The sequence below is a fragment of the Myotis daubentonii genome, chromosome 13 (genome assembly GCF_963259705.1).
Source record: "Myotis daubentonii chromosome 13, mMyoDau2.1, whole genome shotgun sequence".
NCBI classification, from domain to species: domain Eukaryota; kingdom Metazoa; phylum Chordata; class Mammalia; order Chiroptera; family Vespertilionidae; genus Myotis; species Myotis daubentonii.
Window position 1 is genome coordinate 27,017,744 of NC_081852.1, and position 576,716 is coordinate 27,594,459.

The 576,716-nt window shown below is 39.4% G+C and overlaps 3 protein-coding genes, 1 non-coding gene and 3 pseudogenes across 17 annotated transcripts; 2 read left to right on the forward strand and 5 right to left on the reverse strand.

Moving 5' to 3' along the window:
• Positions 1-83,884: 83,884 nt before the first annotated feature.
• REEP3 (receptor accessory protein 3) lies at positions 83,885-168,609 on the reverse strand. Of its 2 annotated transcripts, none has more exons than XM_059662596.1 (8): positions 168,374-168,609; positions 128,565-128,637; positions 109,901-109,977; positions 106,533-106,653; positions 106,244-106,357; positions 98,299-98,434; positions 88,923-89,068; positions 83,885-87,861 (listed from the first exon to the last, which is right to left on the reverse strand). In XM_059662596.1, the coding sequence occupies exons 1-8, from the start codon at positions 168,403-168,405 to the stop codon at positions 87,805-87,807; spliced, it is 756 nt and encodes a 251-aa protein (XP_059518579.1). In that variant the 5' UTR covers positions 168,406-168,609; the 3' UTR covers positions 83,885-87,804. The 2 variants fall into 2 exon arrangements, with proteins under 2 accessions (XP_059518579.1, XP_059518578.1); XM_059662595.1 differs by having other exon boundaries at positions 98,287-98,434; positions 168,374-168,601.
• JMJD1C (jumonji domain containing 1C) lies at positions 167,902-428,441 on the forward strand. Of its 9 annotated transcripts, XM_059662585.1 has the most exons (27): positions 198,974-199,478; positions 250,830-250,877; positions 259,541-259,705; positions 339,180-339,293; positions 369,812-369,917; positions 373,086-373,210; positions 374,571-374,714; positions 374,819-375,005; positions 375,125-376,803; positions 385,652-385,824; positions 387,688-389,891; positions 395,349-395,550; positions 400,755-400,969; positions 402,509-402,661; positions 406,174-406,263; positions 406,974-407,101; positions 407,286-407,499; positions 408,573-408,787; positions 409,817-410,092; positions 413,236-413,404; positions 414,237-414,327; positions 415,054-415,184; positions 415,542-415,664; positions 419,737-419,876; positions 421,093-421,269; positions 427,043-427,174; positions 427,524-428,441. In XM_059662585.1, exons 1-27 carry the CDS (start codon positions 199,311-199,313, stop codon positions 427,611-427,613), a joined length of 7,659 nt encoding a protein of 2,552 aa, XP_059518568.1. In that variant the 5' UTR covers positions 198,974-199,310; the 3' UTR covers positions 427,614-428,441. The 9 variants fall into 9 exon arrangements, with proteins under 9 accessions (XP_059518570.1, XP_059518568.1, XP_059518569.1 ...); XM_059662587.1 differs by lacking the exons at positions 198,974-199,478; positions 250,830-250,877 and adding an exon at positions 167,902-168,217; XM_059662586.1 differs by lacking the exon at positions 250,830-250,877 and having other exon boundaries at positions 198,975-199,478.
• On the reverse strand, positions 256,820-257,730 carry LOC132214607 (H/ACA ribonucleoprotein complex subunit 3-like; annotated as a pseudogene).
• LOC132214923 (U6 snRNA-associated Sm-like protein LSm1) lies at positions 354,009-360,762 on the forward strand (annotated as a pseudogene).
• Positions 428,442-430,092: 1,651 nt separating the features above from the next.
• LOC132214927 (dnaJ homolog subfamily A member 1-like) lies at positions 430,093-433,049 on the reverse strand (annotated as a pseudogene).
• Positions 433,050-439,845: 6,796 nt separating this feature from the next.
• On the reverse strand, positions 439,846-465,308 carry NRBF2 (nuclear receptor binding factor 2). 5 transcript variants are annotated; one of them, XM_059662601.1, is made up of 4 exons: positions 465,082-465,270; positions 457,363-457,517; positions 452,634-452,718; positions 439,846-441,360 (listed from the first exon to the last, which is right to left on the reverse strand). In XM_059662601.1, the coding sequence occupies exons 3-4, from the start codon at positions 452,667-452,669 to the stop codon at positions 440,650-440,652; spliced, it is 747 nt and encodes a 248-aa protein (XP_059518584.1). In that variant the 5' UTR covers positions 452,670-452,718; positions 457,363-457,517; positions 465,082-465,270; the 3' UTR covers positions 439,846-440,649. The 5 variants fall into 5 exon arrangements, with proteins under 5 accessions (XP_059518584.1, XP_059518580.1, XP_059518585.1 ...); XM_059662597.1 differs by lacking the exon at positions 457,363-457,517 and adding an exon at positions 443,300-443,340 and having other exon boundaries at positions 465,082-465,241; XM_059662602.1 differs by lacking the exon at positions 465,082-465,270 and adding an exon at positions 443,300-443,340.
• Positions 465,309-474,029: 8,721 nt separating this feature from the next.
• On the reverse strand, positions 474,030-474,132 carry LOC132215058 (small nucleolar RNA U13). The gene has a single exon (XR_009448423.1). It is a non-coding gene; the product is annotated as a small nucleolar RNA U13 (small nucleolar RNA).
• Between the last annotated feature and the right edge of the window lie 102,584 nt (positions 474,133-576,716).

Below are 576,716 nucleotides of genomic sequence, written 5' to 3' on the forward strand. Positions count from 1 at the left end.
TCCGGTGATTGGTGATCAGAGGGTGATGAGGGTCAACTCCTCTGGCCGAGGCATCAGGCCTGGGCGGGGGGCGGACCCGAGGATTGGGGGGATATGACGGTCCCCTTGCCCAGGCCTGAAGCCTGGGTCAGAGGCGTCAGGCTTGGGCGGGGGGTGGAGCAAGCGATCAGAGGGAGATGGGGGTCCCCTGCCCAGGCATGATTCCTGGGCCAGAGGCCTCAGGCCTGGGCGGGGGTCAGAGCCAGTGATTGGGGGGAGATGGGGGTCCCCTGTCCAAGCCTGACACCTCTGGCGGAGGCGTCTGGCCTGGGCAAGGGGCCGATCAGGCGATCGGAGGGTGATGGGGGTCTACGCCTCTGGCCGAGGCATCAGGCCTGGGCAAGGGGCAGAGCCAGCAATCGGAGGGGTTTGGGGGTCCCCTGCCCAGGCCTGATGCCTGGGCCAGAGGCATCAGGCCTGGGCTGGGGGCAGAACCAGTGATGGGGGGAAATGAGGGTCCCCTGCCCAGGCCTGACACCTCTGTCAGAGGCGTCAGGCCTGGGCAAGGGGCCGATCCTGCGATTGGAGGGTGATGGGGGTCAACGCCTGAGGGCTCCCAGTATGTGAGAGGGGGCAGGCTGGGCTGAGGGACACTCCCCCCACCCTCCCACACACACACCCAGTGCACGAATTTCGTGCACCGGGCCCCTAGTAAGTAATAATACAAGAATAAACTGTTTTGCATACTCACAACTGTAAACCTACTTTTGCCACACCCTGTATTTATTCAGTTTATCTCCACATTCCAATGCAATTTATTACAAAACTCCTTTACACAGGTGGCTAAAACAGGTGTGGTCACGTAATCAAGTAGTGTGTCTATAGACTGGCCAGTGTGTTTCAGATTGCTTTGAACAAAGCCTCTGCTCAAGCAAACAAAGATGATAAACAAGCCAATCAGATTGTCCCTCTTGGACATCTGATCCAGAAATAGATTGAAGAGAGTATGACAGGGCTGGTTGTAGAAGCAGAGAAGTCACAGAATTGGGCCCCGAGTCAGCAGCACCATTAGTTAAATAAATGTGTGATGTGAGATAGAAATCACTATTGGTATTTGGGCTACAGAGTCACAAAACAATTGATGTGCTCCCCGACATTTTCTGCTCTTTCTTGCAGTGAGGTTGGAGACATGTGTCTAGTTCTGGCCCGTGAAAGTGAGCAGAAGTGTCATGGGTCAGTGGTACCCAAGGGATCCCTCCAACTCTTCCATCCCTTGTACAGTGACTTTGGAAGCCATGTGTTCATATGACAGCATCACGGATGGAGGAACCTGGGGTCTCTGAGTGGAAGAGAATCCTTGCTGACTGACTACTTCATTTCGTATGAACAAGAAATACATTTGTGTTGTGGAAAGCCCTTGAGATTTTACAGTTGGTCTATTGTGGAAGCCAGTGGGTAGTTATCCAGACTAATAACTAAATGTTTCAGTGTTTTCCATTCTGTAATCATTCTAGTGATAACAATTGCGCAGTTGCAACTTGTTGTTAAGAAGAACCAGTAAGTCCAGAACAGTGGTTTACAGCTGATGTTTGTCCTGACCATGGCAGTGTCCGTTCTGATTGTGCTCATGCCATCTCATTTGCTAAACATATTGCCTCATTTATAAGGAAACTATTTACTTGTGGTCTTCCATTTACTCTATAAGTGAAAGCTTAAAAATGTAAAATAGCCCAGCCGGCCTGGCTCAGTGGTTGAGCATTGCCCTATGATTCAGGAGGTCATGGTTTGATTCCCAGTCAGGGCACATGCCCAGGTTGCAGACTTGATCCCCAGTGGGGAGAGTGTAGGAGGCAGCCAATCAATGATTCTCTTTCATCATTGGTGTTTCTATCTCTCCCTCTCTCTTCCTCTCTGAAATCAATAAAAACATATTTTAAATTTTTTTCTTTGTTATTTATTTACTTTTATTTTCTTTTTGTGTTTTTTGTTGTTGTTTTGTAATCTTCATTGTTGGAAGTATTACATAGGTCCTCTTTTCCCCCCATTAACCTCTTCCAGCCCACTCCTGTCCTCCCCACCCCCAGGCCCTCACCACCCTATTGGTTAGGCATATATGCATACAAGTTCATTGGTTGATCTCTCCCTACCCACCCTCCCCTGCCTTTTAAAAACATTTTTAATGTAAAATATATTTTTGAATTATAAATCAGAAACTATAAATTAATCAAATCCAAGAGACTTACTACATACATTAGATAAAAAGATGAAAGCTTAAATACAGGAGAAGAAATGAAACAAAGTCTAGAGGAAAGGAGAAGAAATACTAGTAAAGTATTCCTGTCTTAATTTACTAAGATCAATAAAAGAAAACTGAAAATAGAGAATTACTATCAATCCATGTGAAAGGAAATGTTTTTATATTTAGGTGCCACTTCAATCATTTTACTTGGTAAAATTAAGGCATTTCAAGAAAGAAATCATTGTATCTTGCTTCCCAATAAATTACCTGTGCCTGCTTGTTACTTGATCATTACTTGAACAAATTTAGAACAATTGTAATATATTTCATATACATTCCTGAAATTAAAATTTGCATTTCTTATACAGCTAAATAGCAAAAGAGGTAATCGAGCCACTAACATGAATGTTTTAAAGGATTAAATCCCATTTTCATTTGATTCTTTCTCACAAAACAAAAAGACTGTGCCTAATACTTTAATATAAAGAGAACAAAATTTCTCTCATTGCTTGTCTTTTGCAGACTTATTATTGCAATTATTATAGTATTGTAGAACACAGATGTATTCAAATAATAGAATTATTAACTAAAATGCATATTACCTTGTATTATACAAATCTTTCATATTCAATTATATACTAAAATATTTTCATTTAATATGCTAATAATAATATAAAAGGTTACCATTATTACAGAATGCAAAATGGAATTCTGAAATTTAAATATATACTCCATTATAGCCTGCTTTCCCCACAAGGCTAACAGCATGAAGTCAATTTTAACATCGAGGTAGATATTAGAAATTATTTTTAACCAATAAAAGAACAAAACCATTAACTCCCAGGCCAAGAGTTGATTGAGAACCTAAATATGACTGAAGTTATTTTTCTGAAATTTAACTTCTAGTAGAACATTTCTATATTGAAAAAATATGATCGGCCCTAGCCAGTTTGGCTCAGAGGATAGAGCATAAGCCTGTGGACCAAAGTGTCCTGGATTCGATTCCAGTCAAGGGCACGTACCTTGGTTCCAAGTTCAATCCCTGGCCGTGGTTGGGGCATGAGTGGGAGACAACCAACAGATGTGTCTCTCTCACTTCAATATTTCTCTCTCACGCTCTCTCCTCTCTTTCTCTCTCTCTGCCCCTCCCGTACACTCTCCTTAAAAATTAATGAAAAAAATATCCTCACAACTCGAAGTGAGGATGAAAAAAAAAAAGTTTAGAACTTTCACACTAAAAAAAGAACTGGCATCTCCATGACCCACCTTCCCAAGTGGCAACAACTGGCTTGAGTTGAGTTGGGTAGAGCCTGCCCCTTTTTTGAGGACTCTTTCTCTTCAATTCATGACAATCCCTACACCATGACTCGCTAAGACTGAGATATGGGATCAATTGCCACTTAGCACATTCTACTGGGCCTCCTCCTCCTGAAACCTGGACTTTCTGACCTTTGGGTTTGTGGTAAAGGAGTCTGGTCTCCCCAGGAACGGTGAGGATGCGTTATTCATAGACTAGAGGCCTGGTGCACAAAATTCATGCACTGGGGGCGGGGTGGTCTGCTCAGCCCGGCCTGTGCCCTCTCACAGTCTGGGAGCCCTTGGGGGATGTCCAACTAGTGGCTAAGCCGGCAGTCAGACATTCTTAGCACTGCCCTGGAGGTGGGAGAGCTCCTACCACCATTGCTGTGCTCACCAGCCGTGAGCCCGGCTCAGGGCTTCTGGCTGAGCGGCACTCCCCCTGTGGGAGTGCACTGACCACCAGGGGGCAGCTCCTGCATTGAGCGTCTGCCCCCTAGTGGTCAGTGCACATCATAGTGACCAGTTGTTCCACCATTCAGTTGATTTGCATATTAGCCTTTTATGATATAGGATGAGGCTTAGGGCATTTGTTGGAACTCCATGCAGCTGAATTCAGAAATAACTTAAATCAACTAAAGGACTTGTATGCATGCATATAAGCATAACCAATGGACATAAGACACTGGGGAATAGGGGAGGCTAGGGAACTGTCTAGGGCGGGGGGATAAAATGGACACATATGTAATACCCTTTGTAATACTTTAAGCAATAAAAAAAAAAATAAAATAAAAAAATAAATCAAAAAAAAAAAGGTTAAATATATGAGGAAAGACCTTCACAGATCATCTCAAACTCTTCGTTGTCTGAAAGTGGAAACTGAAGTCCCAGGAGGCTGACTGTATCTTCACTCTAGGCTCCTTCTACTGGAAAAACAGAAACAGGAAACAGAAACAACTACAGAGAAAACTACAGAGAAAGGAAGGCAAGTAGGAATGGCTACATTCACTATCTTCCTTTCCCTCCCCCCTCCACCCAGCACTCCCTCCACAGGCTGCGGCAAGCAGCCAACTGCAGCTTGCTGCATATTTAATTTAAACCTTTGTCTGCCCTGGCAAGGACAAAGTACAATCTGTTTTATGTAAAAAGTCTTCCCTGAGGAAAGCCGCAGCCTCCAGCTGCGAAACTGATTGATGTTCCTAAAGCCCCCAGGAACCTCTGCTGGGATCCCAGGCTGTGGTTTCCAAAAAAAGAGTTTGTGAAAAGGGAAGCACTGAAAACAATTTTTCCCCTTTATTGTGTTTCTCTTAATCTGGGAGAATTAGACTGAAGGGGGGGGGGGGGCATGCAAATAAAGATTACATTTTAAAAAGCAGATTTCAGAGTTACACCTGGGAGGGGCGGGTGGCAATCTGCTGGGGGAGCCAGACCGGAGGCTTGTCTGGAAGCTTTATTTGCGTAGCCAGCACTCTGCTGTTTCTTAGATTGCCTGTTCCAATCAATAAAGACACTAAAATATTCTAAAGATGCTTTAGCCACACTTGAAGGAGACTGCAAGCATTGATTTACATCATCTATATATTTTACTTAGGGTGTTTGTGAAATGTTCTAACCGAGATTAAAATCCATTTTATTTTATTTTGAGAATTGTGTGGTTTTCCTGATATCCTGTTTGGGAGACCCTGGGTTGGGGTGACACTCTTGCAAAACCAAACCAAGTCCAGTTTTGAAAATCCAGTCCTTGAGCTGCCTCTGATTCCTGAACTGGTCAGGGTCAGAGGAATTTCCCAAGTTTCCGCTCCATCCCTTTTGCTCTCTACACCAATCCAGGGCCCAGTGCACACACAGCAACACTGAAGTGCCCCCTGAGCCCCAGAAAGGGCAGAACCACTGCAAAAGTTCTGAGTGACCCTGGGTAACCCTGGAGGGCTGCCCTTAGCTGGTCCCGAGCCTCACCTAGAGCAGGCTGCCTGTCAGGCCTGGAGGAGGGCATGGGTCAGGGCCTGCCTTCACCTTCTGGCTCAGGGAGTCGAACTTCAGCTTGGAGCCAGAACAAAGCCACTGCCAGGTCAGGGTTAAGGCGCTTGGGCTGGTCTTGGGATGGAGCCAGGCCCCAGAAACCATTGCCATGAGCCACCAGCTGGCTCTGGTCCCAGGAACATGTGCAGCTGTTATGCAGACCAGACTGGGCCTGCAGGCTGTCCCCGTGCCAGCCGCTCCATTAGGCCTCCCAGTCTCTGCTTCCGGCAGGCTCACACCCAATGGCCCGAGTACTTTGGTATCAGCCTGCCTTTGGGTGTGTCCTGAGGTGACTGACTAAATCTTCAGAAAAACCATGTGACCTGCTGGTTCTTATCACTCTGGACATTACACTGCGGTTCTAAAAATCCATACGGGACAAGGTGTATCATTTACAAGTCTCTGAAGTTCGTTGGCCTGATCAACAATTTCCCTTAACTCTGTGTGGTCTAATTTAAGTGCCTGTTGTTAGTACTCTAACAAGAACTACCCAGGCGCTGTGGCTGTTGAAATAGAAATCTCTCCCCCATGTGCCCCAATGGTGGGCCACATTGATGAATGGCTACATTCACAGCTGTTTCTGGGAGTGTTTCCTGGTATTTGGATATTAAGCTTCAGTAATAAACTTAATAGCAACACAATCATATTGAAAAAGGTCAAAAATAAGGGGAAATCTTTATTTCAACATCATTATAGTGCTCATTTTATATGCCATGTCGTCTTCTGTATTAGTGGCTATTCTCCAAAGTGACTGGTCTCATTGACCCTCTGGGAATTTGTTCTGAAATATGGAGCTCCCTTTCTTTCTAAAGTTGTTCCCTCCCAAACTTGTAAGGTCCTCTCCAGCGTGGGTACAAATTCCAGCTTTTGGATGGGTTGCACTTAGTCCATCTTTAGATTCTTTCGTCACCAGGGAAAGGCCTGTACAACTTCCCAGTAAATTTTGGCCTTGAGGCACGTTCCCTGAGGAGAATAAAGGGCAGGATCCCACAATGGGGCCAGCGGGATCAGTCCCATGGAGAGCAGCCCAGTAGGGCTTAAGCTATGAAGACAAACAAGACAAGGTCTCTATGTTCAGGAACTCGTAAACTGGGGGAGGCCATGGATATGTAGCTTAACAAGGTGATAAGTGTAAGCTAGCAGTGTGAAGCAAGTGCTAGAAGAACTCAAAGGAAGCAATGATTAATTGTGCTAGGTATGGGATTAAATATCTGGGAATGGTTCCCAGAGAGAGTCATAGTTGAGCTGAAATTTAAAGGAAGAGCCGGCTTTGATCATGAGGAAATTTAGTGGGCAGAGTGCTCAGCAAGATGCATTCCAGGAGGAGGCATGGTGTAGACATCTTCCAGACACTGAGAAGCGATGATATATGAAATTTTGGGAGCATAGCAGGTCGTTGGGTATAGTTGGAGTTCATGTTAACAGTAGGGGATGACATAAGACTGAAGAGCAAGGTCAGGCCAGATGGTGACTGTCTTGGAAAACAAACTCCCTGGACTTTATCCTGAAAGCAGTGATGAAGCATGAGATTTTAAAGGACTGGCTAGGTCAAGGGTTTAGGTTAGTGTGCTTGACAGGCAAAATTGTCTAGAAATGACTCTGGGAGGTCACTTTAGGTGACCCTGACAGGCCAACTGGAGCAGGGGCCTCTCCCTTCTCCCTTCTCCCAGTGGGATGGGCTGCCCAAACTCAGCTTCCTATAGGACTGGTAGCTTCCCACCCCCTACTCCACCCCACCCCCAAGCCAGACAAACTACAGGCCTCCCTGTAGGCCTCAAATCTCCTGAGCTGCAAAATTGGCTTTCCTGGAAGACTCCTGAGAACATCTGACACCTAACTCAGCCTGCCTGGTGCCCCAGTATTTGTTTATAGCCCCACTGATAAGTTGTTCTTTCACTTTCCCTATATGGAAAGCGACAAGGAGTTAGGGTCCTTCTCCTGGAACATATATCCATATTCCTGTAGATCCCTTTCCTTGGATCAATGAGAAGCTGAGATAGCAGACTTCTGCTCTCCCCAGTGACATTTTCTTTGTAAATTTCTTGGGTGAAGCCGGTTTCTAAATCCATACCACAGGATTTGTAGAATGCTTTTCTGACCCTGGTGCTTTCTGACCGCAGTGACCCAGGAGGCATCCACATTGCACCAACATAGGGTGTCCTTGGAATGGAATAAACATTTTGACATTGTCAAGACTCTTCACGTTGTAACAAAAAAATCTCACTAACAGTGGCTTTAAAATTGAAGGGGATTTTTGGTTCGAGTTACTGTTGAGGTGGACATAGGGTAATTAACCCAATGTTTCAATGAAGTTATCAATGGCCCATTTCTTTCTTCTTTGCGCTGCTTTCTATGGTGTCAGCTTCATTCTAAGGCAGGCTCCTCTAATAGTTGTAGGAAGGCTGCCAGTCAAAATCAAGTCTCAAACATTCACATCCAATGGCAGAAAGTGCATCCAGATCAGCATCCCAACCCAGTGTCCTGAAATTCATCTTAGATAAGCTTATGTCTCATATGTATGCGCACATCAATTCATGTATTCACTTAACCAATATTTGTTGAATACCTGCTACTTGCCAACCCCTGTTCAAGATTCAGTCAAAATAGCATTGAATGATTTATTGACTTAAGCCAATTGGTACCCACTACTAGAGCTAGGAGTGTGCTCAGTTTTCCCCAAAGCACATAAACTGTATAGGGGTAGGATGAATACTTGTATAAACACCACTCTGGTATTAGAAAAGGAGGAAGAGGGAATGGAGAATAGTTAGGCAGCCAACAACCTCTTCTACAGTCTTGGTACTGAAAGGGTGGGCTATGGATTGGCATCATTGGCATCACCTGAGAGCTTACTATAAATGCAAACTCTTAAGTAATACCCCAATTTTATGAGATTAGAATCTGCATTTTAGCAAGATCCCCAGTGACTCATATGAACATAAAACTTTGAGAAGCACTCATCTACAAGATAGATAAAAAGCATGTTATGATTGGGGCTATAGAGAAAAGAAGTTGGAGAGCAAAGCAAATGGTGTCTCTGCAGCAGACATAAGCTGGGATGGCTGCCAGCTCATAACAGTTCTCCCAGTGGGAACAATGCAGATAGCCCCTCTGTCAGAGATGATTCATCCCAAGGGAGATACACCTGCCACGGTGGGCTAATTAATGGATCATTCTTCCGGGCATTTGAAACATGAATGGTGAGAAAGAATATAGACTATTGGAGCAGAGTTGCAATTTGACAGAGTTGTAGGAGCTCCAGAAGTACCTAATCTGAGCCCCACAAAGTACTCTGAGGCTTGGTTATTTGGAAAATCCTTTGATTCATCATCCCCTAAAATTTTTCCTTTAGCTTAAGTCCTTCAAAAGAGATTTATATTGGTTGCCATCAGAGTAACTACTTTACAGAGCTCCGACTTTCTCAGTATAGTTATCTACTGAGGAAGAGAGTGTTTGGTCTGCCTTGTGAGGAAGACCATTGTTAATCCTTTTTAACATAGAGTGTCAGATACTTCAGTTGCTTTTCTCCAGGCTTTCAAACTTGACCCTCAACACAGCCATGAATACTGAACTTCATTCACAATTGACATAAGTATTAAAAAAAAATTTTTATAATATTTTTTAAATTCTACATATCCTAAATATGCTCATGGTTTTCATAATAAATGTTCCTTTTTGTTTACTTTCTGTATATAAATTAATGTATCTTTCTAGAAAGATCAATCAATGTATCCTCTTTAATCTGACCATCTATTGTTAACTTCTTTCAAATACAGCTGCCTTTTATAAATATATCTACCAAATGATTGAGTTGTTGTTATACCAATTTTTCTTCTTTTACATGCAAAATGTTTTCAATCAAATGTTGGCTAATAGCTAAGCTATTTGGAAATTAACAACCCTAATAGATGTGAACAACAATACAGTCATTTAAAGCTTAATTACTCCTTCAGGCTCATTGTGAGAAAATCAAGGCTTTCTTTATTAGTCTGATTATGTATTCCTTGGAGTATTTCATCTTTTTCTACAATATTCTCATTTTGTTCTTTTAAAACACACACACAACCCTAATACAATAAAACAACGAAGAGGTCAAATCTAACAAGGAACAAACATGACATCACATAGGGAAATGAGTCACTGTGCATCAGACTGGGAACTGAGTCAGGACCAAACTGACTCATGTCGTTCTGGGCCAAGAACCAATTCTAGTTATATCATGCTGGAAAATGACTCATTTTCTACCTTATTAGCTTCCCTCAACATCAAATCAACTGCAAATTGGAATAGGTCTTATGAAACTCAAATGGCTCTGTTTGAGCCATTACTCTCTACTGGTGCACAGCGCATTTCTGTGTATGAAACTAACTGGTTGTTTGGCCCAAACTCACAAGCCCAACCTTGTCAACAGTGTGTTGCACTTATCTGAGCTGATCACCTCTAAACATAACAGTATCCATTATCTTTATAGTCTCCATATAGTAAGCACATTTCTTGATAATCTATTGGTTGATTGAAAATCTGTTCTCATTCATGTAGGCTTTTTAATGTTTATTGCAGAAGATAAATCTGAAAAAGCAACTACTCAGTACTGTTGTTAATAGGAAAGTCAAAGTTCAGCAGTAGCTGACAGCACTCTTTTCTGCCTTGTAGCTACCTCTGCAACGAAACTGAGTACAACAGAAAGTTGCTCTGATAAAGTATTCCAGCTAAAATTGAAAAGGAAGATAGGGAAAACTAGAGCTTCAAAATCATGAGCTAGTTCTCAAAGCATCTTAAATAAGTCCCTTATTAAGAACTATAATTACTGTTAACGCCTGGAAGTCTAAAATGGATTCTTTTTTGATTATGCATTGTTTTTAACAGAATCTCTTATATGTAACTGATCTAGCCACAAACATATAGAAATTTCACATATGTATCCAGAAGTTCTGACAACATCGCTGCCATTCTTCCTTATGACAATTGGCTAGGACAGAACCTCAGTTAATACCTTTAGAAAGGACATTTAAAGCTCTCTCCAATAATCTCCAGTTCTCCACAGTCTCCACTATTCTCTTTTGTCTTAACCATGTTCATTCCACATTACTTGCTTGACCCCTGATAGGTATTTGAGTTTGTAACCCCTGAGAAGTAGATTCCTAAATTTATTACTACTAAATACATTTTTTAAAAATAGAAAATTCCAAAAGAAAGCAAATATTTTATTTTATTAAATATTTTTTATTGACTTTGGAGAGAGGAAAGGAGAGGGAGAGATAGAAACATCGATGAGAGAAAAACAGTCTTGCAGGCCCCCTACTGGAGATCGAGCCCACAACCTGAGCATGTACCCTGACAGGGAATTGAACCAGTGACTTTTGGTGCATAAGAAGACACTCTAACCAACGGAGCCACACCGGTCAGCAAGAAAGCAAATATTTAAAAAGCTTGTCCACATTGCAGCTTGGCCAATTTTTCAGTCAGATCTTCCTTTATTAAACATGTATTGGGCATCTTATTTGTATAAGACAATGTGCTAGATGTTATACATAAAATGTAAGATGCTGTACTTGCCCTCAAGTTTCTATGATATAATTGAACAGGCAGGTCATACAAGCAGTTCTTTCTTCAAAATTCTATCTTAAAAAGCCCTAAAATGAGCCTCAGAAATTTTATATAACTTACCTAAAACTACAGAAACTAGAGATTATTTTTCACCATCCAGGAACCTTTGTTTTCTATCAAAAATATTGAATAAGTATAATGAACAACATAAACTGATGGACAAAAATAGAACCAGAGACATAGAAGCATCAAACAGACTGTCCAACCTATGAGGGAAGGCGGGGGCGTGAGGGGGTAAGAGATCAACCAAAGGACTTGTATGCATGCATATGAGCATAACCAATGGACACAGACAGTAGGGGGTGAGGGCATGTGCTGGGGGGTGGGAGCAGCTGGGGAGAGGTGAATGGGAGGGAAAAGGAGACTCATAATACTTTAAACAATAAAGAATTTAAATTTTTTAAAAAAAGAAATAAGGCAGAGAGTTTTCTAAATTAAAGAAAAAAAAATATTGAATAACCTAGTATTTGAGTGGTACTGTATTCTAGGATTTAATGTTCTATAGGGAAGTCTTTTCCTCAAGAAGGCTATATTTTATTAGGACTGCAACTCTTCTGCAATATCATCCTTGACTTAATTATTCTAACCCTGAACCAAGGCTATGATCCAGCTGAAGAAGAGTAGAGGTTTTCCCCAAGAAAACCTCTACATAATTCTGACTAGTGACCACAGGGAAAGTTTTAGCAAGGAAGTAGTGGTGGTGGTGGTGGGGTGGGGGGCAGGGGGTGGGGGGTAAGAAGGAAGAGAAAAATAAAACCAACAATTTCCAAAGAGATGGGAGTTTAAGCAGGTACTCAAGAGCCACAGGCTGGCTCTGGATAACCTTCCCTGTCTGTGGTCCCTGACCCCTCAATTCCTAAACCCACATGAAGGTTTTGCCTATATTGGGGATCAAGAGAGCTCAGTTAGGGTTAGGTGGTGACTTCTGTGTGAGTGTTCTCAGCCTATTCACTACATGAGCCATTCTTTCCCTTCCTGTTGCGTCCACACTTCCCCATCCTGCTCTGATCTGTATTGTGGACCAGAGGGGGCTGATCTCTACAGTTTGCTTTTCCTAAGCTCCTGTGTCACTGGCTGCCCTCTATGGTTGGCCAAAGGGAGGCATTGGCATGAGATTGTGGAGGGGGTGGGGAGTGAGGAGAAACCTGAGGCCACAGCTCCCTCCACCTTGGATGGCTTCTCAGGTGACTGATGGTCTCTTCTCTGGCTTTAGCTCCTGCTGGACAAGGCTGTCATCGTTCCAGCTTACTGGTCGCTGGCCCTGGCTGCTGGGGCCTTACCTGTAACTCTGCCTCTTTCACCTCTCTCTCTGTTGATAAAGCCCTGTTTTGGTCTTAGCTTCTCTATCACCTGTGTAAACAATTCCCGTATTTAATTTCTTTTCTTGTAAATACTTAAAGTGGTTTCTGATTTCCTTATAGATCTTGAGAGAGATATATATTTGATTTATGAAAATGGTAATTTGCCAAATAGTGCAGTTACAATATTCAAGAGTAGAGCACATTACTAAGTCTTTCCCCCTTCAATATGCAGGAATTGCATAAATGACCATTCAAAGAAAAAAATCCATTTCACAGAGCTTGGGGGGCGGGGGGGGGGGGGGGGACCAGGCCACCAGCTGTGTAGGACCAATTGTAATACGAATCCACTGTCCTCAAAGTGTGTTATAAGCAACCAAGTGTCCCACAGTCATCATATGCTTTGCTCATCATCTATGAGAAACTACAAGTATGTAATGTGCTGTGCACACAGCTCAGCCCACGAACGTGGGTGTGCCGAGAGCTCTTGAAATTCTTGAGCTTATTTAAATTAACAGAAAATTTAAAGAGGTAGTGAGAGAAGATAAAAGTAGAAATATTTCTATTGGCAAAAAAAAGGAGGAAGAAAGAGATGAAAGTCAGAAAGAGAAGGGTTAAAAGGAGCCAGCTCATGGGGTCCCTTGGTCTGTAGGGCAATGCACTCAACCCCCACTGTGGAACAAGGAACAGAACGGGAAGGAACAAATGGCCAAATGAGGAAGCAGCAAAAGTGCTAGTTCCTACTTAATTAGGCTACCTTCATGGGTCACAATTTATTTGAAATAACCACATTTGGGAAAACATATTCTCAGACAAAAATTCAAAGCTGCATTTCACAAAAAACAAATAATGATTTGCAGATTGATTTCCCTTTTGCAAATCAAAATATAAAAAGTTTCTCTCTTTTAACGCATTTGGTAAAGGATGGCTTACATACTAAATTTCTCCTATCTCTTGGATTATAATTCATAAAAAATTATACAAATTATACACATACATGCAAAATGTATGCATATATTAAATATATATACACAAAAATATACAATGATGTGTAAAATTCTAAGTCACTAAACCAAATCTTCTTTGTCCCATCATCTAGAACCTGTTGTTTTTTAGAATATATATATAGACACACCCCAAACACTTCTCAATGAATTTTCTTAATAAACTCACTTTATTAATAGAAATTGGGCTGAGATTTTTAAATGTGCTATATTCACCTACATTGTTCCATTAAGAATGTAATAAAAATGCAGGCACATGCCGCAAATACTAAATTTGAAAAACAGCTGTGCTTTTGACATTGTCCTGCTGTAGTAAAAAGGCACCCAAGACAATCCCAGCAGCTGGCATCCTCTACATGGTGTGCTCATTACCACAAATAAATAAAGTCAGTAAATTACTGGCAGAGCACAGGGGACCAGGATGAGTCTAGGAAATTACCCTTTCATTAAACTCTTTGCACATTGTATATTGCCTGGGCAAAAAAGCAAATAATGATGATCAATGGAGAATTAATATTTTAGTCAAAGAGGACGAGAGATTAATGCATACTATAAATTATTAACCAGCACTTCTACTCTATCCCCTTGGCACAGCGGGAAGTAGGCTTCTAAAGAAACAGGATACATATCTTCTACTTACCTAGCAATATTGTCTTCAACCAATGAATAATAGTCATTAAGATGCACATTTCTGAGACGCTTATGAGGGAAATGTATACCTGAATTTCTCTACCTTTCTATAACAGAATGTAAGCAAAACATAAACATTTCCCTGTTTATATTTGTAGAAACATATGTGTGTTATGTTATCTGTCTATAAATATTACAGTGCTGTAGCAGGGAAACAATCATTGGGCTGGGAAGCAAGACCCATCAGTTCTTGCTCTCCCTTGGCTATGACCAATAGTGATACCTTAACTTCCCTGGGCCTCAGTTTTCTCAACTGTAAATTAAGAGGTTGGATCACAGATGACCTTAAATGACCTTTGCAGCCTTCAAGTTCTGCAGAAGGGCTTCATAATAAGCAAATGGTAGAAAGAACTAGAAGATAGTTGCAACCAGATCTCCAGCAGAAAAAAATTTACATAAAAATTGTTCAGTTCGTGAAGCCAATAAAATATGTAATGGCACGGGAGAAAATGTGTATGTATATATAAAATCATATGCACATGTAATCATATGCACACATGCTGTTCCTTTAGTGAAAAAAAGTAATAGTTAACCAATAATTGTACATTTAAATACATTCTATATTTACATATCAGTAGCATGCCATGAAAGTTACACAAGAAATTACTAAATAATTAGCATTCAAATTTCAGAAGCAGTAATGCTTGAAATATTGAACAATCACAGACTTGCAATTTCCTGGATATGCAATTCTACTAAACAAAAGGCCGGCAGCATGCACTGTGTATAGTGCTGTAGGAAACCCTAAAATAAATGACTTGGAACCTGCAGAGCCCACCACAGGAGAGAGGGAAACATTTATCACTTTTCACAATACAAACCAGGCCTCAGTAAGGTTATTTATAAGTAAGGTTACTTATACCCTAAAGAGAACACAGAGCCAGGGAAAAGGGAGACCCTGGAGAGAGACCCTTCTGATCCTTTAGGACTTGTTTTGAAAATTAAGCCTCTGAATCACTGCTATGACACAGGAGAAGGTTTACATTTTGGGAAGGAATCCAGTCATGTCAGAGCTTAGAGAAGTTTGGAGACGAACTAGTCCTATTCTCCCATTTTGTAGGTAAAGAATGTAAGGTCAGAAAGGGTAAGTACCTTGCCCTGTACTATTGGGCAGAGTTGGACTAAGAGTGAAGTGTTCTAACTCCCAGTCTGGTTTGCTTTCCCTCACCGCTTCCCTTTCCTCTGCGTGGGTCCAAAACAAATTATTCCCTGCCTGACAGCACAAATGGTCCTCCTGGAATGAATAGAGTATACTGTTACCTCTCCCTCCCTGAGAAGTCCTTCCCAAGCCATAAAGTTTTTCCCAAGCTGACTAATGCTTTGCTTGGTCAGAACTGTTTTTAAGCCGTCATTCTAAATACCATGTCCCAGCTGAGCAATCTGGGAATCGGACTATTCATACCCACTGACTTGCCTGTGTTCCTCCCAGGGTGGAAGAGCCAGCATGGCCTGTGTGATGTATGTAGGTCAGTGACTCATCCACAAAGTATCACCCAAGAGAACAGTAGCTCCGTTGGGGTTCAATATTAGGTGAGCTATAAATCTCCCTGTAACTCAATTGTATCTGTTACAGAGGGACAAATATTCATATAAATTTCCAAGACTGTGGAGATAGAAAATAATATATATTTTTAAATCTGATTTTATAGATACAGATTTCATTCTTCAAGTAGAAAGCAGATACTTTTAATTTTCTTAAAAATTACCTCATTGATTTCCTCCTTTCATGAAAGAAAAAAAAAAGAGAGAGAGAACCAGAAAGATTTTGATTTGTTCAATGTCACCCAGCTAGTGTGGTTCTAAGTTCAGGCTAAAAACTAGGACTTTTGACATGCAATATGGTGCTTTAGGCTCCATGCCACGTTGCTCACTCTAATCAAAGTGCTTCATAAATGTGACGATGTAGAGCATGTAAAATAACATACTCATATTGAGTCTTGGTAAGACACAAGATGGCAGTCTCCTACACTATCAAGACATAGTCCCCCCTCCCCTCCTGCTTCCCAAATTAATTGTGTTTCTCGTAAATTATGTGGTAGACCTTACCATATAATTTCAGATACAGAGACGGACTGAGAGTCATCTCTTACAACCTAACAATTTGAGACGATCAAGCTGGGTCATGATGAGAGAGGAAGCAAGTGGAGGAGGGGCTGACTGTACTAAAAAATAGAGCTGGGGGTTCACAGACCACAGAGGCAGCTCCAACCCTCCCTGTCTCTTTCCCCCAATCAACAGGGGAATTAGTAGATCTCACTCTCACCCTCTTCCACAAATATTAATCAACTTGGAGTTAGCTTTTGGTGATTTAATTCAGGCTCCTAATCGTGGGACAATACCTGGATGAAAATGACAGGTGTGGAGAAATAGACTCAAAGTGTTCAGGTTCTAACTCTCCATGGGACTGGTCATTATTTGGTACTTGCCTGGAAGGCTGCTCCTCTCCATATCCCTCGAATATAATATTCTATTGAAGAATAAGTACTCTTCTACTCTTCCTTGTTATGCTCTGCAGAAAAGTGCTTTAAAACAACATACAGGAAATGGACTCTTAAGGAAACAGCACCCAGAGCTCTGCTATTGAAGGAGGAGGGAGAAGGAGAGTGGGAAGAGGGCAGGACAGTGGTTAGCTGTCATCAAAGTTTCTGGGAAGACTAGGCTAGCAGGGAATGGAAGCATCTTGGAGGAGTGACACTATTTCCTTGTGTTGGGTTGGGTTTGGAAGCCAGAACTGCCTCTTAGACCACTCTTCTCTGGACAAAACAGCAGCAACGTTTCAAAATAAGAAAAGAAGGATTCTTCTCAAAGACAGGCGTCATTTCACAAACTTGAAATCAGACCACACTGAAGCTCCGTCTGCAAAAATAATGGTTTTTCCTGACATTTTAAACAGCACAACTTAACGGCTCAATGTTGCATTTGACATTTAAAAAATCATCCATCTCCAAAAAACTTATTGGCAAATCGTCTCAGTTCCCAGAATTAGCAAAAGTAGTGTGCAAGAGAATACTTTCTGCAAGAACCCAAACCATTTTACAAAGGAAGCCCGGGACACTGAGAACTGGCTGTCACCTCCGCTGAGCTGGATCCTCCCCTTAGCTCGGGCCCTGCCTGCCCCCTTCTAGAAACCAATTACTCTTCTGGTAATCAGCCTCCGCATGACGAGAAGGAAGAAAAATCAGTCTCAGCTTAGAGCACTGCTATAGTAAGAAGATAGCTATACTAGATAAAGAGAAAATTAAGTTACTCAGTGCAAGCAGCTGAAAAGCAGGTATTTTGGATCGAGGTTGTCTCAGAGGGGAATTTTGGCTACTCTGCAGACTACAGACTGTGCAATCTTGGGCTCATTACTTAACCTTTCTGTGACTTGGTTTTCTCATTCTAAAATGGGATAGTAATAGTACCTATCTCATTGGGTTGTAAAGATGATCAAATGGGTTAATATTTGTAAAGTTCTTGACACAATCTGCCAGAGTAAATGCTATATAATTATTAGAAAATAATAAACAACACATGTATTTAACTTTTTCCCCTTTTTATTGACTTTATTGGGGTGACACTGGTTAATAAAAATATATAGGTTTTAAGTGCACAATTCCACAACACATCATCTGTACACTGTATTGTGTGTTCACCACCCAGAGTCAAGTCTCCTTCCATCACCATTTTATAGGTATCTTTTTTCAGATCATTTGTGTACTGATTCTCATTGTATGTGGCCCAAGCTTAAGCCAATCAATGTATCATATTTCTCCTGGGCTCTGTGATTGCTCTGTAGATGGCATATAGTCCCAATCAGAGCCAATAGGATGATATGATTCTATTTCTGGAAACCCTGGCTCTTTCCTACTGATCTTGAATCTGAGAGGACATAAGAGTCTGGAGCTACTACCACCATATTTCAAATAGAAAGCAAGAATCTGTCTGAGAATAACAAAGTGAAGCAAATCCATGATAAAGACAATGGGTATGTTAACACTATTTGAATTTTTGGATCATGGGATGCCTGAAGCTGAATCTCCTTTAGACTTCTTAATTACAGGAGCAATAATTTTCCCCTTTCCTTAATTTATTAGGCTAGGTTTTGGGGGTTTTGTTCTTTTAATCACTTGCGTTTAGAATATACCAATTGGTACAACTTACACTATAACTCAGGGCCCATAGTAAGTATCATGGAAAAAATTATATCCTCATCTGCATTTAAAAATGTCAAGTTCTGGCTTTGTGATTTTTGTCAGGTCACTTAACTTTTCCTGGCCTCAGTTTGCTCATCTGAAAATCAGAAATTGAAATAAATAATCTTTATGGAGCCTTCCAACTGTAAAATTTTATGACCGTGCCTTAAATTAAGGTCTTCTTGGCTACCTTCAAGGTTGCTCTTAAGTTCACTTTTTCTATTTACTACAAAGCCAAGAATAATTCCAGAAGAATGGTTTGTTTGTTGGTTGGTTGGTTGGTGGGCATTTAAAAAAAAATTCTTTTAAGCATCTTTATTGATGCACTTTATAAAACAACTTCCATATAGTTCCATATAAACTGCAATCAAAAAAGTAATTTACTTTGCCAAAGAAGTTATCTGAAGTGGCAAGTTATTTTTTTTAATATGCACAACAGTACAATGTAAGCATGCATTCGGACGCAGGTGCTCCTGTGTACTATGGAGTTACTTTGAAGAGCTTGCTAAGGTCTGCAGGCAGTTTATGGAGTACAATTATTTTCTTCACAATTTAGGTACATGCGAATAAAACTGATACTTATGAATAGGGTATTTTTCTCACAAAAGCTCAGGCAGCTTTTGTTGAATGCTATCTGTGTCAGTACACTTGTTACACCTTGAACTGTACTAAGAGAAACAGAGAGCCAGGAGTCCATGTTCATGCTAAAATTTGAAAAACCCTTCCACACATGTTGAGTTCCAAGAAAGGGAAGAGGGTAAAAGTCTATGCAATCATTCATCATCTTACATTAACAGGCCACACCACGACGCTGTATATGACAAGGGAGCAAATTCCCTTCACTGCTTTCAGTCAAGGCCAGTGGTGTCTACAGTGGAGGGTGGACATGGAGCAAGCCAAGGACAGGATAAAAGTTAATTAAGTCTGCATCTCATGTATAGCTGTCCTTGTTCTGTTCTGGAATGTTTCTCAGACATCTGAATTAGAACTGAGGTCTGCATTGATTTCATGTCTGTAATGATACGCTTCCATGTGATCACTGCAGGCATCTCTGATGTTATGCATCCATCTTTTTTTTTATTTTTATTTTTTTGCATCCACCTTTTTTATCCCCTCACAGTTCAAATGCAAAACTAGTAGGACAATGGCACCTACCAGGGCAAAAACAATACATAGGAAGACAAAAGAAGTCCACAGGGATGGATGGAGGATAGGGTCACCGTCCAGGTTGGAGCTGTTACATTCCAGGAGGGCCAGATCCTCATTTTTTTTTTCTGGGAATGCATAGGTGAACCTAGATTTGCCCTGTACTGTCTCTGTCTCCTTGAGCCAGGCCACCATGTGGCAGTCACAGACCCAGGGATTGCTGTCCAGGAAGACCCTGACTTGGGACAGACCTTGCAAGTCTGCCAGGGTGCCACTGTGAAGGAACTTGAGGGCACTGTCCTCCAGGTGTAGGCTTTCCAGGTGTGTCAAGTTGCAGAAGGACACTTACATCAGGCTCATCAGTGAGTTGTTGCGCAGGTCCAGGTGCCTAAGGCCAAGTGCATGGCGGGGGCCGATAGAGAAAGAGGTTGGTGGTCAGCTCTAGCAGGCAGAGCCCACGCAGTGCCTGGCCAGCTTCCCAGGCAGTTAGCCATCGAGAGCTGAGCACAGAGGAGATTGTCTAGTCATCATCTACCATGATAGCCATTTCTCTTCCCCTGAGCCCACATATTCTGTGCTATCTCAGAGTGATTGCTACATTATGTACGCATTTGTGTATATGGGGAGGAAAGAGTGAAGAACTGTGATACTTAATGCCGAATGTGTTTACAGAATAACTAGAGAACACCTAGCAGTTGAACTCAGTTTGATGACTGGAAAAGGAAGAAAAAAGATGATTTCTGAGCAATTTACATAGATGTCTTCTCATCCAAGAACTAAAGATCATCTGCATAATTCATAAAAAAGATCTTCAAACTACACAACTTAATTTTAGACATAATTCTACTGACTTGATATCCACATTTTCACATTTCCCCTCAATAACATTTGCTAACGTGTATTTATTTTGATTTAACAAACACAGAAAGAGTGCTTATTATGTGACAGGCACTATTTTAAGTGTTCTATAAATATTACCTCATTTAATGCTTATAATCACCCTATAAAGTACACAGAGGTTGTCCAGGTCCACAAAATTCATAATTGGCAGAACCAAGATTTGACCTAGACTCTAGCTCCTAGGTCCATTTGCTTCAGCACCACACCACCGTGCTGCACCTGTCACCTTACAGCAAGCATAACTACTTTTCACTATTCATGATGAACACCTCAACAAATGTAGATAGAGAACCAACATATTCTGTGAAATAAAGCCAAGAAGTGAAAAATTTAGTGTAAATATTAATATAATAATAGTAATATTAATATAATAGCAATGTCATAATTACACTTGACCTTTAAAAATAAAAGCATGAGGTATCTAGGAAGTTTATCAACCTGAACCTCCTCAGTCCCTGCTAATGACAGGTAAGTAAAAAAACAATGATATATTTCAAATTCTTTCCATTCTAAGCAATAGCATTACCTTGAACCTCTATATTGTAATCTGCTTATCCTAAAAAATAACTAAATACCAAGGCAACACAGGCCAAAGGAGAGAAATTGTTAAGTTGTGGTCACAGAAAAAGATGCAGGGGACTTAAAGCCTAATCCTTACCTTGTCATGAGATTTATGATCATCAGAAGCTTTTTTCTAAATAAAATATTAACCATATCATATTTAGTAATATAATTTGAATACTTAGATTCAGGCTATGGGAATGGAGATTATGGTAAAGAATAAGAAAAATTTTGGTCCTAGTCATCTATTTTTTATGGAACAAATAACATCTTGTCATTCTCTGGAACATTTTTGTTCACATCGTCATGTTTATACCACCTCTTTTACCCTTGTATTAAATTTCACTCCTAAGCCACTGATTGTAGGTTTGGCTTTATTCAATATTTTAGGAGTAGCTCTGTGTGTGTGTGTGTGTGTGTGTGTGAGAGAGAGAGAGAGAGAGAGAGAGAGAGAGAGATTACATTGTATGTGGCCAAAACAAGAACTATTTACTTCTTTAAAAGAAATACCAGTATCAATAACGTACATGCCATGATTGCAGCCAAAGGAAGAGGAAGCAGCCAATACCGATTATAGAAGCAAGCCAGAGAAAGTAGAGCCAAAATAATCTGGCCAAAAGAAGGAAAGACAACAGAATCAATGAAGCGAATGAGTATCCAACACTGGGAGCATTTAACCTTTAATTATCACATGTGAATTGAGAACCTGATTCTAATATATAATTTCTGATTGTTTCCTTAAATTCAACTCTCCTTATTTTATCAGTAATTTTTAATTTACATAAGGTTTATACTTCCTATATTTGTTATTTTACATTTCATACTATTCTCAGTCAATGTTTTTGGTGCTGACTCTTACAAGGACATATTCTTTCTTGAGCAAGTGACCATTACAGAAGTTTGTGTGTACACAGGATTGAGTTAATCATACCTTTTCTTGTCTAGCATCCTATAATCATTGGTCCACACAAACCCCTTTTTTCCACCACCATACCCTTTCTTCCTTCATCTCCATGCCCAATACCAGCCCCAACTGTGGCACCTGATATATTAGAAAATCCACTTACCTTTGTAAAATGCATACTGTTATTTTGTGTTAAAAATAAATGTTTACACTTTACATAACTAGTATTATTCCATCGAAGTGATTATTCCTATTTTTTCACTACATACTACTTTTTATAGACATATATGCACTGCAGCAAGTACATCTAGTGTGGTACCTATCATAGTTAAGTTACATCTTGTGGTAATAACACAACACAAATTCCTTAGGCATTCTCCCAGTAGGCTCCCTAGATTACTTCTAACTGCCCCCCATCCCTATGAATAATGCTGGGATAAACATTCTTATATATCAGTTCTCTGTAATAAAAATTGTTTTTAATCATGGACTGTTTTGCAGTTCTAAGGCTAACATGTTCATTTCATAGCCAAAGACCCTACATTGAAAGAGGTTAAGAATTTTGTAGCCTGCATCCAAAGGAGAGAAATCATCAAATTGCAGAAAAGCAATTAGTAGGAGGACAGGACCAAGACTAGTTCTCTCAACTTTAAGACAGCATGCTCTAGGGCACTTAACATATCTACCAGATGTAAAAGATTCAGTCTTTTAAAATTAAGTATTTTTCATCACATAGGTATTGAAGTGTCTTGTTCAGATCAATTCAATTGGCTATATCCTAGAAATCTTAAGTTCTGAATATGTTACTGTATTCTACTAACTGAAAAAAAAAACAAACACTATAAAATCACAAGCTCAGAAGAACTTTATTGGAATCAGTACCCACTGGTACACAGCAGGCTGCAGTTATGTAATATATTTAAAACTAAAATGTTGGAAAATAACCCAAGCTCTACCTCCAACTGGCTGTGTGGTTTCTTATTTTTGTTAAGAAAACTTCCAAAGGGATGTGAGACTGGTATCTTTGGGAAATGTTTTGTACTTCTGAGCTCCACCAGGAAACGGCCTCATTTGTCATTTTGCATCTTCTGCACGGGGCCCGCTAGAGCATTTAAACAGAGTCATTTTTGGAATCATTGGTGGGAGGCTAGAGTGATAGAATGCAAATAGCTACATCTCCTTGAACAGCTTGCTTTACTTCTATGAGCCTCTGTTTCCTCATCTAAAACGAGAGCGCGTCTAGCATGTAACAGACAAAAATAAAAGGAACCATTTCTCCTCATCCTTATTTTTAGCTCAAGTCCATGCGTTCCACTACATAAGAGAACAAATGTGCTTTCAGCCTTGTTATGACAGGAAAATAAAGTATAGATGACTATTTTCTGTATTGTACTGCTTCTTAACATTAGTGAAATAATGTGAACAATGTTTGCAGGCGCAGATTTACCCTGAAGCTGAGGAAGCCACAAAACTGGCTGTTCCTAGGACTTGTAGAGTGTTCTCAGTGGGGAAGGGAAGGCAGGCTGTGCTTGGAAACATTACTTAACTAAGTGTTTCTGGTAAATTGTTGAACGAGATCTCACAAGAAAGGGACTGGAATCTCTAAGTCTTCAATAATTTGTTGTGACATATTTTCTATTCTAAATAAATATTCCCTTTTATGCTTAATTTTATATTTATAATTTTGTGCCCTTTAAAAAATAACAACAACCTCCCAAATTGAATTATTTTAGACGTCAGAAAAACCTGGATTTGCCCTTAAATGTATGTTTAACATTATAATTTAATAATAGGAGGAAAGCACATAGATAAATCCCAATTCTATCTAGGAGAGTTTCCTGGAACAAAAGGGGTCCACTAGTTTGAATTTTTGGACAAGTTACTCTTCTTCTGTCTGGACCTTAGTTTTATCACCTTAAAACATGCAGATTTGACTAGCTCCATAAGATCCTTTCAACTCCAAAAATCCTGACTTTATACCCATCTTTCTATACTTTCAATAATATTTTCCAAAAAATAATAAAGGAAGAACATAGAATGTTCACTTTTAAAAATTTTAAGTCTTCAGTACTATGAGTAATTCATTATACCTACCCTCAAATTAAGTACTTATTTCATGATTATAAATGAATGGATATAGTTCTTAAAATAAGGCACACTAGTTATGGCATGTCACTATAGAACTAATTTGCTTTATAAGGGCAGGAATACTCTTGTGGTTGTTCTAGTTCAAACTGACCAAGATAACAAGCACTACATGCTGATTTTCATTTATATCCCTACTCAAAATAATCCATTCTGAAAGTGGAAGAGGTATTTTTATAGTCCCAATAACTCTATGGTCCCAATAAAATCTCTATGTAAACCAAGTTTTAGAAAGTATGAATACAACAGATGAGAAATTTATGAGTAATCAATGATAGTCATTTCTCTTCTGAGCTTTAGATAGTTGATAAGATCAGAGAAGACTTTTTTTTTAAATATATTTTATTGATTTTTTACAGAGAGGAAGGGAGAGAGATAGAGAGCCAGAAACATCGATCAGCTGCCTCCTGCACATCTCCTACTGGGGATGTGCCTGCAACCCAGGTACATGCCCTTGACCGGAATCGAACCTGGGACCCCCCAGTCCGCAGGCCGACACTCTACCCACTGAGCCAAACCGGTTTCAGCAGAGAAGACTTTTTTAAATGGAAAAAAATTTTGATAATCCAGTTGAGTTCTCAAACACAAGAACAAAACAAAAAATAAAAAACAGGGTTTAGATATATTTGTTTCCAGTGGTGAGATTTCACAACGTATTGCCTCTTTTTTGGGCACAGGGGATGAGTAGTGGGAAATACGGTAAAATGAGTCTGATGAACTTGGGATTTTCTGAGTTGGAAGGGACAATATGGAGCCAATCAAATGTACATGTTTTAAAAATGAAAAAGCTGAATCCCAGACAGAAGTGCAAGCTTTCCCAAAAGCCACATACCCAGGCGAGGCAAAGCTGAGGCCAGGCCCTAACCACAGTCTGGTGCAGTTTCTGTCTTATCAATCTGAGTTTGCATCATCATTTGAGTGCTTTCATACTTCAATGCCCAACTGGGAGCTTATGGTACAAAACATGGAGCAATTTTTGCTCTACATAATATTAAATTTTATGATAAAGTTACAATAAGTAAGATAGTAGGTATGGTACAACGCTCCAAAGAGAACTGTGGAATGCATTGGGTGCCTAGGAATTAGACCCACACACATATGGAACCTCAATGCAATTCATGAAAGTGGTGGATTTGTAGATTAGAGGGTAACAGAGGCCAAACAATAGTGCTTATACATATAGTTATCCACATGAAGAAAACACACACACACACACACACACACACACACACACACACACACACACAAACAAACTGGATCACTACTTTAAACTATATATACAAAAAAAGATTTCAAGTCCATAAAAAGTTAAAAAGTAAAACTTTAAAATGGTTAGAAGAAAAATAAGAGAATGTGTTTCTATTAGGATAGGGAAGGATTTTTTAAATAAATCACAAAATCACAAACCCATCTGGCTGAGCACCTCAGTTGGTTAGAGCATCATCCTGATATGCCAAGGTTGTAGTTTTGATCCCGTCAGGGCACATACAAGAATCAAACCATGAATGCATAAACCAGGGGAACAACAAATCGATATTCTCTCTCACTCTCTTTCTCTAAAAATAAATAAATTAATAAACCATGGTTATTAATAATTTTTTTAAATCACAAATTATAATGAAAAAGATTTTAATTCAACCATATTTTTAAAATGCATAAAAATACATATATTTATGTAGGTATATTTATTTGTAAAAATTTATTGAACTATACCTTTACATTTTTTATTTATTATGCTTTAATTTTTTTAAAGTTTACCAAAAACAAGGCACTATAATTAAAGTGAAGAGGTAGGCCACACTCTGGGTAAAGATGTTTACAACATCTATAATAAACAAAGGATTATTATTCAGAATATATAAATTACTTCCTCAAATCTAGAAAAAAAAAGATAAATACTCAAATAGAAAAATGAGCAAAAGATATGAACAGGTAAATCATAAAACAGGAAACCTGAATGGCTAACAAACATTAAAAGATGTTCAGCCTCATTGGTCACATGTAAATGAAAATGAAAATCATAATGAGAAAACATTTTACACACATTTAATTAGCACACTTTAATAAGTCTGGTAAGACCAACTATTTGTGAGAATGTAAAACAGCAGAAACTTTTATACATTGCTGGTGGGAGTGAAATTGGTAAAAATCACTAGGGAAATTTTGGAAATATCTATTAAGTTATACACACATGCCATAATCCAGCAATCCCTCTCTAAGTAAATACCAAAGAGAAATTATCCCAGAAAGTACACCCCAAAATGTTCATAGGGAGACATGTGCAAAAATATTCATAGAAGCGTTGTGTGTAACAACAAACAAGTAAACAACCTAAAAGTCCAAACAATAAAAGAGCAGATTAATAAGTTACAGTCAAGCAATAGCATATTATATGGCTATGAAAATAAATAAACTAGAGCTAAATATATACATGGATAAATTGCACAAAAGTTATGTTATGTGGAATAGAGAAGTTTACAGAAGGATGCTTACAGTACGATTCTGGGTCATAGGCTGGCTTTATCTTACCATAACTGGGACATTGACGTAGTATGACCAGGTACGGAGTTTCAGTTAGGAATATTGCCTGCATTTGCTGTTTCTAATCTCAGCTTGGCTGACCTCTGGCTCTCAAGAACAGGTCCAAGCAGAACTTATGTGAGGGGAAATGAGTGTCGTCAGCTGACCCAAGCAGGAATAGAAAAGATGGAACTTTCATCTGCACATGACCCAAGAAAGCCACATACAGATAAGAATAGGGCAAGGCTCACCCAGTCATTTTAAGGTAGAAATGACAATGACACATATGCCTCCAAGTCACACTGCTCCAATCTGGACTTTAAGCTTGATGTACAGCTGTCATCCTGGGAACTCCCTTTCCCATCATCCTGGGGAGTCCCTTCATCTTCTCTGACTTGTGTATCCTGTTTTTTTTTTTTTCTTTTCTTTTCTTTTTGTATCTTATGCCTTCCTCTTTTTTTCATTTATTCATTTTGGTGTAATACAATTCTCTAAGAAACTATTTTGGGGAGATAAATGTTTTGAGTATGAAAATGTCTTGCCTTGATACTTAATAGTTTGACCAAATATAAAATTCTAGTTTAGAAATCACAACTTCAGAATTTTGAAGTCATTCTCTATTGTCTCCTAGTTCCCAGTGTTGTTCCTTGGTCTGAGTCTCTTTCAATCCATTGTGCTAAGAATTCTTTATGCCCTTTTTTATTTGGAAAGCTCATATGTTTCTGTTCTGAGAAATGTTCTTGAGTCATCTTGTTGATAATGTCCTCCCTTCCATTTCCTCTCTTACCGCTACTTCTTTAAAATTCAGAATTTGGAACTCTATCCTTGGTTAATTTTCGCATACTCTTTCTTCTCTTCTTTTCTCTTTTCCTCTCTCTCTGTCTCATTTTGATTTTTTGGCGTACTTTCTGGGATAATTCCTCAACTTTCTCTTACATTTCTGCTGAGTTTTCATGTTTTAAATTCCCAAGAGCTTTTTTTTGTGTTCTCTTAATGTTGCCTTTTAAAGATTTCTATTCTTATTTCATAGACACAATATCTTCTCCTAGCTCTCAGGAGATAATGATGATAATGTGCCTTCTTTACTTTGCAAAGCTGCCATTTCCATCAAGATGCTTTTTTCATTTATTTCCTTTCTAGGTTTTGTGTTAGGCCCTTTCATTACGCATCTAGCAATCCTTGGTTGTCTGCTCGTGTTTAAAGGTGAGGGACGAGGTGGGGAGTTGATCGGAAGTTCTGAGTATATGGGTGAAGCTTCCTGTAAAGAGATGGGGGTGACGTGGCTGGACCTTCTGTGGGGGAACCTCTGATTCAATATCTTTAGGTTTTTCCTCCTTCATTAGTCAAATTCCCTAGAGATGTTACTCTTTTGCGGGGGTTAATCCTCACCCGTTGATACTTCGCCATTGATTTTTAGAGAGTGGAAGGGAGGGGGAGAGAGAGAAACATTGATGTGAGAGAGACACATCAATAGGTTGCCTCCCAAATGCGGGCCCCCCCGAGCAGGGCCAGGGATAGAGCTTGCAACAAAGGTACATGTCCTTGACCGGAATCTAACCTTGGACCCCTCAGTCTGTAGGCCAGCGCTCTATCCACTGAGCCAAATCGGCCTGGGCAGAGATGTTTCTTTTAACGCTCCTGTTTGCAGGGCGAGGATTGGCTGTCAGCATTTGGAGCTGCATGGGAAAAGAGAGCTAGGGGGTTTATTTAATCAATCCCCTTCTTTCAGATATGGTGTCTACATTCTCAATTATAGTTGGTTTTCTCCAGTTCAGAGACTCCGTGTTATCATCTCCAAAGAACAAGTGTTCACAGTTCTGCTGTGGTGGTAATGGGGACCTCAGTATCTGAATGCTTCTTACCAGTCCTCATTAGCTTTTAACCAGTCTTCTTTGGTTTAGCCCCTGCCTCCCCATCCCTAATGTCACCAATTTTGAGGCTTTTCAGCAGTGTGTGGTATAAATTCAACTGGCTCTCATCTTTTCCCAATATCAGTTTAGGATTTGGCTTTCTCAGGTTTAGTAAGTCAATTCCCACCCATGCATTTGCTTTTCAGCTTCTAAATGCTGTTGCTATGGATTCCCCTTGGCATGTGAAACAAAATACAAACTAAGCCTGGACATAAAAAGAAGAGATAAATGGTAAAGGTTCTGTTATATGTGATTTGTAGGTAGCTTTTCACTCTTCAATTTGGGGAGACAGTCATAGTTTCCTTGTCATTGTAAGTTCATGCCCTTTGTTAAAAATTCCTCTATGTGTAGTTTAAGTTGGAGTTCAGGAGGGATTGAAATTATATGTATGTATTTAAGTCTCCATCTTTACTTGGCAGTTAATATAATGATATAGCTACTGTTTAACTCTTTATATTTTTATCTCTCATAAGTATTACATAATTTATTAATGCAAAGTTTGAGAAACTACACTAAAGACATGACATTTAAAAAGAGGCGTCATCCCCCCTCTCTGTACATAGATATCTTGATATTTTCATCTAAAGTTAGACAGGTCCAAATTATAGAGCTTAAGATCATAAAGTCCAATCCTCTTTCCATTCTTTTCAAGAACAAACTGCCCTAGCTGGCTTGGTTCAGTGGATACAGGTCTGCCTGCGGACTGAAGGGTCCCGGGTTTGATTCTAGTTAAGGGCATATAGCCTGGGTTTTAGGCTCAATCCCCAGTAGGGGGTATGCAGGAGGTAGCCGATCAATGCTTCTCTCTCATCATAGATGTTTCTATCTCTCTCTCCCTCTCCCTTCCTCTCTGAAATCGGTAAAAGTTATATTAAAAAATAAATAAAAGAAGAGCAAACTGTCCAGGGAGTTGACATGATTTATTCATGAACATTACTAGTAAACTAGAATTACCAATAAAATTTCCTGATTATTTGGTCAAAGTTTTTTTGTTTTTTTTGTTTTGTTTTTTTTGCTAATTATCCAGAGACCTCAGTCTAATGGGTTTTTTTCATAGTAGAATAAACTGTTTCCCTAAATATTTAGTTACTCTGTTTAGTGTTTTTCCTACTGATAACATTAAAATCATTTGAATTTCTTATAGATTCCACTAATCACTTAAAATTATAGGAATGTGAAATTACATGAATTGCTTAAAACAATCAACCAACTAAATATTTTATTGTGAAAAAAATCTGTTCTTAAATAACAAAATGGGGAAATCTTAATCAGTTTCTCATGGTTGATTAATCTGGACTAGCTCAGGCCTTCTCCTGCACATTATTACTTAACTAAGAATATCTAGATCAGGGGGCCTCAAACTACGTCCCGCGGGCCACATGCGGCCCCCCGAAAACATTTATCTGGCCCGCCGGGTGTTTTTGCCGCCGCTGTGTGCATAGGAATTTGTTCATAGTTTTTTTAAAAAAACTATAGTCCGGCCCTCCAATGGTCTGAGGGACAATAAACTGGCCCCCTGTTTAAAAATTTTGAGGACCCCTGAAGATAGATAGGTAGATAGATAGATAGATAGATAGATAGATAGATAGATAGATATAAGGATACCTATGTCTATATATCTGATATAGTTTGCCAAGAAAAACCTGGGTGTTTCACTTGGTTTGGAGTACTAGATGTTAAGTCACATGTTTTCATTGTTCCTACAGATGTCTTCAATTTTATACTTAGACTTACATTTCCATTCTCATGAGTGATGTGTCGCAACATCCCCTCTGTTTTTCCACGTTACCTAGGGAATGCAACCATCTTAGGGATTCAGGAAGCATACACCCAAAAAAGAACTCATTGTGAAAGTTCATTCCATGTAAGTAAAGTTAGTCCCTGCCTTTCCTCCTTTGCAAACTAATGTGCACAATAGCTTATAAAGTAATTATGCACTCATTTTAAGCATTTAGGAACTGAGGACTCAGCCAGATTTTTCAAAGGTAAAAAGAAAAATCAGAAAGTTTTCATATCCCAGAGTTTTTAAATTCTGCCAAATAACTTCATAAAATGTCTAATACACACACACACACCCTGAGTTACTGGGAAAGTATTTTTGATAAATGAATCTTCCAGAAAGTTTTTAATATTATCCTTCTTTCCACAGAAAATTTTAAAAATCTACTTATTCACTTTTCCTTCAAGAATATAAGCACAATTTATAAATACTTGAGTAAAAATCAAATAAGCCAAGCAGAGCAAGACTGCATTCCTCAGACATATTTGTAAACTTAGCAGTTGCCACACTATCCTCAAATACACACCATTCTCTATGGATTATGTTCACGGATCTTAAATATTGGATAGTTTGAGGTTAAATATAATGTTGGAATCTGAAACGAAAATGCAAGATGATTCACGGAGTCTGAATTTGTGACTTTAAATGTGGGCGTGAGATACCGTTTAACAAGGCTTTATTTTTACCTGTGTCTGGTATGGTCCAGAGTCAACTGCTGTGGTGAAGATAGGAGAGCAAAGGGTTGGAGAGCAGCTGCCTGCCATTAAATTCATCCTCTCAAAACCGTCGGGACAGTGGAGAATGTTGTAGAACTCAACCTTGTGCTCTCTTAGTTCAGTCTCTCGAAGTCAGCTCAATATACTCAATCTCTATCCTTCTCCTAGAAATGGAAAACAATATTTCATTCATGAGAGCCTTATGTACAATATGAATGAAACACACACAAAAAACAGGGGGAAACCAGATCTATACCTACCCAGGCTGGCTCCTGCCTGCATTAGTCCTCTACTGGGCCTCTATGTTCCTCTGCAGTGGGACCAGAAATAAAACCTAATAGTTACAAAGTCTTTTCTACATTCTAGGCTCTTTGCATGTGCTGTCTCTTCAATCTTTGCACACACCCTATAGCATGGATACCATTGTTATTCCTATTTTTTACATGAGGAAATTGATGTGTTGAGAAGTTAAGTAACTCTCCAAGGTCACTGAGCCAGCTCGCTCAGTGAGCTACATTCAAATCCTGACAGCCTAAATCCAGAGTCAGCACACTAATCTATGCTTGACTGAGAATCACCTCACAGCAATTGCTAGAACAGTTTCCCCCCAAATCAGTGACCTATTTTTCATTAACCCCTAAAAGTGTTTCCTATTTTACTGCTGGCACCATTTTGAGACTAATTTGAATTCTCTATGAAAGAGTTATCTTGCATAAAATAACTTTAGTGTATGAATCATACTAAAGATATGAGTATTTTTCTTTTCAAATCAACTTAAGTTATAATTTTTATACAACAATATGTATAAGCTGATGATTTTTGACAAATGTATATACCCAAGTACCCTCACCCCAGTCAAGATATACAATATTTCCATCATCTCAAGAAATTCCCTTGTGCTCTTTTGTAGTCAACTCCCCCACCCCCCATAACTCCCACAGTCAGGCCCAGTAAACTATTTTCCATACTTCAAATGTAATATGAATTCCCCTTGATATGCCATGTTCAACTTTTCAAAATAACCCCTTGTTTTTAAAACATAAACTCCTGGGAAGATACATACAAGCTTTGGTTTGCTCCATGTGAATATTTCAATAACCTAAAAGGAAGTGTGAAGGACTAAACTCCAAAGGTAATTGATACACTATATCTGCCAAGATGGGCCAATCATGATACTATAACCTAACACCACATAGAACTTAATGCCACCTGTAATTTTCTAAACAAACCTAAGAAAGCAAAAATCCATTTGAAATTGTAAGAGAAAACCTATATAAATCTTCTGTGAAGAATAAAACCTAATCCCTAACCAATGTTATAACCAATGCTTCTTTTAAATGGGTATTATGTTATAAAAGCACTAGGGGCCCAGTGCACGTATTCATGCACCTTGAAAGGAACTGTGGGCCACGAGGCTGCGAGAGGCACAGGGGTGGGCCTCAGCCTATCCTCTGCGCCCCCGCCTAGCCCCTCCTGCCATGGCCTCCCCCCGCCCGGTCCCCTGTCTGCTGGCAGTCTGGCTCCCACTGCCACTGCTCCCACACACTGACGGCGCCGACCCTGCTCACACCCGCTGACGGCATGGAGTGATTGGGGCTGGCGCCATCAGTGGGTGCAAGTGGCGGCTGCTGCCCCAATCGCCCCTCAAGAGCAGGGGGAGGTGGAGAATCCCTCAGGGGCGATCAGGGCCCACAGCCACAGCTCACACCCGCTGATGGCACCAAGTGATCGGGACCGGGGCCGGGCACTGGCAGCGAGTGTGAGTGGCGGCTCTGGTGCCGGCTGCGGATGCAAGCAGGGCTGATGCTGGCAGTGGGTGCGAGCAGCAGCTCCGGCACCAGCAGTGGGTGTGAGTGGGGTCGACGCCGGCAGCATGTGCAAGCGTCGGGCAGGACAACAACACACGGAAGCAAAGGATTTTCAGTAACCACTAGAGCAGTGATGGCAAACCTATGACATGCGTGTCAGAGGTGACACGCGAACTCATTTTTTTGGTTGATTTTTCTTTGTTAAATGGCATTTAAATATATAAAATAAATATCAAAAATATAAGTCTTTGTTTTACTATGGTTGCAAATATCAAAAAATTTCTATATGTGACACAGCACCAGAGTTAAGTTAGGGTTTTTAAAAATGCTGACACGCCGAGCTCAAAAGGTTCGCCATCACTGCACTAGAGTCTCGCCCCATGACAGCAACCAACCCCGCATTGGTCTGGTGCCCCTGCTCACCTGCTCCAGCATCCCGCCGTGGCTAATGCCCGCCATGTTCTGCACACACCCCCTGGTGTGTCAGCGCATGTCATAGTGACTGGTTGTTTGGTTGTTCTGCCGTTTGGTCTATTTGCATATTAGCCTTTTATTATATAGAATGTTTTTACAATCAACAAAAACATATCCTTTGGGTGAGGATTAAAAAAAAAAAAGAAAAAAAGAATACCATCTAGGATGAGAATCAAAACACCAGAGACTTTGTCTAACCTCTGCTACTCACTAACTTTGAAACTCTGAACAAATCATTCACTCTCCATATATGACATTGGGATTGTAATAAATATGTCTCCCACCTGAGAATAATAGGAAGATAAATATTTGCAACAGGTGCAACATAAATCTGACGTATTATTATTTTTTAATCCTCACCTGAAGATATGTTTTTATTGATTTATTTTTTGAGAGAGAGAGAGAGTCTAACATCGATGTGAGAAAGAAACGTCAATCATTTGTCTCCCAAGTGCTCTGGCTGGACTCTGAATCCAGCCCGCAACCTTTCTGTGAATGGAATGGTGCTCCAACCAACTGAGCCACCTGGCAAAGGCCAAGGTATTATTTTTAATACAGAAAGCCTAGAAATAAATACCATATTGTCCTAACATTATTATTATTTTAATTGGTCCAAATAATATGATTTTTGTGGGACTTTAATTTGGCTCTTTGTGCAAGAGATAGAAAAAAGGTCATGTGAAAACAGAGAAACTAGAAGAGGAAATAAATGAGACAACTGTGATTAACGTATTATGCTAAAAATTACTGTGAGAAATGAAAGGGCGGTTCTAAATTAGATAGCCCCAAGACATGAAATCCCCTTCCCGAGCTATTTCAAACCAAAGCCCTCTGAGAGAGAATGAAGCTAAACAAAGAACATATGTCATTGTAAAAATGAAATAACAGAAAGCTCAAATAGCTAAATGGTCTCCATGATTGGAAATAAAGAAGGCATATTAACTAGTGAGTGGATCCCATTGTCAAGAAAGAGGGGATTGAGCTTCCTAAGAGTCAGTACGTTCCCTCCTGATTCTCTTTCAAAGTAAAAGTTTCCAGTCCTTGATCTAAATCTGAAATAGTGTGGAGCCTGGGCCTGCAGATATTTAGCCTGGGGCTAATCACTGAACCTCAACAGTCAGATTCATCTATCACCGAGGACAATGGCTTCCAAAGACAAAAAAAAAAACATCAATTTTAAGATTTTATATGTAACCCTGGCTGGGGTGTTTTAATGATTAGAGCGTCCCGTGCACCTACTGGTCACGGGTTCAATCCCTGATTGGGGCGCATGCATATATATGGCAACCTATTGACGACTGATGTTTCTCTCTCACATCAATGTTTCTCTCTCTTCCTCTCTCTCTCTCTCTCTCTCTCTCTCTCTCTCTCTCTCTCTCTTCCTCTCTCTCTCTCTCTCTCCCTCTCTCTCTCTGGAATCAATGAAAAAATGTCCTCAGCTGAGGCTTAAAAAAAAAAAAGATTTTATATCTAGTTGGTGAAGCCCAGTTAGCACACTCTAGGATTACAAACAGCAGCTATTGTTTATTTTCATACTTAAAAATATAAAGAGATTACCTTTAGTCTGAAAAAGGTAAATGTTTAAAAGATATAAAAGTTAATAAATTGTATGGATTTTAAAAAATGATTCTGTTTTTAACTCGCTAGAATGAGACTCTCTCTTGAAGCTTGAGCAAGATGTACTTAGGAGAAACAAAAGTAAGTTCTACTTTGAACCATGGGATTCATAGGCAGAAGGCATCATACTGCTTATCACACAAGTAGCATAATTTTCTGATTATTTGTTCAAATTATCAGTTCCTTAAGAGCTGATTCTTAGTCACCATCATTGCCTAGTAATTTAGCACAGCTCCAGGGACATGGAAGGCACTTGATAAATCTTAGTTCTCTTATCTGGCCCCTCCTAGGCCCACTTCCCTCTTGGAGTGTCTGTGGTCTATGACCCAGATTCTAAGATTTCTTCTAGCATGGGGAGAATTATGCAATTACTTTCAGGTTCCAAGGGTAGCTGAAGAAAAGAAGAGGAACAAATAAGCAGCTCATACTTCAGTCACTCTGCTTTATTTGTTTACTCTTTCCATAACAATAATACTTCACCTCTCACGCTTTATGATGCAGAAAATCTGGTAAGTAGCAGTCCTGAGAGGATGCAAGGTGCAATTCTGAGTGGGCAACTCAGGTATTATTTTTGGAGAATGGAAGCTTTATCATACATTTAGTATTTAATAAACAATGCTAACTATAAATGCCACTCTTACCCAAAATAACTACCCCAAATAATTTTCACATTAGAGATGTTATTCATAATTCCATTACAAGGGCACAACATAGAAAAGACTTAAATAATTTGGGGAAAACCTGACAGTTAAAAATAACATAATATACCTGCAGAAAATACCTCAAACACATATATATATTGAAATTAGAATGCCATGGACAAATAAATAAAACCAACTCTCAGTAAGTGTACTAGCGAATGGATCCTAAACCAGTGGTTCTCAAAGAGAGGTCTCTGGACCGGCAACATCAGCATCACCTGAGAACTTCTCAGACCCCACCCAACGCCTACTGATTCAGCAACTGTGGGGCTCGGGCTCAACAATCTGTGCTTTAACAAGCACTCCAATTATCAGATCAATGCGTTGTAACTTTAAATTTATACAGTGTTATGTGGCAATTGTATCTCAATAAGATTAAAAAAAAAATAAGCCCTCCAAATGATTCTGATACACACTACAACTGCCCTAATCTATACATATTACTATTCTTTTTTTTTTACCAAATGAGAGACTGTGGGCTCATACATAATTCATCAAATGGGGCCTGGGACAAGAGCAGGCCCTGTGACCTTGTGTGCAGTATTGGAAGAAAAGAATCAACTTAAGAACCAGAAAATCTCTGCTTCCCAAAATGGATTTTTTTTTAGCTGAGGTAGAATAAAATTAGGTAAAACTTCTTAGGTTTCAGGGACTTTGTCCCTGATACGGGGAGAGTAGTAATGTACTAACCTCAAGAGGTTTTGGTGAGAAACAAGTCAGATAATGTATGAAACCATGATTTTAGGCCATAAAGTGTCATAACATTTTGGTCATCATTTTGATCTTATGAGAATATGTATTCTCAGTTGCTATTCCACATTTCTAACTACAGAATTTACATTAACTTTTAAACATGGATTTATTTCTAATTTTGTTTCCTGCTATGATAAGTTTTTCCTCCAAGTTATAAAATTACATGAGCTATAACTCTACTCAAGACAAAATTACTATAACCATATTTTTGTATAGAGAAAGGAGAGTGTTAAGTAGCATTTTTCTATAAAAGAATAAAATGATTTTAATTTTACAAAAACACACACACACACACACCTTCTCTCAGATTCAATTGATGTATATCTTAGGTTTTTCAGCTCACATAAGTAGCTTTCACCATTCAACATTTATTTTATAAAACTGGCATTTTTAATATATTATTTATTATGTCTTAAGTGGACTTTAGATAATAATTTCATAAACTATATATATGTGTGTGTGTGTGTGTTCACTTTTAAAAAATAACTTTAATTTTGTTAGATGGTATTATAATACCACTAGAGGCCTGATGCATGAAATCCATGCAAGAGTAGGCCTTCCTTCCCCCAGCTGCTGGCACCGGCTTCCCTCGGGCTTCCCTCCGGCCCTGGCTTCATCCGGAAGGATGTCCAGAATGACGTCTGGAATGACATATGGTCTAATTAGCATATTACCTTTTTATTATTATAGATTATAAGTTACTGTAAAATTACAAAAATATACTTTAAAAAATTTTAAACCTATATTCCTATCAATCAGCAACAGCAGGTTTTAACATTTTGGTTTTTATCCATCCAGAAAATTTTTTTGGAGTAGAAAATTCTCACCCAAGGATATTTTTCCTATTGATCTTCAGTGTGAGAGAGGAAGGGAGGAAGGAGAGAGAGAACGAGAGACACCATGATGTGAGGGAGACACATCAACTGGTTGCTCCCCGAACATGCCCCAACCAGGGCCAGGGATTGAACCTGCAACCGAGGTATGTGCCCTTGACCAGCAATTGAACCTGGGATGCTTTGATCTGAGGGCTGCTGTTCTGACCATTGAGCAAACCTGCCAGGGCCATCCAGAATTTTTTTACATGCCCATAACACACCCAAACATATTTTAACAATATAGGAGCATCTGATTTGAACATTTATCAGTATATTATAAAAATAACTCCAGGTAATCATTTCTGCTTCAAATGCACATTGAATTCCATTGGAGGAAAGGATTGGATAGATGGATGAGAGATTCACTTTTATAACCAATGATTCAATGAACACAGCATACTGATCTAATTATCCTCTCAGAAGACATTCTTAGGAGCAAAATCCCTGGATCAAAGGGAAGCACATTTTTAACGCTTTTGATTCATACCCCAAATGACCCTGTGGAAAGACTGTACTAACATTTACCTCACCAGTAGTATATGTTTTCCAACATCCTCGGTTTTGTAAAAACAAACAAACAAAAACCCCTTTTCTATTCTAATATGTCAAAATATGTTCCACTAGAGGCCTGATGCACAAAATCTGTGCAAGGGGCTCGGCCCTCGCAGCCCTGGTAGGCCCTCGAAGCCCCGGCTTCATCCTGACGGTAGTGCTGCTGTTTGGTCTAATTAGCATATTAGCTCTTTATTATATAGGATTGTTTCAATTTACATTATTTGGTTACTTGTGAGGCTGATTATTTTTTTCATAGGAGTAGCAGACACTGACAGGCCCTCCTATATCCCTGTGTATCCAACTCTACAACCTCTGGCTGCTTATTCCACTGCTTTGATTTCTTTGGTTCCAGCAATGGTAAGCTATGCAGGGGAGTGGCAAGTCCCAGAAAATTAATAAACTCAGGAGCAGCAATCAAGTTGAGGGATAAGTACCCCAGTTGCACCCCTTCCCTGGAATAACTCTTGGAAATGTTCCCCAGTTGCCCGCAGAGGAAATGTCTCAGAGTTCCCCAGTTGCCCGCAGGGGAGTGGCTTGATAACTCACCATTTGTGGCTTCCTTCCCTTCCCTATCTCACTTCTTCACTTCCTATCAGCATTTTCTAAGATTATCTCTTAAATAAACTACTTGAACTTGAATCCTTCCCTCAGGGTCTTCTGAGCTGATAAACCCAACCCACAGCAATATGAGCTTGGTTCCTCTTTACTTAATCGATTACTTTGTCATTCATATGTTTTTCCCCATTTTTAAAAATATATTTTATTGATTTTTTTACAGAGAGAAAGGGAGAGGGATAGAAAGCTAGAAACATCGATGAGAGAGAAACATCCATCAGCTGCCTCCTGCACACCTCTACTGGGGATGTGCCTGCAACAAAGGTACATGCCCTTGACCGGAATCGAACCTGGGACCTATCAGTGCGCAGGCTGACGCTTTATTTACTGAGCCAAACCAGTTAGGCGCCCCATTTTTATATTGGAGTTAGGATTATCTCTTTTTAAATATTAAAAAGGAAGACATACTTGTGAAAGGCAATCCTTATAGATCACAAATCAGGAGCTTAATAAATAATTAGTTATCCCAAGTTGTCTTAATAATCAGTAATAAAAGTTATTAATAACTTATATTCAGTTAATTGCCCTCTATCTTGAATGTACCTTATTGTGCTAAAGATTTTCTTGGAGGTATAAATGAACTAAATTTTGAAAAAAGGGGGAAAACTATTTTAGCCAAGATGCATAAAATGTGTTGAGTGAAATAAGAAAAACTACATTCAACAATGTAAATATGCTAAAAATAGATTACCATCAATTTTAGGGAGAGATTAGGGTTCACTGAGAAGTCTGGAAGGTTTAGAATGGAGAGACATTTGGGGTCAAATGACATTTTCTAATATCTAAGATCAATATGTTCTTAATTAAAATACCAATCTCCCAAGATGGCTCTGAAAGAGAGTAAACAGTGTTCAACTAAACTGGATCAGAGCCAAGAAAGTCAGCCAGACTAGGAGTGCATACAATTAGGCTCAAAAACGAAACAAACAAAAAACCTTCTAAAGCAATCTAAACATTTGGAATTGGGGGGAAGGAATAGGTGTGGAAAACAAGAGAGTTGCCAGTTTGCATCTTGCTCTGGACCAAGAATCAGACGCAATCACTCCAGCAGAATCTGTTTAGAGGCCATTCTTCCATCTGGGCAATTTACACTTTACTAAGGTAACACGAGGACAGTCTAAACAACCTAACCTGCTTTATATGGACAATTAATGTTTTTAAAGAGAGCACACAGAATACAAATCTACAAAAGTCAAACTTAAAAGCCTCTTAAGGGCTGTAACTGGCCCCAACTTCCATGCTATCTCCAGAGGAGCTAAATGAAAAAATGTGACTTGGTCATTTTAACATATTTTATCAGGACAGATTGTAATGTTTTTCTGAACCGATAAGATACATTAAGTCAATGTGCCTCCACAGTTGCAAACTCCCAGAAGACATGTGGAAAATTCCCAAATCTAGATATTTGTAATATATTAAAAGATAAATGTTCCATAATGTATCATATCTTCGCTAGTCAGATTTTAAAAGCTCACAGTCTAGTCAAGAGGAGATCTCCCTAAACATTTCTGTTTCAAACTAAAAATATGTCTACTTAAATACATTTTAGTAGATGCTAGCAACCATTATTGCTAAATAAAGAAAACTTATTACATTTGCCAGCCTCAATATGGACTGAATTCTCTAAGGCAGTCAGCAGCTATCAACTAAATAAGCAAGGATAGCGGTGGCCTTGGGCAAATTTCACTCAAGTGCTATTCCACTTCCTATCAGTCAGAATAGTCTTGGTTGTTCTGTGATAACATACCACTCCCAAATCTCAGAGGGTTAACCCAACACAAGTTTACTCCTTGCTCACACTACATGCTCCATGGGAATCAGCAAAAAATGTTCCACACAGCCACTGAAGGACTCCCGCAGATTAAGGCTCTATGAGCTTAAAGCTGCACCTTCTGGAACATGTTACCAAGAAGAGGTGGTGAAAGGAAAGGTGGTCTGGATAGTCCCACATATGTCACTTCTGCTCATATTTGATTAGCCAGGATTGATGTCATGGCTTCTTCTAACACAAGGGGTTTGAGAAATACTGTCAGTTGTGCCTGGAAGAGGGATATAACTAGATATAAGAGTAATTTCCACCACACACCTCAATGACCTGGAACTTTGGGTGATTTTTAGAGATAATAGGAAATATAAGCATTGGTCTTTGCCTCCAGTCCCTGGCACAGAGTTTCTAAATCCCTTGGAAATTCTTGGGTGATAGTAGTATCTTTTGTTCCAATGAGGTGATTCTTGGTGAGCTCCTAGAAGGGGGCTGGTCACCAGAAAGACCAAGCCATGCTCAGAAGTTTGGAATTTTCAGCCCCACTCCCTATTCTCCAGGATGAGAAGAGGAGCTGAAAATGAAGTTATCGGTCGATCATGCCTGTGTAATGAAGCCTCCATAAAAATCCCAGTGGTATGAGGTTCAGAGAACTTCCAGATTGGTGAAAACATGGAGGTGCCCGGAGAGGGCTTGGAGCTCTGTACCTTCCCTCATACCTTGTCCTGTGCATTACTCCCATCTGGATGTCCATCTGTATCCTTTTATAATAAACTGGCAAACATTAAGCAAACATTTTTTTTCTGAGTTCTATGAGCTGTTCTAGCAAATTAATTGAACACAAAGAGGAGGTTGTGGGAACCTCCAACTCACAGTTGTTTGGCCAGAAGCGCAGGTGATAACCTGGACTGTGACTAGAATCTGAAGGACTGGGGCTGTCTGGTGAGACTGCGCCCTTGACCTGTGGGATACAGCTCTATCTCAGGGTAGATAGTGTCGGAATTGAGTTCAATTGTAGGACACCCAGTTGGGGATGCAGAATTAGTTGGGGCAGGAAAACCCACACACATCTGTTGTCACAGGGTTCTAAGTGTAGCAGTGGTGTGAGAATAAAGGAGAAACACAGAAGGAGGACTGAGTTTTTCCCAATACAGAAGCTTTTTTAAAACAGATAAAAAAAATACACACCAGGTAATTATAACATAGAGCTGTTTATACACTTTACAGGGACAAGTAGTGAAAGCAAAAATGGACACACCAGAAAACTTTAAAAAATTCCACAACCTAAGATTAATGGTGAATCATGGGTAAAAATCCCCTGCTCTGAAATATTGAGAGGAAATTCCGATAGCCAAACAAAATATAACCACGAATCTTGGGTTAAAAAATAAGAATATGAAGAAAAAAAAAGAAATTGTGTGAGTGTGTGTGTGTGTGTGTGAGTGTGTGTGTGTGTGTGTGTGTGTGTGTGTGTGTGTGTAGGAGAATAGCACCAAAATGTAAAGCATCTTATTATATAAAAAAAAATTGTTTTATTGTCCCAAAGAAAGTATTTTTGCTTGAATGGGTGTATTTATTACCTACAGAATGGACAAGCCCTCTGTGAGTTCTTCAAACCTAGGATCCAGAAGTGAGCTGTCTTTGGAAGTATAAAATATCGTGGCCTACATGATATGGGACCGAGGGTCAACCTCAGAGCTCTGGGAGTGGATAAGAAGTTCAGATCATGATGTAAGAAACAGAGACAAGATACTGAGCACAGTGGCTTTTAGTAAATAAAAGGTTGGTATATCAAATACCAGCAAATAATGTTATTCTTCATGGTAATCAATATTAGCAGATTTTAGTATGCACCCCAAGTCTCAGTGTCTTAATAACATTTTTTCTTTGTATTGTTGTTGCTTCATTTTATTTTTACTAAGGTATAACTGGCTAATAAAATTGTAAGATATTTAAAGTGCACAACATGATGATTTGATATACATATATACGTACACATTGTAAAAGGATTCCTGCCTAGTTACTAAAAAATTTCTTTCTCACCTCCCTGCCCAATACAGATTGGGCAGCTCTCCTTGGAGGCTGTTCTCCAGAGAGTGACTCAGAGATTTGGGCTATTTCTGTCCTATGCTCTACTATCCCTAGTATTTCCATGAGCTACTCTGTTTGGTCATCACTCAGCCATCAAGTAAACAGAGAGAGCAAAGAGGATCACTCAGGATGTTTTATAGACATTCCATTGGCCAGAGTCTAGCCAAATATCACCAATCTAACTGCAAGCAGGATTGAGACAAGAAGAGGAAGTGGGATTAAGTGAGCATCTAGCCAATCTTTGCCACATGATGACTACTAATCCATAATTTGACTCTATTTTAGTTAAAATCATACAACTTTCTAAAATTGTTTAAGCATGTTTTACAGTGTAGCTCCTAAAATATATTATTAAAAACTACAGTATTAGAATGCCATTATTAGAATAGCTGATTCTCAATAAAACTTATAGAAATGCAGGACTCTGTAGTGGTGTAAATTAAAAAAATAAATATTCAAAGTTCAGAATGATTTAGTTTAGCAATTCCATCCTAGCATTTGGAGGATAGCTAAGCCCTTGTTCTTATAATATGCCTTGTGAACCCATTTTTGACAAGGGCATATACTAGAGAACAATATAAAGAATGTTTGGGCTGTAAATTCCAAATATTATTTATGAACTTCTAACACTACACTTATAATTTCAGGTCTATTCTAATACTGTATGTCTCTGAACACTTATGATAGACCCAGTAGAAAATCTATTGACCAATGACAGCTAGTTTTTAATATTTCTGAAATATCCACTCTACATACATAAACATCATAATTGTACATTTTTATATTCTTATTTTTCAACCCAAGATTTATTATCTACATTTTGTATAGCTATTAATATTTCCTGTCAATATTCTAGAGCAAGAAATTCAACCCATGATTCACCATTCATTTCTGTGAGTTGTGGAAGCTTTAAAACTTTCTGGTGTGTCCATTTTGCTTTTTTCTCTTCCCCCACTCTTTCTCTTCCCTCTGATAGAATATGTGATAGTTTTGTTTTATAATTACCCAGCATGTGCTTTTCTCTTTTTTAAAAAAAACAATTTCCAATAGCAATGGTAGTATTTTGAAATTTACACTAAGGGAGACCAATCTATATATGAAACAGATGAGTAAGTATATGTTGGACAAAATAACTTACAGAGATGAGAAAGAAAAGTAGGGTAGGCATAGGTTTGTGGTTGAGAAAGCATGTCTGTCCAAATGCATTGTACAGAATTAGCATGGAGAGAGGACCGCTGTACAGAAGGATATTATTTAGTGGTTACATAAGCAACTGAGAAATCTAGGATGACCCTCAACCTCCTTGGCTAAGTACCAACTAGATGTCTGGAGTTGAAAACAATTGATGCCAGGTAGGTAAAAAATAAAGTTGATTCCACTTACTTTACCACCTCATTTATTTGTGGGTCAAAGGATTCATTGAAATGTTCAATTATACAAAGTTTAAGACAAACAAATAATAAAGTGTATATGATTCAATATCAAATGATCATTTTTCATTTGTTTGCAAAGCTCTCTATGGATACTGGCTTTGAAAAACTCTCAACATCTAAGAGCACTCTTTATACAAGAAATTAATGTGAACCATAGATAAATGCTGGTGTAGAAATATTAACTGTGAACATTATCATGTTTCAAATAACAAGCAAAAAGAAAACCAAGAATAGTTATAGAGGACCCCAACCATGATATCTTAAATTAAAGGAAAAAACAGTCCTACTATTTTCAGCCAATACTATTGTTACTTATAAAGCTTTGGTCAATAACAGTCTTTTATATAAAGCATCTTTTTTTTTCCTCTGTGAAAATTTTTTACTTTATGTTTGTTGTGTAATCCATTGTATTAATAGTTATTTAAAAGTTGATTTAGCCCAGCCAGCATGGTTCAGTGATTATCAACCTATGAACCAGGAGGTCATGGTTCGATTCCCGCCCAATTGCAGGCTTGACCCCCCATAGGGGGCGTGCAGGAGGCCGCCAATCAATATTTCTATCTCTCTCCTTCTCCCTCTCCCTTCTTCTCTCCCCCCCCCCCCCCAAAATCGCCCTGACTGGTTTGGCTCAGTGGATAGAGTGTCGGCCTGCGGACTGATGTTTCTCTCTCATTGATGTTTCTAACTCTCTATCCCTCTCCCTTCCTCTCTGTAAAAAAACAATAAAATATATTTAAAAAAAATTTTTTAAAAATCAATAAAGAATATTTTTTAAAGTTGAGTTACTTTTCTTCTAAAATAAACTCATTTTATACACCATCTTGACACAAATGGTGGAGCCCTCCTCAGCTGAAACTGCTACTGATAAGTCATAATGTGGATCTTGACCTCTGACCACTTTTGGAGAGTGATCAAATCAAGACAAAAAAACCTAATCTTGCCAAAGACCACATCGGCAGTTCTTGGCAAAAGTCAGATGAGAAAACAGAGTTCATGAACTCCAAGAGCTGACATTTTTAACCACTGCCTTTGTTCCTTGGTTTAGGAATCCTTTTTGAATTAAAAAAAAAAAATGTAGGAAATGCTAGAATTTCCTTCTTCTTTTTCCCATGGCCAATTTAATCCCTTTCCATGGAGTGATGGAATCAGAGACTTAGACTATTTTAAAAAACACAAAACACTTCCTATAATTGAACATTTCAGTGAATCCTTTGACCCATCACTCAGTTTCAAGAATCTTAAAACTGTTAGTGTATCTTATTTTAACTATATCCCACTAAATTTTTTCCTCAAATGTAATTTTGAAGCAAATCCCAGACATCATACCATTTCATCCATAAATATTTCAGTATATATCTTTAAAAGATTTTTTTAAAGTAACCACAACACCATTATCATGTCTAAAACATTTTATATTCTTTAATATCACCAAATATATAGGCAGTGTAGGTAGTGTTCAGCATTCCCACTGTATCATAAGTATACTAATTTTTAACAGTTTGTTTGAATCAAGATCCAAATACAGTTCACTCTTTATAATTCACTACATGCTTCTCATGTCTTTTTAAAATTTTCTAGGCTCTCCCTCCATCTCTTTATTTTATTTGTAACCTATTTGTTTTAGGAACCAGAATATTTGTCCTATAGACACTGATTGAGTTTTGCTGATTGCAAACCTGTGGTATTACTGTTTAACACATTCTTCAATTTGTTGGTTTCAAATTCATAGTTGAATTGAACAGATTTAAAAAGATTCAGATTTGGTTAACTAATGTCTGTTTATCTCTTGTTTTAACATGTTGGCAAATTTAGGTGCTCAATGTCTAGATTCATTAATTCATTAAAGATTGTATAATGCTGATGTTATAATTCTATTAGTCTGTCTGTATTTATTAGCCAGAATAAAAAAAAATATTTTCCTCATTTACTATATAGCTTTCCAGAAGTGCAGTTCATAAAGTAAAAACAGGATAAATGCTTACTTCATTCTTTTTATTACCAGTTTTCAAAATAATGAGTTGGTTTAGTAGTATCCAATAATGATGACTAATTAGCTTTTATTTTTTAGTATCATTATGAACTCATATGAGGTTATAGTCCAGTAAAAGAAACAGATGTACATAAGCAATCATAATACAACATGATTTTTGTGTTATAGTAAAAGTAAGTAAATGCTTCTATGGATATACAGAGATTAGAATACCTAACTGGGCTATGGCAAAGGCCTCAAAAGGAGATAGCACTTGAGTTGACTGCTATGGGATGAAAGTCACCGGCAGAGAAAATCAAGAATGTGTTGTCCCACAACTAACAGAACCTTAGCAGAGGCCACCTCTGCAAATAGTTTCAAGCTATTTATCTGGTACAACTGATGGGGTGGTGGGAAATGGATGAAATTCACTAAGTCATGATAAAGGGGGTAAAGAGAAGGAGCCATATGGTGGAATGGGAACTGTAAGGATAGGATGAAGCGATTAGTTTTTATATGTTGAGTTTGTGATGCCCTTGGGATATCCAGGTAGAAATGTCTAGAAATATGGTCTAAAACCAAGGAAAACCTCCTGTCTGGACAAGTCAATTTAAGATTCACCAACAACTAGCACTGAAGTCCTATAAGTGGAATGAGATTCCTTAAGGAGGGTGAAATAAGGAGAGAAGAAGGGTCACTAAGATGAATCTATCACCATATGTAAGAGGTCTGCAGCAGAAGAGAAATCTATAAGGGATACTGAGAAGGAGCAGAGAAGTAGGAAATACCATGGAAGCCAAAGGAGAGGAGAGTTTCAGAATACACAGAGAGATCCAGAAAAATATTAATTGAAAAGGCTTTTCAATTAGACAGCCACTGGTGACCTCAACAAAGGCTGTTTCAGTGGATTGATGAGGATAAGAGAAGTACATCTCAGTGAATGCAAAATGAGTAAGATGTGAAGAAATAGAGACAGAAGCGAAATTACTCTTTTCAAAACGTTTGATGGGGTCTGGAAGTGTGGAAACTCATTATTATAGATTGTGTCCCACATGTAACATAAAATCAATCAACCAGTAAATATTTACTGTGAGCCGAAACCGGTTTGGCTCAGTGGATAGAGCGTTGGCCTGTGGACTGGAGGGTCCTGGGTTCGATTCCAGTCAAGGGCATGTACCTGAGTTGCCGGCACATCCCCAATGGGAGATGTGCAGGAGGCAGCTGATCGATGTTTCTCTCTCATCGATGTTTCTGGCTCTCTGTCTCTCTCCCTTCCTCTCTGTGAAAAATCAATAAAATATATTTTAAAATATATATATATTTACTGTGAGCTTAGTATGTGCAAGCCGTTAACCAAAGTAGTACTAGTGTAAAAAAGATATTCAAGACATTGTTTTTGGAGGAGAACCAAGATGGCGGCATAGGTTAACGCCGGAGTTTGCTGCTTTGAACAACTACTTCAAAAGTGTAACCAAAAAACGGAAGGGACATCACCCAGAACCACAGGAACGCTGGCTGAGTGGAAGTCCTACAACTAGGAGGAAAGAGAAACGCACACGGACACTCTGAGGAGGCGCAGTGCTGAAGTCAAATTCTGAGGTGCGGAGTGCGAGGAGCGGGCTGGCGGCGGAGGGCGCGGTTGGCGTTTTCAATCGGGAGGGAGTCGCAGACTCTGAGCACCAGATCCGGGCGAGTCTTTAGGGACCCAGACTCAAACGGCAGAAGCGGGTCTGTCTGGCTTCGGTCAGAGCGAGTGCAGCTTTCTCTCCGAGCTTTGCAGCGGGTGCTGGGACTCAGAGAGGCAGAGCCCCTGGGGACAGGACTGAGAGCCGCCATAACTGCTCTCTCCGGCCCACCCTGTTGATCCTGTACGACCCGCCCCGCCCAAGCCCTGCACAGAGGCATTTGCCGGATAGCCTCAGGCAAAGGCTAGATTAGCACCTCCCTAGAGGACAGAAGTTCTCTCACTACTGACACAGCTGATTCTCATAGCCACTTGGCCTGGAGGTCAAACCCTCCCTGGAATTAGCTACAACAATCAAGATTTATCTATAAGACTGCGAACAAAGACCACTAGGGGGTGCACCAATGAAGCATAACAAAATGCGGAGACAAAGAAACAGGACAAAATTGTCAATGGAAGAAATAGAGTTCAGAACCACACTTTTAAGGTCTCTCAAGAACTGTTTAGAAGCTGCCGATAAACTTAATGAGCTCTACACGAAAACTAATAAGACCCTCGATCTTATATTGGGGAACCAACTAGAAATTAAGCATACACGGACTGAAATAACGAATATTATACAGACACCCGACAGCAGACCAGAGGAGCGCAAGAATCAAGTCAATGATTTGAAATGCGAGGAAGCAAAAAACATCCAACCAGAAAAGCAAAATGAAAAAAGAATCCAAAAATGCGAGGATAGTGTAAGGAGCCTCTGGGACAGCTTCAAGCGTACCAACATCAGAATTATAGGGGTGCCAGAAGATGAGAGAGAGCAAGATATTGAAAACCTATTTGAAGAAATAATGACAGAAAACTTCCCCCACCTGGTGAAAGAAATGGACTTACAGGTCCAAGAAGCGCAGAGAACCCCAAACAAAAGGAATCCAAAGAGGACCACACCAAGACACATCATCATTAAAATGCCAAGAGCAAAAGATAAAGAGAGAATCTTAAAAACAGCAAGAGAAAGAAACTCAGTTACCTACAAGGGAATACCCATACGACTGTCAGCTGATTTCTCAACAGAAACTTTGCAGGCCAGAAGGGAGTGGCAAGAAATATTCAAAGTGATGAATACCAAGAACCTACAACCAAGATTACTTTATCCAGCAAAGCTATCATTCAGAATTGAAGGTCAGATAAAGAGCTTCACAGATAAGGAAAAGCTAAAGGAGTTCATCACCACCAAACCAGGATTATATGAAATGCTGAAAGGTATCCTTTAAGAAGAGGAAGAGGAAGAAAAAGGTAAAGATACAAATTATGAACAACAAACATGCATCTATCAACAAGTGAATCTAAGAATCAAGTGAATAAATAATCTGATGAACAGAATGAACTGTTGATTATAATAGAATCAGGGACATAGAAAGGGAATGGACTGACTATTCTTGGGGGGGAAAGGGGTGTGGGAGATGTGGGAAGAGACTGGACAAAAATCGTGCACCTATGGATGAGGACAGTGGGTGGGGAGTGAGGGTGGAGGGTGGGGCGGGAACTGGGAGGAGGGGAGTTATGGGGGGGAAAAAAAGGAACAAATGTAATAATCTGAACAATAAAGATTTAATAAAAAAAAAATAATAATAAAATAAAATAAATTAAAAAAAAAAGACATTGTTTTTGCTAGAACAGATACAATTGCAAAGGAAAAAGTATGCAAATTCTTAAATGCATGTTTAAAAAGAAAGCGTTTCAGAAACCCTAAGAAATCAGATTAAATAAGTAATTTAAAAAATATGTTGGCTTTTATTATCTCTTTAAAATTATGCAAAGAATGCATGTGCATAATTCTAAAAAATAAGGAAAGTGTATGCTGTTAAAATAAAGAAATATAAAATAACTTGATGTATGAAACAAAAATAATTCAGTGACCAGTATACTAGTATTTAGAAGTCTTTTGATTAGGCATACCGCACAATTTCTGTATACATTAAAAGATCAGGGTCAGTCCCTCTGAATATAGAAGGGTAATCACATTATCTTACCAGCCAAAGGTAGGCTAATACGTGTATATGGATTCAGATAATGTCTTTAAGTATTACAATAAGTAAATAAGTAAATTCATTATTAGTGATTCAACAAAGTCAGCAGGGTCTATTGTCATTGTAATTTTCTTTTCTTTTTTTTTTTTTTTTGTAATTTTCAATTAGGAGGCTTCCTCCTCAGCCTTCCTCCCACCCCCATTAACCGTTAATAAAGACATTTCTCATTTAACAAAAGCACCCTCATAGTTCTAGAAGTGTGTTTTTTTAAAAATATATTTTATTGGTTTTTTACAGAGAGGAAGGGGGAGGGATAGAGAGTTAGAAACATCGATGAGAGAGAAACATCGATCAGCTGCCTCCTGCACACCCCCAACTGGGGATGTGCCCACAACCAAGGTACATGCCCTTGACGGGAATCGAACCTGGGACCCTTCAGTCCGCAGGCCGATGCTCTATCCACTTGAGCCAAACCGGTTCGGCTAGAAGTGTTTTTTAAGACTTTTTAAAAATTAAATTTACTGCAATAACATTGGTTAATAAAATTATATGGGTTTCAAGTGTACAATTGTATGATACATCATCTGTATATTGCATTGTGTATTTACCACCCAGGTCAAATCTTCTTCCATCACATACAAATGACCCATCTTTATCTTTAACTACCTCCCCCCACCTCCCTTCTGGTAACTATCAAACTGCTGTCTGTGTATATGAGTTTTTTATTTGTTTATCTTGTTTATCTGTAGCTTTCAGTTTTATATCCCACATATGGATAAAATCACATGGTTCTTGACTTTTTCCATCTGATTTATTTCGCTTACCATGATATTCTCAAGATCCATCCATGATGTTGTAAAAGGCAGTATTTCATTTTTTCCTAGGCTGAGTAGTATTCCATTGTATATATGTGACACATCTTTTTTATCCAATTTGATCGTTTCCATGTCTTGGGCACTGTGAATAATGTTACAATGAACATAAGGTGCATATATTTTTTTAGAATACATGTTTTCAATTTTTTCCAGTAGATACCCAGGAGAGGGATTGCTGGGGTTTTTTGTTGTTGTTGTTTATTTGTTTATCAGCTTTCTAATCAGAGCCTACTTTAGATTCAAGTGGAGAAGAAAAGTGATCATGAAAAAGACCACTGGGTTACATGAGTTCTCCCTCCCAGCAGCATCCGGAACTACGAGGAGTCTTTTCTTTTGCTGCCTCTCAAGGAAGCACTTTGAAATCCAGGAACCAGGTCTCAGCACAGGCAAATCAGAATGAAATGATGGCCAGCACGAAGCAAAAAAAAAAAAAAAAAATCTACATCAAAATAAGAGAATCACAGTTGAATGGCACCACCTCATTCTCTAAGGAGGAAATGTTTCTATTTACATTTCATTCTATTGTCCATGGTAGTATCACAAATAAGTTGTCATGGGTGACAAACAACAAAGACCTTATGTAACCCTGGGTGCACCTGTCTTTTCCTTTCCTTCCTCAGACTCGGTCCTGGCCTTGAGTTGTGTGGGTGGATGTAAGGACAGTGTACCATGCTTGAGTGCTATGGTTCCCACTAAGAGGGTTCTCCATGTGTTCTGGCAGGTGGTTCATACCTGGAGAAAGGTTTAGAGGGGCCTTTTCCCTGTCACGCATTCATTCCCTAGAGAAAGGAGACATCACTGGATGGTTCTGAGATAGGCCCATGCCAGTGGCCCAGGGCCAATGGCTCTGCAGTTTGATCAGATATGGTCTTCTTGGGCAGCAGGGCGAGCCTTAAATAAGCCTTTCAAATATATTGGTGCACTGAAGTGCAGGTTCATCTGTGCGTTATATAACCTTATTTCCTCCAGTGCCTGAGGCCAGATGGCTAAGTAAATAAATTACAACCAAGTCTGTTTCAATGTTTTGACTGCAGAATTGGAGATAATTCCTTTAATCAGCCATCCAAAGAGTTGAGTCTCCTTTGTGTCCTGACCTAGAAGTGGATATCTTTCACCATGGCTTTCAGAGTCATTTGGTGATAAGAGATTTTCAGTATCAGTTAATATAAATTCAAGTTTTATTACTGAATTTTATGAAAATGAGTTAATGAAAACCTCAGGGAACATTTCACTACAGAAATAACTGATGGTGTATAAGAATTGTAGAAGAATTTGGGAGAAAAATATAAAATTATATCATTGTTTTACTTTTAAAATAGAGATTTCAAAATAAGCCAACTTATTAGAACTCAAAATGGAACTTCAAAACTTAAATTGACAACCCACATGTTTTTTTCAGATAGTCAGATGCTCATCTTCCACATTAAAAAATATCAAGTTCTGCCGGAACCGGTTTGGCTCAGTGGATGGAGCGTGGGCCTGCGGACTGAGAGGTCCCGGGTTCAATTCCGGTCAAGGGCATGTGCCTGGGTTGCTGGCACGTCCCCAGTGGGAGATGTGCAGGAGGCGGCTGATCCATGTTTCTCTCTCATCGATATGTCTGGCTCTCTGTCTCTCTCCCTACCTCTCTGTGAAGAATCAATAAAATATATTTAAAAAATAAAATAAAATAAAATAAAAATAAAAAATATCAAGTTCTTAGCTAGGGAACTGTCCTACTTCTATAATTATTAAGAACGTACAGACAAATAATGAACTATAAGGACTGACTTGAAATTGCTGATAAAAAAATCCAATAGCCCTAGTAGAGTAAGGAAGTAATTGATTTTGGATTAACAATTGATGGCCCATTAGAGCCCTTTATTACTGAATTGGTTTGGCTCATGAAAAAGCCATTGAGCAATGATCAGAAACCTTAATGCAAAAAACAATGATCTATTCCAGTGAGTTACAACCTTTGTAATCTCATGGCGCACACAAACTAATAAAATTCTGAGGCACACCAAAAAAATATATTTCTTGCTGCTCTGACAAAAAATAGGCATGGTTTTGATTCATTCACACCAGAAGGCTATTATTGTGTTGGCTGTTGTCTTTTTTCTTTTTCTTTCTTTTACTTTTTTTTTTTTTTTTTTTTTGACAATCTTAGGGAAAAGAGGTCAGTGCTCCTGACTAAATAGTCAGGTATTGCAAGTTTTAAAAATTCTTGAGGCACGATGGTTGAAAATCATTGATCATTCTAGACGAGCAGTTGGAAAATCCAGCTATATATTAAAATCATAAGATGGAGGCATTTAAAATATATAGATGCCCAGGCCCCAGCCAGAAATTCTGTTATATAATTGATGTGGTGGCTCTGAGATCATATTTTTCAAAACTACTCTCCTCCCAACCCCTATGCAGGTGTTTCTAATGTACAATCAGGTTAAAAATTCCTGATCTAGATTGTCTAGCTTTTTTTTTTTTTTTTTTTTTTTTTTTTTTTTTTGTGCCAGAATACATTTTATTTTTTTTTATTTTTATTTTTTTTTATTTTTTTTTTTATTGCTTAAAGTATTACAAAGGGTATTACATATGTATCCATTTTATCCCCCCGCCCTAGACAGTCCCCTAGCCTCCCCTATCACCCAGTGTCTTATGTCCATTGGTTATGCTTATATGCATGCATACAAGTCCTTTAGTTGATCTCTGACCCCTACCTCCTGCCCCCCAACCCTCCCCGGCCTTCCCGCTGCAGCTCGACAATCTGTTTGAGGCAGCTCTGCCTCTGTATCTATTATTGTTCAAAAGTTTATAATGGTCTCTATTGTCCACGAATGAGTGAGATCATGTGGTATTTTTCCTTTATTGACTGGCTTATTTCACTTGATTGTCTAGCTTTTTTATTTTTAATCCTCACCTGAGAATACTTTCGCCTTTGATCTTTCAGAGGGAGTGAAAGAAAGGGAGGAGGGGAGAGAGAAAGAAAGTGTGAGAGGGAGAAAGACAAAGAGAAACAACGATGTGAGAAAGACACATTGATTGGTTGCCTCCAGCATGCAACCCAGGTATAGGAATCAAACCCAAGACCCTTTGGTGCACAGGCCAGTGCTTTAACCACTGGGAACACTGGCCAGGGCTAATTGTCTAGCTTTTTAATAACACTGAGCTATTATTTATAAATGATAGAAGCAATAAAGAATGACAGGTACACTTGCAAAATAGTTCTTTTATTATAATTGATTCTAAATCACTATTCTCTGAATTTCCTGGTTTAGAAAATGACAATTACTAAGTAAACATAAGATAGCATCTACATAGTGTTTATACAAAGTAAATAAATATATGTATGTGCATAGATGACCTTTTTATTTTTCAGTAATCCTATATAATAAAAGCTTAATATGCTAAGTGTCTGGTAGTCTGGTGACTGGTCAACTGTTCAACCAATCAAAGCATAATATGCTAATGATATGCTAAGGCCGCTCAACCACTCGCTATGATGTGCACTGACCACCACGGGGCAGACTCTCCAACTGGTAGGTTAGCTTGTTGCTGGGGTCCGGCTGATCTGGACTGAGTAAGATGGGCCGGACATGCCCTGAAGCCCTCCCGCAGTCCTTCCCTGACTGGGCGAGACGGCCAGACATGCCCTGGAGCCCCCCCACCCACCCCGTCCCTCCCCGGTTGTGCACCAGTGGGGTCTTTCAGCCTAGCCTGCACCCTCTCGCAATCCAGGACCCCTCGGGGGATGTCAGAGAGCCTCTTTCAGCCTGATCCTGCAGGCCACTCCCCTCAGGAGGGCGCCAGACGGGGCAGCATGAGCCTCTCCCTATTGGGACTGATTGGGCAGATGCAGTGGGGCTGGGATGAGCAGGAGCAGCAGGTAGGAGCTACAGGTGGCATTGGACTACAGGTTTCAGCCCAATCCCCGCAGGCCACCCAGAGGGGCCCCACCCATGCACGAATTGTGCACTGGGCCTCTAGTGTTGTTTATAAGAGACTTGGATCGAACTCATAAAATTTTCTATCCAAATACCTCATTGAGGGTAGAAGTTAAGTGACTTCCCAAGGTTCATCTCATTTATGACAGATACTGGTTAGAACCCATGTCCCTAGATTCTCATCCTAATTGTTTTTCAAACATTTCCTTGATTTTTTTAAAAGCAAAGTTATTTGGGGGGAATAATGAAAGAAACCACAATCAATTATAAGAACCTTAAACTTTGGAGGCAATTTATAGCATATTTGTCAAGATTGTGGACTCTGGAATCACATTAACCTCAGGCTAAGCCCAACCAAGAGAAGAGAGAACAAATGCTGACAAAGATTTGTTGAGGAAAGTGTCTCTCTCACTTTCTTTCTCTCTCCCCTCCTCCCTTTCTTTCACTCCCTCTGAAAGATCAAAGGTGAAAGTATTATCAGGTGAGGATTAAAAATTTGTTGAGAGAACAAATGCTGACAAAGATTTATTGAGGAACTTTGCTGCACTGTTGGTGGGAATATAAATTAGGGAATATAAATTACAGTATAAAGGTTCCTCAAAAACTTAAATATGGAGCTACCATATAATCCAGCAATCTTACTTCTGGATTCTGGATATATACCCAAAGAAGATGAAATCACTACCTTAAAAAAGATATCTGCATTTCTATTTTTATTGCCACATTTTTCACAATAGCCAAGACATGGAAATATCCTAAGTGTTATCAATGGACAAATGGATAAAATGTACTATAAAAATACAATGGAATGTTATTCAGCCATAAAAAATAAGGAGATTTCATCATTTACTATTAACATGGATGACTCTTGATTGCATTATACAAAGGAAATAAGTCAGAGAAAGACAAAATTGTATGATCTCATTTCTATGTGGAATCAAAAAACATCTAACTTAGAAACAGAGTAGAATGGTGGTTGCAAGGGACAGAGTGGTGGGGAAAATGGGAAGATGTTGGTCACAAGGTATAAACTTCCAGTTATAGGATGAATAATTTTTGGGAATCTTATATACAGCATGGGAACTATAGTTATCAATACTGTATTATATACCTGAAAGATGCTATGATAGTAGATCTTTAATGTCCTCACTATAACAACAAATGGTAATTATATGAGGTAAAGGATGTGTTAAATAACCTTATTATGCTAAAGATCTCTCAATATATGAGTACAAAATCGTCACATTGTATACTTTAAAGTTATACAATGTTATGTCAATTATACCTCAATAAAGCTGGAAAACAAACAGATAAGCAAATGATAAAATTATTTATAATAGCCCAATCTCTACATTAGTTCTTCCACATATATTTAAATGGCTGGCATGCTATAATAGGGTATTAAATAAGAAAATATATGTAAATCATATAGAGTAGTGCCTCATATATAATATGCATTCAACAATATCATATCAGTTGCAATTATGATGCATTATATAATATTGCTCAATGAAGCAGGTGGGAGTTGTTGTTTTTCATTTAAGTAGATTATGTTTACATCTATTTAAGTTTGTATTATGTGAACCATTCTTCCATAAAGTCCAAACCACTTCATAGTGCATAATTAGTAATACTATATGAATCAAGCAGTCAATATATATATGCAGAATTGCAAAGAAAGAGGACAAAATCTTTATCCTCCAAAAAACCTATAACTTAGTGAAGAGGGAAGGGGAAAAAGGTGTACTCTGCCAGCCAACCAAAGTCCCAAGCTAATCAACTCACTGAGCTTATATTTGACTTAGTCTCCCCATTGATACCCACTCTATTCCTCAGATGTAAGCTAGGTAGCATTTGGAGAATTAGGAGAAATAGTATCTGCAGGTTTATTTGACATATTAGCTCAATTTATACTATATTTCTGGGGAAGAAGAATTCATTTAGCCAAGAAAAGAAACATGTTGATGCCCTTACCTATCAAATACACTGACTTTCTGCCAAATGAATGTGATCCAAGGTTGAACTTTCCAATCAGGAAACCAGCAAAGGATAAGATGACACCAGGCTCATTTTATAGGCTTCGTGTTTAATTAATAGCAGTCGGAGATTCTAAAAGAAAAAAATTATACTAAAATGATGTCATCCCCCCAAAAAAGACTACACTACAACATAACTACAGTAATATCAAGGTTACAGCTGATAAAACAGACATTGCAGCCCTGAAAAAGAAAATTTATCATCTCCATTCTTTTCCTTAATTACCTTACTTTTACAATCCAAGATAGAAGCTATTCTGTCATGTTTGTAAAATATTTCTGCAAATGGGTATCATTGGCTATGACTTCATTGAGGCAAATGAAACTTTCAAATAAAAAAGTGACTTTATGGTATTCCTGAATTCACTTAACAAGTATCTATTGTAAGCCTACTATGAGTGAGGCACTCACTGTGTGTGCTATGAAAGAGAAGACAGGGTCTGTGCCTTCACAGAGTGGGAAAGCGACAATAAACAAGTCAAAACCCAATAAAACAATGGAGATTATTAATGAAATACAATGAAGAAATTAAGCATGGGACTGTGAAGAGAAAGTAATAAAGGGACCTGCTTTAGATGAGGGGGTCAGGGAAGTCCTCTCTGAAAATGTAACACCTGAGCAGAGACCTCAGTGATGAGGACACAGTCCCATTGAAAGCCTGGGAAAGAGATATATATGCAGAGAGAACACATTCAAGGATCCTAGTGCAGAACAGAGCTCTAGTAACTGGCAGAAGAGCAGAGGGACTAGTGTAAGGAACAAGGGAGACAGTGGCATGAGGCTTGAGAAATTGTATATTTAAGCAGAAAATAATACAACCTGAGATATGTGTGTGTGCGCGCACATGTATTTGATTTTATCTTTTACTAAGAAGAATCCAGGTTTCCTACAATAAGTGTGAAATATCAGAGAGGTATCAACATTAGAATGACTCTTGTGTACATAAATTTTCTTATTGGCTTGATTCAATCATTGACCATTTGTGTGGAATCCCAAAGTCAGGCCGTTACTGCACTACCAAAGGAGAATAGATGTAGCACAGAGGCTGCCAATAAAAAAAAATCTGGGAAAGAGACATCTGAATGTAAGAGTTTTCCAGACTGGCCTGGAAACTTAGATCTAGACTAAGGCAACATCCTGAAAATTTGGTCCCATATTGGAAAGCCACTCCATGGCTCTAATCCTTGTAAAGTCACTTACTCTTCCAAGATCTTTCATTACTGGTGTAGAAGGATCTAGAGCAGTGGTTCTCAACCTTCCTAATGCTGCGACCCTTTAATACAGTTCCTCATGTTGTGGTGACCCCCAACCATAAAATTATTTTCATTGCTACTTCATAACTGTAATCTTGCTACTGTTATGAATTGTAATGTAAATATCTGATATGCAGGATGTATTTTCATTGTTACAAATTGAACATAATTAAAGCATAGTGATTAATCTCAAAAACAATATGTAATTATATATGTGTTTTCCGATGGTCTTAGGCAACCCCTGTGAAAGGGATGTTCGACCCCCAAAGGGGTCGCGACCCACAGGTTGAGAACCTCTGATCTAGAGTCATAGAAACATATAATCTCGGGATTAGAAAAAAATCTAGAACAGTTCTCCCTGGGAACTTGTTAAATGTAGAGTTTTATTAAAGTGGGGCCTGAAATTCTGTACTTCTAACAAGCTCTCAGATGGAACTTGACACTTTGAGTAAAATATCAGGCTATTGTATTCAGCTCCTTCTTTGCCCCATCCCTTCCATTATCCAAATTTGAGTCTTCTTAAGCTCCGTGAATTTGTACCTCCTTGTAGATCTCACCATGAAATCCTCCATTGTATAAGATATACATTGAGTATGTAGCTGGGACTCAATACATTTTTTATGACTAGATCAATGAATGGGTATGTGATGAGTGCACACCCATGACCAATATTTATCAGCCTCTGATAAAAAAAAAAAGAAAAAGAAAAAAGAAAACCAACCCTCCCAATTGTAGGCTTATCAACTAAGAAAGCATTTTTTTGGACCACTCTGGTCTTTGGAAATTCCTGTCTATTCTGAGCCAGAATCTATCTGTCTCTATGATTGACAGAGCTCTCTAGATCTGTCCTCTGGGGAAACAGGACTGGTATTTGCTTAGTTAACAATAAAAATTCATTTAAAGTAAAGGATCACAGTTTAAAAAGTGACATAATTAAACATTTTATTTTAACTTAAAGCATATGAATGTGCATTTATTCGCCAATCTTCCGTGCAGATGCAAGGCTGGGAATGTGGATCCTTTGATGATCTTTATCAGTTTATGCTGTCTGCCAACATAAACCACACCTATAGTAACACATCACGCACATGTGAAACAAACTGGAATGAGAGGAAAGCCTCTTGAGTGGGAGAAAGAAAAACCTGGCTTGGACCAATCTGAAAAGATATGACTCATTCCTAGCACAGGCATTGTGTTGGATAATGTAGAACAAAAGCCACAGAGAGGAAGAAAAAAAAAATCCAGAAGCAGTGGCCATACAGCCATGTAGTGGAGATCTCTTTTTATTTATATCAGGTCAAGGTGATTCATTACCCGCTTTAAGTGAAGAAAGCACTCATGGTGTTTTCAGACTGTCCTGTCACAAGTACTAACCAAAATATAAAAATAATTCCAAAGCTCCTAAAAATCAGGCCAATATAAAACACATGGTTGTCAGTTTTCTTTTCCTCTTTTAAAACATTCTAAGATTTACCAATTCATGGAATGTTCACTTCTTGATTTCCATTTTGAGGATCAATTTCTATCTCTGTCCAATAAATTGCCCTTAGTTTATTATATGAATTTTATTATATTCTCTAATTAATCTGTCCTAGGATGTCTTTTGCTTGAATTTTTGAATCATGTTTTCCTTCTGTGATTTTCCAAAGAGTTCACTCATTCATTAATGCTCAACTTAAAATTTAAAGACTGAAAAGGTATTTTCAAGTATGTATTTGTTCTTAAAATAGTGATATATTTTATTTAATAGATATATCCAAAATGTTCATTCTCACATAAAGAGTTTAAGAATGTCTTATATTTGTACAGTAGCATGTGCTTTAGCATTCATTATCGTGCTTAAGTTTCAAAGCAACTATGGGAGGTCAGTGGTATTCTTTCTCTTTTAAAAAGACAAAAAGAAATTCAGAGGTGGTCAGTGTCTTGTAATATATATGGGCCACCCAGTGGGAAAGTGACAGAACCTAGCCTTTTGATTTTTTGGGCCTTCTTTTACATTTCCTAAGTGTATCAACAAAGGCCAAAGAGCAGTAAACGGGGCTTCTCCTTCACTGCATGGCTCTGTGATGCCCAAATATATTGACAGATTCAAATAATGTTACCATTTATTTGAATTAAAGACTCCTCCCACCGTGCCCTTGGCAGTCCCCCCTGGATCTGTCTCTTGCTTCAACAGTGTTTGGACAGAACAGACCCAGGGGTGTCCCTTCTTCCAGCCTCCCTCCAACCTCTTTTCCAGTCACCACCTTCTGAACCACCTTAGCCATCCTCAGCCTCTAAGACCAGCCAACACCGTTTTTTGTTTGTTTGTTTTTAGCTTAACTCCTTATTGCCGAACAACCATGAGCTCCCAAATGCATCAGAATTATTCCACCCAGGAGGAGGCTGCCATCAAACGCCTGGTCACCCAGCACCTGCGGGCCTCCTGCACCTACCTCTCTCTGGGCTTCTATTTTGACTGGGAGGATGTGGCTCTGGAAGGTGTGGGCCACTTCTTCCTCAAGGTGGCTAAGGACAAGCGGGAGGGCGTCTCTTAAAGATGCAAAACCAGCTCAGTGGCCACATTCCTTTCCAGGACATGCTGAAGTCGCCCTAAGATGAACTGGGGTAAAACTCAGGACACCATGGAAACCGCCATGGCCTTGGAGAAGGACCTGAACCAGGCCCTGGGGGATCTGCGTGCCCTGGTTCTACCTGCAGATCCTCAGCTCTGTGACTTCCTGGAGACCCACTTCCTGGGTGAGCAGGTGAAACTCAGCAAGAAGATGGACAACACCTGACTCACCTTCGCAGGCTGCGGGCCCGGGGCTGGGCTGGACTGGGCTGGGCTGGGCAAATATCTCTTTGAGAGGCTCATCCTCAAGAACATCTAGGAGCCTTTGGAACCTTTGAGGAGCCCCTCTGCATTTCCCTGGTGTCTGGCTTTTGCCTGAGCCTCTCCCGGAAACCCTTATAACCACCTGGGAGCCCTCCTCTACCATGCATTGGACCAAATGGAAACAATAAAGGTTTTTGCAACAACAACAAAACTCTCTTCCTTCTTCAAAAAGTTTGTCAAAGAGCTCTTAAGATGATTAAAGTGAAATCAAAGTATTTGGAAAGGTCTTTTTTAAATTTAGCAAGTTGTGCCTGGCTGGTTTGGTTCAGTGGATAGAGCATCGGCCTGTGAATTAAAGGGCCCCGGTTTTTGATTCTGGTCAAGGACACATGCCTGGGTTTCGGGCTCGATCCCCAGTAGGGGGCATGTAGGAGGCAGCCAATCAATGAGTCTCTCTCATCTTTGATGTTTCTGTCTCTCTCTCCCTTCCTTTCTGAAATCAATAAAAAAATATATTTTTTTTAAATTTAGCAAGTTAGTTTTAGAATTTTTTGATGTTGTTAATCCTCACCTGAGGATATTTTTCCATTGATTTTTTTAAAAAATGGAAGGGGGAGGGGGAGCAGAGAGAGAGAAACATTGATGTTGATTGCCTCCCACATGCCCCCTGACCAGGGCCCAGGATTGAGTCTGCAACCAAGGAATGTGCCCTTGATGGGTATCGAACCTGAGACCCTTCAGTCCACGGACCAACACTTCATCCACTGAGCCAACCTGCTAGGGCTTAGAATTCTATAATATACCTGGAGGTAATTCTATCTAGATCATATTCAGTGTTTTGAAAGTAGGATTGAAAATCCCTGTCTGATGTTGATTTAGCTTTGGGGATTGGCATCATTACTGGTTTATGGTAAGTAATCATCTCTTCATTTTGTGACAGCAGAATATACTTTAAAAATTAAAAGGCTATTTAAAAAGTAAACTACAGTACAAGTACACATTTTTACCTAGGTCAGTGAATAAATATAGGTAGATCGCAAATTTTAAAAATATTGTCAGCAACCCTGAATCATACTCTGATTTGAATAAATCTTTTGTACAACTTTAATGACCTCTCTTAACATTCAAGGTGGGAAACTCAAAATTTGGAGGGGAAAATGCAAAAGCAATCCTATGAATCATTTAGCGTGAATTTGGTTTAAATTTATTCCACCTGAGAGATGTTTCATTATTAATATAGTCTAAAAAGCTGGTCCTAGCCTCAGACCTTTTTATTTATAAAGAATATTTTTCATACCCTGGCCGGTGGCTCAGTTGATTACAGCATCATCCCGAAAAGCCAAGGCGGTTCGATCTTGTGTCAGGGCACATACAAGAAGCAGCCAATGAATACGTAAATAAGTGGAACAGCAAGTCAATGTGTGTTTTTTTCTCTCTATCTCTCCCTCTTGCTCTTTAAAAAAATCACTCAATTAAAAAAAGATTTAAGAATATTGTTTGTATTTTTATTTTTAAGAAAAATATAATTTCTAGTTATATACATAATCCCCGCAGAAATAATTCAACCATCAATTTCTTTTTTGAACTCCAAATAAAAAGTGAAATAAGAAAGGCCTGAGAAATTCATGTTTCACCAAAAGCTTTTAGGTTCCTCTCTGTTACTATATATGCCATTTCCTCTGTTAGATGGACATACTTGGTGAGCTTTTTATGACTCATATGACTTTTGTCTTGATCAAGATGACCTCTGGCACTATACCCCCCAAAACAATAAGCATAAACTGAGATGGCCCTGAATCTCTTTTTAAAATAACACACCGTTTATGTTTGACTAAAGATCTGCATCTACTATCATTTTCATGAGGTTTCTTTATTTGTCATACACACTCAGAACTTGTCTTTCTTTTTTACTTATACTGCTACAGATCAAGTCTCACCTCCATCTTCACCCCTTAACTCCACCAATGGTGTCTGTCTTCTGGGAGTTCAAAGTTGACTTGTTTAAAAGGTTGATGGCCTACAAAATATATCCATGCATGTCTTCTCACCACATACTGTTAACAAAAAGCTATGATGAATATTGTAATCTTTGAACTATAATTAGATCTGCTTCAATTTTCTAAGCTCACAGATTTGTATTACAGCGATCCTAATTAAACAGAATGAGAGTACATGCCATTTCCAGGTTTAAATGAGAGTACAAGAAAAAAGATGATGTAGATATTGGTGGCACTGCATTTAGGCCTCCGGCTAAAACTGGAAAGTAAGCAGTCTCTCTCTGATACATAAGTCTCAGGTACTTAGTCACATGGTGCTGCATGCTGGCTTCCTGTGACACCACACATGGAAAATGGCAAGGAGAGAACTCTAAGAGTAAAAATGAGGTTTCAGCCGAGGCCGGTTTGGCTCGGTGGATAGAGCGTCGGCCTGCGGACTGAGGGGTCCCGGGTTCGATTCCGGTCGGGGGCATGTGCCTGGGTTGCGGGCGCGTCCCCAGTGGGAGATGTGCGGGAGGCGGCTGATTGGTGTTTCTCTCTCATCAATGTTTCTGGCTCTCTGTCCCTCTACCTTCCTCTCTGTAAAAAATCAATGAAATATATATTATAAAAAAATAAAATAAATTAAAAAAAAATAAAAATGAGGTTTCAGTTAGAGGACTCTTACTTTGTTCAAGTAGAAATGATGGTAACTTTGTTTAGGGTTGTTATGGTAATGGTGGTGATCAGTGTGATAAAGATGGAAAAGAGTGAAAGAATTTGGGATAGATTTTGGAGGAGAATTAATAAAAAGGTATTAATGAATTAGATATAGGGGTTGAAGAAAAGGAGGAATCAAGGACATTCTTTAAGTCATTTGCCTCAGTGACTGATTGTTAGTGTTGGTGGGTAACATTTATTAAGATTGAGACTAATAGCTCAGCCAGTGTGGTTCAATGGATTGGGCATCGTCCCATGCACCAAGAGGTCACAGGTTTGATTCCTGGTCAGGTGACATGCCGGGTTTTGGGCTTGATCCCCAGTAGGGGGCATGCAGCAGGCAGCCAATCAATGATTCTCTCTCATCATTGGTGTTTTTCTCTCTCCCTCTCTCTGAAATCTATAATATATATATTTAAATACTTTGTTGTAAAAAGAAAAAAGATTGAGTAGAACAGGCTTTGAGTAGTAGAGGGGTGTATATTAAGAGCTCTGTTATAGACATGACATATTGAAGTTGCCTAGTAGCCATCCAACTGGGGATTAGAGTTGGAATTTGGTAGTGGAGAGTCAGATATTTATCCTTCTCAGCAGCAATTCAAATCCTTTGACGTAAGGTGATGCTATGGCATGCTGGCTCTGGCAGCGTTGAGATATCATGTAGGAGAGAAGAGTTTCCCACACGTGAGTGCTTGAAGTATAGGTGCCACAGTTGATCTTTCCCATTGCTGGCTGTGCCTACCTGCCTTTAAATTACACGACTTTAACTCTTGGCTTCGAATTCTGAGGGTTGATAACAGTTTCAGAGGGTGGAGGAGGCAACCACATGGACTGTTGTGCCCAGATTTCAAAGTTCCCAAGACCCCCAGGGAGCCAGTCAGTCCGATGCAAAAGCAAAGAGTCATCTATTTCAAACCCGGGTTTGGCTCCCCTGCCACACTCACCGATGCAACGGTAAGCTCCAGTGGCCGAGAGAGAGCGAGGCCTGATGGGAGAGGGGGTTTTAAAGGGGGGTGGAGTGAGGGCAGGAGAGGGGACTGTGGGCCCCGCTGATTGGCCAGGCGCGAGTCGGATCATCTCTATGGCACGCACGTCCCTTGATTGTCATTGGTTAGTTTAAAGAAATCCTGGGTGTGGCCAGCAGGGGCCTGGGCTTCCGGGAAGAAGGCACTCTCCTGAGCACATGGCGGCCGCCCCAAAAATGGAGGACCCAGGGCAAGATGGAGGGCGCAGTCCTAGCCCCCCCCAGGGCGAGCTGAGCCCAGGCTCCAGGGGCCAGTCCGGTTGCTGGGGGTCCAGTAGATCGACCAGTTCCAGCCCAGGCAGGAAGTCCACGTCCTCCGTCTCGTTCCCGGGGGCGTCGGCGATCGCCTCCTCCTCCATCTCCTCGGGCGAGGGCACGCGCCCCGCCCCGCCACCGCTGCTGCCGCGTGGGTCCGGTCCGGGGGGTGGGTCCGGTCCGGGGGCGGCGGGCGGGTGGCAGCCTGCGCCAGGCTCCCGCTGTGGGCTGGGGAGTCGGTGCCCGAGGCCGCCAGCAGCGTGGTCAGGCCCCGAGACGACTCGCCCTTTCAGGACCACCCAACGGTCTCCAATTGAGGCTTTGGGTGCTGTGTAACTGTTCTTGGGGGATTCGGATTTTCCACATTGAATCTCTCTTAGCTGTCATGGTATTTCTCTTCCTCTGGTGGAAGGTGAAGAGAGCTGTCAGACCTTTCTCACTGCACATGTTTGATTCACGTTATTTTAAATTATCGGAATTCACACATTAGCTGACTACTCCTCCAAGATGGCCCCAAATGATTCTCACCTCCTTGTATTTATGTCTTCGTGCAGTCTCCTGCCACAGTGAACCAGGGGTGAGGGCTGGTGTGAATTACCAATAGATGAAGATGGGTGACTTCTAAGGCTAGGGCATAATGAGATTGCAGCCTCACCTTGTTCTCTTGTATTGCTCAGTCTGGGGGAAGCCAACTAACACATTCTGAGAACACCAACCGGCCTTGGAGAGTTCATGTGAAAAGAGCTGAGGTCTCGCACCAACAGTGAGCACTACCTTGCCAGCTATGTGAGTGAGTCCCCTTGGAAGGGGTACTCCAGGCTCAGAGAACCTTCACAAGGCTTCTGCTGACATCTGACTACAACCTCTTGAGAAGCCCCAGGCCAGAACCACCTGTCCAAATTGCTCTAGAATTCCAAACCCAGAGAAACTGCGGAAGGTAATACACAATTATTACTTTAAGTATTGGGGTGATTTGTTAAGCAGCAATAGATAAAATTCATTTTGCCTTTAAAAAGACAGCATCGTTGTTGTTATGAACAACCTTATGACTTGCACTTTCATTTTGCGATATAAAAACATGAAAAATAAGTGTACTGTGGGCTTTCCAGAAGAGAAACAGTCAAACAATCAACTCACAGACTCTTGAATTCCAAGCTCCATGCTAAGAAACTGATACAGCAGAAGTTGTGATTATTTGTGGAGAAAGGAGCCACATAACCTAAATGTGTTAATTTGTGGTGGTTTAGAAACTCAGCCTGCATGACAAAAGAAAGCACAAAACTACGTTGGGTCTTTTGTTTTTATGTCATAAATAATTCCAAAGTTCAGAGGAAGGAACTCTGGTGTTTCCTTTATATCAAAGCAGACTAGGCTGTGCTGTTTTATCTGAGAATAGGAAGTTATGAGATTTTGAATTCTGAGTATCAGTTAGAATTTGTCACAGCAAGTACCTCCCAAGATGTAATTTTTATTTTTATTTTTATTTTTAAATATATTTTATTGATTTTTCACAGAGAGGAAGGGAGAGAGATAGAGAGAATTAGAAACATCGATGAGAGAGAAACATCGATCAGCTGCCTCCTGCACATCCCCCACCAGGGATGTGCCCGCAACCCAGGTACATGCCCTTGACCGGAATCGAACCCGGGACCTCTCAGTCCGCAGGCCGACGCTCTGTCCACTGAGCCAAACCGGTTTTGGCGCAAGATGTAATTTTTAACCAAAACTTGCCAAAATGTAAGTGTTTTGTTTTGTTTTTTATTTTGGTTTTATTTTTTCTGCAAACTTGTCCACCTTTAACAGAATTCGTTAAATCATAAACTTACTTCGAAAACTTAAAATGTTCCATTCTGCTGTACTGGTCTGACTGCACTGTTGTAAACAATTGGGGGCCCCTTCTTACCCACAATGTAGCGTCTAATGGATCAACATTGACAAGCCTGTACGATTGGAATCAGTTTCAAGTTGATTTTGCATCATTATCAGAGTCTTAAAACCACCTTGTAGGTTTTAACAGATCGCATTTAACAGATAAGAAAACTGGCACCCAGAGAGGTTTTCACCAGCCTCATTTCCTTGAACAATTTACCAACTTACTTTACCTGTCTGAGAAATGCGTGGGTTGGACTGTTTTCTGAAGTCTCTTCAGTCCTGAAATTCCTTTATTCTGAGAGATTTCAACCAGATCAAGCCAGTGTGTGAGACACGAAAAACACAGACTCGGAGTTAGATCATCTGAATCTTTGTTGTACAATTTTGCTTGGGGGAATCATTTCAACTTTCCCAGTCTCAGTAGCCTTGTCCATAAGAGGGAGTTAACAAGAAACACGTGATAGAATTATTTTACAGGCCAAGTGAAATAAAATATTGAAGTCACTTCTTTTCTCTAGAAATTTGATCTAATTACTCTCCCTGCATCCCAGGTTCTCATGCATAAAATGTGGAAGGAATGCCCTAACTGGTTTGGCTCAGTGGCTAGAGCGTCAGCCTGCAGGCTCAAGGGTCCCAAGTTCGATTCTGGCCAAGGGCATGTACCTTGGTTGCAGGCACATCCCCAGTGGGGAGTGTGCAGGAGGCAGCTGATAGATGTTTCTCTCTCATTGATGTTTCTAACTCTCTATCCCTCTCCCTTCCTCTCTGTAAAAAAATCAATAAAAAATATATTTTAAAAAAATATATGGAAGGAAGCAAGTTCACTTTTGGTAAAATTACATGCTGTGATGCATCCCCAAATCCCCCCCGCCCCCCCCTACCCCCCCCCCCCCCTGCACCCCTTTCAGGACTATAGCACTCATTCCCCAGCTGCCTGGGGTTTGCCAGGTAACAAGTGTCATCCTAGTCCCGCTGGAGCAGCGATTTTCAATCTTTTTCATTTCACGGCACACATACAGTAACTACTAAAATTCTGCGGCACACCAAAGATTGCATTTTTTTTGCTGATCTGACAAAAAAAAAAAAGGTATAATATTGATTTAGTCACACCTGACAGCTATTGTTGTCATTTTTTTAATTTGACAATATATGGGAAAAGAGGTCAGTGCCCCTAACTAAATAGTCAGGTATTGCATGCTTTAAAAATTCTTGCTGTACACCAGTGTGCCTCTTGCTCACGGGGTTGAAAATCGCTGCGCTGGAGAATTGCTTGCAGCTGCAAACAGCTGCTTCCTCCGAGGTCATGTCCCCTTCCCAGGAAGCGACTCATATCCATTGACTGTCAATTCAGGGCTATGAAGGACCGGCCCTCATGCTTCAGCCTGGGCGGAATCTGAAGGGCTAAGCCAGCGCCCGAGCTCTTTGTGAGACAGGCTGAGCCCTCTGTTATGAGGCGTCTCAGTTCAGCCTCTCGCTGCCCTGTCTGCTCTCCTTCACCCCCTCGCAGATGCCCTTCCTCAGAGCACTCACCCCCAGAATCTTTCCGTCTTAGACGCTGTCCTCTGGGAACTGGACCAGCACATTGTAACACGATGAGAGTGAGATCACAGATAAGAACGTTATCAGCAACGTTGGGTATCATTTACTATAGCATAATGAGGGTTATCTAGAAAATATTGAACCAGTGCATTTTTTATTCCTCCCATAAATTGTGTTCCTCTGTAGCCAGCCATTCTAGCATGGTGGCCCCAGGGAAGAGAAAGGGCCAGTGTCACCCGCACAGTAGGCTATGATGTAAGAGCAGCACCTTTCAGCCAGAAAGAGGAAGTTTAGGGAAAGTTTCAGTTCAAGGAGGGGAAAGGAGAGACCAAAGGAAGAGGCTAGGGGAGGAGGTTGGGTGCTGGTGTCCACACTACCCGTCTTGGAGTGGCCTCTGTGGGGAGGTGGTAGGAACCGTCAGGGAGGTTCAGGGAGACTGAGAACTTTTGGGCTGGTGGCTCCTCCTCTGGGACTAGGCAGAGGGAAGCTGCAAGAGAGCACTGCGTAGCTTAGTTGTGATGACCTAGCATTGGCAGAACTGAGCCCCGTCTCCCCAGCCCTGCGTGCGGCTGGTGGAAAGCAGGCAATTTTAAGCATGTCCTCCCCCTGCCTCAGCCTCAGCCAGGGGAGGACAGCACACTGAGGAGAGCAGCAGGCTGGCAGAAGTCCCCGCAGTGGGAAGAGGAGGAAGAACTCTGCAAGACCATCAGAGCAGGAAAGCTGCTGAAAATATGATGGTCTGACTTCAGGGAGAAATCTTGATGAGATCATGCCAGTCTGGAAGAGGGTTTGAAAATTGCACAGTAGCCTGGGAGATTAAAAAAAAAAAAAAAAATCACTGCCCATTGCAGTGTAGAAATCAGTGTTTTCTTTTTGAAAATAATTATTAAAAGCACAGAATTTTTTGCTTTGTGGCCTGCTTATGTTCTATGCTTCAGAGATATTTACTTCAAATCCTATTCACTTTCGACAGCATTGAGGCCTGGCCTTGCGGTGTTCTAGTAGACAATGTATTCCTTATTTATAGCTCTGACAGCGCTGGTTTTCTGGAAACTCTGTATCAAATTTCGCCATCTGTTGCATCTCAGGGTAAGTTTAGCAGAACCCCTCATTATAGATATAGGAATTATGACTTGTTGACATTTCCATTGTAAGCTCTAATTTTGTATTGTTTATGCATAACTATGGTTTTACTTTACATTGGGCTGAAAATTGGTAGAATTTCAGATAGTCTTTGTGAATACTAAGTTAGATTCCATATGTACTTCAGAAACTTGTTTTTAGTAAATTTTAATCTGCTTTTATAACTAAAAAACTTAGCTTAAGTATAAAGCTGTTGGTTGATGTAATCAGATTATGTTGTTTTAAAAACTGAACTTGTGAAAACTTAGATTTTAAAAGTAATTACTTATGTTCACTTTGAATCATTTAAATATAATTGAAATATTAGTTGAGAATGTTAGAAAGCATGCCTGCTTTCTATGATTTATACCATTTAATTGAAGGCCTAAGGGAATAATATAAAGTATAAAATGAACTGTGGCCAACATGCAGTGTTTTTTTCTAATTGTATTAAGTAAAACAATTTGAGTGCTTATTTAATGAATAAGTTAAATAAGTGGTTCTCTAATAAATCATTAGACAAAATATGCCTTTCATTTGTAATTGTGTTAATATTTTCTCAAGGAATAAAGACTTCCTGTGAAGAAAAAAAGACTAAATAGTTAAATGTCCTAATATTCGGAATCATAACAATGCCTTTCTAACATCATTTTACTTGTTATGTTACCTGCACTCTAAAAGTTTTATCTAACTGAAGTGGTAGTTCAAAATAATTTTCAGAGAAGTTAGGATGTCATAGGGTCTCTGTTCCTCTGATTGAACCCTGATGCAAGCCTTTTTATAATACTTATATGGATTTAACCTGATTCACTGTTTCTTGAATTTCATACTTTTAAACTTAAATGAATATTTACACATTCACTATTTAGTAGCTTTATTTTTGTTTAGATATGCTGATGCAATATAAAAAGACAATGATTTTTAAAGATCACTTTCTCAGCTCTTGCTTTCAAAATCCTGACCATATTATTATTTGTCAACTGCTATGGAAAGTCCATACTTGACAAACTGGGGAAAAGTAGTAATTTGTGATGCTAATATGTCAATTTATTGATAATAAAAAGAGTAAATAATCATATTTGTCTTCATAGAATCATAAAATAACCTTGTCAAGCCCTTACTATAGGGCACGTTTTGTATCTAGTGGTAGGCCAGGATGTGGAAAGCAGCTTATTATAATTGCCTTAAATGATCTCTCCCCATAGAGTAAAACAAAAGCTAATAGTTGCATTTATGATTTTTAGATTATCTATTAAGTTTATTATTAAGCTATTTTATTTAAAAGAGAGATATATATTGAGAAGAGGTTATTGTTACCAAGGAATTTTTATTTTTATTTTATTATTTTATTATTTTTTAATATATTTTATTGATTTTTTACAGAGAGGAAGGGAGAGGGATAGAGAGTTAGAAACATCGATGAGAGAGAAACATCGATCAGCTGCCTCCTGCACATCTCCTACTGGGGATGTGCCCGCAACCCAGGTACATGCCCTTGACCGGAATCGAACCTGGGACCTTTCAGTCCGCAGGCCGACGCTCCATCCACTGAGCCAAACCGGCTTCGGCACCAAGGAGTTTTTAATATGCTATATTTCTGAAATGTAAACATACATTTTTAATGCATATTCAAGTAACAGTAAAGGAAATAAATCAAAGCAATGAAAAAATGTAGTAAAGTTCATATTATCAAGATGAACCATTTGTGTGGTCTTGACATGTATTTTTGGTTAAATATAAACTTCAGTGCAGTAATTCTTGATGTACAATTTTCATTTTAAATATGCCTCTGAGATTTTTTTAAAAATACACATATATGCATAGAAAAAATATAGCTAGAATGTACTCCAAAATGTTAACAAGTTTTCTCCTCAACATAGTTGGTTTTTATTGCTTTTTCTGTATTTTTGTATTTTCCAAGTCTTCTATAATGAACATATTAATTTTTGAGTTAGAAAAAAAACCAGTAAATGCTAACAAGGAGCTTGAGAGGAATGACCATCTGATTGTATTGGTAAAAATTATCTTTAATAAGAAGACCGAAAAACAGGCAAGGGGAGACCGTGGAACCTGACATGCCATGGCAGAAGGATAGAATCTTATTAGGGAGTTTAAGGAGATCTAGTGAAAGATTTGAGTCTGAAAGATCACTATAGGTACAGCATGAAGAATGGATTAAAAGGGAATGGTTGGCACAAAGTCCACATAGGCAGTTATAAAAACCTGAAGGGAAAATTATGAAGTCTTCGTTTATATTGAGACACAAACTTCATGCACCTTCTCAGATCCCCTGAATGCCTCCTCCGCCTTTTCTCTCTCTCTAGGTCAGAAATTCATCAGTGCCAAGTTGCTGCTTTACTTTTGAAGTTGTACGGGGAACCACACTTTGGACATGAGATCTGCCTTCCTGAGAGCCACCACGTGGCCATACGTTACAACCGAGAAGTTTGGGGGCATTCAGCTCTCTCTGAGATAAACCTTCACCAGTAGCAAATGAAGCCAAGAGAGCCCTAACCGGTTTGGCTCAGTGGATAGAGCATCGGCCCGCGGACTGAAGGGTCCCAGGTTCGATTCCGGTCAAGGGCATGTACCTTGGTTGCGGGCACATCCCCAGTAGGGGGTGTGCAGGAGGCAGCTGATTGATGTTTCTTTCTCGTCGATGTTTCTGACTCTCTATCCCTCTCCCTTCTTCTCTGTAAGAAAATCAATAAAATATATTTTAAAAAATTATTTTTTTAAAAATGAAGCCAAGAGAGACATCAGCAGATACATTTCTCCTCTTTTCTCTCTGTTGTGGATGATTCTGAGATGTAGTTCCTCCTTGTAACCCTTTCAGAGAAGTCCCATGCTTGTTGAGTGATTTGTTGTGTCATTGCACGACAGGACCACTGTGGTAACACAGTGCATCTCACTAAGTCACATCTATCCTTGCCTCATTCCCTTCCCACCTCTTAAATAGAGTGCCTCATCCTCTGCTTTCTACAGCAGCTGGGCTTAGCCCATCTTTACCAACGTAGTGACAGGGGGAGTGAGTGGAGAGGCGGACAACTATTAAAGAGATATTTAGAAGGTAGTATTGGCACCAGTTTGGTGGCTGATCTATTATGTGGGGAGCAAGGGACAGGGGTGTGTTTAAGATGATTCCTAGGTTTATAACTTGGACATATGAAGGCCTCAGTCAATATTTATTAAATGAATAAATACATAAAGGGAGTATGTTTATTAATGTATCATATATAGAGTACATTCAAGGATATTTAACAAATATTAGCAAGGAGGTTTCCAGCTCTTTCTTAAGAGGCTCTGACACAGTATGAATGAGTGGTCAAGGCCCTAGATAGAGTAGTGAAATGTTGAGCTTAGATGGGTACTGACAGGCTGTCTACAGTTTAAACAGATTCTATTCTTGTTGACTCTGATGGAACCTAGTCTGTTCCAAGCAGTACAGTGGAGTTTAAACCATCTCAATTGTCCATGCTTCACAGAGCAACCAGGCACAGTTAACATAGTGCTAAGTTCTGAAACTCTCATCTCTGAGCTATTTTCATTTTCACAAAAACCACAGAAGAAGAGAGCTAAAGAGCCGTCCAGAGATTATCTGGCTCATTTCCCCTGGTTCAGGGATGATTTAGCAAACAAGTTTGGGAAAAACACTGATATTTATTTTTCTGTAGAGCTGACTGACACTCAACTACCAAATGACAATATTGTTATAGAAAAGCTGGCCAAGGAAAGCTTTCAACACTGAAAAGTAAGGAACATCTTTTATTCAACTATAATAGGATGGGTGATTCTCTGAAGGGACATTTTCTGTTTTGCAAAGTTGGGGATACTTTGGCCTAAATGGAACTTATTAGTAAGTGTAGATGCTAGAGTAGAAATAGCTGTAAAATAATTATTGTGCTTGGTGCTAAAACTGAAATCACTGGTCTAAAACCATAATGAAAACTCCAGTGCTAATCACAATGGAGCAGGATTTTAGGTTACAAAATCATTGAGAAAGGGGAAAACCCATTTGGCTCAGTGGATAGAGTGTCGGCCCATGGACTGAAAGGTACCAGGTTCACTTACGGTCAAGGGCATGTACCTTGGTTGCAAGCTCAATTCCCAGTATGGGGCATACAAAAGGCAGCTGATCGATGTTTCTCTCTCATGGATATTTCTAGCTCTCTATCTCTCTCCCTTCCTCTCTGTAAAATCAATAATAAAACATTTTCAAAAATTCTCACAGAAAGTTTATTATGTTCCCGACACTGTTCTGAGAACCTTACAAATATTAAATATTTAATCCTTATAACATCCTATGAAGGAGGCACTATTATTGGCTCCTTTCACAGAAGAGGAAACTGAGGTGCTGAAGGGGTCACACACTATTGAGGTGCATTGAGGATCCAAATTCATTTCCCAACTGCCTTATATTTGAGGGTCATGCTGTTCAGACTATCAGCATTTTTAAACACCCAGTGTGACACATTGATCATAATATGAAGAGCACAGACAAATTGAGAGTAACTGAGAGCAGATTCATGTCTCTCATCTCATGTTTATTTCAGTACATACACTTTCTGAGTAAAAGATAAACAGAATTATCACGCTATTTACATTGTTTTTTCTGTCTCCATTTCTCTCCTTTTACTCCCCTTCCCCACTGACTGAATGTAGTTTGATTCACATATTTATATGCATGTAGGATTAAACTTCTTTCCAATAGCCAATATCCATCTTGGAGCTGGAGCCAATCAGGAATAAACTCATGAGATTAGGGAAGCATGACATTTTCTTGGGTTTACACTAAGGGATACCTTGTTTCCCCATTGCTTTTCCAGGTGGAGACTCTTTTGACACTTCCATTGAGCAATTACTTATTATGTGCCTTTTATAACACAAGCACTGTTTTAGACTGGAGACTTTTTGTTGAACAAGATCGACCAAGTCCTTACCTGAAAAGAGCCTATAGTCTAGAGGTGAGACAATAATCTAGTAAAATTTTAAGAGATTTGATAAGAGGTATGATAATAATCAGGGCAATTAGTTAGAGAATAGCTATGGGCATGATGCATCTATATTAGATACGACAAGCAGGGGTTCTTTCTGAGGTGACATTTGGGCAGAGACTTGAATGAATTAAGGTAAGCCATGAGAAGATCTCGGGATTGAAGGCAGGGCAAACAGAAAATGCAAAGACCCCAAATAGGAGCCTTCTTAACATCTATTTTAGGACATCGAGAAGGCTGATGTGACTAAAGAGGAATAAACAAGGGAGAAAGTGACAGAGGATCAGGTGAGAGAATTAGACAGGCATTAAATCATATGGGCCATAGTTAGGAGTACGAGTTTTATTCCAAGTGTTGATGGGAGACTCCTAGAGGATTTTGAACAGGAGTCCTTTTATCTTTTAAAAGGACAACTTTGGCTGCTGTGTGGAGAGTGAAATGTAGGGTGGAGTAGAAGCAGGAAGAATAATTAGATTATTGCAGTCTGTTTGCCAAAAAATAATGATGCTTGGACTAGTTGCTAGTGTAGAAGGTAGTATGAGTGGGTGGAGTTGTGACATATCTGTATCTCTATTATATCCACATCTATAAATTAGAGTTGACAGGAGTGATGATAGATTGGATGTGGAGCATGAGGGAGAGGAATCTTGGGTGATGAAAAGGAGGGAGCTGCATTATTGTTTGGAAAATATTTCTCAGGGAAGATGATGAGGGGAAATTTCATGGGAGACATTTTAAGGTAAAATGGGATTCGGGTCCAGACCATAAGGACCACCATCCTCCTCCTTCTTTCTTGGGGGATTTTCTAGTTAACATGACAGGAGGCCCAGAAGAGGTCACACTTCTCTCATCCAGTCAGAATCAAGGACAGCTTCCGTTTCAGCCCCCTCTTTGGAAAAGTCAGACCAGTCACGCCCAGAAGAAGAAACTTCTACCTTTTTTGCAGGTGGTGGAAAAACTTCCCAAAGGCGGGACCTGTGTGTATATAGCATCTATGCTGGATATGCTATATATAAATACAAATGTACCTTATGTATTTAAAGTATGTATACCAATGCTTATGAGATGAATATATCCACTGTATGCACCGAATATGTTAGCATTTACCTGGTTATAAGTACTTTACCTTGCTTTATACAGTTGACTCTTGAACAACACCGGTTCGAACAGCACGGGTCCACTTATATGCAGGTTCTTCTTCAATAAATACAGTGGAACCTTCATCTTAGCCGGGTTTGCCTCTATGGATTCAACCAACTCCTGATGGAAAGAAGTATTTTCTCATTCCCAACCAAGGATCAAAATAGTGTTTTCAACTTGCGCACAGCAGGTTGGTTGATACACACATACTTTAAAGTGGAGGACAATGAACCTGGAGAATATGTGACTCACAATGAAGTTCCAGCAGCTACCTGTGTACACAATAGCCTTGACTTTTTTCAGACTTATATTTGAAACTATGTCTAAACTAAACTAGTTCAAAGTTTTCACATTTTCATTTGATACAGAGGCTGCCCTAATCAGATTCCTCTATACGTATTTAGCATTTAGCGAAGGGAGAAGGAGATGTGCAGAACAAGGAAGAGGAGGTATATAATGGGAAACCCAGAAGTCAAATTCACTTTATAAAAACAAGTTACATTATGAGGAAAGCCTATGCATCATTATCATTTCATCCAATTTAATCTCATTAGACTGAAAACTCCACCGGGGTTTATAGATTTGGGGACGAGACCAGGGTTGCAGGTTCTACCTGTTCAACGGATGTAAAAACTCATCCTCTTAAAAGCCGTGAACTCAGGAGGCGGTCTTTTCCATCTGCCCATGCCCACAACTTGTATGTCAGTGACAGAGGTTACTCCCATTAATAGTAATAATGATTACTGAGCTTTTGCTATGCACCGGGCTTTGTGTTAAGAACTCGATTTGCACAATCTCATGAATCCTTGATCCTTATACCACATGAAGCCATAGGGACAGTTACATTTTTAGAATGGTGAAACTGAGGCACCAAGCGCCAAAAAGCAGAGTAACTTGCCACAGGTCACAGACATAACGATAGAAGAGCTATTATTTGAACGCTGAGCCCTTAACACCCTGTATTCTTGTTATGGTTCTCAGTGAAGCCCAGCAGTCTTTGGGAAACACCAAGGACTGTTCCGTTTCAGCTGGTAGCTAATGTGGTGCCAGAGCCCATTCACGCACGTTGCCCCTAACGGGGCGCGGGGAGATTTCCCTGAAGTGGAAGAAAGCTGTAAGTAGAGTTTCTCATTTTACTTTAGCGGAGAATACGTGATGAAAAGGGGAGAACGTCTTTTAACATTTCCTGTCGTTAATTTTTTTTTTCCTTTAAAGATATTTCCCCCCTCTGGTTCTCCAAATTGTCACAAAACATTTGCGTAATGACCTGGTGCTGACACGCTTAGATGAAATTCTAAGGGCAACTTGGATGAAGGTCAACTTGTAATTAAAGCATCCAGGAGGCGCAGGCTCTTAGGGAACAGCCGTGACTCCACGGTAAACACGGCTGCGTAGCGAGACGTCACGCTCCCGCGTGCAAACAACCTGGGGCGCGCCCACCCGCGCTCCGCAGACTCCTCGGAGCAGCTCCAGTTTTGGAGAAAGTCTGGAGGGCACATGTTGCTCCTCCCCCTCCCGGTTCAGGGTCAGGCGAGGAGAGGAGGAAAGGCGAGCGAGGCCTCGTCGGGCTGCGGGACCCTTGTCGCCCCAACTAAGTGCAGAGAACCCGCGGGCGCATAGCTCCTTAGCGCTGGGCAGAGGGAGAGGAGGAAGGGGGAATCCCGCCCTCCGCTCCCCTCCCCCCGCAGGATCGGCGCGCCCCTCCCCCGCAGGAAACGTGCCCGCCCGCCCCTCCCTCCTCCACTACCTCCTGGGGACCTGGGTTGTAAAATCCCACGGGTGGGACGGACTCAGCGACGGGGCGGGGCGAGGCGAGGCACTGACCAGGTCCAGCAACCCCCTCCCCCGCGCCCAATCGCCTCTCCGCACACGCTTCCCGCCCCTCCTCTAGCCTCGCTCTACTATCACAACGCCCCTCCCCCGGCCCCAGCTTGGCTGCCGCACTCCCACCCCCGCCAAACCCGCGCCGGCTGGCCTATCTCGCGCTCCGGGACGATCTCCCTAGCCTAGACCCCCGCAGCCCGGGCTACAGGGAGGAACCACAACGGCAGTAGCCCCGCCCTTCGATTTCTTGGACTCCCCTGCCCCTCGAACATCTGGGTGCGGGGGTTAGCGTCCCATCTGTGGCTCCTGGGCTGCCAGATGTGTGTGCTCCCCCGCCCTCGCCTGGAGGCCGGCGAGTCCGAGCGGGTGCACGAGGGAGCGGGGCTGGGAGTTTTCCCGGGAAGCTGACTTCCACGCCGGCGGAACCTCAGCCCCGGGGGCACCCCGCCTTGGCCTCCCGGCGCTCCCGGACGCGCCGCCCCAACGAAAAGTTTCCCACCCAGCCCCGGCCCCGCTGCCGAACGGCCCTAGGAACCTCCCAAACCAGCAGGGAAAATAGAGCAGGGCTACGGGAGTCCCCACAGAAGAGCCCCCTATGTTTTGACCATGCGGCCCGAGTCCTGGCCGTGGGACCCCACGTGTGCAGCCAGCAAACCCCGTGTGTGGTTGTATTTGGGGTTTGCCCTGAAGTGCTCTTTGACCGGTTATGGATTCCTTTTTTGAAGTTGGAGGTCGTATTGCAACCGGTACAGGCAGTTCAGGACGGGAGAAAAGCCAAGCGAACCCTGTGACTCAACCCCCTTGGAATGTGCCTGGAATAATAATGGGGACTTGAAAGGTTTTTACGGCCGAGGTGGAGGAGACGAGGCTCCTGCGCCTGCAGCTGGCGGCCGGCCGAGGGGGGCAGTATTGCCTTTTTCAGTGCTGCCGCGCGGGCAAACAGGACAGAAATAGTCGGAGCATCTGGTTTGAATCAACCAAAGAGCATTTCTATCAGCTTCACCCACCGTCCTACGGAACTGACAGAACAGGACAAGCCAATTATAAAAGTACCCTTTTAACGCTCCTGCGTTCGCTAAACCCAATCACACTTCACCGCTGGTATTTCCAAGTGTCCTAACGTACAACTGGCGTTACTTTATATATGTTGCAAATTAAACTTCCTTTTCTGAGGTTGTGTGTGGGCTTGTACTCGAGCATTTGCATTTGCAAGCAACGCTCTGAATATGTTATCCTTTTTCAAAAATGGATGTTGAACCGTGAGGCTCTAGAATAGTTTTTTTTTTTAAAGTGAGGCTAACATATGGATTGCTTATACTATTAAGTATATAGTCGCATTTCCCTCCCTTAACGCCCTACTCAGAATTCCAAAGGCAAGTTGGAACAAAAGGGAAACGTGTCTTAGTGTAAAGAGAGAACCTGTGCCAAGAATTACAGTCACAGGGTAAATAACCTTGTTTTCTCCTTCATCCGTGGCCGCTACCAAACCCCGCTCTTGGAAGGTGGCCAACAGTCTGTCTGGTGGAGAGTGCTGCTAATTAGAGAGAGCCCATAAACCTCCCTGTCGAAGAGGGCATATGACCTTCCCTTCGAGTCTAAACAATAAAGCTGGCGAAGTGCAGACTGCACTTCACGCTGGCTGCCCTGCGGATTCCCTAAATAGGAACAGGATGAAGGCCAGGCTCAAGAGGTTACCATAGCTCTGCTCTCACACTTTGAGGAATGGGTCACTCCACTTCCCAGTGTAACTCGTTTCAATTACTCCATACAATCTATTTAGAGGAGAGCAGCTTGCAGAGAGAACTCATTGTCTCATCTAAATGAGGAAGCAATTACTTGCTGCAGTCTAACTTGCTCTGAGACTGTCGGGTCAAATATCAACCAGATCTCCTGCAACTTGACTTTGCACTTTGGAAGATACATCTTTTTCCTGACCATTTTATTTCCCCCTGCTTTTCTGAAACCCCCTTTTTCTCTATTAAGGTTACAAAGTTGTCATTCCCCCCCCCTCTTCAGCCTTCAAAGCTTTTGTTAATTTTAGAATTTGTTACTGCAAGGTAAAGACTACAACCTCTTCTGTACATTGTTTAATGTTAAATATTCAAAAACATATTATTGTTTTATAGGCATCGTCTCAGGATATAGCCAAATAGTCCCCCAAGTCTTCCCTTCTCTGTCTAATTTATCTCCCTGGGAGCCCCCTGTGAGTTTTAATTTTACACATGTTGTAAACTATAAATAATCCAGTTCCACTTCCCTAGAACACGTGGAAACTGTAGCCTGCTATATATCCTAACTGTACTTGCTTTCAACTTTAAAAAGACAATAAAGTCCATCTCCAGTGTAAAAAGGCATTTGCCCCTTTTTTGTGTGTTTTTTATTAGTTAGGACCCAGTGTGGAACAACACAGGAGAATTCTTGTTGTCAACAGAGCACATAAAAGGGTTTACAAGGTGTGGTTGAAGACAGGAAGTCGTGGAGCAAATGCTGGTAGGGAGGTGAGGAAGGAAGGAAAGCACTTCCTGAGAGGATACTCCTCCTGTTTAAGCTACATCCCCTCTTCACATCTCTACCTGTTTATCTTAACCAGTAATTGATAATAAATGGTCTTTACTTTTCCTATTTTAAAAGCATCCTTTCCGTACTGAAGCTTCTCTTAAAACCAAATCTATCAGTAACTACAAACGACTTTAAAAAAAGACTTGTTTAATCTTCTAATAATCCGAAATTTTTGTATAATGTATGTATCATTTCTATGTTAGCTGCTTAAGTAGTCTGTGATTGCCAAGATAACCAAGTGTAATGGAATTAACGACGCAGAGTCTAAATCCAAATTGTGGCTGGGTCCCAGGTTAGTCACTATTGAGTCTCGTGTTGTTTTGTACCGTAACATGCTGTACTGGTTTGTCGTCTAGGAGCAATAGACTAGTAGTGGCCGGCAAACTCGTTAGTCAACAGAGCCAAATATCAACAGTACAACAATTGAAATTTCTTTTGAGAGCCAAATTTTTTAAACTTAAACTATATAGGCAGGTACATTGTTATTAACTTAATTAGGGTACTCCTAAGGCTTAGGAAGAGCCACACTCAAGGGGCCAAAGAGCCGCATGTGGCTCGCCAGCCGCAGTTTGCCGACCACGGGACTATACCATATAGTCTAGGTGTGCAGTAGGCTATACCATCTAGGTTTGTGCATGTGCATTCTATGATGTTCACAAAATGATGAAATCGCCTAAGGAGGCATTTCTTAGAATGAATCCATGTCATTAAGCAGTGCAAGACTGTATATAGCAGGTCCTCGAGTAATGTTTTCTTCAACATTGTGTGTTCACAACCTATGGGGGAAAAAATAGATTCTTGGTGAGGCCGCTGTCTGGGTGGAGCTGGCAAGTTCTCCCCATGTCTGCATGGGTTCCTCTAGTGACCCGGGTTTCCTCCCACCTCCCAAAGCTGCGCATGTGAGGTTAACTGGCCTGTGAAAGTTTTCCGGTGAGTGGGGGTGTGGTGTGCCCTGTGCTGGATGGGCATCTTGTCCAGGGCTGGTTCCCACCTTTCACTGAGCTGCCAGGAGAGGCAGCCGCTCATGACGGGAACTGGAATAAGCGGGTTGGAAAAGACTTATTTTACTTATTACTAATCTTTCTGAAATGTCTGCATAGCTCACATTTATTTGAATCTATACGAATATAAGGGTCATATGCTAATTGGAGTGGAGTCTTCCGGACAAGGACAAAGCTGCGGATGGCGGCTGCCACCGCCTGGCTGGACTGAGGCTCAGGCAGGCGCTGCAGTTGGCAGTGGCATGATGGGGGGCGGGGGGGGGGGGTTGCCTCCCTCAGAGGAAGGCCAGGCTACGGCTTAGGCCTGCTCCCTATGGGGAGCGGATCTAAGCCATGAGTAGGACATCCCCTGAGGGTTCCTGGACTGTGAGAGGGGGCAGGCCGGTCTGAGGGACCCCCTCCAGTGCACACATTTTCATGTACCGAGCCTCTAGTGTTTAATATTAGAGGTGTTTTGTGTATTTATTTAGAAGTTTGGCAAGGTTTCTCTGACCAGAAATATGCCATAGAAACCTAACTCTTGTTTCTGTCAATTAGCCTATGGTAAAATTCGTGTCGCTCTACATCATTTTGCTTAAAGTCTCAGTTATCAAGAAGCTACTGACGGAGTTAAGTGAGGACTTACTGTACATACACCCACATATATCTTTTTTTTTTAAAATATTTTTTATTGATTTTTTACAGAGAGGAAGGGAGAGAGATAGAGAGTTAGAAACATCGATGTGAGAGAAACATCGATCAGCTGCCTCCTGCACATCTCCTACTGGGGATATGCCCGCAACCCAGGCACATGCCCCTGACCGGAATCGAACCTGGGACCCTTCAGTCCGCAGGCCGACGCTCTATCCACTGAGCCAAACCGGTTTCGGCTACCCACATATATCTTATTGGTGCCATTTCTCTGGAGAATTTTGACCAATACAGATACCTACAGTTGACTTTGGCACTACCATGATCTATTATAGCACACGAGTTTAGAGTATCCGAAATTAGGCCTAACACTACAAAGGGGTTTGGGGAATATCCATCTATATCTGAAACATTTTCCCAGTACTCTGAGATAGCATCATGTCAAAACACATAATTCAGCCAAAAGCTCTAACCTGGTTTCATCAACTCCTCTTTCTCTCCTTTTCCAAATTTCAGCATTCAACAATGCTTGGAAGAGAAAAACTCCTCTTCCAAGGGTGATATACAAAACCTTTTGTTCTTGTGTTTTACCTCCCTCCCCTCTTCACAACCTTCTTTTTATAGTTCCCAAAGAAATACAAATGATAAGAAACTGTGGTAGTTCTATGGGACTAAATGTTAAAAGTTACCTTGAAAAATTTGCAAGGCTACAAAAAATGTAGTAAGGTTTCAAGAAATTCTGCTTTAAGTAAAAGTAATGCTCTGAGCCCTGGCTGGAGTGACTCAGTTGATTGCACCGAAAGGTTGCTGCTTTGATTCCTGGTCAGGGCACATACCCAGGTTGCTCGTGTTGGAGGCAACAGATCAGTTTCTTTCTCACATGATGTTTCTTTCCCTCTTCCTGTCTCTCTCTGTCTAAAATATTTTTTTAAAAAAAACTCACAAAAAACCCTTCTAACAACAACAAAAAAGTAATGCCCTGAGTACTCCAGATGAGAGATGATGATGGCTGAAAATAGGGCAGTTGAAGGAGAGGCGAATGTAATGGTCAAATTCAGTACACAGTTTGAAGAGAGCCAAAAGGACTTACTAATGTATTAATGTAAGAAAGAGATGAAGGTAAGGAGATCTCCAAGGATTAAAAGAAGGGAAAAAGAGTGCTGTAAGAGAAACCAAATAATGGTTCAGTAACCAAAAAGAAATCCCTGCATTAATGATACTAAAAGAATCCAAACATCTGGTAAAAGTAAATTTGTTTTTATTAAAGCAAAACTTATTTTCCTTAAATTGTTATGCTATCCTACTTGGATATAGGCATTGTGAAGAAACATAACAGAGATACTATGTACAGTAGGCACTAAAAGAATACATATTTTTAAAAGTATGTTTTTATTGATTTCAGAGAGAGAGGAAAGGAGAGGGGGAGAGATATAGGAACATCAATGATGAGAGAGAATCATTGATTAGCTGCCTCATGCACGCCCCCTACTGGGGATAGAGCCGGAAACCCGGGCGTGCACCCTGACCAGGAATCAAACAGTGACCTCCTGGTTCATGGGTTGATGCTCAACCAAGCCACACTGGCAGGGCTCAAGAAATATTTTTGAATGAAAAAGAAAATTGTTGCTAATCTGATTTGTACATATGCCAAACACCATACTTTCCTTTTTCTTTCTTCCTCCTCTTGTCCTTAGTCTGGAACTGCCAGGCCATCGAAGGGTAAATGTGACTTTCCTGCTTTTATTGAGCAGTCTTTTAGCATCCTGTACTTTCAGTACCCTATACTTATAGTTATCAATCTTGTCCTTTAAAATTTCAATTTGAAGCATTATCTTATAAAAAAGCAATTTAAAAAACATTATCAGAACCAGACCATAAGGAGACTGTTTCAAGGCTAGAATACTGATAGGTAGATAAAAGGGCAGAATGTTTTTCAGGGAACAATGAATCAGTCTCTGACATGATTTTTGTTCTATGAATCTCTCAAGAACAGTGAACCACTTTAAAGGGAGAAAAAAAACCCACTGGGAAAAAAATGTCGTAGTTCATATGTCCATGTGCTCTTTAGAATTCATTTTTAAAAAAATTTTATTTTATTGATTTTTTACAGAGAGGAAGGGAGAGGGATAGAGAGTTAGAAACATCGATGAGAGAGAAACATTGATCAGCTGCCTCCTGCACACCCCCTACTGGGGATGTGCCTGCAACCAAGGTACATGTCCTTGACTGGAATCGAACCTGGGACCCTTCAGTCACCTGGGACCCTTCAGTCCGCAGGCCGATGCCCTATCCACTGAGACAAACTGGTCAGGGCTAGAATTCTTATTTACATTTCTAACTTCTTTGGATCATCACAAGGATATACCTCCTAATAAAAATGAAACTATAGCCCTAACCGGTTTGGCTCAGTGGATAGAGCATCAGCCTGAGGACTCAAGGGTTCCAGGCTCGATTCCGGTCAAGGGCATGTACCTTGGTTGCAGGTACATCCCCAGTGGGAGATGTGCAGGAGGCAGCTGATCGATGTTTCTCTCTCATCGATGTTTCTAACTCTCTATCCCTCTCCCTTCCTCTCTGTAAAAAATCAATAAAATATATTTTAAAAAAATGAAACTATAACTCCATTTGAAATACTTCAGCACACATTATATACCATAATGAAGTAACACAAAAGAACTTTTAAACACAGGATTTCCTTCAGAAGTTTAAATGTGAGGCAAACAGACGTATGACTTTACAACAGATGGAACCCCAGAACCTTCCCAGGATATGTAAAACTGAATTTTGTGTTATATTCTATGTCTGAGACATCTAGCCAATACAAATTGATGGCTAGGGTTTCTTTACTAATTGTCTTTTCCTATCTTCTCTTCCCAACATCCAAATTTAATAATTCAGTATTTCTTTTAATCCCCTGGATGAGCATTCCAGAATGTATATGATTTTCATAATTTGCTCTGTGATTTATAATCTTAAATGTGTGCATATGCTGTCTATTATTCAATCGAATCATAATAATAATCAATTCATGTAACCCAACATATATACTCTGACAAGAAAGAAAACCAAGTCATCACTAATAAAACGAGTTTATTTTATATTACAGTTTTCAAAAACCACATTTGTAAAATTACCCCTATATTAGGCCTAAAACGTAGCCTTTACAAAGAGTTTGCAAAACTACTTTCTCTTAACTATTAAAGTACATAGATTTAAAAGGTTTTAGAAGAAAAAAATGTTAATTCATGGTAAACATTTAAAGAATTCTTACACATAAAATCTGTAGGATACCTTAGAAGGTTATGTCTTAAAAAACATTTAGAGAAAAAAATGTCTTTCCCTTTCAGAAAACTTTACTCTTAAATTATGTTTATTTAAAAATGTACACTGTGTATTATACTAACAATGATCTTCCCAGATTTAACTACTAGCTTACATTAATAGTAGTGAATTACTAATTACTTATTAATTACTAATTAATTAATTACTTAGCTTGCAAGTCAATCAGCCCATATAAGAGAAAACAGGAAATTGCTTTCTAATACATATTAACTCCTTAATTTTCCCGATAAAATCGAAATAAAAATTTAGTCTATTACAATTAAACACACAGATTATTGATATTAAAGATAAGAAAGTATTGTATCATTTTGAATAACACAACAGTTCAAGCATTCCGGAAGCATAAACTGTTATTTCAAAAGAAAAAAAAAATAAAAGGAAGGAAAATATATTTGTCTAACCACTGTCTTACAGAAATTTAGAATATTTACATCCTTTATAACACTGTAGAAATCTTTGGTGGTGACATATGGATTTAGTTCCCTGAAAACACTTTAATAATTTTGTTCCATCAATCTGTGTAGTCAAGTATTCATAATTAGTAATGCCGGCAGTATCATTTTCTAGCCAAATCCACATACATATAGTGAAGTGTGTGGAGGAAATCTTATGCAGGTTGTAGGCGGGTTTATATAATTAATTACTTAGCAAGTAGGCTTATTCTGGCTCATTTTTTATACCAGAAAAATACAATAAACTAAAGAACAAATCAATTCTTACATCTAAACAAACTCTGGAAACAGTTAATATTAATGAACAAGTTGAATGCATATATGATAAAATGGCTACAATTTCTGGATAAACTTTAACAGCTACCAAAATAGTGCCCTAAATAGGCTTGTGCAGCATGTGATGCCCATCCACACCAAGTGGTAGTGGTGGGAAAGCAAGGCACTGTGGTCTAGGGATAAATTTACCTCTTCCAAAAGCAGTAGACTTATAAGCAGAGAAACAAAACTGTCCTGCTCAACCTTAAAATAAACTAAAATGTATAAGCTTATTATACAAGGTTCAAAGGAAAGGGCATGCTAAAACACATAAGAGAAAAGCGCCCTGGCCGGTGTGGCTCAGCGGTAGAGTGTTGGCCCAAGCACAGAAAGGTGCAGGGTCTGATTCCCGATCAAGGGCACATACCTGGGTTGTAGGTTTGTTCCTTTGTGTGCGGGAGGCAACCAATCCATGTGTCTCTCTCAAACTGATATTTCGTTCCCTCTCCCCTCCTTCCTCCTTCCTCCTCTCTTTAAAAAAAAAAAGCTGAAAAGAAGCAACATTTAAGAAAAGGAGAGGAAGGAAATGACAGGAAAGCAAAATTACCTCACTGTATATAAGGATGTAACCAGTACAGTAGAAATATATCAGAGGAAGCATTGTAAGTGTGAAGAGACACAATGAAATAGAAGAGCTTAATTACCTCTATGAAACTGATGTTGTCTTTGATTAAACGTGTTGATTCTAGAAGTGTAGAGGGATACATAATTCCTCCAGTTTAGAAAAGTACGAGTTTACCATGATTAAAGAATAGGTATAATAATGAAATTATATTTGAAAATGATAAAATGGTACAAATCAGCTCCAGTAGATAATGTTTTTGAAACAATGACCTTGTCAGGTAATCTGAGATGACACTACCTTTGCACAAGAAAGCAAGGTGTAGCATTTATACTGATAAGTCTAGGACTATGCGATATAAGTACAACTCTCTTTCAAGAGTTTTCATCAGAATTCATAGGAATTTTGAATACAAATTAAAGTTTTTCCAAAAACTAAGAGGCTAAAAATTAGTCAAGGTAAAGTAGATGAAAATACTCATAGAAATAAACTTTAGGAGAAAAGACATTGAATGAATTTTTACTTGGTGTTATGTATCAAGAATGTGAGATAATCTAGAAAAAAATACGTATTTTAATATATTTTAAAAACATGTTTTTATTGATTTCAGAGAGAGGAAGGGAGAGGGAGAGAGATAGAAACATCAATGATGACAGAGAATCATGGATCGGCTGTCTTCTACATGCCCCCTACTGAGAATCAAGCCCAAAACCCTGATTTGTGCCCTGTGGGGAATCTAACCGTGACCTCCTGGTTCATGGGTCAACACTCAACCACTGAGCCACACCAGAGGGCTAGAAAATATTTTAAGACTTGTATCAAGAGAAGTGTCTGAATTAAACTAAGGTACTCCTGAGTAACCATTCTGTTCTCTGCCAACACTCTGAGGAGGTCTGGAATATACACTGTCAGCTGGCTTCATTTCTTAAAAGGTAGAAAAGTCAAAGATCTTACAAATCTCTTTGTTTTTTCTTTTGGACAAAAAAGTAGAATCGTCAAGTAAATGACCTGAACAAGTATAATTGTACAAATTTCATTACTGATCACTAAAACCATCACCAGAAATATACTGACTTAGAGTTCATAATGCATAGCTATGAATGCAAGCTAAAAATGCCTCACAGTCCAGTAATTGAAAAATAGCTTGGATTAAAAAAATGATATTTTCTAATATCTATTCCAATAGCTTCTAATACATGAGATTAATGACATCTGTATTTTGCATTGGCAACTATCTTCAGGAAATTGTATCAGCCAGAAAAGAAGTGATTCAAGTGATTTTAGTTAATGCCAGATTTATTCATCAGAAGCACATATAAGTGCCAAGCTTGTGAATGGATTGGCTAGATATTTTCATTAGTTAGAAGAAACCTAAGTGCTATACTGGTCTCTGACACTATTTCATAAAAGCTACTACTTTTAAAATCTGAGAATGTAACCAGTGTTAATAAAAAACATGCTGAGTTCAACTACAATGTACAGCTAAATACAGAAAACTAATAATTAAGATAATTTCTTATCTGTAAATGAGATTAAGAACAATTAGTTGTATTTTTCTACTAATAAAATCAAGCAAATTTAACAAATGAAACCCACAGGAAAAAAGATGACATCATTTAAGGCATAAATTTGACATATCAGAATCCAACAAATAATAAAGATAGTGTCAGTAAAACTTAAAATGTACAGTCATAAAAAAAGTAAACAATTTTCAAGTGTGCAAAACTAGTCAGGAATAAAAGTGCTATGTGTATACCTGGTTTTCAAATATTTGTTTTGAAAACTTTCAGTTGATGGTGGAAAAACTATAAAGTGTTTAAAAAAAGTAAAAATTTTAAAGAATATATAAAACATACTTTATCTCACATTATGCCCTTGTGCTATCACTGCTGGATCAGAGGCCTATTTAATGACTATCCTCACGTGATAGCTATAACATAAATGGAGGTAAACAATACAATACCACAAAGGCCGATGGATCTTGAACCATAAGATGACTTTTTTCAAGTATACTGGGTTTGTGTTTCCTCTTAAATCCCAGGCACTTGATGTTGTTGATGAATTTGAAAACAGATTAACACAATTTTCTATTCTTTCTGATATATATATATATGTATATATATATATTGCATAACTACCTTTAGTAGTCAAGATTTAAAAGTAATTGTTAAAGAAATAAAAATTATTTAATTTAACAAAAGTAAACCCTATCACCGCCACAATCTAAAGGATTAATTTAATATGTAAATACTGAACATAATGTTAGGAAAAAAAGTTGATGCATTAGCATAACTTGTCTTGGGATACTTGAAGCGCACATGATTAAAAATACACCTGCGGTCTCTTCTTCACTTTATATTTTAGTGACCCATACCGCACCTGAAGAGAGAGATGTGTTATTATTACAAATTAGATGGTTATTTTTTTGAAATGATATAAGACTTAATAGTTCATAATCAGCATAAGAATTTTTTAACTTTTCTGATATAAAGAATCAATTATCCTGTAAGTGTGTATGCAAAAGACAACACTATTTATATTCTAAAAAATGTAGTTGCTTCTATGTTGAATATATGTTGTAGATTATTATCACTAATAAAAAAACACTAGCTGTTATTATTTATGCTTTGCTTGGTACATTGCTCATAGTAATCTGAGGCCATTCCCTGGAATCCTCCATTGCTTTCTGGGCACATGGACAATATATAATTATAAACTTTTACTATTTAATCCTCATGGTTCAAAACAGATCTATGTAGTTAATCTCGTTAACTGCTTTCTTTGCTTATGGGTGTTAGGTCGGAGAGAGCCCAGGATCAGATACATGCAGACATGTGATGAGACAATGGACTTCCCCTGGGATTTCTCACAGATCAATGTGCCAGACACAGATACCAGCTTCTTCTCCCTGAATCCACATACCCCCACACAGATAGGGACTTCTTCTGAATACCCCCGCCCATCCCCTGTAGCAGAGAATTCCTCAGCTCATGTCCCCGCCCCTCACCCAACTGCAGTATAAAAAAAGCGCCCCCCTCCCTGTTGGCGTGAATCCATGTGCCCTGTCCTGGGGGTACGTGGGTCTCCCGGGGACGCAGAATAAACCTTTTCCTTTCCTTTCTTTTCTGATTCACTGGACTCTATTTCTTGCGCCGCCTCCTGAGCCACCTAACCTAACAATGGGTAGGGCTGGAACTGGGTATTTATGACAACCATATCATTCTCTATCTGAGAATGCCATTTTCTAGGTGTAGTGGAAGACCAGCAATTTCTAAATTTCCAGATATCCTACTATATCTGATCTGAATAAAGAATTTAAAAAATAACTGGCTCTACCATCCCAATCCTTCACTTAAGGATCATTAACACCCTGAATGATAATGCAACAGGGAAATCCTTTCATATTAATCATTAGGAAAACAACTCTGTAATTGACTAACCTCTTTGCGGACTTTCATGGTTTTCACAGATTTCATGCTTTGCGATCTTCGAAGCCCTTTGTGTGTTAACATCTCATCATCTGAAAACGGCCCATCCCCTTCTTCATCTGTTTTCTCATCTCCGTCTTTCAGTGGAATTCCATAACCTAAGGGAGTTGTCAAAACGAGCATGTTTTGGTAAAAACATACCAGTCAGAACCACCTCTTAACTGCAGTTCTCTGCAAGGCCTGCATTTGTCCGGTTACTCCTCCCCTTCCTCATTTGGAATGTGCTCCCGACTCCTCAGCATTGATCTGTGCCTACTGCACTATTCTACATGAAGCTCACACTCATTTCTTCCAGAAAGTTTTTCCTGACCATTTTTTTTTACTATGCATTTTTCAGAATAAATAAAAATAATTAGTTTTGAGTAGGTAACACATTTATCTTGTTCAAAAATCAAAGAATATAAATAGATATATAGCAAAAAGTCTCTTCCTGCCCTTTCTCCTTTTCATGAATTCTAAATAACCTAAGCAATTGTGTGTTTTAGTCTGTCATTTGTACCTTTACTTTAATTAGGAATTTAGGGTTTTCCCCATCCCACGTGGCAAACCTTTTGTCAAGATTGGGAATGGTAGGGTGAACTTAAGAACTCATAGAAGACCCAAAGGGGCTAGAATCTTGGGCAAGTGCACTAGGGGCAGGTGACAGAGATGTTGAACCAACACTGTTGTAGCTGCTGAGATAAAACCCAACCAGACAGGCTACAGTAATTAGAAATACCACAGGCTATGCTGACAGATGTCCAAGAAAAGAGGCGGCATCAGGAAGGGCAGTAAGAGATTGTGGGGATGTGCTAACAGGCTGCTAAGTGCAGCTGCAAAGGCTTAACATTAGCAAATATGCAAACATCCAGGCAGTCAGGCTGACTGTTGTCAGGAAGCCTGAGGGCCTCCTGATGCTGGGATTCAGGGACAACAAAGTTCCTATTCCTGAAGCAGATGGTCCCAAGCGTTAGCAGACTATTATGAGTCACCTGGAGAACTTGTTAGTTAAACCCCCAGATTGCTGGGCCTGAGAATTACATTTCTAACTAGTTTCCAGGTGATGCCTATGCTCATGGTCTAGCAGTGGTTCTCAACCTTCCTAATGCCGCGACCCTTTAATACAGCTCCTCATGGTGTGGTGACCCCCAACCATAACATTATTTTCGTTGCTACTTCATAACTGTAATTTTGCTACTGTCATGAATCGTAATGCAAATATCTGATATGCAGGATGTATTTTCATTGTTCGCGACCCACAGGTTGAGAACCGCTGGGGCCTACACTTTCGGAACCACTGCCTGGATGGAGCAAAGGAGGGGCCCGCGTGTAAGGCAATCAGAGTACTAGGTGGGTTATAAAGACAAAGGTGAGTTTACAAGGCCCATTTCAAGTTCTCCTATTAAAAAGGAACATAAATACCTAAATCTTACGGTGAGAAAAAGCAGCAGGTTTTTTCAGGATCAGAAGGGGACGAGAGATGGACTGCTTGTGTGTGAAGAAAAAGATACTAAATGTTATTAATCTGCTATCACAGGACATGTGTAACTTGAGACTCACTAAATTGTTCATAAGCTTCTTAGTCTGGTAATAAGACAAACATCTTTGTATACTGAGCTAGTACAATTTAGGCTGCCAGACTTCTAGACTAGAAATTAGGAAGGATTCAGGCGTAGAATCAGTCATTACTGAGGTCAGGATCCTTAGTTTCGCTGCAGCAGTCCAACGAAGTATGTTTTAGGGAGAAGAGAGAGCAGGTGCAAAGGCACTAAGACAGGGGGAAGCAACTGCTTGGAAGAGCTGTGAGGAGGCCAGTGTGGCCCGGGGAGGGATGGGTTGGTAGTCCTGGGGAAACACTCCCAATGCAGTATTAGGCGGGAATGTACATATAGAAGCAAACAAAGGAAAAACATAAAAATGCACTCATTGTATATCTACACAATGGACTACTACACTGCTATATAAAAAAAGGAATTCTGCCCTGGCTGGTTTGGCTCAGTGGATAGAGCGTCGGCCTGCGGACTGAAGGGTCCCAGGTTCGGTTCCGGTCAAGGACATGTGCCTTGGTTGCGGGCACATCCCCGGGCGGCGGGGATGGGGGGGGTGCGGAGGCAGCTGATAGATGTTTCTCTCTCATCAATGTTTCAAACTCTCTATCCCTCTCCTTTCCTCTCTGTAGAAAATCAATTATATATATATAAAAGGAACTCTTACCATTTGCAACAGCATGGATGGGACTGGAGAGCATTATGCTAAGTGAAATAAGCCAGTCAGAGAACAATAAATATCACATGATCTCACTCATTTGTGGAATATAATAAACAACATAAACTGATGAACAAAAACAGAACCAGAGTCATAGTAGTATTAAATAGACTGTCCAACCTATGAGGGAAGGCGGCGGGGTGAGGGGGTGAGAGATTAACCAAAGGACTTGTATGCATGCATATGAGCATAACCAATGGACGTAGCTGGGAAGGGGGCGTGGTGGTGAGGGCATGTGCTGGGGGTTGGGGGCGGTCGGGGAGAGGTCAATGGGGAAAAAAGGAGACTGATGTAATACATTAAATAATATAGAACTTAAATTAAAAAAAATGATGAACCCATTGAATCTCTTCAAAATGGACTTTTAGGAGATTTTAAATTCATTTTTCTTGTTTTTTTAAAAAAATTGCCAATTATTTTTTTATTTCTCACTAGAGGATATTTTTTCCACTGATTTTTAGAAAGAGTGGAGTGGGGTGGGGAGAGAGGGAGGGAGGAAGAGAGGGAGAGAGATGTAGAGAGAAACACTGGCTGGTTGCCTCCTGCATGTGCCCTGACTGGGGTCAGGGATCAAACCTGCAACCCAGCTACGAGCCCTTGTCTGGGAATCAAACCCATGACCCTTCAGTATTCAGGCTGATACTCTAACCACACAGGCCAGGGCCAAATTTTTATTTTAAAAACTGTATTACTTCTATAATTGGGGAGAAAAGACCAGAAAAAATGTTTTTAGGTTGTCATTTCTACATTTTTCTCTAATGCTACTGCTTACATAATATTCCTGGTCCCAATCTAATAAAAATAAGGTAGATAGGGCAGAGAATGAGGAATGAAGAGAAAGAGAGGAAGAATCTGTGACCAGAAAGTTCTCTGAGGCCCCAGATTGAAACACAAGACTACAGTTCAAAAGACGTGGCCCTTGCTATTTTAATCCCCTTTCCTTTTATATTAGGAATTGGAATGGCATTCAAAAGATGATATAAATCTTATTTCTGTATTTCCTAATTTTACTTTAAAAATCTTATCAGCTTTCTAATTACAGTTTCAGCAAAAGTGATGACTTTTTTTTTTCTCCCACAAATATTTAAAAAATTCTACATGGGAGGCAGTGTGTTAAATCATGGTGATAAAAGACACAACTGTCACTTTCTACCTTAAAAAACTTACAGAAATAGACTCTATTGGGCATTAGAATCCTATAAGAGATGCCACAAATGGAAGATAAGGACAAGGTGCTATTGGAGCAAATAGTAAAAAAGAGCTAGCTCAGCCTGGGGTTGGGGGAAGTGGGTTGTGAAGGAGGACTTCTTGTAGGAGGTGGTGAGTAAGCTAAATCCTGAAAGGCTCATGATTCTATACAGCTAGCACATGACGGAGTGGGAACAGGCCCAAGGAGCTAATACACCACATGCTCTTGAGTTTGGATTTCATCAGAGAGCAATGGGGAGCCACTGAAGCATGTTAAGCAGAGGGTTATATGATTATATTTGGATTCTTTAAAAGATTATTCCTGCACTTTGGAGAATAGTGGAAAAGATTGGAAACAGGGGGGTTACTGCAGTATGGTAGATCAGAAATGACAAAGTCCAAGGAGTGAGGACTGAGAAAGGAGCCAACGTTGGGAGGTGAAATAATTAAGTTAGCAACTTAGTAAACCAATCCCTCCATCCAAGAGAGGAGTCAAGCCAAACATCCTCACTAAAATATGCATTTTATCCCCCTTAATACCCGGAAATGAGTATGTATGAAAATTCTCTTGTGAGTGCTAAAAATGATGTTAGCCAATGTGATGCGAGTATTTAAAAGTCTTTGGAGGAGGAGAGGGAGACCTGAGATTATGAGAGAAACCCAAATCTGGATGTTGAATTGAGCAGGAACTCAAGGAGTTAGCTGGCTGCGTGGTTTATGGGTACTGCTGGTGTCATACAAAGCTGATGCTAAGGTTGGCTGCTTTAAATCATCAATCTAGACAGGAGAGAGCCCTCAGTATGGTGCCTCCCATGCCTATTCCTGTGGAGTGGTGACTGGGGACCAAAGAGTGAGGAGTCTGTGTTGCCCACCCTGGGCCCGGGGCTGCAGCTGTTGCAATGTCTGCTGGCATGGGCATGGGAGTACGCTTGTCACCTATTTGCTACCTTTGACTAAAGCATCTCTAAGGTCCTTCCTGCTCAAATTATTTGAATTCATAGTTTCAGCCCAACTGTCTCACTAAGTGTAGCCTCTTTATAAATTAAAAAGAGTAATAGCGTGATGAAGGCCTGGGGTGAGGGGTGGGCCAGAAGGTATCACTGGGGGGAAAAGGAGGACATATGTAATACTTTCAACAATAAAGATTTTTTAAAAAGCTCTAGCTGGTTTGGCTTGGTGGATAGAGCGTCAGCCTGCAGATTGAAGGGTCCTGGGTTAGATCCCAGTCAAGGGCACATGTCTGGGGTTGTGGGCTCAAACCCCAGTAGGGGGCGTGCAGGAGGCAGCTGATCAATGATTCTCTTTCATCACTGATGTTTCTATCTCTCCCTCTCCCTTCTTCTCTGAAATAAATAAGAGTATATTACAAGATTTTTTTTTTAAAGTAAACATTTGCTTAGGAACCTTGGATACCCCATTTCTGTCACTAAGTATGTAGACTTTAATAAATAATTTAATCTCCTTTAAGTCTCAGTTTATTCGTCTACAAAATAAGGATAAAATACTTAACCCGCATAGTCATCTTAAGGATTAAATAAATATGTAAAGCACCTAAAACAAACAAGGAATCTCTTCATGCACTGGTATTGAAACTGAATGTTGAACCACTTGTAACTAATATGGGAGCAGCAGGTTCTTTGCAGAGAAAATATTTTCCACCTATCAAAACATGGTGTTCTCTCAAGGGACGTGAACAATCATGTTCAACGCATCCATTGTCTTACAGGAAAGCATTTGGAGGAAGATCTTTTTTCCTTGTGGTGACAACATAAAGATTTGAATGATTTCATCAAAGCAGGAGGACTTCTTTTGATCAGCTAACCTCAAACTGCCTAGAGCAGGCCATGGTGAGTTTCCAAAGGGGACTCACTTTTGCAGATATTTGAGTTTGCCTGTGTGAACAAACAGAGCTTCTGAGGTAAATGTACTGATCACATGAACCAGTAAAGACTTTGCAATATGAATGTAATTTTCATACTTAAAAAATTAGCAATTTGTGTGTTGTTTTTTTCTTGAGGAATTTTGGAAGTAAATGAAATAGGAAAAAATGCATGATAAAAAAATTTAGTACTTAATTATTTTCAAAAGGGAAAGTGCTCTTGTTTTATTTCTGATTATTTTTTATTTTTTATATTTCTTTATTGGTTTCAGAGAGGAAGGGAGAAGGGGAGAGAGATGGAAACATCAATGATGAGAGAGGATCATTGATCGGCTGCCTCCCGCATGCCCCCCACCCGGGATTGAGCCCTCAACCCAGGCATGTGCCCTTGGCCGGAATCGAACCTGGGACCCTTCAGTCCACAGGCTGACGCTCTATCCACTGAGCCAAGCCGGCCAGGGCTTATTTCTGATTTTGAGTGAAAGGCTGACTTTTTAAAAAATCATTAAAATTCTACTACTTAGAGCTAAACACTTAGGTTAATATTTTAGTAAAATCCCCCCAGACTCTCTATTATCTATTGTGTCTCTATATTATAACACAATATGATATAACACAATTGGTGCAGGATTATAATACACACACTGTTTAGCTGTTATTGTTTTAGTGGCCCGGTGCACGAAATTTGTGCATGGGGGTTGTCCCTCAGCCTGGCCTGCACCTTCTCTAATCTGGGACCCCTCATGGGATGTCCGACTGCTGGTTTAGGCCTGATCCCACAGGGATCCCACCGGCAGTCAGACAGCCCTCTCGCAATCTGGGACCGCTGGCTCCGAACCGCTCACCTGCCTGCCTGCCTGATCGCCCCTAACAACTCTGCCTACCGGCCTGCTGCCCCCAACTACCCCCCCCCACTGGCCTTCTCGCCCCCAACTGCCCCCCCTTGCCAGCCTGCTTGCCCCCAACTGCCCCCCCCCCCCGCTGGCCTGCTCACCCCCGACTGCCCCCCCCTGCAGGCCTGATCGCCCCCAACTGGCCCCCACTGCCAGCCTGCTCACCCCCAACTGCCTCCCTCCACCGGCCTGCTTGCCCCAATTGGCCCCCTCCGCCAGCCTGCTCGCCCCCAATTGCCCCCCCCGCACCCCACTGGCCTGATCGCCCCCAACTGCCCTTCCCTTCTGGCCTGATCGCCCCTAACGGCCTCTGCCTCGGCCCCGCCACCATGGCTTTGTCCGGAAGGACGTCTGGAAGGTCTCCCAGTCTAATTAGCATATTACCCTTTTATTAGTATAGATTCCCACAATCTGGTTATATTTTCATTTCAGTAAGTATAGACTGACCTTATTATTTTTCATGGCTAATAAACCACCTTTTTGCTTAAACATTTCTCATAAGTATTTGGTTTGTTCCAACATTTTCTTACTACAAACAATGAGATGAACATACTTGTACATACATCTCTGAACACTTGTCTGATTATTTCCTTAAGGCATATTTCTAGAAGTTTGTTGTTGAATTAAAGGGATTAAATTTTTATAGTTATTGCCAGACTGTCATCCAAGAGGATTATTCCACTTAAATCTCTCATAAAAAGTATACGAGAGTGTTTGTTTCCTAGCATGGTTGCTGTGGTGGTTTTAACACATGTTCTGACACTTTTCTCTTGGGACACTGCCTCTGAGAGCCTTCAGCTGCCAGGTAAGAAGTCCAATGATCCTCAGAGACCATATATATACATACACACACACACACACACACACACACACACACACACACACACACACACACATATATATATATATATATATATATAGAGAGAGAGAGAGAGAGAGAGAGAGGGGGGGGGGGGAAATATGCTGGAGAAGCTCCAGCTGTTTTAGCTACCAGCTGTTCGACTCTTTCTAGCTCAAACGTGTAAGTGAAGAAGCCTTTCACATTATGCCTCCAGCCCCAGCTGCTGTTTGATTATAGATGTACAAGACCCTATGCAAGAATGCCTTACTGAGCCCAGTCACCCCGCCCCCCTGCCCCCAGACTATGAACAATATAAATGACCATAATTTTTTTTTAAATCACTATTTGGTGCCCAGCCAGTGTGGCTCAGTGATTGAGTGTCGACCTATGAACCAGGAGGTCATGGTTCAATTTCCAGTCAGGGCACAGGCTTGGATTGCAGGATCAATCCCCAGTGTGGGCCCTGCAGGGGACAGCCAATCTATGATTCTCTCTCATCACTGATGTTTCTATCTTTCTCTCCCTCTCCCTTCCACTCTGAAATCAATAAAAATATGTATTTTTTAAATCACTATTTGGAAGTGATTTATTATTACACAGCAACACACAACTAGAATAGTTACAACACAGAACACTATTAATTAAAACTTTTTGCCAATCTGGTGAACAAAAATTATTATTTGAGGCTAAATATCCTTTTCATGTGTTAATTGGTCAGCTGTATTCTTTGATAAAGTTGCCAATAATTGGCTTGTAATTAAAATCAGGCCCTAAATGGTTTGGCTTAGTGGATAGAGCATTGGCCTGTGGACTAAAGGGTTCCGGGTTCGATTCTGGTGAAGTGCATGTATCTTGATTGCAAGCTCCTCCCCAGGCCCTGGTCAGGGCTCATACAGGAGGCAACCAATCGATATGTTTCTCTCACATGGATATTTATCTCTGTCTTTCCCTCTCTCTAGAAATCAATGGGAAAATATCCTTGGGTGAGGATTAACAACAACAAAAAGATCAGCATACCTAATTTTTAGGGGCATATTAAGAAAAAGCTTATATTAGAAACTACTTTTACATTATTTATGTATTAAGAATGATGGTTCAAAGTTCAATGGTTCCTTACTCTTAAAGATATTATAACCTTAATCAATGACCAAGCCTATCTCTCAGATATTAGTCACCAACTTTGTAAAGTTATTCATTCTAAGAACTCAGAAGAAAGTTCACTATTTTCCTCTATAAGAAGAGACAGTTATTTTATTTTTCAAACCAGTTTAAAATATTTATAATTTTAGAGAAAGGAAGGGAGCGAGAATGAGGGGGGAAAGCAGAGGAGAGAGAGAGAGAGAGAGAGAGAAAGAGAGAGAGAGAGAGAAACATCCATTTGTTGTTCTACTTATTTTTGTACTAGGTTGATTCTTGTATGTGCCCTGACCGGTGATTGAACCCACAATCTTGGCATATTGGAACGATGATCTAACCAACTGGCCAGAGCCAAATTGGTTTCAATTATAAAGGATGATTTTTAATCTTCCTCAAAAGAAATCTCCTAAAAAAACAAGATCATCAAGTAGCCCTGTACCTTATGGACTTAATAATACATTGATAAGTGGTCCTGAAGATCTTAGTTTTCAGCTGAGCCTTGAACTAAAACTTTCTTATATGTGACAAAATGACTAAGGAACTATGTCTTTTTATTTATGTGTAATATAACATTTTTTGGTAAAGTTTTCGATATGTCAACTTTGACATGCTCATGACTTACATTAGAATATGCCTACAAGTTAGTTCTTGAACTAGAAATACATGTAATTTCAACACATTTTCCATTGGAGTAATCCTATTTTCAAATTGAGTCATCTTTTGTCACCCACTTAAAACCTTTTATCTTGTGAGTCAATATCCTTATTTGTTCGGAGTACTTACAGTAAAGAATGTTTAACTATGAAACTCCTTAGATGTCACTATGGTTTAAGGAGAAAGAGTATTGATCACAGGTCAGAACTAGTACTGATGGCGGGGAAGTGGGGGTAACCACTCCCAGAGCTTCTAAACATTCATGGCAGCACAAAAGGCTACCACTACTTTCTTCGTTGGATCATCTCCAGAGTCAACAAAAGGCATGCACTAACTACAGTTAAGGGTAAAGCTCAAAAATATAAGCTTAAAAGGAAATTTTGTCTACCCCGATTCAGAGCTACCAGGGATTGTCTTACTACCCATCTTGACTCAAAACCAAACTGTGAAAGGATGATATATTAAAGCAAAGAAGCGCACCTGCCGAGTCACTGGAGGCGGCCTTACTTTTCTTTTTTGTCTCTGGCGGAGGCTGGAGTGGTCTCTGCCTCACGTGCTCCTCCCCGGGGATGGCTGTCAGGTCGTGCATGCTGAAACTCCGCAGTCGCTCAGTGATCGCTCCTTGGCTCTATGGAACAGAGAAGCGACAGATCCCAGAAAGGAAAGTACAGTTCAAAATGTTTAATATGCTTACACGGGACATGTCCCCCAACACTTGATCATGAAGCTTATTCATTTTATCATGAATCTTTCAGAAAAGTTGAAATTATTATAGAGTGAACACCCATATATCATTTGCATTTTGCTTTATTTTCTTTATCCCATATCTATCATTTATCTATCCATCCAACAATTTTTAATGCACTTCAAAGTGAACTGTAGATATCAGCAGATTCCATTCCAAACATGTCACCTTTATATTTTAATTTTAAAGTGTAAAAAACATATAGAGCTTACCCTCAGAGTAAACAGCACCCATAATTTTGCTCTCTCTTACAACTATCATTTGGGGCTTATGCTTATGATTCAGAAGAAATTTTTAAAGTAAGAGCGGTACTATTGTAAGCTAAACTACGTCAGGAGTGGTAATGTCTCTACCCAGAACAGGATAAAAAAAAATTTAAGAGCCTAAAAATCTTGGATACAAAATGACATTCAGTTAATGAATTCACTCTCTGGCAAGGCATATCTACTACTATGAAATTTGACTTTGTCAGGTTAACAATATGGTAGACACTGAACATGTGGATATTTAAATTTAAATAAACTAAAATTAAATAAACTAAAAATCTAGGCTCTTAATTGCACATTTCACAGGCTCAGCCGCCAGCCACATGTAGCTAGTGGCTGCTGTATTTGATAATGCAGATGCAGGACATTTCCGCCGCTGCAGAAAGTTCAATTACATCATTGCACAGCTCGGAAAGGGCATTTCTGAACCTTTCAGACATAACTAGATTTCCCCTTAAAGTATAAAGCTTTGGAAAGAGAAAAAAAGATTTCTAAATTTACTCATTTTGAAAATTTGCATAGCACATAGATGACTCATTTCTTATGTATAGCTGAATTAAAAATATTCTTTTGGTGGATTTTTACACTTCTTTCTCCTTCTCACACATGTCAATTTATGACTGCCTCTAGTTATAAAGTTACCACAGAAATTTGTCCATAATGGTTTATCTCTAAATTTCAAAGCCTGGGTATGGCACTATGAACATTTGAACGTTACTGCTAACATGTATTTTATCCTGAAGGAAATGGTCTTGATTCAGCTACTCTGAGTTTGTGATATATTATGTTAAAATCAAATGCCTTACCCCACTTAAGTTTTGCAGTTCTACCATATTATTTTGAGTTTGAAATTAATTGATTACAGGGTCTATATCTTCAACAAAAGTAACTGGGTTCCACACATTTTTTAAAACATTCTTGGCATGGTTTAATTCATTATTATTTCTTCCTCCTTATCAGATATCAGTTACTTACTTCAGATATCGGTGACTGAAGATTTCAGACAGATACTAAAAGGAAGTGACCGCCTTAACTGGTTTGGCTCAGTGGATAGAGCGTTGGCCTGCGGACTGAAAGGTCCCAGGTTCGATTCCGGTCAAGGGCATGTACCTTGGTTGCAGGCACATCCCCAGTAGGAGGTGTGCAGGAGGCAGCTGATCAATGTTTCTCTCTCATCGATGTTTCTAACTCTCTATCCTTCTCCCTTCCTCTCTGTAAAATATCAATAAAAATATATTTAAAAAAATAAAAATAAATAAAAGGAAGTGACCAGTGCTCTCTGAAACAGATGCCTGGTTTTCTCAGAACTATCAATGTCTTTATTTTGTCTTTGTATTTCAGTGCCCTCTCTTAGAAATTCTTGACTTTTTACCTACTGCCAAACAAATGATAAAGGTCATACACATCCATGTTACCCTCTACTCGACTCAGGTGCAATTTCCAAGGCTGGGTGTAATGCCCAAACAAGCCCTCCTACTCAGGAAAGTACTTCTCAGAATGCAAATGAGTCAAAGTGCCACTGAGTCAGTCTAGCTTTAGATCGTCCACACACTTTGGTATCTTTGGGTACAATCAACTAATCACTTAGTATAAGTAATTAGTATAATCAGCTAATTACCAATCACAAATGAACCCACACATTATTGTTAGTTCTGTTGTGCTGTATATATTTTGCCTCCAAAACAAGATTTTAAGAAACTAGATAAGATGAATAAACCTTAGGCTTCTTCAATTTTCCTAAAGTACCTGATATGGTACTGATACTGACATACTGAGCAGGTAATAATTAAACTATTCTTTTTATGCCTCTTCTTTTTCATTATTCTTAAAAACAAAAAGGCTAGAGGGAGGGAGGGAGGTAGGGAGGGAGGGAGAGAAGAAGAGAGAGATAGAGAGAGAGAGAGAGAGAGAGAGAACATGTATTTGTTGTTCCACTTATTTATGCATTCATTGGTTGATTGTTGTATGTGCTCTGACCGGGGATCGAACCTGCAACCTTGGCATATCAGGAGGACACTCTAACCAACTGAGCACCCATCCAGGGTTTTTTATTTTATTTTTTTTATTACTCTTGATTGTTTGAGTTCTCTAAAGATAGGGGCTTGTTTAAACATAAACACTGGTGTTTTTATACAGAGATTAAACGCAAACTACAAGTATTGCCATGGGTATCTACATGGGTAGACTATACCATCCATCAGAGGTTTGTTTCAGGTTTAAATTAAACGTGAGCAAGGACCAACCCTGAGGTATCTGGGTAATCTACTTACAGCAAAGATTTTAATGTAGCTCGAGTAACCAACCCTACAGCCCTAATTATTATCAATCTCTTCAAGGTTTCAAGAAAGGCCAGGAAAAGCAAATAGAGGCTTGTACACTACCTTTGAGGACTCCCAACACTTCAACAGCCATTATCATTTCGGAATCTTATTTTACCACTGTATATTTTCTAATGGGCCCAGAATAGAGTTAATATGGAAAGAGAAAATTAATGCAGTATTGTGAACTCAGAAAATATTATATAAATTGTAGCATCCAGGGAAAACTCTAATTATAAAATAATCACACTTAGATGTAGACCTATTCCCTCTAATTTTTTTTAAATATATTTTATTGATTTTTTACAGAGAGGAAGGGAGAGGGATAGAGAGTTAGCACCTCCTACTAGGGATGTGCCCGCAACCAAGGTACATGCCCTTGACCAGAATCGAACCTGGGACCCTTCAGTTCGCAGGCCGACGCTCTATCCACTGAGCCAAACCGGTCAGGGCTCCCTCTAATTTTTATGTCTTTAGCACAAAAAGTCTATTAAGAAAGAAATTATGTTTGTAATAAAATAAGTGGGAATACGTCCCTTCTACCTCAGATTTCAAAATCATGTGCATAGTATGATTATAAGTATGAAGTGTGGTTATAAGTAGGGAAAATATGCAAAAAATAAACAGGATAATGTTTAGGCAGATGGGATGAGTGATTTTTCCCTTTTTTTTCCAACAATTTCTTTAATATTGCAAAATTAGTCATAGATGGTATAAGTGAAGTTTTAATTGTAATGAGATGCATAATAAAAATTTCAATAATGTTGCCCTAACGGGTTTGGCTCAGTGGATAGCGCGTCGGCCTGTGGACTAAAGGGTCCCAGGTTCGATTCCGGTCAAGGGCATGTCCCTTGGTTATGGGCACATTCCCAGTAGGGGGCGTGCAGGAGGCAGCTGATCGATGTTTCTCGCTCATCGATGTTTCTAACTCTCTATCCCTCTCCCTTCCTCTCTGTAAAAAAATCAATAAAATATATTTTTAAAAAATTTCAATAATGTTTATAAGCTTACAACAATCTTTTACAGAACAATTCTTACCATACTGTTCAACAATGAATGGCCAGTAAGCTCCATTTCTGTTATCCTTGACATACTACACTGTAATGCAGAGAAGGCAAGTTGCCAGGTTTTAGGGAAATCTCTTTTCCCTATGGACATTCATCAATTAATCTGATCAAGTCTAAAATAGAACTGACTGTATTTGCATTAAGTGAATAATGTATTTTAGTGGTTTTAAGGTGAAAAAACATATTTATCAAAGAACATTTATAACAGAGAAAAAGATACAAAAGAAAAATTGTTTGTAATCTACCACCAAAACTACCTATACCTATTTAAATATCCTTTTAGCTTTATCGGACTCATCATACTTTCTCAACTTCAACACTATTGCTACTTTGGGTTGGATAATTTTTTGTTGTAAGGAAACTTTCCTGTGCAGTGTAAGATATGAAGTAGCCTCCCTGATCTCTACCTCTTGGATGCTAGGAGTAGCATCCTCTCCCTCAGTTGTGACAACCCAAAATGTCTCCAGACATTGCCAGATGTCCCTTGGAAGGCAAAATCAACCCCTTTGAGGAACACTCTTAGAGATCTAAGAGATTTTAGAAGTCAAGTTTCACCCCTCTGTTTTTACAGGTAAGAAAATTTATACTGAAAGAGATGAGTGCAGATGATTTGCCCAAAAATCTCATGGCTGATTTGTGGCAGCATCAGAGCTGAAAATGGCAGATGAGTTGACTGCTATGGAATTCCATGTTCATTATACCATTCTGGTTCCTAGACAATAGGGAAATAGCATGGCCACTTTTTCCCATTGTCTGAACAACTGCCTTCTTTTAAAAATCGCTAATGAGCAGCTGAATATCCTCAAATCTTTTCACAAACGGAAAGCCACTAAAACAGACAGCAAGATGTCAGGATCTCTGACCTAATCCTGAACACTTGAAGTCAATTAGAGATCATCAAATTTACCTGTAAGGCTCTAATTTCTGTGATTATCGATTTTTTGAAAATAATATCTGCTAAATAATTTACCAAAGGCTGCCAGAGAAAATTCTAAGAGATGGTTAATGTGACTAACAGTCTTATTAACTTGTCCTTCATCCGGCAGTAGTGCTGTTCATCTGTACAAAAGCCACCTGCATTTTTCATGTGAAAATCTACGGAATACTGAACACCCTCAGCAAAATCCTTGAAGGTCCTTCATATGTTTATGCTTTGCTCAGCCAAAATAAACTCGTGCATTGACCTTGTGAACAGATGCCTGGTAATGAGGTCATAGAACTGAGTAACATTTTCAGAAAATTGCTTTACAGTGTAATAAATGCTCTGTTAGATTCCTATTTTAATCTCTAACAGGCTCAAGTGGTTTAACCGAGGAAACCTAGTCAGGGGCATTACCAATATTTAAAGGTCACACCAAGAGTCCAAATATTTTTAGCCTAAAAGATATATTTTAAGAAACTATATGTTGTAAAATTTTTAAACAATTCTCAAACCTAACTCCTGGCTTTCTTGCAGTTTCTCCTCAAACTTGACCTATTTTCCTATTTCAGTTTCAATTTATTCCTCTGAATGAATTGTCTGGTTCAGTAATTCTTCCATCATGGTGTCTTTCTTTGACATCTCCAGAGATGAAATTAATTTCACCTACTTTAAAATAGGCACAGTACAACTTGAGGCAAATAGTGTTACTGTGATGTTATGTTCAGCATGTTTAATGAGTATTTCTAATGAATAAATCCAGGATGGTTGAAGCCAACCTTCCTGTGCTCACACTGAGAATGGCAAGGGCCACCTCACAGACAGCGATCTTGATAACAAAAGGATCATGAAATCACAAACAAAAAGGGAAAGTTCCATAATGAATTCAAATTATGGAATAAGTGTTTATCTAAGTGGTCACTTAGATGATTTTATGCTGTTTCCTGCTTTTGAAGGGAGATGTTTTTAAGGTTTATATATATAAATAAAAACAAACAATGAATCACAAAAAAGACAGAAATATAGGTATATGATTCTACAGAGAGGCATTTCTGTGAGATAACACTTATTTTGACTATGCAATTCCTAGTTGTTGAGTGGTGGGACTCCTGGATGACCTTTTTTATTAGACATGGGAACCAGGAATGCATTTTCATTAAGCAAGATATAAAAAGCAAATGTACTTCTTCTACAAGAAAAAATAATCCTTAAATAAGCTGGAAATATTGCTATTTTGGTATTTGCTTATATCTCTACTAATAAAAAACCTTCAGAAGCCAATAATAGGGTAACTGTACTAAAGTGCTGATAGATAATAATTAATAAGACTTGTCTTACATGTATAGTGTTATATTGTTAACTAGAGGCCCGGTGCACAAAAATTTGTGCACCTGCGGGGGAGGGGGGTGGGGGAGTGTCCCTCAGGCCAACTTGTGCCCCCTCACTGTCTGGGACCCCTCGGGAAATAACCACCTGCTGGCTTAGACCCACTCCCCGGGTGGCAGATGGCAGGCCCGATCCCTTGGTGCCTGCCCCGCCTCCCCGGGTCACACACATGGCAGGGCCGATTCGGGGGTTGGGGTGCCGCCCCGGGTCACACACACGGCAGGGCCTATCCAGGGGTTGGGGCGCCGCCCTGGATCAGTTCGCACACGGGACACCCGGGCAGGCCGGCCAATCGCTGCTGCCCCGCCCGACCGCCCCAGGTCGGATCGCACACGGGATGCCCGGATGGTGGCCGGGCGGGCTGGCCAATGGCTGCTGCACTGCCCGGCTGCCCCGAGTCGGGTCGTACACGGACACCTGCCGCCCCGGGTCGCAGATGGCAGGCCCGGATGGCGGCAGGGCAGGCAGGATGGCGCTGTCCCGCCTTGCCTGCAGTACGCAAATCAGCCGCCATCTTTGTTGGCGGTTAATTTGCATATCATGCTGATTAGCCAATGGGAGGCATAGTGAAGGTATGGTCAATTACCATGTTTGTCTATTATTAGATAGGATCTTTCCACTTAATTATCAATGTAACACTTCTAGTATATAATGTCAACTTTTTATCCTGTTAATCCTATCAATTGTGATACTTCAGCCAAAGATCACCCTGAAAAAAGAAGGCCCATGGACATTTTATATCCCTTCACCATTGCTATTATATAAAACCACCAATTAACTAGAATATTTATTTCCATAGCATTGACGTTTTAGTTCAAAATAACTAAGTTGAAAAAGCCGAACTCAAAAGCTAGAATACTATTTAGTCTCAATTTAACTAAATAGCAACAAAATCAAATTTTCCCTGGAATTTTGATAGATTCATGATATTTCTGTTTATTGGGTTCTACTATATTTTGATAAGCACTGTGCTTTTATACATGCCCTCACCGATGGGTATATTATCCCCGTTTTATACATGAGGCCACTAAGGAACACAGAAGTTAAGAAAATTGCTGACGGTTATTCAGAGAGTCACACTCAGCACTTTTGGGATTTGAAGCCCGTTTTCTCTCCATACACTGCACACCAAAATCAATTATACTATCACATTTAAAATAAACCACACTAATTACTACATGCAAAGGAATCCAAAAGCCATAATGCAAGTTTTCACAGAGGGCATTCATTTGATAACTTGGCTTGCAAAACACAACACATGACATTAGTAGTGGCTAAGTAAAATCTCAAGTTTTCCATGCCTTATTTTGAATAATCAGTTACCTCAAATTGGTTGAAGTAGGGGTGCAGAAGTAAGCCAGAAATCCTATCAAGATATTGCCACCGAGAGAGAGAATGCCAAAGACAAGGAAAGAAAGAACGGTCATCTTCACTAAAGGTGATTTACTCAAACTATTTTAAGTTTATAAAGTAGGAAAGTTATGACAAAATGACATTTTCTGGTTTATTTATTAACTAGCTCTCATTTTGTGATCGATTAAGAGTTTCAAAATATTTAGTAACACAAAATGTGTAAAAATGCTTATAACATGACATACTTGTTTTTCCCAGTATTAAAAAAATAAACAGAGAAGCAAAATTCTGCCAACATTTCATACCGATCTGAAATAAAGAGCCGCCCTACTTTATCCGTTGACTTACTGTGCTTTGGATAAGCACTGTAAATAAGAAATTACCTTCACTGCTGCAGTGACCGCAGCAGTAGCTGCCAAGTTTAAACCTTGCCGTCCAAAGTTTACCATTGTCTCGTAGCCTCGTTCTTTTGCTTGTACAATATAATCATCAATCTCCTGGGAGGAAAAAAAACCCAACCACATAGATATTAATTATATTTAAGTATAGTGTCCAGAAGCAAAAAAATAGGACTCCCCCATAATATAATCATTTCACAATTTTTACAGCATAAAGCATTTGGTGATATATATTTCTAACAAATGATTGATGACAATAATTTAAATACCTTACCCTTTCCTTTGAAGAAAGAAGTGGATGAAGGAATTTTCTATATATTAAACTTGCTCCTTTGGTATAGGGAGAGAGCAGCCATATGACAAAAGCAATCTTAAGTTCATAGTACAGGGGAAACCTAACAAGAAAAAATTTGAAGGAAAAATAAAAAGCCAATGATAAGAAACTCCAGACAATGAACAAGTAACAAAAAACTTACTAAAAAGTTCAGTCTCTATGTTAAATTTTCATACATAAAAGTGAGAGATTGAAGAAACACCTGCGTTTGAATGACAAACTAATTTAGTTAAATATAGATATCAGTTGAGGGAAGAGCAACCTGATCCCCACAGAGATTCACACCTTCCAGTAAAGATTCTTCAGTGTAAGCATTGCGCACAGGGAAGCTGCCAACCGAGTGTGGCAGCCCAGAGGGCACTGACAGCATTTAACCAGGCAGTGAGGTAGCCCCATTCTGTCTGCAGTGCCCAACAGCCGTGGCAGTTCCTGATACACCTCCAACCGTAAGGACTTACATTTATAGGCCACACGAGCACAATGTTAGCCCATACACACATCTCATTCTCAGGACTCCCAGGAAACTTCCCCTCCTATCTCATTTGGCCAGAATTCCAGCACTTTGCAGACCTAAATTGTTCACTTGCGAAAGAAACGGAATTACCACTGTGGTAGACTGAGAGTTAGGGTTAGATCTGGCCCATGCCCCTTTCATGAGACTTTGCAATGTCTTCCCAGTAGGCTGAGTACACTTCCCAAGCAGTGACAGTGGGCTTAACCATGTGACCTGCTTTTGCAAACAGAATGAGTGTGACAAGTCACATGCAAGGAGAAGCTTTAGATGCCCTTTGACTCCCTCACCCCAACACCCCCGCCCTCTTGCTTTAAATGTTTGCCTTCTGCTGTGACAAGTGCTTCTTCAGCCTGTCCCATAAAGAAGAGACGCTTGAAATAGTCAAGCCCAGCAAAGCGGCAGCCACCATCTGCCCTCATGTAGTTTGAACAAGAAATAAATGTTTGTTTTTCTAACTTATGCTTTTAGGGTTATTTGCTGCCACAGCAAGTTAACTAATACAGCATGAGGGAATCAACATCCTGCGGTCATGAAGACACACGATGACTGGAAACCTGGACTCTTCTGAGGAGGCAGATGGGTATCGGGCAGTGAGGAATGCCAGCAGCAGGTCTCGGCGACGCTGCAATCACAGAGGAATTTCTGGTTTTCACTGTTTGTGGTAAATGCTCCCTACGTTGTTCTTTGTTTTTTTTTTATTCCACACCTGAGGAGGTTGGTTTTTTTTTGAAAGAGAGAGAAAAAGAGAGAGAGAGAGAGAGAGAGAGAGAGAGAGAAACACCACTTGGTTGCTTCCTGTATGTGCCCTGACCAGGGATCAAGCCAGCAGCCTAGGCATGTGCCCTGACTGGGAATTGAGCCAGCAGCCCTTTGGTATATGAAGCTCCAACCAAGTGAACCACCTGGCCAGGGCCAGTTTTTTAATAATATATGCTATATTTGCAATCATAAAACAATGAGAAGTCTTTTTTTTTAAAAATATATTTTATTGATTTTTTACAGAGAGGAAGGGAGAGAGATAGAGAGCCAGAAACATCGATGAGAGAGAAACATCGACCAGCTGCCTCCTGCACATCTCCCACTGGGGATGTGCCCGCAACCCAGGTACATGCCCTTGACCGGAATCGAACCTGGGACCCTTCAGTCCGCAGGCCGACGCTCTATCCACTGAGCCAAACCGATTTCGGCACAATGAGAAGTCTTTACAAAAAGAACTTTGAGACTCAAGAGGCCTACTATGATTTGGAATCTGTGTTCGGACATTGAAAAACAAACAAACAGAAAACCCTCTCCCAAACCCCTATACCAAAAACATACCAGGGAAATGAATGAGCTATGGGACAGAAAAAGGAAGAGAAAGATGGATGAGATGTAGTACAGAGAAATTCATAAATAAGGGCAGGATGCTAAGAACATTTAAGTCTGATGACTTCAATTTTTTCCTAGCAATCCAATGTGACCTAATGTGCTGTGAGAATATGATGAGAATAGCAAAGTCAGAAAGACAGTTTAAGGAGAGAAAAGTAAATGTCTGAAACAGATATAAGAGGGAATTGGAAGTAGCAACTGACCAAAATCAAATAAAAGAAGTAGGGAAGTTCAAATTGATACCTATATGAGCAACTGATTGATTTTTTCAGCTCATTTAGTAGCCTGGGAAAGAACTAAAGACAATTGGGCTTATTTAGGCTGAAGATGAGTGCAGCAAGGGCAGCTTAAGATACTGGCAAGGTAGTAAGTTTACAGATTCTGAAAGGAGGACTTTTCCACGTGATGGCAAGGTTTAGGTAGAAACGCACTACTGAAATACAGCACAAGGAGATTCAAGTTGTCCCATTAAGTCAGCGGTTCTCAAACTGTGGGTCGCGACCCCTTTGGCGGTTGAATGACCCTTTAACACGGGTTGCCTAAGACCATCCTGCATATCAGATATTTACATGACGATTCATAACAGTAGCAACATTACAGTTATGAAGTAGCAACGAAAATAATTTTATGGTTGGGTCACAACATGAGGAACTGTATTTAAAGGGCCAGAAGGTTGAGAACCACTGCATTAAGTATTTGCTCCTCAGTAAAATGTTAAATCCTTGAGGATATAAACATGCTTTATATCAGAGGTTTATAATTTTATCTCAGAGGTTTGGAACAGAGTTGGAGGTCAATGGGTGTCCCCATGGATGCCATCCAATTTGAATGTAGATGAGAGTTTTAAGGATGGGGTGGGACTGCTGTGGGTGTCAAAAGAGGAGTCTTTTAGGAAGTGATAAAGAAAAATAGCCTGAAGACCTCAGTGTGGAAAAAAAGAATGAGAACCAATTTCTCTATTCCAGATCCTGGGAGATGTGTGGGGGATGGGCAGGGAGTGGCCTGGGGAGAAGAATGAGCTGCCTTTATTCCAGAGAGACTGTAAGGAAGTAATGTTCTTATGAGGAAACCAGATCAAGAAAACGAGACACTGGATAATTAGGTAACTTGATCAAATTCACTTAGTTAATAGCAAAAGCAGGATAAGAATTCAGGACACCTGATAACTCTATAGCAGCCGTGGGCAAACTACGGCCCGCGGGCCGGATCCGGCCCGTTTGAAATGAATAAAACTATTGAAAAAAAAGACCACGTACCCTTTTATATAATGATGTTTACTTTGAATTTATATTAGTTCACACAAACACTCCATCCATGCTTTTGTTCCGGCCCTCCAGTCCAGTTTAAGAACCCATTGTGGCCCTCCAGTCAAAAAGTTTGACCACCCCTGCCTATAGTCTGGTCCTTTCTCAATACTAGAACTTACCAAGCAACTGTCTGATCTGCTACTGTTTCAATCACAGTGTAGAGAGCAAAAACAATCCAGTACATCATCCAGCGAACCTGCCAATAATAAAAATACTTATGAAATAATAAAGTAAAATTATTTGTAACTCTGAATAATTTTGTATATCTCATATATACACATTTCTATATATATATATATAGTATGTTGGGTCAAATGCAGAAGACAATGGTTTAATTTTCAACAGGTTTCATGTTTGAGCTCCACACATCACTGTATCAGCAGTCCTGGGATACAAGAACCAAAAGAATAACACATCTCTGGGCATGATATAATGTAATAGAGGGATCTGAAAAACAGGATATATTTCTCTTAACTAAAGGAAAGTAGAAGATCTTATCTATAATCCTTCTTTTGGAGACTATTAGCTATTTAATTATTATATAAATAATATGGTAGACCACATTTAATCTGTATCAGTTTTTTAAATTTTGCATTCCTATATTTTCCATATATAGAAACTTTTCAGAAACCAAAGAACAATCCTGGATTTGTTATATGCACAATGCTAGTCACTCATTTTGAAAGTTAAGGTTAGTGTCTTCTTCTTTCCCTATATATAAACCTGTTACGGCTCACACATCCATTTCTTTCTTCTAATCCATTACCACAATGACAGTTACAATAGACTGAATGTTTGGGTCCCCCCAAAATTCATGTTAAAATCTTAATCCCAAATGTGTATTAGGAGGTGGAGCTATTGGGAGGTGATGAGGTCATGAGGGTAGAGTCCTCAAGAATTAGTGTCCTAAGACCACCAACTTACACCATATACAAAAATAAACTCAAAATGGATAAAGGACTTAAATGTACGACAGGATACCATAAAAATTCTAGAAGAATCCAAAGGCAAGAAAATTTCAGACATATGCCGAAGCAATTTCTTCACTGATACAGCTCCTAGGGCACTTGAAACTAAAGAAAAAATGAACAAATGGGACTACATCAAAATAAAAAGCTTCTGCACAGCAAAAGAAACCATCAACAAAACAACGAGAAAACCCACTGTGTGGGAAAACATATTTGCCAATGACATATCTGATAAAGGCCTAATCTCCAAAATTTATAGGGAACTCATACAACTTAACAAAAGGAAGATAAACAATCCAATCAAAAAATGGGCAAAGGACCTAAATAGACACCTTTCAAAAGAGGACATTCAGAAAGCCAAGAGACATATGAAAACATGCTCAAAGTCACTAATCATCCTAGAGATGCAAATCAAAACAGCAATGAGGTACCATCTCACACCTGTCAGACTGGCTATCATCAACAAATTAACAAACGACAAGTGCTGGAGAGGTTGTGGAGAAAAAGGAACACTTGTGCACTGCTGGTGGGAATGCAGACTGGTGCAGCCACTATGGAAGACAGTATGGAGTTTCCTTAAAAAACTGAAAATGGAACTCCCATTTGACCCTGTGATCCTACTTCTAGGAATATATCCCAAGAAACCAGAAACACCAATCAGAAAGGATATATGCACCCCTATGTTCATAGCAGCACAATTCACCATAGCTAAGATCTGGAAACAGCCTAAGTGCCCATCAGTAGATGAATGGATTAGAAAACTGTGGTACATCTACACGATGGAATACTATGCTGCTGTAAAAAGGAAGGAACTCTTACCATTTGCAACGTCATGGATGGAACTGGAAAGCATTATGCTAAGTGAAATAAGCCAGTCAATAAAGGAAAAATACCACATGATCTCACTCATTCATGGACAATAGAGACCATTATAAACTTTTGAACAATAATAGATACAGAGGCAGAGCTGCCTCAAACAGATTGTCAAACTGCAGCGGGAAGGCCGGGGAGGGTTGGGGGGCAGGAGGTAGTGGGGTAAGAGATCAACTAAAGGACTTGTATGCATGCATATAAGCATAACCAATGGACATAAGACACTGGGTGATAGGGGAGGCTAGGGGACTGTCTAGGGCGGGGGGATAAAATGGATACATATGTAATACCCTTTGTAATACTTTAAGCAATAAAAAAAAAAAAAAAAAAAAAAAGAATTAGTGTCCTAAAAGAACCCCCAGAGAGCTCTCTCCCCTTCCACCATACAAGGACAGAGCCAAAAAATGATGGTGTCTGAACCAATTTTTTTCAGTTCTCTCCCTCTACTATACTCTGCACAGGGATCTCAGAGAACATTATCACCATCTTTCCTGGGAAGGTAGAGGCTTAAATTAAATTCTCACTTTCACAGAAAGTTTAGGAAACTTTCAGAAACATAAATTATTTAAGTCAATGCTTGTTATTCATTATTTCACAACCATCATTATGCTTGTAATCTTCCAAGTGGAAAAGAACAATAAATAATACTCCAAGGAGAGTCTTAATTTGCCTGTTAATAGACCTGAGTAAAGGTGAAAGGAATTGTACAGACAGTAATTGGTGGAATGTTATGAAAGACTAGTTCTTGGATTTATAGCTGCTACACACCCCATAGATTTCAAAAACACCCTTGCTTCAGTGTAGTCAAGTGCTTATTCAGTTTTCAAATAAAATTATTAAATTAATTTTAAAACCCACAAAATAAATTACTGCTTTAAAATATATAAAGTCTACCTCCAAAAAAGCAAAACATGTATGTACTTAAGTTATGAGAATTTTAATGTCAACAATTTAAAAAAAGGATAAAAGGAAGCAAAAGAAGGGTATGCCTTTTTAGTTAAAAAACATCAACAAACTAATCAATAGGGTGTTCCTGGACATTTTCCTGGGGGATTGGCTAAAATTTTACATAAGCAAAGCTCCATGGTTTTAATTTATCTTTAATAAATAAATTAGTTGACAACATACTCTCTTAACCTTATGGAATTTTTGTTCTCCTTATAAGAACTATGGATCTCAAATATAGTTGAATCCAAGAAATAGTTAAATGAATTCAGTGTGTGTGTGTGTGCGTGTGTGTGTGTGTGTGTGTGTGTGTTATTCATGGGAGCGACCACAAAGAAAGTTAACCTTGAAAAGATATTACTTCCTTTTTCCACTAATGGATTTGGTCGGGATTTTATACCAAATGATTACTCAGCAAAGCTTTTATTAAAACTATACCTCAAGGCTGTCCAGCCTACTGTTTAAGGTTTTGCCCAAAGGAAAAACAGAAATAAGTCAAGGTTAAAGAAAGAAGAGAAGAGAGCAAGTCACCAAATTATAAGCACAACTAATAATATGTGATGATAAAATATTCTTTAGACCAGCAGAAAACACCAATAACAAAATGCAGTACTAAAACAAAAAAATTGGTAGGAAAACAATCACATTGATAATCTTGTAAGTGTATGCAATCAAATATAATGGGAATAAGTGCTATTAAAATGTCATGCAAATAAAGTCACTTAACAGGTAACTAATAAATCACCATCCCCCTTTCAAGTTACTGGAAACAAGGTTACTGGCATCATCTTTATTGGTAAAATTTATGTTCTTGAAAAACTGTGATCAAATAGTATTTCTTTCCAGTTCAAAAACACTTGGTAAAATCAACAAACTGTTGTTTAGATAGTTTTGCAAGAACAATGAGTAATAAGAAAACGTATTCAACTGTTTCTTAAAAGTCTCTTTGATCCCAGGGAATTGAATTGAATTATCCAATAAGGTGAAACTTATACCTATAAACACTAAGATGGACACACACACACACACACACACACACACACCCTACTTTTAATCTTTCATATCAAGTATAATTTAGGTAATTCTTAAGGACTCAAGTGGCATCACTATATTATAACATTCATTGACAAAACTGCAGCAAACCCTACCTACTTCATGTCATGGTAACAGAAATAGGAATATGACAACTTTTGTCCTCAAGGATTTAACATTTTATTGGGGAGAAAAATGAGTGAATGACTGTGACCAAAAAAAAAAAGTTCTGTTATTTTCACATTAGATGCTCTAGCTTCAGTAAGAGTCAAGATCATAAGAAATTAAGGAAAGCTTACTAAAGGGGCTGTTTATAAGTTGTGGGCAAGGTAGAGGAAAATCAATAAAGGATAGTGGTGTACTCTTGAGCTAGCAACAGCAGGAACTACCATCACCCCTAGGTGTGAAGGAGGGAGGAGTGGGAAAGGTTTCCAGGAGTCCAGACAGGGTCACTGTAGGGGAGGGCTGCAGCCTCAGGTCGAGACACAGCCAACTAGTGGGGGCAGGAAGTAGGGAGAATAATATTCTGTCCTCATGTTCACCTTGTCTTCTGCCTCTCATGGGCAAACCCAAAGGGAAGCCAGAGCTGATGCCATCTGTATGGGTCAGCTTCCTGGGCCATAAGGAAGGAAAAGAATGTGGAGTGTGGAGAGGAAACTCCACTGGAAGGATGGAAGGTTCCAGCACTACTCAGCCTGTCAGCTCTTAGAAACATCCCCAGAATGGAGTCACTTCTCATCACTTCCACAGATACCTCCCAGCCCAGATGACCATAATCTCCTGTCTGGATGATTCCCATAGCTGATCACTCTGCTACACTGGGTCTATTTTGCATAGAGCAGTTAGAGTTATCGCCTTAGAACACAAGCCAAATCATGTCATTCCTCTGGTTCAAATCCCTCCCGTGGCCCCCATCAGGAATCTCACCACAGTGAAGGTCCTATGGATCTGGCACCAGCACTCCCACTCCTTCCCCTGTTCATCTCCAAGCACAGTGGCCCTTTTCCTGTCCTTTGGGCATGTGCGTGGATAAGGTCCTGCCTCAGAGCCTTAGTACATGCTGTTTCCTTGCCTGAAATGCTCTTCCTCATATGAAGAGCTTCCTCACTTGCTTCAGGTTTCTGAGCAAATAATTATCAGAGATGTCTTTCCTGACCACTCTGCTTAAAATATCTCTATCTTCCTAACTCCCTTATCCTGATTGATTTTTCTCTTTAGCATATGTCACATATCACAGACACATCTAACAAATATTTACTGCCCCTCCCCACCTTCCCCTACTAGAATGTAAACCCCAAGAGGGCAAAGGCCTTATTTTGTGCACTGCTGAAGCCCCTGTGCCCAGCACAGAAGGGGGTTCAGGAAATATACGTTGATGAACTGTTGACTGAATATGGGCCTGCAAAAGGTTAGACAGCAGATAAGAGGTGAAGACATGATGGGTAAATATAAACTAGTCTTTTAAGAGATCTGGTTTAAAGAGAAAAAAGGAAGGGGGAATACAGAGTAGCCTGAGGCAAAATGAAAGCATGTTTGCATCCTCAAGGATGGCACGTTTTACCATGGAGATAGTGAGACTGAAATGATGAGAAAGCAGAAATCCTTAATGAAACCAGATCCAAGTTGAGGCTAAGAAGATTAGGGAGAAGAGTGGGCTCAAGAAAGAAGCAGGGATGCATCTTCCTCGGGACAAAAGGAGAGGAAAGAGTGGCCGTGTTGACGAGAAGGTTGAAGTGGTCATAGCTGATGACCTCAGTGTTTACTCTGTGGTCGGAGGGCAGGCCATCTTTTAAAGCTGGGGATGAGTGGATTTAAGGAGAGCAGTAAAGGTTTAGAAATACTGTCTATACAGGTGGAAAGGGAACTGCCGAGGCTACAGATGGAATGGAGTGTGTGGCTGAGGATGCTCTCAGCTGCTCTGGGTGTTAGAGATAGGGGGGGCTACCATGAAAGGTCTAGGACAGTGAAACAAGAGAGAATCAGACAGAGGTGACGGCTTGTTGTCCACAAAAAGGCATAACGATGACCGAGCTGTGGCTGGGAAGTGGCCCAGCCAGGGCCAGTACTTCTCAGCCCCCTTTGCAGGTAGGTGGGGTCATGTGTCCAGTTCTTACCAACAGACTGTGAGCCAAGGCTTTTGAGAAGTGGGAGGAGCTCGCCCACAGGTCAGTTCCCCCCTTTCTGCTGGCTGGGAGGGCACGGAGCAGGGCAGCCGTGGGAGCTCTATGCTACAGGTGGACAGAGCCCAGGTTGAAACAGCTACTGAGAATTCTTTGCTGAAATGAACACCCAAGCTGGACTGTTATGGGAGAAAAGAATACATTTCTATATTTCTTTCACCACTGCATTTTTGCTGCATATTATAATTTTAGCAGCTCACCTTACCCCAGAGCAAGGCCACGGGAGCAATAGTTCCAGAATTACGTAGGTATCTGTCACAGTGCCAGGGCTGCCATCTGTGGCACAGCCAGTGCCCGGGTTAGTGGTGATGGGTGATATTACAATGATCTGAAAATGGAGAGGAGGACTACCATTTTATGAAAGTCTGCTTGAGATGCACAACAGGGGACTCCCAGAAGGATGTGGGAAGAAACGGAAGGATAGGAAAGATGGATGTTCTCATGTAGCAGATTGGAGCAGAACCAGGGAAATACTATTTTGAATTTTTATTGTTACCCATTGGCAAATGTGACTTATTCTGTGTGAATGTTAGTCATCAGCTGTGTTGTCAGTATATATGACTTCAGTAGTGATCCCCTTCTACTTTTGATAGATTAAGAAATCAGATAAATTATAAGCTTGTTAGAAATATGCATGAAGTTTAAATTAAATATATTCTGGGTAGGAGACTGAGATAGCTAAAGACTGAAGTGCATAAAAGTTGGTGTGAAAACTACATGAAAAAGTTGTTTGATGGCCTATTTTGCTTACTTTGTTTTCTTTCTCAAGAGCATACCTAATACCTAGTAGGTACCTGGCACAAAATAGATGCTAAAAAATACTTATTAGAAGAATTAATGAACTGGGCTAACTTACAAGCAATACTGTAATTTCCATTTTTCCTACTTGGTAATAAATGTCTTTTGAAAATGGTTATAATGCAATGGCTGTCATATTTCAATCTTGGAATACTTTACCCACTATATTTTTCATGACTAAAGAAATGTGATAAATACATTCATTTAATATAAATAAAAGATTCCTCAAATGGAATCTTAAAATCATTTAAATACCCAGATTAATTTATTTCCTAAGAAAATACACTATTATAATTAGGCAAGTTCTTTTGATGATTATGGAATCATCTGTGATGTAAAACCATAGTATCTAAAATCACATTCTAAGTTATATAGTGCATAGAAGAGATTATCTTACTTAACAAGCCAGCACTTGTTTTATTATTACTCATAATCCATAAGGCTTTCATAAAGCCTTAGCATTTCAGAAACCCAGACAGTCATGTGATGGTGTTCTTAGCTTTACTCTCTCTTAGAGGATATTTTAAGCCTGAGTGAATGCTGTAAAATGAATATACCCATAGGCTAAATTTACTATCAAAAGACCATGCTCCATTTAATAGGTATGCATTTATCTACCCAGATGCCAAGAGAAAAACTGGCCTCATTTCATGATCTTTTAACATTTTTTTTTAAACAAAACAGGTTCTATGATTCACATTCTTAGACAATTTTTATGAAACTGATTTAGATCCCCAGACAAACAAATAAAGCAAACAAAAGTTAACTACAACTGTAAAACAATCTTTAGGATTTCCATAACAGAAACTGAGAGCAATGCATAGGCTCCAAATATATAGGAGACTAACATGTTCTAGTGGGAGGCATGTAGCTAGAGATACCAGCAGCAGTGGCATATTAATTAAAAAGTATTTTTCTTAAATTGTATCTTTATAAAACTTATTCTTTCTATGTTATGACTAGAGTGATATTATAACAGCAATATCAACAACCATATATGTTAAGTGACATAACTATTAAATATTACTTGAATGATAAAAATTATGTGATATGTTAATTTGATAAATAATATGATAATTATTATAAACAAAGCCCTTTGACAGGAAATCATCATAAACCCTGGTGTGAAGGCATCCCTAATCTCAAGAAGCTTTCATGGGTGGAATTAATAAAAGACCAAAAAGGATAAGAGTAACAATGTTTGACCCAACATATAACTGCTATTTTATTATATACGAGAGGCCTGGTGCATGAAATTAGTGCACAGGAGGGAGGTTGGTCAAGGGGGAGACGGTGTGTCCCTCAGCCTGGCCTGTGCCTTCTCACAGTCTGGGATCCCTCTCGCAGTCTGGGACCCCTCACTCCTTACTGCCTACCTGCAGCGGAGGCGGGAGAGGCTCCTGCCACCATACCACTGCTGCGCTCGCCAGCCATGAGCCCAGCTTCTGGCTGAGCAGCACTCCCCCTGTGGGAGCGCACTGACCACCAGGGGGCAGCTCCTGCACTGAGTGTCTGTCCTCTGGTGCTCAGTGTGCATCATAGCGACCAGTCGTTCTGCCATTCAGTCGATTTGTATATTAGGGTTTTATTATATAGGATTATTCATTTGCCTTGTATTCATCTTCAGTTCTAAAGGAAAGCCTTCCACAGGTCATGTATGTGCTTTGTGCACTGTACTTTCCATTGCAGCATATCTGTGTAATTGTTTACATATCATCTGCCTCTGCTATTTGACTATAACTACCCATAGGGGCCAAAATTGTCTTGTTTATCATCATGTTCTCAGGACCTAGTACCCTGAGTTTGGTAAAACAAACAGACTTTTACTTAACAGTTTCTTAATTTTAAGATTCAAACAAGTAACTCTGGACTGCAAACAGCAGTTCATAACATAAAATAGCCTATTTTGTTACAGTTGTTTTCAACAACTTCCCAACATCTCTTAATTTCAGACTCTTGGAATCATAAAGCAATTAATGTTGGTCTCTAAGAAAAAAAGGAAAATTGCATATGCATAATGATTTCAATTATAACCACACTAAGTAAACCCAGAGGATAAAATGCTAAAATATGCTTCACTGGGAAAAAAATCTTTGCTGAGTCTCAAAAGAAATAAACACTGATGAATTTCAGACCACCCAAAGAGAACTTTATTTTTTGACCATTATTAGTTGTTCACTCAAGTCAACTCACCCCAAACATTAATTCTACACCACATTTTGGAGACCACAGAGAGACCTTCTAATATAGAATTTTTTAGAAATAGTATAGAGTTGAAAAGATTTCTCCTATTTCATTAACATTATGCAATAATTTGGTTACTTCATAATGATTTCCCCCATTAAAAACAAAAAGGAACAAAATGTGAGAAATCAAAAAGAAAAACTCCCTCTTTTATCGAACCCAGATGGTTCAGCTATGGGATTTTTCCCAGGGCTGTGCCAAGTTAGAAGCTTGCTTGAAAATAAGCTAGTTGAAGTTCAATTCAAAGTGAAGAGAGACCATGGTTGAAAACAGCTTTTTGCTTTTTTATTTTTTAAAGATGGGGCTTGTGGGGGGTGAATATGTGAGGCTGGGATTGATTTGGGCTTCTTCAACTTTGGGGAACTTCTTCCCCCACTGCCCATTTAAGAATGTCTCCACTTTCTCCAGCTCCTCAGGACTCAGCTACTTGGGAGTTAATTTTCAGATGCGGAACTCACAGCAACATGGTTTACCTGCAGTTTCCAGGTACCACTGCCAAAGACCTCCCAGAAGAGCCTGATGTTTTGAAGAAAGCCTCACATTACATAGATGTCCCCGGTATTACAATGGGGCAGATTGTAACCAGAAATATGGTCATAATATTGCCTTGGTCTTCCCAGGTGCCCTCAAATCACAGAAGCCCCATGTATCTCACCCCAACCTTGGTAGTTTGAGGAACTTGAGAGAAGGAAAAAGCACAAAAATGTTTAAAACTAGAAGATAATTAATCTTCTAAAAAGTGCTGAAAAAGCAGTGTAAACACAGGAACTGCTTATGGGCATAGTTGCCAGGTGCAGAATTTAGGAAGGAATGACTTCTCTGTCCAAAATAACTCAATAACTCTCTCCATCCATGCTGGCTGAGAATTCACATTTCACTTCTTAAAAATAATTTTTATTGAATTTATTGGGGTGACATTGGTTAATAAAATTATATAGGTTTCAGGTGTACAATTCTATAATGCATCATCATCATCTGTACATTGTCTCGTGTGTTCACCACCCCAAGTCAAGTCTTCCTCCATCACCATTATGCCTTCTTCTACCTGCCCCTCCACCCCTTTTTCCTCTGGTAACGACCATACTGTTGTCTATGTCAATGAGTTCTTTTTCTTTGCTTAACCCCTTCACCTTTTTTACCCAGGCCCCAACACCCTGCTCCTCTGAAAGCTGTCAGTCTGTTCTCTGTATCAGTACTGGTTTTGGACTGACTTATTTTACTTAGCATAATACTCTTCAGGTTCATCCATGCTATCGCAAAAATTAAGATTTCCTTCCACTTTTATGGGTGAGTAGTATTCCATTGTGTAAATGTATCATAGCTTTTTTATCCACTCATCTACTGAAGGGCAGTTGGGCTGCTTCCAAATCTTGGCTATTGTAAATAATGCTGCAATGAACATAGGGGTGCATATATCCTTTCAAATTAGTGTTTTGGGTTTCTTCAGATATATTCCCGGAAGTTCACTTTTTATATTGTTTAAAGTCCTATTGATTTACATGGGATAATAAATATAATAGGCACAGTTCCCTTTTCATAATACCACATAGCATTTCTCCAGACGTTAGCATGGTAAAGTGCCTACCCTGATAGAAAGAACTAAACTGGTCTAAATGGACATCCTAGTGATCATCCAAGTTTCCATGCTAAACTGTCACCCTACCTTCTTTTTTCCCTCAGTGTTCACAAAGTCTTGGCCCATTATGTTGCCTAATTGAGGTATTCACCAGGGCTGGAACCACTTCTTAGGCACCAAAGTCCCCCTGTGCCCAATCTACCATGACATAGTCAACTCCATCTTGCTATTTTCACAAGTGAACTAACAGTCACTAAAAGGTATGCCCCCCATACTCTGGTTTCTCTTCAGATCGCATAAATCTTTCGCCTTTTAAAAGGTATGCTCCTTTCTCCAGGTGACTGACAAGGTTATATGACTAACATAGTAAATGAAAAATTTCATTCTCTAGCTAAGATACCACTCTCTATGTACAACTTGTAGCATATTTAAACATGCAATAATCATTCAGATAGTAAGAACCAGCCTTTATAAACCACATGATAAAACATAGCCTTCTTGAGAAGCAAAGATTGGTAGGAAAAAACTATAGGAAGAATCAATCTCTGTCATGATTGGAATGAGCCTGTGTTATTAAATTACTTTCCTTCAAAAGCATGTGCAGTCAACCTCACATAGAGAACTGAGGTTCACACTGGGGTGAGTGCAGAGAGAGGCGAGTGATGGAACACAGGATACTTGGGGTAAGGAAGGGCTGGCCAAGTGCCAGAGTGCAAGACAGCATGAAGGCCCTGGGTAAACACAGGGAGGAGAACAAAGGCTGGAGAGAGACGCAGAAAGCAAGATGGATGATTCTCAAGAGAAACTTTACTGAAGCAGAACTTAGGATATGGCCAGCCCTACAACAGGGAAACTAGGATGAAGTCCATCTGCATACATAACCATATTTAAAAAGCACAATGTGGTCATTACATTCACTTTCACAATAAAATAGGATACCCGTAAATGATTTTCACTTTGATTTTTGCTAAGAATTACTTGGGGATTAAAAAAATGTATATAGATTCCTAGGCCCCATCATCACAATGTGCAGAGAGAGGGCAGCGAGGGGGCTCAAAGCCCCATCAGAGTCTTCGATGTGTAACCACCGTTGAGAACATGCACAACAAAAGTCTTGCTACCTGAACTGTGGTCTATAGACCAGCAGCACTGGCATCACCTGGGAGCTTGTTAGAAATGCAAAATCTCAAACGCAGGCATGCGAACTAATCAGAATCTGCATTTTAACAAATCTCAGGGGCAATCCTATGCCCCTTAAAGCGAGAGGAACACTGCAGTGGGAGGCTACTCTGTGCACGTTCTGGTGGCATCAGGCAGAGAAAGGTGGTATCATTCATAAACGGAATGTCAGAAGAGGCTTGGGTTTGGAGAAAAGATGATAGACTCAGTTTTGTGTGGAAATTTGTTCAGTATAAAAAGTTAAAATGTACCCTTATTTTCATAACACTGTTTAGTTTAGGCACATCATCATTAAAACAAACAAACAAACAAACAAACACTCCCCGCCCCCCCCCCTCCCCGCCCCCCCCCCCCCGCCCCCCCGCTCCCGCCCCAAACCAAAAAGCTAAAAAAACAGAAGCTGGGCCTTTAGTCCAGTTTTCAGAGGCACTGTTTATGTCTAGCAATTGAGCAGACAAAAGCTTAGAGCAAACCACCCAGGAAAGGGAAGCCTTCAGGCTCTTCCACTCGGAAGTTCCATGAGGACGGTCCTGCTGACTACCCCCAAACCCAAGAGCCCAGTTATCTCAAGAGTGGCCACTCGGTGAACTCTCCCTCCCTGCCCAAGGAGGAAGTGCCCTTAGACTGTTCCCTAAGAGCAGGTGTAAATCTGCCTCCTACAGAGAGAAGGTAAGAAGGTTGATTACTAGGCTGATGTTATATTCAAACACTACGTTAATAACAAAAACTTCCCCAGTTGGCTTCCATAACTTACTTTGCTAATCTTCTCAAGAAGGATATAATAATAAAACTGAAGTGTTAGGTCTTCATTTAAAAGATGCCTGTTGGATACCTTTGGAAGTTAAAGTTGTATTTTAAAATGAAACCACTAGACTCAATCTATTTCTGTGTTTTCAAAACCTTTTGAAAATAACCTTTCATTTTACTAGTAGTTGGATTTGTGGTTTTATTGTTTTTTAAAGAATCAATCTATATTCTGATAGCCAACAGCGAGATAAAATTTTATGTATTTATATAATTCAATATATTTTAAATATTTTATAGCTTTAAAAAAGAACTTCACCTTCTTGCAATTCTATTACATTTCTGAAGTAACATCTCCTGAGCTTTTAAAAATTACATGAGGTTTTGGGAAAGATTTTAGTTTTCTTACTTAGCTAAAATCTTCAGGAACAGCTCTAGCTTTTATATTTTTAGGGGGCCCTTCCGTAGTGTGATGGCAATATGGCGGACAATCTGATTATTACAGCTGTAGCTGGTAAAGCACTATATTTCTAAAATTACGTAGTGGAAAGATGATGTATGTAGCTGAACATTCCAAAGGTATATCCTGGATTGTGTAAAAGAGAAGATTTTCCTGCATGAATAATGTAACCTTTAGCCAAAAAGGAAAAGACCTGCTATGCCTTTCATTATTAGAAAATATTCTATTTTTAAATTTAAAAAAATTAGGGAGTCTAGTATTTACTGTCAAATTTATCATTGTTTACTTAACCCCTCTCTTGTTTCACATTTTGTCAGACCTTTTTTCTACTCTTCTCTATCTCAGCTATTTCAATATGTATCTTATTAGACTTTTTCAAGGGGAACACCTCTTAGATACTGTAATTCTCCCAATTTTATATTTTTATCTCTGCCTTTTTATTCAGCCTACTTTTCTTTACAAATTCCTTTAATTTTGATATTTTTCTTGCTTTGTGAGTTTAATGTTTCATTTTCTGACTTCCTTTTCAAAATAAAGGCTTATAAATCTATCATATTCAAAAATCTAAATGTATCACTGCCATTTTAATTTTTTAATTCATCTAGTATTGCATTTTTATATTTTTTCTTGTATTCAATTATTATTTCTCCCTTTTGGAACTTATTGGAGGTTTTCTTCAAAGTAGTGAGTTTGTGGTTATTTCCGAACAGATTAGGGGGAGGCAGAATACTGGCTGCCTCTGCACACAGTTCTCCCTGCGGGGAGGGTGGTGGCAGTTGAGTTTTTTGGTTGCTGTAGCTTTTATGATTTTAAGCTGTTCCATCACTAGGGATTAGGGTGGAGGTGGCTAGGCCTCCCTCCAATTTATTACTTAACAACATTTCCTTTCATGGAAACAACGGTTTCTGTCCCTGTTTTTAAAAAATCTATTTCCATTGGCACGATAGTTGGTAAAATTTTTCCTAGATATTAGCAAATGCCTGACTTAGCCTCATAGGTTTAAATGTTACCGTGAGAATTGTTTTTCCTTTATGTCTGTTTTCCAAGGTACTTGCCCTGGAAGCTACAAAAGGACAAGACAGCTGTGGTTGTTCAGCTACATGTTGGCATGAAAGTTGTGAGGATGCTTTCAGCTAATTTCATAAAGGTGAAGCGGTACGCTAATTCACATGCCAAAATTTTAGAAGAAACTGTGTTGGGCATTCATTTAAAGCTCCCCAATTCGACAACCTTATTCAAGCTTACCACTTGTTTTTTAAAATGGATCCAATGTAACTAATGATCCTGAGATGTCCATGAAGAAAGTGTGTTTAGAAAACATAAGGTAGAGTATCTCACTTGATAATAACACTATCAATTATTTCAGCAGCTAAGTTACATATTGATATGTATTACATATAAAATAGGTAAATCTGACACATCAAAAATTAAGCTTACAAAGAATACTCATCACTACTTTAGGTAAATATAAGTACATTTACTTCATTAAAGGATAATGAACTGTTCCAAGTAATTTCATTTACTGTTCAAAGTGAAAATTGTGATTTTATCAAAACCTGATTTATAAACAACTATAACTCAAGACAAGATACACATGTATTCATTGTTTGTCAGCTAAAAGTAAAATTCGAAATTATTGTCAAAGATTTAAAAATGATGTAAATTACCATTAAACCTATCTTTTTTAATATTTTTTATTGATTTTTTTACAGAGAGGAAGGGAGAGGGATAGAGAGTTAGAAACATCGATGTGAGAGAAACACTGATCAGCTGCCTCCTGCACACTCCCCGCTGGGGATGTGCCCACAACCAAGGTACATGCCCTTGACAGGAATCGAACCTGGGAGCCTTGAGTCCACAGGCCGACGCTCCATCCGCTGAGCCAAACCGGTTAGGGCTAAACCTATCTCTTATGTGAACACATTTAAAATCAATGTTAATGATAAAATAAGCCTTACTTGGTATCACATAATAATTCAACCACAGTATCCCACTAACAAGGTCAATTTGGAAGTCTGGGTGAAGACGGTAGACTGGATATACACATTTAATTGCATCCCCACCACAAATCTCATTAAAACAACAGTAAACGGATATTTTTAAAAGACCCAAGTTCAGAAGGATATAGAAGAGAACATCAAATTTGTGGAGCTAGGAAGGAAATGGATGAGAAGTGATTTAGGAGGCCTGAGAAAACTGAGTATTAGCCAACAGTGGGAAAAACTGCAAACCTAACTTTCACTGCAAAACTCCCAAAAAAGGCTCAAGAATTGGTGGCACAACTGCCCTCCTATTTTAGCTGTCTGATGGTACCCGTACCCCTCTTTCCCGCAGCCCAACTCCGAGGCTTAGTCTCTGGTAAAGAGTGAATCAAAGGTTCTCTGGATTTGCAAATCTCTGGCACAGTTTAGAGTAGGGCTAATAGGAACCAAGTAAAAGTTTATAAATTGAATACTTAGAGCCCCCACCAGAACGTAGCAACTACTAAGTCATCTTTATTAGAAGGAAGGCAACTGATGATGTGCATGTGAAAAATTAAAAAATAGCAAAAGTATAAGCATGTTAATTAGATATGAAAATACATACACTAAAGGATTCAGATAAAAGAGTTGAAAGTAGTTGCCACTGGAGATGAGGAGAGGGTAGGAAACTGCTGTTTTTCATAGTAAGTCTTGAAAAATTTTTGATTTTAAAATTATAAAGAAATACAACCTTAATAAAAATAAAAACTAAGAATATCAGAATGGAAAATAAACAGATAAGTATGTGGCCTGACAAAGCCAATTTTCAAAAAAAAAAAATTTTAAATTCCACTTTAATCAGTGGGTTAATCTTTACACTACCTACATTATTACAATCCTTGAACCAAATGAATATTTTTAATGCAAAATATGAAAAGACTCCTAAGGAACACTTTCTGACAATAAAGAGAAGTTCTTCGGGGGTTTTTTTCTCCACCCTAAATCTAGTAAGCAACTTCAGATTTTAATAATTGATAAGAACCAGTATGTGGTATGTTTGTTCATTTTCATATCACCCAAATACTCAGCCAAAAATTAGGTCACTTTCAAAACCCAAGTCAATAGAGTTTTAGAGGGCCATTTCTAGCCCTTTAAAGGACTAATCTCACAGAGTTTTCCCTGTTCTTTGTTCTTGCTCACAGTAAATCTCAGGACCAAATGTCTGATTTTGATTTTTATGTGCTGTTAGACAATCTTTTCATTGCCACTTTCTTCAACATTCTTAGAATAAAAACACTGGTTTCCTAGAAAAGCTACAGCAATTACACACCACTTGGAAGTAAACACACTATTTTCAAGTCATGAAATGGTATAAGCTTGAAAAAATTTGCAAACCACACTAATTCTTCAGTAAGTTTACATTTCAATTACTGCAAGACTGAAAGACTTTAAGTAGGCCATATCAGCCACACTATACAGGAAATTATATCCCAGGAAAGCTCTCTTTTAAAAATAGGCAAAGGAAGAAAGGAAGGTTGCCAAAATATACAGCACTTTCCATGTGTTTTGATTTGAACACAGCCATCTGTTTTATCAGGTGCAATCTACTATTTGAAGGCTTACAGGGAATGGTAGTAGTTACGGTGGGAAAAAGTAAATTAATAAAAAATGTTGCTTTCTGAAAATAATTTTGAAGCAGATATCAGTGGAATTTAGGTTAATAACCAAATACCTCAAAGAAAGTGGGCTTTGGGATAAGTGGGACTAGATTGTATACTCCTTACCCCCGCAGCAAAGCTGAGAAACTAGACCAATCTACTTAAGAAGTACACATGCTCCTGTAAACACAATTTAGTGTTTGACATAGACTTAAAAGTCAACTCTTATTCCTTTCCTTATTTATTCATTCATTCAAAAAATATTGAGTGCCTACCATATACTGTTCTAGGTAGGGAACTATAGCAGTTAACAAAACTCTCTATGGTGGGGAAGGCAAACAAAACCAAATACATAACATAATAACAGATAGTATAAGAGGCTGTTAAAAATAAAATAGGGAAATTTTAAGAAGGTTAATTTTGCTAAAAAACGAACAAAGCAAATTTGGATGGGGATCACCATACAGGAAAACTTTCTGAGAACAGACTGCTGGTAAAACTGTTGTAATTGAAGGTTACATTGGATAACTAAGTTTAGATGAAACTCAGCAAGAAAATTTTTGTCAGAAATAAATTTAGGTTAGAAATACTTAAAGAACTGCCAAGACTTTACAGAACTTTCAAAGACTTCCAATTTCATTTTCTACCATTTTGATTATATTTCATTTAGTTGCTTATGGGTCCTGCTCTAGAACTGGTTAAGCTGCCTCACTGCTCTTCTTAGAAAATACCCATATAGTTGTGGCCTCTGAAGACCTGCCGTGGAATTCATCAGAAGCACCTTCACCAGCTGGCTGTGAAAGCTATTTCAACTTTTTTTGTGAAGCTAGATCTTCACCTAATTTTCTGAGGGTAGCATGGTAGAAAAGAAAGAATAAAATATTAGAAACAGAAGATATCCATTCCTTCTTTAATGATCCATGTGACCCTGAGCAAGTTAATTCACTGCTCTGAGCCTATAATATTGGAATATTTTCCTGCCTACTTTATAGAGTTGTAGTGAGGACCAGTGAGATATTGTGGTCTGAAGAATAATATCCCCCTCCTTCAAAAGGTCCATATCCCACCCTGAAATGTGTGAATATGATAGGTTACATGTAAAGGAGAATTCAGGTTGCTAATCAGGTGACCTTGAGTTGGGGAGAGGATCTTGGATTACTCAGGTGAGCCCACTGTAATCACCAGAGTCTTCATAAGTGGAAGAGGGAGGCAGAAGAGAAAACCAGAGAGATCACAGCATGAGGTCTCAGCCCAACATTTCTCACTTTGAAGATGGAGGAATAGAGCCTTAAGCCAAGGAATGTGGGCAGCCTGTAGAAGCTTGAAAAGGTAAGTAAACAGATTTTACACTAGAGCCCCCAGGAGGAATGTAGTCCTGTTGATCCATTTCAGATTTCTGAACCATAGGACTGTGTTAATTTTGAAATTGGTAGGGAATTATATAAATGTAAGAGCTTAATAATGACACTATTCATAATAGACAAAAGGTAAAAATAATCCAGATGTCCATCAATGGATGGAGAAACAATGTTGTATATGCATACTGTGGAATATTATTCAGCCATAAAAGGAATAAAATACTAATACATGCATGCTATAATATGGATGAATCTTGAAAACAGGCTAAGTGAAAGAAGCCAGACACAAAAAGGTCACATATGATTCCATTAATATAAAATATCCAGAATAGTTAAGTCCATTCAAATAGCAAGCAAACTGCTGATTACAATGGTCAGTAATAATGAGGTATCTGCATTTTTAAATCAATTAGAAAGTAACAGAACAACTATGAAAGAGGGAAAAGGTTTTGAGGCTGAAGAAATATACTAGTAATATACCTATAAATTTATAAGGCTAAAAAACCAGACAATCCCCCAACCTCTTAATTATACTGGAACTTACAAACTACGTAAGAGACATGCAATTATTCATTTGGGAATTAGATTTATTTAAATGTCAATTGACAATGCACTATTTTTTATTTCCTACTTTAGAATTCTACTGAAAATTAGTTTAAAAACAGACTAATTTTCAGTACTCCACATTTATATCACATTTTTAACCCAAAACATTATGCCAGCTGTTTCTAAAATAATGAGTTTTTCTAGTCTTGTATGTAATGGATACATTAAAATAAAATTAATCACTCATAAAACTATACTTACATATTCCTTCACATTTTTTGATTTCACAGCTTTGTATGAATAATATGCAGGATACAGCATTCCAAACACCAACCTACAAGTAAAAAGTATGAGAAGACTAATCAAATAATGCTTTCAACAGCTCATGAAAATATCAACTAACAGAAAAGTAGAAAGTACATGGAAAACATATGACAGTGTAAATGTGTATGAAAGTAAACTTATGTATAAACTAAATTACTCAGAAATGCAAAAGAAATATGGGCTTTTAAGAAACAACAAAAAAAATGATTTTAATATTTCCAGATACAGTTTCATGGGAAAAAGATTTTTTTAAAATTGCCATTTAAACCATTTTTTCTTTCTTTTCTTGAATACTTTTATTGATTTTTAGAAAGAGAGGAAGAGAGAGATAGAAACATCGATGATCTGCCTCCTGTATGCCCCCTACCAGGCATCAAGCCCAAAACCTGAGCATGTGCCCTGACGGAACCAAACCGGCAACTTTTTGGTGCCAGGGATGATGCACAACCAAACAAGCCACACAGGCCGAGGCTAAACATTTTTTGATCACAAAAAATATTCTGTGGTTCTTTGAAGAACATTTGGAAAATGCAGAAAACGGAAAGAAAAAAGAAAACATTGTCCCAACCCTACTAGTCAGAGATAACCATAGACAGAACTTCAGTGTATGCAAAATCCTACTTTTATATGTGTAGTATACTTTAAAAATAACACACACATACACACACACAGACACACAATTTGTGACAATGAAAACGATTCTTCACTTCTAATTATAATGACAGTGCTTGGAAACAATACTTGATATATTTATTATGATATGCATTAAAATAACTCTCTTTAAGCATTTATAAAATTACTAAATCACAAACAGGACTTATTTTAATGCCTTCTGTTAAGATTATTTCACCAAATCCCAGGTCCAAGAGATGTGTACATATCTGTACTAATAAAAGGGTAATATGCTAATTAGACTGGGAGACCTTCCAGGAGACCTTTCGGATATTCTTCTGGACAAAGCCATGGTGGCGGGGCCGAGGTAGAGGTGGTTAGAGGCCAAGAGGGGAGGGCAGCTGTGGGTGATCAGGCTGGTGGGGGGCAGGGCCGCTGGGGGTAAGCAGACCAGCAGGGGGGTCAGTTGGGGGCGAGCAGGCCGGCAGTGGGGGTTAGTTGGAGATGATCAGGACAGCAAGGGGGGCAGTTTGGAGTGAGCAGGCCAGTAGGGGAGCAGTTGGGGGCGAGCAGGCCAGTGGGGAGGGAAAGTGGGGGCAAGCAGGCCAGCAGGGGGGGCAGATGGGGGTGAGCAGGCTGGCAGGGGAGGCAGTTGGGGGCAAGCACACTGTCACAGGGGGCAGATGGGGGTGATCAGGCTGGCAGGGGGGCATTTGGGGGCAAGCAGGCCGGCGGTGGGAGTCAGTTGGAGGTGATCAGGACAGCGAGGGGGACAGTTGGGGGTGATCAGGCTGGCGAGGGGGCATTTGGGGGCAAGCAGGCCAGTGGCGGGGGGCAGTTGGGGAAGAGCAGGCCGAATGGTTAGGCTCAATCAGGCAGGCAGGCAGGCAGGTGAGCAGTTAGGAGCCTGCAGTCCCGGATTGCGAGAGGGATGTCTGACTGCCGGTTTAGGCTAGATCCCTGTAAACCGGCAGTAGGCCATCCTTTGAGGGGTCCCAGATTGGAGAGGGTGCAGGCCAGGCTGAGGAACAATCCCTCCCCCGTGCACGAACTTCGTGCACCGGGCCACGAGTCTATATATATAAAAGGCTAATGTGTTGTGTCCCTCCAACTGTCCAACCAATCGCTATGATGCACACTGACGACCAGGGGGCAGAAGCTCAACGCAGGAGCTGCCGTGACGTGCACTAGCCAGCACCATGAACCTGGTGCCCACAAACCAACACCCAGCTTCACCCAAGTGGGACACAGGCTCTGCCACCACCCCAGAGCAACACCTTACCAAATTGCAGCCAATGCTGCCAAGACCCCATGGTGCAAAATGCAGCCCACAGCCCAGCCCAGCCTGGAAATGGTCGCTGTGGGTGCCGGGTAACGACGTCACATAGCAACACCTGGCTTCCTCTCCCTAGTGACTAGCCTCCTTGGAGTTTCTTCAGCCCACGAACACGACTTGTTTTACAGTAGGTACAAACATTTTACACTTTAACCAAATGTCTGTGAAACATTTTCACGTGCCTCATCTCATTTCATCCTTATAGAAGTCCTGGAGTAGGTAGATAGGAGACTCGGTAGAATCCTATTTTCTTTTTATTAGCCGGAAAACAGAGATTTAGAAAGTTTAGAAATTTGACATGACTGAAAAGACAAAATGGTGGAACTTGAAAATGACTTCAGGTTTTCTCACTGCGCAGAATAGTCAAACACTGCTGCACTTAAATATTTTATCCTTTGTTCTCCCTGCGTGATTGTGATCTACAATAATAATCTGCTCTGTGTTGATATTTATTGCTGTGTTGCTGACAATTACCTGAAAGAGAAGTTGGGGTGCTTCACTGGCTAGAAAAGCTAAATCATAAAGCAGGTCTAATTAAGCAAGTTTTCTCTCTCTCTCTCTCTCTCTCTCTCTCTCTCTCTCTCTCTCTGTCTCTCTCTCTCTGTACATATATAAAAGGTTAAACTCTTGCTGGTTCCAATTACACGCGTGTGTTTCGATCTGTCATTGTCGATCGTGAATTTGGTTGACACTTCTATTATAGAGAAAGGGCGAATAGTGACATTAAAATATTTCTTCTAATTAATTTCCTTTCAATGTGCATGAATCTGTGCACTGGGCCCTCTAGTATACATATAATGAAAGAACAGACACCGAAATGGCATGACAGAGTATATATGGTTTACAAGAGGCATTTTCACATGTTACCTCATGGAATTTTTTGTCTTTAAATATTCTACTGTATTATTCATCATTACATTCTACATTGAGATTCCCATTGTTTATTTAAACAATCCTACATTGATCACATTTGGTAAATCTCCAGGTTTTGGCTATTGCACATAATACTGTGAAAAACACGTCTGTGTATATTGATGTTCACTTCCTGGTTGTGATGTTGTTGCTTCAAATACACACACTTTAACCTATTACCAAAATAAAATGCCCTCCAGAGGGGTAGTTCTACTTTTCATTCCTACACATTGCCAATTATCACACAAAACAAGTTTGCCAGCTAAATAAAATAATGATTTCATATATGTTTTAATGTGCATTTCTGAACACCAGTAAGTATGAATTTCTTCCAAGTGTTTACTGGCTTTTTGATGCCTGGGGTATATGATATCCTGTTGTCTACTTGTGGTTTTTGGACTATTTTTAAAAAGAATCATTTATTTTCAAATAGTTTTAAGTTTTACAGAAAAGCTGTGAAGAGAGCATAGTTCCCATATACCTTGCACCAAGTTTCCCCTATTATTAACATCTTGTATTAGTATGGTCACAGTTAAAAACCAGTATTAATATTTATTAACTGAAGTTCATACTTTACTCAGATTTCTTTAGTTTTTACCTAGTATCCTTTTTTTCTGTCCAGGGATCCCACTGAGAATTGCATATTAAACAGTTTCTTGCCTCCTTAGCTATTCTTTTTTTAAAAAAATCTTTCTTGTTGAAAGTATTACATATATCCCCCTTTTCTTTAGCTCTTCTTGGCTGTAACAGTTTCTCAGCGTTTTCTTGGGAAATGACCTTTGACAGCTTAAAGGAGTACTGGTCAAGTTAATTGTAGGAGGCCCCTCTACTGGAATTTGTCTGGTGTTTTCCTCGTGATTAATCTGAGGTATGGGTTTTGGGGAGGAAGACCACAGAGGCCAAGCACTGCTTCACTGTAGTATATCAAGGACACATGCTAACATGACTTATCCCTCTTGGTGTTAACCTTGACCACCAGGCTGAGGTAGTGCTTGTTGGATTTGCCACAGCAGAGCTACTCCCCCACCCCTCCTCCATGCTGTACTCTTCAGAAGGAAGTCACTATGCACAGGCCACACTTCAGTGGGGAGCTATGCTCCACCTTGAGGGTGCAGTATCTATATAAGTTATTTGGAATTCTTCTGCACTGGAGATTTGTCTATACTCCCCTTGTGATTTATTTATTCAATGATTTATTTGTATCACTATGAACTCATGTGTTTATTTTACACTTGGTTTCTATTCCAGTAATACTTTATTTTGTTGCTCAAAGCTTTGAACATGGTGAGATTTTTAGCTGGTTCCTATGCCCCTCTGACACAGCTCTATAATTGTGAGGGTTGTTTTTGTTTTGTTTTTTAAGCAATTTGTTACTTTCTGGCACTACATGATGTACCAGGCTCCGACTGTGTACTTCCTGCCTCACTCTTAGAATCAGCTATTTCTCCAAGAGGCCGCGGTTTCTTTTATTGGAAGATGGTATTTAAGACCAAGATCTGGGTGAGTGATATGCTCACTATTAGTGGAGCATAATTGACTAGGCCCTTCTCTGTCTATCTTACATGTTAACCAACGTCTTCCTAAGTTACTGTATCTTTTGATTTTATGAGGTTTCCTGAAGTACAATTGTATCATGTTTGCTAGGGCTGCCATAATAAAATACCACAGGTTGATATTTATTTCCTCATAATTCTGGAGGCTAGAAGTCCAAGGTCGAGGTGCTGGTTTCTGAGGCCTCTCTCCTTGGACTGCAAATGGCTGTTTTCTCACTGTGTCCTCACATGGTCATCTCTTGGTCTGTCTGTGTGTCCAAATCTCTTCCTCTTAGACAGTATGGAGTTTCCTTAAAAAACTGAAAATGGAACTCCCATTTGACCCTGTGATCCCACTTCTAGGAATATATCCCAAGAAACCAGAAACACCAATCAGAAAGGATATATGCACCCCTATGTTCATAGCAGCACAATTCACCATAGCTAAGATCTGGAAACAGCCTAAGTGCCCATCAGTAGATGAATGGATTAGAAAACTGTGGTACATCTACACGATGGAATACTATGCTGCTGTAAAAAGGAAGGAACTCTTACCATTTGCAACGTCATGGATGGAACTGGAGAGCATTATGCTAAGTGAAATAAGCCAGTCAATAAAGGAAAAATACCACATGATCTCACTCATTCATGGACAATAGAGACCATTATAAACTTTTGAACAATAATAGATACAGAGGCAGAGCTGCCTCAAACAGATTGTCAAACTGCAGCGGGAAGGCCGGGGAGGGTTGCGGGGCAGGAGGTAGTGGGGTAAGAGATCAACTAAAGGACTTGTATGCATGCATATAAGCATAACCAATGGACATAAGACACTGGGTGATAGGGGAGGCTAGGGGACTGTCTAGGGCGGGGGGATAAAATGGATACATATGTAATACCCTTTGTAATACTTTAAGCAATAAAAAAAAAAAAAACACACAAAAAAACAAATCTCTTCCTCTTGTAAGAATACCAGTCATATTGGATTGAGGTCCACTCTAAGGACCTAATTTTAACTTAATTGCTCCTTTAAATAACATCTCTATTCACATTCTGACGTATTGAGGATTAGGAGTTTAACATGAATTTGGGGGGACAGGGACACACAATTCAGACCATAACACATATTGTATACTTATAACTTTTATATGAAATAAGTGTTTGCATTTATATTAAACTAGAGGCTCAGTGCACAAATTCGTGCATGGGTGGGGTCCCTTGGCCTGGCTGGTGATCGAGGCCTATCGGGGGGCCGGCCAGCTGGGGGGAGGGGCCTGCGGGAGGTTGGCTGGCCGGCCAGGGAGGGAGGGGGGCCGTGGAAAGTTGACTGTGGGAGCGCACTGACCCCAGGGGGCAGCTCCTGTGTTGAGCATCTGCCCCCTGGTGGTCAGTGTGCATCATAGCGACTGGTCGACCGGTCCTTCTGGTCATTCCAGTCATTCAGTCGTAAGGGTCGCTTAGGCTTTTATATATATAGATAAGTCTTTCTTACACTGAGAGCAAATGGATACCTGCATCTCAAATTATTAGTTGTTTCTAGTTTATTTCTTTTATTTTGGTGAGGGGTGGTAAATCCCTGGTAACTTTCTCATCCCTCACAAAGCTGAACCCTTTGTTTTGGGCTGATGCAACCAGGTCAAATGAATACCAAGTCTTCCCCTGCTGGGGATTTTATTCTTACCAACTGGCAGCCATACCAGTAACAGTCTCTGCTTTACCTAACAACACTACCCTCTGAATCGGCTTCACCAGAAGCCAATCCCCAGATTCTGGATAATGGGATTTTCAGCTGAGCCACAGGGCCCAGGGCTTTTCAATTTCACACAGGGAAAGCCCCCACAGGGCGCAGAGGCTTCTAAGAAAACAAGGTGTTAATCATTTCAATCCACTTTGTACATTTCCTTTAGAATTTGGATACAATTAACATATTATCTTCCATATTCCCATATACTCGAGTACCACTGATTCTAAAAGCAAGCTGAGGTTCTTCCTTTCTATCACTGGATGGCTTCTGGGCTCCTCTTTCCCCGGCTATGACAGCCATCCAATCAGTAACCCAGTCCTGTTGGTTTTCCTGGGTGAGAGTTCATGCACCCAGCCATTCTCTTTGAGTTTCAAACCAGTGGCTAATAATACATTTAGGGTCATGTCATCTCCTCTGACTTAATGACTAGTTTCCCAGCACATGCCTCTGGCTCCACGTGAGATCAGTCTTCCTAATATACCGGCATCGCTGCCTTGCTTTAAGGATTTGAGTAGCTGGCCTTCTCACCCTCTTGCCAATGAGTCCGTTTATGTGTGTGTGTGGAGGTGAGGTGGGGAGGGGGGTGGTCATCAGAACATAATGTGAAAACCAGTACTTATATAAACCATCTAAGCCAACATGGTTTCCTCAATATTCTCTTATATTTCTACTCCAGTCCTGGAATGTATGCTCCTTACCTGCAATGCCTCCCACACTCCTTATCTTTCCTCCTCTGCTTTTTTTTCTTCCATTTTATTGCTTAATTCACCTCTCCCCTCCCAACCCCCAATCCAATACTCTATCTCCATAGACTTCTAAGTTACATTTTTTTGAACTTTAAAATTTGTCAGGATTAGTCATTTTGCCTTTAGCATATTCTATTTTAGATTGATGTATTCTTTAAGGACATAACTGACTTCTAAAATAGATAATTTTCTTACATATAGTAAGGATTTGGTGCTAGTTGATACTATGCATACAGGTGCTTTGCCTTTATTTTTTAACCCCTGTATTGATTAGAACAATTCAAATGAATAAACACAATAACCCTAACACCTACCTTTTGTAAGAGTAGAAAACAATAATGTGTTTCATTTGGAATGTGGGAAAGATTAAATGTCTTAGTGAATAGCAGGACCATTTTAAGGACCCCCACTATTAATATTATAATTTATTACTGCTCCAATGTGAATGTTACTGAGTAATTTATTACTCACATCTGTAATATTTTACAGGTTTTTTTTTCTGGCTTATTTTTTTAAATATTTGGTCCTACTGTAGATGTTTGCAACCTGGGAGGTCAGGCATAAAGCCAAAGTGTGAGCACAGTGTATAAAATCAAATAAAGTTTATTTTAGAAGGCCACCTACAAGATAAACTTAGGGATTATAAAGGGATTTATTTGCTACAAATAAAATTCACCTATAAATTAAAATATTGTTTCAGTTATAGAGGCAAGAAGAAATAGTTACTCATTTCCTTTTAGTCTTATTTTTTGCCTAATGAAGGAGAACTCTGCCAAAATAGTCTTGACACCCTTCCCTTCCATTAAGATAAATTTGCTTATATGAACATTGGCTATACTGAAAATTTACACTACTTTAAAAAGGAAATAAAATTTATGAAAATGCAGTAGTGGAAATGGTCCTTGTATCACTTTTCAAGGAATTAGCTGTTTTTTGGACAGATGTCCAAACACAATGCATTCTTCACCAAAACTGTTTTAGAGAATAATAAATAGCATGTTCAAAAGCAAATCTCAGAAGCAACTATCAAGAGTGCTCTCACTACTAGAATAAGGTAATTTAATCATAGAAGTTATCAGCATAATTCCATAAAAAATTGATTACAGCTTATTTTTATAATTAAGAACCTAAAAACAGCTTACTGTATAATTTTTAGATGTAGAAAAGTATAAAAGGATAAAACTAACTACTAATTCCATTACTAACTGTACCATCTTTTTTGTTAAAGGTTATTCCACACATTTACATATATTTGTTATAATTTTTATCAAACTTTTCACAAGTCTGATATATCATTCTCTCAAATGCTTAAAAACCCTTAAAAAGCATCAATGACAGCTTAATAACATAACTGATCAAGAGTTAATTTACATTTAAACAAGTTATAAAGTAGTTATTACAGAAATTTAAATTTATTTATCTATTTTTGTCATTCCTTTAAAAAATGTATTATGAAAAATAAAAATAGGTAGAAATAGATTAATATTGATATAATAAATCTCCCTATACCTATCACCTAGTTTTAAGAATTACTAACAGTGAATCCATTCTTAAGATTTGGTATTATCTTTTTCAGTTTTATATTAGAAAATGTTTCTAAAACATTTTAAAAAATAAAGACACTATTTTTAAAATATATACTTTGTAACATAATTTAAGTATAATTAATTGACATCTTAGATCAGTGGTTCTCAACCTTCCTAATGCCGCGACCCTTCTAATACAGTTCCTCATGTTGTGATGACCCCCAATTTCATTGTTACAAATTGAACATAATTAAAGCATAGTGATTAATCACAAAAACAATATGTAATTATATATGTGTTTTCTGATGGTCTTAGGCGACCCCTGTGAAAGGGTCGTTCGACCCCCAAAGGGGTCGCGACCCACAGGTTGAGAACCGCTGTCTTAGAGACTATATATTTTTATCCTGTCCTTTTACTAAATGTTACATCATGAGCATTTTTTTTGTATCTTTAATTAATCTCTAAGAACATCATTTACACAGTGTAATATTGCTGCTTATAGATAGTCAATCAAATAATTTCCTATATGACTACTATTTTAATGCTATGACGAACAATCTTTCTATGATTACTAATAACGACAACTATTCATCACATTTTATACTAGGCAGGACATTAAGCACTTTCCATACAGGGAAAACTAGGATAAAACTAGATTTACAGCTGTGAGTATGTGAAACAGAGTTTATTCTTGTATTATTATTTATTAATTATTGTATTATATAAACTTCCATGTGTGAGATTTACTTTGGAATTTAGTACAATGGAAAGCTTTGATTTCTTTGAGAAAACAGTGCCCCTCTCTCAGATTGCCAGGAAGCTCATAGGCAAAATCTGTGTTCAACTATATCAGTGATGGCGAACCTATGACACGCGTGTCAGAGGTGACACGCAAACTCATTTTTTTGGTTGATTTTTCTTTGTTAAATGGCATTTAAATATATAAAATAAATATCAAAAATATAAATCTTTGTTTTACTATGGTTGCAAATATAAAAAAATTTCTATATGTGACACTGTACCAGAGTTAAGTTAGGGCAGGGGTCCTCACACTTTTTAAACAGGGGGCCAGTTCACTGTCCCTCAGACCGTTGGAGGGCCGGACTATAGTTTAAAAAAAAACTATGAACAAATTCCTATGCACACTGCACATATCTAATTTTGAAGTAAAACAAAACAAAACGGGAACAAATACAATATTTGTATTTGCATGTGGCCCGCGGGCCGTAGTTTGAGGACCCCTGAGTTAGGGTTTTTCAAAATGCTGACACGCCGAGCTCAAAAGGTTTGCCATCGCTGAACTATATCAACCATGGTGGGCCTTAAGGTTGGCATATTTACCCTTGTATTCACTAGAGTTTGATTTTTTACTTTGATTGCTATTTTTTCTAGTCTTAAATCTCTTTTAAAAATATTTTAGCACACACATTTTGCAAACGGTTTCTCAAATAATTTGAAAGAACATGACAAGGCATAAATAGTTAAGATGTAGTAGTCATGTAGTTACTGCAATCAAGCACAAAATTCAGCTCTAAGCTCTCAGAGAACTAAGAAAAACATTTTTTTTTTAGTTGAGGCAGCTGTAACTGAGAACCACCAGCGGTTCTACAACTTTGCAACACATCAAGATCACCTGGAGAGCTGCTGCTTTAATACCATTTGTTGTTGCTACTCATAAATTAAACATAGGTTGGTTAATTTACACAACAGGATAAAGCAGAAAATGCAAAGTAAAAGTCTTCTCCCATTTTGAAACAATCTATTTCCGCAAAGATAAGCATGAAATAGATTCTTGGATATCTTACAGTAAAATAATTTAAATAAAGAAACAGTAATATAAAACAGCAAATACTCAAAACCTCATCATTTCCTAATTATTTTATTTCTAATTATTTTACTATTTATTTGCTATGCTCTTAAAGTTGTTTATAGCTATACTATCTGTAGAAATACTAAGTATGCTGTGTGTATCTCTTCCCAGCTCCACATTAAGTGACATCACATTGGTAGCTTGAAATAGGCTTATTGTATGGAGTAATTACGTCATGGATATTAGCAAATGCTATGAATCAGTCCCCTTCCCTCCAGTTGTTAAGCGTTATGGGTACACACTGCCTATTTGTATTTTTAGCTGAGGGAAACTATGAAACACTATATGCAGAGGGAATGCACAGAAATTAGTGAAATAAAAAAGGCAGGGTACTATGGCAACCAAGTTTATAAAGGGCTTTAAGCAAGATTAAAAAAAAAAAAAGACAACGAGGGCAAAAATTTTCTGTCCTCTATCATAGTTCAATTCTGTTTAAATATTAGATCTGTAAATTAACAGACTCTAATGAATTTTTAAAAATATATTTAGAATCTTAAGTAACAAGGAATCCTGGAAATAATCTAATAACAATAGTTTTGTTTTTCAAAGTTATATTTTTCACTCAGAGGAAATCTTTCTTAGAAATCTCAATAAATAAGAGACAAACGCAAATTAATGAGAGGCAAATGAAATTAAGTTGTCCTTAGAGAACTGAATTTCACTGATTATAGAATCCTCTGAGGAATCCTAAGCCCTGGAGAACCATTTGGAAAGTATCCTCTACAAATGGTGCAGGAGCTCGCAAACCTGTGTGTCTATAAGAATCAAGTGGGAATGAGGATCTTTGGAAGTGAAGCTTCAGAATTTGAATTTCCGGATTCTGCATCTTCAACAAACTTACGGTGTGACAATGTTATGCTTACCTTGTTTTTATTATTATTATTATTGTTAAAACTGATCATGATTAAGCAATATGCTGTCAGTATGGTAAGCTGGTTTCACTCTAATTAGATTTTTTAAAGTGAAAATGAAATGACTTTTGCTAAACTCTATCCTTACTTAGACACTAAAATAAATGTAAGAGATCATAGGGAAAAGAGAGTCACATAAATTCAAGTGATAAAATTTAACAAATCTTTGAAATGAATTGTCTGCCTTATTCTGTTTAAGGCCAAATGATTACAACTTGTGCAGTGATAACCAATGTACCCATGTATATTCTTCCTACATGAGTCACTATGCCACTGGATAAACAAGCCATTATGTAGCAAAAGTCCATGCATGATTACTGCTAATATATTATGTAACTTTTGTCTTATACAAATTTCAAGAAAAAAGAGATTTGTTGCTAAGAACCTCTGCTAACAGAGAATTCCCATTTAGTAAAACAGTAGTTAAGTGGCCTTAAAAAGAGAGAGAGAGAAAAAAAAAGAAGCCCTGGCCAGGTTGCTCAGTTGGTTGGAGCATCATCCCATACACCAAAAGGTTGTGGGTTTGACTCCCAGTCAGGGCACATACCTTGGTCACAGGTTTGTTCCCCGATTGGGCTTGTATAGGAAGCAGCCCCACCCTCCTCTCTCTAAAATCAATAAAAAACATATCCTCGCCGAAACCGGTTTGGCTCAGTGGATAGAGCGTCAGCCTGCGGACCGAAGGGTCCCGGGTTCGATTCCGGTCGAGGGCATGTACCTGGGTTGCGGGCACATCCCCGGTGGGAGATGTGCAGGAGGCAGCTGATCGATGTTTCTCTCTCATCGATGTTTCTAACTATCTATCTCTCTCCCTTCCTCTCTGTAAAAAATCAATAAAATTTAAAAAATAAAAAAAAAATAAAAAATAAAAAATAAAAAACATATCCTCGAGTGAGGATTAGGGGGGAGAAAAGAAAAAAGAAAAATACGAAAATTACATACAGAAAGAAAAAGTCAAACCCACGAGAAAAACCCAAATCCTGAAATCTATAATCAATGATATAAGTTTAAAACTGCCAAGGAGAGAAAAAGACGGTAAAATTCCTTTGAAAGACTTTATACATTTTTTAATTATAGTCATCTGGAGCTATGAAGCTTGGAATTTTCATGCTGTCAGAACTAAACTTCTAAATTTACTCCAGAGCTTCTAATTTCTACTCTAGAAGGAAAGCTAAGATAAAACTAAGAAATCAATCCATAGCAAGTCATAATGTACTTCATCATCCTTTCACTCTCTCCTCAGCCAACCACCAGGGCTTACTGTGTGGTAGACCCAAACCAAAGAAAGATGTTTAAAAAGAATGCTGAACTCAAAATAGAGTACATCTTAAAACCAAAGGCTATAAACCCTTGAAGCACTCAAGTAAACACCGCATCCTGTAGGCAGAGTTCCACAGAACGGCTCACGTAGCTAAAAGACCATGGTCCCCACAATCTACAGCATTCCCCAGTTTACCAGGTGTAACTCTTCCATTCTGATTGCCATTATAAATAAGAAACTTCTGGCCAGTTTTGCTCAGTGATTAGAGTGTCGGACTGTGGGTAGAAGGGTCTGGGTTTGATTCCTGGTCAAGGGCATGTACCTTGTAGCAAATCCCCAGCATGTGGGAGGCAACCAATCAATGTGTCTCTCACATCCATGTTTCTCTCTCTCTCCCTCCCTCCCTCCTGGCCCCCAGCCCTTCCTCCCTTCCACTCTTTCTAGAATTCAATGGGAAAAATATCCTTGGGGGAGGATTAAAAAATGAAAAACAAACTCATAGGTGGGGTAGGTGTTATTGTTCTATTTTTACAGACAATAAAGCTGTAAGGCTCAGGGAGATTAAGAACCATGAAGTAAGCACCCAGCAAGTACTGAAGCCAAAACATAATAAACACGAAAAACTTCTAATTTCAAGACCTGTGCTCGTTCCTGTATAGAAAAAACAAACTTTGTACTTCATATAATGTATAACTCACAGCACAAAGATCCCCAATATTAGAAGTTGAATGAAGTCAACATTCAGATGTTATCTGAGTAATTGTAATTGTGACCTGACAATATGCTACTGTCAAATATAATAAAAAGATATCTGAGACCCATTTTTTGATTGTGTACAAAGTCTGCAGAGAGGAATATCCACAGGTTTAATCAACATGCACGTGATCTCTTATCAAATTGGTGAGGAAGCTATACTTGATGGAGTTTAGAATTACTCATATCATATGACCAGTCCTGCCTCCTGAGTAATTCTTAACGCAGAGGAGCGATTTTCTTTATTTTGCCCCTTAAGCACAGGATCTGTTAAAACCCAAATTTATCATTAGCCTCATCAACACTGAAGATAACGAGAGCTCAGTTTAATCTAAGGCTTAAATTCGGTCTGAAGAAAAATCACAAGCAAACCACTTCTGAAACTGTTGAGAAAATTTCTCTATTAAAATATATGCACCACTACAAAAACAAAAATGACAGCCACAAACAGGAATGAATTGCACAGAATAGGACAGAATCCATTTTCTAAAAAATCCGAGAGAGAGAGAGAGAGAGAAAGAGAGAGAGAGACAGAGAGAGAGACATTGATCAGGTGCCTCCCATTATGCTCTCCAACCGGGGTTGAACCCCTAACCCAGGTATGTGCCCTGACCAGGAATCGAACCTATGACCTTTAGGTGTACAGGAGGATGCTCCAACAGGCCAGAGTGGGCAACTCATTACCACATGATCACAAAGTGAACTTCCCTGAATTGAAGTCAGATCTAAAACTACTGTTAAGTCCTCCCATGTTTATTCATACCTATGTGCAATCTAAGCTACAGTCATCTACAGTCACTTCACAGATGAGTGCAACAACTCTTTACTAGACCCCACCCAATCTAAAGTGAATTTAATATTCTGCTTTCAAATCTTTTAATTTCCTCTCCATTGCAGAAAAACAGGATCACTGATGGCAAACTGCGTGCCAGGTCTTGTCTTCCAGCATTTGAGACACAACAGCGAGCTCACCATTGTTTATTAATTAAAACTAAATTTGTGATGATCTGGAAATCAAAACATTCTATTTTCATATTTCTTAAACCACTTCCTTCATTTCATTTGGTCAAATCTTATTGTAGTACCTCCAGAGTCTGCAACTCAGTAAAATTTTCTCATGCCACTCCCTAGAGCTAGAACAATCTATCTCTTTATGTTAAGAACCGTCCCTTTTTCATTGGCACCCTGCATGTTACTGCCTTTCATTAATGAGGTTCAAAGAAGGTTGGATCTCTTTATTTTGTATAGCAAAAAAACAGTAACAGAAAGTAAATTACCAAAAAAAAAAATCCCAACTGGAACATAAAATTTAAACGTTGCAAAAACATTTAAAAATATTCACTATGTTCTCTTCTCTTGAGATAGAGCAACTGATTAAATGTTTAAGTTAAATCAATTATATATAATTGATTTCAGAAAGGAAGAGAGAAGAAGAGAGAGATAGAAACATCAATGATGAGAGAGAATCATTGATCGGATTCCTGCTGCTCGCCCCCTGCTGGGGGTCGAGCTGCAACCTGGACATGTGCCCTTGACCAGAATCGAACCTGGGACCCTTCAATCCGCTAGCCAACGCTCTATCCACTGAGCCAAACCAGCTAGGGCAATGTCTAAGTTCTTTGTACAAGAAAATCAGAGAGGTGGGGACTTCACACTATCTTGTGTAACACACCAATGAAAAAATAGAGCAAATGTGTGCCTACACCACCTAATTTAATTCTGACATCAGTAATTACAGCAACACAAAAACAGCATGCTGGCTGGTTGGCACTACCAAGCCCTCTGCCTTTTATGAAACATCACTGATTGTTTCATGAAAGGCAGTTTGGGATGACCCCACTCCCATTCTTGAGAAATAGTATAATCTCCAATTCTGACTTTGCTGCTTTTCTCCCTAAAAATATATAAAAGTGATTAAGCAAACAGCAATTGATCTATTAATTAAAAAGAAAGGGGGGGATGGGGGTTAATGGGGGGGAATGAGGACACACTTGTAATTCCTTAACTAATAAAGAATTTAAAGATTAAAAAGATAATAATATCAATTGTATTAAAAAAAAAAAGAAAGGGATGTTAAAATTCCTCATCATAGGAGACTGTTCTGTTAAGGAGACTTGAAGAGAAATGACAATGAAGTGCAATGTATGATCCTTGACTGAATTCTGTATTAAAAACAACAGTGCAGCTACATAAGACATTATTAGGGCAACTTGGGCAATCTGAATATGAACTGTAGGTGTTAATAACTTATTGATAAGTTACATATATATGTATATATATAATCTTAGGTGATAGCAATTTTATGGCTATATTTAAAAAATGCCCTTGTTTAGGATGTCTATGACTTTCTTGTTTTGTATAACCATTCAATTTTTAGGCCAAATTTGAACAATCTCAATTTCTATTCAATTTAAAAAATTTAATAGTATAAAATAAACAACTAAGAAGCTCTAATTCTTTCCCCAAAGATGTATAAAGAGAATGGAAATGTGGCTCAGCATTACATAACGTTGCTACCCACTCCAGAAACGAGCGCCTAGCAACAGCAAAGGGTCATCTCAGGAGAGTGCTGATTGCTCATTGGAGCATTCGAAACACAGATGCTTTTCCATCCTTATCACTTCCAGTCCCCGATAAACACATGCTGGTTACCTTGGATCCCAGTGCTACCTAATGAAAACCTTCCTCCTATGACAATCAATAACTGCCACTCAGGGCAGCCTCCACCTGTAGGTTACATCTTGAAAAATAGGGCACAACAAATTTAGAAACATCATTTAAAAACAGGCATTTTGTGTACAGAATAGTCTCCGCATTCTTCTTCCTCAGGGATATTTCTTTTAAGATAAAATGTTAGTGTTCTTGATATTTTTTCTGATATCACTGCCCCCCTCCAAACCACAAGTTTTAGCAGAAAGGTCAAAGCATCTATCTCTAAAACAGGTTTGCATGAATGTGCCTAAAATATTATTTATGCTTATGCTCGTGGATGGGTCTAGCAGGAGAGCTTTCCTTAAAACAGTAATCTTGATGTTCATGAATAGGTTTTGGTTTTCTTTAAATGTGTAACCATTCACATTTTAGATTAAATTTGAACAATCTCCAATTCTTAACCAGTCTTAAAGATTTAGTAGTGCAAATAAAGACCCAGAAGCTCTAGTTTTTTCTCAAAGATATATAAAGGGAACAGAAATATGGCCCAGCATTACATAATGTTGCCACCACTCCAGAAAGAAAAGTGAGAGCGCCTTCCCCAGGTTTCCTGGCTATTTGCACGTGTCCTCCTGTCCCTCTTTGGTGGAAAGTCCCTTGTCCATTTTTCTTTATATATTTTGAATGTGACCTATATGTCAACTTCGTATGTTACAAATATTGTCTGCCACTCTGCCTTCTTTTTTTAAAAAATATATTTTATTGATTTTTTACAGAGAGGAAGGGAGAGGGATAGAGAGTTAGAAACATCAATGGGAGAGAAACATCGATCAGCTGCCTCCTGCACACTCCCTACTGGAGATGTGCCTGCAACCGAGGTACATGCCCTTGGCCGGAATTGAACCTGGGACCTTTCAGTCCGCAGGCCGACGCTCTATCCACTGAGCCAAACCCGTTAGGGCCTTTTTCATTCTCTTAATGGTGTCTTTTGATGAAGAGTAGTGCTTAATTTTAGTCTGTCTCAATTTATCATGATCACTTTTCTTATTTATGACTAATGCTTTTTGATTATTTTCCTTATTTCAAAGTTATAAAGACATTTTTCTATGTTATCTTCTAGAAACCTTTTTGTTTTACTTTTTATCTGCAATAAGAATGCAATTGGTATTTTTGTATGTGTTCTGAGTTAGGGGCTGTAATTATATAGATATATGGATGTCTAATTGACATAGGAGAGTTATTGTAAATAACCTTTCCTCACTGCTCTGTAGTGCTACCTTTGTCATAAAACAAATATCTACACATATATGTGACTCCTACTAGAGTCTATGCTCTTTCATTGGCTTGTCTATTCTTGTCCCAATACCACACTGTCTTAATTACTGTAGCTTTGTAATAAATCTTGCTATCTGGTTAACTCATCCCATTATTAATATCTAAGTAAGTATGTCACCCCACTGTTTTTATTCTTTGCTCTTCTGTTTCAACATTGTCTTAGCTATTCTTGGTGCTTTGCATTTCCAAATATGTTTTAGGAATAACATCAATTTTCTTCTGTTCTGTAGTATACTCACTCCCTAGGTGAACTCACCCATTTTCATCTCTTTGGATATCCACAATCTGTCAAACAATCCTTTAAAAATAATCCAGAATCTGACAACTGCTACCAATCTGGTCTAAGTCACTGTTCATCTCTCATTGGTGTATTAAAGTAGTTTCCTACCTGGTCTCCAAGCTTCCAACCTTGTGCCTATACAGTTTATTTTCAGTGGTAGAGAGATCTTTTAAAGTAAAATCTTATGTCACTCTTCTGCTCAAATCCCACCTCACTCAAGAGTAAATTCCAAAGTCCTTAACAGTGGCCTACATGTCTGGCCAACTATTGCTCAGTCCTGGCCACAATAACCTCCTGTGCTGAGCAGAGCTCTGCCTTGGGGTTAGCACTTGGTTGGCTCCTTTTATTTATCCCCTTTACACCCCCCCCCCTTTATATCCCTTCCCTGAGAAAAGCTGTATGGCATTTAAAGTATAGTTCAATGAAGGGATGTAAAAAAAGTTCGACAAATTCCAACCATTTCTTTTTAAAACACATACCCATATTAGCTACAGAGAAACAAGGTTATAAAAAATGGTTAAAGGACTTAAATGTAAGATAGGAAACCATAAAAATCCTACAAGACTCCATAGGCAGCAAAATATCAGACATATGTCATAGCAATATCTTTACCGATACAGCTCCTAGCTAAACGTTAGCTACTTTTTCCTGTATGAGTCATGATCGTCTAAGAACTGACAAATTTCCTATTTTCTTCTTCACTTACAATCAGTTTTACTTTCTTATTGACCAAATAGAGGCAACTTAATCAAATCATCCTAGAATGTGAGTCTGTTTATGAGAAAGAGGAAGAAAAAACTGTCATAAGTTAAAAATTTAAAGATGATATCTGCAGATTTTGTTATCCCACTACCAATTTAAGACTTGAGGTCTACTATCACTGGAAAAAAAATTAATGCACCAGAGTCCTTCTAATGTATGAAATAGCTTTAAGATAAGTCCAAAGAATAGAAGCTTGTCATATGATGATAACATTAGAAAGGTTAAAGAAAGCCAATGCCCTTTTTTCATGTATAACAAGATCGTGAGATATCATAAAAAGTTTTTTCTTAACCACTAAGTTTTGGGGTGCTTTGTAAATTCAGCAGCAGATAAATGAAAGCAACAAAAGCAAAAACTCCAGGTGGCCTTGGAGGCAGTGAGAACAGACCCCTGGGGACATGGAAGTCAGGGGGGAATCAATACTGCCTGATGGCTGGGGAGCACTGCTGGGCATAAAGAAGCATCAATGGCACAAGGAAGAGGACTGCAGGGCTGTATGCAGCGACGGACTACATGTGTGGCATCCTGTAGCCTTGAATGCACCCAGAGAAGGAGGTGAGGAGCTGAGGTTTTACCTAAGTTAGTCAGGGTTAGTAATCTATTAGACTCACAGTCAAACTTTTAGAGTGACCTTATTTAAGTTAAGGGCCACAAGCTGGTGTCTAGAGAATATTAACATATAAAACAAAACAAAATTTTACAAGTCTGTTTGGCTTCATCTTTCATTTCATTATAATTCTAATCCCATTTTTAATGACAGGGCTGCAATTCTGAAATACTTTTTAGTGCCTTGCTGTAAGGCAAATGGACTGACTGTTTTAAGGAATAAGGACTTATAATTGATTTCTGTATAAGCCATAAAGGACATTCACATATTGCATCTGTGTCTCTTAGCACCCTCTGCGAGTTCAGAGCAGAACTGTCTCCATTTTAGGGATGAAGTCAGGTCATGTAACTATTAAATAGTGACACCACTTGCACAGACTCAAAAAGGTAACATTGTGAGGTACATTTTATGAAACTCTAAAGTTTTTATATTATAAATAATCAGGCATAAAAATACTGATGTTTTTATTTTATGCACAAAAACTGAAATAAATGTTAACCCACAAAGTTGTAACTTCATAAAAATAATTTCAAAGCTGGATAAGGAAGGAACTGAATACTGTTTTCATGCTGATGACACAGGGCAGTGCCATTTTAACTGGAAAAAGAAATGTCATCTTTTGTTGAGACCTCTTTATTGTAAGATCTTGAAGAACTTAAACTTCATGTAAAATGCTACCAGTTTAACTTTAAATAACAAACTAAAGACTGAATTCTTTTCCCAGTATAACTGGAGAGTATATTAGCTTTAACTATACTTCTCGGTATAGAATAAATATCCTATCTAATAACAGACAAACATGGTAATTAACTATACCTCCGCTACACTTCCCATTGGCTAATCAGCAGGATATGCAAATTAACTGCCAACAAAGATGGCGGCCGGCAGCCACGCAGCTGAAGTGAACATGAGGCTTGCTTGCTCCAGTGATGGAGGAAGCCAAGGTTCCCCGCCTGCTGTGGGGTCTGCTCCCCGCTGGCAAATGGACATCCCCCAAGGGCTGCCAGGCTGCCAGAGGGATATCTGATTGCCATCTTAGGACCAATCCCCTGGGGAGCAGGCCTAAGCCAGCAAGTGGTCACCCCCGAGGGGTCCCAGACTGCGAGAGGGCACAGATCGGGCTGAGGGACCCCCTACCCCCGAGTGCACAAATTTTTGTGCACCGGGCCTCTAGTGTTAGAATAAAGACCATTGATTTCTGTTATGTACAGTATTTATTAGCTATATACTCTATCTAATAAATACTGCTTACTTGGGTGTAAGTGCTACCACCTTGTGTTTGTTTTAATATAGAGTACAAGGAAATTTTGCTTTATACAATGTCTCACTTTCATCTGACTGTTTAAGAACAATGAATTCTACTTAGTAAGCAAACCTCAGGGTTCTATAGCAAATCTAAAATCATTTGAACCAACAGAAAAGAGGCAATCACAGGTTCCCCCCTAAAAATTTTTTTATGAAGTTAAGGTCATAAGGTTACACATATTTGCTAGTATTTCAGTTTGCTTTGTGCACACAGTAGCTATTCTAAGACCAGTGCTTAAAAGATTTCAGTCATGATTGGTATTAAAAGTTGAAACTATAGCCCTGGCCAGGGTGTCGGCCCTCAGACTGAATGGTTGCAGGTTTGATTCTTGTCAAGGGCACGTGCCTGGATTGCAGGCTCCATCCTGGCCAGTCAGAGCACATGCTGGAGGCAACCAATCGACGTGTCTCTCTCACATGATGTTTCTCTCTGTCAATATCCTCCCTTCATTCTCTTTAAGGATCAACAGAGAAAATATCCTCAGTGAGAATTAAAAAAAAAACACCCCAAAACAAACAAAAAACAACATGTCTACTTGTTTAAAAGAATAAGTGGTTTTAGTAGAAATTATATTTATTATGGAAACATTATCAAAGAGAATAATATAGAAATATAAACTAGCAGATCCACTGACCAGAAATAATCAGTTATAACATTTGATGATCCAAATATATTTTTCTATATTATAAGTAGGGAATGAGATTGACACAAAAAGTATATAAAAATGAGATCATAAAATATATAAAATCTCTCTCTATAAAAGGTTAATATGCTAAGTGTCCACCATCCAACTGGTCACTATGATGCACACTGACCACCAGGGGACAGATACTCAATGCAGGAGCTGCTGAGCTACAGTAACTTGGCAGTGGCGGTTCTCGGTGACACACCCAGAAACCAGAGAGGAGGGAGCCCGATTCCTTGCAGGGCCATGCGATTCCACCTTCGGCAGTGGGTTATGTTGTTCCTGGGCACTGTCGGCCCTGCATCTGGTTTACTGCGCACTTGCGTTTGCGTTCCACACCCTGTATGACAGCACCCCGTATGGTCGCACTCTGGGACCCCTCGAGGGATGTCGGAGAGCCGGTTTTGGCCTGATCCCCGCAGGCCAGGCTGAGGGACCCCATCTGCCAGAGGGACCCCGCTCACTCGGCAGATACCAGGAGGGTCCGCAGGAGGTTGGCTCCAGGGCATGTCCGGCCCATCTCATCTAGTCCTGCCCCACTGGCCACCTTCTAATTAATTTCCTTTCAATGTGCATAAATCCGTGCACTGGGTCACTAGTTTAAAATAAAAAGCCTAACTTACATTTTATTAAATTTAACAGATAAATAAAACTCAAGGAATACATAAAATTTTACTTGTACAGTAGAAATGTCAATGCCTAAATGAATTCTTTAATTTTCAGAAAAGAATTATAAAAGGTTGGTGTTTCAACTCTAAACTACATGTCTTTCTACGAATAAAGATAAAATTTGCCCTGATGCTTCCTTCCATCCCCCACCAGATTTTCATTAATTATAATTTTTTAATCAAGATGTATAACACATTCTAATATACAATATTAATACTATGGAAACTTTTAAAGGCATGGAATGACTGATGAATTCAACTAAAAATAAACATAAAACCCCATACTGACAAGTTTTACATACAATCTTTTTAAGGCAGCATAAATGTCTATTGCTGCAAATGTGCTATTCAGCCAACCTGACAAATGCGATATTTTGCTGTTTACTTGACTGCGTTCACGTGCTAGTTGGGAATGTGAAATGCATTTCCAAGTTGAATTTCATGAAGTTCTATAGAGTATGTTGTAATAAAATCCAGACATTCCTTCCACTACATTCCTTTCCTCTAATATTTCTGTTGTAATTTAACCTAAAAAGACCAAGTTTTCTGGAAAGACGGCTTCTTTATAGATCACTCATGTTGCTTATTACTAAGCTTCAGATATTTTCTAGGTACTCAAATGTCCTAGTTTTATTTATTTATTTATTTATTTTTTATTTTTTTAATATATTTTATTGATTTTTTACAGAGAGGAAGGGAGAGAGATAGAGAGTTAGAAACATCGATGAGAGAGAAACATCGATCAGCTGCCTCCTGCACATCTCCTACTGGGGATATGCCCCAACCCAGGTACATGCCCTTGACCGGAATCGAACCTGGGACCTTTCAGTCCGCAGGCCGACGCTCTATCCACTGAGCCAAACCGGTTTCGGCCAAATGTCCTAGTTTTAATATCAAATCACTGAAAACCAAACTAAGGATATTTTACAATTTTTGTTTCCTTGTTTTAAAATGGTAACAATATTTGGCTGCTCAATTCTGTGATATTTTTGTGACACTACTACTTCTCAAAAAAAAAAAAATCATCACCACGTTTTCTATTGTGTAATCTCTAGTGTAATGGTTTAAACCCCTTCTAATCACCTGGGGACCTTTTAAAATAAGGATGTCCAGGTCCCACCTCAGATTAAGCCAGAATCTTTGGGAATGGGGTCTGAGAAAGGTGTTCTAAAAGCATTTAAATACAGTAGAGTGCTTTATGAACGCTTAATTCTAAATGAGACTCCGAAGCATCTCTGAAATAGATACTCTTAATTTATCATGTGTTCAGTTGTAGTGAGAACAACAGTATTAAGACTCTTAAAATCAAGTGAATAAATAATCTGGTGATCATAATAGAATCAGGGACATAGAAAGGGAATGGACTGACTATTCTTGGGGGGGAAAGGGGTGTGGGAGATGCAGGAAGAGACTGGACAAAAATCGTGCACCTATGGATGAGGACAGTGGGTGGGGAGTGAGGGCGGAGGGTGGGGCGGGAACTGGGAGGAGGGGAGTTATGGGGGGAAAAAAGAGGAACAATAAAGATTCAATTAAAAAAAAAAGACTCTTAAGAGATGAAAGTTACCACTTAATCAACTATATTTCTCAAATTAAACAGTAGTAATAATTTCCCACATTTGTAAAGCTATATAGAACTGCTTTTCTGGTTCAAAGGTGTAATTTTAAAGTACCCCATCATATAAAATTACTTCATAATGGGTGAATAAGGTTAGGAAATTTTGTCTGTTTAGTGGGAAGTTTTAGGATTAGTTTGAGGAATTAAAGGTTAGCAAAACATAAGACTCTGACAAAACAATAATGAAACAAGAATCTGTATAGCAGTAAAAGGAATAAGTGGTCACTGACTTCAGAGTCCATTTACAAATGGACCATTCTTTTGTTTTCCTCAAACTAGAAATCTCTGAAATATTAATGTTTATTGCATGTAATATTATTATATTTAAGATCGTTTTTTTCTTGAATAATTGGTGTTTATTGCATGTAACACTATTATATTTAAGATGATTTTTCTTGAAATGTTAATGTAAAAGAAAAAAAGAAATCTCTATAGACAGAACTGGAAATCTAGCTAATGTCTCACAATCATGTTCCTGAGGCACTGCAAGGCTCTGAATGTCCATCTCTACTGACTAAGGAATGACAAAGGAGCAGGGACAAGCCTACACAGGCCAAATCAATCCTGGCCATCAGTGGGTGACAGATGTCTTAGCCAGACCACCCCACAGCAATGCTGACCACATGGAAAACACAAAACTCTATTTTCCATTTTCCTCCTCTTATATAAATGATGCTCAGCGTGCATCAGGAATCAGAGCTACATATTAGCATAAATGTCACGATTAGACATTACCTCCCACTGTAGGTTCAAACCCATCCCAGATTCTAGGACTAATGCCACCTATGCAACAGTGGGGAACTGCTTTGAAATACATAACCTAAAAGTTAAATTATTCTTATCTGCGCATTGGGGAATTTCAAGCAATGTAATATTTTTCATCAGCTAAACTACAAAATGGACAACAACATCATTTAAGAATACAAAGCGGACATTATGATTCAGCATTACTACTCTGATTCAGACCAACATCAGTTCTCAGGTAGATTCAGCTGCCTCTTAACTGGTCTCTCTGCTTCCACCCTTGTCCCACTAGTCCAGCGATGGCGAACCTTTGGAGCTCGGCGTGTCAGCATTTTGAAAAACCCTAATTTACTCTGGTGCCGTGTCACATATAGAAATGTTTTGACATTTGCAACCATAGTAAAACAAAGACTTATATTTTTGATATTTACTTTACATATTTAAATGCCATTTAACAAAGAAAAATCAATAAAAAAAATGAGTTCGCGTGTCACCTCTGACACGCGTGTTATAGGTTCGCCATCACTGCACTAGTCTGTTTTCAGAGCAACCAGGTCTGTCTTAAATTGGAAGTCGCCATTAATTTATACAATTTCTAAGACACTGAGTTTTTTATAGCAATATCCCACATAACAAATGGATAGATAAGAAAACTACCATTATCTGAAGATAACTAGGGAAAGAAAAAGAGAGAGAAAGCTAAGTGCCATCTGTATAGCTACTTCTAAAACCTCAAAAATCCTTTGGGTAAATAAGAAACTGGACATTCTTCACTGGACTCATACCAGCTTTGAGACAAGCCTGCCTGGTGATTTCACACAGGTTCTGGCCTTCTGTTCACATTCTCTTCGTGACAGGTGCAGCCCCTTGCCTCCCTCCATCTGGGGCCTGGCTGAGCACTAAAAACTGGCCTCCACAACAGCAAGAAGCATATGGGCTGGGGCTGGGGCAGGGGCAGCATCTCCTTTCTGTTGCTATCTGCTCCCTGTTGTCTTAGCTTGTCCCTTTAGTTACTGTAAATATCTTGGTCTTCACTCCCTGCAGGTGTTAAGCATCTTTTAAATGGAACAGCTGACATAAATATGACACATACTTCTAAATTATGAAGCATAATGAAGTAAATCAGTCATCCGACTTCAAAGTAGAATACCACCAATACCATTATTCCAGAACCCTTTCCTACTACCTCAGAGATAACCCCTATCATAAAATTTGTGTTCATCATTCTCTTTTCTTTCTTGAAAAGTAGATTTTCCTTATGTGTATATATATCTAAATTATATAATGCTTAGTTTTACCTATGCTGGGGCCTTTAAAATGATATCATATGAAATGCAATCATATCTTGCTTGTTTGTTTGTTTTTAAAAAAAACAAAAGCCACCACCAACAAATAAACACTATACAGCCCAGCCAGTGTGACTCAGTGGGTGAGCGTCCACCTATGAATGAGGTTGCTGGCTTAATCCCCAGTGGGGACATGCAGGAGGCAGCCGATTGACGATTCTCTTCATCATTGATGCTTCTCTCTTTTTTAAAAAATATTTTTTTATTGATTTCAGAGAAGAAGGGAGAAGGTGAGAAAGTTAGAAACATCAATGATGAGAGAGAATCATTGATTGGCTACCTCCTACATGTCCTTCACAGGGTATCGAGCCTGCAACCTGGGCATATGCCCTAACTGGGAATCGAACCGTGACTCCTGGATAATGGGTTAATGTTCATCCACACCGGCTGGGCATCATTAATGTTTCTAACACACTCTCTCTCTCTCTCTCTCTCTCTCTGAAGTCAATATAAACATATTTAAAAAAAACAAAAAACACAAACACAACAATTGCCCTAGCTGGCTTGGCTCAGTGGATAGAGCTTTGGCCTGCGGACTGAAGGGTCCCAGGTTCGATTCTGATTAAGGGCAAATGCCTGGGTTTCGGGCTCAGTCCCCAGTGAAGGGCGTGCGGGAGGTAGCCAATCAATGATTCTCATTGATGTTTCTATCTCTCTCTGAAATCAATAAAAATATATCTCCCTTCCTCTCTGAAATCAATAAAAACATATATTTAAAAAACACACAACAATTTTCCTATCATTTATCCATGCTAATGCTTGTGTTATTTCATTCAGTTTTACTCTATTATGTAAATATACCAACATTTATTTACCCGTTCTTTACTCCATGTGAATTAGTATTCTCGGTAGATTTTTGCTTTAAGAACTTTACTATAAATATCCTTGCAAATGTCTCCTGGTGCATGTGCCTAATTCTACCTAGTTGTGAAACTGCTGGGTTATTGGGTATGTGAATGAAGAATATCTGTAAGTTAGGGCTGAATTGTTTTCTAAAGCAGTTACAGCCTCTTACTCTCCTATAGTGTTTTTTTTTAAAGATGCTGTTGTTTTACCCATCTTTGTCAACATATGGTATTTTCAGACTTTTTAACTTTTGCAATCTAGAAGGTGTGACATAGAATTTCCATGTAGTCTTAATTGACAGTTCCCTGAAAACTAATAAGTTTTTTGTATCTTTTCCTATGCTGTTTGCAATGGTTTCCTCTTTTAAGATATGCCTGGTTCACTGGTCCATTTTTCTTTAGATTGCCTATTTTTAAAAACTGAGTAAACTGAGTTTAAAGTATTGCTTTTATCTCCGGACTACCATACTTTGTTAGTTATGTGTGCTACCAACCTGTCTGCATTTTTTACCATCATTGGGCCACAATTCTAGTGCTAGCTTCCTCCATACTCCACCACCCCCCTCACCCCCCAGTCTCCAAACCATTGAGGAATACAGAAAAATAGCAATGAGTTTCTAAAGAATTTTTAAAACTTTATAGCCTGAAAGTGATATTTAAAATAATAGGTATTTTCATATAGATTGGCAAAGATAAAATTATTGTCAGGGATGGTGAATGTAGTAGAAATGGATATTTAACTACCACTGTTGAGAATGCAAACTGAATCCTGATGGGATGGTGATATCTGAGTTTATACATTTGACAAACATTTAACAAAACTCACTAAAATTATATGTAAATTCTATCAATAAAACTGATTTAAAATGTAAAAAATAAGTATAAATTATAAGTATAAATTATAACATATTGGTTGATGTCTGGTTCTAGAGCTAGATTGATACTTAGGTCTGCCATTTAGTAAGCTATGTGACCACCTTGGCTGGGCAAGTTATTTTACATCTCTAAGCTTTGCATTTCTCAATGGCAAATGGGGATAACAGCAGAATCTATATTATTGGGGCTGTTGTAAGATATAAACAAATTAGTTTAAAAGTGCTTGGAATAATGCTTATTACAAAATAAACATCAGATATACGATAGGCTACATTTATCAATCATTTCCTATATGATTTATTATAGGTCTGAAAAATTCTTCTCTACCAAATCATAATCATGATGATATTCTCCTATATTTTCTTTTAAAAGTTTAAATGTTTTAGTTTTCACATTTAGGCAGGTAATCTGTTTATCATTAGTTTTAAGTTTTCTGTAAAGTAAGGATGTAATTTCATTCTTTTTTTCTGAGAGATAACCAAGTTTCACAACATTATTAAATTATCCATCCTTTTCTACTGGTTTTGAATACTACTTTTGTCATATCAGATTTCCATATATAACTACATTAGTTTCTGGATTCTTTTAAAAAAAATATATTTGATAGGTTCTATTAAGTCTATCGTCAAGCACCGCACTAATACCACTACATTGGCTTAATTACAACAACATTATAATAAATCTTGATATGTAAATCTTCCTTCCTTTGTCTTATTGATACCTGAGCTTTTGCTTTTTCCTATGAACTACAGATAATTAGCCTATCAGGTTCCTTAAAAGCAAAAATAACAAAAAATCTTTTGGGAATTTCAGTGAATTAATAGATCTATTTGGGGGAAAATGATAATCATAAACTAATATTAATCCATTAATATAAGCTATACATTTATTAAGATCTTTTATCTTTCAATCATTATTTATACCTTTCGTTATACTGTAGTTTTTATTCCCAGTGTTACAGTCTGTCTCTTAACAGAAGAATATAATCTGTTTACATTTATTGTCATGACTGATATATATGAACCCATTTCTACCATTTTTTGTCCATATGTCCCTCACCTACTGCCCCCTTTATTTTAGTCTTTTATACCCCTTTGACCTCCTTTTTTCTCTACTGGGTTGAAACTATAGATTATACTTATAACATTTTAAGTTATTATATCTCTGTACATGACAGACTGTATCATTCTTTCCTCACCTTTACTGAAATAAAGGGAAAGAAGAGTAAAACTAGACAAAAAAGTGAAGAAAGTATAAGAGAGAGGACAAGAGACAGTGATGACATACTTTGAAGTGGAGCGGAAATGAATTCTTCAAAGGAAGAAATGGAATGTTTTTATTCTTAATATAGTTCCTCCTATCACATACTTAACCTGCATCTAGGCAGTGTTATTTTTAGTTAACAGGTTATTTAATAACCTGTTATCATTAGCATTTCCCTTCTATTTCTGAGTCATTTGAGGTAATCAGGGCATCTTTTTATACCTATTACTCTTAAAATGGTTTACTGCTTATGTTTTACTGACCTTAGTTATAGTGAGATTGGTTGGTGCCCCCAATAGAAAACAGGACCACAGGCACAAAGCAGTGGAGAAGCAATTGTGGCAATAATGATACCCATTAGGCAAATATCACCAGTTTGTTTTCTTCTATTCCCATATCTGTGCTTTCTTTAAGTTAACACTCAAGAATGTCTACTGCTCATTGTTCCTGTGGGCCTCAAATGTTAAACAAGGAAAGGAAGCCAGTTTATCCACTTTACAGTTTTGGTTTTGGTGAAAGTGCATTTCAAATTTTAAGAGCCCTAAAGATTAGTGATTACAGTTTGATGATGAAAGAGTGTCACATTAGCAGAATTTTTAGAATATAATCTATTCAGTGCTTTACATATTCATGATGTTTTTTGTATAAAATGCCAAATAATGTCATTTATTAATTGCTGATATTTACATAATATAAGGTTAATGTATTCACTTATTTAAATATCTGCCTTATTTAATACAAAATACTTCGCAGTAATTTACCTATGATTCTCCATAGGAAGCATACAAGCAATAATAGTCAAGATCTTCAACTAGGCTCGACTCTCTCCTTCATGCTTCAGGGATGGAGAACATACTGCTCTCATGAGGTTGACTCAGTCTCATTGTTGAACAACTCTAGGTGTTAGAAAGTTTTCCCATATTTATTGAATAAAATCATCTTCCCTATAACATTTACCTACTGCTCTAGCCTCGCATTTCACAGTAAGAGAAAAATCAGTACTCCCCTCCCCACATAACAATTCAAATTATATTAAAACAGCTCTTTTGTTAGCCTTTTTTCTTGTTTTTCTAATTCAATTCCTAAAACTATTCCTTGGAATCCACTGGTTTTCCTCAGATATGTAAAAGAGATGGTTATGTGTTGAACTGTGTTTGTCCAAAAAGGATATGTTGGGGGTGGGGAGTGGGGAGAGGAGATATGTTAAAATTGTAACCCCCACTACTTCAGAATGTGATCTTATCTGGAGACAGGGTCTTTACAGAAGTAATCCAGTTAAAATGAGGTAACTGGGGTGGGCTCTAATCCAATATAACTTGTGTCCTTATAAAAATGGGAAATTTGGACACAGACATACAGAAAAGGAGTCTTCCATTTGCAAGATGAAGGCAGAGATCAGGATGATGCAAGGACAAGCCAAGGAATACACAAATGGCCAGCAAACCACCAGAAGCGAGCAGAGACATGAACACATTCTCCCTCAGAGCCCTCAAAAGGAACCCTATCGACACTTTCATCTTGGACTTTTAGCCTCCAGAACTGTGAGATAATACATTTCTGTTGCTTAAGCCACCCAGTTTGTTATACCAGCAAACTAATACATTTCCCAGAAATGTGACATGATAAAAGGCTAAGGAAATTTTCCACAGCAGCATGTTTGGTTTTATTTATGGGTGAGAATAATTCTTTTCTAAAATGTACACATCAAAACTTAAAAATATTAATGCTCTCAGCAATAGTATAATTTGAATACATCCTGAAATTACGTTTTGAATTATTGGCCAGTACAAACATATAATGTTTAAATTTTTCCTGAGTTTTGCTTTCATGATTTCCTTGGTAGCTCTGCTTTTGCTGAATTGATGACACTGTTAATAGCAAGGAAAGCAATACACTGGTAGGTAACCTTTGGCTATGTATTCAAATTCAAGCATCCTAACAACTTCTAGGACCAGAAAATTATAACTTGTAAACCACATTTCATTTGTAAATTTAGAAAATAAGGAATATCGGTGCTGATGTGCAGATACGTGATTATAAAAATTGTTTTCAAAGTGTACGGTATCAGCAATTTTCATCAATTGTGGGAAATTCTCTGTAATACTGACAGAAATTAATTTTGAAATAGTAAAAAAAATATGACAGATCAGAAACTTTCATATAGAAAATTCTTAATTGAGAGATATCCCAAGACACTCATGAGTTCCCAAATATCATTATAGCCTATAATTTCTCCCATAGAGTATACAGAAGCAGCAAATAGTAAACAACTAAGTCATTTTCGGATGGGAATACCAAGCAGAATGTCTTTTGTAGGTGATCGCTGCAATAGAACTTCCTGCAATGATGGAAATGTTCTATTTCTGTGCTGTCCGATAAGGTAACCACTAAGCTTGAGTGGCTATTGAACACTTGAAATCTGGCTAGTGTGATTGAGGAAGTTAATTTCAAATTTACTTAATTTACATTTCAATAGCCACATGGGAGTGGTGGTTTCCACATTGAGCAGCACAGATTCAGGCTCATTCCCGCCCATATATATTTTTCATCCCTTTTTACTTAGCACAGTGGTTCTCAACCAGTGGCAATTCTGCACACTAGGTGACATATGGCAGTATCTGGAGACATTTTTGGCTGTCATAATGGCGGGGGGGGGGGGGCTGGCATCTTTGAAGTAGGGGACAGGGATGCTGCTAAACATCTTACAATGCATAGGACAGACCCCCCCTCCCCTGCCCCTCACCCCAAACACACACCCAGAGAGAATTATCCAGTCCAAAATGTCCATAGTGCTACATTAAAAAAAACCCTGGCATAGCTCTAGCTGGTTTTTGCTACGTGGTTAGAGCTTCCATCTGCAAACTGAAGGGTCTGGACTCGATTCTGTTCGAGGGCAGGTACCTCGGTTGTGAGCTCGATCCCTGGCCCAGTTGGGGTGCATGTGGGAGGCAACCAATCAATGTGTCTCTCTCACAAATATGTTTTTCCCCCTCCCTTCCACTCTCTCTAAAAAAATCAATAGAAAAAATATTCTCAGATGAGGATTAACCAAAAAACAAAAACAAAAAAACCCACCACACACACACAAAACTTGACATATTTAAAGGATCTTCAAATAAAATTAAAGATACTTTGAATACCATTATGAATGGCTGTGTAATATTCTAACAATATCTAGCCTGCTCTTTATTTAAAACTAGAGGCCTGGTGCATGAAATTTGTGTGTGTGTGTGGGGGGGGGTAGCCTCAGCCCAGCCTGCACCCTCTCCAATCTGGGACATCCCTCTCACAATCCAGGACCACTGGCTCCTAACTGCTCACCTGCCTGCCAGCCTGGTCACCCCCAACTGCACCCCCTGCCAACCTGGTCACCCCTAACTGCCCTCCCGCCGGCCTGGTTGTCCCCAACTGCCCCTCTCTGCCAGCCTGGTTGCCCTGAACTTCCTCCCCTGCAGGCTTGGTCGCCCCACACAGCCTGCTGCTCAGTCGTTTGGTCGTCCCTCACTAACCCCCCTGCCGTACTTGTCGCCCTATCCAGCCTGTTCAGTTTTCCATTCTGTTGTTTTGGATGTGACAGCCCCTGGCTCTTTATAGACTAGAGGCCTGGTGCACAAAATTCGTGCAAGGGGCTCAGCCCCCACCACCACCACGTCCAGGGGCCTCTGCCTTGGCGGCTGCCTCGGCCTCAGCCCTCACAGCCCCGGCTTTGTCCGGAAGGACATCTGAAAGGACAGGACGGCTGGTCTAATTAGCATATTACACTTTCATTATTATAGATAAGTTTTAGCCACTGTTCAATAATTCCATCCCAACTGCTACTGTTTTCTCTGTCCACAGTATCTTAGTGAGTATGACATCTGTCCTGATTTTCAGTCATAGTAGCCTTTATAAAGTTAACATGATTGATGGGTAAATTTACTTCAATAATAGGTATACTTAAACCCTTAACAGACAGTTTTGTAAACATAAGACATTTCTAACAGAATAATTTGTACCTTTAACTTCTCATTTAACTTAAAAAATGTACGAAAGGGGAAGTTAATGCAAATGTACAATCAATGACATAATGGCTCTGGCCTGGTAGTTCGGTTGGTTAGAGCATTGTCCCTGCACAAGGTTTTGGGTTCGATATTGGATAAGGACACACACAACAATTAACCAATAAATGCATAAGTAAGTGGAACAACAGATCGATGTTTCTTCCCCCCCCTTCCTCTATCTTAAAAAATCAATAAAAAACACAGACCCAGCAGTAATCTTTTTCCATGTGACAATCAAAACAGTCATGTCATATTTATTTTAAGATATTGAAATTAGCCATTTATGACATTATTATTGTAATATACCATTTTTGAACATTTAAATCTATACTGAAAGTAGACAATATAAATATCACCATCCTAAAAGGGTTCAAAAATCCAGCAGAAAAAGAAATAGTTAATATAGCAGCTGTAACAAAAAAAATGGGCCAAAGCCAATTATTTCTGAAAAGGCTAATAAAGAAATCTTGTTGGAAGTTCTGGCCTATGCAATGAAAATAAGACCCAATAGTTTAGGATGTGTCTTCTGTCTTAATGAAGGAAGACAGAAAAGATGAACTCTTATAGCTCATTCACAACAAATTGTATTTTTAAGATTTTAACTTTTTCAGTTTCCTTGAAAACATCATTTCTACCTACCTTATTTATCACTATCTAAGAGCAATTTCAGTAAGTACACTATTCTTAGATACAGCTCATGAACATTTAAGCTATTCCCATAATGGATCTCATCAAAACTGGTAAACAAAGATAAAATCTACCTTAACCTAACTGAAATATATTTTAGCCATCATTGAGATTTTACAACCATTTAAAAATACTGAAAGCACATATAAAAGAAGAAATATATCACTTATAAATTGTGACTGCCCTTAAACTTCCACTAGGATTTAAAAATAAGGTATTTTTAATTCCATAATAATCTTAACTAACACACACACAAAGGGTAGAAGCAGGGTGCTATTATAACAATACATTTAAGAGATGATGTTGGCTTGCACTAAAGTAATGTAAGTAAAGGTGGAGATAAGTGGGTGGATCCCGGGTATATTTTGAAGGTGGAGTCAACAAGATTTGCTGTAGGATTAAGTGTAGGGAATGAGAGAAAAAGAGGAATAGAGATAATCCCAAGTTTTTAGGCCTGAGCTATCTGGAAGGACTCAGTTGTAATTAATTGAGCTGATGCAGGCTGCTGAGGAGCCAGATGGGGAAGGAAATTCAGGAGCTCAGTTTTGGATATCTTAAGTTCAAGATGACTGTCAAAGGTTTCCAAGTGGAGTTAAGTAGGCAGTTGAAAATATATATGATCATGAGTTCAGCAGAGAGGTCTGGATTGAAGATGTAAATTAATGAGCATCCTTATAGGAATGTAGATAGAAAAGACAAAAGATGTAAGAACTGAGCCCTGGACACACCAACTTAAAGAAGTTCGGGCGTGTGTGTGTGTGTGTGTGTGTGTGTGTGTGTGTGTGCAGGGATGTGGCAAGGAAGACTAAGAAGGGAGTAGCCAGTGAGTTATGAAGAAAAAAGAAAGCAAGGGAAAGTACTTCAAGGAGAGAGTAACTGTATCAGAAGCTGCTAAGCCAGATGAGGACCAAACCACTTGGCCATGTGGAGGTCACTGCTGACCTAGAGCAAGGCAATTTCTATCAAGTGATTGGTGGCAAAGCCTAGATGGTATGGGTTTCAGAGTGACCCAAAAAAAGGGGATGTGGAGAAAGTTTGTCTGTAGGCTGTTCTTTTGCGGAGTTTTTGCTTTAAAGAATGAGAGACAAATGGTAATGAGGTGAAAAGTATAACAGAATGAGTTTTTGCTGCTGTTTTAAGATGGGAGAAATAATAGCATGTTTGAATGCTGACAAGAATGATCTGGCAGAGGGAAAACAGATGATGCTGGAAAGATGGGGGGAAATTGCCGGAGTATGGTTTTCAAGGTGTGTAATTTAGACTCTAACGGCACCCATTAAATATAATTGAAAAGAATCAATTAAAGAAAGAGGATTGATGTTTTACTAGTACTGCCAGATGATAAAATTGTAAAACAAAGATAAAAATGTTACTAATGTTAAAAGCTAAATACTGATGTGTAAAAAAAGGAAGTCTCCAAATTCATCCAGTTCTATATGAAAAAGTAGTACTTATCAAATGGAGCAATTGATAGTTTATATTTAGAAGTGAAAAGTCACGAAGTAAAATATGAACAAGTTGAACTGCATTAAAACTGTACTCCCTTTACAACTAAAAATAAAATATCCTAAGAGAAGTATAATTAGATTGAGAAACAATATTTGCCTCAAATGTGACTTAAGGTTAATTTCTTTATGATGTAAGGTGTGCCAACAAGTAAATTACCAAGTAATTAAGAGAGAAATGGGTAAAGTACATACAGACGATTTGCACTATGGGAGATATAATCTATCCTATATAATAAAAGCCTAATATGCAAATTGTCCCCTCCACGGGGAGTTCAACCAGGAGTTCAACCAGGGAGTGGGGCCAGCAGCAGTGGCAGTGGCAGGCGGCTGGCAGAAGGGTCTCTCCAGCCGGCAGCCGCTAGGGACCCAACCTGTGCACCAATTTCATGCACTAGGCCTCTAGTGTGTGTGTATATATATAAAATAGAAAAATATGCTAATTAACCGGGACACTGTAACGGGTCAACCAGACAAGAGGAGGCTGCGCGCACAGCACTGGGGGGTAGGGCAGCAGGGGCCTCTGCAAGCCTGCGCTGGGGGAGGGCCTGATCAGCAGCGGCCGAGGCTGCTTCAACGGCCAGGGAGGGAGGCAGGCCAGACCAGAGGGTGGGAGGCACTGCACAATTTTGAATCACGCTGGGCTCCTAGTTAATAAACATTAGGACCAATATTAACCTTGTTAATAACTCAAATTCATAAGAAACCAATGAGATTCATTATACTTAGTAAGAAAGTATATAAAAAAAGTCAAACTCCCCCATCTCTGGTTACACTGTGATAAAGATATTACTCATGCATTCTTGGTGGCAATGTAAAATATTAATATCCTTTTGGAAAGTAATTTGGCAATTCATATCAATTGTCATAAAAGTATTCATAGCCTTTGACTCAGATATACTCCTCTTGGATATTTACCCTAAGGCAGTGGTTCTCAACCTTCTGGCCCTTTAAATACAGTTCCTCATGTTGTGGCCCAACCATAAAATTATTTTCATTGCTACTTCATAACTGTAATGTTGCTGCTGTTATGAATCGTAATGTAAATATCTGATATGCAGGATGGTCTTAGGTGGCCCCCCATGAAAGGGTCGTTAGGCCAACAAAGGGGTTGCGGCCCACAGGTTGAGAACTGCTGCCCTAAGGAAATACATAAAAAGAAAAAGTATATATAAATGATCTCCATTTTAGCATTATAACTTTATTGAGGCATTACTTAATAATGAAATATTAGAAATTATCTAAAAATAAAAATTAAAAATAGATGGCTATGAAAATCATGAATACTGGCCTAGATCAAATAGAAAAATAAGATTTCAGAGCAACACAGAAAATGCTTACAGTTTAAAAAATATTGAATAAAATTTTTTTTTACCCTATTCTAATTAGACAAAGAAATTGAAAGACAAAGGTAAATTGAAAGCCCAGCCAGTGTGGTTCAGCAGTTGAGCGTTGACTCAGGAATCAAGAGGTCACTGATTGGATTCCCGGTCAGGGCACATGCTTAACCCTGTGATGTTTCTCTCTCATCGATGTTTCTGTCTATTCCTCTTCCTTCCTCTCTCTCTAAAAATCAGTAAAAATATTAAAAAATGTAAATTGAAAAGTTTAAATGTTCAGTATGCTGGGAATGTCAGGGAACATATTTGTTCTTGCTCTGATAACAAGTACTAATACTTATTAAATATCTACCATGTGCACAATGCTGGATTATGGACATTATATGTGCAAATGCATTTAATTCTATGGAGTATGTTATAACCAAGAATGGCAGAACTGATATTTTAATCCAGGCAATCTGTCTTTAGTCCTGACGTTAACCACAAATTAAGAAAAGTCAGAAAAGTGGGATTTCCCTTAATCTGTAACAATCATGTTTCAAAAGGTAAGGCACGGGCATTAGGTATGAATGTAATATTATTTGGTAATCTCAGATTACTATAACCTTAATAATTGCCAACTAACCTTTGAATCTTGTCTGTAAAGTTCAAGTAAGTTGATTTTAATGAAAAATCCTCTCGCACCATCACAGAATGCAAGAGCTATGCAAGAGTTTGGAGATTACCAGATCAGATCCTTTATCTCAAGCGAGACAGAAACTGAGGGCTATAAGCAGTAAGAGGCTGACTCAGTGTCATTCAGCTGGTTTAATATAACCCACATTAGTTATTAATTCCAGGTTTCTAAATGATAGCCCAATGATATTTCTTTCTATCTTACTTTGCTCTTACACACACACACACACACACACACACACACACACACACACACACACATCTATATATCATGTTTTAAATGTACCATAAATGTGAGGTGCCACATTTGGTGTGCTTTAGTTGCACTGATTTAATCTTTACAACAGTTTTAAAAAGGTAAATATGATAACCTTTTTAAGACAAGGACACTGAAGCTCAGATGGACTGAGTATGTTTCCCAGGACCACAAAACTACTAGCTGGCATCCAGGCCTGATTCCCAGCCAGTGCTCTTCCCTGCAATGGTCTGCCGCAAGGTCTGGGGAGAAAGTGCTTATGCCCACAGGGAGCTCTGGTTACGGAGGAGGCTCCTTGCTCATGCCACCGGAGGTTCATGTTGCGATAACTGTCTGATTTTTCTTTAGGCTCACGACCAGCTGGCTGTTCCACTGGGTTAGAAAGAATGTAAGTAAATTCTATCTCCTGCTGTAAAAAAGGTTTCCAAGTTTGGGTAGGTCCTGCGATTGATTTTTTGTGCCCTCATAATATTAATCAAGAGAAAAAGAAAAAATTCAGTGCATAGATATAGAGAAACTGAGGATCCCAGGGACAAAATATAAGAATGATGCTTTCCTTACGGGACAAGTGTGCGTTCTAATATGCTAATGGTTCAATGGCTCATGAAATAAATTTCTATGATCTTTCCTCTCTCACGTTTTTGCTTCCTTTCTTTTACCACACAATTTAAATTCTGTAGCTTCTGGCAACACAAGCCTAACCCTCTCGCCAGTTAGGGGGTTCTCTAAGTCTTCAGTGTCTCTCTCCTGTACAACCATCTCATACAACAAGGGAGAGAAATTCCCAAAGCAAAGCCATTGCTTCCTAATATAACCTATCAGTTCTTCCTCAAATTCCTTGAAAACAGGCCCCAGCTTAAATTTCCAGCCTTTCCTCTCCCCAGTCCCTCAAGTCCTCTGTAACTAATCCGGGCTTTCCCCTCCTCTGTGGTTTGGCTCACAGTGATGCCTTTATCTGGAATCCTTTTCTGTTTAATCTTTGGCTGTCTAAATTCAGTCTGTCCTTTAAGGCCCATCTCAAATGTAATCTCCCTTGCTTTTTCTGATTCTCTGAGATATAACTTCATTGTCTATCTGATATAACACAGGGTGTAACTCATAAGACTTGACATTCTGATCTGTACTGCAGGTATAGGGTACCTGAATTGTCAGTTCCATTAAGATCAACTGTGTTACTAACCTTTGTGTTACAGGTAACATCTAGAAAAGGCATTCATATTCGTAGTCAACGATAAAAAAACAAAAGTATTATTTGAGTAATTCAAATGAAATCAATTGTGCTCCACTTTTTTTTCTTTTTTAAATCAGTTAAAGAACTGATCAAGGGAACCCAGAGAGTTTTTGTTTGTTTGTTTGTTTTCTTAAGGTACAGTTTCTTTTTTTTTCTCTTTTTTTAAAAATATATTTTATTGATTTTTTACAGAGAGGAAGGAGAGAGATAGAGAGCCAGAAACATCGATGAGAGAGAAACATCGATCAGCTGCCTCCTGCACATCCCCTACCGGAGATGTGCCCGCAATCCAGGTACATGCCCTTGACCGGAATTGAACCTGGGACCTTTCAGTCCACAGGCCGACGCTCTGTCCACTGAGCCAAACCGGTTTTGGCAAGGTACAGTTTCTTAATGGGGCACTTGATTTTTTGGGTGCAGACACAACACTTGATAGACATCACTAGGTCGAAAAAGGTATGCTTGTATTATGTAAATGACACTCAAAGAGAGACCCAAAAAGGCTAAAAAACAACCTGACAACAATCTGTGATATGCTTTTATTTCTCGAGTTTTAGTTTTGTACAGATGAACACAGGAAGCTGTGAAGTTTTAAAACTAGAAACTGTACCGAGGAAGGGCAAAGTGCATTAAGACAATCAACTGACAAAATTTCAATGCTACTGCAAATCGGGTTGAATACGGCCACTCAGCTATTAATCCAACTCCCAAAGAAAATGTGGCGTTCTCCCTAGTGAGAAACAAAATTAAATATCTGGTAATGTTTTCTCCCACATTCTAACGCTAATCAGAGAAGCCAGCGCCTCACGAAAACATTTCATAAAGATCAGGAGATAAGGACTCCTACAGAGATCATGAATAATAAATCCGCGGGTTCCTGGCTGAAACTACAACATTGTTGTTTACTTTGTGACTTTTTTTTTGTTTTATTTGAGGAGGAGAGGGGTAAAATGGAAAGGATGGGAGGAAATCAGTTTAAATTGTAGTCCAACGAATACCTTCACAGAATAAACACAACTCAAGCAAATTTTTTTTTTTAAGTGGACCTGTAGCACTTGGTAAGAACGCAAGAAAATGAACCGATAATCCGAACAAAGGCAACAGGCACCTGCAGCCTCTCACTTAGCAAGTATTTCCGCCCAAACCACCAAATTCTGGAACCTGGGAGAGCAGGCGGGTGTCCCCATTCATTCGGCCGGGAGCTCCTTTCTGCGTAAAACTGTACATCACGGGGCGACGGGGACCCTTCCCCGGGAGGCGAGCTGGGAGCGGTCGAGGGTTTTCCGACCAGTCTCTCCTCCTACCCACGTGACCGAGCGGCGATCAGCCGCGGAGACAGACGCCGCGACGCGCCCGCCTCGGGATACAAAGACGCGGTGCCGCCGGCGCATCCTGCGAGGCTCTCGGGGCCGGCCGCGCTCGGCGTCTGCGGAGCTTGCGTAGGGGCCGCCGCCAGGCGCGCCGCTCCCGGGCCGCAGGGCGGTGCCGCGCAGCGCGGGCAGACGGAGAGGGAGCGCGGAGCGCGCGCCGCCAGCCCTGCGCGCTTGCTCCTCCAGCTCCCTGGGAGCAGGGCCGCCGAGCCGCACGCGAGCCGGCCGCCGCCACCAACGCCGCCGCCGCCGGACCCTCGCCCGCCGCCGGGAGCCCAGCAGCGACGTGGACTCGGGTGAGGAGGCCGAGACCCCCAGCCCCGGGCAGGCCGAGGCCGGGCCAGCCCGCGCCCGCCTAGGCCCAGGCCTGCCCTTCCCCTCCGGGCCCCGGGGTTCTCCCACACCTCCCGCGGGCCTGGCCTGGGCCACGGGGCGCCGTGAGCAGCACTTACACCACGGCTCGGGAGATCATCCAGGACACCATCTTCCCGGAGGCCAGGACCCCACCTCCAGGGCGGTGGGCGCCGAGTGGAGCGGACCGGGCGGCCCACGGCAGGCCGCGCGCTCGCCGTCTCCTCGCGCTTCCCGGGGCCGCGCTGGTGCCCTCGGGAGCAGGGCCGGTGTGTGTGTGTGTGTGTGTGTGTGTGTGTGTGTGTGTTGTGCGCGCGCGGCGGCCTGAGTCGCGAGGCGGTCGATCCCTCGCCCGTCCCCGCCCGCCGGCCGACCCGCCGCGGAGCCACCGGCCCCGCCCCTGCGCTCCGCTGATAGGCGGCGGCGGCGGCGGCGGCGCGTTGGCGGAGGCCAGGTCTGGGCGGCCGGGCCGGAGGTTTGGGTGGGTGAGTGGGTGGGCGAGGGGGACCGCGGCCCGAGGTGAGCGGAATCGCGGCCGGGACCCTGCGCTCTCATCCCCCTCTTCCTCCTCTAGTCCCTGGGACGTCTGCCCGGCGTGGAGGCGAGTCGTGGCGGGGGGCTGAGGACGGGGGCCTGCAGGTAGGGGTGTCAGCGCGTGTGTGAAAAAACAAAGTCGTAAGGAGCAGGAACTCCGCGTGACATTGACTCGCCTGGACCAGGCGGTGGATTCTGGAGAGGCAAGATGTCGAGGCGTGTTCAGCTACATCCGGTGTCCTCCCTGTTCCCTGAGTCCCGGCGCCCTGGGCAGCTTTAAAGGGCTGCGTTTTGAGGGGAAAGTAGGGCGGATACCTGCTCTGGCCCTGGGGTGTTCCAGGATCCTCGTGCGGTGTGTGGCGCAATGCAGGGGCGGGGCCGAGGAGGAAAGCATTGGATTTCGTGTTTGCAGCCGTGGGTGTAGTTTTGATGACGCTCTGCAGGGCCTCTAAGGGCACCTTTCCATCCCCAGATCTGCAAAGCCTGCTTTGCAGACACACGTGTGAGCCTGCCAGACATTCCAAGTAGAAGCTGGGCCTAGGACTCCTGACCTGATCTGCTATTTCCAGCTGTCTGTTATTGGGGGGTGGCTGGCTTACTGGGTACACCTCGCAGTTCTCGCAGGTAGCATAATTCAGGAGGTAGAATTTTAAAACTTTTTTGGTGGCAGTACCAAATTGAGAAAATGACCTAAAAGTTTAGTCGTGTCTTTTTTATTATTATTATTCTCAGCCAAGATAGGGAAAGATAATTCTAATATTTAGATGGTACAAAGAATAATGGATGATATGTGGGTCTCGAGTCTTTAATTAAAGTCCAAGAAAATATAATAGCTTATTTTGTGGCCATACTGTAATTTACTCTTTTTGTTCCTTAGTTTCCCCATAGTAAAAAGAGGCTAATAATACTGTAGCCTACCTCTTGCCTTTTAGGGGTGACATGAGGCAGTGCTAAATAACATGTTTAGGAAGTTCTCAGACTTGCTTGGAAGAAAATCAAAGACATAAGATTAAGATTATCCTGAGTTCTCTTAAATTCCCAGGGGTTCAATAGATTTAGTAATATTTTGATTATTTAAGAAATGAGCTCAGAAGCTGTTTTATACTCTTAAGTTGGGTTCTTTTTGCTTATTCATATTAAGAATGTATTTTAATTTGAGGGGTCTTGTTAATGAAAATTTGTATTTGTTCAGAATCTTATTTTTGGCCGTTAGCATTATTTGGGGATCAGGTTTGCCACATAAACACCAGTTTTCTGAAAAATCTTGTACAATAAAAACACAAAATCATTTGAATGGCATTCAAATTTCTCCATGAACGGTCCTGAAATTTTTTTATAGCTTTAATCTTACTGTCTTCTCAACCCCTAATATACCCTTCCCTAGCTCTCTTCTCGGAGCCAAGTTGTATTTTCATGCTCAGTGACTTTTTTTTCTTTATTGATTTTCTCCCCATTCTCTGTCAGAATCCTTGTTTTGTTTTGTTTTTTCCAGTGTCCTATGCTGTGAAGATGGCCTTGATTTTCCTCAGTAAGAATTATTCATATTTTTCCTAGGCTCCCATAATTTATTACTTGAATTTCTATTTAATGCCTGTGCCAATCTGCTTTATATTATGGCTATGTTTTACTGATGTCTAATCTACTGGATGGTAAAATGTCTGAGGACAGGTATGGTATATTAGGTATTTTCGTGTTTTCCCAGTGTCTAGAATAGGGTAATCGCCCAATAAAAGTTTGAATAATATTAGTTACTCTCTGAAGTATCACAACTTGACAAAATTTCAGCCATGTACAGTGTAAGTCTCTTAAAGATCTAAGTCTTTCTTATCTTCTTAATTTGGGGGTCATCATTCTGAATATAAATTATTTCATTGCGTTGTAATATAGTAATGCCTTTAGGGGTTGCTGAGATATTTAGGATTGCTGGCTGCTCTGAAATGTCCCTGGGTTACTGTGTGTTCAATTTCATTTTGTATGCTCATTATATCTTCAGCCTCCTCCACATTCATGTTACCTTTTGCTGCTCTCAATCTGGAATAGCCCTCTTATTTACATCTCAATATGCCATGTGTTGGAATCCACCTACATCCAAATTGTTATGTTGTTGAGTCCCAAATTGTTATGTTGTTGAGTCGACCTCTACACCCCAAAAAGCCTAGGTAGTGTTTATTCCCGTTTGATACATTGGGAACTGAGGTTTAGATAACTCACTGCCAGTGACCTCATAGCTCAGAGGAAACAGAACTGGAACTGTAGTCCATGCTTCCTATGCGTTGTTTACATTATACTCTGATAGGTGAATTGTGTCAAGGCAGTGGGTCCAGTTGGGAGACATTTTTTGTTGTTATTGTTGGGATGACAGGGGCTAATCAACAGCATTTAGTGGGTAGGGTTCAGGGATGCTATAGTTTTTTGCAGTGTGTGAGCTATCCTGAGCAAAGAATGTCACAATGTTCTGCATGGTTCAGGAATATCCTGCCTGACATCTGTGTACTATTGGTAATTATGTGAACCTAGAACCTCCATTTTACATATACTAGTAAACTCCTGGTTTTAACTGAGACTGCACTTCCCATTGTTTATTTCCACATGCAACCCATGTGTGAAAGGAAGATTTATTTTCTTCTCAACTTGACCAAGAGTTGACAGTTTTGAAAAATTGCATCACAAACAACTTTGCATTTGTAGCTGTCATGTGTAGCTACTAATTACATTTATGTCTTCTAGTTCAGTTTTGTTTCAGGATTAACATTGGAATACATATTATCTTATTATAAATTATTTTCATTTCCCTCTTCCATTTATATTTTATTTAGGCTTTATGGATTTGTTTGAAGTTGTCTGTAGGAATATTGTTATTTCATGTAGGGGTGACAAAGCAGAAGTTGGAAAATACTTTTTGGAAGGGGGAAATCAAGTCTGATATGGTTGAGTATTGTTGGTCTAAACTAAGAGTAACTTCATCTGAGGAGGAACCTCTCATGAAAAGTACTTAGATTTTAGTAGTGGGTGTTTCTAATCTTTGTATATTTGGGCTGTGCTTTGGATAATTGAGATCTACTAGTAGGTGGCCATTAAGTAAGTGCTTCATGGTGCAAGGCTAGGCTCTAGAGACAATGGAACAAAAGGAAATACATTACTTGCTGCCCAGAAGCTTTTAAAGTGTGGTCTCATTGGCATACTTGAGATCATTTCCTGTATTCAAGGTAAAAATTATTTGTTGAAACACTAAACATCATATACCACTGGTATTCATTTGTTGTGCTATGAAGTGCTTTCTTCATTGTGTTCTGCAAAGATGATTTTCGTTGGGTATTGAATCATGGTGGGAGGTAGCAAGCATATTTAGGGCAAGAGGAGACGTATTTCTACTACCAGTATCAATCTGTCTCCTGTTAAATGGGGATAATAATGTTATGTACATCAAATGCCAAGGGTTTTAAAACCTAAAGTAAGTAGGCTGTATTAAGAGAATTGCTCTCTTTTTTACATCTTCACTTAACAGTGTTCCTGGGGGAGTATGTGGAATATGCATCTTCTACATGTTAAAGGAGTTCATTTATTAGGAAAACAAAAGAGTGTGAAAGTACCTAGGTGAGTAGGTAGTGAGAGCAGAATTACAGGGCACAGAGATAGTATCTAATCTATGTAATTATTAATGAGTATGCTAATGAGACTAGATACTGGGTCACCTTCCCATTTTTATTGGAGGAGTATTTTCAAGTGCTTGAAAGTATTTTTATTGGAAAAAGGCTAAAATTACTAAATGAGTTTACCTTTAATAGTTGTTTAGAAACTAGTGTGAGGAAGGCAATCTTAAAAAGAATGACTTACAAGACAAAACCTGTTCTTTTTACACCTGCTGCCAGATGAATATATCTTCTGTCTTAGCCAGTCAGCATTATGGTATTATGGTTACCACAGAGATCACATTTGGCATCTGACATTGAAATCAAATTATAAAAGAAACTAGAGGGCCTGGTGCACAAATTCGTGCACCAGTGGAGTCCCTTGGCCTAGCCTGCGGGATGGGACCAAAACCAGCTTTCCGACATCCCCCGAGGGGTCTTAGATTGCGAGAGGATACAGGCCAGGCCGAGAGACCCCACCAGTGCATGATTGGAGCCGGGGAGGGATGCGGGAGGTTGGCCAGCTGGGGAGGGACTGCTAGAGGGTTCCAGGCCACGTCCAACCCATCTCGCTCAATCCCGATTGGCCAGACCCCAGCAGCAAGCTAACTTACTGGTCGGGGCATTTGCCTCCTGGTAGTCAGTGCACGTCATAGTGACTGGTCAACTGCCTCCTCCCTGGTGGTCAGTGCATGCCATAGCCAATGGTTGAGCAGCCTTAGCATATCATTAGAATATTACACTTTGATTGGTTGAACAGATGACCGGTCACTTAGCTTATTAAGCTTTTATATAGAATAGTTTAGAAAATATAATAATCAGATTGCAGAAAATAGAAAGATTAAATTCTGACTTAAGTATTTCACTACAGATATTAATAGAAAAATATAGCTATTAGCCAACAATGAAGAAAGCAGAATTCACTTGTGATGGCTGGATCTGTGGAACACACAGAGTAAGGAATCAAGCATATCTGAGGTTCTTACATATTTGAGGTAGTAGCTTTACTTGCAACAATTAAAAGTTTTTCCCCCTCCAGGGTAAAAAATGGTTTTGTGTTTGATTATATTAAATGGTAGAAATATGTAGTTCGAGACATATTTGAAACATTTGCACTATCCATTTAAAATAGACCAGATTAGTTCCCAGTTTTAAAATTTAGGTAGATTTATAATTCAGGTATTATTCTTATGGGGTTACAGTATAATTTACAGAAAGCTGCAATTTTATGTTTTTGAGTGCTAATTCAAGGCACATGGAATAAAATTTAAAAGGGTAAACAATGAAGTTTGTTGTCTTTTATTGCCTGTCTTCAGTTATCCAGTTCCCTTCAGAGGCTATCTGTATAACCACATTTTTTGGTTTGTTTGTTTGCCAGAGTAATGTCTAGAAACAGATTCAAATATAGGTATCTAGTCTAAGATAAAGGTGGAAATTTAAATCAATTGGAACATAGTGGACTTAATAATTTTGTGACAGCTAAGCCAGCTAGTTAATAAAAACTAAAGAAAAAGTAATTCCTGGTGGATAAGAAATGTAAGTGTAGAAACTAAAAGTGCTGTAAAAGTACAAAAAGAAAAAGTAGGTGAAGGTAATCTTGGTAATGGAATGTCCTTTCAAAGCATGCCATAAAATTAGAAACCCAAAAGGTAAATTTCATAGACTTGATTATATAAGAATTTAAAATTCCTATGTTTCTAAAAACAATATAAATAAGATTTCAAGACAAATGACAAACTGGAAAAAATGCTTATAAAACCAGCATTTAAAAAAATTTTTTAACTAGAGGCCCAGTGCATGAATTCATGCACGAGTGGGGTCCGGCCAGCCTGCCCCACTGGGGGCCCATTGGGCTGGGCTGGTGCGGGGGAGGGGCTGTGGGTGGTTGGCCAACCAGCCCCACCCTCAATCGGGGTGTTGGGGGCTGATCGAGGGAGTTGGCCGGAGGGTGGGTGGTGATCAGGGCCCAGATCAGGCTGGTTGGCTCCCACAGTGCGCGTCATAGCCACCAGTCGTTCTGGTCATTCTGGTCGTTCTGCCGTTACAGTTGCTGGGCTTATATATAGAGAGATATATAGATAGTTTTAATATATAAAGCATTCATAACAACCATTAATTAAAAATGTGTCTCAAAACCTAGAATCTCTTCTTTTGGTAAGAAGGAGCTTAAGATTTGCCACTTTGTTTTAACAACAAGTAAAAAGCTGAACAAACTAAAGAAAACAACTCTTCTTAGATTCTTCATAGAAGTGACGACACCGGGTAAACTGCTGCCCCCCAAATTGGAGAGACAGACAGATAGGCAGAGAATCACAATTTACCAGAGTAGAAACCTCTGAAGGAACTGTAACTGATGAATCTGAGACTCAGTGTAGATAACTCTGAGAGTTAAAAACTGCAAGAGAATCCAGTAGGGCTTCCTACCCCACCCCACACACTTTTGTGGGTTTTACCTTAAGGAGCTCTAGCAGGTACTCACTGTTAGTATCAGAGAAAAATCCCCTTAAGCTTCTAGTGGCAGAGCTGGGAGAATAACTATTTTGAAATACATCCAAGCATTCTGCTTTTCTTAACAAGGTGCGTCCTCAGGAGAAACTTATATCATAGCCTAAACTAAGTCGGGAAAGGAAAATACTCAATACCAGCCAGCTCTAGCCTTCTACTTGGAGGAAGGGAAAAACCCAGTTTGAGCCACTCTTGCCATATATGTAGGGGAAGGGAAATACATAATTCTAACCTCCCCCAGCTATCCTGTTACATGGAAAGGAAGTGGGGAGGTGGGGACTGAAACATTGGTGAAGCTCACAGTCTAGAGAGGTACAGGCTCACTGAAAGACTGAGACCTAATCATAGAACTATAGAACGCCCCATTCCCCCACCATACCACTACACTACTAAAGACCTATTTGCCACAGTTCCCCTTATCCAGTGCATCATGTCTACCTTTCAACAGCAGCAACAAAAAATTGCAAGGCATACTGAAAGGCAAAAAATACAGTTTAAAGAGAATAAGCAGTAATCAGAATCAGTCAGGTATGGAAGGAATGTTGGAATTGTTAAAGCAGGAATTAAAAAAACAATCATAATGGTATTAATATGTTTAAGATTTTAATGGAAAAAGTAGGCAACATACAAACAATAATAGATGGATATTATAAGCAGAGAGGTGTAAATTGAAAGGAAGAATACATAAAGTTAGAGATCAAATAGTATAACAGGCTCTGGTCAGTATTGCTCAGCATTAGAGTATTGGCCCCCACACCAAAGGGTCAAGCCTTAGATTTCTGGTCAAAGGCATGTACCTGGGTGCATGTGGGGTGCAACCAATCTGTGTGTGTCTCTCACATACGAACTTCTCTCTCTCTCTCCCCTCACTTTCTCCCTCCACCCCCATCTTCCTCCCTTCCTTCCACTCTAAAAAAGTCAATGGAGCCCTAGCTGGTTTAGCTCAGCGGGTAGAGCGTCAGCCTGCAGACTGAAGGGTCCCAGGTTTGATTCCGGTCAAAGGCACATGGCCGGATTGTGTCTCTATCCCCAGTGAGGGGCATGCAGGAGGCAGCTGATCAATGATTCTCTCATCATTGATGTTTCTATCTCTCCCTCTCCCTTTTTTTCTGAAATCAATAAAAATATATATATTTTTAAGAAGCAATGGAAAAAAATATTCTCGAGTGAGGATTAACAATAACAAACAGAAATGAAGTATACCTTTGACAGGCCCATTGCTGGACTTGACAAGGCTCAGGAAAGAACTCCTGAACTTATGAATGTGACAATAGAATATTCCAAAACTGAAAAGCAGAGAGGAAAAAAAATCAGGGCAGAGTATCCAAAGCATGAGACAACTACAAAGGACCTAGGGTGCATGTAATATGAACGCCAAAAGGAGAAGAAAGAAAAGAAGTGAAGCAATATTTGAGTCAATAATGACTGAGAATATTCCCAAATTAATGTTAGACACCAAACCACAGATCTAGAAAGCCTCACCAAGCAGGATATATGTAAAAACAAAATAAAAACTAAAAAAACCAAAACTACACCTAGTCATAATGTATTCAAACTTTAAAAAATCCATTAAAGGAAAAAATTCCTGGAAAAAGCCATAGGAAAAAATGCCGCCTTACCGTAGACTTCCTCAAAAACCATGCAAGCAAAAAGAGAGTAGAGTAAAATATTTAAAGTATTGAGAGAAAACTAAAACACACCAATGTAGAATTCTGTAACCTGTGAAATTATACTTCAAAGGTGAAGGAGAAATAAAGACTTCTCAGACAAACAAAAATTGAGGGGATTTATTGCCAGTTGACCTGCATTGCTGTGTTAAAAGAAGTACATCAAAGAGAAGGAAAATTTTACACATCAGAAACTGATTTACATAAAAGAAGAGCATTGGAGAAGATATAAGTGAAGGTAAAATAAAAACTTATTCTTCTTATTCTTAATTGCTCTAATAGAAGACAGTTCAGAATGATAGTAGCAATGTATTTGATTGTATGTATGTGTATACATATATATACATATGTATACGTGAAATGAATGAAAGCAATGATATAAGTGATGGAAAGGAAGAATTAGGAATATTTTGTACTTACAAGGTACTTTGCAATACCTAAGTAGCAGTATAGTGTTATTTGAAAGTGGATTTCAATTACTTGTAATTGGGTATTACAAGCTCTAGGACAACCCCCCCAAAAAGTATAATTGATATGTTAAGAGAGTGGAGAAAATTGAATCACAAAATGCTCAATTGAAATCACAGAAGCCCTAGCTGGTGTGGCTCAGTTGATTAGGCATCATCCCATACACGGAAAGGTTGCCAGTTAGATTCCTGGTCAGGGCACATTCCCAGGTAGTGGACTCATCCCCTGAAGGCTCAGCAGGAGGTAGTCGATTGATGTTTCTCCCACTCCCTTCCTTTCTCTTTAAAAATCAATAAAAATACTTTTTAAAAAGATGCAAAAAGCAAAGTCCACAAAAGGCAGAAAAAATGTGGAAGACAAAAATAGGAACAACAAGCAGAAAACAGTATGGTAGCAAATATGGTAGGTGTTAATCCAGCTATATCAATAATCATCTCAGTAGACTAAATATATAAATTAAAACACATATTATCAGGGAGGATTAAAAAACTAGACCTCACCATATTTTGTCTACAAGAAACCTACTTTTAAAACATACAGATTAAACATAAAGGAACAGAGGAAGATACATGCTAGCACTAATCAGAAGAAAGTGGAAATGGGTATATTAATTTCAGATAGCAGATTTGTGAGCAAGGAAAGTTATTAGGGATAAAGGGCATTATATATGATAAAGGGGTCAATACTCCAAGAAGGCATAACAATCCTTAATGTAGAAATAGGGGAATCTACTATTATTAGAGACTAACAGTCCTCTCAGAATTTAGACAGATCCAGCAGGCAGAAAATCAGTAAGGACATAGTTGAACTCAACAGCACTTTCAGTCAACTAGATATAATTGACATCTATAGACTACAGATTACACATTCTTCTCAATCTCATGTGGACCATTCATTCACCAATATAGACCTCTTTCTGGGTCACAAAACACCCCTTATCGAATTTAAAAGAACATCTGCTCTCAGGCCATGGTGGAATTAAACTAGAAATCAATAACAGAAAAATAGTTGGAAAATTCTCAAATACTTGGAGGTTAAAGGGCATACTTCTAAAAAGCACATGGGTCAAAGAAGAAATCTCAAGAGGGATGGAAAAAAATGTTTCGAACTAAATGAAAATGGAAATATAACATTTGTGGGATACAATTAAAGCAGTGCTTAGAAGGAAATTTATAGCATCCAATTCATATATTAGAAAATAAAGTTCTAAAAAATCAGTCATTTAAGTTTCTGTTTGAGGAAACTAGAAAAAGAACAAATAAAGTCAAGTAGGCAGAAGAAAATAAATAATAAGAATTAGAGCAGAAATAAATTGAAAATAGGAAATGAATAGAGAAAAAACAAATTCAAACCATGGTTCTTTGATAAGATCAATAAACAGTCTCTAGGAAGGCTAAAAGAGAGAAGGAACAAATTGCTAATATCAGATATGAAAGAGAGGACATCACTACAGATTCAATGGATGTTAAAAGGATAATAAAGGAATATTATGAACAGCCCTATGCCCACAAATTTGATAACCTAGATGAAATGGGTCACTTCCTTGAAAATCACAAGAAGAAATAGACAATCTGAATATAAGTAGCCTATGTCTATATCTATCTATATAGATAGAAAAGAAATGGTATCAGTTATCTTTAAAACAGAAAGCACAGTGCCCAGATGGGTTCATTGGTGAATTCTACCAAACAAAGAATAAATTATACCCTACCCCTATAATCTCTTCCAGAAGACAGAAGCAGAGTGAATATTTCCATATCATCCTATGAAATCAGCATTACTCTTGTGACAGAAGAAAACTACAGACCAATATCATGAACATTAAAAAAACCTCAACAAAGTATTAGCCAGTTGAATCCAACAATGTATAAAAAGAATCATTTACTATGACCAAGTGGAATTTATCACAGGTAGGCAAGGTTGGTTAGCATCTGAAAATAAGTTAATGTAACTCATCACATTAACAGTCTAAAGGTGAAAAATTACTTGATCATATCAATAGATGCAGAAAAAACATTTAACAAAATCCAGCACCCATTCACACAAATCTCAGTAAATGAGAAATAGAGGGGGGAACTTCCTCAACTTGATAAAGAACATTTACAAAAAACATGCAGCTAACATTATACTTAATGAGAAACTAGAAGCTTCCCCACTAAGATCAGGAATAAGGCAAGGATGTCCCCCCCATTGCTCTTCTGCTTCTTCTTCTTCTTCTTTTTTAATCTTTTCATTGATTTCAGAGAGGAAAGGAGAGGGAAGAAAGAGCATCATCAATTGACTGCCTCCTGGATGCCCCCTACTGGGAATGGAGCCTGAAACCCAGGCATGTGCCCTGATTGAGAATGGAACTGGGACCTCCTGGTTCATGGGTTGATTCTCAACCACTGAACCACACTGGCCGGGCCCACCATTGCTGATTGGAAAGGAAGAAATAACACTGTCTTCGTTCACAGTTTTCTTTCTATATGATTGTCTATATAGAACATCCTAAAGGATCAACTAGAATATTCCTGGATTATAAATAATAGCAAGTTGCAGGACACAAAGTTAATATACAAAAGTTAATTTTTTTCTGTATATAATCAGAGAACAAGTAGAATTTGATATTGAAAGCACCATATATTTTAGTGTCCCCCAAAATTAGTTACTTAGGTATAAACCTAACAAAACATGTATAAGATCTATATGATGGGAACTATAAAATTCTGATGACAGAATCAAAGAACTAAATCAATGGAGAGTTATTCCATGATCATGGCTGGGAAGACTCACTATTGTCAAAAGGTCAGTTTTTTCAATTTGATCTATAGGTTCAGTAAAATACAAGTCAAAATCCCAGCAAGTAATTTTGTGGATATTGACAAACTGATTCTAAGGTTTATGTACTGAGGCACAAGACGAAAAATAGCCAATTCATATTGAAGGAGCAGAACAAAGTCGAGAACTGACACTACCTGACTTCAAGACTTAATATAAAGCTACTTTAGTCAAGACAATGTGGTATTGGTGAAAGCACAGACAAATACATCAATGTATTAGAATAGAAAGCCCAGAAATAAATCCATTTAAGAGGTAACTGACTTTTGACACAAAGGAGCAATGACAATACATTAGAGCAAAGATAGTCTTGTCAACAAATAGTGTTGGTACTATTGGATATCTACATGCAAAGAAAGAAATCTAGATATAGACCTTATGTCCTTCCCAAAATTGACTAAAAATGTATCATAAACCTAAATGTAAAATGCAGCACTCTTATAAAACTCCCAGAAGAGAACATAGAAGAAAATCGAGGTGACCTTGAGTATGGTGATGAATTTTAGGTACACCACCTAAGGCATTACCCATGAAATAAATAATTGATAAGCTTGACTTTATTAAAATTAAAAACATCTGCTCTGTGAAAGACACTGTCAAGAGAATAAGATATGCCACACATTGAGAGAAAATATTTGCAAAAGACATCTGATAAAGAATGGTCCAAAATATGCAAGGAACTCTTAAAACAATCAGGAAAAAAAACACCTGATTTAAAAAATGGGCAAAAGTTCTGAAGCTATACAGATGGCAAATAAACATGTCAAAAGACGTTCAACATCACATATTATTAGGGAATTGCAAATTAAAATGAGATACACTTATTAAAATGGCCCAAATTTGCCTGGCCAGTGTTGCTCAGTGGTTTAGCATCAACCCATAAACTAAAAGGTTGCTGGTTCAATTCCGGGTTAGGGTTGCAGGCTTGATCCCCAGTGGGAATGTGCAGGAGGCAGCTGGTCGATGTTGCTCTCTGATTGATGTTTTTTAAAATATATTTTATTGATTTTTTTTTTTTTTTACAGAGAGGAAGGGAGAGGGATAGAGAGTCAGAAACATTGATGAGAGAGAAACATCAATCAGCTGCCTCCTGCACACCCCCTATTGGGGATGTGCCCACAATCAAGGTACATGCCCTTGACTGGAATTGAACCTGGGACCCTTCATTCCGTAGGCTGAGGCTCTATCCACTGAGCCAAACCAGTTAGGGCAACTCATTGATGTTTTTATCTCTGTCCCTCTCTCTTCCTCCTTCTAAAATCAATTAAAAGAAACACATTTTTTTAAAAGGCCCAAATCCAAAACAGTAACATCACCAAATGCTGGCATACATGTGGAGCAACAGGAGCTCTCATTTATTGCTGGTGAAAATGTAGAATGATCTAACAGATACAGCAGTCACTCCTTAGTATTTAGCCAAAGGAGTTGACTCATGTCCACCCAAAAACCTGCATATGGATTTTTATAGCTGCACAAACTTGGAGACAATCAAGATTCTTCAGCAGGTGAATGGATAAATAAACTGGTATACTGAGATATGGAATATTAACCTGGGTGAAAGAGAAATGAGCTATCAGGCCATGAAAAGCCATGGAGGAAACTTGAATGCATATTACTAAGTGAAAGAAGCCAATCTGAAGAGGTTGTATATTGTATGAGTACAACTATATGACATCCTGGAAATAGCAGAACTATGTAGACCAGTGGTTCTCAACCTTCCTAATGCCGCGACCCTTTAATACAGTTCCTCATGTGTGGTGACCCCCAACCATAAAATTATTTTCGTTGCTACTTCATAACTGTAATTTTGCTACTGTTATGAATCGTAATGTAAATATCTGATATGCAGGATGTATTTTCATTGTTACAAATTGAACATAATTAAAGCATAGGGATCAATCACAAAAACAATATGTAATTACATATGTGTTTTCCGAAGGTCTTAGGCGACCCCTGTGAAAGGGTCGTTCGACCCCCAAAGGGGTCGCGACCCACAGGTTGAGAACCGCTGATGTAGACAGAAAAATTTGTGGTTGCCAAGGGTTAGGGGCGAGGGAGGGGATGAAGAGGCAGAACACAGGATTTTTAGGGCAGTGAAGTTACTACATTGGTAGAAACATATCATTGGATATTTCTTCAAACCCATTGAATGTACAGTACCAAGAATGAATGCTAATATAATTAATTCATGGGCTTACGGTGATATTGATGTGTTAATGTATTGTTATCAGTTGTAACAAATGTACCACTGGTGGGGGAGGTTGTATGTGTGTGGCGACAGAAGGTATATGGGAACTCTCCTTTTCTCTTGATTTTTCTGTAAACCTAATCTGATCTAAAAAATGAAGTTATTGAGATGTATCCTCTGTTTAGTTCCAATAAACTTTTATAAAAATTTTTTAAATTAAGTTTATTAATGAAAAATAAATCTCAGAAAAATGCACAAGGCAATTTATAAAAGTAGTACAAGTGGCCAGAACATACTGTATTCCTAACTAGAGCTAACACATGGTCCAAATTCAGAACTGGATCTTGTTCGAGAAGCATAGTTCAGCACCAAAAGTTATTAAAAAGGAATTCCATTTGTTCCTAAAGAGCATTAAAGGGAATTTAATTCATAACCAAATTAATTATTATAAGGTCTTTTCTCCTCATTTCTCTTACTGCCCGCAGCTCAAACTCTTAAAGCTTTTTCCTCAAATCCCAGTTAACAAGGTTGCCCTCCCCCTAACATTCCTTACTGTTTCCTTTGTCACATTGATCAGCTTAGTATCAGTAAGTCATTCCTTATCAGGAAAGGAAAAATAGTGGAGGGAGGAAGGTTGTGGACATTCAGATGTTAATCAATTTTTCCATGTCACTAGAAACTGATTTTATAATGGAGCTTTGTAATTCTTTAATATGGGTCAGTAATTTTCCATATTTTGAAAAATAGTTCCAAGTCAGGATACCCAGAAGTCATATACCTGACTTTCTCACCAGTTATAGGAGGAAAAAACTTCCTGACTTCCCATTTCTCTCACATACTCTCCTTTTTTTGAAATGTGAACTAGACATTTGGATTAGAAAGAAAACATCCCTAATGTAGTCTGGAAGCCTTCTAATATTACCAGCCTTTTCTACCTTTTCATGTCTTTATTACTTCCTTTCGTAGTGGTCACGTGTGTGGTCTATGAAACTAGCTAGCCCATAAATTAATTTATGTGTGAGAGCAGAACATTTTTGCTCTCTTCCTTAGGTGCTGTTGAGTTTATTATTTAAAAAATCTGTACTTTTGGAAAGTAGAACTTTGTTTCTGTCTACTTAAAAATAGCCTGTGATTCTTACATAGGTGTCAACCTAGATTTTATTTAAAATTTTCTTCTGTAAATAATTTTACTACCTCCCTGTGCCCAGAGAATTTTCTTGAATTATGAATGATGTGGAAAAAAGAAGATAAGGGAAATAATAAAGAAGGGAAAGAACTTGAAAGAAAGAAATCCAGATAATTTTAAAATCATCCCCCTTCCCCCAGTTAAACAGAAAGCTAACACTTTTATCTGATGTTTCCCTTAAAATGTAACCTTTACCTAGACTCATATTTTAGTCAGAACCTCACAGCTAAAACAATGTGACTTTAGTTAGTAATGGGATTATTGGGCAAAACTGTGGTGGGTTATTTGTCTGAATGATTTTCAATTGCTTGGATCCCTCCCCACCCCCTATGCACCATCCCAGTTTGAACTTGCCATTTTGAGCTTGGTGTATAAATTTTTTTTCTTGTATTTTTAATGATTATTTGTATTTTACTAATTAACTTTTTAAAAATGATCTTTTAATTCTATATTGTAGAAGAAAACTTCCCTTCTCTTGATTAATTTTGTCAGACTTCTGTTCATATCAGGAGGAAACTTTATTTGAAGATTCAGCTTGTCTTCCAAAGAAAAGGTGATAATTACTCTGTATTATTTAAAAATAAACTCTATAAGGGCAAGGAATTTCTTCTAGGTTGCATTTTCTTTTAGTTTTCGTTTAGAATGAATTCTCTTTTGTGGTAACAAATAGCTGTTTCTGAAGTTGGCAAGAAAACTTCCTCTTGGGGCTCCCATAGAAGTGTTGTGGCAGCTATCTGATTCAACTGCTTAGAAAGCTCTCTGAAAGTTTCCTTATTTGTCTGGAAAGAGTCTGGAGCCCAAACCTGCTTTTTCCCCTGAGGAGGATTGTAGCTCTAAGCTGATGTGGGAACAACTATGAAGGATTGTGTGGTGACAGTGTGAAATGGGGTGATACCAAAGCATAAATTTAAATTTTGTACTCCAAAGGAAATTTTCAGGCACAGTAAAGAAGGGGCACTTTATGGTACAGATAGGCTTGGGCAGTTTTTATATTCATATCCACCTTTTTAGGAAAACAAGAGAAAGGAGAGGAAAGAAAAGGAAGCTTCTTTTCTCATTCTTTCTCATTTGTTTTAAACAGTCCACAATCTGACTGCTGTATGAGCCACTATGCAAGAAAAAGGAGTGTAGGGAGTGTAGGTGCAGGTCTTCTTATAAAAAGTAAAATCCTAGCTCTTTGTATAATATTTTAGTGAATACTAATTACCGTATGTTAGAATATTACAAATAAATATCAAAGTACATCCTGAAATTATTTTGAGTCAGATTGAGTGGAGTGGAGAAAAGGGTCAGTAATGAAAAATAATAGTGGGGGTGAGGAGAACGGTAGTGATGAAAAAGAGAAGCTGTAATCGTGAAGCAAAATGAGAAAGGTAAGAGAGATGATGGAAGTAGAGTAGTTAAGAAAAAGAATGGCTCCAGTTTTCTCCATCTAATGAGTAAATTCTTCTTTGCCCATTTTTGGGCTGCCCTGTAGAGAGGCCCACACACTAAGTTGTGTGATCATAGGGCGAGGTAATTTAACAGCTCAGTGTCTCAGTTTTCTTATTTCTAGGGTTGATAAACTAGTACTTTATCTGTAAATCCCTCAGTATGAGTGTCTTGCAGGTGATAAGTTCTCAGTAAATTATAGCTGTTATTATTACCATAACTATTGTTATTTTAAAAAAAATCTTCATTGTTGAAAGTATTACAAAGATGTGTCTAGGAAATTTCCTAACCTAGATCTTTCTCACCCAGGGTTTCTCAACCTCAGCACTGTTAACACTTTGGACCGGATAATTTTTTATTATGGGAGTCTGTCTTGTCCAGTGTAGGATGTTTTTTCCAGTAGCAACTAGATGCAGGTTGTGACAACCAAAATTGTCTCCAGACATTGCCAAATTTCCCAATGGACCAAAATTGCTCCCCCCCTCCTTGATTAAGAACCATTAGTTTAATTGTATGCTTTATTTACTTTTCACATGTATTCTTTTTTTTTTAAATCTTTATTGTTCAGATTATTATAGTTGTTCCTCTTTTCCCCCCCAAACCCCCCATAGCTCCCCTCCACCCGGTTTCCACTCCACCCTCTGCCCTTACGCACCCCCCCCCCCCCCGCCGTCCTCATCCAAAAGTGTACGGTTTTTGTCCAGTCTCTTCCCACACCCCTTTCCCCCCAAGAATTGTCAGTCCACTCCCTTTCTATGCCCCTGATTCTGTTATATTCACCAGTTTATTCTGTTCATCAGATTTTTTTATTCACTTGATTTTTAAATTCACTTGTTGATAGATATATATTTGTTGTTCATAATTTTTATCTTTACCTTTTTCTTCTTCTTCCTCTTCTTAAAGAATACCTTTCAGAATTTCATATAATACTGGTTTGGTGGTGATGAACTCCTTCAGCTTTTTCTTATCTGTGAAGCTCTTTATCTGACCTTCAATTCTGAATGATAGCTTTGCTGGGTAAAGTAATCTTGGTTGTAGGTTCTTGCTATTCATCACTTTGAATATTCTTTGCCACTCCCTTCTGGCCTGCATAGTTTCTGTTGAGAAATCAGCTGACAATCATATGTGTACTCCCTTGTAGGTAACTGAGTTTCTTTCTCTTGCTGCTTTTAAGATTCTCTCTTTGTCTTTTGCCCTTGGCATTTTAATTATGATGTGTCTTGGTGTGGTCCTCTTTGGATTCCTTTTGTTTGGGGTTCTCTGCGCTTCCTGGACTTGTAAGTCTATTTCTTTCACCAGGTAGGGTAAGTTTTCTGTCATTATTTCTTCAAATAGGTTTTCAATATCTTGCTCTCTCTCTTCTTCTGGCACCCCCATAATTCGGATGTTGGTATGTTTGAAGTTGTCCCAGAGGCTCCTTACACTATCTTCATATTTTTGGATTTTTTTTTCATTTTGTTTTTCTGGTTGGGTGTTTTTTACTGCTTCGTATTTCAAATCTTTGACTTGATTCTTGCGATCCTCTATCCTGCTGAAATATTCTTTATTTCAGTCAGTGTATGCTTAATTTCTAGTTGGTCCTTTTTCATAACCTTGAGGGTCTCACTAGATTTCTTAAGGATCTCACTATATTTATCAGCGGTTTCTAAAAGTTCTTGAAAAACCTTAAAAGTGTGGTTTTGAACTCTATAGCCAGTTGTTTGCTTTCCTCCATTTCTGTCATTTATGACCTGTTTCTTTGTCTCAGCATTTTTTATGCTTCCCTGTGTTGGTAGAGTGGCTTTGTGTGCTAGGTGTCCTATAGGGCCCAGTGGCTCAGCCTCCCCAATTACCTGAGGTGGACATTCTTGGTGTACCCCTTTGTGGGCTGTGTGCACAGTCTTGTTGTAGTTAAGCCTTGATTGTTGTAGGTATCACTGGGAGGAATTGACCTCCAGGCCAATTGGCTGTGAGAATCAGCTGTGTCTATGGTGGGAGAACTTCTGTTCTGGAGACACCCTTATGGGGCAAGACTTGCTTCAGTGGGGCTTTGGTGCTCACTGAGTCTGCCCCCTGAGTGTGTCCCTTATGGATCTGAGGAGTTGTAATATGGATGGTCCCACTCTGACCACTGGGAACACTGGCACTTGGATCTCTAAGGAGGTGCTAATTTAGCCTCTGCCTGAGGCTACCCAGCAGGAGCTATGGAGAGATCTGAAGATTCCTCTTCTTTGTTTGGGGACTGGAGGTGCCCAGATGAGGCCCATCTGTGAAGCAATGCAAGCTGCTGTGGGGCCTTGGGCCTTCTTTTGGATGTTCTGGGTCTCTCTGACCCAGTTGCAGTTTGTTAGGTAATTTTAGATTGCAAAGGGCCAGGTCATTCATATGCAAAAGCCTCTGCACACAGCTTGTGTGGTGCAGGGTCTCAGGGAATCAACAGGGCGGAGCAAACAGCTATGGCTGATCCTCAGTCCTGCCCTAGGTGGTCACGGGTCTCAGTGTCCTGTGGTAATGGCTGCAAGTGCCTCTGAGAGAAAGCTGCCCTCGAGTTCCGCCAGTTTCTCCCTGTATGAGTCTGGGTCCCCCAGAGGCTCTCTGGGAACTGGAGTCAGGGTCGTCGGGAGCTTGTGTCTCCCTCCCGATTGAAAAAGACAACCGCATCCTCAGTTGCCAGCCCTTTCTGCACGCATCCTCCGTACCTCTGCACTTTACTTCCGCACCACCTTTGAGTCTCAGTGTGCTTTTCTCTTTCCTTCTAGTTGTAGAATTTCCACTCAGCCAGCCTTCCTGTGGTTCTGGGTGATGTCTGTTTTGTCTTTTAGTTGTATTTTTGAAGTGGTTGTGTGAGGCAGCAATTTCAGGTGTTTACCTATGCCACCATCTTGGTTTCTCCCCTTTTTTTCACATGTATTCTTGATGGAAAATCACACAGATCGTGTAACTATAAATTTATGTTCTTCTGATTCAGCCATGTCCTTAATTGTGCCTGGCAGTACTTTAATACTTTCATAGAGTTATTTTTTTTTTGTCTCCAAACTTCCCATCTCATTACCTTCCTCTTATTTTTACCAGGGGACCTTGTCTTCTCTTCAAAGAGAAAAGATAACAGAATTGTTAGATTTGTTCTACCTCAACTTCGTGATACCAACCATGAGCTTACCTGCATTTAACTAATTTTGTGAACTTTGGCAAGTTAGCCTTTAAGTGTCATCTTTGCCGATGTAATGGCTGTCATGAATTTACCATAATGCCTTGCAGTTGATGGTGGGGGTTAGGGAATGTCAGAGCTGGAAAAGGGGGTGCTGCTACATATAGAGTGCAGAGAAAGCCCCACTTTGGAGTAATATTTGAGTAGAGACTTAGGGAAAGTGAAGAGTGAACCAGGCAAAGATTTTTTGGGTAAAGTGCTTTTAAGAAATGTATCTATAAATATAAAAGGCTAATATGCTAAGTGTCCCTCCACCTGCCCAAACAGTTGCTATGACGCACACTGGCCACCAGGGGGCAGATGCTCAATGCAGGAGCTGCTGCACTGCAGTGACTTGGCAGTGGCGGTTCTTGGGTGACGCACCCCAAAACCAGAGAGGAGGGAGCAGTGTGATTCCACGTTCGGCTGTGGGTTATGTTTTTACGGGGGCATTGTCAATCCCGAATCTGGTTTACTGCACACTTGCGTTTGCGTTCCACACCCTGTATGACAGCAACTTTGCAGAGTGCCCACTCGCACTCTGGGACCCCTTGGGGGATGTCGGAGAGCCGGTTTTGGCCCAATCCCCACAGACCAGGTTGAGGGACCCCACCTGCCAGAGGGACCCCACTCACTCCGCAGAAGCCTTTCGAGCCACATGTGGTCAGCCAGGGTGGGACCACAGGAGGTTGGCTCCAGGGCATATCCAGCCCGTCCCACCCAGTCCCACCCCACTGGCCACCTTCTAATTAATTTCCTTTCAATATGCACGAATCCATGCACTGGGCCACTAGTAATAATGTAAGCAGAAAGAGAGAATAGTAACTGCAGGGTAGTGTGCAGTCAAGGAAGTGGATGGGCTTGTTTTCCAAGAGGGAGAGACATGAATGTTTTAAAAGGCCCATATAGTAAGGTGCCATTAGAGAAGGTAGCATTGCAATTAGAAGACGAGAGAGAATAAGCTAACTTATTGTTAACAACCTCTTATTTTTCTCTATCCATTTTTCCATGTGCAATGGATTAATCATTCTAAATGCAAATCTGATTCTATTAGTTCCCGTAAAGTCCTTAAATGCCTCCATTTGCCAATAGTCAAAAATACAAACTTCTTAAAGGGCTTTTTTACTAGGTCATGGCCACTTGGTTCCTGTTAACATGTCCCCCTCAGTTCTCACCATTTTGTTTTTTTGGACTCCTACATTTTCCCTCTGTCCCCAGATACCCCTGTCCCATTAAGTGTTCCAAACTTCAGTCATATTGTGCTGAATTTCTCTCACTTCTTCAAACATGGCATGTTCTCTCAGCCTTTCTATTTACCTTTGCCTGGAACCCTTGGCTGACTTTCTTTCATTCTTTAGGCTTCGTCAAACCTATCATTTCTTCTTCATCCCTGCCCCAACTTCAAGCCTGGATTATTTTCCCCTTCTGTGTGCTGCCATCTGTCCATTCATCCATTCATTTATTATTTTCTCTTGGATTTCTCACTTAACACCAAATTGTAAAGATCTTTTCAGTTGTCTATATGTCTACCACCCTGTAAACTTTGTGAGAGCAGAGGCCATGTTTTTCCCATTCACTTTTGGATCCCTACACCAGAGAACAGTGCCTGGCATATTGTAAAGCCTTCACAATACTTGCTGAATAAATTAACAGATATTTTGTTGTTAAATTGAAAACAACAACAACAGTAATTCATCCATATAACACTTTTACCTAAAGTTCACTGTGTGCTAGGCATTGTGAAAATTGCTGTGGGGGTTTAAAAAATCCTCAGTCCCTGTTTTCAAAGTACTTCTGGTTCAGTTGTGGAAATAAATCATGCACAGTGATGCTTTTCTGAGTGTGATTAGTACTAATTTGAAATTTGAGTAAATTGGGTTATATTTGTAATACCTTTTGTCAGTTGTGAGAATTTTATTTCTAGGGTATCACTTCTCATTATTCTACATTGAACTATACCTACCCATCTTTAAGTAGCTCCAGGTGTGAAAGGATTGTTATTGAACTCAGTAACAAAAAAAGTTTTTTAGTTCTATACTTTAAATTTAGGTCTCTGATCAATTTTGAGTTAATTTTAGTAGTATGTAGTATGTGGTATGGGTCAAGATTTACTTATCTTTTATTTATTTTTTTGGTATGTGGATGTCTAATTGTCCTAGCACCATTTGTTGAAGAGACTATTTTTTCTCCATTGAATTGCATTTTTAACTTTGTCAAAATCAATTGACTGTATCTGTATCTACGTATGGGTCTATTTCTGGACACTCCATTTTGTTCTATTTGTCTATTGACTCTTTTGCTAATGGCATGCTGAGTTGATTAATGTAACTTTAAAGTATAGTCCTGAGGTAAGATAATATGAATCTTCCAATTTTTTCTTTATAAAATTGTTTTGGCTATTTCATTTCCTTTGCCTGACGTTACTGATTTTAGAACCAACTCATCAATGTCAACATAAAAAAATTGGCTGGTATTTTGATTGAGATTACTTTGAATTTATAGATCAATTTGGGGAGAATTGACTCTTCTAATACATATACATGGTTTATCTCTCCAATTATTTAGGTCTTCCTTTATTCATCAATGCTTTGTAGTTTTCAGCATATAGATCTTGTACATATTACATTTGTATGTATTTTTAAGAAAATCTTTATTGTTGATATTGTATTATGTGTGCGTTTTGTGCTATTGTGAGTGGTATGGTTTAAATTTGTACTTTTTTGTTTCTAGTGTATAGATAGATAATTGATTTTTGTATATTCGTCTTGTATCCTGCAACCTTGCTAAATAAATTCACTTAGTTCTAGGAGCTTTGTTAAAGAGTCTTTGTGATTTTTCTACATAGACAATCTTGCCATTTGTAAATAGAGGCAGGTTTATTCCTTTTCATTCTGTATGACTTTTATTTCTTTTTTCTTACTGCACTAACTAGGATTTCCAGTATGTTGTTATTTAACAGTAATTGTGACAGCTCATGTCCTTGTTCTGATTCTTAGGGAAAACATTGTCATATTATTAAGTATGATTTTAGTTGCCCTTCTATTCCTGATGTGCTGAGAATTTGATTAAGAATAGATGAATAGGGATTGGATTTTCTTAAATGTTTATTTTTTGCATTTGTTGGTGCCATCATATTTTTCTTTTTTAGTTTGTTGATCTGATGAATTACACTGATTGAGCTTTCAGTGTTGAATCAGTTTGCTTTGCATTCCTGTATTATGCTTTTATAACTTACTGCATTTAATTTGGTAATATTTGTTGAAGATTTTTGCATCTATGAGGGATAATTGATCTATAGTTCTCTTGTAATTTCTTTTTCTGGACTTGGTATTAGCGTAATTCTTGCCTCATTTTATAAAATGATTTGAAAACTCTTCCCACACCTCTTTGTGTATATTTTTCCCCCACTCTTTTTTTTCTGTTCAGTTTCAGCTCTGGTAATTTTTGTTGACCTATCTGCAGGGTTATTGTTTGTTTCCTTATCTGTGTCAAGTCTGTTGATGAGCTTCACAAAGGCTTTTTGAATTTTGTTATTGCATATATCATATTTTGTACTTCAGATGGACTCGTTTAGCAAATTTGTTCAACCCTTGCAGTTTCTATATCGGATATTTGCCATCTGGTCTTGGGTATTGTTTATCTGTTCCATTTGAGCCTTCATCAATATTTATAACTATTTTTAATTTTTTGGCAGATAGTTTCAGCATTTAAGTTATCTCTTAAGTCTGCTTCTGTTGATTATTTTGTCTCATTTAGTTGTTTGCTTTTGAGATTTTCTGTGGCTTATAATTTTTGTGTGGGGGAGGTGGTTACCAAATAACTTTATTTGAAGGAATGGCACAAGTACAAGACTTAAGTAGATGTTTTCATACAACTTACAAAGAAGGTAATGGTAGCTGCACATGTATGCATTACCTTAGTGACCAGGGAAGTCACCCCCATTTTTAATTGGATGCCAGTCATCATTTGCAGGATAGAAGAAATAGAAATATTTAGTATTTATGCCAAGAAATTGGTATGACTCTTGTTTTGCTAAGCTGTTAGTTTGAAGAGTTGAATCAGTCTTGCCTGGAGTTGATCAGGGTTTATGCCTTTTTGTGCTCTGGTTATCTTCATTCCATCATCACCTTTAAAAGCTGTCATCACCTCGTACTTAAGGTGGGTGTAGATTTACTGGAAAGTTTTAACTCAGTGTTTTTACTCCACCTATATCTTTAGGCCTTACTTGCACATCTGTACTTCAGTGAGACTCTTTCGTTCCTTCTCTATTAGTAGAGTGCTGTTACTTATTACATGTTGCTGGTTTGCTTTTTAGTGGTGGGCATGGGATGAGGCCTTATCTTTTGTCCTAGAGTAGACCATCTTTACTCTTGAGGACAGGCTCTGCTTACTTAACCTTTCCCCCAGTAGCAGTAGACCTTTATTGTTTGGGGCAGGATGATTTCTTATCCCTCCCTTAGGGGTAGATATTATCATCTAATTTTAAAGGAATTATAATAATTGAAATATAAGACTACTAGAAGAAAGTACAGAAGAATACCTAAATATTATCTAAGGTTGAAAGATAAAGACATTAGCAAATTGACTGTATAAAATTTAAAACTTGTGAATATAAAAAACAAATTGTAAGTGGAAGAAAGAAGCATTCATGTAAATTTAGATATAAAAACAAATGAAATAATTGATTTTAAGATAATTTTGTAATTAGAATTGTTGAAAAAAGGATTTTTATCCACTATAAACAGAAAAACATGAAGGCATGCAAGGTAAAAGTTTAAAATACAAAGGTTATTTGTAATGCATAGTATCTAAAAAATTCCTCCACTTGAAGTTAGTTCTGATAGATTATTTTAATATGCTAGATTTAAGAGCAAATTTAGAAAGTAGGGCAAAGAAGCCATTCTGCAGTGGTGGTTAATTGGGAAGTTTTTTGGTCTGTATTATTAGTATGTATGTATTAATGATTAATATGAATATCTTCTGCGAGACCTTTGAGATAATCATTTAACATTTGTCAATCCTTTAACATCTTTTAGGTTTGAACCCACCGTGTGATAGGAGAGTGTGTTTTGCTACTTGCTGAATTATTCAGAAGCCTTAGGAGCAAACTTTTAGAATCTTTAAGGATTATATCAGCCTGTACATTTTATATATTATTCCTAGAGAAGCAAACTGGTTTGTCCAAACTATGCAGTAGTTAGTGGTAGAAGTAATGTAGATTTCCCGGATTCCTGCTTTTTCATTACACTGCATTATGTGATTGCTAATTTCTACTTTGTTACATTTGGGATACATATCTTAAGACATACATGGCTGTGTGGAATGGGGATTGACCAGTTGTAACCTAAGTGTTTGCATATTTTGTAAAAAGAGAAATTGGTTAGCCTTCTGAGTGTTTCTCTTAGACATTTATTCTTAGATACTATCAAAATGTGCCCTGGAGTAGCAGAATGTTTTGGGGAGGTTGATTTGAATTTCAAGTTTGTAGTTAAAAAGTCTCTTTTTTTGAGGTCTGGTTTTCATATGTGTCAATTGTGATTTTTAAAGGAAAAATACTGAGCTTCTGTAAAAACAAGCCTTGGGATTGGAACACTATAATATACACTCTCTTTAATTGAATAAATAAAGTATCTGTGGTAGTGAAACACATGTGGAGCCAAAAGACAGTGCTTTCCTTTATATGGAGTAATTTATTTTTAATACATATATGTTTTGTTGTGTTATAAATCTTATATTTAATCATATGGCTTTTTCTAGAATTTGCCAAAGAAAAGAATGACTAGATCCCCCATATTTCACTGCTAGATCTTGTTTTGTTTAGTTTTGTTTCTTTGAAGCCAGATGCCATTAATTTGAGAAATGTGCCTCAGAAACTGTGTACTTGCTTGTAAAGTTCCTTGTGTAGAATCCAGCTTCATCTGAGGGGAGAGCTTCAATGGAGTATAGTTAGCATGCTGAGTTTTTTTAGTCAGTACATACTACTTTTTAGCTTAGATTTTACTTTGACGTTCCTTCATAGCTTTACATACAACTATAGAAGCTCTTTTTCTTTAGGACTTACAGCTCTGCCACAACTAACATGTGGCAATAGTGAAAGCTTGTGAGACTAACAGGAACATAATCCTTTAGGAGCCTAATTTGTTCATAAGTCAAGGAGCTAATGTAGTAGTTGAAGGTGCAAAGTGCAAGCTGCCATTTAGCATATTTTAATGGTAGTTAGTTGAAGCATTTGTGAGAGGGTGATGAACAAACAAAAAGTACTGTGAGGACACTCTGGGAAGACCCTTCCAGAATGCTCCCTGGAACTTTCCATTTATTTGTTTCTTGTAGCTACATTCTCCCTCAACAGGTTAGGAAATATCCAATGCTGTGTGCATTCTTCTAATGTTTTAAGTTTGTTATCATTAAAAATTGGATTCATAGTCTCATTTTTATAGAAAATGTTGAAAAGAAATGGTAGGTTTTTGTGCAGCCAGAATTTAAATTGGAAACTGGGTAACAGATGTGGAGAGTGTACAATTAAAAGGCCCAGTACTTCTTTTCTCCTTTCTTCCTTTCGTTCTAGTTTCCTCCTTTATCTCTCTTGCTCATTTCACATGGCATCAGGAAGACAGTCAGAAAGTTATGTTTGTGTGTTGGCTCCATCAAATACATTATTTGAGACAGTTCTCTTTAGAATACTAAGAATAGATTGGTGTTTTGGATATACACTCATAGGATCATTTTTGGGTTTGTATTAAATTGGTAGTTTGGTAACAAAATGAATGTTTTTCTTGTGAATTTTAACTCTTTCTCTCCATGTGTTCTTTAGAAATTATTCTCAGGAACAACCTTGCTTTCTGGTAAAGCTCAGGTGTTTTTCTTTTTCTTTTTTAAAAAAAATATGTTTTTATTGATTTCAGAGGGAGGAAGGGAGAGAGAGAGAGAGAGAGAGAGAGAGAGAGAGAGAGAGAGAGAGGAGAGAGAAACAGAAACATTAATCGCTGCCTCCTGCACAACCCCCACTGGGGATCAAGCCCACAACCCCCAACATGTGTCCTGCCCAGGAATCTCATCAGTGACCTCCTGGTGCATGGGATGATGTTCAACTACTGAGCCACACCAGCTGGGCAAAGCTCAAGTTTTTTGAAGGCTTTCCATTGTATCTCCATGGTGAAATGAGATAATGTATGTAAGACATTATTTTGAATACAATGAATAACCCTTTAGGAAGAACATGAAATCTATTTAGGACTCTTGATTTAGAAATAAACTGTTTCTCTTAGTTGGGTTTGAATTAGCAAAAGGTACATTTTGCTATATTCCTTTGTTAATTCAATAACATTTATTGAGTATATGCTCTTTACAAGGCTTAGTCGATGCTGGGACTATATATATGAACAAGTTACATTTTTCTTGCCTTTATGAAGCTTATATTCTAACAAGGAACACAAATATAAAACAGTCAATTACACAATAAATGGTATAAATATAATTGCGATAAGAAAAATAGGAAATGGTTTGAAAATCCATAATTGGGAATTTGACCTAGTCTGGGGATCAGAGATGGCTTCCTTGAGAAAGTGACATTTGAATTATTTATCATTATCATAAGTGTGATTGAGCAATTCATTTTTATTAAGAGCTTAGGGAAATATCAAAATAAAAATTAAGGTTTAAAAATAAGCATGTTAAATTTATTTTCATTCTATTCTTGGCCTTTCACTTGCATAATTCATTTTAAATTCTTGGATTCCTTCATTTTAATATTGGCTTCCACAGTGCATAAGTGTACCCATAAATATGTACATTTGATAATTAATAAATGCCTCCAAGATATAATAGATTTGAAAATTATTTATTAAAATGCACTAAACTTACCTTGTGTGTTATTCTATTGATACATCCTTAAATAAACCAAGGCATTTCTGTTGTCTGTCTTTCCAAATAGACTTCTCGAGGATGATATGAGACACACAATAAATGCTAAATAAACAAATCAATTATGAATAATCTGTGTTAATAAAGAGGAGGAAACTAGGTGACTCACCTTTATATTTCCTTTTAGTGACTTTTTAGTATAATGCAGGGGGCTTTGAAATCATAAGGCCTGATTTTGAATCCCAGTTCCTTAATATGTATTCTTAGCAAGAACTAAACTACTCTAAGCTTCATTTTCTTCATCTTAAAAAATAAAGTGAAATTACACGTGTGAAGTAGTTAGCATAGTGTCTGTCACATAGTAAGTGTTCATAAATGATGGCTAGTATGATAAGATATATGCACTAAACTTTTTAAATCAATTTGTTTTATTTGTGATGTTTAAAATAGGCACCTATAGTAACACAAAATACTGGTATGTATGAGAGCAGATTATTAGCTCTTCCTATAATTAATTACACGAAGTCAAAAAGTGATAATTTTATAACTGGTAGGCCATTTGTTAAACTTCATGAATTATTAATCATTGATGATTAAATGGATAACTGTGGCCCTTATCATTGCAATGAATACCTTTTAAATGATGATTCCCTAATGCATCTTTTATATAGATTATAAGACATTTGCTTGAATTGATGTGTGTGTATATATTTAATGTACATATTTAGATGTGAGAATGGAAGAAATACAAAATCTAGTCTATATTTTTAATTTTTCAACTTCTATAAGTAAACTTTGTCATTTTAAATACTCCTGTGTGAACTTTCTTTGCCTACATAGTGAAAAATACTTTAACTCTTTTCTTTACATTGACTAATACTGTCACTTTCTGAGGATCTTAATGAAAGCAAAGGATGTAAGGGAACTGATTGAACAAATAAATATTCTAAGGTTTCAAATTTGACTTTAAAATTTATTTTAACTCCATGTTATGTATAGTGATGATGTGCTCTCAAAAATAAAATAATATAAATACTCTCTAAAACAAAGCAAAATATGCCAGCAAACAAAAATATTTTAAGACCTTTGTATTTTACATTTTTAAAAATGCATTTCAAGTTTCTCCAGTAGCAAGATATCCACAAATTGGTGATTTTTTTTTTCTTGTATATTCTAAGCACACTGGCTGTAATCAAGGGATAAGTAAAATACTGTTTGGAATATAGTACTAAGAATAGGAGACATTTGATGGAAAATATTGTGAGGATATATGACCTTATGAAAACTTTGTTTTTGCACTTGAAATATTTTGATGGATTTAGTGAATTTATATGCTTTTCAAAGCACTTAAAAGGACAGTTTTCAACATGTAGTGAGTGTCACTGTACTGTATACAGATGATGTTTTGTTGAGTTGTACACTTGAAACCTCTATGATAGTTTTGTGAACCAATGTCACCCCAATAAATTCAATTAAAAAAAGTAGTGAGGGTTCCTAGGTGTCCATTTAGAGGAGTTTGACTATAAGATTGAAATCAACAGGAAGTTTTATGTAATACAATCTGACAACATATACTCCAAAAATATAATTTAGTGACTTTTTTTGTGTGACTGAGATTTATATAATAATGTTTGCATCTTTTTTCTAAAACTACTTTATATTTTTCCCTTGCTCATACAATATCACTGAGATTAGGAAGCAGGCAATGTCCATTGTAAGAGTTGTGTCAAGCCCAAGATCACAATGCAAGTCATTGATAATTTGGTATTTGAATACAGATCTTCTGTCTTTTCTCTTTCCACATGTTGTTATTTTCACCAGGTTATTTTACTGGTTCCTTAATCCAAGCTGAGAGTTTAGAAATGTAAGTTTGTAGTTCTCAAGATGATTTGCTAAGTATTATACACTAGATATTAAAAGAATGAACGTGGAAATAAAATTGCACATGTAAAATTTAATTTTTCTCGTAACTTGCCAATATGCATTGTGGAAGAGGTTTTCCTTTTTGGTATATTACAATTCTATATTTGGCCTTAAGATGAGCAAAAATAGACCATTATGATTAAAATCTATGTTTTTGTAATTTTGGTTTCTAACCTAAGAAGTGGCCATGTTTTTCCCACTTCAAACAGCTCAGCTTGGGTTTTCTAAGAAAGTAGATAAAAGCCTTATATTTATTTTAACATTCAGATCATTAGTGTAAATTCCTTTATTAGAAAGGTAACTTTTTTTTAAAGTACATGTTTAGGAAAATCTCTAAGAAGCCAAAATTTAGAATGTTTTTATTGGGCTAGATTTTTGGAATTGGGCTAGCTTTTTGGAATTGATTATAATCATAAGGACCTGAAAACAACAAAGTGGGTTTTAAAAACTACCCTTTAAAAAGACTACAAATAAAAATCTGTACCGTTTGATTTACAAGGATTCCAGGTTGGAGATCTGTTTGTGTATTGGTTACAAAGTCTTGTTGCGATTGGACGGGAAGTAAACATAATTTATTTTTCTGAGCTGTGATTGGCCAAACTCCTTTCCTTTCCACGATTTTCTAATAACTGAATCCGGAGCATATCCCTGTTTTTATCATCTGACCAGTGAGTTTGAGATATGCACTAGTACTGTACTAAAACTACTCAAATTGCTTGGAGACAGTTTGTGAATTTTAAGGTTATTGACAAAAGCGCTCAACGGGGCGGCTCGTTTGGCGTTTTACAACAAAGCAGTAGCGAGGTGTCAGGCTCCGAATAGCTCATACACGTTACTACTATCGCCACAAAAGGGGAGGATTGGATGACAATGTTTTCCTCATTTTCATTAAAGTCGTGGACTGTTCTGCAGTGCCTGAGTTCTGTGGGCTTCGTCTTCAGTTGAAAGTGTTGCTGTGCTTTGCTGCTGGGACTCCAGGACTGTTAATTCAGGCAAAGGCGAGCATCGTGTTCCAAAAAGCACCGCTCTGCAGAAGTGGCGCTTAACCTGGAGTTGATTTTGTGATCCAGAGTGGAAACCGGCGCGCTTTACTTTCGCCTCCCCCCCACCGAAGGAGCGACGAGTGGAAGATGGACTGCAAACTCTCTTGCGTGCTCCTGGAGGAGAGCGTCCTCTTCTCCTGCCCATCTCTCCGCTCCTCGGCCGGCCCGGTCCCGCGCGCACTACTTTGCGTCTGCGGTGGTTCCTGGGACCCTCTTCCGCGGCTCCCTCCCCCGCCCGCGCCGGCGGAAGGAGACGCCGCTCGCAGCCGCGGGTGGATGGGAGGCGGAGCACCACTGGCCGGGCTCGGCGCCGGCGGCGGGCTGCCTGGGCGCTCAGACGGCCGTGGGGTTTGTCAGTTTGGTGTGTGTGGTGCGCGCGTGTCCATGTAGACCTGCAGTCAGGCTGCGAGACGGAGAGGCCAGGAGAGGGTTGACTAGGCGACCGAGGTCGCAGTGCCCTCTGCGCAGAGCGGCCGGTGCGCCCCCGAGTCCGCGCTCGCTCACGGGGCTGCCACCGTCCTCGGGTCCGCTCTCCTCAGCATGGGCGGCCGATAGCGTCGATTCGAGGGTCACCAAGCAGTGGACTTGGCAGCAGCGGCCGCGTCGCCCGTAGGGGCCATGGCGGTGGAGACGCGGCCGGAGCTGGTGGGGAAGCGGTTCCTGTGCCTGGCGGTGGGCGAAGAGGCGCGGCCGGAGCCCCGGGAGGGCGGCCGCAGCCGGAGGGGCTGGCGAGCGGGGGTCATCCGAGCGGTGTCACACCGGGACTGCCGCAATCCGGACCTGGCGGTAAGAGCGCGCCCCTCATCCCCCAAGTCCGCGCCTGCACCCCCACTTTATCGCAGCCGTACCTCGGGGTACCTCTGGCACCTGGCTCTGCTGGCCAACTGGCGGTCACGCCCCCCCGGCGAGCTCAAGGAGGATTTGCCCACGTCCCCTCACGGGGTCGCCGCCTCCCTGCATGTGGCTTCCCGATGGGAGCCGGGATCGAGCTGGACTCCCTAGCATACGCCGGGGCCCTGGCCCGGTTCCTCGGCCCCTGTCCTGGAGGGTCGGCCGCGGCTCCCGGTGCAGCTCCTGGGCGGCCACGGAGACCTTTCGGAGAGGCGGGTCTGCGCAGGCAGGTGGGGCGGCGGGGGGGGGGGGGGGGGGGGGGACTTGTGGCCGTCGGGGTCAGACCAGCCAGCATCTCCTCTCGCTCCAGTCTCAACAGTGCGGAGGCTGGGGACGTGAAACTCACCCGCGAGGCAGATGAGGGAGGGAGAAGAGAGAGAGACCTCTGTCTTCCCATCAGTCCTGGGATTGCAGTATGCTTTGGGGCCAAGGCCGCGGCAGTGGTACCCAGATTTCACCTCTTTCCACAGTAGATGCTTGTATTTCTAACCGGAAACGATGAAAATGAAAAGTTTTGGTTTAGAGGGCCATAAAAATCAACCCCTCTCTCCCTCCCGTTCTCCCTCCCTCCCTTCCTTCCTCCCTCCCTTCCTTCCTTCCGTTTTTTTTTACATAGTGTTGTGTGTTTTTGTTAGAAGTGAAGTGCTTTTAAGGTCATCCGTTTTAAGGTTTTATGCTGTTTTAAAAGAAACAAAAAATGTAAGTTAAAACGTTAATGCCCAGCTGAACCTTTGTCTTTTCCTTTCCTTACATATGACGCTGCCAGCATTTTCTTTCAGTCGTGTAGGAATGTGTACGATGTTGAGATGGGCTGTGTTCCGTCCGTGTTCCAAGCACATTTTCACTGGGGGACAGGTCGGAAGTCAGGGGCAGAGTTAGAGGCAAGACATGCACTAAGCTTCGCAAAGTCGGTTTAGGTCTGCTTTAGGAATACATAATCCATGAAATTCATTGGTAAGTGCCCTGGGCATTTAATTTTCACTGGAAATTTAAAATTTGGGAATATTCTTCCTTTTATATATATGCGGATTCACAATTCCAAATTCACTTTAATATCTACCTTTACATGTACCTATTTTAATATTTCTGTTGGAGTTTCTGAGTGTTTTTGTAAACCTTGTTTCATGCCCATAGTCAATGATATGGTGTCATAAGGCATTTGACTTGATAGTGCAAAATATATCTGTTTTGCTAATAGGTAGTTCTGATTGGAAATAAGCAGAATAGAGGTAATTTTGAAAGTTTTCATTGTTACTCTGGTTGAAAAGTAAAAGAATCGCCCTTGAAATTTGATCGTAATCTACAACTGTGGCAATTCAATAACTTTGTTGTGTAAAAGACATGTTCTGAATTTATTTCTCCTTTTACTATGATATGAAATTGCCTGGGCTTTTATGTAGAAGCTAGTTAAATTATAGCTGAGCATTTTAATATTTCAAGACAAACATGGAATGCTGTTTTGGGTTTTCCACAGTATTTTATCTTAGTATACACATGAATATTAGGAAATATAGTTTTATTTTTATTTTTATTTTTTTTGGTTTTATTTTTTTATTTTTTTTTAATTAAATCTTTATTGTTCAGATTATTACATTTGTTCCTTTTTTTTCCCCCCCATAACTCCCCTCCTCCCAGTTCCCGCCCCACCCTCCGCCCTCACTCCCCACCCACTGTCCTCATCCATAGGTGCACGATTTTTGTCCAGTCTCTTCCCACATCTCCCACACCCCTTTCCCCCCCAAGAATAGTCAGTCCATTCCCTTTCTATGTCCCTGATTCTATTATAATCAACAGTTCATTCTGTTCATCAGATTATTTATTCACTTGATTCTTAGATTCACTTGTTGATAGATGCATATTTGTTGTTCATAATTTTTATCTTTACCTTTTTCTTCCTCTTCCTCTTCTTAAAGGATACCTTTCAGCATTTCATATAATCCTGGTTTGGTGGTGATGAACTCCTTTAGCTTTTCCTTATCTGTGAAGCTCTTTATCTGACCTTCAATTCTGAATGATAGCTTTGCTGGATAAAGTAATCTTGGTTGTAGGTTCTTGGTATTCATCACTTTGAATATTTCTTGCCACTCCCTTCTGGCCTGCAAAGTTTCTGTTGAGAAATCAGCTGGCAGTCGTATGGGTATGCCCTTGTAGGTAACTGAGTTTCTTTCTCTTGCTGTTTTTAAGATTCTCTCTTTATCTTTTGCTCTTGGCATTTTAATGATGATGTGTCTTGGTGTGGTCCTCTTTGGATTCCTTTTGTTTGGGGTTCTCCGCGCTTCTTGGACCTGTAAGTCCATTTCTTTCACCAGGTGGGGGAAGTTTTCTGTCATTATTTCTTCAAATAGGTTTTCAATATCTTGCTCTCTCTCATCTTCTGGCACCCCTATAATTCTGATGTTGGTACGCTTGAAGCTGTCCCAGAGGCTCCTTACACTATCCTCGCATTTTTGGATTCTTTTTTCATTTTGCTTTTCCAGTTGGATGTTTTTTGCTTCCTCGCATTTCAAATCATTGACTTGATTCTTGCGCTCCTCTGGTCTGCTGTCGGGCCTCTGTATAATATTCGTTATTTCAGTCCGTGTGTGCTTAATTTCTAGTTGGTTCCCCAATATAAGATCGAGGGTCTTATTAGTTTTCGTGTAGATCTCATTAAGTTTATCGGCAGCTTCTAAACAGTTCTTGAGAGACCTTAAAAGTGTGGTTCTGAACTCTATTTCTTCCATTGACAATTTTGTCCTGTTTCTTTGTCTCCGCATTTTGTTATGCTTCCTTGGTGCACCCCCTAGTGGTCTTTGTTCGCAGTCTTATAGATAAATCTTGATTGTTGTAGCTAATCCCAGGGAGGGTTTGACCTCCAGGCCAAGTGGCTATGAGAATCAGCTGTGTCAGCAGTGAGAGAACTTCTGTCCCCTAGGGAGGTGCTAATCTAGCCTTTGCCTGAGGCTATCCGGCAAATGCCTCTGTGCAGGGCTTGGGCGGGGCGGGTCGCACAGGATCAACAGGGTGGGCCGGAGAGAGCAGTTATGGCGGCTCTCAGTCCTGTCCCCAGGGGCTCTGCCTCTCTGAGTCCCAGCACCCGCTGCAAAGCTCGGAGAGAAAGCTGCACTCACTCTGACCGAAGCCAGACAGTCCCGCTTCTCCCGTTTGAGTCTGGGTCCCTAAACTCGCCTGTATCTGGAGCTCAGAGTCTGCGACTCCCTCCTGATTGAAAACGCCAACCGCGCCTTCCGCCGCCAGCCCGCTCCGCGCACTCCACACCTCAGAATTTGACTTCAGCACTGCGCCTCCTCTGAGTGTCCGTATGCGTTTCTCTTTCCTCCTAGTTGTAGGACTTCCACTCAGCCAGCGTTCCTGTGGTTCTGGGTGATGTCCGCTCCGTGTTTTAGTTTCACTTTTGAAGTAGTTGTTCAAAGCAGCAAACTCCGGCGTTAACCTATGCCGCCATCTTGGTTCTCCTCGGAAATATAGTTTTAAATTAAGAATATTATTGGTGATAGTCAAGTTATAAAAATAAATACATTAAAAAAATTACATGGAAATTTAAATGACATATAGAGAGGCATTTACTACATATACCATGCTTTTAAAAGGCAAGGTATTAAGCTAGATATTTATTTATTTTAAATGTATTTTTATTGACTTCAGAGAGCAAGGGAGAGGGAGAGAGAGAAACATCAATGATGAGAGAGAATCATTGACTGGCTGCCTCTTGCACGCCCCCTACTGGGGGGTTGATCCCGCAACCCAGGCATGTGCCCTTGACCAGAATGGAACTAGGGACCCTTCAGTCCACAAGCCAACACTCTATCCACTGAGCCAAACCAGCTAGGACATAAGCTGGATATTTAAAAGTGAAAAATATGTGCGGATGATGGGGATTGACGGGAAAGAACAAGTTTTCCCATGTGATGGAAATGTTTTATATCTTGATTGTTGGTTACAGGGGTGTATACAAATGTCACTATCATACACCTAAAACGTGTATTTCCTATATGCAAATATTACCTCAAAACATTAATGCTTATGTGAACCTTTAACAGTTTTCCTTTATATAACAGCCTTTATTTGAAGAATTTACTATAGTGTAATCTGAGGTTTTTAAAACCTAGAGCCTAAAGTGTTAACGCCTAGACTTTCTTACATTCGTATTTTGTTTACATTTATAATTCTAAATTAATGAAACTTGGGACAGTTTAGCATCAGCACATTTATTAGAAACTAGAGGCCCAGTGCACAAAATTTGTGCACTGGAAGGGGAGTTCCCCCCAGCTTGGTCTGTGCCCTCTCACAGTGCGGGAGCCACGCAATCGCTTGTCCCAAAGAAGTAGGCCCCACCCACCCATCCGAGGCTCCTCGATGGATTGCCCCAAAGAGGTAGGCTGGAGCTGCGGGACCCACCTCTGCACCAGGCAAGCAGCATCAAGCCCCCACCTACCCATGTGGAAGCGCAGCCCCGCCCACTCATGCACGCCCACTACACACGCAGCCTCCTAGTGATCGCTCGTTACAGCGTGAGGGCGTCACGACTACATAGGCTTTTATTAATAGGATATGGGCTGTACATATTTATGGCACATGTTTGGAAGGATAATTATCAAAACTTGAAAGTTAGTTTAGGGAATACTTTGTCTCAAAAGTTAACCAATTCTTACTTTTGGTCTTATGTATAAGGAATGCCATGTGCATTAATTTTTTTTTTCTCCGACCACTGCTGTTAACTACCACAGCCATGGTAGTTTCCACAATATGAGTTGATTATTTTATAGATCTGGAGATTACAAGTCTAACATGGGTCTCTGGACTAAAATCAAGGTGTGATAGAACTGTGTTCTTTTCTGGATACTCCCAGGGACATCTTTTCCTTTCTTTTTTCCCTTTCTAGCTTTTAAAAGCAGTCCATATGACTTGGCTCAGGGCTCTCTTCCTCCTTAAAAACCAGCAACATTGTATCTCTCTGACCATTCTCCAAGCACACCTCTCTCTGATGCTCCTGCTTCCTCTTCCACTTTTAAATGCCTTTGTGATCATATTGGGTGCACCCAGATAACCCAGGATAATCTCCCCATTTTCTAATTAGCAACCTTAGTTCCCCTTTGCTGTATAATGTCACAACGCTATAGGTTTCATGTATTAGGGAATGAGCATCTTTGGGATGGCACTATTCAGCTCACCACACTATGGTAGCAAAAACATTCTTTTACAATAAGAAGATATATTATTTGATACAAATAAGACTAAAATTGTATTTTTTCATGCTAGCAGTTTCAATGTCATTACTATCTGATCTCTTAAGTAAATGAGCCTAATGTAGAATTTTTACTAAACTATTCTTGGATAATTTCACCTATTGTGTTGGTGACTTCTAAAAACAAAATGGCTTGAAAGCCTTCTGAGTTATCTATTGGAATTACATTAATTAACCGCCAAAAAACTTTATGTGAACCCTTTTTATTCAGGAGGGCCACATTGTTGAAATACTTAAAGTATATTGTGAGACCTCAGCATGTTGAATTCTTTTTTAACCCCATCACTTAGGGAGGTTTTTGCCTTGGTATACATGTTGAACATTATTACTGCCCTACTTTTTGAGGAACTTTGCTGGAAGATTGGTAGTATTATAGAAAGAAAGCTAAAAATGGAGAAGTACTATTGTAAAATATTGTCATCCTTATTAAAGAGCAAAAGTGTCTTTACTCAAATGTTTTTTTACTTACCTTCCATAACCTGTCAGCCATATATTATCCATCCATTCATTTACCCACCCACCTTCCCTTGATTCTTAGGGTGATTGCAGCATTTTTTTAAGCTTACCTTGTGTAAAACGTCAGTATTTTCTTTTAAAAAGTATCAAACTGCTTGGTTGGTGTGGTTCAGCGGTTGAGCATTGACCTATTAACCAGGAGGCCAGGGTTCGATTCCTGGTCAGGGCACACTCACAGGTTGCGGGTTCAATCCCCAGTGTGGAGCGAGCAGGAGGCAGCCGATCAATGATTCTCTCTCATCATTAATGTTTCTATCTCTCCCTTCTTCTCCTTCCCTCTCTGAAATCCATAATAAAAAATATATTTTTAAAAAGTATCAGGCATTTTTTTAATACCCAAATGGAATAAAAAGTTACATTATGCTTCATAGACCAAACACATAAATTTGCTTGTGTATTGGGGAATTTTCTTTTTGTTTTGTTAATTTTTACTTACTGATTTTTTAAGAGTGAGGAAGGGGGAGAGAAAGAGATCAGTGTGTTGTTCCACATATTTATGCATTCATTGATTGATTTTTGTATATGCCCTAACCCTGATCAAACCCGCAACCTTGGCATATCTAGAAAATGCTCTAACAAACTGAGGTACCTGCCAGAGCTGGGGAATTTTCTTATGGTCATTTAGTGTGAGGAGTAGTTAACCTTGGAATACAGATTTAAACTGTTCTAAACTGTATACCTAATAAAAGTTATTTTTCAGAGTTTATGTCTTAAATGTAAATAAAATACTTATTTTTAGTAAGTTTAAAGTGATTTATGATTTATTTATAGGGAAGTCCTTTTCCATTTTTGGTTCTATGCATTCTGCTCAGCTATCTCAAGTTTCATATTGAATTGGTAACATTTGACTCCCTTATAAGTTTTGTTAAGATAATTGTTTATGTAATTCTGAAATTTATAGCAGGGTCTTGCAGTATTGATAATGCTAATTTCTGGTTTAGTCACAAAATGTTGAATGAATGATTTTTACTTTATTGCTCAGTATCACCTAGATAAGTTAACCATAGGGAAAACTGGTTTAGCTGGCAGATTGGTAAACTTTTATGTCTGATTTAAATATGTAGACTGTTTTTTACCCTTTCTTAAATTTGTTGGTGTTATTAGTTGTAAAGACTTAACTGCAAGAAAATGAGTATGTAAATTGTATTTGTGGCACATGGATAGAGTTTGTGGAGTCAGCACAGTTGTAACCATTACCTAGTGTAAAAAAAAGGTGATTATCCAGTAAATGGTTTGAATAGTATGTTTCTGTAAAATTAAATAAAGGAGGTACTTTTCCCCTTGACTTGTGATACATACATTCTGGCACATATTTTATTCCGTTAATTTAAGATAGAATTTTTTTATTCATCAGGTAATTGGACTGAAGACATCTGACCATGAGAATTGTGTTCTTTCATATAGGGATGTAATCATAGTTAAAAGTAAAATGCTAGATATTTTAATGTAATTGCAAGCATATAGGCTATTTCCCTATGTTTATAGATTTAATATATTACATTTTGACAACTTCATGTTTTGTACAAAGAATGTATTCAACATTCAAACTCATATTCATTATCTATCCTCTCTGCGTATGTCGTACAGTACCTAGAATTTACTTAGGTGTTTAGTAAATGTTCATTGAATGGTAATGAATATCATAAAAATTTATTGAATTACTATAGTCCATACTAACCAACTCAATTATCTATTACTATTTACTCATTTATAAATTTATTTATTTATTGACTTGTAGAGACAGAAACATTGATTTGTTGTTCCACCCATCTATGCATTCATTGGTTGACTCCTGCATGTGCCCTGATGGTGGGGGAAGGAACCCGAAACTTGGGGCATTGGGACAACATTCCAACCAACTGAGCTACCAGGCCAGGGCTGTTACGATATACTCTTAATTTTGAATCTCTATTTTTCTTTTGTGACATTGTCTACCTTAGTGGTTGTTCACCCAGTATTCATTATCCATAGTGTGGTTTGACTAAGGGGTGAGCCAGTATTCCTAAGCCACACACAATCCCATTTACCATTGTAACAAAAAAAAATTAAGGTACTTAGGAATAAACTTAACCAAGGAGGTAAAAGACCTGTACTCATAAAACTACAGGATGTTGAAAAAAGAGATGGAAGAAGATATGAACAAGTGGAAGAATATGCCGTGTTCATGGATTGGTAGAATCAACATCATTAAAATGTCCATACTACCCGAGGCAATGTACAGATTCAGTGCAATCCCTATTAAAATACCAAAGGCATATTTAACAGAGTTAGAGCAAATACTCCAAAAATTTATATGGAATCAAAAAAGACCCTGAATAGCTGCAGCAGTTTTGAGAAAGAAAAACACAGTAGGAGGAATCATAATGCCATATTTCAAGTTGTACTACAAAGCCACTGTAATCAAAACAGCCTGGTACTGGCACAAGAATAGGCATATAGATGAATGGAACAGAACAGAGAACCCAGAAATTGACCCAAGCCATTATGCTCAATTAATATTTGACAATGGAGTCAAGAGAGTCTTTTCAATAAATGCTGTTGGGAAAATTGGACAGATACATGCAAAAAAATGAAACTAGACCATCAACTTACACCATACACAAGAATAAACTCAATTGGCTGCCTCCTACACGCCACCACTGGGGATTGAGCCTTTAACCCAGGGCACATGCCCTGAGTGGGAATTGAACCCGGATTTCCTGATTCATAGGTTGACGCTCAAACTGCTGAGCCAGGCTGCCTGGGTGAGACTTATCTTTAAAGTCTCATTCAGACTTAAAAACAACTTCATTCTTTACCTTTTCATCACCTAGAATGTAAGTACTTACTAAATTCTGCAAATTTCTTATTGAAAAAATTTATTTAGGAATTTATTTTTTCCTTTTTATTGAATTTATTGGGGTGACACTGGTTAACAAAATTATACAGGTTTCAGGTTCATAACTCTACAACACATCATCTATACACTGCATTGTGTGTTCACCACCACAAGTCAAGTCTCAGTCCATCACCATTTATCCCCTCTATACCCCTCCTCCATTTTCCTCCACACACCATCCAACCCAATCACCACACTGTTGTTAGTGTCCATGAATTTTTCTCACCCCCCCTGCAGCTATCAGCCTGCACTGCAAATTTCTTTCTTCAAATTGCAATCTTCTCTCCCCAACACCTGTCCCGTCCCCCCCCCAATTTGTAGTACCACTCTGTTCAAACCTTCATTTTTCGAGGCATGTATTTAGCAATATTTTTACTTTCAACTTTCTTTATTTTCCAGATTGTTCTATTCAGTTTGGGCAGATTACTCATCTTGAGTTTTCCTTTAACTCCCTCTACAAGTTTTTCTTTTGCTTATCTGATAAAGTCAAGTGTTTATTTTTTAAAATTAAAATTTTTTTTCTTTATTGATTAAGGCAGTGGTTCTCAACCTTCCTAATGCCGCGACCCTTTAATACAGTTCCTCATGTTGTGGTGACCCCCCAACCATAAAATTATTTTCATTGCTACTTCATAACTGTAATTTTGCTACTATTATGAATCGTAATGTAAATATCTGACATGCAAGATGTATTTTCATTGTTACAAATTGAACATAATTAAAGCATAGTGATTAATCACAAAAACAATATGTAATTATATATGTGTTTTCCGAAGGTCTTAGGCGACCCCTGTGAAAGGGTCGTTCGACCCCCAAAGGGGTCGCCACCCACAGGTTGAGAACCGCTGGAATAAGGTATTACATATGTGTCCTTATTCCTCCATTTCCCCCCTAACCTACCCCCCACTCATGCCCTCACCCCCCTGTTGTCTGTGTCCATTGGTTAGGCTTATATGCATGCATACAAGTCCTTTGGTTGATCTCTCCCCCTTTACCCCCACCCTCCCCTACCTTCCCTCTGAAGTTTGATGGTCTGATTGATGTTTCTCTGCTCTAGATCTGTTTTTGTTCATTAGTTTATGTTGTTCATTATATTCCACAAATGAGTGAGATCATGTGATATTTATCTTTCTCTGACTGGCTCATTTCGCTTAGCATAACGCTTTCCAGTTCCATCTATGCTGTTGTAGTGGTAAGAATTCCTTCTTTTTTATAGCAGCCTAGTATTCCATTGTGTAGATGTACCACAGTTTTTTAATCCACTCATCTGCTGATGGGCACTTAGGCTGTTTCCAAATCTTAGCTATTGTAAATTGTGCTGCTATGAACATAGGGGTGCATATATCCTTTCTGATTGGTATTTCTAGTTTCTTGGGATATATTCCTGGAAGTGGGATCACTGGGTCAAATGGTAATTCCATTTTTAGTTTGTTGAGGAAACTCCATACTGTTCTCCACAGTGGCTGCATCAGTCTACGTTCCCACCAACAGTGCACGAGGGTTCCTTTTTCTCCACATCCTCGCCAGCAATTGTTGTTTGTTGATGATAGCCATTCTGATAGGTGTGAGATGGTACTGCACTGTCGTTTTGATTTGCATCTCTCAGATGATTAGTGACTTTGAGCATGTTTTCATGTGTTTCTTGGCCTTCCTTATGTCCTCTTTCGAAAAGTATCTATTTAGGTCCATTCCATTTTTTGATTGGGTTGTTTATCTTTTGTTAAGTTGTATGAGTTCCCTGTAAATGTTGGAGATTAAACCTTCATCGGTGACAACATTGGCAAATATGTTCTCCCATGCAGTGGGCTTTCTTGTTTTGTTGGTGGTTTCTTTTCCTCTGCAGAAGCTTTTTATTTTGATGCAATCCCATTTGTTTATTTTTTCTTTATTTTCCATTGCCCTAGGAGCTGTATTGCTGAAGATACTGCTTTGGCATATGTATGAGACTTTGCTGTCTTTCCATTGTGTAGATGTACCATAGTTTGAAAAAGTCCCAATTTTTCCACTAATATTTTTATGGTTTCCCGTCTTACATGTACTTTATTCATTTTGAGTTTATTTTTGTGTATGGTGTAAGCTGGTGGTCTAGTTTCATTATTTTTGCATGTATCTGTCCAATTTTCCCAACACCATTTATTGAAGAGATGTCTTGACTCCATTGTATGTTCTTGCATCCTTTGTTAAATAGTAATTGAGCATAGTGGTTTAGGTTGATTTCTGGATTCTCTATTCTATGCTATTTGTCTATATGTCTGTTCTTGTGCCAGTACCAGGCAGTTTTGAGAACAGTGGCTTTGTAATATAACTTGATATCTGGTATTGAGATCCCTTCTACTTTGTTCTTCTTTCTCAGGATTGCTGCAGCTATTTGGAGTCTTTTTTTCTTCCAGACGAATATTTGGAGAGTTCGTTTTAGGTCTGTGAAATATGCCGTTGGTATTTTGATGGGGAGTGCATTGAATCTATAGATTGCTTTGGGTAGTATGGATATTTTAATGATGTTAATTCTACCAATCCATGAACACGGTATGTTCTTTAATCTGTTTATGTCTTCCTCTACGTCTTTTTTCAAGTGTTTAAACATCCTCAGTCTTGTTCCTAGCCTTTGAAATTTTTAAAATTCACTAACTGGTTAAACTTGTTGTTGTGTTTAGCAAATCTTTTTATTTTCAAATATGTTTTTATTCATTTCAGAGAGGAAGGGAGAGGGAGAGAGAGATAGAAACATCAATGATGAGCGAGAATCATTGACTGTTTCTTGCATATGCCCCTTACTGGGGATCTAACCTGTACCCTAGACGTGTGCCCTGACTGGGAATTGAACCAGGACTTCCTGAGCCACACTGGCTGGGCTGTTTAGTAAATCTTTTGTTGGAATTTTAAAAATATTACAACCTGCTGTTTATGAAATCATAAAATGCATTTGCTGATAAAGACTAACCCTTTGAATGGGTTAAATTACCTTCAAAAACCTGTAGTGAAGGTATCATCTAATCATCTCCTTGGTTGGGACTATTTACATTGGTATCATGGCTGGTGTTTAAATTTTAAGTTGAATTTAGCTTCTTCATTATTTCAGGTGCCTTCTAGTATTTGCTATATTGGTATGAGGATTATGTGTTGTAAATGTAGAAGATTTCCTGTCACATGCCAGAAAATGTAGAAACAAAACATACAGTAGAAACTTACAGCATTTATAGAAGAGATTTTAGAGTTTTTTAAAACTAGAAGTCGGATTAATTTATGTCTTGTGAAAGATTGTCACTTAGGAGCATATGTTAATACATGGATAAAGGTATGTATTGTCATTTAATGTAAAATGGCTATTTGTATGTATATGTATATACACACACATACATACATACATTTAATATGATACTTTTATCCCTAAATTATTTCTTAGATTGAATGTTAGCATCAAGGCAGTACAGTACTGGGTAAGGTATTTAAACTATGAAACAATTTAAAATTAGTAAACTCTTCCAGTGTACTGAATAGCATCATGCTATTATTTTGGTCTGTCTTTTTCTTCAAAACCACATTTATTAAATATATAGATCATATTTTAGAGTGTTACCCCTACCCCCTAAAATGTTTTATTTATTGCTTTAACTTTCAAAATATTTTATATTTTAATATGAAAGTGAATCATTTTAAGGGACACCATTTTACATTGTGAGGAAAATGAGAATTGTGATGAATTAAAATGCTCTTGATTTTCATAGTGATTTTCCTTACTGGCTTTTGGATTGCTTTTTTAGTTCGTTGGAAAAGTGAACGACCAGAGGTTATAGGAGAAAAGGAAGAAACCTGAGGGTACTGAATTCTGATCTTCAACCCCTTCAATTAGAACAGCTTTGATTTTATCAGTTTCATTTTATAATCATTTCTCAGGTTAAAAAATAGGTTATGTAGTTCTATTTTTAGCGTAAAGGAAATATGCCATTGTTAAAGAGAAGCTTTTACTGACAGAAAATTATGGAACTAATAGCAGATATAGGGCGAATAAAGTAACATACAACTGTTGTTAAAGACAATGACTATTATTATAGCAAATGAATAACTCTTGCTCAGTAATTGAGGATCAAAATTGTAATTACAAAGTGACACTTAATGAGGATATTCCTGGAAGAAATTAAACTAATGTGGTCCAGGTATGAAATTTTTAGTGATCAATGGTTCGAACCTACAAGAAGGTTCTAATATGTATGACTAAAGTCAGTGATTCTGAACTTTTTTTTTTTTTATCTTGTATTCATTGCAGTCTTCCAGTGGCTAAGCTTTAGTGTGCGTGAAAATCTTGGAGAGAGCTCCATACTTAAAGTGCTATTTTCTATTCCTCGTGTCTAGATAGTTTGATCTTGAGTATAAAGGTAGAGGACCAAAAATCTCCATTTTACTAAGAATTATTTTTTAGGTACCAAAATAACAAAATTATATTTCCAGAATAATTTCACTTCCACCACCACCCTCATCAGCCCACTTTGCTACTCTTTAATCATTTTTATTAATTCAAATGTCTTCTAGAGGTTCTTTACAAATATATAAGCAAAGTGTATATAGTCTCATTTCTTCCATTCATATGTGATCAATCTGAGCATCACTAAAAGGAAAACAACCATACATTATGAGTCACCTGATAAGATATAGTAGGAAGTACACAGTCAACCAGTGAAGTTTTTTACTGAAAATTATTGAACTTGGCATGTATCATCAAGCTTCTATATTCAACCACTGGTTTGCAGAACTTATGAGGGTAGAGGAGCATATTAAACTACACCTTGAGGATTCAGTCAGCCACATCCACAAGTGGGCAATTGTAAAGCTGTGCAATCTGATATTGTGGCCACTTGCCTCATGTGGCAATTTAAATTAATTAAAATTTAATAAAATTAAAAATCAATTCCTCATTTGCTTTTTTTTTTTTAGAGAATAAATAATTCATTTTTATTTTAGTAGTCATCATCTTTAAGTAAAAATGTCTATTTTACATCAATTATTTAGCTAAAAAATTAGTATGATTTCTTTTCTCCTAATGAGTTTGGGAATATACCTTTTATTTAGTCCTAAATTTTTTCATTGAAATTTTATATTATATATGTTTATTATAAGAATAAAATTTGACATTTGCATTATGTAATCATATTTAAAATAACTATTTACATAACTTTATCTTCAATGACAGCTTCAATGATGATTTCCAATTCTTTTATGCCTTGACCTCCCCTTTTTTTGCATTTTTCACTTTGATTAATTTCTTAGTTTACCAGAGGGAGAGATGAATTGTATACTTGCTGAAAAACCTTTGCACATGAAGAAGTCCTTTGTAGCTGAAGAATAACTTGGCTGGACATAGAATTCTTTGACAGCAGAATTTTTATTTTAGATAATAATATATTTAGGTAGAGCTATTACAAGCACTAACCATATATTGATTCATTTAATTCTTCTCTGAGATAGATCTTATCATTATCCTCATTTTGAAGATGGTATAACCAAAGCATAGAAAGCTTAAGTAACTTGTCAAAGGTTAAACAAGTGGTAAGTGGAGTCAGATTTAGAACCAGCCAGTTTTGTTTCAAAACCTATGCTCAAAATCACTACACCACATGATCCATTAGATCAGCGGTTCTCAACCTGTGGGTCGCGACCCCTTTGGGGGTCGAACGACCCTTTCACAGGGGTCGCCTAAGACCATCGGAAAACACATATATAATTATATATTGTTTTTGTGATTAATCACTATGCTTTAATTATGTTCAATTTGTAACAATGAAAATACAACCTGCATATCAGATATTTACATTATGATTCATAACAGTAGCAAAATTACAGTTATGAAGTAGCAACGAAAATAATTTTATGGTTGGGGGTCACCACAACATGAGGAACTGTATTAAAGGGTCACAGCATTAGGAAGGTTGAGAACCACTGCATTAGATAGTAGCTTATTGCGTGTTAGATATTATGAGATGTTAATTAGTTGTCTTTTATCTTTTTTTTTTAAATTAAATCTTTATTGTTCAGATTATTACATTTGTTCCTCTTTTTTCCCCCCCCATAACTCCCCTCCTCCCAGCTCCCACCCCACCCTCCGCCCTCACTCCCCACCCACTGTCCTCATCCATAGGTGCACGATTTTTGTCCAGTCTCTTTTCGCATCTCCCACACCCTTTTCCCCCCCAAGAATAGTCAATCCATTCCCTTTCTATGTCCCTGATTCTATTATGATCACCAGATTATTTATTCACTTGATTCTTAGATTCACTTGTTGATAGATGCATATTTGTTGTTCATAATTTTTATCTTTACCTTTTTCTTCTTCCTCTTCTTAAAGGATTCCTTTCAGCATTTCATATAATTCTGGTTTGGTGGTGATGAACTCCTTTAGCTTTTCCTTATCTGTGAAGCTCATTATCTGACCTTCAATTCTGAATGATAGCTTTGCTGGATAAAGTAATCTTGGTTGTAGGTTCTTGGTATTCATCACTTTGAATATTCTTTGCCACTCCCTTCTGGCCTGCAAAGTTTCTGTTGAGAAATCAGCTGACAGTCGTATGGGTATTCCCTTGTAGGTAACTGGGTTTCTTTCTCTTGCTGCTTTTAAGATTCTCTCTTTGTCTTTTGCTCTTGGCATTTTAATGATGATGTGTCTTGGTGTGGTCCTCTTTGGGTTCCTTTTGTTTGGGGTTCTCTGCGCTTCCTGGACCTGTAGGTCTATTTCTTTCACCAGGTGGGGGAAGTTTTCTGTCATTATTTCTTCAAATAGGTTTTCAGTATCTTGCTCTCTCTCATCTTCTGGCACCCCTATAATTCTGATGTTGGTGCGCTTGAAGCTGTCCCAGAGGCTCCTTACACTATCTTCGTATTTTCTGATTCTTTTTTCATTTTGCTTTTCTGGTTGGGTGTTTTTTGCTTCTTCGCATTTCGAATCGTTGACTTGATTCTTGCGCTCCTCTGGTCTGCTGTTGGGTGTCTGTATAATATTCTTTATTTCAGTCAGTGTATGCTTAATTTCTAGTTGGTTCTTTATCACCACATCGAGGGTCTCATTAGATTTCTTGAGGATCTCACTACATTTATCAGCGGTCTCACCAGTCTTTTCGAGGGCCTTACTAAGTTTATCGGCAGCTTCTAGACAGTTCTTAAGAGACCTTAAAAGTGTGGTTCTGAACTCAATATCCTCCATTGACAGTTTTGTCCTGTTTCTTTGTCTCCGCATTTTTTATGCTTTCTTGGTACACCCCCTAGTGGTCTTTGTGCGCAGTCTTGTTGCCTTTAAGCCTTGATTGATGTCGGCAGTACTGGGGGTGATTTGACCTCCAGGCTAACTGGCTATGAGAGTCCGCTGTGTCTGCAGTGGGAGGGCTTCTGTGCTGGATCTCTAGGGCGGTGCTAATCTAGCCTTTGCCTGAGGCTATCCGGCAAATGGTTCTGTGCAGGGCTTGGGCGGGGCGGGTCCCAGGGGATCTACAGGGCGGGCAGGATCGAGCAGTTATGGCTGCTCTCAGTTCCTTCCCCAGGGGCTCTGCCTCTCAGAGTCCCAGCAATGGCTGCAAACCTCGGAGAGAAAGCTGCCTTCGAGTTCCGACCGAAGCCAGACAGTCCCGCTTCTCCCGTTTGAGTCTGGGTCCCCAGAGACTCGCCCGGATCTGGAGCTCAGAGTCTGAAACTCCCTCCGGATTGAAAACAACAACCGCGCCCTCCGCCGCCAGCCCACTCCGCGCGCGCGCACTCCGCACCTGAGTATTTCACTTCAGCACTGCGCCTCCTCTGAGTCTGGGTATGATATTCTCTTTCCTCCTAGTTGTAGAATTTCCACTCAGCCAGCCTTCCTGTGGTTCTGGATGCTGTCTGTTCTGTCCTTTAGTTATATCTCTGAAGTGGTTGTTCGAGGGCAGCAATCTCCAGCGTTAACCTATGCCGCCATCTTGGTTTCTCTGATTCCTCATTTGCTCTTGCCACATTGCTAGTTCTCAGTTGCCACATATAGCTGGTGACTTTGATTGTAGGCAGCACAGAAATTTCATCATTGCAAAAAGGTCTGTTAGAGTAACCATTAAAAGAATATACAAATTAACATACAAACTAGTAGAGGGGGAAAAAACTGGAATAATAAAAAATTTTAAAAAAGAAGGCAAGAAACAAGAGACAAAGAAACATAACAAAGGTGAGACAAACAGAAAGCACAAAATGATATAGATATAATTTTAACCTAAAAAAACCCAGAAATTACTTAAACAGATTAAGTGCTTCTGTTAAATGGCAGGTTATCAAACCTGAAGGAGAAAACCCACATAATACACATATGCTTTCATAACAAATCCATCAGAAACATCAGAATACTTAAAGGTGGATGTAAAGAAAGGGAAAAATTCCATGAAAATACTAGTTAAAGATCGTTACTGTGGCTATTTTAAACTCAGCGTTTAAGGCAAGAAGTACTATTTGGGATAAAGGCTTTATCATGTTAAAATAATTCACTAGCAAGAAGATATAATAATCTTATAATTTTATGTGAAATGGCTTAAAACACAAAATTGAAATTGAGAAATTAGAGAAAATAGATAAGTGGGAGATTACTGTAAATAACCGATAGAACTAGCAATAAAAGAAATAGCAGTAATGAATAGAAAATTTACAATACTTTAGAATGATAAGACTGTCTCACAGATGGTTGTGTGAATGATATAGTATAGTCAATAAATACACTATCATTCAGTAAATATTGAAGTGCTTTTATTCAATAAATATTTGAGCACCTACTTACTCTATATCAGGTACTGTTTGAAACTTGTATAATATAAGGTATACAACCTTAATCCAATGAAAATAAGACTTAATCTCTTCAGATCATGTATAATTTAATCGTTAATTTTAAATGCTTAGTGTATGATAAATAGTGATAGCTGTGCAGATTCACAGAAGTGAGCGATACAGATTTGAAAGATGCATTTATGGAGGAAATAGGACATTTTGAATCCTGAAGAGTAACTGGCAATTAGAATATGAGAAAAGGGGAGAAATGGTTTTGGTAGGGAAAATAGAATGAGAAAAGGCAAACCAGTCAGCTTCAGAATAGAGTTTATATTGGAGAAACAATAAGAATAACTTAAAAATCAGGGCTTAATTGTAATATCAGACTGAGAAATTTGTGGTATGTCTAGGGAGTGGCTGGGTGGTGAAATGAATAACATAGTAATTATGCCATTTCCCAGCTTTACGAATAATTCTGAAGGTACACGGAAAGGCCTTGGTGCATGCACATAATTAATTTTAATAGCTGAAATAACAGGCTCATTTCCATAGAAATTTTACCTGTTTACACTTCTAGTTGCAGTTTATGAGTACACCACTTTTCCCACACTTAACAGTGTTGGATGTTAGACATAATCTGTGCCTGACGGGCCAAAAAAATTGTGCTTTGCTTTGATTTGCACTTACGTATTTTGAGTTTCATGTATTTATTAGCCTTATTTTTTTTTTTAAGTACAAGTAACCTGTTTATATTTTGGTCCATTTTGTGATTTCTTTTCCTTACTGATCTGTAGGTGCTCTTTTTATATTTTATATCTATTCCTTTTTTTTAAACATGTGAGCCCTAGCCAGTTTGGTTCAGTGGATAAAACATTGGCCTGTAGACTGAAGGGTCTCTGGTTCAATTCTGGTAAAGGGCACATGCGCGGGTTGCAGGCTCGATCCCCAGTAGGGGGCATGCAGAAGGCAGCCGGTCAATGATTTTCTCTCATCATTGGTGTTTCTCTCCTTCTCCCTTCCTCCCTGAAATCAATAAAAAGTAAATAAATAAATAAATAAGTAGCAAAGACATTTGATAGACATTAAAAAAATACATCTTAGAATCCTTTAAATTAAACTATTTCCTAAGGTGTCAACTTTTTTAAACTGCATTTTCAAAATGCTGTATTTATGGCATAAAATAAAGTCTGTTAAGGATGGCATATAGGGTTTTCTTTCACCTCTTATGTAGTAGAGCCCATTCTCAAGTGATTTCTCACCTGTGTTACGTTTTAGAGAACTGTTATGTTTTTATTTCTCAAGAACTTACTTTAGTGAAGTTTAAAACTTGGAGAGTAGGGACTGGCCTAATGTACATTATAACTTCTTTATGTGTTTTCTTCTGGTTTTAATATTTTGAACCTTGGTAGAGTTTAGGAAATAGTAGATTAAAACATACCATTTTAAACAACAAATGGTTATCCTTTCTGGTTCTTAACTAAATAATTACTTTTGAAATTTTAAAATGTATGAGGAAAATGTTTAATTTTGCTACATTCCAAAAACACAAAAAGGATGAAGGTATCATAGGTGCATTAGATACTAGTTTATTGTATAGTCTTTCTTTATGAATCATCATTATTTTTTATATAGGACAGAAAAGAAATAATCTAGGTTTTGGCAAAACTTTTATTTAGGAATACTGTTTTATTTTTTTTAAGCAGTTTTACTTTGACAAAATCAATGGATACATTTAAAAATTCTTCGGTTTTAATATCTTCCATGTGATCTTTTTTCATTTTAATAAAACAATATAAGTTTTTTCCCTTCCTCTTTTCCCTCATACTTAACATATCAGCATTTTAGATAGACAGTGCACTTATACTGCTGATTCTTTTTATTTGCAATATTAATGCCACAAAGTTATGGAAAATAAGACTTAATCTCTTCAGATTATAAGCTAGTACTTTTATTATTTCTGTCCTTTTAAATAATATGGAATATTACTAGTATGATTTACGTTAGAGTACCCTGAAGATTCATAGGAAAATGTACAGACTCAGTGAAATTTGACTACTCGCTTACTGGTGCAGAAAATGAAAGAGGCCAGAAATGTGTTGAATTTGATTACAAGAAAAATGAGTATATCTAAATGCACTACCATTTTGTACCCTTTAAAATTAGACAATTTTTCTTCCTCTGTTTCAAAGTCTTCTTTTGAAGACTTTGCTGCTTTCATTTTGGTGAAAAAGGTTTTTGAGAAGCTTTGTAGAAATAATGTGGGAATGTGGGGAAGAACTGAGAATGAGGTCAGGGAAGCTATAAACCTTTGAGTGCTTTTGTGATGTGCTAAGCTCTATGGGAGGCCCTGTATAAGGTCAAGCTTGAGAAATTTGCTTGTTAAGAATGAAACCATTTACACTTAAGAGTGCCCTGTTTTTATTTTAGTCTCTTGGGCAGATTGAGTTTTATTTAAAAGTTGATTTATCTTGCGTTTCTCTGTTTATAAAATGCTTATATTTTGTTCCCATAGTTATACCAATCCCTTACAAATAACCTGAAACGTAAATATAATAACAAAAGCTGTGTTGCAAAGGAAGAAAATTCCTGGTGATTGGAAGGAATCCTTGCATTGTAAAGAAAGTAGTGTCTGTTGTATCTTTGGCCCCTGGACATAGAAGATGTTTGATGTTATCAAAACTGTACCCCAGTTTCTTGACTCGTGTTATTTTTTTAATTTACTCTAGCAGTCTTTTGCCCCATTACTCCAGGGAAACTGCTCTGATCAAGGCCACAAATGATCTGTTTCTTTTAAAATCAAATGTCATTTCTTAGTTTTGTCTTAATTGACCTATCGGCAGCATTTAATATGGCTAATCATCCTCTCTTCCTTCAATATTTTGTTCATTTTGCTTCTAGGACATTGTGCTCACCTGATTTTTCTTCCTACCTCTCACCTCTCCCTTGAAGTCTTTATTGTGTGGGTTGTTTTTTTTTTTTTTGTTTTGTTTTTCATAATTACAACCTATTAGAGGGCTCAGAGACCTCTTTTATATCTACACTCTTGGCCTTGATCATCAAATCAGTTCCTCTAACCTTAAGTACCATCTGTATGCTTGGTGATTCTCACATTTATATCCTAGTTTGGACCTTTCTTCTGAACTCCAGACCCATAATGAAAACAGCCCAATCATTGTCTCCATTCAGATGTCTAATGGACATCTCAAAATTTACATATCCATAATTGACCTCCTGATACTATTCTCCTAAACCTGCACTGCTCTGAGTTTTCATCATCCAGTAAATGGCAGGTCCATCTTCTCAGTTTAGTTCCCTTGAAGTTCTCTTTGGCTACTTTCTTTCATGCCTCACATCCAAACTGTCTGCAAAGTCTTTTTGGTTCTGTATTGAAAATACATCCAGAATCCCTCTCTCATTGCTACAACTCTAGTCCAAGACATCATCATTTTTTGCCTAGATTTTCCAGTAGCTTCTAATTAGTTTCAGTAGCTTCTTAACTAGTTATTATTAATAACTAGGTACCTAATTAGCCTAACTACAGTTCTCCTTAACCCATAAAGTCCCTCCAGCAAGTATTCAAATCATGTCACTCCAAGGATCAAATGCTTCTAAAGACATCCAAACTGATTCAGAGTAAGACATGAAGGACTTAAAATGGCTGGAGAGGCTCTACATCAGTGGTTCTCAACCTTCCTAATGCCGCGACCCTTTAATGCAGTTCCTCATGTAAAATTATTTTCGTTGCTACTTCATAACTGTAATTTTGCTATTGTTATAAATTGTAATGTAAATATCTGACATGCAGGATGTATTTTCATTGTTACAAATTGAACATAATTAAAACATAGTGATTAATCACAAAAACAATATGTAATTATATATGTGTTTTCCGATGGTCTTAGGCGACCCTTGTGAAAGGGTCATTCGACCCCCAAAGGGGTCGCGACCCACTTGTTGAGAACCACTGCTCTAGATTATATGCTGCTTCCCATTAGCCCACTTTAACCTCATCATCTCTTATTCCCTGACTTATGTGTTCTTTTCTAGCCCTATTGGTATCCTTGCTATTTCTTAAATATTCCAGGTATTGTCCTCCCCTGTGGTTTTTGTACTTGTTTCTCTACCTAGAATGCTCTTCACCAAGATACAACATGACTCATTCCCTCACGTAAATGTGTTCAAATGTTAATATGCTTGCTCAGTGGTTGAGTGTTGACCCATGAACCAAGAGGTCACTGGTTCGATTCCTGGTCAGGACACATGCCCGGGTTGTGGGCTTAATCCTAGTGGGGGGCATGCAGGAGGCAGCCAATTGATGTTTTTCTCTCTGTCTCTCTCTCTCTCTCTCTCTCAAAATAATAAAAAAATAAAATTAACCCCCTTCCCTCCTTCCTCAACATTTTGAATCTCCTATCCCATTCTCCTTGACCTGTCTCTGATTTCTATCAGACTAAACATTTTTTCTACACTAGAATTAAGTGTGATGAAATAGGTTTTTGCCTATTTTGATAATTGCTGTATTTTCAGCACCTAGAACATTGCTTACTATCTAGTAGCTATTTGTTTAATTAATTGAAATGCAAAGCAATATCCTAGAATTTTCAGAAATTTAACACTAATTCGTTGAGATACAATAGTTTTATAGTAAAAAAAAAAAAAGACTTAAAAAGTAAAAAGAGAACTTTATAATATACATATATATGAAATCAGAAAACTTTCCAATTGTTATACATTGGGTCTCAATAAATGTTTGTTGAATGGATAAATACCAGGCATCTATTACGTGGTCAGCATTATAGGCTAATACAAAATTTAAAAAATAAACCCATTCTAAAGGAATTTATGCTTCTAGTGGAGGAAGCTTTGTTGAGGTATAACTGACATACAATAAAAACTGCACATAGTATTTAAATGATATATGCAGTCGACCCTTGATTAACATGATTTTTTTTTCAATAAGTACCTGTGCTGTTTTTAGTTTGATGTTCGGAGTCCTTGGATGGGGAGGGATGACTACTCCATTTTATATATGGGCATTGAGTATCCACAAACCTTTGTATCTGCAGGGAGTACTGGACCTAATCCCCCCATAAATACTGAGGGACAGCTTAAGTTTGGGGGGAGGGTCAGTGGTTAGTTATACATGGAATTGTAAATATGCAGGGGGGGTAGGGATAATGACACCTTAATCCCTGAGTTGTTCAAGGATCAACTGTATAAACATGCAAAACAAGCATAATCAAGAAATTAAACACATTTCTTAATCCCAAAAGTTTCTTTGGAAACTCTTCATAACTTCCACTTCCTCCCCTCCCCTACCCACCCTAAATCTCAGGCAACCACTGATCTGCTTTTTGTCACTGTAGATTACATTTATACAGAATTCCGGAAAATGCAAGTTAATCGTACACTAAGTGTTTTTTTTCCTGGCTTCTTTTATTCAGCATAATTATTAGGAATAGTATTCTATCATAGATATGCCAAAATTTGTTTATCAATTTATCTGTTGGTGAACAACAGTGTTGTTTGTAGTTTGGGGCTATTACAAATAAATGTGCTATGAAAATATACTTTCATTTTTGGAAAAATACCTAGCAGTAGAATATCTGGATCATATGCCAATTATGTTCAACTTTTTAAGAAAATGTCATACTTTTCAAGGCACCAGCACCATTGGTGTCAGTTGTGCATGAGAGTTCCAATTGTTCCACATCCTCACCAACATTTGGCATATCCTTTAAATCTTGGAGCCCTGCCTGGGTGGGCGGGGCCTACCTCTTTGAGGGGATCGATTACGGGGCTCCTGGACTGTGAGAGGGCATAGGCCAGGCTGAGGCCCCTCCACCCCCAGTGCACAAATTTTGTGCATCGAGCCTATGGTTAAAGAATAACTACCCATGCCCCCTTCCTTTTTTTTTTTTTTTTTTTTTTTTATAGAACATTCTTACTTGTAGACTAGAGGGGAGGGGGCTAATAATTTTATTAATAAGCAAATTAAGACATATTAAAATAACAAGATGTATTATAGAAGAGACTAAAACAGGAATTTGTTTTTAATGTACAGCAAGGCTTAAAAGTACTATAGAGCTTGTGGCAGACTGCAAGGGTTTCACCCCAGTCACTCCAGGTGTACACCTTCACGTTCCTCTGCCCTTAAGATTTTGCTAAAAAAATCAAAAGCATTTCATAGAACTTTTCACCATTACATTACTAAAAGAACCAGACATTTATATAACAACTAGAGGCCTGGTGCACAAAAATTTGTGCACCCGGGGGGAGGGGGGGGTCCCTTAGCCCGGCCTGTGCCCTCTCGCAGTCTGGGACCCCTCGGGAGACAACGACCTGCTGGCTTAGGCCTGCTTCCGGGTGGCAGAGGGCAGGCCCAATCCCTAGGTGCAGCCCCTGGTCAGGCTCAGAGCAGGGTCGATTGGGGAATTGGGGCGCCGCCCCCTGTCATGCACAGAGCAGGGTGGATTGGTAGGGCCGATTGGGGGGTTGGGGCACCACCCCCTGTCACACTCAAGGCAGGGTCGATGGGGAGGTTGTGGCGCCACCCCTTGTCACGCACAGAGCAGGGCCAATCAGGGGGTTGGGGCTCTGTACCCTGTCACGCACAGAGCAGGGTCAATCAGGGGGTTGGGGAGCTCCCCCCTGTCATGCACAGAGCAGGGCCCATCAGGGGGTTGGGGCGTCGCCCTCTATCACCCACAGAGCAGGGCCGATCAGGGGGTTGGGGCGCCGCCACTGTCACACTCAGGGCAGGGCCGATGGGGAGGTTATGGCTCTACCCCATCACACACAGAGCAGGGCCTGTGGGGTTGAGGGGTTGGGGCGCCGCACCCTGTCACACACAGAGCTGCAGGGCGATCAGGAGGTTGGAGAGCTCCCCCATATCAGGCACAGAGCAGGGCCGATCAGGGGGTTGGGGCACCTTCCCCTGTCAGGAACAGAGCAGGGCAGATAGGTAGGTTGTGGCCCCGCCCCCTGTCACACACAGAGCAGCAGGGCGATCAGGGGGTTTGGGCGCTGCCCCCTGACACGCTGATCCCGGTGCCGGGAGGCCTCTCAGCTCCACTGATCCTGGTGCTGGGAGGCATGTTACCCTTTTACTATATAGGATAGAGGCCTGGTGCATGGGTGGAGGCTGGCTGGTTTGCCCTGAAGGGTGTCCTGGATCAGGGTGTGCCAGGGTCCTGCCCCAGCAGGTCCAGGGGTCCCCAAAGGTGTGGACGAAGTCGGCGAAGAAGGAATGACACGGAGACAGCGTTCAGTTGATCAGCAGCCTAGCCAGGATCTCTAGCCCGGATCTCCAGAGAGGTTCTGGTCTCGATCTCCAGAGAGGTTCTGCTTCGGATCTCCAGCCAGGTTCTGTAGCCATGTTCTCTCGCTAGGTTCTCCAGCCAGGTTCTGTCCAGGTTCTCCAGCCAGGCTCAGTCACCAGGTTCCAGTCAGGCTCTCCTGCCAATCTCCGCAGTCAGGTTCAGTCCAGGATCCCCTGCCATGCTCTCTCGCCAGGCTCCGCCTCCAGGCTCCCAGGCCAGTCCCTCTCCAGGATCCTCCGGCATGCTCTCTCCAGAGAAGTTCTTCTCTCTCTAGAGAACGTTCTGTGTAGGTTCTCTGCCTAGGCTCTGTCTCTCTTGGTCCTGTCTTCCAAGCCCTGTGTTCTAAGTTCTGTGTTCTGAGTTCTGTCATTCCCCCTTCCTTTTATCCCCTGATAAATCACTATTCTGTTTCTGTGATTTTAATTACTCAGAATACCTCATATAAGTGAAATCATACAGTGTATTTTTGTGATCGGCTTATTTCATTTAGCATAATCTCAAGGTTCATTCCTGTTGTAGCATATTGCAGAATTTTCTTTTGTGTTTTTTTTTTCAATTACAGTTGACTTACATTATTATATTAGTTTCAGGCATACCCTGTACACCCAGTGATTAGACATTACAGAACAATTTAATTCCTCCCATGTGTCTCCCGTGCCTTTCAAGATGTTGCCCTAGCACTGGGGCTCCAGCAGCCCTCCATCACCTTCAGCCTCAACCCCACTGGTTTAAACAGCCAGAAGTTTTGAGGATTTCTCTTCTTTGCATGGAACCCGCTCTCCCCTTCTGGGACTCCCACAACTCCCTTAGTTTCTGTTCACTTCAATCTGTTTTTGTTGTTGTTCCTTAGATTTACTAATTTATATTATTCTTTCTAAAAGTTCACTGATCTTTCTTCTATCTACTTATTTCTACCTTGGAATCCCTCTAGTTTATTTTTCACTTCAGTCTTGTACTTTTCAATTTCAGAATTTCTTAGTTTTGTTTTAGGTTTTCTCTCCATCAGTACTTCCAATTTATGTTTTTATTTTGTTTGTTGTGTGGTTTTTTTTGTATGTGTTTTTTTTTTACTTTGAGCATTTTAAGAGGGTTGTCTTTAAAGTCTTTCTCTAGATCAGTGGTTCTCAACCTTCCTAATGCCGCAACCCTTTAAAACAGTTCCTCATGTCGTGTTGACCCCCAACCATAAAATTATTTTCGTTGCTACTTCATAACTGTAATTTTGCTACTATTATGAATCGTAATGTAAATATCTGATATGCAGGATGTATTTTCATTGTTACATATTGAACATAATTAAAGCATAGTGATTAATCACAAAAACAATATGTAATTATATATGTGTTTTCTGATGGTCTTAGGCGACCCCTGTGAGAGGGTCGTTCGACCCCCAAAGGGGTCGCGACCCACAGGTTGAGAACCTCTGCTCTAGATTATCAGAGAGATCACTTTGTAAGTTACATAAATGTCTAACCACTATACTGTTACCTGAAACTAATATAATATTGAATGTCAACTGTAATTTAAAAAAACATAGTCTTTATCTTGTATGTCTGTCATCAAGTATTTTTTAGGTACAGTTTCTGTGTGTGTGTGTGTGTGTGTGTGTGTGTGTGTGTGTGTGTGTGTTTAATGGGCCATACTTTCCTGTTTCTTTGTATGTTTGTATATTTTTCTTGGATACTGGCATAGAATCAACGCTTCCCAGATGTGCTCTTTTCCCCAGCATTTGCTTTTTATGTTATTATTTGTTTTTGTGTATGGGGGGGCGGGCAGAGGTTGGTGTTTTTTTGTTTGTTTTGTGTTGTCCATGATTGGCTAAAGTGCCTTTCCCTGTGCTTGAGCAGTCACTTATAATTTTCTTTTATATGTAGGTGTCCTTAAGTATATTAGTTAATATAGTCTGACTTCCCCCAAAAGAAAAGGAGAAACATGAAAGGGTGGTTGGAAGTGTTATGGCCCTTCAAATACCCAGGTAGTTACTTCAACCAGAGGAGTAGGGTCTTGCCACAATGGACCAAATGGCTGTCTGCCTCTCAGTCTGCACCTCTGTGATCAGAAGCATCGATCAATGATCAGAGCACAATTTCAATATTTGTAGGTCAGGGTCCTTTTTGCCTGCCCTAGCTTCTGCAAGCTGTGTGCAGGCTACTCCAGGAACATATGCACAGATGCTTGCCACCTGGTTGGGGACCTGGGAATGGTTATCTGCTACTGTGGTAAGAGCTGCAATTGATTAAAATTAACCCAGTTTACAACCCAAGTCTTCCCATGTAAGTTGTAAGCCTACAATAGACTTTCCAAGTTCAAAATAGATTCAGTATGAAACAATTCAGATCAGCTGTTTCAGTATGGAGACAGATTCTTGATACTTTCTATTCTGCCACTTTCCCAGAATCCTCTCATTGAAATTTTAATTTGTCCTTCTCGAATTGATTAATGATATTGGTCATCTTTTTATATACATACTAGAGTCCTGGTTCACAAATTTTGTGCACTCTGGGCGGGGGCGGGGGATGGGGGGGTCCTTCAGTCCAGCCTGTGCCCTCTCGCAGTCTAGGAGCCCTTGGGGGATGTCCAACTGACATTCTTAGCACTCCCATGGAGGTGGGAGAGGCTCCTGCCACCGCTACTGCGGTCGCCAGCCATGAGCCCGGCTTCTGGCTGAGTGGCACTCCCCCTGTGGGAGCACACTGACCATCTGAGGGCAGCTCCTGCGTGAGCGTCTGCCCCCTGGTGGTCAGTGCGCGTCATAGCGACCAGTTGTTCCACCATTTGGTCAATTTGCATATTAGCCTTTTATTATATAGGATTTGCCATTTATATGTATTCTTTAGTTAAGTATCTGTTCATATTTTACCCATTTTTAATTTGTTTTCTTATTATTGAGTTTTGAGACTATATATACTCTATGATCAAGAAATGTTTTACAAGTACTTTCTCCCAGTCAGTGGTTTATCTTTTCATGTTATTTGAAGAGCAGAAGTTACTATTCCTGATGAAATCTAATGTATTGATTTTTTAAAAAAGAATGTATTCTGCTTTCTTTAATAAATATAATTTTATTTGTGCTGTTCCTTTTTTTAAAATATATTTTATTGATTTTTTACAGAGCGGAAGGGAGAGGGAGAGAGAGTTAGAAACATCGATCAGCTGCTTCCTGCATAACCCCTACTGGGGATGTGCCCACAGCTAAGGTACATGCCCTGGACTGGAATCGAACCTGGGACTGTTCAGTCTGCAGCCCAACGCTCTATCCACTGAGCCAAACCGATTAGGGCTGTGCTGTTTCTTTTTAGTGGGCTTACGTTGTCTGTTTCTTTCAAGGATTTTTATCCCTTTCATTAAATTTGTTGAATTTATTAGCATAGAATTGTTGATAATGTTTCATGCTTTCCCTTGATAGCTATAGAATCTGTAGTGATACACATTCCTGGAATTCTTAATTTATGTGTCCTTTCATGTTTTTTCTGATTAATCTAACTATAGATTTAAGATATTTATTGATTTTTCTCTACTAGTTCTGGTTTCATTGATACTTCTCTATTTTTCTATTTTCTATTAAATTTTCTTCTGTAATTTTTAAAGGTAGAAGCAGAAGTCTGATTCGTGGTGTTTTCTTTTTTTTGAAATATATTCGTTTAGTGGTATAAATTTTCATTCTAATTACTGTTAATAGTTTCTTATCATAGATATTCATGGGTTGTGTTTTCATTTTCGTTCAGTTCAAAATGCTTGTTTGAGGATGGAATGTTATTCAGTGTCATCAGGAAATGTATTATCAAGACATGATAAGACATGGAGGAACTTGGAGAAGCGAGGGCAGGCTAAAAAGACCCTGTCCTCCAAATACAGAAATCTGTGCTGTGATCATGCATATTCCTAAGTGAAAGAAGCCAATCTGAAAAGGGTACATACATATTGTATCATTATAACTGTATGAACTATTGGAAAAAGCAAAGCTGTGAAAATGGAAAGGTTAGTGGTCTCTAGGGGTTGGATGAATTGATGGAACACAGGATTTTTAGGGCAGTGAAAGCACTCTGTATGATACCATATGATGAATACATGTCATTCATTATACATTGGTCCAAACCCATAGATTATATAACATCAAGAGTGAACTGTAAGGCAAATTATTACTTCGGGTGTTTGTGATGTTTATTGTAGGTTTATCAATTATAAAAACAACTAGGGGCCTGGTGCACGAAATTCGTGCACTGGGTGTGTGTGGCGGGGGAGTGTCCCTCAGCCCAGCCTGACCCCTCTCACATACTGGGAGCCCTCAGGCGTTGACCCCAATCACCCTCCAATCGCAGGATCGGCCCCTTGCCCAGGCCTGACGCCTCTGACAGAGGTGTCAGGCCTGGGCAGAGGACCCTCATTTCCCCCCATCACTGGTTCTGCCCCCAGCCCAGGCCTGATGCCTCTGGCCCAGGCATCAGGCCTGGGCAGGGGACCCCCAGACCCCTCCGATTGCTGGCTCTGGCCCTTGCCCAGGCCTGATGCCTCGGCCAGAGGCGTAGACCCCCATCACCCTCCGATCGCCTGATCGGCCCCTTGCCCAGGCCTGATGCCTCCGCCAGAGGAGTCAGGCTTGGACAGGGGACCCCCATCTCCCCCCGAACACTGGCTCTGGCCCCCGCCCAGGCCTGAGGCCTCTGGCCCAGGAATCATGCCTGGGCAGGGGACTCCCATCTCCCTCTGATCGCTTGCTCCACCCCCCGCCCAAGCCTGACGCCTCTGACCCAGGCTTCAGGCCTGGGCAAGGGGACCATCATATCCCCCCAATCCCCGGCTCCGCTCCCCACCCAGGCCTGATGCCTCGGCCAGAGGAGTTGACCCTCATCACCCTCTGATCACCAATCACCGGATCGGCCCCTTGACCAGGCCTGAGGCCTCCGGCAGAGATGTCAGGCCTGGGCAGGGGACCCCCAGCTCCCTGCGGTTGCAGGCTCCGCCCCTGCCCAGGCCTAACGCCTCTGGCCCGGGCAGCGGGGACCCGCAGCTGCAGCGGCCCCGCGATCGCGGGCTTCGCTTTAGGCCCAGGCAAGGGACCCCTAGCTCCCAGGACTGCCAGCTTCGACCATGCCCAGCTCCCATCGCTGGCTCCACTCCTACTTCCTGCTATCACTGGCCAAGGCGGCAAAGGCGCCTGATTCTCCGATCATGGCTGGGGGGCAGGGCAAAGGCGGCCCCAGGGCCGCCTTTGCCCTGCCCCCCAGCTCTTTGCTCCCCCCTGGGTTTCCAATCACTGTCAGTGGCAGGGGGCTTCTTCCTGCTTTCCCTTTCGCCTGCCTGCATTGTGCCTACATATGCAAATTAACTGCCATCTTGTTGGCAGTTAACTGCCAATCTTAGTTGGCAGTTAATTTGCATATAGCCCTGATTAGCCAATGAAAAGGGTATCGCCGTACGCCAATTACCATTTTTCTCTTTTATTAGTGTTGATGGTGGGGATGTTGATAATGGGGTTGGGGCATAGATTATATGGGAAATCTCTATATCCCTCTCAGTTTTGCTTAGAATACTTTTTAAATTTGCCTTTTGATTTCTTGTTTTACTCATGGCTTAAAAACTGTTGTTTGGGGGTATGTGAGGTATTTTTGGTTTCAAATTGTGATCAGAACTATATTTTGTAAGATTTGAATTTTAATAATTTATATTGATGTTTATTTTATTGTCTGGAGTATGATTTATTTTGATAATTACTTGAAATGAAGTCCAAAAAAAAGAATGCATATTTCGCTTTGCTGGATATTCTGTAAGAGTCAGTGAGTTCAGGTGCTTGGTAGTATTGATTTTATTCTGGTAAGATACATATAACATAAAACATGCCATTTTAACCATTTTTAAATGTTCGGTTTGATGGCATTAATTACATTCAGGACTATGCAGTCATTATCCCTCTGTGTTTCTAAATTTGTTTCATTACCGAAAACAGGAACCCTGTGCCTATCCTATCTAATAAAAGAGAAAAATGGTAATTGGCGTACGACGATACCCTTTTCATTGGCTAATCAGGGCTATATGCAAATTAACTGCCAACTATGATTGGCAGTTAACTGCCAACTAAGATTGGCAGTTAACTGCCAACAAGATGGCGGTTAATTTGCATATGTAGGCACAATGCAGGCAGGCGAAAGGGAAAGCAGGAAGAAGCCCCCTGCCACTGACAGTGATCGGAAACCCAGGGGGGAGCTAAGAGCTGGGGGGCAGGGCAAAGGCGGCCCTGGTGCCGCCTTTGCCCTGCCCCCCAGCCATGATCGGAGAATCAGGCGCCTTTGCAGCCCTGGCCAGTGATAGCAGGAAGTAGGGGTGGAGCCAGCGATGGGAGCTGGGCACGGTGGAAGCTGGCAGTCCCGGGAGCTAGGGGTCCCATGCCTGGGCCTAAAGCGGAGCCCACGATCGTGGGGCCGCTGCAGCTGCAGGTCCCCGCTGCCCGGGCCGGACGCCTAGGCCAGAGGCCTCAGGCCTGGTCAAGGGGCCGATCCGGTGATTGGTGATCGGAGGGTGATGAGGGTCAACTCCTCTGGCCGAGGCATCAGGCCTGGGTGGGGGGCGGAGCCGGGGATTGGGGGGATATGATGGTCCCCTTGCCCAGGTCTGAAGCCTGGGTCAGAGGCGTCAGGCTTGGGCGGGGGGTGGAGCAAGCGATCAGAGGGAGATGGGGGTCCCCTGCCCAGGCATGATTCCTGGGCCAGAGGCCTCAGGCCTGGGCGGGGGCCAGAGCCAGTGATCGGGGGAGATGGGGGTCCCCTGTCCAAGCCTGACACCTCTGGCAGGGGCGTCAGGCCTGGGCAAGGGGCCGATCCTGCGATTGGAGGGTGATGGGAGTCAACGCCTGAGGGCTCCCAGTATGTGAGAGGGGGCAGGCTGGGCTGAGGGACACTACCCCCCCCCCCCACACACACACCCAGTGCACGAATTTCGTGCACCGGCCCCCTAGTTAAATAATAACTTTCCATTTCTCGTTGCTATATCTCCCCCCCTTTAATATGTGTCAAAGACTTTGCCTATTATACTTTAAGTGGAAGCTTACAATATTTGTCATTTTCTTTTTCGCTTATTTCACTTAGCATAATGTTTTTAATGTTCATTCATGTGGTAGCAGGTATCATAACTTCTTTTTATGGCTAAATAGTACTCCACTACATGCATAGACCAATTTTGCTTAGCCATTCATCTGTTGTTAAATATCTGAGTGTATTTCACTTCTTGCTATTGTGAATAATGTTGCAATGGATATTGCTTTATAAGTATTAAAAATCTATCACCTTGCTAGTTTTTCATTTCTCCTGTATTCTTTATTCTCTTTTTCTGCCTTCTTTTGGATTAAATATTTGTCATGATTACATTTGTTTTGTTTATAAGGTATGATTCCTTGGTTGTATTGCTTGATTGCTTTATGGTTATATTCTATGTTGTTAACATATCACAGTGTACCAAGTGAAATTGTATTGCTTCATGTATAATTTGAGAATCTTAAAACCTCATACATCTAATTCCCCTTCTCCTAAATTTCTATTGTCATATCTTTTTATTTTTATGAACAGAATAAACTCCACAATAAATTATTATTCCTTCAAACTTGTCATTATCTTGTAGAGATAGGTAAGTTGCATGAAAAGTTGTTTAATATTTACCCATAAAATTGCCATTTCCAAGCTCTTTATTCTTTTATATAAATACAGATTTTTATCAGGTATCATTTTCTTCAACCTTAAGGACTTCCTTTAATATTTTTTGTAGAACCAAGTCTGTTTTGGTGATGAATTATTTCAGCTTCTGCACATCTGTAAAAGTATTTTTTCACCTTTTAAATAAGTATATTTTTACTGGGTATAGAATTCTAGGCTGACAGTTATTTTTTCTAAAGTACTTTAAAGATGTTGCTGTATTGTCCTCTGACTTTCAGTGTTTTAGAAAACAAAATACATTTGTTTGTACATAGCATGTCTTCTTTTTCTCTTTACCAGGGACTTTAAGCAGTTTGGTTTTATGATTGACTTTTGTGTCATTTTCTTCATGTTTCTTGAGATTGAGTTTAATTGAGTTTCTTTTTATCTGCAGGTTTAGTTTGTATCAAATTAGTAAAATATTTATTTGGTTCTTAGTTTTAAAAATTGTTTTTTTCTCCCCTTGCTTTCTCCTTCAGGAGATTCAATTATACATATATTATCAATTTTACATTGCCCTACAACTTAGTGATACTCTTGCCATTTTTTTCAGTCTTTTCCTACATTAATGCATAAATAGAAAGAACAACAAATTGATGTTGCTTGAACTTCAGTTCCACTAATATTTCTTTTTTAAAAAAAATATTTTTATTGATTTTTTACAGAGAGGAAGGAAGAGGGATAGAGAGTCAGAAACATCAATGAGAGAGAATCATCAGTCAGCTGCCTCCTGCACAATCCCTACTGGGGATGTGCCCACAACCAAGGTACATGCCCTTGACCGGAATCGAACCTGGGACCCTTCAGTCCGCAGCCCGACGCGCTATCCACTGAGCCAAACCGGTTAGGGCCCCACTAATATTTCTTTAGTAATATCTCAGTTGCTCTTGGTCCCATCCAGTGTATTTTTTCATCTTAGACATCATTGTTTTCATCTCCACAATTTCAATTTGAGCTAGTTGCTTAAAATATCTTCCAGGTCTATGCTTACTTATAGTGTTTGATCTTTGAACTTTTTTGAACACGTAGAATATAATAATTAGCTGTTTAAATTTTCTTGTCTACTAATTGTTTTTAAAAAATCTATCATTTGTGTCCCTTTGGGTTGTTTTGATTGAATAAATTTTTTCTCTTTATGGGTCATAGATCCTATTTCTTTAGATGCCTTGTAATTTTTCTTTGAATTCCAGATACTTTTAATATTACCTTGTTATGTACTGTGCTGTTTTTTAGTATTCCTATAAATATTGGAATTTTTTCTGGGATGCAGTCAAGTTACTTGTAGTTTGATTGGGGGAGGGGGTCTAGTTTTTAAGATTTTTATAGTGCAACCAGAGCAGCTGTCAGTCTAGGGCCGTGGTCGGCAAACTGGCTCACGAGCCACATGCGGCTCTTTGGCCCCTTGAGTGTGGCTCTTCCTAAGCCTTAGGAGTACCCTAATTAAGTTAATGACAATGTACTTACCTATATAGTTTAAGTTTAAAAAATTTGGCTCTCAAAAGAAATTTCAATCGTTGTACTGTTGATAATTAGTCTGTTGACTAATGAGTTTGCCGACCACTGGTCTAGGGCTATTTAATCTCCATTACAAACCCTTCTAGTAAGTACTGTGTTGTTGCCATGTGAATTATGAGGTCAGTCTTCTTTTTTTTTTTCAATTTATTGATTTTGAGAGAGAGGGAGGTAGGGAGGGAGAGAAAGAGAGACATCAATTTGTTGTTCTTCCTATTTATGCATTCATTGGTTGCTCTTTGTATGTGTCCTGACTCGGATTTGAACCTGCAACCTTGGTGCATTCAGTATGATGCTCTAACCAACTGAGCTACCCAGCCAGGGCCGGTCAATCACTCTTAACTGTTGGGAAGAGGAAACTGGTTCAGGCTCTTGTGGGCTTCAGGACGTTCTCTAATCCTTTCAGGTGTTTAGCATACACACCTTTAATTTCTTAAAGCATACGGGTTAATTTTGTTATATCCAGCCTGTGGAGGCCACCAAGTAAGTGCTTTGTTTGTTCGAGGATTCAACCTCAGGGCACAGTTTCTCTGGGTTTTTTTTATCTCTTAGGGTCCTCGGGTCAATAATTTCTAACTTGTTAATTCTTGGCTTCAAAAAACAAAACTAAAAACCCCAATAAATACATAAATAAAAAGAATTTGCAGTATGTTTTTTACTAAATGCATATCACTTCTGCACTATCATAAAGTCACGTAACTTGAACCATAGTAAGTAGTTTACAAATACAGAGGGTCCCCTTTAGATAAATGTAGCTTTTATTATTTATAATTTAGCACCAGACAGTTTCTGATACATAAGTATATAGAAAATATTCAATGATTTTAGCATTGCCAAAAAATATTATGCAGACAGACTTTCCCTTGTGTCATCAAAGAAAAGTAGAAGTCTAATGGTTTTATTTCTTGTAATCCCTTCAGTAGTCCTGATTTGGATGTTATGCTATTAGCAGTGAAGAGATTTCTGAACAGTCATTTGTGCTTAAGTGTTAAAGGGAGATTGAAAATGGTGTACTGGATAAAATGAGTATTTTGTCAGGATGCATGTTACAGATATTCTTTAATATGATCATTTTCAAAGTATGGTCCTCAGACCAGTAGCATCAGCATTACCTATGAACTCATTATCTTCTGTGATGATAATAATCTTGGGAAATATTTAACATTGTTTCCAAATTTTATGTTTCTTTAGCTTATAATGAAGGTTATTAGAGCAAAATTATTGACTAAATCGTTGGGTCCAGCCCTCGCTGGTGTGGTTCAATTGGTTGAGTGTTGTCCCGTGCACTGATAGGTCACCAGTTCAATTTGGCATTTGTCCAGGTTTCGGGTTTGGTCCCCATAGGCAGCCAAACCATCTTTCTCTCTCACATCGATGTTTCTCTCTCTCTCTCTCTCTCTCTCTCTCAAAAAAAAAAAAAAAAAAAAAAAATATATATATATATATATATACATTTTAAAAAAAATTTTAAAGTTGATGTTTACAAAAATAAATGATAGGGTCCACTGAAACATAAAAAAATTGTAGGTATTACACAGGAAGATTATGTGCTTCTAATTTGACAATACGTGGCTTCTTTCAATTGTCTTGCCATGTTGGCGTTGGTGGTATAGTGGTGAACATAGCTGCCTTCCAATTGTCTTGCCAAAGGATTGGACTGTTTTAAGGCTTAATGATAGTCTCATTAGAAGTAAGTTCTCTGTTTTTCATTCTTTGGAAGGAAACAATTTACATTTATAATATGAAAATTCCTTAGTATATGGTATAATCACAAATAGAGTTTTATGATCTATTTATTTCATAGTAGCTTTAACATTTTTAAGTGAGAGATTTCAGCTACATGAAAATGCTGACATTAAACTCTTTTTATAATGCTCTGCAAATAGTTATTTGATCGTTTAAATTTTGCAAGGTGTTTTAGTATAAGATTTAAAACCATTCATAATTGGGAGGCTTATATAAAATGGCATGATTTTTGTATTTATCATCACTTTATAGCCACAATGTGTTTATCAGAATTTGACAGAGTTTTAGTATTTAACACGTAGGAGTGGTACCTTGAAGGGAAGAGTACTTTAACTTTTAAATTTAGCTTTAATATTTCTGCTCCTAAAAAATGAAAGACCCACCCTAGCTGGTGTTGCTCAATTGGTTGGGCCTTGTTTCATGTCCCAGAGTGTTGTGAATCCCTGGTAGGATGTGTGTAGGAGGCAGCCTGTTAATGTTATGCTCTAGCATTGATGTTTCTCTCTCTTCCACTCCCTTCTTCTCTTTCTAAAAATCAATAGAAAAATCTTTAAAAAAAAAACACCACAAAACAAAGACCCCAGAATAAAATACAAATTGAATTTTATAATCATATTTTAAATGTATGAATTCTGTGAAGAGAAAGGGATAGACTTTGATGTAATTTATTACAAAGCTATGGTTATGTGTCATTACTTATATAAAATAGTCTTTGTTCAGCTTCTTATGGCACTAGGAGAATTGTATAGTTCCATTGATTGGTTCCATGCAATGGAAATCTGACCTTTAGCAGATGTTTGAGAAATTACCAGCACAGCATTATCAGCCAGCTAGACAGTTTTCCCCTTGTTATTTGACAGGCCTTTAGTGGTTAGGAACATGTCAAGGAAATTTTAAACTGGTTTTCATCATATCAAAAGCTTTCTAAAATATTAAGAACACTGTGAAAAATATTGACAAAATGAGATAGATTATTTTCCCTAAATCATGGATTACAGTTTAGGTAATTTTTAAATGTTTACTTACTTTAAAAAAAAAAAGAAGAACTAAGAAAATCCTGATTGTTGCATGAATAATATTTTACTTTGTTATTGAAAATATTTTTGCCTATGAAATTGTCATGAAGGGTTGACATGTTATTTTCTGCCTTGGTCATATTTTTCCTTCTGTAGGTTAAACATTGCAGATATCATTTGTTTCTTATTTAATTGTAATTTTTTTTTTAAATAAAAACTTTTTTATAGAGGTTAAATGTATCACAGACAAGTTATCCTATCTGGAACTCCTAGCTAAGGGCAGGATGCTGCACGTATGAATTTTTGTTAAAATAAAGCCTGTTCTCTGAAGTACAGTATTTTTTAGAGGATGTAAGAGGTCCAGCTGTGTAGTTGTGGGAGTCGTTATGAACACTAAGCTCTGTTTTCTTCAACTTCATTGATTGAGTGTACAGGAAGGGAGAAAAGGGGAGTGCCTTAATGTTTGAGAATGAAGTGATGAATTGATAGTACCAGTAGTTGTGAGAACTGGATCTTTTCCTTCAGGTGCTGCTGTTCCATGGGGCATTCCAGTTGCTTTCCATTGTGTCAGATGCAGAATTTCTAAAAATAGTTTAATGAAAGTTTAAAGAATATAATCTTATATATTTCCATTTTATGGTTTTGAAACAATTGTGTATTGCATAGGTTTATATACTAAATTAGTTCTTTTAAATAAAGGATATGATTTGTAGTAAATGGTGTGCATTTAACATTAATCAATTTATATATTAAACTTAGTAATTGTACTATTATATTTACATTTAAACAGTAATTGCACTATTGTCATTTCATTAATTTTTGGTGTATGAAAATGTTAATTGTGCTACTTAGTGAACTTATTACTGGTGAATTATGTTAATAACAAACTGGATGCCCAGTTAAATTATATCATTCATTTGGTTATATTTTTAAAAAATTTTGCATGTTTAAAATAAATCCTACTTGTTTTGAAACATTTTGCAAAAGTGCTGACAGGATGTATAGTAACAACCAAGATTAGTAAATAAATATATGTAGGCTGATGGGCCAGAGAACATGACAATATGTAAATACATCTAAAATATGCACATTTTCTAGTATAATTCTTGGATATTTACTTTTTTATATGAAATTTTAAAAGATTAAAACATTAAGCTATAGAATTCTCTTCTACATAAAAGGATATGGAAATCTTATTCTTTACTATCTTTCCCTGGTACAAATTAGAAATTCAAAATACTCTCTAAATATATTCACATTGAATTTCTATACCCAAGTACCTTTAAAGTGAGAATTTTGTCGACAAAATTCAGTAATTACCTTTAAAAACTGGAAATGGGAATTATTTGCTTGTCTTTAAATTTGCTTGTTTGCCTCTGATTCAGCATGAGATAATCCTGGTCCAAACATATGTTTTATAAAAGCCTGGTCACATTTCTGTGGAAAACAATCTTGCTTTGTCAATGTTCTTATGTAGGAGGCAAGTGATTGTCTAATTATAGCTACAAAGTTTCAAAATTAAGGATTCAGAGTACTAGTCAGTATACCTTATCCAAAGATTTTTATTCTTAATCCCCAGATAATTTTCAACAAATTTATCTCTGACTTTTCAATTCATAAGAAACAAAACTGAGGCAGGTTTGCGCGCGCGCTCGTGTGTGTGTGTGTGTGTGTGTGTGTGTGTGTGTGTGTGTGTGTGTGTATGTATTGATTTTAATTGATTTTAGAGAGAGGTCGGGAGAGGGAGAGAGATTAAGAGAAAGGGAAACAACAATATGAGAAAGAAACAATTGGCTGCCTTTCTACCGGGGATTGAACCCACAACCTGTGTGTGCCGGGAAGTAAACCTGCCACATTTTAGTGCACAGGACAATGCTCCAACCAATTGAGCCACATCGGCAGGGCAGTATTATTATTTTGATATTTGTTAACTTGCTCATATTTAGTTTGCATTTCATTGATGAGTTACTTGTTGAGTGGCTTTTCATATGCTTATTGGCTATTTGGATATACTATACTCTTTTCATTGAGGTGCCAGATCAAATCTTATGCCCATTTAAAAATTTGGATTGTCTTTTCTTTTCAATTAATAGAAGGTCCAGGGTCTTTATATATTCTGCATGTAAGTCCGAGTGTGGCAAGGGAGGCACCTAGAGCGCAGTTTTATTATGGCATCTACTCCACTGTAGGGTTGAGTTTCTTCTGTTCCTGGATTGCATTTCCCCAAAGAATTCCTGTGGTTCACTCTCTAATTCAGGACTCTATTAAATGTTGCCTCATTTTAGTCCATCATATCTAAAATAGCACCCTAGTCCATGGATAGGAAAAAAAACTGGGTTAGTAATACGTATATTACTACAAAATAGACTTTAAAACCAAGGCTATAATAAGAGACAAAGAAGGACACTACATAATAAAGGGAGCAATCCAAAAGGATATAACTTGTAAACATTAATGCACTCAACGTAGGCACACCTGAATATGTAAAGCAAATCTTGATAGACCGTAAAAGGAGAGATTGGCAGTAATACCGTTATATTAGGGGATTTTAACACCCCATTAACATCAATGGATGTATCTTCCAGACAGAAAATCAACAAGGAGATGGTGGCATTAAATGACACACTAGATCAAATAAGTTTAATTGCTATTTTCAGAGCATTTCACCCCAAAGCAGCAGAGTGTACATTCTTTTCAAGTGCCCATAGGACATGTTCTATGATAGATCACATGTTAGGACACAAAACAAGTCTTAATAAATTTAGGAAAATAAAATTATATTCAGCATTTCCTCTGACCATAATGTTATGAAACTTGAAAATCAATCACAAGAAGAAAACTGAAAACACACAAAGACTTAGGGCAAAATAACATGTCCCTAAACAGTGAATGGGTTAACAATGAGATCAAGGAAGAAAGATACCTTGAAATAAATGAAAGTGAGAACACAGAAAACCAAAATCTGTGGGGACACAGGAAAAGCAGTCCTAAGGGAGAAATTCATAGTATTACAGTTCTATCTCAAGAAACAAGAAAAGCTGAAATAAATCGAACTTTACATGTAAAAGAACTTGAAAAAGATCAACAAAAACCAGAGTGAGTAGAAGGAAGGAAATAATAATAAGACCAGAGCAGAAATAAATGAAACAGAGTTTTAAAAAGCAATACAATAAAAGATCAATGAAACCAAGAGTTGCTTCTTTGAAAAGATCATCAAAATTGACAGACCTTTAACCAGACTCATTGAAAATAGTAGGACCCAAATGAATAAAATCAGATATGAAAGAGAAGTAACAACTGACACCAAAGAAATACAAAGAACTAAGAAAATATTGTGAACAACTATATGCCAACAAATTGGACAATCAGAATGAAATGGATCAATCCTAGAAACATACAGTGTTCAAAAACTAAATCAGGAATAATCAGAGAATCTGAATAGACAGATTACGAATAGTAAAATTGAAGCAGTAATAAAAAAATTCCCAACAAACAAAAGCACTGGATCAGATAGCTTTACAAGTGAATTTTATCAAACATTCAAAGAAGAATTAACACCTTTCCTTCTCAAACTATTCCCAAAAAAGCAAGAGGAGGGAAGTTCATTTTATGAGGCCAGAATTACCCTAATTACAAAACCAGATAAAGTCATGACAAAGAAAAGTATAGGCTAATATCCCTGATAAATATAGATTCTAAAATCTTCAATAAAGTATTTACAAAACAGATCCAGCAATACATTAAAAAGATGATATACTATGATTTAGTGGGCTTTATTCTGGGGATGCAAGTTTGGTACAGTAGCCACAAAACAATAGAACATGATACAGTGCATCAGTGATGGCGAACCTCTGACATGCGAACTCATTTTTTTGGTTGATTTTTCTTTGTTAAATGGCATTTAAATATATAAAATAAATATCAAAAATATAAATCTTTGTTTTACTATGGTTGCAAATATCAAAAAATTTCTATATGTGACATGGCACCAGAGTTAAGTTAGGGTTTTTCAAAATGCTGACACGCCAAGCTCAAAAGGTTTGCCATCACTGCACTACATAAACAAAGTGAAGAATAAAAACCACATGGTCATATCAATAGATGCAGAAAAAGCATTTTATAAGATCTAGCACCCATTTATGATCAAGCTTTCAGCAAAAGTGTGAATACAGGGAACATACCTCAATGTAATAAATGCCATATATGACAAACCCACAGCCAGCATCATACTCAATGGGCAAAAACTTCAAGTGTTCCCCTTAAGATCATGAACAAAACAGGGCTGTGCACATTCACCACTCTTATTCAATATGGCACTGGAAGTCCTAGCCACAACAATCAGACAAGAAGTAAAAGATATCCAAATTGGAAAGGAAGAAGTAAAACTGTCATCATTTTCCGATGACATGATACTCTTTATAGAGAACCCTAAATATTCTACCAAAAAACTATTAGAAGTGATAAGTGAATTCAGTAAATTAGCAGGATACAAAATAAATATCCAGAAATTAGTTACATTTTTGTACACCAACTAGAGGCCTGGTGCACGAATTTCATGCACTGATAGGTTCCCTCGCGGCTGCCGGCCAGGTACTCCCTCCCTTCCCCTGGCTGCTGGCTGGGGCCTCCCTCCCTCCTCCTGGACAACTCCTGGTAGAGGGGGATAATTTGCATATTACACTTTTATTATATAGGATAGAATAATGAACTATCAGGGAAACAAACAAAAAAACCCCCCACAATCCCATTCACAATAGCAATCTACAGATTCAGAGCAATTTCTGTCTATGATACCAATGGCATATTTCACAGAACTAGAACAAATACTCCAAATATTTATATGGAACCATGAAAGACCCTGAATAACATCAGTGATCTTGAGAGTGAAGAAAAAGTGAGAGGCAACCAGTTGATGTGTGTCCCTCACACTGATGTTTCTCTCTATCTCTTAACTACCTCCCTCTCGCCCTCCTCCCCTCCCCCCCTCCCTTCTACTCTCTAAAAATCAGTGGAAAAAAATATCCTCAGGTGAGGTTTAATAACAAAAAACAACATGGTACTTATAATTTCACTCATTAGAATTGAATGAACAAATTGAACTAACAAGCAAAATAGAGGCAGACTCAGAGCAGCAGGCAGACAGCTCTGTTTGGTGTAGGGGTGGAGGGATTGAGCAGAAAAAGAATAAAAAAAAGAAAAAACGCATGGACACATGGTGATTGGAGGGGCTGAAGTGGGTGGAGATAAAGAGGGTATGGGGGCATAAATGGTTATGGAAAAAACAAAATTATATTAACCAAGAAATATGTATATATAAAAATAGAGGCAATATACCAAAAATATAAAAATAAAATAAAATAGCACCCCAGTCTTCTGCCATTCTGTTATGCTAGACAACTCTGATTTTCTTTCTTCAAAGTACTTATTACCAACTGACATGTATTTATATGTATGAGTTTTTTAATATTTGGTTTATTGCCCTCCAAAAGCAAATATGCTTTATGGGAGCTGGGGCTTTCTTTTTGTCTTCTGCTGTCTACCCAGTTACTAGAGTAGTGTGTTGCATGTGATAAGTTCTCAATAAATATTTGTTAAATATTAATAATACTGTATAAGGAATTTGAGAGGAGCAAATATACAAAAAAAGAGATGAGTTTTATTTTAGACATGCTTGAACATATATATATATATATATATATATATATATATATATATATATATATATATATATATATGGAATAGTATAGATAGACTGAACTAGGTCTGGGATCAGCAAACATTTTATGTAAAGAATCTAATTAGTAAACATTTTATGTTTTTTGGGCATTATGGACTATGCCACAGTTGCTCAACTCTGATATCAGAGGGAGAAAGCATCAAGGACATTGCATACATTAATGAGGGTGGCTGTGTTTCATTAAGAGTTTATATACAAAAACAGATGACTGGCTTGTGGGCAATATTTTGCTGACTCCTGGACTAGGTAATGGAAAGCTATAAATTTGAGACTTAGGAGTTTGATCTTGATTCAGAAGGAGTCATGATAGCTTACATGAATAAAATGGGAAGACGAAAGTGTTCTAAGAAAATTAGTCTGTCAGTAGTAGGTAAGTAGTAGGTAAGCTGGGGACGGAGTGTGATTGGAGGCAGAGAGAATAGTTTAAAACACTTAGGCTTACTATATGTGAGGCACTGTATTGAATTATATATGTTAATTTATTTAATCCTCACAAAAACCATATAAACCCTTTAGACTGATAAGGAAAGAGAAAAGTTATATAATTTCCCAAGTTCACACAACTGTTAAATGTGGAATGGTATTTAAATGTTTACTGCCCCTTATCAGTGCTGTTTTACTCTATAAGTAAGGTAAGTAAGAACTGAGCTAGGATATTGGTAGTAAAAAAGTACAGGACAGTAATGAGGAATGTAAATGAAGTAGGACCTGATTATGAAGACAGGACTGAAATGTAAGTAAAAAAGAATGATTAAGGGGGAAAATTCGAATGGATTGCACTAGGAAAACAGAAAATATTCTTTTTGGTACATAAGAAATGTGAGAAAGAGAGAGCTCATTAGGGGAAGATGATGTGTTTTGTACATTGTTTGAGATGAAGATGAAACACTATTACATGGAGCTGTATTATTGAGAATAAACAACGAAAGGTTGGATGAGAATGTTATTACCTCAACATACTTTTTAAAATATATTTTTCTTGATTTCAGAGAGGAAGGGAGAGGGAGAGAGAGATAGAAACGTCAATGATGAGAGAGAATCATTGATTGGCTGCCTCTTGCACACCCCCAACTGGGGATCGAGCCCACAACCTGGGCATGTTCCTTGACCAAGAATCTAACCCTGCTGAAACCGGTTTGGCTCAGTGGATAGAGCGTCGGCCTGCGGACTGAAAGGTCCTAGGTTCGATTCCGGTCAAGGGCATGTACCTGGGTTGCGGGCACATCCCCAGTAGGAGATGTGCAGGAGGTGGCTGATCGATGTTTCTCTCTCATTGATGTTTCTAACTCTCTATCTCTCTCCCTTCCTCTCTGTAAAAAATCAATAAAATATATTAAAAAAAAAAAAAAGAATCTAACCATGACCTCCTGGTTCATAGGTTGACGCTCAACCACTGAGCAACACCAGCGAGGCTACCTTAACATATTTTGAGTACCTGTTTCACTTAAGATTTTGAGAAGTGACAAAGAGAATAGTTTATGCAATATAACAGTATGACTTCTCTGAATTTAGAGAATTTGGGAACATCAGTAGGAATACACCTAAGTAGGGATAGGAAATGAGACCATTAAGTAGCAGGTGTGGAACCAACAGAATCCAGGGTTATGAAAGGGGATACTTTTATTTATTTTTTTTATTTTTATTTTTTAAATATATTTTATTGATTTTTTACAGAGAGGAAGGGAGAGAGATAGAGAGCTAGAAACATCGATGAGAGAGAAACATCGATCAGCTGCCTCCTGCACATCTCCTACTGGGGATGCGCCCGCAACCCAGGTACATGCCCTTGACCGGAATCGAACCCGGGACCTTTCAGTCCGCAGGCCGACGCTCTATCCACCGAGCCAAACCGGCCCTGGCAAGGGGATACTTTTAAAGTAGGAAATGATTGTTATCAGTATTTGTCCCAGAATTTGAAAGTCAAAAAATTTTAAACCTGAGTATTTTTTAAAATACGTTTTTATTGATTTGAGAGAGAAAGAGGATGGGAGAGAGAAATTTCATTCAGTTCCCTCCCGTACTCACCTGACTGGGAATTGAAAACCTGCAACCCAGGTGTGTACCCTGACTGGCAATGGAATCCGAACCTTTTGGTGCATGGGACGATGCTCAACCAACTGACTAGGTGAAATAACATGTTGTTATATGTCATGGCATTTAGGGGTCATTTACTAGTATAAATGCTTAAAATATTTAAAATTGGGAGTACCTACGGTCTTATTATTCATTAGTTTCTCAGATAGATAATTGATAGTGCTTTCAGGCAGTCACAAAAAGGTGTGAGACCTTTGAATATTCCCAGATGATAAAAGTTTTTTTTTTATAGATACTAATTTTATTTTATTTTTATTTTTTAAAATATATGTCTTTATTGACTTCAGAGAGGAAGGGAGAAGGAGAGAGAGATAGAAACGGCAATGATGAGAGAGAATCATTTATTGGCTGCCTCCTGTGCACCCCCTATTGGGGAACGAGCCCACAACCCAGCTATGTGCCTTTGGCCAGAATCGAACATGGGACCCTTCAGTCCGTAGGCTGACGCTCTATCCACTGAGCCAAGCAGGCTATGGCTATAAATACTAATTTTAATGAAATTCTATCACAATGCTTAGAGTGGCTTACCATAAATGCAAATCAATTTCACATAATCTTGCATATGTATATATTATACAAAGTTTTTATGTGCGTACTTATTTCATTTATTCAAACAGTGTTTATTGAGGACTTGTGTTTTAGGTACTATGTTGCTAAGTATCCCCAACATGGTCTATCCTCTTAGAACTTTCTGTATGTGGTATCTTTTTTTTTCTTTTTAAAAATCTTTATTGTTGAAATTATTACATAGGTCCTCCTTTTTGTACATGGTATTTTTGTATGTAGCAAGTTGTCAGTTACAAGTGCAGTAAAACCTTGATATAACAGACTAATTTGGGTAAGGGGTGTCCCTTAAAGCCAAAAGTCAATTATATAATAAAGTAGGTTTTCCGAATACGTATGTTAAAAAATTGACAAATTAGTTTATCTATTTTTAATTATGTAGACATGTTTGTGTAATTAAAATTATGCATGAAAAGTTTAATTTCATATAAAAGTTTTCAATGTGTATTAACTGTAATTTAAAATTTATACTGAATAGGTCTAGTAAATGCATGCATTCACCAATCACTGTGAGTAAACAATTGTACGTGGCTGGGGTATGGCTTAACACATGTGGGAACATAGGCCGGCAGGTGTTAAAACTGCTAGTCATGCCACATGACAACAGAACCAGTTACCTCAAGTGATACTGAATGATCATGTGCTAATCATTCACTGAACACATTGTTTACCATTGGATTTAAATCTACAGACTATAGTGTAGATATGTAATATCTATGTTGACAGAATTACTAGTGTTTTTTTTTCCAACATATTGCCTTTTTGCTAAAATTTGTTTAAAATAACAAGTGAATTAATAACAATAAATAACCAGTTACTTTAACTATAAGCAAATCTTGTTTAAAAGCATTTTAAAATTAACAGGGTGTTAATTTTCACATAGGACATACAGATCAAAAATTGTGTCTATTAAATCCAAAGTTTGTTAAATCGAGGTCTGAAAAATCAAGGGTTTATTGTGGTTCCTCAATGACCATGCTTTTGAAATGCTAATGATACTTATTAAACATTAGTGATTTTTTTTTATATTAACATGTGGCAGGAAAGACAGAACATAAAAACAAACAAGAGTAGATAAAAATGTAAAACCTGATAAACTGATATTCCTCCATATGTACTTACAATATATTTCAATTTTGGTTAAATGGATACCTAATGTTTATATTATTGTGACTCTATAAACAGTATTTTTGGTTGCCTATATGCTGACTTTTAATTTCTTGGAAAATAATTTTATTTTGGGGGGGAGTTAATAATTGCCTTGCATTTCCTCCCTTTATTTAGTGTTCTGGGTACTTGTCACAGATTTAATCAGATACTCCCCAGTTATGTAAAATTCTCTCAGTACACTGAAGTATTTATATTAAGTAACCTGTCAATTTTATCTTAATCTTTAGTAATCTTCCTGGGGCTTTTGTATCTGGACACTCTTGACCTCTTGTGGTCTTATTTTGCCATCATCCTGGTGATTTCCCTTTTTTTATTTAACTCTTTTATTAGATTCCATATTTGGGTTTATATAGTCTCTTGTATTATTGGTGGAATATGTCTTCCAGTAATTTCTTTTAAAAGGACTACCTGTGTGGACATTTTTTTATACTTGTTCATCTGAAAGTATCTATATTCTACTCTTAAACTTGACTTATTTCTGACTGGTTATAGAATTCTGGGTTAGAGATTGGAAACTATTTTTCTTAATAATTTTGAAAGTATTGATCTAAAGTTTTCCAGAATCTGTTTTTGCTTTTGAAAAATCATGCCATTCTGCTTTTTGATCTATCATCTGAAAGAATCGTGTGGAATCTTCTCTGTTGTTTGTGCTTGGAAATTTCACAATGACATTCCTAGATGTATATCTCTTTTCATCCATGGTGCTTATTAGCTCTTGAGGAGTTGCTTTTCAATCTGGGAACTTTGAGTTTAGGTTCTAGGAAAATTTTTTTTGAATTGTTTCTTCACTTTTCTCACTTTTAATTATTTTTTTTCTTTCTGGATCTTTTGTTTTGGTATGAGACCATGATGGTCCTCTTTTTATTTTTCCTCATTTACATTCTTTTCGTTCTAGTTAGTGGGAAAAAAACTTTTAACTTAATATTCTAAACTTTCTATTGCACTTTCCCTTTTTCCTATTAAAGTTTAATTTTAAAAAACTTTTTTGTTTTCCAGGTAGTTTTTTTTTTTTTTATAGCTTCCTGTTTCTGTGTTTTGATTATGTTTCTCTTATCTTATTGGGAATATTATATTAGTATTTTGGTATGTTTTCTTTTCAGACTCTTGTTTTCTTTGAAGTCACTTTTTCTGTGTTATTTTGTCTGTTTTATATTTGATGTTTTACTTGCAGGAAATATCTGATGACTGACTACTCATATTTAAAAGCACATTGGGAGCTCTGAGCATGTGGGCAGGGTTTGTTGGCTATAGTCTTGTCTGTTTAGAGATCAGCTCATTTCTTTGGGGAACACCTAATGTCTGTGTATTTAGTTGCCTTTTGTCTTAAACTGGTCAGGTTTCCCAGAGAAATCCACTAGTCTTTTTCCCTAACTCTAAAAAGTTTCACCCAACAAGGTAAAAATAGACTTGGAAGTGGGAGAAAAGTGTTGGTTTTCAACATTACTTCATTATGTAAACTTTCACTTAATCTGTTGTTTCAGTAGTAATGTCTGCCTTCAGCTTACTTCAATATGCTCCCTGATCCAGAGACCCAAAGATAACCTTTTCGGGGGGGGGGGGGGGCGGAAGGGGGGAGAGACACATTTTCTGCCAAAGTGGAGGCACTTTTGAGGCTGAAGCCAGAAAAAGAAACAGACTAGTCTCATTTTTCCTATTAGTCCTACTTGCCCCTCATTTTTGAATCTTTGGGGCTTCTCTGTTGTAAATTGGAGTGTTTATCAGCTTTGCCAAATTCTAGCTTTAGCTTAATCTTTTATTGCACAAAAGTCAGCTGCCACTGCTATTGCTGTTATTTTAACATAGTTTTATTCTGCCCATTTTACCAACCTATTGAAATCTTTTTTTAAATATATTTTTTTTATTGACTTCAGAGAGGAAGGGAGAGGGAGAGAGAGAGAGAAACATCAATGATGAGAAAGAATCATTTGGTCAGTTGCCTCCTGCACAGTCCCTATTGGGGATCAAGCCTGCAACCCAGGCATGTGCCCTTGACTGGAATCGAATCAGGGACCCTTCATTCTGCAGGTCGTTGCTCTATCAACTGAGCCAAACCAGCTGGGGCTCTATTGAAATCTTTTGGAATCTTCATCTTATTATCCAACATGCTAAATTATTCTCTTAATGTTGAGTCCTGTTGACTCTATCTTTTTTTTTTTTTTTCCTCAATCTCAAAATCTAATTTTATTTTATTTTTTTTAATTAAATCTTTATTGTTCAGATTATTACATTTGTTCCTTTTTTACCCCCCCATAACTCCCCTCCTCCCAGTTCCTGCCCCACCCTCCGCCCTCACTCCCCACCCACTGTCCTCATCCATAGGTGCATGATTTTTGTCCAGTCTCTTCCCACATCTCCCACACCCCTTTACCCCCCAAGAATAGTCAGTCCATTCCCTTTCTATGTCCCTGATTCTATTATAATCAACAGTTCATTCTGTTCATCAGATTATTTATTCACTTGATTCTTAGATTCACTTGTTGGTAGATGCATATTTGTTGTTCATAATTTGTATCTTTACCTTTTTCTTCCTCTTCCTCTTCTTAAAGGATACCTTTCAGCATTTCATATAATCCTGGTTTGGTGGTGATGAACTCCTTTAGCTTTTCCTTATCTGTGAAGCTCTTTATCTGACCTTCAATTCTGAATGATAGCTTTGCTGGATAAAGTAATCTTGGTTGTAGGTTCTTGGTATTCATCACTTTGAATATTTCTTGCCACTCCCTTCTGGCCTGCAAAGTTTCTGTTGAGAAATCAGCTGGCAGTCGTATGGGTATGCCCTTGTAGGTAACTGAGTTTCTTTCTCTTGCTGTTTTTAAGATTCTCTCTTTATCTTTTGCTCTTGGCATTTTAATGATGATGTGTCTTGGTGTGGTCCTCTTTGGATTCCTTTTGTTTGGGGTTCTCCGCGCTTCTTGGACCTGTAAGTCCATTTCTTTCACCAGGTGGGGGAAGTTTTCTGTCATTATTTCTTCAAATAGGTTTTCAATATCTTGCTCTCTCTCATCTTCTGGCACCCCTATAATTCTGATGTTGGTATGCTTGAAGCTGTCCCAGAGGCTCCTTACACTATCCTCGCATTTTTGGATTCTTTTTTCATTTTGCTTTTCCAGTTGGATGTTTTTTGCTTCCTCGCATTTCAAATCATTGACTTGATTCTTGCGCTCCTCTGGTCTGCTGTCGGGCCTCTGTATAATATTCGTTATTTCAGTCCGTGTGTGCTTAATTTCTAGTTGGTTCCCCAATATAAGATCGAGGGTCTTATTAGTTTTCGTGTAGATCTCATTAAGTTTATCGGCAGCTTCTAAACAGTTCTTGAGAGACCTTAAAAGTGTGGTTCTGAACTCTATTTCTTCCATTGACAATTTTGTCCTGTTTCTTTGTCTCCGCATTTTGTTATGCTTCCTTGGTGCACCCCCTAGTGGTCTTTGTTCGCAGTCTTATAGATAAATCTTGATTGTTGTAGCTAATCCCAGGGAGGGTTTGACCTCCAGGCCAAGTGGCTATGAGAATCAGCTGTGTCAGCAGTGAGAGAACTTCTGTCCCCTAGGGAGGTGCTAATCTAGCCTTTGCCTGAGGCTATCCGGCAAATGCCTCTGTGCAGGGCTTGGGCGGGGCGGGTCGCACAGGATCAACAGGGTGGGCCGGAGAGAGCAGTTATGGCGGCTCTCAGTCCTGTCCCCAGGGGCTCTGCCTCTCTGAGTCCCAGCACCCGCTGCAAAGCTCGGAGAGAAAGCTGCACTCACTCTGACCGAAGCCAGACAGTCCCGCTTCTCCCGTTTGAGTCTGGGTCCCTAAAGACTCGCCTGTATCTGGAGCTCAGAGTCTGCGACTCCCTCCTGATTGAAAACGCCAACCGCGCCTTCCGCCGCCAGCCCGCTCCGCGCACTCCGCACCTCAGAATTTGACTTCAGCACTGCGCCTCCTCTGAGTGTCCGTATGCGTTTCTCTTTCCTCCTAGTTGTAGGACTTCCACTCAGCCAGCGTTCCTGTGGTTCTGGGTGATGTCCGTTCTGTGTTTTAGTTTCACTTTTGAAGTAGTTGTTCAAAGCAGCAAACTCCGGCGTTAACCTATGCCGCCATCTTGGTTCTCCGGCCGACTCTATCTTTTTTATCTTGATTAAAGTATGAGGAAAGAACCCTGTGGATTACTTTAGAAGAGATTCAATCAGTTTTACTTTAGTTCTTGGTTAATACTGTAAGTTATGGTTATTTATTCAGCTGAATACCCTAGTGTGCTATATTATTAATGAGCTTATATTTTTCATTTTATTCCTAAAAATATTTTCATTTTTTTCCCCACAATATCATAATTTTTTAAATTTCTAGTGTATTAGTTACACTAATCTACCTAAAAAGAAGAAATTTATTGCTAAAGAAAAAATTTAGGATTACTTGTAGCGAAATAAAATTTGCTTTTGGTGTAACCTTTTTCTCTTGTAGTGCTTGCAAGCCATCTTGCAAATAATAGTTTTTATACTCTAGATATAAACTGACATTAATGGATTGTCAAGAGCCTTTTAAACTCAAATTATGTTTCTTTAATATATAATTTTCTTTTTTAAATATATATTTGTATTGGTTTCATAGAGGAAGGGGGAGAGAGAGATAGAAACATTAACGAGGAGAGACAATCATTGATAGGCTCCCCCCTGCATCCCCCACACTGGGGATCGAGACCACAACCCAGGCATTTGCCCTGACCGGGAATCGAACCCTGGCCTCCTGGTTCATAGGTCAGTGCTCAACCACTGAGCACACTGGCCGGGCTAATATATAATTTTCTTGAAAAAGTTTTCCCCATTTCCAGAATCAGTGCAATTTAGAAGTAGTTTTCCTTTCTTATTATGTTTTACAGATTACATTAGAGATGCATGCCTAATTTGGGGCTGTGACTATTTAGACTCATTAGACAAAAACTAATTTAAAAAGTATCTCGGTATTCTCTTACTGTCTTCTTTTCTCATTTCAACTTCATTTACTTTATAACTATGTTTCTTCTACCTTTTCCAGTTTTCTACTCAATTCTCCTTGGTGGAGAAGATGGATGCAAAAGAGGAGGTGTGAGTAGTTCTTTATTCTCTCTGCATCTGTTAACATTACATCATCTTTCCCATGCAATATTCTTGTTTCTTCTTAGTTCATCTTCTTACATTTATGCAGCCAGTGGGCTTGTATTGTTTTCTTTAGTATTATTTATAAAGTTTAGTTTATTCTGGCAATACTCTTACAAGTTTTATGATATTAATTTGTAAATATTCTTAGTTACGTTTCCCTTCTTCCATATGTCCTTTTAAAATCTGACATGAGGAAACTATATAGCCATATTGTTTCTCATTCATCACCTTTATTCAGTTCACTCACATTTATTAAGTTCCTAAAGTATATCAGGTCCTGGGAAATAAAATGTTGATAAGATATTTCTTTTACTGTTGGAGTCCATACTTTCTTAGGGAATATCTCTTCCCATTTCTTATTAGAATTATTGACATCTAAATAATTAAAAATTAACTTTTGCTTTCTTGATTTCCGATCCACCTTATTGAGTAGTATTTCCTTCTGGAGCTATATGTGATATTATAAAATTTGACTCAGGTTTGAGTTTTCACTCTGCCAAATGTTAACTATGTTAGATAAACCTTTCTTTCTAGGTTTTGCATTCTCACCTATAAAAAAGTACCTAATATCTACTTTATAGGATTGTATTGTGACAGAATTTAGAAATTAAAAATGAATTGAGAGAATAAACATACATGTGTTACATAATACTTCTTAATTTCAAAAGCTGTATGATGGTATTTTTTATAAGGATTGCTATCTAAATATTTATTGCAATTCTCTTAAAATAAGATTTATGTCTCTCTGGGAGCAAGAACTGTATCTATATATTGATCCTTATCATTACAACTGGTAAATAGCAATGTCTTATAATTTAGGTTGAATTTCCTAAAAAATTGACTTAAAACAAGTATAGCATGCTTGACATTTCTTTCCACCGTAATGTATTCATTCCATCTATGTAACTTTAAAATTTAATGTTAAGAAAACATTCTATATGGATAATTTCTATTACATATTTATAAATATTATTGCTTCTGATTATTCTCCTTCCCAAATTATCATGTTGTCACCCTTGGATTCGTGGATTTCTAGATGCTCTATCTCTGTTACTTACTTTTTCTTCTTCTTTAGCTGTTTGAAAAATAAATTATACAGGCATGTTACTATTCCAATAGCAGATTTCATTTTCCTAGCTTCTTTATGTGAAGAGATCATTTTTATTTCTTTATGTCAAAATATTAAATATCTTAAAATTAGTGTAGTTTAGACATTGGGTAATTAAAAAAAACAAAGATTAAAAATACCATGTATATTCTTGTCTCCCCCCTCCTTCTCACTTTAGAATGAGATTGACCAATTTCTTTGATGGTCCTTTTTAAATTAAATTTGCTGTTTTTCTGAATAATTGCATTTTATGTGTCCTTTCTCCTTATAACATTTTAATATAATGGAATCTTAATCATTGTGACAAATCTCTAGCCAGACATTTTCTCTGTATATGAAGTGTATTATACTTTTAGGTCAAAGAAAAAAAGAAAGTGAAGTCAGCATGTGTCAGTTACCTTATTGAGTCCTTTTCTGACATTATCAGGTTTAATTCTTACAACGACCCTCTGAAGTATTAATTGCCTCTATTTTACTAACTTGAAAACTGAGGATCCGAGAAATTTTTTCATTCATGGTCTTAGTGTTCTAACTCTAGAGAATATGCTCTTTGTGCTGTAGTATATGACCTGGAAAGTAATGATTCAGAGTATTGAATACCATTTTACCATTCTGTAATAGTTTTTGAAATCACTTATATAACTTTCTCATCTGAACTTAAGACCTTCAGTGTCTTAGATTATAAATAATAATTCTCAGTACTCTTTTATTCATTGTTGGTCTTGCTAAATTGATACTTGTCTAGAATATTCTTTGGAAGCATATTTGTGAAGTTTTAAAAAGTTCATGGAGTTTGGATAAGTAATGTACATTTGAGAGTAGGACAACTTATATTAGCCTGGAGCAGTTTGTTGGGTTTGCTGGTGACAGCATTTCCATTTCCCTGACAGTGACCATATTTCTTTAAAGAGTTAAAGCAGGGTTCCAGCGACTAGTGTTCTCCTTTTCTCTTGACATTAGTTTAGGTTGCAAACATTATTTTATTCCTGTTTTTAATCAGTGCAATCAAAAATTATCTTATGCTTCTCTTCTATCATGAGAGCTGAATGAGCATGGTATGTTTCAGGAACAGGAAAAAAATCAAGGTACCAATCTGTAGAGTAAGGGACTAGGGATTGTAGCAGGATCAGAAGAATGCAGAAAACAGATCTTTAGGGTCTTGTCAACCAGTGTTAAGTTCAGACTTAATGTAGTCCCATGGGAAACTAATAGAAAGTTTGAAAGTAAGGGGGATAACTAGATATCTATTTTCCGGTTTTAATATCTTACTCTAAAACAAATAGAAAACTGTAAAATGTACTCTTTAAATTGCAAAAATGTAAATTGAATGCTGTCAATATAAGAGAAGTCTAATTCATAGTGGGGTCACTGCCTAATTATAGATAGGTATAGGGATTCTTCACAGTCTATAGCCGGAGCTCTTGAAAGCTATTTTATACTTTGGAGCAACATGACAATTAAATCCTGAAACCTGGGAGTTACCACATCCATTTTCTTCATTCTGATAGGAATAGGAAATTAAGATATTCCTAAAACATTTTTTTTCAGATGCCTTTTACTAGTATACATAATTTTATTTATTGCTCAATACAGAGAACAAGACAAATTTTAAAGCATGTACGTGTTTATACTTGGAAAATTTGGGAAAGCATAAAGAAAAATTAGTACACCACTATTGGGTAATTTTCATTGGCATTTTTGCAAGTGGCTTTTCTAATTTTATATATATACTAGAGGCCCGGTGCACAAAAATTTGTGCACTCGGGGGGAAAGGGGGGTCCCTCAGCCTGGCCTGTGCCCTCTCGCAGTCTGGGACCCCTCGGGAGATAACGCCCTGCTGGCTTAGGCCTGCTCCCGGGTGGCAGAGGGCAGGCCCAATCCCTAGGTGCAGCCCCTGGTCGGGCTCAGAGCAGGGCTGATTGGGGAGTTGGGGAGCCGCCCCCTGTCATGCACAGAGCAGGGCAGATTGGGAGGTTGCGATGCCAGCCTCAGACACGCTCAAGGTAGGGCCGATTGGGGGGTTGGGGCACCGCCCCCTGCCACACTCAAGGCAGGGTCGATGGGGAGGTTGCGGCGCCACCCCCTGTCACGCACAGAGCAGGGCCAATCCGGGAGTTTTGGTGCTGCTCCCTGTCACGCACAGAGCAGGGCGGATCAGGGGGTTGGGGCGCCGCCCTCTATCACCCACAGAGCAGGGCCGATCAGGGGATTGGGGCGCCGACACTCTCAGACTCAGGGCAGGGCCGATGGGGCGGTTATGGCTCTACCCCGTCACACACAGAGCAGGGCCCATGGGGGGGGGGGGGGTTGGGGCGCTGCACCCTGTCACACACAGAGCCGCAGGGCGATCAGGGGGTTGGGGAGCTCCCCCCATCAGGCACAGAACAGGTCTGATCAGGGGGTTGGGGTGCCTTCCCCTGTCACGAACAGAGCAGGGCGGATAGGGAGGTTGTGGCCCCAATCCCCTGTCACACACAGAGCCACAGGGCGATCAGGGGGTTTGGGCGCTGCCCCCTGTCACGCTGATTCCGGTGCCGGGAGGCCTCGTGGCTCCGCTGATCCCAGTGCTAGGAGGCATATTACCCTTTTACTATATAGGATAGAGGCCTGGTGCATGGGTGGGGCTGGCTGGTTTGCCCTGAAGAGTGTCCTGGATCAGGGTGGGGGTCCCCACTGGGGTGCCTGGCCAGCCTGGGTAAGGGGATGATGGCTGTTTGCAGCTGGTCACACACCCTTCAGGGTGGGGGTCCCCACTGGGGTGCCTGTCCAGTCTGGGTGAGGGGCTGAGGGCTGAAGCTCCCAACTGCTCCTTTTTTTTCTTTTTTTTAAATTCTGGGCCAGCTTTAGCTCTGGCTCCAGCTCTGAGGCCTCTGCTGCAAGCAGGTATTTGGTTTGTTTGGGTTCTATAATCGAAACAATGTATAACTCCAGCTCTGAGATCCCGGCTCGCTGAAAGCAGGTTTCTGGGGTTTTGTTTAGCTTCTATATTTGTTACAATGTTTTTTAAACTGCAGGCTCAGAGGCCTGCAAGGCAGGCGGGGAACGTTGCAGTCCTCCGTCACTGAAGCAATCAAGCCTCATGTTAGTTTCAAGCTGCCTGGCTGCCGGCTGCCATCTTGGCTGGCAGTTAATTTGCATATCTCGCTGATTAGCCAATGGGAAGGGTAGCGGTCGTACGCCAATTACGATGTTTCTCTTTTATTAGATAGGATATTATTTTATAGTAGAATTGTAGTATAGTAGCACTACAGTGAAAAGTTGTAGGTCCTGTGTTAGGCTGAGTGATTGATGAGGCGAGAATATGAGAGAGTGAACTGGAAACATAGGAAGTGGTGTTTGAGGAGTAAAGTGTTTGAAATTGCAGTTATGGAGAAACTGTAGCTAGAGGTGGGGAAGGAGTGGTTCATGTAGGATGGATGATAAAGGAAGAAGAATGAACTTTGCAGTGAGGAATAAAGAATAACCTAATCCATCTCTAAGCTCAGTAGTATAAGGGATATAGTAGGGAAAACAGTCATAACTTGAGAGGGATCCAGCAAAAAACTGTGTCTTTGAAGAAGACCCATATTTAATTTAAAGGAAGAAGTGGAAATTATGGTGGATTTTTACTGTATTATTTCAGAGATCACTGTGACAGGTTTTCGAGAGTTCTATTAAAGAACATATATGCATAACCTATATAACACGGACTACAGAATGGTGATGGCTAGAGGGAAGGAAGGGCAGGGTGGAGGTGAGCAAAGGGAGGGAAAATGGGGACATATGAGCCACATCAGCCAGCGCTGAATAGGTAGTTTTAATTAAAAAGTAACACAGGTTTATGTAATATATCTCTTCAAAAAATGGAATCACTAAGAAATGCAGTAGAAGGAATCCTAGAATCCTATCTATCATGTGAAGAACCTTTGGAATTTAGCCTCTGTGATAACAATTTTATCATATGTTAAAGTAACACCCATCTTTTTTTTCTTTGAAGATTATGTTGAATATAGGATGAGCAAAATATTTGAAAACTCTTAGCGTACTCTAAATTAAATATATTACACATTTATAACGTTTCTACTGAGTATAAAACAGAATGGGAAATTTATCAGTAAATAATGAATCAACCATTACCTATAATCAAAAGGTAACTAATAAGATTTCCAACTACAGTTGACCCTTTTTTATTTTATTTTTTAGCTTAAATTTTTTTTTTACAAATCTTTATTGTTGAAAGAATTACATAGGTCCTCCTTTTCCCCCCCATTAATCTTTTCCCATCTGCTCCCCCCCTACACCACCAACCTATTGTCTGTGTCCATGGTTATGCATATATGCATACAACTTTATTGGTTGATCTCTTCCCACCCACCCTCCCCTGCCTTCCCTCTTAGGTTCAACAGTCTGCTCATGCTTCTATGTCTCTGGATCTATTTTTGATCATCAGTTTATTTGGTTCATTAGATTCCACATATGAGTAAGATCACGTGACACATATCTTTCTCTTTCTGGCTTATTTTGCCTAGCATAATAACTACAGTTGACGTTTTTTTTCTCTCTTTCAAATAATTTTAATAACGTGGCAGTCAAAACATGAAAAACAGCCTCAAACGTGTTCCCTTTAAAGGTGGTGCTACCATGATTGCTTCGCACAAGCATGATCAAAGGTAATGATGATACTGGATTCCAAAGAGCAAGGGTGTTAAGGCTTCAAGGCTCACAGACTGAAAAGCTTGGTTTCGGGAAGACTCAGAGGAGTCTCAGGTGGCAGGAAAGACATGAAATTTAAGGGACCTTCACAGTACAGGGTGCGGTTACTGGGTCATCAGCACCTTGAAACGTTCCTTGATGGTGATTTGGTGTCGAGAGTATTTGTCGTCTGGGGAGAACCAAGCAGGATGGGCCGAGCAGATCTGTTGTACCGTAGGATCAAACTTCTTCAGGGTATAGACCCAATCTCCCTGTTCATGGAGGTAATACTGAAGAAATAGGATCTTGCTGAAGCAGGAGGTTCCAATTCTGTCTGCAGCTCAGTCTACTGAGGGCCTCACATCTACAGTTGACTCTTGAATGGCATGGGTTTGAACTGCTCAAGTCCATTCATACATGGATTTTTTTTCAATAAGTACTATAGATGTATTTTCTCTTATTATTTTCTTTATTTTAATAACATTTCCTTTTCTCTAGCTTGCTTTATTATAAGAATACAGTATAGTCCTAACCGGTTTGGCTCAGTGGATACAGCATCAGCCTGTGAACTGAGGAGTCTGAGGTTCAATTTCGGCCAAAGACACATACCTGGGTTGCGGGCTTGATCCCTAGTGTGGGGCATGCAGAAGGCAGCCAGTCAATGGTTCTCTCTCATCATTGATGTTTCTATCTTTCTCCCTCTCCCTCTCCCTCTCTAAAATCAATAAAAATATATATTTTTTAAAAAGAATACAGTATATAATATACATAACACAAAATAGGTGTTCATCGACTGTTTGTTATTGGTAAGGCTTCCGGTCTGCAGTAGGTCTTTACATTGAATTTATGTCCTTTGGGTTAGGGAAATGTTTACAAACCTTGGCTTTTTGGATTCTTGACTGAAATATTTTGTCAGTAAGACCGTATTATAATTGTTCATGAGGGCAAAGCAGATAATGTTCAGGTTTTCCTTAACATTGTCTCTGCTTAAGTTTTTCTGGAGCTCCCAGAAGCCCATTTATACTACAACTTAATAATTAAATATGAGAATCTTATAAAATTTTAAATAGTGGGAGAAATTTGTATAGTTTGAAACCTTTGCATAACACCAGATAGACATCATCTCAACCCCTAAGGATCATTCTTAGAAGAAGCCGACAGTCTTGTTTCTAGACTTGGGCTCCTGCTTGACTTTGTGTGGATAACTAGAAACAGATGTTAACTCCTTGAACAGTGTATTCCTGTCTTTACCAGTTCTAATAGGTAAACACATCTAATTAGCTTTCTAACGGGCAGCAGCACAAAGACCTCAGAATCAAATGTATCTTTTACCAGTTTGTCTCTATGTTTAAAAGTCCATGATAGCAGGATTCAGAAGATATTTAATATTTATTAAGCACTTTGTACATGTGCATCACTGTACTGGACACTATAACAGCTCTACCCTCAATGAATTTGCACCTATAATTTAAAGATACTACATTTGAAGAATATAGGGTAGTATATGATCATATGATAACATAATGTGTGACAGATAACTGTTTGTAGGAGTTCAAAGCTAAGTTTGTTAACGTGGGAGTTAACTTACATGCTGAAGAACTTGAAAGAGTAAGAGTCCAGCACAAACAAGATTTAAATACAGGGAAACTGAAACACTTCAGGTATAATGTAGCAAAAGATGGGTGGAAGAAAAAGATAAGAACAAGCCGAAACCGGTTTGGCTCAGTGGATAGAGCATCGGCCTGCGGACTGAAAGGTCCCAGGTTCGATTCCGGTCAAGGGCATGTACCTGGGTTGCGGGCACATCCCCAGTAGGAGATGTGCAGGAGGCAGCTGATCGATATTTCTCTCTCATCGATGTTTCTAGCTCTCTATCTCTCTCCCTCTCTGTAAAAAATCAATAAAATATATTTAAAAAGAAAAAAAGATAAGAACAAGACTGCTTTCAATGTAACTCAAACTAATCGGGAAGACAGTTCTATGAAAAGATAACTTTAGAGAATTAATGAAAAGGGATGTAAATGGGGGCCAAAAGGGAGTAGAATGATTGAATGAGTTATAAAAGAGTCCGTTTTGGTTTTCCAAGTATAACATCCTTGTCTTCTTCCCAGTGTAGAGGAAAAGCTTTCAGTCTTTCACCATTGAGTATGATGTTAGGTTTGGGTTTTTCAGTATGATCTTTATTATGTTAAGGTTGTTTCCTTGTATTCTTAGTTTGAGGTTTATTTGTTTAAACCTGAAAGTGTTTGTCAAATTTTTTTTTCCTGTATCAATTAAGATAATCACGTTTTTGTTCTTCATTCTGTTAGTGTGGTGTATTGCATTGATTGATTTTTTATGCTTTGAAATATCTTGCACTGCTGCCTGTCTTTGTATGAAAGTTTTATTGGAAAAAAGCCAAGCTCATTTTGTTTATATATTGTATAGGACTGCTTTCATACTATGAAGTCAGAAGTAAGTAGCTGTGACAGAGACCATATGGTTTGCAAAGCCTAAAATATTTACTGTTTGGTCCTTTATAGAAAACGTTTTCCAACCTCTGCTTCTAGAATCATCAGTATCTATATAGTGCTCTAGTCTGTGTTGAATAGGTATTGGTTAGTATAGACTGACCAATAAATTGCTTTTCTTAATAAACTTATGACTTATATAATAAGTAGGAGTTATAATGTGGTTATGGATAGGTTACTTAAATAATGATTTTAAGTGAAATGTTTATTTGAATAATGAATTTGGTAATGTCTTCTCATTCAACGTCATGGCTTATACATATTTTAAAATATCATACTCTGTATTGCTTATGGAGTTTTATGTTTTCTTTTCCATAGGTGTATGTGGAATTTGATGATCTTGAATGGGATAAACGAGAGTGGGTTAGAGTTTATGAAGATTTTTCAGCCTTCTTGGTGGAGTACCACTTAATCTGGGCCAGGAGGAACAACCCTAGCCAGACTCAGGGATCAAAGAGCAAGCAGATTCAGTGGCCTGCATTGGTAAGATCACTTTGTTTTATTAAGCATTTTTATTTTGTTTAAAAGAACAAGAACTAAATGTAAGTTTAGGTTTATCTGCTAATTATCCTATATAATAAAAGCCTAATATGCTAAGTGTTTGGTCGTCCGGTTGTCTTTTCAACCAGTCAAAGCATAACATGCTAATGATATGCTAAGACCACTCAACCGCTCACTATGATGTGCACTGACCACCAGGGGGCAGACGCTCCGACCAGTAGGTTAGCTTGCTGCTGGGGTCCAGCCAATCAGGAATGAGCAAGACAGGCTGGACATGCCCTGGAGCCCTCCCATGGCCTATATAATAAAAGGATAATATGCTAATTGACCCTCACACTGTCACAAAGATGGTGGTACCCACAGCCAATAAGGAGGGAATATGCTAATTGACTGCCCCACCCTCAAAGATGGTGGTGGCCACAGCCACAAGATGGGGACATCCAGTCCCCTCAGCCCCACCGGGGCGGCAGGCGCACGACAAGGCTGGGTCCGCCCCCAGGTGGGCCAGGCCACTCCACGCACCTGCCTCTGGAGTCCCCCAGTCCCCTTAGCCACCCAGCCACCCAGGGCCGGCCTGAGGCGCAGGCAAGCCTCAGCTGGCCAGTCACTATGAGGCGCACTGAGCACCTCTTGGTCCCTTTGCCTAACTGCAGGCTCTGATCACCCAGTGGCAAATGGGGAACTGGGGTGGGGGGCAGGGCCAGGGAGCAGGTGGAATGGCCGACCTCTTGGTCCCTCCCCGCAGCCAGCAGGCTCCGATTGCCTGATGGCGAACAGGGAACCAGGGGTAGGTAGCAGTGGAGGTCGGGGCTGGCTGCAGGCAGCCGGGGAAGATGGCCCTGATCACAGGCCAGGCCTAGGGGGCGTACCTGCACACGAATTTGTGCACTGGGTCTCTAGTCCTATCTAATAAAGAGGACTCCAACGCACAAGATGGCCACCCCCATGTGGAACACAAGATGGCCGGCAGGGGAGGGCAGTTGTGGGCGATCAGGCCAGCAGGGGAGGGCAGTTAGGGGTGACCAGGCCGGCAGAGGAGGACAGTTGGGAGGGACCAGGCCTGCAGGGGAGGGCAGTTGGGGGCAGGCAAGCAGGCGAGTGGTTGGGAGCCAGCAGTCCTGAATTGTGAGAGGGATGTCCGACTGCCCCTTTAGGCCCGATTCCGGTGGGCAGTCAGACATCCCTTGAAGGGCCCCAGATTGGAGAGGGTGCAGGCTAGGCTGAGGGACACCCCCCTACACACATGAAATTGTGCACCGGGCCTCTAGTATATATATAAAAGCATAAGCAACTGTTTGACCTATAGCTATGATGCACACTGGCCACCGTGGGGCAGACGCTCTGGCCGGTAGGTTAGCTTGCTGCTGGAGTCCAGCCAATCAGGACTGGGCGAGACGGGCCAGACATGCTCGGGAGTCCTCCCGCAGTCCCTCCCCAGCCAGCCACCCTCCCGCGGTCCCTCCCTGGTTGGCCAGCCCTAATCAGGACTGGGCAAGATGGGCCGGGCATGCCCTGGAGCCCTCCCGCAGTCCCTCCCAGGCCTCAATCGTGCACTGGCAGCATGCAGAAGAATTTCATTTTTTTTTATTTTTATTATTGTTTAAAGTAATAATTAAAGGTAGGAATCTTATGCTCTTCATACCTGCCCGACTGCCCAACCTGATTCAAGACATTGCATTACTGTCATTGCCATTTTTCTAAATGGAAGTCCCTAGACACTAATCACACAGGCAACTGCATGTGTCATAAAAATGCACACCTTTTCTGTTAAAAGATGTCTCTTTCTCACTGGCTCTATTGGCAATTCTCCAGTTGGTTCAATACTTTAAAGGCTGTGGCAGCATGCAAAAGAATTTCATTTTATTTTTTTATTTTTTTTTATTGTTTAAAGTATTACATATGTCTCCTTTTCCCCCGATTAACTACCCCCCCCCCTCCACCCCCGCTTTCTCTCTGAGGTTGGATGGTATGTTCAGTGTTTCCTTGTCTCTGGATCTATTTTTGTTCATCAGTTTATGTCATTCATTATATCCTACATATGAGTGAGATCATGTGGTATTTATCTTTCTCTGACTAGCTTATTTTGCTTAGCATAATGCTCTCCAGGTCTATCCATGCTGTTACAAATGGTAAAAGTTCCTTCTTTTTTGTAGCAGCATAGTATTCCATTGTGTAGCTGTACCACAGTTTTTTAACCCATTCATCTGCTGATGGGCACTTAGGCTGTTTCCAGATCTTAGCTATTGTAAATTGTGCTGCTGTGAACATAGGGATGCATAGGTCCTTTCTAATTGATGTTTCTGGTTTCTTGGGATATATTCCTAGAAGTGGGATCACTGGGTCAAATGGGAGTTCCATTTTGAACTTTTTGAGGAAACTCCATACTGTCTTCCACAGTGGCTGCATCAGTCTTCATTCCCACCAGCAGTGCACGAGGGTTCTTTTTTCTCCTCATCCTCTCCAGCACTTGTCATTTGTTGATTTGTTGATGATAGCCATTCTGACAGATGTGAGATGGTACCTCATTGTTTTTGTTTTTTTTAATTAAATCTTTATTGTTCAGATTATTACATTTGTTCCTTTTTTTCCCCTCCCATAACTCCCCTCCTCCCAGTTCCCGCTCCACCCTCCGCCCTCACTCCCCACCCACTGTCCTCATCCATAGGTGCACGATTTTTGTCCAGTCTCTTCCCACATCTCCCACACCCCTTTCCCCCCCAAGAATAGTCAGTCCATTCCCTTTCTATGTCCCTGATTCTATTATAATCAACAGTTCATTCTGTTCATCAGATTATTTATTCACTTGATTCTTAGATTCACTTGTTGATAGATGCATATTTGTTGTTCATAATTTGTATCTTTACCTTTTTCTTCCTCTTCCTCTTCTTAAAGGATACCTTTCAGCATTTCATATAATCCTGGTTTGGTGGTGATGAACTCCTTTAGCTTTTCCTTATCTGTGAAGCTCTTTATCTGACCTTCAATTCTGAATGATAGCTTTGCTGGATAAAGTAATCTTGGTTGTAGGTTCTTGGTATTCATCACTTTGAATATTTCTTGCCACTCCCTTCTGGCCTGCAAAGTTTCTGTTGAGAAATCAGCTGACAGTCGTATGGGTATGCCCTTGTAGGTAACTGAGTTACTTTCTCTTGCTGTTTTTAAGATTCTCTCTTTATCTTTTGCTCTTGGCATTTTAATGATGATGTGTCTTGGTGTGGTCCTCTTTGGATTCCTTTTGTTTGGGGTTCTCCGCGCTTCTTGGACCTGTAAGTCCATTTCTTTCACCAGGTGGGGGAAGTTTTCTGTCATTATTTCTTCAAATAGGTTTTCAATATCTTGCTCTCTCTCATCTTCTGGCACCCCTATAATTCTGATGTTGGTACGCTTGAAGCTGTCCCAGAGGCTCCTTACACTATCCTCGCATTTTTGGATTCTTTTTTCATTTTGCTTTTCCGGTTGGATGTTTTTTGCTTCCTCGCATTTCAAATCATTGACTTGATTCTTGCACTCCTCTGGTCTGCTGTCGGGCGTCTGTATAATATTCGTTATTTCAGTCCGTGTGTGCTTACTTTCTAGTTGGTTCCCCAATATAAGATCAAGGGTCTTATTCGTTTTCGTATAGATCTCATTAAGTTTATCGGCAGCTTCTAAACAGTTCTTGAGAGACCTTAAAAGTGTGGTTCTGAACTCTATTTCTTCCATTGACAATTTTGTCCTGTTTCTTTGTCTCCGCATTTTGTTATGCTTCCTTGGTGCACCCCCTAGTGGTCTTTGTTCGCAGTATTATAGATAAATCTTGATTGTTGTAGCTAATTCCAGGGAGGGTTTGACCTCCAGGCCAAGTGGCTATGAGAATCCTCATTGTTGTTTTGATTTGCATCTCTCGGATGATTAGTGACTTTGAGCATAATTTCATAATGTCTCTTGGCCTTCCTTATGTCCCCTTTCAAAAAGTTTCTATTTAAGTCCTTTGCCCATTTTTTGATTGGATTGTTTATCTTTTATTATTTATTTTTAAGTTAAGCTTTCCTGAAAGTGGGGAGTTTTATTTATCTTGTCAGTTTTGTTTGCTCTTGAATGATCCAGGTAGAGAGAGTGTCTGCGAATGCTCAGGATGTAAAGGTCTGTTTGGTGTCATCTCCCTAGTTTTCATCTTCACCATCAATGGAGAGAGTAGCATACTTGCTTACAGAAATGAAGGAGGCTGGATTTACTCAGGTGCAGAATGGGAGTCTTAATCCTTTTTGTGTCTTTGCTATCTGATTGCTTCCAGTGGTCTTTGTTCCCTCCATCTCCTGTATGAAGACTGAACTTCCTGCTTTTGCCTTTCGGGATACTCCATCCACTGTATTTTCATATGCTTTCCTTGGTGGTCCTTCCTCAGATGGTTGAGCTGGAACAATTTTTCCCCCACCACTTGTAGGGGATTGCTGCTCTGTGTCTGAGCTCTGAGATCAAGCAGGACGGTTAGACTTTGCTTCACCCAAGCATTCTCCTTTGGTGGAGGAGCTGGCTTTACCTTTAAGGGCTTTTCAGGTTTGGGAAGCTTAGAAGTTGGAGAGTGACAGTCTTCTTCCTTATTGGGTGCTTCATTTTCTAAAGATTTCTCACACTCTTTCCTTCTTCAAATTTCTGCCCGATGTGGCAGAGGTCCCAGTCTGTGATGACTCACTTCCTATCCTTAACTTTTCCTGTTCCTGTTCCTGAGTTAATTCACTTAGCCATCTTGTGTGTGTCTCTCTCAAGTCCATGGTTCGAGTTTAGGCTCATTCAGCTAACACTGCAGTTTCTTCCATTCTTTCTGTAGCTGCTCCTCTACTTCTCATTGTCTAGCAGCTGTGTCAACAGGCTTTGCCCCTCCAAAGATAGATGCTGCTCGACAGGACTAAAAGGTGCTAGCAGAGGAATCATGTTCTTTAGGAGTGTTCTGAGGCTTTAGATTCAATTTGGGTCTTTGGGGGAACACTATTATCACACCTGTAATCATTCCAAGAATAATTATTGTATCTGTCATATTTGTCTTCATAGCAGTCCCCGCCTCCTCTGTTGTGATCATCTCTACAGTGCCCACTACCAAATGTTCTTCTGCCACTGCCTATCCTGGAATCATAGCCTCTATTATAGTCTCTGCTGCCTCTATCATGATTGTAATCCTGGCCCCTGTATGGATCCATTTTCTGGCTTGGGCCATAATGAAAACTACCAGTACCTATCAGAGTATAGGTCTCAATCATTATCTCGATACTTGTCTACAAAGCTGTCATCACCTCTTCTAGGTGGGTAAATATCAAAGCTGTCTGTAGCAGGACAGGCCCTCCAGTGTGTATCTATTTAGTCAGAATCTCAATTTCGATCTCAGCCAAAAGAACCATCATCCCTGTTTTTATCTTGTGTTTGATCAGTGATGTCCACTCAAATTCTCCTGTTATTTAGAGACTCTTCATTGAGACTCAGGGCATTGAACAAGGAATCCAGGTCCTCAAACTCAATGTAACCAAAACCTTTCAACCTTGCTGGATTGCTGGGTTCACTTGGTAAACAGACCACACTGGTATTTAATCCCCTAATGAATTCCTTAATGGAATCTTCTGTCACATTATAGGGCCGGTGCCCTAGAAAAGCAGTGTGGGGTGGCAATTTGGGAAACAGCTCCTGTCAATATTGAGTTCCTGAGCAGCCTGTGGAACAGTGGGAAAGATAGAACAGTCTATTGGAGGTGCTCTGTACATAGCATTATCATTATTGTGCCAAGTGGTTGAAACATCTCCTTCCAAGTTGCTGTTTCATGAGCCCCGCTGACTGGTTTGGGGACAGATGTGCTTCCTCCACCAGTCCCTCCATCCTTAGCCAGAAAGTCTGTTAAGGACTTAGTCTTCTCTGTCGTATTTCTTTTTTTTGCTGAGGCTGCCATGTTAAAAGAGGGAGAGAGAACATTTTGTTAGTAGTCTTTCAGCATATTTAGTCTCCTAGTAATTTATTATGTGCATTAGGGGAAACATAAATTGGATTTAAGGATACTAAAAGTTGACTGGTTTGTGTGCAGTGTGGAACAACTTTGCCAAGTGAAACTTTGTAGGTGAATAATAAGAGGATAAGAAGATACTTTATAACTGCTTCTTATAAAGCATTTAATAGCATATAATTTCCTTGGATTGTAGATAATAGCAGCTATTTAATGTGAAATTATATGTTCAGATAATAGGTAAAATTACTTCGTATCAGGAAATGTTCCATTTAGGAAAATATATTAGGTTATAATAAATTCTCAGCTTTATAAAAGAAACATGCTAAATTAATAAGATCATTAATTGTATGAGGAAAAAAGCCACATCTGTTTAACCATTGTTATCTCAGTTTTCTGACATTGTTTAGCATGTAATAGGTATGCAATGTATATGACTAAAAAATGTTCTTACATTAATATTAAAGAAATATTTTAAAAGCCATTAAAACTTATTTCAGGTATCTATATAATAAAAGCCTAAGCGACCGTAATGGCGGAACGACTGGTCGCTATGATGTGCACTGGCCACCAGGGGCAGACTCTCAATGCAGGAGCTGCCCTCTGGTGGTCAGTGTGCTCCCACAGGGGGAAGCGCTGCTCAGCCAGAAGCTGGGCTCACTGCTACTGAGTGTAGCAGTGGTGGCGGGAGCCTCTCCCACCTTCACAGCAGCACTAAGGAGCCAAGTGGTAAGGAGCCTGCTGCTAAGGAGCAGTGAGTTGAGCAGTAAGGAGCAAGGGATCCCGAATTGCAATAGGGATGTCCAACTGCCAGCTTAGGCGGACATCCCCCAAGGGGTCCCAGACTGCAAGAGGGATGTCTGACTTCCGGCTTAGGCGAACATCCCCTGAGGAGTCCCAGACTACAAGAGGGTGCAGGCTGGCCTGAGGGACACTAACTGTGCACGGATTTCATGCACCGGGCTTCTAGTTTGGTATAAGTATTGTCAGGGTATTTACTTTCAGATTTTTAAAACATAAATTAATTATTTACAAGGATAGTTTTAGTTGCTAATAATTATACTACGTACGAATTTTTCTTTTTGGTTAACATTTTAAAAGTATGAGGAGATAAATATTTAAAAAGAAAAGATAGGGAGGGAGGAGATGCAATGAATTGAATTAATGGCATTTTTAAAAGAAAAATATAATATGGAAAGACAAAAGGTGATTTTTTTGATAGGATACTGTGAATACTTTAGCAAAATAAAGAAGATAATTTTATCCATGATTGGTATGAAGAATTATTTGTTGAATGAATATGTAGAATGGTTAATGTGTAGTTTTTAAAACCATGACTAGCATGCTTTTTTATTTTATAAACATTAACTCAAAAATTGGTTAAAACTTGTGAGAAATTATGACACATACTAGAGGCCTGGTGCACAAAATTCATGCATAGATGTGGTCCCTAGGCCTGACTGGTGATCAAAGAGTGAGTGTCTGGCGTGGAAGGGCAGGTCCCAGCTGACCACTGGGCTCTGGGCAGCACCTGGGCCCCCAAACCCCCACGTGCCCTTCTCCACCTGAGTCACGGTGCGAGAGGCCCCATGTGGAGATGTGGTGAGCGTGGCCAGACACCATGAGCAGGGGCGCAGTGTGGACCTCTGGGCTGCCCAGTGGTGCTGCATGGAAGCTGGGCGGGCAGCACACTCTCTCCTGGCGGGCCTAGCAGACCAGCTCCTGTGCGAACCCATAGGGAGCCTGACCACACCCTGTGGTCCTAGCGGCTACAGCCCAGCTCACCCAGAAGCCGTGTGGGTGCGGGTCGGGCTCCTCACGGGTGCCCAGCACCTGAGCACGGGGACTTCCCTGGCACGTGAGCCCTGGCGTCCTGGGGGAGGGTAGCAGAGGGAATGAGAGCAAGTTCGGCAGACACCCAACATTCTCAATGTACCTCCATCCCTGTCCCCCTGACCCCCAGGTAGCTGGCAAGAGATCACAGCCCCCCTCCTGGGTGCCGCAGGAGTTTGGTCGCTACCACCCACCCCCAGTTTCCCATTCCAGCCCGGGGCCTGACCCCAATCAGGCGATCAGGGCCTGCCAGTCGCTGGTCACCATCGGAGGGCCATCAGGTGCCCACTCACCTGCTCTTCTATCCCGCTGCAGTCCTGCTCTCATCAGGGCCCATTGGGGCCAGCAGCACCTCCACTGCCACCTGCAGCCAGCGCCGCGTTACCGATGCCCACCATGTTCTGCACTCCCCCCCACCCCTGTGGTCAGCGCAAGTCATAGTGAGCGGTTGAACTTGCAGTTTCCCTGTCAAATGGCTGCCCAAGGGGGCAATTTGCATATTAGGCTTTTATTATATCGGATGTGAATTTTGCATGAAAAGTCTCAAAAGCAGGAATCAGTAATATCAGTAATGCCAAAAAGTGTGCCTTAGTATTATAGTTAATGAATAAACATAACTTTAAAAAAATCTTTGGGTTAAAATCAAGATCAATTCCTAATGTATATTCATAAGTTTTTAGTATTTTGGAGAAAATTTCTTTAGGAAATAACTTGTGTCATTTTAGAAATTTGTGTTGTAAACCTTTTAACCTCACAAAACTACTTAAATAATCACTAAACCTCCTTTTAAATTTCAACTTAGTTTTTCTAATGTGCACAAAAAAATGCACACATTGTAAAAAAATTGGAAAATGGTATAAAGTAGAAAATCATAATCATTCTACTTTCACTACCAAATAGCCAACTTACTTTGATATATCTTCTTATAAAATAAATTTCTCTGTTTTCTTTTTCCCCCACAGATTTTTAAAATTTTTAATTATGCTAATATATGCTTAACATAAAATGTTCCATTTTAATCATTTTTAGGTATAAAGTTCGGTGGCATTAAGTACGTTCCCATTGTTGTATGTCCATCTATCTATAGAACTTATTCCATCTTGCAAAACGGAAACTATATTCATCCCCTCCTCTTCTCAGCCCCTGCAACCACCATTTTACTTTGTCTCTATGATTTTGACTACTCTAAGTATCTCATGTAAATGGAATCATATAATGTTTGTCTTTTTGTGATGGCTTATTTCATTTAGCACAATGTCTGCAAGATTCCTCCATGTTGTAGCCTGTCAGAATTTCTTTTATAAGGCTAAACAATATTCCATTGTAGGTATATACAAGTATTTATCCTACTTGTACTAGTATTTATCCTATATTGTACTAGTATTTATCCTTTTGTCTATTGATGGACACTTATGTTGCTTCCACCTCTTGGCTATGCTGAATAATATTGCTGTGCACATGGGTGAACATATACATACCTCTTTTAGATCATGCTTTCAATTCTTTTGGGTATAAATCCAGAAGTGGATTGCTGGATCATATGGTAATTTTATTTTTAATTTTTTTGAGAATTTTCCATACAGGTTTCCACAGCAGTTCTATTTTACATTCTCAGCAACACTTGTTTTTAATTTTTAAAATATGTTTTTATTGATTTTAGAGAGAGAGGAAAGGGAAAGGGAGAGAGAGATAGAAGCATCAATGATGAGAGAGAATCACTGATCGGCTGCCTCCTGCATACCCCTGAATGGGGATCTAGTTCACAACCAGGCATGTGCCCTGACTGGGAATCGAACTGTAACCTCCCGAGTCATAGATCACAACCACTGAGCAACACTGGCCGGGCTGTCCTGGTTTTGATTTGCATTCCCCTAACGATTGGTGATGGTGAGCATCTTTCATGTGCTTTTTGGCCATTTGTGTATCTTCTTTGGAGAAATGTCTATTCAAGTCCCGAGTCCATTTTTTGAATTGGATTGTTTGTTTTTGTTACTGAGTTTTAGGAGTTATCTGTATATTAATTCCTTACAAGATATAATCTGCAGGTATTTTTTTCCAATCTGTGGATTGCCTTTCTAACTCTGTGGACAGTATTTTTTGATGCAATAATAATTATAATTCTCATGAAGTTCAATTTGTCTGGTTTTTCTTCTGTTACTTGTACCTTTGGTGTCATATCCTAGAAGTCATTGCCAAATTTAGTGTCATGAAGCTTTTGTCGTATGTTTTCTTCTAAGAGTTTTATTGTTTTAGGTCTTACATGTAGGCCTTTGATCCATTTTGAGTTCATTTTTGTTTTTGATTTTAAGTAAGAGTCCAACTTCTTTTGTTTGCTTGTGGATATCCAATTTTCCCAGCACCATTTGTTGAAGAAAAGATTGTCCTTTCTCCATCGAGTGGCTTGGCACCCTTGGCAAAAATTATTTATACATATATGCAAGAATTTGTTTCCCAGCTCTCTCTTTCATTAGTCTATATGTCTGTCTTGATGCCAGTACCACACTGTTTTGATTATTGTAGCTTTATAGGAAGTTTTGAATTATGAAGTGTGAGTCTTCTAACTTCATTCTTTTTCAAGATTGTTTTAGCTACTTAGTGTCCTATATGAATTTCAGGATTTTTCTCTTTGTTGGGATTTTGATAGGGTTTGCATTAAAACTGTAGATGGCTTTGGGTAGCATTGACATGTTAACAATATTACACTTTCTAATCCATAAACACAGGATGTCTTTCCATTTACTTAAGTCATTAAATTCTTCTAGCAGTGTTTTGTAGTTTCCAGTATACCAGTGTTTCACCTCCTTAGTTAATTCCTACGTAATTTTTTTCCTTTTGATGCTATTGTAAATGGAATTGTTTTGTTAATTTTTATTTTTAGATTGTTTGTTATTAGAGTATAAAAATGCAACTGGCTTACGTACATGTTGATTTTATATCCTTCTGCTTAGTTAACATAGTACTCAATTGTGAAAAGCTGGAAGCTTTTCCACTAAGATTGGGAACAAGACAGGGATGATATTCTATTCAAGATAGTATTGAAATTTCTAGACAGAGTAGTTAAACAAGAAAATGGGGGAAGGCATTTACATTTGAAAGGAGCAGTAAAATTATATGGTTGCAGATGAAATGATCCTATATATAGAAAACCCTAAAGATTATAGACACACATGCACACACACAAATATATATGAAACTAATAAACGAAGTAAAGCAACATGATACAAATCTCTGTTTTCTTTTAATCATAGTTTTAGGTAAGACTGCATTAAAATTGTAGGTCCTGCCTTTTTTTTTTTTTTTTTTAATGTTTTACATTATATACCTTTCTCAGGGCAATAACTAACATCATATTTCAGTTTTTTAATAATTGGTATTGTAGTTGTTTCTAGTTTTTGTGTGATTGTAAATAACTGTAATAAATCTTTGTCTGCAATTATGATTATTTTTAAAATTTAGAATTAACAATAGAATTACTGGCTGAGGGTATGAACTTGAAAACAACAAAAATCTAAAAATCTTCTGATACTCCACAAATTATTTAAACGTTGTACTTACTCACATTGTCTCCATTCAGTATATGGGCCTTTTCATCTCACCTGGACCCTAACACCCTAGTTTCTACGCCCCCCTCACCTGCAAGCATTGATTACTTATTATTTTTTTAAATATATTTTTTATTGATTTTGGAGAGGAAGGGAGAGGGAGAGAGAGATAGAAACATCAATGATGAGAGAGAATCGTTGATTGGCTGCCTCCTGCACACCCCCTACTGAGGATCGAGCAACCTGGGCATGTGCCCATGACCAGACCTTTCAGTTTGCAGGCTGACACTCTATCCACTGAGCCAAAGTGGCTAGGGCTGATTACTTATTTTTATACCATCTTGTTTTAAATCCTAAACAAACATGCAAATGGAGGATTTTTACAGCTTAAGGAGGGAAGAATTGAATTGACGATTACACCATTTTTATATCTACTAATTTGATATTTAAAAATACTACTTCATTGTTTTAATTTGCATTTCTTTAATGTGATGAATATTTTTTATATTTATTAGTAAAATGTATTTTTTGTGAATTGTCTGTTTTCAATTACTTATTAGGGTTTTGTGTTTTTATAATAATACTTATGAGCATTCTTTATAGTACAGCTATTATAAAAAAACCTTGTCATATTTGTTTCATGGTTTGCTTAGCTAATTTTATGATAGCAAGTCTTTTTGAATTGTATGTTTATATTTAAAGAAAGTCTATATAATGGGGTATGTTCCTTAATTTAGACCATTAGATTGTGTCTTTCTGCTTTCTTTGTTTCAAGATGTTGTAAAAATGAATAGAACAAATAATTGAAATAAGAATGCTTGAAAATCTTTAGAAAATGACCATTTTCAGTTTTACAAGACTTTGCAAACATTCATTTATTTATAGTACATGACAGATTCTATTATTTTCCTATCTGTTTATTAAAATAAGGCTCATTTAAGCTTATCTACAAGCAGCAGTTATGAAGCTAGAATTTTTAAATTCCTATATAGCAAAACAAAATAGCTACAAATTTGAGAAATTTTAGGGATCTATATTAGGTGTTAATAGAATGAAATACAATGGGAACTAATACTCTTTGCTTTTCTACAAATTTAATGTTTTTAACTCTGTATACATGATACTTGCTTTTATGTTCTTGCATATGTTTATATTTATTATCCTCTTTCTAGTTTCACCCTCTTGTGGTACCTGTTAAATATTACATATTGGTTCTATTATCTTGTCTACTTATTTTGATAAATTATTAGAAACTGATAATATACCTGCTAGTTCTTTAAATCATGACAGGACAAAAAAAAATCATGTAAACTCATTAACCTATTCTAAATTTATTTTTAAAATTTAAAAATAAATAAAACTGTAACAAAATATGGGATAGTATAATGCAGAGTTTACTTCTCCGGCATCTCTTCATTTTTCTTCCCAGGATATCAGTATAAATATATATTGGAGCACCACATATATAACATGCTCAAATGGTGTCTATTTTTTGTTTGGTTCTGTATGATCAGGGTACCACCTGAGGCCATTCTGATGATGGAGGCCTAGGTAACTTACATTTTTATGTAAGTTGCTTAATATAATGTTAAATTTTATATTTTTTAATAAAGTAAAATATTCATGAAATTACATTTATTTGTACCAGGGAAAGAAAGTGTTGGCACTCATAATTGAAATCAACGAATCACCTACCTAACTGGGTTAGGGCCCTGGCTCCATCTCCTTTAGGAAAACCTTCTGTGGGGAGTGGGGCTTTGACCCTAACCCAGGTGGGTTGTAACACTACTGTATTTTCTAAGGGGCAGAATTTTCTACTACTTTTCTGCTGGCCCACCTTCCAGATCACCCCAACCAGAATTAATCTCACCATCCTGTGCTCCTGTAGAGCTTTGTTTGCACCTCTGTTTTAACAGCTAGCACATTCTGCTTTGTATTATTCTTATGTTTGTATGTCTGTCTTTCCTTACTAGATTGTAAGTTCTTTGAGGACAGGAATCATGTCTTAGTCATTTTTGTATATTTCCTAGGAATGTAGCACAGTATCTTATCCACCTCATATAGTAATTAATTGCTTATTTTAAAATGATGAATTTACTCCAGGTAGTGAAAAAGAACCCTACTGGGAATTATAGCAAGTTAAACAGCCAGTTGTAAAAGTAAGTAACCAATTTGAAACATTGCAAATAGTCAAAACAAATAATAAAAATGCTTATGATCGATGCCCTCTTTCTAATCACACACAATTGTAGTTCCTGAAATTGTCAGGGGGAAAATATACAATTACCCAAATGGGTTATTTTTTTTTAATATTTTTTATTGATTTTTTACAGAGAGGAAGGGAGAGGGATAGAGCGTTAGAAACATCGATGAGAGAGAAACATTGATCAGCTGCCTCCTGCACATCTCCTACTGGGGATGTGCCCGCAACCCAGGTACATGCCCTTGACCGGAATCGAACCTGGGACCTTTCAGTCCGCAGGCCGACGCTCTATCCACTGAGCCAAACTGGTTTCGGCCCAAATGGGTTATTTTAAAGATGTAGGAGAGAACTTACCTCTTTATTGTCAACTAAATATGTTAATCTGCAATAATTTATCTGAATTTCTGTAGTGAGTTTTAGGAAGTTCAGACTTTTTCTTCTTGGTGCAATTTTACTGTCATAGATAGGTTATTCTGGTTTCACCAGGAATTGTGATCATCAGATCATAAACGTGTAAACCATTATCAATATGTTCCTTTTAGATTGTGTGTATGTGTGTGTGTGTGTCTAGTGAAAGTAGAATTCACTGTTTTTGGGCAAAAAATTGCCTTTATGTCTGGCTATTATATTGCCATACTTGGTTTACATTATAACCTCAACCAGATGTTACTAAAATATGAAGACATGCCAAATTCCAACTATGAATTGAATTTTGAAATAAAGAGTTTTTACATAATTACAATTGAGTTTCCAGAATTAGAATTAATAGTTTTTGTACTTTGGTAACTAGTGAAGTGGTAGTAAAGACAATATATTGTCAGAATTATGACTTCTCTTCACTTTCTGAGGTCAAATTATATATATAGAAAGAATTGAAATTTTCAAATGATAAAATCTAATACTGGGAAATACTGTAATGAACGAATACTAATTTATTTCTTATGGGTCATAAAAATGACATGATTTTAGAGGAAAGCATCAACACTAATAAAAGAGAAAAATGGTAATTGGCGTACGACGATACCCTTTTCATTGGCTAATCAGGGCTATATGCAAATTAACTGCCAACTATGATTGGCAGTTAACTGCCAACAAGATGGCGATTAATTTGCATACGTAGGCACAATGCAGGGAGGCGAAAGGGAAAGCAGGAAGAAGCCCCCTGCCACTGACAGTGATTGGAAACCCAGGGGGGAGCTAAAAGCTGGGGGGCAGGGCAAAGGCGGCCCTGGGGCCGCCTTTGCTCTGCCCCCCAGCCATGATCGGAGAATCAGGCGCCTTTGCCGCCTTGGCCAGTGATAGCAGGAAGTAGGGGTGGAGCCAGCGATGGGAGCTGGGCACGGTCGAAGCTGGCAGTCCCGGGAGCTAGGGGTCCCTTGTCTGGGCCTAAAGCGGAGCCCACGATCGCGGGGCCGCTGCAGCTGCGGGTCCCCGCTGCCCGAGCCGGACGCCTCAGCCAGAGGCATTAGGCCTGGGCAGGGGCGGAGCCTGCAACCGCGGGGAGCTGGGGGTCCCCTGCCCAGGCCTGACACCTCTGCCGGAGGCCTCAGGCCTGGTCAAGGGGCCGATCCGGTGATTGGTGATCAGAGGGTGATGAGGGTCAACTCCTCTGGCCGAGGCATCAGGCCTGGGCGGGGGGCTGAGCCGGGGATTGGGGGGATATGATGGTCCCCTTGCCCAGGCCTGAAGCCTGGGTCAGAGGCATCAGGCTTGGGCGAGGGGTAGAGCAAGCGATCAGAGGGAGATGGGGGTCCCCTGCCCAGGCATGTTTCCTGGGCCAGAGGCCTCAGGCCTGGGCGGGGGCCAGAGCCAGTGATCATGGGGAGATGGGCGTCCCCTGTCCAAGCCTGACACCTCTGGCGGAGGCATCAGACCTGGGCAAGGGGCCTATCAGGTGATCGGAGGGTGATGGGGGTCTACGCCTCTGTCAGAGGCATCAGGCCTGGGCAAGGGGCAGAGCCAGCAATCGGAGGGGTCTGGGGGTTCCCTGCCCAGGCCTGACGCCTGGGCCAGAGGCATCAGGCCTGGGCTGGGGGCAGAACCAGTGATGGGGGGAAATGAGTGTCCCCTGCCCAGGCCTGCGATTGGAGGGTGATGGGGGTCAATGCCTGAGGGCTCCCAGTATGTGAGAGGGGGCGGGCTGGGCTGAGAGACACTCCCCCCCACACACACCCAGTGCACGAATTTCATGCACCGGGCCCCTAGTTATATTATAAGAGCCTTAAAGAAATTCATATGCTTTGATTCATTAATTCTACTTTTTAGGAAATTATCTTTACAAAATAATTCTTGAAAAGTAAAAATTGTATTCAGTTCAGTTAATGTTTATCAGGCATCTTATATGAGCCAGACAGTATGATAGGATTGCAGATAGAAAACTGAAAGGCGTAATGTTACACACAGAAAGATGTTCATTATAGTCCAACTAAAGGGGAAAAAAAGGGAAACAACTCTGATGTCTGTTTTGTTCAGTGGTTGAGCATTGACCTATGAACCAGGAGGTCACGGTTTGATTCCCAGGCAGGACACATGCCCATATTGTGGGCTTAATCCCCCCAGTAGGAGATATGCAGGAGGCTGACAATCAATGATTCTCTCTCATCATTGATGTTTCTACCTCTCTGTCTTCCCTTCCTCTCTGAAATCAATAAAAATATATTTAAAAACAAAACATAACTCTGATGTTTGACAATTTATGAATATTGTTAAATTGATATTCTGAGATGCAGCTTTAAAATTAATTAATACTTTAGGGAAATATGGGCAAATAAAATTCCAGTAAAAAGCAGAGATCTTTATTATAGCAGTATCAAAATTATGTAATGAGAAAATGTTATAAAGTAATTGAAATCGTTTTTGAGAACATTGGGATTATGCCTGACTCTAATTTGTCTTTGATAAAAACAACTATTATTTTCTAATTGGAAATTTTAATGTAATAACTTCATATCAATTTTTATTTTAGAAATAGATTTTTATAAATGAATTAGATTAGCAGATTATTTTTTTAAATGTATGTTTTATTGATTTTTTTTACAGAGGAGGGGAGAGGGATAGAGGGATAGAGAGTTAGAAACATCGATGAGAGAGAAACATTGATCAGCTGCCTCCTGCACACCCCCTGCTGGGGTTGTGCCTGCAACCAAGGTACATGCCCTTGACCAGAATCGAACCTGGGACCCTTCAGTCCACAGATTGATGCTCTATCCACTGAGCCAATCTGGTCCTTAACCCTAACCCTAACCCTAACCTCTCTCCTACAAGGAGGGTACAATTCATATTCAGAAGAGTTTCTGTTCTTGCTAACTATACTATACTAGAGCTCCGGTGCACAAAAATTTGTGTACTCGGGTGGGTGGGGAGTTCCCTCAGTCCGGCCTGTGCCCTCTCGCAGTCTGGGACCCCTTGGGGGATGTCCACCTGCTGGCTTAGGCCCGGTCCCCGGGGGATCGGGCCTAAGCTGGCAGTCAGATATCCTTCTGGCAGCCCAGGAGCCCTCGGGGGATGTCCACTTGCCAACTTCTGCATTGAGCATCTGCCCCCTGGTGGTCAGTGTGTGTCATAGTGACTAGTCATTGCCAGTCGTTCTGCTGTTAGGGTCAATTTGCATATTACCCTTTTATTATATAGGATAGAGGTCTGGTGCATGGGTGGAGGCTGGCTGGTTTGCCCTGAAGGGTGTCCTGGATCAGGGTGGGGGTCCTGCTGGGGTGCCTGGCCACCCTGGGTGAGGGGCTGAGGGCTGTTTTCAGGCTGGTCACACCCCTTTCAGGGTGGGGTCCCCACTGGGGTGCCTGGCCAGCCTGGGTGAGGGGCTGAGGGCTGTTTGCAGGCTGGCCAAGCACCCCAGTGGGAACCCTCACACCATGGGGGTATGGCCAGCCTGGGTGAGGGGCTGAGGGCTGATTTCAGGCTGCCCACAGCCCCTTCAGGGTGGGGGTCCCTGCTGGGGTGTCTGGCCAGCCTGGGTAAGGGGCTGATGGCAGTTTTCAGGTTGGCCACCACTGCGGGCTGGAAGCAGATATCTGGGATTTATTTATCTTCTGTAATTGAAACTTTGTAGCCTTGAGTGGAGCTCAGGGCAGGCAGGGCAGGGGGGAAGTTTGGCTTCCTCCATTGCCGGAGCAACCTAAGCCTCCGGCTCGCTCCAGCTCCTTGGCCACTGCCATCTTAGTTGGGTTAATTTGGGTAGTCGCTCCTGATTGGCTGGTGGGCGTGGCTTGTAGGTGTAACGGAGGTAATGGTCAATTTGCATGTTTCTCTTATATTAAATTAGACTAAGAGCCTAGCGTGTGCAATTCAAAATCACGTGGCACCGTCCACCCTTGAGCTACAGGTCTGGCCCTGCCTTGCTCCCTGGACCCCGCAGAAGCTGCGGCCGCTGCCGGTCCGACCCTGCCTCCCTCCCTCTCTGGCCCTTGAAGCAGCTGCAGCCACTGTTGATCAGGCCTTCCCCTAGACAAGGGGTGGGCAAACTTTTTGACTCGAGGGCCACAATGGGTTCTTAAACTGGACCGGAGGGCCGGAACAAAAGCATGGGTGGAGTGTTTGTGTGAACTAATACATGTTAACACTGCTGCTGGTGAAGGAGCGGAGGGGAGAGCAAGAGAACCCTCTGCTCTTTAGGCTCCGCGGGCCGGATAGAACAACCGAACGGGCGGGATCCGGCCCGCGGGCCGTAGTTTGCCCACGGCTGCCCTAGACCATTGGTCGGCAAACTCATTAATCAACAGAGCCAAATATCAACAATACAACGATTGAAGTTTCTTTTGAGAGCCAAATTTTTTAAACTTAAACTATATAGGTAGGTACATTGTTATTAACTTAATTAGGGTACTCCTAAGCTGGCCTTTGCTAAAAACGTCCTCAATCTGATTGAGGTACGTTTGCTGTGGTTGATCCCTTCCAACTCTCCCATCCACACTCGTCTTGTATACTTGTTTCAGATAGACGAGTGTGGATGGGAGAGTTGGAAGGGGTCAACCTCAGCGAACATACCTCAAAACAATGTACCTCCCCCACGCTGCGTATCCTGGGGCCCGCTTGTGCTGCATCTCCCGTCACTTGACCAATCGACACACCCCACTTCTTCTAACTCCACTTCTTCAAAATAAACTCGCCCAGGCTGAAAACCGACTTCTGCGCATGGGCCAGAAGTTTCAATCACAGTGTACGTGCGCGCCTGCACATGGTATTTTGTAGAAGAGCCACGCTCAAGGGGCCAAAGAGCCGCATGTGGCTCGCGAGCCGTGGTTTACCGACCATTGCCCTAGCGCAGGAACACCGAGGCCCCTGCTGCCCTGCCCCCAATGCTGCACACACAACCTCCTCCTGTTCGGTAGACCCTTTATGGCGTCCTAGTTAATTAGCATATTTTTCTATTTTATTTATTGTATGTCTTCTTTTGAAGAGTCATGAGGGCAGGGACAGTGATAGTACATTAATGTAAATTATATGTGCCCTAGATGAACTTCTATAGGTTTGGAGATCCATAGGTTTCCCATAGGTGTGCTCCCTGAGCCTTAGCAGCTGAGATGGAATGTCATTGTCCCATGGCTACCTTGTCCTCCATATCTATTAAAGTAGTCAAGAGTCCCTTTTGGGTCAGAATACAAGTAATTTTCCAATACTAGTTCCTAGTATTACCAGCATTATTTGTTGAATCTGCCTGACCCATATTTCTAAAGCCTCATTATTTTCATAGCCTGATTCATATCCCTTGCTTTTCTCCTGAAAGAGAACTCCCTTAAATTTGCTCATTCAGGTTAATAGGTCTTTTTCTTCTGAACATTGCTCCCCATAAAAGTGAATTTAGTTTGTCTCACAATGCCTAAATCAGCACCAATCTCCCTTAAATCCCTTTTCTCTTTTGTCTTTCATTTTGTTTAATCCAACATGCATGTTATTACCATTATATGCCAATGGCATACATTGTGTACTAATGAAGTACAGTTATGATACATCTTTTATATTCCAAAATTATGCTTAATTCTCAATGAGTCATAATCACACCTAGATGTAATTTAAAATGGACATAAAGCTTCCTATAGCCTTCCTTGTCTCAGGATGGAGGTGTTTTTTATGGAGTGTTGGGGCTACATGTGTTAAGTAATATGAGTAATATAACTAATTTTTGAAGGCTTACCAAGTTCCATCCATTTTTCTGAGTTTTACATCATCCCTTTGAGATAAATGCTGGCATTATTACTATTTTCCAGATGAGTGAGCTGAGGGAGACATGATATAGTTAAGTAACTTACTGAGGACAGAAGCAAGTGTGTATTGAAAAGTTTAAAAAATAAGGTTACAAGTCATAATTTTCATACTTTTCCACAGGTTATTATATGTTCTTTTAGACTTTCTCTCTCTCTCCCTTTCTCGTTCAAATCAACAAAAACATATCCTCAGGTGAGGATTAAAAAAAAGATTATTCAATCCAGAGATCTGAAACATATATAAAAACTATAAAAATGAAAAAATTGGTTAAAATAAAGAAATGGTTAATAGGGTTTTAGGTCAAAAAATTAAAAATGTAAAATGACAATTTCATTGTATACAAGAGAATAAAAAGATGTCTGATGACTACCTTTTTCTTATCTCTTAACTAGAGGCCCGGTGCACAAAAATTTGTGCACTTGGGGTGGAAGGGGGGCTCCCTCAGCCCGGCCTGTGCCCTCTCGCAGTCTGGGACCCCTTGGGAGATAACGACCTGCTGGTTTAGGCCTGCTCCCGGGTGGCAGAGTGCAGGCCCAATCCCTAGGTGCAGCCCCTGGTTGGGCTCAGAGCAGGGCCGATTGGGGAGTTGGGGCGCCGCCCCCTGTCATGCACAGAGCAGGGTGGATTAGGAGGTTGCGATGCCACCCTCAGTCACGCTCAGGGTAGGGCCGATTGGGGGGTTAGGGAACTGCCCCCTGTCACACTCAAGGCAGGGTCGATGGGGAGGTTGCGGCGCCACCCCCTGCCATGCTCAGAGCAGGGCCCATCACGGGTGTTGGGGCTCCATACCCTGTCATACATAGAGCAGGGCCAATCAGGGGGTTGGGGCGCTGCCCCCTGTCACGCACAGAGTAGGGCCGATAGGGGATTTGGAGCACTGCCCCCTGTCACACTCAGGGCAGGGTGGATCAGGGGGTTGGGGCGCTGCCCTCTATCACCCACAGAGCAGGGCTGATCAGGGGGTTGGGGCGCTGCCCTCTATCACCCACAGAGCAGGGCTGATCAGGGGGTTGGGGCGCCGCCATTCTCACACTCAGGGCAGGGCTGATGGGGAGGTTATGGCTCTACCCCGTCACACACAGCGCAGGGCCCGTGGGGGGCGGTTGGGACGCTGCCCTCTATCACCCACAGAGCAGGGCCGATCAGGGGGTTGGGGCGCCGCCACTGTCAAACTCACGCAGGGCCGATGGGGAGGTTATGGCTCTACCCCGTCACACACACAGCAGGGCCCGTGGGGGGGAGGGGGTTGGGGCGCCGCACCCTGTCACACACAGAGCAGGGCCGATCAGGGGGTTGGGGCGCCGCACCCTGTCACACACAGAGCCGCAGGGCAATCAGGGGGTTGGGGAGCTCCCCCCATCAGGCACAGAGCAGGGCTTATCAAGGGGTTGGGGCGCCTTCCCCTGTCACGAACAGAGCAGGGCAGATAGGGAGGTTGTGGCCCCGACCCCTGTCACACACAGTGCCGCAGGGCGACCAGGGGGCTTGGGCGCTGCCCCCTGTCACGCTGATCCCGGTGCCGGGAGGCGTCTCGGCTCCGCTGATCCTGGTGCTGGGAGGCCTCGCAGCTCTGCTGATCCCGGTGCTGGGAGGCATATTACCCTTTTACTATATAGGGTAGAGGCCTGGTGCATGGGCGGGGCTGGCTGGTTTGCCCTGAAGGGTGTCCTGGATCAGGGTGGGGATCCCCACTGGGGTGCCTGGCCAGTCTGGATGAGGGGATGATGGCTGTTTGCAGCTGGTCACACACCCTTCAGGGTGGGGGTCCCCACTGAGGTGCCTGGTCAGTCTGGGTGAGGGGCTGAGGGCTGTTTTCAGGCCGACTGAAGCTCCCAACTGCTCCTTTTTTTCTTTTTATTCTGGGCCAGCTTTCGCTCTGGCTCCACCTCTGAGGCCTCTGCTGCTGAAAGAAGGTATCTGGTTTGTTTGCATTCTGTAATCGAAACTCTGTATCAACTCCAGCTCTGAGATCCCAGGCTCGCTGATGTCCCCTATTTTTCCTCCTCTTCCCCCCTCTATCCAGCTCCCACACCATTTTCACCACACTGTTGTCTGTGTCCATGGGCTATGCATATCTACACTAATAAAAGAGAAACATGGTAATTAGTGTCACTCCGCTACCCTTCCCATTGGCTAATCCCCCAGTCACTCAGAGAGTAGGGCCGAGATATGCAAATTAACTGGCAGCCAAGATGGCGGCCGGCAGCCAGGCAGCTGATGCGAACAGGGAGGCTTGCTTGCTTCAGTGATGGAGAACTCCAACTTTCCCCGCCTGACTTGCCGGCCTCTCAGCTGCAACTCTCAGCAACTATGTTGCGAATAAAGAAGGTAAAAAAAAACCCAGAAACCTGCTTTACTCAGCAGAGCTTCAGCCAGCCGGACCGCAACATTGTATTAAATACAGACGGTAAACAAAGGCCAGAAACCTTTTTTCAGTAGTCGAGGCCTCAGAGCTAAAGCTGGCCCAGAAAAAAAAAAAAGAAAAGAAAAAACGGAGCAGTTGGGAGCTTTAGTCCCAGCCTGAAAACAGCCCTCAGCCCCTCACCCAGACTGGCCAGGCACCCCAGTGGGGACCCCCATCCTGAAGGGTGTGTGACCAGCTGCAAACAGCCATCATCCCCTCAGCCAGACTGGCCAGGAACCCCAGTGGGGACCCCCACCCTGATCCAGGACACCCTTCAGGGCAAACCAGCCAGCCCCACCCATGCACCAGGCCTCTATTCTATATAGTAAAAGGGTAATATGCCTCCCAGCACCGGGATCAGCGGAGCTGCGAGACCTCCCGGCACCGGGATCAGCATGACAGGGGGCAGCGCCCAAACCCCCTGATCGCCCTGCAGCTCTGTGTGTGACAGGGGGCGGGGCCCCAACCCCCCCAACTCCCCACGGGCCCTGCTCTGTGTGTGACGGGGTAGAGCCATAACCTCCCCATTGGCCCTGCCCTGAGTATGAGAGTGGCGGCGCCCCAACCACCTGATCGGCCCTGCTCTGTGGGTGTTAGAGGGCGGCTCCCCAAGCCCCTCCCCCTGCCTCCCCCACTACGGGCCCTGCTCTGTGTGATGGGGTAGAGTCATAACCTCCCCATTGGCCCTGCCCTGAGTGTGACAGTGGTGGCGTCCCAACCCCCTGATCGGCCCTGCTCTGTGGGTGATAGAGGGCGGCGCCCCAACCCCCTGATCAGCCCTGTCCTGAGTGTGACAGGGTGCGGTGCCCCAACTCCCCTATCGGCCCTACTGTGTGACAGGGGGGAACTCCTCAACCCCCTGATGGGCCCTGCTCTGTGCGTGACAGGGGGGAGCTCCCCAACCCCCTGATCGGCCCTGCTCTGTGAGTGACGGGGCAGTGCCCCAACCCCCTGATTGACCCTGCTCTGTGTGTGACAGGTGGTGGTGCCGCAACCTCCCCATCGACCCTGCCTTGAGTGTGACAGGGGACGATGCCCCAACCCCCCAATCGGCCCTACCCTGAGCGTGACTGAGGGTGGCATCGCAACCTCCCGATCGCCCTGCTCTGTGCATGATGGGGCGGCGCCCCAACTCCCCAGTTGACCCTGCTCTGAGCCCAACCAGGGGCTGCACCTAGGGATTGGGCCTGCCCTCTGCCACCTGGGAGCAGGCCTAAGCCAGCAGGTCGTTATCTCCTGAGGTGTCCCAGACTGCGAGAGGGCACAGGCCGGGCTGAGGGACCCTCCTCCCCCCCCGAGTGCACAAATTTTTGTGCACCGGGCCTCTAGTCTATACTAATAAAAGGGTAATATGCTAATTAGATTGGATAGATCAAAGTCCTTCTGGACAAAGCGGCATCTTAAGGGCAACGGCCAGTGGAGCAGGCCAGTCCAATGCTGCAGCCCCTTTCACAGAGGCGGCGGGAGAGGCGGCTGCACGGTACCATTCCCACTGCTGCCCCATCCGCAGAGGCAGCCACAGAGGCAGCGGCAGGGGCCTGGTCCCAGCACCACACCTCTACAGAGGCTGGATAGGGTGTTACCTGCTGTGCCTCAACCTCCCACAACCCCTACCCTAGGTGGCCTGGCCCCAGATCGCCCTCCACTCACCAGTGGGCGCGGGGCAAGGCCAGCGCTAGAAAGTGAGGACCAAGGGCCAGCAGCGGCAGCCATCAGTGGCAGCAGCAGCGGGGTGATGGGGGTGGCGCCTTCCCTTGAGGGAGGCCAGTCACCTCTCGTAGAGGGAGGCCAGAGGCAGGGGCAGCGGTGGGGTGATTGGCGTGGCGAGCAGTTGGGGCAGTCAGGCAGGCAGGCAGTCAGAGTGATTAGGGGCGATCAGGCAGGCAGAGTGGGTAGGGGTGATCAGGCAGGCAGGCGAGTGTTTAGGAGCCAGCGGTCCTGGATTGCAAGAGGGATATCCGATTGCCCTGCGGGATCGGGCCTAAACCAGCAGTCGGACATCCCCTGAGGGGTCCCCGATTGGGAGAGAGTGCAGGCCAGGCTGAGGGACACCCCCATGCACAAGTTTTGTGCCCCAGGCCTCTAGTATGCATATTAGTTTTTTCCTCTGAGATCTGCCAGTCTGTTCCATGCATCCATGCTTCTGGACCTATTTTGTTCGTCAGTTTATTTTGTTCATTAGATTCCATATATAAGTGAGATCATGTGATAGTTGTATTCCTCTGACCGTGCAGATTTTACTTAGCATAATTGTCTCGAGGTCCATCTCTGCTGTTGCAAAGGTTAAGAGATCCTTTTTTACAGCCACAGAGTATTCCATTGTGTAAATATACCATAGCTGTTTTTTTTTTTTTAATATATTTTTATTAGTTTCAGAGTGGAAGGGAGAAGGAGAGAGAGAGAGAGATAGAAACATCAATGATGAGAGAGAATCATTGATCGGTTGCCTTCTGCACGCCCCCTATTGGGGATCGAGCCCGCAACCCCGACATGTGCCCTTGACCGGAATCAAACCCAGGACCCATCAGTCCTCAGGCCGATGCTCTATCCACTAGCCAAACCAGCCAGGGCTACCATAGCTTTTTTTATCCACTCATCTACTGATGGGCACTTGGGCTGTTTCCATATCTTAGCTATTGTAAAAAATGCTGCTATGACATAGTGGTGTATATATTCTTTCTGACTGGTGTTTCGGGATCCTTGGGATATATGCTCTATAGCCAGGGGTCCTCAAACTATGGCCCGTGGGCCACATGCAAATACAAATACTGTATTTGTTCCCATTTTGGTTTTTTACTTCAAAATAAGATATGTGCGATGTGCATAGGAATTTGTTCATAGTTTTTTTTTAAACTATTGTCCGGCCCTCCAACGGTCTGAGGGACAGTGAACTGGCCCCTTGTTTAAAAAGTTTGAGGACCCCTGCTCTATACTGTTTACCATAGTGACCACACCAATCTTCATTCCAACCTGCAGTGTACTGGGGTTCCCTTTTCTCCACATCCTCACCAGCACTTGTTTGTTGATTATTGATGGTAGCCATTATGGCAGATGTGAGGTGATGCCTCATTGTCATTTTAATTTGCATCTCTCTGATGATTAATGATGTTGAGCATTTTATTTTTTTGTATGTCTATTGGTCAACTGTATGTCCTCTTTGGAGAAGTATTTATTCAGGTGCTTTGCCCATTTTTTAATTGGATTGTTTGTCTTCCTTTTGTTGAGTTGTATGAGTTCTTTATATGTTTTGGAAATTAACCCCTTATCAGATTATCATTGGTGAATATGTTCTCCCATTCAGTTGGGCTCCCTTTTTATTTTGGTGATGGTTTAGTTTGCTGTGCAGAAACTTTTTTGTTTGATGTAGTCCCATTTATTTATTGCTTACCCATTTAAAAAATATTCTGTTTTCTACATATTTCTAAACTTCTCTTTTTATTTCTTTAAACATACAGTATTCATAATTATTCTGTTATAATCTGCATCTGCTAATTCTCATTTCTAAATATTGTCCTGTTTGCTGTTTCTTGGTTCTCAGTCATGTTACCTTATTTTACTCTTCCACATATACCTTTTCCAGGCTGAGATGGTTGGGGGAGTTTTGTGAAAATATGTTGAGGCCTGGAAATGGTAGGTTTCTCCATAGAGGATTTGCTGTTGAATCTGCCATATATCTGGGATGGTACCAACATGATGTTCTGAGTGGTCTTAGACCACTTTAATTTCAAAGCTTGGAAGTTTTTGTATCACTAAGGTGATGTGAATGAATCCATATGAGGGCTGTTTTGTGTTAGAATTCTCAAGACATTTTTTTGAAGCTGCATTTGCTCCATACCAATCCAGCTTTCTTGGAGACACTCAAAAGTAAAAAGAGAGGGGTATTTTTCCTTTTATCTCCGTGCATGGTTAGTTAGCCTTTGTGGTCTCAGGGTTCTGAGGAGTGTCTCTCTTGTTAGTCTACTATCTTTGAGCAGACTTTTTCATTCTTTTATTGTTTCCCCCAAATCTCTATGAATTTCAACTCAAGTTTGCCCCCAATTCAATAAATGCTGTCAAGTTAAGAGTTCTTAATGCTTTTTTTAAATATAATGATTTAGAAGTGAAATTAACATTTTCTAAGTCTCAAAATTAGTGTTGTATTAATTTAATCCATATATGTATTGGAATTATTCACATGGATTATAATTGGTTGTAAGTTTTATTTTATTTTTTTTATTAATCTGAGGATATTTTTCCATTGATTTATTTTTTTTTTTTTAGAGAGTGGAAGAGAGAGGGAAAGACAGAAAGAAATATTGATGTGAGAGGAATACATTGATTGGTTGCCTCCTGTACTCGCCCCAACCAGGGCCCGGGCCAGGGAAGGAGCATGCAACCAAGGTACGTGCCCTTGTCCAGAATCGAACCCGGGATCCTTAGATCCGCAGGCTGATGCTCTATCCACTGAACCAAACCGGCTAGGGCTGGTTGTAAGTTTTAAATGCATGTAATTATATAGAACTTACTTGATTTCAAAAAATAAAAAAAGTTTTTAACAATTGTCATATGTATTTATCATAAGTAAAAAGATAGAATGATTTTCAAGTCAGTAGATCAGATTAGATAATAAGGTCTTAAAACAGAAACACAAAAGCATTTAGTATGCACCTTTCAGAATATTTGTAATTTCATTGAAACAAATGGAGAAATCCTTTCAAATAATAAATTTTAAAATCTTTTTTATTTTTGAATAATTTTATAGGTAGGCATTTTTTTATTTTTATTTTTTTAAAATATATTTTATTGAATTTTTACAGAGAGGAAGGGAGAGAGATAGAGAGTTAGAAACATCGATGAGAGAGAAACATCGATCAGCTGCCTCCTGCACATCTCCTACTGGGGATATGCCCACAACCCAGGTACATGCCCTTGACCGGAATCGAACCTGGGACCTTTCAGTCCGCAGGCCGACGCTCTATCCACTGAGCCAAACTGGTTTTGGCTAGGTAGGCATTTTTAATGACATCGTAGGATGTTTATGATATAGAAGTAATAAGTGCGGTCCTTTTTATAAGCCAGGTTGCTTTTTTTTTTTTTTACTTTTGCAGAGCAGAATGTTAAAGGTTTTTAAAACCCTAAACTGTTAAATGTTTACTTAGAGACTCTTTATGTACCATAAATTGTTATTGCCTGAAATCTGTGAATTATTCTTTTAGTGAATTTAGGATATTACTAAATTTATTATCCTTCCATTGTACCTCCCACAATGCTATATTTTATCTATACCTAACTGCTTATGCTTAGCACTTCCAGAAATACTATATTCTTTTGTTCATGTGTTTTCCTCACCTATAAAGAGTTTTTATCTGTCTCTGCCTTTTAAATTTCTACAAGTCCAGAGTAACTCATACACCTCCTTCAAGGATTCTATTAGTTGCAATCAGAGAAACCTCTTTAAGTATAATACTTTTCATTTTAACACTACATGAATCCTTGAGTTATAATTGCCTGCCTTCTCTACTTTTCTTCAGGACAGGAATTGATGATGTTTTATTAATATGTTTAGTTCTCTTTCCCCAGTATTATAGCTTCTTCTTTATTTTTGTATAAAGAAATATTTTATTAATTTTAGAAGATCTTTATTGTTGAAAGTATTACATAGTACTAGAGCTTCTTGAACATCATTGACATATGGTATATGAAAACACAAAACCATTATCAGTAACTTTTTGCTCCATAACAGGCACTGTGTAAATCACTTTTGTATCATCTAATTCAAATTTTGCAACATCCCTATCATCTATTTGCAGGTGAGGTAACTTAAGCTTTGGGAGGTAAGCAACTTGCCTATAGATCTACAGCTGGTGACTGGCAGGTATGGGATTAAAGGCTAGGCTAACCTGACCCAGTAAACTATTTGTAGAATTGTGTTATACCTATGGAGTATATAAAGCTTTTTGTTAGTCATGTTGTAAGTTCTGGGCTAGTCTTAGTTCAGACAGCTAGTACATCTCCATGGTCTCATGGTCTGAGGAGATGACACTTAGGAAATCTCATAACTGATCTAATGACACTTGCTTAGGATATGTCTTTTGCTCAACTGCGAAGACTTTTTGGCACTTTGATGACATTTTAATGTTTTCTTAACATTGTTATCATTGGTAAGCAATCTTTAGGTTATTTTGCTTAAAAATGAATAACACTGCCCTAGTTGGTTTGGCTCAGAGGATAGAACACAGGCCATGGACTGAAGGGTCCTGGATTCTATTCCAGTCAAGGGCAGGTACCTTGATTGCAGGCTTGATCCCCAGTTGGGGTGTGTGCAGGAGGCAATCATTCCATGTGTCTCTCTCACATAGGTGTTTTTTGCTCTTTCTCTCTTCCTCCCTTCCATTCTCTAAAAATCAGTGGAAAAATATCCTCAGGTAACGGTTAACAAAGAAAGAAGAAGAAGAGGAGGGGGAGGGGGAGGGAGATTGGGGTTTAGATCTTAATTTTCTTTTTGGTAAACCTTTAAATAATTTTTAATATACTTCAGGGTAAATGTGTTAGGCTCGGATTAACAAATGTAGTTTACTTATTGAAAACAATTTTTTACAAGAAGTCATGAAGTTGAAGGTGACAAGATTTCAGGCTTCATTATAAATCTTAGAGAATAGAATGTTTTCCTTTTTCATCCTCTGATCGAATTTGCAAACTGAAGAAAAATTACATGGCCATTTCTGGGTTTTCTTATTCGGGTGTTCCTAGTACTTTCTTTTACTGCTTTATTTCACAGGGGATGAGAATTGATACGGTATTGTTCATTTATGAAATGCATTTTTTTAATTTTTTTAATGTTTTTAGCCATTCCACTTAAAAATAGCTGCTGTGCTGAAATTGGAAGTCCCTGATTTAAATTAGGTAACTTGTTTACTTGCCTACTAATTATAAGGAAGCTAAACCTTGGTGTTGCCATACTTTAAAGAGGCTTTTTAGAATCTTACTGAGGTTAATGTTTTACTGGAGATAGGAAAGCAACCTCAGCTAACTCCCAGTAAGTCTCATTTTTTCATTTGTAGTTGTATAAATCATTAACATGTTCTTTATAGTTTTACATCAGTGTTGCTGACAGCCTTGAAATCTAAATCTCCATGTGTGCATAATGTTTCATGGTAGGACTTTCATTTAGCTTTATATTTGGCATTTTAATAATTAAATATAACGTATCTCATTAAGTGATAAAAAGATGTAGGGCTCTACATATAGTTTACTACCTTTCTTGTAAAAAAAAAACAAAAACACGTTTAAAACAGGTGAGAAAAATCCATGCATATATTTGTATCTACTTATAGACACATAAAGGAACTTGACAAGGATGCTGGGAAACCAGTAAGTGTGGTTGCCTTCACTGTGTATGTTTCAGATTGGGGTCTTTGTTTGGAGGATAGATACAGGAAAGGAGGGAAAGGGGTGGAATTTTCTGTGTATATATTGTTTTATGTATTTTGAGAATCATTTGAATGTAGTCTGTTAAAAATTTTTTTCAAGGATTTGTTTACTCACTGATCTCTATGACTTGCTTAGCTATACAATTAAGAAAACTCATTTCCTTTATTTCTAATTGAATGTTCATATATGACAAAAACTTAAATCAGAGATTCAATAATAATTATATACTTATATAATAAAAATGTAATTTTAATTTGTTCTCTATATTTCATACAGTGGAATAGTAAAAGTTTATTGAAAATGTCACGCTTCAGGGGCAAACGACTTTTTGTGTGTGAAAACACAGTTGGCATGCCATATCATGCATGAACACCTAGATCCTGAAATTTTTGAACTCCCTCTTTTCCCCAAAACTGAAGTTCTCACTAGCAAATTAATTTTAAACTAGTTTTTAAAATGGCTTTTTGTTGTTGACAGTATTACATGTGTCCCTCATCCGCCATCCCCTTTGTCCCTATCCACCCAGCCTGTGTTCCACACCAGACCTTTACCACACTATTATCCGTATCCATGGGCTATGCATACATGCACCTAAGTTCTTTCATTGAATTAAATTATGGTATGAAAGAGACAAGGGATACTATATTCTATGACACTGAGTGATATTCTAAGGTTATTTAAAGTTAAAGAACTAGGGCCCTGGCTGGTTTGGCTCAGTGGATAGAGCCAAACTCTGAAGGGCCCTGGGTTTGATTCTGGTCAAGGGCACATGCCTGGGTTGTGGGCTCGGTCCCCAGTAGGGGGCGTGCAGGAGACAGCCAATCAATGATTCTCTTTTATCACTGATGTATCTATCTCTCTATCCCTCTCCCTTTCTCTCTGAAATCAATAAAAATATATTTAAAAAAAAACCTTTAAAAAAAGTGAAAAATACTAATAGACTTGTTTATCATAGGCGTTAGTGCCTCCTCTTTTATTTTCCCTTTTCTATGGCCTTATTTTTAATTTTGTGTCAGCTACTCAAAGAAACTTTGTAGGTGATATCTCACTTTTTAAAAATGGCATTTGTTTCTGATTATAAAAGTAATAAATGTCCATTTTAGATTGTTGGAAAGATATAGAAAGTTGTAAGGAGTAAAATAAGTCATACTTAATATTTTGACAAAATAACTACCATTAGATTTTAATCCATTTCCTTTTAGTCTCTATGTATTTTTTTCTATGTCCTTTATGTAAAAATAAATAGCTTTACTTTTATAAATACTTGAGTACAATTTCTGGGGGTAAACAAGTATTTTTGAAAACTTACACAGCTGTCACCAGCTGGTGTGGCTCAGTAGTTGATCATAAACCCAGGAATAAGAGGTCATGGTTTGATTCCGTTTAGTTCACATGCCTGGATTGCAGGCTCGATCCCCAGTAGGGGGCATGCGGGAGGCAGCCAATCGATATTTCTCTCTCATTGATATTTCTATCTCTCTATCCCTCTCCCTCTCTCTCTAAAATAAATAAAAACATTTTTTTAAAAAAAGCACAAAACACATACCCTTACAACCTTAGATATCTCTCTAAAAGCCACTTCGTAGTTACTAGCCATCAAGTCAATTATTAAGGTTACTTCATTTGATATATCTTATGTCCACTGGATAAATAATTCATTATGCCCCACTGCTGCAGCATTCATAAACCAAAACCTCTGCATGGCTGCACAGGGTCTAATTCTAGGACTGTTGGAAGAAGAGCTTACAAACAAGAAACCAAGGTGGCTTTTCTCTGCATTGCCCATAAAGATATATCTATCAAGCTGACAGTAAAAGGTACACCAAAAAGCAGGCAGTTTAAGCTATTGTGTTGCAAGAAATACCAGGACCTTGTTAAATAGTTATCTATGTTATCATTTATTCTGTCAAGGGAAGCTAAAGAAAGCAAATCTTATTTCTTAATGAGTTTAGTTACGAGTTGTATGTCCACATCACGTTTCTTTTTCTTTTCTTTAATCCTCACCTGAAGATATTTTTTTCCCATTGATTTTTATAGGGAGGAGAGGAGGTGTAGAGAGGAAGAGAGTGAGAAACATGAGTATGAGAGGTACACCGATTGGTTGCCTCCCGCACATGCTCTGGGACTAGGGATTGAACCTGTGACCCTTCAGGGCAGGCCAACAGTAACCACTGAACACACCAGCCAGGGCTCATTCATATTTCTTTGTTGTTGTTGTTTTTTTTAACATTTAAGAAACTATATTCTTTTTAAAAATATATATATTTTTATTCATTGATTTCAGAAAGGAAGGGAGAGATAGAGAGAGAAAGGTCAATGATGAAAGAGAATCATTCATTGGCTGCCTCCTGCACACCCCCTACTTGCGGGGACAGATCGAGCCCACAACCCCAGGCATGTGCCCTTGGCCGGAGTCGAACGTGGGACCCTTTAGTCTGCAGGCTGACGCTCTAACCACTGATCCAAACCGGCTAGGGCTCTTTGTTTTTTTGTTTGTTTGCTTATTTGTTCATTCTCACCCAAGGATATTTTATTTTTCCATTGATTCTTAGGGAGAGTGGAACCGAGAGGGAAAGACAAAGAGAAACATCGATGTGAGAGAAACACATCGATTGGTTGCCTCCTGCATCAGCCCTAACCAGGGCCTGGGCCGGAAAGGAGCCTGTAACCAAGATATGTGCCCTTGACCGGAATCAGTGTCAGGACCCTTTGATCTGCAGGCTGATACTCTATACACTGAGCCAAATCAGGTAGGGCACATTTCTTAATCTTATGTCTAAGGATAAGAAAAAGTTTAGAAAAAATATAAGAATAGAACTTGGTATATAGTTGCTTACCATGACATTTCCTGAGATACCTGTGCTTGCCTTAGTGCAATTGAGTTGACATACTTTTTCAGTCTAGGGCCAGATAAATATTTTAGGTCTTGCTGGCCACATGGTCTCTGTTTCAAGTATAAACAAAATATAAAGGAATGAAAATTATTGTCTTACAATAAACTTTAATTATAAAAAATCCCTGGACATTGATGCCTGGGTCCAGCCCCCAAAGTTTCTGATTTAAGTCATCTCTGAAATTAGAACTGAGCACCAGGTTAAGAGCTATACAGATAATTCTAATGTTATGTTTGAAAACCACTGATTTAAAAGAAACTTCAATGTGGAATTAAGTTAAGCGTAAACCTTGAGAACTTAAACATGATAGAAATGTTTATATTGATTTATTTCAATTCAAATATAGATAAGCCAGATGGATTTTGGGGGAAAATTCAGTATCAACTTTAAAAGCTCTGTGTCTTTTACTTAGTCTGATTAGCACATCTGACAGTTTCTTTTAGTGGCTTCTCTTTGTATTCAGAAAAACACAAAATTATAGCAGGTTTTTATTAGAGCCAGCTAATTAGATGATTTGCATGGCTGCATCAGACTATCCCTGTTCTAGGTTAATTATCAGGCTAAAGCAAAAATTTATTGATATCACACATGGCAGCAATCTTAAATATAAGGCCATAGAAAAGTATCTGGGAAGGTCAGAAAATACTGTGTTCTTTGAGCTATTTTTGGTACATTGTTATTTCACTGGCCAACTCATTCTGTTTCATGGTTTCCCTTCCCCTCTCCCCCCATATTATTTATGTCCTACATAAATGAGAGCTTAAGAATAGTTTATGTTTGGTTTAAAAAATAAGAACACCCCCTCCCCGCGGCTCAGTAGATAGAGTGTTGACCTGTGCATCAAAGGGTCACGGGTTTGATTCCAGTCAAGGGCACTTACCTTGGTAGCAGATTTGATCTAGGCCCTGGTTGGTGTGTGTGCAGGAGACAACCGATGGATATGTCTCTCTCACATTGATGTTTCTCTCTCTCTCTCTCTCTCTTTACCACAACCCCTCCCTTCCATCTCTTTAAAAATCAAGGAAAAAATATCCTCGGGTGAGGATTAACAAAAAACCAACAATACCCCAGTACCCATTTTCTATCTTACTAATATCACCAGCACAAATATCCCCCTTTCCATGGCAGTTCTTACTCTTTCCTCCAAGGAGGTGCATATTTTGCCACCTCTGATGTGTCCCTAAATAATATTTCATTCTGCATGTTTTTTTTTTATTTTCATTGATTTTCATTTATGTTCATGAATGGGGCTGTGTGTTTGTTCCCCTGCTCTGAGAAGTCTGGTAGGAATTTGGGGACAGAGACTGGGTTTCCATTTCTGCCTTCTTCCTTTTCAATGGAATCCTTAGTACATATGTATTCTAAGATGAATTTTCTTCACACTCTGCTTAGAACACCTCTGTATGTGCAAGGCTAGAAGAAATCAGAGAAATTAGGATCCACCTACAGATGAGGAACCTGAGGCCCAGAGAGGAAAAGAGGCTGGCCCAGGGAAACCCATCAAGGCACCTAGTTTCCACCAATTGTAACATCTTGTAAAGCTATTGTGCAATATCATAGCCAGGAAATTGACATTGATATAGTTGCATGTACTCTTTGTGTGTGCATGTATTTATGTGCGTTTATTGTATTGTATGCTATTTTATCAATGTAGATTTCATGTGACCACCAACACAATCAAGATACAGAACAATTTCATCACAAGTACTCTTTTTGCTGCCCTTTTATAGCCATGGCCACCTCTCTTCCCAATCCCTGGCCACCACTAATTTTCCATCTCTATAATTTTGTCATTTTAAGAATATTATGTGCCGGGGTCCAACCCCAGCAGGTCCAGGGGTTCCCAAAGGCGTAGACGGAGTCGGCGAAGAAGGAAGGACACGGAGACAGTGTTCAGTTGATCAGCAGCCTAGCCAGGATCTCCAGCCAAGTTCTGATCTGGATCTCCAGAGAGGTTCTGCTGTTTATTGTCTTGTTACATCCGTATTTATACCAGTTGATTTTAATCCTGTCAATTTCTATTACAAAGGTTAGGGCATTTCTTATCTCCATTCCAGGGAGTAAAGATTATGTAGCTTAAGCATGATTGTTTGTAGTTAAATTGATTAACTACCCGCCTGGCACTTAATTAAGGAGTTTCATCCCCTCCCTAACTTCAGGGAAAAATCCCTACCTGGGGAAACAACCTTTCTCGGAGAGGTGACCTTGGTTAAAACACACAGCGCTAAGGGGAGCAAACATATTAAGAACAGTATGCTATATACGCCAGGTCCCTTGAAACATATGCTGTGCAGATGTTTCTATCCTGCAGCGACTGTGTCAAGCAGCAAGGATGGACCGGCTTCCGGCAAATATGTAAATGGAATCATCCTGTATCTAACCTTTCAAGCTTGGCTCTCTACTTAGTATAATTCCCTACGTTTCCTTCAAGTTGTGAGCATCAGTAGTTTCTGTTTATTGCTGAATATTAATATTTCCATGGCGTGGATGCACCACAGTTTGTTTAATCATTCACTGTTGAAGGACATGTGGATTGTTTCCAGGGTTGTTGGTTTTTTTTGCTATTATGAATAAAGCTTCTGTGAACATTCGCATACAGGTTTTTTGTGTTGACATAAGTCATCTTTTTTTCTGGGATAAATGCCTGAGAGTGCAATTGCTAGTTTATGAGGTAAGCACATGCTTAGTTTTTTAAGAAACTGACATAATCTTTTCCAGAATGGATATACCATTTTACATTCTCATCAGTAATGTATGAAGGATCCAGTTTCTCCACATTCCTGCCAGCATTTATTGTCATCACTATTTTTTTATATTACTCTTTTTTTGTGTGAAATAATATCTCATTGTAATTTTAGTTTATATTTCTCTGATGGCTAATGATGTTGAACATCTTTTCGTGTGCTTATTTGCCATCTGTGTGTCCTCTTCAATAAAATGTTTATCCATGTCATTTGCCCAATTTGCAGTTGGATTTTTTTTTTTTTTTTTACTGCCATACACTTTCATTCATTATTATATATAGGTCATTGGCTTGTGGACTGATGGGTCCCTGGTTCAATTCCGGTCAAGGGCACATGCCTGGGTTGTGGGCTCGACCCCCAGTAGGGGGTGTGCATGAGGCAGCCGATCAGTGATTCTTTCTCATTGTTGATGTTTCTCTCTCTCTCTCCCTTCCCTCTGAAATCAATAAAAATATATTTAAGAAATAAATGAATAAAAAAGAAAAGACTCTGACTGTAAAATAAGTATATATTTTCAAGAAATTAAAGATTGAAGCAAGGTGACATTCTAGAACTCAAAATACCAGGTTAACAGCTGATTATCTGGTGTAATTCCACATTATTACTGTTGGTGTTTTTATTGCAATTCTATCAGTTTAGTTACATCTTTACCCTGTTGCTATTCCTATTCAAGTTTATGCCATTTTCTGTATTTACTTGTGTTCTTTGATGCTTTTCAAAAATTTTATACATAATGGGCTTAATATCTTTTGATAATTTTTTTCTAGCTACTTTATAATGCTTTTTACAAAGTTTATTTTCTGTTAGATAGATTTATTGTGAAACCAAGGAACCATGAAAACACCTTGATGAAATAATGAGTGCTGACAACCTTTATGATATTTGTCCATTGTATTTTAAACATCATTGAGTTTTTAATTCTTTTTTCTTTGTGTATTACATTTTATTAAAGTATCCCAGGAAATAGCTCTAGGAATTGAATTGTGGAAGCCAATGAATGATAAGTGAACAAACCTATGGTTAGCATTGAAATCTGGGTAGGTAATTTTGAAAATAATATTACTTGATTTTGTTTTATAGCACATTACACAGTATTTAGTTATTGGCTCTTATCTCCTTATATTTGATATCCATTTATCCAGAGATATATGAATAGTTGAAAGGAAGACTATTAAAAACCTTTTAATATATGTACCCCTATGTTATTAGCAACATTATTTACAATAGCCAAGATATGGAAGCAGGCCAGGTGTCTATCAGTATATGAGTAAAAAGCTGTGGTACATTTATACAATGGAATACTACATGCTGTAAAAGAAAAGGAATTCTTACCCTTTGCAACATTATGGATAGACCTGGAGAGCATTATGCTAAGTGAAATAAACCAGTCAGAGAAAGACAAGTATCACATGATCTCACTTAGATGTAGAATCTAATGAACAAAGTAGATCCAGAGACATTGAAGCATGCAACAAACTGATGTATTTCAGAGAGAGGAGGGAGGTGTGAAGTGAAGAGATGAACCAAAGAACTTACATGCATACTGGGGGTCCGGGGCATGAAGATTCATGCACTGGGGTGGGTCCCTCAGCCCGACCTGCACCCTCTCCAATCTGGGAGCCCTCAGGGGAGCCCTCTTCAGTCCGGGAGTTTCTGTCTGTCTTTGCAGTCATATGAGTGAATTGTCTGAGACCCCCAACCCAGTTTGGTTTGTTGCTCACAGAATAATAGAGGCATTTTTTTTTTCTTTGTTTCACTGGTGGAGATTTCCTGGAAGTTTTAGGTTATCTTCCCTTTAATTTTTCCTAGACACTCTGATTTTACTTATGTCTCTCACCTTTGTTTTCCCTCCATCCCACATCGCAGCAGTAACTTGCTCCAGGCTCACTTTGCTCTAGTGTCTAGGACAGCGGTTCTCAACCTGTGGGTTGCGACCCCTTTGGGGGTCGAACGACCCTTTCACAAGGGTCGCCTAAGACCATCAGAAAACACATATAATTACATACTGTTTTTGTGATTAATCACTATGCTTTAATTATGTTCAATTTGTAACAATGAAAATACATCCTGCATATCAGATATTTACATTATGATTCATAACAGTAGCAAAATTACAGTTATGAAGTAGCAACGAAAATAATTTTATGGTTGGGGGTCACCACAACATGAGGAACTATATTAAAGGGTCGCGGCATTAGGAAGGTTGAGAACCACTGCTCTAGTGTCTAGGAGATCCGTCTGCCACCAGAACTACAATTCCCAGCATTCCTGGTGCTCCCCACACTCTGGGCTTCTGCTTTCGGTCCTGGAGTTACCACCAGAACTATTCCCAGAATTCCTGGTGCTCCCCGTGCTCTTGGTTTTCCCTTCCTGTTCTGTCTCCATCCCATGGCCTCCCACTCTGCCAAGTCCTCCAAGCTGCCAGCTCTCCCTCTCTTCTTTCCATCTGGTGGCTTGGGGAGCCAAGTTCCCCAAGCCACTTCACTCTCTGCTGGCTCTCCTGCTCTCCGCCCGGCTCCTGTGTATGCAAATTAACCCACCATCTTTGTCGAGTTAATTTTCATACTCCTGATTGGCTGGTGAGCATAGTAGAGGGACGGTCAATTTACATGTTTCTCTTTTATTATATAGGATATGCAAAGCCCATGGACAGATAGTCGTGCGGTAAAGGCCTGAGGAAGGGGTAGGAATGGTGTGGAGGGGGGGGGGGGGACATCTGTAATACTTTAAACAGTACATATTTTAAAAATAAAATAGACTTTAAGATGGCTTTATTTTTTATTAATTTTTTATACATATTTTATTGATTTTTTTACAGAGAGGAAGGGAGAGAGAGAGTGAGAAACATCAATCAGCTGCCTCCTGCACATCCCCCATTGGGGATGTGCCCACAACCCAGGTACATGACCCTGCCCAGAATCGAACCCGGGACCCTTTAGTCCACAGACCGACGCTCTATCCACTGAGCCAAACCGATTTTGGCAAGATGGTTTTAGATAAGAATTTTTTAAGCTGGTGTAATGGTTCCACTTACATATCACAATGAAAATGCAAGCTTTTAAGAACAATTGCATTTGAAATCAAGTTTCTTTTAACTGAATGTTAAATGGTATAGTTAACTTTATTAGTATATTGTAGTACAAAGACATTTCTTGCATTGTATTGTTCCCACCCTTAGATCATCACTATTTTTCGATATGGTCTCCAAGTTGGTTGTCTTACAGATTTTATTAGCAAGATTGAAGTACCTATAATAACAGTCTGATAGCAACATTCGGAGGCACTTTGTCAGACTGTTGTGTCTGACCTTATTTCTCGTGAGGTAGTGTCTCCATTTTTCTGGGTCAGTTCTTTTGTGAAGAACTGGAACTCCTTATGTAGGAAACAAGATTTAAAAACAAAAGTCACAATTAAATTAAAGTTATTGGGGTGACTTTGGTTACAATGACAATATATTGGTAGGTTTCAGGTGTGGGTTTCTGTGCTACAAGATCCGTATATTGTACTGTGGTCCACCACACAAAGTGAAATCTTCCATTACCATATATGAGGATCCCTTTCACTCCCCACCCGCTTCCCTCTGACAACCACTACACTGCTGTTTGTGTTCACAAGTTTCAGTTTTATATCCCACATATGAGTGCAATCATATCATTCTTAGCTTTTTCTGACTCACTTATTTCACTTAGTATAATATTCTTAAGGTCCATCCATGTTGTTGCAAATGGCAGTGATTCATCCTTTCTTATGACTGAGTAGTATTCCATTGTATATATGTACCACATCTTCCTTATCCAGTCCTCTATTACCAGACACTTTGGTTGTTTCCATGTCTTGACCACCGTGAATAATGCTGCAGTGAACATAGGGGTGCATATACCTTTGTGAATACATGTTTTCTAGTTTTTCGGGTATATACCCAGGAGAGGAATTGCCAGATCATATGGTAGGAATTGCCAGATCTATTCTTAATTTTTTGAGGAATCGCCAGACTGTTTTCCACAATGGTAACAGTCTACATTCCCACCACAACCTCTCCCAACACTTGTTATTGCTTGTCTTGTTGTGAGGTGGTATCTCATTGTAGTTTTGATTTGCATTTGATTTGCATTTCCCTAATTGTTAGTGAGGTTGAACATCTTTTCATATATCTGTTGGCTTTTCATATGTCTTCTTGGGAGAGGTGTATTTGCAGGTCCTCTGCCCACTTTTTGATTGGGTTGTTTGCTTGGTGTTGAGTTTTATGAGTTCTTTATATATTAGGGAAATTAAACCTTTGTTGGAACTACCGTTTACAAATATCATCTCCCATCTGGTTGGCTGCCTCTTTGTTTTGTTGTCTATTTCTTTTGCTGGGCAGAAGATTTTTAGATTGATATAGTTCTATTCGTTAATTTTTGCCTTTGTGGTCAAGTTCATAATGGTTCTCTATGACCAGGGTCCATAAGTTTGATACCTATATTTTCTTCTATGTAACTTATTGTTTCAGGTCTTTCATTTAGGTCTTTGATCCATTTTGAATCAATTTTTGTACATGGGGACAAACTGTAATCCAGTTTTATTCTTTTGCTTGTGGTTTTTCTGTTTTCCCGGCACCATTTATTGAAGACTATATTTACTCCATTGTGTTTCTGACCAGACTTAATTAACATATTACCTTAGGTATTGGTTGGATGTTGTATTCACTGAAGTGTGATAACTGCCTAGTGGAGTGGGCATTTAAGTAATTCATTTGTTTAATGCATTATACCTCTCTGTTTCTTTAGAAAATATAGATGATCTGCAATTACTGTTTATATCCATTAACTCAGATGTCCTACTTCTAGGAATTTATTCTACAGTCTATATGTAGATATTTACAGATATTTAATAATTGTATGCAAATCCCTTGTTAGGTACTATGGAAAATACAGGTAAATAGGAATTAAGAAATAGAAAAGAACTGAAATAGTACAGTGAGAAAGGTCAGGAAAAAAAGGCATGTAGATGTGGCAGTTTTCTGTATGAATATAATATTTAAAGCCATTAGACTCTTGGACATTAAAGTGATAGACTTAATCTTGAGCCACATCCATGTTTAAGGGTTGAAAAATGGGGCCAGCTGGGAAGATTGAAATTATATCAAAGAGATAGGAGACAGTGTATCAAAATCCAGTATTTTCAGAGTGAAGGGAGCAATAAGTTTCTAAAAACAGTAATGTGAAATGCTTCTGAATTTTAGTAGGGTTGAAGACTTATAAAGAGACTAGAATTTAGCAGTAAGTCGGCCATTACTGTGAGAGAACAAATTCAGGAGAATGCAGAAATATCAGGTAGATTATGTTAGACTTTTAAAACAATTTGGACCCTATCTTAATGACGATGCATTGATTATGGAAAGTATTTTTCACTAAAGAGGAAACCAAACATCTATGTTGTAGCGCCTGAGAGCGTGGTAGCATGCCCATAGTGGTAACTAAAAGAAACAGAACAGGTCTTCTTTTCAGAATATGGCTAGGAAAGTAGTGATTGTTGTTTATCCATCCCTGTGGAGCAAAAGATGTTTGTTTGGTTCTACAAATGCTTATTACCCAGATATTTGTTGGTTGACTTGATGGCTAGATGAATGAATATGATAGGGTGGCCAGGTTTCATTTTAGTTAAATGTTTGCTGGCAAGGAGACTATTTAACAAAAGATCAAGGAAGTTATTTATTCTATGGGATTGGTTCTAAAATAACAATAGTAGAAGTGATTGTTCCTGGTTAGGAGAATTGTAGTGTGTGATCATGCTAGAGGAAATACTTGGCGAGAATGGCAATGGGTTATGGCCATCTCTTGAGAAAGAGATTAAGGATGGTAGGTGGTCTTGTATCCTCATGTTAATAATGAGGGACTATGAAGTGGATTTGGCATTAGAATGTTTGCAGAACATTAGTATGATGTAATTTACTCCCACAGACCTTAGATAGATCCTAGTAGTAATTTGGTCTGTGAGAATGAACGCTAGGATGACTTTTAAACAATTATTTGAACGGGAGTGGGGAACTTTTTTTCTGCCAAGGGCCATTTGGATATTTATATGACCATTCATAGGCCATACAAAATTACCAACTTAAAAACATTTAATTAACTCACTCCTAATGCCTTGGGAGGACCAGACCAAAGATTTTGTGGGCCTTATAAGGTGGCTCGCAGGGTGGACATTCCCCACCCCTGCTTTAAATCAAACCTGTGGAAGTGAAGTTAAAATATTGAATGGAAATGTAAATATTTTATGTCTACATATATTTGCCCCTTCCTATTCAACTTCCAACCCCCTCCACACACACACACACACACAAAACTGATAAGTTAAAAGATTAGTTCTTGCAGGGTCTTTATTATAGGAAAACAAGTAGTAAAAATACTGCAAAACTTATAATTATGATCAGATATTTTTACTAAAGAACTCCTAATATTTGGAAATAATTCCACAGACGATAGTATTCTTTACTATGTCAATATCTTTTTGTGTGCTAAGTAACATAAACTTCTATAACTAGCCCTCATTTATTCATTTTTGGATTCTTATTGCAAAATGAATTCCAGCTCTGACTATCAATATTTTTCCATAAATAAGCATTTCGAGAATTGTACGCATTAGAGATGGACAAGTCTTACTAGGTCATTTTTTGTGTATTGCCAGTATAGAGCCTTTCCCTATAGGAAAACCTCAGGAGCTTTTTCTCAACCAATTTTCAATGTTTTCCAGTGTTTTCATAAATTTACATAAGTTTTTGGAATTTCCCAGTAGTATAATTCCTGCCTGTAGACCTTTTTAAAGGGTGTTTTCCCACTGTTGGCCTAAACTTGCTTTTAGTGCTTCTTAGAACATTAATGTAATTTACATATTTTCAAAGTATTATCTTATTATCTCTTTATTTGAAAAAAGCTGCATTGCACCTGTCATGAATCTTTTAGCTATTTTTCTGTGACTTTCATATTCATGTTTATTATAAATTTTTTTTATTTTGTAACAGTCATCTTAGAGGTTCTGCTGTGTGATCATGTTTTTGAATAATGAATGACATTTTTAAATGTGAATGATTTTATATCTATGTAATATTTTATTATAGTAAATACTATTTAAATTTTTTTTAAAGATTCGTCAGTAGCCCACAAACTTTAATATCAGCTGCAGTAATATTAACTGTAAAATTGGGAATTTTAGTCTTTTAAGGAATTATCAATATATAAATTTAAACTACAAATGTGTAAATACCACCCATCAAATAGCACTATCACTATTCATCAAAAGCAGGTGACTGCTCATTATCTAGTCAGATAATTGCTGCCCTTAAAAAAAAAAAAAAAAAAAAAAGGAAGAAATTGCCTTAGCTGGTTTGGCTCAGTGGATATAGAGCGTTGGCCTGCAGACTAAAGGGTCTCAGGTTCGATTCCAGTCAAGGGCACATGCCCAGGTTGCAGGCTCGATCCCCAGTGGGGGGTGATGCAGGAGGCAGCTGATTAATGATTCTCTCTCATCATTGATGTTTCTATCTCTCTCCCTTCCTCTCTGAAATCAATAAAAATGTGTTAAAAAAAAAGAAAAAGAAAAAGAGGAAGCAATATTCCCAGATTTTTACTATTCAGTTATTTTTTGCTGTTTTAATTAACATTTTTGCTATGAATTTACATTTATGTTTTTGTTTCTTTAAATTATAAATATCATCATGTGCTTAGCAAAATGAATAACTAGACATAAATTGCTAGTTCTACAAGAGAGAACATTTTTAGTTTTCTCTGTTGAAATTCTTATATGAATAAACCAAATGAAATTTTTTTTATATGACTACCAAGAGTGAACTGAGGAGAAGTACAATGATTTAAACTTCAATAATTCAGAATTTTTGATGGCTAACCTGAAGTTTACTAGTGTTGTGTAGGAAGTTACCCTGATGGTCCTTTCCATGTACACTAACTGGCACAGTCTCCCAGGGGCTGTGCAACAAAAAGATCCATAGGAGGCTTATGAAAATACTGAAATTACAGAGTTACTAAATCATTTAAAAAATATATAGCAACAATGAAGGGGATTAAGAAAATAACAGTCCACAAATTGGGAGAAAATACTTATAGAAGACATCTGAATAAAGACTGTTGTTCAAAATATACAAAGAACTCTTAAAACTCAACAATAGCAAAACAATAACTGATTAAAAAATGGGCAAAAGACCTTGAACAGACATCTCACTAAAAATGATTTACAGATGGAAAAATGTGCATAATGAAAAGATGTTCAATATCATATGTCATTAGAGAATTGCAAATTTAAACAAAGGAGGTACCACTATACACCTACTAGAATTGCAACCAAGCCAGAATCCCTTTGGGAACTAGCACCCTGCCCTGCCCAGCTTCCCAGTTTCTTACAAAAAAACAAGACCGGAGTTTCTTTTCCTTATTCACCTAAGTCAGTTTTCTCAGACATAAATCAGGGACTTGGGCACTAATTCCCCTTCTGGAATTATAGATAACATATTGTGTATACCTTGAGTTATTTTTACAGGAATCTGAACCTCCTACCCCCCTCCCTACACGTACTCATTTAAGATGGAAAACTGCTGACCCACAGTCACATAAACTCCAAACTAGAGGGCGCCAGAGCATTGGTGACCAGAAATTTTGAATTATCTCTTTGTAACTCCAGCTTCAACCAATCAGAAGATAACCAAAAACTGATCACGCATTGAACAGCCCTACCCCAATTTTACCCTTTAAAACCAAGTGCCAGTAAACAGTTGGGGAATTGGGGAATTTGAGCCTTTGAACAATGGCTTTCCCATTCTCCTTGCATAGCATTAGCAATAAAGCCAACCTAATTTCTCTGCTGCAAATTCTTGGTATTCAGTGTTTGGCTCTGCTATTGCCGGGTAGACGAATCCTTTTTCTGTTCAGTTACAGAGTGAAAAAAAAGTACAAAACATTAACAACACCAAATGCTGAGGAGGATACGGAGCAACAGTAGCTCTCATTCATTACTAGTGGGAACACAACGGTACAGCCACTTTTGAAGATAGTTTGGCAGTTTTTTACAAAGCTGAACATATTCTTATCATACAATCCAGCAATTATACTCCTTGGTATTTACCCAAATGAGTTGAAAACTTCTTTTAAATACAAAAACCTGCACATGGATATATCCTATCTAATAAAAGAGAAACATGGTAATTGGTGTACGACCGCTACCCTTCCCATTGGCTAATCAGGGTGATATGCAAATTAACTGCCAGCCAAGATGGTGGCCGGCAGCCAGGCAGCTTGAAACTAACATGAGGCTTGCTTGCTTCAGTGAGGGAGGACTCCAACGTTCCCCGCCTGCCACTGCAGGCCTCTGAACTGCAACTCTAAGCAACTATGTAACAAATACCGCCGGACTTCAGCCAGCAGGATCGCAACATTGTAAGCAAAGGCCAGAAACCTACTTTCAGCAGCGGAGGCCTAAGAGCTGGAGCCAAGTCTCAAAGCTAAAGCTGGCCCAGAATAAAAATAAAGAAAAAGAAAAAAAGGAGTGTTTGGGAGCTTCAGTCACCCCCAGCCTGAAAACAGCCCTCAGCCCCTCACCCAGACTGGCCAGGCACCCCAGTGGGGACCCCCACCCTGAAGGGTGTGTGACCAGCTGCAAACAGCCATCATCCCCTCACCCAGGCTGGTCAGGCACCCCAGTGGGGACCCCCACCCTGAAGGATGTGTGACCAGCTGCAAACAGCCATCATCCCCTCACCCAGGCTGGCCAGGCACCCCAGTGGGGACCCCCACCCTGATCCAGGACACCCTTCAGGACAAACCAGCCGGCACCCACCCATGCACCAGGACTCTACCCTATATAGTAAAAGGGTAATACGCCTCCCAGCACTGGGATCAGTGGAGCCGCGAGGCCTCCCGGCACCGGGATTACCGTGATAGGGGGCAGCGCCCAAACCCCCTGATCGCCCTGCGGCTCTGTGTGTGACAGGGTGCGGTGCCCCCCCCCCCCCACGGGCCCTGCTCTGTGTGTGACGGGATAGAGCCATAACCTCCCCATCAGCCCTGCCCTGAGTGTGAGAATGGCGGCGCCCCAACCCCCTGATCAGCCCTGCTCTGTGGGTGATAGAGGGCAGTGCCCCAACCCCCTGATGGGCCCTGCTCTGTGTGTGACAGGGGGCAGCGCCCCAACCCCCCTGATTGGCCCTGCTCTGTGCATGATGGGGTGGCACCGCAACCTCCCCATCGACCCTGCCTTGAGTGTGACGGGATGGTGCCCCAACCCCCCAATCGGCCCTACCCTGAGCGTGACTGAGGGTGGCATCACAACCTCCCGATCTCCCTGCTCTGTGCATGACAGGGGGCGGCGTCCCAACTCCCCAATTGGCCCTGCTCTGAGCCCGAGCAGGGGCTGCACCTAGGGATTGGGCCTGCCCTCTGCCACCCGGGAGCAGGCCTAAGCCAGCAGGTCGTTATCTCCCGAGGGGTCCCAGACTGCGAGAGGGCACAGGCCGAGCTGAGGGACCCCCCTCCCCCCCGAGTGCACAAATTTTTGTGCACTGGGCCTCTAGTATATATATAAAATTTATATATATATATATATATATCAACTTTATTTGCAGTTACCAAAACTTGGAAGCAACCCAGATGTTTTTCATTAGGAGAATGGATAAATAAGCTATGGTACATCCAAACTGGATTATTACTAAGCACCGAAAGAAATGAACTATAAAGCCATGAAAACACATGGAACCTTAAATGCATATTTTACTAAATGAAAGAAGCCAATCCGAAGAGGCCATATACTGTACAATTACAATTACATGACATCCTGGAATATACAACTATCCTATATAATAAATATGTTAAGAGGGAAACCAAGATGGCGGCATAGGTAAACACCTGAAATTTCTGCCTCGTACAACAACTTCAAAAATACAACTACAAGACAAAATGGACATCATCCAGAACCACAGGAAGGCTGGCTAAGTGGAAATTCTATAACTAGAAGGAAAGAGAAAAGCACACTGAGACTCAGAGGAGGTGCGGAAGTAAAGTGCAGAGGTACAGAGGCGCACGTAGAAAGGGCTGGCAACTGAGGACGTGGTTGTCTTTTTCAATTGGGATGGAGACACACGCTCCCGACTGCTCTGAACTCCAGTTTTGGGTGAGTCTCTGGCGACCCAGACTCCTACGGGGAGAAACGACTGTCTGGCATAGGGCGGAACTCGAGGGCGGCTTTCTCTCAGAGGTGCTTGCAGCCATTATCACGGGACACTGAGACTCGGGGCCTCTTACCGCAGGGCTGAGGATCAGCCATAGCTGTTTACTCTGGCCTGTTGATTCCCTGAAACCCTGCCCCACACAAGCTGTGCGCAGAGGCTTTTGCATATGAATGGCCTGGCCCTTTGCAATCTAAAATTACCTAACAAACTGCAACTGGGTCAGAGAGACCCAGAACATCCAAAAGAAGGCCCAAGGCCCCACAGCAGCTTGCATTGCTTCACAGATGGGCCTCATCTGGGCACCTCCAGTCCCCAAACAAAGAAGAGGAATCTTCAGATCTCTCCATAGCTCCTGCTGGGTAGCCTCAGGCAGAGGCTAAATTAGCACCTCCTTAGAGATCCAAGAGCCAGTGTTCCCAGTGGTCAGAGTGGGACCATCCAGATTACAACTCTTCAAATCCACAAGGGACACACTCAGGGGGCAGACTCAGTGAGCACCAAAGCCCCACTGAAGCAAGTCTTGCCCCATAAGGGTGTCTCCAGAACAGAAGTTCGCCCACCATAGACACAGCTGATTCTCACAGCCAATTGGCCTGGAGGTCAATTCCTCCCAGTGATACCTACAACAATCAAGGCTTAATTACAATAAGACTGTGCACAAAGCCCACAAAGGGGTGCACCAAGAGTGTCCACCTCAGGTAATTGGGGAGGCTGAGCCACTGGGCCCTGTAGGACACCTAACACAGAAAGCCACTCTATCTACACAGGGAAGCCCCCAATATGCAGATACAAACAGGTCACAAATGACAGAAATGGAGGAAAGCAAACTACTGGATATAGAGTTCAAAACCACACTTTTAAGGTTTGTCAAGAATTTTCTAGAAACCACCGATAAATCTAGTGAGACCTTCGAGGATATGAAAAAAGACCTACTAAAAATTAAGCATACACCTGACTGAAATAAAGAATTTTATACACAGATCCAACAGCAGACTAGAGGATCCCAAGAATCAAGTCAAAGATTTGAAATACGAAGAAGCATAAAACACCCAACCAGAAAAACAAAAAGAAAAAATAATCCAAAAATATGAAGATAGTGTAAGGAGCCTCTGGGACAACTTCAAGCGTACCAACATCCGAATAATGGGGGTTCCAGAAGAAGAGAGAGAGCAAGATATTGAAAACCTATTTGAAGAAATAGTGACAAAAAACTTACCCTACTTGGTGAAAGAAGTAGACTTACAAGTCCAGGAAGTGCAGAGAACCCCAAACAAAAGGAATCCAAAGAGGACCACACCAAGACACATCATAATTAAAATGCCAAGGGCAAAAGACAAAGAGAGAATCTTAAAAGCAGCAAGGGAAAGATAGTCAGTTACCTACAAGGGAGTACCCATACGACTGTCAGCTGATTTCCCAACAGAAACTATGAAGGCCAGAAGGGAGTGGCAAGAAATATTCAGAGTGATGAATAGCCAGAACCTACAACCAAGATTACTTTACCCAGCAAAGCTATCATTCAGAATTGAAGGTCAGATAAAGAGCTTCACAGATAAGAAAAAGCTGAAGGAGTTCATCACCACCCAACCAGTATTATATGAAATCATGAAAGGTATCCTTTAAGACGAGGAAGAAAAAGAAAAACGTAAAGATAAAAATTATGAACAACAAATACATATCTATTAACAAGTGAATCTAAAAATCAAGTGAATAAAAAATCTGATGAACTGAATAAACTGGTGAATATAATAGAATCAAGGGAATAGAAAGGTAGTAGACTGACAATTCTCGGGGAGAAAGGGGTTGGGGGTATGGGAATAGACTGAATAAAAATTGTACACCTATGGATGAGGAAAATGGGGTGGGGGGGTAAGGGCAGAGGGTGGGGGGGGTGGAAACCGGGTGGAGGGGAGCTATTGGGGGGAAGAGAAACAACTGTAATCTTAACAGTAAAGATATAAATAAATAAATAAATAATAAATAAATAATAAATAAATAAATAAGTTAAGTGTCCAGTCATCTGGTTGGCCATTCAACCAATCAAAGCATAATATGCTAATGATATGCTGAGGCCACTCAACTGTTCACTTAGACATGCAGTGACCACAAGGGGGTAGACGCTCCAACCAGTAGGTTAGCTTGCTGCTGGGGTCCGGCCAATCAGGACTCGGCAAGATAGGGCCAGACATGCCCTCTAGCCCTCCCGTGGTCCTTTCCTAGCTACTGGCCCCAATCAACCCTGATGGAGACTGGGCAAGATGGCCCTGAGGCCCTGATCGTCCCGATCACTGGCCAGGCAGAGGGACCCCAACCATGCACGAATTCGTGCACCAGGTCTCTAGTGGAGAACATAAAAAGATCAGAGTGAGGGGAAGGGATGGATGAATGGACAGAACACAAAGAATTTTTAGGGCAGTGAAACTGTTTTAAATGATACTATAATGATCGTTACATGTCATACATTTGTCCAGACCCACAGGATGTATAACAGTAAGAGTGAACCCTAATATAAACCTTGGATTTTGAGTGATAATGATGTGTCAATATAAATTCATTGATTATATCAAATGTATCGCTCTGTTTCAGGATGTTGATAGTGGGTTAGGTTGTGCATGTGTGGAAGTAGGGGATCTATGAGAACTCTGTTTTCCATTCAATTCAAACTGCTCTAAGAAATAAAGTCTATTTCAAAATTTAAAAAGAAAGAATAGGAGTCCTACCTGGTTTGGCTCAGTGGATAGAGCATCTATGCCACACAACCTTCCCTACTGATAACATACCTATAAAGACCAGAGTTGAATGTGAGCCTGGGAACTCATCCCAGGGAAGAGGCTTGGAGTGATGAATACATGCTTAGTAATGCAGGAGTAAGTCAGCCACACAAGTATAACTCACCAAAGACTCCCTGAGCAGCCAGTCTTTCATCTTTGACATTTTGGGCAGAGGATACCTGAGGCCAATAACATAACGGGTGTCATCAATGAATGATCATTTTATCAATATGTAGGTGACATTATCTGAGCTTAATGAATAGTTTTCATTTACTTGGTGTTCCCATGTATTCTCTGTTTATTCTTTCTGTGTTTAATATACTATGCAGGATGCTCGCTATTTATACTACCCATATCATGAGTTTCATTCATCCCATTTTTTTTTCTTGTTATCTAGAATAGAATTCGATAGTATCTAAAAATTATAACAAGCACATATTGACAGCTATTATGTCATATACCTTCTTTCCATAAATAAAATTTTTGTGTAACAATGACTTTAGCCTAATACTCTTGATAAATATTGAAAACTGTTACTGTTCTTAAATATGATTTAGAATTTCAAAACATAATATTTTCAAATCAAAGCCATGACAGATTTGAAAGTATACCACAACTTCTCATATTACAGTGCTCTATGTAAACAAATACCCTCTGCATGAATGCTTTTTCTGAGATATTACTAATTTATAATGTGGCTCATCTCATTACTGGGCAGGTAAAATTGTTACAAAGCTTTTTCTAACATTGAACTAAAATCTGGCTATACATAACTTTTATATATTGGCCTCACTTTATTTTCTGATCACTGTTTCTTACATCTTTTAGGTCAGGGACTTCTTTGAAAATCTGGTAGGAACTATCAATAGCCCCTTTTCTAGGGAAAAAAAATGCTCACATTCATAAATTTTTATAAGGACTCCTTGAAGGCTTTGTTTGTTTGTTTGTTTGTTATTTGTTTGTTTTAAATCCAGGTTGAGATCCTCTGCTCTAGAACAGTTTTTTTCTGTGTATTAAAGTATAATAAAAACCTTAGGCTAAACATTTCCAGTTCCTTTAACCAGTCCTAACATGACTTGATTACACACAGACATTCAGTGTTCAAATTACCTACTTTTACTTATATTCGAATGTCTATGACTTTCTGAATGGGTGCCTTCAATTTTCATTGGAAGGGATCCTAATATATTGGGGCTGTTGCCTCATACTGAGTTTCTGTTTAGCTTTATTTTTACATCATCTAAAATCTCTGGGACAATATTTAAGACATTGTAGATTTTCCACTGAATAGTTGTAGAATGAATAAAACTTCCTAATCCTTTTTTGCATCAAAAGCTGTCAAGCAAGTTTTACCACATGTTATAGTAATGTGTTGCCTGTGAGTGATGGGGTAGGAGTGTGTGTTGCACCCTATTTAAGTAGTTTCTGGCTTTTTGGAACCTGAACTGGATATTGAACATTTTTACTCTTGTTAAATTTCATTGTACAAGACCATTTAGTTCTTTTGTTATCTAGAGAGATGCCAGGGAAAACAAAATTTGTTTACTCTTACTTTCCTGTATATAATACTGTGTATGCACAGTGGGTAGGTGCTTCATAGATGTTTGCTAATTAAATGAATAATTAATGCCATGAACTTCTAGTTTATAAAGTATGTACTTTGAAAGCTTGATTTACTACTAGTGAATGTTTTATCTTTTATATTTCAATGAGTAACTTGAATATATTTTTCTAAAGATAAGCACCTTAAATTAATAGCTTTATATATACTTTCTAGATGTCAGGATAGGATACCTAAGCTTATCCTACCATTCCCACACACAAAAAACAACACTGAATTGCTACAATTGAAAAATCTGTGCTATAATTTCGGGCCTTCACCTCTTTGGGCCACAATCTTGAACCAACTCATTCTGAGTTCATAGTTCATGTGATCTGGGAACTTTTTGCTGCTTTATAGGCAGTTTTAATCAGCTTTGAAATCTTTTGTTGAATGATTAACCGCACTTCTGGCTCTTCATGTCTTCTCTTGAAGAACTTCCTTTTTGTTTCTCCTCCTATGAGTAGAAAGTAGGGAACAACAATGATTGTAGTCCTCATCTTTTTTTTTTCTTTGTGTAGTCCTAACCTAAGGATATTTTTTCCATTGCTTATCAAAAAGAATGGAAAGGGGAGGAGGAAAGGAGGGCGAGAAGAAGGAAGGAAGGGAGAGAGGGAGAGAGAGAGAGAGAGACAGAGATGTGAGAAAACACTTCGACTGGTTGCCTCGCAAAGTGGGACAGGGAGTGAACCTGAAACCCAGGTGCGTGCCCTTGACCTGGAATCAAACCTGTGACTCTTCAGTGTCCTGGCCATTGCTCTAACCACTGGTCAGGGCTGGGATTCTTATCTTTTTTAAGTTTCAAGAGAAAACAACATTTTTTATTGTTTTATATTTGGGCTTTGATCTCTCCACATAATCTAGGGAAGCACCATTGCCACTTTCTGAGATTGCTACAGTACCTTCTTCATATTTTTAGGAAGTGAAAGCATCTTTAAATAGGTATCTCTCTATATTATACCAAAGAACTTATCCTCTGCTACCTCTAGATTATTTGAATTTGAAAATCTGGTGTGTGAAATTGATCTTTACTACATGGTTCAAATATACCCACATTGTGAATGAGCAGCTTTCCCATGTAAGCTGTTGGTAAGCTATTTCAAGGTTCTGTGCTTCCTGATAAAGTAGGAAGTTGAAGTAGCAAAGTGACAAGGAGACTCATCTGTTTAGAGAATGTCTAAGACCTGTACTGGGGCACTCTAGGTCATGTGTTCTCAACTAAGATTCATGGTTCCCAAAGCTGACTGAACCTCAGATTTAACTAACATATCAGTTAAAACTAAGTATTCCTAGGCCTGTCCTATGTGATTTTTATGTGATGATCAGTCACATGTAGCCACCAAGGAGACACAAGAGAGGCACATGAAAAAAGTTTATTATACTCATAGGTCCTTTAGTAATAAAGTCATTGCACGCCACAAGGAAGCAGATTCAGCCAAGCAGGTGGAGAGCCAAGAGGGAACACAAGGACCTGTGGGCTTTGTTGGGGGTCTGATTGGAGTACACTAGAAAAGGAAGATGGGGATTTTATTGGTGCATTTGAATGCTACTAAGTTAAGGTCAGGGGAGAGCAGGAAGGAGAACTGTGGCAGGGGCTCACCTTCACCTGGTCATATGTGAGCATGTTAAGACAGCAGGAAAAATATTTTTTTAAACGAATATTTTTTGATTCGCGTGTGGCTAGTGGTGGAGCTTCAACCCATGGACCAGGAGGTCACTGTTCCATTCCTAGTCAGGGCAATGCCTGAGTTGCTAGCTTGATCCTCAGTGGGAGGCATGCAGGAGGCACCCAATCAATTATTCTCTCTCATCATTGAAGTTTCCATCCCTGTCTCCCTCTCCTTTCCTCTCTCTCAAATCATTTGAAAAATAATAATTATGCATGTCATGTTTTGGGAGCTATAGCTTTCATCAGATGGAGAGTTCCTTGACCCCAAAAAGGTTAAGAATAACAAACTGTCACTGGTTCTTAAATGTTACAGTGCTTCATAAATACATAAGGACTTGTTAAAATACAAATTACTAGGTACTACCCCCATAATTTCTGCTTCAAGTAGTCTGGGGTGAAGCCTAAGAAATTGCATTTTTATTTAGTCCTTGATGTTGCTGATGCTTCTGGACAGGGGGCTATCCTTTGAGGACCACTTTCTAGAATTTGGCTAACACAATTGTGTGCCTTCAGCATCAAGTTCTTGAAGCAAAGTATACCTTTCAAGATTCTTCATCAGTTAGTATCGCAGTAAACATAATGAAGCATAACAAAGCTCAGTCTAGTTTACTACTGTAAGAGAATGGTAAAAAAATCTTCCTTCTTCCTGGCAAAGGAAGTGTCTGGGAAAAGTATACAAGCATTGTTAAATGACACATTGATAAACCTGTTTCATAAACAGTTGCTTCTAATACGTAGCATTTCTTCCTATCAGAGTAGAAAAATGAATAGTTCCACTTTTTTAAAAATGTTTTTCTTGATTTGAGAGAGAGAGGAAGAGAGAGGGATGGGGAGATAGAAGCATCGATGAGAAAGATTGGCTGCCTCCTGCATGTTCTGTACTGGGGATTGAGCCCACAACCCAGGCATTTGAAACAGGGACCTCTCAGTTCATGATTGACACTTAACCACTGAGCCACACTGGCCAGACTATGACTGCTTGTAATGGTTTGATGTTTTTTTTTTTTACCTAAATATAATGTAACTTTAAAAAATGTGTATGTTTATTTTTTACTTTAGAGAGAGAGCAGATGATAGAGGAAAGAGGGAGAGGAACACCGATTTGTTGTTCTACTATTTATACATTTACTAGAGGCCCGGTGCATGAAAATTCGTGCACAAAGGGGGAGGGGGATCCCTCAGCCCGGCCTGCCTCCTCTCACAGTCCGGGAGCCCTCAGGAGATGTCCTACTGACAGCTTAGGCTTGCTTCCCATGGGGCTCATGGCTGCCATGAGCCCCAGGCCTGACAGCAGCTGTGGCTTTGTCTGGATGGATATCTGGAAGACATCTGCCCTAATTAGCATATTACCCTTTTATTAGTATAGACTAGAGGACCAGTGCACAAAAATTTGTGCACTCGGCCGGGGGGGGGGGCTGGTTCCTTAGTCTGGCCTGTGCCCTCTCGCAGTCTGGGACCCCTCGGGAGATAACGACCTGCTGGCTTAGGCCCGCTCCCGGGTGGCAGAGGGCAGGCCCAATCCCTAGGTGCAGCCCCTGGTCGGGCTCAGAGCAGGGCCGATTGGGGAGTTGGGGTGCCGCCCCCTGTCATGCACAGAGCAGGGTCGATCAGGGAGTTGAGGAGCTACCTCCTGTCACTCACAGAGTAGGGCTGATAGGGGAGTTGGGGCACCGCCCCCTGTCACACACAGAGCAGGGCGGATCGGGGTTGGGGCGCCGCACCCTGTCATACTCAGGGCAGGGCAGAAGGGGAGGTTATGGCTCTACCCCGTCACACACACAGCAGGGCCCATGGGGGGCGGTTGGGGCGCTGCCCTCTATCACCCACAGAGCAGGGCCGATCAGGGGGTTGGGGCGCCGCCACTGTCACACTCAGGGCAGGGCCAATGGGGAGGTTATGGCTCTACCCCGTCACACACACAGCAGGGCCCATGGGGGGGGGGCGAATTGGGGCGCCGCACCCTGTCACACACAGAGCAGGGCCGATCAGGGGGTTGTGGCCCCGCCCCCGTCACACACAGAGCTGCAGGGCGATCAGGGGGTTTGGACGCTGCCCCCTATCATGCTGATCCCGGTGCCGGGAGTCCTCGCGGCTCCGCTGATCCCGGTGCTGGGAGGCATGTTACCCTTTTACTATATAGGTTAGAGGCCTGGTGCACGGGTGGGGGCCGGCTGGTTTGTCCTGAAGGGTGTCCTGGATCAGGGTCGGGGTCCCCACTGGGGTGCCTGGCCAGTCTGGGTGAGGGGCTGAGGGCTGTTTTCAGGCTGGGGGTGACTAAAGCTCCCAATCGCTCCATTTTTTCTTTTTTCTTTTATTCTGGGCCAGCTTTAGCTCTGAGGCTTGGCTTCAGCTCTTAGGCCTCTGCTGCTGAAAGCCGGTATCTGGTTTGTTTGGATTCTATAATCGAAACACTGTTTCAACTCCAGCTCTGAGATCCCGGCTGGCTGAAAGCAGGTTTCTGGGGTTTTGTTTAGCTTCTATATTTGTAACAATGTTTCAAACTGCAAGCTCAGAGGCTGTCAGCAGCAGGCGGGGAACGTTGGAGTCCTCCGTCACTGAAGCAAGCAAGCCTCATGTTCGCTTCAAGCTGCCTGGCTGCCAGCCGCCATCTTGGCTGGCAGTTAATTTGCATATTGCCCTGATTAGCCAATGGGAAGGGTAGTGGACGTACGGCTAATTACCATGTTTCTCTTTTATTAGATAGGATTATTTGCTTCCTGTATGTGCCTTGACCAAGATCATACCCCCAACCTTTGTATATCAGGATAATGCTCTAACCAATTGAACTACCTGGCCAGGGCCTAAAATGTAACTTTTTAAAAATTAATATTCTGAACACGCTTTTAAAAAAATATATTCTTTTAGAGAGAGAGAGGAAGAGAGAGTGGAAGAGAAACATTGGTGTGAGAAACATCAGTTGACTGCCTCCTTCATGCCCCCTACTGGGGATCGAGCAGAAACCTCATCATGTGCCCTGACCAGGAATCAAACTGGCAACCTTTCAGTGCATGTGATGAAGCCCAACCAAATGAGCCACATTGGCCAGCGCTAAAATGTAACTTTTTAAGTGCTCATATTTTCCAAAGCCAAGTAAAATATAGCTCAAAGTTAAAAAAGTATAGTTTGACTTAAATGTAACAGGAAGCAGAGAAGATGATCTTAAGGGTTCCTGAAATTAGGAAAATTTGTTCTATTTTAAAATGCTCCTAAAGCAGGTGGTCAAATGCAGAGAAGCTTTTAGATCCCCAAAGAAAAAACAACTGTTTCAAGAGCTATAAAAACACTACTAAATCCATAGGAGTCCGAAGTATATTTGCCCAGACTACTTACAAGCGGTCTGAAACTTTGGAGGAAACTAAGACCCTGGGAGGAATCTTTATTAGCCTGGAAGAGTCTAATTGTCAAACCTTCCTGTCTCTAAAGAGATAAACTTAAGTAAGCCTTCTGGGCATCATTAATGGGCCTCAACTTTTTCCTTTCTCAGTTAACCTTGGGACTTTTGTTGCCTCATGCCTTTAAAGGGAGTTGTCTTCAGTGAAACAGCAACTAACCTGAACTAAGAAGCATAGAGGGGAGGGACTTTGTTTAAAGGAAGTGTATTAAAATTAAATTAGTGATTATTGACCTGAAAATAAATTATGGGTATTCATTTTCTCTGTACATTTTAGAAATATAACTTTCAATTGCCCTACAACATATTAGAATGGAAGGAATGTTTATTTTAAATGAATAATAATTTCTAACTCAAATAAAACACTGCAGTATGATGTAAAGTTCTCTTTTCCATTGTAGTCCTTTTACTTGGTTCAGCAGTACTTCGATATTTCATAACTGTCAAAATGTTTGCATAAATTGTCAATACATAAAGAAAACTGTGGTTGAAACTTCCATAACTTTGCCATTACCTTACCATACTTTGAATTTAAATACTATTTAGCATATGTGACCACTGTAGCCTAAAATGTTGCTGAACCGGTTTGGCTCAATGGATGGAGCATCAGCCTTCGGACTGAAGGGTCCCAGGTTCAATTCCGGTCAAGGGCATGTACTTGGTTGCAGGCACATCCCCAGTGAAGGGTGTGCAGGAGGTGGTTGATAGATGTTTCTCTCTCATCGATGTTTCTAACTCTCTATCCCTCTCCCTTCTTCTCTGTAAAAAATCAATAAAATATATTTTTTTAAAAAATAAATAAAATATTAATTTTTACGATAATCAAAATAGCTATTGTATCATACTTAATGGAAATTGTAAATCCCCCTTTTTCTTTTTCTTTTCTTTTTTTTTTTTTTTTTAGAAAGCAAGCAAGAATTTATTGACTGCAGCAAAAACATCCTTAGGGCAATGAAACAAGGAAAGGCATAGAAGAAGCAATAGGAGAGCTTAGGCTGGGCTGCTTTGGCTCACTGGAAAGTTAGAGAAAAGGTGGGGAAAGAAGACTTGGAGACAGGTTCGGGGGTTAGCCCGGGACAAGCTGCTGCTGCCAATTGCTCTCCTGGTCACAAGTCTCATGGGGTCCCTTAGAGGTTAGGGGATACAAACCTGTGGGGCAAGAAGAGGGGAAAGGAAATGCAAGGGTGTGTTCCCTGGAGGGAGAACTGTGAACCCCCCTTTTTAAATTGAAACATTCCAGTTTCCAGATTGTTGCTGACATCATCAGAGTTTTTGACAAACAAGGAGGTAATGGGGAAATAATTGTAGAGCCTTGTTGACTTGTAGAGCCGTGCTGCATAAGAAACAGATGTTTGCCATACGGAAATTAACAAAACCAGTGAAGAAATAGAGATTTGATTCAACTTTACAAAAGTATAAATAGTGAAATTATTAAGGAAAATTGGAAAACAGATTTTAAAATTAGTTATAGAACAAAAAGGCCAAGAAAACAGTCATATGCAAACATAAGGGCATAAACTCTATTCTCTAAGGATGGTATGGTTGATAGGTCCTCAGTCTGTAAGATATTTTATCTTAGCTAAACTTTTTATTTTGTGACTTTTTTATTATTACCATTTCAACACATCCTTTCCTTATGATTGGGTTGATGTAACCAACCTACCCACCTATCTATCTATCTATCTATCTATCTATCTATCTATCTATCTATCTATCTATCTATAAAAGCCTAATATGCAAATTATCCCTGCGGGAGTTCGACTGGGAGACCAATCAATCACTCACTATGACTTGCACTGACCACCAGGGGACAGCATGGAAGGAAGAAAGGCCCCAATCCGCTCTGATCACTGGCCAGGTCTAGGGACCCTACCCATACATGAATTTCAGGCACCGGGCCTCTAGTTATATAATAATTTTCATTCCCAAAAAATTACATTGGTTTTTCATCAGAAGATATAAAGGATCTGTGGATTACAATAATCTCATGATACAGAAGTCTCCCATTTAGTTTTATTTCTGCCAAGCTGTATAGGCCTTGGTTAATTTATTCTTAAGTGGGAGATAATGTTTTATTTTTAATTCTTTCACCTTATGTGAATAATACATGAACATTCAGCAGTACTCTTTTTATGCTTTCATAGATGCAAAAGTAGTAGCAGTGTTGATGAAAAATTTGTTTTAAACTTGCTTATCTTCATTTTGCTATTAAACATGAAGTACCTTAAAGAAATCCGTATTAGAGTCTAAGAATTGGAAAGAATCTTTAATATTTTAGAAATTACCCCTTGCCAAAATGAGAAATGGGATCCTTCAATGACAGACTTGTCAAGTTAGTTTTCATTGAGATTCTTCTTAATAGTTTCTAGTTACTGGAAGCTGAAAGCTCACTACTTTATGAATAACTCTGCTTATTTTGGTAGTGTTTATTAGAAATGTTCTTCCTTCTTTGTGTGGAGCTAGAATTGGCGTCCCTAGAAATTTTACTTATAAGGCACTACCTTTCCAATTTTCCAAACCTTTTAAATAATAGTACATAATTATTGTTTGTCCTCCTCATCTCCAGGCCAGACATCCTCATTTCTTCTAATGATCCTAATAATCCATGATTTTTTCATTTCTTTGACTCACCTTAGTTTATAATTGTTTCTCTTATATTCTGATGTCCCAAATTGAACAAGACATTCAGAGATGGTATAAACAATGCAGAAAATGAAGGGACTGTTACTACTCCCTTGGTCTTAGCACTTTGTGTCAAAAATTTACCCCCACTTTTTAATATATAGCTTGTATTGATTTTGTGTCTTGAAATTCTCTAAAATTCTTTCACATGAATTTCTGGGAAGCTAGATCTTCTTCATATTCTACTATGTAGTTGATTTTTTTAATCTTAAAAATTGGACCTAACCTTTTCCCCGTTGAGATTGGGATTAATCCTTATTCCAGCTTGATCATTTAAAAATGTAGTTTTTTTTTATTGTGTTTTATGATATATTTCAGAATTATTCTGTCATTTGTTGTTTGTCATATAAAGATAGCCTTCCAATCATAGTGTGTAAGAACAAAGATGAAAAGATAGCATGTTATAGGTTAAAAACAGTACTATTATTCAATACTCTTTGCCAGATACAAATACATCAAGAACTGTCATCCAGCCCATATTTCATTGACTTACATATCATAGGTTGTCGTGATAAAAGTAACCTTTCGTCTTTATTTATTTAGTTAGTTTTAAATTTAAATTTAATTTTTAATTACAGTTTACATTCAGTATTATTTCATTAGTTTCAGGTGTCAGGCATAGTGGTTAGATAGTCATTATATACTTTATAAAGTGTTGCCCACAATATTTCTAGTACCAACCTGGCACCATACATAGTTATTACAATATTATTGCTTATATTCCCTATGCTGTACTTTCTATCCCTGTGACTATTTGTAACTATCAACCTGTACTTCTTAATTTCTTTACCTTTTTCACCCAGTCCTCCACACACCACACCTCTGGCAAACATCAGTCTATTTTCTTTATCTAAATGTCTGTTTCTGTTTTGTTTGTTTATTTTATTCTTTAGATTCCACATATGAGGGAAATCAAATGGTATTTGTCTTTCTCTGATTGACTTATTTTACTTAACATAATACCCTCCAGCTCCATCCATGCTGTTGCAGATAGGAAGATTTCATTCTTCTTTATGGCCAAGTAATATTCCATTGTATACATGTACCACATCTTTTTTATCCACTGTTAATGTGCACTTGGGTTGCTTTTCTATCTTGGCTAATGTAAATAATGCTCCAGTGAACATAAGGGTACATGTATTCTTTAAAACAAATGTTTTAGACTTCTCCAGATATATACTCAGAAATGGAAATGCTGGATTATAAGGCAGTTACATTTTTAATTTTTTGAGGAACCTCCATACTGTTTTTCCGTAGTGGCTGCACCAATCTGCATTCCTATCACAGCACTGCAGTTCCCTTTTCTCCATATCCTGGCCAACACTTGTTGTTTGTTGATTTATTGATGATAGCCAGTCTTACAAATATGAGGTGATATCTCATTGTGGTTTTAATTTGCATTTCTGATGATTAGTTATGTGAGGCATAATTTCATGTGTACATTGGTCATCTTTATGTCCTCTTTGGAGGACTGTGTATTCAGGTTCTCTGCCCATATTTTAGTTGGATTTTTTTTTTTATGGTGTTGTGTTGTATGAGTTATTCAGAGATTTGAATATTAACCCCTTTTCGGATGTATTATTGGCAAATACGTTCTCCCAATGAGTGTGTTGTCTTTTTTATTCGCTTTGCTGTGTAAAACTTTTTAGTTGGATATAGTTCAATCTGTTTATTTTTTCTTTTGTTTCTCTTGTCCAAGGAGATATAGCAAAAGAATATTGCCAAGAAAAATGTCTTGAGATTTTACTGCCTGTGTTTTCTTTTATGATTTTTATGGTTTCCAGACTTACATTTAAGTCTTTAATCCATCTTGAGTTTATTCTTGAATATGGTGTAGAAAGGTGTATTAATTTATTTTTTTCATGTATCTGTCCAATTTTTTCAACACAACTTATTGAATATATTCTGTTTACTCCATTGTGTGTTTTTTGCCTCCTTTGTCAAATATCAGTTTTGTTTGGGTTTCTTTCTGGGCTCTCTATTCTATTCCATTGATCTGTATGTCTGCTTTTTGCCAGTACCATACTGTTTTAATTACCGTGGCCTTGCATTATAGTTTGATATCAGGTAGCATAATATCTCTATGTTTTTTCTTCTTTCTCAGGAATGGTATGGCATTTGGGGTCTTTTGTGCTACCATATGAGTTTGTTATTATTTGTCCTACTTCTGTGAAAGGTGGATTGCATTGAATCTATAGATTGTTTGAGTTATTATGGACATATTAGTGTTTTTAATTCTTCCTATCCATGAGCACAGTATATGTTTTCATTTATTTGTATCTTCTTCACTTTCTTCAGTGTCTTATAATTTTCCATGTACAGGTCTCTTTTCCTCCTTGGTTAAACTTAGTCTTATGTATTTTTATTTTTACTTTTTATTCAATTACAAATGGGATTATTTTCTTAGTTTCCCTTTCTGATAGTTCATTATTGGTGTACAAAAATGCAACCAATTTCTGGATATTTATTTTGTGTCCTGCTACTTGACTGAATTCATTTATAAGTTTTAGTAGTTTTTGTTTTTTTGTGGGATCTTTAGGATTCTCTATACGTATTATCATGGTATCTACAAATAATGACAATTTTACTTCTACTTGTCTAATTTGGATGCATTTTATTTTTTCTTGTCTGATTGCTGTGGCTAGAACTTCCAATACTACATTGAATAAAAGTGGTGAAAATGAACCTCTTTGTCTTGTTCCTGATCTTAAGGGAAAAGCTTTCATTTTTTTCCTGTTGAATATGATATTTATGAGTTTGTCGTATATGGCCTTTATTACATTGAGATATGTTTCCTCTGTTCCCTCTTTGCTGAGCGCTTTTATCATAAATGAGTTCTGAATATTGTCAAGTGCTTTTTATGCATCCATTGATATGAATATATGATTTTTATCCTTCATTTTATTTAGGTAGTGGATCACATTAATTATTTTTGCAGATGTTGAACCAAACTTGCATCCCAGGAATTAATCCCACTTGATCAGGGTAAATGATATATATTTTTATTGATTTCAGAGAGGAAGGGAGAAGGAGAGAGAGATAGAAACATCCATAATGGGAGAGAATCATTGATCAGCTGCCTCCTCTACCCTCCTATTGGGGATCAAGCCCACAAACCATATGTATTATCATGTGCCCTGACTGGGAAGCGAACCATGATCCCATGATTCATAGGTTGACCATTGAGCCACACACCAACTGGGCAATGATCTTTTTAATGTATTGCTGAATTTGATTTGCTAATGTTTTAATAAAGATATTTGCATCCATGTCCATCAGGGATATTGGTCTGTATGTGTGTGTGTGTGTATATATATATATATATATATATATATATATATATATACACACACACACACACACATATACTAGAGACCCAGTGCACAAAATTTGTGCACACGGGCAGGGGTCCCTCAGTCCGGCCTGCACCTTCTTGCAATCCAGGAACCCTCAGGGGATGTCTGACTGATGGCTTAGGCCCACTCATCAGTTGGACATCCTTAGCGATACTATGGAGGTGGGAGAGACTTCTGGCTGAGCGGCGCTCCCCCTGTGGGAGTGCACTGACCACCAGGGGACAGCTCCTGTGTTGAGTGAGATCAAGATAAAACCGGCTCTCTAACATTCCTTGAGGGGTCCTGGATTGCAAGAGGGTGCAGGCCAGGCTGAGGGACCCCACTGGTGCACAGTCAGGGCCGGAGAGGGACACAGGAAGTTGGCCAGCTGGGGAGTGACTGGGATGGTTACAGGGCATGTCTGGCCCATCTTACTCAGTCCTGATCAGCCGGACCCCAGCAGCAAGCTAACCTATTGGTCGGAGCGACTGCCCCCTGGTGGTCAGTGCACGTCATAGTGAGTGGTTGAGCAGCCTTAGCATATCATTAGCATATTATGCTTTGATTGGTTGACCAGACGACCGGGCACTTAGCATATTAGGCTTTTATTATATAGGACTAGAGGCCCGGTGCACAAAAATTTGTGCACTTGGGGGGGGAGGGGGGCCCCTCAGCCTGGCCTGTGCCCTCTCGCAGTCTGGGACCCCTTGGGAGATAACGCCCTGCTGGCTTAGGCCTGCTCCCGGGTGGCAGAGGGCAGGCCCAATCCCTAGGTGCAGCCCCTGGTCGGGCTCAGAGTAGGGGCGATTGAGGAGTTGGGGCGCCGCCCCTGTCATGCACAGAGCAGGGCAATCGGGAGGTTGTGATGCCAGCCTCAGTCACGCTCAGGGTAGGGCCGATTGGGGGGTTGGGGCACCACCCCGTCACACTCAAGGCAGGGTTGATGGGGAGGTTGCGGCGCCACCCCCTGTCACGCACAGAGCAGGGCCCATCAGGGGGTTTGGGGCTCTGTACCCTGTCATGCACAGAGCAGGGCCAATCAGGGGGTTGGGGTGCTGCCCCCTGTCACGCACAGAGCAGGGCCCATCAGGGGGGTTGGGGCTCCGTACCATCACACACAGAGCCGCAAGGCGATCAGGGGGTTGGGGCGCCTTCCCCTGTCACGAACAGAGCAGGGTGTATAGGGAGGTTGTGGCCCTGCCCTCTTCCACACACACAGCCGCAGGGCCCATCAAGGGGTTTGGGCGCTGCCCCCTGACACGCTGATCCCGGTGCCGGGAGGCCTCACGGCTCCGCTGATCCTGGTGCTGGGAGGCCTCGCGGCTCCACTGATCCCGGTGCTGGGAGGCATATTACCCTTTTACTATATAGGGTAGAAGCCTGGTGCACAGGTGGGTGCTGGCTGGTTTGCCCTTAAGGGTGTCCTGGATCAGCGTGGGGGTCCCCACTGGGGTGCCTGGCCAGCCTTGGTGAGGGGATGATGGCTGTTTGCAGCTGGTCACACACCCTTCAGGGTGGGGGTCCCCACTGGGGTGCCTGGCCAGTCTGGGTGAGGGGCTGAGGGCTGTTTTCAGGCTGGGGGTGACTGAAGCTCCCAAACACTCCTTTTTTTCTTTTTCTTTATTTTTATTCTGGGCCAGCTTTAGCTCTGAGGCTTGGCTTCAGCTCTTAGGCCTCCGCTGCTGAAAGTAGGTTTCTGGCCTTTGCTTACAATGTTGCGATCCTGCTGGCTTAAGACTGGCGGACTAAAGCAGGTTTCTGGGGTTTTGTTTAGTGTCTATATTTGTTACATAGTTGCTTAGAGTTGCAGCTCAGAGGCCTGCAGTGGCAGGCGGGGAACGTTGGAGTTCTCCGTCACTGAAGCAAGCAAGCCTCATGTTAGTTTCAAGTTGCCTGGCTGCCGGCTGCCATCTTGGCTGGCAGTTAATTTGCATATTGCCCTGATTAGCCAATGGGAAGGGTAGCGGTCGTACACCAATTACCATGTTTCTCTTTTATTAGATAGGATTAGATAGGATGGTCTTGTTTTGGAATCAGGGTAATGCTGGCCCCATGAAATGAGCTTTGGAGCCTTCCCTCCTCTTGAATTTTTTTTAATAGTTTCAGGAGAGGTGTTAATTCTTTTTTAAATGTTTGGTAAAATTCACCTGTGAATCCATTTGATCCAGGACTTTTGTTTGTTGGGAGGTTTTTTTTTTTATTTTTTATTACTGCTTCAGTTTTGTTGTGTGTAATTGGTCTTTTCAGATTTTCTGTTTCTTCTTGATTCAGTCTTGGAAAATGATATGTTTTTAGGAATTTATTTATTTCTTCTAGGTTGCACAATTTGTCGCCTTTATTTTCTTTTCTTATAATCATTTGTATTTTTGTGGTGTCAGTTGTTACTTCTCTTTAATTTCTGATTTGAGTCCTCTTTCTTTTTTTCTTGATGAAACTTGTTAAAGGTTTATCAATCTTCTTTATTTTTTCAAAGAACCAGCTCCTGGTTTTATTGATCTTTGCATTGTTTTCTTTTGGGACTTTTTTTTTTTTTTACTATTTCTTTTGTGATCTTTTTTTTTTCTTCCCTTCTACTCATGTTGGGCTTTCTTTGTTGTTGTTTTTTAATAGTTCCTTTATGTGTAAGGTTAAATTGTTTGATATTTTTCTTGTTTATTGAGGTAGGCCTGTAATGCTATGAATTTTCCTCTTAGACTTTAGGTGGTTGTTCTCATTTCCATTGTTTCAAGGTATCTTTTTATTTATTTCTTCATCTTATTGTTAACTCATTCACTGTTTAGTTACATGTTATTTAGGCTTCATGTGTTTGTCTGTTTTTCAGGGGTTTTTTTTTTCTTGTAATTTCTCATTTCATAACTTTGTGATCAGAAAACTTACTTGATATGATTTGTCTTTTTTAATTTATTGAGACTTCTTTTGTGTCCTAACATGGTCTATCCTCGAAAATATTCCATGGGGACTGAAGGGTCCCGGGTTCAATTCCAGTCAAGGGCACATGCCCTGGTTGCAAGCTCAATCCCCAGTAGCAGGCGTGCAGGAGGCAGCCGATCAATGATTCTCTCTCATCATTGATGTTCCTATTTCTCTCTCCCTCTCCCTCCTCTCTGAAATCAATAAAAAAATATATTTAAAAAAATATTTCGTACCAATCCCTTCTCGCATGGAAAGTTTCTGTTGAGAAATTAGCTACAGTCTTATGGGAGCTCCCTTGTAGCTAACTAACTGTCTTTCTCTTGCAGCTTTTAAGATTATTTCTTTATCATTAACCTTTGCCACTTTAATCATGATGTGTCTTGGTGTGGACTTGTTTGGGTTTATCTTGTTTTGGGCCTTTATGCACTTCCTGGATTTGTGTGTCTTTTTTCTTCACCTGGTTACTGAAGTTTTTGGTCATTACTTCCTCAAATGGGTTCTCAATTTCTGGTTGTCTCTTTTCTTTTTCTGGTATCCTTATGATGTGCCTATCATTAAGTTTGATGTTGTCCCAGAAGTCCCTTAAATTATCCTCCTTTTTTAAATCCTTTTTCCAGCTTTGATTGGGTGTTTTCTGCTACCATGTCTCGGAAATTGCTAATTCGATCTTTTGATTCATCTAATCTGCTCTTCTTTTCTTCTAGTGTTTTCTTCATTTCAGATATTGTGTTCTTTATTTTTGACTGGATTTTTTTTATGGTTTCTATTTCCTTTTTTATGCTTGCTATCTCTTTGTTTAACTTAAATATTTTAAGCTTCCTTATAGCCAGTGTTTTGAATTCTATATCTGGTAGATTGCTTGGCTCCAATTTTATTTAGTTATTTTTCTGGAGATTTCTCCAGTTCTTTCATTTAGGCCATGTTCCTTTGTCTCCCTATTTTGGCTGCCTTTATCTATTCGTTTCTGGGTATTAGGTTGATAGGTCTGCTATGTCTGTCTCCCAGTCTTGGTATGGTGGCCTTATGTAGTAGGTGTTTTGTGGGACTCAGTGGTGCAGACTCCCTGATTACTTGAGCTATGTGCTCCATAAATGTCCCTTATGTGGATTATGTGAGCCCTCCTATTGTAGTTGAGTCTTGATTGCTGTTAGCCCCTCCATGGTTGGGATTGTTCCTCAGGCTGGCTGGCTGTAAGGATTGACCCTGACCACAGTGCACGAGCTGCTGTGTAATAGGGCCTGACCCCATGAAGCAGAATTCACACCAGCAGGGTCTGGTGCCTGTGGAGTTTTCCCTTTGGGTTTGTCACTTGTGGAGCTAATTGGATCATGCTCTGATGCGGTCTGAATCTTACCACCTGGTATTTGGTTCTGGGGCCTCTTGGGAAGGACTTCAATGCAGGTCAGTGTCAGACACTGCCTGTGATCAGCCCTTGGCTACCTGTTAGGTTGGAGCTGTAAAGCAATCCACAGTTGGTGGCTGCCTCTACTGTACCTGAGTGCAATATGGGAGGGGCCAAGTAATTTACTGAGGCCAGTTTCCACCAGTACCAATCCTGGCACAGTTCAGCAAAGGGTTCAAGGCATCCCAGAATACCCCTCTGCTTGTTGGCTACCTGTTAGACTCAGTAACTGAAAGAGCCTCTGATGGTACATGAGTTGTATGAGGTAGGGGCCACTGGTATTCACAAGATTGATACAGATTCAAACTCAGCACCAATGTTGGGTCTGAAGCTCCTCAGCACAAGTTTCAGGGTACACCAAGGCCAGATACCACCTTCCTGGGGCCTGTGGACCTTTGTGGTTGGGTGGAGTCTCAGAATCATTAGGGTAAAAGGGCAGTGGAGTTCATCAGGCTAAAATAGATTAAGATTTATTGTGTGGAGGAAGGGCTCTGAACAGGAATGGTGGTGCTCACTGGATCTTGCCAGTACATACTGCCTTCATTCCAGAGCCACACACCTCAGTTTCTTCCTGTGTCTGACACCCCCGAGTCTGCCCAAACATCAAAAGCCTTCCAAGAAAGACTGTACCGCAGGACCAGACTGACTTCAGCTAGCTGATTTCTCCCCAGGTTGCAAGCTTGGCAGGGTGGGACCACAGGCAGCAGGGAAGGTGGGGCTAGTGTATCTCCCCAGGCTTATGCCATATATATGAAGGGGATTGCTAGACCCAGGAAAGATGGCATCTCTGTGGTATAAGGACGGGGACTCAGCACAGGAACATTGGTGGGTGTCTCTCCATCCATCTTGCTGAAACTACACAACCCAGTCTTTTTCTGTGTGACCCCAGTCTGCTCAGCCGCCATCCCTCAGGGTGAGTGTCTGTGAATGAGATTTTGTGTGCTATCCCTTTAAGAAGGCACCTGGGTTTCTAGGAGTCTCTAGACTCTTACTGGAAGACAGAATTACTGCTGATTTCACAGCCAAATTTTGTGTGGGTTCCTTTTCCTGGCACTGGTTCTCTAGGCTGGGGAGCCCATGTGGAGTTGAGACCCCTTACTTCCCAAGGGGGTGACCTTTGCAGCTGAAATAATGCTTCTGATTCTCATCCGATGCACATGGGTGTGAGGTCAGCCCTTTTCACTTCTCCTTCCTATCAGTCTCTAGGTTGCTTCTTTTGTATATCCTTAGTTATAAGACTTCTGTTCAGGTAGTTTTTAGTTGGTTTTTCAGGTTGATTGAAAAATAGTTTAGTTGTAATTCTATAGTTTAGTTGTCATTTGGATTTGATCCTGGATAAAAGTGAGTGTAATTTTCACCTACTCTGCCACCATCTTGGATCCACCAAGTAACCTTTTTAAAATTAAAATGTATTTAATTTCTATTTAAATTACTCTCAATGAATATACAGAGTGGGGCAAAAGTAGGTTTGCAGTTGTTTGTACACAAACCATAGCATTTACTCTTTTTTTTAAAATGTATTTTTTAATTTCAAAGAGGAAGGGAGAGGGAGAGAGAGATAGAAACATCAATGATGAGAGGGAATCATTGATTGGCTGCCTCCTGCATGCCCCCCACTGGGGGATCGAGCCTGCAACCTAGGCAGATTGAGCCTGCAACCTAGGCATGTGCCCTTGACTGGAATTGAACCCGGGACCCTTCAGTCTGCAGGCCGATACTCTATCCACTGAGCCAAGCCGGCTGGGGCGCATTTATTCTTATATTATTATTTTTTAAATATATCTTTATTGATTTCAGAGAGGAAGGGAGAGGGAGAGATAAAAACATCAATGATGAGAGAGAATCATTGATTGGCTGCCTCCTAAACGCCCCCTACTGGGGATCGAGCCCACACCCCGGGCATGTACCCTTGACCAGAATTGAACTGGGACCCTTCAGTCTGCAGGCCAACACTCTATCCACTGAGCCAAACCAGCTAGGGTTTATATTATTATTTATTAATTGTGGCATTCTTTTCCATAGGAACAATTATAAATCTACTTTGTACCACCCTGTATTTTGCTCTTAGTAATCACTGTTGTTTTGTTTTTATGATTCTAATCATCCATTTCAGATTTTGTTTTGAACTCAAGTTTATTAGGTGTAGTTTGTAACTTGCCCCTTTTCTCCTTTATAAATATTAATAGATGCCTGTCTCTAATATGTTGTTAATGACATGATATTTTTTAAAGACTACCAGAAATGGCTGAGTTTATATCAATTTAATATTCTAACCTGTAACTTATTTAAGCCATCTAAACTTGATTTTTAGTTCAATAAAAGTATAAAGATTTTCTTACTATTTTTTGTAATATTAGGAAAGTGAAATTGGCTTTAAATATCCAACACTAGAAAATACGTAATTAAACTTAATGCACATTTACTAGATAAACTATTAAGTAGATGTTTAAAATCATGGCACTGTAATAACATGAAAAAAGAGTACTAAGTAAAATGAGTGATGTAAGTTGAATGTATCTTGAAACTTAGTAACAAATATACTTTTGAAAAAAAGCTGAAAGTGCAATGAATGACATGGTTGACTGCTTGACTTCTTGGTTAAAGCTGTGGGATCCTTTTTACTCATTTATTTTGTTTTTTCAAATCATCTTTAACACAATTTTGTTATTTATAAAGGAAACTGATACTGTTTTGTGTGTTTATTTTTAACAAAAAAAGGCTTCTCTACCTGTCCTTTATGGTTTAGTATGTTTTTAATCTTTAGTTTACACTTTACATATTAAAAATATTTTTCTTGAGAAACAGTAACAAAATAGGAATTAAATAAACTTTCCTTTTAACTATTAGTGTTTTATCATCTTTCCATGTGTTCTTTTTCTGAACATAGCTTCTAAAACTCCTTTATTTGAAACATAAAAAACAAAACAAAATATCTTTACTTAAGTTGCTTTCTTTTCCTAATCCTGCTTATTTCTTCTCTCTGAAGGGTGACATAACTGTCAGTAAAGCATATTAAAAATATATAAATTTATTATGTTCTACCTCTTTTCTTTGTTTATCTATGATTTTTGCAGTTTCTTCTAGACTGGTTTCATTTTCTTCCATTTTAAGTTCAAAGTTTAAAGTTTTATTCAGCAGATGGCAAAACACCCTGCTCTTTGTCACGTCATGCCAATAAGCATGAAAACAATACAGTTCTTTTACACTATCTTACAATGTAAAAATATTCAACTATGAATTAGGAAATCCAGGTTCTAGTACCAAAGCTTCTATAACGAAAAATTTTTAACAAGAGAAGTCACAGTCTCTGAGTCTGTAAAAATTAGACTACTAATCCGTGAAGTTCCATTTTCATTTTTAACAGCCTGATTTTCTTTTCAACATTTTTAAAAAATATATTTCTTTATTGATTTCAGAGAGGAAGAGAGAAGAAGAGAGAGATAGAAATATCAATGATGACAGAGAATCATTGATTGGCGGCCTCCTTCACAACCCTCACTGAGGATGCTGCAACCCAGGCATGTGCCCTTGGCTGGAATCAAACCTGGGACCCTTCAGTCCTCAGGCTGACGCTCTATCCACTGAGCCAAGCCAGCTAGGGTGTCAACATTTTTATTGATTATTTTTTTTATTTTTATTTTTACTTTTTTGGAGAGAGAGGAAGGGAGAGGGACAGAGAGAAACATTGATGTGAGGGTGGAGCATCAATTGGATGCTTCCTGTATGCTGACCACCAGGGGATCGAGACCACAACCTAGGTTAATGCCCTGACCAGGGATTGAACTGGCAACTTTTTGGTGCGTGGGACAACGCTCAACTGAGCCACACCAGCCAGGGCTGACCTGTTTTTCTTCTTTTCCTATTTTTTTCGTCATTTTTTCTTCCTCTGATTTGAAAACACCCTTTACCTTCCACTAAATTTCCATGCTCAAGTGATGCTATATTTTAGGACTTTCTAAATTGTACATTGATGACTGTTAATTTATACTCCCAAGTTCAGACAGGGTTTGTAGTAATTGGAACATTAAAATATATTGTAATATTTGTTAGGGCTAGTTTCTTATCATTTATTTATTTTTCCTTCTTTCCTAGAACACTCCTGCTTATATTTGCTTTTTCATAAAGTTGATTTGTCTGGTTCCAAAATGTTTTTGGAATTTTTTATCAAAGTTATATTAAAGTTATGAAATAATTTGTAGGAAAATTACATATTTATTATTGACAGAGGTTTAAAGGGAAAATATCAGGTATTCAGAATATTACATATGAGTAAGGGAAACAAAGTAAATCATGAAACATGATTACTATATTAATGCATTTTGAGGTATCTACTTCTGAAGTAGTGATACTTCTAGTGGTTTTGGAAGAATTAAATAACTCATATAAGTTGGTTAAGCATTTAATTCTAGTTATGTATGGCTTTATGTGGTAACAGGATATAAATATGACTATGTCCTAGTAGAGACCATTAAATTTCAGATCTCAAAATACAGTTTTAATTATTAATTTATTTGTACACAGGATATATGGTTATCTAAGTTGCACACATCTGCAAAGTTATAGAAAGAGAAAAGTGAGTAAAACCTCATAATATTGGGAGGAAAGAGGGTCTAATCCAGGAGATTCTGAAAGTGAAGTCGAAGAGATGATAAACTCTGGCGACTATTTAGAATATGTGCTGTATTAGTATTCAGAAAGCCTAGAATGAAAAAATAAAGGACAGTGAGGTCAGCCATCGTGCTTATTGGAAAATACAGTGACTATTTGCATAGAATGTGATACGTTTTCATATTCTCAGCAATGATTTTTTTTTAGCTAAACTTATGTCATTAAAATCAATAACATGATATCTGCAAAGTTAAAAAAAATAAAAAAGGACACATTGTTTTGCACTCCCCTCCTCTGATGCCTGAGGCAGTTATCAAGGATTTAGTGAAGAAATTAAAGGAGCCCTAGTTCTTCATGTATTAACTTGACTATTTAACCGGATTGTAATTTTTTTATTCCTTTGATTTTTCTATTAATGTCTGTTTCCTTCTAAAAGCCTGTAAAGTGTGCTAGTGTAGGAATTTAGTTGTGTTTTCCTTACCATTGTGTCCCCGGGGCCAAGAACAGTGCCTTGCACATACAAAACATTCAATACATATTGGTTGAATGTGGATGTGCTACGTGCTTTAGGGAGGTGTAAAGAGTTCTTACAATCAGTAAGGTTAAATTCCTATCATGTGGAAATTGTTAAAGAACTCATAGTCTATGGATGATATGAAACTGCTATACAACCTTGGTAGTACCTGGAAGATCTTCATGTATTCATTAATGTGAAGAAGTTAATCCTCTGGATATTATTACCATGATTCAGGAGTTACACATTTGATTATATATTTTCATAGATTTCTAGTACAATATGGCATAGTGAAAAATATTTTCCTGAATCTAGTTTAGCCTTCCTATAAGACCATATCAAGTTGAAATCCTCTTAGCTACCATTGTTTATCTTCTTTTCCTACCCTTACATATAAAAATATATTTACAATGGTAGGCCATTGAAGTTAGAGATTTTTTATTTATTTTTATTTTTTGCAATTTTTTCCCTTTATTAATTAAGATATTATATATGTGTCCTTATCCCCCCAATGCCCCCCCCCACTCATGCCCTCACCCCCCTGCTCTGTGTCCATTGTTTAGGCTTATATGCATGCATACAAGTCCTTTAGTGTTCTCTCCCTCCTACCCCCCCACCCCCCACCCCAACCTATGGTCTGATCGATGCTTCTCTGTCTCTGGATCTGATTTTGTTCATCAGTTACGTTTTTTATTTTTTGTAAAGTCTATATATTTACAGAAATTCACTTGTTTGTTTAGGCTTATCTCTAAGATGAGGGGTTTATTTCTTTTATGGCCCATGACAAATGGAACCAATATATTCATTTATTTTCTCTCAATTGCACAAAAAGGTTCTTATATTATTGGAAGAAACAGATTTTCTTAAGGTAGTCATACAATGTTGCCTTCCTTTTAGCCTCTGTTTACTTTCTCACCTCTGTTGATTTATTCAGCTTGTAACCTAGAAACCAGCTAAAAAGGAAGGAAGTCAGAGATGTGTATTTCTGGGCAGTAACTAGAGTAGTTTCCTCTTCCTCTAACCTTGATTAGCTGTCAGAAAAGACCTTCGCTCTCCCCTCCCCCCCAACTAAAGAATTAAAAAGAAAAGGAAAGAAAAATTAACAGTAACTCTTCAACATTCTTTCTTAATCCATTAAGGAAGGTACAGATCAGCCATAAGGGCAACCAATTTAAAGAACTGAAATGCTGTTATCCTCAAATTGGTGCTTTTTATTGTCTAAAAGATGGTATCTATCACCCCAAATGAGTTCTAAGGACAGGAGAGAATGAAGAGACTTGATGTAAAAGCCCAGCAACTTAATGCTTGCTACCAAGTAGGTTCTCTAGTAGTATTTTGTTAGTTCATTCCTTTTGTTTGTATTAGAAATTTACCAGAGGACAAACTCAAATTCATATATTTATAAAATATGTCAAGTTCAACTTCAATATTAAAAAGATATTTGTGGCCCTGGCCATTGTGACTCAGTTGGTTGAGCATGGTCCTGTGCACCAAAATTGGTTCAATTGGTGAAACTGGTTGATTCCCAGTCAGGGCACATGCCCAGGTTGTGGGTTCAATCAATTGATGTTTCTCTCTGTCTCTCTTTCTCTCTCTTTCTCTCAAAAAAGTATTTTTTTAAAAAAAGGGTATTTGTGATTTTCAAGTAGTTACACCTCTATGCATTCTCATTTGCATTAAGAATTGATTGTATAGTGTTTCTTTATAGTACTGAAGCATCTCATTTTATTCCAGCCCTGATGTAGAATGAAATTAAAATAAATGATTTTAATTCTGTGTTTATTTTGATTTTATAAAAATTATCACAATCTATGTAATTAGGAATATATAAATATTATGGCAATTGTTAGCTAATTGTAGTTCTGTGTGTTATTTGATTCTGTAGGGGCCTGATAGTACTTGAGGAACAAAAACAGCTATTTTCAAATTTATATGAAACCTAAATTTATGTGAGATTGTAAGATGAATCCTGTAAACCAACAAACTCACTCTCTAATATACAATAAATGGTAGAAATGTAGTATGGAATGTATTTAAAATTTGGTAGTTTATAATATAATAACCCGCATAAAATATTTTGTGTTTCTTTGTTGTTTGGGGCTCATAATAAGGCTGCCATATTTATGCAGTTTTTTGGTTTTTGGTAACTTATATGACATTGCAAATTATTTTCCCCCCATATAGTGTTTTATAGCCATGTCTTACGTGAGTTGTTTATGAATGACTTCTTTGGCTGTTGTGTTTGATTTAATATTTACTGGACTCGTTCTTTGAAAAATACTTCTTTCTAAAGTTTTGTATTTTAGCACCATCAATGTTCTAAAGCTATATATTACTAACATTCTTAGAATAGCCATTATGCATATCTTGCATTTATAACAAAAAATGGATTGATCGAGATTTTTATAAGTGCAAGTCCATTATATACTAAATTCAAAATATCTTCAATAGTTAACTTGATGTTTTCCTTTAAAATGAAACTGACAGGACTGGTGGCTTGAAGTTTATCTCTTAACATGACTTGATGAATTGTTTGCATATGTGGTATAAAAAAAATCAATGTGAATTTGTAGATTTCTTGAAATTGAGATACCTACATGGGCCAAATTTATAATAAAATACAATTCACATACATCATTAAGAAGTGAATGTTTTCTTGCACTTGCAGGTATCTGACTTTTTTTCATATTTAGCGTGTGTATTACACATACAACAAACATCTCAAAATTCAGATTAATCATATTTCTGGTGCTCAGTAGCTATTATGTGTGACTAGTGGCTACCACGCTGGACAGTACGGTATAACTCCAGTTTAGAAAGAAGTTAAGAGTACATATTAGAGGGCTAGCCAGTTTGGCTCAGTGGATTGAACGTCGGCCTGTGGACTGAAGGATCCTGGGTTCGATTCTGATCAAGGGCACATGCCCAGGTTGTGGGCTCAATCCCCAGTGGGGGGTGTGCAGGAGGCAACCAATCAGTGATTCTCTCTCAGTGATGTTTTTCTCTCTCTCTTCCTCTCTGAAATCAATAAAAATAAATTTTAAAAAAGTGCATATTAGATAACATCAAAAAATACATTTCAGCTAAACTTATGTCATTAAACTTTTGTCAAATTGTAGAGTTTATTTATAACTAAATTATATTAAATCGTTTTTATAAAGAATGAAAATGTTCCAGGAATATTTTTTAAAATCTGCCAAAATTAATATTACCAGGTTTTTCTTTGCGCCTCTGAGATTGTTGGTTATGTCATTTGATTTCTCTTAGACTATTTTAAACTTTTTTCTTTAGGTTGTTTATATTAGTATATTTTTAAGGAAAAATGCTTATAATAATAATAAATCCTTTACTTGAAAACACTGAACGTATTTTTGATGATTTAAAGTTATGCTTAATTGTTGTCAATTTGAGAGAGATTTATATAGTATTTGTTTTCTGCACTTTCTCACCTTGTTAAATCTGGAAAGCAAAAACTTCATATTTGCATTTGCTTTATGAAGGAGACAGTAAACTTGAGCTTTCAGTCTAGCCACTAGTCTGTCTTTGTCTGTTGTTAAAATTATGAGCCAGTCTCTATGGCCGCAGCCAAATGAGTAATCACCAGTAATGTGACTCGCGCTGGAAGTGACTCCATCAGCACCTGTGACGGGGATTAGTTACAGTTTACAGAGCACCGCCTCTTCCCTTCTCTGTGTGCCCTGAGCCAAGTAGTCGTTCTCATTTGGGTGTCTGCACTGTTGGAAGCTACTGCAGTTTGTTTCCACGCAGACAGTACAGTGGGAAAGGCTTTCTCTAGCTGGTGGATAGCTGTTCTCTCTATTTGGAGTATCTTACTGGTTATGTAAGCGACCTCAGGAGAAATTATCCTGACCCAGATCGGAGGATGCAGTAGTGCTTCAGCTGCAGGATTTCTTAGTCGTTAACACCACACTGCTGATGACAAAGAGCGAGTTGTAATCCTCATCACTGCCGGGGTTGAGCCGGAGCAGACAGAAAATCGTCATTTGCTCGTCGGAGATTTGTTAGGTTCCAGCCTCTGCTTCGTTTTTGTGGTCTTGGCTTTTCCTCCTGTACAATGACGACGTTGCAAGTGATTTCAGAAATGCTTGGTTTGAGAGCCATTTGCCTGTGAGTTTGTGTTGTGTTGTCTTTTTTTTTGAAGACTGAAATAGTATTTAGGCTAGATAAAAAATACTGCTCAAGAACAAAATGGAAATACCAGCTGTACTTCTTGACCTTTAAAGCCGGGTCGTGGATTTCTGAGATTTAAAGATATTTTAAAATTATCAAGAACAAAGTACGGTTTGTATTTTTCTGCTTCCTTTTTCTTTTGTCTTAATTTACATTTGGTTTTGCTTCTCGGTCTTAGGAATTAAGGTCACCGCCTTTTATAGATCTAGCCTTAGTGTTCTTAGTTTTAAGAATTTTAAACTATTTCATTTGTTTAGAAAGTAGTTTATTGTGTGGGTAAATTCATAACACTGTAAAAAGATTATTTTAAAAACGAGTTTGTTTACAGAAAAATGTTTCAGATTATGTTTTTTAGAATATAATGTTTTAAGTGAGTGGGGGGTGTTTTCTGAGGTTTTTTTGTGTGTGATGTACTCCCATCCCCACCCCCAACTTGTTTGCTAACAGTATCGTGTTTTTCAATAGACCTGCTTGGGTGGGAATTTGGACTTTGTTCTTTCAAGTCACTCCAGGCCTCCCCCCACCCCCGCCCCCGCTTTTTTTTTTTTTTTTTTTACTTCTAAAATGTTGCTTAGATTGTTTTCTGTTTCAGTATATTCTTTAGCAAGATTTATATCAGATTTTTGTAGTTAATGAGCCCAAGTTTTGTACTTGAAAAAGAAATTAAATGTTAACCGGCGATTGTTAAAAACTCGGACTGCAGACGTAAACTCCATGAATTTCCAGTTAAATGTTAAATAGTGAGCTTTAACATGGGTTGTTTGACCAGCTGAGTTATGTTGGAGAGGTATAGCTGATTTGTTTTAAAAATGATTTTTCGAGGAGGGCTCATCTGTTTGCCTCTTCCTCATGTGAATGGAATGTGGTGCAGCATGGAGCCCCAAACAGGATACAGTTGTTCTAAGCATTCTTCCTATAGCGTGGTAGGCCCTACTAGAAATGCAGGCTCTAGAAATGCAGGCTCTCAACTAAGTTATTTATTTTGGCTGCAGACTATTCTTTAAAGTATTATTAACACCGACAGAGTACCTTAAAAAACCCTCTTAATTCAATGACAAAATTGAAAAAATATTGTTTAACTATGAATCTTAAATTTTAAATTAATTTGGATTTTCGAAGGCTTTTATCAGATGGAATAACATTGTTTTTTTATTAGGGCTATATTCTACTGTGACTTTCATCTGATGGTAACTCATTGCTTCCCCTTAGGCTATGGAAGTTCCTCATAGAATGATATATCTTTAGAGTCTTGAATTACTTAGTTATGCATGAGTTCTAGTTTCTTTACATTCCAGTGCACCTATACCCGTGAAATATTTAGTACAGATTCATAAAAGCAGTAGGATTCATTTTTTTATTTCTAAGTTAATGATGTTTTCTAAATGTTTGATTAGGCTATAACAGATACATCGTTGATTTACCACTTTAAAAAATTAGTATATGTTTTAACTACTTAGCTTTATATATTGTGTTTAATTTTCCATATAGTAGGGACAGCCACAGATTTTCAGGGTTTCTTGTTTAATATATATTGAAATATTTCTTTTAAAAATGTAAAAATATTTATCGGTACTTGGTGGGAACATATTTGTAGTTTAAATATAAGTGCACATTTAAAATTTGCAAGTTGTGGCCCTATTCGCTATTTAAGACACATGGCATACTTTTGACCTCCATTTGTACATGATTGCAAGTATTCCTATATCAGAAATAGAACATTATAAAAGTACTTTTTTAACATTGCTGGTAGTTAAATGCTACCATAAAATGAGAAATTCTTTTTAATTTTGGTCTAGAAACTAAGCTTTTTTCATAACTCAGTAATTTAAATTATAAGTTGGCCTGTTGAAATGTACCCTTAGAACTCTTGATGTACCTTAAAAAACAAGAGTTCTGAGAGATTCTCTTCACAAGAATGTTTTTCATATTATAAAATTACTTAGTCACATAGGAAATGCAAACCACCTGTATTATTTGCGTAAGAAAAAGGCACTCAGAAGAAGTTTGCTTTTTTTTCAAATCCTACTTAATTGAATTGTATCCTTAGTCATTTAGATAATACCTTTTGTAGACCTTTTTGTTAACCTTCATTCGGTGACCTGACTTGGTACTATTTGAAAAGAAATAGAGCATTTGCTAAAGTTCAAAGATTAAAAGTTCTGTAGAAGGTTCCAGTGTTTTCTAGTTGACTAAAAACTAAACAAAGATAAAATATGAAAGTGTTACGTATTTCATGTCAATCAGTCATATACTGTAGACATTTTAGAGTCTAAATAAAATACTCTTTGGTTACAAGCTTTAGTCATTTCTTGGGTAAAATTATGAATAGGACTTTATGAAATGATAATTTTAGGGATTTAGTCTTGGTAAATGAAAGTGTTAGATGGCAACAGTAGTAGCAGGAGATAGCTAAATAATGGGGGACTGTGTTTTGAAATGTAATTCTAACCCATATAAAAATAGTTTTGATGTATATGTAGTACATTTCCTTAAAAGGTCAGCCCTAGGACAGGGGAGGGAGAATCTTACTGTGATTCTATTTTTTAAACATAAATACTGAACATTTAAGTGGGAATGTAAGAATATCATGATTTAATTTAGGAAAGAGGATATTACTTTTAAATTCACGGTGGATAGTGTAGAAATAAGGCATGCTTTAAATGCTTATTCTCTTATTACATATTTGTTAGGCTCCTCAATGAATTGAATTGAAAGCTTTTAAAAGGAATTTTATAAATATAGAAATTAACTCCTTAAAGGCCATTTTGAGCTAAGGATCTTGAAAAGTTTTTCCTCGGAGTGTTTATTGTGATTGCCAAGATGTTATATTTAAGACATTATAAGAAATGGGGGAAAACACTATGGCTTTTGGATCTCCAGGGGATTTTTACTGTCTGTGCCAAAAGCTTTAGTTTACATAGAAACAGTCTCACGGTTGCCTTGTAAGCAAGAAAATTTTATCCTTGATAAAAGTAATTTAAAAACTGAGTTGGTTGTTAATACCATTTTCAAAACTTAGATTCTATTATAGTAAAGCCATGGTTTGTAAGTTTTAGAACAGTATCATGAATGTAAGACACTTGGTTTCTACTCTAACTGCTTCCACTTCAAAAGCGAGTGTTACAGTCGTTTTAAAAAATGCATGCATAATACCTTTATTTCCTTCCTCTTCGTTTCCTGCCTTTCTCACTCCCTCCCCCACGTCAAGGTATGAGTGAAATCCTTTATGTAAAAGATGAGTGTTTAATCAAATGAACATGAATGCTCCTCCCCCCATCCCTCACCCTCGGCCCCTTCCCCCTTTTTAAGTAGGGGCGATCTGGAAAGACTTTACTGAAAGGTGGGTTTTGTGTAATACTTCTTACATCTCTCTGCTTTTCCTGTTCCCCTCCCCCATGTGGCTCTTACTGAAGCAGCTGGATTTTTATTTGTGCTGTGGGTAGGGACAGGGGCGGGGAGTGGGTAGTACACAGGGCGGAGTTAAAAGACCAGATGCATCCTGATCATTGCCAGTCCTTGATGTAAGTGAGCTGGGAAAAAAATTATGCGTGTAAATTGTAACTACTCTCTTTTATAAAGAATAATACTCAAAAATTTTTAAATGAGATGGGATAAATATTTTTACCCAGTTTACTTTTTCAGAAGCAATTTCTCCTTTTTTAATCTTAGCAGAATTTTTTATACACATTATGTTTCATTATACCCCACAAAAAATAAACTGCGGCTTAATATATTAAAATTTTTTCATCATCTTTGGTAAATCTACTTCATTCCTTTTTAATAAATACAAAATGTATTGTATGAATAAAAACATTATCCTAGAACTAGATTATAATATGGAAACTAATTTTAATTGATATCCTAAAACCATTATAATGTATTATAATGTATCTATATACCCTTCATGTTTTTAGGGTAAAACCCAGAAAATAACCATTAGAAAATTTTTTTATCTCTTACCAGATATTCAAACCCCTGGTTGAAAAGCATGTACCCCGTTCAATCACTGCAGTAGAATTCCTTGTAGATAAACAACTGGATTTTTTAGCCGAAGATAGTGCCTTTCAGCCCTACCAGGTAAGAAATTTTACGTTTCTTTCGGAAGTTAACTCTAAATTAAACTTCACTGATATTCAGATATTCTTTTAAATACTCAATTTCAGCTAACATGTAAGTGTGCACGGAATTCAATACATTTTGATCATAGGGAAATGATTAATTTATTCAACCAACCAATATATACTGAGAATTTATTATGAGTCAGGCAGCATTCTGTCACTGGGAATATACAAATGAGCAAAAAAAGTCTCTGCTATGCAAAATAATCATTGTTAGAAAATAACTCACTAAATATTAGTATATATTATCTTTTTCTCCAGCTCTAAAAGAATTGGGTGAATTAATGTTATGAAATTAGTATTTACTATATGCATGCATAGCAGTTTAGCATAATAGTTCATTTTATTTTTAAGTGGGCATATTCATTAAATTGTGATTAATTAAAATACAAATACATTTAATTGGGAAAACGTTTTCTAGTAGGCTTTTAGAGTTAAATCGTGAAGAAACTCATTAAAAGTCGTGTAAGCTAAATGTTAAATTTTCTATGACATGCTAACAGTTTTTTTACGGTAGAAGTAAAAATTTCACAGAAGTTTGTTTCTGTATATTTGGATTTTAGGTTAAATTTAATGTGTGTCTTTTATAGGTTTTTCTTATATGTTTAAAACAATGTAGTAATTGCATTGAGAAAAAGGATAAGTGAACTAGTTTGACTTTTTTTTTAATGGGGCTGAAAGTCTGTACTCCTAATTTATTTCAGAATACTGTTTTTTTCAATAATAAAATGTTAGAGGCATTGTTTCCATGGGAAGAACATGAGCTTGAGTTAATGAGCAGTGATTTGTTGTGTGTGGAGTTATAATATTTAGGGAATTAGTTATTTGCAACTTCTATTAGACCTACTAAAATGAGATAGTTACCTTAGTCAAATATCACTTCCTATTTTAAACTCTACATAGATGTGTTTTGGTCTTTTCACATTACTTCATTAATAAAAGGCCTCATTTTTGTCCTGTTACCTTTTGCACTTTGTGTGTAGCCAAAAATTCATAGCAAGTCCCAGTTTAATAGTGGAGGTGTTAGAGCTTTTCCCTTGGGTTTTATTTTGTTTTTAATTGTGAATGCCATTTAGCTTACTATATGCCTTAACTATAATTTGTTTTATTTATTTTAGTGGGAATTAGACTAGGCAAGTCTAGGTAAAAATCTGTGGTTTCTGATTAGCAAGCACTCTGGAAGTTTCAGCTTGGATTTGATTTAGAGAAGTGAAATCATTATGTAGAAATTACTTTAAAAAGCTAGACCCTTTGCCAGATGGCCTAATACTCTACAATATGTATATTAAAAGTTATAATGATTAAAAGAATGTGCTAACATTTCATAGGTTTGTGGGTGTGGTATTTTTTTTTTTTTCATTTTTAAAGCTGTTTTAGAGTCTGATAATTCTATTGTTTTATTAAAAATAAAGGCACACGCCCTGGCCGGTGTTGCTCAGTGGAAAGTGTCAGCCTGAGTATCGAAAGGGTCTTAGGTTCACTTCCTGGTCAAGGGCACATACCTGGGTTACAGATTCAATCCCCAGCACCAGTCGATCTCAATCAGTCTCAATCAATCTCAGTCTCTCTCTTTCTCTCTCTCCCTCCCCCTTTCCTCACTTCCCCTCCCTCTCTTTCACCTTCCCTCTCTTCCTTCCTCCCTCCCCCTCTCTCTAAAAATCAATGGGAAAAATATGCTCAGGTGAAGAGTAACAAAAATAATAATAAATAAAGGCATAAGAGTACTATTTGTTTTGGTAAACTGTATGATTATATTTATTACTAAGCTACTTATATTGCTATGCTAGTATAGATAAGTCGACCTTTGTCCTACAAGGATGCTATTTCTTCCAGAAGTAAAGTGATTCACTTGACATTTTAACCATTTGTGTTTCAGGAATTATGTAACTGCAGTTCTTAGAAATTGGAAGGAGTAAGAACACTTGATTTAGGATCCAGCATATCTTTAGAATTTCTTATTAGTTTTAGAAGTAATAGATGGTTTGCTATTGAGCTTTTTGTGTGTGTTTTAATTTTTATGTTTAGTGTTTTTAATTGGATTAAAAACATATGTACATAGTAGACTCTTGCTATAATGTTTTGATTGAAAATTTACTGCAGAGACCTAAGATGGCTTAGTAGTTCTTAAAAAATGTTTAAATGAATTTGGAAAATATAGACATAGTCTAGGTAAAGGAAGCAATTTTAGAGTTAATATAATTAGAATAGCTTTATCCCAGAATGCATTTCCCAACCAGTTGTCCAAACAGTACATTAAATTCCTTGGCATCTTAAACATGGCAGCTGTTACTGGCATAGATTTTGTAAATAGTGTCTTGACATATCTTAATCTTAGGGTAATCTGTGTAAGTCAAACGGGTTTGGGGAAAATTGAACAAGTTTTTAAATGGTCTCCTTGTTTTTTTCATCTTTAGATTTCATGAGGTAATTTCCTCCTTTTTTAAAAAAATATTTTTATTGATTTCAGAGAGGAAGGGAGAGGGAGGGAGAGAGAGAAACATCAATGATGAGAGAGAATCATTGATTGGCTGATGAGGCAATTTCTTCTGAATCTGGGTGTTAATTGTCCTTTATAGACTTAGTGTGATGAGGAAAAGTCATCTTTGGAAATGGCCTTTGTGTATACAATGATGAGCATACGTAAGTAGTGTATTTAAAATTCCCATAAATGATGCTGTGCTGTGAATCTAATTAAATGTTTTTTGTAGTGGGAATTTCCATCTGTCATCTTTCTACTTGAGTTCTTAGCATTTTTATTTTTTTAATATATTTTTATTGATTTCAGAGAGGTAGTAAGAGATAGAAACAATAATACTGAGAGAGAATTATTCATCAGCTGCCTCCTGTATGCCCCACACTGGATCAACCCCACAACCTGGGCATGTGCCCTGACCAGGAATCAAAATGTGACCTTCTGGTTCATAGGTCAGTGATCAACCATTGAGCCACACTGGCGGGCGAGTTCTCAGCATTTTATTCTGTAGTAATATGCTCCCTTTAGTTTCTTTAATAGTTGCATAGACCTATTTTTTTCTGGCTTAGTTCCTATTTTTTAGTATATCACAATGATAACATATTGTAAGATAATGGTTAGGAAACAGATGACTTGGAATTAATACAGATATTTTCACTTTTAGGTCACCAGTTTAGGAAACAGATGACTTGGAATTAATACAGATATTTTCACTTTTAGGTCACCAGTATGAGTCCTACACTTACCTCTCTGAATGATCTCAATGCATTGAATATCAGATGGCATGTATTAAGTTAGTTGATACGGTCAGGTTTTTTTAAGTGACCTGTAGTTGGAAGATTACAATACAGCCATCATAGATTACAATTTTTAATAGTTTGGAAAAAAAGTTGAATAAACAGAAAAATCAAACCAATATGTTATAGACAGTATAATGGATGCATATCAATTAAACAACTGAAGCAGCATACCATGGTATTGTTAATTCTATTTTTTCATTCCATTTGCACACAAATGAGTTTTTGCTTCTGCCTTTTAGATTTCCTGATCTTGCTTGGCTGCAGTAAGTTTGAAGTAAAGGGGTAGGGGGAAAAGAGAGGAAGTAGGAGGGAACTCTGCATATTCTTCTGTCTTTTAGCTGCCTGAGAAGAAGGAAGAAGAAAAAACCGAATAATTGATTCTTAAAGGTGCTTTTTATAGTTCTGGGTTTGTTTTTTGTCATTTGAGTTATGATTTCTTTAGTATTGTTACTTTGGGAGGTAATTACAAACGTTTTTAAAAAATGTTTCCATTAAAATGTAAAATTATGATCAAATTCATATAAAAACTAGTTATATAATGAAATATGACATTGAACTTTTAGCATGATTTTGAAATCATCTTGCCTTGGATTTTGGCTTCTGGCCATTAACACCTACAGTTTTCAGATTGGTTGCTTCATAGAGGATATAAAAATTATTTTTTACCTGAAAATTGTACATGACTGATATCATTCATCTTGGTTTAGTCTGCCTTATTAGTCCAGTATTTTCCAGGGATAACAATCCTCTTTGCTTTTTTTTTTTTTTTTAAATATATTTTATTGACTTTTTACAGAGAGGAAGGAAGATAGATAGAGAGTTAGAAACATCGATGAAAGAGAAACATCGATCAGCTGCCTCCTGCACACCTCCCACTGGGGATGTGCCCACAACCCAGGTACATGCCCCTGACCGGAACCGAACCTGGGACCCTTCAGTCCGCAGGCTGATGCTCTATCCACTGAGCCAAACCGGTTTCGGCCCTCTTTGCTTTTAATGGTAATGGAGGAATAATACAAAAAGCACTAATTTAAAACCATTAGAGATTTGAAGCAGAATGTGCCTGTTCAAAATTATGCTTTCTGTTTATCTTACTGTATTTTAAAAATTCATTGTAGTGAGACATTTTCACTAGAATAGAGTAGAATCATCCTAGAACTGAAGGAATGATTCTCTCTGAAGTTCTGGGTTATAATAAACTGATCAAAGGTTAGAAATAAGGTTATTAATACTACAGTGTCTGTCATAGAATATAGACATGGAACTACCTTATTAAACATTAGATATTGTGCTGTGAATTGCTGGTTAAAGGGGAAAAAATGGGTGGAGCAAACCTGAGTATTTTCTTATTACCTGGACTAAATATTGCCTAAAGTGTTGAACAGAGAAGAGTCTTACATTATTTAGTTAATGAATGTGTCTGGACTTTATCAGATCTGTATATTTATCATTCCGTAGTCCTCCAGTGAGAAAGTTCATTTCCCCGTTTGAGTCCATTTTGATCCACAATTTTTCCATCACTGATTTATAGAAATTTATTGGCTATAGTTTCAGAATATCCCTAAGATAGTTGTTGCTCAACATACCTGGTTTACTAAAAACAACTCAGTTGATTGCCCAGGATAAGTTGCTAATAGTTTAGATAGTGGAGTGTAGCAGAGATGTCTTTTTTTTCTTCTAAATTTTTGTTATTGTCCTATGGAGTTTGGAGTTGCTTCACAACCAAAATAAGATAATGTGATGGAGGGTGAAATTTAGCCCTTAGTCGGCTAAGGTAAACAATTAGTTGGGGCCTAAGGGTCCCGGATTTGATTCTGATCAAGCGCACGTACCTCAGTTGCAGGCTCCTCCCCGGCCAGGGCCCAGGTTGGGGCACCTGCAGGAGGCAACCAATCGATGTGTTTCTCTCACATCAGTATTTCTGTCTTTCCCTTTCTCTTCCACTCTCTCTGAAAATCGATGGAAAAGTATCCTCGGGTGAGGATTTAAAAAATAATAATTAGCTGGTTGTTTGGTTGTTACTAGCCAAATGTTATATTTGGAATTAAATTAAATATTTGCCATAAGTGAGCCACTGACAAATGTTTAAAAATCTTGTTGGTAGTAATATGTCTTATAAGCACTTTTTCCCCCCAGGGTTCTAAGATGATACTGCTAATAGTTTACAGAAGGACATAGACAGAATTTTGTGTTAGTATTATTTGGGTGGGTAGAAAAAAACTTTTTCTTTACTCTCACTTCAGATATATCACTTTAGAGCAATTTAAAACTATAACATTCTTACAGATGAAATGGGAATTTGACCTGGTCCAGGATTTATTAGTGTAGTTATGTAAATGGTTCTGTCCCAGAGTTCTTCTGATTTGTTTCCTTTTCTTTCTGGTATTAAAAATCGTTACACCCCTATTAATTTTACTAAAGGAAAAAAAATAAATTGACATCCAGAAACAGCCCAGCAAACTGTTACTATTTGTTAAAGATAAAAATTTGGATGTTTTTTTTTTAAATTTTTGCAATGATAATTAAACTTGATCTTAAGAGAGATGTTTTGTAAGAATTATTATGAAACACTGGATATGGAAGTAGAACTCACCCACACCCCCATACCACCATAAATGAGAGCATCTTCATTGTAGTTGTGATAGACATAGCCCAGATCAGAGAAGTAGGGGCTAGAGAGCTCTTGGTGTTCCACTGACTTTTGATACTTGGTTTTTCCCCCAAAAGGAAGTATTTAAATGGAAATTTTATACTTAGGCTTACCCCTAATTTTTTTTAATGTCTGGCCTTGGAAATATCTCACTGACTTGATTCATTTAACAGTTATTTAAATTCTGTGGTTTTCCCATTCACAACATCCTGCTAGTTGCTTAATGGTTTTAAAAAGTTGATAAAAGTATAAGTCCTTTTTTCCCCCAAGGAGTTTGTTATATTCTAGAAGAACTCATATAAAAACAATTTCCTTGAAATATCTTGATTTACGTAATCAAAAAAATACATAGTAAAGACAAAGAAAGAAGTCAGTAAAGATTGAAATGGTTAAAGAAGTCTCATGAAGGAGGTAAAACTTGGAACAGGATTCATTTTAAAGGAGATGGAAGTGCAAGACAGGGAGCCTAATGCAGACATTTGGCAGAAAGGACAGCATGATCAGTGATAGAGAAGGTAGATTTAGGGGAAAGTAGAATATCAGCCTAGCTAGAGAAGGGAGTTTTTTGAATAGTAGGCATCATACTAAATAAATAAGTATTCTGGGGCCAGATAAAAGAGGAAAATGGTCGCTAAGTACAGTTACTAACTGACTTATCTTGTAGGCCATATGAATTAATGGAGGTTTTGAAGCAAGAGAGTAACAAAATTTTCTACATAACAGTGACATCTGTTTTGTAATATATAAGAAGCAGTTACTTGATTGGGTCTTCACTAGAGTCTTTTTTCCTAGAGAATCATCAGTCTAGCATAATTTTGATGACCATGAATTTTCAAGTCAATTCATGTAGATATATTTCAAATTCAAGCTTTGTTGTTTGTTAGTTTGTGACATTGGGAAAGTCTAAAGCACTCAAAATAAATGGTTTCCTCATCTGTAAGATAACCATACTATCTCCCTTAGGGTTGTTATGAAGAATAAATAAAATGATACATTGAAGAGTTTATTACTACATAGAAACTGCTCAGTAAAAGGTAGCTATTTAGACATGCTCTAAATTTTTATTTTTGTAGATGTTATCTTAAACCTTTTTGATAGATATTTAAACGCTTCCTACCATACACTGCAACCATTGGACATTACTCTGCCCCTCTTACTTTTAACCGTCTGTCTTATTTGTCTTTGGGGCTCTTGCTATATTCTTTTCTGCATCTGGTGCTAGATAAACAATCACTCTCAGTATAAGCTATGGTCAATGTAAAACACAACATGTTTTCATAGTAGTGTTCTCCCCACCCCACCCCCCCTTTTTTTTTTTAAATATAAGATTCTATGGTGGTTTCTTAAACTATTATTTTAAGGAAATAATATTTAAAAAGATGTGGAACCCTTGTGTGGTACCTCCCACAAAACATACGTTTTTTTCCCCCCACAGGGAAAGAAAGGTATAAGCTCCATTTGCTGCAGATAGTTATTTGTATTTCAAAAAGTATAAGTCATATTCAGACAAGTTACAGAATTGTTTTTGGGGGTGTGTGTGTGTGTGTATGTGTGTGTTTAAGTTTGTTTATTTGTTTGGCTTTGGGCTGATAAGGCTATGTAGATGAGTACTATAAGTTTGGAAGTCCTCTCTAAGCTTTGAATAAGAATTGAATTAAATGACCTTTGAGGTTCCTTTCAGAATACTTGGAGCCATACTTCTGCGAAATTTCTGATTTATTTTAGTCTCATGGATGAGAGACATTCAACCTAAATCTAGGTTTATTTTAAAAGAGAGGACTATTGAGTTTAGGCAGTGCCAATGCAAATCACAGTTATGCAAAATTGTAATAGCAGTATTGTTTGGATTAATATTACTTAATCAGAGCTCTGTATTCTGTACGTTTGTATATTTGTTTCTGAATTGTATTTTGACAGAAGTTGAGCACATTCTCAATTAGTCCCTGAGTTTTTTATGCATTTCCCTTTATTTCACTTTACCTTCATATTAGCATTTGATTGAAATTTAGAGGTGCCTTATTGCCATAAAGCCATTAAAAATGACAACTGTGAACTTGTAGCATAATACACTGTGCCATGAGTGTGAAAAAATAAAGGATCATAGCCATAGCTGTGAATTGACTGCTGGTGGATTATTGGTAGGATCAGCATCTGTGGGGAGGCAGTGGCCTGGGGGTGGTCTAGGGGATGAGGCCAGAGCAGGAAGCTACTATTGTGTAGTACTTGGCTTTATTCCATTTCTAGTCAAAAGTGACAGCTTGCAATAGTGGAACCAAGCTGAAACCTAAAAAGTAGAATGAACTACAAGAAAAGGGGAACCAGTAGCTAAAACAGTCATTGTACTTCCTTATTTAAGTAGGCTTTTTTAAAATTTGAAGTTGGTACATCATGTTTTAATATTTAGTAATTTTGCTCTGTACTCTAAGTATTCCTTTATCTCCCACCTGCAGATTTTATATAGGCATAATTTCAAAGTTAGTTATAAATATGCATACTAAAGTCCCATAAATCCAGGTATGTTGATTTACCCCAAATACATATCTACTGCCATTAAACAGGGAGTTCTTCATTTGTAAAAATCGGTTGCAAAACTTGTGTGTTGAAGATGTACCCATGGAGTCCAGGAACATGTTATTTTGACTGAAATTTGGCACAAGTGTGAGCTGTTCTGCAATATTCAGATTAAAAACATTCATAAGTCACAGTCTGCAATAGTTCTCTCCTGGTACCAAATCTGTTATGATCATATGCTGAAAAATCTGCCAGTCTCTTTTTAATTTTTTGTGCCTGCTGGTATGAATTTAAAGTATGTGAAATTATGCTATAGACATCAGATTCCAAATATTCTAAGCCATCACTAGTTACCATTTACAAAGATTTTCTGGTTTCTGCCAGTGAAAATGTATTAATATTATTTATTTATTCCTTCTGCCCAATTGCAGATTCTTGCTAAAGCACAGCCATATTATTTATTTATTTCCCATCACTATCTATCTCCCCTGTACCCTCATAGCCATATTATTTAAAATCTGAAAACTAAAACTTTATTTCCCAGTTTGTTAACATTTTACATTTGTAAAGTTGAACAATTTCCAAACTATTTTCATGTTCATTATTTTGATTAATTTTTATGTTAGCCTTATGAGGAGAACAGATTGTTTTATTATCTTAGTTTTGTGTAATGCCATCGGGTTATATTAATTTATTTAATGTATACAAGTCTTTGGTAAGTAACTTAAAAATAAATGGGTAGCAGAAATAGAAGCTCACTTAAATTAAAAAGGATTGTGGGATATTATAAATATTTAACAGGCAATGTCATGGACATCCATAGCAGGAAAGTACAGCTAAACCTTATTCAAAGTGGAATTAGGAACTAGAAAGTCAGGAACTCGAGTCACATATTCTATTCCTTCTTTTATCCCCTTCCTCAATCTCCTTTCTACACTCAGGTTTCTTCTGCTTACTCATAAGTTTTGCTTCTCATAATACTAGTTTCCATGTGACTTATGTGTGTCAGTGTTTATTCTCCCACCTACCCCCACCCTTACAAGATCTTTAGGTCTAATATTTGTGTTTCTTAGTAAAACTAGAGACAGAGTATAGGGGAGGGCGGGAAGAGATTAACCAAAGATCTTATATGCATACATATTCATGCACAGGTGGGGTCCCTCGGCCTGGCCTGCATCTTCTTGCAATCCGGGGCTCTTCAGGAGATGTCGGGCTGCTGGTTTTGGCCTGATCCCCACAGGCCAGGCCGAGGGACCCCATCAGTGCACAAATCCATGCACTGGGCTGTAGTTAAACAATAACTCCCCACTTCTCAATACTGTCTTCTCCGCAGCCCCAGGTAGCTGCTGCTCTACTTTCCTAGTCTGTACTTTCTTTGCCTATTCTAGATACCATATATAAGTAGAAGTATATAATACTTGTTCTTTTTTTTTTTGGACTGGCTTATTTCACCTATTATGTCTTTAAGTTTCACTTGTGTTATAGCATATCAGAATTTCATTTCTTTTTATAGCTTTATATTTTATTTTATGTATGAATCATTTTTTGTTGATTCATCTATTGATGGACATTTGGGTTGTTTTCACCTCTTAGCTATTATGAATAAAGCTGCTATGAACATTGGTATACAAATACAAGTTTGAGTCTTGCCTTTCAATTCTTTTTTTATTATTCTTTATTGTTTAAAGTATAACATAAGTCTCCTTTTCCCTCCATTGACCTCTCCCTGGCCTCCCCCACCTCCCAGCATGTGGTCCCCCCCCCCCCCAACTGTGACCATTGGTTTTACTCATATACATACATACAAGTACTTTGGTTGATCTCTTATCCCCTCACCCCCTGCTTTCCCTCATAGGTTGGACAGTCTGTTTGATGCTTCTATGACTCTGGTTCTATTTTGGTTCCTCAGTTTATGTTGTTCATTATATTACACAAATGAGTGAGATTTATTTTACTGACTGGTTTATTTCTCCAGTTCTATCCATGCTGTTGCAAATGGTAGGAGTTACTTCTTTTTTACAGCAGCCTAGTATTCCATGTGTAGATGTATCACAGTTTTCTAATCCACTCATCTACTGATGGGCACTTAGGCTGTTTCCAAATGTTAACTATTGTAAATTGTGCTGCTATGAACATAGGGGTGCATATATCCTTTCTGATTGGTGTTTCTGTTTTCTTGGGATATATTCCTAAAAGTGGGACTACTGGGTCAAATCGAAGTTCCATTTTTAAATTTATTGAGGAAACACTATGCTGTTTTCCACAGTTGCCTTTCAATTCTTATGGGCATACATCTAAGAATGCAATTGTTGAAGCATTTGGAAATTTGTGTTTTACTGTTGATGAAGATCCAAAAACTCTTTTTTCTACAGTATCTGTACCATTTTATATTCTCACCAAGAAGGGTTCCAATTTCTCAATATCTAAGAATACTTGTTTTTCATTTTCTTAAGAATAACCATCCTAATGGGTATGAAGTTCTTTGCCCATTTTTTAGTTGTTTATTTTTATTGTTGAATTTAGGAGTTTTATCATTCTCTATTTATCAGATAGATGCTTTGCAAATATTTTCTCCCATTCTTTGGGTTTTCTTTTCTCTCTTAATTAAAAAAAACAACACTGAATTCTTTACAGTTTAATAGTTTTTTATGTATAAAGTTTTTAAATTTTTATGAAGTCCAATTTACCTATTTTTCTTTTTTGCATATGCTTATGGTGTCATAACTGAGAAATTAATACCAACTTCAGCATCATGAAAAATTTCATTTAAGAGTTTCATAGTTTTAGTGCTAGTGTACATTTAAGCTTCTGGCCCAACTTTAATTAATTTCTAATATAGTTATAAGGTAAGAGTCCAACTTAATTTTTTTTCATGTGGACATCCAAGTTTCCAACACCATATGTTGAAAATATTTGTCCTTTTCCTGTTGAATATAATCTTGGCACCCCTGTTGAAAATCAATTGACCATTTATTCTCGAATTTATTTCTAAGCTCTCTATTTTGTTAGTCTATATGTCTGTCCTTATGCTGGTACCACACTCTTCTAATTACTTAGGGTACCACTTTATTTCACTTTTCTACAACTGCATAATTTGTCTAAATGATTGTTAAATCTTAAGAAAAATCATATTAAAGTATACAGTTGTTGGAGTGTAACTCTTGTCTTGTAAATTAATAGGCATGGACCTGCCTTTAGAGAAGATACGTTTTTAAGATTCAAGGAAAAAAGATTCAGAACTATAACATAAGGACATTCATTTATTGCTATGTTCCAGTCACTTTGCTAGATGCTAAGATTTAAAGTCAGATAAAATACTTGAGTCTCTTTCAGATCAGGGGGCGAGACAAAATATAGTTATAGCAACATGCCAAAAGTTCTAAAATAGAGGTATATTCATTGTGTCCTGTACTTTGGAATCAACTAATGCAGTAATACCACATATTTTTGCCTGTTTCCTTTTCTTGGCTTTATTTTTTCTCAGAAAGCACGGGTTTAGAAGATGGGAAAAAGATAAGGAAAGCTAATAGTGTTTCTTAATAGGCATTATCTTTGGATTCTCCAGAGAAACAAAACCATTAAGATGTGTGTGCCTGCTCTAACTGGTTTGGCTCAATGGATAGAGCGTTGGCCTGCGGACTGAAGGGTCCCAGGTTCGATTCCGGTCAAGGGCATGTACCTTGGTTGCAGGCACATCCTCAGTGGGAGGTGTGCAGGAGGCAACCAATCAATGATTCTCTCTCATCATTGATGTTTCTCCCTCTCTCCCTCTCTTCTCTGAAATCAGTAAAATAAATGAATAAATAAAAAATGGGGCCAGCACCGGTTTGGCTCAGTGGATAGAGCATCGGCCTGCAGACTGAAGGGTCCCGGGTTCGATTCTGGTCAAGGGCATGTACCTTGGTTGCAGGCACATCCCCAGTAGGGGGTGTGCAGGAGGCAGCTGATCGATGTTTCTCTCTCATTGATGTTTCTAGCTCTCTATTCCTCTCCCTTCCTCTCTGTAAAAAATCAATAAAATATATTAAAAAAAAAATGGGAACACACTGCCTCCACTGGGGGTTCTTGTGGAAATCAAATGGGGTAACAAAAGAACTGAGTGTGTCACCTAAGTGACTGTGTAAAGTGTGAGCAATCATTATGTAAAAAACAAAAACAAAAAAAAAAGATTATGTGTGCCTGCAAGCATTTGTGTCGAGGAAAGGGAGTGGTGCGAGGCTGGGTGGTTTTAAATTACTAATGTAATTTTGGGGGCAGGCAAATGTAAAATCCACAGGGCAGAGAAGCAGTCTGGGAAGTCTGGCAATAGTGTCTGGAGGTCGAATTCTTTTTCTTTGCAGGGCCGCATTCTTTTTATTGGGTCCTTCAACTGATTGGATGAGGCCCAGGCACATTATGGAGAGTAATCTGCTTTATTCAGTCTACTGATTGAAATGTTAATTACATCTAAAAAATAACTTCACAGCAACATCTAGACTGGTGTTGGACCAGATAAATGGATACCATAGCCTAGCAAAACTGCCACACAAAATTAACAGTCATGGGTACTATTAATATTTGATTCTTTGCTTTGTAGTGAATTGTAGGAGGGTAGACATCTCTGGCTTTAGCACATTTAAATGCCTGTAGTCTGCTGCCCAGTCATTATGCTAATGGTAAAACCCCCACACATTTTTAGTGCACCCTTCTCCCCCTTTATTTAGAGATATTGGACTGTAGATTAAGACAATTGAAAAAGTGGAAGCCTTCAAAGCAGGCTTGTCAAGTCAGCATAGAAAAGAGGCCTCCAGCAGACAGTGGCCTACCAGCTCTACTTCCTCTTTAATCTTGATGCTGTGATTTTTCTCCTAGCTGTCCATGACCCTAATTACCTAATCAGGCTAATTCATATCAATTTTTTTTCCATATCAAATTTTTTATATCACTCACACATTCTTTGATATCTTTAGGCCTACTTATTTGATAAAAGTTAATTCTAAATGGGTAATATGTTTCCATCATATTTGCACTTAAATCTACACTAATAAAAGAGAAACATATAGATTGGTGTCACTCCGCTACACCCACCAGCCAATCAGATGAGTATGCAAATTAACCCAACACATATGGCGGTTAATTTGCATACGCAGGCGTGGAGTGAAGACTGAAGAGGCTTGGCTTCTCCGCTGTGGCCTCAGTGGAGAAGCCAAGCCTCGCTGTGGCCGCAGCGGAGAAGCTATGCCTTGCTGCCGCTGGACCAAAGGCCTGGGTCCCGGGTGCTGGAGGAAAACCAGTGCCGGCAGTCAGGGGAAGGAAGGCCTATTTGCGCAAATCTTCATGCAACGGGCTTCTAGTAGAGATATATATATATATATATATATATATATATATATATATATATCAAATTTACAAGTAGTGTAAGATATTTTTGTTTTTAAATCCAGTACTTTTCTAAATTTTTTTTTGCCTGGGAAATAACATGTTATTGCTCCCAGTTAATAAGCTTTCTCCCCTCTGCCATTGATGCAATACCATTTTTGGACATAGAGAATTCTGTATAACAGGGATGAATAAAATATCTGGATGCATAAGGTCTTCTCATGTATATATAATCTTTAGGCTTAATGATCTTTTAGACATTTTTCAGTATGTAAACTATGAAAATGTAGTACATACCTCAAGTACCTCAGAAGGATGAGTTTTTGTTTTTTCTCCCACATCCACTCCTGGTTTCAAGGAGTTAGGTTCCATCACATACTAACAGTTCCGTCCAGTCCTTTATAAAGCCCATTGTTGAGCATTTTTCTTAATGTTTTTTTCATATACTAGAGGCCTGGTGCATGAAATTCATGCACTGGGGGGTGGGGGGCGGTCCCCCAGCTAGGCCTGTGCTCTCTCACAGTGCAGGAGCTCTGCAATATATTGCCCCAAAGAGATAGGCCCCACCCACCCATCTAGGGATCCTTGATGGATTGCCCTAAAGAGGTAGGCCGGAGCCTGGGATCCCGCCTCCATGCCGCAGGACCCCCAGGCCTGGCCATGCGGCAAGGCCTCGGGCCGCGCACGCAGCATCAAGTCCCCGCCCACCTGTGCGCACCTGCTGCGCAAGCAGCCTCCTGTGACGCGTGAGGGCGTGACGACCACCTAGGCTATTATTAGTATAGATGTTATGTCAGGCAAACTTGAATCAATTGGTAGCATCTGACTGGCATGTTGTTAGTGTTTTTTTTTGTTTTTTGTTGTTGTTGTTGTTGTTGTTGTTAGTGTTTTGAAGGACTCACTCGTAAGGCGGAAGACCCTTCTCTGGCCTAGAGTGTATAGTTAATGATGTTCCCTACCAGTACTGTAAAGAAGAGGGTGAACTACTAATTTGTTTTATTGGTCTTAATCACTCCCAAAGTATCTCTTTGCCGTTCTGTTTTGTTACATAAATAGGTATAAACATTTGTACTTAAATTTTTATGAATTCAATTTGGATGATGGCACAACTTGGATGACTCTCTCTGCCTTTTGCCCCAGAACTTCAGGACTTCAGAGTATCTGATTTAGTATTAATATAATTAAATAGTTTATACAAATTAATCACATTTAAAAATAGAGAAAGGGGTGCTCTGGCGGCTGAAAGCTGGGGCAGAAGTCGGGTCCCCGTTTGGGTTCCCAACCCAGTCCCACTGAGGCGGCGACTAAGGTAGGAGGAAGGTGGTGGTGGGCGTGCTCTTGGCCCTTCACTGCTTTACATTGCAGCCTTATCTTGGCTCAAAATGAACTATATGCCTGGTACTGCCAGCCTCATCGGGCACAATGACAAAAAGCACTTGGTCCTGCTGCAAGATGGAAGGACACTTAGAGGCTTTTTGAGAAGCATTGGCCAATTTGGACTTGAAAAAGGAGAGTGACGCACCCTTGCAGCAAGTGTCCATTGAAGAAATCCTAGAAGAAGAAAGGGTAGAATAGCAGACCAAGCTGGAAGCCGAGAAGCTGAAAGTTCAGGCTCTTAAAGATCAAGGTCTCTCCATTCATGAAGCAGACACTCTTAATGAGTATTCTGGTCACCTTACACATGTGATTAGAGACTGTAGAATTTTGAAAAGTTTTTCTTTTGTATTCTTTCACATATGCAACATGAAGAAATCATATGCCTTTTTTCCCCTTTTTAATAACAAAATAATTGCTCAAAGAAATAGCTGGATGGACTTTCACACATCACTGTGGAGCCAGCAACTACTTTTCTATGTTGCTCTTCTCATCCCAAATTAGAGTTTATAGGGGATAGTCTTCATTTGCTTGTAAATAAAATATGAATCTCAAAAACAAAACAGAGAACCATCATATTCATAAATACACATATATAAAATGTGTTTTAGGAAATACTAGCTCTTTGGGGGTAGGCAAAAGTTGACATCTATTAAAGGTATCAGAATTTGGTAGTAGAACAACCGGCCAACTTGGACCCAGAAGCTGAGTCCAGCTCTGTTGCTTACTGTCTGAAATTTTGAACAAGGCTTAACAGTTTTTTATTTTTTTAATCTATAAAATTAGGTATGCAATATCTGCCTCACGGTAATGTTGACATTGCTTATGAGATAATATATAGGAAAGAACTTTATGCCCTATAAAATTTTGTGATAAACAGAAGGATATGGGAGGAGTTCAGGAAATAAATAGGTCTGGTCGGGTAAATCTTAGTTCATACACTTCCAAGTAACCCATTAGAATTAATTGTTTTGTAAACCCTGAGCAGATAAATTAGATGTCATTCACAGATTTTACCACCTCACCAGTGAGTCATAACTGGTGAACTTCCTGCCTATTCCTAGTTTTTTTCTTCGTATCCTCCAAGGTATCCTCTCCTGTAATACGCTATTTCAACTATTCTTATCAGCACCTTAATTCCTTTATCTCTTTGTCTTTGTCACATCTGCCTTTAAACATACTGCAATTTATTTTATTTTATTTTATTACGATTTTTAAGTGCTTTTTAGGTGGGGAGGGGTTTGGGGCTGGGGGAGACTTTGATGTGAGAGCAAACCATTGATTGGCTGCTTCCTGCACACCCACTATGGGGAATCAAGCCTGCAGCCTCTAGGTGCATGGGACACCCAACCAACTGAGCAACACTGGCCAGGGCTATTTTCTTTTACACCCTAAAAATGCACTCCCCTTTATTGGTAGCCACTAGTCACATGTGGCTATTTAAATTAAGTAAAAGTAAATTTGAAAATTCAGTTTCTCAATCACAGCAGCCACATTTCACATACTGAAATAGCTGTATGTAGGACAGTGTAGATATATAGGTAACATTTTTGTCAATGCAGAAAATTCTGTTGGAAAGCCTTACCCTTAAATGCTTAACATTGTAAGAGAAAATTACACCCATTTATTTTGGTGTTATTGTATTGTCTCCAGTCTCAATGGAAATATTAGTTGGTATCATTTTATTTTATTTATTTATTTGACTTGAGAAAGAGAGAGAGATTAGTTCCACTTACTTATACATTCATTGCTTCTTGTATGTTCCCTGACACCCTGCAACCTTGGTTTATTGGGACAATGCTATAATCAACTGAGCCTCCTGTCCTGGGCTAGTTGGCATAATTTTCTATGCTCCTTTCCAGCTTCCATTTCTAAAGGAGTTAATTCCAAATTCTCTCTACTCAGTTTCCTCTTTTTCTCTAAGTAGATGACCTTTCTCCTGCAGCTCAGGAAATTGAGATTCAAGCAGGAACCCCCCTAATTTCCTGTCCTTATACCTATTTTTGTATCTTTATTTACCTCCTCTTTTCCTTGTGTCATGTATACCCCTTTTTTCTATGACTAATTCAATTTTACAGCTATTTATTGGACACCTTCGATGTCCTAGGCAAAAATCCAAGATACTTAAGGTACAACCATGAACAAGACAAAACAAAAAAAAACTGCTTTTACATAGCTTACCTTCTAGTAAGAAGTGACAGCAATCAAACTATTGTAGTATATTAGAAGACAGTAAGTGCTACAAAGAAAAATAAAATCTGGTTGAAAGTGTTAGCTGGATCAGAAAAGTGGAAAGACCTTAAAAATGAAAGCATTGAAAGAATGGCAAAGAGACAAGTATATGGAGATTACTAAAAACTGCAGTAAGGTAATAAAGGTGGATAAGTAGGACTTTGTAAACTGTTGTAAAAACTTTTTTGTTCAGCTTAAGATTAGAGAGGAAACCTGTGGAGGGTTTTGAGCAGAAGAGTGATGTGATAACCCCTTCCCCAATAATTTAAGACATAAAAGGGTAAAAATTTTTTAAAATAAAAATAAATAATATATAAAAGGGTAAAGTGAATTCCCATGTTACCTATATCATGTAGTTTTCACAATTAACGGTGCATGGCCAATATTTCTTTTGTCTTACTATTCTTGTGTATTATTTTAACCCTTTGAGTGCCAACCAATATCCTAAGAACTATGCTAAAATTGCCAAGGCATTTTTGCTGATTTTACAGCAGTTTAGGAAAAAAAATATAAATTGCAAGTAAATGAAGTTACATGTTCAATATCTTCCACAAAATCGTCATCTTCACAGCAAGAATTGACATATTTAGCAATATCATCATCACTAATAAAAGCAGACAGAACTGGACACTGCAGGAGGAGCGCGATTGCGCTCCCCAGCACTCTAGGGTTTAAAGCAAATCCCCCGAATTATATTATTTCATCCCTAGATGTTTCTCTATATGTTTGCATATGTGCATACATTTTAAAAGTATTATTATTGACTTATGTAGTCAATTCTAATTATTCACAGTAGTCATATTCTAAAAAGTTGAAAGTCCTCAACAACCTTAGGAATGAAAGAATTAGAATGTCATATGTTTACTAATTTGCTTTGTCCTGCATTAAGCAACTAGCAGACTTAGAATAACAGCACTAACATTTCCACCAACAGTGTAGTTGCTGAAAACAGTCTAAATTTTTTGTGGCAGGGTTTTTTTTATATTTGTTTGTTTGTTTCTTTAGGATAGATTCCTAGTGGCTTATACTCATTCGATTTTTTTGTTTTAGTCTTGGTTTTTCCCTCTTTTTCTTGTTTTTTAAAAGGCTTATCCTTGTCCTTGTGGTCTGGAATCCATCTTCACAGATACCTTGCTCCATTTACCAAATTTTAATTGTATTGTTTGTTGTTTCCTTTTGTTATGTAAATTACCACAATTGCATTCTAAAATTTAAAAGGTTATCTCATTACATCTATTTATTCCCTTCCTTCACTTTTTAATCTTCCATCGCCATATTTATTAAAAGTATTATCTGAACTTTTATATTTCTGTTTTCTTAGCTCCCAATAATATCTTCAGTTATTGCAGGTTGGCTTCTGCCTCACTTCCAGTTTTGGAAATTCTTTATTCTTATTGCTTCTACTTTCTATTCAGGTTTCCCTTCTATTTATCAACCCTCTTTTGCTAGCTGTTGCCTCTCTCTAGTTTTAATGTTGGGTGGTTTTTCAGAGTCTTTTTATCTTCATTTTATAATTCATCCTCAGCAATGTTATATTTCCAGTGTTCTTACTATCATTTAAAACTATGTCTTCTGAATCTAAAACTCTAGTCCAGACCTCCCTGCTGTACTATTATTCATTTAACAGCTATCGGTGTGCTAGGCACTGTTCAAAATTCCCCGCCTCGCTGGAGCTTAAATTCTATAGGAGGCACAGTAGATAATAAATATAATAAGTAAATGATACAGTATAATAGACAGTTTAATTACTGCTAAGACAAAAGGGAATAATAAAGCAAGGTAAGACCAACTAGAAATAGAGAGGGGAGAGGCAGGGTAGAGTATTAAATAGAGTGGTCACAGTAGATGGCATTGAGAAGGCATATCCTACATAAAAATTTATTTAATCTGAATTGCATTAATTTGTGCGTGAGTGTATTCCAACAGGCTGTAAAATCTTCAAGGACAGAAACTCTTATATGTAGTGCCAGCCTCTTGGCACAGTAATAGCCATCTGGTGTTCAAAATTTGTTGAATGAAATATCGTCCTAATATAGCCCTGGCCTGTTTGCTCAGTTGGTTGAATTTTGCCCCCATGTACCGAAGGGTTGCCAATCCAATCCCCAGTTGGGGCGTGTGCGGAAGGCAGCCAATTGGTGTTTCTCTCTTTTCCTCTCCCTCTCTCTCTAAAATCAATAAAAACATCTTTAAAAAGAAATGTAAGTGAAATAAGCCAGTCAATGAAGGAAAAATACCACATGATCTCACTCATTCATGGATAATAGAGACCATTATAAACTTTTGAACAATAATAGATACAGAGGCAGAGCTGCCTCAAACAGATTGTCAAACTGCAGCGGGAAGGCCGGGGAGGGTTGGGGGGCAGGAGGTAGGGGGGTAAGAGATCAACTAAAGGACTTGTATGCATGCATATAAGCATAACCAATGGACATAAGACACTGGGTGATAGGGGAGGCTAGGGGACTGTCTAGGGCGGGGGGAAAAAATGGACACATATGTAATACCCTTTGTAATACTTAAAGCAATAAATAAAAAAAAATTAAAAAAAAAGAAATGTAGTCCTATTGTACTTTACCTGTAAAAGTGCCTCTTAGTCCCATACACAAAGACTACTTCAGACATAATTTCAACAAGCTATTGAATCAGGTTTCCTCGACAACATATGAGAAGCCAAAAGGAGAATTTTTTTAAAGTGTGATGATGTTATATTGGGCGCTTGACAGCACAAGAGGTTACAAAAGAAACTAAAAATGGTTCAAACTCAAACTTTGTCTTTCTGGGATAGTTTGGTATAGAGGCAGCAACACTTGACATTTATCAGTAATTATGATTGTATCATAATATAGTGATCAATGATAACCATGTGTATAGATGAAAAGCTGAAATTGTGTTGAGTATCTTATTTAATGAAGGAACTCTAGACATGTTTTTATTCAGAGTTGCTAGAATTTTATAAATTTCACTTCTAGAAGTTATCTTTAAAAACTTTTTGTAGCTCACCCAGTGTGGCCCAGTGGTTGAGTTCGACATGAACCAGGAGGTCACAGTTTGATTCACGGGCAGGGCACATACCTGTGGGTTGCAGGCTTGATCCCCAGTGTGAGGTGTGCAGGAGGCAGCCGATCAATGATTCTCTTTCATCATTGATGTTTCTGTCTCTCCCTCTCCCTTTTTCTCCAAAATCAATAAAAATATATTCTTAAAAAACTTTTTATAGGCCAAAACTATAATAAGTATTTATTATATCTCTTTCAGCTTATGTTCTCTTCCCTTTTTTCCAATTAGATGTTCTAGATGGGCACTGATCTCTTTTCTCTTAGATTGTCCAAAAACAAAAACAAAAAAAATGACAGCAGCCAACACAATATTAGCCTTCCAATGTGAATGAATCAAAATTATACCCTTTTTTTTTTCCAGATTGGCAAAATATAATAATTTTTGGTGTGCCACAGAATTTTAGTAATTTGTGTGCCATGAGATAAAAAAGGTTGAAAATCGCTGTTCTAGATAAGTTAAACTTATTAGGAATAGCAAAACAGTGACTAATAATTGTGAAGTACATGGTTCCTACTATCTTAACAGTACTAGGTAATTAAGTTGTTCCTGTATTATGATACTTTGGAGTTGTAATTTTAACTCCCTCCTTTTTTATGAATAATTTCATGCATTTCTCATGTTTTTGCACTTGCTCTGCATAGACCCCAATGAAGGGAACAGATAGTCTGAAATAGGGATCATGTGATAAAAGACTACTAAGTCACTTGGCAGGTCCAAGTCTATCAAGTTATGGGACTTATTGATTATTTCAGTTTGCATTAGATTGTAATTCTTTCTGAGGAGAGAGAACTTTGGTATAATAGTTCAAGTTTATAGGCTATGATAATACACTGAAAATATCAGCCTCCAAAGTATTTGGTGTGTTAGTCATTTTAAAATTATATCCTTTGCATTTTGTATATATGTTTCTTAACAGTATTTTTTAAAATATATTTTTATTGATTTCAGAGAGGAAGGGAGAAGGGAGAGAGCGAGAGAACATCAATGATGAGAGAGAATCATGGTTCGGCTGTCCTCCTACACACCCTCTACTGGGGATCAAGCCCGAAACCTGGGCATATGCCCTTGATCAGAATTGAACCCGGGACCCTTCAGCCACAGGCTGACCTTTATCCACTGAGCCAAACCAGCTTGGGCTGCATCTTATATTTTTAAGACAATTTTTAAAAATAGATGTTAACTCTTAGAATAGTTTGTGACACAATTATATGTATACTCTAGTCTAGCTTGTATGTGTTCCTACCTAGGATTTTTTTAAAAATATATTTTATTGATTTTTTTCAGAGAGGAAGGGAGAGGGATAGAGAGTTAGAAACATCGATGAGAGAGAAACATCCATCAGCTGCCTCCTGCACACTCCTTACTGGGTATGTGCCTGCAACCAAGGTACATGCCCTTGACTGGAATCAAACCTGGGACCCTTGAGTCCACACGCCGACACTCTGTCCACTGAGCCAAACCAGTTAGGGCTCTAGGAATTATTTTTAGTAGAGTACTTTCCAAAAATGTGTAATCATATAATTTTATTTCTTAGGTTGAGCTCCTCCCCCCAGCAGAGGGGAACTAAAGGTTGGGTGAGACTGCCATAGGTGGAGTGTTCCTCCAGGGCAAGGGAGTTGTTTCTTTGTTTTATTTTTTTTAACTTTGGCTGTTCTGAAAGAATATTTTCAGTTGCTTCTTTAGAAAACATTAAACAGTTACCAGGCCTTCCTGAGTTTGTTCAGTGTTAAGTTTGAGGAAGCTGCAGTTAGTAAATTGTGGTTAGCAGATGTTATAAGCAGGTGACTCAGTAGGTTGAACTCATGATGACTCAACTCTGTAAAAATCATGCTGATAAATAACTTGAGAGAAAAATTGCCTTCCAGACTTTTGAACTGCCATAAAAATTCAAAACTATTATTAAAGTTATCACAAAGAATATTGACATGTGGCTTTAGAAGGAAACACGTTTTCCTTCAAGTGGTTTTAAAAGTTTTACTCAATTGTTTTGATTTTTGCTCTGTGGTAATTGAAAGAAGACCTACCAATGACACTAAGCAAGTTGTATATTAAAAATAAAATCACCAAAACCGGTTTGGCTCAGTGGATAGCGCGCCGGCCTGCGGACTGATAGGTCCCAGGTTCGATTCCGGTCAAGGGAATGTACCTGGGTTGCAGGCACATCCCCAGTAGGAGATGTGCAGGAGGCAGCTGATGGATGTTTCTCTCTCATCGATGTTTCTAACTCTCTATCCCTCTTCCTTCCTCTCTGTAAAAAATCAATAAAATATATTAAAAAAAAATAGAAGAAGAAATAACCCTGCCTGTTTTGCTCAGTGGTTAGAGCATGGGCTGCAAACCAAAGGGTCAAGGGTTTGATTCCAGGTCAGGGGCAGGTACCCTGGTGACAGGTTTGTCCCAGCCCCGGTCAGGGCATGTGCAGGAGGCAACCAATGGATGTGCCTTTCTCACATCAATGTTTTTCTCTCTCTCCCCAACCCCCCCCCCCCTTCTTTACCTCCCTTCACCTCTCTATTGGAAAAAAATGAACAGAAAAAAATACCCTCAGGTGAGGATTTTTTTTTTAATGCAGAAATATTCTATGTCTACATAAAGTATATTCAAGAGAATATTTTTTGAGAGGTTGGTTTTAGTAGGGAGGTTAGCAGAGAAACCCAAATGGCAGTTATTTTTAATTATTTAATAAAATCTGCTTAACTTTTTAATGTAACCTTGATTATAAATGAACAAATAAAGCAAAATTTGTAGTCTTATGGTTTGATGTAATAGGGCATGTATATTAATATAGGATATTCTATTCTAAAATTCTTTTAGATAATTTGGTAACTTAATTATATCTGATAAATTATTACAATCTGTTGTCTTATAATATCCATTCCAAATCTTGGAATACCATATTCCTGTGAACTTGTTTTAATTCCATAAACATCATTTTCTATATTTTTTAAAATATATTTTTTTATTGATTTCAGAGAGGAAGAGAGAAGGAGAGAGAGATGGAAACATCAATGATGAGAGAGAATCATTGATCGGCTGCCTCCTGCACGCCCCCCACTGGGGATCAAGCCTGCAACCCAGGCATGTACCCTTGGCCGGAATCAAACCTGGGACCCCTCAGTCCGCAGGCTGATGCTCTATCCACTGAGCCAAGTCGGCTAGGGCTCATTTTCTATATTTTAAATAACAAAATAATTTGGTTAATTGGGCTTCCTTTCACTTTGTGTCATATTACTAGCATCATAAGTAAATTATTGAATACTCAGCAGAGTATTCAAAATTTTGATACTGCAAGTACATGGATTGGTAAAAGGTATGTGGAAAGGGTTTTGACAGTAGGCAGATGCTTGCTGCTTTGCCTCCCTTCCAGCCATGTAATGTAATTGAGGGTAAATTACATAATCTTTGACTGTTTACTCATCTGTAAATTGGAAAGAATAAAATCAAAGTAGGGTTCTTAGAATTAAGTGAGGTTAACATTTGTGAAAGTGCTTTAGATATTTTTTAAATTAAACAGAAAATAAACTTTGAATATTTGTCCATGATCAACAGATATAAATTTACTGCTTTCAGAATTTCTCATGCTGTAAGTTAATATAACCATTTCTGTTTTAGTTATTAATGATATAAATAATAGCATGTAATACCAAGAGGAAGTTTAAAGGAGAGATTCCTTAAATATTTGGATGGATAGATGATGGCCAGTTGCTTACAGTGGCAATAAGCTTCAAGGTAGAAAGAATTCTGAGGATGATGGAATACTTATCTGTAATATTCTGGGATCAAGCTACCAGGATTTAGCTATAGTGATTATGAAATGAATTGACATTATTTTCCAATTTTTATTTTTTTATCTTCACCCGAGGATTTTATTTATTTATTTATTTATTTTTTGAGAAAAGGGAAGAGGAGAGAATCATTTTTTTTAAAATATATTTTTATTGATTTCAGAGACGAAGGGAGAAGGGAGTAAGAGATAGAAACATCAGTGGTAAGAGAGAATCCTTGATCGGCGATCAAGCCCACAACCTGGGCATGTGCCCTAACAGGAATCAAACTGTGAACTCCTGGTTCATAGGTTGATGCTCAACCACTGAGCCATGCTGGCCAGGTGAGAAACATTTTTTAACATTCATGTGCTTCATAAACTTGCTTTTCTAAAACTGGGAGCCATGAAATATGGTAAATAAAACAATTTAGAAAGATTGGTAGATTATTTTAATCAGGAAAACGTGAGAAAGGTGATATTATTCTAGAACAGCGATTTTCTACCAGTGCTGCAAGAATTTTTAAAACATGCCGTACCTGACTATTTTCAGGGGCACTGACTCCTTTCTCTTAGTTAAAAAATAAAATAAAATTGACAGCAGTCAACACACCAACACAACAATTACTGTCTGGTGTGAATTAATAAAAAAAAATTTTTTTTTTTTGCCAAATTGGCAAAAAGTACATTTTTTTGGTGTGCTGAAGAATTTTAGTAATTAGTTTATGTATGCCACGAGATGAAAATAGTTGAAAAGCTCTGTTCTAGAAGGTTGCTTTCAATTTATAGTAATATATTGACAAATTGATTAAGAAGACTGTGACAAAAAGACTTTAAAAGAAACTGTAAAAGTTAAGTCCATAAGATAAATAAATAAGGAAAACATATAAGTAAAAAGTCTTCTCCTTGCCCTAGCCGGTTTAGCTCAGTGTATAGAGTGTAGGCCTTTGTCCAACCAAAGGGTCCTGGTTTCCATTCTGGCCAAGGACACTGTACCTTGGTTGCAGGCTCCCCCCCAGCCAGGACCCTAGTCAGTGGCCTGGTCAGGGCGCCTGCAGGAGGCAAGGTATCGATGTGTTTCTCTCACATTGATTTTTCTCTCTCCCTTTCCCTCTCTCTTTCACTCTCCTTAAAAATTGATGAAAAGAATATCCTCGGGTGAGAATTAACAGCAACAACAAATTCTATCTCCTTGTTCTACTTGTTTGTAATCCAAAGCATAGTCCCCACCTCAAGATTTACTTCTGCCTTTAGATTCACTGCTGACCTCAGGCTTGCTCACTGATTTCTACAGCTAGTCAATGCCTTTGATTCTGTTTTGCAAGAACTTGCTAAGGCTACCTAGGCTATTTGTAACAGATCATTGCTTCTAAAGCTTGCTTTTTAAAAAGTGAGGCTTAATTGCTATTGAAGTCAGTTTTGTTTTTATTTTAAAATAGAGGCCCGGTGCACAAAAATTTGTGCACTGGGGGGGTAGGGGGGGGGTCCCTCAGCCCGGCCTGTGCCCTCTCGCAGTCTGGGACCCCTCGGGAGATAACGACCTGCTGGCTTAGGCCCGCTTCCGGGTGGCAGAGGGCAGGCCCAATCCCAAGGTACAGCACCTGGTCGGGCTCAGAGCAGGGGCAATTGGGGAGTTGGGGCGCCGCCCCGTCATGCACAGAGCAGGGCGGATTGGGAGGTAGCGATGCCACCCTCAGTCATGCTCAGGGTAGGGCCGATTGGGGGGTTGGGGCACCGCCCCCTGCCACACTCAAGGCAGGGTCGATAGGGAGGTTGTGGCACCACCCCCTGTCATGCACAGAGCAGGGCCAATCAGAGGGTTGGGGAGCTCCCCCCGTCACTCACAGAGTAGGGGCGATAGGGGAGTTGGGGCACCACCTCCTGTCACACACAGAGCAGGGCGGATCAGGGGGTTGGGGCGCCGCCCTCTATCACCCACAGAGCAGGGCTGATCAGGGGGTTGGGGCGCCACCATTCTCACACTCAGGGCAGGGCTGATGGGGAGGTTATGGCTCTATCCCGTCACACACAGAGCAGGGCCCGTGGGGGGTGGGGGGGCACCGCACCCTGTCACACACAGAGCCGCAGGGCGATCAGGGGGTTTGGGCGCTGCCCCCTGTCACGCTGATCCCGGTGCCGGGAGGCCTCGCGGCTCCGCTGATCCCGGTGCTGGGAGGCATATTATCCTTTTACTATATAGGATAGAGGCCTGGTGCACGTGTGGGGGCCGGCTGGTTTGCCCTGAAGGGTGTCCTGGATCAGGGTGGGGGTCCCCACTGGGGTGCTTGTCCAGTCTGGGTGAGGGGCTGAGGGCTGTTTTCAGACTGGCGGTTGACGGAAGCTCCAACCGCTCCTTTTTTTCTTTTTTTTTTATTCTGGGCCAGCTTTAGCTCTGAGGCTACAGCTCTTAGGCCTCCGCTCCTGAAAGCAGGTATCTGGTTTGTTTTGGTTCTATAATCGAAACTCTGTATCAACTCCAGCTCTGAGATCCCAGCTGGCTGGCTGAAAGCTGGTTTCTGGGTTTTTTTTTTAGCTTCTATATTTGTTACAATGTTTCTTAAACTGCAGGCTCAGAGGCCGGCAAGGCAGGCGGGGAACGTTGGAGTCCTCCGTCACTGAAGCAAGCAAGCCTCATGTTAGTTTCAAGCTGCCTGGCTGTCTGCCGCCATCTTGGCTGGCAGTTAATTTGCATATTGCCTTGATTAGCCAACTGGAAGGGTAGCGGTCATACGCCAATTACCATGTTTCTCTTTTGTTAGATAGGATTACACAAATTAAGGATTGCAGTGAGTAAATGAATTGTATGTTTCAGCTTAATTCTGATTCATGTACATTAAAATCTTGCAGGTTTTTTATTTTTTCAGCGTTAATACATAAAATCTATAACACTCTTGGCTCTAAAATATTGATGTTTGTTTTATATGCAGGGAATCTAGTAGTTCTAAATAATTATAATAATTTAAAATTCTGCCTAAAACTTAAAATTTTAGCACTTATGTAAATCTGGAAAATTTTAGGTTTTATCATAGATTGTGTTAGGAAGAAAGAATGAGGGTATCCAAAACTGACTATACTAGTAGTAGATTCAAAACTATGTTAGAAACATTTTAGAAATAACTATAGCCTTAATTTTATGTAGCAGAAAATACCAGGTAAAATGTTTGAAATATATTGATCATTTCTCCCATAGTACATGAAGACAATTTTGTGGTAGGATGTGGTGTGACATTTCCTTTCTCTTTAACCCTAATCTTTTTCAAAGTGTCATATAAGCTATATTTGTCTCCCTGATTGGGTTTTCCCCTACACTGTTCGTGGGGGTTTTATTATTATTTTTTAATCTTCACTCGAGGCACAGCTAAAGTTCTATATTAGTCAGTTGCATTCTGTGAAAGATAATGAATAAATAGCATTTTTTAAAGCTATGATTTTTGTGTCTTATTTAAATATATTTTTATTGATTTCAGAGAGGAAGGGAGAAGGAGATAGATAGAAACTATCAGTGATGAGGGAGAATCATTGATCGGCCTCCTAGCACACCCCCTACTGGAGATTGAGCCGAAAACCTGGGTATGTGCCCTGAGTGGGACTCGAACTGTGAACTTCTGGTTCATAGGTCAACACTCATCCATTGAGCCAAATCAGCCAGGCTATTTATAGCATTTTTAATTTACAGATCCTTAGTTTCTCATGTCTGTGAGTCTGCCTGCCTTGTATCTAATTTTTAGCACTTTCACAGAATTGTTCAGGTCAATAAAAAAGGGGGAGGGGAGGATTCATTTGGCTCTTCGTTAGTATTAGCAACTCTTACAATCTGTCTTTTTTTGAGTCTCTTTAAAAAGTTCACAAAGGGAATGATGACTACAGTTAACAGAAGTACCTATAACTTTCAGAGCACTATACATAGAGGAGGACTTCAGTAACAATATGACTATCATAACCAGGCAATGTATTGGGATAATTTTCATAGGTTTTAATTTAGTAATTCTTGTCATCCAGTATTAGGCATAATTCAGAATTGGATGTTTTAAGGAAAGTGCTTGTGGTATTTTTTTAAATCTTATAAAAACATTAAGATGGAAAGAGGCAGATATTAGTAATTCTGCTTTATAGATGAGGGGAAATTGATACACAGTAATTTGAACTTATATAAGGTCATTTCAGGAAATGGAGTTATTAGTTTTTAATGGTATGCTTTTTGTGCTAGAAAATGAATGGATCATTTTTGAGAGGATAGTGGTATGGTGTCTTACTTTTGGAAATTCAGGCTATTATTTTAACCTGTTGAATAAATAAAATATACATAAATGTTGAGCAAGTAAATTTTATATTCCTGTATCTTAAGTTGTAAATTTTCAATATAGGGTAACTGATGTTATACCTGTCTACAGAATATGGCTGTGCTGTTTTAATAGCAGTTTATATCCCATTTCCCCCCAAAGTATAAAGGCTTGGGAGCAATAGGCCATCGTAAACTTTGTATAAAGTCAGCAGTGACATCCAGGTGATTGTGTGGTTTTCTAGATGAGTACCCATTTTCTTCTTGCACATTTTCTTCTTAAACATCTAGAATAACAGTGACGAGCAATTGTAATAAAGGTAGATATAGATGTTTAAAACTAGAGAAGACTTGAGTCTACAGATACCTAAAACCAGAATTCAAATGTTTGAATGACTAGACTATCAGCTTAGGAAAGCGATTAGGTTTGTGTTTGACTCTAAGGAGTTAAGCTTGGATCTGTGTATGGAAGTTAAAGTAAGAAAGATTTTAAAAGAACTTGATAGCTGTCTGGAAATAGTAATAGATTTCCTTGGGAAACAGAAAGTTTCCTGTGTTTTGTCTGTCATAGATCAGTCTATCACCTGGTGTGTATCAAGAGGATTCAAGCCTGAACTTTCTATGGTATTTTCTATTCTTAAAATGATGATGTTAACTAAGTGTGCAAAAGGGATTGCTAAAAAGCTTTTTTTACAAAAGGGAAGACTAGTCATGGGCATTTATTTTTTTCAAAATGACACATTTTATCTACCTTTTTGTGTGACACTTTTCACTGTAGTATTTCCTTTTGCTTTAAAAGTAGCACTTTTGTATCTTTTCCAAGGAACATAGCTGATAACTTTAAAGGCCTTTACTTCACCTGTAGTGTTCACTAGGTACAAATGAAATCACATTATCTACCACAGTATTACTCCACAAATTCAAAGTAATCCCTAAAAGCAGTGATGACATGAGAAGGAAAAGTTTTACTTAGAAAAACTTAAAGCAGAAGAGTGAAGTATGACCTACCTGCTTGATTAGGGATTCATCTTTTGTACTCTTCAGCCACTTTCGGCTCTTCCAAATTGCCAAATTATTTTTATTCATCAGATACAACTATCTTCATTTAGCTTCTTCTATTCACTGGTTTCCATAATCTGCCAGTCCATTTTTAAAAAGGCCGCCAATTGACAGTGCTGCTTCGTTGTTCTTCCCAGCTCTACCCTAGGGCTCCTGTTGCTGATCTCAAATGGAGGAGCAGCAGAGGTGCTTTGAGAGAGAGAGAACAGAATGTCAGAGAGTCCAGCAGGGTACCAACAGTTTGTGGGCAACAACGTGACTGTGTGATTCACATCTCTAATGAGAGAACTTGTTATTTCTGTCTAGATCCACCTTGTTATAAGGATAATATCATCAATAACGTAATTTTAATTGCCTGGATGCTTTGACGCTGGCTTGAAAACTTTTAGCATTGAAGTTACTGGTCAGCTGTATTTGAGTAGAACAAAACTAATAACATTTAAATAAAGATACTAGATAATGACTTGTCATTTAAAGCTAACATTTTAGGCATTATGGGAAGAATGGTAACTCAACTATGTATATTTATATTGTCACTAAAATATTCAGCTTGATTCTTTTGCTGACAACCTTAAATGACCTGGTGCTGGTTCATTTGTATATTGTTTCTAACAGTGAAACCCTTTAAAAAGATGACTTGTATAAGGCCATACTTGAAGTTAAAAACAGATGAATAGATTTCAGATTTTGCCTTTAGGACATGACATGGTTGTCAAGGAGCAAATTTTACCATGGATTAATTTATTTTGGTGTTCTGTTATTATTTAATTACTAATGAATTATTACTTAAGAACTTGTGTTTTTTCATACATTTAAATCAAGGAATTTTTATTCCGTCTTTAGAACATGTAGGAGGGAAATTTGGTAACATTAATATTATAAGAGCATAACATGGACCTTCCTTTTAATCTGTAATTCTAGGAGGACATAGACAGCCTAAACCCAGTTCTCAGGGACAATCCACAACTTCAGGAAGAAGTGAAAATTTGGGTAAAGGAACAAAAGGTTCAGGAGATTTTTATGCAAGGTAACTTTTAAAGTTTTCTCTGTGTGGAAGTTTTGTTTTATTTTATTATTATTTTTTAAAATATATTTTTATTGATTTCAGAGAGGAAGGGATAGGGAGAGAGAGATAGAAACATCAATGATGAGAGAGAATCCTGGATCAGTTGCCTCCTGCACACTCCTCCCACGGATCAAGCACGTGCAACCTGGGCGTGTTCCCTGAATGGGAATGGAACTGATGACCTGGTTCACAGGCCAGCGCTCAACCACTGAGCCATGCCGGCTGGGTTTGTTTTGTTTTTAAACTGAACATTTTCTCATGTTAGGTTTTGGTTGTTTCAGTTATGTGCAATATAAATAGAAAGCCCAGTCTAATATTTTGAGTTATATACAGTCCAGGAAAAATAATAGCAAAATCATAATAATTTTAATAGAAAGTTGATAATTTCACCAGTTAACCAATTTGAGATAGTTGCCTGGCATGAAATTATCGCCACACAGATGTTTTGTTGATAGGAAAAATTTCCATATTTACAGAATGCTTTAGGTGTGTCCTTCCTGGAAAAGGAAGCATTGTTTGCAGTAGAGGGTTGCCCAAAGCCACAATTGATTTCCTTTGAAGAATGCTGTTGGTATCTGATAAAAGTGGTCTATTTCAGTTTGCCTTCCTCAGTGATTACTACAACACTAGTCTTAGTTTTTTCTTTCTTTTTTTCCCCCCCTAGAAACAAGTTTGTCTACAACATGTGACTTTTAAATCAGTGGGGTTTTATAAATCTTAGTGATTTCTTTTTGTCAGTAATATCATTATGTAAATGTACAGCTTTTTGTATAATTAAATTAAAATAGGGACTATGTGACATGAAGTATTGATATTAGGTCTAATTTTTATAAAATGGAATTTTGTGGTCAAATTTCCATATTTATCTCAGTTCTCAACTTCAATGCCATTTAAGTATTAAGAGAGATAATCCCAAAGTTGTGGCTGTTTTGCTTTGTGTAGGTATGGCAACAGATCATCTGCTTACTAAATTCTTAAGCTAAATACTTTTTAAACTTTTAATATGAATAATTTGAAACATAAACAGTATTATAATATTTCAGTGAACTTCTATGTTCTTATATCCAAGCCCCAGGAATTATAAAACCATGTCAGATTCTGTCACATCCATACTCCTGTTTACTTTTATAAAATTTCAGACATCACCACATCCTATCTGTTTTTAAAGACATCACATCATTATTATACTGGGGGAAAAAAGCTTCCTTAATATCAAGTACTGAATACTTGGTTAAAATTTTCATTCGTCTCATAAATGTCTTAAATTATTTTTAACAGAATTGATTGAAATTCAGGCGATCAAAAAAAGTCCACAAATTGATTGGTTGTTATGTCCTGTCTTACCTTTTTTCTTCTAATTTATTCAATGGAGAAACCAGGTTAATATTTTTTAATAACCTTTCTTCCTTATCATGTTCTTAGAGGTGAAAATATTAAGGCAGTGCCCTGGCCAGTGCGGCTTAGTTGGTTGAGCCTTATCCCTTGCACCAAAAGATTGCTGGTTTGATTCCTGGTCAGGGCACATAATACAGGTCAATGTTTCTCTCTCACATTGATGATTCCCTCTCTCCCCCTTCCTCTTGCTCTTAAATCAATTTTTAAAACATAATATTTATAAAAAATGAAAAGTGAGGCTAACTCAAAATTGTTTGGTTGTGGGAACAAGTAGTTAAGATGATGTGCTAATGGGAATTGAAAATTGGTCATTATTTAGAGTTATTCTAAAGTGCACTGGTAACCTGTGAATTGGAGAAATTTTTATCTCCATTATACAGGTTCAGGATGAAGCAAAAGTAGGTTTACAGTTGTCCATAAGGAAAATAATGCAATTTATACTAATAATAGCCTAGGTGGCGGCATGCCCTCACACCGGCACAAGATGGCCACACGCACAGCGTAGCCTGGCGGCCACTCTGTACAATGAGGCCTGGGAGTCCCGCGGCTCTGCGTGGCACGGAGGAGCCTGGTCCTGGCATCTCCGCCGCCTTGCGCGGAGGAGATGGGTTGCAGAAGGGGAGGGCAGTTGTGGGTCATCAGGCCAGCAGAGGAGGGCAGTTGGGGGCCATGAGGCCGGCAGGGGAGAGGTTAGGCATCGATCCGGCTGTGAGGGGAGTGGTTAGGGGGCAATCAGGCTGGCAGGCAAAAGCAGTTAGGGGCAATCAGGCAGTTAGGGGCAATCATGCAGGCAGGCAGTCAGGCGAGCGGTTAGGAGCTAGCGGTCCCAGATTGTGAGAGGGATGTCCTACTGCCCGTCACATGGTGGGATCAGGCCTAAACCAGCAGTCGGACATCCCTCAAGGGGTCCCAGATTGGAGAGGGTGCAGGCCGGGCTGAGGGACAACCCCCCTCCTCCCCCCAGCCCACCCCCCCCTGCACAAATTTTGTGCACTGGGCCTCTAGTAATTAATAAATAACAATTTGGATTTCATATGTTCACAATATAACCTACTTTTGCCCCACCCTGTATATTCTGTGGATTGACTTGTTTTAATAGGCCTACTTATATATAGACATGGTATATCTATATGTAGATAACCTTTTTAAGAAGTGAATTTAATCCAAAAGTATGCCATATTTCTTTATAGAGCATTTTAGTGCCATATTTATAAATTCACTAGACAATCTCTACATGTTTTAAGATTTTTGGCACGTTTTCCTAGCTATCACAGAGAAATCAAAATTTATAGTTTCTTATAGTGAAGTGTGGTAACTAGGAGACTGAGGCAACAAGTTCCACATTACCCTTTCCATTTTAGCCATGTAGTTAATGTACCCCAACCTTGTTAAGTAGCTTTGTAACCTTACTACTTTCTAGACCACTATAATTTTACATTTTGTACAATCCTCTTATTAACTTATGATCCCAGAGACATTCTTTCTGACTTAGTTACTTTATTTCCATTGAGTTAGAAAGTATTTGTGTTTAGGAGAGTGTGTTTAATAACTTGATAATGATCTGTCTTTTATATATACTTACCTATATCCAAGTGAGTATTACCCATTTGTGTCATAACTCATGTTTCTCCTAAAAGATAGTTTTTAAATGAAAATCTCTCCATTTAAGATATCCCTATTTCTTGGGTTATTCTTTATTTTTATTTGTGTTTTTTTGTTTTTTTGTTTTTTTAGGTCCTTATTCCTTAAATGGATACAGAGTGAGAGTATATAGACAAGACTCTGCCACCCAGTGGTTTACTGGCATAATTACTCATCATGATCTCTTCACTCGCACCATGATCGTTATGAATGATCAGGTAAATAGTACAACTAATATTTTTGGAAACAGATATATATAATTCAAATTTTCATTGTTCCCCAAAAATGGATCAATAGGCTGACACTATGTAATTTTCATCTGTTATTTTAGTCATATAATCCCAATAAGTTTAAATATATTGATGTTACATAGAGGTCTCTTTAGGTCACAGGGAGATAATGATGCCAAATTTATTTCAACACTGATAAAATCAGTCTGTTAAATAGAGACATCAGACTCTTTTAATTGATTAGTGTGGGGTGTTTTTTAATGCTTAGTTCAGCAGAATATTTTGTAAAGTCAGCTTTCCCGTCTCTCCAGGAATAAAAATATTTCCCAAATGTTTTCTCTTCCATTATGAAAACTTTTAATATATGCTGTAGTTCTTTTCACATGAAATTTCAGAGTTGGTATGCTCCCTTAAGTTTTATGGTGAGTATTAAGGATACAAATTTCAAATGGAATTTTTAAATAGCAGTCTGCTGAAGAATCTCAGAGGAGAAGGCTAGAGTGGGTGGGAAGAGATCAACCAAAGAACTTGTATGCATATATGAATAACCCATGGACACAGACAATAAAGTGGTGAAGAAGGAGGAGTGGAGGGGAGAGAGGGGCGGGACTTAGAAGGGGTCAATGGGGGGGGAAAGGGAACATATGTAATACTTTCAACAATAAACATTTTAAATAAATAAGTAAATAGCAGTCTGAAAAGTCTTAATTTCAGATCTTTTAAAGCTGTAGTTTTCTTGAAAAAAATAGATATTTACACCATCTTACCTATATGAGTTGTAGAGGGTAACTGAATTAATGAGAGCCCCTTTATAAACAATTTGAATGCTTTGGTTAAAATTTTGTGAAAATACTATTATTTAAATGGTATTTTTTTCCTGTAAAGGTGATGAACTTGCACCTCTCAGTGAAGAACAAAATTGCCTTTAGGTTTTTTAAAAATTATTTCTTTAACCTATCTTTTAAATCTTATATTTATTTATTTATTTATTTATTTACACTTTTGTCCTTTTCCTCTAAGCTCTATCTTCTTAGTTTTATTTTATACCTTTTTTTAAAAATTATTTTATGACTTGACATCATACTCATTTGTTTTTCAAGGTGTACTTGCAATAGATATATTTGTTTTTTAATTCTTGGCTAGCAGATACAATAGTAGATCTCAGAAGAATGTTGCAATAATTTTCTCTATGATGATTAAAATTAGCTTATTGTAAGTATAGCAGTATCTTATAAATTAAGAATTCCAAACTGATTTCTAGACATTTCTACTCATTGACGAATGTGCCTAAATAACACATCTATCGGACTGGATTTAATTTTTGTTCTTTTTTTGTGTCATGGATTAGGTACTAGAACCACAGAATGTCGATCCTTCTATGGTTCAAATGACCTTTCTAGATGATGTTGTTCACTCTTTGTTAAAAGGTGAAAATATTGGCATTACATCACGACGAAGGTCTCGTGCTAGTCAAAATAGCAACGCTGTTCACGTATGTATGTTGTTAGTTCTGGATTATTGTAAAAAATTTCCCTTGGATTACTTAGGATCAGGTAGTAAACAAATCATTGTTAATTGGTGTATTTTTTTTTTTAGGGTCATTATACACGTGCCCAGGCAAATAGTCCCAGACCAACAATGAACTCACAAGCTGCTGTACCAAAACAAAATACACACCAGCAACAAAGAAATATTCGTTCAAATAAGAGGAAGGGCTCAGATAGCAGCATACCAGATGAAGAGAAGATGAAGGAGGAAAAATATGATTATATAGGGCGAGGAGGTAGGAGGACCTGTTTTTGGGGGGGTGGGGTGCGGGATGAGAACAAATAAAAATACATTTAAAGTATACTTATTTAATATCAGTATCAAAAATAAAACCTCTTTTTTTTAATCTTGCAGAAAATCCTAAAGGTAAAAACAAACAGTTGGTGAACAAAAGAAGGAAACCTGAGGAGGATGAAAAGAAGCTAAATATGAAAAGACTACGAACCGACAATGTTTCAGACTTTTCTGAAAACAGTGACTCAGAAAATTCAAATAAGAGGATAATAAATAATTCCTTAGAGCAGAAACCAGAGAATGAGTTGAAAAATAAAAACACTTCGAAGATAAATGGAGAAGAAGGAAAATTCCAAAATAATGAGAAAACAGGAGAAGAGACACTCATAGATAGCCAGCCTCCCTGGGATCAAATACAAGGAGATAAAAAACATGAAGAAATGGAGAAGCAGAAGTTTGTTGACTCTCAGCTTCAAGAAAAAATGATTATCCATTCATCAGAACAGACCACACTTTCTGATCATAATCCTAATGATTTACTTCTTCAGGAAAATACGGAAAAAATACATACAGTGGAATTGCCAAAGGAGCAGTTTGTATCCAGACCATCCACACCGAAATGTGTTATTGATATTACAAATGACACTAATTCTGAAAAGATGGTTCAGGAAAATTCAAATACCTTTGGCCTTCAGACACTTCAGAAAATGGATTCTAATGTTAGTGATTCAAAACATTCTATTGTAAATGCAAAATATTTGGAAGCATCGAAACAAGATTCTGACCATAGCTGGATCAGTGATATAGTTAAAGTAGATTTAACCCAATCAAATGTTAAGAATGCTCCTTCAGGAAATGATCATTTGAATATGGAAAAAGAAAAAAATCAGTATGCCTCTTACACGTCTTCTGTAAGTTCAGGTTCTGTGATGGATGATAAGGTGCGTAAGCGAAGTCCGCCTCCAGAGATTATAAAATCTAAACTTAATGCTTCAGTTGATGGTCACAAGACAAAATCCAATCCCTCACCTGAAGTTGTTAAACCTAAAATTACCCATTCTCCTGATTCTGTTAAGTCTAAGGCTACTTATGTCAACAGCCATACCACTGGTGAAAGAAGACTGGCAAATAAGATAGAACATGAGTTATCAAGATGCAGTTTTCATCCAGTTCCTACTCGAGGCAGTACATTGGAAACTACGAAGAGCCCTCTTATTATTGATAAAAATGAGCATTTCACAGTTTATAGAGATCCTGCACTTATTGGTTCAGAAACAGGAGCGAATCACATTTCACCTTTCTTAAACCAGCATCCTTTTTCTCTTCATTCTTCATCTCATAGAACCTGTTTAAATCCAGGTACCCATCACCCTGCCTTAACTCCTGCAACCCACTTATTGGCCGGATCATCCAGTCAAACTCCATTGCCTACCATTAACTCTCACCCTCTGACTAGTGGTCCACATCATTCTGTTCATCACCCTCATTTACTACCTGCTGTGTTACCTGGAGTGCCTACTGCCTCCTTACTTGGTGGCCACCCACGATTAGAGACTGCTCATGCCAGCAGCTTGAGCCACTTAGCACTAGCACACCAACAACAGCAACAATTGTTACAGCACCAGTCACCTCATCTTCTTGGACAAGCCCATCCTTCTGCTTCGTATAGTCAGCTTGGTCTTTATCCAATTATTTGGCAATATCCAAATGGAACACATGCATACTCAGGACTTGGTCTGCCTTCTTCCAAGTGGGTTCACCCAGAAAATGCAGTTAATGCTGAATCTTCATTAAGAAGGGTAAGTTATATTGTAGTTAGCCACATATCCATATACATACTAATCTACATATGTACAAGTGCTTTTTAAATAGTTCATTAATTTTCTAGATTTCTTTATATAATGTATTAACATTTTTAAAGTTATTTTTCTAATTATAATGAAACTTTCCAATTACAGTAACTAGAGCCATGAAATCTGAAGTCTCGAAGCCTATTTGTTTTTTAGGAAGCCAATTTAAAGTAAAACTTCTTAGATTGTTTCTAATATACGTTTTATGAAGACTATCTTCAATAATTAATTATGGTATATATCCATAATTGTTTGACAGCTAAATTCCTGTAAGTGGAGTTTCTGGATTAAAAATTATATGTAGTTGTTAGGATTTTTATATATATTATCCAATTATTCTTAAAAGACAAATTGTTCTATTCCCCAGCTGTATACATTACATTGATGCTATATTACAAGTTATGACTCTAATTTCCTTGTTCTCTAAAGGGAGCCAAAGTTAAAGGGTCCTTATATTTGGCAGTAAAGTAGGGGCTTAGATTCTTTCTACCTAATAGAGTATTGCAGAAGATAATAGTATAATGATTTTATTCTTTCATGGACTATGTGGTTTCTCTATCCAAATTCATTTTTATACTAAGAAATTGTTGAGGGCATTACCAGCCCCAATGTAAAAAATGGGGGAGTGGGAGTCCCTGTTAAATTTCAGGAGACAACTAGTCCTTGGGGCAGCCCAGGATGCTCTTCAGCAATACTCCAGAATTTTTTTTAACTCTTTCTATCTAGCTATCTTCCTCCGTACCTACTTTGTGGTAAAAAGACAACATTAAATTTACCAACCTAGCCATTAACAATAGTGTACAGTAGTACTATTAAGTATATTCACATTATTGTGCAACAGACCTCTATAATTTTTTCATCTTGCAAAACTGAAATTCTATACCCCTTCACTATCCCCCCAGTCCTTTGCACTACTTTTCTACTCTCTGTTTCTATGATTCGGACTGCTTTAGATAGATGCTTCATTTGATTGGAATCATGCAGACCTTTTGTGGCTGCTTTTTTCACATAACGTAATCTTAAAGTTAGTTCATCCATGTTGTTAGCATGTAACAGGATTTCCCTTTGTAAGCTGCATTAAATTTTTTTTTAATCCTCCCAAGGACATTGTTCCATTGATTTTTTTTTTTTTTTTTTTTTTTTTTTTTAGAGAGTGGAAGAGGTAGGGAAAGACAGAGAGAGAGAGTAACATTGATGTGAGAGAAACACATCGATTGGTTGCCTCTTGCACATGCCCTGACCAGTGCCCTGGGTTAGGGAAGAGCCTGCAACCGAGGTATGTGCCCTTGACTGGAATCGAACCCGGGACCCTTTGGTCCACAGGTTGACGCTCTATCCACTGAGCCAAACTAGCTAGGGTTCTATTTTATTTTTATACCACAGTTTTATACCATATGTCCACGGATTTTTGGGTTACTTCCACTCCTTGCTTATTATGAATAATGCTGCACTGGACATGGGTATTTTTGACACCTTTCTCAAGTTGGCCAAAATCCACAATAGATATGTTAGGGTAGGAATTTGGAAGACAACAATAGTGCCCTTCTTTACTTTAGGGATAATACTGCTTACATAGAGCCATGTCAACACCAGTAGGTGCAAATATAGTGTTCCTCTTGCCAAAAGTTTGTTATAGGAACTGTAAATTCTGGATAGCAATGATGACATTAGCCTGTGGCCATGAGTCCTTTCTTTTTTCCTTCCTTCCTTCCTTCCTTCCTTCCTTCCTTCCTTCCTTCCTTCCTTCCTTCCTTCCTTCCTTCCCTCCCTCCCTCCCTCCCTCCCTCCCTCCCTCCCTCCCTTCCTTCCTCTTTTTGCAAATCACAGGAGAGTTTATTGGGTCCTTGATGGAGGCAGGTATCATGCACTTAGCCCAGGGGTGGGCAAACTTTTTGACTCGAGGGCCACAATGGGTTCTTAAACTGGACCGGAGGGCCGGAACAAAAGCATGGATGGAGTGTTTGTGTGAACTAATATAAATTCAAAGTAAACATCATTACATAAAAGGGTACAGTCTTTTTTTTTTTTTTTTTTTTTTTTTTTTTTTTTAGAGAGTGGAAGAGGTAGGGAAAGACAGAGAGAGAGAGTAACATTGATGTGAGAGAAACACATCGATTGGTTGCCTCTTGCACATGCCCTGACCAGTGCCCTGGGTTAGGGAAGAGCCTGCAACCGAGGTATGTGCCCTTGACTGGAATCGAACCCGGGACCCTTTGGTCCACAGGTTGACGCTCTATCCACTGAGCCAAACTAGCTAGGGTTCTATTTTATTTTTATACCACAGTTTTATACCATATGTCCACGGATTTTTGGGTTACTTCCACTCCTTGCTTATTATGAATAATGCTGCACTGGACATGGGTATTTTTGACACCTTTCTCAAGTTGGCCAAAATCCACAATAGATATGTTAGGGTAGGAATTTGGAAGACAACAATAGTGCCCTTCTTTACTTTAGGGATAATACTGCTTACATAGAGCCATGTCAACACCAGTAGGTGCAAATATAGTGTTCCTCTTGCCAAAAGTTTGTTATAGGAACTGTAAATTCTGGATAGCAATGATGACATTAGCCTGTGGCCATGAGTCCTTTCTTTTTTCCTTCCTTCCTTCCTTCCTTCCTTCCTTCCTTCCTTCCTTCCTTCCTTCCTTCCTTCCTTCCTTCCTTCCCTCCCTCCCTCCCTCCCTCCCTCCCTCCCTCCCTCCCTTCCTTCCTCTTTTTGCAAATCACAGGAGAGTTTATTGGGTCCTTGATGGAGGCAGGTATCATGCACTTAGCCCAGGGGTGGGCAAACTTTTTGACTCGAGGGCCACAATGGGTTCTTAAACTGGACCGGAGGGCCGGAACAAAAGCATGGATGGAGTGTTTGTGTGAACTAATATAAATTCAAAGTAAACATCATTACATAAAAGGGTACAGTCTTTTTTTTTTTTTTTTTAGTTTTATTCATTTCAAGCGGGCCGTAGTTTGCCCACGGCTGGATTAGCCAAACCTAGCTGCCAGCAGTTGGTTTTCATGGCATGCTCCTCACTGCAGCATGTTTCTTTAACAAGCCCCTCTCAATTCAAATCACCTCTTCTTCGCGCACCTTGCCCATCCCATTATAAGTAACATGCTCTCAGTTACAACCTTTGCCACCAATCTGGAGGTGCTGGTATTCAGTGTTCTCGTCCATGGCAGTTATATGCACCCGTGGCCATTTAGTTGAAAAACACTAGTAAATGTTAGGTGCTTACAGATTCTCAATAATAAAGGCCCTGGTTAGAATCATTGTTCTCTCCAATAGCTGTCTTGTCTCCTATCTCTGCACAGCTAAATGTCTCAAGTGACTTGTGGTCTTTGGCCACGAATCCTTTCTTAATCTTAGGAGTTGTGATAGTTGACAGTGGTGGTAAGGGGACTCAAGATAAGCAGTGCGAATTATAGTTCTAACAGTTTCAAAGGATATTTCTTGTGGTTTATTCCCATTATAAACATCAGTTTTATATGAGCATCAGCCTTTAATGAAGTTACCAGTAAACTGCACGGTTTATTCTTGAACATCCCTATATTTGATACTGGCAGGATCTCAATTCTAAAAGTATTGTGCTTACATTGATCATAAGTTTCCCATTCCTATTCCATTGAACTTGGAGCAGGTGGAATCTTTCTAGAATGCGTACATTACTTAGTCAAACTCAATGAAGAGTCATTAATCACTTCAGTATACTGTTTGCCAGCCCTAGCAGGGTGCATGCATGAGGCAACCAGTCGATGTGTCTCCATCACATTGATGTTTCTCTCCTCTCTCCCTTTCTCCCTCCTTCCCTCCCTCCCTAAAAAAAAAAAAAGAAAAGAAAAGAAAAGAAAAGAAAAGAAAAGAAAAGAAAAAATCAATGGAAAAAATATCTTCACTCTTTGAGTGAGGATTAACTATATATATTTACCAGAATTGAAAGCAGCCCTGATGACCCAAGTGCCCAATACATCCACATTTTTTACACTGACCCTTTACTCTCATATGCCTTGAATGTAGCTGCAACTGATTGGGTAGAAGAACCAAGAGATTATTCTCCCATAACTTCCAAACCCTTGAAAACAAATATGTGTAACTGTTTAGAAATGGCTTGAGTAGGAGCATCTCTCAGTGTGTGTACTAGAAAACTTAACACTAACGTTTGTAAGGGCATAAAATGTTTTATTAACTGGTCATAAACTTGTTATATTAAAAATGAGCATATCAGATTTTCATTTATTATGTAAAACATTTTGAGCAAAAGTGAAGATATCTTAAACCTAGTATTGTAAATTAAATGGAGAAACAATTAGGTAATACATTTTAATGTTATAGTAAAAAAACTTATCATTTCCATAATTGATTGCAACTTGAGGTTTCTGAATCTTGGAGAACTGAGGCCTTTAAACATTTGAATATTTATGTGCTTGTGTAATAAATATGTGTGTATTTTCTCTTATGAGGTTTATGATTTATAATTTTACTAGAGACCCAGTGCACGAATTCGTGCACAGGTGGGCTCCCTCAGGGTGGCCTGTGGAGATCAGGCCCCAGCTCACACCCCCAGCCTCAAAGCCCTGCAGCCCCACCTGGCACCCTGCCTTGGCCTGGTGCCACCCCCTCAACTGCTTCACCATCCCGCCTGTGGGACAATTGATCAGGGACAGGCCCCCCGCCAGGCTCCCTCAGTGCCTGGGAGCTGAAATGATCAGTTGGGGCCGGGACCGGGGCCAGGACCACCGCTGGTCACCATCTGTGGGGTGATCAGGCCTCCGCTCGCACCCGCATTGGCCTGGCTCCGCCCACTCATCTGCTCCACCATCCTGCCACGGTCCCACTCTCCTCAGGGCCCATTCAGGCCGGCAGTGCCTCCACTGCCAGTACTGCGTCACTGACGCCCGCCATGTTCCCCGCCGTCCCGTGGTGGTCAGCGCAAATCATAGTGAGTGGTCAAACGACTGCCTGAGGGGACAATTTGCATATTAGGCTTTTATTATATAGTATAATATTTTTTTAATATATTTTATTTATTTTTACAGAGAGGAAAAGAGAGTGATAGTTAGAAACATAGATGAGAGAGAAACATCCATCAGCTGCCTCCAGCACACCCCCTACTGGGGATGTGCCCACAACCAAGGTACATGCCCTTGACTGGAATCGAACCTGGGACCCTTCAGTCCTCAGTCTGACGCTCTATCCACTGAGCCAAACCAGTTAGGGCTAGGATAATATTTTTTAATCGAAGTAATTTGACAGCAGTATATCTTTGGCATTATATTATATTGCTTTTGCATTATCATTTAGAGATGCAAAATTTATTCCATTAAAATCAAAGGATTGTATTTCCCCAGTATCTTGACTCAACAAATCATGTTCTGGAAGAAATGCCAATGAGTTATAGTATAAAATCAATTTCTAAGTACAGTGGGGCCTTCACTTACAGGTGTCCTGACTAACGAGTTTTTTGAGATACCAGCTGTCTCTCAGCAGATTTTTTGCATTGAGCTGACAGAGTAATTTGAGTTAACGAGTTCCTTAACGAGCTCCTTAACGAGCTCAGTTTTGTAATGAATTAAACTCGTAAGTCAAGGCCCCACTGTATATCTTTTGATAGTTGTAACTCTTAACATAGAGATCAATGTCACCACATATTCAGTATGAGAAAGGCAGCATATTGACATACAAAAAATAATTTTTAATAAGTCTTTATTGTTCAGATTATTACAGTTCCTCTTTTTTCCCCCCATAGGTCCCCTACACCTGGTTCGCACCCCTCCCATACCCTTACCCCCCCCCCCACTGTCCTCGTCCATAGGTGTAAGATTTTTTTCCAATCTTCCCGAAGTTCCCACACCCCCTTCCCCTGAGAATTGTCAGTCCACTCCCTTTCTGTGCCCTGATTCTATTCTATTCACCAGTTTATTCTGTTCATCAGATTTTTTATTCACTTGATTTTTAGATTAACTTGTTGATAGATATGTATTTGTTCTCACTTTGTTGTTCATAATTTTTATCTTTAGCTTTTTCTTCTTCCTCTTCTTAAAGAATACCCTTCAGTATTTTATATAATACTGGTTTGGTAGTGATGAACTCCTTTAGTTTTTTCTTATCTGCACAGCTCTTTATCTGACCTTCAATTCTAAATGATAGCTTTGCTGGGTAGAGTAATCTTGGTTGTAGGTTTTTGCTAGTCATCACTTTGAATATTCCTTGCTACTCCCTTCTGGCCTGCATAGTTTCTGTTGAGAAATCAGCTGACAGTCGTATGGGTACTCCCTTGTAGGTAACTAACGTTTTTCTCTTGCTGCTTTTAAGATTTTCTCTTTGTCTTTTGCCCTTGGTATTTTAATTATGATGTGTCTTGGTGTGGGCCTCTTTTGATTCCTTTTGTTTGGGATTCTCTGCAGTTTCTGGACTTGTAAGTCTATTTCTTTCACCAGGTAGGGGAAGTTTTATGTCATTATTTCTTCAAATAGGTTTTCAATATCTTGCTCTCTCTCTTCTTCTGGCACCCTCATAATTCGGATGTTGGTACGCTTGAAGTTGTCCCAGAGGCTCCTTACACTATCTTCATATTTTTGGATTCTTTTTGCATTTTGCTTTTCCGGTTGGGTGTTTTTTGCTTCTTCGTATTTCAAATCTTTGACTTGATTCTTGGGATCCTCTAGTCTGCTGTTGGATCTCTGTATAAAATTCTTTATTTCAGTCAGCGTATGCTTACTTTCTAGTAGGTCCTTTTTCATATCCTCGAGGGTCTCACTAAATTTCTCGGAGGTTTCTAGAAGATTCTTGAGTAGTCTTATAACCGTGGTTTTGAACTCTATATCCAGTAGTTTGCTTTCCTCCATTTTTTTCATTTGTGACATGTTTTTTTGTCTCTGCATTTTGGCTGCTTCCCTTTGTAGATAGAGTGGCTTTCTGTACTAGGTATCCTATAGGGCCCAGTGGCTCAGCCTCCCCAATTACCTGAGGTGGACACTCTTGGTGCACCCCTTTGTGGGCTGTGTGTACAGTCTTGCTGTAGTTAAGCAGTGATTGCTGTTGGTTTCACTGGGAGGAATTGACTTCCAGGCCAACTGGCTATGAGGACCAGCTGTGTCTACAATGGGAGAACTGCTGTGCTGGAGACACCCTTATGGGGCAGGACTTGCTTCAGTGGGGCTTTGGTGCTCAGTGAGTCTGCCCCTTGAGTGTGTCTCTTATTGATGTGAAGAGTTGTGATCCGGTATGGTCTCACACTGACCACTGGGTACACTGGCTCTTGGATCTTCAAGGAGGTGCAAAGTCAGCCACTGCCTGAGGCCACCCAGCTGGAGCTACAGAGAGATCTGCAGATTCCTCCTCTTTGTTTGAGGTTTGGAAGTGCCCAGATGAGGCCCAGCTGTGAAGCAATGCAGGCTGCTGCTGCAGGGCCTTAGGCCTTCTTTTAGAAGCTTTGGAGCTCTCTGACCCAGCTGCAGTTTGTTAGGTTTTAGGTTGCAAAATGACAGGCCATTCATGTGCAAAATCTGCGCACAGCTTGGGTGGGGTTGTAAATTGGGTGGGGCGGGGTCTCAGGGAGTCACCGGGGCAGAGCAAAGAGCAATGGCTGCCAGTCAGCCCTGCCCCGGGAAGTCCCCGGATCTCTGTGTTCCACAGCCCCGTGCAGGAACAGTGATCGCTGCAAGCTCCTCTGAGAGAAAGTGGCCCTTGCATTCCGGCCCGATGTCAGATAGTCCAGTTTCTCCCCGTATGAGTCTGGGTCCTCAGAGTCTCACCTGGTACTGGACTTCAGAGCAATCGGGACTTGTGTCTCCCTCCCGATTGAAAAAAACAACAGTGCACCCAGTTGCCAGCCCATTTCGCGCGCGCCTTCATACCTCTGCACTTGCGCATCTCCGCACCTCTTACCAGTCTCAATGCGCCTTTTTCTTTCCTTCTAGTTGTAGAACTTCCACTCAATCAGCTTTCCCGTGGTTCTTGATGATATTTGTTTTGTCTTTTATTTGGAGTTTTGATGTGGTTGTGAGAGGCAGTAATTACAGGTGCTTACCTATGCTACCGTCTTGGTTGTCCTCCAAAAAATAACTTATTTATACCGCCACATGTCCAGGTTTAATGACCCAACAACTGACAGCTTATAGTGAAATGGAGTATAATTGAGTCTTAACACATTGTTTGCGGGTAGTTTTTATCGCGCGCCAATAGGTGGCGCGGGCCATTTTTGCTAATTTTTTGCGCAAATGGCAACCTTTGGTAAAATTACGATAACTTTAGTTTACGTATTTATACGTTACCCGCATTCTACCGCTAGTCTATAAAAAACGTATTTATACGTGTCCCGCGCTCTACTACACTGGTAGAACGTATAAATACGTAAAACGTATAAATACGTTTCCCGCATACAATGTTTTAAAAATGTAATTTTCGTGACAAAATTGGCAAATGAACTTGATTATAATTTCTGTTTGTGATGAAATGTATTTTAGGAATAACAAATCCTGGTGTTTTTTATTAGAAGTATATTCTTTTAATAGAATCTTAGGCAATCTTATAAGCTGTGTTCTCTATATACGTTAAAGGCAATAATTTCAAAATCTACATTCAATAAAATAAATTTCTAGAAATTACTAGTTTAATGCTGGTTACTTTTGACATATGGAAATATTCATATAGTTATTTTGGTTACTTGTCTGAATATTTCTCATTAGGTGAATTTAGAAAAAGTCACATGCTTCATAGGTATATCATTATTTTAGTCCTACTGTGACATTGTTTTTAGCTTTTCCTAGTAACTGAAGTCTGACTTTTTTTCTTAAATAGAATTCTCCCAGCTCTTGGTTACATCAACCCACCCCTGTGACCTCAGCAGATGGTATTGGATTACTTAGTCACATTCCTGTCAGACCTTCCAGTGCAGAGCCTCATCGGCCTCTTAAAATTACAACACATTCCAGTCCACCACTGGCAAAAAGTTTAGTAGACCATCATAAAGAGTAAGTTCACCAGTGCTTAAAACTTACAAATGCCTTGTCTTTTATCGTTTTTTTAATTCATTTTCTAAGCAAGTTATTTTAAGTTAATCTCTTAAAACTGGGATTTGAATAAGTACTATTCTTTCAGTTTTGATACACTCTATAATTTACTTGATAATTTTAGAATACGTGGAAATTCGTGTTTCACTTGTATAATAGAACTAGATGCACAAAATTCGTGCAAGAGTAGGCCTTTCTTCCCTCCAGGACCCGGGCTTCCCTCGCAGCCCTGTCTTCATCGAGAAGGTCGTCTGGAAGGATGTCTGGTCTAATTAGCATATTATGCTTTTATTATTATAGACTAGAGGCCTGGTACACAAAAATTTGTGCATGCCGGGGAGTCCCTCAACCCGGCCTGTGCCCTCTCACAGTCTGGGACCCCTGGGGGGATGACCACCTGCTATCTTAGGCCCACTCCCCAGGGGGATTGTGCCTTAGCTGGCAGTCAGACATTTCTCTGGCAAACCAGGAGCCCTCGGGGGATGTCCACTTGCCAGCGGGGAGCAGGCCTAAGCTGCAGTCAGACATCCTTAGCGCTGCTGAGGAGGCAGGAGAGGTTCCCACACCACCACTGTACTGGCAGCCGTCAGCCTGGCTTGTGGCTGAGCAGAGTTCCCCCTGTGGGAGCACACTGACCACAAGGGGAGAGCTCCTCCATTGAGCATCTGCCCCCTGGTGAGCAGTGTGTGTCATTGTGACCAGTCATTCCCAGTGGTTGTGCTGTTAGGGTCAATTTGCATATTACCCTTTCATTATATAGGATAGGGGCCTGGTGCATGGGTGGGGGCCGGCTGGTTTGCCCTGAAGGGTGTCCCGGATCAGGGTGGGGTTCCTGCTAATGTGCCTGGCCAGCCTGGGTGAGGGGCTGAGGGCCGTGTTCAGACTGGCCACACCCTCTTCAGGGTGGGGGTTCCCGCTGGAGTGCCTGGCCCCCCTGGGTGAGGGGCTGAGGGCTGTTTGCAGGCTGGCCACACCCCCTTCAGGGTCAGGGGTCCTGCTGGAGTGCCTGGCCAGTCTGGGTGAGGGGCTGATGGCTGTTTGCAGGTTGGCCAAGCCCCCCAGTGGGGACCTTCACCCCATGAGGGTGTGGCCAGCCTTGGTGAGTGGCTGATGGCTATCTGCAGGCTGGCCACACGCCCTTCAGGGTGGAGGGTCTTTCTGGGGTCCCTGGCCAGTCTGGGTGAGGGGTGATGGCTGTTTGCAGGCTGGCCAAGCCCACCAGCAGGGACCCTCACCCCATGAGGGTGTGGCCATCTGGGTGAGGGGCTGATGGCTGTTTGCAGGCTGGCCACGGCCCCCGCCACCCAACCTCCCAGTGGAGGCTGGCTGGAAGCAGGTATCTGGGATTTATTTATCTTCTATAATTGAAACTTTGTTGCCTTTAGCGGAGGCCACAGCTGGCCAGGGCAGGTGGGAAGCTTGGCTTCCTCCATCGCCGGGGCAACCAAGCCTTCTGCTTGCTCCAGTTCCATGGCTGCCAGCCGCCATCTTGGTTGGGTTAATTTGCATATAGTTGCTCTGATTGACTGGTGGGCGTGGCTTGGGGCATAGCAGAGGTGCGGTCAATTTGCATGTTTCTCTTATTAGGTTAGATTATATTGCATAGAAGCTATCTTTATATCATACAAAAAAAAGTGGTTACAGAAACCTTTGTTTATTTTTAAGATAATTTTTTACTTTTCTGTTATAGTTGATGTGTGCACTATTAGTTTCAGATCGCACACCCCCAACCCAGCGATTAGACATTTATACAATTTATGAAATGATCACCCCAATAAAACTAGTACCTATCTGACACCATGTCATTGTGTATTTTCTTTACAGAGAATTGGAGAGGAAAGCTTTCATTGAACCATTACGTTCTATTACATCTACATCAGCAAAAAATGACCTGGAGCTAACTAGGTCACAGGCTGGAAAAGATGGTAACTTGCATAGACATTTTGTGGATCCTGTGATGAATCCATTACAGAGACCACCCCAGGAGACTGGAGAGAGACTAAACAAATATAAGGAGGAACACCGCCGAATTCTTCAAGAAAGTATTGATGTTGCTCCATTTACAACTAAAATCAAGGGGCTTGAGGGTGAGAGAGATAATTATTCCAGAGTAGCATCGTCATCTTCTAGCCCTAAAAGCCATGTCATCAAACAAGACAAAGATATGGAATGCTCAGTATCAGATCTTTATAAAATGAAGCACTCAGTGCCTCAGAGTTTGCCCCAAAGTAACTATTTCACTACATTGTCTAATAGTGTGGTAAATGAACCACCAAGGTCATACCCATCCAAAGAAGTTTCAAATATTTACACTGAAAAACAGAATAATACCCTTGTAGCGGCCACTAATCCTCAAACTCTAACTTCATTTATATCATCTCTTTCAAAGCCACCACCTTTGATTAAACACCAACCGGAAACTGAAGGTTTAGTAGGCAAAATACCAGAACACCTTTCCCATCAAATTGCTTCTCATTCAGTAACAACCTTCAGAAATGATTGTAGAAGTCCTACCCATTTGACAGTTTCTTCTACAAATACACTTCGGAGTATGCCTGCTTTACATAGAGCACCAGTATTTCACCCACCAATTCATCACAGCCTGGATAGAAAGGAAAGCAGCTATAGTAGCCTTTCCCCTCCAACTTTAACTCCAGTGATGCCTGTAAATGCTGGTGGGAAAGTTCAAGAATCACAAAAGCCTCCAACTCTAATTCCTGAGCCAAAAGAATCTCAGGCAAATTTTAAGAGTTCTTCTGAACAGAGTTTGACAGAAATGTGGAAATCTAATAATAACCCCAGCAAAGAGAAAGCTGAATGGCATGTAGAGAAAAGCAGCGGAAAGTCACAAGCTGCTATGGCATCTGTCATTGTACGTCCACCTTCCAGTACAAAACTTGACAGTGTGCCGGCAATGCAGTTAACATCCAAAGATCGAGTTAGCGAAAGATCTTCAACTGAGGCAAATCAAACAGATTGTCTCAAACCAGCAGAAGCTGGAGAAATTGGAAGAATAATTTTGCCAAGTGTGAATTCAGACAGTGCTCACATAAAATCTGCAAAAAACTTTCAGGCAGTCTCACAGGGCAGTGTTCCCAGTTCAGTTGTGTCTGCTGTAAATACAATGTGTAACACCAAAATGGATATATTCACATCTGCTGCCACTACCACCAGTGTTTCCAGCTGGAGTGGTTCCGGAATAATCTACTCTTTATCAAATACCATTTTGCCCTCTAAATCCTCAGACTGCACCTCTTCAAAAAGTGTCAGTCATTCAGTGGCTCACACACAGGAATGCAAGGTCAGCACCACATCTCCAGTTACCCAAGCCAGTAGTAAAACAGGAAGTGCTGTTCAGCCCAGCTCTGGGTTCTCAGGCACAACTGATTTTATTCACTTAAAAAAGCACAAGGCAGCATTGGCTGCAGCTCAATATAAAAGTAGTAATGCTAGTGAGATTGAGCCTAATGCTGTGAAAAATCAGACATCTTCAGCCTCCCTTGTCTTGGATAGCACTGTAGTCTGTAATACAATAAACAAAGCAAACTCTGTAGGAAATGGGCAAGCATCCCAGACAAATCAACCAAACTACCATACTAAACTTAAAAAAGCCTGGCTTACTAGACATTCAGAAGAAGATAAAAATACTAATAAAATGGAAAATTCAGGGAATTCTGTTTCAGAAATTATTAAGCCATGTTCTGTTAATTTAATAGCCTCTACATCTAATGATATACAAAATAGTGTAGATAGTAAGATCATAGTTGATAAATACGTAAAAGATGATAAAGTCAATAGGAGAAAAGCCAAAAGAACTTATGAATCTGGTTCTGAAAGTGGAGACTCAGATGAAAGTGAAAGCAAGTCAGAACAAAGGACTAAAAGGCAACCTAAGCCAACTTATAAAAAGAAGCAAAATGATTTGCAGAAAAGAAAAGGTGAAATAGAGGAAGATTTAAAACCCAATGGGATTCTCAGCAGGAGTGCCAAAGAAAAAAGTAAATTGAAGTTGCAGAGCAATAGTAGTGGTAAGTAAATTTATTTTTCTAACATCTCATAAAATATGCTGTATGTTCTTGGAATAATTGTGTGGTTTTCTAAAGACTAGTGAGTTTAAAAGCATCTTTTTACTTTATTTGTATGGCATTATGTATGTGCTCACTGAGCTCATTTCTACATTTCATAAGTATTTTATAAGAGGAAATGAGAGAAAATGTATCTCTCCATTTTGAAGAGTCTTCTAGAAATATGTTTTACCTAGCACTTATACTGACAAAAAATTAATGTGTAATCTAGCAGTTACTCAGAATTTTGAACATTTCTAAAAACTGTCAAAATGTATTTATAGCTGCCACATCAAAAGTGGATTTCAAATATTAAGTATTTACCTATAACAAGATACACATAGTTGAAAAAGAAATCCTATTTACATATATTTTAAGTCACATTTTTAAAAAGATATTTTTATTGATTTCAGAGAGGGAGAGGGAGAGCAAGATAGAAACCTCAATGAGGAGAGAGAATCATTGATCGGCTGCCTCCTGCACACCCAACACGGGATCCAGCCTGCAACCCAGGCATGTCCCCTGACCAGGAATTGAAATGTGACCTTTTGGTTCATAAGTCAATGCTCAACCACTGAACCACGTTGGCTGGGCTAAGTCACATATTTTGAAGAGAATTCAGAGTACTGTGGATGTGGCCTCTTAACGCTTCTCTCACTGATGACAAAATTAAAAGTGTACTGAAATTATTTTCTATTTAATAATGCTACTCATTCAAGCAGTTCTTAGTAAAAGTTAAAAGTGGGGTGTGAGGGTCATTATGGTTTTCTGTATTCAAGAAGAACATGCATAATAAGTAAAAATTCCAAAGCTGATGTTTGTTTCATTTGTGGATACAACAGCAAAATAAGTGATACTAATAAAATCACTATAAAGTGTTTCTATATGTTTTTACTCTCATAATAGTTTTTCTCAGTTTGCTTATTTATTTTTTGGTATGTTGCACAATGCAGAAAGCACTTAATAGTCTCACTGTATTCATGTATTAACCCACATACAGTATATGAAATATCTGTGACTATGTGGACATTCAAGAAGTTCTTTCACAAGCATTTGGATGCTCGAAGGCTCTTATTTGGGTCTTTTCACTGAATGAGGTTTTCCCACATGCCTGAGTGGAAATCAGAGGCAAAGTGAAGGAGAGAAAAACAGGAGAATGGAATCATAGAAAAGGAAGGACAGTCGGAAAGAGAGAGAAGAAAGGAAAATTAGCTCAACTAGAGACAGAGAGGCTGAGAGACTGAAATGCAAATATAGTCAGACAAAAGAAAGATAGGGAAATAGATAACACAGAATACTTGCCATTTGAGTATTGGATTGTATAGTATTGCTTTTTCTTTCTCCTGTGTTCTAGTTAATTCCCCCAATTAATTCTTAAGAGGCTTAGTGTGATCAATATTGTTTCTCTTCCTTCATATAACATTTACTTTGGTGTTAGGTAGTCAAATACTTAAGTTAAACATACAAAAAACAAAAAGAGGAACCTTCCAGGTTTTAACACATAGAAAACTCTTAATGAAATTAAATTTATAAAATTAACTCTTAATGAAGTACATATTCTGGTTTCATTTTGAGACTGAATGTACTTGTTTCCCATGTAAGAATTCTAAGACACAGGCTGGAATCAGCATTATCTCCACCCCAACTTGTTAGGCTTAGTGAAATCTCCCCCACTTAGTATTAGAGAGGCTATGTTAAGTCCCATTTATTCCCAAGTCCAAAGTAAAATTACATTTGACTGTTAAATGCCATCTTTTAATTATGGGCAGAGTTGATTTGCTATTATTCTGGGCTATCTAAAACAGTTCTCTAAATTGGGAATTTATAAGTCTAATTTCTCAACCTGAGTAGATAATGTACCTTTAAACACAACCATTTATGAACTGAAATTGCCAATCAAATTTAAATATATCTAAGTCCTGTGATGCACAAAATCAGTGGCTTAAGTATAATCAAAATTATAATACAAAAAACTCTTCTTATGACCTGGATCTTTGTGTCTTTACTATCTAAGTTGTTCACAAAAGTATGATTATCCATACTCTGAACTGTTCCATTACTTGGAATGTAAAAACATATTGGGCCCTGGCTGATGTGGCTAAGAGGTTAGAGTGTTAGCCTGCATGCCAAAGGGTCGAGGGTTTGATCTCTCCTGGTCAGGGCATGTTCGGGGAGACAACAGAGCAATGTGTCTCTCTGGCATGGTTGTTTCTCTCTCTCTCTCTCTCTCTCTCTCTCTCTCTCTCTCTCTCTCTCTCTCTCTCTCTCTCTCTCTCTCTGTCTGCCTCTCTCTCCCTCCTTCCCACTTTCTCTAAAAAGAAAAAAGAAAAACCAATGGAAAAAATATCCTCTTTTTGTTGTTACGCAACAAAAAGAAAGCATATTGGTTAATAGTTATTTTCCAGTCAGAATAAAAGTAGATTGCACTTAGTTTATTCTAATGTAATAAGTGAAAAAAAAAGGTAAGTGATTGGAAGCAAGTGTACCAAATAAAAATTTATCAACAGTGTAGCATTTCTGTTGTTCATTCTGACTTCTTAAAGCTCTGAATATTTTATACAGTCCATAGGACAAATCTGTCTTATACACAGTGGAGGAAATAACAAACCTTTTATACAAGCCTGTTGGAAAACATTTTATTCCATGATTGGTATATGTGCACACACATGCATTTCTCTGTCTAGTGGATTAAGTCAAGTTGCTCCTTGCTCTAAATTAGAGATAGAAGAGAGGAGAACTTGAAAAGAATCTGGCATCAATCGTAGAAGTGCTTAATGACATGCTGATTTTAAATGTGCTGTCCTGGAGTTTAAATAAACACAATACTTCCTATATTAAGATGTGTGGTCTTGCTTTGTACTGATAACAGTAGAGGTTAACAGGTAAGCAGTAGTGGGAACTCAGGACGAGAGTTCTGCTACAGGTTTCTGAAAGAAGTATATAGTCTCAGAATAGTTGTACTGCCTCTGATTCACAAAATAGGCATGATTAGAAAGCATAAGGATAGGAAATCAAATTTATTTTTTTTAAATATATTTTATTGATTTTCCACAGAGAAGAAGGGAGAGAGATAGAGAGCTAGAAACATCGATGAGAGAGAAACATCGATCAGCTGCCTCCCGCACATCTCCCACTGGGGATGTGCCCGCAACCCAGGTACATGCCCTTGACAGGAATCAAACCTGGGACCCTTCAGTCCGCAGGCCGACGCTCTATCCACTGAGCCAAACCAGTTTCGGCCAAATTTATTTCTTTACTATGATAGAAATAGTAAACTATGTAAATCTCATTTCTGATGTATAGTTACATTATGCATATGGGCAGTAAAAGCACATAAGAGTCAACAAATACTGCTTGTCCCAACATAGGTTGCCTTTAAATTAATAGATTTGTAAAAATTTAATAGGCAAGTAGGCAGGCTTTAATTAGTATATAATATAATGTTTTGAGTTCTTCCTGCTCTACAGATAATTGATTACTTGAGCCAGTGTTTATTACAACAATTAGGTTCAAGTTAATAAAAATGGTGGATCAGCAATATATATTATAATAAGATTATATTTTTTCTGCAGTTTTATTTTTCTGTAGGGTTGTGGTACCCTTTTTTCTGTCATGATAAAAAAAGATAGCTAATTAATGTTGGCTTTTTTTTCTCCTTTCAATTCTTTTTCTACAAGATGCTGTTTCCACTAATACATTGATAACAAATGGAGGACCTTATAATAAGGGGAGAGCTATTAGGAAGAATAACTTAGTGCCTCTTCTCCTAAATATTGGTATTACAAAATCACCATTTCCTGACTTAATGACCCACACTTACTTTTGAGAATCAGATTATTGCAAAAATTAAGTATGTTGCCCTGGCTGGTTTGGTTTTCAATGGTTAGAGGATCAACCTGGGGACTGAAGGGTCGTGGGTTCAATTCCTGGTCAAGGACATGGACCTGGGGTGCAGGTTTCCCAGCCTCGGTAGGGGCGCATGCGGGAGACAACCAGCTGATGTGTTTCTCACATGCCATGTCTCTCTCTCTCTCCCCTTCCCTCCTCACTCCCTTCTATTCTGTCTAAAAATCAATGGAAAAAATATCCTTGGATGAGGATTTTTAAAAAACACACAAAAACTTAAGTATGCTTGTTGTTTCTAAAAGTATTACTCCCTCTGTCCCATAATAGTAGCAGTTGATGAATGTGATTTGTCCCATAATAATAGTATCAAAAGAAAATAAATATAGAACACAACATTTATTATCAAAAACTAGATTAAATTAAACAATAAACTAAAAATAGTACTCCTAATTTTTATTTTGAGTGTTCAGATAGTTTCTGGATTTTTCAATAATCTCGTTACTGCATTTTAAACTTGTAGGTAGGATCCCTTGGCTGCGAAGCTTTTCTTTCCCTGTATGCGTGAGCTTAAAATCATTGGAGCCATCGTTCTTCGTTGCTTCCAGCATTACTTGTTGAAATGACAGAAACGTATTATCCAGTATTTCGGGAGAAATATTATCAAGGCTAATATGGTGCCTCTTCTCCTAAGAGGAATATGTCTAAGTTTTTCAAGTTTTTCTCCATAATCTTTGCATTTACGTCCACAGTTTTGTTTTTTCAAAGTATCAACATTAGCATAAGATTCTCCTTGACAATTATTTTTGGAAGCACGTTTCCAAATTCTTGATATGGTCATTCTGTTGCACTTAAATCGTTTTGCAGCTAACGTAATTGCACCTTTCTGCAACTTTTCCTTTTTCTTTTGATGGATCAAGAACTGGACAATCGCAACTCGATCTTTTCTTGAAAACTCTCTTTTTTTCATCTTTTACAATGGGTTGATATTGAACTGAAATAAAACAGTTGATTTCGATTAGCAGATGAAATTAGAAAAAGTTATAATTCGTAATAATTAGATTAACCTAAAAATTGAAAGATGTGTCAAAACAAATGACAGATGTCATGAAACAGATTTTGATTGAAGGCTCGCAATTTTGCACTACAACATAACTTACAGCTGCATTCGCCAATAATTCCCTTTTAAATATTCACTTGCTACTATTATTATGGGACAGAGGGAGTAACTTTTAGTCTTTATGTTCTTTCTGTGGATGTTAAAGGAGCTTCCTTCTACATATGCGAAATTTTTTGTGTAGAAGTGCTGTATTTTTAGCTTTACGAATCAGCTAGAGAATTTACTCAGATCTACATTTAGAGTATACTGGCAGAAGAATTCATTTGGTTAGTAGAATACTAACAAAATAAATATAAAGTGTTGCTCTGGACTTTCTAGCTATTAAGAGTATAACTGTAATCTCTTTGCTTTTCTACAATCTTAATATATTATCACAATTGTATAATTGACTTGAATCTTATCTCAAGGAGTATACCTTTCTAAAGTATCTTGCTAATACTTTCCTACTGGTTTTACAGCTGGCATCCCTCGTTCAGTATTAAAAGATTGGCGTAAAGTCAAGAAACTGAAGCAAACTGGGGAATCCTTTTTACAGGATGACTCCTGCTGTGAGATAGGGCCTAATTTGCAAAAGTGCCGAGAATGTAGACTTATTCGGAGTAAAAAAGAAGAAGAACCAACCCATTCACCAGTATTTTGTAGATTTTACTACTTTAGACGGTAAGTGAAAAAATATGTAATTGTGGGAAAGTACGTTTATTGGATATTGGAAATTATACATTCTGAGGATCCCATTTGGAGACAAGAGCCGCCTTGTTCCTGAAACATTGTAGAACTAGAGGCCCAGTGCATGAAATTTGTACACTGGGGGGGGGGTCCCTCAGCCCCGCCTGCGCCCTCTTGCAGTCTGGGATCCCTCTCACAGTCCGGGGCTCTCGCAGTTTGGGACCCCTCACTCCTTACTGCCCACCTGCAGCAGAGGCAGGAGAGGCTCCCACCACCACCACCACCACCACCGCTGCACTCACCAGCTGTGAGCCCAGCTCAGGGCTTCTGGCTGAGCGGCACTCCCCCTGGGGAACCCACTGACCACCAGGGGAAGCTCCTGTGATGAGCATCTGCCCCCTCATGGTCAGTGCATGTCATAGCGACCAGGAGTTCAGTTGATTTGCATATTAGCCTTTTATTATATAGGATTATTATATAGGATATTAAACTTCTTTAGTACTGAATTTAACAATGGCTAATTATTGGACTAAATTCCTATTTACATTGCTATATGTATTCATGGCCTTTCTCTACTAAGATTTATTCTTCCCTAATGAGAAATGTTTAGTATTTTTTCTAGAAAGGGATAGGAAACAGCAGTTTGTGTGATATAAAGATTTTTTAAATATTTACTAGCTTATACTTTGGCCAAAACAATGTCGCATTTATATCTGTGCATTAGCCAACAATCAAAATAGTGTATAAATCTAGGTAAATAATGTAGATATTAAAGTCAGTGCATTACTTTGGAATACCCATACTTTTATCTTGTTAACCATATGTAGCTATAAAATTATAAGTTACAATATGACAGAAAGGAATTATTAGTATCATTTCACAAGTTTTGTAGTGTAAACATAAAACCAATTTACCAGGTGTACTGGTTAATAATGCGGATTTTTTCAATAGATGGAGTTACACATATGTTGATATGTATGCGATTTGATATGTATGCTATTTTGTGGTATTGAGAGCAAGCTTCAAAACTTCATATGTCAAATTTTCTGAAGGTGTTAACATCATAGGTATTTTTACACTTAAAAATGTCAAATTTCGTGCCAAAAAAAGCATTTGCGGGAAGTTTTAATTCATTATTTTGAAGAAAAGTGCTGCTGAAAGTTATTATATACTTCGGGAAGCTTATGGTGAACATGCTCCATCTCAAGATACTTGTGAAGACTGGTTTAAATGCTTTAAAAGTGATTTTGATTTGAAAGACGAAGAACATCCAGGTCAACTGAAAAAGTTTGAAGACCAACAATTACAAGCATTATTGGATGAAGATGCATGTCAAACTCAAAAACAACTTGCAGAAATATTAAATGTTGCTTAACAATTTCCAATCGTTTACAAGCAATGGGAAAGATTTTAAAAGAAGGAAAATGGGTCCCACATCAACTGAACAAAAGACATGGAAAACCAAAAGTCATAAGTAAAATGTTGCTTCAACGGCACAAAAGAAAGTCTTTTTTGAATCGAATTGTGACTGGCGATGAAACGGATTTATTTTGAAAATCCCAAATGCACAAAATCATGGGTTGATCCAGGTCAACCATCAACATCAACTACAATGCCAAATCGCTTTGGAAAGAAGACAATGCTCTGCATTTGGTGGGATCAGGAAGGTGTGGTGTATTATGAGCTTCTAAAACCAGGTGAAACTGTGAATACTGATCGCTACTGACAACAAATGCAGACAGTCCTCGGGTTAGGTTGAGTCCAATGTACATCGTTTTGTGGTTACGTTGCCATCTCCCCATCCTATATAATAAAAGGGTAATATGCAAATTGACCCTAACAGCAGAACCACTGGGAATGACTGGTCACTATGACACACACTGACCACCAGGGGGCAGACGCTCAATGCAGGAGCTCTCCCCTGGTGGTCAGTGTGCTCCCACAGGGGGAGCTCTGCTCAGCCACAAGCCAAGCTGATGGCTGCCAGCATAGTGATGGTGGCAGGAGCCTTTCCCGCCTCCTCAGCAGTGCTAAGGATGTCCAACTGCAGTTTAGGCCTGCTCCCTGCTGGCAAGTAGATATCCCCCAAGGGCTCCGGGCTGCCAGAGGGATGTCTGACTGCCAGCTTGGGCCTAAACCAACAGGTGGACATCCCCCAAGGGGTCCCAGACTGCAAGAGGGCATAGGCTGGGCTGAGGGACCCCCCTGAGTGCACAAATTTTTGTGTACCGGGCGTCTAGTTTATTTATAAAAAAGTTCTGTCATTTTGACATATGTGCTCTATATTTATTATTATTTATTTACCACAAGTAAAGGTCAGGAATTGTTATCTTTTAAATTTTTTGCTGTTTCACTGTTTCATTTCATTACTGCTGTGTTTGTGCTCCATGTGAGTGACATAGGTGCTTATGTAGGTGGGTTCCAACTTACAGTGAAAATCGCGTTACATCATGCCATAGGAACGGATCTCCGACATAACCGAGGACCTATTGCAATCAATTTGAACCAGGCTTTGATTGTAAAACGACCAGAATGTGCCAGAAGACACGGCAAAGTAATTTTGCTTCATGATGACACGCCATCACACACTTGAAAACCAGTTAAAGACATGTTAAAAGATCTTGCCTGGGAAGAAGTAACCCACACGCTGTATTCATCAGACCTTGCTCCTTCAAATTCCCACTTGTTCTGATCAATGGCACTTGCACTTTCTGAACAGCACTTCAAAACATACGAAAAAGTGGAAGATTGGGTCTCTGAATGGTTTGCCTCAAAAACAAGAAAAGTTCTATTGGGACAGTATCCACAAATTACCTGAAAGATGGAGGAAATGTGTAACCACATTTTTTTTTTTTTTTGAATAAAGCACTTTCGATGTTTCTCTTGAAATTACCGTGTTTTCACTGATCACAAAATCCGCATTATTAACCGGTACACCTGGTATAGTTACTATTAATGTGTAATCAACACTAATAAAAGAGAAAAATGGTAATTGGCGTACGAGCTACCCTTTTCATTGGCTAATCAGGGCTATATGCAAATTAACTGCCAACTAAGATTGGCAGTTAACTGCCAACAAGATGGCGGTTAATTTGCATATGTAGACACAATGCAGGGAGGCGAAAGGGAAAGCAGGAAGAAGCCCCCTGCCACTGACAGTGATCGGCAACCCACGGGGGAGCTAAGAGCTGGGGGGCAGGGCAAAGGCGGCTCTGCCCCCCAGCCATGATTGGAGAATCAGGTGCCTTTGCCGCTCTGGCCAGTGAGAGCAGGAAGTAGGGGTGGAGCCAGCGATGGGAGCTGGGCACGGTCGAAGCTGGCAGTCCCAGGAGCTAGGGGTCCCTTGCCTGGGCCTAAAGCGAAGCCCATGATCGTGGGGCTGCTGCAGCTGCGGGTCCCCGCTGCCCAGGCCGGACGCCTAGGCCAGAGGCGTCAGGCCTGGGCAAGGGGCCGATCCTGCGATTGGAGGGTGATGGGAGTCAACGCCTGAGGGCTCCCAGTATGTGAGAGGGGCCAGGCTTGGCTGAGGGACACTCCCCCCCACACACACACCCAGTGCACGAATTTCGTGCACCGGGCCCCTAGTTACTATATAAGTAACTAAACTACATATAACGGTAATATTAACATTACCAAATAATACCCTAATACTGAATCTCACAGGTAAATTTGTCAGAGGTGAATGAGGAATAGCTGGTTAACTACAGCAAGGAGACTAATGTCTCAGATTCCAGAATCATTTTTTCCTTATTTCCTGTATGATTTATTGTGGTAGGTAGGACTATAGCTAAGCCTGACTCATCTGCATAATATGAATGATAGTGGTAACCTACTTCAGAGGGGTTCCTGAAGATTATGTAAAGTACACAGTTATTGGTGTAATGCCAAGCACATGTGATATACTCTACTAATGTTAGCTGCAGTTATTTTCCTAATCATCAGCATCCTCCTCCTAAGAAGTTAGGAGATACTTTGCTTTGGCAAATATTCTGTGCTGGTGGCTCACTGGAGATCCCCAAAGTATGTACTTGTAGGAAGACAAGTTTATTTCTTAGTTCTTTACTTCATGGTCTTTCTAGCCAATAATTCCCCCCAAAATAGTTATAGATGATAATACACATGAAAGTACGTAAAAGAAATCAAAGGAAAGTGGTTTGAAGAGATAAAGTCTTAGAAAGTTTGAAGGAAAGTAATATTCAGGTAAATATAATAATACCCAGCTGAAATAAGGTGACGGGTTAAAACAAAGGGAGATATTTGGCTTTTGAAAAGGGAAAAGGGTAAGGTAAGAAAGGATTGTGAAAAAGAAGTAAAGATGTTGTTGGTATCCACTTGAAAAGTACAGAATGACTTGTAATGAACTTTCAGTATCCCATGTTTGAGACTAATTATAAAGAGAATTGGATAATCCCCACCAGCTATTTAAAAAAAAGCAATTTTGCCTTCCATTTACCCTAAACTTCTCTGTACTGAATAGTTTCAGTAGTTATATTAATTGGGTGCCAGAAGCTAAAGGCAGGGAACACACTAATGGGTTCCTAATAAACATTAAGAGTTTCACCCTTGTTCCTCTAAATCAAGTTAATAAAGTGTCATTTTAATTAATGAAAAATATGTACATGGTGGGGTAAAGGTAGGTTTACAGGTAGTTGTATGGAAAATAATACAATAATTAGTACAAGAATAGACCGTTTAATGCACTCACAACTATAAACCTACTTTTGCCCCACCCTGCGTAGGTATTTGGCTTTTTTTTTTTAATCCTCCAAGTTAAGATCATAAGGGGATTTCTAGCATTCTCAACTTTAAAGGTTCCTGATTTAGATTTTGTATAAAATAACAGCAGTGCTGTAGGAAGCATTTAGCTAACATTTTAAATCTTGTTCTCATCAAATACTTGGACATAGTTTTCGTTTTATTAGAGTTAAGTGGTTTAGTATAGTAATAGGGAAAATCTTTTGAAATAATCTAAAATTGGTACTGCTTATCATTGCCATTTGTATAACACTATGGGAGTCATCTAAGTTGGTTAAATTTAATTAATTAAAGTGTGTGTGTGTGTGAACTACCCTGTTTTCTTTTTAAATTGTAAATATAATCTATATTTAATATAAAAATATAAATTTATTATAAATGTACAACTTTAACTGGACTTCTTCTATTTGGGTGAATAATTCTTTTATGTTTTAATGTTTCAGATTATCATTTAGTAAAAATGGAGTTGTTAGAATAGATGGTTTCTCTTCTCCTGACCAATATGATGATGAAGCTATGAATTTATGGACACATGAAAATTATGAAGATGATGAACTAGACATAGAAACTTCTAAATATATCTTGGATATAATAGGTGATAAGTTCTGTCAATTAGTAACATCTGAAAAAACAGCTTTGTCCTGGGTGAAAAAGGATGGTAAGGAAATTATATACTTAGAACATGAAATTGTATAAATTTGATTTTAAGAATTTGAAGTATGTTTTATTTGGGAGAAGTCCCTAATCCTGCCTAGTTTTGTTGACTTTTAATTTTGATAATAACACTTTTTGTGTACAAGTGCACCTATACATACTTAGGGTAAAAGATATTTTCCAGTCCGGCCGGCGTGGCTCAGTGGTTGAGCATCAACCAAGGAACCAGGAGGTTCCAGGTTCTATTCCTAGTCAGGGCACATGCTTGGGTTTTGGGCTCAATCCCCAGTAGGGGACAGGCAGGAGGCAGCTGATAGATGATTCTCTCTCATCATTGATGTTTCTTTCTCTCCCTCTCCCTTCCTCTCTGAAATGAATAAAAATACATTTTTTTAAAAAAAATATATTCTCCAATTAAGTTTAAATGAATGGATTAGCAGTTTGTGAAATCACAAGAGCATTTTACTGTTTCTGCCATTATGACATAGTTTAGCATGACAAAGACAGTTTAGATGTGAAATTGGGAAATTATAACATTTGTCATATGAAAACATAATCCATCCCAGTTATTTAAGTTTTTAATCTAGTGTGGTTCATCATAGTCTTTAGAGTTAGGTGTATATTTGAAACTCAACTTTACTCCCTGCTTAACTGTATGAATATAAAATAGGAATGATAACTACTTTATAGATTCGTTTAGAAAGTCTCAGGTTAATTGTGTTTACTTATGTAAAGTACCTACAATACTAACAGCTCTCTAAATGTTAGCTTCTTTGGCTTCCTTTAAATCAGTGGTTTGCCCCCCGGGAGACATTTTTGGTTCAGTAATTGAAAAGTACTGGGGTTAGAGTACCAGTACATATCGGTATTGGCCACAGTGCCACTACACATTCTACAATGCACTAGATCAGCGGTTGCCAACCGGTGGTCTGCAGACCACTGGTGGTCCATGAGGTCCAAAAGGTTGGCGACCGCTGCACTAGATAATCCTCCACAATAGAGAATTTTGTATGTAGTCCAAAATAACGAAAGTGTCAAGATTGATGACTAGTTACTTCAAGAAATCTGCTATTGCCTGGCCAGTGTGGCTTGTGCATCACAGTTGATTGAGCATCGTCCCATATCCCATGCACTGAAAGGTCACCAGTTGATTCCCAATAAGGGCACTTACCTAGGTTGCGGGGTTGCTCCCAGTTGGGGTGCATATGGGAGGCAACCAATTGATGTTTCTCTGTCTGCCTCTCCCTTCCTCTGTAAAATCAAAAATATTTTTTAAAAGGAATCTGCTATATTGATTTTTAATATAGGGTATCCCAAAAAAACTTATGCACATTTTTTAATTATTAATTTCAATGGGTTAAATCTGAAAAGAAAGAAACATCAATTGAGCTATCAGCTGTAAAGTTTGTATATAGTTTTTGGGACCTTGTATATCCTTCAATGTTCTTGGTTTGCCTTCACATTTTTGTTTTTGTGTATTTCAGCAAAAATTGCATGAAAAAGAGTATGTTTACCCTTAGATTTTTATTTCTCTGTATTTCAGCCAAAATTGCCTGGAAAAGAGCAGTGCGAGGAGTCCGAGAGATGTGTGATGCATGTGAAGCAACATTGTTTAACATCCATTGGGTCTGCCAAAAATGTGGATTTGTGGTTTGCTTAGATTGTTACAAGGCAAAGGAAAGGAAGAGTTCTAGAGGTCGGTTCATAACTTCATATAAATTTAAAACTCTTTTTAAATCTTTATTGTTGAAAGTTTTACATAGGTCCTCCTTTTTTCTTCATTAACCTCTTCCAGCCCACTCCCATCCTCTCCCCCACCTTCAAGCCCTTACCACCCCATTGTCCATGTCCACGGGTTATACATATATGCATATTCATTGGTTGATCTCTTTAAGTTAAATTTTTTATAATGTTTATTTTCTCTAGGATCATGCATCTGGAAATTAGATATGTGTGGGTATTTTTCCGATCTTCCATAATACATTACCATTAGGAACTTTTTAAAGGAGTAACCACAGTTTATTAATGGCCAGATTTTTTTAAGCATTTAAAAAAATTATTTTGTTATTTTTTTAATTCTCACCCGAGAATATTTTTCTACTGATTTTTAGAGAGTGGAGGAGAGAGCAGTATCGATGTGAGAGAAACACATCAATTGGTTGCCTCCTGCACACTCCCCAACCATGGCCCAGCTCAGGAGGAGCCTACAACCCAGGTACGTGCCCTTGACGGGAATCGAACCCAGGACCCTGTGGTCCGCAGTCTGATGCTCTGTCCACTGAGCCAAACGGGCTCGGGCCGTATTTTTTTAGAATAAAGCTGCATCTGTTTAACCTGATCAGTATATTCACTCTTCACCCCTCATTTCAAGCAAATAATTGCTTAATGTAACCCAAATTTACTAGGGCATTGCATAAGTCGAAACTTAACACTTACTAGTATGACTTGATTTTTCTAAATATTGATCCATATAGTTCAAATCAACCTGTCCAAGGATATGCTGCCACTTACTACTTATTCCCTAATTTTTACAGAAGAAGAAATCTTCATTATATGTGAAAACAGCCTTTGAAACTATTATTTTTAATTTCTAGATAAATAAAATGGCACAAAAACAGTGTTCTGCATTTTAATAACAACTAGAGATACTTTTAGAAACGTTATCCAAGTCAGTTTTAGAAGTAGCTACCTAATAATGATAACCTTGAAAGTATTGAGTTACTTGTTTGGAATAGGTCTTCAATAAAATGAGACGATTCAAGTTACTGGGAGTATTAGTGGTAAAATCATGTTTATGATAGATTTTTCATTTCAGTCAACTTTTTTTCAGAGTAGTATATCAGGTAGATGAACATGATTTAGCCATCAGTATCTTCTCTGCTGATAGGAGTACTAAGCTTCATTCTTTCTAACCTTTTTTCTTATATATCATCACTTAACAAAGAGACCTGAGCAACTGGGGAAGTATCTCCAAACATCTACTCCTTGGTGTTTCTGTGATATGAATAACATATTATATATGAGTAAAATGCAAAGCCATGATAAGGAATATCTTCAAAACCATAAAAATGTTTTTGGATATTTTCAGTTGATAGAAGTAGCTACACTGCTATAAAACTTCATGACACTCATTTGTATTTTCTGGTTTCATATGTTAATTTTAATGTATTATATTTTGCTATATTGTGTGTGTGTGTGTGTGTATACACACACATACATATACTTGAATCCTTTTGTGAACAAGAATAGGGTATTAGCCCTAGCCAGTTTGGCTATGTAGAATCTCGGCCCACAGACTTAATGGTCACAGGTTTGATCCCAGTCAAGGGCACATACCTCGTTTGTAGTCTCGATCGTCCTGGTCAGGGAATGTGTGGGAGGCAACCAGTGGATGTGTATCTATCACATCAATATTACTTTTCCTCTGTCTCTCCATTTCTCTAAAAATCAATCGAAAAGATGTCCTTGGGTGAGGATTAACAAAAATAACAAAAAAGAATAGGGTGTTAATTTTGAAAGTATAGTCTGTCATTCACCATACCATTTTTTAAAATGTGTTTTTATTGATTTTTAAAAATTTTTATTTTGAGAGAGAGAGAGAGAGAGAGAGAGAGAGAGAGAGAGAGAGAGAAACATTGATGAAAGAGGAACATCATCCATCAGCTGCCTGCTGGGGATTGAACCTGCAACCCAGGCATGTGCCCTAACTGGGAATTGAACCAGTGAACCTTTTGGTTCATGGGTTGGCACTCAACACTGAGCAACACTGGCTGGGCACCATATCATTTTTTTATAATCTATATGCCTTGATTATATTCTACCTATTCCTATTTCATTGTTAAATATTATAATAAACACACTTGACTAGATTATCACTTTACATAGTGATAACTAACATAAGCGTCTAAAATACAAGAAATTAGAAAACATTTATAAGTTACTATGTAAGCTTTGGAGCAGAAAGTCAGAAAACATTTTTTAAAAGTTTTAGATTGGATTTGACTTTATTTTGTATCGGACTTATGGAATAATAGTTCTAGATTTTTTATGCTAAATTTAATGAGCTTTGTTATATTCATTTAAGCTCTAAAATCACATCATAAGTAGCTATCTTTGTCATTAAATTTATAGAGAAAATCTTATTGAGATCAAGGTATTAAATAGTTTTCCTGTGTATAATATGCCTTATGCTATGCTTTAATATGTTTACAACTCCAGGTATGGAATCTTGTTTGAAGGCAATAGTAGCAATTAAATACTGTTGTTAAACAAAGACCTTTCATGACCAAAAGCTTTTCTGAAAGAAAGGGTTTGAGCTAAATGCTAGCTGGAAATGACTAGGTCCCACAGGCAGCTGGGCTAGATAGAAGTGACAAACTTGTCCACCGTTCTAGAGTGGAAGGGCTCTTCTGTACATTATTTTTGGGGGGAAGAAAGATGTAAGTTGTTTTGAAAGAATTTACATTGACTACAGATAAGGGACAGGGGAAGATGAACCGGGTGACAGTTTAAAGTGCATGTTTTGTAAAGAAGAAATAGTTACCCCTTTTGATTGGTTACCGGCAACAGTTCTGAAAATTCATACACAAGCAGGATGCAGTGGCAGCTGTTGATCAGTACAGAAATTGATGCAAAGCTCCAATTACATTCAAAATGTGAATAGTCTGTCAGTTGGTCCACAGCTATTAACTCGTTAATTACTCGTCTCTTTATCTTACTCTCTGGTGCACTGTAATTTAGTACATCACAGTTTTTCTTCTGTAGCTATCTATCAAGTCATGGCTTTTTCACATGTTTCATGATGGTTTCTCTCCATGTCTTTGAAGCATAAAAGGAAAATGAGTTAGTAAGTGATGAACGTATATCAGTCTAATGTACTAAGATTGGGCAAAAGCCATGTTTGGCACAGAAAACAATCAAAGGAGATTAGCTACAGAGAAGGTAGAATCATAGCGTAGAAAGAGGTAACTAATACATTAATGGTAATAAAGAATGGTCGTTTTAGGAAAGGCTAACATCAATTTTATATCCTGTTTTTATAAAATTCTTATAATGGTGGGATTTATTTATTTTTTATTTTTAAGAACCATACATTTGAATCCTACCATTGACATTTATATAATTGTTAAGGTCTTTATATAGAAGACATCAATTGTATAATTGTATAACCGTGAGTGATATAAAAGTACATATGTTGCAATATTACAGATAAAGAACTGTATGCTTGGATAAAGTGTGTGAAGGGACAGCCTCATGATCACAAACATTTAATGCCAACTCAAATTATACCCAGTTCTGGTAAGTATAAATATAGATTATTTACTTAGTGTAATAGCACTTAGTTGCTGAAGATAATTTGGGCATATGTAGGAGTAAAATGGAATGGAGAGGTAATGTGTTTTTTTGTTTTTGTTATTTCTCAATGGAGGATATTTTTCCATTTATTTTTAAGGAGAGTGGAAGGGAAGGGGAGAGACAGAGAGAGAAATAGTAATGTGAGAGACACACATCCATTGGTTGCCTCCTGCACACACCCCAATGAGGCCGGGGATTGAGCCCACGACCGAGGTTATGTGCCCTTGACTGGGAATGGAACCCGTGACCCTTCAGTCCACAATGCTGTCCACTGAGCCAAACCGGCCAGAGCAATATATTTCATCTTAAATTGTTTGTGCTCCATTCTTAGAATTCTCCATGTAATAAAGCTAACAAGCCCAGCCCCATGACTAAGTATAAACCACAGATGAACTATTTTTTAGAAGGGGAAATCCAGAGTTTAATGAAAAATTTATTAGATTTATAATGAAAGGTTATTCTACTTTTTTTAAACACTGAATTTTTAATAGAAAAGAATGGAGAACATGAAATTGGTTTAATGATCAAACCTATACTAGATAGAAGGATTGAAGAAAAAAATAAAAGTTAAATGGCACCCAAAAAAGGGGGAAAAATTTTATAATCTTTTAACATTAGTTTTAACTTTAATTAACCACTATTATATTTTGTAGTTTTGACAGATCTTCTAGATGTGATGCACACTCTTAGAGAAAAGTATGGTATTAAATCCCATTGTCATTGTACTAACAAACAGAATATACAAGTTGGTAATTTTTCTACAATGAATGGTGTATCTCAAGTGAGTATAAATTTCTAATTATTTAAATAAAATGCATGGTTAATTAATTAGCTTTGATATTTTATATCCGATTTAAGACTTACTTTTTTAAATTGTTTCTGTGTTACTGTAAAATCTGACTTCTTTTAACTGTGATCAATTGAAGAGATAGAATTTTTAAAATTCTGCTGTTCTATCCTTACAGGTTTTACAGAATGTTCTTAATCACAGTAATAAGATTTCTCTGTGCATGCCTGAGTCTCAGCAGCAGAATACTCCTCAGAAGTCTGAGGGCAATGGCAGCAGCAGTCCAGGGAGTGATGTAAGCACAGACAGCAAGTTAAGTCCCCCAGAATCCCAGTCACCACTACACTGGTTAGCAGATCTTGCAGAACAAAAGTCCAGAGAGGAAAAAAAAGGTAAATGTCATTAATTATCTAACTGTACAGTGACCCTTAATCAATATGGATTTGAACTGTGTGGGTACACTTATATGTGGCTTTTTCCCATAAATACCTGTACTGTTTATGATTCATGATTGGGAATCCACAGATGTGGAGTGCCAACTATATGCATTAATCTACACTATTTTATATTGGAGCCTTGAGCATCCATGGAGTTTGGTATCCATGGTGGTTGGGGGTGTCCTGGGACCAATCTTCCACAAGTATCAAAGGACAAGTTTGAGGAAGTCAAAAGTTATATGTGGATTTTTGACTGCATGGGGTATTGTGGGCACCCCTAGCTATGTTGTTCAAGGGTCAGCTGTATAATAGAGTATTATAATATAAACAATAATATACTTTTATACATTAATGTACTATTCACATAAAACAATTTACTTTTTGTCTTTTGCTCCCATTATGGCTTAGGTTCAGTAAAACCTTTGTCTTCTCTTATTAGGAACTTACCTCCCTGTGATTGCATCAGAATTAGTTGTAGAACCATTTCTGGGATGAGCATATTAATAAAGCCTCTAGGGCAGTAGATTTATTGCTCACATATACCAGTACTTCTTCCTGTCTTCGCTAGAGTGTTTAATTTGTGGCAGGTATAAACTCATGCCTAAGATTTTGAGGAAGGCCTTTTCATATTCAAACCGTTTGACTCCATTTTGAAGGATCTAGCCCAGGGGTGGGCAAACTTTTTGACTCGAGGGCCACTATGGGTTCTTAAACTGGACCGGAGGGCCGGAACAAAAGCATGGATGGAGTGTTTGTGTGAACTAATGTAAATTCAAAGTAAACATCATTACATAAAAGGGTACGGTCTTTTTTTTCAATAGTTTTATTCATTTCAAACGGCCCGGATCTGGCCTGCAGGCCGTAGTTTGCCCAGGGCTGATCTAGCCCATCGTCTGGTGTGTGTTCAGGTGAATAAATCACTAGTGTATAGTTTTAATGTCTCACTATAAAATACAGAGTGCCAGTTTTGTCTGTACTTTCGCAGCATACTTAATTTTATTTGAATTTTGTAAAATGTTTTATTTCAGAAAATAAAGAATTTGCCCTTGAAAAGCAAATTAAAGAAGAGAGAGAACAAGACAGTCCTGATTCTCCAAATAGCAGAGCATCACCTCCAGGCCCCCAGAGTAATGAGCAAGGCTCAACCTTACGGGACTTACTGACCACAACAGCGGGCAAGCTACGTGTGGGTTCTACAGATGCTGGCATTGCCTTTGCACCAGTATATTCAATGGGAACCCCAGTAAGTGAGATGCCAGATTTTTTACCTTTATATTGGCCTTAAGTTTAGAAGATTTGGAGACTCAGCTTTGAACTACATAATAAATAGAGTCAGATCAAATAAAATACACCAAATTATTTGGCATGTTCCTGTTTGCATTATAACTCATAATTTGAAAGCTAGAGAGTTTGGTTTTTCCAAGGTGAATGAATAAGGTTGGGCAAGTGGCATTTTGATGCCAGAAGGAGCCCTAAGACACTCCTTCAGAATTTGAAAACCATATATCCAATGGGGGAAGGGGGAGAACATGGAGGTAAATGTTTGGTTAGTTAAAATAAAATATTCAAAAATCAATTTTGCTTTCGTTATTCTCCAGAGAAAAATACAGATAATTGTATAGATAAGCATACATTTTTAGTGGCCATTAAAAGTATATTGGAAATTCTACCTATTTGTGCGCTCTGCTCCAATCCTAAAACAATATAAAAAGTAGGGAAGCCATACTTCCAGTTGCTGCGGACTTGGCCTCACATGGAGACCACCAAAATTCTGGTTCCCACCTCTAAGGGCAGGAACAGTGTAGGGACTAAAGATCCATATTCACATATTCTTGAGGGCAAGTAAATTATTTGTGTTAGTTGTTTGCTATGTTAGTAGTAAATCAAAATGAAAGTTTATTCTGTCTGGAGTTGCTCACTTGGTTAGCGTCATCCTGTGCACCGAAAGGTTGCCAGTTTTATCCCCAGTTGGGGCACTTATGGAAGGCAACTGATGGATGTTTCTCTCTCACATCAATGTCAATGTCTCTCTCTCTCTCTCTCTCTCTCTCTCTCTCTCTCTCTCTCCTTCTCTCTCCCTCCCCCTCCTTCCCTCCCTCCCTCCCTCCCTCTCCCCCTCTCCCTCGCTTCCTCTCTTCCTCTGTTCCTCTCTTCCTCTCCCTCTAAGCATGTCCTTTGGTGAAGAGGAAAAAAGAAAAAGAAAAAAGTGAGTTTAAAACTGTATGCATTTCTTCTCAAAATATAATTTCTCCCCCCCCCCCCCCCCCTATAGAGTGGTAAAACTGGAAGGACCATGCCAAACATTCTTGATGACATAATTGCTTCAGTTGTTGAAAACAAAATTCCACCAAATAAAGCCACTAAGATAAATGTAAAACCAGACCTTAAAGAAGAGCCTAGAGAAAGCAGAAAATCTGCCATGGATGAAAACAAATTGTTCAATGATATACCACATTCTTGGATCTGTGAGAAGCATATTCTTTGGCTTAAGGATTATAAAAATACTAATAATTGGAAGCTTTTCAAAGAGTGTTGGAAACATGGACAAGTGAGTATTTTAAGCTGATTTTAGTACACACTCTTAGAGGAACTGAAGCGAGTTAAAGAGGCAAAATGCTTTTCTTTTTAGAAATAGAAAATAAAGGAGGGATAGTACTTAACACATTTGGAGTAGAAGTAAGATAAAAAGATTACCAGATTGATTGTTTCTGAATTCTTATTTTTGGCCAGATTTATATGAATTTAGGAAAGCACTGATTTTTTAATCAGTCAGCAGACTTTAAAAAGCCATTGCATTTACATAGTTTGGTACCTCCTTTTTCTCACACTTCTGTTTTAGTCCAATTAATAGATTTCATATCTGCTATTAAAGTGTTAATTATAGAAGCATTTTTTCTTGAACTGATGAAAAGTATAGATGTTTTTTGCCTTTAATGTTTACCCATGCACTATTTTTAACTCAGTTCATCAAGTCTTGAATGACAAACTCCATTATATAATTCTCAAATAAAAATGTTTGAACAAAGTTTTGATGTAATGTTTGGTACACCTTTCAGATGGCAGTATATGACATCAATGCACAAATTATGAACAAAATTAAGAATTTGCATGATTTAGGATTACCACCTTCAGTTTTTTCTTGCTTTCTGAAAAACATCATTGCTATTTTGTTTCTTTTTTTTTTTAATATATTTTATTGATTTTTTACAGAGAGAAAGGGAGAGAGATAGAGAGTCAGAAACATCGATGAGAGAGAAACATCGATCAGCTGCCTCCTGCACATCTCCCACTGGGGATGTGCCCGCAACCCAGGTACATGCCCTTGACCGGAATCGAACCCGGGACCTTTCAGTCCGCAGGCCGACGCTCTATCCACTGAGCCAAACCGGTTTCGGCAAACAACTTGTTTCACTTTCTTCATTCCTCAGATAGTTATTGAGCACTTAATAAAATCCATTCTTTATGCTTGCCACAAAGGATATGAAAATGACTAAGTTATATAAAAATTAGTAAGATAGGAGTAAGAACTGTTTTAGTACAGTTCTTAATCTTTTTTTAGGTCACTAATCCTTTTTAATATCTGATGACAGTTTAATTTCTCTCTCCCCAGAAAAAATACATACCTGTACATTATATACATTTGAAGCCATATTTCACATCCTGTATACTTTAGATTACTTATAATACCTAGTGCAGTGTAAATGCTATGTATACAGTTGCTATATGATACTGTTTAGGGAATAATGACAAGATAAATTTGTATTTATGTGTTTCATACAAAGGAAACCATCGTAGGCCTTAACTACATAGTACATATCAGCAACAACAGAACATCTCTTATTTTTCCTACTATTTTCTATTCATGGTTGGTTGAATCTGCTAATTCAGAAAAGCCATGGATAAAGCCATGGATAAAGAAGGCTGATAGCACACAATATTTAGCTTCCCTTTTTTTTTTTTTTTTGAGGGGCAGGGCTTGGCTCTCAAAGCTCAATACCATTGCTGGGTCACAGTTTAGACCACTTAATTTTGTGTGGGTTTGAAATAGTCACATAAATATTTTTATAAACATGTTAAATATTCTAAGAAGTTTGTTCAAAGTAACTATAGAAACTCCAAATAGGGAATGACTAAGCTAGAGTACTAATTCAAAAAGGCTGATCTGAATTAATGCCCTAGGGGTTAAGTGAAATTTTTCTAGGTAGACAATAGGTTGGAGATGCTTTAAACAAGAGCATCAGGTTTGGGGGGAAGTGTTAAGTAGTTTTGTTTGTCTGGAACACAGATGTAAGAGTTCTATGGGGTAATGGTAAAGAAATGAGGGAGTTAGAGTTATGATTATGAATCTGATTTTTCAGATTATGAGTGGCCTTTATATATCATACTTTAAAAGTTTGCACTGTATCCTACAGATAATAGGTTTAATTCAGTAATCAAAGTAAACGGACATTTTAAAGTGACAGCAAAACAGATTGAAAGTTGAATTAGAGGGGAATGAGACTAGACGCATGGAGTCAAAGTTTTCAGTATTTCGGGAAGATGATGATGATAGTCAAAGGGTTCTGCTTCAGAATATTCTAAGTAACTTGCCTCTATAATTTTTAAAAATCCTTCTTTTCCTAAGCTGCTGGTTACCATCAAATAGAATGGCATAGGGTTGGATAAGGAGTATTACTGAATATGCATAATTGGGGCTGTGAATTGCCAACAGTAGTTAATTATCTAATAGTTGAATGTTTTAATAATAGTTGGACGTGTCATTAAGCCCATTGAAAGTAAGTTTAATGGAGCAGTCATCCATGTAGTCAACCAGATTTTAGGGTGGTTTTTTATTTTCTTTGCTTTTGAGATGACTATTGTTATAAGAACCCTAGCTTGAGGTTATTCTATGGTTCCCTAAATTTAATTATCTTATGAAGTTTAAGTGTACTTAGTATCTTTTACAGAAGACTTTAAGTCACAACTTTGTGTTCTCTATATTTTAGACTTTCAACTTCATTTATAATAAAGGAATTAAGGTGGGGGCAAGGGAGGGGGCTGAGAATAATACATCAGATTGCCTAAGAGGTTTGTTTTTTTAAAACATCACCATTGGAGTTTTAAAAGCTATAAAACTTGAGTTGTTGGTTTTTAGTTTAGAGAGCCTTGAGGGATTTTTAATTCATAGGATTTCAAAGGAGAGGTTCACTTTCAGAGAATAGTGATTAGGCTTGAAATTTAATGTTATGCCTAGTTTAATATTTTTATTTATTATGATCCTTGTCAAGGTAAAAAATGTAGGTATGTGTTTTAAGTAATGGAAACTCAGAATGTATATAAACTTTTAAGCTCAAGGAGTTTTTATATAATTTACTTTAAAATTTTTAATACATAACATTACATACATACAAACAAATGAGTAGGTTATTTTGTGTCTAAAAATTAATCTGTAAATAAAGGAACCAAAAAAGCATATTTATACTGTCTAGAAATGAAATTTTTAATGTACTCTACACAGCATTCTCATCCCTTTTTCTTTTTAACAATATACTGTATTGTGAACATCTTTCCAAGTCAGGGCCTATTTTTGATTGCCTCGTATTCTCACAAGTTGTCATTAGTACTAAAACTTAACATTTGTTGTATGTGCTTATAAAGTCAAATTTTGGAAGTGTCCATATATCTTTCACCTTTTATTTATCTATTTATAAGCCTGCAGTGGTTTCTGGTGTACATAAGAAAATGAACATGAGCTTATGGAAGTCAGAATCAATTAGTCTTGATTTTGGAGACCACCAAGCTGACCTTCTGAACTGTAAAGACAGCATTACTTCAAATGGCAATGTCAAAGAATTCTGGGATGGTTTTGAAGAAGTTTCAAGTACGTTGGTTTTTGGTTTGTTTGTTGTCTGTTCATTCTTTTTGTTAAACATACTAGTATTCCCCAAAAACAATAAATTGTAAATACAACTTACCAGGTTTTTAATCTTTTAAACTTCTATATTACTTTGTTGTCTAATAAAAAGAAACAAATACAGATATTCCTTAACTTAAAATTGGTTACATCCTGATAAAGTCGTAAGTTGAAATTATTGTGTCAAAATGCATTCACCTAACGTACAGAATGTCAAGCTTTTAGCCTAGACTACCTTAAATATTACATTAGCTTACATACAGTGGGCAAAAAAACCCACAAAATGCCACATAGCTAGCATAGGAAAAGAAGAAAATTCAAAATTAGAAATACAGTTTCTACTGAATGCCGGTTTTCACACCATTGAAAAAATGGTTGAGTTGACCATCTGTGCTTGGAAATAGGAGACTGGATCCTATTCTTGTCTCCACATCTAATTTCTTTTGGCCATAAACAAGTCTTTTAATTATGGTTACTTATATCACATGAGGAATATTATTTGGCAACCCCATAAACCTTTGGAAGTTGAATTATAAAATTTATATAAAACACTGAAAATTAAAAGTAATTTTAATAAAAATAGGAATATTTTTAAAAGAATTTATATACATAAGAACAAAAGTCTTAAAACTACCTAAGTATATAAGAAATAAAAGCCAATTATGCACGCATTCATTAAGTACCTACTGTGCTACAATTGAGTTATTCATTCACTTTTTACATTTCTTCCTCTTCAAACATTAATAAAAATTTAAAAGGCAGAGATTACTTTTTTTGTAATTAACTGTATTCTTTATAGAACGGCAAAAAACGAAAAGTGGAGAAACAGTTGTTTTAAAATTGAAAGATTGCCCTTCAGGAGAAGAATTCAAGACTATGATGCCAGCCAGGTATATCTTTTAAAATTTGTTTTTTGTTTTTGGGGTTTTTTTTGACTTAGCTTTTTGAAGTTGAGCTGAGATTTATACCCAGAAGTAAGATAAGGAACAACAAAAATGAATGTTAGGCATTTTCTTCCTCAATTAAAAATAAACTAAAAAACAAAACTGGCACTAACTAATTTGGCTCAGTCGTTTAGTATAGGCCCTGGGACTAAAGGGTCGTGGGTTTGATTCTGGTCAAGAGCATGTACCTCGGTTGCAGGCTCAATCTCCACATGCGGGAGGCAACCAATTGATGTGTCTCACATCGTTGTTTCTTTCTGTCTCTATCCCTTCCACTCGCTTCCTAAAAATCAATGGAAAAAAATATCCTCAGGTGAGGATTTTATAAATAAATAAATAAATAAGAAAGAAAAGAGACTGAATTTCTGTAGTCTCAGCAGGGGAGAGTCCATGTTAGGACAGTAAAGGGAAGAATGCTCATGTCAAGGACACATTCTTTGGGACTTCCCTGTTCATGGCGTTTTTAAATGTCACGATTAGGCAGCATTGCCATTTTAGTATGGCTTCTGTTCTTTGCTTGTGGATGTATTATGCACTCATTTAAACTTTTAATGAAGTCAGGAAAAGTGTTACCTATCAAAGGCCTTATGTTTTTGAACAAGTTGAAAATTGCATATTTGGAAGCACTTAAAAATATGTCTTTATTCAAAAGAAGCCAATGTTATTTTTCAGATATGAAGATTTTTTAAAAAGCCTGCCATTGCCAGAATATTGTAATCCAGAAGGAAAATTCAACTTGGCCTCTCATTTGCCAGCATTTTTTGTGCGCCCTGATCTAGGACCCAGGTTGTGCAGTGCCTATGGTAGGTATATATTTGCATTTCCATCAACTTGGAATTCTATGGAATTTTAACTAACTTCTCTCCATAGATAAATTGTCTAATGATTTTTAGGTTACACTAAATATGTTCTTTTAATAATCCATTGAAATATTTTTCTAAATCAATATAGTAGGAAGTAATATCCCATATATAGATAAGTACCTGCTGATTCCTTGCAAATATTTCCATTTTCTATTGATTTAATTTTTATGGAACATTTCAGGATTGTGACTTTTTGGGGGAGGTTTTGAATCATGGAGAGTAAAACAATTAAATTTTCCTCATAGAGTTGGTTTGGGATATGTAAATTAGTCAAGTAAAATTTTATTTCATACACAGGTGTAGCTGCTGCTAAAGATCATGACATAGGAACAACAAATCTCCATGTTGAAGTTTCTGATGTTGTAAATATTCTAGTCTATGTTGGCATAGCAAAAGGAAATGGCATTCTCTCAAAAGCAGGTAAAAAAAATTAAAGAATAATGATGTTTGGAATAACAGTTGAACAACCACACACACTAGTGTTATCCAGAATGTCAGCCTGTGAGTTAACAGCAAAGATTACAGAAAGAATTACAATGATTATAGGGATATTTTAATCTTTATTACTTGAAAAGGGATTGTTTACCCATGTGGCGTTTTTTTACATAATAGGAATTTTAATTTTAAAAATGGATATTTTTATTTGCTCTTTTTTCATTAAATATTGTGTTAATGAAAATAGACTGTTAAAGCTCACTTATAAACATTTATTGAAGAATAGACCGTAGACCCTGGAACTCTGAAGATGATTTTTTTCTCCAGTATCATTTAGAAGGGACCTTTTCTTCTTTTTATAGTTTTTATTATTGAGTTTTAGAGACATGGGGGGAGGAGAGAGAGAGAGAAACATTGATCAGCTGCCTTCTGCACATACCCCAACCTGGAATCGAACCCGCCACCTTTTGGTATACAGGTCAACACTCCATCCAACTGAGCCACACCAGCCAAGGCAAGGGGCCTTTTCTTTTAAAGTAGAAATAACGTTTCTATCCAGTGTATAGGTTTTAGATTCCATGAAACCTTTTTCATCCGTTATTCCCTTCTTTATAGACATAGGCCTTTAAATTTTCCCTCTCCACTAACTAGCTTCTTTTCTTCAGAGTAGGAGTGCACTCTGGACTGTTCCTTCCTTTTCAAAAGAAAACTTCCTTCAAACCATGTTTTTCTTGCCATCATCCTATACTCTTGCTCTCATACCAAATTCTTTGCTGTGTCTGTCACCTCCCTTTCACATTTCATCTGAATAAGGTTGGGCTCTGTACCTGCTACCCCACTGAAATTACTTGTGCTACGGCTCTCACAACTGGGTAATTTAATGGTTTCTTCCTGGCCCTTTCATTACTTGCCACATCTGTAAATAAATGGCACTGTTTAATCACTATGTCACCTTCAGATACTGGCCTTGGCTCCTGTGAAACTACTCCCTGATTCCTAATACTGTTCATAGAGTTATAGACTTAATTGTCTGCGTTTTCTAGTATCACTTAGATCGTCATATCTATATCTGGAGCCTAGAATGCTTGTACAGCTTAGTGGCTAGTTGCCAAGGATATGGGGTTTCATTACAGGATTCACTCAACTTTTCTGTATATTTGACAGCTTCTATAATACCCACACTAAATTCTCCCAAAACTATAGAAACTCACTTGTACATTGTTTCTTAGGTCCCTTTGCTATTGATTATTGATTATAATAGATTAAAAAAAAACCCTTTGCTTCTCCTACACCCAAGGATTTAAGAGTCAGGGACAGTTTATAGTCCCAGCTCTAGCACAGAAATGTGACCTGTGGTTGAGATTACTTCCTTTCAAAGCCTGTTATGCCTCAGGCTTAATTATCTCTTCTGTACTTCACTGTACTCTTTTTTTTTTCTTTTAATTGATTTCATAGAGGAAGGGAGAGGGAGAGATGAAAACATCAGTAATGAAAGAGAATCATTAATCAGCTGCCTCCTGTACACCCCCCACTGGGGATCGAGCCCGCAACCCGGGCATGTGCCCTTGACCGGGACCCTTCAGTCTGCAGGCTGACGCTCTCTCCATGGAGCCAACCCGGCAAAGGCTACTTCATTGTACTCTTTTTCAAATCATCCCCTATAGCAATTTGTCTGCAATATAGAGGGTACGCCTGTTTTTCTCTAGTCTTTCATGTGCTTAAATGTTGGAACTTTCTTAATTGCCTTTGTGTCTACATACCTCCCATCTCATTTATAGCATAGTTTTTTATCTTTGAGAAAACATTAATATTTTAGTTCTTTGACTGTCTTTTATCTAAAGTTTTGCCAATTTTCATAGATGGTCACAAAAAGTAAAGAATGTTTTGGGTGCCTAGCCAGGAGGTCATGGTTCCATTCCTGGTCAGGGCACATGCCCAGGTTGCAGGCTCAATCCCCAGTAGGGGGCGTGCAGAAGGCAGCTGATCCATGATTCTCTCTCATCATGGATGTTGCTATTTTTCCCTCTCCCTTCCTCTAAGTCAATAAAAAATATATATATTATTTTTTTAAAAAAAATGTTTTGGGGATATAATAATGCTTAAAACACATTAAGAAATAGTGGTCTAAAAAGTATGCACTTTTTCTTTTCTTCCATCTACAATGGCCCTCCTATCTCTTTTTTGGCAAATTCCTGTTTATCCCTCAAAGTGTAACTCATATTATCATCTCCCACTAGAGATCTTCATTAAACAGTATAAACTTTCTCTTCCTTATGATTTGGTTGTTTTAATTTACAGAGCAATAAAAGTTAAAGGAACGGTAATTGAAAAACTTTTATCTAAGGTTGTTAAATTATAATTTTGTTAAAGAAAATACATTAGCCCTGGTCAGGTAGCTCAATTGCTTAGAGCACCATCTTGATAAGCCAAGGTTGCAGTGATCCCCAGTCACACACTTATAAGAATCAACCAATAGCCCTAACCGGTTTGGCTCAGTGGATAGAGCGTCGGCCTGCGGACTGAAGGGTCCCAGGTTCAGGACAGGAAGGGCATGTACCTGGGTTGCAGGCACATAAACCAGTAGGGGGTGAGCAGGAGGCAGCTGATGGATGTTTCTAACTCTCTATCCCTCTGCCTTTCTCTCTGTAAAAAATCAATAATATATGTATTTTTTTTAAAAAAAGAATCAACCAGTAAATGCATAAATAAGTGGAACAAATCAATGTTTCTCTCTCTCCCTCCCTCTCTGTCACTAAAAATCATTTTCAATAGTTATTTTTTAAAACTACATTTAAAAACCATCAACTGGGCCTGGTCAGTTTTCTCAGTGGTTAGAGCATCGGCCCACACACCAAAGGGTTTGATTCCCAGTCAAGGGCACGAACCTGGGTTGCAGGTTCAATCCTGACTCTCAGTTGGGACGTGAATGGATGCAACCAATCTCTGTGTCTATCTCTTTTTTTCTTTTTAAATATATTTTATTGATTTTTTTTTGCAGAGAGGAAGGGAGAGGGATAGAGAGTTAGAAACATCAATGAGAGAGAAACATCGATCAGCTGCCTCCTGCACACCTCCCACTGAGGATGTGCCCACAACCAAGGTACATGCCCTTGACAGGAATCGAACCTGGGACCCTTCAGTCTGCAGGCCGACGCTCTGTCCACTGAACCAAACCGGTTAGGGCCTGTGTGTCTATCTCATATCTGTGTTTCTCTCTCTCCCCCTCTTCTCCTCCCTCCTCCTTCCCACTCCTTCCCTTCTTTCCACTCTCAAAAAATCAATGGAAAAATATCCAGGTAAGGATTAACTAAAAAAAATCAACTGGCATTTTATAAACATACATTATCGGGATTATATTTGAGAACTGAACCCATCTTTTGGAATTTTTTTGTACTTGTGTGACTGCACTCACTATGTGATATTCTTATTTGTCTACATTTATTAATACCCTCTTTTATCTGTGAGGTTTTGACTGTCTTTCTTAACTATAATCCCCAACATTCTAGGACAGTGTCTGGCACATTGTAAACACTTAATAAATGTTTGAGTTAAGAAATCCTTACAGATAATTTTAAAGATAAAAAGGCTTTTATTTCTACTGTTGCAAATTGGGAAACATCTGATGTATTCATTGTAGCAGGCAATAGATTTCTTCAAAGAACATTTCTTTAAAATGTTTCAGTATAGTGAAACTGGGAATTTGGAAAAGAAGACTCAGAGATAACCATAGTTAACTTTTTTTTTCCTGTTCAGACGTGTGTGTGTGTGTGTGTGTGTGTGTGTGTGTGTGTGTGTGTACCGTTTTTGGTTTGCCAACATTTCAAAGGAACGATTTGATGTTTCCTCAAAACCACAGTATGTAGGGCATTTGCATTTAATTACAGATTAATAATATGTGAGATCTCCCAGGAATTAGAAGACATTTGAGGTTTATCTCCTCTTTAAAAGTCCCAGTCTATCAAGCACTGTGCTGCCTCCAATAGGTCATTTTTAGGAGTCTTGGCTTTCTGCTGGTAGTCTTTGCTGACCAATTTGAAAATATTCTCTGGTGTTTTAGGAATACTCAAGAAATTTGAAGAAGAAGATTTGGATGACATTTTAAGAAAACGATTGAAGGACTCAAGTGAAATACCTGGTGCTCTGTGGCATATTTATGCTGGGAAAGATGTTGACAAGATAAGGGAATTTCTTCAGAAGGTATAATTTAGTTTGCAAATTTGTTTATCTCTTCACCTTAAGCAAAGACTAATTTTTAATGTAACTTCTTTGGCATTCAGAATAAGATCCTATATAATAAATGCCTAATATGCAAATGGACCAAATGGTGGAACGACCAGTCGCTATGATGCGCATTGACCACCAGGGGGCAGACGCTCAATGCAGGAGCTGCTCCCAGCCTGCAGACCCCAGGCCAGCCAAGACAAGTGTCAGCAGGGGCCCCCAGATCGCCCCACTGGTCGCCCCCCAGGCCAGTCCTGATCACCGGCCAGGCCTAGGGACCCTACCCATGCACAAGTTTCGTGCACCAGGCTTCTAGTCATTAAATAATGTAGGATCTTTTTTTATTGACTTCTTTTTGCTGTTGACCTGGGGAGTACTACTCTATCATATCTGATTGCTGAGATACACTTCTTTGAATAGACTGAAATTTTTAGTAATTGTACCTTTGTTTTGGTTGTTAGACATTCTAAATGAATGTGACATATTCATCTGAATAAATGATTAAAACCCTTTGTTCAAATATTTTCTAAATTTTCTAATTATAGAGATTTTTTTAGGGTACCATCATTGCTGCTTTTCTTATAGTAAGGAACATCTTCCTTCTGAATGGACATAGGTCTCTGGTCAGTGCAGAGGGCTAAAACCCTGTACCTACTATCTTATACCAGAATACTTACAAGTATTTTAATTTAAAATATTACAAGTTATGCTTTTTAAACAGCAGGTTATTCAGTGATTAATAAATGGTTCCTTGAAGTTGATTTGTCAAGGGTTAGGAGGTTAATAGTATAAAGGTATTTATCTTAAAAGGTAAAAAGTACCTACCTTAAGAGACAAGCAGGATCAGAAAATATTTATGAAGTCCATACCTATGAATTATTTGACTAAGCTTTTTCTCATCTGTGCATTGTACTCTTGTAACAGTTATAAGGAAGGAACCAAATAGATATAAACTTCACAGTGGAAGGAGATGAGAAGGGAGTGTGCCTCACTTTATCAGTGTGCAGTGTTTTAATATCCTCTGGCTTTTCAAATGGTTGTAGAATATTTTCTCTAACTTAAGCTCAATCATTCCATACGATTGTGAGAACAAAAGACTTATTGTAAAGAAAATTGAAATTTAATGGAACAGAATTTACCATTTCCCTTACTGAAATTGGGGTGCTTATTTTAATTACAATCCATATTTCAGATTTCAAAAGAGCAAGGCCTTGAAGTTCTACCAGAACATGATCCAATACGTGATCAAAGTTGGTATGTGAACAAAAAGCTCCGCCAAAGACTGCTTGAGGAATATGGAGTTAGAACCTGCACTCTTGTTCAGTTCCTTGGTGATGCCATTGTCTTACCAGCAGGAACACTTCATCAGGTATAGACAAACTTTTAACTTGCTTAAACATTAGTGATATTTCCGTTTTTGTATTATCTCTGATTTAGTGGATTGAAATCTAATTTTTAAGACTTAGGGGAAAAAAGAGATACAGCAGGTCCTCAAGTAATGTTTCGTATGCCATAGGAAATTAACTCTTGTTTATATTAACTAGGCTGGTAAAATTGGTTTCATTATATGTGGTTTCACTTTTAAAGTCATAGTACTATTGACAACATTAAGTCAAGACTTAACTGTATTATATAGTTGGTTCTTAATAGTTGAAACTTAATAGGGGGGAAGAGTGTGTATTAAATCTTAGAGATCAAGTTTTTTAAATATATTTCTATTGATTTCAGAGAGGAAGGGAGAGAGAGAGAAACACCAATGATGAGAGATCGGCTGCCTCCTGTAAGCCCCACACTGGGAATTGAGCCCACAACCTGGGCACACAGCCCGACCGGGATCGAACTGTGACCTCCCGGTTAATAAGTCAATAATCAACCACTGAGCCACGCCAGCTGGGCAAGGTCATACATTTTTTTAACACGCCCTGTATGAGTAGCATGAATTTTATTGGCTAGATTATTTGCAAATTCAAGCTTTCAGTGTCCCTCCTACCTCTTGAGGTTGCCAACATAGCAATGACATCCAAAGAAAGATGGTATATAAATTTTATAGCTATTGATCCACAAAGACTTGTAAACTAAAGTAAACACATACTTCTTTCTGTGGCTGGACTGTGTGGCACCTGGAAGAAAGGTACAAAACAGATGGTGATGGTATGGAGGCCTGGATTGGAAGCATCCAGTAGGCTTCCATAACTAACGAGCTACCACAGACCAATTTAGGCCATGCAGTAACAAAAGTGTACAAAGGAAGCCAAGAACCCCAAAAGCTAGTTTGCCTCAAAGTTGATTCCATACCTTTCCACCACCTGGTAATTGGGATATATATCATGTGTAGTTTTACCAAGGAGTTCCTATAACTATATATGCTACTAGTGTCTGTTTAGCATCTGTGACACTATTGTAATGGCACAAGTAAATATTCCTTAAATTATAATGGGTGCTTAGTTTTTAAGAGATCAGGTTCAAGGTTAGATTTAGATTTATCACTCTTGTTGTTTAAATAGCATTTTTGATAAAATATAAATACATACAGCTTTTTCTCTACATTAACTTCCTGAGGGAAATATATTAATGCATTAATAAATCAATGTCTTATTTATGTTAAATTGTTTTATTTCCCCTGGACTTACATGAATAGCTCAGACATGTTGGATCATTTATGATTCGGGTTTAATTGGGATTACCCCACATACAGTTTTTGTTTTGTTTTGTTTTTTTGTTGCTTTGTTGTCGCTTATCAGAAAACTAGAGGCCCAAGGCTGGGCCAGCCAGGGGGAGGGGCCGTGGAGATTAGCCAGCCGGCCCTGTCCCCTGGTCGAACTCCCGGTCCAGGGGACAATTTGCATGTTAGCCTTTTATTATATAGGATGGCTACTCAGTACTCAAAATGAAAATGCTCTCAAAGGAGTAGCCTGTTTAAGATAAAAGTACAATAAATCTTTTCTTAAGTAGGAATAATTCTTTGATAATACAAGTTTCCTTAAATTCTTATATGTCCATTTTCTCAGTGTTGAACTGGAGGGTGCAGGTTGGTTTTCTTGGTTTTTTTCTTTAAGGTACAAACCTATATAATAAAACCCTAATATGCAAATCGACCAAACGGCAGAATGACTGGTCACTATGATGCGCACTGACCACCAGGGGACAGATGCTCAATGCAGGAGCTGCCCCCTGGTGATCAGTGCGCACCCACAGGGGGAGCCCCACTCAGAAGCCAGGCTCACAGCTGGCGAGCGCAGCGGCGGTGGCGGGAGCCTCTCCTGCCTCTGCAGCAGCACTAAGGAGTAGGGAGCAAGGCGGGCAGTAAGGAGCGAGGGGTCCCAGACTGGGAGAGGGTGCAGGCTGGGCTGAGGGACATAGCCCTCCCACCCCCAGTGCATGAATTTCATGCACCAGGCCTCAAGTTTGTATATAATACAATAGATTCTTAATAGTGTAGCGTTCTGTACTTTTTGACAGATAAATAGGTGAGTAACAACACAGTTAAAATATAGAGCACTTCAATCAGTCCAAGAAATTTCCTCCTGCATGTTTTTAGTCAACCTTTCCTCCCACCTGACATTCCTACAACCACTTACCTGTAGTTCTGCTTATATAAGAATGTCATAATTGCAGTCATATAATATGTAGCCTTTGAGTCATCTTACATAATGCATTTGCGTTTCAGCCATATTGTGTAAATCAGTAATTGTTTCCTTTTTCTTGCTAGGTATAGTTGTTCATTACATAAATGTACCACGGTGTTTTTTTAGTCATTAACCAATTAAAGAACATGTCGGTTGTTTCCAGTTTGGGGCAATAATAAAACAAGCCACTATAAACCTCCACATAAGGATTTTGTATGAACATAAGTTTTTGTTTCAGTTCGGTAAATACTGAGTAGTGGGATTGCCTGGTCATGATGAATGTATGATTAACTGATAAGAAATCGCCAGGCTGTTCTCCAAAATGGTTGTACTATTTTCCGTTCCCCAAAGTAGTATATGTGAGTTACATTTCCTTTACTTATTGTCAGTTTGCTTTTCAGCATTTGAATAAATGTGCTTTAGTATCTCACTGTGGTTTTAATTTACATTTTCTTAATAACTAAATATGTTGTGCATCTGTTCATTTGTGCTTATTTGCCATCTGTATTTATCTTGGTAAATTTGTGTTCAAATATTTTGTCCATTTTTATAATTGGGTTTTCTTATTTCTTACTGAGATTTGAGTGTTCTTTATCTACTCTACTTACGTGCTTTGCAAGTATATTCTCCCAATATGTGACTTGTCCTAATGGTGTCTTCTAAAGAGCAGATTTTAAATTTTGAAGTTCATTGCTCAGTTTTCTTTTATGTATTACTGTTTGTAAATTTTTTGCCTAGCCAGGATCATAAAGATTTTCTCTTACATTTTCTTTTAGAAATTTTCTAGTTGTTGTTATTACATTTAGTTCTATGGTCCATTTTAAATTCTTCTATATGGTCCATTTTTAATTAATTTTTCTATGTAGTATAAAGTATGGATCAAGATTCAAATTTTTTGCATATGAACATTCAGTTCTAAAATATATTTTTTTTGAAAATATACATTTATATGATTTTTAAACATTCAAACATTACAAAAGAGTTCACGGTTAAAATTCAGTTTTTTTCTCAATTCTGCCTGCAGTGCCTCTCCTCCAGAGGCAACCACTGTTACATGGAGATTCCATGCATATACATCTTTCTGATGGACCTACTTCCTTGGGGGGGGCGGGAAGAAGAGCCAGGGTTTTTCAAAATAGTAGGCAAAGGTATCCTGTTAAAAAGTATAGTTTTTAGTTTACATATCACTCTGCTCAAGGCCTCACAGGCCTTAAATGATCTGCACGTGTATCTTATTTCACACACGCACGGGTACACTCTTCACACATCCCCCTCACTGCCTTCATCTCCCACTGCTCTTCTTCTCTTGCCACCTTGACCTCTTTGTGGTTTTCACATACACCAAGCATGTTCCTACCCCAGGGCCACTGTATTTATTTATATATATTTTTTGGCCTAAAATTCTTTTTCCTCTCAGATATCTGTAAAACTTGCTTCTTCACATTCTTTAAGGCTTTGCCCAAATGTCACCTTCTCAGTAAGGTCTTCCCTGATACCCCAGTTTAAAACTGCAAATTATGTCCCCCATTTACTGTCATCATCCCTGCTTTGTTTTTCTCCATTGCTGTCATTACCTTCTAACATGCTTCACAATTTTACTTCACTTTCTTGATTGGCTTTTAACCCTCCACTGGAGTATAAGTTTCATGAGGACAGGGATTTCTGGGTTGTTTTTTATTGCTCTCTCTCTTACCCAGAATAATGCACATAAGTATTTGTGAGGCCTGAAGGCCTAAAAATACAACATGGTTTTTACACAAATACAGATGAAAACAAAATTGTGACTTTCCATTTATATATATTGTGTGTGTGTGCTTTGTACAAACATGCAAATTTTGGCCTATTCCTTATGTGTCTTTGGCTACTTTAGAATGTTTACCTAGAATGGAATCTAACTTCCAGGCTTTTTTTGTTTTAATATATTTTTATTGATTTCAGAGAGAAAGGGAGAGGGAGGAGAGACTGAAACATCAATTATGAGAGAGAATCATTGATTTGCTGCCTCCTGCATGCCTCCCCATCAAGCCTGCAACCCAGGCATGTGCCCTTGACCAGAATCAAACCCAGGACCCTTCACTTCGCAGGCGACACTCTATCCATGGAGCCAAACCAGCTAGGCTAACTTCCAGTTTTGATTGTACACATAAGAACATAGGAAAACGTGTTTTAAAATATGTAGAAATTTCACTTAGATTATAGAGAGCAAATTTCATCTGTGATTAAAAAAAATGTTATACTTAAATCTTGGAACAGGTACTGAACCTCTTATCCCTAGTTTCATGCTCTGAAATATAGAGCTTCTATTCTACAGACACATATTGCAGGTGTAGTGAGACTAAACAGCAATGCTGAAAATGTGAGGCATCCACTATGTTCATCCTCCAGAGGAACCAGCAACCTACTGATTAAAAAGAGCATGTTTCATTCATATCTACACATAAATATATGGTATCTAGCTACCAACAGAGGAACAGTGCTAGATTTTAAAGAACTCTGCAAACTTCAGCAGCTATTCAGGTGATCATTATGCCCAGAGGAGGAATTGGAATTCCATTACCCTATCATCAATTAGATTTTTTCCACAATCTCTATTCCCCACTCTTACTATCTCCCTCTTCTCACTCTTCCTAATTAAATTTATTTTTATACTTTAAAAAAATTGAATAAGTTTTAAGTGCTCAGTTCTCATTTATTTTTTCTTTCCCAGGAATCTTACATCTTTTAATATCACTTAGAAGACAACCGAGAAACATCACAAAATCAAGATTAGATCAACTTGGTCCTTTCTTTGTCATTATACTGATCCTTAATAGAAAGGAGTTCTATGAAATAGTGAAGTGTGTGCAGTCACTTTGTACATGTTGAACAAATAAAACATTTACCAGGTTATTATGAAAACAATTTAGTCAAGAGAGACAACTGTTGAAAGGCAGTTATACTGATTCCATCAAAGATTGAAGGATATTTTTAATTGGTTAATTTGGGGGGGGGGGAGGGCACAGATCAACAAAATACTAGCATAATTCTAAAACTCTTGTCAATATATCTATCTGAAACTACAGTTTTCATCCCAGTTCCTAAAAAATAAACTAAGTTTCATTTTCTTTAATCTACTCTCTGTTCTCAAACTTAACAGTGAAGTGATGAAAAGGCTAGCAGCCAAAGGAGCAGCAACAATCATCCAGATTGACTGCACTGTTTGTTTTTAAGTAACACCAAAACCTGCCTTAACAAAATTGGTGATTTAAGATCTGATTACCAGCCTCTCTGAAGGACTCCTGGAAAACTTTTCATCTTTTAAAAATGTTCCAGTTACAAAGTCACTTTACATGAAGTTGTTCAGTGGCAGAACTTTTTGAGAAAGTGTGGTCTTCCGCTTTGAAATGCATTTGGTATTTTGGAGAAAATAAGTGCTCTGGTGAATTGTCCTTTGCGTTTATTATTAATAGACAACTTCGCTTTTCTCTATCCTCACTTCCTAAAATTTACATTTTACTGCTTTTGTTTTGGGGATAGGTCCAGAATTTTCACAGCTGTATTCAGGTAACTGAAGACTTTGTGTCTCCAGAACATCTCGTACAATCATTTCATTTAACACAGGAACTGAGACTTTTGAAGGATGAAATCAATTATGATGATAAATTACAGGTAAGAGATTAATTTTCTGACTAGCTTCTGTTCTGCAGACTTTTTATATTCAGAAATATTAATACATGCATAACAGCTTAGGCCGTCATGGCCTAGTTTTTCACATTCGGATAACGATGAAAGATATTAACCCCACTATGCACGTAACTGTACAACTTTTAGTGGCCCTGATTTTAACTTTTGGTTTAACAACCAGAAGCTGTTAACTTGGACATTTTTTAACTTTGACATTTATTTTCCTTGAATTTGGCTTTCCATTAAAAATTATTTTAATATAGCAGTTAATATTTGTTAATTTATCTCCAGCTGGAGTAGAAATCCTAGCATAATTCCAAAACATCTGTTTCAGGTTAAAAACATCTTGTATCATGCAGTCAAGGAAGTGGTAAGAGCTTTGAAAATACATGAAGATGAAGCAGAGGATATGGAAGAAAATTAGGTGTGTTCCAGTTTGCTGTTTTTAGGCCATTGAAGTGGGATTACTTGCTCTTGAACGATGATATGTATGCACACTGACTTAAGCTTCATAAAACCATCAGTGCCAAGAAATTCTCTTTGTAGTAATTACTTGTTACTGACATCACAGCGGTATAGCATAAGTCACAGCTCCTATGATTCAATGTTAGTTATTAAAACAAGCTACATTTAAAAAGCAGCACTTCATAGCTGTTTTTGTATTATAGTGTATATGATGTTTGTGAAAATGCCAGATTTAAAATGATGTATTTATTTTTGGAAAAAAATACAAAATTCTATGCTATATTGTTGATCAAGTGTAAATGTGACCTTGTACAGTTTACTAAAATAACTGATATTTTTCACTACATTTGAGACAGTTACTGTGAGAATAGGACACAAACACCAGCTATTGCCTGCATTTGGGAAATTGCTGAATCGCACAGCATTCATGTCATAATCAGAAAATTACTGCCAAATAATTGTAAAAATTGTAAAATATAAAGTATATAAAGCAGATACTAAATACAGACACTTCAATATTTTGTTGAAGTTCTTGACTGTACAATTAAACATTTTCAAAAGGTGTAATTTATTTAAAATTGTCTCATTTTGGTAAAATTTATGTGACTTTTAAAGCTAAATATTAAACTTAATATGCTATGTAAATATATACATATATACATTTAATGATGTATTTTTTTAAAACATTGGCTTGCTTTTATTTGTTAAGTGCAAGTGTTACATATGGCTTTGTACATTGAAGTTGAAAGGGGTTTTACATTTTCCATTAAAAGGACTTTATCAAAAACTGGCTTGCTTCTTCCTCATCAAGGTGATTAACAACATTTTCTTGTGATAGTCTTTTCTAAAACATTTCCCCCTTACCTTTTATCCTTGTAAGCTTTTTTCCAGCTTTCTTCCAACTCTGTTGGCTATCTATAAATATAAAAGCCTAAGCAACCATTACAGTGGAATGACCGGTCAACCAGTTGCTATGATACACACTGACCACCAGGGGGCAGACACTCAATGCAGGAGCTGCCCCGTGGTGGTCAGTGTGCTCCCACAGGGGGAGCACCGCTCAGCCAGAAGCCGGGCTCACGGCAGGTGAGCGCAGCTACGGTGGCAGGAGGCTCTCCCGACCCCACAGCAGCACTACTGAGCAGCGGCAGCAGGCACAGTGGGCCAGAATGAGCGCAAGTGTCGCAGTGCCTAGCCCCAGTTCTGGCTCCTCCCTGGCCACCTGCCACTTGGCACACTGCTATATACCCTAAGGGGTCCCAGATTGTAAGAGGTCACAGGCTGGGCTGAAGGACAAACCACCACCACCCCCTCCGGTGCATGAATTTTGGGCCCTGGGCCTCTAGAAACTAGTGCCTCAGCTTTACTTGTCCCAACAAAACAGGAATACAGGTAACTCTATCATTTACTTATAACACACTTATTTAAAAAAAACCATAAATGAATTTTAAAAGCTATGATTATAGGAGTATGCAACTTTTTCTTTTACAATTTTTAGAGAGGAAAAGAGGGAGCAAGAGATAAACATCCATGTGTGAACAAAACATCGATAGGCTGCCTTCTGCACACCCCGCATTGGAATCCAGTAATCTCTTAATACATAAGATAACACCCAACCAACTGACTCACACTGACCAGGGCAAAAGTATGCAATTTCAAATATAAGTTTCATAGCAGAGATTGCTGCCAGTAACTGTTGGCGATTAGAAGAGCCTGAAGTCAGTTCACTGGATAGAATATAATTCTACTTACTGTTTGACCCTGATAACTTGCTTTGATTTGGAGTCTTGATTTTAATAGGTGACTATTAATCACTTAGTTGCTTGAGTTTCACATAGTCCTATTTGGGTTTTATTGGAAATATGTAGCTCTCCACTGGCACCAGCAGAATATTAAGGGACAGCCTTTCCTTTTTTTCCCTTTTTATTGGATTTATTGGGGGTGACAGTGGTTAGCAAATTATACAGGTTTCAGGTGCACAATTCTACAACACACCTGTACAATGCATTGTGTTCACCCCAAGTCAAGTCTCCGACAGCCTTGTCTTCCCAACTGGAAAGTACGTACTTTAAAAGAAAAAAGTGGTAAACCCACATTGTTACCTTGCAGGTTGCTTAGTTTTTATCCTCGTATGTCCACCAACTTTTAGCTCCCAGTAGGCTATTACACCGCCCTCCACTCCAGGCAACGTTCAGCCAGGAATGGGGCAATCACATGTCACAGTAATGTCCCACCTGGCACAAGGTGAATGGGATGGATGACAACTACTTGGTAGGGGAGGAAATGGGCTGAGGATGTCAACCTTTTATAAACTTTTTTTTTTTTTTTTTTTTTTTTTTTTTTGCTTTGTGATCAGTATATTAAGGAAACATTCATACTTTCCAAGAATGGATTCTGATGTCCAATTTAAGCTTTTAAACATTATTTTTAAGCTTTTGAACATTACTTTAAAGCTATTCATCATAATTTGCTATTCTACCAACATATTACATTTACTTTGGAGCACAAACTAAATGGTTTAAGGTTGCAACACCTAAAAAAACAGTGCTGCAAGCCCTCAAGAAACAGCATATCTTTTTTTTTTTTTTTTACATTTTTATTGATTTCAGAGAGGAAGGGAGAGAGAGAAACATCAATGATAACAGGGAATCATTGATCAGCTGCCTCCTGCACGCCCCCTACTGGGGATCAAGCCCACAACCCAGGCATGTGCCCTTGACTGGAATCAAATCTGGGACCCTTCAGTCCACAGGCCGATGCTCTGTCCGCTGAGCCAAACCAGCTAGGGCAAGAAACAGCGTATCTTGATAAACCTCTTGTTTAGAAAGTTACTTCTGTCACTGATACCACAGGCTAAGTTATACAGTATGCATTCTCAACTAACAATTGAGGCAATAGAATAAAGCAGAGGCATTACAATGAATCCCACGTAATGCAACTATACAGCTCAACACTGCTCTATAAAATGGGTTCTTCAATTGCCAGTTAAATATATATTTTAGTTCTATATATATAAAAGCCTAAGTGACCGTTCTACAGCTATGACACGCAATAACCACCAGGAGGTGGACAACGCGTAGGCATGGAAACATGGAACAGACAGATGAATCTCAGAGGTAAGTGGGTAAGGGGGAGGGCGGGAAGAGATTAACCAAAGATCTTATATGCATACTAGAGGCCCAGTGCACAGATTTGTGTACCGTTGGGGTCCCTCAGCCTGGCCTGCGGTGATTGGGCCAAAACCGGCAGTCCAACATCTCCCGAGGGGTCCCAGATTGCTAGAGGGCACAGGCCAGGCCAAAGGACCCCACTGGTTCACAAATCTGTGCACCGGGCCTCTAGGAGCTTAATAATTAAGGTTCATACATAGAAGTAAATACAGGTAACTAGCATTTAAGCTATTGCATGTACACAACTCAAGGTATGACCTAAGAAAGGCATGGGAAGAAAATGTTTAGTTTATTCTTCATTTCACTTAAAACACTACTGTAGCCCTGGCTGGCATGATCAGTGGTTAGAGCACCGGCCCATGAACTGAAGGGTCATGGGTTTGACGATTCTGGTCAAAGGTACTGCACGTACCTGGGTTATGGGTTCAGTCCTGCATGCCATGGGCAACCAATGGATGTGTGTTTCATATTGATGTTTCTCTTTCCCTCTCCCCTTCCCTACCTTCCACTCTCTAAAATCAATGGAAAAAACATCTTCCATTATTAACAAAAAAACTTAGATAAGTAAAAACAAAGTGGGAATTTAAATAATTCAAAAAACAAAACACTCCTGTATTTGCCTATTGAAAACAACAGCAAGTAGTGAGTATAATTATAGTCATCCACTCACATTACTGTAATGAAATGCCAGCTTTGAGTGTTATTCACTGGCCCTTTAAGAGGTCTGACGCTGATCATCTTCAGATGCTTTTCCCTTGTAATGGTGCTACCTTTCTTGATTTGGATCAAAGTTCACCAGTTCTACCTGGTCCATTTCATTAGTCTTTTTTAAAAATATATTTTTATTGATTTCTAGTTTAATATATATTTTTATTGATTTCAGAGAGGGAGAGAGCGAAAGAAACATCAGTGATGAGAATCATTGAACAGCTGCCTCCTGCATGTCACACACTGGGGATTGAGCCCACAACCCAGGCATGTACCCCTGACCGGAATTGAACCTGGGACCCTTTGGTCCGCAGGCCAACGCTCCATCCACTGAGCCAAACCAGCTAGGGCTCATTAGTTTCTTCTACTTCTTTCCTCTCAGGGAGGTTTTCCAGCAAAGAATGTTTATCAGGAGAGAGCCATCCTCAGGAAAGTTTACCTTAAATTGAATGGTTACATGACCTTTTCTTGTGGCACACACCAGATATCTCCACACTTGACAGGCTGACCTGTATGAGAGCTGATAATTACTGCTTGGTTTGGAAGCCACACAGTACTTCCACAGACATGAAAAGGTCAGTCTTGTTGAGGGAAAACGGCATAGTCCTAATCTAAAACTGATACCTTCTGGCTCCAGTCCTAGTTCTTGGTCTCCTTAACCATATAATCTCATCCTCTGGCCATCTTTCATGCCTTTGTCAATAAGAGCTTTTAGAATTTTCTGTTGACCTATTATCCTTACATTGTAGCTTTTGCATTTATCTTCAGGACTTAATCCATTCCCCCATGGTCTTGGCACACAAACTAAATTTGCTGAACATTCCAGGTCGTATGCCATGAATTTTCATTTACATTTCAGTACCTTGCAATAGGGACAGCACTCTACTCCTTTCTTACCATCTCAGCCTTCACATTTACAGACCACATTCTTTGCAGAGCTAGTTTTTTAGCTGCACCTTTGAATAAATCTAAGATTACTGAGAGCTGATGCACATTTGTTTTCTACCTCTTCTTTCTCTCCAAAAAGCGTATCAAAGATGTCCATGTTGTTCCACCTTTTAATGATCTCTTCTGTCATATAATTCACTTTTCTTTGCATCAGAAGATACTTTCTGAGCTTGGGAAATCTTGTTTAAACTCTCCATTTGGATTCTTATCAGGGTGGGACTTCAAAGCCATTTTCCTGTGTCTTTTTCACTTTTCCTGGATGGCATTGGGTTTGACCTCCAAAACAGCTATTTCTTTCACCATTTTCTACAGCTAGTGTGCAGGTGACACAGGTGTACGGAAGCAGAAAGGAGTGTGTTCATGTGTGCAGCCCTCCACCTCTCATCACTGAGTGTTTTCGAAAGTTTCCAGTTTTTCACTTTTTTTATACCACTTTTCAAAATATGCCCCAACTTGCCTGGCCGGCATGGCTCAGTAGTTGAGTGCCAAACTATGAACCAGGAGATCGTGGTTCGATTCCTTGTCAGGGCACATACCTTAGTTGTAGGACCCCAGTAGGGGGCGTGCAGGAGCCATCCCCTCCCTTCCTCTCTGAAATCAATAAAAATATTTTTTAAAAAAATAAAAAATTATATGTCTAAATACATTTCTGCCACATTTTGGGATCATAGCACCCATAAAAATCATCTAGTTTCCTGTTAACGTTATCTGGGTAAGATTAGTGAGCTTCAGAGGTTGGTCTCATAGCTTTACTTCGCTGTGTGTGTACATCTACAGTCATGGATTCAGAATGTTCTATTTCTCAACACCAACCTATCACAGAGGCGCTCTCATACCAGATCAGGACTGTCAGCCGGGGGAGGAAAAAGAATGGCTTAATCAGCATTCTACAGCTATTCAGTGTACTATGCACTATGAATCGGGCATAGCCAGTGGCCAGGATACAAAGCCATAGGCCACAGGTCTGCCCCCGAGATTCAGACTCAGACTTCTCCTTACTACAAAAGCTATGACACCTCGATAGTTACACCTTGAAACCGTATCGAAGATACAGGAACTTAGTAGTATACGAAGTGCTTTGGCTCTCACAGCAATCCGGCTCTTTTCATGAAAGCAGTGTCTGAAATAAAAACAGAATGTTGGCAAGCTCGGGGTCACTGGCTGCATACAAAGTGAGCTCCCTTTCTTGAGTGGGGAGTGTTTCACAGCTGATTTCAGCTGCACACATTTCTCTGTAAGTGAGCCAACCAGCTGCAGCTAACACTGGAGGATTGCCTATCTCCTGTATCTGGTCTGTGAAAAGGCACCTGGCCCTGGGGTCAAAGAAGGTATATAGCAAGGATGTGTGGGTCACTGCTTTCCTGCCCCCTAGACTATGACTCCAGATTAGAGAGATGAAGAAAGATTTGAACAGCTGGTTCAGTGAACAAATACGAAATGAAGTGCAAAACGGAAGGGGACTGACTCCTTTCCCAAGGAGAGTCAGAAAGTCCCCTGCCGGCATGGTGAGGATGGTAACTGACACACAGGTCCTTTCAAACTAGTACAGAACAGAGGGAAAACAGCATAGGACCAAGGGAGGTCATGCAGGTTTAGTCAGTAGGAGTTGATGACAAAGGGCACGCAGGGATCACTGCACCAGCCATATGCCTCACAAAGCATGAGACTTACAATATGGATTATCATTGCAGGACACATCTACCTTTCTACAATTTCTTCAACATTTATGTTTTCATTGGTGACGAGATTTCCCTCAGAAACCTCTGGATTGCCCTAGCTGGTTTGGTTCGGTGGATAGAGCATAAGCCTGCGGACTAAAGGGGTCCTGGGTTCGATTCCGGTCAAGGGCACATGCCCAGGTTGCGGGCTCGATTCCCGGGGGGGTGAGGGGGGGGTGTCTGCAGGAGGCTGATTCTCATCATTGATGTTTCTATCTCTCCCTCCCTCCCTCTTCCTTCCTCTCTCTAAAAATCAATAAAAATATAAAATAAAAAGAAACCTCTGGATTGATAAATACTATGCAACCAGTATATACAAAATACAGAGAGAATGTAATGCATACATACTGCCTGTGGTTAGGGAAGGCTTCAGAGAGGCAGTATTTGTACAACCCTTCAAGGAATAGAAAAAAAACGGGACAACAAATGTTGTGGACATATTTAAATTGCCTTCTAGACCTTTTCCATGGACTCAGCTGTTTGAGACTTCCAACACTTTCGAAAGTGACTTACAAAATAACTCACTCTTCAACTCTGGCCCTAGCGGAGAGGAAGGGGAGGAGCTGCTGGAACTATTGGGGACTTACTCCTTTCCGAAGGAGAGTCAGGAAAGTCCCCTGCCAGCATGGTGAGGATTATGAAAGGTGAAGGAATGTGAAGTAGACAAATCCCTATCCAGGATCAAGTTCAACCGACGGCTTACAGGGTAGGTCATAGGTATATTATACTCTATGAAGAGCGCAAATTATTTTTACATCAGCATCTAGAGCAGCGGTTCTCAACCTGTGGGTCGCGACCCCTTTGGGGGTCGAAGGACTCTATCACAGGGGTCGCCTAAGACCATCGGAAAACACATATATAATTACATAGTTTTTGTGATTAATCACTGTGCTTTAATTATGTTCAATTTGTAACAATGAAAATACATCCTGCATATCAGATATTTACATTACGATTCATAACAGTAGAAAAATTAGTTATGAATTAGCAATGAAAATAATTTTATGGTTGGGGGTCACCACAACATGAGGAACTGTATTAAAGGGTCGCGGCATGAGGAAGGTTGAGAACCACTGATTTAGAGACACTGATAGCTTGAGGTGCTTTTCTTAGTCAAATGAAATTTTAGCCAACCTAATATATTTGTGTCCTCTAGGTTTTTGGAAATGGGTAACCATTTGTGGCATATATGGGGAACTCTTTACCCAAATTTTTTAATAATTATGTAATTATAGTAACATAATAACTATAATTAACTTTCTGCAGAAACTAATTATGTTGAACAGAAACTTTTAATATTGTGTTAGCAAACTTTTTCCAGGTATAAAGGGGAAAAGCCAGCCTATACCTTTTGGGGAAGGAAAAGGTATACGCTGCCCTTTTTTTTAAGTTGGTTCCTAAAAAAATCACTGCACTATGCAGAGTCCAATAAACACCAGAGCACTTAAAGGGGGACAAGCCAGGGTTTGGGCCCAACATTGAAAAATTATCAGTAATGCATTAAAAACAAAAACAAAACAATAGTGGTTTTACATGTTACATGTTTAAGCAATGGATTAGCACTACAAATAAATATGACACTTTACCTTGACATTTGCTCTGGACGTGGGCATCAGGACTGCAGCTTGTGACAGACTGAGAAGTGGTGGAAGGAGGGTTGTCTGAAATTAGAAAGTTGTAACACCAGATGTAGATGGGTGTGTCTCAGCACCACCATGAGGATTAAGGTGGTGCAGTTTTCTGCATGAAGTTTTTCTTGCAGACAAAATTGCTCCTTAAGCAAATGCAAAATTCTTATGTTCAAATTGTTCTCTACATATTAATCATGTTGGAACAAATTTACATTTTTCAAAGCAACTGTTACAGTTGAACTATACCAGAGATTCTTCAAATTAAAGCTTTCTAAAGCCAATGGAGCATAGGATTTCACAAACAAATTCTAAGACGTTAAAAATTTGGCACATCTGTTGGTTATCATATGACTTGATCCATCATCTCATCCTCCCAGAGGGGAAATGAAAACAGCAATTCAGTTCATTTACATTGAGCTCCACGACGAATGGTTAAATATTCTAAAGCGTACAAACTCTAGAAATTGTATAGTCATGGGAAATTGCTCTTCATCCCTGGTGAGTGGAACTTTGAAGAACGACACAGGACATATTGGTACACCGCAGTGCTTTCTGAGCTGGGAGCCCGCGCTTGGTTCTAAGTATTCCATTTCGACCTTTCCAACCAGTAGCAGTTTACCAAGATTTTAAAGTGAGATACTTACTCCTCCTCATGACTAGTGCTCCTGGTGTTTTCTGTGGGCTCAGTGAGGTAGGAGCCACTACTGGCAACTGAACTTCGGGGAGAAAGGTTTATTTAAAAGGTAAACAGGGATGACCACAAACAGAGTCAACCTCAAACTGTTTGCTTCTTTAAAAATCTCAGTTCTTATCAAGTTACCCGAGTATTGCCTGACCGGTGTGGCTCAGTGGTTGATCGTTGACCTGTGAACTAGGTCTCAGTTCAATTCCCAATCAGGGCAAATGCCCGAGTTTCAGGCTTGATCCCCAGTGGGGGGTATGGTATGCAGGAGACGACCTATCAATGATTCGCTCATCATTTTTAAATATATTTTTTATTGATTTCAGAGAGAGATAGAAACATCAATAAGAATCATTGATCGGCTGCCTCCTGCATGTCCCGCATTGGGGATCAAGCCTGCAACCCAGGCATGTGCCCTTGACTGGAATCAAACTCAGGACCCTTCGGTCTGTAGGCCAAAGCTCTATCCACAAGCCAACCAGCTAGGGCAATACTTACTAAGTTTTAGAAGCAGAAGATGGTGGTTCATTAACCAGATTACACTGATTTTAATTGAGATCTTTTTTGTCTATACATGTCGCTAAACCACTCTTGAATATGAGAATATTTACTAGAGTATTTAAATATTAGTGACTAGGGACTTTTAAACTCTGTGGCCCCACCAAACCCCCTTTGACCCAAAAAAATTCCTCACTGCCCACTAGATGGCACTGTTCATCATCCGTGACTCTTAAAAGGACATGAGTCCATCTGGGACAAGAGACCAAACTGAAGAAACCTTTTTTAAACAGCCATGCCACTTTACTCCCACAGAGGTCTCCAAAACACTGAGATTATGACAAAAATATGATAAAGGTCACTTTGATCTTTACATATAAAGCCTACCGGTCTAAAATGATTCAATAACTAGCTATTATTACAATTCATGTCTTGACCCTTCAATAAGTTATAAATACCCGATGGCAGACTGCCTCACACCAGTATTCATCTTTGAAAACAAAACTTGAATCTCAACTCCCCACAAATTAAAAGGGATTATCATCCCAGCCAGTTTGTCTTCCTGGATAGAGCGTCAGCCTGAGGACTGAAGGACCCAGTTCAGGGTTGGTTCTGGTCAAGGGCACGTACCTTGATCAACTGGTTGCCTCCCCTAAGATGCGTGCCCGAGGTAACCGATTGATGTCTCTCACATCAACAGGTATTTCTTTCTCTCCCTCCCTCCCTCCCTCCCTCCCTCTCTCTCTCCCCCCCTTCCTTTCTATTCTCTAAAAAAAAGAAGTCAAATGGGAAAATATCCTGGGGTAAGGATTAACAAGGGACACCACAGAAAATGCACATTATCCTCTTACAGCCGAGTGTGAGGATGAACTCAACTTCCCCAGATGATCGGTAGTTGAGGTGCAGTGGTATAATGTGTGCCTGAGGAGAAACTTGAATGACCAGTTCCCTTGGCCACAGTAGGAAAACTAGACAATTCAGCTCCAGTGTAGCCCAGTAAAAACAGCACGGGACTGCTAGTCAGACACCTTCCTCTTGGCTCTGCTCTCAGTCTGGTATAAAACTTCACATAACTCTCTGAGACTCAAATTTGTTTCTTTGTAAAATAATAGGTCTTAAAGGCCCTAAAAATTATGAGATCCAAAATACATTAAAACAAAAAAGTACCTAGGAAGTGTTAAAAGCAGAAAGGTAAAGTATTTAACATTTTGAACTGATTCACCTAGAGACAAAATATTTTATTTCAATAACCTTGATAAAATGTGAACAATGGCTTTGAAGAGACTATTTTGAAAATACCTTCTTCTGATTTCCTTTTCTCTTAAGCCTGGTTTCAAGGAAGTATGGATTACTGTGGTCACCACAGCGGCACAGCCCAGATTCTTACATACCACTTACTTTCTGAAAGCAGTGTTTATTGTCCTTCTGTGAAAAGCCGAAAATAAGAACTCAGGACTAGGCTTCCTGAACTTCTTTAATGCCCAGCTAGTTATCTGGGTTCAGTAGCAAGAGGCCACCCCTCAGTAAGGAAAGACAAGACCTGCTAAACTTCCTATGCATGTATAGTGCATTCCTTTCTGGAAGCAAGCTATTCTCAAATCCCTTTCAGTGCCTTAAACTAGAGAGAGAGGACACAAGAACACCTAAAAACCCCAAATCAGAGATGGGCCACAAGCCCAGAGGCTAGGTCCTACAATTGAGTAAAACAGGTGTTTTTTTGTTTTAAGAATCTACTCTACAGAAGACCCCGTGCTAGGATGTTACAAGGATGCCATGTCATGTTGGTCAAAAGGCACATACATTCTATCAAGACGCAAACACGAAACTTAAAAACCAGATATAACAAGAGTACTAAATAGTGGGGAAAAGAACTTCCAAGACAATGAAAAAGATTAGTTCACTTAACGTGCAGCTGTTAGTGGAAACGCACAGAGCAAGGTCCTGCAAAATGCATATCACTGCCAACAGTCATGGGAGGGCAGGGGAGGGGAGGAAGAGGGTGGTGGCAGAAAAGGAATGTGATTTGAAAGTATTCATGTCAGCCCTAATAAATCTCCTTTTTAAATGAGAAGTGGCTAGGCTAATAGTTTGTTTTTGGCACAAACTTGTTAAATCTGAAATTTTATAAGGAAGGCTAGGCAAGCAAAATATTCAACAACACTGAGGTGGGCAAATTAATATAACTTTTAACAGAGTGGAACTCTTTTAAGAAGTTAGTTTACTTTTGGTTTCATCTGTAGCAAGACAACACAAGAAAAAAACATGACCTCTGAATGGTCACTCCGTGTCATCCTACTTCTGCTAGCTTCACCACTAAACATGTAAGCCAGACCCTAGCCCTCGGCCCCACTGTCCCTGGTTTCCTCAGGGGAGGCAGTCTGCTGTTCCTCCTTATTTCTGTCACTCCCTCAATTCCACACAATAAACCAAGTCTATGCTTTGAACAAACTCAGTGCTTACACTCACACGTGTTTCCCTTCTATGCCCCCTTGGCCTTCTCATCCCGGAGCACCTGGGCTCTGCAGAAGAGAAGGCCCAGCGGGCGCTTCCCCACCGCCACGCTCCCTCCAGCTGGTGGCAGGTGCCCAGGAATGGCAGCTCCACCTGAGCATTTTTCATGTGTGCGAGGACAAGGAAAGGTTGGGAACACGTTTAGGACTCAGGAACTTCCTTGTTCTTGCTCCCTAGAGAGGAACCGAACTACAAAACACTGAAGGAAATTTGTAATATACCAAAGTAATCCTTTGATAGAATCTCTTCAAAATCATATTCAAAATTTACAACATAGAAACCATATAAAACTTGCTTTTCAAGTACCAACCACGTTCACCAAAGGTATAAAACACAAGTACTTTATTGATTTCTTACAATCAAATACTGCCAACTAGCATTACTTCCACTCGTGCATCATTAAAAACAAAAGGATTATTTCCTTGGTATTTTCAAATGATGCATTATACAATAAACAAAAAAAATTAGAACTTAAATGCACCCTGATTAATTATGTAAACTGGTAATTTTTTTAAAAAAGCATAACTAATAATTTGGTTCTTCATAAAATGGAAATTTAAATATTTCTCCTGATAGTCTTGAGGTTATCATTATGTTATGAGTAGTGCAAAGTGTGGCACACAGAGTTTCATCTAGAAAGGTGTCTTACACACCTTATTAAACAAATGAAATGTGCATAACAAAATGCATACAGTCAATGCATGATAGAAAGCATGTTTCAAATACAAGGCAGCCTCCCAGGCCACCGTATTATTTGTTTTGCATTATCATTTATGGCATTATAGATTAATTACACATAACATACTTTTATACATTTTAACCCTGAAGATAAGAAAAATAATTGTTGCTTGAAAAAATTATTCCAGGTAGCCATTTGGTTTGTATTAGGAGAAAGTGAACCTCCGAGGGGTTAGTGTCTGCCAAGTCTGGAATCATTAGCTTGAGTCAGAAGTCAGATACTCGGCGTATTTCACAGTGACCGCTTCCCGAGTCCTGCGCTGCCTCCTCTCCACGGGTGCCAGGTAATGAAGCGTTTCCAGGATTACCCTTGTATGTGCTTTTCCCTTTTTTGTTTCTTCTGGATTAACTGTATTATTTCCTCTTCTCACCTCTTCTATGGCCTTCCATTTTAATTATTCATAAGTCCTTTCAGAATATCCTCAGAGAGTTCCATAAGGGGTAGTTCTGGAGATGGAAAATCCAAGGGGGGAAGATTGGGTATTGGAATATCCTTGGCTTTCCCAGTACTTGCTGCAAATTTCTGCCAGGTTGAAGAGGCTGTAGCAGTTTCTGACTGTGGTGGCAAGCTCCATAACTCTGACTTTTCAACAAAATCAGCATCTACATCCAGCTCTTTTTCTACTGGGCCTTTTAGAAGTCTGGCCTTTTCAGCCTTGAGTTGTTTATTTTCTTTCCTTAATTTTTCATTCTCAGCCATAAGGTATTCCACATGCCTCTTCAAATCTGCAATTTTGGTTGCCTGCTCTTCTATAATGGTTTTATCATCTTTTGGGGCTTTGCTTCCAATGCATGGTTCTGTTGGCTCACTCTTTTGCTGAAGTAAAAATAGCAGTGTGTCTGGATCCCTATCAAAGACCCTCTGAATTTCAGGCAGGTGTTTCTCTGTGGAAGGGCTGTAGTTCTGAGAGAGAAGGAGACTGTGGCCTTCTGCCTCCTCAGCAGAGGGCTTGTGAGATGCCTGAAGCTGGGCAGCGGCATCCTTGTCTGTGCTCTGCTGGGCTTTCAACCTTTCCTCCCGCTTCGCCCTCTTCCACCTCTCCTGAATGAGGAGGAGCTGTTTCATGTGGCTATCCCTTTGCAGTTCCAGTGATAAATGAGCCTGTTACACAGAAAGAAAGGAACAATTTTACATTATGAGTCTCTTTAGTAATGTCCAGCAAATACTATTCCAAGACCTTCCTTTCTGAATAGCCCGATAACATTTAAAAATCTATATACTATGTCTATGATTCAATTAAACCTCAAATGTTTTTCAAAATAACTAGTTATTTCTAGGTAAGTTAACACTTACGCTAACTTATGAATATAAACAGAACACCATTCACTCAGCAAGTCAGAAGTACTATTCCAAATCCACATACTGAATCAGACCTTTTTTAACTGTGCCTTAACTCTCTGCAATGCCATTGATACTCGGCTTAAAAACAGAAAATCTTCCTCTTTAGACATCAATTCCATAACTAGCTAAAAAGTCTTTTCACTGACAGGGTGTTCAGAAGGTTCAGTGCACATCTATATTACAGGATTAACATGAGCAGTTCTATAATCAAAGGGAAGTGCGTGTGATAAAACACAACTTCTCAGTTCTCTTGGTTCAGTTTGAGGAACTCTGTGTTTTTTCTTTGCCACTGGTATCTCCTCACAGAAAGGGATCTCCTTAATTCAATTAAACGTTTACCAATCACCTCCTATGTACCTACCACTTGTATAATCAGGAAATCATCTGTGGATAAAGGTAATTTAAAAACCTAGGGAAGCCTTCCCCAAACACAGAAAACAATTTAAAGCCATTGGTGAGACCAAGTTAAAAAGTACCAGAACCAGCCCTAGCCGGTTTGGCTCCAGGGGTAGAACAGCCTGTGGACCAGAGGGTCCTGTATGTACCTTGGTTTCAGGCTCCTCCCCAGCACGGGCCCTCATCAAGGCTCGTGTAGGAGGCAACCAATCAATGTGCTTCTCTCGCATTAATGTTTCTCTGTCTTTCCCTCTCTCTTCCACTCTCCCTAAAAATCAATGGGAAAATATCCTCGGGTGAGAATTAACCAAAAAGAAAAAAAACTACAATGAGATACCACTTCACACCTGTACCAAGTGTTGGAGAGGTTGTAGAGAAAAAAGAAACCCTCATTCACTGCTGGTAGGAATGTAAACTGGTACAACCACTATGGAAAACTGTATGTTGGGTCCTCAAAATATTAAGAATAGAGTTACCATATGACCCAGCAATCCCTTTTCTGGGTTTCTACCTGAAAAACTTAAAAAAAACAAACAAACACCTGGCCTGTTCCTCAATGGTTAGAGCCTGTAGACCAAAGGGTCACAGGTTTGACTGCAGGTTTGATCCCCGGCCCCATTCGGGATATAAGCAGGAGGCAACCAATCTATATCTCTCTCTCACATCAATGTTTCTCTCTCCTTGTCCCCTCCCTCCCTTTCACTCTAAAAAACTCAATGGGAAAAATATCCTCGAGTAAGGATTAAAAACAAATACCAGAATTGCTTAGGAATTTGGGGAAAGATAAGTTTAGATTTAAATTATCTTTGAGAAGCAAAGGGAAGGCCAACAGGTCCCCTTGCCCAGGCCAGCTTACTTACTGTGAGCTCCTGGTCAAATGAGCTAATGATCAGGAAAGGCCCTACGAGGCCCCTCTAGGACACATGTGGCACTCTGAGATCTGTAAGTAACCACTAGGAAAGAAGGATAGGAGTTTCTGCATACATGTCTGGTGTGTCTGGTAATCAACAGCAGTTCATTTAGTTATCATTTCCTTTCTACAATACTTTTCTTTTGCCCATTTATATACAGGGTGAGGCAAAAGTGGGTTTACAGTTGAAAGTACACGAAAAAGTTTATTCTTGCATTTTTATTAATTATTGTATTATTTTTCATATGAACAACTGCAAACCTACTTTCGCCCCATACTGTATTTTGACTATAGTGTTTTGAGAGGTGCCCAATGCTTGGTTTTATACACAAGTCAACTCTTCACAAGAAAATCCTTCTAACCCTTGTTGTAAATATTAAGAAAATGTCTCACCTGTTCAGACTGTGTTAGCTTCATGGCTTCAGAAAGATATGCTGGTTTAAAAAAAAAGAGGCACATTAATATGAGTGTTGTCATTTTGTAAGTAACAGGGCAAAGGAAGAGTTTTAATACTCCTCATGTGACAGAGAGAAATGATCTTAGAAGCAACTCTGCTATTATATAGTTATCCTGTTTCTGAAAAGAAACAAGATGAGAATTTAAAAATATGTCAGTGGGAATCAAATGTAGCCATTCCCTACCTCATCTTGAAGGAGTTTGTTCTTTTTTAAATTAATTTGAGAGACAGGGAGAGAGAGAAAGGAATATCGATGTGAGAGAGAAACATCAATCAGTTGCCTCCCATACGTGCCCAACTGGGATCGAACTCACAACCCTGGATATATGCCCTGACTGGGAATCAAACCTGCAACCCTTCAGTGCAGGACAATGTTCTAACCAACTGAGCCACACCAGCCAGGATTGAAGAGTTTGTTGTTTAAAACCCCTGTAGATTTCACAATTAAGGAAGTAAAGATGGCCCAATAAGAAAATAGAATTGAGGATGAAAATTTAACAAGAACCCATCAAAACCCTATTACTCATGCTCACAAAAATATAAAGATACTAGAGGTCCGGTGCACGACATTCATGCACTGGGGGGTGTGGGGGTCCCTCAGCCCGACCTGCACCCTCTCCAATCTGGGAGCCCTCAGAGGAGTCCTCTCCAATCCGGGAGTTTCTGTCTGTCTTTGCAGTCATATGAGTGAATTGTCTGAGACCCCCAACCCAGTTTGGTTTGTTGCTCACAGAATAATAGAGGCATTTTTTTTCTTTGCTTCATTGGTGAAGATTTCCTGGAAGTTTTAGGATATCTTCCCTTTAATTTTTCCTAGACACTCTGATTTTACTTATGTCTCTCACCTTTGCTTTCCTTCCATCCCCCACCGCACAGTAACTTGCTCCAGGCTCACTTTGCTTTAGTGTCTAGGAGATCCGTCTGCCACCAGAACTACGATTCCCAGTATTCCTGGTGCTCCCCATGCTCTGGGCTTCTGCTTCCGGTCCTGGGGCTGCCACCAGAACGACTGTTCCCAGAATTCCTGGTGCTCCCCGCGCTCTTGGTTTTCCCTTCCTGCTCTGTCTCCGTCCCACAGCCTCCCACTCTGCCAAGTCCTCCAAGCCACCAGCTCTCCCTCTCTGCTCTCCGCCTGGCGGCTTGGGGGGGGGCGGGGGCATGGCTCCCTTGGTCACTGGGAGCGACCAAAGGAGCCATGTCCCCCCAAGCTGCCACCTCTCCTGCTCTGCTCTCTGCCTGGCGCATGTGTATGCAAATTAAACCACCATCTTTGTCGGGTTAATTTGCATTGATTGGCTGGTGAGCATAGCAGAGGGAAGGTCAATTTACATGTTTCTCTTTTATTATATAGGATGATTATCAATGACTTTTTTACTGGCATAAACATCTGGACTATCATTTGGGCCTCCTAAAGAACTTCTGACTTGTTTCTGAGCTATGCCAACAGACTGCTAGGAATTAGGGAGTTAAAACCCTTGTTGACATTTATTGTAAGCAAGTTGTCAAACATATTGTGTCATTGACAAAGACTATAAATGGGCAATAACTTAATAAATTTCTCTTTGATCTTAAAATAGTCACTGTAAAAATCCATAATGTTCCTCTTTGACCTGACTGCTAGCAAGTTTAAAGCCAAATTCTATCAAATATGCAAGAACCCACAGTGCTTTTTTTTGTAATCCTCACCTGAGGATATTTTTCCCATTAATTTTTAGAGAGTAGAAGAGAGGGAGGTTTTCTCACCTACTTATGTTTAATTACATATTATATTTTGGTATAAGGCCTTCTATATCCTGTCTGGACCAAGATGAGGTATTAATATTAATAATAACAGATCAGCTCTAGCTGGTTTGGCTCAGTGGATAGAGCATTGGCCTACAGACTGAAGGGTTCCAGGTTCGATTCAGGTCAAGGGCACATGCCTGGGTTGCAGGCTTGATCCCCAGTAGGGGGCATGCAGGAGGCAGCCGATCAATGATTCTCTCTCATTGATCTTTCTCTCTCCCTCACTGAATTCAATAAAAATATATTTTTACAAAATTAATAGATCATACTCAATCTCCATTTTTTATTTATTTTATTTTTTTAAAATATATTTTATTGAATTATTTTACAGAAAGGGAGAGGAATCAAGAGTTAGAAACATCGATCAGCTGCCTCCTGCACACCCTCTACTGGGGATGTGCCCGCAACCAAGGTACATGCCCTTGACCAGAATCGAACCTGGGACCCTTCAGTCTGCAGGCTGACGCTCTATCCACTGAGCCAAACCGGTCAGGGCGATTTTTTATTTCTTGCTTACTATAAACTTTTCACCATCTCTCACCTCTACATTAAGTTTCTCTTTTGCCTTTTTTTCAGATATTACTGTGGTAGACAGTTCGACAAACATGAGCAGAGCAAGGACAATGGGCCAGTTACAAAAGATCACCAGGACAGAACTGCTAGACACCTAGCAATGGAATAAAACTGGTAGAGCAGCCGAAACCGGTTTGGCTCAGTGGATAAAGCGTCAGCCTGCGGACTGAAGGGTCCCAGGTTCGATTCCGGTCAAGGGCATGTACCTGGGTTGCGGGCACATCCCCAGTGGGAGATGTGCAGGAGGCAGCTGATCGATGTTTCTCTCTCATCGATGTTTCTAACTCTCTATCTCTCTCCCTTCCTCTCTGTAAAAAATCAATAAAATATATTAAAAAAAAACACACTGGTAGAGCAGATATTGGAGGTAAGTACTGTTAATAAATACCTCACCCCTAAGACACCCTACACCCTCAACACCCTAGAAAGCCTCTGATCACGCAGGTCAGATTCTCCTGACCTTTTCTTCCCTGTCATGTGGTAGGCCCCCACCCTTAGAGAATAAGGGGGCTGGAGGAAAGCCCCATCTAACTCCATACAAGGACACAAGATGGCAGGACAGACCCCATAGATTAGCTTGAATATGAAAGCAGTTAACTCCTTCCGTGGAGTTAAAAGGAGCCCTAGCCCACTCTCTCAGCTGCCCACTGGAAATTTCTGAGTTTCCTTTCTCTTTGCTTGCCTAATAAATCTTCTCCAACAAGTTTGAGTCTTGGCTCTGAATTCTTTTCCTAGCCAGAACTCAAGTACCAAGGTTGCTGAACCCAGGTACAGTCTGACCCCATCAGTCAGACACCTGGTGCCATTCCCACCGCCTACAACACTACAAGGCACTGCTTTCTGCCTGGTGTTAATCCAAATATGTTAATGATTTTCAGAGTCCATGACTTAGAACAGCTGTCTGCCAGGTTCTGCCACAGTATTTAAGACACATTTTAACTGGATTCCCCCACCCCAACAGAAAGTGTGTCAGTGAGACGGAAGAGACCTCGGTTCTTAACTTCTGAAGTAAGAAGCTAGGAAAATTCCAGGACACGTGGGAATAGGGAAACTAAGTCAAATAGTTAAATAGCAGTGTGCAGCCACCTAGTGAATCCTATCATCCCTAAACCAAAAATACAGAAAAGTAAATGGCTGGCACTTTAAAGGTAAATAGCTTAAATCACCCTACTCAGGGAGACACATAACAGAAATCCAATTAGTGTCATTTGCCAATCACACCCAAGGATAGACAAATTAAGCGAATAAATCTCATTTTAGTATATTAGCATAAAGCTGATGAACATTCTATTGATCCTCTCCTAAGACCTCCTCTAAATGCCCAGCTTCAAAAACCCTGAGAATGAAGGTCCCCGTCACTCTTGCTCCAGAGAGCATACCCATGCCATTCCCTTCCTTCCCGTCTTCCCTCACAGGCATCTACCTCCTAAACGCCAAGGGACCCCACAAGACTTGCAACCAGGGGAGAAATGGGGCAGCAGCAACTTATCCCAGGCTAACCCCCTGAATTTGTCTCCAAGGTCCCCTTTCTCTGACTTCCTGAGGCTCCCTCTCTGCTCTTCCTTGTTTCACTGGCCTAAATGTGTTTTTGCTATGGTCAACAAATGCTTGCTTGCTTTTGCTTTTCTATACTGTCTCTCGATTGAAATCTTTCCTTTGAGAAAACAAGATCCAAAGTCTCATGGTCTTGCTGGTAACAAAAGCACAGAATTGGTTATACAGTTTTTGCTCCAGCCATACTTACCTTTTTCCTCCATTTTTTTCTTTTATTCCTATGCTAAATGTGTATGGGTGCACAAAGACTATTTCTTTTCCTTCTGTTCATGTTTAACTCAGTTGAGACATTCTATCTATTGCTCTGATGGTGTGGATGAATTTTCCTAGACATCCCTCCCATTATGTCTGCATATATTTGTCTCCTTGTCTGAACTACAGTTTGCTTTAAATCTGCTTTCTTAACAAATGGAACGATTTGGCGAAACCAAACTTAACTGGAATGCCTCCCTTTGAACCTTAAAACTGTAACATGAGAGAAAAGGATACCCAAGGACACTGAGCTGCCAAAGCACAAAGAATTCAACAGCAGTCACACTGTCATTTAAAGCAGCGGTAGTGAGGTCTGAAAGGTTGGTGACCGCTGACTTAAAGTATTTCCCAGATTTTAAATCTGGGCCTTAAAAAATAGTTATTTTAGCACTATCTGGTTTGGCTCAGTGGACAGAATGTCAGCCTGTGGACTGAAGAGTCCTAGATTCAATTCCAGTCAAGGGCACATGCCCAGGTTTTGAGCCTGATCCCCAGTAGGGGGCGTGTAGGAGGCAGCTGATCACTGATGTTTCTAACTCTCCCTTCCTCTCTGAAATCAATTAAAATATATTTTATTAAAAAAATTTATTTTAAAAGGAAAAATTTTTAATCTGATTACATGGTCATGGATTTACTCCAGAGTCACAAAAGGAACAAATGCTCCAGCTCCACCAAGGCAGAAATTTAAGAAACATTTACTCACAAAAATCTAACAAATCTGGTTAAAATGCTTCCTTCAATTACAACACTAGGCTAATATTTAAAGTAAATATTAAACAAATGATGGGGGAAAGGAACTATGAAAATCTGAAGAATCTATTAATTCTTAAAATAACATCTTTTACTATTCTATCATGAATCTGGTACCAAAGTACAAATTGTACAACTTATCTGGGGCACACAGAGCAAAATATTACCTCTTAATGACAAAGACTAATCTACTCTGAGTCATTTTCACGTCACCACAGTCTAATGGGAAGGTAGGTCAAGCCTTGTTTTCCGGCAAAGGTCAACCCCTTCCTTTAAGTTAGCCAATCACGAAAGACTGAGCATAAGCTCCAAGAGTAAGGGACAGGTCAGGTGCATCAGGAATAAAAAGCCAAGAATAAAAAGTCGAGCAGACTGCCCGCTCAGTGTGCGTGTGCTCCCAGACCATGTGCGTGTGCACCCTCCTGCAGGAGTAAAGATATGTGCCTTGCCAAAAAAAAGAAGAAAAAAAAAGACTTGTTTTCAACCAAATACACAGAAACACTGCACTCTGAGGTCTGCTCATCTCAAATGTTCATTTTTTGAGTTCTAAGCATTGTCAATGGATATTATCAACTTCCCATTTAAGCTTTTGCTCTTTTTGCTGTCTGTGAAAGAAATGAAATGCACTTAGAGAACTGGACTGCAGAAAGCTAATAAAGGAGAATTACACCAATCCAGTTACAACTGTTAATCAAGGGTTTAAAGCAGTGGTTCTCAACCTGTGGGTCATGACCCCTTTGGCGGTCGAACGACCCTTTCACAGGGGTTGCCTAAGACCATCCTGCATATCAGATATTTACAGTATGATTCCTAACAGTAGCAACATTACACTTATGAAGTAGTGACGAAAATAATTTTATGGTTGGGTCACAACATGAGGGACTGTATTTAAAGGGCCAGAAGGTTGGGAACCAATGGTTCAAGGCAATAGATTTTTCTAACAAGAGTTTGTGGCCTCTTAAGCTTTCCTTTTTTCATATTAGATGGTAAAATGTGAACAACTTCTCTCCACCTCCGGCCACGTTTAGACAGCTTTTTTTCTTCCTGAGATTTGGTATCTCAGTTTATCTGTCCAATGAATGCTCATATACTCATTTCATCTAATTCAGTTACTGTCCACCTCAAGAGTAGATCATACCTTTCTCAAAAAGGAAAGAGAAATCAAGTTACCGCTTTATTTCAACACATTTACAAAACAAACACTATCAAAACTCTATATAGTATACAGGCTCTGAGTCCTTAGCTATGCAATCTCAAGGTAAATTTTTAGTCTCAGAATCTCCTCTGATCTTTGACAGCTGAACAGAGTCCCCTTCTTTTGCCCTAAGTTCTCTCAGTTCAGGCTTTCCTTCCTCTTGAGTCTTTCTCAGAGAAACCTTTCCCTGTCATATCTTTAAGATGATTTCCAAATGTTAAATTCCCTCCTCTCAAAATACATCTACATCCACACCTCCCAAAACACTGCTGTTACAAGCCCTAAATGTCAGTCAATTTACAAAACATTGAGGTCATTCCAACCATGTCAGTTTTCAAACTAGTATTACATTGACAACTCCACTCAGAAATGCAACACAAGGCTATTTTTTAATATCTATTTTTATTGTTGATAGTATTACAGATGTCTCCTGTTTACCCCCCCCCTTGACCTCCCTCCTCCCACCCTCTACCAACCCCCTCCCCCCAGGTCTTCACCATCCTATTGCCTGTGTCCATGGGCTATGCATTTAGTATATAAGTTACAAGGCTATTTTTAACCAAGTTTAAACTCCCAAATTGGCTCATAAGTTCTATCACCATAATTAAAGTTAATGGGATCCAACAGGCTGCCTTTATCTTTTGACTCCTGAGAATGTCACAGAATTTAGATACAGACAAAGGGGGAAGAGGTGTTTAAAGCCCAACATTAGTTTTAAGTCTTCTAATAAAGACATGGATATAGGTTAGGAATGAAAAATACTTTTCTCCCTTTTATATACATTTTCTTCAGAATGTCCTACTGCTCAACACCTAACATATACTAATCACTCCATCTTAATATGTTACAGATGTGTAACCATGACCACCCTGGGTTATTTTACTAAAGGTGTCATTTCACTGTGGCATTCATCTACAACATGGTTTTCTTAAATAGTATATAATACATTATCTTTTCTTTATAGTGACTACAAATTTAACAATTTGATTCACAACAAAATCCTATATATTAAAAGCCTAATACACAAATTGTCCCCTCGACTGGGAGTTAGACCAGGAGTTCAACTCAGGGGCTGGGGCTGGCTGGCCAACTGCGGGAAGGGAGGCCCTGATCAGTGGCAGGCAGCCAGGGGAAGGGAGGACCCGGCCGGCAACCAGCAGCTGCTAGGGACCCTACCCGTGCACAAATTTCGTGCACTGGGCCTCTAGTAGGGTTTATGAAAGACTTAAAGAGAACTAGCTACAAAGTTTAATGTTGTATTAAGCCCCTATAAAACTCACCATAAAAATTCACAAAGATTTATGGGGTACAATATACTATACTCAGCTGTATAGCTGAAGTGGTACACTTCAGTAGCAAAACTAATTCTTTAAAAAAAAAATGAGTTGAAATTTTCTCTGAAAATCACTGATTTACAGGCAAAAATCACTGACATAAGAGGACTTATCCAAACCAGTGTCCACGATGTGGTCTGTTTTTCAGCAGTAAGGTAACACAGGAGAGGCAGACTCTACCAGGAAAGAACATGGCTCGGATTATCACACTGGCCTAGAGGAAAAGGAGAGTAACTTCCTCTAGCAGAGAGGTGATAAGGTTTGCTCTAAGAAAGGTAGCTATACCATTTCGGATGAAGCATGAGTAAAACAGCCCTTTCCCCAAAGCTTTTACATATGCTATTCATCCAACAAAAACACACCCCAAAGATCTATTTCTGAGTTCAACATATGCTAGGTTGTATGCCTGATTGGGATAAAAATTAAGTGTTTGATAAGAAGCCAGTTACTCTATAAATTTTATACCTTAAAAAAAAGCTATCACAGCACAATATTACAAGCATGAATATATAGATGAAATATTCAGAAGAGAAGCTAAAGAAAAACCACAGGAGTTTGATGCATCTTGCATTATCAAGATTTTAGAAAACAGAAACTCAGTGCAAATTAATTGGTTGGAGTCAAACTAATTATTACTTTCAGAACCCAAAATAGCTAACTTTGAAATCCAGACTCCTTTTCTATAATATAACCAAGATATACTGGCAGACATCTGGCCATCACTTCTGTCTTTAGGGATCATCGGGCTCAGAAAGCCGTGTCCAGGAATCGTTTACCAATATGGAATGTATAATTTTCATGGTTTAGAAAGAAGTCTGGCCTGACCGGCATGGCTCAGTGGTTGAGCATCAACCTATGAACCAGGAGGTCACGATTCGATTCCCAGTCAGGGCACATGCCCAGGTTGTGGGCTCGATCCCCAGTAGGAGGCAGTTGATCAGTGATTCTCTCTCATCATTGATGTTTCTCTCTCTCCCTCTCCCTTCCTCTCTGAAATCAATCTACACTAATAAAAGAGAAACATGCAAATTGTGTTACTCCGCTACGCCCACCAGCCAATCAGAGTGACTATGCAAATTAACCCAACAAAGATGGTGATTAATTTGCATATGCAGGCATGGAGCAAAGGCAGAAGGCTCTGGCCGGAGTGAAGACTGAAGAGGCTTGCTGCGGCCAGACCAAAGGCCTGGGTCCCAGGTGCTGGAAGAAACCTGTTGCCGGCGGCCAGGGGAAGGAAGGCCTATTGCGTGAATCTTTGTGCGCAGGGGGGTAAGAAGGGGAGGGGAGGAAAAGAAAGAAAGAAAAATAAGGTGAGGGGGGGAGTGGGGAGGGAGGGGGGGAGGGAGGGAGGGAGGGAGGGAGGGAGGGAGGAAGGAAGGAAGGAAGGAAGGAAGGAAGGAAATCTGGGTTGAGAGGAGCTGGGAAATCAAACACACTCAAAAAATAATGCAAGCTGCCCTAGCTGGTTTGGCTCAGTGGATAGAGCATCGGCCTGTGGACTGAAAGGTCCCGGGTTCGATTCCAGTCAAGGGCACATACCTGTGTTGCAGGCTTGATCCCCGCTAAAGGGCATGCAGGAGGCAGCCGATAAATGATTCTCTCTCATCATTGATGCTTCTATCTCTCTCTCTCCTTCTCCCTTCCTCTCTGAAATCAATAAAAAATATATTTAAAAAAAATAATGCAAGCTGATGTTCCAGGGGGTCAGTGGGGTCACAGCACATCATTACTATTATTTTCATTCCAAATAAAGTGTTGAGAAATACTGGAGGAAAGAACTGCCCTACAGTTTTAGACTCAGTACTTCTTCTTAAAGAAAATACTCACCTGTAGCCTTTTTATGACAAGAAATAGCCTCCTCATATTTCCCCGCAGCTAATAAACGATCTGCACGTCTGCTCTGTTGATGAGCCTAGAAGACAAACATTTCTAATTGCTTCTTTTCTGTAACTCATTCTTCCCTCTCAACCTTAAAGTTACTATTTGTTTTTAAAATATAAAATGTGTACATCGTACAGTTGAGTAATTACAATACCTATATTTAATATTATGATGGAGATTTTTCACCAAAACAACAAAGACAAACTCAAAAGTTCTGAAAGCAAATGACTAAAGTGTCCCCAGATGAAAGGTAAATGCATTAAATGAGTAGTCACTGGGCTCTTTACCCTCTGTTACATTTTAAAATTTACCACAACTTTGTAAATGTGTTTCCTTCTCTTTAAGAGGTCCAACAGATCCAGATGGGTATATCTTACATAAAGTTAAATGGTTAGCAGGCAAGGAGAAAGACAAATAATCAACAAGTCTTCCAGCTACGTAATGTTTTCCTCACTAACAAACTCACAGATGACTTAGCAAAACTTCTTTAAAAAAAGTGAAGCCAAAACCGGTTTGGCTCAGTGGATGGAGCATCAGCCTGCAGACTGAGGGGTCCCAGGTTCGATTCCGGTCAAGGGCATGTACCTGGGTTGCGGACACATCCCCAGTAGGAGATGTGCAGGAGGCAGCTAATCGATGTTTCTCTCTCATCGATGTCTCTAACTCTCTATCTCTCCCCCTTCCTCTCTGTAAAAAATCAATAAAATATTAAAAAAAATAAAAAGTGAAAAGCACTGTACTACCATGTTCATAGCAGCACTGTTCACAATAGTCAAAAAGTGGAAGCAACCCAAATGTCCATCAATAGATGAATGAATAAACCGTGGTATATACATACAACAGAATATTATTCAGCCTTAAAAGGGAAAGAAATTGCCTGGCCAGTGCTGCTTAGTGGTTGAGAGTCAACCTATGAACCAAGAGGTCATGGTTCAATTCCTGGTCAGGATACATGCCCGGTTGCAGGCTCGATCCCCAACAGGGGGCATGCAGGAGGCAGCCAATCAATGATTCTCTCTCATCACTGATGTTTCTCCATCTTCCCTCCTCTCTGAAATCAATAAAAATCTATAATAAAAGCGTAATATGCAAATCGAACAAACGGTCGAACAGCGGAACAACCATCTGGATGACCTTCCGGACGAAGCCGGGGCTGCAAGGCATACTCTTGCACAAATTTCGTGCATCGGACCTCTCGTGTGTGTGTGTGTGTGTGTGTGTGTGTGTGTATTTTTTTTTAAAGGAAATTGACACATGCTACAGCATGGATAAGCTTTGAAGATATTTAAGTTAATGAAATATAAACCACTTACAAAAAGAAAAAACTGTATGATCCCACTTATATGAAATATCTAAAGTATTCAAACTCTTAGAAATAGAAGTAGAATGGTGGCTGCCAAGGGCTGAGGAGAGAGAAAAGTGAAGAGTTGTTGTTTAACAGGATTAGTTCCAGCTTTGCAAAATGAAAAAGTTCTGAAGATGTTTCACAACAATTTAAATATACTTAATGCTACTAGACTGGACACTTAATAAAGATAGTATATTTTATGTTATGCGTACTCTACCTCAATTTACTTTTTAAAAAAGCAAAATCTGAGCCCTGACCGGTTTGGCTCAGTGGATAGAGCGTCAGCCTACAGACTCAAAAAAGCAAAATCTGGCCCGACTGGCATGGCTCTGTGGTTGAGTGTCGACCTCTGAACCAGGAGGTCACGGTTCGATTCCAGGTCAGGGCACATGTCCAGGAGGCAGCCAATAGATGATTGTCTCTCATCATTGATGTTTCTATCTCTCTCCCTCTCTAAAATCAATAAAAATACTTTTTTTTTTAAAAAAAGCAAAATGTTTTGTCAGGTGTAAAGTGAATAATCTAACATACTTTTCAAAAAAATGTGCAACTAATGCATCATAAAAAAATACTTCAGAGAATCACTTTTGCAATTGAGACGAAAATCTTGTTCTCTAAGTCTCAATTTACTTCTGAAAATAATAATGGGCCCTAACCGGTTTGGCTCAGTGGATAGAGCGTCGGCCTGCGGACTCAAGGGTCCCAGGTTCGATTCAGGTCAAGGGCATGTACCTTGGTTGCGGGCACATTCCCAGTGGGGAGTGTGCAGGAGGCAGCTGATCGATGTTTCTCTCTCATCAATGTTTCTGGCTCTCTATCCCTCTCCCTTCCTCCCTGTAAAAAACCAATTAAAAAAAAATAATGGATAACAATAAATGACTGAGCGCCTAAAATAATTTTAACCCTGGAGTCTTAGATTGAGCAAAAAATATGTTCTGAACATAGCAATATATTTTATAGTGCCCAGAAATTATACACATCTTTCAGGAAGACAATGCACATTATGAAGAAAGCTAAGTTATGATCACTATGATTTTTCTAAGGAATGTTTTTGGATAATATAGTTAAAACAAGTGGCACTCAATCAAAAAGGTTCTAGGTAAAGGGGGAAAAAAGAACTAAAAGGTGTAAAGCTGCGGGTACCTTTACCTTCCTGAGCCTTGAAAGAGCCATGTTCTTTGTAATCACCCTTCCTCAAATGTGGGCTAGACCTAGTGAACTGCATCTAAAAAAACAGACTATAGCAAAGGAAACAGGATGTCACGTCCGTGATCAGGTTACAGAAGATTGTCACTTCCATCTTGGTAGTACTCTCTTCCTTACTCACTTTAATGGACCCCAACAGTCATGCAGTGAGCTGCCCCATAGAAAGGCTCACATGGAAGAAAAGTAGCCTGCCAACAGCCAGCAAAGAACTGAAATCCTGTCCACAAGCGCTCAAGGAACTGAATCTTGCTATCAAACCTGAGTGAGCTTGCAAGCAGCTCCTGCCCCAGTGAAGCCTCTAAGTGGCACTGTGGCCCCAGCTGACACCTTCACTGTAGCCCAGTGAAAAGACCCTGAAGGAAAGAACCCAGCTCAGCCATGCCCTTATTCCTCACACAGAAACACTGAGATAACAAATGTGTGTTGTTTTAAGCTGCTAAACTTTGGGATAATTTGCTATGTAGCAATAGATAACATATAATAGTAGCATCTCTTTCATTCTCAGGTGCCTCAAATTCTATTGGGAAATAGATTTTGTTTACACAGGAAAGCAGTGATTGACCAATCCTCATGGGACTGTAACACCCTATCACTTAAATAATGAATATTAGATTCCGTGACATCACCATCTCACATTGAAGTACTTTCTGACAGAGTTTACAATAATCTGATTTAATTTTGTTTTAAAAATCTCTTGGACATTCTCATGGAAATTTGTACTTCTGATCCACCTATGATGGAACAGGTGGCCCGGGTCTACCCTTCAGTTATAAATATAAAAACAGGAGTTAACAGACACTGAACGTAAACATAACAGATTACATTTTCAAAAGGAAAACGCACAAGTTATGAGACCTACATTCATCCTAGCTTTCTTTCTGAGGGCGTTTTCCAAAATAGAGTGCAGGAAAATAAAAGCCAAGCAGTATCTCACTGAGCAGACGTGATGAAGACTGGAACCAAAAGATTAGAATTTGAAGAGACTCCATGATTGGACGGAACTGCAGTATAGACACTTTAAAAATATACATTAAAAAATCTTCCAGGTCCTTGGGTGACGTCCTAAGTTGCATGAGAACAGAGCACAATCCAGGAGTCCAAGCAGAAGCTCTGAGCAGAGATTTCAGAAGCCACATAGTGCTAGGAAGACAGGTTACAGTTTGGACCTAGACAGAGTAACTTTGGTGAAAACCTGGCACTTCACCTGAGACCTCAGGAAGACCAACCCTGAGAGAAGAACCACAATCTAAGCATTATGGATAAAACTAAAATAGACCCACCCTAATAAAACCTAAAATTAAACCTAGACTAGATAAGGTGATCTATCAGTATTCTAGCTACCAGCCAGCACAAAACTTTACACTCTTTAGAGGAAGATGACCAATTCAGAGTCTCTACAACATACCATCCACAATATGTGACATACAATAAAGTTACTAGGCATGCGAAGCAGGTAAAAGTAACTAACATAGAGAAAAGGATGAGAAACAGATTCAGAGATTATCCATATATTGGAATTAACACGAAAGAAACTAAAAGTAACTATGCTTAAGATGGTTTAAAAAAAAAAAACAGAAAGAGGACACAATAGATGAAAAGAAAACTAAAGTCATGGGGTGAGAGTTCTGTAAGAATAGGAATTTGGTCCTATTCATTGTTGAATCCTTGAAGTCTAGAACAGTACCTGATATATAGTAATTACACATAATATTTGTTGGTTAATTAGATGGAAGAATGGAAGAAGTTGTGTTGAGGGTTGGTAACAAAATCAAAGATTGGTAAATGCCAACAGAACGTTACTGTACTTCAGAAAAAAAGTGAGAATAAAACTCTGCATCAAAATCTAAAATAAATAACTATATATACACAAACATATATATACACACACAGACACTCACAGAGGGAGGGAAGGGAAGAAAGAGGAAGGGAGAAGGGGAAAGAGAGTCAATCATTGGTGCACTTAACTTCATTCACTATTTAATCCATCCAATCTCTAGGACATTTTAACCAGAATTTTCCTACTCCCTCGAGTAAAAGTGAAGGCACAATACCACAAAATGTTCTAAAACTTTTATAAAAAGTAAAACAGCTTCAGATTTAGTAATGTCTTAGTCTGTGTACCCTGTACAAATTTCTCCCTTGGTGAATCCTCTTCAGAAACAACCAGTACGTTCCACACACCACACTCCTCTCCGTGAACTGCTCTTCTTTCAAGATAACAGATTAACATTCCTGTGGGAGTTGCCAAATTCTTCTTTACCTTGTCCTCTGAACACCTAAAGATTCTATTCCATCAGATTTTCAAATTTAGGACTAGAGAGTATGTCAGGAAAGTTTTAAGTGGTTTTAACTAATGTAATATCCAGGAGTTAGCCAGGTAGAAAATGTTCATCTACAGAGAGGAAGAATCTGATTATCTTTGAGTCCCGAGTCCCAGGTCCCATACGTCCTTAGACCCGCCTACACTGTAGCCCTACCTTCCTGCACCTTTCTTTTGATTCCAATAAATTATCCCAAATTAACTTCAGCAAATTTGAAGTGGGTTTCTATCACCTGCAACTGACAAAAATCCTAACTACAACTAAGTGACAGCCCTCACCAAAAAGTACATTCTACTTCTATATGCTAACTGCTTTAAAAATACAGGCTCTAGCCGAGACCGGTTTGGCTCAGTGGATAGAGTGTTGGCCTGTGGACTGAAGGGTCCCGGGTTCGATTCCTGTCAAGGGCATGTACCTGGGTTGCGGGCACATCCCTAGTGAGGGATGTGCAGGAGGCAGCTGATCGATGTTTCTCTCTCATTGATGTTTCTGACTATCTCTCTCCCTTCCTCTCTGTAAAAAATCAATAAAATCTATTTTTTTAAAAAATACAGGTTCTATATTGTCTTCTTTCCCAAAGGAAACAGTATTACTTTATTTTATTTTTCATATATTTTTGTGTCCCTAGGGAAAAGCTGCATGTAAAATTGAAAAGAAAAAGAACACCAAAAAAGGTGGCAAAGGAAAATCTAATGTACTCCTGAACCTTGGGGTAGGTAGGGTCTTCAGTGAAGGAGAAATCTCATTCACTCCCCCTTTCTCAATCAATTCAGAGTCTCATACTGGCAAGCAGTAGCTCCTAAAAGTTAGGTACTGAATTGGATGCCTAAGTAAAGTAATACAATTATACTTAAGATAACTCCTCATGTGTTAGAAAAGTCCAAGAACACCTGTTTTTGATTTTAAGTCTAAGGATCAATTTTTCCCAAACACAGCTCTGCTGCATCTTTTTTTTTAATGTTTCCAGTTTAGCTTGCTTTTTTCCATAACCACCACCATCTGCTCTGAAGACAAATTACAGGATACAGCCCGCTAGCGAGTTGTGAAACCAATTTAGTGGGTTAACAGCATTTTCTTAAATCCAATAGTAAATATTAGAGTATATCAAATATAGCACCATGCACACACGTGTATGTGTCTATGTACATATATGGCATCATATAGTTTCAATTTTTTGTTATGTTTTGGGTGAGATTTATGAGGATCCCTGCGTTTTACACAATTCCAGGAGATACATTCATAAGGCAGCAACTCTGCAGTAATATGCACATATGTGTGTACTAGTCATTATGAAAATTTTCTTTCTGTGACTCACAGTCAAAACAAATGGGCAAACACTGCTCTAATAGAAAGATCAGTATTTTATTTAGAAACTTCCTTTCAAATCCCACTGTTATCCCTTACTCTACACTTATTCTTAAACAGTAGTGTGGGTGGGGGGGGGGGAGATATGTAATACTTTCAAGAATAAAGATTAAATTAGAAGTAAACAGCAGTGTGTATTTTAAGACTAAAAATTTTTTAACTTATTGATTTATTTTTAGAGGGGGAGAGGGAGAGAGGAAGTGAGGGAGGGGGAAGGGAGAGAGGGAGAGAAACATTTATTTGTTCTATTTATTTATGCATTCATCAGCTGATTTTTTTAATATATATTTTTATTGATTTCAGAGAGGAAGGGATAGGAAGAGAGAAACAATAATGAGAGAGAATCATTGATTGGCTGCCTCCTACACACCCCACACTGGGGATCAAGCCTGCAACTGGGCATGTGCCTTAACTGGGAATCGAACCATGACCTCGTGGTTCAACCACTGAGCCATGTGGACTGGGTTGATTTTTTTTTTATTGGTTGATTCTTATATGTGCCCTGACTGGGAATTGAACCCAAAACCTTTGATGTATTAAGACAATGTTTTAACCAACTGAGCTACTTGGCCAGGGCCCTTACTCTGCATTTCAATGTCTTCATCCATAAAATGGGGAATATCTCACATAGTACTAAAAAACAAAATAAATAACAAAGTGTCTGATACCAACCCCAGCCCTTAGTAATTGTAGGGTAAGTCCTAGTTCTCTATCCTAGTCCTAGTCTTTTCCCCAGACTGCTTCCATTAGCCCAACCTAGCTTGTAACACAGGATGAATTTTCCTTGAAATTTCCAGCGCAACAAGGAAAACTTTTTACTGCTGCCCTCACCAGTGTTGCTCAATGGTTGGAGCATTGGCCCTCGCACCGAAGGGTCGATTCCTGGTCAAGGGCAGGTACATGGGTTGCATGTTCAATCCCCAGCCCCGGAAGAAACAACGGATTGATGTGTCTCTCTCACATCGATGTTTGCTTCTCTCTCTCACTCTCTCTCCCTGCCCCCCAGACTCCCTTCCTCCCACTCTCTCTAAAAAAAATAATAATAAAAAAATAAAAAATGGAAAGAGGTGATTAACAACAGCAAAAAATTTATTGCCAATATAATTAACATGGAATAATTACAAAGATTCTAGGTGTGTACAAGGTCATTCTTTGGACCTTATCTGATTCCTTTTCTTAGATGAGAAAAACTGACCACTCTAGAGGGAAGCTAAGTTACTCAACAAGCACATTCTCAGCACTCTTAAGGGCCAAACACACATAATACAATTGTGTATTATATTCTGTATTATAATTGTGTATTATACCTTTGAGTGTGCAGAGTAGGTAAGCAAAGCATGAGCAATAGTCATGTATAAATTAAGGTCTGACATCACTTCCTACATAGGCAGCAAACAAACCAAAGAACTAGAAATTATCTCACAAGTTCTGACATTTGCTACCAGCTCTCACAATACCAAAATTAAATGTATCAAAGGAAATGCCTAAATATACACTAATTTTTGTTATAATTTTTTCCATATTAAAAACTGAGAGAAAAAGCTGGTAAAACAAAACTTAGAGTGCAAGGACTACCTATTTTTCCCTCGATGGAAATACGATTTATCTTATTGTTCTCCTGACCAATATCAAAAACCAGAGAACTAGAATACAATATCTGTACTACATATTACTATTTCAGCCCTGGTCCAGTAGCTCAGTTGGTTAGAACATCAACCTGATATACCAAGGTTGTGGGATTGATCCTTGGTCAGGGCACATACAAGAATCAACCAATGAATGCATAAATAAGTTGAATAACAAATCGATGTTATTCTTTCTAAAAATCAATTAAAATTTAAAGATATAATACAGTATATCATGACTACTTCAGACTGGTCTCTTCCATATCCTAAAAACTCACTGTGATAAAATAAGCCTACTAGCCCTTATTGCAAACCTAACAAACGAATCAATACTAGAGGCAGAGGCACTAAATAAATGTTGACTGCCCTGACCGGTTTGGCTCAGTGGATGGAGAGTTGGTCTGCAGGCTGAAGGGTCCCAGGTTAGATTCCGGTCAAGGGCGTGTACCTTGGTTGCGGGCACATCCCCAGTAGGTGGTGTGCAGGAGGCAGCTGATTGTGATGTTTCTCTCTCATCGATGTTTCTAACTCTCTATTCCTCTCCCTTCCTCTCTGTGAAAAATCAATAAAATAAATTTAAAAAAAATAAATGTTGACTGAATATACAGTTCAATACAGATAAGGGCCATAGTGAAATGAAAATGATGAGTACATTAATGTGATATCAAAAAAAATTGTGATCTATAATGTATTTGAGTCACTGGTCTAAGTAATTACTTAATTTCTCTCAGCCTAGGCTTATTTATCTGTAAAACGGGGAAGCAGTTCTTCCTAAATTCCAAGGATGCTCTGAGGACACATGATTATAAACCTATGTACTGTAATAGTCTTTATACAGTGAATTTGGACTACCCTATATCATTAGAAAAAGCTTGTATATACTACTGAGATTTTCAAAGGCACTCATTAATCAAAGCATTGAGAACTATTTCTCATGTTGAATCAACTGAATAAAAGTTGGATATCTACTCCCATAAAAGAATGTGATAGTCTTCAAAAACAAAACAAAAAAACCCAGTCATGTAAAACTGAGTAACAACAAATTCAGAGGCCTGTCACTGATACTTAACAGCACAGTTTAAACCAGCGGTTCTCAACCTGTGGGTCGCGACCCTTTGGCGGTAGAATGACCCTTTCACAGGGATCGCCTTAGAACATCCTGCATATCAGATATTTACATTACGATTCGTAACAGTAGCAACATGACAGTTATGAAGTAGCAACGAAAATAATTTTATGGTTGGATCACAACACGAGGAACTGTATAAAGGGCCAGAAGATTGAGAACCACTGGTTTAAACGATTCAAGTAAATGTTAATCTCTTTTCCCTTGTTATCTTCTGAAAAACAAGCTAAGCTAGAACCCAGAACTTTCAAATCTCAAATGGTGTAAGAATTCAAATAAACAATCCAATAAAAAAATGGGCAACGGACCTAGATAGGCACTTTTCGAAAGAGGACATACAGAAGGCCGAAAGACATATGAAAACCTGCTCAAAGTCACTAATTATACGAGAGATGCAAATCAAAACGACAATGCGTTATCATCTCACACCTGTCAGAATGGCTATCAACAAATCAACAAACAACAAGTGTTGGAGAGGATGTGGAGAAAAAGGAACCCTTCTGCACTGCTGGTGGGAATGCAGACTGGTGCAGCCACTGTGGAGAACAGTATGGAGCTACCTCAGAAGACTAAAAATGGAACTCCCATTTGACCCAGTGATCCCACTACTAGGAATATATCCCAAGAAACCAGAAACGCCAATTAGAAAGGATATATGCACCCCTATGTTCATAGCAGCACAATTCACCATAGCTAAGATCTGGAAACAGCCTAGGTGCCCATCAGCAGATGAGTGGATTAGAAAACTGTGGTACATATACACAATGGAATACTATGCTGCGGTAAAAAAAAAAAAGGAACTCTTGCCTTTTGCAACAGCATGGATGGAACTGGAGAGCATTATGCTAAGTGAAATAAGCCAGTCAGAGAAAGATAAATACCACATGATCTCACTCATTTGTGGATTATAGAGAACAACATAGACTGATGAAAAGGGACAGACCCAAAGACTGAGAAACAGCGATCAGGCTATCAATCCCCAGAAGGAAAGTAGGGGAGGGCAGGGGTAAGGGGAAGAGATCAACAGAAGGACTTGTATACATGTATATAAGCCAAACCAATGGACACGGACAACGGGGGGATGGGAGCATGAGTTTGTGTGTGGGGGGGAGGTTGGGGGTTAATGGGGGGGATGAGTACACATTTGTAATACCTTAACTAATAATAAAAAAAAAGAAAAAAAGAAATCAACCAAAGGACTTGTATGCATGCATATAAGCATAGTTAATGGACACAGACACTAGGGGGGTAAGGGCATGTGCTAGGGAGTGGGGGTGGCTGGGGAGAAGTCAATGAGGGGGAAAGGAGACATATGTAATACTTTAGACAATAAAGAATTTTTAAAAAATGAAAAAAAAAAAAAAGAATTCAAGATGCCAAATTTCTAATACTTGCCTACAAAGTTACCAAATTGTGCTAGCCTGCTCAACAAGACTGGATTCAAAAATTCTCTATAAAGAGATAATACTATTACCACCACTGAACTAAATTTTCCTAAACTGGCGATTCTCCTGCTCCATCTACAACTCTCACCCAACTCCAGTCTCCTGGTAAGCTACCACAGACCAGTGGGAGTTTGGCAGCGGTTCTGCTGCAGCCTGCAGCCAAATAAAGTAAAGCTAACTGGCACTGAACCAATGGTCATTTTGCAAGGACACGAACTTTGGAGCACTTTATAAACTGCTGGTGATTTCTAATAATATTCCTGTTAAGTTTAAACGTTGAACCATCCATTATATTTCACTGCAAACTATATGTCACCTTAAAAACAAGAAAAGGGCAAGACATTTTCCTGGTTTGTTTTTGCTTTTTTTTTTTTTAAACTCACAAATCTAGTCAAATTCTTTTTATGTGTAAACAACTCTTACCAATGGGGGAAGGGATCGACTTAATAAAACTGGGAGGCGCCTCGCAGAGGAGCTAGCCTGGCACCAGTCATTTGGGAACCACCGCTTTTAGCTCCAGCCCTAGAATTTTAAACTTTTCCAAGCTCACCAAGCCCAAATCTTTATTTTACAAGGGAGATTTAAATTAAGGGTCTATGCTCTGGTTATTATAATAGCTAACTCTTGGTTATTATAATAGCTAACTCTTACACAGTTCTATGTACCACACGCTGTTTGCTCTAAGCCCTGTCCGCCTAGTTCCTTTAACCCTCGCTTTCGGGTGACAATGCCAGAGTTCACATTCAAGCAGTCTAGCCCCAGGATACACACTCTCTGAAACCACCAGGCTCTGCTGCTTCTCCACGGAGTGGGTTAGATCCAGCCCAGGGCCCTTCCACGACTCCAGGGTGCAGAGTCCCAACCTGAGGAACTAAGGCGCCCTGTGTCCACCGCTGCAACTGCATCTCCAACGTGTGCCTCTTACAAGTGCCTCCTGTTTCCCTACAGCAGCGGTTCTCAACCTGTGGGTCGCGACCCCTTTGGCGGCCGAACGACCCTTTCGCAGGGGTCGCCTAAGACCATCCTTGCATATCGGATATTTACATTGCGAGTCACAGCCGTAGCAGCATGACAGTTATGAAGTAGCAACGAAAATACTTTTACGGTTGGGGGTCACCACATGAGGAACTGTATGGAAAGGGCCAGAAGGTTGAGAACCACCGCTCTACAGCCTCAAGTATCCAAAACAGGTGCTCTCTCTGGGAAACCAGCGGATGCAGCGGCCAGGCAGGAAAGCACAGCTTCCTCGCGGTTGCTTATTAAACCTCGACACCTGAAAAGCCTAAAAACATAATCAGTACTTTTTCTGAGAAAGGCAAACATTTACCGAATTTTCGTGATGCCTCAAGTGATGAACCGGAGCTAACAAGGACAACCCTGTGTTTTGTTTTTGTTTTTCCTCCAGCTGTCTCCAACTTACTCGAGAGGGGAGACTTTCCGTGTATGCATCTGAATATAGATGAGAAACGGAATGAGGGGGGACAGGAGGGGAAAGGAGGGGTACGAACCCATCTCTCCGAAGTGGAGAGGCGCAGACTCCAGACCCTGTGGATTAGAAGCCGGACCCAGCATCACACACCACCGCTGCCCTGGCCGCTGTCAGTGCCGCTCCGGGCGGCGGGGAGGTGTTTACGTGGCGCTCGGAGGCATTTCCTCCGGCCTCGAGAGGTGGCGGCCCCGGCGGGTGGGCGCCCCCCGCGCAGGCCCTGCGGCAGGGGGCGCACGGAGGCGGCGGGAAACGGACTCGAGAGTTTGCCGGGGATCCCGGAGGGGATCATGGTCCGGGACGGCTTGCCCGGAGCCGCCGTGGGCCACGCCCGCTGGCGCCCCCCAGCCTCCAGTACCACCCCCGCCGAACCCGCGCCCCGTGCATGGAGGGTCGGCGCACCCAGCGGACCAGACCCGACTCCTGAGGCAAAGGAGCCGAGGGCGGACGCGACCCTCTGGGAGCCACTCACCAGGTTGAGGGGTCCTTCCATTACTTCCATAGACCCCGGAGTGAGAGGCGGCCTGAGGGAGGGGAGCGACGACGCCGAAGCACATGGAGGAGCGCAGCGGAGGAGCTTGAGGCAGCGACCCGGACCGCGGCTCCTCTCCGCGCCCCGGGAGCCAGCCGAGGGAGCAGAGGGAGCAACCACCGCGCCACTTCCTCCTCCGGCGCCGCGGGCCCGCCCCCTGCGCCGGGGCCACGCACGCGTCATGACATCACATGCGATGGTTCAAGGTGGGAGTGAGGACGGGTTGTGGGCGGGGCTCGGGGAAGGCGGGTCACGGGCTGACGTGCGCTTTCTCGCGGTCTATCTTTCCTCTCGCGAGATGCTTATCTTCAGCTTTTGTTGTCTCTTCTGCCATCACGTGAGGTTGTTGGGAGTTTAGTGGCTGTTGGCTTCTTCCAGTTTCCCTCCAGCCTGACTTTTCCTAAGTTCACTCTGCTTGGACTTATTTTTACTTGTTGTTTGTTTTTATTACTTTTTGTTTTTTGGGGTTTTTTGTCTATCTTGCTTGGGCTTATTTTTAAATCAGATTTGAGCAATGCTAAACCATCTGCTGGACTAGATCACCCCCTTTCCCGGAGACAAACATGAATGTTTCAGTGCTCTGACCTCAAGTTGCTGACAAACTAATAAAAGAAAATAATATGGGTCACAAATAGCCAAATATAATACTTGACTCATTTAACAATTATGTGCCAAACCACTGTGCTGGGTTCTTTCTGTCAAGGAATTCACTGACAATAAAAAATAATTGTGATTTATGCTGTGAAGGGAACCGGGAGATGTGATAGAGGTACCATGAGTTACATAGCTTCAAGGATAATGTATTTGAGTCACATGAGACCCTCAACCTTGGCCTATGCCTTGATTGCAGCCTCTTGAGAGCCTGAGCAGAAAACCCATCAAAATCCAGACTCTTGACCCATGTCACTTGTGAGATAATAAACATGTGTTGTTTTAGGTCACTACATTTGTGATTCTGTGGTATGTGGCAAAGAAAACGATTGCAGACCCTTTCAGGGGTAAAATCCAGAGGCAGAATTTTCTCTTTCACTATATGTAAAATAAAAATGTAAGGGACAGCCCTACCCATTTTGGCTCAGTGGATAGAGTGTCAGCCTGCGGACTGGAGGGTCCCGAGTTCAATTCTAGCCAAGGGCACATGCCCGGGTTGCAGGCTCGATCCCCACCCAGTAGGAGGCGTGCAGGAGGCAGCCGGTCAATGATTCTCTGTCATCATTGGTGTTTCTCTCTATCCCTTTCCCTTTCTCTCTGAAATCAATAAAAAATATATATATATTAAAAAAAATGTCAGGGACAAAAACAATGGCTTAACTGCAGGGAAAACCACCCGTTAGCGTGTAAGCAGATGACCCTCTTTCCTGTACTTACTAATATGAGGACTTACCTTCTGGTGATAGCATTTCTTGATGTTGTTGAAAAACAAAATCCAGCCAAGTAAATTTGGCTTTATTAAGTGATTTATGAATCAGGCAGCGTCCCATCTAGCAAATAGAAGGATACTCTTAGAGATTGTACAAAATGGAAGGAAGGTCTTTATGGCAGAAAGAAGATGTAGCTAAGAGATTAAGAGTGGAGCCCTGATCAGTGTGGCTCAAAGTTTTGGCCGAAGCATCAAAAGTCTGGGGTTTAATTTCTGGTCAAGGTCACGTTCCTGGGTTACAGATTCAATCCCTGCCCAGGTTGGGGAGCATACAGGAGGCAACCAATCTCTCTATCTCTCTTCCTCTACCTTTGCCTCTTCCACTCTCTCAAAATCAATAGAAAAAAAATATCCTCAGGTGAGGATTAACAAAACAAAATTAAGAGTAGATATGTAAGGCACGGACAAGTGCCCTAGAGCAGTGGTCGGCAAACTCATTAGTCAACAGAGCCAAATATCAACAGTACAACGATTGAAATTTCTTTTGAGAGCCAAATTTTTTAAACTTAAACTGTATAGGTAGGTACATTCAACTTTAAATTCACGGTTTTCGTCTTCTGTTTTTCTTTGCTTCTTCTTTGTAGCCATCTCAAACAGGGCACCTAAAAAAATGTTTCATTTTATAATAATAAAGCCACCAGCACAAAAGAATTACAATTCTTAAATTGATGACAAAAATACCTGTAGGATTTGCAGCTGGTTGGAAAAATACAGGTAAATTTATGCTTCGAGTAGGTATTTTTGTCACCCGTGCATGATTTGCAGACGCGCGACTAGCACTAACCACTGCACAATGAGACTGCTGACTGACTGGCTCACTCAACTCATGAATGAATCCTGCGCGCCTCCCCCGTGCTGCCTGCGTATCCCGAGGCCCTCCTGCGCCCCGTCTCCTGTCACAAGACTGACTGACACCCCCCACTTCTTCTAACACCACTTCTTCAAAATAGACTCGCCCAGGCCAAAAACTGACTTCTGCACATGGGCCACGAAATTTCAATACGTGCGCACCTGCACGTGGTATTTTGTGGAAGAGCCACACTCAAGGGGCCAAAGAGCCGCATGTGGCTTGCCGACCACTGCCCTGGAGAGAGGCACGGGTGGGGGTGAGGTGGGGTTTTATATGCAGATTACCTCAATAGTATGGATCAGGAAATTCCAGACTGACTGGTGTAAAATTCCACTCCTAGAAGAGGTTGAAACTCCAATTAGATTAGGTATTACATCTAAATTTGGTATCATGGGCTTTTAGCACAAGTGACTCCATTTTGGCCTGTAACTTTTCTTTTTAACATGAAAGGAACCACTAAATTCTTCTCCATTCAATTTCATCATGAACAAAAGGAAAACAGCCTTTAACTTGAAATGAAAACTATAGTTTTAAATCATTTGGTTTTAAGACTGGACATGGTGTTCAACATCTTGCTCCAGGTTGATTCAAGTGTTCCTTGAAGACTTAATTTTTTTCTTTTTATATATTTTTATTGATTTCAGAGAGGAAGGGAGACGGAGAGAGAGATAGAAACATCAATGATGACAGAGAATCATTGATCAGCTGCCTCCTGCACGTCCCCTACTGGGGATCGAGCCTGCAACTTGGGCATGTGCCCTTGACTGGAATTGAATGCAAGACCCTTCAGTCCGCAGGCCAATGCTCTATTTACTAAGCCAAACCAGCTAGGGCTGAAGACCTAAATTTCTCCTTTTTCTGAAACTTTACGTTATCCTCATCCCTCAATAGCAATAGTTCAACTTTGTATAACACTTTGCAGGTTTCCAACCACTTACATGTACATTTGCTCATTCGATTTCAACGGACTCAAATTAGTGACTTGCCCAGTGTCATACAATTAGTAAATAGTCAAGCTAGGTCTTGAATCTAGGTCTGTCTGGCTATAAGCCCAGTGCTCTTTCCACTACAAGCAGCTAAATATCTACTGGAGTGACTCTAATGTTGGTAATAGCAGAAATAGACTGTCAGGGTAACCCACTATAATTACATAGGTTATTTTGGGTTTTCCTAAATTCATAGTCCTGAGTATCAAGAGCTTCATACTAAAAAGGGAATTGCTATTGTTAGTGGCTCTGTTCTCCTCTGGGGGTTTTGCCAAGAACTATTCAGAAACCAGACTGGGCAGGCACAGAGGAGGGGCAGGGGTTGGCGTAAGGTCGCAGGCTCTAACTCCTTGGACTCTGAGCCAAGCTGTCCAGTTGCTTCAGCAGGAGCCAGGATGAAGAGAGCCAAGTTAGGCAGGAGTCAGGCATTCTATTCAACAAAGCTCAACAGAGGGGAGGCCAAGGAAAGTAGAAATTCAGGGCAGGTTTCTTATCCAGTAAGCTGACACCTGGGGGAAGTTATTCAAATAAAGGCAGACAAGCAATGATGGAATCAATTTTGTATTAGGTCAGTGTTTCACAAGTCAGGGAGCAGAAGAGAGTTCTCCAGAATCCCAAATGTCCTTGAACTGGTGTAGGCAGCGGGAAGGGCATCAGGTGTCTGACCAGTGGGGTCAGACCAAAGCTGGGTTCAACACCTCAGCACTTGGGCTCTTGCTAGGAAAGAATTCACAGCAAGACCCAAACAAGTAAGGGAACATTTCCTTGGTAAATTACAGAGGTAGAAGAAGTAATTCCTAGAAGGAATGGGTTTAGGAAACAAGTTATTGAAGGTAAAAGAAGAGCCCTTGGAGCTTGGGAGTGGGGAAGCTAATGGTAAGGTGCCTGGGGCAGAGAGGGGGAAGGGAAAGGGGAAGGCAGGGGCATACTCTGGAGGGAGACGCACTAAGTCCTCAGTCCTAAGGGTTTTAAGGGCAGAGATTTTAGGGGAGGTCCCAGGGGGAGATCTTAACAGAACATTCAGCAATCTTCCAGGGGTGTCCTTTCAGGGTTGCGGTCTCCACTGATTGATTGGCCGGCACCAGGGCAGGGGGTCATTATTCAGTGCAGCTGGTCCTGAGGTCAGCCAAGCCTGGTTTTGTTTCTTATCTGGGCCTGGAGCAGAACTATAACTGAGGCCTAAATGTTATCCCTAGGGAGGGAAGGTCAGGGGATCCGAACCACAGGACCAGCTCGATATGCTAGGAGAGGGAACGTCACCCTGGGGGCAAGGCCCCACCCTACAATGATTGTGCATTGCTAGGCACCTGAGGCTTTCTATGCTGGTGACCTTCTGTACCTGGCCCATTGTCCTTGCTCTGTTCAAGTCTGTCTTACTGCCTACAACAGAACCACATATTTGCTAGTGCACCAGCAAGGCTGCCTGTTTCCATTTATAAAAAAAATAACTTACCTGTTGATCTGCACTGGGTCAGGCATGAAGGAAGCCCTTTTCACCTATATTTTCTTTCTGGGCATTTCAGAACACGAGACAGCCCCAATCAAATCCTCTTCAGCTCTTTCATGCACCTTCCCCAATTACACAGGACCCCACACGTTCAGCCCTGCCTATTGCTCTGACCCTTTGATGCAAAATGCTAGTCCATCTAGACTTTATTTCAAATAGGGTGGTCACATACATATTATGAAGGGATCAAGGGAATCCTGAAACATGGGAAGATGAGAGGGTTTGATTACCCTTAAATAAATGTAGACTCTTCTTAGAAACTGAATAGCAGGGAAGAAATGATTGCAGTTATAAGGCGAGAAGTGCAGAGACTGTTCTTCCTTAAATTTTCTAGGAGAGATTTGCCTCCAGCCTCCTTTTAAAAAGTATGTTCCACATGTGGCAGGCAGTAGACAGATCTTAGCAGAGCAAGGACAATGGGTTAAGAACAGAAGGTCACGAAAGCCCCAGTTTTCTAGCAAAGGACAATTGTAGGGTGGGACCTTGCCCCCAGGGTAACCTTTCCTCTCCTAGCATATCAAGGGTCATGCAGTTTGGATCCCCTGACCTTTCCTCCCTAGAGATAACATCTAGGCCTCAGTTGTATTTCTTTTGTTTTGTGTTTTTCTTTATTGATTAAGGTATTACATATGTGTCCTTATCCCCCCATAGCCCCTCCCAACCCCACACTCAGTTATATTTCAACTCCAGGCCCAGAAAAGCAACAAAACCCGACCAGAGACCCCATGACTGACCTAAGGACCAGCTACATTGGATAATGACCCCTGCCCTAGCCCTGACCAATCAAGCAGTGGAGACCACAATCCTGAAAGGACACACCAGGAAAGCTGCTGAATATTCTGTTGAGATCTTCCCTTGGGAACTCCCCTAAAATCTCCATCCTTTCCCCTCCCTACCCCAGGCATCCTATATAATAAAAGCACAGCGACCCAACGGCAGAACGACAGGTCTACCAGGTGCTATGACGTGCATTGACCACCAGGGGCAGATGCTCAACACAGGAGCTTGAGCGCCACTTGGCTGACCAGGATGAGCAGATGCTCCCACTGTGAATCCCAGGCTGATGGGCAGGAACCCGAGCTGTGATCATTGCCTCCTCACCCCAGGCTCTTCCTCCTCGCTCCCTGCCACCTCCTCCGGATGCCCGCAGGCCATGCAGCACCACTTCCGGCTTCCTGGAGGCTGGGAGGAGGTTCATGGCTGCTGTGGGACTGAGGCCTACTCCACTGCCTCTCAGTGCTTTTGTCCCTGGGCCCGGCCATGACCGGGTCCCCTGGAGAGACGAGTGCTCTGGCTCCACAGAAGATGCCAGGCCAGGGAGCAGCCGCTCAGAGGGCAGGTCCACAGCTGCTTGGCTGGTATGAGCAGAGCTCCCACAGCAGGCTGATCCCCGCAGGCCGTGCCCCCCACCAGTGCATGAATCCCGTGCACCGGGCCTCTAGTATTACCATAGGCTTCTTCACTCCCAAGCTCCAAGGTCCCTTCCTTTGCCTCTATAACTTGTTTCCTAAACCCATTTCTTCTAGGAATTACTTATTCTACCTCTGTGAATTTATAAGTAGATGTTCTCTTATAGTTTGGGTCTTGGCTCTGAATTCTATCTTAGCCAGAACTCAAGTACTGAGGTTGCTGAACCCAGGTCCCATCTGACCCCACTGATCTAACACCTGGTGCCATTCCCGCTGCTTACAGCACACAGTTGCCAAGGTTCTTAAGTCCATTGCTCATCTATTCAGTACCAGTGTTCCATGCCCCTTGCTGTCATTTCACCAGAAGCACAGGAGACTCCTGACTGAGTCCTGTGAAGCCATGTGAGGGCTTCAGGAAAGGGAGGAGCAGCAGAGCTGCTAGGAAAAAACATGGAAATTTACCACTGATCTAATCTTCTACTTCTCACTTTCACTATACTCTTTACTTCTAAGATGGTCTTTTCACAAGTCCTTCTAAACCTTTCAGGGAACTGAAAAATCCTTGGGGTGGGGGTGAAGAGGAAGGAAAGGAAGAAAAGGAGGTAGGAAAAAGAGAGAGAGAGAGAGAAAAGAAAGGAAAAAAAAGTATGATAGACACCTTATACTCGCTACCCTGACTTGTTTACTGTTGACATTTGGTCCAGAAGCAACTGTGGGAAGTATGATGCAACCTCAGATGTTAGGACATCAGGACTGTGGCCAAAGAATTTTCACAGTGTACGTGGAGGCTGGCCAGACTTCAGCTTTGGCCAGACACTTAGGTTATTTCACGCTGAATTCTCCCTTTCCAGTTCTAAAGTCCTTAGGACTCTGACTGTTTTACAGCTTGACTGCCATGTTTATCACACTCTTTTCCAGTTCAACTTTCAGGAGGCAGGCAAAGTAATTGGGCAAAGACTAATTGGATAATTTTTGGTCACAAAATTGAAATAATATAGAATTATTTTGAATTCTCCAATTATCAGTGATAGGGGCAGAAATAGAATATTGGGGACCAGCTATAATTGTTAGAAATATTAATCCTGCTTTTTTAAAAAAAAATCTTTATTGTTGAAAGTATTATATATATCCCCCTTTTCCCCCTATTAACCCCCTCCTGCCTGACACTGCCCTCTGCCCCAGGCCTTTACCACCCTATTGTCTGCATCCATGGGTTATGCATATATGCATACAAGGTTTTTGGTTGATTCCCTGTCACCAACCCACCCTCCCCTGCCTTCCCTCTGAGATTCCGCACTCTGTTAATCATGCTCTGTTAACCGTGATTGTTTTGTTCTGATTAAAGAAGGCACATTGTGCCTGACCAAGGTGGCTCAGTGGTTTAGCGCCAACTATGAACCAGGAGGTCCTGGTTCAATTCCCCGTCAGGGCACATGTTGACTCAATCCCCAGTGGGGGGTGTGCAGGAGGCAGCCAATCAATGATTCTCTCTCATCATGGATGTATCTCTCTCCCTCTCCCTTCCTCTCTGAAATCAATAAATATATATATTTTTTTAAAAAAAGAAGGCACATTGTAACCTGGCGGGGAGTTGTACGTGGGACCTGGAAGCTCACCTGGAAATGCGGCCCATCCTCTCCATCCAGGAGCTGCCTATTATCATGGAAAGATTAACAACCTTGTTGCGGAAACCAGAGATGCCAGTTTTTGAAGACCCCCTGCCAGCCCTTTGAAGACCCCAGCCTTTGCATGCTCAGGCCTTTGGAAATCTCCAGCCCGGTTTACCTGTAAGCTGCCCATTTGGCATACCCTTTTGCCTACTTCCCCATGTAATCTTTGCCCTTCTACTAAATATAAGCAGTTGGCTTATGGTGGGGTGGGGAGAGCAGGTTTTTGTGGATGACCTGCTGCTCTCCCATACTGCTGGCAGTATTGGAATAAAAGCTCATATACGGCTCAACCCTGTCTCTGCTTACTTGGCTTAAGTAGTGGCAGGCAGCCTGGACCCTTTGATTGTTTGGTTACAATAGAACAAATACCCTCCTTGATTAAATTATAATTAGTGGCTGCATTTTAAAAAATACTTTTAAATTTAAAATTTTTTTATTATTATTGATTTTAGAGAAAGGAAGGAGAAGGGAGAGAGAGAGAGACAGAAAAATCAATGATGAGAGAGAATCATTGATCAGTTGCCTCCTGCACACTGTCCCTACTGGGGATCAAGCCCACAACCTGGGCTAGTGCCCTGACCAATCAAACCGTGACCTCCTGTTTCATATGTCATTGTTCAACCACTGAGCATGCTGGGCGGGCAAACCAAAGGTCATATATGCATATATGCATTACTTATGGACACAAACAATAGAGTGGTAAAGGCCTGAGGCGGGTGGAGGGGGGCAAAGGGGAAAAAAAGGGTGCATCTGTTATTCAATAATAAAGATTAAGAAGACACATACAAAAACCTTCAAATACATCCAAAGTATAACACTAGAATGAAATCCATGTATCTAAACCCTATAGTTATTTATATTTTTAGTTATTTACATTTTGCCGTATTTTCTCCATGTATTTGTTTACTAACAATTTTTAAGTAAATTAGAAATACTTTACTTGCCTCTAATTACTTTAGTATTCATCTAAAAAATTAGAATAATTTCCCCACTTTACTATATCACCTTAGCTGTACATTAAAAAGTGGTGTTTTGTTTTTTCTTCACATTACATGGTTGATATGCTGAAGTTGTTAAAGGTTTGATGGAGGCACATCTCACACAAGAGCGAGAACACCTAATCATTACGCTTATGAACTATGAAAGGATCTGTACATAACAAAATTAACACTAGTTCTTTAGCATCAACTTATACCCCATAGTCAAACTCCCCAACTGTATCCAAATTGCCAAAATTGGAGCAAATCAAGATGTAATCAAAGTCCACACCTTGCATGGATTGCTATATCTCTTAAATTCTTTTAATTTGCTTTTAATCTAGACTCTTCATTTTTTCTTTCATGAAATTTACTAGTGGAAGAGACAGGTGTCCACTCTATTTTTTTTTTTTCCTCAGAGAGGAAGGGAGACAGAAACAGCAATGATAAGAGAGAATCATTGATTGGCAACCCGGGCATGTACCCCATCAGGGAATCGAACCGTGACCTCCTGGTTCATAGGTCCACGCTCAACCACTGAGCCAAGCCGGCCAGGCTCCACTCTATTTTTTTTTTTTGAAGATGGTATAGCAAAGGTGGAAACTTATTGAGGAACAAGTACAGACTCCCAAATGGGGAAGGGGGAGGAATCTCACAGCTCAGACTCCCACGTGGGGAGGGGGAAAGAGTCCCACCTCCACTCTATTTTTAACCATTGATTATACTGTCTTATAAAATAATTTGATATAGATAAAATATTAAAATGCTTTCTTCACATATTCACTTTCAATAAGCCTTAAATTAAAATACAGAATAGCAAATTTTGACTCTGTATCCACAAATCCTATACCATATATTTTAGTTGGTACTTTTTTTCTTGCAAATAGCAGAAACCAACCTTGACTTGGTTAAATCAAATGGGGAATTTAATAGAAATCTATTAGTTATGAGTTGTATTTTCTTACATGTAATAGAATATACAAAATAAAAATGGCTTCAGCAAGACAGAAATCTATATATGAATTCTAGAGGAGGGCAGTCCAGGCCTGACATGGCAGATTTTTTTTTTTAACTTTTACTTAGTGATGAGAGAGAGAGAGAGAGAGAGAGAGAGAGAGAGAGAGAGAGAGAACAAATACAGCAACATAGATCTGTTGTTCCATTTATTTATGCATTCATTGGTTGCTTCTTGTATGTGCCTTGCTCAGGGATCAAACTCACAATCTTGGCTTATCAGGATGATGCTCTAACCAACTGAGCTACCTAGCCAGGTCTCTGGCTTGGCAGATTCTTAGTGGTAGCCCAAGCTCTCTCTCCACTGCACATGCAGTCACATGGTTTCCATCTCTAGGTCACTCCTCCAGTTACCCTTCTATTGCTTCTATCATCAGTGTGCTTGGGAGGAGGTATGTATACTTAGCCACCATTCTCATGAACAACTTACACCTCTTCCCTTTTCTTAAGGACCTCAGTGCACAGATTTGAATTAATTATAATTCTTGGTTCATGATCAACTGTCCTCAGTGGTCCACGCATGACACTTTTTATTTATTTGTAACTAATTTATCTACAATATAATGCACAACCATGAACCCACAACTACTCCAAAATGAAGCTAATATTGAACATTTTGGCACATGTTTTTGGAGTACATATACATGCATTTCTGCTGAACATGTATCTACAGCTAGAATTGCTGGGATATGTGTTATGCATGTGTTCAGCTTCAGGTGATACTTCCAGTTTTCCAAAATGCTTATGTCACTTTACCACTGGCCATGAATAAAAATTCCACTTGCTCTAAATTGTTGACGATAATTTGTATTTTTTATCTTTTCATTTTATCCATTACATACTTTGTCTTATTCTTTAACTCCTTAAATGTTGGCTCGTGTTACCATTACTTTATACTGGTAATGGATATGCTCCTGAAGATATCACTACAAACTTCTTGACCTCCAAGTCCAATCATTTTTCTTCATCTTGCCCTTCATTTCACAGTAACATTTGACACCACTGACCACTTTCTTCATGAAACTATTCCTTTGACTTCCATGACATTACATTATTCTAGAAGGCACACCTTTATTCACAGTTCCAAACATCCAGTATATTCTATACACTGAGTTTTTATATTACTAATTTGGTGGCAAAATCTAACCTAATGGTCATGAGACTATTCATTATCCCACTTAATGATATAGTCACATGGGTCACTGGAGATTTATTAATGTGTATATTTATTATGAGAGACTGCCCAGCCCCTGTTCTATAATATAGACTATAAGTACCATATTAGCTTTCTAAAATCTCTCTTCCTTTCCCTTCCTCTCTGAAATCAATAAGAATATATTAAAACAAACAAACAAGCAAACAAAAACACAGGAAGAAGTCAGCATCATCCCCATATGTCAAGGTTGCAGTTCAATCCCCAGTCAGGGCACATATAAGAATCAACCAGCCCTAGCCAGTTTGGCTCAGTGGATAGAGCATTGGCCTGTGGACTGAAGGGTCCTGGGTTTGATTCTGGTCAAGGGCAAATGCCTGGGTTGTGGGCTCAGTCCCCAGTTGGGAGAGTGCAGGAGGCAGCTGATTAATGATTCTCTCTCATCATGGATGTTTCTATCTCTCCCTTTCCCTTCCTCTCTGAAATCAATAAAAATATATTAAAAAAAAAAAAAGAATCAACCAATGCCCTAGCAGGGTTGCTAAGTGGTTAGAGTGCTGGCCCCCAAACTGAAGGGTTTCAGGTTCAATTCTAGTCAAGGGCTCAAACCTCAGTTGTAGGTTCCCCACCCTGGTTAGGGTACTTGTGAGAGGCAACCAATTGATGTGGCTCTCTCACATGGATGTTTCTTTCTCTCCTCTCTTCCCCTCCCCCCTCCCTTCCACTCTCTAAAATCAGTGGAAGAAATATCCTCCAGAGAGTATTAAAAAAAAAAAAAAAAGAATCAACCAGTGAATGCATAAATTGGTGGAACAACAAATCCACATTTCTCTCTCTCTAAAATCAATCAATAAAAAATAAAATGAAAAGAAGGAATTATTTGGGGGCCTGGACATATTTTTCTCTGAAGAGGAAGGAAGTGTTTTTATCATGCAGATTGCCTCTGTCTTTGGGAGAGGGAGGTTGGAAAGGGCTCATGTAGCAGATGACCATCCTGGTGCTTGACCAGAAAATTCCAGACTGGTTCATTAAGATTCTATTTCTGGGAAAGGTTGAAATTGCAATGATTAGATCAGATATTAAGTCTAGGTTTGGTATCTTGGACTAAAAGCATGAGTGACACCATTTTGGGCCTGTGGTTTTCTCATAACAAGACTGTAATGAAAGAGCGATAGCATGCTGTGAGGAAACAGAGGGGAGATATGCATTAATCCACTAGGCCTGCAATAACCACTGAGCTACCAGGCTAGTCTTTTTTTCAGTTTTTCATAGGTCTCTTGCCCTACCTTTTTTCCTGTAAAAACCCTCTATTTTGTACAACACCTGGGAGCTCTCTTTTAGTTACTAGATGGGATGCAGCCTGATTCATGAATTGATTTATAAAGCCAATTAGCTCTTCAAATGATCTCATTTGAATTTTGTTTTTTAACAGTCTTCATCACATGATACTGTAATCATTTGTTTTGCTCTCTGCCTCCTTTTCTGACTAGAAGCATTCAAGAGCAGAAATTGTCTTCCTTGTTACCCAGCGTAGCACCAGCTCCTCACACAGTAGCTAGCACATTGTAGGCACTCAATAAATATTTTTGGATGAATAGTAAATTAATAAAATAACATGTGATTTTTTGCAGGGTTATCAAAATATTTACAATAAATAACTATAAGTTTAATCTTTTCATTTTCAGTGTTTCTAATTTCTTCTTCCTATCACATCCTTTTTTCCCCACCCAATAAATGTAATTGCAGCTTGAGACTAAGATTTAAATTTACACATCTAAGCGTGTCTGAAGATCTTGTAGCTGTTTCTGTGTACGAGGGGCTGTGTAGTCTCCTGAGAATCCAGACAAAACACATTTGACTTAGGAGTAACAAGCCTTGGTGGTCCATGGGGAGAAGTGGCCCAAAGTGTGGTGTGGCGTGTGTTACCAGGATAGCCTATTGACCTGGCTCCATGCTAATTCAGGCCAACTCCAAAAGGGAGTGTGTTAGTTTTCTAGGGCTGCCTTAACAAAGAACCACAGACTGGGTGACTTATACAATAGAAATTTATTTTCCCTGAGTTCTAGAAGCTAAAAGTCCAGGATCAAGGTGTTAGCAGGTTTTTCCGGAGGCCTGTTTCCTTTGTTTTGTTTGAAGCATCACCCAGAGTTGTTCCCGATTTAGATAAATCATGTCACCAAAGACAACATCACTTGTAAAATTTGAGTCACTTGTAACACTCCTATAATCAGTGGACATTGTGGCTATTGTATTCATGATGACTCAATGTATAGAAGCAAACATCTGATGGCCCCATTATGTTTTCAAGTATAGTCATGCTCAGTCATTTCAATATTGAAATGCATATTTTATTATAAATTACATCCTTTTACTTCTCCTCTTACAGTTAGGAATATATATAATGTGTAAGGTAGACTGTGTCATCTATGAATTTTATTTATTTATTTTTTATTTTTAAAATATATTTTATTGCTTTTTTACAGAGAGGAGGGGAAAGGGATAGAGAGTTAGAGACATCGATGAGAGAGACATCGATCAGCTGCCTCCTGCACTCCCCCTCCTGGGGATGTGCCCGCAACCAAGGTACATGCCCTTGACTGGAATGGAACCTGGGACCCTTGAGTCCGCAGGCCGATGCTCTATCCACTGAGCCAAACCGGTTAGGGCTATGAATTTTATTTTAAAACCATAAATGCTGTTATATTTGTTATGAATAGAGGTTGTTGGGTTTGATAGGATTGGAAAATATTGAGTTAATCCAAAGTAGCTTTGAAAGACAAATACCATATGATTTCACTTATATGTGAAATCTAAAGAACAATATAAAGGAATAAACAAAACAGAAACAAACTCATAGATACAGAGAACGGACTGATGGTTGACAGATATAAACTGGGCTGGGGGGCTGGATGATAAAGGTGAAGGGTGTAAGAAGTATAATTGGCAGTCACAAAATAGTCATGAGGTGTAAAGTGCCGCATAGGGAATATAGACAATACTATTGTAATAAGTACATATGGTACTAGGTGAGTGCTAGACTTACTGGGGTGGAGGGGAAATCACTTCTTAAATTATGTAAATGTCTAACCACTATGTTGCACACCTGAAACTAATATAAAATAATATTGAATGTCAACTATAATTGAAAAATAAAAATAAATTAAATTAAATTAAAACAAAGTTGCTCCCTACTTTCTCCCTATCCTATCACCTTGCTTTATTTTCATCATGGCAATCAGCACTAGCTAATAATCAATCAATTAGTTGATTTTATTGTTCTCTGCTTACCCACTCAAGAATGCAAACTCTGTGAGAGTAGTGACCTTATTTGATGTTTTATCCTCAGTGCCTAGAGCAGTGTCAGGCAGCAACTTGGCCTTAATCAATGTTAATCAAATGGATGGATGAAGGAATGGATGGATGAAGTGGAGAGGATGCTGATAGTGTCTGTTTCCTGTTCAGCTCCTCAGATTGGATTTGATTGAGTTCCTCTAACTTAAGAAGTGAAGACTGACAGAAAAGCTTAAATAGATTCTGAGCATGGGGTAAGGACTTTAAGGGAGGGGGATTCTGGATGCAGACAGAGCTGTTTGGGGCTCAGGTGAGAAGATGTGGTGCAGAATTGGGAGGAGATCACTCTTCTACCCTCCCAGTGTTCTTCTGGCACTCCGAGGACTGGTAGCTTTGGTGGCTTCCAAAAAATCTTGGCAAGGCTTGCTTCTTCTGCAGTTTTTGGAGAAGCCAATAACGTTGGCAAATGGGAGCCAGAGGAGGAGGAGGTGGTATTGGAGCACCATGTGGTGCCTAGAACTGCCATCTGGGTTGTAGGCACATGTGAGGCTCCCCTTTGGGGCTTTCCAGAAATTACTACTTGTGTTGGGGGCAGATAAGTTCTTCTTGAGCAGGGCTGGGAGAGTGTATTTAGAGTTATGGCCATTTGAGCATCAAAATGAACTTTGACCTCTTCTTGTGTTTATAGTCTGATGGGGCAATCAAGGTACAGATTGAAGGCACATGACCTCATTTTAATTCCTCCAGATCTTGGACATAATCTGTAAATATAGTTTTATGAGACAGTATTGAGCTACATGATAACTGTGTTGTTTCTTTCTCTTGCCTTTAATTTGGAACCGCTACATGTAGTTGTGAATATTAAGGGCCCACAGCTGAGGGATCCTGTGGGCATTGAAATCCAACCCTTGCTTTATTTGCCAAACCTTATGCCCTAACATGGGCTTCTTCTGCCTGGAGAAGTATTTTTTCTTTTTTCTCTCTTTGATGTTTTCTTTAAATTACAGTTTACTTTTAATATTATTTTGTATTGGTTTCAAGTTAAACAATCATATTATTTTTAAAAAAATATATTTTATTGATTTTTTACAGAGAGGAAGGGAGAGGGATAGAGAGTTAGAAACATCGATGAGAGAGAAACATCGATCAGCTGCCTCCTGCACACTCCCCACTGGGGATGTGCCCGCAACTAAGGTGTGCCCTTGACCGGAATCAAACCCGGGACCTTTGAGTCTGCAGGCCAATGCTCTATCCACTGAGCCAAACTGGTTAGAGCCATATATTTTTTTAAAAATATATTTTTATTGATTTCAGAGAGGAAGAGAGAGGGAGAGAGAGATAGAAACATCAATGATTAGAGAGAATCATTGATTGGCTGCCTTCTGCTCACCCCCTACTGGGGATCCAGCCAGCAACCCGGGCATATGCCCTTGACTGGAATCAAACCCAGGACCCTTCAGTCTGCAGGCCGACACTTTTATCGACTGAGCCAAACCAGCTAGGGCTACAATCATATTCTATTCTATTCTATTCTATTCTATTCTATTCTATTCTATTCTATTCTATTCTATTCTATTTATTTAGTCATATTCTTTTTTAAAAATTATGTTTTTATTGACTTTTTTTAGAGAGAGAGGAAGGAAGAGGGATAGAGAGATAGAAACATTGATGAGAAAGAAACATCAATTGGCTGCCTCCTGCATGCCCCCCACTGGCACGTGCCTTGACCCGGAATGGAACCTGTTACCTCTTGGTTCATGAGTCTATGCTCAACCACTGAGCCACACCAGCTGGGCAAACAATCACATTCTTTACAAAGTGTTTCCCCTGATATTTCCAGTACCCACATGGCAGCATACATATTTGTTGCAATATTATTGACTATATTCCCTCTGCTGTACTACCCTACAGCCTCATGACTATTTAGTAACTGCCAATATGCACTTACCAGTATTTCCTTCAACTTTTTCACCCAATCCCTCACACCCCTCCCTCTGGCAATTATTAGTTTGTTTTCTACATCTATGAGTCAATTTTGGTTGTTCATTTATTTTGTATTTTAAATTCCACACATAGGTGAAATTATATGCTATTTGTTTTTCTCTGACTTATTTCACTGAGCATAATACCCTCTAGGTCAGGGGTGGGCAAACTTTTTGACTCGAGGGCCACAATGGGTTCTTAAACTGGACCGGAGGGCCGGAACAAAAGCATGGATGGAGTGTTTGTGTGAACTAATATAAATTCAAAGTAAACATCATTACATAAAAAGGTACGGTCTTTTTTTTTTTAATTTTATTCATTCCAAACGGGCGGATCCGGCCCGCGGGCCGTGGTTTGCCCACGGCTGCTCTAGGTCCATCCATGTCACAAATGGGAATATTTAATTCTTTTTTATGGTCTGGTAATATTTCATTGTATGTACCACATCTTTATCTACTTGTCTATTGATGGAGACTTGGATTGCTTCCATATCTTGGCTATTGTAAATAATGCTGCAATGAACATAGGGGTGCATATATTCTTTTGAATTAGTGTTTTGGGTTTCTTTAGATATACACCCAGAAGTAGAATCGCTGGGTCATAAGGCAGGTTCATTTTTAATTTTTTGAGGAACATCCATATTGTTTTCCATAGTGGTTGCATCAATCTCTATTCTCACCAACAGTGCACGAGGGTTCCTTTGAGAGGTGCTTTCTCATAATTGACACACAAATACTGTCTCCTCATTAAGTCTTAGGATTATGGTCCAGCTAGAGGGAACATATTTTATTTGCACAAAATGTTTATATGAACTAATTCTTATTAGTTAATTCCCTGCCTTAATTCTTCTGTCAGTTTTCATCTTAAGGTCTCTCTGATGATGTCTCTAGGCACAGCCAAGGCCAAAGGGGCAACTTTGCCACCAGCACATGCTAAAAGAGAGCTGGTATAGGACATGCTTCCTAAATGGTATTCAGATCACCTACGTCCAAATCCAGCTCTACTATTTAGCTGTGTGACCTTGGGCAAATAATTTAGTCTTTCTGTGCCTTAATTTCCCCAATTAAAAAATAAGGAGGATAAAAAAATAAGGATGATAATAATAATATTCCCTTATTAGAGTTGTGAGACTTAAAATGAATTATATGTGTGACGTCTGACATATAGTAAACCTATGGAAAAATGAACTATTAAGGTGTTCCCTTTTCTTATAGTGCCTCCCTTTTGAGATATTTACAAAAAGGCGTGCTGACCAATAAGATTTTTATCACAGCCCCTGATCCCAGATATCAAGGCTCTGATGCATGGTGTCTTTGCCTACCAAGGCTCAATGCCAACACAGCTGACACCACCCAGCCAAGGTTGGTCCACAGCAGAAGCCACTGAGGCCTGTGATCAGGGCGCCATCTCTGGTGGGGTTTTCCATTTCTGTCTGCAGTGTGTGCCAGTGCTGTTAGAGCTTAGTCTACTTCCCTCAAGCTCCATGGAGGGTTTGGAGAATCTTCCTGATTACCCAAGAGGCTGCCTAAGGTGGAGGTGGTGGTTACAAAGTCTCAGGAATGTTCAGGAAGTAGGAGTGTAGGTTTTATTTATGGCAATAGTGGGAGGAAAAAAAGCAGTGATAGTATTTACTAATGGCCGAGCATGGCTAAAAACATGACCACAGAAAAAAACAATTGATAACATTGATTGCTTCTGAATCAGGACACTGGCTGTTAAGGGACAGGAATGGGAGGAAAACTTTTTATAGCATATCTTATTCTTTTTCCAAAAATTTGAACTCATGATGATCTAGTATCTAGTATTTAAAAATAAGTAAATTAAAATTGAGAAAATCCCTTAGACTACTTAAAAGAGAAAAAAACAGCACCTATGATCCTAGCTGCTTTAGGCATGCAGGATACTTTTTAAGGAAAAATTTTTTTTTTATTAGCTTAATTCTTTGAAATAAACCTTTGTTTCTTCTACCTTTATGAGTCTTCTGAATCACTGTGTTTATATTAAATATTCCTGTAATAGTCACTTGGTTCCACTTTATTAGTAATTCAAAATCTCTTAATAGCATTTGTTCTTAATTAACCATCCAACACCATTCATTGTGCTTATTTTTTTCACATGGATTTAAATGAATTGTATCATTCAAGCCCCAGACTGAAGTACATTATGTATGGACATCACAATTATTCACACAACTTAATCCTACCCATTCCACATAGGCACTCCAGCAAGATCGAGCAATAATGTCAGCCCCATATGTCCTAACAAACGTTCCTCCTGACCTCGGTCAAACGGACAAATTTATTCATTGTTTTCCTCCCTGAAAAAGACATTGAAAATTGCCAAATGCACATTTCCCCCAGTTCCAAGTCTCTGTCCAACCACACCCTGTCTGGACATAAAAATGCAGCCTCACATTTGGGTTTGTTGTTGGTAAGTACTTCCAGACAACGTCCCCCCCAAAAAAGAAGAAAAAATTCAGGCAGAAAGCTCAAGTATTTGTAATCAATAATTGGATCAATAAAGCAGCTGTTCCTGAAGTAATACCCTTGATCAATATGTAGTTTGATCCCTTCATAACAAAGGAAAAGTAAATTTCTCATAAAATAATGTGATACCTCCACCGGAGGGCCCTGGTTAAATTCCACCGTAAAGGAGTTTTAGACACGGCCTGCACTCTTGTAATAAATAATTGTTTGAAACGTGTAAACTTCTTTCTGGGCCACGGAATTTTGTGTTAAAAATAGTTGTTCTTGTTATAGTTGTAGCGGTGTTTGAACAGACCCGTACATTTGCTGTAGCTGCACGTTGTGGCCCACCCAGACAGTACAGTCCAGGTTCCCAAAGCAGGAAAACACTGTCTCCGCCAGCCTCCTCCTAACTGGAAAGAACGCTGGGAGGTCGAAGGGCCAAGGGATAAGATGGGTCATCGCTCCTTTCTCCCACAGGGCAGACAAAGCTCGGGCTTTCGGTAAGTGAAAGGGGAGCTGTATGTGCCCTTAAAATAACTTTTTAAAGTTTACGTAATCCACAGGTACAAGCAGCACTAAGCAATAAGAAGACAAGTAAGACATCAGAGCAAAGGCAGCAAAGTATCTTCTGCTCTCTTTAACCGCTATCAACCACAATGCAGGTTCTCGATGATTTTTTTTTCTTTTTATTATTTTTAAAAATTTTTATTTTTAAAGGGCAGGTGACATTCAACAGCATTTTAAGTTAGTTTCAGGTGTACAACATAGTGGTCAGACAATTACATACTTTACAAAGTGATGCCCTCGATAACTCTAGTGCCCACCTGGCGCCACACAGTTATTACAATGTCATTGACAGCTCCCCGTGCTGCACTTGACATCCCAGGACTATTTTGTAATTACCAGTTTGTACTTCTCAACCCCTTCCACTTTTCACGAGGCCCCCCAACCTCCCTCCCCTCTGGCAGCCATCGATCTGTTCTCTGTATCTATGAGTCTGTTTCTAATTTGTTTGTTTTGTTCTTTAGATTCCACATTTAAGGGATATTTGATTTTCTGTTTGAGTCAATGGCAGCCATTCTTAATCTATTCAACAGGAATATCACGGAACATGCCCTAGGGAGCTAGTGTAGCACATTAAGCATCGAGAGACATTCCTCCTGCATGTGCTGAGGATCTAATTCCCCGTTTTCAGTACCAAAGGCCTGGTTCCCAATTCCGTTCCCCTCCTCCCCACCAGGCTCCTTAAACACTAGGATCCACCGAACACTTGCTGTCCTGTTCCTGTGTAGTTTCTAAATAAGTCCTCTAGGTGTCTTCAGTGACCAGCATTCAGGGAGATTTTTGTGCACGTGGGCCTCAAGCGAGGTATTCAGCGTGAAAGAATACGTTTTTCAATCTCTTCTTTAGAGCATTTTGATAATCTAGAATGAAGTCTTTTGGAGTCCATGTCTGTCTTTTGTGCAAATAAATACTTCTAAATATCAAAAAAAACAACTTTTCACATTCATCTTCTCTAAACATTTAAAAAATATGTCACATTCATTTTAGGTAAAATACTGATCTCATATTTCTACAATGTGACTGCTCAAGGAAACTTTCTTCTAACATAAGTGGTTTAAATTAAATTGTAAAAAAAACACAAAACACACACCAAAAAACCAAACAACAAAAAAACAACAACAAAAACAAAACCCTGAGGGGCAAAGCAAGCACATCTCTGGTGGTGGGAGATACTGTTAGGAAATAAAAGGTGTAATAATCGAGATATGCCCCTCTAGTCTGTATTATGCAAATTAGAGTTGTCACAAAAGACAGAGTCCAAGCAAATTCTGTAGTGGGCTTGGTTTGTCAGGCTTTGAGCTCCGAACTGGAAGCTGTTTTTCTTTGTTATTACAGGTTTGAGCTTGGGAAGAAGTCTAAAAATAACCCAGGTGGGAAGATAGTGTTCTTTAAGGCTAAGGGAAAGAGTTTGAGGAGGGGGACGCGATGTGAGATTTGACACTGATAAATGTGAGTGGAGGGAATGTGCATTGGGGTAGGGAGTTTTTGTTGCAAGCTGGAAGATCTATTGACTCTACCTGCAAGGCTCCATGACACTTAGTCCAAGATATTGATGACCCAGCAGAGGTTTGCAACACCTAAAAATGTCACTTTCAAATAAGGTTTCTTCAAATATTTTCCAGGTAAGTTTTTACATTCAAATAAGTAAACAAGACCTTTAATTTGCAATTATAATGAAAAGATAATAGAGCATTCCATGAAATCACTTCCTTTATTTTTGTGTTCTTAGAGCTACAGGATATCAAAGCATTTTTTAAAGCTTTCTATTTGGCAAGGCCAGCGTGGCTCACTGGTTGATCATTGACCTATGAACCAGGAGGTCACAGTTCGATTCCTCGTAATAGCACATGTCCAGGTTTCAGGCTCGATCCCCAGTGTGAGGTATGTAGGAGGCAGCTGATCAATGATTCTCTGTCATCATTGATGTTTCTATCTCTCTCTCCCTCTCCCTTCCTTTCTAAATCAATAATAAAATTATATTAAAAAATAAAGATTCCTATTTGGAAATTTTTAAACTTATAATAAGAAAGTTCCAGAAGTAAAATATTTACAAGAAACACTTCTAGACCTTTTATTCAGATTAACCTATTGTTGTTAAAATTTATGCCATTTGCTCTGTCATTTGTGCTCCTTGAACTCATTTTTCTCTCTATATATATTTTTCTAAACTCTTTTAGAGAAAGCTACAAATATCATGGCCTTTTACACATAAATTCTCCAGTGTGTATTTTCTAAGAATGATTATATGGTGATTTACCTCTTAACTTTACATTGATACAAGGCTTTCCTCTCATCTACTATCTATATTTCAATTTTTTCAGTAATCTAGTGATGTCCTTTATAGTATACTAGAGGCCCAGTGCATGAGTGGGGTCCAGCAGGCCCACCCTGATAGGGGCCGATTGAGCTGGGCCGGGGAAGAGGGGTGCGGGGGGGCCGATTGGGGGGGGAGACTGCAGGAGGTTGGTGACCATCCCCACCCCTGATCAGGGTGTGGGGGCAGATTGGGGCCCTGATTGGGCTAGTTGGCCGCTGCCGTGCACGTCATAGCAACTAGTCGTTCTGGCGTTCCGCTTGCTTGGCTTAAATATATATAGATTTTCCTCTCCAGTGGATCCAGTCTAAGGTTAGGTATTGCATTTAGTTGTTAAGTCTCTCTGGCTTCCTCTAATCTGGAACAAATCCTACAACTCTTCCTTGTTTTGTCTGATACTGACATTAAAAAATATATATATAACTTGCCCCCTCCCCTTTTAAAAATAAATATAGCATTGCTATTTTTGTGTTTGAGGTTTCCTTGTGATTAGATTGAGGTTGTGCATTCTCAACGAAATTACTACATAGGTGATGTGTCCTCCCAGGACATTGCATCTAGAAGCACACAATGCCCATCTATCTGTCTCTTGTTGGCGATATTGATTTTTTATATCCTGGTTAAGGCATAGTCTGATTTTTTCCATTATATACTTACTTTTGTCTCTCTCTTGCAACTGACAGAACTATGCAAATATGCACAACTCATCAACTTTTTCTTTAGATTTAGCATTCATTGACAGTTCTTTCTTAGATGAATTATAAACATGATAGTTGTAAGATGACAATTTTCTAACTCCAGCACAACTACCTCTGTATCTACTACATATTTGGCCCTCTGCATTCTATTAGAAGCAAGAGACCTTGTTTCTTATCTATCTATCTATCTATCTATCTATCTATCTATCTATCTATCTATCTATCCGTCTATCTACTTCTCTATCATTATAATCACCATTATCATCTGTCTATGTGTTTTTGGAATGGACCTATGAATTTCTATTTATTGGATGGTTTATAATTCATGATTGGTGCTGGGACATTGATGCTCAAATTGTCCCAGATTTGGCCAGGAGCAGCCCATTCCTGCTGGCTCCTGTGTCCTTGTAATATACCCTCTTCCTTGAGCAGTTTCTTTCTTTCTGGCACAGCAAACTATTACAGGCCTTTTTTTTGGTATCAATCCTGTTCTGTTCCTGGAATCAGACATTTCTCCAAGAACCCCAGGTTACTTTTAGTGGGAAAAGGTATCAGAGAATGAGATCTAGGTGTGCTCATTGCTTCTGCAGGATCTTTGCCTCGTGGTCCTTTTAGTGTATAGAGCTAAGAAATATATACGTGTTTATATACATGTACATACACATATACATGTATTTATAACATACATACACACAGATATGAATAAGTACATGCATATATACATACATATTTTAGAAATCATAATTCACACCAATATCTCTAATTCCAGTAATCTCTTCTCAAGATTCTTTCTGGTTTTCTCTCATCTCATACTTGTATAATCTGTCTTCCAAAATGAGAACCATGGCTCTCAACAATACCCACACATTTAGTCATTTGCAAAGTGCTTTTTTTCAAACTCTCATATATTGCTTCACACACAGAAGATAGGTATATTCGAAAAGCTTGTTATGTATATGATAAAGAATAATGCAGAGGCAATTTTTCACCCACTTTATTGAACAAAACTGCAAAAAATGGAAAACTTGGAAAAATATTGTTCAGTCAAGCTTAGGGATTTTATAAATCTATAGCTCTTGATCTCATATGATCCATAAAAATTGGAACTGGGTTGAATGGGATAGCAGTTTGAGTTAGATTAACAAACAAACAAACAAAAGTAGCCAGCTGCCCTGCACCATGCAGGACAGGGTGGGATTTTAAGCTTCCTGTCCTCTGTGACTCCATGTCTTTCAAATGCTTTCCCATATGACCTGGGGCAGAGAGAAGAAGAGACTGAGTTCAGAAGGAAGCCAGGAACCTCTCGGGAAAGACAATTGGTACTTGAAGGTGGTTATGAGAACAGAGCCCAGTGGGTCTGGTCTCTGCAAATCCGTTTTAGAACAATACCCAGATAGGCATGCACCTCAGTCAAAGCTAGATTTTTTGGGGGTGTTGAGTCATGGAATAGTTTCTTGAAAACAAAAAGTTATTTTATGATTGAAAGTAAATCAGGGTAGTTTTACCTCTCTGCACTTTAAAAATGAGAATAGATTACCTTTAGTTTAAAACACTCTGGGGAAAAACCTCTCTGAAGGCTGATAGCTGATTAAAAGTATCCCCAGCGCCCTTTCAGCTCTTCGGATGAAGTCATCCTATGAATGAAAAGGTAACTATATCATGACTGAGTTAGTTTTGCAATTGTCTAATTAAAGTGCAGACATTCTTGAGTGATATTCCCTTCACAGAGAACTCCTTCCAGACTTTCATCAATAACTCCTCACGTCTTTTAACCTTTCAGTTCTTATATACCTTCTGATGCCCTGGCTGCTCTCCAAGTTGCTGCAGGACACCAGGCCAGGGTCACAGCTATTCTTTTTTTATATTTTTTTCACTTTTTAAAAATATTTTTTTTTAAATTGATTTTAGAAAGAAGGGAGAGGGAGAGAGAGATAGAAACATCAATGATGAGAGAGAATTATTGATCGGCTGCCTCCTGCACACCCCCTGCTAGGGATTGAGCCCACCACCCTGGCATTTGCCCTTGACTGGAATAGAACCTGAGACCCTTTGGTCTGCAGGCCAATGCTCTATCTACTGGGCCAAACCGGATAGGACATCACAAAATTTTAATTATATGTCTTAAAGTATTTGATATTATCTCATCTACTTTATTTTTGTCTCTCTTACCTAATTGTTACGTCTTAAAAGTCAGGGACAATATTTCGTATTTGCTGTTGTGCTCAGCAAACATCGGGCATGGAATAAGTGTTAATGATTTTACATATGTGCTATACTTAGTGGTTACTACGGGTTGATTGAGGAGAATACTGGCTGTTGCAAGCTAGTGGAAGAGCGATGTTACGGCCAGAGGGCCTTGTTGTATGTCTCAAATTATGCCATGTAGGTGGTTGCCCTTCTTGCCTACATATAAGGCTGGCACTGTACTGACTTACCCAGCCTGCCGAGAAGCCTTCTTCCAAGATCTAGCACCTGCCAATGACTTCTCCTTCACTCACTTCCTGGCAGGTTGTAGACCCAAACCCCAGACAAACCACAATTTGTTTTATTTAATTGTATCACTATCTTCACTGTTCCTCTTTCCCTCCCTCCCTCATACTAGTAGATGATCCCAGAGCATAATTGGCTTACATAAAAATGCAGTGATTACTCCTGGTGTAGTTGGAAGATGAGAAGGTTGTTTACTATGTTGTCTTACTGTGATAAGAGGTAACATTATCTGAGATAGGAGCCTACACAGGCAAAGCTAATTTTTCCCACAGGTCATAACATTGGGTAACATAGTTATGCATATCATTGACTGACATAGGCATCAACTTTGAAAGACAGCATTTTAGGTGGCATGGGTTGATGAACCACTTGTCAAATCTGGGTACATCTTTTACTCACTCGGAGTATTATTTGCATTATATTTTAAGGATAAGTTAGAAAGCAATGCCTGTATAAAAATCATTCTGTATCAGGTCTTCCTTATTGCTCATCATTCATTGACAAAGCCTCCCATGGTTGCTTCAGCTCTTCGTTTCTTCCCTTAAGGAGCTACCACTTGAAATGTATCACAGTTTTAATTATATATAGTTGTAGCTTGCTTGATAGAAATTGTTTTAAATTATATATATATGATATAGATGTATATAACACATACATCTATATCATATATATAGTCTTAATTTATTTGATATTACCTCATAGAATCCACTTATTTGTAGGATTTTATATAGCTTCATACTTTGTCCAAATGAGAGTACTTTGGTTCTGTGTTTCTGAACACAAAAGCGTTAGATAATAATGCAAAGCTTAGGGGAGCACATGTCCTGCTCACGTGAAGTCTTGCTCAATTAAGATATCTTATAATAAAAATTTAGTCACTGCCCATTGATTCTGTGCTTACCACGGGACAATTGACTTTTCATTTCACGTTATAGAAAACAAAATAAAACAAGTGTGAGTGATTAAATGCCAGGGAATATGACGGAAAGGTTAGAGACTTCCTGTGGTTCCTGTTAAAAACATTCCGAAACAGTGCCTGATGCATCAGAAGCTTGTTTGTTTCCTCCTCAGAAAGAGCTTGGATATGAATGGACCCAATAGTGGAAGAGGCTCCTGCAAAACCAGCATTTCCAGCATGGAATTTGTGAGTGGGAGGGAAATGCTTAATTGCTATTTACCTGCCTAGCGCTGCCTTTGACACACATGATGAGCCAGCGTCATTTGACTGTCACCTCCTTAGGAGGCAGGATTCTTCAGCCCACACTCTGCTCAGCACTGACTTCTCCTCTGTGCATGCTTTGTGTCTGTATTTTTTGCCCAGACTGTGCATTTTGAGGAAGCACCAACTCAAGACAGGCTCCTCAGTTTTGTCATTGTAGGGAGACCGACAGAGCCTCCCACACAGCCACATCCTCAAAGGGAGGCAGGGCTGCCAATTCCTTTGAAGAAGCATTTCTTAAACAAAAGGGATTCCCCCATGTGCTGGTGCGCCTGACGATTCTTCCTTTCCCACCACATCGGGCAGAGCTCACAGAGTGAGGGCTATTTGTACTTATGAAGCCATGTGTTGCAAAGAAATAAATAAAACTCTTGGATGTCTAGGCTCTGGCTTCAAATCATTTAAAAGTTCAAGTTGTAAAGATGCAATTGCAGGTTTGTTAACAGACTAACTGTGTTTTAGAAACAAAGTAGACCGCCATCCAACGTAATAATAGGTCTGGCTAGTGCAGTGGTCGGCAAACTCATTAGTCAACAGAGCCAAATATCAACAGTACAACGACTGAAATTTCTTTTGAGAGCCAAATTTTCTAAACTTAAACTATATAGGTAGGTACATTCTTATTAACTTAATTAGGGTACTCCTAAGGCTTAGGAAGAGCCACACTCAAGGGGCCAAAGAGCCGCATGTGGCTCACGAGCCGCAGTTTGCCGACCACGGGGCTAGTGCTTGGAGTATTATGAGTTAATTCAGATAATCTGCCCTGTCACCCCAAGTCCAGGTGGGAACCGAGTGAGTTGTCCCTGGCGTGTGAGGCCAAGGGGAAGCCGTGTCCCCCTGGCATTCCTCAGCATGTCAGCCCACGTTCTGCTGGCTTCCCTCTCCCCACAGAGGCTCTGCTGTGCAGACTGAGACAACAATAGGAGGCCCAACCCATGTCCCACAGCAGTGCAGGGTGCTGGGTGAGAGTCCCCGAGGGCCTGGGCAGAAGTTTGTGCTGCCCCGGCAGGCCCAAACACTAGCTGGGAGCAGGGGGCTTTCCATCAGTCGTCTAAACTGGCTCAGCGCTCCAACTCTTTATCTTACATCTCTATTTGTTGTCTCTCCCCCTCTCCCCCCACTTTGGGTCACATGTTCTCTCCTTGGCCTCTAACTCACCTGTACATTGAAAATTTCCTTGCTTACATAGCTCCCTTCACAACAGCTTTAGGCTCCCAAGCGGTCTAGTGGTGTGCTTTTTATTCATTTTTTCCGTTCTTAGAAAATCTCTTTGGAAAAACGTCTCTGGTTTCTGCTGTGTCCCTTGCTTCCCTTCCCCCCCTCTCGTGGACTCTTCTGGCCCTCAGATGGTTTGTACAAGTGATGGCAGATAACCATTGGGTCATGTCCCGTAGCTTGGGTAGGACACCTTCACCTCCTTGCCCACATCCCATCCTGAGGACCCAGGTAATTGGCCTTGTCTTCCATGCTCTGGACCAGGCTGGTGTCAGAGGAGAGGAAATCAATGTCCCACACCCATGATTCCATTCCCCCTTCTCCATTTGGGCCTGATAACTGATTTAGGGCCACAGAAAGGATAATTTGTGGAATTGTTATTGGAGACCAGAGGAAGGGAGATGGAGCCAAGATTCAGCCTGGTGTTACGTGACAATCCCCTGGCTGAGGGAGGAGGCAACATGCCCAAGGGTGGTGAGAAAACTGCAACTCCCTCTATAGGAGATAAGAACCAGAATGGACTGTGAATTACCTTGGGTCAAACTAAAGGTGGAAGGATGCAGAAAAAACGAGGATGAGGAGAAGCAAAAAAAAGTAAGGTGAAGCCTTTATCTGAATATAGTACAGCATAGACAGTGATACTATAGCAGTGATACTAACGTTAAAGCAGTCTTTGGAGTTCCGATCAGGGCAAGCTATTCATGTATTTCAGTTTATGCTGAACACCTAAGCACGTGGGAGGCTGGTTCAATCTGCCTATCTCTGCATTTCTACACCACCTTTTACCAGAGAACCCAGGTGCTGAGGCTGCACCCAGTTGAATGACTTGCCCCCTCCCAAAAACCTGGCAGGGACCCAGGCTAAACATGACAGCACTGTTTGAGCAAGAGAGGCTCCGCCCCTGCCGGGGTTCCACCCCTTTATTTCTTCCTCCTGCCAGCTCAGAGCAGCTGGGTCCTTTATGGCATCTACTAGCAACCAGATCTGCTTCTGATAATGTGATCTTGGGCTCCAATAAGAAAAGAAGGAGATGGAAATTAGCTATCAAACACTACTCCTAGCCCTGTCTGAAGGCCTCTTGCACTTTCATTGACTGCTGACTGAGGCTGGGAGGAAAACCTTGGGCAGAGATGGATGGCATGCCTACCTGGCCCGGCAGTGTGGGAAACACCACTGGGTGTGTTCCTTCTGTCCAAAGGCTGGCAGGGAGGAGGCATAGCTGGCCACCTGGCATGACTGGCACTAACCCTACGTGGAGGGTCCCCACTGTGGCTCAGGGCACCATCCAGCAGCATTTTCTCAGCTTCATTATTATTATAATTATTATTTTGTAATCCTCCCCTGAGGATATTTTTCCATTGATTTTTAGAAAGAGTGGAAGAGAGAGGGAAAGACAGAGAGAAATATCGATGTGAGAGAAACACATCGATTGATTGCCTCCTGCATGAGCCCTGACCAGGGCCCAGGCCGGGGAAGAGCCTGTAACTGAGGTACATGCCCTTAACCAGAATCGAACCCGGGACCCTTTGGTCTGCAGGCCGGTGCTCTATCCACTGAGCCAAACCAGCTAGGGCTCAGCTTCATTATTTTTGCCATACCAGGGCAACAGGTTTCCCTGTGTACTGGTGAGTTTCTAAAAACATCTACCTACTTTTGAAACATCAATATCTCCTTTAGCTTTGTCCATGAAGTCACCAGTTTGATGTTTTCTAATATACTTTCAAATAAAATATGTAACTGCCAAAAAATAAATAAAGTATGCAAATAAAATAACAAGTGCTAATTCATGAAGCACTTGAAAGAATTTGGAATACCACATTTTAGGAAAACTGCAATATGGTATGTGGGCCTTGGAGGATAGGACCCACTTGGTCAAGAACATCATCCAGTGTCAGTGAGAGGAGGTTTAAACTGATTTGATTTCAGATTGTTCTGACATGAGACTCAGTATTCCATTCTTCTTGTGAAAAGAAGGAGGAGGTAGAGGGAAAGAGAGGAGAAAGAAAAGAAGGAGTAGAAGTTAGGTAAATAGGAGGCTAGGTAGTTGTAAAACATGGATTTCAGTTAACGAGGCTAAGGTAAGAAAAAAATTTTGATTATCATACAAACCAATACTTTCAGCTTGTAGTTCTAACCTTGACCAGCCATATTTCATCTACAGCAGTGTCATAGGCAAGCCAAGCTAGGCAATCCCAAAATAACACGAGTTTTCGAAGTTCTGGTGGCTTAACACATACCAGTTGACTTCTCCCTCACACAAAGCCTACTGTAGTTAAGTTGGTTCATCTTCCTTCAAGGTGACTCAGGCATCCCATCTGTGGCCTTGTTGCCAGAGTTGTCACAGCAGAAGAAGATCGCCTGGAGAGTCACACAGGGGTGTCTCACTCCCCTAGCCCCAATGTAACTTGCATGGGTCATATGAACTTGTTTAGTGCAAGAAGGGCCAGGATTGATTTCCTCTGGGAGTCCAGGTAAAGGAGGAGAACTGGATATGGATGAGGCCTGGGAATCTCTACCATAAGAAGAACACAAATCTCGGAACCCAACTGTCTTGCCACTCACATGACCCTGGTATAAGGATGCCCATATTGTGGCCTTGCTGGAAGGTTAGATGAGATATTACATATAAAGTACTCAGGGTTTTATTATATCTACTAGAGGCCTGGTGCATGAAATTCGTTTGTGTGTGGGGGTATCCCTCAACCCAGCCTGCACCCTCTCCAATCTGGGACCCCTTGAGGGATGTCTGACTGGCCGGTTAGGCCCGATCTGGGATAGAGCCTAAACGGACAGTCGGACATCCCTCTCACAATCCAGGACTGCTGGTTCCCAACCGCTTGCCTGCCTGCCTTGATTGCCCCTAACCGCTTCTGCCTGCCAGCCTGATCACCCTTAACCATTCCCCTGCTAACCTCATCGATGCCTAACTGCTCCCCTGCAGGCCTGGTCACTCCTAATTGTCCTCCCCTGCAGGCCTGGTCACCCTCAACTGCCCTCCCCTGCTGGCCTGGTCACCCCTAACTGCTCTCCCTTGCAGGCTTGGTCCCTCCCAACTGCCCTCCCTGCTGGCCTGATCGCCCACAACTGCCTTCCCCTGACAGCTATCTTGTGGTGGCCATCTTGTGTCCACATGGGGGCTGCCATCTTGTGTGTTGGAGTGATGGTTAATTTGCATATTACCTCTTTATTAGATAGGATTTAGTTAATCTGGAAAAAAAAGCATGGTATGATAGAGATGTCAAGGATTACTACAGGTTGCTGCATGCTCAACTAGGACTTAGTTCCAAGCCTTAGGGTGAGGTTGCTGTGGTTTGACAGTGTATCCATCTATGTGTATCTGTCACCCAACAAATGATATTTCTCATTTCTTTCCCTCCTTAGCAAGATGGATGAACCCAATACTGCTCTAAGTTCTATTTACAATGTAATGACTTTTTAAAGGATTGTGGTAAAAAAAAATATACAACATCAAATTTGCCATTTGAACCATGTTCAAGTGTACAGTTCAATAGTGTTAAGTATATTCACACTGTTGTGCAACACATTTCCAGATATTTTAATCATGTAAAATGGAAACTCTATACCTATTGAACAACAACCTCCCATTGCCCCCTCCCCCAGCCCCTGGGAACCACCATTCTACTTTCTGTTTCTATTAATTTGACTGTTTGTGATACCGCATGTAAGTGGAACAACAACTTTTAGTTTAAAACTGTGATTAGAAAGCAAGAAATCCCCAAGGATAATGAATGGACCTGTCTTTCAATGCAAATATGAATTTTGAAACTGAAAAAGGGAATTACAAGATCTGTGCCAATAGTAGATGTGATGGATCTAACGTCTCCTCTGGTGGCTGTAAAGCAATTAACCAAACACAACTGTGGAAGTTGAGATCCTTATATTTCCTCATAAAATTCACTTCTTGTGCTTAATCTGTTACTCTCAGTAGTGAAGTTTGAGAGTCATCAATATGACAGTACAGCAATATTGCCTCATCAGTCATGATTTACTTAATGTTTTCTGAATTTAGTAATATTTGATTAAAACTTAATGTGAACATATCATATCATGCCATATATATTATTGCATCCATTAATCAGGTAACTATAGTAATGAAATGCTGGAAGGTTGGATGAAAAAGGAGCCAAAGTCTTGATATATGTTTGACATAATTCTATGAGTGATTAACCAAAAAAGAAAAAAAATCCGTCATACAAAGCTTCATTAATATATATTACTTTTACAATTATCTATGTATCATCAGATATTTTTAACCTTTGTTAAGCTTGATTTTTTAATTTGCTTAAAGACACTAAATATTAATAACTGTGAAAAATATACATTGTTCCATTGAATCATAAGTTGACAGAATAATTCATAGTTTACTCTAATTTTTTTGTGTAATGATGTGTGTTAAAACATTATCTAAGTTATTTAATAAGCTTGCCATGGGGGAAATAGTACATGTTTAACCTATGACTGTGTAAAATACTGATTTAAATATCATGTCATTTAGCCCTAGTCGGTTTGGCTCACTGGATAGAGCGTCGGTCTGGGGACTGAAGGGTCCCAGGTTCAATTCCGGTCAAGGGCAGCTGATCGATGCCTCTCTCTCATCAATGTTTCTGACTCTCTATCCCTCTCCCTTCCTCTCTGTAAAAAAAAAAAATCAATAAAATATATATTTTTAAAAAATCATGTCATTTAAATATATATATATTGATTTCAGAGAGGATGGGAGAGATAGAAACATCAGTGATGAGAGAGAATCATTGATCAGTCGCAGCCCACATGTGTCACACTGGGGATCAAGCCCACAACTCTGGCATGTGCCCTGGCTGGGAATGGAACCATGACCTTGTTTTTCATAGGTCTACGCTCAACCCCTGGGCCACAGCAGCCAGATCCATTATTCTTATTATTATCAACTTTTTATTTTTTTATTTTCAACTTTTATGTCTGACCACAGCAGGTAATTAGTATGATGATGATGCATAATTTATGTTTGATACAGGCTGTTTTTGTGTGCAAAAATTCTCTTTTCTTATTAAAACATTGAATTAGTCACAACTTGTTTCTTTTAATACTTCCATTTTAGTCAACTAATAAAAGACCAACTGGTGTATAAACACATCTACTAACTCTGCTCATCAAGTTTGTTCAAGAGAAGTAAGCATTTGGAGAAATAATTAAATACAATAAAAACTTAATGCAAGATGGTTTAATTTTGACTTAACGGAGGAATGTCGATTATTGAAACATCCTCATACTTGTTCCCTTTTAAAAGTTCTGTCGAATTGCACTTCATTTACTCATTTGTTCATTACACTTTAAAAAAATATTTTAATATGTTTTTATTGATTTCAGAGAGGAAAGGAGAGGGAGAGAGAGATAGAAACATCAATGATGAGAATAACTGATCAGCTGCCTCCTGCATGCCCCACATTGGGGATAAAGCCCACAACCCAGGCATGTGCCCTGACCGGGAATCAAACTGTGACCTCCTGGTTCATAGGTCGATGCTCAGCCACTGAGCCTCGTCTGTTGGCAGTTCATTACACTTTTTTTTTTAAAATATATTTTATTGATTTGTTACAGAGAGGAAGGGAGAGAGATAGAGAGTTAGAAACATCGATGAGAGAGAAACATCGATCAGCTGCCTCCTGCACATCTCCCACTGGGGATATGCCCGCAACCCAGGTACATGCCCCTGACCGGAATCGAACCTGGGACCCCTCAGTCCGCAGGCCGACGCTCTATCCACTGAGCCAAACCGGTTTCGGCGGCAGTTCATTACACTTTTTATCGAACACTTCTCATAAGGGACATTGGGCTGAGTTCTGGGCTACAAAAATGAAATGATATGGTCCCTGGTTCCTTGTAGCTCACAATCTCATGATGGCAGAAGCTTACCCAGATGCAAGCAGGGATGGGCTTCAAAATGGAGTCTGAACAAAGAGAGGAGCACAGAGCAGAGAGGTGGAGCCAGGCGGGGGGTCTGGGGAAGCTTCTCCGGGGCTGCAGTCCTCAGTGAAGACTGGAGGTGTAAATAACAGTTTCCCAGATACACATTGGGAGTGGGGATGTGGGTGAGGGGTGAGAGCGGGTGATTCTAGAAAAAAAATCCAAACAGCATGTGCAAAGGCTCAGAGTCTTGAGAAAGCATTTTTGAGAAGAGAAATCCACAAACCTGCTTTTATCTAGGTAATACATACTAAAAAGTGTGATGTGATGTCAAGATTGCATCAGGATCCTGCATGTGGGACTATGACTTCGTTCTGAGCTCTAGGGTGAGGCTGTTGCTGTTTGACCAGCCTTGGACAGGGGTAGTTTTATAACTAGAGACCTACAGGGAAGACAAGAGTATGGGACAACAGGCAGAGGTGACGCCATGCAGCTCATACTGTAAGAGATGTGAAGACCTTCTCCTAATATTGTAACTCATAAAACACTACCTAGAAACTAGCCCAAAACTTTAATTTTTCTTTTAAATGTAGTACAGAGTAATTGTAGATGGAATCAGGGAGCCTAGGACAATGATATTCATTATAGCTAAACTCTACTTTAGCAGGGAATGCACCATGAGAAAGTAGATGTTAAGAAGGGCTTTAAAGAAAATGGACACGTGGCCTCTTGGCTACTGGAATTGGAATCATGTCTAGGATAAAATTCATTCAGAAGAAGGAGGTAATTGAGTTAGGAAAAAAGGAAAGTGATACCCGGAAGGAAAGATCAGACCTGCTTGTTGTATGTATCCGAAAGGCTTGACCCTGTCCTTGGGAGTGGGAAGTTGCTCCCAGTTGGAAGTGAATGCTGCTCATGGATGGATGAGCCTGGTCCACGGTGAGGTCAAACATCATTTTCAGTGACTTGTTGCAACATTCATGATTAATGTTGATTTATTACCCGATCATTGTGTTATGTAAATAGGCGGCAGTTTTTGTGTGTGTGTCTTGGTGTGATGCTGGTTTAATTGAGTTTGGGGATGGGGAGAGGAGGTGGGAGGTTCCAGGGTTAATACTGTTAGCTTCTTCCTCAGTAGCAAACTCTTCTCATGATGGATGAAACAGCCAAACTGTTAATGGAATTCCATAAGGAAAGGAGGGGTTTTATGATGATGGCAATTTTATGACAGTTACAGAGAAGGATCTATATAGTAAAGAAAAGTTAGTTATAAATGTTACCAAGAATCAAAAACTGCAAGAAAGTATATGCTAATTTGATGACTTCCTAATCAAACTCAAATTTTATCATTTTACTGAACACAGAGCTTATTTAGTTAAAGACAGACACACACAGGTACACAGACACACATATGTGCGCACGCTCACACACACACACAATTCAAACCAGAAGCAAACTTAGACATTTTCCAAAATGATAGGAATTTATGCTGACTAAAACTGGGAGCCCCCATGTAATATTTCTATAGTAAAAATGAAATTGTCTTATAAGAAAAACCTCAATTAAATGCCAATTAAACCAGTATTCTATTTAAGTATCTAGTTCATTACCTAGAAGCTTCTATTGGGGATTTGAAACACAAAGTGAAAACAGCTTTCCTGTCCCCGAAGAAAACACTCATCTCTAGGATTTGCTCACGACTAAGAGCTACAAGTGATGAGAAAGAGACGCTCCACCCTGGGATTTCTGAGATTCTGAACCGATACCTGAGTTTCCACTGACCAAGGAATCTTTACCAGCGATCTCCTTACCCCCGTGGAGCTGCTGATACAAAGGGTGTGGGAGGTGAGTAGGACAAAGCCTCTTCAATTGTGATCAGATGGCTGTTCACAGAAAGGTCTTCCCAGAGTTTGCTGTATAGAAAGCACAACCCACACATCATCATTATTCATTCTTCCAGCTTCAGCTTGTTTTTCACAGATGTGCCCTTCCTGTTTGGCATTTGTTAACTGTGGACTGTTGTTCGTTGAAGAAAATGCGTCATCTAAATATGAACTGAGATTTCGAGCTGATTCATGGACACCTTTTGTTAAGTGAAACATAGAAAGGAATATCGTTGCTGAGAATGAGGCATGCAGCCTGGCAAAATTTTACTACAACATGCCACACGAGGCGTAAAAGAGGAATGCAAGTGGTGTAGTCAAGGGGGCCTTTCTCCCAGAGAAAGTAAAATACGAGTGGTAAGACATTTCCTAGAGAAGATAAATATACAATATGCTTTAGCTTCCATTTCGCTTGTGTACACGCTATATTTCTCTTGAAGCTTTTCCCATAGAGATAGTCGCATTATTTTTTAAAGCAACTCCCCGATCCATTCTTTGAAGCAAATTAACCTTCCTCCCACGCTTTGATTCAGACATTTGTTTTAGGGAAAATTGTATCTACCGAGGCAGTGGAGGGAGGGGAGTTACTGACTCAGCCAAAATGACAGGAGGGCATCTTGTAATTACAGGGCATTTATTCACTCATTTAACATTTATTGAGTGCTTATTGTTAGCTGGGCAGTGTGTGCAATAAATGTTGGTGGAATTGATCTGGTGCCATTTCCATGACACCTCAGACTTCCTGTGTCAGAGAGTTAAAATAAATGTGAACTAAACAAATTTGGTCTGGGGACCCAGAGTCCAGGACCTTGTGGCTATTAGAAACCAAGGAGATGGTAACACCTCAAGGAATATCAGGCTGGCCATTTGCTTAAAGTTCGTCTATGAGCTACTATCAGATAAAATGGGATCATTCTAATAAAGAACACATGTATTGTCTCTCTTATGTCTTTTACTGTTTCTACAGTGAATCTTCAGCACCGGAGATCACATTTGCATTTCACTAACTGGGAGGAAACGAACACCGCCACCTTATTTTCTAACCAATATTTTATAGAGATGGTCTAATTTGATCAAAGTTCTGGGCCTGATTTCCAGCTACTTCTCAATGCTGTGACATTGGACAAGTCACTTCTTTGAATCTGTTTCCTCAACTAAAAAAAACAGAGAGAGGGAGAGAGAGAGAGAGAGAGAGAGAGAGAGAGAGAGAGAGAGAGAGAGATTAATACACATGGAATGAGATAATGATCACAAAAGCACTTTTAAATCTGTGGAGCCCTATGCAAGTGAATGGTATAGTAAATTAAAAAAGATTAGCTCAAAGTCAATTAAGCTAAAGGCAGAGAACAATTTTTGGTAAGGTAAAATTTATTTTGCTGAATTGAACTACTTAATCCTTTCCCACTTAATTAGACTTTCCTGGATTCTAAATTCCTAGGTGAAAGTAATTATTGGTTAATACCTGAAATTCCAACTCATGGTTGGAATCCCTATTAAAGTGCAAGTATAGCTGAGCTGGCTATTAGTCACTTACACCTTAGTATAATTGAGAAGACATCAAGAAGTTTATTTTGAGAAGGTAAGGAAAATATAGGCACAGTCTATCTGAAGAAGACTGAACACCCCAAATAGGATGCTGAGGGGTTGTAAAGATGTCCACATTCCCTTAAACTGTTAATTCCTACATCTTCAAACCACAAGATTAATTTAGTAAATCATTTGGCAACAAAACCTGTCCTGAAAGGATGTGACACTATTTAGATTCCTTATTTTTCCCTACTCAGTGTGACTGAATGTCCATATGTCTTGCTGCAGAATATTAATGGGTTCAATTATGGGGGGCAGTTTTCCCCAGGCCCTGCTGGGGATGTGAAGTAGTATACACTATAAGCACAAAATCCAAAAAAGTTTAAATTCTGAAAAAACACCTGGCCCCAATGATTTCATTAAACCTATATAAGTATTTTGTACTGCCCAGGTTACGCCCACACTATTGTCTAACCTAGCTGGAGTCCTTTCAAAAAGCTATTAGTAAGAGAAATACGGTAAACGGCACATAAAATTCGTGTCCCCATGGAGATCTAAAGAACACAGGATTCGTTTAGAATTGCCCCATTATACCTACATGCGACTATTTATTTCTTTTGACCTTTCTATTAGACATCCTCAGTCTTCTGGATCTCTATCGACTGTGTTTTTACCTCCTAAACTTTGATTTGTCTCTGGGTTCCGGCTTCCCTCTGTCATTGTGTCTGCCCGATTGACAGCTTCATAATGGCAATGCCCCTGGAGGATCGTGGGCCCCTAATCCTAATCTAGTGAACTAGGAAGTGTGCTGGGGTCCAACCCCAGCAGGTCCAGGGGTCCCCAAAGGTGTGGACGGAGTCGGCGAAGAAGGAAGGACATGGAGGCAGAGTTCAGTTGATCATCATAGCCAGGTTCTCTAGCCAGGTTCTGGTCAGGATCTCCAGCGAAGTTCTGGTTAGGATCTCCAGCCAGGTTCTATGTCCATGTTCTCTTGCTAGGTTCTCCAGGTTCTCCAGCCAGGTTCTGTAGCCATGTTCCCTTGCTAGGTTCTGTCCAGGTTCTCCAGCCAGGTTCGGTCACCAGGTTCTAGTCAGGTTCTCTTGCCATGTTCTATCCAGGTTCTGTAGCCAGGTTCTGTCTCTAGGTTCTGTGGCCAGTTTCTGTCCAGGATCTTTTGCCATGTTCTCTCCAGCGAAGTTCTTCTGTCTCTAGGTTCTGTGTCTAGATTCTGTGTCTAGGTTCTGTCTCCTGTTGTCTTGTTACATCTGTATTTATACCAGTTGATTCCAATCCTATCAATCTCTATTCCAAAGGTTAGGGCCTTTCTTATCTCCATTCCAGGGAGTAAAGATTATGTAGCGTAAGCATGATTGTTCGTAGTTAAAGTGATTAATTACCCGCCTGGCACTTAGTTAAGGGGTTTTATTCCCTCCCTAACTTCAGGGGAAAATCCCTACCTGGGGAAACAACCTTTCTCAGAGAGGTGACCTTGGTTAAAACACATAGTGCCGAGAAGGTGAGCAAACATATTAAGAACAGTATGCCATATATGCCAGGTCCCTTGAAACAGCAAGGATGGACCGGCTCCCGGCAGAAGTGGCCCTCACTGGGAGCTGCCTGGCGCTGCAGTTAGTGCCTGAACACCGCTGGTCACAGGTGAAGTCACTGAAGTAAGTACTTTGTGCCTTAGGGCTTTGCTTCTCAAAGTGTGGTTGGTGGGCCAGTGTGGGCTTCACCTGTAAGAAATGCAGAATTTCAGCCCTAACCAGTTTGGCTCAGTGGATGGAGCATCAGCCTGTGGACTGAGGGGTCCCGGGTTCGATTTTGGTCAAGGGAATGTACCTTGGTTGCGGGCACATCCCCAGTAGGGAGTGTGCAGGAGGCAGCTGATTGATGGTTCTCCCTCATCGATGTTTCTAACTCTCTATCCCTCTCCCTTCCTCTCTGTAAAAAAACCAATAAAATATATTAAAAAAAAAAAGAAATGCAGAATTTCAGCCCTGTTCCCCCTCCCCCAATCATTTGAACCAGAACCTGCATTTCAATAAGATCTCGGGCCATGTGCATTCACATTAATGTCTGAGAACCCTCTTCCAGGCAAGTGTCCCCACTATGTCTGTCATGACTGTTAAGCTCCTCACTGTGGAAGTTAATTGCCATTGAGAAGGTTACAAATCTTTGAAACTAGTAGCTTAAAATAAAAGAAATTTTACACTAATCTATGTTTATGAGAAATTCTGATCGCCTTTGTCTCAGGATTATTGGGCAAATAAGACTTTAAAAAATTCTTCTCTTCTAAGAGCCCTATTTTCAGGTAAACCACTGTTTTGTTCATTATTTTTTTAAAATATTTTTATTGATTTCAGAGAGGAAGGAAGAGGGAGAGATAGAAACATCAGTGATGAGAGAGAATCATTGATCAGCTGCCTCCTGCTTGCCTCCTATTGGGGATCAAGCCCACAACCCAGGCATGTGCCCTGATCTGGAATCAAACCATGACCTCCTTGTTCATAGGTCAACACTCAATCACGAAGTCATGCCAGCCAGACACAACTAGTTAGTTTTTTTTTTTTTATTGCTTAAAGTATTACAAAGGGTATTACATATGTATCCATTTTATCCCCCCGCCCTAGACAGTCCCCTAGCCTCCCCTATCCCCCAGTGTCTTATGTCCATTGGTTATGCTTATATGCATGCATACAAGTCCTTTAGTTGATCTCTTACCCCCCTACCTCCTGCCCCCCAACCCTCCCCGGCCTTCCCGCTGCAGTTTGACAATCTGTTTGAGGCAGCTCTGCCTCTGTATCTATTATTGTTCAAAAGTTTATAATGGTCTCTATTGTCCATGAATGAGTGAGATCATGTGGTATTTTTCCTTTATTGAACTAGTTAGTTTTTAAATCCATAAGTTAATATTTTTTTTTCTCCGCACTTAATACAGACCCTTTTGCTAAATCATAGGTTACTGCTCAGGTGGCATATTTTGTAAGCAAATCAGCAAACCCCAGTTCATCAACTATTCATTTTCGTTTACGAATATGGTCTTGGGCTTGGCGATGTGGGAGCACAAAGGTTTGAAAGCTCCAGTGCCTTCCCCCAGGGAATTTCAGTCAACAACATGTACAAATGGCTGTGTCATGAAGGGGATGTAATTGCCACAAAAGCATAAGGATGGTTTGCTGGTGGCTTTATCTCCATGAGTCCAAAAAGCCCAAACATCTGATCTCCCAACTGCTCTCCTGACCAGCTTGAGCAGTGGACAGTCTTCTGCCTCCTGGCTGCTCCCTCCTGGCCTCTCTCTGCGTTTGTAAGTCGGAGGTTCCGGGCAGCATAGTGCCAGTGCTGGTCTTCAAAGATGAGGGTTTTGACTTTCAAGCAGGAAGGAGATGAAAAGAAAGGAAGCGAGGGCGTGGGAGGACTCTGAAGACCCACAGTAGGAGGCCAAAGGCCATCGACCTACAATAACTTCAAATGGGGTAACTATGAAAATAAGACTTTTCATACTAAATACTTTAGTATTTCACAGTACTGAAGCACTATGATATATATTATATTTATCATACAGGTCAACATAATGTCTTTGCGTGCCAGAATAGTCACTAAATTTTGTCCCCATAACATGGATCAAAGAGTCAGAAAACGACTTCCAGCTTAACAAATGCCATTGCCTGGATGACATTAACTCCTCTGTCCACCCCTCCTTCTTGGTTTATGTCTTTTACAAGCAAGTGATAACTTCTGAAGATAATATATATCTAGAAGATCCTTTTTTCAACTCTCTGACCAAAGCATTCTCCTTAAACCCATTGCAATATAGGACTACATTTGACAGTAAAATATGAAAGTCTATTTTTTAAAATTAAATTTATTGGGATGAAATTGGTTAATAAAATGATGTAGATTTTAAGTGTACAATTCTATGATATATCATCTGTGTGTTGCACTGTGTGCCCACCACCCAAAGTCAAATCTCCTTCTGTCACCATATATTTGACCCCCTCTATCCTTTGCTATCTTCCTACCCTCCTTCCCTCTGGTAACCCCCATACTGTTGTCTGTGTCTATGAGTTTTTGTTTGTTTATTTGTCTCATTTGTTCATTTGTTGCCTTCAATTTCATATGTCATATGTGCGTGAAATCATATGGTTCTTAACTTTTTCTGTCTGACTTATTTTGCTTACATGCTACTTTCCAGATCCATCCATATTGTTGTAAATGGTTTTGTTAATAGAAGGGAAGAGAACTTCTCACTAGTGAGGCTGCTTGCAGTTGCTCCTGGAGTTCTTAAATGTCTGATATTTACACAAGTGCTATGTGCTTATAGAAAAATATACCTATTAAAATATTTGTTGAGGCTAATTTTAAAATGCAGTTGTTTGTATCACATAGGAAAATAAAATTGTAAAATTGTAAAATAAAATACTGAAATCATCCCCCTTTTTAAACACTTTATATGAGGACAGATTTGGTAATGTAAAATTTATATTTCCAAAAAGCATAAGAAATCCAAAGTTTAAACTATTTGACTAAAAATTGAGGATCATAATAAAAACAGATACTATCCCTACATCTGACCTACTTGGTTTTGACTGTGCAGTATAATTATATACTCATACACCCCAGGATCCTGCCTGACAATTGAACATTCAGAGCAGAAGCATAGAAATTAGACTGGAAGCTAATAGAGAGTTCCTTTTTCCTCCCCAAAGCTTGCTGGGTCAGGCAGTGTGGGAAATTTTTAAAGGCTCACACTCTTCTTATTTGAAGAAGTAAATAGCTTGAGTGCCCTTGGGCATTCTTTGAGAGGAGTGTGATCACAGACTTTCAGAAACTGGGCTTTTTCATCATGAATTTATTTGTTAATCCCCTTCCAGTCCCCGTTCCCCCTTCCTCGGCCATTTCCCTGAATAAATACTGAGCTACAAAGCTGTTTAAGGCAAGATGCATTACTCATATAAGCTAAAACAAAATAAAAAACAAAATCTATGAGAGGTACTTAGTAAATATAGGTAGGTAGTGGGCTATTAGGCAAGTTACTAAACCTTTCTGCATCTCAGTTTTTACATCCAGGAAATGGAGATAATAATAACACATCCTCCTACCTCACACATAATTCTCTGCCAGGAGGTTACTTACACGAGGGACCAAGAAATCGCCTATGAAAGAAAGGAATACTTGTGTGTTCATTTATTCCACCAACACTTACTGTATCAAAGACCTTCTATAGAGTATTTGGACAGTTCTGGGGAAACCACAGTGCTCTGTACACTAAAGTCTACCTGAGCAAAGTGAAGCAAGGCACCATGTTCTTTAGCCTGTCCTGTGTGGACTCGTGCCTGATTCTTAGGGAGAGGGTCTGTGGTTCAAAAGTAACTAGGCTGTCTGAAAAATATCGTCATGGTCTGATGGGAGCCCTGCTGTAGGGTTCCTGTGACAGAGTTTGACCCTGACTTCAGGAGGCACCTGAAGGGCACCAATCCCATCATGGGCACTTGACTCTCATGACATCAACTAAACCTAGTTGCTTCTTAAAGGCCTCACCTCCAAATACCATCACATTGGATGTTAGTGCCTCGACATATGCATTTGGGGGACATAAACATTCAGTTCATAACAGGATGGAAATAGAAGGTGACCCCCCCAGAGCTAAGAGCTTGTGAGAACCTCTTGGGGACACCCAGAAATCATTGTGGTGGAACTTTCCAGGGAGTGCTGATGGTACCAAAATAACGAATGAGCTAAGAGATGGAGAAATACTGTTCCTACAGTAATGGTGGCTTGTTACTATAACTGATACTATTACTACTAATTACTACTTCTTCTTCTTCTTTTTGTCATTATTATTATTTTGTCTGTTTAGGCCCAGGGAAACACATTGACTTACAGAATTATATCAGGTATATCACTGAAAATGATATGTCAAGCTCAATCAGTACTTTATGTTGACACTCTTAGTCATGGTCTTTTAAAAAAAATAATAAATCATTACTCTTAAAAGAACCAAAACTAATTCTTGATTTTTCTAATTATTATTTTTTGGCTATTTTAAAATTTTATCTTTACCGCAACATACATTTTCATCTATGTGAAGAACATTGCTTCTGTGAATTTTTTTGGTTTATGTGAAAATGGGTTGTTGGATTCCCATAAAATTTGGAGAGTATGACTGATATGAATTGACTAAAATTCTCTTGGCAAGGTGTGGTTTGAGGAGTAATTAGAATTTGCCCTGGCCGGCATGGCCCAGTGGTCGAGCTTCAACCTAGAATTCATACCTTTGTAGACTGAGCAAGAGGTGTGCTGCTCATTGGCAAAGTCATGTGAGAGATAATTTAGGAGAGTGAAAATTTTCACTAGCAGACTGATGCCTGGAATTAGAACATTAAAAGAAAGAAAGAAAAATCAGTATTTATTATCCAGATTCTGGATTCCACTGATTCCCTCCAAACCACCCCTTCGATTGTAAGTGTTTGCCATTCCCATAAACCCATATTTGGTGTAATCACTGTAGCTGGGATTTCTGGGCCAGATGCACTCCTAATCGGTACTGTCTGCAATAAGGCATGACCAAATTCCCAGAGTGCTGTAAAGCGCTGCCATACCATATTACAAACAGGATTTTACTGTTTATCTCTGCTATTGAACAGGAAGCTCCTTGAGACCAAAGATTATCAGCTCTGCATCTTTGGCAGCCTAGCACCTCCTGGCAAAAACCCGGGGTTCTATAAATGTTTGGTGAATGAATGTTCATGTATTTATCCTATTACCATGAATATCTACTGTGTCTCATTGCAACTAGGATGCTCTTGAATGAGTAATACTTAGAAGATAAAATAGACTTGATGATTCACTGGATGTGGGAAGAAAGGGAGAGAAAGATATCAATCAATCTAGGATGACTCTTAAGAGTCTGGATTAAAAATTACAAATGCATTGAGTGATATTCACCTAAATAGGAAATATGAAGTAACTAGTGTTTTGGGGAAAAACAATGGAGCTTATTATTCTCATTGGCAGATAAGAAAACTGAGGCTTAGAGAGTTAAATATCATGCCTAAGATCAAACAATCAACAAGTGGCAGAGTGAGAATTCAAACCTAGGCAGTTACATAACTGCCCTGACATCTATTATTAAAACATTTCTTAACCTTAGGCCCTGCCTACCTGTCTGGGAGGAGCCACGCATTTCAGCCAAAGCAGTACTACTGAAGAGACTAAGATGTCTATCCTCTAACTCTGTCACCATCAGTGATCACGACCAGAAACTGTGACTAGGATACACCAATATTATTCATTAGGTCTTTTAAAACATTACCATTCCCCCCTCCCTCAAAGGATACATTTTGAGAAATTATTCTTGGTTATCCAAGTAAATTAAGCTGTATTTTTGGGCAGAAATAGTGTATATATGTATGTATATGTGTATGGGTGTTGGTGGACTCATTGCTCACTTTCTAATTTTACATATAATTTTTCTAATTAATTGTATGGGGGAGAATTATGGGGTAAGAATTTATAAGTTCTTAAAAGACTTTCCAAGCTAAAGGCAGCCTAAAGAATGTTAACAGCAACATCCATCATTTTATTCTTTTTATCTGTAAACCGAGAATATTACTTAGTATTACTTAATTCAAAGGATTAAATAAGTGGGTACATTTAACGTGTTCAGAACAATGTGTGGCACATAGTAGGGACTTTATAAATATTTGCTATTTGCAGATTGTGAGAGGCTGCAGGCCAGGCTGAGGGACCCTATCGGTGCATGAATCTGTGCACTGGGCCTCTAGTTTATAATAGTTTTTATTGCCCCTCTCCACAATTATTTATTGAATACTTATTCTGTCCCAAGTACATATGGACTCAAAATTCTGCTGTGTTTAAAAATAGCCTTTTTGGGGAAAATGAAGATTTAAAAAAAATATTTAAACTGATGGTGGGAAAACAATTTAAAAAAATCATTAACATTAGCTTTAAAAAATGCTTTTCTCTAAGCCATGTTTAAGGTAAAATATTTTTATCAGGCATGAGCCAATCACATGCTATAACTGAATAAAATTTATTTCAAATTTATATGTAATAATGTACATTTGTTTAACAGGCTGTGACGCACATATTTGAAACAATTGAAAACGTTACAACATCTTGTATTTAAGATACTACTTTTTAATATCCTTGCATTAAAATGAAAATGATTACTTTTTAATATTACAGAAAACCACTCTATCCCCAATTGTAAAGATATATTTCTTATGTTATTTTATTACATGCTTAATAATAGTACCTGTGAGCTCAGATTTCTTTTGAATAAAATTGATTGGAAACAGTATCTACCCTAAAGCATCTTTAATGCCATTATAGATAGGTAGGAGTAAATTAAGCGGTATTTAGGCACCAAAGTCTTTAATTTCATTGCATTCGAGTAGGAGTTAGACATTATGAGTTCCAATTAAAAAAGTCGCTAATGTTTTTACATCTGAGTAGGAGTAAATTAAACAAAATCACTCCTGAGCTGCTAATATCATTTTAATTGAATGTCATTCAGTTTCTAACTGCTGTTACAACACTACAGATAATGAGGCTGTTTTTACAAAGCATCTGAGACTCTAGGGCTGTGACTGTTGAAAATAAAGTTGTAGGTTAGGTGATGACAGGGCAAGGGCTGGGACATGGAAGAAGCCAGATGACATGATGAGCGAGGTGACATCCTGTTTGATGACATGACCTATATATATATTAAAACTATGGGATCAAGGAGCCTGAAAACCATGGCTGCAACTTTTGGATTGCTATTCCTGGAGGACTGGCATTGGAAAACGACATCTTCCCTGCCCGTGACATTTGTAGACTCTGAGAGCTAGAAGCCCTTATCCCATGTAGTTAGCTGTTATGAATTATTCATAGACTTTGATTCAATGGAAAATTTTAACTTGAGACAATTAAGGAAGACATCTAAAAAAATAAAGTGGCAACTTTAAGACAGTAAAGGAAATACAAATGTTAAATGAAGGTTCTTCTGTATAGCTAAAGTTATTTATTTTTATTTTTATTAAAAATATTTTTATTGATATTAGAGAGGAAGAGAGAGGGAGAGAGAGATAGAAACATTAATAATGAGAGAGAATCATTGATTGGCTGCCTGTTGCACGCCCCACACTGGGGATCGAAACTGCAACCCAGGAATGTGCCCTGACTGGCAATTGAACCGTGACCTCCTGGTTCATAGAACAATCACTGATCCACACCAGCCAGGCTAAGGTTATTATTTGAGACCTTGAAAGATTTTAATAGTTGGAGGGGGGAAATTTTTTTTAATTATTATTATTTTTTAATTTAATTTAAAAATTTAAAATCATGTTTTATTTTTCAATTACAGTTGTCAATATTACAATATTATATTAGTTCCAGTTTACAACACAGTGATTAAACATTATATAACTTACTAAGTGGTCATCCCAATAAATCACATACCTATTAGACACAATACATAGTTATTAGAATATTATTGACTATATTCCCTATGCTGTACTTTATGTCCCCATGACTATTCTATAACAACTGATTTGTACTTCTTAATCCCTTCACCTTTTTCACCCATCTCCCTCAATCCTTTCCCATCTGGTAGCCATCAAAATGTTCTCTGTATCTATGCATCTCTTTCTGTTCTGCTTGTTTATTTTGGTGTTTTGGGTTTTTTTTTTTAGAATCACTTGATAGATATATATTTATTGCCATTTTGTTGTTCATATTTTTTATCTTTTTTCCCCTTCTTCTTAAAGAAGACCCTTTAACAGTTCATGTAATACTGGGTTGGTGGTGATGAACTCCTTTAGCTTGCTCTTGTCTGGGAAGCTCTTTATATGTTCTTCTCTAAATGATAGCTTTGCTGAGCAGAATAATCTTGGTTGTAGGTCCTTGCTTTTCACTACTTTGAATATTTATTGTCCATCCCTTCTGGCCTGCACAATTTCTGTTAAGATTCCTACTGGGGATCAAGCCTGCAACCAGTGCATGTGCCCTGACCAGGAATCAAACTGTGACTTCCTGGTTCATAGGCTGACGCTCAACCACTGAGCCATGCCAGCTGGGCTCCATGTCCTTTTTATGCTATTGAAATTCTCTTTAAGTTCTACTCTTCCCTAAGTTCATCGAGAATCCTTATAACCAGTGTTTTGAACTGTGCATCTAGTAGATTGCTTGTCTCCACTTCGTTCTTTTTCTGGAGTCTTGTTCTGTTCCTTTATTTGGGACACGTTTCTTTGTCTCCTCATTTTTGCAGCCTCTCTGTGTTGGTTTCTATGTATTAGGTAGAGCTGCTATGTCTCCTGGGCTTGGTAGAGTGGCCTAAGGTAGTAGGTGTCCTGTAGGTTCCAGTGGCACAGCCATCCCATTCACCTGAGCTGGGCACTGCAGGTGTGCCCCTCAGGTGGGCTGTGTACATCCTCCTGTTGTAGGTGAGCGTTGATTGCAGTTTGCACATTAATGGAAGGATTTACCCCCAGGCCTATCGGCTGCCTGGATTGGTTGCAACCACTGTAGACAATCAATTGTGCAGGGACCCATCCCTCCATGGAGGACTCACGTCAGTGAGACTCTGGTGTCAGCTGAGTCGGTTCTTTGTGTTGCTTGTGAAGGTGATTGGTGGTGCTTGGACATGGTAATAGCTTGGCTGATGGAGACTCAGGTATGGCACCCACCTGCTGGTTCTGTGGGAAGGGCTCAGAAAAGGAACAATGGCCTCTGCCAGCACTTCTGTCTGGGAGAAAGCTGCCCCTCCAGCTCTCGCCCTAATGCCAGATAGTTCAGCTGGAGGAGGAAAAATTTTTAAAGGAAATCCAGATTTGGTATATAAGCCATATATCATTGTTTCTATTATTATTATTTACATTAACGTTTACAAAGTGTTAACTGGGGAAGCAGAAGATATGCTATTATAAATGAAAACTGCTATTAATCCTTTACAAATTAAAAGAAATTAATCAAAGAATGCTTATATACATTTAAATATGTTTAAAAGTCAAAAGTTAAAAAAATCAAAGGCTTATAACATGAAACACCTGTTCCCTATTCCTCTCCATTCAATATAATAATTTTCAATTGGTCAGTTGTTTCTTGCCATTTTCCTCCATATTTCTATAATATGAATATTATACTGTTATTTCTTGACTTTCAACTTTAGAAATTGCCTATTGACTTTGAATTAAGGAAGTTGAATTAGCACTCTTTCACACCCCCTCTCTATACACATTCTTTAATATAAACACATCAGTTTTTGTTTAATCCTTATTTGATGTTTGATTTTTATGATTATGTAAATAATACATGCAGGTTACTAATATGGCATTTCCTTTTTGAAATATAATTTTATTTTATTATTTCTGGAATATAATAGCCTTTAAAAATATATTTAGTTTTCCAAAAATCTATAACTAATTCTTTTCAAAACTCTCCACCAGATCTATAAATTACCTTTAGGTGGGGACATACATATGTAATCTCTCAGTTCCATTTTTTTTTTTACCCCTTAAAACTATCTCCCCTGGATCCTCCTGGCATTTTCTCTAATCTGGACTGGATGCGTAGGCTTACACACAGCTGTTGTCTTAGGACTTGTCTTCATGACTCTCGGGTTCCCATTATACACAGTTTGCCTGGTTGCAGCAGAGTCCACTAGTCATCCTTAATCATCCATTTTTCCCCTGGTTTACAAAAGTAAAATTAGCAGATATATATATTTTTAGCTGGTGACAGCTGCTGACATTAGAAATAAGCCTTACATTCCTTGGCCTCCCTTAGTCTGGACAGGGCCCTATGGCTACATTCAGGGCAATGGGATGTGAGTGGACATGTTATGCAACAAATTCTAGGAAGTTTGCTTAAGAAACAATGTTTATGTGTTCTTTGTACCTTCTTTGAAACTTTCTTCATTATTTTTACCTAGAATGAAGCATGCCACCTTGAACTAGGACAGTGGTCGGCAAACTGCGGCTCGCGAGGCACATGCGGCTCTTTGGCCCCTTGAGTGTGGCTCTTCCACAAAATACCGACTTATGTGCATGGGCCACAAAGTTTCAATCGCACTGTACGTGTGCGCCCGCACGTGGTATTTTGTTACTAGGAGAATGAGTCCTTGCCCAGAGTAAAGGGCCATTGAAGACAGTATAAAGAAGCCCTGTAACTCTTCATACCTCAAGGTTTTTCAATGTGAGAAAAATCAATGCCTGTCTAGTTTAAAATCTTTCTTTTTTTCTTTGCAATATTTTATTGAGACAGAATTCACCTAATATTCACCATTTTAAAGTTCAATTGAGTGGTTTTTAGTATATTCAGTGGTGAGTTGGGTAACCTCACCACTATCTGATTCTGGATCATTTCCATCATCTCCAAAAGAGACACCACACGTTTTAGCAGTCACTGCCATGCCCCTTTCCCCTCCCTCTGGAAACACTAATTTTATTTGTGTCTCTATGGATTTGCCTATTCTGGACATTTTCTATAAATGGAATCAAACAATATTTGTCCTTTTGTATCTGGCTTATTTCACATAGCATAATGTTTTAAAGGTTCATCAATGTTGTAGTAGGTGTCAGTACCTTATTCCTTTTTATGGCCGAATAATATTTCATTGTCTGGATATATTGCCTTAGTTTATCCATTCATCAGCAGATGGACATTTGGATGTGTCCCTTTTTGGGCTATTATGAATAACTAGAGGCCTGTTGCATGAAGAGATTCGTGCAATAGGCCTTCCTTTTCCCTGGCTGCTGGCACTGGTTTTCCTCCGGCGCCTGGCACCCAGGCCTTTGCTCTGGCCGAGCTCCAGCCGGAGCCGGCTCTGGAGCCGTGAGGCTTCGCTGCTCTGGCCGTCACTGCTCCGGCCCCCAGGCCGTCAGGCTTCGCTCCACCACTTGGAGCCTACGTATGCAAATTAACCGCCATCTATGTTAGGTTAATTTGCATACTCTCCAGATTGGCTGGTTAGCGTAGCGAAGGCAAGGTCAATTTACATGTTTGTTTATTATTAGGTAAGATACTGCTATGAACATTGATATATATGCTATTCTGTAAATATATGTTTCAATTCTCCAAGGTATATACCTTGGGGTAGAATTGCTAGGTCATATGGTAATTCTATGTTTAAGTTTTTGAGATACTGTTAAACTGTTTTCCACAGTAGTAGAATCATTTACATTCTCACTGTAATGTTTGAGAGTTCCCTCTAATAACATTTTCATTTCAGTTATTATACTTTTTAACTCTAAGATTCTTATTTTTAATAATTTCTCTTTATTAATATTCTCTATTTGATCAGATATCATTATTATTCTAAAGAATTAACTTACTTTTAGTTCTTTAGACGTGGTTTCCTTTAGGTGTTGACTATATTTAAAATAGCAGATATAGCCCTGACCGGTTTGGCTCAGTGCATAGAGTGTCGGCCTGCGGACTGAAGGGTCCTGGGTTCGATTCTGGTTGAGGGCATGTACCTTGGTTACAGGCACATCCCCAGTAGGGGGCGTGCAGGAGGCAGCTGATCGATGTTTCTCTCTCATCGATGTTTCTAACTATCCCACTCCCTTCCTCTATGTAAAAAAAAAAAAAAATCAAAAATCAAAAAAATTAATAATAAAAACAAAATAGCAGATATAAAGTCTTTGTCTTGTATATCCAATAAGCCTTGGATGAAATGTATGAAGAATTCTTTTTTTTAAAAAACATATTTTATTGATTTTTTACAGAGAGGAAGGGAGAGAGATAGAGAGTTAGAAACATCGATGAGAGAGAAACATCGATCAGCTGCCTCCTGCACACCTCGTACTGGGGATATGCCCGCAACCCAGGTACATGCCCTTGTCCAGAATCGAACCTGGGACCTTTCAGTCCGCAGGCTGACGCTCTATCCACTGAGCCAAACAGGTTTTGGCATGTATGAAGAATTCTAGTAGCTCCAATTCCTCTCCAACATTTGTTTTTATTAATCTCTTTCATTTTAGCCATTTTAATGAATACATTGTGACTTCTCATTGTGGTTTTAATTTGCATTTCCCTGATGAGTAATGCTGTTGAGCACTAGTTTATGTGTTTCTTCAAGCTTTTTGGCCACCTTTTATTGTTTTATTTTTTTATTGAGTTGTAGGAATTATTCATATGTTTTAAATACAATTTATTTGCCAGGTGAATGTGTTACAAATATTTTTCTCCAAAGTTGAGTCTTGCTAGTTAGTTTTAACAATAACTATATGAACAAACATTTAAATTCTATGTAGTTCTTCTTCCACTGTTTTAGTTTCAGTGCCCGTAACATAGAAGGATCCGTGTCATAAAAGAAGTCAAAGGCTCTTTTTCTTCTTTTTAAATTAAAAACAAATTATTATTAAAAAACATTTTCTTTCAAAGGTGGTTTTGAACAATTGGAACCCTCCTGCCTGATTGTTTAATGTCATTTTTCCCCTGGCACTGCTTCTCCGATGTCTTCTTCATGGTCTGGCCCTGGTTCAGAAGCATTCATCTCCATCAAGTTGCCGTCTGTTAATTCCTCTGGCACTCTGTCTGTTCGGTCTTAAATGTCTTCAAGATTCATATTTTGAAAACCTTCACCACCCCCTTTTCTTTTGCTACATCCACAATCGTTTTCATGATTTTCCCTTTTTTACAATATATTTTTATTGATTGCAGAGAGGAAGGGAGAGGGTGAGAGAGATAGAAACAACAATGATGAGAAAGAATCATTGATCAGCTGCCTCCTGCACACCCCCTACTGGGGATCGAGCTGTAACCCAGGCACATACCCTTGACTGGAATTGAACCTGGACCCTTCAGTCCGCAGGCCAATGCTCCATCCACTGAGCCAACCGGCTAGAGCTTTTTCATGATTTTCTTGATTGATTCTGTTGTAAATCCTGTGAAGTGATGCACAACATCTGGACACAGTTTTCTCCAGCAGGAAAATATTGCTTTGGGATTGATGGCTTTCACAGCCTTTTCTACAAGAGTGATGTCCTCTGTATCTGGGCCTCTTCCATAGCATTGACAAACCTTTCCTCAGAGTACTGTCTGCAATGAGCCTTAAAGGTCCTTATGACCCCCTAATTGAGAGGCTGAATTCGAGATGCTATATTTGGGGCAAGTACACTACTTTCATGTCTTCAGTATTAAACTCATGAGGTTTTAGGTGGCCAGGGCCATTGTCCAATGTTAAAAGAACTTTAAGCCCTGGCTGGTGTGTCAATGGTCGAAGTGATGTCCCATACACCAAAAGATTGTGATTTGATTCCCAGTCAGGGCACTTACCTAGGTTATGGGTTTGGTACCTATTGAGACATGTACGAGAGGCAAATGACCAATATTTTTCTCTCACATCAATGTTTCTCTCTCTACTTCTGTATCTCTTCCTCTCTCAAATCAATAAAAACATATCCTCAGGCCTAGCCGGTGTGGTTCAGGGGTTGAGCGTCTACCCATGAACCAAGAGGTCACGGTTCAATTCCCAGTCAGAGCACATGCCTGGGTTGTGGGCTCGATCCCCAGGTGGGCATGCAGGAGGCAGCCAATCAATGTTTCTTTGTCATCATTGATGTTTCTATCTCTCTCTCCCTCTCCCCTCTGCTCTCTGAAATCAATAAAAATATATTTAAAAAAGACAAAGAACTTTAAAAGGCAGTCCCTTACCTGCAAGGTACTTCCTGACTTCAGGAACAAAGCATCAATAGAATCAGTCCAGAAAACGTGTTCTCACTATACAACCGAAAGACTGAAAGCTGGTGCTTATCTTTTTCCTTCAAGGCTCAGGGTTAGCAGCTTTATAGGCAAGGGCACTCCTGATCATAAACCCGACTCCATTTGTACAAAACAGTAGAGCTAGGCTATCTTTTCCTGCCTTAAGTCACTTGCTTGCTTCTCTTCCTTATGAATAAACTAGAGGCCCGATGCACGAAATTCATTCATGGCCGGGGGGGGGGGGGGGGGGAAGGGGGAGGGCCCCTCAGCCCAGCCTGCACCCTCTCCAATCTGAGACCTCTCGGGGGATGTCTGAATGCCAGTAATCAGGCCTAAGCTGGCAGACCAACATCCCTCTCCCAATCCAGGACTGCTGGCTCCTAACCGCTCGCCTGCCTGCCTGCCTGCCTGCCTGATCACCCTTAACCTCTCTGCCTGCTTGCCTGATAGCCCCTAACCACTCTGCCTGCCTGCCTGATCATCCCTAACCTCTCTGCCTGCCAGCCCGATTGCCTCTAACTGCCCCCCTGCTGGCCTGATCGCCCCTAACCGCCTCTGCCTTGGCCCCCAGCCTAAGCCGCAGTCTGGCCTCCCTCTGCTGGAGGCGGCCTGGCCAATCAGGGGAAGTCACTGCTCCCATCACTGTGCTTCTGCTGCCACCGGTGGCCACCATGGCTGCCTGAGCCTCGGGCTGGCCCTGAGCAGCAGCGGCCACCATCCTTGGCTTGCCTGAGCCTCAGGCATCCACTGCGGCTTTGTCTGGAAACACATCTGGATGATCTTCCGGAAGACGTCCACCCTAATTAGCATATTACCCTTTATTAGTATAGATGTCCTTTGTGACATTCTCACCCCCACTCCCCCCGCCCCTCAGAATAGGGCACTTTCATTTGCATTAAAGACCTGTTCAGGCAGATATCCTTTCTCTTCAATGATTTTCATAATAGCATCTGGGAACTCACCTGCCGTCTCTGGGTTCGAAGGAGCTGCTTCTCTTGTTATCTTGACGTTTTAGAAGCCAAACCTCTTTCTAAAATCATCAAGCCATTTTTTGCTGGCATTAAATTCTCCAGCTTTAGATCCTTCATCTTCCTTTTGTTTTAAGTTGTCATGTAATGATTTCAATTTTTCTCAGATCATATTAGAGTCTATAGGTATGCCTTTCTTATAACAATTCTGCACTCTCATAAAAGCTGCATTTTCAATGTGAGATAAAAAGTTATTTTTCAAAAAGTGCAAGGTTTTCACACCTGCTGGTATAGCTACTGTGATGGTTTCACCATTTTTTTTTTCTTTTTTGAGAATGGTCCTTACTCTGGATTCATTTATCTCGAAATGGCAGGCAACTGCAGCTGCAGACCTTTAATCACTAGTACATATCAAGCCATTCAACTTATTCTTGTAATGGCATGACTTCTCTCCACTTTTTGGGAGCACTTCCAGCATGACCAGTGGCACTTTGTATGGGTTCCATGGTATTATTCAAGGCTTATAGTATTGTACCAAACACAATAAAAAATACAGAAGAAGTACAAGAGATCACTTTTTTACTGTGATATGATTACCTGGAGAGATGAACTGCTCAGGTGGAGGTGATTAGGGTCACATGGCATTTTTAGTGGATACAACACTTGAGCTCACTGCAATAGCGACAGGAGGTAGCTACAAAACTATTACAGCAGCACCGTAGGCACTACAGTTAATTTTATCTAGTTATGACTTCATACTTCATCTTTACATTTGTTTACATTTCTCTTGGCTCTGAATGGCGCCATGTATAGATGTACAGTCTGTGTTTGTGTGTATATGTCTTGACAAATTTTAATGTTTTATAATAGATTTGTGTATATTGTATGGTAGTACAAAATAGACCAGTATATGCATATATTTTATACATTCATGACATACCGAACTTTTTCTTTTTCCTTTTTTTTTTTTGATATTTCTAGGCTACATGATTCATCTACAAGTTTTTTCAAATTTTTGCAAATCTCCAAAATATTTTCCCATATGTTTATTTTAAAACCCCACATATAAATAGACCTATGCAGTTCAGGTGTTTTGTTTAAGGGTCAACTGTAATTTTGAAGATGTCTTTAATGAGCCCACTGTTTTAGCTCAGTGCAGCGTCTAGGTTGGAAATTATGTTTTCTTCAGAATTGCTCCATTATATTCTGCCTTTCAGTGCTGCTGTTGATATTCGGATTCTTGATCCTTTAGTTTAAAAGATCTTCTCTTTATTAATTGTGTTCTGAGACTTTACAATTTTATATCTTGATTTTAGATCTCTCACCATTTATTTCTATTTTTGAAATATTTAAATGGATTTTTTCTTTTTTAAAAAAGAGAGGAAAGGAGAGGGAGAGAGAAACATCCATGTGAGAACAAAGCATCCATTAGCTGCCTCCTGCACACCTCCTACCCATGATCAAATCTACAACCGCAGTATGTGCCTTGAACAGGAATTGAACTGGGAAACCAGAACGGTGCATGGGACAATGCCCAACCCACTAAACACATTGGCCATGGCCCTATTATTTTTTTAAAAAAATCAACATTGGCGTCATCTTTAAGCCTACTTCTCAGGTCAAAATGTGCAAAAGGTTACGCACAGTCAAGGGTGCTGAATGCCTGTTAATGTCAACCCCAGTAAAAGTACCAGATTTAAAAGAATATTTTTTCCTGGGCAGGTATTATAATCACTGCAATAACAATAGCCAACCAGGAAAAATCTTTAAATTTTCTTGCATAAGTTATATTAGAGAATAGAATTGCTCTTGACCATATCCTAACTGAACAAGGTGGAGTTTGCTCTGTTGTTAATATCTCTTATTGTACTTAAAAAAAACACCTCTGATGAAATAGAGATAGAACTAGCTAAAAATCTGGACACAAATCAGTGATTAAATACAATGTCCATTGACACCTCATGGTTCTTTAATATCTTTAACTAACTGCCTGCTGGTTAAGATTCTTCAAGTTGAACTTAGTATTTTGTGTATTATTATAAAAATTTTTGGCCCAGCTGATGTGGCTCAGTGGTTGAGTGTTGACCCATGAGGCAAGAGGTCAGTGGTTTGATTCCTGGTCAGGGCACATGTCCAGTAGAGGGCATGCAGGAGGCAGCAATCCATGTTTTTCTCATCGATGTTTCTATCTCTCTATCCTTCTCTCTAAAACCAATAAAGACATATTTTAAAAAAGTCTTTAAAATTAAAACAATTTATTTTTTGCTTTTAAAAACCTTTGTTTTTCATAGCTTGATGTTATAAAGACACCACTCTGATATGGTTATTCAATGGTTTGAAATGACCACTAAGGGCTATGGGACTTCATTTGAAAATCCTTAAGAAACTACAGAAAGTACTTTCCCTTAAAGAAACATGATGGTAAAGGCTTCCTCTGGTCTGGTGTTCTTGTTGCTCAAATATGGTCTAAGGCTTCCATAAACCACTTCCCTTCCATGTGGAACATGACATACCAGGAGTGAGCTTTCCTGATTCACAATGGCATGCCACACTCAAAATGAGTCACCAACTTTTACTAACTGACCAGTACTGCTTTCCAATGATTGATCAGCAGTGCTTTCAAGAAAAGAGCATGATCAAAAAAGGGAAAATGACAAAAAGTAATAAATGAAGTCACTTTAAAAATAGAGTCAGAGCCCAGCTGGTATGGCTCAGTGGTTGAGCATCTACCCATGAACCAGGAGGTCACAATTCAATTCCTGGTCAGGGCATATACTTAGGTTTTGGGCTTGATCCCCAGTCTGGGGCATGCAGGAGGCAGCTGATCAATGATTCTCTCTCATCATTGATGTTTCTATCTTTCTCTCCCTCGCCCTTCCTCTCTGAAATCAATAAAAACATATAAAATGGAGTTAGAGCTGCCATCCCAGAGGAACTGCCTTGCACCTCTTATACCCCAAACCTTTGGAATGTTAAGACAGGACAAAATAACCTTTGGACTAGTCCTAAAACAGAATTCTGTCCCAAAGAACTGTGTGCAAAATAACATGAAAGCAGATATTAAAACTACTGTACTGATGGTTATCAGACTGAAAATTAAAACAATCATTTAGAATTAGTATTACTATGCTATGTTATCTGCACCAATAGAAATGCCTTCTTTCTACTGATGTAGTTGTTCCCCTTCCCTTTCTTATAAATACCTTCTGCCTTTGTCTCCTAATTGAAACACTATTTGGGCTTCTGCCTGAATCAGTGATTTCCTGAATAGCAATTCTTTCCATCTCAAATAAAGACATGCTGCCTCACTTTGAAAGGCCTTTTATTTTTTAGGTAACAGCCTATTTTATTATACTGGTCTTTCTGTTCTTGACATCAAAACCATAATATTTAATAATTATAATTCAAACATTTAGCTTTCCATGACTTATTCTTATCTGTGTACTCTTCTAGACATTTACTAGTTAACCTGTCAGGTTAAAAAAATCTGTTGGAATTTTTACTGGATTTGAATGGCAATTCAATATTGACAACTTCATATTTATCTTCAATATTTGACTTTCTTATCCAGGAGTATGCCACATGTATTCATTTATTTAATTTTTGTTTCATTAATAGCCTCCAACAAAATAGTTTTCTTCATATTGTACACAAATTTTTCATTAAAATAGTTTTAGGCAATTTATTATTTGGGAGAAATAAATTAGATCATTACCTCACATCATATGCCCCAAATAAATTTCAGGTGGATAAAATAACTATGTGTAGAAATGAAATGATGAAAACTATTAGAAATATATTTAAGTAAATACTTACCAGATCTTAGAATAGGTATATATTTTCAAATCAATACCTAGAGCAGAAAAATGCAAAGGAATCATCTATAACTTTGATTACATAAACTTAAAAACTGTTGAATGTCATAAAAAATGGCTGATAACAAAATCCTGTGAAAAAGTATTGATACATGTATAAAGAGCTAATGACAAATGTCTTTTTGGTGGATCAGGTTATGGTTCCCAGTTCCTCCCGGTAACAGGATTGCACATTATCCACCTTGTCATGTGACTTGGGAAGCCTCCAAGTAAAACAGCTGGAGTAAACATCCCCATCCTAGTGACTGCCACCTGACTTGCTTTGGCCAATGGAAAGCAGATATGACAAAGAAGCACAGAGGCTTTAATATGTTTGCATTGGTTGGCTTGGCCGCTTGTGCTTCTGTCATCTCTCTTAGGCATGAGCATGCCCAGGAGCAGCACTGGTCCCAGAAGGAGAGATGTGGACCGGACCAGTACCTGGTCAGCCTGAGGCAGAGCTTCTGCAGCAGGTCTGCAGGCCCATACAGGAGGAATAGGGACTTGTAGTTTAAACCACTGGCTTTTCTGTGGTTGTTTAGAATACTCTGATGGAAATACAGTCACAATAAAAGGCTTTCACAAATCAAGAAAATGCTCAAAACATCAACTGAAAATGAGCAAAAAACAAGAACAGTTCTCACAGACTTTCCCATGCCCACTGGTTCCCCTCCTCACATACGGACATAAAATGCCAATAAACACGTGGAAAAGCATTCAATCTTACTAATAATCAACATATTCAGATTAAAATATTCATGATATATTCTTCAACTTCCTACTGTAAAACTCTAGTTGGAACTATCATTTTCTCTTTCTTGCAATTACCAATTAACTGGTTTCCCCTGATCCACTCTGGCGGTCCAATTATCCATTCTCTATGTTGCATACTTTTAGAAATTAAAAATCAATCATTTTATTTTCATGCTATACTCCCCAGTTATGTATTGACCCTTATCTCAAACCACTCTCCTAGTATTCTATTAATTTCCTTTTGTGTGGTTATCTTAGTTTATAATTATATTTCAATTTGCATAATTAATTCTTCAATATCTATGTCTTATACCAAATGATTAGAGACTTCAAGAGATTAGAGACTAGGTTTGTTTTTGCTTGCCAGTGTACTTAGACAGACACTTGATAAATATTTGTCTAATTAATTAATGAACATTATTATTTTGTAATTAATTGAGAATGATGAAACAGTTAACATTCAGTGTTGGCAAAGCTATAATAAGAGAAGCACTCTCAGAACATGCTGCTAGCAGTTTATATTAGTATTATTCTTCTGGAGGTAAATTTTATAACATATACCAGGTTTATAATATATACCAGATTTTTCATGCCCTTAACCCAATTATTTCACTTCTAGGAATTTAATTCTGTTTTTTAAAATTATATATTTTATTGGTTTTTTACAGAGAGGAATAGAGAGGGATAGAGAGTTAGAAACATCAATAAGAGAGAAACATTGGTCAGCTGCCTCCTGCACATCCCCCACTGGGGATGTGCCCGCAACCAAGGTACATGCCCTTGGCCGGAATCGAACCTGGGACCCTTCAGTCTGCAGGCCGATGCTCTATCCACTGAGCCAAATCAGTTCGGGCTGAATTTAATTCTGTTTTAACAATCAAAGAAGCATTCCAGAATTATGAATGCTGAAACAATATATATTATAGCAAAAATGAAGAGAAACCTAATGTCTAGTGATAAATGGTTAAATAAATTATATGACCACCTGATGGGAGATTATGTAGCTGTGGAAAACTGCTCATGATTTTGGTCAGTGAAACCTAAAAGGAAGATGCAAGATAAAATATTTAAAAGTATGTATACTGTGCAAAAGCAAATCAAATACATATTCATATAAAAAAAAAACTTTACACACCAAATTTTAACAAGATTAAATCTAAGAACAAATTTTGCTTTTATTTTATTTATATTTTTTATCAGTTTACACTTAAAAAAAAGAATATACTTTTACTTCCTTATTAGTTTTTATCTGTTTTCAAGTAATCTTTTTTTTTATTATTATTGTTTAGCTTTTCTAGTTGTCATCAGAGGAGAGGGTGGTTGAAATTACATTATTAGAATCCAAAGGTTGAAAAATCATTAATATTTGTGTTTTCTAGATACACTTATTTCTCAGTGTAAAAACCCTGCTATGTTATTAATATCCATTTCTTTTTGCCCAGTTCTTTTTCTATTCAGAACAACATTAATTACATTTTTAAGTCAGAAAGTGAATTATAAGACCATTCGTTACATGATGGTTTTAATTATCTATCTTAAAGATGTTTTTGGTCATTTTGATTGTCCTTATTCAATTTCAATTTTTCCACCAGCCAGGTGTGTACAAGTGAACACCTAGAGTCAGATACATTTGCAGTGCATAAGTCTATCCATTTTATGTACTTTAAAAAAAACAGTTTCAACATGAGATGGAATTGTATTTATAACTGATAATCCTATTCACTAGCTGTATTTTATGCATCTCTGTATATAAAAGGCTAATATGCTAAGTGTCCGACCGTCCGACTGGTCACTATGATGTGCACTGACCACCAGGGGGCAGATGCTCAACGCAGGAGCTGCTGTGATGCGCACTGGCCATTTACAGAGAAACAGCACTGCGGACCTTGTGCCCATAAAGCAATACTCGGCTTCCCCCAAGTGGGACACAGGCCCTGTCACCCCAGAGCTACAGCCCATCAAATCACAGACAATGCTGCCGATTGTGCAAAATGTGGCCCACAGCCCAGCCTAGCCCGGAAATGGTGGCTGTGGGTGCTGGGTAATGACATCACGTAGCAATGCCTGGCTTCCTCTTCCTAGTGACTAGCCTCCTTGGACTTTCTTCAGCCCAGGAGCACGACTTGCTTTATAGCCAGTTGGAAACATTTTACACTTTAACCAAATGTCTGTGAAGTGTTTTCCGTGCCTCATCTCATTTGATCCTCACAGAAGTCCTGGAGTGCCGGAAGCCGTTCCATCCTTGCTGTTTGACACAGTCGCTGCAGGGACGAAACATCTGCACAGCATATGTTCCAAGGGACCTGGCGTATATGGCATACTGTTCTTAATATGTTTGCTCTCCTTCTTAGCGCTATGTATTCTAACCAGGGCCACCTCCCCGAGAAAGGTTGTTTCCCCAGGTGGGAATGTTTCCCTGGAGTTAGGGATTAACGGGACTAGGGAAGGGAATAAATCAGTAAAACCCCCTAGTGTTACAGAAATACCGTGTACTACTTATGAGGAACTTAGACTAAGACTGTTAGCAATAAATTTAGGACTTGCTAGGCCCACATCCCCAGGGGTCTACCCACCAGAGAAAGTACCAAAGCCTATACCCCTAAAAACCTGCCGAAGCAGGGCAGTCCCAAGGAAGACCACCAGCTAGGCTAAAAGGACATAACCTTTACTTAGGCCATAGAATAGGAAGATCTCCTTCAGTTACTTCCTTATAGCTTAACAGTAGAGCAGTAGAATAGTGACCTTGGAATAGAAATAACAAACTATCCCTTATAATGAAACACAGAGACTAACCTCCAGAATGTAGAAATATAGACAATAGATAAGATTAAAATCAACAGATCTAGATAGAGATAAGATTTTTAGCAAAGGTCAGATAAGAAAACAAGGAACTGTAAAAGGTCAGAGGAGGACCCAAAACATATCATGATGTAACTATAGAGGCATGCTTATAGAATCAAATAGTATAGATACACCTGTAACAGGACAATAAAAAAGAACCTGACTATGCTGATCATCTGAACGCTGTCTCCGTGTCCTTCATTCTTTGCCAACGCCGTCCACACCTTTGGGAACCCCTGGACCACTGGGGCTGGACCCCGGCACTGGAGTAAGTAGATAGGAGGCTGGGTAGAATCCTATTTTCTTTTCATTAGCCAGAAAACAGAGATTTAGAAAGGTTAGAAACTTGAACCGACTGAAAAGAAGTAAGAAATGGTGGACCTTGAAAATGACTTCAGGTTTTCTCCCTGCACAAAATATAGTTAAACACTGCTGCAGTTAAATATTTTATCCTTTGGTCTTCCTGCATGATCTACAATAATAATCTGCATTGTGTTGCTATTTACTGCTGTGTTGCTGACAATGACCTGAAAAAGAAGTTGGTGTGCTTCACTGGGCTGGAAAAAGTTTAGGTAAATCAGAAAGCAGGTCTAATTAAGCAAGTTTATCTATATATATAAAGCTTTCACTGGTGCCAATAGCACATGTGTGTTTTGATCTGTCATTGTCGATTGTGAATTTGGTTGATACTTCTATTATAGAGAAAGGGCGAATAGCGATATTAAAATATTTCTTCTAATTAATTTCCTTTCAATGTGCACAAATTCTTGCCCTGGGCCACTAGTTTTAAAATAAAAACCAAATTCATAAAACTTACTTGAGTCTATTAAATATACTTAAATGTTTAATAAGCACCTACTATGTGCCAGGTAGTGTTCTGAACAATGGATTTGTAACACTGAATAAAACAGAATAATAACCACACCTAAAAAACAACAACAACAACAACAAAAATCAAAGTAAACCCAAGAATATTTGCAAAATAGAACTTTTCCTTTAGGCCAAATTCAGTGACCCTTATCATTCTTTCTAATTTGCTGAGCTTTGCTGTTATTTGTGTGTTTGTCACATCCTATAAACTCCTTCCTGATCTAGCTATGCATATGTTACTATGCACAGCTGTGTCCAACCCTCTGTGGACTACTTTTTTCTCCCAGCCTTGGATGAACTGTTAAGTAGTTATTCTAAGAGAATAAAGGTCTTTTAACAATATTAAGTCATGAGAACAGGCTCATTTCAGTAACTGACTTGTCCAGCAGTGTAGTAATCAGCACACAGAGCCTCATCCAAAGTTCAGGGCTCTCCCTTCCCTGCAGCATGCGTCTCCTTCAGGTTCGCAAACCTGTATCTAGGGAGGTGGAATGGGGAGGTGGAATGTGGCTGAATTCTTCTGCTCATCCCTACCTTGTTTTTTTCCTCTGCTGTCCCACTCACTTGGTTGTTTCTGGATCTTCCAGGGAGCAGGAAGTGAGGTGAGGTCCATGAAACATCTTTAATGATTGGCACATGTGTAATTTGGTTATAGTGCCTGCTGGCTATGTAATATTCCCAAGGTAGATCTTGCCCCCCGACCCCACCTCCCACTTGATGTTTTCATGGGTTCTTCACAAGAGATTTTGTTTGTTTGTTTGTTTGTTTTTTTGTTAATCCTCACCTGAAGATGTTTTTCCATTTACTTTTTTAAAAAGTGGAAGGGAGAGAGACAGAGAGATTGAAACATCAATGTAAGAGAGACACATGATTGGTTGCCTTCAGACATGCCCCGACCAGGGCCAGGGATTAGCCTGCAACCGAGGTATATGCCCTTGACTGGACTCAAACCTGGGACCCTTCAGTCCACAGGCCGATGCTCTTTTCACTGAGCCAAACCCGCTAGGGCTTCACGAGATATTTATGCTGAGAAACCCTGTTTACGGTTCCCTCGGCATGAGAAAATCCACTTTTCTGGCTGGTCGCCCAGAATTCCTTCTGCAGCCTCTGGGCTTCTTATGTTGCACGCCCCCCCCCCTCCCCGCCTCCCCCGCCCCACTTGGTTACTTTACTCCTTGAGGAAGTCCTGCTGGGCAGGATTCAACCCAGCCTCGGGACTGAGTCTCTTCCATCTGATCCCATCTGATCCACAAGACACACTTGTGCATTTTTTAAAAATATATTTTATTGATTTTTTTTTTTTTTTAAAGAGAGGAAGGGAGAGAGAGAGAGAGTTAGAAACATCGATGAGAGAGAAACATCGATCAGCTGCCTCCTGCACATCTCCTACTGGGGATATGCCCGCAACCCAGGTACATGCCCTTGACCGGGATCGAACCTGGGACCCTTCAGTCCGCAGGCCGACGCTCTATCCACTGAGCCAAACCGGTTTCGGTCACTTGTGCACTTTTGCCCTGCCTTTGGTGGACAGTGTTTTTCCAATGCAACCGCACCGTCCTCCTGCTCCCTAACCTCCCAGAGACACGTTGGGTTTTTCGAGTGTTGCTCATGAAACTTCCCCTCTCACTTGGCTTCACTGGCACACAAGCTGCCCCATGCCCTCCCCGACGGAGGGAGGAAGAGAATGCACAGAACACCAATAACTCTCTCCAAATAAATTCTCTCCCCTTTTGCAACTTCAATTTATGGATAGCCTTTAGGAGGGGTTTGGTTACGGGTCCACACAGTATACATGGTTGCCCCTTTGGCAAGTCCTTCCGAGATGGTATAGCTTCAATTTAGAATGCCACAAGCTTTGGCACTGATCTGCCATTAGGTCTTACCTAAAATCAAGGCAGAAATCTCCCATGTTAATATCCTGTTGCATTAACTACAAACTGTTTGCATTTTGGCATGGTGGGGAAAAAATATTGCTATTTATAAAACCTGCCTCTGCTTCTTTTTATCTTATAAGGAGAATGCCATAGTTCATCTTGGGATGATTTTTTTTTTTTAATAAAATAACCTGAGGGACATCTTTGATTTGAAAGGTGATTGGAGCTGTTCTTCAAGGAGAGGGTGAAACAAAGAGAGTGCTAATGTGCTGTGCTCAATAGGTGAGAGGAATTCTTGAGTTTCCCAGGAAAGAGGGCCATACGGGGCCTGGAAAGGGAACTCAGTGGGGAGCTGTGAAACGGTTTGGTGAGAGAGAGGGCCCAGAAGCCTATTGGGAGGTCATGGCCCAAGGAGAAAGGATGATTAATGACAGGGATGGTCAAGGGAATTTAAAAACAAGGATGCCTTACATTAACTGTTAACGTGTTTAGCCCCATCCCTTTATTAAATGTAGGCTACAGATAGTGACTTGGTGTTAGAAGTGGCTTTGGGAAGTTAAGCCACAGGGGCCTTGTCCAACGTTTGGGATGATGTTAAACACAGGAAACAAGACGATTTAGTGAGACCAAGTGGGAGCAGAAAACTAGAGTGAGAATTGATCATGCAAGTCTTGGGGATTGAAAGGTTGTGGCACTTAAAGTTGTTTTCATTGTAGAAATTTGGAAAAACATTCAAAAACAACAATAAGATCTGCTACCCATCACTCAGATCGAAAAACCATGGACATATATACTTTTTAATATTTAAGGGAAAAGTGAGTTCATAAAGAGAAAGGACTTGGGGCAGAAACAGGGAGGCCTCATCTGGGTCATAGTTTTAAAGTGGGTATTTGAGATGCTCCTTAAATAAAGATTCCAGGGTCGTGGTGGAATCAGTTCATTCACATATCAATAACTTTTCTAATAAATGATTTGTTAAACCTACAAGACTTTTCCCATGAAGGAGTAATTCTAATGTCCCTCAATTTTCACCCAGTACTAGCAATTTATTTGAGGGAAAAAAATGTGTTTTTGTTTATTTTATCAAATGTGTTTGAGTTATCAGTGTATATGTGCATTTGGCAAGGCATTGCAGAGTACACAGTTCTCTTAGAAAGTTTTGTTCAATTTTCTGCAGATGTTTAGGTTCCTGTGAAGTCATTGTATCATATAGGATGTTTTCAGTACCCTAAAACTGGTTTAAATTAAAAAAACAAACAAACATTAATTAGCTTACATATCAAGAAGTCCAGAGGCAGAGTAGTTCCTGGATCAATTGAGTGGTTCTGAATGTCATCAAAGATGCAGGCTCTTTCCACCTTTCCACTGTGCAATGGTCAGTGTTTTGACTTTCCTTATCTTCGCTCCTCCTGTTTACAAGATGGCTGCTGCAGATCCAGGCATCACATCCTCACATGGCAGTACCTACAGGAAGAGAGGAAGAATTTTTCCTTTCTTGTGTCCTATTAAAGAAGACAACCATTCACAGACACCCCCAGCAAATTTCCTACCAGAGCCTATTACACAGGAGAGAGTAAGCAATATTTGCTTAATTGCTTAATTAAGGGATCTGGTTGGACAATCTAGTTAAGGGGGGTTTCATTTTAATCAGAGCAATAATGACTTAAGTTTTCTGCTAGAGAGAGTGAAAGTGAGAATGCAAATTGCTTTTATTCAAACAAGTTGAATTTATTTCATCAGTTTCCTCTTAGTTCTTCAAGAAAAGAAATATAAGATTTTGCCAATTTAAAAGATCTTATAATTACTTATCTGGAGCTAAGATAATTTGATTGTCATGCTTAATTGTGTAAATAGTGTCTAACTTTTTTTTTTTAACCTCCTGAATCATTGGCAGTGTTTTAAAAAAGGAATTATGAAAACCTCCCTGTGACATTTATATTATTTTAAAAAATTTTCCTCCACAATATAAGATTGTTTAAAATTATCAAAATCACTTTGATTTTACACCTACAGTTGAGATCTTAACATCTCGATTTTCGACACTTATAAATGTGTTAATAGATACATGGACAGTAATTTAGTCTGACTTAAATGTAATAATGGAGCCCATTTGTCTAGGCTGGCAAGATTTCATTTCCTAATGATCTTTTATTGTAAATTTATTTGATTTCCTTTAATATATTATCTCATTTCTCATCGCCGTTCCCTTCGAAAAAATATGAATAATTTTGTATGGAATTATGAAGACTTAGCCTTGAGCTGACAGTTCTGAGAAGCACTGAATATCTCCATCCTTTTAAACAAATTATATTTTTTGATAACAAAGTCCCAGCAAGAAGGGAACACTAGTTTATCAAGAAGTTATTCTAAAAGACACCAAGGATTATACTTTTAGGAGCTCTTGTTTTCTTTGTAAGAATAAAAACCAAAATAATTAGGCCAATCTGACTCCAGTTTTATATGTTTATTTATTTTTTTAGTTCTTCATTGTTTAAAGTACAGCTTTATATTTTTAACTGCCTACTTGAGCTTCCTCTGAGAATCCTGCAGTCAGTCCATGCACATGTGGTTGTTGAATCAAACTTACCTTCTTTTCTCCACTTGGCACCTCCTCCTATGCCCCCATAGACCCCTTCTAGCCGCCCCTCTCCCATAGCACTTATCACCTACATTTAGAGTTTTCTAAATGCCACTTGGTTGTCCAGCTAGGGAGTAAGCTTTTGACATTTCTTTTTCCCTTTTCATTGATGTATAACATACCTAAAATGCACTGATGTTTAATGTATAGCATGAAGATTTTTTATTTTTTTACTCAGATCAAGATACAGAGTGTTTCTGCCATTCTAGAATGCACTTGTGGGCCCCTTCTTAGTTAATACTCCAATCCCAGAGGCAACCACTCTTCTGATTTCTATCACAATAGATTTATTTCTGTGATTGGAAAAAGAGCACCACTAAAATATGTTCTTGAACTTAATATAAGTGACTTGTTCTTGAACTTAATATAAATGGAATAATATCGGATGTACTCTTCTGTGTCTGGCTTCTTTCTCTCAACATTATATCTTTGAGATTCATCCATGTGGTTATGTATGGCAATAGCTTCGTCTTGTTATTGTTGTATAGTATTCCATTATATGAATATTCCAAATATGCTGAAATTTATTTATTTGACTGTTACTGGGTATGTTAGCTCTAATTTTTTGCTATTATGAAAAAGCTGCCACAGATTTTTTTGTACATTTCTTTGGGTACAAAGAATGCTCTCATTTCTCTTAGGGACAAATATAGAAGTGTTGGGCCATAGCATAGGCATATGCTTAGCTTTAGTAGCTTAGTAAATAATGACCAATGACTTTCCAGAGTGATTGTACCAGTCTGTGAACTTTTGCAGAACGACGATACTGTTGCTGTCATCTTTATATCCTCAGAATCTAATACAATATTTGGCACATAGTGGTTGTCTAGTGAATGTTTATTGAGTGAATAGATGCTTAGATGTATGAGTAGGATTTTTTGGTTGTCACTGACAGAACTTTCACCCCAGGTGTCCCAGATGGCCTTATCTCCTGTGTGAGGCCATCACCTCAAATAGCTCACAGCTGTCTCCCAAATCTTTTGCAGGCACATTTGCTTGGTGGGCCCAAATCACTTATAAACCCCAGTACTAAGGAATGTGGGAAATGTAGTTTCAATTGTCAGCCTCTGTAGGACACAAAGGTATGCCAGAGGACTTAAATATGATATTGGATGAGCCCTTATGTAGACTCTGATATAGAAATTAAGGGTTGAGCTAGGAAATAATAAAAACGACAGAAGCCACAGCTGCTTTGGAGGCCTAGATAGCAGAAACCAACTCACGCTTCTTTTAAGAATAGCATTCCTCCCTTTATGATAAACATTCAAAATCTTGGAAAAGACTGTCTAGTTGGCAAAGACTGGGTTATATACCCATTTCTTGGGTAGGAGAGGATTGGACTGACAGTCTCACCAAAATAGCATGCAGTGGAAAAGCAGTTCTCCAAAGGAAATGGGGGTGACAGTTTGAATACCCAAATTACATTTCACATATTCTGCCTGATAGCTAACAGCCCCATGACTTACAGCGGTTATTCGAGACAAAGGGGACTTAGAATGGTCATTTTGTGGGGCCAGGTATATTGTAGTATAATTTACGGACACCACAATCAAGATATGGTTCCCCCATGTCCCTTTGTGATCAGTTCCCTCCCTCATTCCTAGCTTCAACCCCAACTCCTGGCAACCATTGACTTATTTTTTCCTCTCCCTATAGTTTTGCCTTTTCTAGAATGTCTTATACCTGGAAATATATAATATGTAGCTTTTGCGTCTGACTTCCTTCATTTAGCCAAGAGATCACTTTGGTCAATGGTTCTCAGTCTCTTTCCCCTCACTAGGAACTCCCTCGCCGCAAGTGAACTTTGATGCAGAAACTTCGTATTTGAGACTGATAGAAATCTACTGCTTTCATGGAATCCGGTGAGGAGCCCAAGCACAAGGTTTCCTCTGCTGAAGGACTCTGCAATTTCTTCACAGAATTTTCTTTATCTGGTGTATACCACAGGCACAATCAGTTCAGCATCTCTGTGCTTTTTCAAAGGTTTCTTGTGCAGAAATGTTCACAGAGAATTTACTTTTAAAAAAATGTTTTCTTTTTTTAAATTTAAAAAATTTATTCATTTTCTTCTCAGAGCATTTTCCATGGAGGAAGACATGGCCTGAGAAAACTATCAGGAATGCTAAAAGATTTATACTTCTTACATTTTTGTTAAATTATAGATTTTTATTTAGTTCATTTTCTTCCTAAAAAATGTTCAGTTCAGGTCCACTAGGTGTCAGTTGCCATCTCTTCTATCTTTTAAAATCTGCTGCTTATACATACCGCTGTTAAGCACTAAAACGGCAAGTGCCTGGATGTCACTCTCTCCAGACAAACCTGAAGGGACGGCTCTGCAAGTTGTGGCTTCTTGACCTGTGCTGTCCCACCTGCTAGTCATTTGTCTAGCCACGTGTGGCCACTGAGCACTTAAATGCAGCTAGTCCAAATTAAGATGTACTGTAGGTATACTAGTAAAGTACACACCAGATTAGGTAGACTTGGTTAAAAAAAAAAGTAATAACTTTTATATTAATTGTGTTTTGAAATGATATCTTCAGTCTATTGGGTTAACAAAATATATTATTAAAGTTAATTTCCCTGGTGTCTTTTACTTTGTAAAGTGTGACTATGAAGAAATTTAAAGTCACATGTGCAGCTCATATTTATGGCCTGTATTATATTTCTATGGGACAGCACTGATAGATTGCTGATTGTTCATTTTGCTAATCCTTCCCCAAAAAACCCCAAATCTACACTTCTCCAGCCTGGATCCCAGGGATCATAAGAGACCCAGGCCACTTCCATTTTTTTTTGAACTTCCTAGTAAGTTACAAAATGGGAAATGCCAAAAGTAGAATTTCACAAATGCTTTATCATTTTCATATTGCAAAACTTTATACTTAGTAAATCAACAATTTTAATATATAAATATACAATATACCCAGGCTGGTATGGCACAGTGGTTGAATATCAACCTATGAAACAGGAGGTCATGGTTCGATTTTGGGTCAGGGCACATGCCCCAGTTGGGGGCTCGATCCCCAGTGGGGAGTGTGCAGGAGGTAGTCGATCAATGATTCTCTCTCATCATTGATGTTCCTATCTCTCTCTCCTTCTCCCTTCCTACCTGAAATCAATAAAAATAGATTTTAAAAATATGCAATATAATGTACTGTGCCAGCCATAAGACAATTTTAGGATTTATAAAAAAAGAGAGCAATAGAGGTGACGTGGTCTGGTTACGCAGCACAGTTTGAAAGTTAGTAAAGAAACTGGTTTCCATCTCTTGCTCCACTTCTGTGCATGCATAATCTTACTTGGAGATGACTTCAGAAGTCTAAATTGGAGGGCCTTTATGAAAGGAGGCCTGAACCCAATGGTCCACCGGCCACCACCCCACCTCAGCTCAGTGGTGACAGGCCCTGTCTTCCATCTTTCTTATGCATCTGCTGCTTGTACCTTCTATGTGCCAGGATCCCTGCTGCACACTTTACAACATTACTTTGAAGCCTTGCAGCACCTGCAAAAAAGGTGCCATTGTTAGTGAAAGGAAGACGGTGAGTTCTACCCTAGACTCGTCTCAGCAATGATGTCCTTTAAGGGGGTGAGGTGTTGGAACTTTGGGGCAGAAAGGATAATAAATAATAGAGGGAGTGACAAGAAGTGAATCCCCAGCCCTAGCCGGTTTGGCTCAGTGGATAGAGCATCGGCCTGCAGATTGAAGGGTCCTGATTCAATTTCAGTCAGGGGCACATGCCCAGGTTATGGGCTTGATCCCCAGTGGGGAGTGTGCAGGAGACAGCCGATCAGTGATTCTCTCTTATCATTGATGTTTCTATCTCCCTCTCCCCCTCACCCTTCCTCTCTGAAATCAATGAAAAAATATATATTAAAAAAGAGAACGAAGTGAATTCCCAGTTTCCCAGTTGCTTATCTAAATACGGCTAAACAATCCTCACCTGTGTGGCATCCAGATTCACCCAGAAAGCTCTGTTGCAGGAACTGATTGTTTGCTTCTGTGTAGGCTAGACTGCCCCAAATTGGAGCATTTAAAAAACCATTATCTGGAGGAGCAGGAGGGAAGCTATAGCTGGTGCCTTTCATGAGAATGCCACCTCCTAGCTGCAAATTACTCACTTCAAACCCTGCATTAGGCGGATGCCACTCTGCCAACCGGCTCTCAGGTTCGTACGCTCGCTCCTCCATGTGTACGCCCTTTATGCCTGCAAAGCCGGGTTTGTCATGTGTAAATCGGGGCCAAGGGCGTTTCTTTTCTCTCTGTGACTGGAACCTGGGGAGGCATTCTCAGCGGCCAAGCTCTTCCCACACTTTTTCGCTGTGTGGGCAGCAAACCAGGCAGAGGGAGCCCTTGAATGCACTTTTCACCTGTTTTAAACAAGAGCCTTGATTTCCCTTCCTCCCAATCATGATGAGGCTCAATGTGAAAGCAGGATTCATAGAGCTGTTTCTTAAGCTGTCATAGGATGCTTGGATGGTAACACGTTGGGTTATGACTGCAGTGATCCTGCAGGGATATGGGATGTGGGATATGGGAGAATGTTGGGTCATCTTTTAGGCGGGTTTTCAGCTTTTGGTTTTATTTTGCTGTTTTTCCTAGCACACCTCTGTATGTTGGCTATTATATATTAAAGCCAAAGAGGCATTTTCTTCATAACACCCGAGCTGGTTGAAAAAGACTTCTCCTCTTACACATTATTCAACCAACATTTACTGACCTCCTATTGTATGCCTGTGCAAAGGCAAGTAAAGCTAAGTCTTTGCCCTCAGGTGCTGGAAGTCAGGGGTGGGGGCAGGGCATGAGAGAGTGGGCCAATGCAATACAGCTCTGAGGTGGCCTTTTCAGGACAGGCAGGCAGTACTTAGCCAGGTGAAGGGGGTGGTGGAAGGTTGTTTGTTTTAATATAGACTTTATTTTTTTTTAGAGCAGTTTTAGGTTCACAGCAAAATTGAGTGTAAGGTACAGAGATTTCCCGAATACGTCCGACCCCACATACATTAACCTCTCCCACTATCGACATCCCCCATCAGACTGGTGCATTTGTTACAACCAATGAAACTACATGTGCACTTTATGGGTTTGGACAAATGTATAATAACATATATCTATCATTATAGTATCATACACAGTATTTTCACGGCCCGAAAAGTCCTCTGTATTCTGCCTATTCATCCCTTCCCTCTACACTCTATACCCCAGCCCTTGGCAACCACCAACCCTTTCACTGTCTCCATAGTGTTTACCTTTTCCAGACTAGCTTATATAGTTGGAATCATACAGTGTGTGGTCTTTTCAGATTGGCTTCTTAGTAATATGCTTTTAAGGTTCCTCCTTTTCTTTTCATGGTTTGATAACTCATTTCTTTTTGGCACTGAATAATATTCAGTTGCCCGGAAGAACCACAGTTTATTTATCCATTCACCTACTAAAGGACATCTTGGTTGCTTTCAAGTTTTACTTTTTAATTTTTATTGATTTCAGAGAGGAAGGGAGAAGAGAGGGATAGAAACATCAATGATGAGAGAGAATCATTGATTGGCTGCCTCCTGCACACCTCCTACTGGGATCAAGCCCGCAACCCAGGCATGTGCCCTTGACTGGAATCGAACCTGGGATCCTTCAGTCCTGACGCTCTATCCATGGAGCCAAACCAGCTAGGGCTGCTTCCAAGTTTTGGCAGGAATAGATATTTTAGGGAGATCAAGCAGAACTTGTAAAGGCACAAAGGGATAAGAGCAAGGCCTTTTGTAAGCCTGTGGTGTGGGGGGATGTTGCATAGATAGTACCAGAGAAGGCTCATTCTTCACTGTAGAATGGTTCATTGCAAAACCACGTTGTGGGTCATATTATTTTGGTGGCACTTCCACCATAATGTGTCTCCTTGTAGATCTTGCCTGGAAACAGATATGGGAATGCCCTATTTAAGTATGATTCACAAGTTTATTTGGTTAATTTTATAATCTTACTTAAAAACAAAAAAGCTTCTATTGGGATGACTTTAAGTCCTGGGTTATATTATGAAAATCAAGTCAAGAGAAATAGTAACTTGTGGGTTTCAGTACAGATTGGCTTTCTTATGACTCAAAGAATTGTGTGGTTTTGGTTTTTGGTGAGAACTCAGTTGTGTATTTTGGATAGGAGCCTGACTTTGGAGGTTGTTGTTGGTGGTGGTACTCCATCCAATTTAGCTGACTGCTGATGAGCCAGCATTCAGAAATAAACTAAATCATAAACGAGCCACTCTGAAAACAAAGTGTACAGCCTCATTAACAGGAAAACAATTCCTATTTCTGTTCAATACTTTATGAACGAAGTGGTGTTTGCACGACAGATGTAATGATGCCTTTAGCACGCCTGTGATCAATCAGATCAATATGTTACTTGAAGAATTTAAAGGCACTTCTTTTCACCCTGACAGACATTATTTCATCTCTTAATGTAACAGACATTGGTTATCTTACGATATTCTTTCTTGAACACACTTCAGTTATTGATGAGCTCCTCCAGTCACAGTGCCCCTGAGCAAGTCGGGTCCGCACAGCTTGGAGATGTAACATTTTATTTCATGTGAAAGTGCTTTGAGAAGTATAGGTGCGTTAACGCTAGCTATCATACTCTACTGCCCTTCACCCCTTTTCTCAGGACAAGGAAAGGGCCAATGTATCTCTGTTCTATACTATTAAACTATCAATAAAGCATGTCATAAAGATGTTCAATACTTTGACTCAATTATCCCGAACTTAGAGGGATGAATCCTAAATGAATAATTTTGCAGAAATAAAAAGTTTCCCTGTCCCCTGTAATGCTTAATCGTTACGGTGTTAATTTCATTAGGGGAGGAAACTCAACTAAACAAAGTATAAGCGATCTAAGTATCTTGAGAAAATCTTATGCTGAGATTAATATAATAGTTGGAATGGTTGCTACGAAGAGTTGATCCTGTGAAAAATCAGAATATGAATTGACCCGTTACACAAACATATAAAATGAACAAGCCTATGGGAATAAAACTATGACATTAGAATTTGGAGGGGGTTAGGGAGATGGAACTTTTTGGTGCTGTTCTTTTATGGAAATATTTCTTAATTATTAATCGATGTCTTGTCAATGATCTTTAAATTAAAGCTTGGTAGACTTTTAATCCAAAGAGTGTCACAAAATTTCATATTAGGGCAAACTTGAAATGAAACTGTTTCTCTGAGGGCCACTGAAGGCATCATCACATTCAAAGCATATGTATTCCATGTTCTTGGTTTGTGGCTGAGGGTTATGAATACTTGCCCCCTAGTGGCTGAAAGTTGGAAACAGACAATTTTGATTTGATTTTTGGTCGCTGTGGCTACTGTCCCTGTTTTTGAAGATGATAACACTTACTGTAAAATTACAGTGCATGTGGAGTGTGACCAAAAATCATAACGCTGTCATTCCCTCCCATCCTCAACCTGCCTTTATAGCTCTCAGCTATTTGTAAGGTAATGAGGGCAGAGCAGCATGGGAGCTGGGAGCCTGGGCTTTGCAATAGCAAGAACTGGGTAATCTGAGGTTCTGCCACTCACCAGCTGGGTGACCTTGGGCACATTCATCACCCCGTTTTCCTCACCTCCTGAATGGGGATACTAAGAGTGTTACTTCATAGTGTTTTTTTCGTATTATGAAATACTTATGGGAATGTGTAATGCAGCTTGGGTGTATGGCATGCAAAGTGCTACTATCTTTTCTGTTTTTCCAGTACTGATTCTGGTGCTATGGGCGTTGGTCCTGGTGCTGAGAATGAACAAAGGCATATAGGAAAAATGGGCCTTTAAGGGGATTTTCAACTGCTGACAGAGATATGTCCCATGCAAGAATAGTAAAAATATATAGTAAGTAAAGACTAAAGGGGGAGCCCTGGCCAGTTTGGCTCAGTGGATAGAGTGAAGGCCTGTAGACTGAAGGGTCCCGGATTCGATTCCAGTCAAGGACACATGCCTGGGTTGTGGGTTTGATCCCCAGAAGGGGGCGTGCAGGAGGCAGCTAATAGATGATTCTCTCTCATCATTGATGTTTCTCTCTATCCCTCTCCCTTCCTCTCTGAAATCAATAAGAATATATATTTCAAAAAAGACTAAAGGTGCGATAAAACTATATCATTGCTTCTGAAACCAAATTTTTTAATGTTTTATGTCTGCATTATTGGGATACAACTAATAATTGATAATGATTTATGTAATAATTGGCAGCATCTTTTTATTTTTAATGGTATATAAAATAATGATGTATCTTACAACTGATGGCATCTCAGAATCTATGAAATATGGTAGTAATACGTAACATTTTAACACAATATTTACTGTGGACCACGTAAAGGGTGGAATAGGTGATAAGTTTTATCAAACATAATCTTGAGAAGTTCTAATTTGGAAAATGGGAAAACCAGTGAAGAAATCAGTGAATTTTAAGGCAGTGAGGATATAAAGGACTCCCAAGGATAGTGGACTTGGATAAGCCCCAAGAAGAGGAGTAGGGATTCCAGGAAGAGAGATGCTGTCAGTGGGACATCCTGGGTGGAGAAGTTGTGCTGTGGTATAGTTATCTGTGTGGCCACCCTGGCTACTCATTCCTTCTTAGAACCTCTCCCACCGTTACTGTACTCCTTTAAAAAGAGGAACTTGCACAGCTTTCCCTTCGTCTGCTTTCTTCTCATCCATTTAGCTTTTGAATCTTAATTGCTTAAAGCAGGGTCTCTCACCCTCTGCAATACTGACATTTTGGGCAGGATAATTCTTTGTGCTTTGCTGTGCATTGTGGGGTATTTAGTTAGCATCATCCCTGGACTCTAGGTACCAGATGCTAGAAGTACCTCCCGTTGTGACAACCAAAAGTATCTGTAGACATTGCCAAATGTCCCCACGTGAGAACCATTCACTTAAAGAAAAAAGCATACCTGCCATTTCATTTTTTTTTTTTTGGTCCTGTGTGTGCGCGCGCGCGTGTGTGTGTGTGTGTGTGTGTGTGTGTGTGTAGAAAGAACATTCACAGACTTTAGGATTTATTTTTTAAAAACAACTCTTCTGTCTTGATATCAAGCCTTGTCAGTGGACCACAATGATGCCACTGTGTGTAACAAGCATCGCTCACTTACGATTAATACTGAAGTGTGATGGGGGTAGGGGATTGGTGTCTGGGAACATACTTTCTTTGGTTTTATTATTATTATTTAAAAAATCTTTGTTGTTGAAAGATGTACTCTTCCCCCCCCCCCATATTGACCTCTTCCACCACCCCCCCATCATAATATTGTCTGTGTCCATGGGTTATGCATATATGCATATAAGTTCTTTGGTTAATCTCTTCCCACCCATCCACCCCTGCCTTCCCTCTGAGATTGCTTTATATTTTGAAATATTTTTAATTTATAAAAGAGTTGCAAAGATGGTACAGAATGCCCCTGTATATGTTCCTCTCAACTTCCTCTAATGTTGACATCTTCCATAACCATAACACATTTATCAAAATTAAGATCTTAGTATTGATTAATACAATACTGTTAACTAAATTATAGACTTTATTTGTATTTTCTCAGTTTTTCCACTAACCTCCTTTTTCTGTTCCAGGGTCCAATACAGGATTGCTCCTTGCGTTTAGAGCGAACAGTTTTGTTGTTCTGTTCAGTTTTGTTGGTGTTTGTGTTTTTTAACGGAAAGAGTGTAATGTATTCCTGCAAAACTGCTGATTCTCAGATGATAACATTGAGCAGAACTTTCTAAGGAGGGACTTACCGTATTAACACTGACTGGGCTAAAAAGTTTCCTTATTTCTGCTTAGAATAGAGTGAAATCAACACTCTCTAAGGCAGCGGTTCTCAACCTGTGGGTCGCGACCCCTTTGGGGGTCGAACGACCCTTTCACAGGGGTCGCCTAAGACCACTGGAAAACACATATATAATTACATATTGTTTTTGTGATTAATCGCTATGCTTTAATTATGTTCAATTTGTAACAATGAAATTGGGGGTCACCACAACATGAGGAACTGTATTAAAGGGTCGCGTGGCATTAGGAAGGTTGAGAACCACTGCTCTAAGGCAAAAGCAGCTATCACACAGTACATTTTCTAAATCTCTGAAAAAATCGCCTAAAGATAGCTTCTGTCTTGATTCTCAGTCTAAGCCATCCTTATTTCATAGTTTTTCTATAAATGTTAAATGCTAATGAAGTGAACCAAAGGTGCCGCCCCTCTTTGCCATTCACATTTAGGGCAAGCTAAAGGTTCTTTGCCAACTCCACCTGACAAACACAACACGAACCCGAAGTGACATGGAAAAGCTGTAAGCTATTGAACCTGGTCAATGTGAGTTGTAAGTAATTGCATTTCCTCCTTAGTCTCATTTGCTGCTCCACCATTTCTCATTATATGTTCCCTTAAAGTCAACCTGATTCAGGAGCAGATCAATACTAGGGAAACCCTTTTTGTCTTCTTTTAGGGCATAAAATGTAAAAGATGCTTAAGTCAATATTCCTTTTAATAATGTGTCTTACAGAAATGCCCGGGTCCCCCCTTCTTGTTATGTAATTAATTGAGCTGCCTGCCACCCACAAGGTATAGCCATTCTCTCCCATAATTCTCCTTTGGCCTAATTGCCATTCTGTTTTCAGTTCTATTTGTCTTTAGATATTTCTTTCTTCCCCAATATTGTTGGGCATGCTTTGTACTTAGTTTTATCTTTCTGTGCTTTTGCTTCTAAATGTCAGCATAATTTTTCTGCCTTATAATATTGGAGATGTTATAACCATCCATCAGCCCAATAGAAGAGCAGAAAAGATTAGATATCATTTATCTGTATTGGTTGTTCATTGTAATGACCCAGTGGACAACATGAACAGATAATCTGTTGCTTTGATGGAAACTAATTATTCTTAAGCATGACAGCATCGAAATAGCTTTTGTGACATTGTTTTTAAAAATGATGGCTACCTAGTCATTATGAGGGCAAGCAGAGGTTCAGTCATGCTCTCTGATGATTTTCCTATATAAGCAACACAATAGTTTGGATCTTTCATTACTGCTTTACAGAAAAAAATTGAACTAAAATTTAAGAACTTTAAAACTGACATTCAATACAAGGACTTTCCAATAAACATTTCTTAATGTGACATAATTTACTGTTTCCCACAGAAAAGTATAATTAGGAGATAACTTTTGCTAAGAGGGTTAATATAGCTTGATTTTTATTTTGCTGCTGGTGATTGTACTAACTATGGGGTTTGGAGAATAAAGTAACCAAGAATTTTTTAAAAATTCATTTTTGATGGAATTTCCTGAGTGAAAAGCATGATTCTATGATTAATTCTTAAAATAATATAATTTATCTGCACAAATCAGAGAGGATGTTGTATTTTATGTATCTTCATAAAAAAACACAGTATACTGGTGTATTTCTATTATTATTATTATTATTATTATTATTATTGTTATTATTATTACTTAGTCCTCACCCAAGGATATTTTCCATTGATTTTAGAGAGAGTGGAAGAGAGAGAAAAAGATAGAGAGAAACATCAATGTGAGAGAAACACATTGATTGGTTGCCTCCTGCACACGCCCTGAACAGGGCCCTGTCGGGGGAAGAGCCTGCAACCCAGGTACATGCCCTTGATCGGAATCGAACCCAGGACCCTTTGGTCGCTCTTTCCACTGAGCCAAACTGGCTAGGGCTGTATGTCTATTTTTAAACACTGTTCTAAAATGTTTTGGAAGCTTAATCAATATTGTAAGAGAGAATTTGTATTTACTGACACCACTAATAAAATCAAGATTTATATATTATTATTGGCCCCTGGCAGAGATGCACTTTTGCTACAGTGTGCCTTGGTTTGAGAACAGGGGCACATAAGTAACTTCACATGTCAAATGTTTCTCTTTGTTGCTATAGATTTTGCTAAAGCTTTAAGCCTTGAAATGCTTTAGATGATGATAGAATAGCTAATCTACTAAAATACATTAAACAAGGTTATAATTATACAATTAACACTAAAATTATCGCTACAAAACATATGAACAATGCTGAAGTAGGTAGACTAAAAAATAAGTGTCCTACCTTCTAAGTACTATGGTTTCCTCAATCTTATTCCCTTCCTCAGGGGATTGCTAACAATTTGGTGCATATCTTTCCAGGCTTTCCCCCCATGCTGTATGTACAAGTATGTACACACGCACACACATACACATACACACGCACACACACACACACACCTCTATGGATTGTGTTATGGATATTCCACAGATTGTTCTGTAACTTGTTTTTTTCACTTAAAATGTTTTGAGTATCTTTTCACATGTTTATCTGGCTGTTTTTAAAAAACTGGGCATGCCTATTTTGAACGATTGTATTGTTCTATGAAATAATGGTGGTGCTTTCATATCACCCTCTATTTTAGGAAGTCTCCTTCCGACACAGATAAACCGGAGGAAAACCTCAAATTGAGCCTCCCTTGGTTACATGGCTGGCTTGGGTTGACTCCTTCTGAGCAGATCCAGAAAGGAAACTCATCCCGTGGTTACAGAGGATGCGAGCTGCAGATTCAGTACAAGTCACCTCTCTGGACTTCACGTTCCTCATTTGAAAACAGGAACTGGGGTGGATTGGGCCAAATATGGTCCTGTCCCTGTCCAAACCTTACAGGATCTATTTCTGTTTTGTGAGCTAAACATTGCATTATAACAGGAGGCAATTCTTCTGGGGTTAGTTATGATTGTGTGCTAGTGACGGACATCCAACATTTTAAGTGTGAACACTCAGGTCTATTTGTACGCATAGTGAACATATGCCTTAGTCCTTGAAAATGCTGCTTGAAATGGGCCCTTTTGTCACCAAGGTATAATGAGAGAGAGAGAGAGAGAGAGAGAGAGAGAGAGAGAGAGAGAGAGAGAGAGAGAAGAGAGAGAAGAGAGAGAAGAGAGACTGCTATTCTTGTAGCCACCTAGGAAAGTTGCATGGGAAGACAACTTATTATTATAATCCTCTAAAGTTGATTCAAAATGTACCCTCAACCATCACTTGAAAACTGTAGTTAACTTTAGAACCTCTACACTGTACAGATAATGCTTATCAACAGGTGCGCTTTTATTGCATTTACTTTTAGAATGATGGGTTCGAAAACCATAAAAATAATAACGCTAGCGGCTAACATTAATGAGCACTTACTATGTGTCAGGCATTGTTGTAAGCACTTTAGAAGTCACTCACAACAACCCTATAAAAACGGCCTGCAGATGGGAAAACTGTGACTCAGAAAGCATAATAATTTGTCTAAAAGCACAGACTTGCAACATTTTGATGCAAGTGGGAGGCAAATGCCTGCTTAAGGGAAGAAGGTGAGGAGCTAACTGAGTAGTTACATAGTTATAAAGCAACTAAAACTTTAACCTGAAGTTGGGTGACAGACCTGGCCATACTGCAGAACTGCAGATGGGAAATGTCTGTGCCTTTCCCTTCTTAGGATGTTGTGAGGCGTCTTGACTTGAAAGTGATCCCCTGTTTCTCAGGCCCACTCATGGTGCTGTCTATTGTAGTTACTCCCTTCAAAAATACATATCAACAAAGCAATTCCTTATATTCTCTTTGCAGCTACAGGTCATTCACGCTGACTTTTGCAAAGCTCCTGCCCTGGTAGACAAGCCCCGGTGTTGGAATCTGCAAAGTTGATGATTAGTTGAAGCAGTCTGGACCGCAGCCACGGGACATCTTGTAACACAATCAAGCACTACATCATGCCTGGTGACAGGAGTTTTCCCGCTAAGTCTCCATCAGGAGCGAGGAGCCAGGGGACAGCTCAGCAGCTAATTAGACAAGGCAACATACAAGGCTAGTACATGCCAGCTTCAATAGGCTGCAGTGGTGAGTCTGTCAGACGGATCTGTCTTGTCCTCTGTGCTTTATACCCATTACTGTACCTGGTTGAACATTAACACTCGGAAATCTGCTGAGTTTCTCCAATATCCTGGCCCATGCAGAGAAGGAGCTGAAAAAGAACTGTATGTCTCCATGCTTCATTATCCCGAAAAGCATCAATCTTTAACTCATTGTTAAAGAAGCATCTCAAGATGTGGAAATGAGGAGAGGATGGGTGGAAATGCAGTGTATGGACTTTTCAGTGTCTCTACCACAATTTCCTTCCTTTCCTGTGATGTTTGTTTTGAAAAAAGTCAAAGACTCAAAAAAAAAAAAAAAAAAAAAAAGAAGAAGAAAAAAAAAAGGTTTCCCTGTTGAGACAAAAGCCAAGAAATGGCAAGTGTTTCTTTTCCTCTAGCTTCCATGTCTCCTAAAAGACTAAGGTTAAAAAAAAAAGTCTTAGCTGTGTATGTGGGGTTTTTTAAAAAAACAAATTGTCAAAATATGAAAGCAGATACTCCAAGAAGTTTGTAAGCAAGTTTTTGGAATTTAAAGACAATATAAAAAAGTATTTAAACACGCAGCAGCTGCAGAAACAGCAACAACAGCAGAGCGAAATCTTTTATATCAAGTTGGGGTATATTCTTGACCAGGTAAGCAATTAACCCTACACTATATGTCAGTCTTAAAGATGTCAATGACGTGTGTGTTTTCATGAGAAAATCTCAAACCAGTCTCTACTAGCTGTGGTAGGAGAAGCAGCAGATGGCGAAACTGGAAGGTGACTCATGGAGTCGTCTCGTTCAATCCTGTCACTTCACAGATAAGAAAATCAGATCCCAGAGTGGACATGCTCATTGCCACTGCTCTTTCCTGCCAGGGTCTTACCACAGTTTTGTTTTACACCATGTTGTCAGCCATAGAAATTCCAGGGTAGAACCTCTTTTCATATCCACCCTAGAATCTTGAGGGCTGGGAACAATGACTGTGAAGAATGACTCCTGCCTTCCACTTAGGGCCTGCCAATAGGAAATACCAAATTGTGTATTTCTGATAGTGAGGTACTGTTATTTTCTGTTTGTGAGTAATTTCAGGGGAAAAAAGTATTACCAGAGGTGTCATGAGGTGTTGTGTTAATTTGTATACTGCTTTTCTGTGTAGCACCGTGGACACTGCTAATCACAGAGCAAGGATCAATGTAATTAATAGGAAGCCCTGACTCCCTGCTAAGTGAACCCAAATTTAAAAATAATAATACCATGGTAGTGTGTTGTCTCTGGAGCTATGGGATATGCCATCCTACCATCTGAGAGTAGAGACCAAAATCTGTGAGTAGGACTGACAAAGGGTAGGCTTCTTTTTGCTCATTTGTAACTTGGTGAATAAATTCTGCAGTCCCATGAGAGTGTTGTTAGAATAGCGAATAGCTAATAACAAAACCACATGGAATGTGGAAATTAGAGACTTGGGTCCTAGACCCAGCTTCCTGATTTCTGTTGTTTGACCTTTCTCAAACATCGAATCTCTTTGGGCCCAGTTCCTTCAGATGTAAAAGGAGTGGGTTAAAGTAAGCTTATGTGTAAGGGTATTTCGATGTCTAATGATGACTGACCCCCTGATTTTAATAGTTTCAATATAAATTTCTGCTATGAAATAGTCTTTGCTCTCACAGTTTAGTTGGCTTGTTCCTGTGTGTCTGGGGTTCAGCTCAACGTGGGCCAATCGGCACTGCTCGGTCTCATGCCCACAGAAGTGATCCCTCACAGGAATAGAATTTTATTTTTTTTTAATAGAAAATGCTCTTTCAGGCAGGAGACTGTATATAGATAAGGGCACAGCAATTATCATAATTGAGAGAAAATGTCTCAAAATACTTGTCCTACTAGGCGTTAATCTCATATAGGAAGCTTGGAGGTAAACAAATACTATCTTTGCTGATCCCGAAGTTTTGTGCTGAGATTGAATTTAGCCAAAAGCGAGGGTTGGGAGTGGAGAGCTGTGCATTGATGAAGGCTGAGTAGGTGAGGTGCAGATTCCTGGGAAGTAAAAGCTAAGGAGCCAATCTAACCATGATCTCAAGGCCTGAAGGCAAAAGGTGCACACAGGTTTTTTGTTTCACTAATTTGTTTGTTTTTTAGCCCACACAATGGTACTTGGAACAGTGTTTCTTAAAAAAACAAAAACAACAATAACAACAAAAACAGACTAAGTTGCCAACATGGGAAAGTACAGATTTCTGGCTTCTCTTGAAACATCAGGCAGTTTGGCACCTGGGCCCTGAATTCCAGCACGTCAGCAATGGCCTGGAGGGGCGCAGGGGCCACGCTGTTAGGTGCTGTGTCTGGCTTCTGTTTTCCACAGTCCCACTGCCAACACGGAGGCTTAGTGTCAGTTGCCATTTTCCATTGCCCTTGGAATGTTATTTTTCATGTTGTAGAGTTAAGGTTAAAAAAGAGAAAAATCAATTTCTGCCCTAGCCGGTTTGGCTCAGTCGATAGAGCGTCGGCCCTCAGACTGAAGGGTCCCAGGTTTGATTCTGGTCAAGGGCACGTCCGCAGGTTCTCCTGCCCTGGTCGGGGTGCATGCAGGAGGCAATCAATCGATGTGTCTCTCTCACATCAATGTTTCTCTCTGTCTCTCCCTCTCCTGTCCACTCTCTCTAAAAATCAATGGAAAAATATCCTCTGATGAGGATTAACAACAACAAAAAATCAATTTATTATATCCACATCACCATTACAAGTGAGCAAATAAAGCAAGATTGAATAGGAAGCGTGTTTCTTACACCCAGCCTGCTTCACATCTTGATTTTATATGCCTTTCTCTTGAAAATAACTGAATTTTGATGCCCTTTCCTAACTTAAGCTTTGTCCTTGATTTAATGGGTAAAGCAAAAAAAAAAAAAAAAAAAAAATCTAGCTAAACTAGAGAAGCATGAAGTGTAAACTATTAGCCTAAATGCTCTCTCTACCACATTATATGTTCAAGTTGATTGTGATTCCAGTTTGAAGCAACCAGGCTTAGACTTTTGTGGCTCTTCCCTAAATTTGTAGGTGGGGGTTAGGGAAGAGAGTGCAAGGAGGAGATAGGGAAGACGCTGATAGGGGAGTGGAGGTTCCTCTTCTGGCCTCTTTTGCCTGGAAGCCAACTCACAAGTATGCCAAGGAATGCCCCTGTGGTGACTTTGCCAGGGCAGCTACTGTCTACAAGTTAGCTTGCTCTAATTATTTGTGGTTCCCAGTTAAACCTGGAAATCTCTCCAGAGAAATACTTTGGGGTTTGAGGTTTGCTGTCTCAAATTCTGAGGGCACTGGGGAAACCTGGAAGACTGCTGCAGGGACCTTTACTCATTGCTTCTTAGAGTAGATCCATAGCAGCTGGTCTGGAGTGATTTCTCCCTCCAGAAGGAACACCTTAATGGCAAGCCTAATTAAATATCCAAGTCTGGAGCTCTGTTTTTGTTCTTGCATGACCTCTTTACTCCCATCTTTCATGTTCCTCGATTCTTAAATTAATGAGACTATGAAAATTTCAAAGGAACTACACAAATGTGGCACCATTAAGATGCTAGTATGGACATGAAATTGGATTATGAAATTGGGACCGAAGACAAGTCATAGCACTTCCATTCTAAGTGCAGTTTTTATCTCTTTTATTTTCAGCTGCTCATTTATTCCCCCAAGAGCAAACAAAATCTGGAGACATCGGGGTGAAACTGTTTAATGACTGTAGAAATTGGCTTGTTACTTGGACTCTTGTGCAGACAGGGAAACATAGCTTTTGTGTGTGCGCACACTGGTGGGAACTGGACGGAGTATTTAGGCAGGAAAATGTCAAGCTCAAGACTCAGATAAAGACGCCAACAATTCAGTGATCAGCCAGTGCTCAGCCTTCTTTGGTTGGGAAACAACATGAGAACAGTCTTTGTTTTTATATTCCAGTTCATTACTGGTGAGACCTTAGCCAACAAGAAAATGCTGTCAGTACAGCTTCAGAATTCAGACAAAGAATCACGTCAGTTCTTATTTTAGACGAACTGGTTCGGCCATTTCTCCTTCAGAGCAGTAGGGTGGGTTTCCCCTGGTAAGCGTAATTGAAAGGACTTGCTTCCACTTGAAAGATGTGGTAAACATCTGGCAGAGTGAGGAGAGTTTGAAACTATGTAGAAATCTTGGAAGAGACCCGGAGCCAGCGGCATAACTAACTAGATTCAGGGCCAGGGTCATTGGTTTCATGCCTGACTCCTCCATTCATTTGACTTTGACCTTGGATGTGGCTTGGTTGTGTGTTTCCCCTCTGTTGAATTAGAATGATGAGATGATGAGTCACATTTACCACTGGGACAATTAATTGTAAATAACTAAAAAGCACTCTGCAAGCACAGGCTTCTACAGGGGCCCCATTATGCTAAAAAAGCTGGGAAAATTTTGCAAGTGTACAAATTTCAAGGAAGTAACAATCAACTACAGGTTTTGCTATGTAAGGAAACATGTTCTTCCATAATTCCAGGATAACTGCAAGCTTTTATTATTAAAGGCACTCCGTGGTGGCATAAGGAGTGCAGAAACAGTAGGTAAGATTAAACATATTAAGGGATTTTCATGTATTGATTCATTCACACAACATATATTTATTGAGTTCTTTCTATGATTAACTACATACAGTCCTTGCCCTTATGAAACTCACTGTGTAATTGAAGATTCAGGAAAGAAAATGGTCTCCTAGTGATATGGTCAAATAACCTGTTGTGCCTCAATTTTTATGTGTGAAAATTAAGGATCATACTCACTAGGATTAAAAGAGTATTTCACACAAAGTACTTAGCACAGTGCCTGAGAACAATGAGATATTATGGTACTAGACAGTATCTTTATTGGAAGTATTTATATATTTATTATTATTTTTTATTTATTTCAGAGAGAAAGGGAGAGGGAAAGAAAGATAGAAACACCAATGATGAGAGAGAATCATTGATTGGCTGCCTCCTGAACACCCCCCACTGGGGATTGAGCCAGCAACCAAGGCATGGGCCCTTGTCTGGAATTGAACCCAGGACCCTTCAGTCCACAGGCCGATACTCTATCCACTGAGCCAAAGCAGCGAAGGCAGTATTTATATTTTTTAAAAAAATCTAGATGTTCGTATAATGGATCATTGGAGGAATTTATTGTTAATTGTTAGAAGACTTCCATAGATAGAGGTATGGAAAAAAAAGAATTAGAAAAAAAGAATTAGACATTTCAATAACCTTCACACACAATTACACAATCATAGCATCATACACAGTGCCCAAAGGGGCATCATGGCAGGCTTCAAAATGGAAACAGAAGAAAGGAGAGTTGGATTCTAATCTTGGCTCTGCTACAACTTATCAGTGAAATCTTGGAAGCCTCACAATTTTATGGGCTTCAGCTTCTTCATCTATAAAATGGACTGGTGGTTATGCTTATATTTGTGGACTATTCTAATTTTAAATTTGCTGGTTCTTTGTAATAAATATTGAACCTTAGTACTCAACAAAATACAGTGATAGTGCTAATTTCTTTTAGGTGGGGACTAAGACATGGGCCTATCCTAATAAACACCACTTGTATGTGTAGGAGAGAATAATAGTATAAATGAGGAAAAATATTCTAGATTAGACTTATTCCTTGATAGAAAGTTTAATATGTCTGTGTGCATGTGCATGTGTGTGTATATTCACACATATATAATCAGTGTGGCAGGTTACCTTGGTTGCTGGCTTAGTCCCCAGTGGGGGGTGTTCAGGAGGCAGCCAATCAATGATTCTCTCTCATCGTTGGTGTTTCTATCTCTCTTTCCCTCTCCCTTTCTCTCTGAAATAAGGATAAAATCTTATATCCTTCCCATGGATAGTGTTGCTTACAAAAATTGGTAATGAGACCATTGGTTAAGAATATGTCCAGCTCAGCTGGCGTGACTCAGGGGTTGAGCGTCAACCCAAAAACCATGAGGTCACAGATCCATTCCCGGTCAGGGCAGATGCCCAGGTTGTGGGCTCAATCCCCCGTGGGGGACATACAGGAGGCAGCCAATTGATGATTCTCTCTCATCATTGATGTTTCTATCTCTCTTTCCCTCTTCCTTTCTCTCTGAAATATATATATATATATATATGATATGTCCAAGCATAGTGGTAAGTATGCATAGAATCCTTAAGTCTCTGGAGCCAACTTTTTTAAAAAAGACAAGGTCCCATGCAGTTCTTGGGGAAGATTGACCCGAGGTCCTCACAGTGCAGTACCTGGGCCAGAAACATCAGCATCACCAGGGAACTTGTTAGAAATGCAAATTATGAGGCTACATCGGACCTATTAAATGAGAAGCTCTGAGTGCAGGGCCCATCAATCTCTTTAACTAACCCTCCAAGTGATTCTGCTGCATGCTCAAGTTTGAGACTCACCGAATAATCTCTTGTCCAGGTAAGTGGTAAAAACCTGAAGAGCAGCAAGAGAAAAATAAGTTTGGGATTAATTCATTCATTCATGTATTTATTAAGCATCTGTTATGTGTAAAGCTCTCTGCTTAATTCTGCAGAGAGATACCAACATATAGATACCAATATATACTCTGAAATAAAATGAGACAATGTCATGGTTGACAACATAGGAGCTTAGTGGGGAAAGAAAAGATTGTCCAAGTTAAAATATTAAAGAGATGGCCTCTCCTCTTCCTCCAACCAGTGAAAAAAACCTGGACATACCGTCTCCAATCTCTGGGTCACAGTTTCTTCTGCTGAACCAGACTCAGGAATTCTCATCCAGGAATTAGAAGGTGGTGGGCATATCAGAATCATCCAGGAGGTTTAGTTCAAAAGAAAGCTTCTACCCCATCTTGTCTTTGAGAAAATCTTATATCCTTCCCATGAGCTGGGTACGGAAAACACAAAGAGAAAACAAAAGACAACTGCCCTAGGTGCCTTTGAAGTGACTTTGACCAGGATCAAGTACAACTTCGCAAAGCAAACTGGGTAGAAAATTACAGGTGAAGAATTTTAAAAGTTAGGTGGAGTGACCTGGGGAATGAGGCCATTTACAGACTGAATATAAGCCTCATAGTTATCAACCATGGCGAAGGAGCCCCTCAGGGACTCTGGCTTGATGGTTAACACGAATGAGACCTGAATACTCGCAGAGTTTTTCTTCTAAGGATCTGATCTCCATTGTCTCCTTTGCTCTCTTGGCCTCTCCGTGAGATAGGCGTGGGTGGGTGCTATTTCCCCATCTCATTCTTAAACAAGAGCACCAGGAAAACCAGCACCTTTGATCGTAGCAAGCTCAAGCAGTCAACAAATATTTATTAAGTATCTGACATCGTTTTCTGGCATCCTTTTTTCCTGAAGGTATGTGTAGGGATGTCACTTCATTTGGTCCAAGAAAAACCCAATGAATTAAGAGCAAGTTAAGCCTCCTTAGGTTGTGTAGCATCACTGCAAGGGGTAGTCTGGTTACAGGCTCACACACTTTTTCTGCTAAGCCCAGTTTACCACCATGACTCATTCTTGCTTTTCAAGGCAGCTCACCCTGCAGCCTGAGAGTGCCTGGCTGTGAGGTTGGAGTGTGGTAAGGTGAGACCTCCATTAACCAGGAAAGGTGGTTAATTAATGTTTTCTCATTAACCGGAGTTTAATCAGAAAAAAAGTTTCAATGATGTTGTTTAAATAAGTAAATAAAAAACCCTCAGAACAATAAAAGAGTGCCAATGGTTTTGGAACAGGGGGCAGGAGAGCTTTGTTCTAGCCCTGCTTCTGCCGTCGAGTGATGTTATGATGTTTGACATCACTTCAATGCTGTTGGCCTCAACTTTCTCACCTGTAAAATGAGAAGGTAATTCCAAGTGGTCCTTACGGCTCCTCGGAGTGTCCTTTTGAGGTTCTGTACTTTTTCTCTGACGGTCAGGGACATTTCTATCCCAATGTTTGTTCATATCCAGGCCAGCAGCAATTGATGGAGAAACGGAAGGAGAATGGGTCAATGTGCTCTTGGAATAAGAAAAAAACATAGTGTGACTTTTTTGGGGAAAAATTGGTATCAGCTTATTTGAATATATTTTAATGCTTAATATATTTCACTATATTTGATATAGGTTCACTTGGGTATATTTGCAAATACATACATATTTAATATATTTATAAGCCTAGTAAGCGAACAGGTGATTTTAATTTTGCTCTTTGTTGTTTATTTGCTATAACTACATGTTGAATATATATTGCTTATACAATAAGAAGAAGAGTTATAAAAAATGAACATTGTAAAAATGGAATCACAGAGGTTAAAAGCTGAAAACGTTCATAGGTCTAGTGCAGTCCATTCATTTTCAGATTAAGAAACCGAGGACCAGAGAGATAAGTGACCTACCTGCTCCACCTCTCTGACCTTGTCAGACACAGTATTGGGGATACCCACAAAGTGTCCAGTTTCTTAGCCCAGTACTTCTTTTGCTATTCCATACTTTCATTGTGTTTTTCTACTTTCTTCTAAAAAAATAAAACGAAATAAAAAAGGAGACAAACAACAATTATAATTGGGCATTCTTGTTATTTAGATTCTATTGGTCAAGCCCTGGTAAATGCCGTGGTTAGCCAGCAGAGATGCCCTGCTCTTTAGGGGTGATCTATTGGAATCTAGGCTTCCCGCATAGACCGTCACCAAAGTTCATCTGCACTATGTGGCCAGGATGGCTGCCATGCTGTGCGTCTTTGCTCTGCCCTGCACATTGTAGCAGTTCTTAACATAAGATACACTCAAGATCACAACAAAGATCATTAGCAATACGTTTAGGAGACTAAACAGGGCAAAGGAACAAGGGGAAAGGATACATGGGAGCCCAGGAGGAGAAAAGAGTGACACCCTCGGTTGGGTACTTCTGTGATGTTAGTGCACAGGCTGCTCATTTATAGTCAGCAGTGCCTGTGTGTGGAAACTCAGCACTCTCTTCATATTGGCCTCATTAATTGTCTCTTCCTTGATTCTGGTGACTTCAGAAAAACAGAGACTTACTTTTGTCAGTTTGGAGTTAACTCATTTGTATAAACAATCTAATTGTGTTATTATCTAGTGTCTTCTAGATAATGAATGGTAAGTCAATGTTCTACAGGATGACAGATGTTTGCAGGTGGATATGATGGGGACTGTCTCTACATAGAAACCAAGTTGGCTGAATACTGCTGGCTTAAATTGTGAACAGGGAGCCTAAAACACAAGCCTACTTTTTCCTAATCATATGTAATTTCTACAAATAAATATTTCTTATGCTTTACATCTGCATGGAAAATTGCCTCCTACACAAGCCACACCTTCCAGCCAGGTCCAAACCTCTCACCACCAATGTTATCATTATACTTGGGATTCCAGCTGCCTTTGGTTATGAGGATTTCATGCAAATATGAACCAAAGGGAGCAAAACATAAAACGCTGCCATTTTTTTCCCTTCCCAATTTCCCCAAGTTAAATAACAGTTTATTCTGCAGGCTTTCAAATCACTCCCACAAAATTGGCAATCCAATACAATTGACACATTCATGCTAATCCACTCAGAAGTAAATACACTGTGGTAAGCACCGTGATATTTGCAAAGACCATAGCTCCCCAATTATGGAAGAATTAAGTTGGGATATAATGAGGGAGGGCCAAGTGTGATTCAGCGTGGAGGGAAGCAGCCTTACCATTCTGTCTAATCCTCAAGTGGAAACTTTCTATGCATTTGAGAACTTAAAAGCATGGTTCACTTTGACTGTTGCTTTAAATAAAAGCATTGCGCCACGTTTTCTTGTTTTCCACCTAAGAATGAGGAAAATGCCCCTGAGAGGTGCTGGGTTCAGGATTTTTCTGGACTTAGCCAATACTAGGCTCAAGCCCTCTCAGGAATGTTTGTGTCACGAAACCACAACCTATTGGTTCAGCCTTTGTTGGATGTTCATGGAAAGACAAGGGAATTTAGTCTGTTTAGCAAAGCTGGGTTTGAGTCCTGGATTTACCCTCTTACTAGTCACCACCCCGGGAAGAACCAATTCAGCACTGTGAAAGTTACTGGAGTTTTTACATGCATTGTCGCCTTACGTTGATCCTGTGAGGCAATGAAGGCACCAGTTAGTCATTCCCGGGTCAGAGATGAGGACGCCAGGGCTCAGGAAGGTTGTTAGATGCATGTTATCTCATAGCAGCCGCTTTCCTCAGCAGCAATCAAGCGCAGGCAGAGGTCCAGAGAAGGTAGGTGCTTCCCCGGGCATCACACAGCAAGTCGGATGCTGGCAAGAGCACAATGAGTCTGGAATTTCCAGCCCGTTGCTTAGGTCACTGGACCATGCCGTCTCAGTGGGTCCAGCCTGGCCTGGGAGGTGAGCCACCTCGCATTTCGTCCCCTAGGCCAGGAAACTGCTCCTGAGTCCCGACTGGGTCAAAGTGAGCACAATGACCATAGACAGGTAGTTGGGAGAGGAAATAAAATACTAATGATGTTCTTTGCAGTTTCAAGAGCCTCTCTCGTCCCTATAAATGGATGGCTTGGACAGACGACTCTGTAGTTGTAATAAATAAAGACTTGCCACCACTTTAATCTCTGATCCCGGTCCACCCACAGGCTTCAGGAAAATGCCTGGCTGAGCAGACAGCCTCACAGATTTCAGTCTGTGTCCATCCGGAGGCGTGGGCCCTCTGGGAGAAGGCCGAGTCTGCTCCTACATTGCTCCTAGATGACAGTCTGGAGTTAGGGCTTTGCCTAGAGAGCATTAGACACCAAACACCACAGTGATGACACAAGAGGAATTTTTTTCTCTCTTTCACTGGACACTTGAGTATAACCAAGTACATTTTATTGAGCTCATACTATGTATAGGACCAAAGTCAAATATCTAACAAGTGCTAATAATCAGTGCTAATATCAGCAAAATGTTATAGTATGCTGGACCTTCTCTCAATACAGATGAAAATTATTAAAAAGTTAAATCAGTGGGGAAAGAAATCTATTTTTAAAATATATTTTTATTGATTTCAGAGAGGAAGGAAGAGGGAGGGAGAGATAGAAACATCAATGATGAGAGAGAATCATTGACTGGCTGTTTCCTGCATGCCCCACACTGGGGATGGAGCCCGCAACCCAGGAATGTGCCTTGACCAAGAATCAAACCATGACCTCCTGGTTCATGGGTGGATGCTCAATTACTGAACCGCACCAGCCGGGCAAGAAATCTATCTTTGGAAGATAGGGAGAGAAGAGAATGAAAGAGTTGTGGAAAATAGTTATTGATGTTATACTTATTAAAAGCAGCATTTACAAATTTGAACTCCCTTGGTTTAGGAACAAAAGGTACATTTTGTGCAATTTGGTTTGTTTATAAATGGTCATGTTTTGTGTGTTCCTGAATATGAAACCCAAAAATAAAATATCCAGAAAGATGTGTGACAAAGAGCTTTTCCAAGAAAAGTCGTTAGAAATAAACATCTTTTTTTCTGATTTATTTTCCTATTTTACTCTAATAACTTAATTTATAAATGTATTTAATTTAATTTAATTTAATTTATTTTTTTGGTAGTTACTAATTCACTGTAGCAAAGATTGCTATAAGTAAAAAAATATGATTTTAGGAAAAACAAACAGAAAACAACAAAACACACACACATACACACACACAAAACAAACAAATCCCACTAAGATTTCTCCAAATCCATCAAATTAAAGCTATCTCATGTTAATTCTTTTATTTTTCTGTACTTCGATTTAAGTATTATTTAGCTATGACTTAGTAATTTCTATGGTGTTTCCCTCCAATAAATTAGTTCCTATTTGACCATATTTATTACCTTTAGTTGCCTTCAGGGGGACCTCTGTCCTCAGTTGATTTTAAACCTCCCATCTCCCCAAGGAGCCCAGTGGGTGGTGGGGTGGGAGCCTTGTGCTTTTCTGTCTTCAGCAAACACACCTGTGGTGCACAGGAGTGTCCCAGTGTCTCTCAGGTGTCCCTCAGGGCTGTGGAAGAATGTGGAGGAGGAGAGGAACTGGAACTCTGTACTAGGATAAGTTTAAACATTTGGTTTCTGCTGTTCATTGATGAATGATGTCCAATGTTTGACTTGTCTGTTGGGTGGATATGAGAAGTAGGAGATAATGAAAGAGAAAATAATCCTATATAATAAAACCCTAATATGCAAATTGACCAAACGGCAGAATGATGGGTTGCTATGATGCGCACTGACTACCAGGAGGCAAATGCTCAACACAGGGGGTACACTGCTCAGCCAGAAGCTGGTATCACGGCTGGTGAGCACAGCAGCAGTGGCAGGAGCCTGCGGCAGCGCTAAGGACATCCCCCGAGGGTTCCCGGACTGTGAGAGGGTGCAGGCCAGGCTGAGGGACCCCCCTGCCCCCCAGTGCATGAATGTCGTGCATCGGGGCTCTAGTTTAAATATAAAAGATAAAATAAGAAAACTAAAGCTGTCACCATTTACTGAATTAAAAACGTTGAATCATGTGTGCATGTATTTTATCCCTCTCTGTGTCTGCTCACTTTTCATTTAATATTAAGTAAGCATTTACTATTATGGGTCATGTCCAAAGCTTTAAACTGGGGACTCAGAAATAAATGACACAGTCTTTGCAGTATCTGAGCTTGGCATTTCTCACACAGTATTTCACTTAATTTTTTTCAATAATGCACTAAGGTACAAATCTTCACCCCCTTTTCAGGGAAGTGAATGGTTTTGGAAGTTTAAGCCACCTGCTCAAGGACACATAGTGACTTACTAGTGTCTGAGAACTCTACTTGGGAAGGATTTTGAAGATTTCATATATAAGACCTGGTCCTGGTCTAGCAAAAGAAACCAAAAATTAAGTCATTTGACAGATATTTGCTGAGTACCTACAAGGTACAAACATTGTTCTAGGTGTGATACTGGGGATTGAGCCCACAACCCTGGCAGGCGCCCTGACTGGAGAATCCAACCAGAGAACTCAGTGCATGGGATGAGGCTCAACCAACTGAGCCACGCTGGCCAGAGTAATACAGAAAATCTTGATATATGATGGTATAGCCAGTGAAACACTTTCTGTTGATATAAATCAATATGGAAAGAGGTCCCCGAGACAAGACAGAATTGACAAATATCAAAGAGTGTTGTGTATGCAGAAGAGGGGTGTCTGTTGAGGTTAGGACCAATGGAAAGATGTGCATGAAACTCTTGTGAATTGAAAGTTTTCTATGCTTTGTAGAAAAACAACAACTGGTGAAGGTGAAGGTGATCATGATGAGAAAGAAGATGGTATTAATGATGCCTGAGAGATAATGAGTCTGACCAGTAATTGCTCTCTTCATTTGAGCATGAAAGGTCTGAAAACTGATGGTACCTGAAGGGCATTAAGCTGACTGCAAACCAATATTTCATTTAGTACATTTTTTTCATGTTAATAAACTTTGGCTAGTAGGAGTCCTTGGGGCAGGGAGTACATATCCTGAATAGAAATATTGAAAAATTAGAGAAACATTCTTATTGCTAATGACTTGGCCAACTGAGATTGGGTAATCGGCCTCATTTCTGTTTGTTATTAGGCATAACATGTTTTATTCCTTCGTGTAGAAAATACGAGCTTTTGATATCACTGCTTAGTATAATTGACTCTTCTGAGCCCTGTTTGAACTTAGTGATTCATCATTTTTCAAATTAGTAGGGACACAGATAGGGTAATCTGCGTCTGTAATCAGTAAAACCTTCCCAATGCCTTCCACAATAATGGATTAGGCTGTCATTTGTAGTATCTCTTATTTCTGTTATCATCTGCGCCTAGGATGTCAATTTAAGCTTATTAGTTTAATTTTTAAGACATTTCTTCTTACTGCTGACAGCCATAGGAAGCACGTCCACTTGATGCGTGCTGCCTTATTTGTTGAATTTGGCAGAAGTGACCCCCCACCCCCCTGGTAAAAGACAAGATACTCAAGTGTCAAGCGCTTACAGGGTCATCCATCTTCTTTGGCCTTCCACCCACTGGGGCTGGACCACATGCACCCCCTGTTCAGGCCCCGTCTCCGCTTTCTCTTTGTCATTATGCTGTTGTCAATTCCGCCATTTATTCAGTGATTAATCATCATTTGGAAGGTTCTGCTGGGAGCCAACAGAAAGGGGAGTATTCCTGCAGGTGGTGTCTCTCTGATTAGTCAAAAGCGATAATGACTTGCTGCTGGGGCTTTGTCCTAAGGAGGGCAATTCTTTTTCTTTTGCGGAAATGCAATTGAATTTTATAAACTGGGAAATAAATTTAATTGTACGAAGAACGTTAGAATGGGTCTTTAAAACGTGTTACAAGGAGAAACTGTTTTCCTTACGGCACCTAGAGAATCACAACTTGCTTACAATCTTACCTTTGAATTTTTTAAAAATTCAGAGCGTTAAAGATGCACGTTCATGCCAACAGAAGTGCCTAAAAGTAACTCCGTGGTAGATGAGATATCTGATGTTTTATCAGCAATTACTCTCACTGAAGTAATATGTTTAATATTTTTACCTTTGAGAGCCACAAAGATGGATGATGGTATTTAACTTGATGCAGTATTACTCTTTTTTTCTCTTTTATATTATTTATTTAGGAAATAATATCTCTGACAATGAAGGTATTGGCTATATTTTTTACTAGTAAATATGACTGCTTTCATTAAAAAAGGGGTGAGCAAGATGGATACCCCGGAAGATTTCCCAAGGAGTCTCAGGCTCCACAGAACGGGGGTACCTTGTTGGTGGTGGTGAAGTCCACCCAGAGAAGTAAGTGCGTTTCGGGTGGTGGAGGGAAGAAAGGAACCAGGGCGGGTGCGGAGGAGAAGGGAATGTCAGCCTGCTTCCAGCCTGACCAGTCTCTCCACCACTTGTTACCTATGTGCTTCCTCAGTGAGCAAGCAGGGTTTCCAGAGAGAGTATGAGTGTGTGTGTATGTGAACTTTTTCACTGCTCAGTTGATCAATGTGAGAAGGATGAGTGGCTCAGAGAGAATTACTCATTTCAGTCTTACTCCTTTGGGCAAATTCAGAGATCCTGGAGGCTGCCCTGGATTTATTTATCATATTCATCCTCCCTTAATGGGAAGTCTCTCTCAATTGACGTGTGGATAAAAGAGACTAAACATGTCAAGGTTCCAGAACCAAATCCTGGTGACTGGTACTTACTTTTAGTAGTCAATTATCTCATTCTCCCCACCCTTCCTCCTCTCTGCCAAATTTTGCTGGTGACTCAAGATTTTCCTCGGATCTTTGCTTCCTTGGTCTGAGTCTGAGTGTGGTAATCTCTGAAGGATCCTCATATAGGTAGCCACCGGAAACTCAACGCTGGTGTGTGTGTGTGTGTGTGTGTGTGTGTGTGTGTGTGTGTGTGTGTGTGTGTGTATGTAAAGTGGGAAAGGGGTCCCTCCCTCCAGGACAGCTGCCTCTTGGGCTGGGAGGGAGGTTGGGTTGGAACTGAGGTGATTTGCAATTCATAGCCTCAGCCAGTCACTCCTTGACAGGCAAGTTTCCCCAGGACTGGGAACAGCTGTTGCCTGACAGGGAGATGGGCTAGATAGAGTGATAGCTGAGCTGCCTGCCTGGGAGATGGCTGGGAGTCCTGTGGCGGAGGAAGGGCTCTTGCAGAAGACAGGTTGAGAGTAAGAGATCCAGGTGGATGTGTGAGGGGTGGGGAGCAGCCCCAAAGCCCTCCCCTGGGCAAAAGAGCAAAACACTGAATACAAACCTCCAGATCTTCAAGTCCCTCCTTCTCCCCTCCCCAGTCTAAGACGGTTCTTGGAGTCTTACATCCTCAGGGGTAAGAGACTGAAGACAGCTTGAGTGTAATCTGTCCCAGGGGGAGTAGCTTTTGAGTGAACACCATGACCTACAGACTTGGTTCCCGAAGTGTGGTCCCTGGACCAGCAGAGTTAGCATCACTTGAAACTTGTTAGAAATGCAAATTCTTGGGCCCTACCACAGACCTACTGAAGCAGAAACTCTGGGGCCTTGACACCCGCTAGATAGTTTAACAAGCCCTACAGATGTTTCTAAACATGCTAAAGTTTGAGAATCACTGACCTAGAGTGAAACAAGCTGTGACTCAATGATTTAAGGCAAAAGGGCACACTAAGGAGAACAGGGTCTTATGAGCCCTCTTATTACTCCTCCCGTGAGATGACCTTCTCTACCTATAACTAAGGACATCCCACCCCTGGGTCCCAAGCTGAATGCAAGAAGCTGAAAATAGCACTTACCATTTAACTAGCGGAGTATTTCAACTTTGGCTTGGGAATGGTTGAAAAACTTGCGCAGATGTGGCTTTCCCTTCTTTTTTCTAGTACTCAGGTTAGTTCTCCTCGAGTTGAACCATTGCCCTTTGGTGAGTGACTCTCCAAGGTCTGGGTGAAGGAGAAAGGGGATCTGCATTTATTAAGATCTGGCAAGCACATTGTGCTAATAAAGAGCATTAGGGCCCTAACCGGTTTGGCTCAGTGAATAGAGCATCGGCCTGCGAACCGAAAGGTCCCAGGTTCGATTCCAGTCAAAGGCATGTACCTTGGTTGCGGGCACATCCCCAGTAGGAGGTTTGCAGGAGGCAGCTGATCAATGTTTCTCTCTCATCGATGTTTCTAACTCTCTATCCCTGTCCCTTCCTCTCTGTAAAAAACCAATAAATATATATTTTTAAAAAGAGCATTAGGTATAGGAAATATCCCAGTGGTTAGCAAACTCTATCTCCAGCTCAGCCTCCTGCCTGAGGTGGACATTTGATGGGAGAGAATAGTACCTTCAGAAAGTTAGCAATGTGTCCAAAGCTGTGATCAGTACATAGCAGTAGGTTCCTTGGTGGATTCTTATTGAATTGAAACCTGCTTGACTTCACCTCCAGAGCCTGTTTGTTACTCTTCATTCATACATTTCTCTTAACCTTCTTGAACCCGATTTTAATTTTGGTTTAGGCTTTTGCAGTAACAAGTTCCAGATGAGGTAATGAATTGACTATCTACAGTGTAAAGGAATGTGTCCCTTTATTTATCCTGAAACAACCTCTTCCAAGTTTCAAGAGTTGCTTATCTGAAATCTTAACTTGTAGGTTAGGGTGTTGATGCTTCCGACTTTGTCTGAGATAGTCTCTGTGATTGTGCAACGATGCGTCAGTAGTACTGATAGCACTGCCACACCACACCAGGTGAGAAACTCCAAGGGGAGGAATACAATCTGAATCCATGCCACGGTCTAAGCTCGCTTGTGCTAGAGTTGGTGGTCTACAGTGTGGTTTAGAAATTCACAAAGGTCCAACCACATTCCTCCTGAATTGGTGCCTTATACTCTATCTGGAAACTCATTTCTTTAGGTAAAACATTTTCTTTAGTATTTTCTCCTACTAGATTAAACTTTCATGAAGTCAAGGAGAAAGGCTTTATCATTTCTTGTTGGCCCCTACCACCTGTCATAGAGCTCGAAATAATTGGCTTGCCCTAACGCTGGTGCATGCGTGTGTACATGTTCTTAGAGAAGGCACTAAGCGATTTCCTTACATCTTAGTTTGAATGGGATGTGAGGGTGAAGTTGGCTTTACATTTGGAGACAAAAAAGGCATCCCCTTTGCCTTTATGAAAGTTAAATCTAGTAGAACATATTTATAAAGGAGAAGTGTGTTTCCACTGGTAGAAGTTTAGGCACTTTTGATCTGGTCAAATGATCTGGCCAGATAGGAGTCACCTTCCTCTCACTCCTCTGCGTGGTTTCTAGAAGGGATCTCATCTTAGAGAAAAAGTCTTATCCATTCACCGAAAGCCAGGAAGAGCAGGACAGCATGAGTACCCTTCTGGGGACTGGGAATAGAAAATAAGGATACATTGAAATAAGAGTGAGTATTTATTGAGCATTTCCTATGTACCTGGAATTCTTTAATGTACTTAATAGCTATCATTTGATTTTCATGATAAACTTATGAAGTAGGAACTCTTACTATCCCCACTTCATAGAAGAGAAAACCAAGGTCAGAAAGGTTAAGTAACTTAGCTAGTAAGTGGAAGAGCTAGAATTCCAATCCAGATAGTCTGATTTCAAAGCCTGGCTCTGAAATAGTATGCTCTTCTGATTCCCTGGAGAGGAAAAGGGGCCAGGAAAGCAAAATCAGGGTTGAAGATTACTTACACTTTAAGATTTTTGCCAAGAATGAGCCCAATATTGCATGGGGCAGTGCTTCAGGGAACCAAGACTAGATATTGCCAGGAATTTGGGAAGGAATGGATGAAACAAATGCTTTATGAGAACTGGTCCTAAATGGTTTGGCTCAGTGGATAGAGTGTTAACCTGTGGACTGAAGTGTCCTGGGTTGGATTCCAGTCAAGGGCACATGCCTGGGTTGTGGGCTCAGTCCCCAGTAGAGGGCATGCATGAGGCAGCAAATCAATGATTCTCCCTCATCATTGATGTTTCTATCTCCCTTTCCATTTCTCTCTGAAATCAATAAAAAAAAATATATATATTTTTTTTTTTAAAAAAGAGGAACTGTGCTTTGTCAGGTTGGGGAAGGAAAGGGTTATTTAGAGGGAGATCTAAGTAAGATCTTCCTTGCAGCTCCGGCAGTGGTCCTCCCTTCTCCTGTTCACCTCTCCCTAATAATTTGATCAGTTCTCTGTGGAAAGCACTTAGTTGCTATGGTAATGAGTACTCTATAAATATTAATAGAATAAAGCCAAACAGAGTATCGCCCCATTAATGCAGGGGCTCATGGAATTAGCCTTGAACATCATGGTCTAATGATGTGCTACACAGTCATTTTATTTTAAATCCCGTTGAACGTGTGTGCTAGCGCTGGACCTCACAGTGATGAGCAACAACGATGTGGAGCAAATGATGTCATGTTGCTTTTGAAGCCCAAACAACCTGTTCTCAAAGGCTGTACATGTCATATATGTTCACTGTTTTGATGTTTTTAGTGGAATTTAATAAAAATAATTGTTATTCTGACTACTTGATATTATATTTGGTAACTTAACTCATGAGCTTTTAGCATTGAAGAAGTACAGATTCATCCAATTTTGAGCAGGAAAGGATCTTAGTGATTGTTTAGACTAGGAGTCGCAAACCTAAATGCCTGCAGGGTTGAGGCAGGTAAGGGAAATGAGGGAAGCAGGCTGTGCATAAGATAATGGGAATAGTAGGCACGGTGCCATGCTGGGAGCTTGGCATCTCATTCTAGATGCAATGTGTTTGTTTACTCATGTTCCCTCCACCTTAGGATTTTAAGGTGATACAAGGAAATATAATTAAAGAATAAGGAATAGGATGTGGGGAAAACAATGATAATAAAAACAAAATTAAGGATAAGGTTAATGAACATAATGATTTTAAAGCTCTCTGTGGTTGCTAGATGTGTGTCACGAGTTTCTGAGCTTCCTAGCAGCCAATGTAAAGAAAGGAACCAAATATTCAGGAGAAGCCCAGAGTACTTTCAGTTCTGCAGCTCAAAGATGCTGTATGGACTCCCTTGTTTAAACTCTGTCCTTCTTTCCTTTTCTCTTGGTTCTCCTCTCATTCCTCTAATAATGCCTCCTGTGTTGCTTTTGTGAACATCTTTCCTTCACTGAGCCCTTTGGCCCTCTGCCCTATGTTCATCCTAGCCTACGTACACGCGGCAGGCAAATGTCGACCACGTATACCTTTGTCCCCAGTTCAGAGTTCTCTTTTAACTTTCAGATTTATATTTCCAATTCCAGCTCCCCAGCATAGTTCTCATCATAGGTGTCCCTCATGTCATCATATCCCCAAACTGAATTTATCCTCTTCCTCTACGTTAATCCTAACCCCTTTTACTCTTACACTGGCTCCTCCTGTTTTCCTTGTCTAGCAAATTACACTACCAGCTCTTCGCCACCAGGCTGCCCTAAACAGAAACCTAGGATTCATGTTTGAGCCTTTCCTTCTCTCATTCCATATGCAGTTGAGAAGGTGTATTAGTCTTATGTCTTTGATATCACTCAAAGCTCCAGAGCCCTCATCTAAAGCACAGGATGCCCGTCCTTCCAGCCAGGCCTTTCATGACCACCTTTCTTCTAAAAGAATAGTCCTTCCAAGAGTCTGATCTAAAAGCCTGAGGTAATACCAGATGCCCGTCTCCTTGGTGTCTCTGAACTCCATTTTTTTTTTATCTCCCCAATATCCTGAGCCAATCCTTTATCCTGTTTAGCTCCTCAGCCTCTTCTCTGCTGTTTTCTGCTCAGCTCTCTGCCTCTGAGCCCAGGCAGCAAATGCCTCAAGGGGAAGAGTGGCCCAAACACAAGGCTCATCCTTCCTCCTCTTTGCTTCCTTTCAGTCTGTAATCCTGGTCCCTTATAGCCTGAATGACTTGGTGGTCATGAACCTCAATTTCTGTGCCCTGTTCCCACAAGACTATCAAAACCTCCACTCAGCAACTCTCTTTCTGTTGGCTCTTTGCTTGGCTCTCAGCCTCTCTGCCCAAGTTGTGCCAACAGGCAAATGAGCAAATCCCTAGAGGAGGGGAAAGGTAGAAGTTGGGCTTATCTCAAAAGTGTCCCTTTTCTCTGGGACCTTGGTCCCTGTGGTCCTTGCTGTCTTCATTGCTAGCCAATGCCTTCAAAAGAGTTGTTTGATTTTCTTTTTCATTTATTATCCAGCTTTTCTAATTATTCTTGATTGGGAGGGTTTCTCTGCTCAATTGATCTTTGTTTATGGAAAAAGCGTATTAAAACTCAAGGAAGGCAACGAGGCTCAGTCAACAACATTAACAATGCATCGAGACTTACTGCTTCCTTCCAAGAACATTAATCTCTTGGGGTCTTTGTGAGACTAAATGTCTTTTATAATTTATGCCACCACTGCACACACATTTAAGAGGAGTTTATGGAGGGGGGGGGGTTCTCATCCCTAACTAATTAACTAGCTAACTAACTGACTAACATCAACAATTAACATTTGTTGAGCACTTACTATGTGCCAGAAACTGTTTTTAAGAATTCTGCATATACCATTTCATTTATTCCCCACAACTTTGAGAAATGGGTTCTTTTACAATTCTTCTTTTTCAGATGAGAAAACTAATACACAGAGATATTTAATGATTCCATAAGATTACTCCCTTCATAAATGAAAAAGTCAGAGTTTTAACACAAAACGTCTGACTACAAGGTCCTTGCTCCTAACCACTATACTATTTGCTTTTTCCTAACCATCAAACTATTACTATTTTTAGTGGTGGCAAAAAAAGAGGAATTCTGAAAGTACTTTGAGTTATGACAATGTCTTAGGAATACGTTTATGAACTCAGTATAGGACGCAATCTTATTTATATGCATAAAATCACTTCATTAATTTGTGGTGAATTTACTAGATAGAATCAAACTTATGTTCTGTTATCCATCAAAAGAAACAAAAACAGTCATTGACAACATTCAGGTCTTCTTGGTTTAGTAAAACCATGACTGAGAAAAAATACTGTATTTTGATTTTCTAAGCACATCTGACACATTCTTAAATATTTTAAATTGATTTTAGAGAGTAGAAGGGGAAGAGAGAGAGAGAGAGAGAGAAACATTGATGTGAGAGAGAAACATTGATCAGTTGCCTCCTGCATGCATCCCACCCGGAATCAAACCTGCAACCTTTTGGTGAATAGGATGATACTCCAACCAACTGAACCACACCAGTTGGGGCAACTTACATACTTTTTGTCACTACTTAGTAGACCAGTACTGTCTTAGGTACTAAGACCATATTTATTTTTTTCAGACACTGTCTCTGAATTATCTAGAATTATCTTAGTTTCAAATATTCTAGTTCATTGTCTTCATTAAAGTCAACCAAAGGGATTGAGAAGTACAGATGGGTAGTTACAAAATAGTCATGGGGATGTAAAGTATAGAACAGGAAATATATCAATAATATTGTCATAACTATATATGGTGCCAGGTGTGTCAGGTGAATATTGGAAATATTAAGGCAGGGGGGACCACTGTGAAAGTATATGATTGTCTAACCATTATGCTGTACACTTGAAACTAACACAAAATATTATTGAATGTAAACTGCAATTGGAAAAAATAAGTAAAAAAAAAAAAAGCAAACCATATTTTCTAATTGGGGTTTCTGATTTTCCATCAGAAAATCTGGTGACCACACTTTTTTATTTTACTGTATTGATTTCAGAGAGGAAGGGAGAGGGAGAGATAGAAATATCAATGATGAGAGAGAATCAATGACCGGCTGCCTCCTGCACACCCCCTACTGGGGGTCGAGCCCACAACCTGGGTGTGTGCCCTTGACCAGAATTGAACCTGGGAACCTTGTCTGTAAGACTACACTCTATCCACTGAGCCAAAACAGCTAGGGCTGGTGACCACACTTTAATCTTTTTTTCTAACTTCTTTCAGAAGAAGACTTTTCTCTATGAGAAACCCACCCCGTTCTTCTCTTCCTATCTAAGTACCTGAAAAGGTATTGCATTTATGGTTAAGTGTTTGACTTGTCAGGAATTACAATTAGTACAATATGCAAGTTTTAAATTTTGTCCTGATTCTCTAAGTGGAACTAAGTCATCATATATATTGGATTTGCTTTGTTTATAGAAACTGTTTTTTCAAGGAAACAATTAAGTTTCTCCCCACATCGTCCATTTTTATAGTCCAAATTATTATATTAGTTATTTATTGCTGTGTATCATATTACCCCAACATTTAGTGGCTTAAAAAATAACAAAATTTATTACCTTATAGATTCTGTGTGTCAGAAATTTGGAAGTGGCTTACCTGGATGGTTCTGGCTCAAGGTTTCTTATGAGGTAAAAGTCAAAATGTTGCCCAGAGCATCTGAAGCCTCACTGGGGTTGGAGGATTAATTCTGAGATGGTTCACAAGTGCTGGCTGTAGGCAAAAGATTTAATTGTGTACCAAGTGGCCCTCTCCATAAAGGTACTAGAGTGCCTTCATGACATAGTGGCTGACTTCCCCCAGAGTGATCTAAGAGAGAGTAAGGCAGGAACTCAAATGTCTTCTATGGATCTAGGTTTAGAAGTCATAAACCTTCATTTACATAATATCCTGTTAGATATTCACTGTGGGAGTGGACAATACAAGGGCACGAACACCAAAAGGTGAGAATTGATGGAGGCATCTTGGAGACTGGCTTTTATAGTTATTCATTTAACAATTCCTAATTGAGTATTCACTTGTCATTGTGAAGGATAGAAAGAAATACTAAGTATAACCCAGGCTTCATAGGTCCTTACAGTCTCAGAAAATATACTAGCAGTAAAAGACAATGCATGTTAAATAGTGGTCATTTCAGGCAATGATATTATTGAGAGGTGACTCTCCCTGGAGATAGTCAATGAAGACTTCAAGGACAGGTATGATCGGTGCTGGGATGGAAGGATGAATGAGCAATTGGAAAAAAGAAAATTCTTGTTCTTTTTAATTTCCTCTTAGAGCACTGTCCTTCCCAAAACAAAATATCAAACTGTATCAGGTAGGGTTTTTTGGTTCAAGCAAAGATGACAACTATGGCCAACTCAAGAAAGAGAAAGCGAGTTACCAGGAGTTTCTCCCAGGAGCCAAGGATAGATGAATAACAAGGTCTATGAAAAGCAAGTGCCAGAGCAGCCCTGGGGATCATGGCAGCAGGAATGCATAGATACGTTCTCTAGGATTTGACACCAAATAAATATCCTCTTCTGAGTGCCCAGAAGAGAGTCTGATTGGTCCAGCTTGTGTCATGTGGCTACTTCATTGAGGAGATAAGAGGGCCTGTGATTAGAAACTCCCAGACTCACAAGGAGTGGAGAGGGGCTAATTCCACCCAAAAAGGGATCCTGGGCCTTTTAAAAAACCCAAATAGTTTTCTATTAAAAAATTGTCTTTGCATTTTTAAGAAAATGGGAGTCTCAATGAGTCTCAAACACTCTCCTATTTATTTTTATGTTGGGGTTGATGCTCATGGCAGAGGGAAAATAGCAGAACAATTGCCTTAGGCACTAAATTTTCCCCAAAGAGGCATCCAATTCATCTTGTATTTCTGGTGTGTTTGAGTTTGTAATTAATTTGCCTAAAATGTTTACAGAATGCTGTTCTCTGGAAATGAGCAGTTATCCTCTTCTGCTCAGAAGCAATACGGCATCCTGAATTTCCCAATAATTTTTTTCATGGTATTTCCCAATTTTTTTCCCATGGTACTTACCATAGTTTGTAATTATTATTCCTTATTATTATCTATAATGATTAGCCTATTTATTTACTTATTTGAAACATCTGTCTGCACCATTAAACCAAAATCTTTACTATTACTTATTATAAAGCAAGGTTTTGCAACCTTAGCACTCCAGACATTGGGAATGGTCCATTCTTTGTTTGGGGGACTATTCTATGCATTGCAGGATGTTTAGCAGCATCCTTGGCATCTTACTAGATGCCAATTGTGACAACCAAAGAAACATCTCCAGATACCCCTTGGGGGGACAAAGCCATCCCTAGTTGAGAACCACTCATGTATATATAATCTATACTAATAAAAGGGTAATATGCTAGTTAGACCAGACATCTCCCAGACGTCCTTTCAGATAAAGCCACGGTGGCAGGGGCCAAGGGAGGGGCAGTTAGGGATGATCAGGTCTGGCAGGGGAGCAGTGAGGGGAATCAGGCCAGCAGGGGAGAGCAGTTAGGGGGATCAGGCAGGCAGGGGAGAGCAGTTAGGGGCAATCAGGCTGGCAGGGGAGAGCAGTTAAGGGCGATCAGGCAGACAGGCAGAGTGGTTAGGGGTGATCAGGCAGGCAGGCAGGTGAGCGGTTAGGACCCAGCGGTCCCGGATTGCGAGAGGAATGTCCAACTGCCAGTTTAGGCCCCATCTCTGTGGGATCGGGCCTAACTGGCAGGCAGTCATTTCCTGAGGGGTTCTGGATTGGAGAGGGTGCAGACCGTGCATGGGCCTCTAGTTCATGTATTAAGTAACGCATGCATGAATGAAAGAATTAACAGTCTCACTCTGGAATGTGATGGGATTTCACCAAATCCTTGAATCCTTGGAATTTTCCAGTCCTTGAACAAATGTGTGTCCCTTTGTGTAGTCAGATTCATTCATTCTTTCATCTCTTTGCTCACAAAACATTTATTGAGGACCTGTTATGGAAAGAGGTCAGGGTGCTGTAGATTGTTTACACTCGGCAAAGCTCAGGGGGCCTGTGCTGGGCATTAGATGGTTAAGGGTGAACAAAATATGAATTACTTCGAGCTTATTATGATCCAGGGAGTATGGTAGTCCGAGCAGCACATTTTGGATCAAGCTTACGCTGCCTGCAATGCTTTCCTGGTTCTTCCCTGCTTTTCTGTGTCTTAACATCCTTCACACCCAGTTTGGATTCACCTTCTCCTCTGCAGAGAGAGTCCAGATCTATTTCGCCTTTGCTACCTATCATACTGATGGTGTTTTAGAAATCTTATAAATACGTCTGGACTCCTTAAATAAGTGTTTTAAAGAAGCCTATTAGACTAGAAAAATCCTTAGGTATAAATGCAGTTCTAACCTGACTTCTGCCACCAGTCTAGCTTCGTGACCTGGCAGGTTGTCTAATTGCTGAGGCTCACTTAATCTATGAAATGGAAATGGTTTGCCCTGGCGGGTGGTTTGATTGATTGGAGTATTGTCCCGTACACCAAAAGGTTGTGGGTTCGATTCCCAGGCAGGATACACATCTACGTTACAGGTTTTATCCCTGATTGGGGCATGTGTGGGAGGCAACTGATCAATGTTTCTCTCTCACATCGATCTCTCTCCCCTTCTCTCTCTCTCTCTCTCTCTCTCTCTCTCTCTCTCTCTCTTCCTTCCCCCCTCCCTCCCTCCCTGCCTCCCTTCCTCACTCTCTAAAACTCAATAAAAACTTATCCTTGGGTGAGGATTAAAAAAAAGGAATGGTTTTACCTGCTGTACAACTTACCTTAAAAGGATATTGAGGATGATATTGAAGATATTAAGTGAAATAATGGATATAAATATATTTGGTTAATTTAAAAAACACTATACAAGGTAACACATTGTCATTATCAGCATTAAGAATAATATAACAGCCCTGACCGGTTTGGCTAAGTGGATAGAGCATTGGCCTGTGGACTGAAGGGTCCCAGGTTCGATTCCGGTGAAGGACATGTACCTTGGTTGCAGGCACATCCCCAGTAGGAGGTGTGCAGGAGGAAGCTGATTGATGCTTCTCTCTCATCGATGTTTTTAACTCTCTATCCCTCTCCCTTCCTCTCTGTAAAAAATCAATAAAATATATTTTTTTAAAAAGAATAATATAACAAAGTCCTTTAGTCAGGGACTGCATTTTATAAGCCTTTGTATCTCTGGAACCTATTATAAGGCTGCATATATAGTAGGGAGCTCCACAAATGATAGCTGGTGATGCTAATATGGTGTCTTGTGAAGTGTGGATCTCATTCATTATATAAATTTGTTATCTGTGATTATATACTAGCCAATAAATAGTTGTAGACCCAAATTGAATTTCAGATAATCACCCAAGAAGTCTATATTATTGCTCATACATATGTATGTTGACACCTTCTGAAGTTATGAGTTGTACATATTTCATATGAAACATATTTTAAGAACCTAATGGTGTCTTATGGATTTTTATTGAGAACTTTAAAGAATATTTTATTTTATACAGAAACACATTAAATAAGGTAGAAATTCTGGTAATATATCACTCTGAAGTATATTAAGATTAAAAGTAATGTATTTCAGCACTTGGATAGATTCATTTTCTTTTTTTGGTTTATTATAAAAGAAAGTGACAAATCCGAATATAGTAAGAGATTAATCTATCTAAAATACTCATCTTCCCCAGCTATTCCCTGAGTTTTAAAATTTGTTTTAACCAATGTATAAAGGCAATTGACTAAAATTTGTTCTTGCAAAACTCACCGTTGGTTTTGCCTTCCTGATACTGGCCCATTTTGTGGTAATGCTAAAATTGAACACCATAGTAACAAATTTGTTTTACTAAAAATATTGAGATAATACAAATAAGACATTAAGCAAACCCTTGCATTAGCTGAGTTGACCTTTCTGAAAAATAAACACTAAGGAAATATTTTAAGGGAGTTCTTTTTTTTCTCCTTCTCAACTTAGGGTTCACTTCCAGTCAAATATTACTTTTGTTTACAAAGAATTAGGTTAATACCTGTTAAATGTGGCAGTAAAGTTTTATTATATATAATTAAGTTGTAAAACTAAATGGACTTTATGGGTATAATTACCAATACAAGATTTTATATTTTTTTAATGAGAAATAACTGACTAGTTTAAGGTACTAAATACTATACTAGCTATAGAGCTTTAAAAAAATATTTAGTTTGTTTTTCTAAAATGGGAAATTCAGAATGAGGTTTTTTAAAAGTCCATTAGAAAAGAGTGATATGTACTGTATTTAATTAATACAGCACTGAATTTTTTCTCTATATAAATTCAGATTGATGTGGGCCAAGCATAGTGCTAGCTTCTTCCTCGTATGTGGTCACTTAACCTTCAAACAACCCATGAAGTTATCTTCATTAGAGAGAAGAAAAATCTAAGATTCTTTAGAGTGAAGGAACACCCTAAAGCCACAGCCACAGCCAAAAAGTTTAAAAAGCACTAAAGTGCCCAGCCAGCATGGCTCAGTGGTTGAGCATTGACCTATGAACCAGGGGGTCATGGTTCAATTCCCAGTCAGGCCATATGCTCAGGTTGCGGGCTTGATCCCCAGAGTGGGGCATGCAGGAGGCAGATGATCAAAGATTCTCTCTCATCATTGATGTTTCTATCTCTCTCACTCTTTTCCTTCCTCTCTGAAATCAATAAAAATATATTAAAAAATAAATAAAAGGTGCTAAAGCTGGGTTACAAACCCAGATTTTCTTTTCTTTTTTTTTTTTTATTGCTTAAAGTATTACAAAGGGTATTACATATGTGTCCTTTTTTTCCCCCCGCCCTTGACAGTCCCCAGATTTTCTTAATGTGAATTCGGTATTCTCACCAGTACATATACTCAGGATGATGTGAACTCCAGTGCTGTATGGTAGCATTCAAACCATTCCCAAGTCTAGTGTGCTAAGATCTGTTGACCTCACACAGGATCAGCAGACACATTTATAACCTCTAAACTTCTATAAAATTTCCCTGAACTTGACAAAATAACCATTACTCATAGTACGCCTATTTAAAAATGTTCATTGGCTACTATTTTATTTCAAGATGGTGGGCTGAATTTGAGATTTTTATTGGTCAAAATTGGTGAGTTTCTTCCTACATTATCATGCACAAGAAAAGTAAATAATGCTCAGGGATTGAGTTGCAGGCCAAACCTCACTTATTCAATCACTAGAGGCCTGGTGCACAAATTCGTGCACTGGTGGGGTCCAGCTGGCCTGCCTCGATGGGGGCCATTGGGGGCAACCTGGCTGGGGTGAGGGGCCATGGGCAGGGCCAGCCCAGGCAAGGGACTGTGGGCAGTTTGCCGGCTGGCCCCACCCCCATTGGGGTGAGGGTGCCTGCTTGTGGGAGGGGCCAGCTAGGGCAAGGGGCTGCAGGCGTTCCAGTCATTCTGCCATTCGGTCAATTTGCATATTACCTTTTTATTATATAGGATTATTTCATTCACTCACATGCTTCTGTTTCCAAATGTAAATCCATCTGGTTCTGTCAAAAGGCCAATTTAAAAAGAAGCACTTCCATGAAACTAAATCTATTGCATGAGAAGAAATGGGTGGAAATTTTTTTTAAGTAACAACACCTTGGTAAAACTTGCTAAGTCTGCAATATAAAACATGCTGGGAGCTCTTAGACAGGGTTTGGGAAGGGCAGGGGATAGTTAGGATGGAATGATTGGCCAATTTTGGGAGGACACCATAATTTCAAACCCAAGAGGAGTGGCAAAATCTAATCCAATCCAACAGGAATTAGACCCAAGGGATCAATACCAGAGATCAGAACTATGATAGAACTTATCGACCAAAGCAAGTCTCAGCATCAGTGGGTGTCCCAGTGCAATTAGGAAGGTTATGGTGGATATTATTAACTGCTTATCCAACATCTATTCTGTCTTTCTTACAAATGGTGACAGAAACTGATAGTTGTCTCTCATATGGATTTCCCCATCTTCCAGAATTAGAATTCCCAAATATTAGCTGGCCACCCAAAACTTATTTCTCAGACTTCTTTTCAGCTTCTAGGTGTGGCCATGTGACTAATGGGATGCAAGCAAAGTGATATATGGAACTTTCAGGAAGTATCTTTAACATCTCCAAGCTTTCTTGCTTTTAGATAATTAGATTATAGATGTGAAGGCTGGAATAGGACCAGACTTTATAAACTATGAAGTATGTTATGGACTGAATATTTGTCTCCCCCCCCCCCCCGCCCCCGCAAATTCATATGCTGAAGCCCTCCCCCAATGTGATGGTATTAGGAGGTGGGGCCTTTGGAAGGTAATCAGGTTTGGATGACCTCACACATGTGGGGCCCCATCATGGGATTCGTGTCCTTATAAGAAGAAGAGGAGAAACCAGAGCTCTTTTTGTTCACACATTAAGAGGAGATCATGTGAGCACACAGTGAGATGGTGGCCATCTGCAAACCAGGAAGAGTCCTCACTAAGAAACAAATCTGCTAGCACAGGGATCTTGGACTTCCCAGCTTCCAGAAGTCTGAGAAACAAATGTTTAAGACACCCAGTCATTGGGATTTTGTCATAGCAGCCCAAACTGGTTAAGACAAAATAGAAGTCCCATGATGACGATAGTAGAACTACAAGGTTAAAGGAACCTGAGACCCTGATAATTGGGGAACCACCCAACCAACCCTGGACTGCCTATGTTAAGCTGAACTTAATTCTAACTGATAAGCTAATAGAATTCCTATATTATTGGGGGTGGCAATGTATTCAACAATAAAACTCTGTTTCCCAGCCTCTCTTGAAGCTATATAGGGTAATGTGTCTAACCTCTGGCCATTGAAATAGAGTGAAAGTTATGACAGAATTCTGGAAATTTTCCTTAAAAAAGGAATAGGCAGCTGAGGAAAGTCCCTGTGTCTTCCCTCTTCCTCCCTTCCAACTGCTAGAAATGTGGGTGTGGTGGATGCAGCTATTGCAGATCATGAGAGTCCTTTAGCTACAGAATAATAGAAGTTTTCCTCCTGTCTTTTCCAAAGTTCCTGATGACTTTTATCAGGTTTGGACCACCTGCTTTTGGACTTCTTTTACACAAAGAAACCTTTTGCTTTTAAATCTCTTTATTCCAGTTTTCTATTAGGTACAGCCAAATCTAATCCTATCTGATAGAGGCATATTAGAGTTAACAAGCAGGTATAGGAAACATAGGTCAGCCCTAGAGACCTGGGTCATGGGGCCTGTGTCTCATCTAGTTGGGAAATTGGAGTGGAAGTAGCAACTTTCTGGCAATAACCTGGTTGACGAGTCCGATTCAATGTTAGATCTCTAGCCAATGTATGGGTGTGGATCCTCTGGGCCCTGCTCATTGGTGGGTAGCAGTAGCTAGTGTGCTGCCTGACCAGGTACTCACTGTGCTGGGCACAGCTGGGCCTGCAAGGGTCAGGCTTTTAGTGCCTTACATGAGCTGGGCAGAGGCAGAAGCAGGCAGGGGCTGACATAGCCTATGCCTCTTTTAAACACTGTTAAGGCAGAGCCCATATGCTTGAACCACTCTCTCAGCGCTGTAAGCAGCTGGATGACTCTCTCTAACATCCAGGCTTGTGAGACTCAGCTTTGCTCCTCTCTGTGTCATGTGTGAGCCAGCTGCATCCCTGCTGGTCCTCATTTCTCTTGCATTGAGCTCATTTACTCTCTGGGGATTAATTTGACTGTGAATACTCTGGACTCCAAAGTGTGGGAAAACTGGAGACACAAACAACAGAAGCCTTAGTGCTGCAGGGGCAGAGAGTAGCATCTTTCCTTTGGTTAGCATCGCGTAAGACCTGGCGTGTGGTTTTGTGCTGGTGACATTTCCTAGTCAGAGACACTTCTAGGCAATGACTCAAGGAGGCAGCCTGCTGCTGAGCAAGGAGAAGGCAGGTCTGCATGTTGGAGTTCAGAGAACCCTGGGCTCATAGGAAAACTACCCGCCTGGAGCTTTTACTGTCAAAGAGGTAAGGGGGGGTAGAAACATGCTGTAAAATATAAAGTGTCCTGCAAATTATTTTAATTGTATTAATGGAGAGAATAACCACAAAATCACCATCTTGCCCACTGTTACTGAGACCTTTCAACATGCCTGGAGATAACAGGGTGCCTTCTCATTAATTTCTCCCCATTAAGGCTGCTCTTGGGATTTATTTTAACCAAAATTCATGTAGATTATACAAATTGGGGAAATAAGAACATTTCCACTGCCTCAGGACTGATTTCTTCCCAAGATGACCTGTTCATAATACTACTGCAAGCCTGAATGACAGCTCACTATACCTTCAAAATTAACCATGCTAATAATGGGATATACTAATTTTGCATGATACATATTGATCTTGTATCTCATACACATGTTAATCATGTACCCGTTTACTATTACTTACCCCATTTCCAAAAGTGTGTTCTGTTAATAGGTGTTAGATAAGAAATGGCGATAAAATAATTTTGGGAAATGTAAGCATAATTGAG

Coding starts and splice junctions, on each gene's coding strand:
- NRBF2 (XM_059662597.1), bottom strand. CDS start 465,111: ATGGAAGTAATGGAAGGACCCCTCAACCTG. Junction 452,719..465,081: donor TGGAAGGACCCCTCAACCTG/GTGAGTGGCTCC, acceptor TTTGTCTTCTAG/GCTCATCAACAGAGCAGACG. Junction 441,361..443,299: donor AGCTAACACAGTCTGAACAG/GTGAGACATTTT, acceptor TCTGTGTAACAG/GCTCATTTATCACTGGAACT.
- REEP3 (XM_059662595.1), bottom strand. CDS start 168,405: ATGGTGTCCTGGATGATCTCCCGAGCCGTGGT. Junction 106,654..109,900: donor GCAGATCAGACAGTTGCTTG/GTAAGTTCTAGT, acceptor TTTTCTTGTTAG/GTTTCCCCTGTACTATGAAC. Junction 87,862..88,922: donor CCATGAAAGTCCGCAAAGAG/GTTAGTCAATTA, acceptor CTCTCTCTTCAG/GTGCGGTATGGGTCACTAAA.
- JMJD1C (XM_059662585.1), top strand. CDS start 199,311: ATGGCGGTGGAGACGCGGCCGGAGCTGGTGGGGAAGCGGTTCCTGTGC. Junction 375,006..375,124: donor TGATTATATAGGGCGAGGAG/GTAGGAGGACCT, acceptor TTAATCTTGCAG/AAAATCCTAAAGGTAAAAAC. Junction 395,551..400,754: donor AGATTTTACTACTTTAGACG/GTAAGTGAAAAA, acceptor TTAATGTTTCAG/ATTATCATTTAGTAAAAATG.